This window comes from Ovis canadensis, chromosome 11 (genome assembly GCF_042477335.2).
Source record: "Ovis canadensis isolate MfBH-ARS-UI-01 breed Bighorn chromosome 11, ARS-UI_OviCan_v2, whole genome shotgun sequence".
NCBI classification, from domain to species: Eukaryota; Metazoa; Chordata; class Mammalia; order Artiodactyla; family Bovidae; genus Ovis; species Ovis canadensis.
In genome coordinates, this window is record NC_091255.1 from 34,494,137 (window position 1) to 34,918,833 (window position 424,697).

Here is a 424,697-nt window from a genome sequence, read left to right on the forward strand (position 1 = left end):
GCGTTCATTACTTGTAGGAGAGCCAGGACACCAGCCCAGGAGTGTGCAATTAACCCATGCTAGAGTAGACGAGTTCTCAGAAAGGGAAAGCGACTGCTTTCAAGCAAAGCCAAAGGACCTTGAGCCACTCAGGCGGGAAACAGGTTGCTCTGCTTAGTTTTGTGCAGCAGATATTACATCTGAGAGCCTTTACGCAGCAAATTGTGTGTCTGAGCTGGACAGAGCTCCTTCACAGCCCAGCACAAAAATCGCTCCCTTACCAAAGCCCAGGCCCCCTCCCACCCTGATAGGTTCTCCCCCAAGTGAGTCTCCCTCCCAAAAGTGTCCCCAGAGGACAGCGTCCCTCTCACCCCATCACCCTCCACTCCCCCTTATCATCACTCAGACTGCAACAAAGAAACGGGTGGGAGGGAACCAACAGAGGCGCCAGATGCTAGTGAGAGAGCAGAAGTGAGGGGGGCCCTGCAGAGTCCCACAAAAGCCATTTTCAACTTTATATCAAATGGAAATTTCTGTGAGCTGCGCTGAAAGCTCCTACAATGACTAATGTCACCACGCGAGCTCTAGGAACAAATGGATGCTAATTATTTTGTGGAAGGCGAGACAAGTGGAGAATTTAAACAGGCGGTCCGACTAAGCAGATGGTAGGAAATCTGAAGGCTTAGAAAGGCAGGGCCTGGCCCCCCTTGCTCAGCTCAGAGCCAGGCGGCTCACAGGCCCAGGATCTGCAAAGACAGCTCTCTGCACGTGCCCAGCCGGCCTCCCAGGCTCCCACTGACTTTGCAACTGAATAAAGCCAAATAAAGCCTGGCTTTTAGAGCCTCCTTCGGGCAACACCAAGTCTAGGTGGCTGGAATGGAGGAGGCAACCCCCAGAAGCCCTGCAAGGACCTCTATCATTGACATTCCAGGGCTTTGAGAATAAGATGCTTAATGCTTCTTCCATGCCCACCCACTGGAAGGGGATGCCAACAGTCATGCATTTGCTTTTCCAAGACAAGCTGGAAAAAGCTTGAAACCAGAGAAGCATGGGCTCAGCTTCCCACCTCCCTCACCCCATTGCTGTGTTAGCTCCCTCCCCAGGAGCCATCCTCCCAGCCTGGGAGATGGTGGTCAGGATGCTTTACATCAGCCCAAGGACAGTTGAATGTTTCCAGCTTACTCCTCACAGCTCCATTGCTAGAATGCAGGTCCTCTCCTAAGGACCTGCAGAATTTGGTGCCAGCACCATCCCTGAGCTGGGATCACATACCCTCACCCCTATCCCCCATGCCTGGCCGACACTGTGTTTAGTGCCCTGAAGTATAAACTGACTTTGAATTCCCTGGCCTGATCCACTCCTGAGTTCCCCCAGAAGACAGGGCCTGACCCAGAGGCTTAAATGAGAAGGAAATTAAAAGAAGGTGGGGGGGATAAATGAGAAGGAAATCCAAAAAAAGAGGCGATATATGTGGCATGGCAACCCACTCCAGTGTTCTTGCCTAGAGAATTCCATTGACAGAGAAGCCTGGTAGGCTACAGTCCACAGGGTCTCACGGAGTCGGACATGACTGAAGCGACTTAGCATGCTACAGGCACACACAGATATCCCACATCTATTACATATGGATACATCCATATCCATACAGCTGATTCACTGTGTTGTATAGCCGAAACTAATACAACATTATAAAGCAACTATCCTCTAATAAAAACTAATTTTAAAAATGCTTTGCTCAAATTCTTCAGGGATTTTGGGGTAGGGGCAGACATGCCCCTCTCCCTGCATGGCCCTGCAATAAACCTATCTCTGCTCCAAACTCTCAAGTTCCAGTTTGTTTGGCCTCACTGTGTGTATAAACTTGGCACTGCTAACAAGACTAGCATTAAAAAAATTAAGGAAAGTGTTTAAAATCATCCCAAATCCCCCCCTTCCAGAGAAAAGCTACTGCAGACACTGGACCTGCCTCCTTCTCACCCATCTTTCTAAGATTATGTAGAAATTTTTTAAAGAGACTGAAAGAGGGAATTTCCTGGCAGTCCAGTGGGTGAGATTCCATGCTTCCACTGCAGGGGACATGGATTTCATTTCTGGTTAGGCAACTAAGGTCCTGCAAGCCACACTGCATGACCAAAAAAAAAAAAAACAAGGACTGAAAAGATAGATGACAAACAAATATATATATACATATATATATATAGAACTTGCCTGGTGGTCCAGTGGTTAAGAATCCTCCTTCTAAAGCAGAGAACACAGGTTTGGTCCCTAATCCGGAAAGATGCCACATGCCTAGAGGCAACTAAGCTTGTGCACCTCAACTACTGAAGCCCACACACCCTAGAGCCTATGCCTTGCAACAAGAGAAGCCACTGCGAGAAGCCTGCGCACCGCAGTGAAGAGTCGCCCCCACTCGCCCCAATTAGAGAAAGCCCCCGCACAGCAATGGGCTTCCCTGAGAGCTCAGTTGGTAAAGAATCCACCTGCAATTCAGAAGACTCCAGTTCAATCCCTGGGTCGGGAAAATCTGCTGGAGAAGCTCTACCCACTCTTAGTATTCTTTGGCTTCCCTGGTGGCTCAGCTGGTAAAGAATCCGCCTGCAATGTGGAAGACCTGGGTTCAATCCCTGGGTTGGGAACATCCCCTGGAGAAGGGAAAGGCTACGCACTCCAGTATTCTGGCCTGGAGAATTCCATGGACTGTATTCCATGGGGTCACAAAGAATCGAACATAACTGAGCAACTTTCACTACTACTATGCGCAGCAATAACGATCCAGTGCAGCCAAAAATAAATAAGTAAAAAATTTTTTAAATGAGTACATCTATACGTATTGCCTGTTGTGTGCGTATGTTGTGTGGTCTTATCCTATCAATAAGCGATGCTGCAGCTGGACGGACCCTTGTGGTGCTTATTATGATTGCAAGATGCTCCTCAGCAATAACCGTCAGGAAGCTTTGAAAAAACATAAAGGTTTATTACTTGTAAGACCTGGAAATCACACAGCCTGCCGGGGGTCACAGAACAAGATTGCAGCAGGAGAGAGAGAGTGCACATGTCACGAGTCTGGGATTCTGCCTTTACTGGGGTCGAGGTAGGGGCCTAGGGTTTCTGCAGTTTTATTGATGGACTTAAAACAGAAGAATGGGAATTTGAAGTGAGAAGAGAAAAATAGGGAGCATCCCAAACGGTCAGTTATTGAAATCAACCACAGCCTCTAAAACAGAAGCACTTCCATGAGGGAAGGTGGCCTGCTGTGGCTGGCAAGGTGTTTAGTCTCCATAGCCAGCTTTGAAGTAGTGCCATACTTGCCAAATCTCTTCAGTCATGTCTGACTCTTTGTGACCCTTGAACTGTAACCTGCCAGGCTCCTCTGTCCATGGGATTCTCCAGGCAAGAATACTAGGAGTGGGTTGCCATGCCTTCTTCCAGGGGATCTTCCCGACCCAGGGATAAAGCCCTCATCTCTTATGTCTCCTGCATTGACAGGTTCTTTACCACTAGTGCCACCTGGGAAGCTTTGAAGTAGATAGATACCTCTTTAAATAGATGCCTTCAAAATCAAAGCTTAAGTCAGACATTGTATTACAAAACAGAAAAAAAGAATCAGTCAGATCAGTCAGGGCTTAGACTACAATGCTCTACTTTCTTCATTAGACACTGTATCATAAGCATTTCTTATATCATTAGAATTCTTTACCTCATTTTTAAATGATTCGTAATAATTTGCCAAATGGATATACCATAGTTTACCATTGTATTTTAATAGCCAAGTGTTAAGATTGAAACTAATTTAGTGCTGCTATAAACATCTTCCTCTCCATCTATAATCATTTTCTTAGGATGTATTTCCAGAAATGGAATTCCTAAGACAAAGAGTATAAATATTTTAAGGCTTTCACAGACACTTGCCAAATGGCCTCTAAAAAATTATGCTTTCATCACCTATGTTTGAGAATTCTTGTCTTACCACAGCCTATATCCTATACCATTAAAAAAAATTATATGTATCTTATATATGCACACATGAACTTTCAAGGCTCAGAGTTGCAATTAACATAAATTTTACAGCTCCGATTTTAAATGCAGTTGAAATTAAAAGGATGTTCTTGGCCTAGCCCTGACCGCTAGGACAGACAGACCTCACATCTGAGGCTCTGGTCCACCCCCGACGGCAGTCTCTGCCAGTAATGAAGTGGAGTGCCCGTAGCCTCCCCTCTCTCTTTACTCCCCACAGTACTGGCCCATGGCAGACTGGGAGGTGGATAAATGGCTCTGTTGGCTGCCCTTGTTCCCAGAACCCACTTCCTAGCAATGCAAGGGGGCCATTTATCATTCTGCCACAGAGCTTAGCCCTGCCAGATATCTCATTCCACTTCCCCTACCAAGGACACGGCTCGGGAGGGTCGACTCAAATCTTGGGCTCCATGTATCAATGAACAGACCACCACGCTTGGGGCCAGAGGACCCAGTGTCTCACTCACTGTGTGCACCTGAGCCAGTTCTGGGTCTCTTGGGGCCTGTGGGTCTTCATCTCTAAAGGAGGGAGTTGGACCCTACCATCTACAACATCCACCTCTCCCCTTTCTCTGAGTCCCAAATAAGGAAATGGCCAGCTCGGTCCTGCTGACCGGCCACCACTGTGCCGTAAATAAACAGCTGAATCACATTCCTGGTCAGGTAGAAGCAGGCAGTGCAGCGTGGGATGGCGCAGAGGCTGGAGACACAGGGAACAATCAGAGAAGCTCCAGGACAAACTCTCTGTGTCCTGCTAAAATCAAGCCAGCTCTGGGAGAAGTCGGCGTGTGGAACAGTGCAACAAAAGGAGAATGTACTGGAGGGCAGAGAAGGCTTCCACCACTTGGTGACCCCGACAGCGCTCCCTGCCGCCTTCACAAAGGCTTGTCTCCATCAGCTGGAGATGAGAACAAAGCCCAGCCTGCCGTCTTTTCCATGGAAACCTGTGTTTCCAGATGCTCCTTTCCTGCTGAAAATTTCCTCAGGAAAAGAAGTAGGAGAAAGGTTCAGAGGATGGGAGTGGGGGGGTCTGCAGATTTAAGAAATAGGAACAGCTGGTCTCAGAGACTCCTGGAAGCAGAAAAGTGGCTTTTGTTCCGTTTCCCTCTGTGCTCCCAGGTTTAAATGAAAGTGGCTGATCGATTGATCAGCAGTGTCTCTTTAAAAGGACAGCAAACAAGGCACTTTTGAGCCCCTGCCTGGGTGTGTCTCTACTGGCCTGACACCGAATGAAAAATGCAATTCTATTTATTTCATTGCTTTTTGAATCTGACTAGGGATTTGGTTTTGTTCTAGTAAATTGCTACTTGCAAGAGCCTCGGGTGCCAATGCAGTTCCTGGAAATGATGGATAAGATTGCACGCAGAGGACTCAAAAATAACTGGGAACCCCGATGAGGGATTTGTGTGTTGGTGAGAAAGAAAATTGTCCTAATCTAGAATGCAGCTCCAGGCCCGGGGCTGAGAAGTGCGATCCAAGACTCGGAAGTCCACCTGGGGGCAGGAGTTGGGCAACGGAGCCAACTGGGGTTCTAGTACACTTGCCAGGGAAGGGCCGCTGTGTTGGGACGCTCCAGAGAATCCCGCATGCTACTGTTAAAGAGCTAAGGGCCCTGATGTTCAAGCCACCATGCTCCCCATCACCCTGGTGACACTTCTCTAATTGGCCCTCCAGGAGATTTTGCAAGCTGTTGCATATCTTGCTGAAATCAAGAGACACTGATGCACAGCACGGAAAGGGCCCTGACGCAGAGATGGAGACGCTAAGTTGCAGTCTACACCTTGTCCCTGGGCTGTGCGAGCCTGGGCTGATCCCATCTCCTCTCTTAGTGTTCTCATCTGTAAATTGAAGGTGTTAGACTCCCAGACTTACTTCCCAAGACTCTTATGAGAGGGGCAGGGGAGAAATCCAAGTAAAGGGAGGTGCCACCCAACTGGAAAGTGTTGTCCAACTGTGAGATCATTTTCCATATTTTCATACTAGAATGGGCTGCTGATTCTCCCAGAGAAATTCTTCAGTGTGATTTCTTTCCCATGAAACCACCCTGGCTTCCAGGCTTGACTCTTTTCCTTTTTTCCCTTACAATTCAGCTATTTAGTTACAGGTCATCATCCAATTCAATAACCTGCCATCTTTAATCTACATCCCCCTTAGATTCCCACTTAGGACTGTGGGATTTCAGGGCAGGAAGAGGCCCTACAGGTAAGGCCGTGGGGGCTCCTGATGGGTCCCTAGAAGCACCCCTCACACAGAATCATTCCTGCCAGCCCCTAGTGACAGCTACACTGGGTCTCACAGCCCTGCCTTTAGGAGTTAAGGGGATCCCAGGTACCGATTTCAATCAAGCTCAGAGAAGTCAGGCAACCCCACTGGGGGTGCCAGACCAAGACTACCCACTAGATCCTCTGGACACACTGTGGTGGGTGTGTGGATGAGGGTGAGGGTGTGGGCATGGGCATGGACCATAAGGGAGCCATCAAGAGCCCCAGTTGGACCAATTTCAGGGAGGTACGGGAGAGAGAGACCTTATGTGTAAGGTGAGTGGCCAAGTCCAGCAGTGTCTGGATGTCTGGCAAGAACCTCACACAGGTGTTTTCCAGAAGCTGCAGAGGACCTTCCAAGGAAGACAACCTGACATTCAGGAAGGGATACAGCATTCACGAGCTGGGGTATCGCCAGGTAGCCAGGTTCTGAAGCCCCTCTTCATCACCCCACATGTGTCACAGGCATCTTAGAGATGTACCCTCAGCCCAGGCTCTTTGTTCAGACCACCTCACTTCCTCTTTTCCCAGCCAAGCTTACTCAAAGCCTCAAGGGGAAGACTCTCTCCTCTGGATCCCCAGACCCAGGTTTCTCCCCAGGGCAGCCTTCCAGGGACTATGGGGCTTGGGGTGGGCCTGCTCCAGCTGCTGGTGCTTGAACTGCCCTCCAGCCGGCAGAAGACTCACCTATGACTTGATCAGTTCAGTTCAGTCGCTCAGTCGTGTCTGACTCTTTGTGACCCCATGGACTGCAGCACACCAGGCTTCCCTGTCCATCACCAACTCCCGGAGCTTGCTCAAACTCGCGTCCACCGAGTTGGTGATGCCATCCAGCCATCCCATCCTCTATTGTCCTCTTCTTCTCCTGCCTTCAATCTTTCCCAACATCGGGGGCTTTTCCAATGAGTCAGTTCTTCACATCAGGTGGCCAAAGTATCGGAGCTTCAAAGTATTGACTTGATCAAGGTGTTTTAAAGGGTGGAGACTCCTCTGTTATGGGAATGGCCCACAGCACACCAGCCCAGCAGACAGATGTCCTGGGAATAAGCAGACTGGTAGTTTGGACAGCTCTGTCCTCTCATTCCAAACAGTATCCCGGAAGCCTCCCTGAACTATGGTAAGTGGGGGAATTCTCCTGCAGAGAATGTGGGTGGCATTTATAAGCCCTGCTGCTGGATCAGGCTGCCTGGATTCACATCCCAGCACCACCAACTCCTGGTTGCAGAAAACTGGGAAAGCTGGAGCTTCCCTGGTGGCTCAGTGGTGGAGAGTCTGCCTGCCCGTGCAGGAGGCTCAGGTTCGATCCCTGGTCCGGGTACATTCACTTGCTGGGCCCGTGCCCCACAACTATTGAGCCTGTGCTCTGGAGCCCAAGAGCCGCAACGACTGAAGCCTGTGTGCCCTGGAGCCCGTTCTCCACAACCAGAGACACCACGGCCATGAAAAGACCGAACGCCACAGCCAGAGGGTAGCCCTCACTTGTCCCAGCTGGAAAAAGCCCGTGAGCAGCAACAAAGAACCCGCTTAACCATAAATAAACAAAAGAAATTTTTAATATTGGGAAAGCTAGTTTCTCTGGGCCTCCATTTCTTTTTCCATAAATGGGAATCATAACAGGACTGAGGTTATTGTGAAGATTAAACTGAGTCAATAACTGTAATGGGCTTAGAATAGTGCCTGGCCCAGGGAGGGCCTCTGTGAGCCCTGCAGTAATACAACTGTCAGAGGGACACCTTGGGGTACAATTCGGTGCGCCTGTCTTTTACTAGGCCAGCCTTGACTCCATCCAGACTACGTGTCCTAAGCTATGTGGGTGCTGCCGGCAGCACTGTACTCAGCCCAGCCATGCTTCCTGCTCCCAGAAAGCGCCCAGACCAAGACAAGCAAAACTGCCTGCTCTCCTATTCATCTGGAGAATCGGCCTGAGCATGCATCATTGTTTGCTTTGCAGTCAAGCAGAGTCAGAGAAGAGAATACACATACATTTATTCTGAAATAGGAACAGACTTCATTGAAGAGTCCACCAGAGCCAGTAAAAAAGAACGATGTGCTTGGTATTTGGAAGAAGAGAAGAAAGGAAGCCGGAGATTAAGTGTGGCGAGAGGCGTTTTAATGCTCCTGGTAACTGATTTATAAATTCCATGGAAGGCTCTGCACATTTGATTCTTTGCCGTGCATAGGGCTTCTCCATTTTTCCATTTTATAGTCTTGGCGGGAAATGGCCTTTTTCAGAGCCGACACTTAAAACACTTAGCTGAGCCCCGGGGCAGCCTGGGAGGAGATGGATGAGAAGAGTCTGGGGTCGGCCCCTCAGGGAGAGTCATGTGGGGGTCCCACCCTCTCTCCCCTTCACCTCCTCAGCTATGACACCCACACACACACATTTGGGAGTCTTAAAATTTCTCCCCCAGAACAACAGTCCTTGGCTTCTGGGGGATGCCTGGATAATCAAACTATGGTCTCCCCTTTGGAGGATACAGTCTTTCAAGCTTTGTTTCAATTCCTGTGTAAATCAAGATAAACCCAAGCAAATGACAAATTTTGGAGAGCTTTTAAATGTATTTCTTTCTCTTGATGTTTTGGTCTTATTGATGGCAAATGAGTAACTTTACATAATCCTTTCCTGTAAGCTGTGCTTCTCTAAGAATCTTTTTCACTGAGTAAAGTGTAGGCATTAAGCTTTGAGGTCGAGCAGACCAGGTTATGATGCTTATGAACAGGTGTGAACTTCTCTGAGACTCAGCTTTCTCATCTGTAAAATGGGCATAAAATTAACACCTGCCTCAGAAAGTGATAACCTCTGAGAAGAAGGCAAGGTCAGCTCCCCACGGCTGTAGCTACTCATAGCTAAACTGACTGAGGCCAGGCAAGGCCCCTCACCCCCCACCACTCTTGGTCAAGACCCAGACCTCAGATATGCACCTCGGCATTGTTCAGGGTCAGGACAGCAAGCTCCCCTGGGGCCACTTGTCACGGCTGGAAACTGAGTCCATGGTTGTCTCTAGTCTGCTCATGAAGAGGCCTGCTTCTCCCACCTGACTGCTGGCTGGACACAGAGATATCTATGTCCAAAAGACCCAAGCTCATAATAAAAACAAAAACAGATGAAATAAAAATAAGAAGAACCAGTCTGAGCATTTCAGCTTAACTCACTGCTACATTTTTCTCCTCTCTCTCATCTTTTCCCATTCTTGTGCCCACTCTAAAAGGGTCAGTGTTGTGACAATTGAATAAAATAATGGCTGTTCAGGGGCTTTGTCATCTGTAAAGGACTTTACAAATATTCTCACGTACAGAGGAGACCCTGGGGAGCTAGGCATGCAAGCTAGGGAGCCCTGGCTCCCTCCCAGCCAGCATGGCAAAGCCCTCATCCACACCCTACATGGTAGTCTGCGGCCGCATCATGTTTGAAAAGAAGGCTCAGGCTGGGGAGGTTGGAGCCATTTGGCTGGTCAGCTGGGGTCACCTCGTCCTTTCAGACTTGAAGAAAATTGGCCCCAACACAAAATCCCTGAGTTCTCAGGGATCAGGCTTTAGCCTTAAGTATAATAGCATCTTTTCACACTGCAACAGGATACCCCATGACTGTCTACAAAACTCTCTGGATTTGAAGAGGGGGGATTAAATCAAGGGATGTGAGCAGCCCAAGAAATAATGTGGGAAGACAATATTAGAACATCTGTACTTTTATATAAAAATAAGAAATTAAACTATTTTGAAATATTATACTAATGTTCAAGTACAGTTGACCCTTGAACAACATGAGTTTGAACTGCCTGGGTCCACTTATACGTAGATTTGTTTTTCATGAGTAAGTACTATTGAACCAAAAATGCAGAACCATAGATTCAGAGGGCTGACTATAATGTTATACTTAAATTTTTTACTTTGAGAAGGGTTGGTGCCCCTCAAGGATTAACTGTGACATTCATACTAATATTTAATCTGCAGACTTAATCTGCAGACTGGTAGTAGTACAATTTATAAAGAAATAGGCCTATAATGAAAGTAGATGCTAAAATGTTCTTTCCTAAGAGGGGTATACATCAAAATGCTTGGTGACCATAGGAACAGGTGACAGCATAGTTAAGTGCCCATCAGGCTGACAAACAGATAATCCCAGAGTAAACTGACCGACCTGAAACCCAGTCTCTAGTGATCTGCCACAGGGCTGTAGATGTTGCCCTGAATTTTTTGGGAGAGCTGATACTTTGAAGAATATAGAAGTTAAACAGTGCAATACCATATATTTTCCTGTTACATGATAACATTATATTATCATCTACATATTCCAAGATGTTTGAGTTCTTTATTTTCTGCTGCATACAACTAAAATACTCATCTTGAAAAGGGATAAAAGGAAATATTCCAAAATAATAACAGTGCTTGTGTTGAAATAGTGACTACGTGGATAACCTTTCCTCTTCTCTCCATTTTCCGTATTTTCAGCAAGTGGATATAGTTTACAAAGAGCAAATGCAGTTGTTCTTTAGTTTCTCAGTTTTCCCCACCCCTCAGCACATTACGTTTTCCTGTAGCCTGATGAGAGTCATGTAGGGAGTTGAGGCCATAGGTCTCTCCGATGCCCCCTTGTTCTTGAGGAAATTGGCAGAAGTGGGCAGCAGGCCACGGGTTCCAGGAGTGCCGATAGATTTCACTTCACGTCCTGAAGAAAATACTAGCAATGACTTTTCACATTTGCTTCTAATTCTGCAAAGCACTCTGTCCCAAACTAATGCTCATTCCAGCCTGGGCTCCCTGGCTGGGGCGTGGTGTGGTGATTAGGATGGCAGCTGCTGGAGCCATATCTCTGGGTTCAAACCCTAGGACCTAAGCAAATCACTTAACTTTGTGCCTCAGTTTTGCCTTCTGTAAATAGGGTACAATGATGATAGGCTTATCTCTCAGGGCACAGAAAGGATTAATGAAGAATCCAGATAAAGCCCTTAGAACACTGCCTGACACTTAGTACAGGTACAGAAACATTGTTTGCAGTGATGATTTCCCCTGTATCCCATTTCTATTCCCTCCCTTGTTGCTCAAATGTTACCTCCTCCAAATAGCCTTCCATGACTCTCCAACACACCCCCACTCCACTGCACCCTGACGTGCTTTACCTACTCTACTGGATTTTCCTTCATAGCACTTAAATCTGTGTGCCCCACCCCCAAGGAGTCCTTTACTTTCCTTTCACTCTGGAGTAATCCTCAGCAGTTAGAACAGCACTAGCCCATAGTGGCCACTCGATATCGGCTTGAATGAATGAATGAATACATTTCATCTTTATGTCCTCATGTGAAACCCCACTTTATATGGAAGGAACTAGGCTCAGAGACATTAAGTCCAGAGCACAAACAGCTAAAAAGCGATCCAGCACAGCCTTGAAGTCGGGTCCCCTGACGCCAGACCCCGGTCAATGGGTACTCAGCAACCCTTTAACGAAGGAGCCACTAAGTACAGGAGTGAAGGGGCTTGACTTTTTCTTTCTCGATTTGGATGTCTCTCTCCTCCCCAAGACAAAGACTTCACATTGCTCATGGATATAAATCGACAGTTTCAAAGGCTTAATCCTTCCACACTTACTGCAAACCCATACACACACAGAAATAAATAAGTTTCTCTTTTAGGGGGAAAAAGAAGGATTTTCATGGCATCATAAAAACAACGCTTTACTTTTCATCTCACAGAGCCTGTCTGGGCTTAGTTATGCTTGGGAGCCTGAGAAAGACTCCAAGCTAACGCTTACATGAAAAATTGTCGTCTCCGCAGCTGCCCGAGGCTCATGGAAGAGGCAGAAATTTCCTTCTGTGTCCGTCTGTGTGTGTCCAGCAGTCATCAATCACCCTCGGAATGGGGCCTGTGTGGGTAGGATGGGTCCACTGCCCTCAGTCAATGGCAAAGAGATTTGGTGAAACAAAGAACATGCAGGCTTGGGGGGCTGTAAATGATGCAGGGGGACAGAACACCAGTACATTTTCACAATTTTTTAAACCTATTCTTAGGACCCAAAGAGCCCCCAGTGCCCTAATGCTTGACTGGTTTCAAGTATATATCTATTCTTTCTCAGGTCCATCTGCCACTGTTGCTATTTAATTGCTGAGCCGTGTCCAACTCTTTGCAACCCCATGGACTGTAGCTCACTAGACTCCTTTGTCCATGGGATTTCCCAGGCAAGAATATTGGAGCAGGTAGCCATTTCCTTCTCCAGAGGATCTTCCCGACCCAGGGATCAAATTCAGGCTGCTTGGCAGGCAGATTCTTAACCACTGAGCTCCCTGGGAAGCCCCCTCAGGTCCATCGACACCCGCCAATCTCATATGGGGATTCTAATTGTATGCATTCATTCACGTATTCATTCCGTGCTGTTCAATAATCTAGTCTCCCTCTCTGTCTTCTGGGTTCATGTAGGATGAACACCCTGGCCTTGCACTTGGTTGGGGCTACGTGGCTAATTCTGGCCAATGAGTCTGAGCAAAACAGTGACTGTCACTTTGGAAAGTGAAAGTCACTTAGTCATGTCTAATTCTTTGAGACCCCATGGGCTATACAGTCCATGGAATTCTCCAGGCCAGAATACTGGAGTGGGTAGCCATTCCCTTCTCCAGGGGATCTTCCCAACCCAGGGGTCAAACCCAGGTTTCCCACATTACAGGCAGATTCTTTACCAGCCGAGCCACCAGGGAAGCCCTTGTCACTTTGGAGTTAGAGCATTTAATTGCCACTGTGAGACCCTATAGAATTCCAGCAATGTTGGAAAGAGGGGCCACAGTCAGCCTGGATTCAGGATGAAGAGGCAGAAGCAGCATGGCTAGGCACCCACAGTGAACATATAAGATGAGCAAGAAGAGAACTTTGGTTGCCGTTAAGATCTGGGTTTTATTGTTATTACTGCAGCTCAACCTGCCCTATCCAGACTGATGCATTGCAATCAACAGCACCTAAGCCAGAGGTCTCCTGCTTCAGTCCTGGGTCCTACAACTTGCTGGTTAAGCAGCTTAGGGCAAGTCTCTGAGCTTGAGTCTCCCCATCTGTAAGATGGGTATAACAGCAAAGCCTGTCTCTCTGAACATCTTCAGAAAAAGGAAAGAAGTTCAGGCACACCCCTGTGTTAACCCCTGGGAGAAGTCATTAACCTCCAAGCCCCAGTCTGTGTCTGTGACATGGAGGCCATAATACTCCTACTCTGCAGGGTTGGTATGGGGATTAAGCGAGATACGGTGAGTACTGAGCATAAGAATGCAATTTGTATCAGTTTGCTCCAGCTACCATAATAAAGTCCACGGCCTGAGTGGATGAAACAACAGAAATACCACAACCAAGAGCCTGAGTACTACAACTAAAGATCCCGCATGCTGCAACAAAGATCGAAGAGCCCATGTACCGCAACCAATACTCAGCACAGCCAAAAACACACCTACAGCGGGAAGGTGGCCATCTGCAAGCCAGGAAGAGGATATCACCAGCATCCAACCAGGCTAGCACACTGAGCTCAGATTTCCAGCTTCCAGAGAGAAACCAATGTCTGTTGTTTAAGTCGCCCAGTCTGTGGTTCTTTGTTACGGCAGCCCAAGCTCAGGCATTGTGTGCATTCCATGGAGCTCTACACTAATGGTTTTGTGCAACTTTCTGGAAGTTATGCTGCCATTACAAGTTTTCAGGGAGTGGATGGTAGGGGAGTAATTCCTTCTAGAGGGAGAAAAGTCTTTCTCAACCAACCGAGGCAAAATCAGCAGCTCTCCCCACTTCTGCCTTCTGACAGCCCTGCCCCAGCTTCCGCTCAGCCTCTCCCCACTCTCAGCGGCCCAGCCCGGATCTGGGATTGGCTGCCCTCAGCCCCCACTATGGAGTAACCTCCACTGCCCCAGGTTTGCGAATGCTCCCGTTCCCAGCTCAGCCCTCTCACCTGTTCTCTATAGTACTCACCTGCTTGACCTGCACAGGTTCTGAACAGAAGTGCCTTCTCAGCCCCAAGCAAGGAGGCAGATGGTGTGTCTCAGCCATTCCTGACCTCCTTTTTAATTTGCCAGCCTGACACCTGCTCCTTGACCTCACTCCTTGCCGAAAAAATATGTGCATTTTCTGCTGACCCAGATTCTGTGCCTTTGATGGAGAATAAGAAGTTAGACTTTACCCCTCCAGAGATTGAAACTCTGCAAAAGGCTCACTTCAATCCTGGGAGAAAAAGAAAACAGGTCAGCTCAGGGTCTAGAGCCTGTCTTTGTGGGAAGAGCATTGACTGGGGAGTCAGGAGGGAGGGGGTTTGCCCCAGGAAGCTCAGTCAGTGAGCTCTGGGAGGGCCCTTCAGCTCATCTTGTCCAGAAGTTTCAAGGTATTTTTCTCTTTCAATTTTTTAAACTTTATGAAGATATAACTGCCATACCATAAAAATTTGCTTTTCTGAAGCTGCCATTCTCTATTTACAAAGTTATGCAGCCATCACCAAAACCTAATTTTAGACCGTAGCCATCCCTGCAAACATACATAATGTGTGAATTATCAGAAACTCTCATGTTCCCCACCCCCCCTACACCCTCAATTCAGTCAGTTCAGTTGCTCAGTCGTGTCTGACTCTTTGTGACCCCATGAACCACAGCACGCCAGGCCTCCCTGTCCATCACCAACTCCCGGAGTTTACCCAAACTCATGTCCATTGAGTCTGTGATGCCATCCAACCATCTCATCCTCTGTCGTCCCCTTCTCCTCCTGCCCTCAATCTTTCCCAGCACTGGGGTCTTTTCAAATGAGTCAGCTCTTCATATCAGGTGGCCAAAGTATTGGAGTTTCAGCTTCAACATCAGTCTTTCCAATGAACACTCAGGACTGATCTCCTTTAGGATGGACTGGTTGGCTCTTCTTGCAGTCCAAGGGACTCTCAAGAGTCTTCTCCAACACCACAGTTCAAAAGCATCGATTCTTCAGCTCTCAGTTTTCTTTATAGTCCAACTCTCACATCCATACATGACTACTGGAAGACTTAGTCCATAGCCTCGACTAGATGGACCTTTTTTGACAAAGCAATGTCTCTGCTTTTTAATATGCTTTCTAGGTTGGTCATAACTTTCCTTCCAAGGAGTAAGCATCTTTTAATTTCATGGCTGCAATCGCTATCTGCAGTGATTTTGGAGCCCAAAAAAGTAAAGTCAGCCACTGTTTCCCCATCTAGACAGCCATATTGTACTTATAACGCTTTAGATGTGCCTGTTCTGAACATTTCATGTACATGGCATCATACAATATGTATGGTTTTCTATGTGGTTTCTTTCACTTAGCAAAATATGTTTGAGATTCATGCATGTTGTAGCATGTATCATTGCTTTATTTCTTTTAAACATCATGGTGTACTGTCATATGGATATACCACATTTTGCTTAGCCTTTGATGGACATTGAGGTTGTTTCCATATGTTTGGATGTTATAAATGATACTGCTGTGAACATGTGCAAACAAGTCTTTTAGTGAATGTCTGTTTTCATTTTTTTTTCTTTTTTTATTACTTTTTTTTTTTAGTTTTTTATTTTTTAAATTTTAAAATCTTTAATTCTTACATGCGTTTCCAAACATGAACCCCCCTCCCACCTCCCTCCCCATAACATCTCTCTGGGTCATCCCCATGCACCAGCCCCAAGCATGCTGTATCCTGCTTTTGAGTAGCTATGAATGAGTAATCACGGCAGCATTTGGATTTGAAGGATGGAATGGTCAAGATGGCTTGAGAAGGGACACAGCACAAAGTATGGAGGCCTTGCTTTGTGAGACAGCATGGTGGGGGCGGGGTGTAGTTTGAACACTGAAGTCAGACCCAAGTCCAAATCCTTCCTCTGCCGCTTACTGGTTCTTTGATTTTGGCCAAGTTGCCAACTTCGCCAGCCTCAGTTTCCTCGTCCACATATATTGATAGTGATGCTTACCTCACTGGCTAATGGCAAGATCAAGAGACGCTTTCTATCGCACCCATATCCCCAAAGTTCCATGAGCATCAGCTGGTGTTTCTTGAGCAGCAGTGGCATGGCACATGGCCCACTGGGACAGGGCGTGGCATGTATGCCCCTCCTCGAGCTAAAGCCTTGCTGGGAAGACATCACAGTTTTCTCTGCTATCTCTCATGGTATTGAACCAGAGCTTCTGTGTCTTCCCTCCCATTTTAGCCAATTTGGCAGCAGAGTCCATATGGATATAATGTGCCCAGCTGGTATCAGGCCCCTAGGTGCCATAGGAGGCTTGAGAGTCTCAAAGATCTGTTCCTCTTAGAATAAGGTGACCTCAAGGGGGAAATTCTATATACCCCATTATACTAACCTCCAAGAATAGATCAGGTCTGTCTGTGGTTGAATGTGGTGGTTAGAAGCAGTGACCTTGAGCCAATGGCAGAACTCTCCAAGGCTTCATTTTCTCACCTGTAGGAGTGACAGAGGGCTACTATGAGGATTAAATACATTGACTTATATAAAAGCACTTAGCACAGAGGTTGGCCCCCAGGAAGAGCTTAATAAATACTAAGTAAAGATTACATTTTCCCATCTGGACTGAAGCCTTCATGAAAGCAAGGTCTGTAGCAGCTTTGTGGACCCTGGCATCCTAGGACCCAGCAGAGCCTGGCGCATAGAGGCACTCAAATAAATACTTGGAAATGAAGGTGTTCTCACAGCCCTTGCCCAGTTATAGAATGGATCACCCTGAACTGAAATTGAGCTGGAGCTCTCAGCCCCAAGAAAGCCAAGACTGTCGGTGATGCTCCAAACACATCTGAGAGACACAGCTCAAGGCTGGAGTCAACCCCAACCATAGGGGTTGACGGAATGAACAGGCTTGGGGATCAGTTATGGGGGTTCTGGCAAGTGACCTTAAGCAAGTTACTTATTCTCCTTGCACCATGGTCCCTCATCAGGTTATTTTGTCGATTAAAAGAGCCAGGAGACATGAAGCCCTTAACCCAATTCCTGACTCAAAGTGATCACTTAGCTGATGGCTAGTTGTTATTATTAGGATCATTAAGAATTACCAAGAACAGGAGTTCATGGTAAACTACATTTGATATTGTGTAACGGAGAAGGCAATGGGAACCCATTCCAGTACTCTTGCCTGGAAAATCCCATAGAGGGGAGGAGGAGCCTGGTTGGCTGCCGTTCATGAGGTCTCGAAGAGTCGGACAGTACTGAGCAACTTCACTTTCACTTTTCACTTTCATGCATTGGAGAAGGCAATGGCAACCCGCTCCAGTGTTCTTGCCTGGAGAATCCCAGGGACGGGGGAGCCTGGTGGACTGCCGTCTCTGGGGTCGCACAGAGTCTGAGCACAGTTGAAGCTGCTTAGCAGCAGCAGCAGCAATACCATAATGAAAAACAGTAAATATGTGTGGTGTATCTGAATCACTTTGCTACACAGCAGGAATTAACACAATATTGTAAATCAGCTATACTTCAATAAAATTTTTTTAAAAAATAAAAGAACGGTGCTCAGAATAGGTTGGCATCCCATTAAGCTATGAGGAACATCAACCTCTGTCTCTATGCTTTTGAGAGCAGGAGACAGCCTCCCTGCCCTTTATGCAAAAAGACAAAAGCACGTTCGATCTAGACTGGAGCAAAGAGCTCTGTCTGAGATGACAGGGAAGGTGAAAGTGACTTCATTTTCATTCATCTTCCCTGGGTTCTTTCGTCTGACACTAGCAACAGAGCTTTAAGCATTTGATATTGGCTTGTCCTGATTCATTACCCTGGCCTCTTCCCGCGCACCCACCTCTGCCAGCTGAGTGGCAAATCTTCGATCCAGATGGACCGGATCAGAACTTAAGGGCTCAGAGGCGACCAGAATGCTCCTGGGTTACCTCTCAGCCACTGCTGTCACTGGCTGAGCTGTTTCTCTCCCTGATTAGCTTTTTTTCCCCAACCCCCAAGAAACACTATTAGCCCTCCACCATCTTAGGGAAATGTCCACCAGCTAATGGCTTTTAAAACACCAAACTGCATCAAGTACAAGGGCCACTACAAGTCCCATCTTCGGCAAGAAATTTTCCCGTTTGGTTTGGACGTCCAGTGGAGCATTAGACAGCAGTTTAATCATTATTACCGGTGCTGCACTGCGACTCTCTGGAGAAGCACTAAACTGGAATGAAAAGGAACTGACATAATTAGTCTGACACAGTTCAATAGGGAACTATTACACCAAAGGTAATGAGCTCCAATGATATGTTAATGTTATCGTAAGAAATTACGCTGGTGCAACAAAGTGGTTTGGAGTTGGGGGGTGGGAAACAAGCTTGGAATTTTCCCAGGCAATAGGCTGATGGACAAAGGATGGAGAAGACTCATAAAGCCCTCTTTTCTTTGTCCCCGTCTTGCCTGTGGTCACTGGGGGCTGAGGATGTGTTATCAGCACTGCAGGACGTTGCAGGGGCCACGTAGGCAGTGCTGCTGCTGTCGATATGCACAAGTGGCTGGATATTTGTTCAACTAGGAAAATAAAAAGCTCAAGAAAATTACTCTGAGCACTAAAAATCGATGGTGGGATAATGTAATAACAGTCCCTTACTGTTGTTCAATGCAGCACGGTTTACAGTGTATTTTCATGGCCCTTATGAGAAGCCGAGGGTACAATCAAAAGCTAAGGACTCTGCCACTTACTAAATCACTGCCTTTGTCAAGAGACAACAACTGTGGGCCTCAGTTTCCTCACCTCCAAAGTGGGAATATGGTAGCCTACCTTCAAAGATGAAATCTTGTTCTTGAAGCTCCATGACACAGCTGGCACACCAAAAAATGCAGTTAACTCTGTGCCAGTGAGTTGTCTGGTGTATTTCGGCAAGGTTTACAAAGTCCAACTCTGAGGGGTATGAAACATTCATGAGAAATTATAAACATTCAGCCTCAAAGAGGAAATGTGGGTTGTGTTGTCCCAAACCAGCAAATGTCGACATTTCTAAAACCTAAAAGAATGAATTAGCCCCCATCTTTCATGTTGACTGGAGTCTTGGCTAAAGTTGGTGTGACACCTGCTAGAATGGCTTTTATCAAAAAGACAAAAAAATTAAGAGTTGGCCAGGATGGGAAGAATGTGTCCTGTTGGTGGGAATATAAATTAGTACAGTCTTTATGGAAACCAGAATGAAGGTTCCTCTAAAAGCTAAAACTAGAACTTCCATATGATCCAGCAATTCCACTTCTGGGTATGTATCCAAAGGAAGCCAAACCACTATCTCAGAAAGATAGCTGAATTCCCGTGTTCACTGCATAATAGCCAAGACTCAGAAACAGTCTAAGTGTCCATTGACAAATGAATAAAGAAAAGGGGGTGTACATATACAACAGAATATTTGTCCGGCCTTAAAAAATAAGGAAATCTTGTCATTTGTGACAACATGGCTAAATCTACCATGCTAAGTGAAAAAGCCAGACACAGCAAGACAAACGCTGCCTGATCTCACTTATATATGGAATGTAAAAAGGTTTAACTCTTAGAAGCAGAGAGTAGAATGGCAGTTTCAAGAGCTAAGGGACCAGGAAAATAGGGAAGATGTAGGTTAAAGGGTACAAAGTTTCAGGTATGCGGGATGGGTAAGTTATGGAGATCTAATGTATAGTAGTTCACAACACTGTGCTATATCCTTGACGTTGCTAGGAGAGTACATCTTGATGGTTTTTATCCTCCCCTCAAAACAGTAACTATGTGAGGTGATGGATGTGTTACTTTGCTTGTGGTAAACATTTCACAGTATATGTGTATATCAAAGCATCACGTTGTAGGAACTTCCTGCTGGTCCAGGGGTTAGGGCTGCGTACTTCCAACACAGTGGGTGCAGTGTCCATCCCTGGGAGGGGAACTAAGATCTCACATGGCTTACAGCACAGCCACAACATGAAAAAATGTTTAAAATCATGCTGGACACCATAAACAGACAATTTTCATTTGTCGTGTATTCCAAAACAAAAGTAATTCCAAATAATCAAAGTTGATGTAACGGCTGAAGTTTGGACTTTGCCTCATGTAATCCAATTTTTTTTTTAATCTGAGTTCTCTAAACACAAGGATGAAAATAAAAGAAACCTAAAACATGATTTCCTTTCAAAGTTAAAATAATAATAATAACTAGTGTGTATATGTACATAGCCTACTGTTTACCTGTGGATTTCACATCCATTGCCTCCTCTTACCAAAACAATCCCAGTGGTAGTAGAGACATCTTCCTCAGTCCCATTTTACAGATGAGAAGACCAGGACTTCATAGGTAAAGTACTCCACAAGGTCACACAGCAGAAGAAGGGGGGGCAGAATGTGAACTTGAGCTTTGATACCAAGCTCCAGATCAAGAAAGCTCTCAACTCCGGTACCTCTCCTCCAACTTCAGCACCTTGGTGCAAGCATGCTTGGGTAACTACCACATGGCAAAGCTCCTTCTCCCCATCCTAGAAGAGGTATCCCTTGTCATCTAAGGGGGTGGGAGAGTTGGCCACCTGGGCATGCCTGGTCCATGATCTGGGGGATTCCACTCCACCCAACCACCCAACTCCTACTGATACTTTCCATCCCTCGTTTCATACCAAACCCACACCAAACGCAGGTGGGCACAGCTGCAGCAAAAGACATAGCGTGAGCACACACCAGGTGGACAACAGCAGCAGGTGTTGACAGATGCAAGCTATGTCCTTCTGAGCGGCAGCAGGAATATCTTAGAAGCACTGGTTGTCGGGTCCCATCCCAGACCTACTGAGTCAGAACCTCGGGGCATGGGGCCAGGCCTCCACAGCTTTATAAGCCCCGTCAGTGATTCGAATGCCTGCTGATGTGTGAGGACAGCTGGTCTATGCACTTCTCCTTGTGTGTCACAGGGAGGGGAAGTGGGGCACATAGTAGGGCCACCCTTGCCCATATCTCCCCCTACACTGCATTCCCCTGGCCCCTGGATGCAGGAACTAGCACCTCAGACCCAAAGAGAGAAGCTTACTTTCTTCCCTCTTTCCAGGCTCAGCATGAGGATGAGTCTGGACCACGGCTCGGTGTCAGGGAGAGAGACTGACACAGGACTCCAGACACCTGGTCTTAAGTCTCTACTTTGCCCCTAACTTCATGGGGGTCCCCACAGTTATCTTCTCCTCTCTGGGCCTCAGTCTCCACACCTGTAAGATGAGGGTGCTGAACTGTACACACAAAGATCCCTTCCAGCTCTGACCCTCAGGAGATACTAAGGAGCTTGGACGACTGGGAGAAGGGACAGCAGATGCCCAGGGTGTGTGGCCTCTGTCCATCCCTCCTTCCCTTCACTCGGGCTCGGGGTGGGGAGGGGGACTCCCTCCACCCCACTGCTCCAGAGTAACCAGGACCCACTTGTCCCCTGCAGATTCTCAGCCTGATTCAGGTTGAGCTCCTGATAGAATTTCAGATGCTTAGTCATACTTTTTTGAGTAAATATCTCGGTAAAAAGACATGACATTTCCGGGGCCAGTCTTCAGCATTAATAAAAGATTCCAAGAACAGGGTGACCTTTTCACAAAGGATTTGTAAATGCCAAAAACTACATAAAACCTCTCTTTCTAAAGCAGGCAGGATTGTCACAGCTCAGCATTTATTTCCTCACATGTGAGGCTGGCTCTCTTTTTCTCCCAGTCCCATGTGCTGGCTAGTGAGAAGCTGCAGGGAGGGGAGATGAAGATGAAGGAGAAGGCAGGCAAGAAGAGCACGGAGCAGGGCAGGGCCCACACTGGACCACAGTGTCAGGTTTTATGGGATCTCTTGGCCAGTTAGGAGACCCGATGGGACACAGCATCTAAACTACCACCTTTTTTCTTTTTCTTGGCTGCACTTCACAACATGTATGACCTTAGTTCCCCGACCAGGGATCGAACCCACACCCCTTGCATTGGAAGGTGGATTCTTAACCACTGGACCACCGGGGAAGCCCTGATCTGCCATCTTTCACCCACCACTAGAGAACTGTCCTATGTCACATCTATTCAGACCATGGAAAGAGTGGCTCCTGCCAGCAACCAGCCAGTACCATGAAAAATCAAAACTGTGTCTGAGTGACTGGCCAGTCCCACAGCAGTCCTAGGCTGGCTCCATCTGATGTAGATAAAAGCCAAATCCCCCTGCATTGCTGGCCTTCCTTCGCCCACATTTCACAGACCCACAGAAAGCAAGCAGGCACCACCACCTATGGAGCTTTGGGGTCAGACTCACCAGTTCCAGGCTAGACTATTTCCAAGACTCAGTTTCCTCATCTCTGAAAGGGGCTTCCCTCTTAAAGATTGAGTGATGACTCCATAGTGTCACAAGGCACGAAAAGATGGGACTACTAGAAGGAGCCATTCCCGTCATGGTGCCTTACCTGTTCTCCCATCTTTCTCATTTGGACAAGTTTCTGCAGCTATGGGGTGGCTCAGTGGTAAAAATCCCACTTTCCAATGCAGGAGACATAAAAGACTTGGGTTCGATCCCTGGGTCAGGAAGATCCTCTTAAGGAGCCATGGCTACACTTTCCAGTATTCTTTCCTGGGAAATCTCACAAATAGAGGAGCCTGGCAGGCTACAGTCCATGGGGTCGCAAAGAGTCGGGCAATACTGAAGTGACTTAGTATGCATGTACCGCAGCTGTGGGGCAGTCAGGAGACTCCAAGCACTTTCAGAAGTGGATTTCGCTCCTCAAGCCAGAGAACTGTATCAAATCCTTCCCACTCCATGAGTGGGACAGCTGCCAGGGACCAAGGGGGAGGGGAGACACCCCGGAGGGGACACCTCTGCTTGGAGTTATCCTCCAGAGCATCAGTGATGACCTGGCCCTAGACAATTGCTCCCCTTGGGGGACTGTCTCCTTGGGGATGGGTGCTTGATGTGCAACGGTTGGCTGCCCCTTTGCTGGGTTCATGCTGTAATGATGCTTGACAGATCCTAATTTTCTTTTAAAAAGACGTGCATTATAGCAGAGGAAATAATAGTACACATCAGTGACATGAGGCAATTGTCCAGTTAGCGAGGATAGAAAGGGTTTCACTGCCCTGCTCAAGCGCCTGACTCATGACGGACTTTCGAAAGTCTGGAATCTTGGTGGTCTTTTCTATTCAAAGATCCCACTTTCAGGGCTTCTGTGGACAAACAAGGTCAGTGCTGAGCAGCCAGCAAGCCCCCATGGAGAAGCTGGGCCCCTGCCCCTCACAAGCCTCAAAGGAATGAGAGAGGAATCCTTACAACAGCCCTGAGGATTAGGTACCATGAAACAAAAGCCCAGAGAGGGTAAGAAATTTGCCCCAAGTCACATTTTTAACCATGGGGGTGGTGCTACTGAGCCATGAGACTGGAGGAGGGAGCAGAGACCAAGTCATGCCCAGCATCCCAGCTTTCTCCAGAAATTAGGGCAATCCACTGAAGAATTCTGAACAGAGTTACCACGGCCAGGTTCTCTTTACACCTGTAATTCTCTGGCTGCTGCTACAGAACAGGCTGAAAGAGCAAAACCTACAGGCAGAGAGCCCAGGCAGGGGCCAGGTAATCATCCAGGTGAGAGAAGGTGATAGTTTGGACTGGAGGAGTGGTACTAGAATGAGAGAAACAAACAAGCTCAAGAGATATCAGGAAGGTGGAATAGACAGACCTCGGTGATGGGAGAGGGTGCGTCTGGGCCTGGAGAGGGGTCCCGGCCAGTATCAGAGCCCATATAGCCAGAGCAAAGGGGTGACTTTTGTCCAGTCACTCAGTCATGTCTGACTCTTTGTGACCCCATGGACTACAGCACACCGGGCTTCACTGTCCTTCACTATCTCCCAGAGTTTGCACTATCTCCCAGAGTTTGCTCAGACTCATGTCCATTTAATCAGTGATGCCATCCATCAGGGTCTTTTCCAGTCAGTCAGCTCTTCGCATCAGGTGGCCAAAGAAATGCAGCTTCAGCTTTAGTACCAGTCCTTCCAATGAATATTCAGGGATGTCTTCCTTTAAGGGTGGATTTTAGCCCCAATCAAGATGCATAGATCCAGAGAGCAGACCTAAAATCATGTCCATTTGAGTGAGCCTGAGCAGAGTAAGTCAGGAAGTAATTCAAACCAGGTCACTCTGGGGGTCCAGAATGTGCTGACCCCTGGAAAAGTAAGGAAACCAAGGAAGTGAGTCTCACAGTGACAGGGGGTGGGGCCTCTGGACCAAGGTGAGGGCAGGTGGCAGACTCTCAGCCCACCACCTGGGGTCCTGCGCCCTTTGGTGTGGGGGTTAGGTCCATGGCAGGGGCGACAGCACTGAAGGCAGCTGACATTTCAGCCCTCGCTGGCAGGGTCACAGTGCAGAGCCTGCTGGAAGGTTTAACACCCAGACACAGAAGTCTCAGGCCCACAGCCTCTCCTGCAGGCTGCCCGAGGGCCTCCGACTGACTGTAACTTCTGTGCAGCCGTCAGCCGCGTGGCTGCCAAGAAAGCAATTGCCTCCTCTGACTACATTAATAGGAGTTTAGTGTCCGGATCGATGTGGCTAAGAGTCCCGCTGCAGTCGGCACTTGTCAGACTGTATCTGGAGCCCAGGCGCTGCGAGGAGCTGACTCAGACAGTTCCCTCATCCTGGGTCTGAAAAGCCTATGCTGCCCATTTGGGGCGACAGTGGCCCCATCTCCACGGCTCTAGGCCCCACCTCCCCTGGGAATGTCCCACCTCCAGCCAGAACTGGCCCAGAGACTAGTGACAAGAGTACAGGTCCAGTGTTGCCAGGTCATCTCAGATGTTCAGAGAACTCAGAACTTGAGCTTTGCAAGTGATGTATGTGCTGCTCTATATAAAATGGAAAGCCAACAAGGACCTACTGTAGAGCAAAGGGAACTCTGCTCAGTGTTATGTGGCAGCTGGGATGGGTGGGGGGTATGGGGGAGAATGGATACATGTATTTGCATGGCTGAGTCCCATCATTGTTCACTTGAAGTTATCACCACATTGTTAATCAGCTACTCTCCAATATAAAATTAAAAGTTTTTTTTTTAATCAGGTTTAAGCTTTTAAAAAGATTTACATGTGAAATCTAATGATTTTTAAATGTTGGTCCAAATGTTCTTATAAACTCAGTACAAGTCAAAGGTGTCTATGGTCTGGATCAACCCTGCAGCCCCACTCTGTGACTGTTATCTAACCAAGACCTCTGTGATGGTTGTCACATGGTACCTTGACTGGCCACGGGCACCCAGATTAAATGTTATTTCTGAGTGTGCTCACAGCCTCCTTCCTCTGTCTTCAAAGCACATCACTCAGCCACGTGCTCCCTCTTTGCATCTTCTTTCTGAGTCTCACCCTCCTGCCTCCCTCTTACAGTGACTCATGTGATTACATCAGGCCCTTCCAGATAATCCAGGGTAATCTCATTTCAAGATTCTTAACTTAATCACGTTTAAAAAGTCTGTCTTACTGTGTACACAGGTTCTGGGGTTGGGATGTAGGCATTTGTGGGAGGAGCCATTATTCTCTCCACCATACTCCTCTTCTTTTGGTCTGAACACTCGCCCATCCCAACATGCTCATTACTTGTCCACCATGATATGTGGGTCTGGCCTCCAGATCCTCTCCAGCTGTGGTTCCAGCTGGAAAGGATGGACAGGCAGAAAGACATACAGCAGAGAGTCAGAAGGGAAAGACAACGCAGCACCAACATATTAAGTGTGTGGGTGTGCCTGTGCGTATGTGTGTTTATGTGTATAACAGCAGGAGACACAGGAGCCCCAGGCCCCACAGATAGATTCTCTGCCCCTTCTCCTGCTTCCAGTCCTACAGGATTGTTGCTCAAGCCCCTTGCTCTGAGTTCACTCTCTAAAGTGTCGGGTCAGCATCTTTCCCCACCCCCAAGTTACTTACCAAATTGGATTAGCTGTGGAGAGAGCCCATTAAACAAATGCACCTTCCAGCCTTGATTTACTGGAAGAAAACAGGAGATGTTTTCCTTTCTGGGAAGGTATCATTCTTCATGTGCTAATGTGCAGAGACTCTCCACCTGCGTCTTTCCATGTAACCCATCCAGTTGAGCCAGGGGATTCTGCTGCTCAGAATCTCAAAATCAGAGCCTCAGTGCTGAGAAGGGTGGCCAGGAGTGAAGGCAGCCCAGAGAGGACCAAGGATTCAAACAGGCAGCACCATCTGTCCAGAGAAACATGGGCACCGAAAGCCTGGATCCTTAATCCAGGGAGCCAAGAGTCAGAGGATGCTTGGAAGATGAGACCGTCAGGAGCAGGAGAGTTGACATCAACAGCTGACAGGCCCTTAGGTGTTGCTCCATCCCATCCCCCACGCCACCAGGGGGCCCCTTTTTGGCCAAGGAACTGCCACAGGGCTGCATCAGCCAAGTAAGTGAACTGAGCTCAGTGAATAAGGCAGCACATGTCTGGTTCAGAGAACAAATTCTGATTTCAGACAAAACGAACCTCAAGGACTTCCCTGGTGGCTCAGTGGTGAGGAATCCACCTTCCAATGCAGGAGCCACAGGAGACTCAGGAGCAAATAAGCCCGTGCACCACAACTATTGAGACTGTGCTCTAGAGCCTGTGAATTGCAGCTACTGAGCCCACGAGCCACATACTCAGCATCAAGAGAAGCCCATGCACCGCCAAGTAGAGAGCAGCCCCCACTCACCGCAGCTAGAGAAAGGCCCGCATAGCCACAAAGACCCAGCACAGCCAAAAATAAGTTAATAAATAATTAAAAAAGAAAAAGAACCTTAACTCTTGGCTCCATGAACACTCATTAAGCAAGTCATTTAGCCTCTCTGTTCCTCGGTTTACTCATCCTTAAGATGAAACCCACCTCTCAGAGCTGTTAGGAAATTAATGTGACGCTGCACACAAAGCAATTAGCACCATGCTTGGCCTCTAATGATTACCATTATTAATATTTGCACCATTTAGCACATGAGGGCAGAACCAGACAAGCAACCTGGAAGATTTGCCATGAATCCTTCAGGGTGACACCAGAATGGCCTCAACCCTTCCTGCCTGTGTCTGGGGGCTCAGAGGACCTGGGCTGGAATGAACCAAAAATAAGAGCAAAGCCTATCTAGTTCTGGCCTCCCAAACAAACAAAATCTCAAGCCTTTCCCGTAACAGGCTAAGCACATAACCAAAAACAAACAACAACAAAAAACTTTATGCCTGATTTTCGCAGCTCTGATATCTAAAACTTTATCATGAGCTTTGAGGTGCAAATGGCTGCTTCCACCATGAATGTGTGCTTTGTTGCTCAATTGTGTCTGCCTCTTTGTGACCCCATGGACTATAGCCCAGCAGGCACTTCTGTCCATGGGGATTCTCTGGGCAAGAATACTGGAGTGGGTTGCCATGCCCTCCTTCAGTCCACTATGAAAGGATTCACTCTAACGCAGCAACCTTGGTAGCTTTGCCCTGGGTTTTTTATTTAAATTCCTGTTGTGTTTTTTTCCTTATGAATTCTGACTCTGTTGAACTTCTTTACAAGGCAGCTTTTTCTTTCCTTAATGTTTTGTCTCTGAGTCTTCTTTCATATTAAGACTGCACAGAATGACTAAGAGGGGTGGAAAGACAAATTCAAGGTTAAGCTTCCATAAAGAACATCTAAAACTTGGTCACAGAACTGGCCTGAAGTGGATCCCCGTGGGTGATGCTGCCACACACTGAACGTCAGCATCGCAAGGAGAAGGCACTAAAGGGAGATGTCCAGGACAGGAAATGCACCACGAAGGGACCAGATCACCCCCTGGGAATAAGGGCAGTTTGGTGAATCCGCCAGAACCCATCACAGCCTTTGGAACCCCATGGATGTAGGTTGGGATCTTATCTCCACCATTCATGATACTTAGATTTTCTGAGCCTCAGTTTCCTCCTCTGTAAAATGGGAATAATTAGAACTCAATTCATCCATCTGTTGTGAAGTTTAAAGGGCCAGGAGTTAAACAGGTCCTCAGTGTACTTGACTTTGTTTCCTGCTCCTGAGTCCACAGGCACCAACATGGGACTGGAGTCCAAGGATGGGAGCAGCCAGCAAGGACAAGGATGGTTTCAGTCTGCAGAGGGAAACCATCTGGTTTCAACCCAGAGGACACCCAGCCTCCTTAGGGCCTAAGGAGCTGGGAATGGCCCCAGATGTTGGAAAGGGGAACAAGGACATCTAGGGTGGGAGGTGGAAAAAGGGGAAGGTCTGAATTTCTGGGTGGAGGCTGAGGTGTGTTTGCATAACTTGGCCTGAGCTTCAGGGTCTGATAAGCTGATAGCAACATCAATGCTGAGTTCACAGCAGGAGTCTGGAACTATAGGACATCTCCAGCCTCAAGTCAGGCTTGATCTTGGCACCTGGCCTCTAACCAAGCTTGCTGCAGAATCTGAGGGCCTGTATGAAGTAAGAGGAGGGCTTTGCAGGGAGGGGAAGGGGGTAAGCGCTGAGTCCCACATCCCTGTTCCCATTTCTGCCCACAGTAGATGGGGACCTGACTTTGCAAACTTGGCCACCTTCATTACCACCTAGTCCTGCTCATTAAGTAGCTATTACCTGTGGCCCTACCTGACTAAAAGCACATGCGCTTGGCCGTGGCCAAAGAAGTCAAGCTGCCTTTTAGTTCCAGCCCCAGTGTACATCACCACCCCCTCCTTTGGTGACTACGCTCTGCTGGCTCCTCTGTGTCACAACGACCAGTCTCTCCTGCTGATAAGCAGATGGCAGGTCTGATGGCTGAGACGTCACCAAACACACATCCCTAATTCCTGGCTGGCCCCATGGCCCCTTAAAGGAAGAAGCACCAATACAGCCATTGAATGGTTGCAAACCCTGAGGCTGTGCTCTCCAACTCCAAGAACCTGGCCTTGAAATAGCAGCCTTGTCTCTGGGCCTGGGAATCTGGGAACTTCAGAGTTTCATTGCTCCTGTATAGACACTTGGATAGCCCTGTGGGCTTACAAAATGTGTTCCCTTTTCTGATCCCTTTATATCCTTGTAACTACCCAGATAAGCAGGCAGAGCAATAATGGTCCTCTGCATTGCACAAACAGAGCAGCTGAAGCTCAGAGAGGCTTGGTGACTTGCACAAGGTCACACAGCCAGGAAGTGCCAGAAGTGAGATAGAAATCACATGCTCTCTTCTCTCTGCCTCAGCTGCACCTTTTGAGAAGTGAGCTCACTGTCAGCTGGATGGGCAAGTTGAAGTTGTGGAAGGGCCTTCGAGGGAGGCTGCATTTGTTCATTTGTGCATTCGAGCATTCGTGCTCAGTGGTATCCGACTCTTTGTGACCCGATGGACTGTGGTCTACCTCTGTTCATGGGATCCTCCAGGCAAGAATACTGGAGGGAGTTGCCATTTCCTACTCCAGGGGATGTTCCCGACCCAGGATTTGAACCTGCATCCCCTCTGTTTCCTGCATTGGTTGGCAGATTCTTTACAACTGAGCCACTTGGGAAGCCCAGGTTGCATTTGGGGACAGCCCAGAGTCCTAGGTCAAGTCATTTGCAGATTTGTCATGAGTTCTTGTGAGAAGAGATTCCCACTTGGTTCCTTAGGCAACATCAGCCTCAGATGTGCAACATTAGCCTTTTCCTTCCCCATCACAAGGCGGGAAATACCCAAATCGGACAAAGGCCACTTTCATTTCTCCCTTGCCTTAAGCAGCAGAAAGAATGGCATGCTCAATGCCAAGACTTCAAGTGGAGTCCTGGTTCTGCCACTCAAGTCTTGTGGTTTTGGGTAAAGCAACTCAGCTCCCTGATGCCTAGGAGTCATCTGTAAAATGGGAATGATGTCACCAGCCCCATCTCAGCATACCTCCAGCTCCCTGTTCCAGACCTGGGGGTTTAGATTCCCACCTTTCTCTCAGTGTCTCCTGGAAAAAAGAAGGCCCTCTGGGGATCCCCTCCTCAGCCTTCCTGGTCCCAGTCCCAGCTCAAACCCAGTTCACCAGGAACCCAAATAAAGAGCTCGTTTCAGTAGGAAAACAGCACAAGCAACTGTCTGACCAAATTGACTTGTCAGTCACCCTGCCCAGACAGGGCCCAGGAGAACCACCTGATCTGCATGCAGGAAAGAATGATTTGTAAGCTTTGAGGCCAGGAGGGAAAACACCCAGTAAAGCTGAGCACGGAGAGAAAGGCTTTGTCCAGGTTTCCATAGCAATCCCGGGAGAAGCAGGAAGAGTGTTTGCGGGCAGAATTCAGAGCTGGCAGACGGCAACCACCTCAGTCCCCCATGGGCTGTTAGTCCCCAGCACTCGGGGAGCCAGCTCCCTCTCCAAAGCCACCAGTCCTCAGACCCTGGATCCAAGCAGACAGACATGCCACTCAAAATCCCTCACACCCTCTCTCCAGGGTCTGTGATGATTTGGGAGAAGAACCACCCTAAAATCTTGTTCAGACACTACTTTTTATATATAGTTTGTTGTTGTTTAGTTGCTAAGCCAAGTCCAACCCTTTTTGCAACCCAGGGGACTGCAGCCCATCAGGCTCCTCTGTCCATGGGATTTCCCAGGCAAGAATACTGGAGTGTGCAGCCATTGCCTTCTCCAGGGGATCTTCCCGACCCAGGGATAGAACCCAGGTCTCCTGCATTAGCAGGCAGATTCTTTACCACTGAGCCACCAGGGAAGCCCATATATATATATATATATATATATATATATATATATATATATATATATATATAACCATACAATTTGCAGTGTATTTGTGTGTGTTTTATGCTTAGTCACTCTTTCATGTCCAACTCTTTGCAACCCCATGGACTGCAGCCCACCAGGCTCTTCTGTCCATGGGGATTCTCCAAGCAAGAACACTGGAACGGGTTGCCATGTCCTTCTCCAGGGAGTCTTCCCAACCCAGGGATCAAACCCAGGTCTCCCACATTGCAGGTGGATTCTTTACCAGGAAGTCCAAGATTTGTAATGTATTTATCTATATATATATATAACTATATAATTTATTATATATTTGTATATATATTACTATATAGTTTCCTCATCAAGTCACTATTCTTTTCTAAGCCTCTTGTGAAAATAAAAATAAAAAGAGTTCTTCTGGAGAGCATTGTTGTGAAAGTTAAACAATATGATGTAATATTTAATAAAGGTGAACATAATTATTTTTCCTCAAATTTGCACAGATTTCAAAGTTTGCCAAGAGCTTCACCTCCATTATCTCAGGGAAATCTTGCACTGAATAGTCATCACCCCATTTGGCTGTGAGGGAACTGAGGCTTAGAGATGAGAGATTTCCCCAAGGTCCTCTCCTGTCATGAGTGGGACTTAAACTAATGACTTGGGACTCAGTCAATGATTTTTCCAAGCTATCATTTAAAAGTTGGAGGAAATTTTATTTCTAAAAGAAGAAACATAAAAGATCTTATTAAAGAGAGTGGAAGAGAGAGAAAGAAAACCGGTGTTTTTGACAGAAGAATATCCATATGATCAAGGGCAGACACAATCCAAAAAAATACTCCTTACACAGGTTTCACTGGGCCGAACCCAGAGTGAGCAGAAGCATGTGGGAATAGGCAGACAATTAAACCATAAAAGTAATGGCTTCTTTGGAGACTTCCCTGATGGTCCAGGGACTAAGACTCTGGGCTCCCAATGCAAAGAGCCCAGGTTCAATCCCTGCTTAGGGAACTAGATCCCTCATGCCACCACTAAGAGTTCATGTGCAGCAGCTAAAGAACCCACATGCTGTAATGAAGATCATGGCAACTAAGACCTGGCATAGCCAAGTAAATAAATATTTATTAAAATGTAATAGCTGCTTTTTATCAAGCTTTTTTCTGTGTTGGACATTGCTCAGAGAGTTTGTATTGGGAAAATGTCATGTAATCTTCAAAACAATCTTATAAGAAGGGTGCTTCTATCAGTTAGGATGTTTTAGGTTGCAAGTAATAATATTTTGTTTGAAAAAAAGAAGCTAAAAAGTGGTTCTGAGACTAAAAGAGTCTGCCGGTCAGGATGGCACTCAAAGTTCATGCTGTGAGCCCTTCCTCTGATCCCAACACACATGGTACTCATAGATAAAATATAAATAGTGAGAACTGAAAAGTCACAGCCACTTTCAAAAGCAAGATAGATATCCCTCTGGACTAGATACAGTAGACAAGAACAAAGAGAAAAGACTGGAAAAGTTGCGGATCTGATGGGGTTGGGGCCAAGAGGTAGACAGAGATGGCTGGGAACTCTATCTTGTTGGGTACAAGGGATTAAAAATGCAGGAGGTATGGATTCTGATCCAAGCTCACTGGCCTGGCATGGGGTTTTCCTACCATAGAACAGAATTAGAAAACAAACTGCAATGTATTCTAGTTTATGTTAGGGTTTGCCTGAAAAGTGATTAGAAAGATGGGAGTAGGAAGGAGCAACCTTCCAGCCAGGACCCAGTCAAGCCATCCAGGCTCATGAATCTGCAACCCCTTCTATCTCCACAAAGAGTAGGAGCCTCAACCACCCAAATGAGAGCAGACCCTTGGATGGAGGCCTCAGTGAAGGGGTTGGAGATGACTACAAAAGAGGGAATATGGCATTGAGGTGGGTGGAGGGGAGCCCCATTCAAGATATTTCTCAAAAGCTAAGTTCCAAAAGACGTGGAGAAGTCTAGCACTAAGAAAGAAGGTCAGCAAAGCCAATATGCAGGAGGCTAATTCACCCCAGAGCAAAGCAGAATAACAGAGCCATGAGAAAATGATTATTCTGATTATTTGGGACCTGTGACGGATAAAAGAAGAAATAACATGAATCATAACATTAAGAAATTGTGAAACAAAACAAGCAGAAATGAAGCAATGTCAGAAGTATTTAAAAGAAGAACCTGTTAGAAATGCTGTACACAAAATAGGCATTAACTTTTTTTCAATAGAAGTGATCAATGTTAGGGGATGAAGTTAAAGAGAGAATGAATACATTGAATGATGGTGCTATTATAATAACTCAGACCACAACTCAGAGAATTAAGGAAATAAAATATTAAAGAACTATTAAAAACTGGCTCAAACATGTGTCTAATGAGAGTTCCAAAATAAAAGAATAGGAGGCATTGTGAGGAAGCAATTTTCAAAGAGATAAGGGGTAAGGATTTTCCAGAATTGAAGAAAAATGTGGGTCCTCAAAGGGAACATGTATACTGAAGGCTAAATAGAATAAAGTTTTTTAGGCTACTTCTAATTATATACCTAGTGAAACTAAAGAACATTGAAGATAAAGAAAAAGTCATTCTAAAAAAATTATCAGATGCAAAAATAAAACAAAGACTTCAGATTTCTCATCACCACACTAGAGGACAGAAGGAGATGCAGCTAAATTTTCAAAGGTCTGAGTGAAAACAAGAGGCAGTCTAGAATTATATCCCAAGCTAAACTATCATTCAAGATTGAAAGTGAGGGACTTCCCTGGTGGTCCAGTGGTTAAGACTCAGCATTTTCAATGCAGTGGACTTGGGTTCGATCCTTAGTCAGAGAACCAACATTCCACATGTGCATGGCCAAGGGAAAAGAAAAAGAATAGTGAATGAATAAATAAGTCAATACTGTAAAAAAAAATGGTTTTAATAAAAGATTGAAAGTTAAATCAAGACATTTTCAAACATAAAAGACTAAATGTTTACCACACAAGGAAACTAACTCAAAGAAGTGACAAAAATAGTACTTTAGCAAGAAGAAAAGAGAAATCAAAGGGGAAAAGTGTCATGCAAGAAACAAAGATGAAATTGAAATTGGTACAATATGCTCAGACATTTAATTAATTGCTAAATAATGCTATTCAATTATAATATAATTACTATATATTAACATCTATGGGCTTCCCCGGTGGCTCGGATAGTAAAGAATCCTCTTGCAGGTCAGAAGACCCAAGTTCAATCCCTGGGTCAGGAAGATCCCCTGGATCATCAACAGATTTAGGGGTTCTGTGGGTAAAGCATGCTAAGGTCTTATCTGAAGAAAAATAGAAATAATGAATAACTTTGACTATATCAGAAAATTAATAGCAAGAGAAACACTGGAAATATAAAGGTCATTGCTAAAAGAATAATAATACAATTTACAGTTTTCAGGCTAGCAGGAGTAGGGAGAAATGGAAAAAGAAAACTTTATCAAGCTAAGCGAAGTCGCTCAGTCATGTCCTACTCTTTGCAACCCCATGGACTGTAACCCACCAGGCTCCTCCGTCCATGGGATTCTCCAGGCAAGAATACTAGAGTGGGTTGACATTTCCTTCTCCAGGGGATCTTCCCGACCCAAGGATTGAACTCAGGTCTCCCACATTGCAGGCAGACGCTTTAACCTCTGAGCAGTCTAATGATAGCTGAAAAGTAGAAAAACAGGAACTTCCCTGATGGTCCAGTGGCTAAGACTCTGTGCTCTCAATGCAGAGAACCTGGGTTTGATCCCTGGGCAGGGCACTAGATCCTACATGCCACAACTAAAGATCCCACATGCCACAGCTAAGACCTGGCATGGCCAAATAAATAAACAAACAAATAAGTAAACAAATAAATGAGTCACCTGGCACAGTCAAATGAATAAATAGAAAAGTAGAAACATATAAGTAAAAAAAAAATGAAATAAGATGATATACATAGTATGCTAGTAATCACCATAAAATAAAGTTAGTAGATTCAATTCATCTGTTAAAGAAATGACTATCAGATTAAGAATTTTTTAATCCAATTACACATTGTTTACAAGTGACAGGGAAAATCTAAAATAAAGCAACAACAACCAAAACAAAATACCAAAGAAAAAGTAAAAGAAAACTAATATATCAATACTAAAATGAGACAAAATTTGAGGCAAAATAGAAAAATGAAGACAGACAATACATAATGCATAATGATTTTAAAAAGAACACATTCCACCAAAGAAATAGAATAATCATGAACTTCTACCCATCTAAGTATCTTGTCTCAAAATACATAAAGTAAAACCTGGAAGAGTTACTAGACAGTATTGATGACAAATATCCAATCACAGAAGAGTTGAGTGTACATCCCCAGAAAAAAATAGGTCACACAGTAAGGATATTGATTATTTGAACCATATAATTAAAATATTGATCTAATAGATAAATCTGGAAACCTGCTCCCAGTAAGCATGGAATATTCATTATTTTCAAGCACACCAAGAACATTATAAAAATTGACTATGCACTAGGTCACAAAGACAGTATTGACAAATTGGAAAGAACCCATGTCACACAGACTGTTCTCAATCAGTGCAACTATATTTGAATTCAACAGTGAAAGCAGTTTAAAATGCATTTAGAAAAGAAAAAACACACTCCTGAACAAAATGAATTAAAAAGAAATTGACAATAGAAATTTATGAAATATTTAAAAGCAAATGACGGTGACTATACTTCATGTTAAATTTGTGGGACATGATTAAAATCATATCTAGAGGAAAAATTTAGCTTTCAGTGTATTTATTTAAAACCTAGAAAGATTAAAAGTAAATTAATTCCCTAGCAGTCCAGTGGTTAGGATTCTGTACTTCCACTGCAGGGGCCCAGGTTCCATCTCTGGTCAGGGACCTAAGCTCCCACAAGCCACATGGAGTAGCCAAAAAAAAAAGTTTTTATTCAAATTTTAAAATTAAAATTTTGCAAAGTAAATAAGTTCCTTGCCTAACTCAGGAAGCTAGGAAGTAGAACAAAGGAAGTAGCAAAGATGACAGGAAAAATTAGTGAAATAAAGTATTGTTGGTGTTGTTTAGTCACTAAATTGTGTCCAATTCTTTGTGACCCAGTGGACTGTAACCTGCCAGACTTCTCTGCCCATGGGATTCCCCAGGCAAGAATACTGAAGTGGATTGTCGTTTCCTTTCCAGGGCATCTTCCCAACTCAGGGATCAAACCCACATCTCCTGCTTGGCAGGCGGATTCTTTATCACTGAGCCACCTGGGAAGACCCAGAGAAAGTATTAGGGATGATTAAATCAAAACTTAAAACTAAAACATTAACAAAATAGATTTCAAACAAGGGGGAAAAGATACAATAAATATTTGAAATCATAAAAAAACACCTATGACCAACTTCATGACAATGGTGACATGGACAATTTTCTATGAAAAACAGAAATTAAGAAAATTGACAAGAAAAACTTTAAAAATTGAATAAACCAAAAAGTCTCTACAATTATATATATATATATATATATATATATATATATATATATATATATATATATAATAGATTCGTCAAAAACTTCTCCATCTTCCCAAAGATACCAAGCCCAGTTACAGAAGCAAGTTTTGGAAAACCTTCAAGAGATAGGTAATTCCTATTTTACACAAAACATTTCAGAGAACTGGGAGATGGGGGACTATCTTCTCAGTTCATAAGGCTCGTGTGAGCTTACTACCAAAGATAGACCCCCAAAAAAATCACACTTCAAACTTAGTTATTAATACAAATTTTTAGAAATCCTAAATAAAACAGAGACAAATCCATTTCAGCAGAATATAAAATATGACTTCCTGCTATCCCAGAAAGACAAAGAAACTCAATATTAGGAAATCTGTTGGTGCTATTCAACATATTAGCAGATGTAGAAGAAAATATTGTACAATCACACCAAAAGAATCACAAAAGCATTCAATAGCATTCAGCATCCGTTTGTGATGTTAAAAACCCTTAGCAAAATTCAAATAGAATATAATTTACACAACTTAATAAAAACATAGCAAAAGCTGCCAGCAAACATTATAATTCATGATGAAATTTTACACTCCTTCCCAACGAAATCAGGAAAAAGATCAGAGTGATTCATGGTTCAGATGGTAAAAAATCTGCTTGCAGTATGGGAGACCCAGGTTCGATCCCTGGGTTGGGAAGATCCCTTGGAGAAGGGAATGGCAATCCACTCCAATATTCTTATCTGGAGAATCCCATGGGCAGAGGAGCCTGGTGGGCTGCAGTCCATGGGGTCACAAAGAGTCAGACACAACTGAGACTTTCATTGGCAGCACTATTCAAAATTGTACTGGAAGTCTAGCTAATTCTAGAGAGACAGGGGTAGAAAGGACTAGAAAGGAAGCTATAAACAAATTTCTCATTATTTGCAAATGATATGCTTATCTGCATAGCAAAATACTACATAGATGCTCACGGGGTGAGAAAAGGAATGAGTGAACACAAGTCGGTTCCACTGGATCAGAGAGAAACAGAGGATTCCAGATCCCTGGAAACTCAGAGCCGTGGGAAGCCAGCTCCCCTTTTCATCAGGTCACACAGTGAGTGTGCGTGCATGTGTGCTGAGTCACTTCAGTTGTGTCCAACTCTTTGCGACACTATGGACGGTAGCCCACCAGACTCCTCTGTCCATGGGATTCTCCAGGCAAGAATCCTGAAGTGGGCTGCCATCCTTCCTCCAGGAGATCTTCCCAACCGAGGGTCCGAACCCAGCTCTCCTGCTTTGCAGGCAGGTTTTTTACTGCTGAGCCACCAGGGAAGCCCAGATCATACAACTCTGCCCCTCAAAACTCAGGGAAAAGACTTTGAATCACAGATATTTTGCATTCATTTTGGTTTCCAAATATTGTATGGAAATATCATTATCTTGGTTTCTGAGGTGGGTTTTTGTTTGTTTTGTTTTGTTTTTTTTTTTTTTGGTTTGATGTCCTCTTAAATTCTGGGAGTGTCTCACTCTCCTCACCCCGTCCCTGCAGAGGCTGACGGGTCCTTGTACATTGACGCTGCCCTCCCCGCCTCCAACCAGTGGATATCAAGCCTCAGGGCTGAGAGGCGCCGGATCTATTAAGGGATCCCCTGCTTGAGCACCTCCCACACATGTGTCACTGCTGTCGTTCAGTCAGTCAGATGTGACAAGACAAGGCTGACAGCCTTCCTGTCTGAGTCTGAGGAGGTGGGAGGCGGAGCTGCGCCCCTGAGCCAATTTCACACCAAACGCAAGAGGGGCTGGTTTCTTTCACTAGCTGGGGCAGGTGCTTTTGACTGCTCAGCTGAGCAGCCTTCTCAGAAGAATCAGCACTCTCTGGAGGACACAGCCCACAGGGCTACCATTCCACCATCTTCTGAAACACAGCTACACTCACACAGACCCCCAGAGTCCCCAACTCTCTTCCATCCTCTCGGATCTTAGTCCTGGAAACCGACATTCACGCAGTCCTCACTGATGCTAAGGAGGCAGGCAGTAGATCTTAGGCGAAGAGCAACCTCCATTCAAATTCCACCTTTGCCACTGACCAGCTATGTGACCTTGGGACCCTGATGCTGAATTGTTTCTGAGCTTCTATTTCCTCCTCTGGGTAAAAAAAAAGAGATTCAAACACCTGCATCCAGGGTTCACGAAAGGATTACGTGGAGATAACACCCATAGAGTGCTTGGCACAGCGCCGTCCACATGCTGTTCTCTGTGAACAGTGGCTGTTGCCGTCAACAAACATGTCATCAACAGTGTTGAATAAAGATACAAGCCATATGATGTGGGAGGGAAGCAAAAGGGGCCATCGTGTTGCTATAACAGGAGGGTTTTGTGGAGGAGGCAGTGCCTGGCGTGGGTTAAGGGAAATGAAAGGACCTAGCAGGCAGGGGAGCCAAAAGAACATTCTGGCTGAAGGAACATGTGAGCCTCTAGGACCTAAGAGGCAGAGTGGAGTGAGGGGAGCACAGGAAGGTGGAGGGACACTGTGGGTGGTTAGACAAGAGGCTGAGGGTCAAGTGAGGGGCTTCCGATGCCATGCCAAGGAATGGCATGAACAGTGAGCAGCCAAAGCTGTTCTGGAGGAGTATAGTGCCATGAGATGACTTGGTGGCCATTTGGAGGACTGTCTGGATGGGAGCCTCTCTTACTTGCCAGCCACACCTCTCTTCCTCCTTAGATGGTGGGCTCCTGCAAGGCAGGGACTGGTCAGATCCTCCTCATGGTTCCCCACTGGCCAGCATGTGCCTCAATTCAGTGCCCAGTGAATGAATGGAGGCTTGCTTTCAGAAGGCCTGAAGTACTGTTCCCTGATCCCTCACTCACTGCAAGAATGATGTCAGAATAGTGTGTTAGGCACTCAGTCATGTCTGACTCTTTACAACCCCATGGACGGTAGCCCGCCAGACTCCTCTGTCCTTGGAATTCTCCAGGCAAGAATACTGGAGTGGGGTGCCATGCCCTTCTCCAGGAGATCTTCCCCACTCAGGGGTCGAACTCAGGTCTCCCACATTGCAGGCAGATTCTTGACTGTCTGAGCTACCAGGGAAATCCCCTGCAGGGCTGGATCCAAATCAAATGCAAGAAGGAGGTAAGCTTACTCACTAAGAGGGAGGAGGCCTACTCTGGTTCACTGGATTTCAGAACACTAATTGGCCTGACATTTCTTGAGGCAGGATTTTCAGCAGATGGAGAAGCTTCTCTTTCCTGTTGGCCAACGTGTTTCTGCTCTCTAAGGCCTCTCTCCTACACAACAGTGTGATGGTTAATGTAATGGAGCAACATGGCTGGACCAGGGGTGCCTAGATATCTGGTCAAACATTCTTCTGCATGTCTCTGTGGGGGCGTCTTGGGATGAGACGAACATTTAATTCAGCAGACTGAGTCCAGCATGTTGTCCTCCCCATGATGGGTGAGGCTCATCCAGTCGGTGGGGCCTGAATAGAGCAGAAGGCTGACCCTCCCCCGAAAAAGAGAGAATTCCTCCTGGCTGACTGACTGCAGATGGGATTTTTCCTGCCTTCAGACTCAAACTCAAACACCGGCTCTTTCCAGATCTTGAACTCTCAGATTCAGACTGAAACTAACCTATGAGGCTCTCTGGAGTCCCCAGCTTGCTGACTCACTTTGCAGACTGTGGGACTTGTCAACCTCCATCTTTAATCACATGAGTCAATCCCTTATGATAATATTGGGAGTGTGTGCAAGTGTGTGTGTATACCGTATACATGTACCACTGAGTGTGTGTGTGTGTGTGTAAAATATGCATACTGAATATGGGCTTCCCTGGTGGCTCAGATGGAGAAGAATCTAGCTGCAATGCAGGAGACTTACGTTCGATCCCTGGGTGGGGAAGATCCCCTGGAGGAGGGCACGGAAACCCACTCCAGTATTCCCGCCTGGAGAATCCCATGGACAGAGGAGCCTGGCGGGCTACAGTCATTGGGGTCACAGAGAGTTGGACACACAACTTGACATGCATGCATATGCATGTGAGTGTGTACATTGTATGTATGTGTGTAAATATGCTACTGGTTCAGTGTCACTGGAGAACCCTAACGAATGCAGACAGTCAGGCCGACAGCCACTGCCCAAGACTAGAAGGGCACAGGATGACAGCCTGGGAAACTTAAGCCTTTGGACTTAGAGGACATCTCTTTCTCCTACTCTCCAGACCTACTCTCCCTGGTGTTGGTTTTTCCTTGCATTGTATCAGTAAGATTAACCCTTGTGGATATGAGGCTGTTCAGACCTCAGAAGATTAGAAGAGAGAAAACCACCCACAGGGTGCAACCAGTTTACTTGAAGTCGGACACGACTGAGCAACTTCACTTTCACTTTTCACTTTCATGCATTGGAGAAGGAAATGGCAACCCACTCCAGTGTTCTTGCCTGGAGAATCCCAGGGACGAGGGAGCCTGGTAGGCTGCCGTCTATGGGGTCGCACAGAGTCGGATACGACTGAAGCGACTTAGCAGCAGCAGCAGCAGCAGCATCAAGGTTTGGGTATCAAAATCTCGACTACTTGGGGATTTCCCTCATGGTCCAGTGGTTAAGAATCTGCCTTGCCATCCAGGGGACAAGGATTCGATCCCTGGTCAGGGAACTAAGATCCACATGCCCCAGAGCAACTAAGCCCAAGAGCTGCAACTACGGAAGCCTATGCACCATAACTAAGACCCAACTCAGCCAAGAGAATAAATGAAAGTGAAGTGTTTAGTTGCTCAGTCATGTCCGACTCTTCGCAACCCCATGGACTGCAGCCCACCAGGCTCTTCTGTCCACAGAATTCTCCTGTCAAGAATACTGGAGTGGGTTGTCATTTCCTTCTCCAGGGATCCTCCTGACCCAGGGATCAAACCTGAGTCTCCTAAATAAATATTAAAAAAGGGAGACAGTTAGTTTGTCTCTATGGCAGCGATATTTCTTAAATAACGCTGCAACATCTCTCACTCCCATGTTATTCATGCAAGATGACTGCAGTAGTCATCCTTCTGATGGGCAGGATCTACGCTTCCCACCCCCTGAAACTAATCGGGTTTAGGGACAGCTCCAACCACCAACCAGAGTTCAGTGCAAGTAATGCTGTGTGAGCCTGGGTCATAAGAAGGATAATGCTTCCACCCCATTGGTGCTGTTTTGAGAAATTTCACTCTGGAGAGGTCAGCCATCATGTGGTCAGAAAGCTCAAACCAGCCCACAGGGAGAGACCATGTGGAGAGAAACTGAGGCCCCCAGCCAACAGTGAGCAGCCACCACCTGACATGTAAGTGAATGAGTCTTTGGAAGACCTTGGGAATCTTAGTCTTCACACAGGATGAAGTCCCTGGGTCCTCAGATCGTCATATTACCATCTCGTGACATTCCATCATGGGGAAGAGGAGAGGTGACAGGAGGAAGGAAAGAAGGAAGGGAGGGAAGGAGGGACGGAGCAGGCAGGATTGCAGCCCAAAGCAGCTGTGGATAAAAGAGACTGCTCTTTGCCTTCCTAAAGGGTACTCACCCCATTCTCGTGTGACAAATGAGTCTCTGCCTGCCCTAATGACAAGGTCAGCCTGGTCAGACAGCAGCACTGGGGTTGTCAGGAAGGTCTCTGTGTTCTAATGACCAGCCAAGCGGGCCTAAGAGTGCTGGCAGCCTGGTCCAGAGTGTTCAGCTGGAGCTCTGTGCACAGAGCAAGCATCACTCGCTGAGCCCAGAGTCCATTAGGGAAAGAAGAGGATTGTTGGAGCCCCAGGACATGATCAGGACAAGAGGATTACAATGGGTTGGAAGCCGAACCACCTAAAGACACGTGTCACGGGCGAGTGGCAGGCACAGGAACGCTGGGTCCTAGAGGAGTGGGTTTGACGGGCTGCGGGCAATGCCTCTGCCCTCCACCCCTCCAGCTGCCCTGCTTTGAGTGGCTCATGTGCCCATGCCCGTGATGAAGCACCTACCATGGGTAGGCAGCAAGGGCCGGTTTTACCCACATCACCCTAGGCGTGACACAGGGTGGGGGATCTCAGGGGTGGGGTTCTAGTTCACTCTCAGTGAAGAAGAAAGTGACACAATCATGTTAGTTGGCTGAACCAACTCTTCCTGTCCCCTTTTCAGCCCTTTCCAGGGCCACTCCCCCAGGAAGTATCTTACCCACCTGTGACTTGGCACCTGCCAGGGGACCAGCTGGCCAAGGTCATGCTTCAGTGAAGCCTCCCAGCTCAGTCCCTGACTTAGACACTGGAGCCAACATTGGCCCATCTGACTACACTCACAGCCAAGCAAATGAAAGCCTGGCCCTTGCAGCCCTGAATCGGACACCTTCCTGTTGTCAAAGCAGATGGAGTCCATGGAAGCCTTAGCAGGTGCTGACAGGCAGCCCAGAAGCCAGCCCATGGAGAGGATCCAGGTTGCCTGATCACAAGACCACACGGTAGAAGTACCTCCAGGAGCCCCTCCTCTCCTCTGATGAGTGGGACTCAGCTGGCCCAGGGGTGGTGGGGGGAACACTCGCTCATCCCAGAGGTCTCCCCTGAAGGAAGTTCTTCATGGTTTCTCCTTCCCAGGCCCTCAGTGCTTTGTCATACCTGTCACGGTCATTAACACAGAGTGCCCCCTGAAAGACTTATTTAGACATCTCTTAATATGAGTCCTCCCATTTATTCCTTTGGGCTTCCCTGGTGACTCAGCTGGTAAAGAATCTTCCTGCAGTGTGGGAGACCTGGTTTCGATCCTCGCATTGGGATGATCCCCTGAAGAAGGGAATGGCTACCCACTCCAGTATTCTGGTGCAGAGAATTAATTTACTCTTTTAGAATCCTGGCTCCCAGGACATCCCAGCCCCGCACTCTGAACTGAAGATGCTAGCAGAGCTGGCACAGCAGCCCCATTCCCCACACCCCTGATCCTGGTGCTGGATGTGGCAGGTACCTACCAGCACACTGCCGACAGCCAGAGCTAGACCCCTTCAGGCCCTGGGACAGCTGTGTCACCCAGGGAAGTCTTCAACCCAGCCTCACGTCATGTCTTGGAGTCAGGAAATGTGTGGCGCCAAGTCAGCTTGGCTCAGCTTGAACCACGGTTCTCAGATTTCCCTTTCCTGTGTGCTCCCAAGTTCAGGGCAATGCAGTGCTAAGTCACTTCAGTCCTGTCCAACTCTTTGCAACCCTATGGACTGTAGTCCACAAGGTCCCTCTGTCCACGGGATTCTGCAGGCAAGAATACTGGAGGGGGTTGCTGTGCCCTCCTCCAGGGGATCTTCTAACCTGTGTCTTCTGAGGCTCCTGCATTGTAGGCAGATTCTTTACCACTGAGCCACCAGGGGAAGCTGGCTTCCAAGTTGAGGGTGACATGAGATGCATGAGATTTGGGAGGCAGAAAGACTCCAGGCAGTCTTGCCATTCACACACAACCGTCTCTCATTGGCTGACGTGGGGGAGCACCTGGCTTACCTCTTCCAGCTCCTCCTGGCTCTCTTCCTTCCATTTTTCTTTGTCTTGGGCCAGGCATGTGTTCAGCTTGGCAACAAAGGATGCCAGCTTCTCCCCCACGTCACCTGTGTCACCGAGACTGGAGGCCACAAGAAACAGACACAATCCACGGTGTGCTGCTACGTGTCGGACAACCTTCTCTCCGGTGCAGTTCCAGAGTGAGTCTTGGGGGACATTGTCCACAATGACAGTAACAAGCAAGACAAAAGTGAAACAGCGAAGATGGTTGAAGAATTTCACCTGCTCTTCTGTGTTGTAACCTACGCCTTTGCTAGGTTGAAAGGTAGTTTTGAATACCAAAGGAGTATTTCCTTTACCCACAGTGTAACTGCTACAAATATTAGATGTTTTTAAGTTTAATTTGTTTTATTCATGTTCTGTCCAACTTCTTAGGTCTAGGCAACTTATAAAATAATTTATCAAGGCCTGACTTGAGTATTTGCCAATTTCAATCATATAAATATCCCCACAGGGCTAATTGCAAGCTGCCAACACGACACCACTGAACATGAAGTTGGGAAGAGGGGTCCAGTAGCATACCTCTATATAGTATTTCCACCATACAGATAAAGTTGATGTAAATTATTCCAAGAGCATAGGTAATAGGTCATAGCAGAATAATTAGGAAGCAATGAGCTTTATTTTTAATGCAATTTATTTAATTGTAAGTTCATCTAATTTAATTTTTATAATCACTGTGTTTAACAACTGCATCACAGAATTCCTAAAAATGTAATAACCAGCTCTCACAAGACAGTCTTACAAGCTCTGGCACGTCACTGGTTCCAGTTGTCTTCATGGTTTGCAACTTGTCTTTGCTTTCCCCAAGTTCACCTCCAATTCTCCTTTCCACCAGTCAGCTCTGCTGGCTGCAAGTGACTTCAGATCCACTGCAGACACAGAAGCAACAACCTTACATGGAGGTCTTAATTGGTTCCCACAATTGCATAAAGGCAACTTCTTATATCTCTATTTCTAGAAAACTCAACATTTTTTAGCTTCCATGATTGAGTCCTGACTAACATAGAGATAAGGGGAATTCGTGAAGCCACAGAAGATACTGGCCATCCCTGAAGTAAGCTCCAGGGATCTGTGAGCATTTCTCAATATTTCGAGGGTGCACCCATCTTCGAAGCTGCTATGTCAGACATCCCCACACATCCCCAAGAAAGCACACACTCTCCCTACAGGCCTGGGAAGGAAAGATGCAGAATCATGATTTGGACTGTTATTCCCAGCCTGGCAGAGCAGCCAGGGCAATAGGGACAGGGTGATCTAAGGCAAGCCCTGAGAAGCTGTCTCAGCAGCAAAACTGACTAGGCCTCAGGTGGTTGGGCCTCAGTGAACCTCTGGGGTTTCCCAAGATGCCAAGATGTATGGGGAACACAGCCAAGAGGCCTTATAGCAACTAATCAAGGTGGAAGGGTTGTCCTTGGTTAGCACTTATTCACTCATTCATTCATTCATTCATTCACACCCTTTTGGTGCCAAGCAAGCCTTGGACTGGACTCTGGGGGCACAGTGATAAAAAATAGACGCTTAAAAGAGACACAGATGTATTGAACAGTCTTTTGGACTCTGTGGGAGAGGGCGAGGGCGGGATGATATGGGAGAATCCTGTAAAATATCGTATGTGAAATGAATCGCCAGTCCAGGTCTGATGCATGATACAGGGTGCTCAGGGCTGGTGCACTGGGATGACCCAGAGGGATTGGGATGGGGAGGGGGGTGGGAGGGGGGTTCAGGATGGGGAACACATGTACACTCATGGTGGATTCAAGTCAATGTATGGCAAAACCAATACAATATTGTAAAGTAAAATAAATTAATTAATTAATTTTTTTTAAAAAACAAAAAAGTAGATGCTTTTGTTTTTTAATTTTATTTTATTTTTAATTGGAGGATAATTACTTTAAAAGTATAGTGATGGTTTCTGCCATATGGCAAAACCTGAATCTGCCATAGGTATGTATATATATGTCCCCTTCCTCTTAAACCTCCCTCCCACCGCCCTCCCTACCCCCACCGCCTCCTCCCCCACCCCATAGGTTGTCATAGAACTCTGGCTTTGAGTTCCCTGCATCAAACAGCAAATTCCCACTGGCTATCTATTCAATATATGCTTTTCTCAAATACATCGTGGTACCCTGGAATGGACTCTGGAACAGAAAAACTGCATTAGTAGCAAAACTGGTAAAATCCATATAAAGTCTCTAGCTCAATTAATGGGGCTTCCCAGGTGGCTCAGTAGTATTGAATTAGTCTGCCAGTGCAGGACACGTGTATTTGATCTCTGGGTCAGGAAGATCTCCTGGAGGAGGGCACAGCAACCCATCCCGATATTCTGCCTGGGAAATTCCATGGACAGAGGAGCCTGGCGGAATCCAGTCCACGGGGTCCCAAAGAGTCAGATATGACTGAGTGACTGGGCACAAGCACAAGTTCAGTTAACAGCGCTGTATCAACGTCAGTGTCTTCCTTTTGACAGAAGTACTGAGTTATATAACATGCTATCATCAGAGGAAGTGGGTGAAGAGAGTACAGGGACTGCCTGTACTATCTTTACAATTTTCGTGTAAACCCAGAATTACTCCAAAATAGGTTTTATTTTAAAATGTGGGAAAAAAAAAAAAAAGTAGACACCCCCCGCCTTTACCCACCCACCAAGGCCAGAAACAATCAGATGAAAAACAGGCCAGAGCAAGACAAGGCTTCACTTCTAGGAAGGGGGCGGGTGACTGAGTTATTCACTAGAGCTTGGAGAAGAGACCAAGCCCAAAACTTGAACAAAGACTCAGGCACTGGGCCCAGGAACTAATCAGAGCAGGAAAATGGAGACTTGAAGGGTCAGGGCCTCTTCTTGGCTTCTTGTAAGTGCAACGGGATACCTGATCAGGCAGAATTGAAACATTTCTAGGGGGTGAAATTTAAACGTTGCAGTTACTTCTCCACGTAAGTGAATTGTTCTGGGAAAATTCCCCTGGCTGCTGTGTAAAATATAAAACCCATTGCCTTTCAAGGGAGGGCTGCAACTGGACAGATTTCTGGCTAACACATTGACTGTTCCTGCCAGCACTCCTTGGCAAGTGGAAGGTGTCTTGGAGATTGGCTCCTGGGGTAGCTTCTCAGCAAATATGCCAACGTTGCCCTCTTCCACTGTGAGATTCAAACCTTTCAGAATCTTTGTTGATCCTGACTAAGATCAACCAGCAAGAAATGACACTGCAAGGCTGAGATCCCCCCTAAGGGGATGGGGCAGCCTAGAGGGGTGACCCAAGCTAGTACGAGAGAGTGTTGGTCTTGTCACTGTGTTTGGCTGAGGCTAACAGAACCCTCACTGCCAGCCCGCCATGTGACAAGGATGTGGTTAAGAACACGAGGGTGAACCAGAGAACTGTTGGCTCAGGAGTCCCACTGTGGAGTGCCTTGAATCCAGAGCAGCACAAAAGAAAGGATCTTTCCTTAGAATGACTTGATCAGTGGAGGGATCTGAACCAGCAAGCAGAACAGTACGAGCAAGGACAGGAGAACATGGCCTTGTGCCGGACCAGTTTCCAACAACTATTTTGTGTTGCAACAGCAACAACAGCAGCTGATACCAGCCTGTCTGTTGGTAGATTGGTTGTGGTTCCTAGTTCTATCAGCACAAGCATCCAGAAGCCAGACTGACCATTTTGGACGGAGTGTACTCTGAGTTTTCTTTTATAATCCCCCAACCCTGAGAGATTTGCTAAGATTTTTTTAAATACGGCAAGCAATGGGCAAAAACCCATTTTTAGTTAAAAGTATGAAATGTGACCAAATTCACACCCACACTTAGGAAGCTGAGCATCTCAGTTGTAGAAACTCATCTCAACTCACTTCAGAATCCTTCCTTGATCAGTCTCCACTGCTTCGTCTATCCCAGAAGGGTTGGCTTAGAGTTTTGAACCCAAGACTTTAAAAGCATACTTGATATCTTCAAAATAAAAATAAGCACCATCAGTTCATGTCTGTGGCTTGGAGGTGGAAGATGAGGCTGCAGATCAAAGAAGGTAGAAGAAGGGCTCCAGCTGTTGGCAGAATCCTCAGGCTGAGTCTTTGTTGCCATGGAAAGATGCCTCCTGGACTTCCAGAAGCATCTTTTTCAGGCACAACTCTGCTCTCTCTGGATAAACAAGGCAGCAGACACCTGGTCTCCTTAACCACTGCTGCCCAAAAGTGTCGGCCAAAGATTCACAGATTCTGAAGATAATTGGTCTGAAAGAGTTTAGAGCAGATGGTGGGCTCCCTGAGGCAAGGAACTCCAAACCCTCTTCCTCCAAGTGCCCTCTGGTTTGTCCAAGGTCAGCCTCTCGGACATCCCAGGATGGATCTGCCAACTCAAGCCCTGCCATCTGCCTGGGTCTCAGTTAATCCATCAGGACCACAGGGCTACCAGGACATCACCCACAGCTTATCCTCCAAGATAGGGTCAGGGGAAGGACACAAGGAAAGAGACAAGAACAAACTTTGGAGTCAAACAGACCTGAATCCCTTTCCTAACTCTCTTCTCTCTCTTTCACACTAGCTCAGTGTGACTTCAGGCAGGACACATAACTCCTCAGTGGGCCCCAGTGTCCTCATCCTTTAGATGGGACAATACTAGTAACCACCTCATTAGCATCTTAACAATTGCATATGAAAACGCATGAGCTTAGTAGAGTCTGGCCTTAGAAGGCACTCAAAAACTGTGAGCTATTGGAATGTGCTCAACACTTCATTTTCAAATTCTCTCACCCCATTTTCTGCTGGATCCTCACAGCAATCCTATGAGGAAGATGAAGTATATATATATATTGTTTTATTTATTTTTGGCTGTGCTGGGTTAACAGTACTGCATGGGCTTCCTCTAGTTGCGGCGAGCAGGGGCTACTCTCTAGCAGTGGTGCATGAGCTACTCATTGCAGTGGCTTCTCCTGTTGCTCTAGAGCACTCAGCTTTCAGTAGTTGCAACACACAGGCTCAGTAGATGTGGCTCCCCGGCTCTAGAGCACAGGCTCAGTAGTTGTGGTCATGGGCTTAGTTGCTCTGCAGCATGTGGGATCTTCCTGGACCAGGGACAGAACCCGTGACTCCTGCATTGGCAGGTGGACTCTTTACCACTGAGCCACCAGGGAAGCCCTCCTGAAGTATACATTTTTGTTCCCGGTTTCAGATGGGGAAACTGACCAATCCTGTGCCTGAGATCACAAAGAGTTAGTGACAGGGCCAGGACTGAAATCTACCCATGGCTGCTTTAAGTTATGTCATCACGTTTTCACTTCTTCCTCCCCCCCAAGCCCTGAGCCTTCCCTCCACCCATCACCTTCTAAAAAGGATCAAGGGAGATGAAATCCCAAGGCTCTCATCATCGAATTCACTTTAGGTGACATTAAAGAAAGAGCTTTGAGGGATAAAGTGGCACAGCTTTTTGCCACCATTTTCCTTGAGAAGGGTTTCCATGGAGAAAGCTCCCGTGTTTCTGGAAGGCCAGCCCCCAGGTCCCTCACTGGGGAGCGGCCATGCACCACTAGAGCAAGAGAAATAAATCTGCTTCCAGTCTGCTTTGCTCCAGTCCAGAGACCAGGAAGCACCTGCTGCTCCAGCCCCCCTGTGGAGGCTGTATGAGCATGTACTAGGCAGGATTAAGTGTGTTTGTGGGAAGGAGGCAGAAAGGCAGCTGCTCTCATGATCAAATGAGGGTCTTGTATGTGGTCTAGGGAAGCCAGTGCCACTAAGGGAAGTTCTGCTCCCTGCACCAGAAGCTGGAGAGTGCCTGCTGAGCGACTGCTCAAGGAAAAGCGACTGTTATCCATCTCTGTTCCCCGAAGAGGAATGGAGGCCTGGACCTACTGTTCTCATCAGTACCATGGACAGCTGCCTACTCATGGGCCTATAGAAGGGTTAGATAGCACCACTGATTCAAGGGATGTGAATTTGAGCAAACTCCTGGAGATAGTGAAGGACAGGGGAATCTGGCATGCTGTAGTCCATGAGTCACAAAGAACAGAACACAACTTAGCAACTGAATAGCAGCGATAGAGGGCAGCTGGGCTCTCAGTCTGGCAGAAGGAAGGAAAGAGACAGAGAGAAGGGGTTATAGAAGGAAAAAAAACAGAACAGAGTGAAAGACAAAGAAACAGAGAGAGGGTTAAAGAAGAAACAAAAGATAGTGAGGGGCAGAGAAGACAAACAAGCAGAGATAGAGTACAAGTCATAAGGATAGACTAAGAGATATTCACAGAGAAAGAGAGACAGAGGCAGAGACTGAGAGAGACAGAGATTCAGACTGGGAGAAAAAGAGACAGAGAAGAAGATGGAGATGGAGGTGCAGATGTGAGTGGGGTGGGCGTGCGTGTGGGGATGGGAGTGGAGGGTTAGAGACGGGGATAGAGATGTGAGAGGGAGGTCACACTGAGTAAGCCCTTGGATGGAATTTTACATCTTAGGTTTAAGTTCCAGTTCTTAATAAAACATCACAAATAAGAACTAGCATATATTGAGCACTTAACCTATGTGCCAGGTTGAGCACTTAACCTATGTGCCAGGTTAAGCACGTAAATTAAGGTCAGCACTTCCAGGCATGACAGGCTTTGATCTTCACAACAACACTACAAAGTGAGTACTGAAATTGTCCTAACTTTTCAGATGAGGACACAAACCACTCCAACTAGGATTCCACATTCAAGGACAGCCTCATGTCAACACTGTAATAGAACCAGGGTCTTTCCTCATGAAAGCCACACATAGTTTTTGACTCTGTGTATGTTTCTGCTCAGTCATGTCCTGCTCTTTGTGACCCTATGGGCTGTAGCCCACCAGGACCCTCTGTCCATGAAATTTTCCATGCAAGAATACTGGAGTGGGTTGCCATTTCCTCCTCCAGGAGATTTTCTCAGTCTGGGGATCTAACCTGAGTCTCTTGCCTCTCCTTCATTGGCAGGTAGATTTTGTACCATTGTGCCACCTGGAAATCCTGGCTTTTTACTACTGCCATTGAAAATGCTTTCTACATCCTTAAATATATCTATGAAGCAGCCGGCTTACAGACAACTCAGACTCATCTTTTCCTACTGCATTTAACTAAACAAATCTTGAAATACCAAGATTGTTCTGGCCTCAGGGTCTTTTCACTTGCTATTCTTCCTACCTAGAACTCTACTCCCCATACGAAGGAGTCTTCATTAATAAGACTTCTTCATTGCATTCAAATTATTTGAGTATCACTACTCAAAGTTCCAGCATCACTGCTGCACTCTTTGAGTATCTGCACACAATCATTCTGTACCCACTCGCCAGGATAATCTTATTGGTTTATTGTTTTCTGTCTTTCCTGTTAGAATATAACCACATCAGGTTATGGGGAGGGAGGTGGGAGGGAGGTTCATGTTTGGGAACGCATGTAAGATTTAAAGATTTTAAAATTTTAAATAAATAAATAAATAAAATAAAAAAAGAAAATGAATTTATGGTTACCAAAGGGGAAGGGGAGGGATAAACTAGGAGATTGGGATTAATATTGTATGTCAAGTAGATAAACAACAACGACCTTCTGTATAGGATAGGAACAATATTCAATATTTTGTAATAAGGGGAAAGAATCTGCAAAAGTATATATGTATATATATTTGTGTGTGTATCACTCTGCTGTACACCTGAAACTAATGCAACAATGTAAATCAACTACAGTTCAATTAAAAACGAGACTATGTTACTCTGTTTAAAATTTAAAAAAAAAAAAAGAATATAACCGCATCAGGAGAGGGACTCTATTCGTACTTGAGCTTCTAGCTCCTAGAGGAAGGCACCCAATTAATATCGTTGAGGGTGGTTTTTTTGTTTTTTCTCACCATGACAAGTGGTTTGTGAGATCTCAGTTTTCCACCCAGGGATTGAACCTGAGCTTCTGCAGTGAAAGCACTGAATACTAACCGCTAGGCCACCAGGGAACTCCCAGGATTGTTTTAACGAAAATTATAAATGAACTGTTCTTCCTGGAACCAGAGACTATGGATCAGATGATGCCTAGGAGTTAAGAGCTTTAAGCGAGAAACTAAGCAAACAGTTCTCCTGCTTTCATCTGAGACCCATGCTGGAGGCCACATGGGAGCTAAAAGGGATCTTCTATAGATCTGATAATATTTTTTTTTATATGAACCCCAGAAGGATCATGAGAAGTAACATGATGGAGACATCACAACATCTCCATCAAGCGGCCATTTGTAGTGGATGATGTGGTTAATTCACTACATTCTTGTAGCGGACAGCACGGTATACTCCCCAGATTCCCCCAACAGGCCAAGGCAAATACTCATCTCCTCAGCTTCTGGGAGTGTTGGTGGTATGGTTTTTCCAGTGGTCATGTATGGATGTGAGAGCTGGACTGTGAAGTAAGCCGAGTGCTGAAGAATTGATGCTTTTGAACTGTGGTGTTGGAGAAGACTCTTGAAAGTCCCTTGGACTGCAAGGAGATCCAACCAGTCCATTCTTAAGGAGATCAGCCCTGGGATTTCTTTGGAAGGAATGATGCTAAAGCTGAAGCTACAATACTTTGGCCACCTCATGCGAAGAGTTGACTCATTGGAAAAGACTTTGATGCTGGGAGGGATTGGGGGCAGGAGGAGAAGTGGACGACAGAGGATGAGATGGCTGGATGGCATCACTGACTCGATGGACATGAATCTGAGTGAACTCCGGGAGTTGGTGACGGACAGGAAGGCCTGGCGTGCTGCGATTCATGGGGTCACAAAGAGTCAGACGCGACTGAGTGACTGAACTGAACTGAACTGATGACTCTCAGATGAATTATTCTCCTGGAATTTCCCTCAGCAGAAGAGAGCAGTTTTATACAAGGTCACCCCGTCCTCCCCAGAGGATTGTTGTTGCTGTTGTTGTTGCTGTTGTCATTTAGTCAACAAGTCATGTCTGACTCTCTGCGACCCCACAGACTGTAGCCTGCCAGGCTCCTCTGTCCATGGGATTTCCCAGACAAAACTACTGGAATGGGTTGCCATTTCCTTCTCCAGGGGATCTTCCCAATCCAGGGATCAAACCCGCATCTCCTGCATGGGGAGGCAGATTCTTTACCACTGAGCCACCAGGGAAACCCCACCTCCCCTGCATCCAATGACTGGTCAGTGTCAAGTTCCCAAGGGCCAGTGCCTTTGCCTCAATCCAAGACAGTGCTAAGGACCATCCTTGCTCCAAGGCTCCCTATGGGATCAGCCAAAAGGCTCATCAGAGCTCATCACAGCTCAACTCCTTTCTCTTCTCAGTTACCATTCCTTTGCCCCTCCCCCCAAAGATATAGATGACAAAGATACTCCCTTATGAATTTTCAACATTCATAAATACATCTCAGAGTCATGTCCCAGGGAATCCGACCCAAGGCACCATAACTGCTCACACATCCCAAGCGATCTCTGGGCAACAGCAAGGAGACTAATTCATCCTCAGATTAATTATAATATAGTCCCCTTTGGTGTCTTCCCATCCCTAGGTACTAGTTCCTTCTCCCAGGGCCACTCAAAACAAGTCAAATCACTCTCCTCCCAACCCAGCCTCTCAGATATTTGAAACTGGACATCATTACCACTTACCTAGATGGAAGCAATCCTTTCATAATGTGCACATAAATCAAGTTATCACAATGTACATTTTAAATATCTTATGATTTTATTTTTCAGCTGCATCTCAGTAAAACTGATAAAATGAAAGAAATCGGCCATCATTTTCTGAAACCCTCCAGTTATCCTCTCCAGGCTCATCGACCCCTCTTCCTTCAACCATTCTGACACTGAGCACACACGTCTTCCTGCCCGCTCTTACAAATTCCCCATACCCTCATGGAAGCGCGTCAACTATCAAAAAGAGAAACTCTGCCCCATGTCTATGGAGCACCCTTTCCCACCTGCCACAGCCACACAGCAGAGCCATCTTGATGCTAGAGGCTGAATCACCCTTGAACTTAGATACGTATGGAGTTTTCCATCAGACACTTTTCTCTTTTGTTGTAAACTAAAAATTTTGGCCAAAAAGAATCTGGGGTTTATGTCACCCCACAGGGGTAGTAGCCAAAAATCTCACCAGTAGCAAAGACAATCTTCTTTTCTATCTCTGACTTTGGTTGAGTTGCACATCTAATGGATATTGCACTGTTGGGGGGATAAGAACACGTTGTAAAGCAGGCTATTGTCTTTAAGGAGGGGGGGGGATTCTCATATTAATGGGCAAAACACATGTTACTATGGCTACAGTTTTTAAAAGATTCTGAGCAAGCCAAATGTCTTCTATTATTCATAAAGAAAAGATAATGTTTTGTCATCAACTCATGATGTGCCCTGCGTCAAGACACAGTGACTTTTATCTGGATGTGTGGAAGGGAACGGCAGCTCGATGTATTTTGTCAGCATCATTAGCTGCTCTGGAGAGAATATTGAAACACTGGTGATTATGGAGCATCTATAATGCTGCAGACAAGTTCTTTTGACGTGCTAATTTTCTCCATGTTGTGCCATCTAACTCGGGGATCCGGGCTGTACATCAGCACCGTGGTAATGCAGTGATCAGTTCTAAGTGTCCCGCTTCCACTAAGACAACAGGCTTAGAGAGGCCCCTCTTTCTGAGTAGATCTGCACTGAAACCTGAAGGGCTGTTGACTATCTCAGGCTCCAAGATGCCAGAGAGGAGTGGAGAGAGGGTATGGAGGGGAAGGGAGGGGAGCTTTCAGAGTGTAGAAAGTTGCTTCAGAGGAGTGTAGCCTACAGAAGGAAATGAGAGGGGTGATATGATCAGAAAGGAGGCAGGGGCATTTCCCTGGTGGCCCAGTGGTTAAGAATCTGATTTCCGATGCAGGGCAATTGGGTTCAATCCCTGGTCAGGGAACTAAGATTCCACATGCTGCAACTCAGCCCAGGAACCACAAATAGAGAGGCCATGTACCTCAACAAAATATCCCACATAATGCAAGGAGGATCCCAGGTACTGCAACTAAGACCTGACATGGCCAAATAAATACATAAGTAAGTAAATCTTTTAAATAATATAATCTGCTACATTTGTCTTTTTGAAAAGCTCAATACAACAGACTAGATTTACCTGGCTCATTTTTCTCACACCAAGAAAGTTGGATCTCTAAGTCTATGATTAGAGAAGAGGTCTGCACTAGAAGTATAAAATTTGGAAGTCCTCAGTAAGTCAATGATGTTTTAGGACATAAGAAAGGATGAGATCACCAAAGGCACAAGGATAGCTAGGAAAGGGAAGAGATACCAAGACTGAGCCCTGGGGTACTCCCGCATATCAAAGTCTGGAAGATGGAGAGGAGCCAGTTAAAGAAATTTTAAAAGGGCAATTGGTGAGATGAGGTGAAACCTAAGAAAGCATGCATCCTGAAACCCAGTGGGGAAAGGGCTTCAAGTGAAAGTGTCAGTCATTCAGTCGTGTCCAACTCTGCAATCCTATGGACTGTAGCCTGCCAGGCTCCTCTGTCCCTGGGATATCCCAGGCAAGAACACTGGACTGGGTTGCCATTTCCTTCTCCAGGGAATCTTCCTGACCCAAGGATCAAATCTGGGCCTTCCACATTGCAGGCAGACTCTTTACTGTCGAGACACCAGGGAAGCCCTAAAGGGCTTCAAGGAAGGAAGGAAATCAACCAGTGGTTCTTGCAGCCAATAGGGAGACATAGAGTATTTGCATCCAGCCAAGAGACATCAGGCCTGAGCTGTGTTTTGGAAGGAAACCCGGATGTGATGTGTAGACCAATTTGGAGATAAGGAAAAGATGGACACAATTCAAACCAGTCAATTCTAAAGGAAATCAATCCTGAATATTGATTGGAAGGACTGACGTTGAAGCTAAAGCTGCAATACTTTGGCCACCTGATGCTAAGAGCCGACCCAGTGGAAAAGACCCTGATACTGGGAAAGATTGAAGGCAGAAGGAGAAGGGGGTGGCAAAAGATGAGATGGTTTGATAGCATCACCAACTCAATGGATATGAATGTGAGCCAACCCCAGGAGTTAGTGGGGAACAGAGGAGCATGGCGCGCTGCAGTCCATGAGGTTGCAAAGAAACAGACACGACGTACTAACTGAACAACACCAACGAAGAAGGATGCTGGAAGAACAAAGTTCAGTTTAATAACAAAAACAGTTTTTTAAAAGGACCATTACAACTTCTTTACTGTCTCTCACCAGTTCAGTTCAGTTGCTCAGTTGTATCTGACTCTTTGCAACCCCATGGACTGCAGCACACCAGTCCTCCCTGTCCATCACCAACTCCTGGAGCTTACTCAAGCTCATATCCATCAAGTCGGTGATGCCATCCAGCCATCTCATCCTCTGTCATCCCCTTCTCCTCCTGCCTTCAATCCCTCCCAGCATCAGGGTCTTTTCCAATGAGTCAGTTCTTCTCATCAGGTGGCCAAAGTATTGGAGCTTCAGCTTCAGCCTCAGTCCTTCCAATGAAGATTCAGGACTGATTTCCTTTCGGATTGACTGGTTGGATCTCCTTGCAGTCCAAGGGACACTCAAGAGTCTTCTCCAACACCAGAATTCAAAAGCATCAATTCTCTGGCGCTCAACTTTCTTACTGCCTCTATTTGGCCCCAATTTATTCTTTATAAGGATTCTCGGCACTGCTGCCTACATTTGTCAAAAGTCTTTTAAAAAATAATGAATGTTTGGGACTGCCCTGGCAGCCCAGTGTTTAATATTTCTCCTTGCAATGCAGGGGATGCTGGTCACTGATAGGGAGTTAAGATTCCACATTCCTGGAGACCAAAAAACCAGAACATAAAACAGAAATAATATTGTAACAAATGCAATAAAGACTTTAAAAAATAATAACAAATTATTTTTACTTGCTATAAAATAAAGCCTGTGGGCAGACTTCTGTGCCGGGTCCCCTGAAGGAAGGGTTAAATGTTCCCAAGCTTGTTAAGGATGTTTTCTTGGCTTCTTCAGCCCTGTTTTTACACGGCACCCCCTGCAAGGACCCTGCTCTGTCTTTGCTGCCTTCTTTCACTTCTTGTAACTGGTTTCGTTCTCACCATGTTTGCTCTGTGACCTGTAAGGAAAACGGTCTCCTGGACAAACAAGCCAGGGATTTCACTGCTGTATGTCCCCTGGAAGTGCAGTTTTAAGGCATCATTAAAGTACCAGCCCGCAGGACATCTGTGTTGAGGCGTATCACACAGTCCGCTGGTTGTGTTGGCTGATGTCTGAGCCTTCATCTGGGAGAGTGCACTGTGATGCACTGAAGGTTGTATCCCGTCAAGATTCATTTGTTGGACTCCCCTGAGTGGTTCAGCGGTAAAGAACCTGCCTGCCCATGCAGGAGACAGGGGCTCGATCCCTGATCTGGGAAGATTTCGCATGCCACAAAGCAACTAAGCCCATGTGCCGCAACTACTGAGCCCACATGACCTAGAGCCGATGCTCTGCAGCAAGAGCAGCGATGAGAGGCCCTCTCATGGCCAGCCCCTGGCCTCCACAACGAGATCAACAAAGACCCAGCACAGCCATAAATAAATAAGCAAACAAAATTTAAAAAAAAAAAAAGATTCATTTGTTGATACCCTACCCCCCTCCAATGTTATGGTGTTAGGAAGTGGGCCCTTCGGGAAGTGATTGGGTGAAAGCTTTGCTACTGGAACTCATGCCCCTATGAAAGGGGACTATCTCATTTAATTCTTACAATAGCCCTAAGATTAGGGAGCTTCCACTGTTATATTATCTTTTTGGAGGTTAAGAAACTGAAATGCAGAGAAGCTAAATAACTTGCCCCAAATTACATGGCTGTGTCTAGTGGTTCCAGAACCTAGAACAGAGGCAGCCCAATTTCCAGGACTTGTCCCTAACCAGACTTTAAAAAATAATATCAAATTATTTTTTATTTGTTATAAAATAAAGCCTGTGGGCAGACATCTATGCCAGGTCCCCTGAAGGAGGGTTAAATGTTCCCAAGCTTGTTAGGTGTGTTTTCTTGGCTTCTCCAGCCCTACGTTTACACGGCACCCGCTGCAAGGACCCTGCTCCCTCTTTGCTGCCTTCTTTTACTGGGCTCAACCAGACCAAGAGGACATCCTCACACCAGTGCCATGTGGCACCATAATGGAGCCTGATGCAAAATCCACTCTCTTCCACAAAACTAGATTTTGAAAATGTTACTGATGCATTTGCTCTGTTAAAGCCAGAAGAGTGGAACTATAATAAATTCTGGATTGAGTAAAAATAAAATGTTTAAACTTAAAACAATGTTGTCAGTGTTAATACACCTACTTCTCTATTTTTCAATATTTAAATGAACCCTTTACAAGAACACATAGAAACACACACATCAGAATGCACATTTTCCCGTTGCCTTGGCTCCGGGATGGCTCGGCACCACACTGTCAGAGCTTGTCTCCGTGGAAAATTCTGAGATTTTGTTCACCATGGATTTTTTTTTGCCTTAATTTTGATTTTTTTAAATGTTCTTTCTTTTGGTTTCTGAGTTTGGAGGCACGCCTTAAGTTTTTCACCCATGGCAAGTGCCTCACTCACCTCTCCCTGGCACCAGCCCCAGGGGGCCTGGGCAAAGAGCTAGGCGAGTCCTTGGCATGGCTGGAGTTGTGGGTGGATGTGGGCAAGTCAGAAGAAACGGCTTTGGAAAAATCCTGAAAATCTTTCTATGCTGCAGCTAGGAGTTTAGATTTATCCTGCGGGTGACAGGGAGCCATTGAAGTGTTTTAATGAAGAAAGGAACAGGGACAGATTTGTGTCTTAGAAAGATCACCCTGGGGACTTCCCTGGTGGCCCAGTGCTTAAGAAGCCTCCTGCCAATGCAGGGGACATGGGTTCAATGCCCGGTCTGGGAACTAAAAGCCTACATGCCAAGGGGCAACTAAGCCTGCATGCATGCTGCAACTGAGTCCTCGAACTCTAGCGCCCATGCTCCGTAACAAGAGAAGCCACAACAATGAGAAGCCCGTGCACCACAACTAGAGACTAGCCCCCACTCGCTGCAAGTAGAGAAAGGCTGTGTGCAACAATGAAGAGCTCAGCCCAGCCCAAAATTTAAAATTAATTAATTAATTTAAAAAGAAAAAGAAAGATCACCCTGGCTACTGACCTGGAGGCAAGGAGAGCTTCAAGAAGGCTGATGCACTGATCATGTAAGAAGGGCCAGGGGCTGTGTACTCGAGGGCTGGAGTCTGGGGTGGGTGCCACGACCAGGGTTCCCAGCACTAAGCAGCAGGAGGCTGAGATGGAGCCAACCAGGGTACCCACCCAGAGTCTGGGAGGCTGCACCATGGCTGGCATCAATGGAAGCTGGATGTCAACCAGGGCAGGGGGCATGAAGGCAGACAAGTTACCTGCACTGAAAAAAATCAAATGCCTCAGACTTCATTGGTGGTCCAGTGGCTAAGAATCCACCTTCCCATGCAGGGGACGTGGGTTCAATCACTGGGTCCAAGAACTAAGATCCTATATGCCTCAGGGCAACTAAGTCCATGTGTCTCAACTACTGAGCCCTCACACTGCAACTAGAGAGTCCAAGAGCCACAAAGAAAGATCCCACATGCTGCAATTAAGGCCTAACACAGCCGAATTACTAAGCGAATATTTAAAATAAATAAATGCCCACACTGAGAAGCTGTGAAACCATCTCCCTTCTGCCCTGTCCACCCAGAGTGGAGTTCAGGGGCCTGACAGGGTAGGACTCTATGGTCCTTGCCACCATGACCTCAGCCTGCCTTTTGTCTGTGGAAAAACTTTACCCCAAAATCAGCTTAATCAGAGAAGTGAGAAAATGCAGAAGCAAAGGAAAACAGTTCAACAAGACTAAATAATAATAGTTGAGTCATTAAGCATAGTCAAGGACCTTCAGTTCCTCTCCAAGGGCTATAGATAATATTCTGAGCCATGTCCTATGAACTGTCTTATAGATACACCAGGTGGAGTAGTTAACTACATGATGACCAGGCTGTAGCCATGACTTAAGCTGCCACAATTCCAAGAGCTGGCCTCAAAGAAATGGGAAAAAATAGACCCTAGAACTGAAGGTTAACTGTACTTAAAAACAATCAAGATGACACTGATCAGACCACTGTATGACACATTTCAAGATGACTATCAGCGTTGACTCTGCTGTTTCTGCATGTAGCCCTTTCCCTCAGCCTATAAAAGCTCTTGCCCACTGACTGCCAGTCAGGGGAAGTCAGCCTTTGGACAAGAGTTTGCCCTCCTGCAAGGTGGCCAGACTCCAAAATATAGCAAACCTTCCTTTCCACCAACTTTGCCCCTTTATTGGCTTTAGAGCGATGAGCAGCCAGAGCCCCACATTCAGTAACAATTCTAGCACCTGAAATTAAACATGTAGTCTTCTCAATTGTATGGGAACCCCAGGAGGGGCAGATGAGGAACCAGAGGGCATCAGAGACAAGTAAACAGCAGACGCTTCACTTTTAATTTCCCATCACTGGCATCCAGTGGCACACATTTCGTCCCAAGGGCCTGAAGTGACCTGAGGCTCCCCCTGCCCAAGTCCCGTGAAAGTCCACAAAACCACTCTGAAACCCTAATAAATAAATAATGTCACCAAAGGCAGCACCCAAGGCATCAACTCAGTTGCTCCAAATGCTTTTCTTTGTTTTCCTCGTGTCATAATTTTATACTTACCATCCTCCTCACCTATCTCCAAAGACAGAGACTCAGCTAAGATTGACCTTCAACTTCTGATCCAGGGAACTCCAGCCCAGGTCATAAGATGCTGGCAGTGACCCAGCCAGAAAAATCCCTGAAGATAGTCTTAAAGAGGAGAGATATGTCACAGAAAGCCTTGAGAACAAATATGAAAGTGAAAGTCGCCCAGTCGTGTCTGACTGTCTGTGACCTCACAGACTGTAGCCTGCCAGGCTCCCTATCCATGGGACTCCACAGGCAAGAATACTGGAGTGGGTAACTGTTCCCTTCTCTAGGGGATCTTCCCAACCCAGGGATCAAACCCAGGTCTCCCACATTGCAGGCAGATCCTTTACCCTCTGAGCCACCAGGGAAGCTCTGAGAACAAATGTACATAGTATCTTACTCATTAGAGGCAAAAACTGAAACCAACACCCATGTCCACCAACAAGTGAACAGATAGAGGAAACTGGCTCATTTGTAGAAATGTGGATGGATCTAGAGCCTGTCACACAGAGTGAAGTCAGGTCGAGAAAAACAAATACCATGTTTTAACACTTGTACGTGGAATCTAGAAAAATGGTGCAGATGAACCTATTTGCAGAGCAGGAGTAGCGACGCAGACATACAGAGGGGGCGGGACAAATTGGGAGAGTGGCATTGACATATGTACACCATGATGTGTAAAACCGACAGCTAGCGGCAAGCTTCTGCATAGCTCAGGGAGCTCAGCTCTGTGCTCTGTGATGGCCTAGAGGGGTGGGATGTGGGGTCCAAGAGGAAGCGGATGGGCATATGGATACATATAGCTGATTCACTTCATTGTACAGCAGAACCTGACACCACATTGTAAAGCAATTATATTCAATTTTTTTAAAAAAAGAAACTGTGATCTGTGTATATAGTAGAACATGGCTCAGCAACAAAGTGGTGAAAACTTCTAATACATGAACAATAAGAAGGAATCTCAAAAATATTGTGCTGCAAAAGACTCCATATTGTAGGATCCCATTTATGAGTTCAAGGTCAGGCAATACTAATCTATGGTGGTAGATTTCAGAGCAGTGGTAACCTAGAAGAGAGGAAAGGGGATGAGATAGGATATTGACTGCAAAGGGGCATGAGGGAAATTTCTGGAGTAATGGAAACATTCCAAATATTGATTTAAGTGATGGTCACAGTAGTATATACATATTAAAAATTCATTTAGCTGGATAGTTAAGATTTGTGTATTTTACCATGCATAAATTATACCTCAATTTAAAAATACATAAGAATGAATAACTTGAAAAATAAATGATTGATGTGTGTTTGCGTGAAGTATAAATCCATGTAACGATGTTAAAATGCAAGTTTCAGCTGAAACTTAATGCTATTGATCAACACTGCCCAAAGGAGTTTTCTTCAGGGGTAGGAAGGATCTATAACTGCACTGTTCAATAGGGTAGTTACTTACCACATGTGGCTATTGGGTCCTGGAAATGTGGCAAGTACAGCTGAGGAGCTGAATTTTTTCTGGTATCTTAGATCCCACATGCCACGATACCAGAAAAACTTCAGCTCCTCAGCTGCACTTGCCGCATTTCTAGGACCCAATAGCCACATGTGGTAAGCTGCTTCTGAACTGTGGTGTTGGAGAAGACCCTTGAGAGTCCCTTGGACTGCAAGGAGATCCAGCCAGTCCATTCTAAAGGAGATCAGTCCTGGGATTTCTTTGGAAGGAATGATGCTAAAGCTGAAACTCCAGTACTTTGGCCACCTCATGCGAAGAGTTGACTCATTGGAAAAGACTCTGATGGTGGGAGAGATTGGGGGCAGAAGGAGAAGGGGACGACAGAGGATGCGATGGCTGGACGGCATCACTGACTCGATGGACATGAGTCTGAATGAACTCCGGGAGTTGGTGATGGACAGGGAGGCCTGGCGTGCTGCGATTCATGGGGTCGCAAAGAGTCAGACACAACTGAGCGACTGAACTGAGCTGAACTGAACTGAACTGAACGTGGCACAGACACCAATATTCAGAAAAAACTCTGAACCTGAAACCCATCCAGGTCAACAGGTATTGAGAGACAGCCCTGCTCGTGCTCACGAACAGCCTCGGTGAAGAGCAGTGGGCTCTGCTGGGCTATACAACCTGGCTGCTTGGCACCTTGTCAGTTGCTTTTACACTGAAGATCTGTACTGGAGGTTGTTGTTCAGTTGCTAAGTTGTGTCTGACTCTTTGCAACCCTGTGGACTGCAGCACGCCAGACTCCCCTGTCCTCCACTATCTCCCAGAGTTTGCTCAAATTCATGTCCATTGAGTCAGTGATGCTATCTAAGCATCTCTTCCCCTGCTGCTCCCTTCTACTTTTTTACCTTCAATCTTTCCCAGTTTCGGGGTCTTTTCCAATGAGTTGGCTCTTTGTATCAGCTGGCCAAACTGTTGTAATTACAGCTTCAGTATCAGTCCTTCCAATGAATATTCAAGGTTGATTTCCTTTAGGATTGACTGGTTTGATCTCCTTGCTGTTCAAGAGACTCTCAAGAGTCTTCTCCAGAACCACAGTTCGAAAGCATCAGTTCTTCAGCGCTCAGCCTTCTTTATGGTCCAGCTCTCACATCTGTGTTGGAGGAGTTTCTGACAGTTCCCTTGAGTCCTCGGCACCCCTGCACCTGCCACTCTGTAACAATGCTTCTTCCCTTTCATTATCTGACTACCCCCTGTTTAGTGAGATGCCTACCAGCCTTAAATGAAGAGCTGACTGATGCACAAACATCGTGATGCACCAGTCTAAATTTAGACCCCATGCTCTGCTGGAGATGAAAGAGCATGTTTGGGTTTTAGTAATAGAATTTTAAAAGATGGGTTGATTATGTGTGCATGGTCACCCAGCCCCTGAATACCCGGCTATTCTGTGTAAGAGCTACGACTGGACAGCCTCATACATCAGCAGTTGCATTCAGAAGCTAGTAACAGAAACTGGAAAGAAACATTTATTTCCCTCTCACAAAAAAGAAGCCCTGAGATAGGCAGTATTGAAAGTTGTCCACAGTAGTTAAGACTCAAGATCTTCCATCTTTCTGGGGCATGGTCCTCAGACCATGGCCTCGATTCTCAAGGCCGCTCATGATCCAGGGTGTCTGCTGGATCTTTAGCCGCACATCTGAGCTCCAGGCAGAAATCAGGCAAGAGGAGAGGAAAAAAGAGGAAGCGTCCATCTTACCCTCTGTCAAAGCACTTTCTCAGAAGTTCTGCCCTCCCACTTCCGTTCCCAACCGACTGGCCACCGCTAGCTGCAAGAAAGCTCGGTCCTTTAGTTAGCCCCATTGCACATGGAATGGAATTGGGGTTCTGCTGTGAAGGACAAAGAGGAGGATGGACATTGGAGAAGCAATAAGCAGTTCTTGGGACGTGCCTGGAGGTCTACTGGTTAGGACTCCGTGTTTCCATGGCAAGGTTCCTGAGCAAGGAAACTTGCTGCCCTGCTGCTTCAAATCTTTATCCCATCTTCTCCCTTTTCCCCTACCTTTTCGCTCAGCCCTGAATTTCCTTACTGCTTCCTAAGGAGGATGGGAGAAAGGCCCCCTCTAGGCTGATATGTCACCCCAGACTGATGGTTCTGCAAGCAGGGATGGCCTGGTGCCCCTCAACCACAGCCCGCCCGCCTACTGGATTCTGTCCACACATCACTGGCACTCAACACAATGTTTTGGACACATTAATGGGTGAACAAACAAACAGTTGAAAGGAGCCATCAGAACAGCTGAACTTGCTCTCTGAGAGATGCTCTGTATGCAAGGAAGCACCAATCTACAAAATGGACTTGTTTCAGGTCCACCCAGGACTCTTTCCCAAAGAGGAAAGCAACCTGTAAAATATGTTTGTGCAGTAAAACGAATGAGCTGGGTGTCAATTACGTAGAAACAAGCCTCTAATGTGAACAATCAGAAGTGAGGAAAAATCAATGCACTTCTTCTCATTGTGTAGAAATGGAAAACAAGCTTCATTTGACTCCAGCCCCAGGGAGAAACTAGCAAATGAATGGTTCCTGTCAAGGGCCCCTCTGCTGCCTCTCTGCCCAGGGCCTGGCTCAGGAAGGTGACCGCTGGCTGGGTTAGAGGGGTTCCGATTTTAGGCCTGAAACCCCCAAGTGAACACAGGGTGCACACGTGTGCACACACATGCACACCACATGGAGGTATACATGTGTGTCCTCACATGCCTCGTACACAGACACGCATGAACACTGTGCCTGCACGTGCTGCACACACGTGCACAAACGTAAGCGCGTCTGTCCACATGCATGCACGTACAAAGATGCCACATGTGTGTGTCCACACAGGTATATACGTACGTTCACGTGCACATGTGAGTGCCTGAACCCAGATGCCCGTACCCCTTCACTAGGATGGATCCTGACCTTTGGGTCCTCTGACACATCAGTCTTGAATTAAAGTACAGTGTTGTGTTGGGTCTGGTCCACTAATACAGGGAGAGATAGAAAGTTTGCAGCCCTCCCAGGAATCTTCTAGTTTCTCCACTCTATTTGGCCACCCAAGGGGCTTCCTTCACTCAAGAACATTTAGATATTTTGGTTATAATTTTATTGATTTATGGCTGTGCTGGGTCTTCTTTGCTGCGTGGGCTTTTCTCTAGTTGCAGAGCATGGGCTCTAGGGTGTACCAGCTTCAGCAGTTTCGGCCCCCAGGCTCTGGAGCACAGGTTCAATAGTTGTAGCGCACGGGCTCTGTAGCATGTGGGCTCCTCCCAGACCAGGGATTGAATCCCTGTCTCCTGCATTGGCAGGCAGGTTCTTCACCACTGAGTCACCAGGGAAGTCTTAGGACATTTAGACTTTTAGTCCAGAAAAACATTTATTTCTGCTTTATTGACTATGCCAAAGCCTTTGACTGTGTGGATCACAATAAATTGCGGAAAATTCTGAAAGAGATGGGAATACCAGACCACCTGACCTGCCTCTTGAGAAACCTATATGCAGGTCAGGAAGCAACAGTTAGAACTGGACATGGAACAACAGATTGGTTCCAAATAGGAAAAGGAGCACATCAAGGCTGTATCATGAGAAACGCTGGGCTGGAAGAAGCACAAGCTGGAATCAAGATTGCCAGGAGAAATATCAATCACCTCAGATATACAAATGACAACACCCTTATGGCAGAAAGTGAAGAGGAACTAAAGAGCCTCTTGATGAAAGTGAAAGAAGAGAGTGAAAAAGTTGGCTTAAAGCTCAACATTCAGAAAACAAAGATCATGGCATCTGGTCCCATCACTTCATGGGAAATAGATGGGGAAACAGTGGAAACAGTGGCAGACTTTTTTTGGTGGGGGGCTCCAAAATCACTGCATATGGTGACTGCAGCCATGAAATTAAAAGACGCTTACTCCTTGGAAGAAAAGTTACGACCAACCTAGATAGCATATTCAAAAGCAGAGACATTACTACGGTCTGTAACAAAGGTCCGTCTAGTCAAGGCTATGGTTTTTCCAGTGGTCATGTATGGATGTAGGAGCTGGACTGTGAAGTAAGCCGAGTGCTGAAGAATTGATGCTTTTGAACTGCGGTGTTGGAGAAGACTCTTGAGAGTCCCTTGGATTGCAAGAAGATCCAACCAATCCATTCTAAAGGAGATCAGTCCTGGGTGTTCTTTGGAAGGAATGATGCTAAAGCTGAAACTCCAGTACTTTGGCCACCTCATGCAAAGAGTTTACTCATTGGAAAAGACTCTGATGCTGGGAGGGATTGGGGGCAGGAGGAGAAGGGGACGACCAAGGATGAGATGGCTGGATGGCATCACGGACTCGACGGACATGAGTCTGAGTGAACTCTGGGAGTTGGTGATGGACAGGGAGGCCTGGCGTACTGCGATTCATGGGGTCAAAAAGAGTCAGACACGACTGAACAACTGAACTGAACTGAACTGAAGACATACAGGCTTAGAAAACCACATACACATATTCACAGAAATCACACATTCAGGGTATTCACTTACATCAGTTTCCTATTACTGATATGGACGTGAATTTGAAACAACTCCAAGAGATCATGGAGGACAGAGTAGCCTGGTGTGCTGCAGTCCATGTGGTCGCAAAGAATCAGACCCAACTTAGTGACTGAACAACAGCAACATTACTGCTGTAACAAATTAGCATAAACTTCATGGCTTGAAGCAACCCAAATTTATGATCTTCCAGTTCTGGGGGGTCAGAAGTTCAAAATGGTCTCCTGGGCAAAAGTAGGGGTGCCAGCAAGTCTGCATTTTTCCTGGAAGCTCCAAGGGTGTTTCTGTCACCTTGCTGCCTAAATGAACTTTTAAGGTGCCCCAGTTACCTCCAAGACACTATGATTTCTTGTACATCCTATGGGCATAGGTGATGAGAGCTACCTTTGGGGTTCTCAGTCCATTCGATGAGAAACTAGGACTCGATTTTCAAGAAGGTTCCTATAATCTTAGAACCTGCTTTTACCAGGAAGAAGCTAAAAGAGGAAGAGTCAAAAGTCTCAGAGTGTTTTTGCACGGCTTGTGTGATTCATTTAGAGCAACGGTGATAAATGAGGGAAAGTGGTAGAAGCTGAAGAAAGGCAGCAAATTCCTGCTTCGGGTTGAGGGAGTGGGGAGCAAGGCAGCATTGTTTGCACTGGATTGCTGGGGGACATGCTCCTCGCTGGTGAGTCGTTTGTAATTAACTCAACCTGGGATGAAAAATGTTGTGTATATGAAAATGTTATACTATCCGTGTAATAAATAGTTAGCAGATGCTGCCAGGACAAAGATTGTTATTAATGACTTTGGGGAGAAGAGGGGTTGTGGGAAATGTTTTATATACAGGGAAGTCATGGTTGCTTCCGGCTCAACTCCTGGCTGGCTGCCTGGCCCAGCATTGGAGGTTTAGAATACGGCACAGGAACCTGATCTGGTTTATTCAAGCTCGTGGGAACGCTCCTCCCAGGATGGAGCAGTCTGGAGCTCACCTGTGCTCCTCCCACAGAGGATCTGCCTCCAGACTTCCTTTTCCTGGACTAAGTCCCCAGTCCTTGAAGACCTGAGACCTCTCTCCTGTTCTGAGCACTTGAAAGGCATCTTATCTGGGTGTAAGTGGGGCTCAGCCAGGTGGAGCCACAGTATGATGGTTAACGCAACAGTGGAGGAGAGCCTGGTGGGTAAGCCCACAGCTTATTTATATTTGGCTGCATCAGGTCTTAGCTGCAGCATGTGGGATCTTCCACTGTGGTGCACACGCTCTTTGTCATGGTGTGTGGGCTCAGTTGCCCGGTGGCATGTGTGATCTTAGGTCTCCTACCAGGGACTGAACCCCCTCCCCTTACATTGGCAGGCGAATTCTTAACCATTGGACCACCAGGGAAGCCCCTGTTTGCCTGTGGCTTCAGCGTGTGTTAGTGGCGTGGTATGGTTTTAAGCAAATAGATGACTTCTCTGGTCCTCAGTTTCCTGATCTCTAGAATGGGTGACACCAATGGGTATCATCTCCAAGTACTTTTGAAGATTAATTAAAATACATAATGCATACATAATACATATAACACTTAGACCAATTCTTGGCTGGCAGTAATAAGCCCCCACATGTTTACAACAGTGAAGCTTCAAACTCACCATGACTATCTCCATGTTCAGACACTCCATCTGCCACTACCCTTACCTCTGGCACACCTGCTCCCTCCATAAGGCAGTGTAGCCAAGAACTTGCGAACACGAGCTTGGGGCCCCACAGCACCGCCTCCAAGCCCCGCTCCTCCTCTCACTTTGCGATTATGAAGCGCGTTACCTAATCCTCTGGCTGCCAGGCCCCACGTACAGAATGAAGTAATAGCAGTACCTATCACGTTAGTGCTGTTGTGGGGGTTGAGATGAAGGCTCAGAAGCCTCCACACAGCACCTAGCACACAGGGGCTCTCTCTCCCTCAGTGCTAGGTGTTATTACCCTGCCAGATGCTGCCAGGCAGGGGAGCTGAGCAGAAAGTGGCCACGGTCCCCAGAAACTCACCATCCAGGACTCTGTGCTGGCAGTGAGCCTCTACATCCAGGCTCTCTCTGCCCAGCACAGAGGTGATGATGCTACAGGCCTCTGTGGTCTAGCACCGCTTACTCCACTGCCCTGCTCTCTCACTGCCATCCTGCCTCCGCCAAAAGCTGGTCCCTTGTCCTTTGACCCATATTCTGTTTCAGACCACTGAGCCTTGCTGGAAATTAAATAAGCATCATGTGCCAGCCTTTCCCAGGTATTTATTCTGCAAATATTTATTGAATACAGATGATATGGAATGCACAGGTTGACCAGAAATCAATCTTTCTAAGCTCTCAGTCTAACAAGAGATCCATACCATAAGCAAATAACATCAACGCAGTATAAGAAGCCCTATGTATAAAACCAATGGAGAAGTACCCACTAGGAAAAGTGCCCAGAATTGGTGACTTCTGAGTTCACTCTTGAGGAATGAATAAGAATTTTAAGACTAAGGATATTCTAAGCAGAAAGTAAACGCACAGTCACTAGTCACTCAAAATGCAATAAATATTTATTGAACATCTACTAAGTTTCATGTGCCATGACAAGCATGGAGGAGATTCAACAAACGAAATTCTGCATGTTTATGTCCCTTCCCAGACAAGCCTCTAGTCTTCCCCTTAACATAGTATGAAAAACCATGGCACATATAGAGAGCTGTTTGACACCTTAGTCATCTGTGGATATTCCTTCTTTTCTCCCTCACCCTATCCATTGATTCACAGACCTTTATACTAACCACAGTTCAAATGCATCCATGATGTTAAGGGTCATCTTGTTAATTTCAGGCAATTCTGCCAATCTATCAAGATCTCTTCAAATGCCGAATAATCATTGGATGTGTTCACTGTCACTTCCCAGGTTTGCATTCCCTGCCATCAGCAAAGCATTTGCCCCTGGCACTTTCATCTACGCCCCTCCAAGAAGTATTAGGCACATCGTGCTGGAAATCATAAACCTCACTGGCCAGACGCACTGGGCTGACCAAGCACAGTTGTTCCCCCATCGACATCAAACCATTCTCTCACTTAAGAGCCCCAAGCTCTGACTACGTGCTTGACATTGTTTCATGGCTAGATATGAAGACATAACTAACTCTGCCCTTCAAGAGTTCAACATCCAGCCAGACTTACAAAGAAGCAGCTACTAACCCTGACAGGGGATAGAGGGAAATATTTCTGAGAGAAGGGGACATTTGGGATGGCTCTTAGCAGACACTAGGAATTTGCAGGGTGGATAGGCAGAAAAGAACAGCCATACTCAACAGTACGTGCAAATAATGATTCATTCAACATTTGCAGCAATGTGGACCTAGAGATTGTCATATGTGTGAAGTCAGAGAAGGGGAAATATCCAAAGACATCCCCTATATGTGGAATCTAAAAAGAAATGATGTAAATGAACTTATTTACAAAGCAGAAAGAGACTCACAGGCTTAGAAAATGAACATACAGTTGCCAGAGGGAAGGATAGTTAGGAAGTTTGTGATGGTCATGTGCACACTGCTATATTCAAAATGGATAACCAACAGGGACCTACTGTATAGCACATGGAACTCTGCTCAATGCTATGTGCCAGCCTGGAGGAGAATGGATACATGTATACATTTGGCTGAGTCATAGTTCACCTGAAACTACCGCAAATTTGTAAATCAGCTATACCTCAATGTGAAATTAAAAGTTTAAGGTTTGAAAAAAATTATGATACATTCAGGAGTGTGTGAGTAGTGGGGTGTGGCTACAGCTTGGGGCATATGGGGGTTGGAAAGGTGGGTAGGGACCAGATGGTAAGGGGCCCCTGTATGGTTCTTTAACCCATGTCATCATTCGTCAGGGCCCCAAAAACATCTCAAGAAGCAACCCAGTTTTGTCATGGGGCTGAGTGTGCCTGAGGCTCCAAGTAGCATCCCTTCTTGATAAATAATTCAAAGCCCTGTCTTCATGGGTCTACACACATCTTCTCATTCAAGGAGCAGTGATTTATGGACATGGCTTTCAAACACAAAAGGCTCTGATTCCATTTTGTTTAAAAAAAAAAAAAGCAGAAGCACTCAGGATTTACTACACTGACAGGCATGTACAGAAAATGAGAGCCAGAAGGCACTGTGGGCTATTTGATAGACATATACAGAGATGCTAATGTAGTCTACCTGGAGAGCAACTATCTTACCAGCTGCCTCCCAGTTACTCCATCCTTTCTGTCAGCCCCACTGCTTCCCTAAAGTAACCCTGCTTCTCTGCCTCACAGATGGAAAAATCATCTAAATTTTACAGGAAGCACGACAAAAACTGAACCATTCAGAGCTCTGCAGCCTAGCCCAGTGCCATTTGACCTTCTTGGAGGCCTTGTTGGTTTCTTCAAGTCCAAAATATTTGTTTCTGTAATCCTCTACAAGCCGGCAGGGTGGTCGAACAAACAGAGCAGATCTTGACTTCAGGGAGACCTGAGTTCAGCTTCCGAGTTCTGCCACTCAACCAGCTGCCTCATCTTAGGCAAGTTATTACTCGATCCCTCAGTGCCTCAGTTTCTCATCTCTAAAATGGGGGACTATTATCCAGAGTGAAGTAAGCCAGAAAGAAAAACACGAATACAGTATACTAATGCGTATATATGGAATTTAGAAAGATGGTAATGATAACCCTGTATGTGAGACAGCAAAAGAGACACAGGTGTATAGAACAGTCTTTTGGACTCTGTGGGAGAGGGCGAGGGTGGGATGATTTGGGAGAATGGCACTGAAACCTGTAAAATATCATATGTGAAATGAATTGCCAGTCCAGGTTCGATGCATGATACAGGGTGCTCGGGGCTGGTGCACTGGGATGACCCAGAGGGATGGTATGGGGAGGGAGGTGGAAGGAGGGTTCATGGGGAACACGTGTACACCTGTGGTGAATTCATGTTGATGTATGGCAAAACCAATACAATATTGTAAAGGAAAAAAATAAAATAAAATGGGAGATACAGACTTCCCTGGTAGTCCAGTGGCTAAGACTCCATGCTCCTGAGACAGGAGATAGTGGGCCTCTGGGCCAGACACCTGGTGCTTGTCAAGTGGAGTAAAAGTCAAGTTTTGTTCTCACCCAGACACTCCAAGGACAAAGCTAGTGGTAAAACCTGAGCTCTGCTAAAGCAAAGAGAGAAGGTGACCACTCCTGAGGTCAAGGGAGACTTCCTTGTCTGCACACACGCAGGAAGGTTTCTTGGCGATGAAAAATGGAGGGGACTCCACCCCATAATAAGTGTGGATATGCACCCATAGGCCTCTGCGGGGGGGGTTTCACCTTAGCAAAAAGCTGTGCATGCATCTTGGGGCGCATCCTTGGACCAGGTGTGAACAAAGAAACAAGATAAGTGGCCAAAGGTGAACAAAGACCCGGAAGGACTGTCCTGTGTAAGTGATCGACGTCACCTCCCGACTGCGCTCCTCCTCGCTCCAGACGCCCGCGTTCCTCTCGCTCCTTTCGGGTGTGTGTCTTGCCTAGTTTCTGACCTCCTGTGCTCCTCCTCGTTAGAGAGGATGTCCATACCCTTTCTCTCTGAGTGTGTATCCCTGCTCTGCCTCTGAGTTGGCTAAACACACTGTTTTCCTGGGTGCCCTCCCATCCATTGTGCTGTGTCTCTAACAATAAACTTTGTACCTGTTTTAACAGTTTTTGCCTCCTTGAAACATTCTTGCTTTCTAACTAGGGCAAGAGGAAGGGCTACTTTGCTTCTATTCTCTAGCCCCTGATGGTCTGGGGGCAAGGACTCCTACTTCTCATTTGGGTTACCCAGGTTTAATTCCTGGGCAGGAAACAAAGATCTCTCTTCAGGACCTCAGTGCTCTCCCTCCCAATGCAGGGAGTTGGGCTGGGGAGGGGAGGCTCTCTCTTTATTATGGAGAAAATTAGTTGGATATTTCTTTAATCCAGCAGTTATGAGTAAATTTAGTGTTGGTTAGGTTCAAACAGTTTTCTAATCACTCTGTCAGTGAAAATTTATTAATAATTGGCAATGTATTTTGGCAAAAATGTGTAAATTATATATATATATACCATATACATAAATATATATATATATATATTTCCTAAAAAATTCTATGACTTCACCTCTTGAATGTGTATCTTACAAAAGCTCAAACTTGTAAACTTGTTTGTAAAAATAAAAGAAAAAGTGGAAATGATTTAAGCGTCTGTCCATATCTGAATGAATAGATTACTTCCATACAAATAAAATTCTACGCAACCATTTTTGAAAGTGCCATATGTACAGACTTGGCACAAAGTCCACAACATATTGTAAAGTGAAAAGGGAAGTTTCAGCACAATATGTGTAGTGTTAATACTCATTTTTTATTTTAAAAGTCATATATAATAAAAATAGCTAATGATTTATCAAACGCTTATTCTTTGCCAGGCACCTATCTAAATATTTAATCCTTAAACAAACTTATGAGTACCATTACACAATTTTTCAGAAGAAATTGAGTCATCAGGAAGTTAAGCAACTTCAGTAAGTGAAGTTAACTCCACCAGTGGAAGTTAGTAAGGGATGGAGTCCAGAGTCGACCACAACTCTACGTGTCATAAACATAAAAAGAGTCTTAAACCAGGGGGGAGGGGGGGAGGGGCCTTTCTCCACCCGTTTTATCCACTTTTGTGTTGTTTGGATTTGTTACAATGACCATGTAATTGAAAAATAAAAATTTTATAAAAGCGCCTAACCATGTGGAACTCTTGCCTGGGATGGGAGCCAAGAGGGGATGGATGGAGGGAACCACAGACACTTTTCTCAGGCTGGGCTGAACTCCAACCTGATTTTACAGGACTTCCCTGGCAGTTCAGGGGTTAAGACTCCCCACTCCCACTGCAGGGGGCACAGGTTCCATTCCAGGTCAAGGAGCTAGGATTCCACATAGGGAGTTCTCTGGAGGTCCAGGGGTTAAGAACCTGCCTGCAAATGCAGGGGACATGGTTTCCTTCCCTGGTCTGGGAAGATTCCACATGCTGCAAGCAACTAAGGGCGTGAGCCACAACTACTGAGCCCACACACTGCAGCTACTGAAGCCCACATGCTCTAGAGCCTGTGCTCCGCAACAGGAGAAGCCGCCGCAGTAAGAAGCCTGGGCACTGTGACTAGAGAGTAACCCCCGCATCTCCAACTAGAGAAAGCCTGCACAAAGCAATGCAGACCCAGCGCAGCCAAAAATAAACAAACAGAAGAAGCCAAGCCAACAAGAGTGAGTTTCCCATTTAAATAAAGATTCCGCATGCAATGCAGCCAAAAAAAAATTTTTTTAACTGACTTTACATGAACTCTTCTTATATACCTTCCTCATCAGCAAGGACAGATACAGGGTTGGAGGGACCAGCTTCAACATAAGACAACCTGAGTTCAAGTCAATTGAGCGGACTTGGCCAAGCATCTTTACCTCTCTGAGCCTCCTCTTCTCACCTGCAAACTCCTAACTGCTACTTCTTTACAGGTTTGCTGTGAGGGCGAGAGCATGAAAGGTGCGTGCAGTGGTGGCTGCATCCCAGGCTCCTGGAAACCTTACATCGCTTTGGGCTGACATCATCTGGGAAGGTTTTCTTGTACCATGTCGTCCACATCCAACTCTGGGTCCAAACTCAACTCAGAAAGAAAGAATTTCACAACAGTACAATGAATTTAAAAACCCAATGGCTGCCCAGTGAAAGTCGCTCAGTCGTGTCTGACTCTTTGCAACCCTCTGAACTGTAGCCAGCCAGACTCTTCTGTCCATGGAATTCTTCAGACAAGAATACTGGAGTGGATAGCCGTTCCCTTCTCCAGGGAATCTTTCCAACCCAGGGATCGAACCCAGGTCTCCACCTTGCAGGCAGACTCTTTACTGTCTGAGCCACCGGGGAAGCCCAATGACTGCCCAAGTCTCCCCCTAATTTCAAACCCAACCCATTCCAAAGAACAAATGAAATAGGAAGAGAGATTTCTATTCCCACCCTATCCCTTGATCTGGTCTCAGCCCTTGGTTTTCCAAGTCTGATCTCACATTGGGAAGAAGTAACATCTCAAGGTTCCCTCCCAGTAGGTCTGGGAACCACCAGGACAATCTGAGGCAAAGCTGAGTCATGGAAAGAAACAAAAACCACAACACTCAGGTGCTGCCTTTAGAAACCCAGACTAGAGATTGCACTAGTGAATGGGGGACAGAAGGGCTGGGAGGTGGTCTGGCCCCTTTGAGTTCTCTGCTTCAACTTGACTTTGATATGACTTTACTATTAGCCCTCTAAATATGATTCATTCTTACCTGCTTGAGTTGGATAATCCAGCTAATTGTTCCGGTCTCCAGCACCCCTCCCCCACCCCTTAGCTGCATACTGACTTCACAGCCTCCATTCTGAAGGTCCCTCTGAAGTCTGCGAGATTCCCTGCAATCTCCCAAGCAGCTTCGTTTATCGCCATTGTGCATTCCTACAGATTCTTAGTTTAATGACACCCTTTCTGAAGCAGCAGCGATGGTGCCAAATGGCACTTGCATTTCCAGGAAAGCAGCCAAACTCATTACGTTAATAAAGGAATTTAGCTGTATAGAGATGCCTCCTTCACATCCATTCCCGAAAAACCCGCACTCTCACCACTCATCAGCCGCTATTAAACCTCCGTCTCCACCTGCAAAGCACTCGCCCCACGGAGTCACAGCAGGTCAGACCCATGTCAGCAGAGGAGGACAGAGCGCTCTGTGCACGGTCTTGGATGCACATCTCAGAGGCCTGGCCAGCCCTCACATTTCTTCCACTTCTGCCCTCAAAGCCGTTTTCCTCTCCCCAAGCCAGTATGAGCCCCATTAGAGTCTCATGGATGCTGCTCAGAGATGGGACCAGACCAAACCTTGGATTCTCATCACAACCAGCACCTGTTTGGTCTCCCTGCTTCAGTCGGACCCTTTGCAGCCAGGGTCATCCCTCTAAACCACAATCGGGGTCTATCACCCTTCTGCCATATTCTCATATCAGTTTATTGCTCACAGGAGAACAGTCCTCCAAACTCCTGGAGTAGCATCAGGCTTTTCTCTTTTATAATATTTATTAATTTGTTTGGCTGTACCTGGTCTTAGTTGCAGCACACAGAATCTTTGATTTTCGTTGAGGGATGCAGGATCTTTAGTTGTGGCATGTGGGATCTAGTTCCCTGACCAGGGATGGAACTCAGGCCGCCCGCATTGGAAGTGTGGAATCTTAGCCACTGGACCACCACGGAAGTCCTGCATCAGACTTTTCAAGACATACTCCACCATCACTTAGCTCTTCACTTCACAGGCTCCCCATCACCACTCACCCACCCACCTCCCTGCTCCACACTCCAGCTCCCCAAACTGGCCCTGCTCTCTCGCTCACTCCAGGCCTTTGAGTACCATTCTCCAGTTGCCTTCAACACCTTTCCCCACTCTCACTGCTTCCTCGCTTCCTGAATCACTGGAACTCATCCTTAAAGACTCCAACCAGAAGTCCCTTCCTCCTAGAAGCTTTCCCTGACTTCCCACGTTAGCCTGGGTAGATGCCTGGGGAGTTCTTCAAACTTCTGTAGCAACAGGCATGCCAAGCATGAGAGTAATGCAATTATGACCATCTTTTTTATTATCCGTCTCCACAACTAGAGAGTGAGTGAGGAACTATGTCTCTTTCACCTCTTCTTTCCCACATACCGGGCCTATGGTGGTCCCAAAAGATTCTGGGCTGTAGCATGGTCATCAGCATTGAGTTCCAGTCTTTCCCGGAAAATTCTCTCCACAGTGACCCTGGCAGAAAGTTCTTTATCTTTTCTGGCCTCCATATCACTCGTCTCCACCTTCTCTGTGCTCTTTCTCTCTTCTGATCTCCTTACCCCATGAAGATCACGCTGACTTGTCAAACTGAAGCCTTCAGTATTTACACTTCTCCCCGCCTGCCAATGCAGGAGACTGTAAAAGATGCAGGTTTGGTCCCTGGGTTGGGAAGAGCCCCTGGAGGAAGGCATGGCAACCCACTTCAATATTCTTTCCTGGAGAATCCCATGGACAGAGGAGCCTGGCGGGCTACAGTCCATGGGGTTGCTAATTGTAGGGCACGACTGAAGTAACTTAGCACACACTCCAAGAGAAGCTTGCATCTGGTCCCATCCACTTCTTTCAAGTGCCCCATCCTCTCCTCTCCAGCTCCACTATTCTTCTCTCAATCACATCTTTAACTCCCCTAAGGGTTGAAAGACTCTCTTCCCCTCCTGCTGTCTTGCAAAGGAGGGTGGGAACCGCCTACAACATCAGCCTTGGGTCCATTCAGCTCAGGTCCTGGCTCCAGTGGGGTTCCCTACAACACATTACCACTGTTCCACAGCAAGGATACCACACGGCAAGTTCATTCCCCTGATAATTCTACATAGATCAATTATTGAGTTCAGCCAGTCCTCTCAGGAAGGGTTTTCTGTTTTTGGTTTTTGTCTTGGGCGGGGGGTTTGACTGTGTGGAGTGTTCATTGCTGTGCGTGGGCTTTCTCTAGTTACTACGAGTGGGGGCTACTCTCTAGTTGCAAAGCATGGGCTTCTCATTGTGGTGGCTTCTCTTGTTGCAGAGCACAGTCTCTATAGTTGCAGTGCAAGGGCTTAGCTGCTCTGTGGCACATGGGATCTTCCCAGACCAGGGATCGAACCCCTATCCCATGCATTGGCAGATGGGCTCTTAACCACTGCACCATCAGCGAAGTCCCAGGAAGAGTTTTAGATATCAACATCGGCTCTTGGCATAATGAATTCCAGAAGTTTACTACCCTCTGAATGTATTTCAAAAAGTTTTCTTCCACGTGTCAAGACACAGAAGGATATTAGCTTCCCAAAAGTAGGGGCTACTTTTGGGTTGTGATCTTTTTTTTTTTTCACTTTACAATATTGTATTGGTTTTGCCATACATCAACAGGAATCCGCCACGGGGTTGTGATCTTGTACCACCACCCCTACCGCATTCTTCCAGGGTCCAAGACCCTCCCTCATAGGAACCGAAAAGCATGGAAAAATTGGTTCAACCAAAGATCAGTTCTCCAAAATCACCCAAAGGGATTCATCAGGCATAGGACAGCCAGGCACTATTTTGGCTCTTATATGGGCACTAAAGGCTGCCTTGCAGGAACACTGCAGTCAAGACAAGGGACCCTTGTGAGTAGAAGCAAGGACAGAGGCTGGTTCAGGAACCCCAGAACTGAAGCTTCACCTGGTCTAAGCAAGACTTCAATGGACAGGGTGCAGTCAAGAAAACTGAAACCACTCTAGTATTTCAAATACAGAGAATTTTATACAGAGGATAGGCCACAGTGGGGATGAAAAGGCTAAAAAGCCAGACAGGAATGAGGAAACAACTCCCAAAATTAATAAGAACAGGAAGCCCGGATCCTTCCAGAGCTGTAGGACCCAGGGGGATGATGGTGTCACCAAAAGCCAGAAGCCAAGCCATCTGTCCTGAGCCAGGACCACAGCAGAGTCTGCCCAGCAGGAGGTGAGGCCATGGAGGAAGCAATGTCCATACTGGATGCGAACAGCCACGCAAATGGAGCCGTGGCCGGAAATGCCCTTCTCTGCCCACAGCTGAGAGAAAGGGAAATGCTCTGACTTCTCGCTTCCCCCCAGGCTGCAACCTTCTGCCAAAAATAGAAAGCAGTGCCAAGGGGCCTGAGAAACAGCTGCAGGAGAAAAGCAGGTGTGGATCTGAAAGCAAGAGACAGTGACCAGCCCAGGGGCCAAGGGGCAGACCCAGCCCAGTAGTTCATGAACCCCTCCCTTCTGTTCTCCTTAGAGTTTCACTTCTTTCGCTTGTGTCCTTTCTCAGCTTCTGTCCTTTTAGACTGAAAAATCTGTCCCCACAGGGCAGTCTCTTCGTCTATCCTATGGGCTCAGTTAATGCTCCAAATATTTATTATGCACCAAATATGTGCCAGGCACTCTTCAGGGCAGTGGAAGGAATGGAATACAAAAAGAAAAAAGATACAGTTCTTGTTTTCAAGGAGCTCATGGTCTGACGGAGGGGATACAGAGGAGAGCACAGCTCTCTATAACAGGGAATGATTTCTGGGAGACCTAAGGAGAAACTGTGCTTTCCTGGTAGCTCAACTGGTAAAGAATCCACCCGCAATGTGGGAGACCTAGGTTTGATCCCTAGGTTGGGAAGATCCCCTGGAGAAGGGAATGGCTACCCACTCCAGTATTCCAGGGCTTCCTTGGTGACTCAGATGGTAAAGAATTCACCTGCAATGTGGGAGAACTGTGTTCAATTCTTGGGTTGGGAAGATCCCCTGGAGAAGGGAATGGCTACCCACTCTAGTATTCTTGCCCAGAGAATTCCATGGACAGAGGAGCATAACAGGCTACAGTCTATGGCGTCACAAAGAGTTGGACAGGACTGAGCAACTTTCACTTTTAAGAAGAAACTATGTTTAGGAAAATGAAAGGTTTCCAGGAGGAGGTGACATCTGACCTGGACCTTAGATGAGAAGGTCACCAAGTAGGAGAAAGGCATCTCGGGTAGACGACAGAGTCTGATCAAAGGTACCAAGTGGATGACAGAACATGGTGGCTTGAAGGACAACAAGAAGGTGAGGTTGGAGTGGAGAGCTCATGTGGAGAAGACACGGGTAAGACCAGAAGTGCAGACCGAGGTCAGAAGACCTGGAACACCACCCGGGGAATGGGGCGCCATCAGAGGGGTTTATCCAGGGGTGTGGCATGATCAGGTTTGTGTCCTATAAGAATCTCTCTGGGTGCCTACACGGAGGATGAGTTGGGAATAGGGAGATCAGAGGCACAGACAAGAGTTTGAGAGGTGACTATCACAGAAATACAGGTCAAAAGACCTTGATCTGCTGGCTCCAGGCCACACCTCCTTGAGAAAGTGGACCCCCCCTCATCTGCTGCAGACCCACTGGGCAGCAGGGCCCTGTCCTGTGAGCTGACCAAACATGATCAGAATAGGAGCCCAGGAGCTCCTTGGGAAGTGGGTGAGATGTCCCATGAATGGCATCTTCTTCCTCCTCCAAGTTTTTTATCACCCAGCGTCTCCCTCTAGGACCTGGACTTGAATACCTACCAAATTGCTTGTCAACCAGCACACTCCACAGACCCACAGAAAGGTCTCCCTGTCTTGGTTCCAGAGCCTCCCAAACTGCTCTTGGTGCTTTCTCTCTCGTGGCTCAAAGAAGTCCTGTACAGTCTTATTTCTGTCAAACTATCACCACCTGTTGGCCAAGAAAAATTTTGTCAAGGAAAGAGAGCGTTGAGAAATGGAGTTTAATGACCAGTTGACATAGCGGATTTGTAGTTTTCTAAGGAGACTTAGCAGGGCTGTCACAAGGGGCCTCATTAATTCTCCATGCTTAGCCCCAGATGGCTGAGGATTTGACCTGTTCTTAAAGGCTCCTAGAAGGAAATTCCATGCTTCCCTCCCATAACTTGTTCCTGCACTTAGAACCTCCCACTGGGCAGAAGTCCTACCCCAGAGCTCATCCCAGGTCCTCCTCCCCCAGCTAAAGCCCCTTTGCTTTGATCGACATCAGTGAAGCTGCGTCAGCTGCATTTCCAGTCAAAACTCCAGGGACAGGGAGGAAGTGACAGTCCACTTAATGCAATGAACACAGGTGTGTTCTGAGAGATTGAGGCTGCCCCAGTGGAGAGGACCAGAATTAGCTCAAGATGCACAGCCAGGGGACCTCCTTGGTGGTCCAGTGGTTAAGAACTTGCCTTCCAGTGCAGGGGATGCAGGTTCGATCCCTGGTCGGGGAACTAAAATCCTACATGTCTCAGGGTAACTAAACCTATGTGCAAGAAAGATCCAACACAGCCAAAATTTAAATAAATACATAGAAGTAATTTTTTAAAAAATTAAGATATACAGCCAAGCTGTATCCCAATTGGCTTTTAGAAGCAGCCTTGGGACTGCTGAGCAGATAAGCTTGTTGGAGATGGATATACTCACCCATCACCTCTCAGCACACGGGAGGCAGCAAAGGGCATGGAGATGAAGACACGGGTTTGGGAGTCTCTCGGGCCTGGTCTCATCTGCAAAAAAAGAACAATGATGCTCAGTGATCCAGTTTTCATCTTAGAAAACTGCTGGGAAGATGAAGGGAGCTAGCTCCTCGAAGTGCCAGGCATGAAACGGATGCCATTCAATAGGTCCTGTCTCCCCACTCCCAGGACAGTTGTTAAAAAAACATCTATTCAACCACTTTATGTGCTCACAGCGCATCTTGTTCTGGAAGGACTCACTGTACAAATTTATATTCATATAAACTAAAATAGAATTGTATGAAGTCGCTACATCGATCAAGTGAAGTTACAATGAGAGCAGGGAGGGGATAAAATGAAATGAAAAGTGAAGGTGGTACAGGAAACACGGGTTTTCAGTTATATTTTGGTTATGGATTTGAGGGATGGGTCAAATGTTTGACTCAAAAACTTCCCAGAGGACAAACCAAAGAGGCCCTATAGCTAGTTGCTAGACGGAGTGCTTGAAAGAGAAAACTAAGTGAGTTCCCAAGAAAAGCACATTTCTGAACCAAAAATTTTTTTACATATATTCCCTTTGATTCAGAAATGGCTTTTCTAGCAATCTATCCCTTAGAGGTTCTCACTTGTACACAAAAACATAGGTGTATATAAAGCAAAATGCAAATGAAAACCAGCTAAAATTCCCATCAGATTGGACTGATTAAATCAATTGTTCCAAACTATGGACTACTATACAACTACAAAGCAGAAAAAGAATGATGGATTCATGTATGCTAACATGGATGGAACTGTCTTGCTCAAAGTCTTCTGTTCCACTCTCCGTCTTGGCTGTGCCGAGGAGAATTGGGGAGGGCCTGTCCCACCTTTCAGGAGTGGCCAGGGGAAGAGCAGTGCCCCTAGAACTTACAGGTCAGAGAAGACTCCTGGGCCCAGCATCTCAGACTGTGAAAGCAACAGAAGGTAGTAAGACAAGAGGGCAGGAAGGAAACTGAGGACCAGTTTCACAACCCCTGTGGGTCATCAGCTGGAACACTTTCAGACAAAGCCGGGAGGAGGAAGATTTTAAGGAGGCCAATTTTCAAAAGTTATCTGGCTTCGGGGTCAAGTCTTAGTAATTTGAATATAAAAAAGAAAGGTCACTTAACCCTAGTGGAGTGAGGCGTATGATTACCTTCACACATTATGTTTTAATAGTACCTAGTATTATTTGAACGAAGTGGGTTTTTTAACAAGCTCCTAAAAGGCCCTGAAGCATCAGGAAGGGAGCAAAGATCCAACGCACTGCAAACAGATAACTTTGAAAATTCAAACCTCAGAAGGAGTGCTTCTATGGGTTCTCTCCTAACCAAACAGGATGCTGTTTCAACGCACAGAAAGTATTTGAGTGCCATCTAATGGCCAGAGAGAGCAGCTGCTTAGGAAAATAAAAAAAGTTACGCATTCCGTGTTTGTTACTGTTTAGTTGCTAAGTCACATCCGACTCTGTTGTAACCCCATGGACTATAGCTCTCCAGGCTTCTCTGTCCATGGGATTTCCCAGGCAAGAATACTAGGTTGCCATTTTCTTCTCCAAGGGATCTTCCCAACCCAGGGATTGAATCTGCTTTTTCTGCATTGGCAGGTGGATTCTTTACCCCTGAGCCACCAGAGAAGTCCACTATTTATCTGACTACCAATGCCAAAGATGGAGAAGCTCTATACAGTCAACAAAAACAAGACCGGGAGCTGACTGTGGCTCAGATCATGAGCTCCTTATTGCCAAATTCAGACTCAAATTGAAGAAAGTAGGGAAAACCACTAGACCATTCAAGTATGACCTAAATCAAATCCCTTATGATTATACAGTGGAAGTGAGAAATAGATTTAAGGGTCTAGATCTGATAGATAGAGTGCCTCATGAACTATGGAATGAGGTTCATGACATTGTACAGGAGACAGGGATCAAGACCATCTCCATGGAAAAGAAATGCAAAAAAGCAAAATGGCTGTCTGGGGAGGCCTTACAAATAGCTGTGAAAAGAAGAGAAGCGAAAAGCAAAGGAGAAAAGGAAAGATATAAGTATCTGAATGCAGAGTTCCAAAGAATAGCAAGAAGAGATCAGCGATCAATGCAAAGAAATAGAGGAAAACAACAGAATGGGAAAGACTGGAGATCTCTTCAAGAAAATTAGAGATACCAAGGGAACATTTCATGCAAAGACGGGCTCGATAAAGGACAGAAATGGTCTGGACCTAACAGAAGCAGAAGATATTAAGAAGAGGTGGTAAGAATACACGGAAGAACTGTACAAAAAAGGTCTTCACAACCAAGATAATCATGATGATGTGATCACTAATCTATAGCCAGACATCTTGGAATGTGAAGCCAAGTGGGCCTTAGAAAGCATCACTATGAACAAAGCTAGAGGAGGTGATGGAATTCCAGTTGAGCTGTTTCAAATCCTGAAAGATGATGCTGTGAAAGTACTGCACTCAATATGCCAGCAAATTTGGAAAACTCAGCAGTGGCCACAGGACTGGAAAAAGTCAGTTTTCCTTCCAATTCCAAAGAAAGGCAATGCAAAAGAATGCTCAAACTACCGCACAATTGCACTCATCTCACATGCTAGTAAAGTAATGCTTAAAATTCTCCAAGCCAGGCTTCAGCAATACGTGAACCGCGAACTCCCTGATGTTCAAGCTGGTTTTAGAAAAGGCAGAGGAACCAGAGATCAAATTGCCAACATCCGCTGGATCATGGAAAAAGCAAGAGAGCTCCAGAAAAACATCTATTTCTGCTTTATTGACTATGCCAAAGCCTTTGACTGTGTGGATCACAATAAACTGTGGAAAATTCTGAAAGAGATGGGAATACCAGACCACCTAACCTGCCTCTTGAGAAATCTGTATGCAGGTCAGGAAGCAACAGTTAGAACTGGACATGGAACAACAGACTGGTTCCAAATAGGAAAAGGAGTACGTCAAGGCTGTATATTGTCACCCTGCTTATTTAACTTATATGCAGAGTACATCATGAGAAATGCTGGGCTGGAAGAAATACAAGCTGGAATCAAGATTGCCAGGAGAAATATCAATAACCTCAGATATGCAGATGACACCACCCTTATGGCACAAAGTGAAGAGGAACTAAAAAGCCTCTTGATGAAAGTGAAAGTGGAGAGTGAAAAAGTTGGCTTAAAGCTCAACATTCAGAAAACAAAGATCATGGCATCTGGTCCCATCACGTCATGGGAAATAGATGGAGAAACAGTGGAAACAGTGTCAGACTTTCTTTTTTGGGGCTCCAAAATCACTGCATATGGTGACTGCAGCCATGAAATTAAAAGACGCTTACTCCTTGGAAGAAAAGTTATGACCAAGCTAGATAGTATATTCAAAAGCAGAGACATTACTTTGCTGACTAAGGTCTAGTCAAGGCTATGGTTTTTCCTGTGGTCATGTATGGATGTGAGAGTTGGACTGTGAAGAAAGCTGAGCGCTGAAGAATTGATGCTTTTGAACTGTGGTGTTGGAGAAGACTCTTGAGAGTCCCTTGGACTGCAAGGAGATCCAACCAGTCCATTCTGAAGGAGATCAGTCCTGGGATTTCTTTGGAAGGAATGATGCTAAAGCTGAAGCTCCAGTACTTTGGCCACCTCATGCGAAGAGTTGACTCATTGGAAAAGACTCTGATGCTGCGAGGGATTGGGGGCAGGAGGAGAAGGGGATGACCGAGGATGAGATGACTGGATGGCATTACGGACTCGATGGACGTGAGTCTGAGTGAACTCCGGGAGATGGTGATGGACAGGGAGGCCTGGCGTGCTGCGATTCATGGAGTCACAAAGAGTCGGACACGACTGAGCGACTGAACTGAACTGAACTGAACCAATGCTACACAACGCTTTTCTAGATACAAAAAAGACAAGACTCAGTTACTTCCTTTCAAGGAACGAATGATCTTAAGGAGAAGGGACACGGTTCTCTACCCTCTGCTGTCCCAGGTCCTGTGCTCAGCACATTCACCTTTGTTCATTTAACCATCACAGTACATTGAGACTTAGCTGTCCTTTCCTCACTTTACATACAGGATTCAGAGACAGGCATTGCCCGAGGTCACAGTCAGGTAGAAACCGAGCCAGCCTCAGGACCCAGACCCAGAAGGCACCGGAAGAGGAAAAATCCTTGGGCTGGGTATCCAGAGACCTGGCCCCCACCCCCAGCTTACCCACTGACCTGCTGTGTGATTTGAAGTCTTCCTCCGCTGGGCTCCCATACCCCGTCTGCTGGCCTTGTCAATCTGCTAGACTTTAAGGATGAGCCCAGGATTCTCAGCTTCACATCTGACAGCTTGGGGGTGCTAAAGCTCATGTGCTCACACCCCAGGACACATGCCCTGGCAGCCAAGGGGAGGTAACTGGTGCACTGAGAAAGTACCTAACTCTGTTCTGCTCCATCATCAATCAGCCTCCCTCTGCCTGGCCTTGGCCTCCAAGACCTGGAGTCTCACATGTTACCCAGAATTCTAGAAGCCCTCCCATGATATAATAATAAAGATAAAAGATAACTAATAGTACTTGCCTGGCAGGCCAGTGGTTAAGAATCTGCCTGCCAATGCAGGGAGCACGAGTTCAATCCCTGGTTTGGGAAGATTCCATATGCCTCGGGCAAGTAAGTCCCTGCCCTACAACTAGGGAACCTGCCCTCTAGAGCCTGTGCTCTGCAACAAGAGAAGCCACCACAATGAGAGGCCTGCACACTGCAACTAGAGAGGAGCCCCACTTGCCGCAACTAGAGAAAGTCTGCAGGCAGCAACAAAGAACTGGCACAGTCAAAATAAATTAAAGCAAATAAATATTTTAAAAGGTAACTAATAAGGACCTACTGCATAGCAAGCACATGGAACTCTTCTCAGTATCAGTAATGGTCTATGTGGGAAAAGAATCTTAAAAAGAGCACTCATACGAATATGTATAACATTCACTGCTGTACAGCAGAAACTTATGCAACATTGTCTGTCAATTATACTACAATTTAAAAAATTTTTTTACTCCATTGTATATTCTTGCCTCCTTTGTCAAAGATAAGTTGTCCATATGTGTGTGGATTTATCGCTGGGCTTTCTATTTTGTTCCATTGATCTATATTTCTATCTTTGTGCCAGTACCATACTGTCTTGATGACTATAACTTTGTAGTAGAGCCTGAAGTCAGGCAAGTTGATTCCTCCAGTTCCATTCTTCTTTCTCAAGATTGCTTTGGCTATTCGAGGTTTTTTGTATTTCCATACAAATCTTGAAATTATTTGTTCTAGTTCTGTGAAAAACATCGCTGGTAGCTTGATAGGGATTGCATTGAATTTGTAGATTGCTTTGGGTAGTATACTCATTTTGACTATATTGATTCTTCCAATCCATGAACATGGTATATTTCTCCATCTATTAGTGTCCTCTTTGATTTCTTTCATCAGTGTTTTATAGTTTTCTATATATAGGTCTTTAGTTTCTTTAGGTAGATATATTCCTAAGTGTTTCATTCTTTTCGTTGCAATGGTGAATGGAATTGTTTCCTTAATTTTAAATCCACACACATATGGACACCTTATCTTGACAAAGGAGACAAGAATATACAATAGAGTATAGACAATCTCTTTAACAAGTGGTGCTGGGAAAACTGGTCAACCACTTGTAAAAGAATGAAACTAGATCACTTTCTAACACCACACATGAAAATAAACTCAAAATGGATTAAAGATCTAAATGTAAGACCAGAAACTATAAAACTCCTGGAGGAGAACATAGGTAAAACACTCTCCGACATAAATCACAGCAGGATCCTCTATGATCCACCCCCCAGAATTCTGGAAATAAAAGCAAAAATAAACAAATGGGATCTAATTAAAATTAAAAGCTTCTGCACAACAAAGGAAAATATAAGCAAGGTGAAAAGACAGCCTTCTGAATGGGAGAAAATAATAGCAAATGAAGCAACTGACAAACAACTAATCTCAAAAATATGCAAGCAACTTCTGCAGCTCAATTCCAGAAAAATAAATGACCCAATCAAAAAATGGGCCAAAGAAATAAATAGACATTTCTCCAAAGAAGACATATGGATGGCTAACAAACACATGAAAAGATGCTCAACATCACTCATTATTAGAGAAATGCAAATCAAAACCACAATGAGGTACCACTTCACACCAGTCAGAATGTCTGTGATCCAAAAGTCTGCAAGCAATAAATGCTGGAGAGGGTGTGGAGAAAAGGGAACCCTCCTACACTGTTGGTGGGAATGCAAACTAGTACAGCCACTATGGAGAACAGTGTAGAGATTCCTTAAAAAATTGCAAATAGAACTGCCTTATGACCCAGCAATCCCACTGCTGGGCATACACACTGAGGAAACCAGAACTGAAAGAGACACGTGTACCCCAATGTTCATCGCAGCACTGTTTATAACAGCCAGGACATGGAAACAACCTAGATGTCCATCAGCAGATGAATGGATAAGAAAGCTGTGGTACATATACACAATGGAGTATTATTCGGCCATTAAAAAGAATACATTTGAATCAGTTCTAATGAGATGGATGACACTGGAGCAGATTATACAGAGTGAAGTAAGCCAGAAAGAAAAACATCAATACAGTATACTAACACACATTTATGGAATTTAGAAAGATGGCAATGATGACCCTGTATAAGCGACAGCAAAAGAGACACAGATGTGTAGAGTGGACTTTTGAACTCTGAGGGAGAGCGAGAGGGTGGGATGATTTGGGAGAATGGCATTGAAACATGTATACTATCATATAAGAAACGAATCGCCATTCTATGTCCAATGCAGGATACAGGATGCTTGGGGCTGGTGCACGGGGATGACCCAGAGAGATGTTGTGGTGAGGGAGGTGGGAGGGGGGTTCATGTTTGGGAACGCATGTACACCTGTGGTGGATTCATGTCAATGTATGGCAAAACGAATACAGTATTGTAAAGTAAAATAAAGTGAAAATTTTAAATTAAAAAAAAATTTTTTTAACTGAAAAATAAATAAATATTTGGTGTTTGAATCTAGTTCTCAGCACACGGATCCTAAAACCCTTGGAACCTCTGTGTGATGTGTGTTTTTCATGCTAGCGAGGTGACTGGGGTGGAGGCCCTTTGATCACTTCAGAATGAGGACTGGTCCCAGAATAGTAAATAGGTCTCCAGGGATAAAGGCTGAAGATTGAATTAACCTCCAAGGCCAATGACTTAAGCAGTTGTGCCTACATAATGAAACCTCTCTAAAAACCTGTCAATGCAGATGAATGGATAAAGAAGCTGTGGTACATATTCCATTGTATTGATGGAATATTACTCAGCTATGAAAAGGTATGCATTTGTGTCAGGTGAACCGAATTGAATGAATCCAGAGACTGTTATACAAAGTAAGTCAGAAAGAGATAAACAAATATTGTTGATTAATGTATATGGAGCCTATTATACAGAGTTAAGTAAGTCAGAAAGAGAAATATTGTTTATTAACAGATATATATGAAATCTAGAAAAATGTACTGACAAACCTATTTGCAGGGCAGGAATAGAGATGCAGACATAAAGAAGGGACTTGTGGACACTCAGGAGAAGGAGAGGGTAGGAAGAATTGAGAGAGCAGCATTGAAACATATTACCATGTGTAAAATAGATGGCAAGTGACAAATTGCTGTGTAACACAAGGAGATCAACCCAGCGCTCTGTGACAACCTCAAGGGGTGGGGTGGCAAGGAGGTTCAAGAGGGAGGGGATACATGTATACTTATGTCTGATTCATGTTGCTGTATGACAGAAACCAACACAACATTGTAAAGCAATTATCCTGCAATTAAAAATAATTTTTTTTAAAAATGTCAACTTTACCATGTGTATCACTAATTGGCTATTCCCCACTTGTATCCTTTACAAGAAACTGGTAACTAAATTGTTTTCCTGAGTTCTATGAGTTGTTCTAACAAATGATCAAACCTAGGGAATCTCTTCAAACAGAAAGGTAGAGAACCCGGGAAACCCCATTTGCAACTGGTGTATGAAGCGGGGGGTGGTCTTGTGGGACTGAGCCCCATCAACCATGGCGTCTTCACTTACTCTGGGTAGTTAGGGTCAGAAGTGAACTGAGGACTTCCCTGGTGGCACAGTGTATAAAAATCCGCCTGCTAATGCACACAACAGGAGTTCAGTCCCTGGTCCAGGAGGATCTCAGATGCCTCAGGGCAACTAAGCCCATGTGTGCCACAACTACTGAGCTGTGTTCTAGAGCCTGGGAGCCACAGCTACTAAAGCTCATGTGCCTAGAGACCAGGCTCTGCAACAAGAGATGCCACAGCAATGAGAAACCCAGGCACAGCAATGAAGACCCTGGGCTGCCAAAATAAATTTTTTAAATCTTGAAAAACAAACAAAGAAAGGAAGAAGTGAGTTGAGTTGGAGGAACCCTAGCTGGTATCCAGAACGTTGGTGTTGGGGGGTGGGAAAAAGAAAACACTTCTCTCTGCCTATACCTCTTGCCATAGAGTCCTCCACTGTACTTATTAACCACTAAAAGAAAAAAAAACTATGACTTATGTATAACATTTTTAAAGGTTACTAAAAGCATCAAGGCTGTATATTGTCACCCTGCTTATTTAACTTCTATGCAGAGTAAGTACATCATGAGAAACACTGGGCTGCAAGAAGCACAAGCTGGAATCAAGATTGCCAGGAGAAATATCAATAACCTCAGATATGCAGATGACACCACCCTTATGGCACAATGTGAAGAGGAGCTAAAAAGCCTCTTGATGAAAGTGAAAGTGGAGAGTGAAAAAGTTGGCTTAAAGCTCAACATTCAGAAAACTAAGATCGTGACATCTGATCCCATCACTTCATGGGAAATAGATGGAGAAACAGTGGAAACAGTGTCAGACTTTATTTTGAGGGGCTCCAAAATCACAACAGATGGTGATTGCAGCCATGAAATTAAAACACGCTTACTCCTTGGAAGGAAAGTTATGACCAACCTAGATAGCATATTCAAAAGCAGAGATATTCCTTTGCCAACAAAGTTGTGTCTAGTCAAGGCTATGGTTTTTGCAGTAGTCATGTATGGCTGTGAGAGTTGGACTGTGAAGAAAGCTGAGTGCCAAAGAATTGATGCTTTTGAACTGTGGTGTTGGAGAAGACTCTTGAGACTCCCTTGGACTGCAAGGAGATCCAACCAGTCCATTCTGAAGGAGATCAGCCCTGGGTGTTCTTTGGAGGGATGATGCTAAAGCTGAAACTCCAGTACTTTGGCCACCTGATGTGAAGAGTTGACTCATTGGAAAAGACTCTGATGCTGGGAGGGATTGGGGGCAGGAGGAGAAGGGGACGACAGAGGATGAGATGGCTGGATGGCATCACCGACGCGATGGACATGAGTCTGAGTGAACTCCGGGAGTCGGTGATGGACAGGGGGCCTGGCGTGCTGCGATTCATGGGGTCGCAAAGAGTAGGACACGACTGAGCGACTGAACTGAACTGATTGTGACAAAACCGCTTACTCCAGAACTCGGTAGCTTAAAACAAGAGATATTTGTCCCTTCACAGTTTCTGTGAGTCAGGAATCTGGCGGCTGTTTAGCTGTCTCTGACTCAGTATCTCACAGGCTGTAGCAACTGTATCAGCTGGTGCTGAAGTCATCTGGAGCTCCCCTGAGGCTGAAGGATTCACTTCCAACTTACTCTTGTGACTGTAGGAAGGAAGCTTTGGTTCCTCTTCTCGCGAACTCCTGTATCAAGACACTGACAACTCGGCAACTGGTTCCTCCCAGCACGAGTAACCCAGGAGAGACAGGGGGCTCAGGATGGAAGCCATCGTTGTCTTTATGAATCCTTTTATAATCTGAATTTAGAAGTGACAGACCATCATTACCTCCAAAATAGTCTCTTGGCCATAACGTCTAATCCTTGTACTACATAGGAAGGGGTGTGAAGAGTCTCAAAGAGTCGGACACGACTGAGTGACTGAACTGAACTGAACTGAACTGAAGAGCTTTTGGGCTTCCCTTGTGGTTCAACTGGTAAAGAATCCACCTACATTGCGGGAGACCTGGGTTCAATCCCTGGGTTGGGAAGATCCCCTGGAGAAGGGAAAGGCTACCTACTCCAGTATTTAATTGGAGCCTCTTTGCAAACCTATGATGTCTTATTTGATAGATGAGCAAACTGAAGTTCAGAGAAAGGTATCAGTCACACGAGGAGTCAGTGAAACTCCTTAGGCCTGGTCACCTCCAGCCCAGGGCCAGTTAAGGCCAGAAACCATTACACAACAGGAACTGAGTTAGGTAACATCGTGCCTCTGCCGGGAGTCTCCAACACTGAGGATTCTACAAAAAAAGGAAGAAAGTCCATGCCTACTCCCCAGAGGCCTGGATTTGCTGAGATGCGGCAGTGTTGTTCCGCTTTCAAGCAGAAATGTTTACTAGCTGCGTGCCAAGCTGCTCACAAAGCAGGCAGCCCCCTGGGCCTGGAACACACACCCTGGTGCCCCTCCTAGCATGGCAGGATGTGCAGTGGGGTTCAGGAAGCCCTGAAAACTGAGAGGCTGCAGAAGATGCCTGTCCTGACCCCCCTCTCTCAGGCTGCACTCTCAAGTGGGTCCTTTTGGTGACTCCCATGCCTGCTCTGACATGGTGAGGACTGTTCTCCCAGGTCAGTGACCCAGGGCCAGGAGAGATCTGAGGAGACTTGAGGGCAGACAGCTCTGAACTCAACCCTTGGCTCTGAAAGCCCCTACCTCCTGTCCACATGAAGGCTTGGTCCCAGGTGTCCAAGTCCCAGGAGAAGGAAGACTCCGAGGGACACAGAACAGTAAGTGCCCAGCGCTTCTCACCCACCATCCCAGCCCTGCCCCTTCACCCTCCTGACCGACCTCACGCTCCACCCTGGCACCCAGGAAGCTGACCTCTTCCAGTGTCTCCCAGGCCCCCTCTGGACACCCCTCTTCCTATGGCTTTTCCTCCCACTCCTTTTCCCCTCCCTTCTCCCAACAAAGTCTATCAGCAGATGCCCTGGGGTTTTATAAAACTGATTCTAAATGCTGAATAGGAGTTTGCCAGGTGAAGAGCAGTGATCCCCATGGGAGTCCTGCATTGGTAGGGGTCCAGGAAGTGGCTATTCTCTGCCTTCCTGAATGTCCTCACCAACCCAACATCCACTCTCTCCCCGTAAACATCCCTGCTGCCTTTAAAAAAAAAAAAAAATGACCTGAGAGTTGCCAGTCGAGTTTTGTTGAAGGCAAAATGAGGACTGCAGCTCAGAAGACAGCACTTCAGATAGCGCTGAGAAACTGCTCCAAAGAGGGAGACAGAGGAAGGTCAGTATATATGTGATTTTAATAAAGGGAGAGTTCATGTAACCTGTATTTGCAGGCTTCTGCTCGTCACGAGGAGCATACCTCCCCATGAAGAATTTTAGTGCTTTTCTAGATGTGAGGAGATGCAAGAATTGGGCTCATAAAAATCAGCTCCTGAAAAGACCTAACGCTCTAAAGACCTGTTGTGCCAGGTTTTCCTTGAGCACAGAGGGCCCTATTCCTGATCTCCATCCTGAACTCCCTTCAGGGGATGTTAAAGGTCAGCAGCTGCAGCAGCATATGATTTAATCCTTGTAGAGGTAGACAGCCAGTGCCCATGGCAAGTGCCAATTTATAGTTGACACCCCCAGGGTCCCCCAGCCCGGCAGTGCTGGCTGGTGAAGCCCGGAGGCTGGAGGACTTGGAGGAAAAGAAGAAAGAGAGGCTGAAGGAAAGGGAAGAGAGGCTGAAGGAGCTCCGGCTTCGGCTGTTCAATAAGGAGCCCCAGCTTCGGTTGCCTGATAAGGAACCCTGCTTGCAGTCTCCTGAGGTGATCCATGCTCAACCAGAGAAGCCAAGGAGCCAGAAGATCGCGATCAAGAAGGTAGAGCTCAGGTGCAAGGCCAGCCACACCAAGGGACCGCACATGAACAAGCAAATGGCGTGCACCAAGACCCTCGAAGAGACAGACTTGAATCCAGGTGCTTACAAAGCCTCCTCTGCCCACTGTCGATCTCCTCACCCCCTCACCAGAGAACCCCCACACACACACCTTCCCCTGGGCGGTGATTTAGGACTGCCCGATCAGGTGGCATCCAGACCTAGGCCAGCCTGCAGCTAAGAGGCTTACTGGGGTGGGGAGGGGAGGTTGCTGGATTCCTCTTCTAGCCAAGTGGATTCCTAGGATCCCGTGTGGTCCTCACAGGGCCTGGACGGGGTGCTCAGAGGGCCAGAGAGGGAGGAGGCTGGAATTCAGAAGGGCAACTGGAAGGGAGGGTTGGGGGTTTCATGCCCGACTCCTAAGCAGGCACTTGCCTGGCCTTGTGTTATAAGCACGGACTTGGGAACTGGGCACTGCCACACTGGGTGAGTCACTTCACTGCTCTGTGCCTCTGTTTCTACATCTGTAAAATGGGAGAGTAAGAGCCTACCTCCTTGGACTATGTAAGGGTTAGAGAGATAGTTCATATTAAATATTTAGCACAGAGTCTAAGAGTCTAGTGGTGTTTTATTCCAACTCTTTGTGACCCCATGGACTGTACCCCACCAGGCTCCTCTGTCCATGGGATTTCCCAGGCAGGAATACTGGAGTGGGTTGCCATTTCCTTCTCCAGGGGATCTTCCTGACCCAGGAATTGAACTCGGGTCTCCTGCATTGCAGGCAGATTCTTTATCGACTTTGCTATGAGGGAAGCCCCTAAGACTAGTAAGTACTCAAAAACAAACAAACAAACAAAAAATAGGAGCTCTGTTGCTACTGTTGCTGTCGCTGCAGTTATTATTATTAATCAGCAGCCCTGGGAGGTGGGACTCTTCACCCCACCAAGGAGAGGCGCACAGAGGGGGCTCAACTTCCATGAGGAGGTAGAAAGAGAGTCAGGACACAGATACAAATCTCCTGGACCCCAAATCAGAATAAACCCTCCAGCAGCATCAGGAAATCATCCTCCTACAAGAGGCAGGCTGCAATGGTCTCCCTCTTGACCTCTGTTGGTTGAGACAGAAGACCTCTCTTGTTCTTCTTGGCTGGAGAACCCAGGCCTCAACCCTGGCTCCTGCCCCTTCCCCTGGCAATCCTCCAACCTGTTTGTCTGCTCCTCACAGCCCTGTCTTCCTCATTCTCCCACTCACCAAGTGCACCCAACCTGAAGTCTCCTAGCTGGCCCACCTCCACCGAAGTGTTGAAAGTCTGCAAGCCTAAGCAACCAGTGCTCAAGCAGTCAAAGAATCGGAGTCCGAGCCCCCTAATTTTAGCATCTGGATATAGGAAAGGTGAGGCTTGCTGAGGGGCCCTGAGGCGTGGGGTGGGGGGCAACTTTGAGGCAGCCAGTGAGCTTGTAACTCCACGTGGACCCAGTCAGAAGGAACTACAGAAGGCTGAAGGAGCCAGGAGCCAGGGTGGTGGGCACAGTGGGCCTAAAAATGATCTTTCAGGAGCGTCCCTCTGCTGAGACTGCACTCCTTCCAATTTGATAGACGGGAACACTGAGACTCACACCAGTCAGACAGTGAATCTCCCCCAACCTGGTGCAATGTGGTCCTTGCCCAGGCAGAGCTCAGCTCACAACCTCAGTGGACTATGAAGATCCTGGGGTTCAGGGTGGTTTAAAAAGTTCCAAGGAGGACTCAGTTCTCCAGATAAACCCCAAGAGAAGGGTAGGCTCACCCCTCAGCCTAAGCCGGTTCCCTCTCCTGACTTCTCTTATTTTGGCCTCTATCATCCTGAGTCACCCAGGTTTCAAACCCCAGCCACACCCCGGCCTCTTCCTCTTCTCATCTCAGTATCAAAGTGCAAGTTCACACAGCATCTGAAGACAGAGCCAGGGCTGGAGCCTGCTGCTGCTGCTGCTGCTAAGTCGCTTCAGTTGTTTCTGACTCTGTGCGACCCCATAGATGGCAGCCCACCAGGCTCCCGCATCCCTGGGATTCTCCAGGCAAGAACACTGGAGTGGATTGCCATTTCCTTCTCCAGTGCATGAAAGTGAAAAGTGAAAGGGAAATCGCTCAGTCGTGTCCAACTTTTAGCGACCCCATGGACTGCAGCCTACCCGGCTCCTCTGTTCATGGGATTTTCCAGGCAAGAGTACTGGAGTGGGCTGCCATTGCCTTCTCTGGGGCTGGAGCCTAGAACCACCCATTCCTGGTGCAGTCATTTCTCCCTCCATCTGCTGCTGCTGTTTGAACGTCCCCATCCCCAGTTTGGGCTTCCCAGGAGGTGCTAGCAGTAAAGAATCCACCTGCCAATGCTGGAGATGCCAGAGACATGGGTTTGATCCCTGAGTTGGGAAGATCCCTGGAGGAGGAGATGGCAAGCCACTCCAGTACTCTTGGCTGCACTGGGTATTCGTTGCTGCACACTGGATTTCTCTCACTGTGGCAAGCGGGGGCTACTTTGCATTGCAGTGCTCATGCTTCTCGCTGTAGTGGCTTCCTTTGTTGCAGGCTACAAGCTCTAGGCTCACAGGCTCAGCAGTCGTGGCTCTCACGCTCACTTGCTCTGCGGCATGTGGAATCGTTCCAGACCAGGGACCAAATCTGTGTCCCCTTGCATTGGCAGGCAAATTCTTACCCACTGCACCTCCAAAGAAGTCCCTTCCCGTTCCTTCTGTGCCTACTCTCACCACTCTACTCCCAAGCCTCAACAATGATGGTCACATGCTCCACTGCCCTCAGTTTCCACCCTGACTTCACCCACTTGCTCTATGACACAGAACAAATCACTTCATCCTCCTGTGTCTCAATTTCCTCATCTGATCTACTCAGTTTTCTACTCTGCACACCAACCCAGGCCACAGTACAGAATTTATACATCTTGAACTCCACACTAAAATAACCCATGTGCGCAGAAGTTCAGATATATGATGCAGACTCTACAAGATGTTGTAGAAGAAAAGTGTTAGACTTTTTACGTCTCTCTGCCCACAAAGGCCCCCTCTTGTGCCCCCACCAGCTTTCTTCTCTCTTGTCCTTCCCCCCACACACTACCCAGTCTCACTGACTCTTCCGTTATTGAAGACACAGAGCAGTTCCCCTCTGCCCCCAACTCGCATATCCTGAGTTTCATTGTCTGGCAAAACAGTGTCTGAATAAAATGATAAAGCATTTAGCGACTTCCCTGTTGATCCAGCAGCTAAGACTCCACTCCCACTGCAGGAGAACCAGGTTCTTTACTGGTCAGAGAACTACATCCCACATGCTATCACTAAGAGTGTGTATGTCACAACTGAAAAAAACCACAAGTCGTGATTGTAATTATCTTCTATTTTTTGTCTGGGTATTGATTGTGAAAACTGATGAACAACTTTTATTACTTAAAAAAAAAAACAAAAAAAGACAAACCCACAAGCTGCAACTAAAACCCAGTGCAGCCAAATAAATAAATAAATATTAAAAAAATTAAAACATTGCCTGGCAATGAAGAGGACCCACCACTTTAGAATATCACTTAGTAACTATTTGTTGTTGCTTGAAATGGGCAGCTTAACTCCCTTCCCCAAGTGGTTTATCGAAATCTTTCTACCTGACAGAGGAAGTTTCAGAGCATTAAGAGGATTAAATTGTACCTCTATCTTTGTGATTTTAAAAATTGGATTACCAACACCATCTCACAGGATTTTTGTGAGAATTTAAAATGTATGAGCCTGAAATCGATGCTCAATAAATGGTCCTTTCTTTCCTGTCTTTCTCCCCTGAAGACCTTTCCCTAGGCATTCACCAAGGTTTTCCAAGTTCCCCATATCATGAGTCACCGAGCCAAGAGTTACCCAATGACCCCACATCCACTGCAGTTCTGACAGTTTGTGAACTCCCACGTCCAGAGCCCAGAGAGAAGGAGGGTCCTGGGACTGTATGGCCACTGGTTGAAACATCTGGAAATAGCTGCACAGGTAAGGCTCTGCTGAGCTTCCGGAAAGGGGTGGTGAGGCAAAGACATGGATGGGGGCCAGGTTGATATACTGAGCAGAAAGGGTCTGGTAGACCTCTGAGACCTCTCTCCTGAAATCCTATTGCTGGGACTTCCCTAGTGGTCCAGTGGTTAAGAATCTGCCTGCCAATGAAGGGCACCTGGGTTCAATTCCCATTCCAGGGAGATCCCACGTACTGCAGAACAGCTAGGCCAGTGCACCACAACAACTGAGGCCCACACGCCCGAGAGCCCATGTTCTACATCAAGAGAAGCCACTGCACTGAGAAGCCAGAGCCCCCCAAAACGAAGGGTAGCCCCTGCTTGCCACAACCAGCAAAAAGCCCACAACGCCATGAAAGCCCAGTACAGCCGAGAATAAATCAGCACAACTAATTTTTTTAAAATTTTAAAAAGAAATCCTACTGCCAGAATCTCTCCACCTGCCTAAGGCACTGTTTCCAGGAAGCCCCTGGAAATTAAAATGCAGGAGTATTATCCAGTACAGGAGACACGTCACCTGGTTAGTGGACAGGCACTAGCCTAGAGTCCATTTCTGCTGAGCTTCTCAGCCCCCAGATGGCCTGGAGCAAGTCAGGTGCACACTCTCTCTGTGCCAGGCTCTGTGCCATGTGCTCTGCTTGCACAGTATAAAATTTCACGACCATTCCAGGAGATGGATGTTATTATTATTCCACCTTGGAAATAAGAAGACTGAGGTTCGAAAATATAAACTCTCAGAATGGCAGAGATGGAATTCAGCTTCCACTCTCTCTAATGCCACTGCTGTTGTTCCATCGCTCAGTCGTGTCCAACTCTTTGCAACTCCATGGACTGGAGCACACCAGGCTTCCCTGTCCATCACCAACTCCCAGAGCCTGCTCAAACTCATATCCATCGAATCGGTGATGCCATCCAACCATCTCATCTTCTGTCTCCCTCTTCTCCTCCTACCTTCTATCTTTCCCAGCATCAGGATCTTTTCCAATGAGTCAGCTCTTGAAATCAAGTGGCCAAAGTATTGGAGCTTCAGCTACAGCCTCAATCCTTCCAGTGAATAGTCAGGGTTGATTTCCTTTAGGATTGACTGGTTTGATCTCCTTGCTGTCCAAGGGACTCTCAACACCACAGTTCAAAAGCATCAATTCTTCAGCACTCAGCTTTCTTTGTGGCCCAACTCTCACACGCATACATGACTACTTGAGAAACCATAGCTTTGACTAGATGGGCATTTGTCGGCAATGTCTTTGCTTTTTAATATGCTATCTAGGATTGTCATAGTTTTTCTTCCAAGGAGCAAGCGTCTTTTAATTTCATGGCTGCAGTCACCATCTGCAGTGATTTTGGAGCCCAAGAAAATAAAGTCTGTCACTGTTTCCACTGTTTCTCCATCTATTTGCCATGAGGTGATGGGACCAGATGCCATGATCTTAGTTTTGAATGTTGAGTTTTAAGCTAGCTTTTTCACTCTCCTCTTTCACCTTCATCAAGAGGCTCTTTAGTTCCTCTTCGCTTTCTTCCATATGGGTGGTGTCACCTGCATATCTGAGGTTATTGATATTTCTCCTGGCAATCTTGATTCCAGCTTGTGATTCATCCACTCCAGCATTTTGCATGATGTACTCTCGGTATAAGTTAAATAACCAGGGTGACAATATACAGCCTTGACACGCTCCTTTCGCACACTTGACCCTGTCTGCTGTTCCATGTTTGGTTCCAAATGCCACTATCCACACATTTAATGTTCCGCTTCCTTTGTCATCTACGGGCTTCCATGTGGTGCTAGTGGTAAAGAACCCACTTGCCAATAGAGGAGATGTAAGAAAAAAGGGCTTGACATCTGGGTCACGAAGATCCCCTGGAGGAGAGTATGGCAACCCACTCCGGTATTCATGCCTGGAGAATCCCATGATCAGAGGAGACTGGTGAGCCACACAGTCTTTAGGGTCACAAAGAGTCAGACATGACTGAAGTGGCTTAGGACATGCACAAGGCATCTTCTTAACATTGATCTCAATGATGAGTGAAGTCCCTTTTGAAATCTGAGAGGTGTTTTGTTAAAATGATCCCTTCCACACCCAAGTAGGAGTATACTTGTAGAATTCATGGTCCTAAAATGTGACCCAGGTTGGAGATGAATTAACAGACTTAATTAATCATAACTTTTCCCATTCCGGGAAGGAAAGAAAGAAGGAAGAAAGGAAAAGAAGGAGGGAGGGAGGAGGAAAAAGAAGAAAAGAAGCAAGAATTTTGTAATATGTAAGAGGCATCTTACCAAAACATACAAAAGCAATAACCTTAAACATGAAGAAGTAAATATGAAAGCCAAGAGGCTAATTAGCTGTTACAAAAAAACATTCATTGATTCTGAGCATCCTAGCAACCAGGGCAAAAATGGAAAGACAATGGGTTGGTTCAGTTCAGTTCAGTTCAGTCGCTCAGTCGTGTCCAACTCTTTGTGACCCCATGAATCGCAGCACGCTAGGCCTCCCTGTCCATCACCAACTCCCGGAGTTCACTTAGACTCACGCCCATCGAGTCAGTGATGCCATCCAGCCATCTCATCCTCGGTCGTCCCCTTCTCCTCCTGCCCCCAATCCCTCTCAGTTGCTTGGTCATGTCCAATTCTTTGCAGCTCCATGGCAAGCACAGTCCATGGGATTCTCCTGGCAAAAATACTGGAATAGGTTTCCATTTCCTATCCCAGGGGATATTCCTGACCCAAGGATCAAACCCGAATCTTCTCCATTGGCAGGTGGATTCTTTACCACTGTACCATCTGGGAAGCCCTGCTCAATAGAATGGAAAAGACCAACTCAGAAGAAATACATCTTTCCTAATGCTGAATTCTTTTTCTTTGGCTTTTCCAGCCAAGATTGAGGCATGATTGATAAATAAAATTATACTATGTTAAAAGTGTACAGATTTGATATACATTGTGAAACAATTACTACAATCAAGTTAATTGACACATCCATCACCTTGAATACCTTTGTGTGTGTGTGTGTGTGTGTGTGTGTGTGTGAGGGGAATGCTTGTGATTTGCTATCTTAGCAAATTTCAAACATATAGTATGGTATTATTAGCTATCATCATCATACTGTCCATCAAAGCCTCAAAAATAATTCATTTTAAAATTGAAAGTTTGTATTCTTTGATCAACATCTCCCAATTTCCTTCACCCCCTCATCCCTGGGAACCATTATTCCTCTCTCTGTTTCTTTTTTTTTTTTAGTTTTTTTTTTTTTTTCATTTTAAAATCTTTAATTCTTACATGCCTCTCTCTGTTTCTATAAGGTTAAATTTTTTTTGTTTTTAGATTCCACATATAAGTGATACCATACATATTTGTCTTTCTCTGTCTGGCTTATGTCACTTAGGATAATGCCCTCCAGGTTCATCCATGTTATCAAAAATGTCAGGATTTCCTTCTTTTTATGGCTGAATAATATTCCATTATAGAGAGATAGGTAGATACCTAGATCAATAGACTATATCACCTTTATCCATCCATTCATCCACTGAAACAACTTAGGTTGTTTCGTATCATGCTTCTATATCATGAATAGTGCTGTAATGAATGTGGGAGGGCAGATATCTCACCAGCCTCTCTACTGTTTTTCTAGTCTCTGTTTCCTTCATTTCTGAATCAGCAGCCAGCACAGCATGTGGCTTGAGCAGGTGCAAAAAACAGTTGTTGAGTATTGGAAGGAGGGACAAATGAAAAAAACTATCCTATACCTTTATGTTTTATCTCTCCCTCCCTTACTTAGGAAGCAGAAAGAGATACCAGTATCAAAGGAGAGAGACACCTTACTCCACCTGGTCATGGAAAAATGAAGATTTGCACCCAAAATTTGTGCAATTGCTACTTCTACACACTCCTTACCACAAAGACTACGAGTCCTTGAACCGGGAAAGCTGGGATCACGGGGTGGTTGAGGAGCAAGGGCATTTGATTGAGGTCAGAGACTTATTTGGCTCAGACCTGGGTCCCCAGGAAGGGCCTCACACAGTCGTATTGCATGGAGTTGCTGGAATTGGGAAGTCCACACTGGCCAGGCATGTGAGAAGAGCCTGGGAGGAGGGCCAGCTATACAGAAACCACTTCCAGCGTGTCTTCTACTTCAACTGCAGAGAGCTGGCCACGTCCAAGCTGACAAGTCTGGAGGAACTCATCACAAAAGACCAGTCCGCCACTGCGGCTTCCGCTGGACAGGTCCAATCTCAGCCGGAGCAGCTGCTCTTCATCCTCGATGGTTTAGATGAACTGGAATGGGTCTCAGAGGAGCAGAGGGCAGAGCTCTGTCTGAACTGGAGCCAGCAGCAGCCCGTGCAGACACTGCTGGGCAGTTTGCTGGAGAAAACCGTATTTCCAGAGGCATCCTTGCTGATCACAGCTCGGACTGCAGCTCTGCAGAAGTTCATTCCTTCTTTGAAGCAGCCATGTTGGGTGGAGGTCCTGGGGTTCTCCGAGTCTTCCAGGAAGGACTATTTCTATGAATATTTCACAGAGGAAAGCCAAGCAACTAGAGCCTTTAGCGTGGTTGAATCAAACCAAGCGCTCTTGGCCATGTGTCTCACGCCCTTGGTGTCCTGGCTGGCCTGCACTTGCCTGAAGCAGCAGATGGAGGCAGGGGAAGAACTCTCACTGAGGTCGCAGACCATGACAGCTCTCTATCTGCACTACCTTGCCCAAGCTATCCAAGCTCAGCCCCTGGGGACTCAGCTGAGGGGCTTCTGTACTCTTGCTGCTGAGGGTATCTGGCAAGGAAAGACTCTGTTCAGTCCAGGGGACCTTAAGAAGCATGGATTAGGTGGGGTCATCAACGCCACTCCCTTAAAGATGGATGTTCTTCAAAAGCACCCCACATCTCTGAACTACAGCTTCACTCACCTGTGTTTCCAGGAGTTCTTTGCAGCAGTGTCCTTTGCTTTAGGGGACATGGAGGACAAAAGTGACCATCCTAACAGCACTGGAAGCATGGAAAAGTTGGTAGAAGTATATGGGATCAATAACCTGTTTAGGGCACCAACCGTGCATTTCCTATCCGGCCTTTTGAGTGAGCAAGGAGCGAGAGAGATGGAGAACATTTTCCAATGCAAGCTGTCTTGGGAGAGAAAGCGGGAGTCACTGCTGCGGCGGGCTGAATTGGAACTCTGGTGTGAGCATCACTCTCTGCAATTGTTTCACTGTTTGTATGAGATTCAGGACGAAGAGTTCCTGACACAAGCAATGGCCCACTTCCAAGGAACGAGAGTGTACATCCGAACCAGCATGGAGCTGCTCGTGTTCACTTTCTGCATTAGATTCTGCAGCCACGTGCGGCGGCTTCAGCTGAATGAGGGCAGACAACATGCAGGAGCATGCAGGCCCACTGACACAGTGCTGTGAGTACCCCCACCCTCTCTCCTCTCCGTCTCCTCTGTTGGCTCCTCCTTCCTAGGCACTGGAATCACTTTGACTAAACTTAACCCCAGGGGTTCAAGGATCGGGGTCTGCAGTGACCACCACGGCAGATCCAACCACCATCCCCCATCTGCCTAAGATCCCCTGCAGGAGGGTCCATCCATGTGACGTGCCCTGCCTGCCTCTGGGTGGGCCCGCTGTGTCCTGCCACTGCTCGTCCTGTCTCTTCGATGGCCACCATATTCTCCACCTCCTGTGCTGACCTGCTTTCCCCTCCATGAAGCCCACCTGCCTCTCTTTCTCCCTCATGTTTATCTGTAAGCAACCCCTCCCTCAGCTGCTTCAGACATTCCCCTTGATGGCTGTTGACCATGGCATTGGTCCAGAGATCTCCTCCATCACAAAATGTGTGTGTCTGAAAGGTACATTTTTCCCTGCACACCTGACTTCTCTGTTTGTGTCAATAATGCACTCTTGTACCCCAGGCACTTAGCCTAAAACCCACCCCCCGCAACCTGAGTGTGCCAGCAGAGTTTTCTCTAAACATCCTCCAACCCCATTAACTTCCCCACCCAGGTTCCCCCACCTCAGTTGCAGTATTGGTCATTTGGTCCTTTTATGGTTTGTTCTGTGAATATTTATCTGGCACTGCTTTTAGGCCGGATCCTCCAGATCACAGATGAACAAACACAATTCCTGCCTCAAAGAACTCAAAACCTGGGGTAGAAGACACACAACCACCCAGTAATTACAACTGAGTATGATGCCACGGTAACAGACGGCAAGGCATGAGGTTGGCTGCAGGAAGAGAGTGTGTGCATGTGTGCGTGTGTGCGTGCACACACACACGCACACTCAGTCGTATCCCCCTCTCTGTGGTTCCATGGACTGTAACCTGTCAGGCTACCCGATTTTCCACGCAAGAATACCTGAGCAGGTTGCCATTTCCTACTCCAGGGGATCTTCCTGACCCAGGGATCAAACCCAGAAGTTCTCTTGTGTCTCCTGCTTTGGTGGGCAGATTCTTTACCACTAGCACCACCTGGGAAGCCCACAGGAAGGGAGTAATCACACAGAAAAAAAGTGGAAAAAAAGTGAAAGTGTTAGTTGCATCCAAGTCTCTGTGACACTGGAGTGGGTTGCCATTCCCTTCTCCAGGGGATCTTTCCAACCCAGAGATTGAACCTGGGTCTCCTGCATTGCAGGCAGATTCTTTACTGTCTGAGCCACCAGGGAAACCCAATCACATAAAAGTAAACCAGAAAAGAGAGGAAGAAACGCTGGATTTGGGTTTTTGCTTTTTTAGACTTTCAAGGTTTTTTTCTCACAGCAAAACCCATGTCCACTATAGGAAAATAAGAATATGTAGAGAAGCAAAAAAGACATAAATTAATATCAGCCAGAATGCCAGCACTCAGAAATGACCATCATTAAGAATTGAAGTATATGGTGCTGTTGTACGAAAACTGTACACATCTTAATTATGTTAAGTAATGCTTCTCAGACCTACTGTATCCTTCTACTTTTCTGTCTACTCATCCTAGTAATTTTTGAGAGTTTGACCTTGAAACTCCAACTAAAAATCTTAACTTACCTACTTAAAAAATAATTATCGTAAACAGTAGAACTATATGTAACTAGATGTATTTTTTCTATATTTTCCAAGTCTCCTGTAAATGTGTTATCATGCTTTCATAATTTAAAAATATAAAATTTTTAAATTTTTTTTAAATAAAAGCTTTTTTTAAAACACTGAGGTATATGGAATTTCCCTGGTGGTCCAGTGATTAACACTCCATGCTGCCAATGCAGGAGATACAGGTTCGATCCCTGGTCAGGGAACTAAGATCCCGCATGTTGTGCAGAGCAGCCAAAAGATTTTAAAAAAAAAAGAAGAATTGAGGTATATCATCTAGTCTTTTTTATGCTGGTTTTCATGGCAAAACTAAGCCACACTGGACATTTTATTTTAGAGTTGGCTGCCCCTCCACTGCCGCCACCCTGGGCTGGGGCCCCTCTTCTCTGTGGCTCGTCAGTCTATAGCCCTTGCAGCACTACTCTGAAGTGTTCATCGTTTATGTCTGCTTCCGCCTCTATCTGGAAGTTTCTTGAGGGCAGAGGGAGCCATTTTCCATCTCTTCTATCTGCGGTGTTCGGGGCAGTCAGGGAGGCTGGTCAGCCCTGGGGACGGCACTGCCCGCCGTGCGCCTCCACCCCTGCACACGCTGACCGCGCCTCTCCTGTGCCTCTCTCCCCTGCAGGTTGAGCTGGGTCCCGGCCACAGAGGCCCGCTGGCAGGTTCTCTGCTCCGTTCTCCAGGTCACTGGAAACCTGAAGGAATTGGACCTGAGTGGAAACATCTTGAGCCGCTCTGTAGTACAGAGTCTTGGTGAGGCCCTGAGATGCCCTGGGTGCCAGCTAGAGACCCTGCGGTGAGTCTGGCCTGGGCTCTGCTCTGAACAGGGGTGGACGGGAGATCTAAGACGGACGCTGACTCTAGGAGGTGGAACTGTCCTCGCATTCTGCAGATACTCATTGAGCCCCTCTCTGGCCCACCACTGCGCCAGGTGCCAGGGTCACTATGGCAAACACACACAGGCAGGTGTCTATTCTCAGAGAGCTTGCAAAAGACCGACATTAATCAGGGAACCATGCTAATAAAGGTGTGACTTCAGGGCCCGATAAGGGTCTCCAGTGGAAAGTGTCCCTAAGGAAGGAACACTTGGGGACTTTCCTGGTGGTCCAGTGGTTAGCACTCAGTGCTTCCATTGCTGTGGGTTTGAGCTTGACCTTTCATTGGGGAACTAAGGTCTCGTAAGCCTCACAGCACTGCCAAAAAAATAAAACTGCAATAAGATATCACTTTATGCCTGTTAAAATGGCTATTATCAAAAAGGTAGAAATCACAAGTATTGGAGAGGATGTGGAGAAAATGCGTGCTTTCTCATACACTGTTGGTGAGAATGGAAATGGATGCAGCCACCATGGAAAATGGTATAGATATTTCTCAAAAAAAAAAAATAAATAAGAACAGCACTATCATGTGAGCCAGCTATTCCGCTTCTGGGCATTTATCTGAAGAAGATTTTACTTGGGTTGGGCGTCTTGATGAACTACTCATCATTCAAGGCATTCCTCATACATTTCCACCTCCTTCCCTTGTCGAAATTAATCATTTCTTCTGCCTTCATCTGCATTTGACTTGTCCCTTGGGGCACCATCTACTTTTTAAGTGCCTACTATGTGCCAGACACTACTGTGGGCACTTGGGTACAGCTAGCTCAATGGTACCCCACTCCAGCACTCTTGCCTGGAAAATCCCATGGACAGAGGAGCCGGGTAGGCTGCAGTCCATGGGGTCGCTAAGAGTCGGACATGGCTGAGCGACTTCACTTTCACTTTTCACTTTCATGCATTGGAGAAGGAAATGGCAACCCACTCCAGTGTTCTTGCCTGGAGAATCCCAGGGATGGGGGAGCCTGGTGGGCTGCCGTCTATGGGGTCACACAGAGTCAGACACGACTGAAGCGACTTAGCAGCAGCAGCAGCAGTAATGAAAATGGGTAAAACTCCTTCTTCGTGAAGCCTACATTCCACAGGGGATGGGGACAAAAAGTCAAAAGAACAAGTAAAGTATATTGCGTGTGGTAAGGACTAGAGAGAAAAGTAAAGCAAAAAGGAGTAGAGAGTTGGGGCTGGTGTGCCATTTTAAATAGGCAGGGCGGTGAGGCAAGGTTCCTGCAAGGGGACTTTTGAGCAAAGACCCGGGAGCAGCTGAGGGAACAAGCCATGAGCCATCAGGTAACAAAGCTTGTTCCAGGCAAAAGAAACAGCCAGTGCAGAGAACCTGAGGTGGGACCATGCCTGGAGTGTTTAAGGAACAGTGTGGAGGCCAGTGGAGATGCAGCTAAAAGGAATATGAGATGAGGACAGAGAGGACAAGGAGTCAGACTGCCACTGTCTCACAGACAAGGTCAAAGACCATGCATTTCTCTCTGATGACCTGGGAAAACGTGGGAGGATTTTGATCCAAAGAGATCCAAAACCTGACTTACTGTTATTTGTTTCTATGTCTATCCCCCAGTGCCTGTGCATTTCTGGGGGCCTGGGGGCTAGAGGGTCTTCCTGACCTCCACCTGGCCCACAGGTATAGATGCTCAACAGGTTGTTCATGGGTGATTGTGGAAATCAACAGATAAGTAAAGGCAAGGCTGTGGTCACGTGTCTCCCACAGGTTGGCCAGCTGTGGACTCACAGCTGAGAGCTGCAAGGACATTGCCTCTGGGCTCTGCGCCAGCCAAACCCTGATGCAATTGGAATTGAGCTTCAACACACTCCTGGACACAGGAGCTGAGCACCTTTGCCAGGGCCTGAGACAGCCAACCTGCAAGCTGCAACGACTGTTGTAATTGCTCCTCGTTGGCACTACTTCGTAGGGTGGGCACGGGGAGGCAGAAGGAGCTTCCCTAGCACTACGGGGCAGAGAGAAAGCAAGGGCTCATGGAGGCCATGATAGATTCCCACTGAAGCCCTCATATTCCTCCTTAACTTTTATTCTTATATTAGAAGCTTGCTCTTTTCTCATCCTGTATTGTAGACGCCCTTAATGTTGAAACCCACAAAGTGCTGAAACATATGTCAGGTAACTGAGCATTTGGGAGGGCCGAGGTAGTTAACAATGAGATCCAGGCATCCCAGTAGAACATCGGTGTAAATAAATCATACAACATCGATACAGTGAGTGAGCAGGATTCATGGGAATCACACGGAAGTGAAAAGGGGATGTGGTCTCTATCCTGAGTAGCTCCTTGGCTGAAAGAGGAATATTTAAATCTCCCAGGTTCCTGCAAGCCAGGCATGCCTTTATCTTCCTTTAATGTCACACTTGGACTTCCCTGGTAGCTCAGATGGTAAAGCGTCTGCCTACAATGTGGGAGACCTGGGTTCAATCCCTGGGTCTGGAAGATCTCCTGGAGAAGGAAATGGCAACCCACTCTAGTATTCTTGCCTGGAAAATCCCATGGATGGAGGAGCCTGGTAGGCTACAGTTCATGGGGTCGCAAAGAGTCAGACATGACTGAGCGACTTCACTTACTGACTTCACTCACTCAATGTCACCCTAGAACCCTCCTAGGGCCATAGGTACTAGAAAGGAAAACCAGATGCCAGTTAGGACATTGACTGGGGGCCCGCATGTGTCTTCCCTGCAGGCTGGCAGGCTGCGGCCTCACGTCTGGCTGCTGCCAGGACCTGGCCTCCATGCTCAGGGTCAGCCCCAGACTGACGGAGCTAAACCTGCTGCAGAATGACCTGGACGACCTCGGCGTGAGGCTGCTCTGTGAAGGACTCAGGCACCCTTCCTGCCAGCTCATGTTCCTATGGTGAGGCTCTGCGGGCCCCTTCTGGGGAGAGGGCAGGGAATGGGGGGAGGGGAGGCAAGTGCCGCGGAACTGGACAGAGGAAAGAAAAGGGACAGACAAATGCACGGTCCGCCAGGCTTCCTCACCAGCGACGCCGCTTACTTAGGCCTTGTGACTCAGGCAGCTCTTCACCTGAGACTCGGTTTCTTTAGATTTGATCTAATGGGACCATCATATCAATAAAATGCATGTAAACACTAGGACAGAGTTCAGACAGAAATGAGCTTGGAGCACTGGAGTCCCCTGTGGCTGAAGAGCAGTGAGCCCCCAGCCCTCCCCCTGCAGGCCCTGAGGGCGATGTTCTCTGAGCAGCAGCCCCTCCCATGTGTCTCAGCCACTTCCTCTTTCCTCCACTTCCTGAGAAGGAGTCCACTGGCTGTTTCTGGCTGAGCCCTTGCTTACAGCTCCTGGTAGGGCTCCGCACCCCACCTCACCCATCCTCCGTTGAGCTCCAGCAGCCCTTAGAAACACAGTGGGAATCACGATGTTAGTGGCTCAGTTGCATCTGACTTTGCGACCCCAAAGATGTTAGCCCATCAGGTTCCTCTGTCCATGGGATTTTCCAGGCACAAATACTGGAGTCGGTTTCCATTCCCTTCTCAGGGGATCTTCCTGATCCAGGGATTGAACCAGGGTCTTCGAGGGGTCTGCAAAGTCTGGGCCCTGGCCACCCTCAGCCAGGACTCCCTCCTTTAGACTCTCAGGCCTAAAGGTGAAGTCGGGGCAAGATAACGAGATAAACATTCTGCAGGTGGGTTCCCCCAAGGCTAACCGTGATTGTTTACAACGAGGGGAACTCCAGCTCCCTCCCCACCAAGCATTTCCTGACTTCAGAGCCTCCAGTAGCCTTGGCTGAGGTCTCCACTGAGACGGCATCACAGCCCAACTTCTTCCTCTCTGCCCAGACCTGTTTCCCTCTCCCCGCCACCCTGATGTTGATCCAAGAACACCCCCTAATAAATCTCACTCCACTTTCCATCTCAGAGCCCAATTCCCAGCAAACCCAACCTGCAGTAGTTTCCTCTGGGAGGTGGTAGATTCCACCATCCTGAGCCCCCAAGGACCTCAGGATCACACAGGGGTCCCGGGAGAACCAGGCTTCCTTTGCGCTTGCAGGCTGGACCAGACTCAGCTGAGCAAGGAGGTGACCGAGATGCTGAGGGCCCTGGAAAGAGAGAAGCCTCAGCTGCTAGTCTCCAGGATGTGGTAAGGTGGGGAGACTCAGAACCCCCTCCTGCTGTTCCAGGCCCGGCTGAGTCCTTGGGGCAGGTCAAGAACCAAGAGATGAGGAAAGACATGTGGGGTGGAGGTAGACACGGCAGAGCCGGGAAGAAACCAAGAAAGTATGGCAGCCAGAGAGAGGTTTGGGCATTGATTTGTTTAGTGCGAACGGAATTATGCCACTCCTCTGCTTAAACCTTTCCATTAGATGAATGTGTGTGTGCCAAGTCGTTTCAGTCGTGTCCGACTCTGTGTGACCCTATGGATTGTAGCCTGCCAGGCTCCTGTGTCCATGGGATTTCACAGGAAAGAATACTGGAGTGGGTTGCCATTGCCTTCTCCAATAAGAAGATTAAAAAAAAAAAAAAAAGATGAATGGGTGCCTTGATGAGATTTGGAACTTGGAAAGCAATGACCACCAGGGGGAGACAAAGACAAAGAGAGAGAGTCTAGGAAGAGCCAGACCACCTCCACCCAGACCCTCACCCTCCAATACACATAGACACACAGCCAGAGAGGCTGAAGGGGTGAGCCCCAGAGATGGGAGAATCCCTCTTCCTCCCCAGGGAATCAGCTGCAGCGCCGTTCTCCCAGTTTGGTGCATTTCGGCCTGTGACCGAAATTCAGGGCAACTGTTCCCTGAATCTCCGCAGCTGTGCCTCACCTGAAAAGGAAAGGAAAGGGCTCCTAGCTTTAGAAGGAGGATCTACTTGTCACAGAGCAACATGCCCTGCATCCCTCACATGACGTGTGAGGCACAAGCAGCGAACAAGGGCCCAAATTCCAGGAGCTCAGCCCAGCAGGTGCAAATTATTCCCTCCCCACCCCCACCCCCACCCCAGCCTCCCACCTCCACCCGCAGAACTACATCTGGGTTTCTCTAAGGACACTGATGGGCCCACTGGATTCTGCAGGGCAGCTGAGCTGAGCTGTGAAGGATGGGAGAGGAGTGCTGGGCCCCGAAAGGGTTGATTCCAGGCAGAGGTGGTGTAGCTTGCTGAACGAGAGCTAGATGCCTGAAGTGCATAGAAACCAAGACTAGGGCACTGGCTTTTGAGAAAAGAAAGAGCTTTATTGCAAAGTCCACTAGCAAGGGCACAGAGGGTGAGGCTCTCAAATCGATCCAGGATTCAGGGCGACATTTACGGGGTTTAGAGAAATGTCAATCTTGGAAGCTGGTTGGCTAGTTTCGAATAAGCCAAACAAGCTACTCGCACTGCTGGAAGCCAGATCTTCCTTTTTTGAAAGACTTCTAGCCCCCAAAAGGGCTCCTGGGGCAACATTTCTATTCTTTGAGTTCGGTAGACTGAAGACACAGATTCTGTCTTGCGTGGGGGTGCTATCTAAATAACTCAAAGCTACATTAATCAATTAACTTATTTAAACGCAGCAAAACCAGTTTAAGCTGGTTCATGTTTTACTTGCCGTTTCAGTAGAGGCACTTAGCTTAGCTTCTTTGAGGAATAGGAGGTCAGGGACCTGGAGCGGAGCTACTCAAAGTATGGTCCTCAGAATCAGCAGCAGAATCAACATCCCCTGGGAGCTCGGTGGGTTTCCCAGGCTGCTCAATAGTAAATAACCGACCTACTGAAACAGGAGACTCTGGTTCGATCCCTGGGTCAGGAAGATCCCCTGGAGAAGGAAATGACAACCCACCCATGTGTTCTTGCCTGGAAAGTCCCATGGACGGAGAGGCCTGCCAGGCTAAAGTCCATAGGGTGGCAAGAGTCAGACATGACTTAGCGACTAAACAACAGTAAGGAGCTCAGTAGAAAGGCCCCACTCCAGACCTGCTGAGTCAGAATCTTGGGGTGGGCCCAGGAATGCATCTTCTAGCCCAGGCCTTCAGGTGATTTTTAACACTGATTTACAGCCATGGGGGCAGCGAGACTGGCACAGGTGGGGCGGGGGATGGGGGGTAGTACCTAACATCTTGTGGGCCACATTAAGAATTTCGATCTTACTCGCCAAATCAATAGACATTTCAGGGCTTCAGCACTGAAGTTCTGTGCCAGGTTCCCATTTTCAGATCAGCTTCTGAGTGGACAGTGGACCAAGGGTCAAGAGCGAAAACAGGGAACCCTCTAAGATGAGGCAGTGGTTCCAGCCACAGATGCCAGGGCCTGGAAACAAGGTGGAGGCCATGGAGGTGGAGAGAAGAGAAAAGAGCTGTTTTGGCAGCTGTGTCAAGGTGATCAATAAGCTCTCAGATTGGCCAAGGGAGAAGTCAGGATGATGCCTCAGTTCTGGTATAAACAGCTGGGTGGATGGGGGCCGTTCATGGGAGCAGGGACTACAGGAGAAGCCCAGTGGGGATCAGGAATTCAAATTTTGATGAGTTGAACTCAAGTGGGGATGTCATGGAGACAGCCCCCAGAATCCTCCACGATCTCAGGGAGAATGAATTCTGTCCAGGAAGCCAAGTCTGAGGATCCTTCACGAGGGCCCAGGTGGAGCCGAGATGAGCAATACATCCTCACTCAAGCGGCAGAGACAAGCATCAGGTAGTCTGAAGGGGCCAGGCTGGGAGCATCATGATGTGGGCTTGCAGGGGTGGAGGGAGTGATGGCATTTATAAAAGGTCATTCCCTCCATCCTCCTGCCTCTGGAGTGGGACAGACACACCTAGGGGAGACTCCATGAGAGATCTTCTACTACCCGAACCTTGCAGGATTTCTGTTTCCCTCTCTTCCAGCCTCAGGGGGCTGGACTGTTCCTCTCCTAAATATCCACAACATGACTCATACTCTGAACCAGAGCCCAGTATCTTAAGGCCCACTCTGGGCTTCTAAAGCCTGGAATCCCATCTCCATCCCTGCCTGTCCATCTTTGGAGCCATGTTCCCCTCAGAAGCTGACCACCCAGGGAGTGCTGGGAAGAGCGACAATTCTGGGAAGTGAGAAAGGGGAGGGAGGAGGGTTTGGGCAAGGGGAGGCAGCAGGATTGAGCCCCCTTGGATATCAGGCAGACTGGCCTTGGGAAGGGCCCCTCTGTGGTCTAGCCTAGGGGGCCGGGGGCAACCAGGCAGAACCTAAAGCTGGCCACTGCCCTGTCTGTTCCAGAGGGCAGCTCTCCTCAAGCAGCACAGGCGAGACCCTTCTGTCCATCTTCTCCTACCCCTCCGGGGAACGAGCACATGGAGTCTCTGGGGACTGAGGATAACCTCTGGGGCCCCACAGGGCCTGTGGCTACTGAGGTGGTTGACGAAGAGAGGAGCCTGTACCGGTAAGTGAGGGGTCCTGGCCTGTCCCACCCCCTCCGTCCCCATGCTGGGTCCCCACAGACAGTCTGCACCCCATTCATGGTCCATTGTATCCCCTCACCACACCACCAAGCAAAGAAAGACGGGGCTGAGATATTGGTTGGTGTTTTATTATGAAAAAAGAAGGGGTTTGGATGGAGGAGGAGGAACATAGTTGGGATTTTTTTAATATTTATTTGTATCTATTTATTTTTGGCTGTGCCAGGTCTTAGTTGCAGCATGCGGGATCTAGTTCCCTGACCAGGGATCGAACCCAGGCCCGCTGCATTAGGAGCTCAGGGTCTTAGCCAATGGACTACCAAAGAAGTCACTGGAAAAAGAGAGTTTGTTATGAAAATTTTTAAATATACACACAAGTGGAGTCCAGGGAACTTCCATGTACCCACTATTCAGCTTCAACCTTCATTTTACCAACTTTGTTTCAACTATCCACCTTCTGCCCCTTTTTTTGCAATATTTTTAAGTCCAAAGAAATGGGTGCTTTTAGCCTTAAACTTTTTGATACCTTTCAAAAAGTTCAAATAAAGACCTTTTCTTCCATAACCACAATGTCATTTTTCACATGTCAAGGAGTTTACAATTAAGCCTTTCATATCGTCCAATGCCCAATCCTTATTCAAATCTGTTCAATTGTATAAAGTGTGTCTTTGCAGATGATTTGTTCTAATCATGATCCAAAGACAGCCCACTTGTTGTATTTGACTTGTTATGCTGCTTTATCTCACAGCTTGCGTCTCCTGCATTGGCAGGCAGGTTCCTTACCACTAGCAGCACCTAGGAAGCCCAGTTCAGTTCAGTTCAGTCACTCAGTTGTGTCCGACTCTTTGCAACCCCATGAATCGCAGCACGCCAGGCCTCCCTGTCCATCACCATCTCCCAGAGTTCCATCTCATCCTCTGTCGTCCCCTTTTCTTCCTGCCCCCAATCCCTCCCAGCATCAGAGTCTTTTCCAATGAGTCAACTCTTCGTATGAGGTGGCCAAAGTACTGGAGTTTCAGCTTTAGCATCATTCATTCCAAAGAACACCCAGGACTGATCTCCTTTAGAATGGACTGGTTGGATCTCCTTGCAGTCCAAGGGACTCTCAAGAGTTTTCTCCAACACCATAGTTCAAAAGCATCAATTCTTCGGTGCTCAGCTTTCTTCACAGTCCAACTCTTACATCCATAAATGACCACTGGAAAAACCGTAGCCTTGACTAGACAGACCTTTGTTGGCAAAGTAATATCTCTGCTTTTCAATATGCTATCCAGTATTCAAATTCAAATCCATCTGACTTCAACGTCTGGGCTTACAGCCACTCTGTAGGATCCATCCATAGTGCCCAGCACAGGGCCTGGCACCCAGTAGGTGCTCAGTGAGTCTGTGTACAGTAATCCAGTGTCCTGCTGCTGCTGCTAAGTCGCTTCAGTCATGTCTGACTCTGTGTGACCCCATGGACTGCAGCCTACCAGGTTCCTCTGTCCATGGGATTTTCCAGGCAAGAGTACTGGAGTGGGTGGCCATTGCCTTCTCCAGTGTCCACTTCTCCTCATTTTTCACAGCGTTCACTTGCCCGTGGCCGGCTTCTACCACTGGCCCAACACGGGTCTCCGCTTTGAGGTGAGAGGGCCAGCGACTGTTGAAATTGAATTCTGTGCCTGGGACCAGTTCCTGAGCAGGAATTTCCCACAGCACAGCTGGCTGGCTGCAGGGCCTCTGTTTGACATCAAGGCTGAACCAGGCGCTGTGGCAGCCGTGTTCCTCCCTCACTTTGTGGCCTTCCGAGGTAAGCAGGGGAGGAGAGGCAAGGTGATGGTGGAAAGAATGGGCCTGAAAGGGGCTTTGGAGGTAATGTCCTGAGAGGGACTCATGGCTTCCTTAGAAAGACTGAGAAAGGATTGCTCTGGGCATATCATTTTTGAAGCACTTTTGTCCCCAGACTCATAATTATTTTTGCCTGAATTACTTAAAGGCTTCCCTAAATAAAAAGTACAATACAAGCCAACATTGAGCTTCCCTGGTGGTACAGTGGGTAAGAATCCGCCTGCCAATATAGGAGACGTGGGTTCGATCCCTGGTCCGGGAAGATCCCACTTTTCACGGAGCAACTAAGCCCGTGTGCCACAAATATTGAGCCTGTGCTCTAGAGCCCATGCTCTGGGAGCAGAGAAGTTCCCACTTGCTGCAACTAGCCTGTGTGCAGTGATGAAGACCCAGGGAAAGCCATAAATAAATACAACAAGGAGGGGATATCAATTATTCTGAAAATAAAACATTTTAAAAAATAATCTCACAGTCAAAAATTACAAACGGTAAACAAGGCATCACAAATGAGAACCAGAAGAAACACAGGTGCCAGAACTGGTCCCATTAAATGAATACATTAATTAATTAAAATAACTTAAAAATAAGAAAATAATAAGAATCAATCCCATAAAGATTTCACACTTTTTGTGTTATCAGAAACAAAACACAAAATACATGTGTTTCATATACTTATGGGGCTTCCCTCATAGCTCAGTTGGTAAAGAATCTGCCTGCAATGCAGAAGACCCAGGTTCGATTCCTGGGTTGGGAAGAACGCCTGGGAAAGGAAATGATAATCCACTCCAGTATTCTGGTTGGGTTACAGTCCATGGGGTCCCAAGAGTTCGACATGACTTATCAACTAAACCACCATCAGTTCAGCTCAGTTCAGTTCAGTCACTCAGTCATGTCCGACTCTTTGCAACCCCATATACTTATAGAAATCACCCTGGGGGAAAATAAGCAAAAAGCAATAAATAATTTAAAATGACAAATCAAATTTGGAAACAAGCTAATTAAAGAAAATAGGAAAACATTAAAAAAATAAAATAAAAGATTAAGTGACATGGAGGATGGGATACTATGAGAAGGCCTAGAATATACCTAACCAGAATTCCAGAGGATATGGCAGAGAGAATGGAGAAGATGAAATATTCAAAGAGAGAATTGCCAGGAAATTTCTATGATCACTGAAAGATGTGACTTCTCTGTGCTGTGCTGTGCTTAGTCGCTCTGTCGTGTCTGACTCTTTGTGACCCCATGGACTGTAGCCAGCCAGCCTTTTCTGTCCATGGGGATTCTCCAGGCAAGAATACTAGAGTAGGTTGCCATGCCCTCCTTCAGGGGATCTTCCTGACCCAGGTCTTCCACATTGCAGGCGGATTCTTTATCATCTGAGCCACCAGGGAAGCCCAAAAGGTAGTACTCTAGTCTCCCCGTTGGGGAATTGAACCCCAGTCTCCCACATGACAGGCAGGGATACTCACCACGATTCTAAGAGGAAGACACACAATGATGAGAAGTCGAAAAAAATCCATGGGCTATGACAGAAACATGAAAAGGTGTTGCTTCAAAGAAAGACTAGTGGAAAAGAGAAAGATGGTAATTATAGTTGTATTTAGTGAATTCTTCAGCATTTTGTCAGATGGTGTATACCACGGTGATATTATTTTCACACACACAAAAAGTAATGAATGTGCTTGCTGGGGGCCTCTTCTGGGATTAAAATCAGTCAGCAATGTTCTGACTGGTGCCCATCAGCCTAAGGTCCTTGCCTGGTTTGCTCAATGTCCCTCTGCTACCCAGAAACCACTGCATTGCTGCAGTTGCCAAGCAACACAGAGATGGAACCAGGACTCCTAATTTCTAATCCTGTGTCTCTCCCACTACCAGCCTTCATCTCTCAAGCTGTCTCTTCATCTCAAACTCATCAGTGTCCATACCTTGTCAGACTTCTTGACTGCAAACTAACTCTGGCTGATTTAGGCAGGAAAGGAATATATAAAAAGATTTCTGAGTAACTTGTAGACTTAAAAAAAGATTAGGCAACATTAAAAAACAACAACAACAACAACAACAACAAAAAAAAAACAACAGGCAGTGTGCAAGGATGCTGAGAACCAAGAAAACTAGGAAGAGACCTGTGCTGCAGGCACAGCCATTGCAGGACCCTCCTGCCGAAAGACTCTCTCTTCATTCTCTCTAGATCCAGGTCCTGGTAAGGAGCATTCACTTACTCAAGTTTTGGTCACATGCCTGCATCATAGCCACCAGGGAATAGCAGCTTCCAGGGTGGGAGGCCCAGCTTGTCTCCTGCCGAGACCCCCCACACTGGTGGGAAGGGGTTCTTCCCTAAAAGAAGACTATGAGTGGTGGGTGGCCCTTGGCTGCTCCATTTCCTCACTGTCCCTTCCTCCTCCTTGTCCTCCCTCTGCCTGGAGTCAAACCCGCCAACATCACTCAGTGGCCCTCATGGTTAGAGAATCCACACCAGCCAGTAACCATGGGATCCATAGCTTTCCTGACTCCCGGGCCAGGGGCTGGTCTTCTGCATGGGTTTGGTTAAAGGGAGTTTCCGTGGTGCTCCCACCCTAGAGACAGTATTGCCTGAGGCCCCCACAGGTGGCAGGCCTATGCGCGATGGCTTTCCTAGGAAGACCACTGAGCCTACACTCAAGGGCATCACTCCCCCAGCCAAGTCTGACTCAGTAAGGCACTAAGTCCTTGCCTCTCATATCCATCCCTTGACAGGGAACGATGTGGACATCTCTCAGTTTCAAGTGGCCCACTTCAAAGAGGAGGGGATGCTCCTGGAGAAGCCAGTCAGGGTGACGCCATGTTACGCCGTCCTGGAAAACCCTAGTTTCTCGCCCATGGGAGTTCTACTGCGGATGGTCCACACTGCCCTGCGCTTCATTCCCATCACCTCTACTGTGTTGCTCTACCATTACCTCCAGCCTGAAGAAGTTACCTTCCACCTCTACCTGATCCCCAGCGATTGCTCCATTCAGAAGGTGGCAATAAGAGCCAGAAAGGTTGGGCCAGGGTGGGCTTGACAGCAAACAGGAAACACAACCAAAGAGTCCCCTAGATGGGTCAACTGGGAATTGGGATGGGCCGCTTATAAGCAGGAACCTTGACATGGGAGAGTAACCATGCTCCTGCCCAGCCATGGGCTAGTCTGGCTCCCTGAGTTCTCCTCCGGCTGACTCTGCCACACCATCACTCATGTCAGGACAAGCCTCTTCCCAGGAGTCAAAAGAGTAGGTGGTTTCCATGCTTATTGTTGTTGTTGTTTGGTCACTAAGCCATGTCCAACTCTTTGTGATGCCCTGGACTACAACATGGACTCTAGGCTTTCCTGTCCTTCCCCATCTCCCAGAGTTTGCTCAAACTCATGTCCACTGTGTTGATGATGCCATCCAACCATCTCATCCTCTGTCATCCCCTTCTCCTCCTGCCCTTCATCTTTCACAGCATCAGGGTCTTTTCCAATAAGTTGGCTCTTCGCATCAGGTGGCCAAAGTATTGGAGCTTAGAACTGTCTCTTTTCCCCTGTTACCATGTCTTCTCCAACATCGCCCCAGTTCTCACCCTGAGCACAGCAGAGGCCAAGCATGGGTGGGGGGTGGGAAGTCAGCAGGGGTGGTACAGCCCCCATCACCCACAGAAACACACAGAAACATCATCTCACTTTGTTCAGACCAGGTTCTGTAGGCAGAATCCGAGTCAGGGTCCAGACATATCTGCTTTGATCCTTGTTCTGTACTCCTCAGGCCATAGACGATGAAGAAAATAAGTTCCAGTTTGTGCGAATTCACAAGCCACCCCCGCTGACCCCGCTCTATATGGGCTCCCGCTACATTGTGTCTGGTTCAGAGAAGCTGGAAATACTACCTGAGGTGAGCAGCCCAGGTGGTCAGCCATCACTGGGGTCAGAGGTCTTGCTTGGAAATACCTGTGAGTGGGTCTCAGAGCTTTCCCAGGGACTGGGTGAACTGGGGTTGGGCAAACAGCAAGTGGGGCTTCCCTGGTAGCTCAGCTGGTAAAGAATTTGCCTGCAATGCAGGAGACCCCAGTTTGATTCCTGGAGAATCCCCATGGACAGAGGAACTGGTGTACTATAGTTCATGGCATCACAGAGTTGGACACCACTGAGTGGCTAAGCACAACACAGACAGCAAGTGAGATTTAGGGTGAGCAGGAATGCTTCAAAGGGTAGGAGACAGGAAGTTGGGGAGGGGTCATATTTGGGATGGGGGCAACATTGGGAAGAGTTGAGATATAGAGTGACAATAACCTCCAATTAAACCCACCAAGGACTTCCCTGGCAGTCTAGTGGTTAAGACTCCATATTCCCCCACTCCCCCCCAAACAAGAAAAGATTCCACACTCCCAGTACTGGGGGCCCAGGTTCAGTCCCTAGTCAGGGAACTAGCCCCCACTCTCCACAACTAGAGAAAGTCTTTGGGCAACAACAAAGACCCAGTGCAGCCAAAAATAAAGATTTTAAAAAGAAAGAAAAAAGCAGGATCTAAAGATTGACTTCAGTCCAGGAGATGGTCAGAGTTGAGCAGGGCCAACTGAGGTTAAGCAGGGCCAAGTGAGGTATCAGGTAGGGAAAGATATTAGCAGGCTGAAAGGTAGCTTCTCACTCAGTGATTCTCTCTCTCTCTGCAGGAATTGGAGCTCTGCTATCGGAGCCCCAGAGAATCTCAGCTGTTCTCTGAGTTCTACGTTCGCCATTTGAGGTCAGGGATCAGGTTGCAAATAAGAAGCAAGAAAGATGGGACTGTGGTGTGGGAAGCCTTGGTGAAGCCAGGTAAAGTCAAGTCCAGCGAGCACAGAGGTGGGACAAGAGAAAGTCAAAGAGTGTGTGTGTGTGTGTGTGTGTGTGTGTATGAAAGAGAGAATTTGTATTATCACAACTTGCTGGTGAAAAGAAATAGTCCACGGGAGTTCTGTGCCTTTTCCTAGTGACAACAACTGATAGGAGCAGAATTGGAACTCGGGTTCAGTTCAGTTCAGTCGCTCAGTCTTGCCCAACTCTTTGCAATCCCATGCGCTGCAGCACTCCAGGCTTCCCTGTCCATCACCACTCCTGGAGCTCACTCCTGGAGCTTGCTCATACTCACGACCATTGAGTCGGTGATGCCATCCAACCATCTCATCCTCTGTCATGCCCTTCTCCTGCCTTCCATCTTTCCCAGTGTCAGGGTCTTTTCCAATGAGTCAGTACTTCGCATCGGGTGGCCAAAGTATTGCAGCTTCTGCTTCAGCATCAGTCTTTCCAATGAATATTCAGGACTGATTTCCTTTAGGATGGACTGTTTGATCTCTTTGCAGTCCAAGGGAATCTTAAGTCTTCTCCAACACTACAGTCTGAAAGCATCAATTCTTCAGAACTCAGGTTAACCTGACTGTAAGCCCTGTGCTCTCTCTCTCTCTTGCACCATGCGTGTCCACTCTGCCCTTGAATAGACTTTGATACCCACAAGATTTTTGGAAGTTTCTCATGAGAGCTTCAGAGAAGGCAATGGCACCCTACTCCAGTACTCTTGCCTGGAAAATCACATGGACAGAGGAGCCGGGTAGGCTGCAGTCCATGGGGTCGCTAAGAGTCGGACAGAGCTGAGTGACTTCACTTTCACTTTTCACTTTCATGCATTGGAGAAGGAAATGGCAACCCACTGCAGTGTTCTTGCCTGGAGAATCCCAGGGACGGGGGAGCCTGGTGGGCTGCCGTCTCTGGGGTCGCACAGAGTCGGACACGACTGAAGCGACTTAGCAGCAGCAGCAGCATGAGAATTTGGAAGGTAGATGAAAGAGGAAGAACCAGTGGCCAAACTTCCACTGCAGGGGGCACAAGTTCGATCCCTGGTTTGGGAACTAAGATCCCACATGCCATGCGGCCAAAGAAATAAAAGCGTAACAACTAGATGCTAGATCGTTGTATGCTTGTGTGGATTAGGCCAGTTCTGGCAATATCAGATACTCTAACCAGAATCATTCAGTTATTGTCAAGGCAGGCAAAAGGGAATCCAAATATTGAACTCTCAGAAATGGAAGAAACTTTACAGTCTCTTAATCCAACACCAACACCCCCAAGAAACAAAATCTCCTGGAGAGTCCTTCCTAGGACAAACAGCCTTTGTCAGTTGTTGGTCACATTCCATCCTGAGCAGCACAGGCATCACAGTGTGGTAGAAAGAGAATGGACTTTACTTGGTCCCAGCTTGGGTGCAGACACAGGCGGAGAACTCACCAGCCCTAGCTAGGGCCCTTACTTGCTGGGTCATCTTAAGAAAATTACCTAGCTCATTTGAACTTGGGTTCCTCATCTGTAAAGTGAGGATCACAATGCCTAACGTATGGAATTGTTGGAAAGATTAAATAAAATGAGGTATGTTCATGTCTCATGCTGTGGTCCCTAGTAAAAAGTGAAAGTGTTGGTCAGTCAGTCCTGTCCAACTCTTTGCGACTCCATGGACTGTAGCCCACCAGACTCCTCTGTTCATGGAATTCTCCAGGTAAGAATACTGGAGCAGGTAGCCATTCCCTTCTCGAGGGGATCTTCCCAACCCAGCGGTCGAACCTGGGTCTCCTGCATTTGCAGGAGAGAGAGAGCTCTCCCAGGAGAAACAGATTAGAAATAGAAATAGATCTGTCAGTTCCAAGGGACAGAATCAAGATAGGCAAGGATGTTGGCTTAATACGAGGAAGAAGAATAATATTGCTACTGTTTACTAGGGACCACTGGGCTTTCCTTTACTATTTCCAGCTCAGATGGTAAAGAATCCATCTGCAAATGCATCAAGAAGAATATCTCTTCAAGAAGAGATACTTGAAGACTGGGATCAAGGCCTCCCTTAAGTCTCCTCTTATGCAATTTAAATATCTCTACTTCCTCCCATCATTCCTCTTGTATTTTGGTTTTTAAATTCTTTGCCATCTAGACACCTTCCTGGTAGATGTTCCCATTTACAGATGAGCCAGAATGGACTCCCTGAGTGTCCAGTCTTCGGGGAGGATGTGGAATACCCTCCTCCGTCCTCCAGTTGAACCCGAGGCTCCTGGAGCCACAGCTGGAGCTCCCCTGTCTTGTGCCCACCTGCACAGACCATCAGGTCACAGTGAATCTGAGTCTGCTCAGACTCTCAGGCCTTGTCCACAGGAGCTGCTGTAAACAGCCCCTTCCTTGCCTTATGCAAGTAACTGTCTAAGCCCCTTATTTCTGTTGTTTTGGTATTGAAATTATCCCATTACTCCCAAGTGCTAAGGTTTTCCTGATTCCTTTTTTTAAGTTATTTATTTCTTTGGCTGGGCCAGTCTCAGTTGCAGCATTGCAAAATTTTAGTTGTGGTACATGAACTCTTAGTTGCAGCAGGTGGGATCTTATTCCCCAAGCAGGGATTGAACCCAGGCCCTCTGTATTGGGAGCACACAGTCCTAGCCACTGGACCACCAGGGAAGTCCCTTATCTTCTGACATGAAAATTCAGAACAGATTTATCTCTGTGAATCTAGAAGGCCAAACATGGGCAAGGAGGTAGATGTCTGTTCAGAAGTTTAAGACGTCCTTAAACTATTTAAGGACATCTTAGATAGTTTAAGCTATCTAAACCCTGGTTAGTTCTCTATCAGGGTTCCCTTCAGGACAACACCGGATAAACCATGTCTGGTTTAACAACAGCTGAGAGAAACTGCTGTTGTTCACTTGGATGCCTCCTATCTCTCTCCCACCCTCTTTCTAATCATGGCCTCTGGGCCTCAGTTTCCCCGTATGCATAAGGAAGGGATGCACCTGGATAATCTCTAAAGGCCCTTCCAGCCCTTACTCCAGATTCTATCAGAATTTATCCGTAGCGTGTTCTCAGAATGAGAGACTCTCAGAAGTAGGTAGGAGTTTAGAGGAGTATCGTGTGTGTAAATAACCAGCACTGTTACAGATGCTTCTTCATCTCTGCTTCCCTCCAGGAGATCTCAGACGGGCAGTTACTCTGGTCCCTCCAGGCCTCAGAGGTCAGTAACAGCTGTTAGAGACCACATGAGCTACTGGCAATTCTGGGGTGTACTTTCAGGTCCTGGAGAGTTGGGAAGAGAGGAAGGAAAGACTCTCTCATCGTAAACCTCACAAGCAGTCAGGCCTTGGAGAGTTCTGTGTGCCCCAGGCCCCTTACTCCTGCCCATGGGGGCCTTGGCACCTCCCACCAAACCACCTTCAAATGCCTCCACCAAGAACCCCACCCCAAGCTCAAGCAGAATGGACAGGTGCTGATGTGAGGGTGGGCAAAAGTGGCTTTCTGGTGGTCAAATGCCTTTACAGGGCAGAGGGAAGCCAGGGATGCAGACGAGCTGAGCGAAGAGAAGTGGAGATGGAGGGTCAGAGGAAGGGGCAGTGGTACGAGCCTTTCTTTGTTTGTTTCCAGCCTCACCTGACTCCCCAGCTGCCCTGAGATTGAGGCACTTTGTGGACCGATATCGGGAGCAGCTGGTGGCTCGAGTGACGTCCGTGGAACCTGTCCTGGACAAGCTGCATGGACTGGTGCTGAGCGAAGAACAGTATGAGGGGGTGCGGGCGGAGGCCACTGCACCAGGCCAGATGCGGAAGCTGTTTGGTTTCAGCCGATCCTGGGACTGGGCCTGCAAAGATCGCCTCTACCAAGCCCTGAAGGAGACCCATCCTCACCTAATCATGGAACTCTGGGAGAAGTGGGGCAATGAAGAGACCAGGTCGGGCTCCTGACAAGCTGGGCTGTGAGTCCCGGCTCTACCTAAGAGCACCTGGGTCTGTTGTTCATCGGGAAACAAGTTACCATCCGAGTTGCCTTCTAGGCCTAAAGAAAACTTCATGATGCCTTCGCTGGGCATTACCTTGCCCTGCCCATGAAAGCCACACAGGAACCCAGACGGCCTCCCTTGGCTTTCATGGACCAGCTGTCCAGGTGAAGCGACAGCATCTCAGAGAATGTCCATCTGGAGCTGGCAGGACTTCTGCAGACCTTGTAGCAGCCTAGCCCAAGAGCCTGGTCCGCTGGCCACAGCCGCCAAACCCAGAGTCCTCCCTGTGCTCGCCAGATGCAGAGAGGAGCAGAGAGAACGTGGGCCTGGGGGCATCTGGCTGGAGATAGGCAATGGAAATGGACACCTTGGGGGTTTTGAGTGGCTTGTGAACAGGAACAAAAAGAGGTTGGTTTTTCACTTGTCCAGCCAGGGTTGGGGCACCCACGCTCCCCTCAGGGCCCTCCTAGGGTTCATTCCCAGGAGAGCTTGAGCCCACCCACCAACCTGTAGACAGGCCAAGAAAAGAAAGGGACGCAGAGGCTCCTCCATGCAGAAGGTGTGACTGAGGGTGTCTCTACTTTCCAGGCTCCCCCAAACCCACAACCCCAGGCCCACCCATCAAAGGGGCTATGAAGAGGGAGGTTTACCCCCAAGGCTCCAAGGCAACCCCTCCTCAAAGACAGTGGCTGGAGGGCTGCGGTCCCACTCCCAGAACATCCTGTTCCACACAGACCAGCAAACTCATGGGATAATGCAGAGATGTCTCCCCAAATCACAAAATATTTGAGCGCAGAAACTGACTTGGCAACAACTCCCAAATAAAGTCAGGGGAAATGTCGCGGTGCAAACCAAAACTTCTGGTTGATGTCAGCTGTCAGTCATGGGTTGTTCGTTTCTACAGGGAGAACAGATAACAAAGGTCAGACAGGCGGGTGCGCAAACTATACACGCTGTTCCCCCAAACCACGAGATGACAGAGTATCAAACACTCCAAAACACAAGCCCTCTATTTTCACTCACACCCGCCCGGCCTTTCCGCTCCCAACTGGCCCCAAGGCCTGGAAGAGCTGAAGTGTGCATGAGTTCCAGAATGATCGAGAGGAAGCAGAGACCACAGCTGGGGATAGGGTGGCCCCAGGATACGCAAAGGTGCCCAGGCCGCCCAGTCTTCCCACAAGCTCTTGGAGGAGCTCAGGCCTCTGGCAAGAAGCCTCCTGGGGGCGCATCCAGCTGAGTTTTCTCCCTAGCTAGGAGGGTGGCGACCGGAGACCTCTGCAGACTAAGTGTGGGAAAAGCCCAGGTGCAGCGCCACCACGGGGTGTGCTCCGGGCCAAGACCCGCTCGCGGGACCGCAGGGAGAGGAGGCAGAGGTCAGGGGTGAGGGTGTGTGAGGAAGGGTCTGCCTGCTCTGCCCTCTCCCGCGGGGCTCCCCTACTCACTTCCCTCCCTTCCAGTGCATTGCATCTCTCATTCCGGAGGCCCAGTAATCTATGCGCAAATGGGGAGCCATCTTCATGGCAGCCAACTGAAAAGAGGGCCGGGTCTTGGGGGAGGAGAATGGCCCAAAACAAAGGCAGGTCTGGAACTGGGGGAAAGATGCTTGACTACTTTGGATCCGAATCCTAATCACCAATAGTTGGGGTACTGAGGGAAAGCCAGTGAGCTGGGAACCAAATCCTGGCTTCACCCACTAGATGTGGTCCTGGAAAAGTCTAAATCGCTGTGAACTTCAGTTGTTGGGTCTGTTAAAGGGGGATAACGATACTTACCTGAAACGGTTGAGGATGGCATGGACTGATGCGTAAGGTGAGTCCACAGCTACTGATTCAGTGAACAACTGTCAGTCAGTCAACAAATCTTACCTTCATTGTGCCTGAGGATGTTCTAGGTGAGCAGTTTATATTCCAGTGGTAAGGAAATAGTCACAGAAATCATAAATCCGTTTTGGACTTCCCTGGTGATAGAGTGGATAAGAGTCTGCCTGCTAATACAGGGGATCCGGGTTCAGTCATTGTTTGCGGAAGATTCCACATGCCTCAGAGCAACTAAGCCTGCAAGCCACAGCTACTGAAGCCCCTATGCCTAGAACCTGTGCCCCGCAACAAGAGAAGCCAGCACACTGCACCTATGGAGTAGCCCCTGCTTGCTGTAACTAGAGAAACCCTGAGAATGGCAAGGAAGACCCAGCACAGCCAAAAATGAGATACATAAACTCATTTAGAAGAGAATTTCACATACTCAAGTACTTCTACGAAAACAAAAATTGGAGAGGGTGATAGTCGGGGGTGAGGGAACAGCATACAACTCTAGAATGCTCAGGGGGAAAGGACTTTCCTGAGGAAGCGACATTCATGAAGGATTTTCCTGAGGAGGTGACATTTGAGTCAGACCTTTGCCCACAGACATCCTTGCTGTTGGTAGTACTGCTACCGCTTTGTGCCCTAGAAATGGAGAATTCTGATAACAGCCTTAGGTATCTCCTTTCGCACCTTTTTCCTATCTCTGATGTTTGTCGTTTAGTCGAGGAGTTGTGTCCGACCCTTTTGTAACCCCATGGGCTGTAGCCCACCCAGCTCCTCTGTCCACGGGATTTCCCAGGCAAGAATACTGGAGTAGGATGTCATTTCCTACTCCAGGGGATCTTCCCAACCCAGGGAATGAACCCACACATCCTGCGTCTCCTGATTTGGCAGGAGGGTTCTTTACCACTGAGCCACCTGGGAAGCCCTATCTCTGTAATCATATATATGTTTATGTACCCACTGACAAAATCTTTCCTGGACCGAACTTTACTCAGGCTCTTCTGAATCTTCTTCCCAGCTGGGCCTTTACTCTTGGACTTCTGTGTCGGTTTTTTTTTTTTTGCATTGTTCAGGTTTAGTTAGAACCCTACTAATTTAGTTTATCCAGAATCGCTCACCCTTGATACCTGATTAAACTCCTCATCCTCCACATGATATCTGATCACTCTGGCCTGCCTTCAGCAACAGTCCTGTTGGCAAAGAATTACCCAACTCTCCCAGTAGTTTTCCACTGACAAACACACCACCAGCACCACTACCACTGCCCCATCTCCCAGCCAGCCCACTCTGTCCTTGGCTATAAACCCCCAACTTTTCCTTGTATTCAGAGTTGAGCCCAATCTCTCCCCTCTGCCACCAAATGCTATCACAGAAGTTCCTATACCTATCACAATGTAGTTGTTGTTTAGTCACTAAGTCGACTTCAACACTTTTGCAGCCTCATGGACTGCAGCCAGCCAGGCTCCTCTGTCCATGGGATTTTCCAGGCAAGAATATTGGAGCGGATTGCCATTTCCTTCTCCAGGGGATCTCCCCGAGCCAGGGATCAAACCCGCGTCTCCTGCTTGGCAGGCAGATTCTTTACCACCGAGCCACCTGGGAAGTCCATCTATCACAGTAGTTCTCAATAAATTCTGCCTTACTATTTGAACAATTGTCATGAATAATCTTTTTCTTTAAGAACACACACACACACACACACACACACATGGTTTGTGACTGTCTTACGAAACCCCTCTTCACACACACACACACACACACACACACAAACGGTTTGTGACTGTCTTATGAAATCCTCCCAGGTCGGGACACATAGTATTTCGAGGCAATGCTGATGTGTCCTCATTTGCCTGGCAAAGCAATAAAGCTATCCTTTTCTACATCACCCAAAACTCAGTCTCTGAGATTTGATTTGGCACTGGTGTACAGAGAGGCCAAGCTTTCAGTAACAAGGGGAAGAGGCTTGCAGCGCGATGGACACTGGGTATTAGTCAAGAGTCCTGTCTCTGTCCCTGGTTTCTTAGCAACCACTGTTGAGCATGTGGTTGCTAGGCAATGTGGGGCCATCCAGACACTTGGGTACTGTCCTTAGTCTGCATGGGCACCAATCAGAACATTGCAGGATATTGTTAATCTGACAAGTGGCAATTGGACCCATTTTTAGATTTTCTCATCTATTAATTGCTTTTGTTGCACAAAAAAATAGTATAACAATGGTAAACAAAGTCTGGAAAAATTAGAAATTGCCCTATGATCTCACCATCCAAACAATTTAAAAATGAACATCTTTACTCTTCCTGTTCTAACCTTTCTCTGCAGGAATACATTTTCATCTTGTCATCCTAGCACATGTGGTTTTAAATCTTGTTTTTCTGACTTTGATTTAGAGCATGACAAGCACCCCTCAAGCTACTTGAGAGTTTTGAGAATAATCTCTCTGATGCCTCTGTGTGACACCATGCAGTGGACTGTTGTTGTTCAGTTATTAATTCATGTCCAACTCTTTGCAACCCCATGGACTGCAGCATGCCAGGCTTCCCTGTCCTGCACTGTCTCCTGGAGTTTGCTCCAACTCATGTCCATTGTGTCAATGGTACCATCCAACCATCTCATCCTCTATTGTCTCCTTCTCTTGCTGCCCTCAATCTTTCCCAGCATCAGGTCTTTTCTAATGAGTAGACTCTTTGCATCAGGTGGCCAAAGTAATGGAGCTTTATCCTCAGTCCTTCCAATGAATATTCAGGGTTGATTTCCTTTAGGATTGACTGGTTTGATCTCCTTGTTGTCCAAGGGACTCTCAAGAGTCTTCTCCAGCATCACAATCAACAGCATCAATTTTTCCACACTCAGCCTTCTTTATGGTCCAACTCTCACATCCGTACGTGGTTACTGGAAAAACCATAGCTTTGACTATACGGACCTTTGTCAGCAAAATGATGTCTCTGCTTTTTAATACGCTGTCTAGGTTTGTCATAGCTTTTCTTCCAAGGAGCAAATGTCTTTCAATTTTATGGCTTCAGTATCCACACTATCATTTAATTAAGTATTCTCCTCTTGTTCCAACATTGAGTTTGCTCCAGTTTCTTTGCCATGGTAAACAGTATGAATCTTTCTGCCAAAAGCTTTTCTTTACCCTTTAGACTGTTGACTTGAAATCAATATGAAGGGGTGAGATGATTGTATCAAAGCACATGAATATCCTCATGACTTTCTGTCTTGCTAAACTGCTACTAGAATTCCCTTTTTTCTACATCCTGACCAACATAGCCATTCTGACAGGTGTGCAGTGATATCTCATTTTTGTTTTCTGGACATTTCATTTAAATGTATCATACAATCTGTGTCCATGTTCATCTGGTTTTTTTCACTTATTATAATGTTTTTGAGGTTCATCCACATTGTAGCATGTTTCAGTAGTTCACTCCTTTTTATTGCTGAATATTATCTGATTGCATAGATAGTCAACATTTTGTTTATCTATTCACCATTTGATTGACATTTGGATTGTTCCCAGTTTGGGGCTATTACCAATAACACTGCTATGGACATTCATATAGTCTCTACACAGACATATGTTTTCATTTCTGTTGGATAGAAACCTTGAGGTAGAATTAATTCCTGGGTTGTATGGTAAGTGAATGGTTGAATTTTTCATGCAGTTTACCAGACTGTTTTCCAAAGTTGCTGCACCATTTTACATCCCCAACAACGGTTCCATATACTCCACCTCTAGGCAACTAGGTGCTCTTTCAGCTAGACTTGCTAAACTGTGAGACTGCGATCCTGCTGCTGCCAACCACCATTCATTCACTGCGATTCATTCATTCAACAAATTTTATCTGAGTACCTACCACTATGCACTATGTGGTAGACTCTGGCCCCACAAGAAATCCCTGAAAGCTCTGTGAGATGAGAGAGATAGCACCCTGATGACATTGTTTCAGCATGCTAGTTCTGGTTCCCCTGGGCCTTTCAGTTGCAATAGGGAATGAGTTCCTAACGGCAGAGTAGGGTCTTCAGCAACTGGCAGGGCCTGCCATGTACCCCTCCCAACCACTAGGACTCAAGTAACTCCTAGTGGCTGCTTTCCCCAATTCTGCAAGGGAACACCAACCAGCTTTGGAAAGGTGGGTGCAACAGACATGCCAGAAGAAGCACCACCACTGCTGACTGTACTACCTCTGGGCTTGAGACTGAGGGAGACTTTGTTTTGTTACTCTTTTTGCAATAGTGTTTTCGAACTTTTGCGTTTTCTACAAAGATTATGTATTAATTTCTTTATGTATTAAACGTTTTAATTTTAAAAGATCACATAATATTTCTTTTGAAAGGGGAAATAAACCCCCAGGGAGCTCCGCATTGAACTGGGATCCTGCATTTCAGCCTCTTCGGCCCCAAGTCCCCTTTTCTCCCTCCTGGGTCCCAGTTAGCAGCTCGCACCCCCACCGGCTTCCTGCATCACCCCTCACCCCCCGCCCCCGGGTCATTTTGCCATGGAAACAAGACAGGTTACACAGAGACTCCCGAGGCACCAGCCCTGGAGCATCCTGGAGGTTGAACCCGGACAGCCAACCTCTGCAACAGTCTGGGAGCTGAAGCGCAAGCCAGAAACAAGAGGTTCCACGACTGAGACAGACGTGGCGCAGACTCTGCAGAGGCCCCCGGCTCCGCCCCCACCCGGGTGGTTGAAATACAGCCGCAGCCCCGCCGTCGCCGCCCACTGCGCCTAGACCTTGCCAGGACCGGACCACTCAGAACCCACATACCCGTCTCCCCGCATTCCTCGCCAATGGCTGACCAACTCTATCAGCGCAAACCCTGGAACCCCGAGCAGCTTCGCCCGGACCCCGACTCTGACTCCGAAGGCCTGTTTGACAAGGCTCCTCCGGAAGAGCCCCCCGCTGTCCGTGGGCCCAAGTCGGCGTGGGCCGGGGGCAGGAAGGCGGGTCGGCGCACTGGCGGGAAGGCGCAGGGGGCCCGCCCCGGGCAGCCCCCTAAGGGCGCGACGCGCCCCCAGCCCCAGGAAGAGGCCCCTCCATTGGACGAAGGCTGCTATCTCGACCATTTTCCGCACCTCTCCATCTTTATCTACGCGGCCATCGCCTTCTCCATCACCTCCTGCATCTTCACCTATATCCATTTACAGCTTGCCTGATTGGCACGGGCGGGACGGGATGCGCGCAGGGCTGAAGCGGGAGGGAAGGGAAAGGAAGTGCTCAGCATTTTGTGCCTGGAGACGCCCCGCACGCCCTTCGTCTAGCTTTTGACGCTTGTCTTTTCTTCTCTGCTTGTCACCACCTTTGTCTAACTGTCCATCGATAGAAACATCCAAAGCAGCTGTCGCTAATAAGCACCTGGAGATGAGGGGACGGGGACACAGTCAGACTCCAACGTTTAGAATCTTCGCAGTGAGATGGATCCCCATATATAATGAAGATAATGTCTCTGGACCCTACCGCTGTGTGAGGTGGGGGCACGCAGAGGGAGCCTGTCGTTTATGTGTCTGGGGCGTGTACAGCGAGTCCAACCTTCTGTTTTTTAAGGGATGAGCCGACCCAAGCCCGCAGCCTTCCGGAGAGGGCCCAGAGGGGAGGGTCGGCGCCCTGGCCTGGGCTGGGCCGGAGCCCTGTGATGCATCGCCTGACCCCCCCTCCCAGGAGCCAGCTGTGCCCCCCACCCCACGCCGAACTGGCGCAGACAGAACCCGGCGCGTGGAACCTGGCGGACCTGAGCGTGCAGCACCCAGTGAGTGGCGTTTGTCGGGGTAGCGCACCACCTCCCGAGACTTGAGCTCACCGGTACTGCGTTTTCCCTGCCTTAGGCTTTGATGACGCTATCGATGTCGGGACCGAGCGGAAACAAAGCCGAAGGAGCTGTTCTGCCCGGAAGTCATGGTCTCGTCGTGTCCTGGACGCTTGGGACCAACGGCTGCAGACCTCCAGGGACGCGCGAGCCCATAGCTTGCACGCGGCGCCGCGCAGAATGAGGCTGGGGCCCTGGCTAGGGGTCCAAGAGAGGATTGCCGTTGCGTCTTTAGGAATTGCGGGGGTGGGGGTTGCTTATCCTGGCCCGGAGCCCTTCCAGAGCCTCGCAAAAGGGAGTGAGATTTCTAATTGATGAGAACTCGCGCTAGGAAATCACCCAACCTCTAGGGGTTTGTCATCTCATACCCAAAAGGCCTAATACCAAAACCCACCGTGACAGGTTGTTTACCCACATGCTGTCTTATTTACCCACATGCCGTCTCTGTTTTCTCATGAATGTTTAATGTCAAAATATAGCTCTCTACTACAGCGTATACTTTACTTGGAAATGTCTGCAATTGTGGTACCTCTGATGAATAAATTCTTTTTCAGTCTCCTCTTTCTGTCCTTTATTCACCCACCAAACTTCCTATTCCGCTTCAAATTTCACCCCATAACCTTCGTGTCCCTACTGTCCCTCCAAAACCAATTTCATCCCATTACCCAGCATTCCAAGATACAGAGTCTCTCTCCACTGCTGCTGCTAAGTCACTTCAGTCGCGTCTGACTCTGTGCAACCCCATAGACGGCAGACACCGTCCCTGAGATTCTCCAGGCAAGAACAGTGGAGTGGGTTGCCATTTCCTTCTCCAATGCATGAAAGTGAAAAGTGAAAGTGAAGTCGCTCAGTCGTGTCCAACTCTTAGCGACCCCATGGACTGCAGCCCACCAGGCTCCTCCATCCATGGGATCCTCCAGGCAAGAGTACTGGAGTGGGTTGCCATTGCCTTCTTCGCTAAATAGCTGTAAAAAGAAAATTGTTCAGTCTTGCCCAACTCTTTGCAATTCCAAGGACTGAATTCCCCAGGCCAGAATAATGGAGTGGGTAGCCTTTCCCTTCCCCAGGGGATCTTCCCAACCCAGGGATCAAACCCAGGTTTCTCTCATTGCAGGAGGATTCTTTACCAGCTAAGCCACAAGGGAAGCCCCCTGACAGTCCCCCCACTGAGCTCTAGAATTTGCCCCAATTTACCAGCTTGTACCTTTATAAGCTCAATGTTTGCTGACAGCAGGATCTTGTCATTTCCCAGTTCTATTTTCCCAGAATTCCATATCACTACCTGCCTTGATAGCTGCACCCTTTATTTCACTACCGAAAGTGTAACACCTACCATTTCCCAACATCAGCCTGCACTGTGCAGCCAGTTTACTACAATAATTTACCCCCAATAAAAGGGACTGTTCTCCAAAATTAAGTCTCCAAGGTACAATATGTACCATTCTTTTTTTTCCAGTTTACAATCTTGGATACTGGATCTTTACTGTCCTTTGATACTAAGCACTGAATCCCAGTACATGGCCTAGTGTTCTAAACATGTGGTCCCATTGTTTCCCATTTACACAACCCCATCCCTTATTTTTTTTGGCCACACTACAGGGGATGTGGGATCTTAGTCCCCTGACCAGGGACTGAAACTGCACCCCTTCCCGTGGATGCTTGGAGTCTTACCCAGTGGACCAGGGAAGTCCTAGGAGATTTCCAATAAGCTCCAAATGTGATAATGATGATGACTTTAAAGGCTCAGTCGGCTAAAAAGTCATACTGAGACACACACCATGACATTAAATACAGCAGAATATCATAAATCAAAGCTTTTAAAATATACATATTTAATGTACAGGATTGTATTCCAGGTAAACATAGGCTTCTTATAGTGATGAATATTTAATTTCAAATATGAATACCCTAAGTTACACTTCTATATAAAGGAGAAACTTCAAATTCTGTTCTTTAGGAAGACATGGAAGCCAAGTAATACCTTAGGAGCAGCTATTGCCATTTCTCCCCTTTCCATGGGTGATCTAACATTTTACATGGATTAGTTACAAAAGGAAATATTAGGTTCCATCAAATATAAGCACAAAATACAGCTAAAATTTATCACTCAGAGTTTCTATGAGTGTGAATAAATAAGTTAATTAAATATTAGGTTCAAGGCAGATTCCAAAACTAACTGAAGTATGACCAAAAAAAAAAAAAAAAAAAGGTATATATACCTAATATATACCTATATATACCTAATAGTCAGTTAATATAATCTTTGCAATTCAGTATGTTCCAGGCTTTGCCATCTATGCCAGTAAGATGCTTCCTTTTTTGTCCAATGTCTTCCATTGCTGGGCTCTAAGACATTAAACTCTTTAACATCATCAAGGATTTATCTTAGAAACAAACTTCTTTCTTCTTTCTAAAGGTCATGGTTGTTTTTTCTGCTACTTGCTTCTTTCAGCTAGTTATTAACTTCCTCATGTAAGAAGAAAACTTACTGAGCAAGAACAAGCAGTCTGTGTTGGCTGTCCCACAATGTGGTGGCTGGTTAATAAAGAAGACACCCACTTAACCTTTGTGTCACTTCGTTTCATCCAAAGAGTAAGTCAAAAAGGTCAAGGTTACAAAGGACTCATGACCAAGGTACAACTTTTACAAATATCTTTGAATGGCCAGGGAAAGCTTTACTTCTTCAGTCATGTCCCCAAATGAGTTCTTAATGAACCAAGAATCCCTTCCCACCCATTACAGACCTCTAAGCACAGATGCTTCAAAGATTAGTTCAACATAAAACACAGATGCTTCAGGAGAGTGGACTAAAACAGGAGGATGTGGAATATAAGAAAGCGTGAAATATGCAGTTCGCTAGGATTAAGAATATCAATATAAATCCCGTACCAGTCCACCTTCTGAGAAACTCCTTTTCCTATTGAGAAATCAAGATATTTTCAATCGTTTGCTTTCTTTTTCCACATTCTCTCTGATATTCTGGAGTTTTCTGGAGTTCTGGATCAGGAACACCAAGCCCTCCCTAAAATCACTAGCCCCATGGTCTCTGCCAACGTTTTCAAGTTCATCAAACAAAGACAATGTCTGTTTGAGTTTGGCCTGAACAATTTTTTGCTCTTCTAATTCTGCAAGAAGGGCCTGCTTAGTGCACAATTCAGTCTTATACTTCTTCTGTAACTGTTCAATTTCTTTTTGGAGAAAGTGGAATTCTTCCTCACTGTAAGAATGTGTCTCCTGAGATTTATCTTCTGGAAGTAAGACGTTTGGGGGAATCCGCAAAATCAACTGTAAGAAGAGCTGCTCCATTTTGCCAAAAAGGTTATCAAAACGTCCTTTCATGAAGCAAAGAAACTTTTCTGTGCACTTGCGAATCTGGACTGGGCTAATCGCACAGTCTGGGATGCCATCCAGCTTCTTTAGAATAACCTGTTCAACAGCCTGCATCACCTCAAACAGGTAGTCTTGAAAGGCAATGTAGATCCTAAGCATGCAAGTCTGCGGTGTGAAGCCAAAGAACTGGGCCTCATAGGTCATTGGATCAACAGACATCTTGGTGTTTGGTTTTGTTTTTTGCTTTGTTAATTTTGATTGTGAACAACCTGCGAATGTAGTAAGAAAATTTTTCATTTAAAAAAAAGTAACAAATTATAGACAGCAAAACAAACAGCAAACAAAAACTATAAAGTTTATGTTCCTTGATACTTGATGCTACTTCCAGCCTCACACATCCACAACAGGATACAAATCCTGCCTCTCTGAGACTCTCATCAGCCTATCACCTCCTTTCTTCCTCCTCTTTGTCCATTTCCCTCACCTCTCAATTACTGAGGATTCTGGCCCGTGGCTCAGCCTTCTGAATTCTGTTATCACCCCATGTAAACGTTCAGATTTATATGGATGACCTAACCAATGCCCTAGAAACTCAGTTCTTCATCTCCACTTTTTCAGACCTTCATCTCCACTCTTTTAGCGACCTGGGTATTGACATTTGTAACTTCTCTCCCCAACTCTCCTACTGTTTGACCACAACCTCATATGCTAGTCTTCCAACACTCATTCCTACATTCATATTATATCTTAATCTTCAAGACTTTCAGCCCTCTGAGCCTCTCTTTTTAGTCTCTCCCACTTCACTTCCCCGCTGCACTTTAGGCTCCACGATCTATCACGTCAACCACTCCTTTGCCAATGTCCTCAACTCCCTGTCCTTCCAATCTTGCCATCTGAAAAAATACCACTAGAAGGTGAGGAAGCCTCCAGTAAGCTTTACAACCCTGGCATTTTCTTAAGGGTCTGGGAGTCATTCCTTTCAAATGTAAACATCTAAGAAAATAGCATTCCTATCTCCCTGTCACTGTGGGTGTTTAACCTAGGGTCCTTTTTGGGGCTGTAACCAGATACTTGTCATAGAAATAAAAGAAGTTTCATTATTCCTGCAGACAAATTAGCTAAAACAAATGGCTACCTCAATTACCAGGTAAATTTAGGATGAACCTTATTAAAGAATCTGAAGCAAGTGGTTCTGTCAAATCTTTTTATAAGACTGTGCTGTTAATCTTGATAATTTATGTAATGACTAAAAATAGAATGGTTGTAATAGCTTAGCAGAATAGGGTAGAATTTATATCTCTGTAATGTCATTTACAGATTATCTCTAATGCATTATAATCTGGATATGCTTATTCAGTAACAGAACTGCTTTCTCTTCTTTGTCTTGTGGAGAGGATTCTGTGGATTAACAGGATTTTAACTTCCTCAACATTTCCCTATGCCTTCAGGATCATTTTTTAAACTTTTTCATATGGCTTACAAGGACCTTCATCATCTGACCTTTACTAACCACTGTCCTCCTTTTTAAGTACCTTCAGTTTAGTTCAGTTCAGTCACTCAGTCATGTCTGACTCTTTGCGACCCCATGAATCACAGCACACCAGGCCTCCCTGTCCATCACCAACTCCTGGAGTTCACCCAAACTCATGTGAATCGAGTCGGTGCTGCCATCCAGCCATCTCATCCTCGGCTGTCCCCTTCTCCTCCTGTCCCCAATCCCTCCCAGCATCAGAGTCTTTTCCAATGAGTCAGTTCTTCGCATGAGGTGGCCAAAGTATTGGAGTTTCAGCCTCAGCATCAGTCCTTCCAATGAACACCCAAGACTGGTCTCCTTCAGATGAACTGGTTGGATCTCCTTGCAGTCCAAGGGACTCTCAACAGTCTTCAACACCACAGTTCAAAAGCATCAATTCTTCGGTGCTCAGCTTTCTTCACAGTCCAACTCTCACATCCATACATGACCACAGGAAAAACCATAGCCTTGACTAGACAGACCTTTGTTGGCAAAGTAATGTCTCTGCTTTTGAATATGCTCTCTAGGTTGGTCATAACTTTCCTTCCAAGGAGTAAGTGTCTCTTAATTTCATGGCTGCAATCACCATCTGCGGTGATTTTGGAGCCCCCCCAAAATAAAGTCTGACACTGTTTCCACTGCTCCCCATCTATTTCCCATGAAGTGATGGAACCAGATGCCTTACATAAGCATGTGAAGTAATTAACGCTTCTAATTTTTGCCAATCTGGTGAAATGGTTTTACAGCGTTGTTTCTTGAAAACCAAAAACATCTAACCCCCTGCCCCCCTCCTCCCTGCCCCACCCATACACATACACACACACAGGTTGAACACTGAGGACTGAAACTACCAAAGAGCCTCCTTGCCCCACCCAACAACTTACTGTTTCCATTAGCATGACTCTACTATTCTTGACCAGAATATTATTTTTATTGTCCAAATGGTTGTTCATTATGAAACCCCCAGCCAAAGACTGATGAACTCTTTAATGGGATGCGTGGCATGCGTGCTCTCCCCGTGTCTGACTCTCTAGATCCCATAGACTGCAGGCCGCCAGGAGCCTCTGTCCATGGAATTTTCCAGGCAAGAATACTGGAGTGTGTTGCCATTTCCTATTCCAGGGAATCTCGCCAACAATTTGTTACAGCAAGATTCTCTGAAATTCTTGCTTCAGCAGTTTCTACCAATACTGGACTGCTTTTCATGAGCTCTACCCAATCCTAAACAAGCCTCCAAACTAAAAAATCCACGTTAAACCAACAGGGCCTCTCTTCGGGAACTGATCAAGTTCTGCTTTCAGTTCAGTTCAAGTCGCTCAGTCGTGACCTACTCTTTGCGACCCCAAGTCCTGCTTTAGGTTACTATTATCACAAGCCTATCTTCTCTGCAAGCCTTAGATTTCCTGAGGGCAGGATGAGTAAGGCTTCAACCGATATTGCAGGTGATACGCGGGAAGTACACAGGTCACCTCAGCGAGTTGAGGAGCCGAAGCTCCAGAAACCTCCGGGCAGGAACTACTTCCGGCTTGAGAAGTGGCTCCCGACAGGCCCCGCGCCCCCGCTGCATGCCGGGACCTTCAGGGTGGAGGTTTGCGGCCCGCTGGAGACGCTGCTCCATCAGGCCGCTCTAGCGCCCGGGATGGCGCCCCACCGAGTGCCACCTGTTCCCGCTTTTCTTCAGAGAAAATGCAGCCCCGTGGATACTTACCCAAGCGACTATAAGAGTGATGAATTCGACCAAACACCAGCTTCCCGCCACCTCCTTTAAACCACCGCAGGCTGCCAGAGATAGGCGGCGCGGTTGACTCCCCCAGATTCTGACCGCTCTCTGCTTTAGCGAACGACAGCAAGGGCAGGATGCCACCGCTCTCCTAATTGGCCGACTGTCTGGGGAGCGGGCCACCTAGATTGGTGACGGAAAGGAGCCGGGCGGGAAAGCTAGCTGTGGCCGGCGGGGATTGGCAGAAGGAATCGGTATTCACTCCCTTCCCCAAGACGTTGGTGGGTGGAGAAGTTAGGCTGGGCCGCCGCGGAAACGCAACTCGTGATTGGCGGATGTGCTTTTCTTCGGGCTCTAGCGGTTGGTGGCTGGACGGTTGATCAGCGCTGATTGGATAGCAGCGTAACGGGGAGGGCCCCGCTCTGGTTCCGCCCTGATCCCGCCCCGCCGCTGGGATGGACTGGCGGAAGGGGAAGTGGGGGGTGGGGGGGGGGCCGGCGGCGGTGGGGAAGATGGCGTACCAGAGCCTCCGGCTGGAGTACCTGCAGATCCCACCGGTCAGCCGTGCCTATACCACCGCCTGCGTCCTCACCACCGCCGCTGTGGTGAGCAGCTGCAGCGCCAGCTTCTCATGAGTTGTACTGGATATGCCCGGGTCCTCGGGAAACTGGGGTTTGGGCCTTGGGGAAGCTCAGAGTGGTTGGTCTCAAGGGTGGGTGGAGGCGTACAGGGCTCACTCTGGGGTTCAGTATCGCCCCGTAAGTACTATCCAGTGATCCAGAAAAAGAGGTGCTGTTCCATAAGGGGTGGAGGATCAGGACTGCGGGTCAGTTTCTGAGACATAAAGGCAGGACCTGTACCAAGTCAGGGCTGCGGGAGCCGCCCACCCAGGAAACGTGTCTGAGAACTCTGATGGTGTTCTCAGAGCCACAAAATGATCCTTTGTGACTACTGGGAGGAAGGTCCGCTTAGTGGAGAAACGTAGACGTTGAAGATAGAAAGATGGAAGTTGTTGAGCGGGAAAAGTCTTGAAATAAAGAGACTTACAGAGGTTGGCTGGAAGTACTCAGCCCTCACAGTGGCAGGGTGTTGAGTCTTGGTTCGAGTGAATTGTGTTGCTTCACACAGTTGTTTTAGGTGATGCCCATGTATTGGGCATAATCCTAGCAGCTGGTCTTACTTGCCCTGAATTTAAGACATTACCACCTGCCTGCCATACCTTCACATCAGCCTCAGCTATTGAAACAACAGACTTTTATTTTGTGTTAGGTATTGGGGAACGCAAAGAATTGTGCCAGTTCTAGAGAACTCTTTACCAACCTTCCTCCAGCTTAAGAAGTAAACCTTAAATAATTCAGTCTAAGTCACTGAGAGTGGGAAATTGCGAGAACTGCCAGTCTTTTGTAGTAAATGATGATATTTTGTTTCTTGATTGACTTGCTTGAAGAAGTTGTTTTTCTATTTCAGCAGTTGGAACTGATCACACCTTTTCAGTTGTACTTCAATCCTGAATTAATCTTTAAACACTTTCAAGTAAGTGGCCCATCACAACTGCCATTTAATGTTGCAGTTTTTAAACTTGTTTTTCTTACTTTTAAGTAGCTAATCCTGCTATATACTATCTCAAATAACTCAGTGGGAATATTTGATTATAAGTGTTGGGGGGCAGTGGGGGAGTACAAAGCAATGATTCTGCAGCCTGGAACTTTTAAAGAGATTCTCAAGATCCTCAGCATATACCAAATCAGAATCACTAAGGCTATGTTATAAAGTTGCCTGTATGGTTTTGATTTGATGCGTCCAGTTCCTATATTTAGGAATCACTGGTTCAGATTTAGTAGTATAGATTGAGAGGAGACTGGATCCGCTAGTTGTCCAGGGAGAGTCAGAGAGGATGTCCATATGTAGTCCATCCAGCACCATGTGGCACAGTCACCACCTTGGTGTTATCCCTGTGATCCAGTTCAGAAACTCAATAAGTGCTCTAACCCATCTCCCAGGGATCACATCATCCTCTCAAAGACTGACATCTAAGAAAACGCCAGTTTATTAGATTACAGTGAGAGACGGTCCTTTCCAGTAATTAGAATGCTAAAGAGGGATGCGTTTTTTTGTTCTAGGATCAAAAGTCTGTTTCTACACCTGCTGTTCCTCTGTCACAGAGGTGTTTCATTCACTTTGTACCCGTTGAGCTCCAGCTTGTCTTTCAGTATGCAGTTTTTGTGTAGCCTTCTCGGATTCATCCTCCTTTGTGTCCCTAGAGTATCTGTAAATACTTTTTTTTATATCTCTCATCTCATACTTGCACTTGTTTATATGCCTGTCTCACAAGGTTGAGGACTCTACAATCCTGGATGCAATTAGTATGCAGTAAACAATTCTGAGTTGTTTCAACTTTAATAGTCAGCAATTCTTAAGAATTTAATGATCGTAAAGGAGTCCCGTGAACCCTTATCACTGCCTTCTTCCTTCTGCACTCACAAGGCCTTCACTGGGAGCTTTAGCTCGATCCAAACAAACAAGGCTTGATTTTGCCTGAGGTTAAACTCTTCACACCATGTGTGAAATTAGGAGTTCTAGGTTTGAGTTCAGAGCCTCCCTTTGCAAGCTGTGTGATATTAGGCAGGCCATTTAAAAATCATCCAAGTCTCTTAGTTACATCATGTGTGAAATGGGGATGGTATTGGCCAGCCTCCTCATCTCACAGGATAATTAAAATCACATGAGATAATAATATTTTAAAACACTTTAAAAAGTTAAATGTTCTATCATTGTGAGTAGTTGTTCTTATTGCAGGCGTGGATGATTTGGGTGGGGAAGAGTATATCAGGGTTTGAAAATAAGTGCATATCTACCAGTTAAACTAATTATTACAGTATTAGATCTTTATTTGTAGTGAGTTGGCTATCTGTTCAGGCTAGTACTCGAGTATTTGCTTTAGAATTACTCTTTATTCTGGATGTTTCTGATGGCTAATATAGAAACAATTGCTGTTAGATCCTGTAATTTCCTTTGGTATCTTGAGATTGTTCATTAGATTGTGATACTACATATATTAAAGCTCTGTTTCCTAGTCTGCAGATTAACTTAGTCTTGCCATCACACTTTTCCCATCATTTGCCTGACCATATGGTATGGATTTTTGTGTTGTTTTTTTTAATACAATCACAATTGCAAGTTTTCTGTCCTGTCAGGCTTAGAACTTTCCAGGGGCAAGTGATATCTTTCAGACTCTCACTGAAGCCGCACAAAAATTCAGTGTCAGATTGTGTGTCTCACTTTTGAGTTTAGAAAATAGAATCACCTATTTGTGGCCTTTCAACCATTGTAGTCATAGGCTATCTCTTGTCTTAATATGAAAATGTTTCCTGGTATGTTTTACTTAATCTGTCTTTCTCTTGATTTTTTTTTTTTAACAGATATGGAGGCTAATCACCAATTTCTTGTTTTTTGGGCCAGTTGGATTCAATTTTTTATTTAACATGATTTTTCTGTATCCTTTACTAAGTGGGGTTAGCATAGAAACTTTAGTTTTACTTAGGAAATACAGTATTAAGTTTGAAACTATTAACTCTGCTGTTTTTGCTACCATCTCAGCTGTAACTTCTGGCTATTGGCTCAGTGATAGAATAGTTGGTCAGTTAGTAATGTTTTGAGGGTGTTTGTAGGTCACTGTTTATTCAAATGGGAGATATTATAAAATGTTTACATTTCTGTCCATGTGCCACTTACAGATCTGATTAAGGGAAACCAGAGTGATTTAATTGAGGTGTTCTTACAAAGTAACACCAAGGGGTCCCAAGTGATAAAGCCCAACCTGGAAGTGGGTTCATGGGGGATGGAGAACTTGAGATCTACTTGGATCTCAGTTGCTGGTTCTGCCGGCTGGAAAGACAGTGTTTTGTCTGCCAGGCTCACCATGTTCCAGTTTGTTGAAAAAGAGGAAGGGTTTTGCTGTAGTCAGATGGTAATTGGGGCCACCAGGCAGGGCATTTCTCCTGCACCCCAACCCCCTGGATGAAGGGGGGAATTTGCAGTTCAGCTTATTTGCAGTAGCCAAGGAGCCTTGTAGGGGTAATAGGCTTCCTGCCCTGGGATGGATTCCTGTGTCTTCTCTATGATACATCATTCTGGTAAGTTTCTAATAATTAAATTTTTTCATTGAAATGCCTCCTTGTTGACTGAAGTATAGAAATGCTTAACTACCTGGCCTTAAAAAAGCAGATTATCACATGAAGCTTCTTGATGGGGATTTCCACCAAGTTAGGTTGTGAAAAAGCAAGGATGGTGTAGATTGTGGTGTGGCTGAACATGGGAAGACAGTACAGATTTGACATTTTTATGTGGCGTCTGGCTTCGTTCCCCAATCAGGAACGGTTTTTGTAAAACACAGAGCCATTGCCTAGAATGCCTGGAAAAAGAGAAGTAACAATAATACCACTCATGAACACTCTTACAGAAACAAAGTCTTGACTTCTCACAAATAACGGGAGTCCAAGTGTACTTAGGTGATACATTCAATTTCACTTTCTTCATTTTTGTGTACTTAACATTTTCTTAACTTGGAACTTAAGATATCGTTACTGTCGAATGCTAGAAGAAGGCTCTTTCCGAGGTCGGACAGCAGACTTTGTATTTATGTTCCTTTTTGGTGGATTCTTAATGACCGTATCCTTCGACAAATAGAACAAATACAGGAAAAGACTAAAGAACTCCCTCTCCTAAAGCTTTTCATCTGTCTCCCGAAGTGCACTAGAGGCTAGAGACTGGGAGTGAATATATAAAAGTGTCAACTCTCTGTGCCCGCGCCACCCCCCTCCCCCTCCATTTTAGCTTCAGGCTCCTGTTTATTTTACAGCCCGCTTTATGTAACAGCTTGTCTAAGCCTAGAGGTTGCACAGGGTGTTTTTCCACTGTGAGCAAGTCTGAGAAACTTTAACCCAGTTGGGTTACTATTAGAAATCTTAGATGTATTCTGGTTGGTGGTGTACTTCACTTTTCTTTTTTTCTGGCTGTGCCACGGTGCTAGTGGAATCCCAGGTCCCTGACCAGGGAATGAACCCAGGCCCTCGTCAGTGAAAGCATGGAGTCAAAACCACTAGACTGCCAGGGACTCCCCAGGTATTCTTCAGTTTTAAACTAAGTTGGTAGGACATTTATTTGGTCACCATCAAAACTGATAGTTGTAGGGGTTTTTTAAAATAATTGTCAATAATAATAGTTGTCACAAACTTAAATGGAGCCCTGTCTGACAAGATGGTTTTGCCCCAGCTGCCTTTATTTCACTTCTAAGAGTCCTCATGGTGAATGAGCTTTCATGTAATGACTGACCAAAGTATTAACATATATTCCAAAGAAGCACGAACTTCATGAAAGCAGAATATTAATTTGAAGTAGCAACAATCCAGGTACCTAAGCAGGTTTTTGCCTGATCACTCTGGGTAATTATTTTCAGGCTTTCCCCTCTTCCCCACCCCCCAACCTCGCCCCAGACATGTAACAACTGCTTGCCTTTCCTAATTCAAACTTGTGTTAGAATACAATCTGTAGTTCTCTTGCCCAGTCTTCCCTGTTAACACTTATGTTGCTATTTTCCTTAATGTCAACCACTAGCTTTTTGGTTTGTTTGTGAGCTTAGTTTTCTTAGGCCAGGCCTTTACAATAATGCTTGTCTACGTGTGGAGCCGAAGGAACCCGTATGTCCGCATGAACTTCTTCGGCCTTCTGAATTTCCAGGCCCCCTTTCTACCCTGGGTGCTCATGGGCTTTTCCTTGTTGTTGGGGAACTCAATCATTGTGGACCTCTTGGGTAAGATTCTTGGCAGTACTTTTTCTATTATTTTACTTACGAACTTATTTTGTCATACTTGTCATATTCTGTCTGGCCTTCATATATAGTTATTGTAGGATTGTTTGATAGTTATATGCTCAAGGACTATAATGTTCATTTTCAACTTTTTCATAAATATATTACCAGCTGAGCTGCCAGGGAATCCCAGTATATTGACATTTCTTCCTAAGTAGAAAGTTGTTCCATTGGTACAGACACCTGCAATCAAAATTCTAATCCTCTCCCTCATCCTTTATTTCTGGTTGACTCTAGGTATTGCAGTTGGACACATATATTTTTTCTTGGAAGATGTATTTCCCAATCAACCTGGCGGAATAAGAATTTTGAAAACACCATCTATTTTGTGAGTATTTAACACCAGGTTATGTATTTCTTGCAGATAAACCAGGACAGGGTCCCGGATCTTGTTTTCTTGGGGCTCCCAAAGCTCCAAGCACACATAGTTCAGGCCAGTAAATATTTACAGATTGAGCAATCCGGCTGCCATTGGGGAGCATTCAGATTGGGTGGGAAGAGCCAGAGTTGTGGCCAGAGGCTCAGGGTGTCCTGAGGGTAACGTGGTGATTGTTGTCCCAAATGACCACCAGCACCTCCTGGCCCCGGGAGGAGCCTGCTGGTTCCACGTAGCCTGCTGTCTTAGTTTAGAAATGTGAAGTAGCAAGGTGGCAAAAAGCTGGCTGAAGAAGGGTTTCTAAAGGTGGAATGTCTGGTCTTCCAAACAGGTGGTAGAGGGAAGCAGTGAAGTAGAGTAGAGTAGAAACAGCTCTTGGCTAGAAACCAGACATAGACCGTTTGTTCTGCCAGCCAGCTGTGTGATTTTAAACAACCCCTTCTCCTTTTTCCATACCTCGGTGTCCTGAGGGTAGAACTTTGATTCATAGCACCTCCTTCTATGCCAGAATTTTGTGTCCTTGGGGTGTACTGCATTATGAAGAGTTCACTTAAGGAATAAAATGTGAGTTCTCATAAAACGTTGGTTGTAGAATAACTGAAAGAAGAAAGTAAAATCCTCCATAACCCCACCACGTAGATACAACAGTGGTGGGATTTGATGCACTTTTTGATATGCATTCATCAGTCTTTTACTGTCTGTAAACTTTTTAAAAAATGCTATCTCATAGCTTTCTAATGTATCATATAATCATTTTTCCATCATAAATTTCTGACAAAAATTAAAACAGCTGCATGATACCCCCAGTATGAATGGAACACGGTTTACGAATCCCTCATCAATGGACGCTGACATCCTTCCTGTTCTTCCCTCCATGATTGGAGTGGTGAACATCCTTGAGCTACACATCCATGTAGCCCATGCCGCGGCACATCCTCTGCGCACTTCCATGATTGTTTTCAAAGGATAAATTCCTACAAGTAGGATAGCTGTTTGGTTTATCACCAGACTGCCGTCTGGAATGGATACTCAGGTTTACATTTCCACCAGCACCATGTGTCCATTTCCCCACATTTTCATAAAATGTGGGAGAAGTTGTATTTACCTTTTGCTAAATTGGTAGCTGTAAAATGGTATCTCATTGTTTTCCTTTTTTTTTCCCTAAAATTTCAAAACAGTTTCAGACTTGCAGAAACTTGCAAGACAGTACAAAGGACTTTTTTCCCTTAAGTGTTTGAAAGTGAATTGTTAACCTGCTGCCCCATGATCCCCTTTAATATGTATTTCCTTCTACATAGTCAAAGTCTGGAAAGAAACATTAATCCTCGGACCCAATTCCACTTAGGGAAGTGGTCCGGATTTTTCTGTAGCACAAGAATGCAGCTCAGATTCAGGTGTTGAGCTTCGTTGTCATGTCTGTTTGGTCTCCTTCAGTTTGGAACAGCTTCTCAGTTTTGCTTTGACCCTCATGACATTCACATTTTTGAAAATTGTAAGCCCATTTTTAAAGAACATCTCTCAATTTGGGTTTGTCTGATTTTCCCTCACATGGAGGTTCAGGTTTTTCGTCCTTTGCAGGAACATCAGAGAAGTGATACTGCATTCTAATTGCAGCCTGCTGGCACAGGGTTGCAGTTTGTTAAATTTGCCAGAGTGATGCTAATTTTGATTACTTGATTAAGGTATCTGCAGGGCTTCTCCACGGCAAAGTTACTTTTTTTTCTCCTTTGTCATTAAATATTTTGTGAAGAGGTACTTTGAGACTATGGAAAACATCCTTTTTCTTATAAAATTTGAGTTCATTTATATCTGTAAGAATCCATGGTTTCTTATTTTATTCATGGCTTATAATTCCTTAACATTGTTGTTTACTTTGATGCTTATATTGTCCCACTGGCTCTGAAGTACTTCTTAACATGTGCGATCTAACTTGTAAAATTTCATATGTGAACATTTTGGAAGAATATTGAAAACACCAACATAATTATCTCTGGGGATTGAGGATGTCTTGCCCATATGTTTCCTGTTTTCTCTACGATTCCATATATTGCTTTTGTAGTAAAAATTAGTAAAGGAGATAAAAGTTAATGGAAATGTGCAGTAATTATGAATACCTTCAAAATAGGAGAACTGTTTCATTGGTAGGCAGACAAAGTGCTTATCCATTGGTGGACACGCTATGGGATCTTTTTGATCTCGGAGTAGAATTTAGGACCTAAGATGACCCTGGGACAAATTATATCTGTTGCCTGTCTTTTAGGAAGGCTATTTTTGATACACCAGATGAAGATCCAAATTATAATCCACTACCTGAAGAGCGGCCAGGAGGCTTTGCCTGGGGTGAGGGCCAGCGCCTAGGCGGCTAAAGCAGCAGTGCCAAGAACAGGACCCAGCTAGGAAGGACTCAGTGACACACCCATTGGGATTCTTTTATCCTCTGTGTTGCAAAAGTGTGGACACTTTTGACAGCTCAACAAGAATTTTAACTCCAGAAGCACTTTATGAAATGGCACACTGATTTCACCCAGAAGACATTTCCAGCAGTTCACCAGTGGTTCCTCACTACACTGGTACTGAATGTCTGCTCTCTCGGAGCCAAAAAAACTGGAGCAACAAATACCCCGTCGCCTCTTAGGAACGAGTACCTGATACTTGAGTTCTGTGGTGACGGGCAGAGTGTTTTTCTCCTCTTCCTCCTCCTCTTTGATAGACGAGGCCGTGGTGTAAATGGAAGTTTCAGAGAGGACAAAATAAAACTGAATTCCATCTCTCTCACTGAATTAAAGCTTTTGTGTGTGATCTTTTAAATCATCACTCTGTCTCCCAGCTCTCCTGCACAGGTCTGCGCTCAGAGCAGTCTCCATGCCCCCTCTCCCTGTGTCTTCATGGCCTTCGACTGGATTTCATTTCAAGGTTGGAAATACATGGCTGAGATGCCGAGGTTGTGCACACCTCTTACTAACCCAGAGTGCCAACTCCAGTGGGAAGAAGATTTGTTTCTGTTGCCCGGATAGTTTGTTCTCCGTTTGTGTTTTATAATACTTCAAGGTATCAGACAGTGTGGGGCAAGGGGTGGAGGCGGAAAGATAGGATGGATCTAGGTGTTCTAGATCCTGCAATTCTGCTGTGGGAGAGTCAGTTAGGCTTGATGCTAATGTGCCATCATTTATTTACTCTATTACTCCATTTGGAAATATCCAGGGAAAGGCAAGTCACAGCCACCATTTTGGAAAACAACATTTAAAGTTGGAAATGAGTTCGAATGTTGATTCTGGAGCCAGAGAAGTGAATACAAGGATACATAGCTCCTGGGTCTTTGGCTTGTGAATATTTATCACTTGCTTAATGAAAAGCCAAGAAGCCTTCAGAGCCAAGTACCTGGTTTACCTTCCTAACCAGGTAGAAACAGGACAGGTTCACAGAAGTCAGCAGTGGTTCAGTAAGTACTTACCCCAGATGTTCACTTCCTGGGGGCTCAACAAGTTTGTTATCAGACTGTGTGTGTAAGTCAGAGAACTCGGATAGAATGAATACCCCAGAAAAGATTAATTCAAATTGTTTTAATAAACATCATGTAGGTCTGGAAACATTTCCCCCATAGTTCCAGCTTGGTTAAGTGGTTGTTTTCTAGAGTATGAGAGTTTTCTTGGAAAGATGGACATGAGGTTTAGATTAAACATAATAAACATCTTAATCATTTGTGAAGTGAGAAGTATTTTTCATACCTTTCAATCAAATACATGTCAGTAGTGGAACCTCATATAAGTACATGCTGCTAGTCAGTAACTGAATATGGTTGTTGCAGTTTTATGGGATGTGGATTAATGGGACTGCTTTTTTTTCTAAGTGACTTTAAAAAAAATCTTTAAATGCCAATCTTAGAATATATAGTCCTTATGGGAATCTTAAGTTTTGTCTGTTGAAGAAAGCTTGAATTTAATTAGAAGGTTGGGTTTTTGTTTTGGAGCTAGAAATCTATTTCTCTAGTTAAATTTGTTCTCCTTCAGTTAACTTTGGAGTTAGGTTCTTTCAGAACACACGTCTTTTTCTTAAGTCAACCAAAAAGTGAGATTCGTTACATGGAATTGCGTGACTAATTTACCTGACCTACATAGAATTTAAAGGATTCCTGGATTCCACCAGTAATACTGAAAGGTGCATCTAAGGCATAGCTTTTTTGTTGTAGAAATACAGTATACGTTCATTAAAAAAAACATGGACATACAAATTGCATCTCCATAGGAGATACACTTCATACATTTTGCTGTGTTTGTTCCACTGTGGATTTCTCTTCATTTCTCCCTTCCACTTGTTCTTTCCCTTGTGTGTCCCTCTTGTGTGTCCTACTATCTTTCATACCTCTTGTTTAGTCTCTAAGCAGAGAGCACCCGAGTCCTAGATCTTGGCAACGAAACCCTCACTCTGTCTCTGGGGCCTTTGAAAGTTAGGAAACTGTGTTACTGTTGGGTAAAGGACCTCCTAGAATTGTCATCTGTCCTTGGTAGCCTGCATTTTATGTTGTGACCGTTTTCCTTTAACAGGTAAGTGCCATCCATGTTGCTAGTCATGATATTGCCATTTTTGTCAGTGTTCTGTAGTCTGTCTACCCCTAAACTACTTACTGTTTTACAAGTTTGCATAAAATTTGTTGCACTTTGTATAATCAAGTCACTTCTCTGCTCGGAAATCCGCAGTAACTTTAGTAAGCCCGCATAGCAAATGCATACTTCTTGTCTTCCTCTGAACCTCAACTCCTGCTTCTAGCTAACAGGGACCTCAGTTTCATTCTCTCCCGTCCTTCAAGGCCTGGCCCAATTCCTGGCTCCTCTGCAAACCTTGACTGTAGGGCCCATTTCATTGTCTGTCTTCTCTGAATTCTTAATGACCCTTCAAGGCTGTACAACATACTCTTAGACCAAACTGTCTTATATTGTTCTTAGCTGGTACGTGTATATTAGTCTTGTCTCCTTCCTGAGAATGTAAGCTCCTTAAGAGCAGGGACCAATTCTTACATTTTTGTATCTACCACAGTGCCGGGCACAATGCTTGGCACATGGGTGCTGAATAAATACTTTATTGATCAGCAAACTATTATCTGGCATTTTTAATTATAGAGGGATTAATGTATGTGTATGCAAGCTTGTACCTATTTGCTTGTGACTATGTCAAAGTGGGATGGAGCACAACTGAACATGATCAAGGGCAGGGTTTGGTGGTCTGACAAGCCAGCCAGCAATGACCACCAGCTGGTATGGCCATGGTCATTCTCTGCTGGTGTGGACCATTGCAGAGCAGTTAAGCACTGCGTGTGTGACAATTCACCTGTTAAAGAAAAGCCCAGATACTACTTGAACGCTAACGCTGTTAGCTTATAACCATCTGTATGTGAAAGCCGCCTACTTTCAGAGAGAGAGCCTATTTCAGACTACTAACCTGAGGGACTGGCAGAGAGGGTGATGTATGTAACACCACTTAACGCCAACAGAGGATTTTATTTTCCAACTCTGTTTCACTTAGCTCTGAGGCTGCAGAATAGCTGGGTCATTAGGCTAAAGATTATGAATGAATTACCTGTGCATATGACTGTTTCGCCTGCATCATGTTTTGTTTTGTTTCAATTTGAGCCAATATTAAATTCACAGATTTCACATGGAAACCTTCATTTGGGGCTTTTCTTGAAAAAACTGGAAGATCTGGAAAAACCAGGCCTGCATGGCAGCTATGGCCTAGAGATGACTAGTGGCTGTCTCTATAGACAGGATCTGTGCTCTGCTAAGAGGTTATTTCACGTGCTGGTATCACCTGCCAGGTACTCTCGTAACCATGTGCAGCCTGTCTCCTCCCTTAGGTTACTTTGGAAAGCACACTAGGGAAAAAGGACTTGAGGTCTTTTTTATACTCTTAAGTCCGCAATTTGAGACAACATTTAGATATCACTCAGTTCAGTTCAGTCGCTCATTCATGTCTGACTCTTTGCAACCCCATGGGCTGCAGTACGCCAGGCCTCCCTGTCCATCACCAACTCCCAAGAGTTCACTCAGACTCATGTCCATCGAGTCCGTGATGCCATCCAGCCATCTCATCCTCTGTCGTCCCCTTCTCCTGCTCCCAATCCCTCCCAGCATCAGAGTCTTTTCCAATGAGTCAATTCTTCGCATGAGGTGGCCAAAGTACTGGAGTTTCAGCTTTAGCATCATTCCTTCCAAAGAAATCCCAGGACTGATCTCCTTCAGAATGGATTGGTTGGATCTCCTTGCAGTCCAAGGGACTCTCAAGAGTCTTCTCCAACACCACAGTTCAAAAGCATCATTTCAGCGCTCAGCCTTCTTCACAGTCCAACTCACATCCATTCATGACCACAGGAAAAACAATAGCCTTGACTAGACGGACCTTAGTCAGCAAAGTAATGTCTCTGCTTTTGAATATGCTATCTAGCTTGGTCATAACTTTTCTTCCAAGGAGTAAGCGTCTTTTAATTTCATGGCTGCAGTCACCATCTGCAGTGATTTTGGAGCCCCTCAAAATAAAGTCTGACACTGTTTCCACTGTTTCCCCATCTATTTCCCATGAAGTGATGGGACCAGATGCCATGATGTTCGTTTTCTGAATGTTGAGTTTAGGCCAACTTTTTCACTCTCCACTTTCACTTTCATCAAGAGGCTTTTTAGTTCCTCTTCACTTTCTGCCATAAGGGTGTGGTCATCTGTATATCTGAGGTTATTGATATTTCTCCCGGCAATCTTGATTGAAGTTAAAAAGCAGGGTGACAATATACAGCCTTGACGTACTCCTATTCCTATTTGGAACCAGTCTGTTGTTCCATGTCCAGTTCTAACCATTGCTTTCCTGACCAGCATTTCTCAAGAGGCAGGTCAGGTGGTCTGGTATTCCCATCTCTTGAAGAATTTTCCACAGTTTATTGTGATCCACACAGTCAAAGGCTTTGGCATAGTCAATAAAGCAGAAATAGATGTTTTTCTGGAACTCTCTTGCTTTTTCAATGATCCAGCAGATGTGGGCAATTTGATCTCTGATTCCTCTGCCTTTTCTAAAACCAGCTTGAACACCTGAAAGTTCACAGTTCATGTATTGTTGAAGCCTGGCCTGGAGAATTTTGAGCATTACTTTGGTAGCATGTGAGATGAGTGCAATTGTGTGGTAGTTTGAGCATTCTTTGGCATTGTCTTTCTTAGGGATTGGTATGAAAACTGACCTTTTCCAGTCCTGTGGCCACTGCTGAGTTTTCCAAATTTGCTGGCATATCGAGTGCAGCACTTTCACCGCATCATCTTTTAGGATTTGAAATAGCTCAACTGGAATTCTGTCACCTCCACTGGCTTTGTTCGTAGTGAAGCTTCTTAAGGCCCACTTGACTTTGCATGCCAGGATGTCTGGCTCTAGGTCAGTGATCACACCATCGTGATTATCTGGGTCATGAAGATCTTTTTTGTACAGTTCTTCTGTGTGTTCTTGCCACCTCTTCTTAATATCTTCTGCTTCTGTTAGGTCCATACCATTTCTGTCCTTTATGGAGCCCATCTTTGCATGAAACATTCCCTTGTTATCTCTAATTTTCTTGAAGAGATCTCTAGTCTTTCCCATTCTATTGTTTGCCTCTATATCTTTGCATTGATCACTGAGGAAGGCTTTCTTATCTCTCCTTGCTATTCTTTGGAACTCTGCACTCAAATGGGTATATCTTTCCTTGTCTCCTTTGCTTTTCGCTTCTCTTCTTTTCACAGCTATTTGTAAGGCCTCTCAGTCAGCCACTTTGCTTTTTGCATTTCTTTTTCTTGGGGATGGTCTTGCTCCGTCTCCTGTACAATGTCACGAACCTCCATCCATAGTTCATCAGGTACTCTATCAAAATAGTCCCTTAAATCTATTTCTCACTTCCACTGTATAATCGTTAGGGATTTGATTTAGGTCATACCCAAATGATCTAGTGGTTTTCCCTACTTTCTTCAGTTTAAGTCTGAATTTGGCAATGAGTTCATGATCTGAGCCACAGTCAGCTCCCCGTCTTGTTTCTGCTGACTGTATAGAGCTCCATTTTGGGCTGCAAAGAATATAATCAATCTGATTTCAATGCTGACCATCTGGTGATGTCCAATATAGAGTCTTCTCTTGTGTTTTTGGAAGAGGGTGTTTGCTATGACCAGTGCGTTCTCTTGGCAGAACTCTATTAGCCTTTGCCCTGCTTCATTCTGTACTCCAAGGCCAAATTTGCCAGCTACTCCAGGTGTTTCTTGACTTCCTGCTTTTGCATTCCAGTCCCCTATAATGAAAAGGACATCTTTTTTGGGTGTTAATTCTGGAAGGTCTTGTAGGTCTTCACAGAACCGTTGAACTTCAGCTTCTTCAGCATTACTGGTCGGGGCATAGACTTAGATTACCTTGATGTTGAATGGTTTGCCTTGGAACTGAACAGAGATCATTCTGTCGTTTTTGAGACTGCATCCAGGTACTGCATTTCGGACTCTTTTGTTGACTATGATGGCTAACCAATCTAATCACATGGACCACAGCCTTGTCTAACTCAGTGTAACTATGAGCCATGCCGTGTAGGACCACCCAAGACGGATGGGTCATGGTGGAGAGTTCTGACAAAATGTGGTCCACTGGAGAAGGGAATGGCAAACCACTTCAATATTCTTGCCTCCAGAACCCCATGAATATATGAAAAGGCAAAAAGATAGGACACTGAAAGATTAACTCCCCAGGTCGGTAGGTGCCCAATATGCTACTGGAGATCAGTGGAGAAATAACTCCAGAAAGAATGAAGAGATAGAGCCAAAGCAAAAACAACACCCATTTGTGGGTGTGACTGGTGATGGAAGCAAGGTCCAATGCTGTAAAGAGCAATATTGCATAGGAACCTGGAATGTTAAGTCCATGAATCAAGGCATTTGGAAGTGATTAAACAGGAGATGGCAAGAGTGAACGTCAACATTTTAAGAATCAGCAAACTAAAATGGACTCGAATGGGTGAATTTAACTCAGATGACCATTTAGATATCACTATTGTCTGAATATTTATTCCCTGAAAAAGTCATGCTGCAATCCTCATGATTGATGTGATGGTATTAGGAAGTGGGACCTTTGGGAGGTGCTTCAGCCACAAAGTGGAAGCCTCATGAGTGAGATTAATTCTTTACAAAATAGCTCTGAGAGATTCCAAGCCCCTTCCATCAAGTAAGGACATAGCAGAAGGGTGTCAGCAGGACTTCCCTGGTGGTCCAGTGGTTAAGACTCTGAGGGTTGGATTCCCGGTGGGGGAACTAAATGCCTACATGCCACAGAGCAACTTAGCCCACGTGCCACAACTATTGAGCACACACCACAACTAGAGAGTCCACGCACAGCAACAAAAGATCCCACATGCCACAACTAAGACCTGAGGCAGCCATATATTATATATAAAGTAGTATCAGTGAGCCAGGAAATGGCCCTCACCAGAAGGCAACCAGGCTGGCACCTACAGAGCTGTGAGCAATAAATTTCTGTTATTTATAAGCCACCCAGTCTGTGGTATTCTATAATAGCAACCTGGAAAGACTAAGATGTTATTTCCCTTTTAATTTTGGGTTGACTTTCTAGATTAATATTTAGGGGAAAGGAATTAAAAGTCAATTTATCCCTAAATACAGGTTTCCCAGGTGGTGCTAGTAATAAATAATCTGCCTGCCAATGCAGGAGACACTAGAGATCCAATCCCTGGGTCGGGAAGAGACCCTGGAGAAGGAAACGGCAACCCACTCCAGTATTCTTGACTGGAGAATTCCATGGATAGAGGAGCCTGGCAGGCTATAGTCCATGGGGTCGCAAAGGGTCACATATGACTGAGCAACTGAACACACACATTCTTAAATACATATCTGCTATTAGTTCAACACACACATTTCAGTAGCCCCTGGTCACTATACCATCAACAACTAGAGGCAAATTACTTCTGATCTGGAGGAAAGGGGAAGGAGAATTTTTAACAGGTTCACAAACAGGGAAAGTCTCATGGAAATGAACTTTAGAAGGTGTCTGATGTCTTTAAAGTGAGTTGAAACTTACCATGAATCTCTGGAAATTGCTTTTCCTGTACACAAACAGCTACTTGCCAGTCTTTCTGTGGCGAATTAGCAAATCCTCTAGAGATCTGAATTTAGGAGGGGAAGGAGGAACTAATTTTATCCTATTTCCCGCTGGAATTCTAAATCTTTTCATTGATTGTCATGTGTATGATGAGACTGGGAGTCCTGTAAAGAACTTGAGAGGAACAGTCAGAGAACTAGTCAGGGAATAGTCTATTCCCGGCAGGAATAGTCAGGGAAAGGAAGGGTAAAAGACAATTTTAGTTCCATCAGACTTCCACTTCCCCTGTACTACAGGAGCAGATCACCTCCATTGGGATAGCTACTTCCTGAGGAGAATGTATGATTGTCCTAGAATGTATCATGCATTTCCTTCTTTTTCTGTAACACAAGATGATCACAAGTAACCTTTTCAACCTTCAGTTACTGTGACATCTGAGTCATCTCAGAGCCTGTTTCTTCATCTGTAAAATGGGGATGACATTAGTATCTAGTATATAACATCATTTGTTTGGAGGACTAAATAATGCAAATGCTTGTGTGTTCCTCACAGGGCTTCCCTGATAGATCAGTTGGAAAAGAAGCCTCCTGCAATGCAGGAGACCCCGGTTGGATAACTGGGTTGGGACCATCCGCTGGATAAGGGATAGAATACCCACTCCAGTATTCTTGGGCTTCCCTTGTGGCCCAGCTGATAAAGAATCCGCCTGAGATGAGGGAGATTTGGGTTCAATCCCTGGGTTGGGAGGATCCCCTGGAGAAGGGAAAGGCTACCCACTCCAGCATTCTGCCCTAGAGAATTCTATGAAAAGCAGTATAGTCCATAGGATTGCAAAGAGTCAGACACAACTGAACGACTTTCACTTGTGTAATCCTCATTAATTTTACAAACTTAAACACTTTCTTGAAGAGCGAGTATTATTGTGGCAGAGAAAAAGGAAACTTGTGTTTACTGGAAAGAAATAGTGTTAGCAGGACAACAAAACAAGGACAAGAATCCCGTGGTTGCTATGCAGTTAAGGTTCCACGGAACCGTACACACCGTCTTTCACTGTTGTGGCTACGGATCTTTTTCTCGTTGGACCTCAGACCTTGCTCTCCCCGCCCTCAGGAAGTGAAAGCCTCGCCACGCTCTCAAGTGCATGCTGGGAGTTGGAGTCCCCTTAAAGGCTGCCGGTGGCCGTGAGGTGAGCGGCGTTGCTGGGAGCCGCTAGCACGTGGCGGGAAGGGGCGGTGCGCAGCAGCTGTGTGCTCCCGACAGCCGCAGGAGCTTCCCGCCCTCGCGCCTCGCGTCGCGGCGCCTCCCGTCGCGGTGCCCTCCCGACATGCCCGAGGAGGCGGGCTTCCCGCCGGCCAAGAAATTCCGGCCGAGCGCCGGGCCTCCGAGCCGCGCCGGGTCTTGCCCTCCCGGGAGGCGCGCGGTGATGCTGCTGGCAGCGGGCGGCGGCGGAGGAGGTGGAGGCCGGAGGCAGCAGCCGTCCCTGGCCCAGCCCTCGGCCAGCCCCTACCCCGAGGCCGTGGAGCAGCAGCGCCGGAATCTGCCCATCTTCCAGGCGCGAGGCCAGCTGTTGGCCCAGCTCCGAAACCTGGACAGCGCCGTCCTTATCGGTGAGTGACCGTGCCAGCGGGTCCTTCTTCGCTCCCCGTTCGTTCTCTTGAGAGAACAGCTTTTCTTAGGTGCTTCTCACCGTCTTTTATCCGTTTCTGCAACAAACCTGACTGCCTATTTCTGTTCGGGGCCAGGAGAGGGGCCTCGGAAGGGAGTCGGACAGTCCCCCTTTCTGGAGGTGCTCACAGTCCGGGCGAGTGACCACGCGTTAGGCAAAAACTCGCCTTCTGGGCCGGAAGGGTGGAGGGATGCACCGGAGACTTGGAATTTAGAAAAGTGGATCTGAGCCGGTACGGAGAGGACGGCGAGGGGGCGGACCTAGAAAGGCGTTGGACACAGAGGAGAGAGCCTGCGGTATAAGAGACGAAGTGGAGACGAGACAGTCCAGTCTGAGGAAGAAGTAGTTTCTGGTGCACTAACTGAGGCAGAGTTGAGGGCCGGGAACCGATTGCAAGGGGCCTTGATCCCCAACGTTTTAAGTAAGAGGAGCCCCTGATGGACGGAGAGGATGAGCCTCCAAAGAGGGAAGGAGATCCAGGAGAGCTGATAGTCTAAGAAACAGAGTTGTAAGAAGGGAGTGAACAAATGCAAAAATGAAGTCCAGTAAGTAGGGACCCCAAAAATGCCCACTGGATTGGGTGGGAGTTATTGATTGGGGATGGAGGTGAGCTCTGTTTTGGCAGAGCTGTGGGATGGGAGCTGATTTGTCATTGGGCTGGAAGTGAGGATCTCACGAAGGCAGTGAGAACAGACTTCTGTTTCGAGAAGAAGCAGGGGGACCTAGTGGAACTTGCAGATCTTCATAGGTTGGCTTCCCTGGTGGCTCAGAGGTTAAAGCGTCTGCCTGCAATGTGGGAGACCTGGGTTCGATCCCTGGGTCGGGAAGATCCCCTGGAGAAGGAAGTGGCAACCCACTCCAGTATTCTTGCCTGGAGAATCCCATGGACGGAGGAGCCTGGAGAGCTACAGTCCACAGGGTCACAAAGAGTCGGACACTACTGAGCGACTTCACTTCATAGGTTAAGGAAAAGAACTCAGTAGAGAGGGAGGCTGAAGATGGAAAGTGGGCACTAACAGCAGAGACGGAGGACATGGGGAAAGGGGACCCTTGGCAACAAGGATTAGATCTAGCGGTGGCCTGGAATAGAAGGAAGGCCATGCAAGAGGTTAGGGGGCTGGAGGAAGGTGGTAAGAATGGGGTGACTGCAGAAGAGCTTGTAGGAGGAGATGGAGGGAGACTGTCTTTGAGGATTTCACTTTTTCTATGAAGTAGGTGCGGGAGCTCTGCTGAGAATGGGACTTACGGGTCCTTGGGGAAGATGGGGACAGAGGAAAGGGGCTGCAAAAACAAGAACAAGGATCAGCCGTGGTGCTGGAACCCAGGTGCATTTGGCCCCATGGCAAACTAAGGTTGTTGTTGGCTCAGTTGGGTTATTTTACTATAATGATGCTCAATTTCTTTATTATTATATATGTGTGTATATATATATATATATATATTTTTTTTAGCTGCATGAGGTTTTGGTTGGGGTGCTCTGGCTTCTCTGGTTGCAGAGAACAGACTCTAGAGCTCCGGCTTAGTTGCGGCACTTGGGCTTAGTTACTTCGAAGCATATAGGATCCTACTTCCACCAGGGATCGAACTTGGATTCCCTGCCTTGGAAGGTGGATTCTTCTAACCACCAGACCACCAGGGAGATCACCAATGCTCAGTTTCTTGGTGTAGGAGCAGAAGAGATGGGTAGGGAAACCTTGATTGAAGTGTGGGTTTTGCCTGATGAACTCAGCAGGAGAAGTGCAAGATAATCAAGTTCTTCGTCCATGATTCATGTCCAGGTCAGGAAGGATGAGCCATAGGGGAGAAAATGGAAGGATGATGGGCCTGAAGGACTCAGTGAAGTTGGTAGGGGGTGGGGGTGGGGGGGGCGGAGTGGGCAGTGGTAGTCGTGGAGGGAGGGATGCCCAGGCTTACAGTTCTTTGTTCTGGTTGGGTGCTGGGAAGGAAACATGGGAGGGTAGTAATAAGGTTGAGTGCTTACTGTATGTAGTGCTCAGGTACATGAAAGAGACAGGCTTCCGTCCTCCCGGGACTTCTGATGCTGGAGGCAAACAGAAATGTCTCAACGCTCTCACACAGTGTAGAGTGATCAGTGATGGAGGAGAGATGAACGAGGCACTAAGGAACACAGAGGAGGCGGGCACAGCCCTTGGGGAGAAAGTTTGAGGTCTAATTCATCTTGTGGAGTTTGTCACGCAGGCAGTGTGGGAACAGATACTTCGTAATCGAGTGGGCAAAGGCAGAGGGTTTGAAAGGAGGCGGCAGGCTGGGTGAGGAGTTCGCTATGGCTGCGGTGTCGGAACAGATGTCTCTTCACGTCAGCACATTTACATCTCATTTATCCCTTCGAAAAGTAGGACTTTTTATATAACAGCTGTATTTCACTGTATGTCTTTACTGTACCAGTTACTATTGCTAACCATTTACATTGTTCCAAATTTAACTGTCAAGAGCAAAGGTGAATAAAATTTGAAGCTGATTCTTTATGCACATCATTATTTCCTTAGAGTCAGTTCCTGCAAGTGGAATTGTGGGTCAAGGATATAAACATTTTAAAGATTTTCCTACTGTAGTTTGACCTTCTGAGAAGCAATTCCAGTTAACACTCCACTAGCAGAATTCATGGGTGCACATATTCCCATGACTTTTATCAACTTATTTTCTTTCTTTTCTTTAATATTTATTTATTTTATTTTGCTGCGCCGGGTCTTCGTTGCAGCATAGGGGTCTGTAGTTTCGGCATGCGGGATCTAGTTCCCTGACCAGGGATTGAACCCAAGGCCCCTGCGTTGGGACTGCTAGGGAAGTCCCTCGAGTATTTTTCTCATGCCTTTTCCTTCTGACTTTGATTTGTTGGTTTTTTGTTTTTTTTGGTTAAGTTTGTTTCTGCTCAGGTTTAAATGAGACTTGTTTTCTTTCCCAGGAGAAACAGGCTCAGGGAAGACAACACAGATCCCTCAGTACCTATACGAAGGGGGGATTGGCCGCCAGGCCATCATTGCTGTGACCCAGCCTCGCCGAGTGGCTGCCATCTCTCTGGCTACCAGAGTCTCTGATGAGAAGAAAACAGAACTTGGGAAGCTGGTACCTAACTTCTTTTTCACTAACAGTTCTTGGTCCTCTACACCTCACTCCCCCACTCCCCCACAACTTCCCTGACTTTTTTATTTTTCTAAACAAGACTATTACAAGACTTATACATCTCAAGCTTCTTTCTTTCTTTCTTTTCCACGTTTCTTTCTTGCCACAGTTGTTTCAGACTCAGAGTTCTTTATTAGTTCCTTAGAGGTCAGAGGATCTGTCAGTCCTATTTGGTTTGCTTTCAAAGTCTGTGGGCAAGTAGGATAAATTAGTTGTTTTCCTTGAGCATTTTTAAGGCTTCAGTAACACTTGCTAGGTCTCTTGTCTGTACATCTTTCTACAAACTTGTAAGCATTTTCGTAGCATATAGGTGGTTATTGAGAATGAGTTCCTGAAGTGTATATAAGTCAGATTTGTGTTCATGCGTTTGACTTAAAAACATCTTGGGCATCTTCTCACTTGCTTCGCTTGAAGTGGCTGAGGGGAGGGAACTAGTGTTACATTCTTGGCAGAGTTTCTCCTCATTGCAGTTGAGGGCACGTGTCCATTTTCCTGGGAGCAGGGTAGGGTTGGAGTGGGTCATGTTCACTACACCAGCGCCTGGCGCCGTGCTGGGCACAGTGGGTGCAGCAGACATGTTTGCTGGATGAATGAGTGGTTGGTATCTCTGCGCAAGGTTGGCTACACGGTGCGCTTCGACGATGTCACCTCAGACGACACCAAGATCAAGTTCCTGACCGATGGCATGCTCTTGCGCGAGGCCATTTTGGACTCCCTGCTCCGGAAGTACAGCTGCATCATTTTGGATGAAGCCCACGAGCGGACTATCCACACAGATGTGCTCTTCGGGGTGGTGAAAGCTGCACAGAAGAGGCGAAAGGAGCTGGGGAAGCTGCCTCTCAAAGTGGGTGCAGCCGTTCTGCCTCGGGACTCGGGGCAAAGGTGCTGGGGGGTCGGGGGGAGGGCAGTGTGGCCTCCTAAGCAGCCTTCAGGGCTTGGCAGGACACAGAAAGGCTGGCCTGAGCCTTTCTCCCATCCTCCTTGCCCTTCTCGCCGGCAGGTGATTGTGATGTCAGCCACGATGGACGTGGACCTGTTCTCCCAGTATTTCAATGGAGCCCCTGTTCTCTACCTGGAGGGCCGGCAGCACCCGATCCAGATTTTCTACACCAAGCAGCCCCAGCACGATTACCTGCATGCCGCCCTGGTCTCCGTATTCCAGATCCACCAGGTAGGCAGCAGGGAGTGGATTCCTGGGAAGGCCTGTTTGGCCTTGAACAGTCAGCCTTGAGAAGAGAAGCTGCCGAACCAAACTGCTTTGTAAGCTGTGTTCTTTAGGTGAATAAGGAATTTGCTTGCCATGTCCCCATTTTTATACTTTTTTATAGTATTTCTCTTTTCCTCTAAAAAAAATTAAACCCTGGCCAGCACGTTTCTTCAGCTGAGCTGGAAAACCTCCATGTATTAGAGCAGTGGCTCGTGCGCATAATGTGATCAGAACCCCCCATAAGAAGCACATTTTGTGTTGCAACCAGGATACCACATGTAGAACTGAGTAGAAAGGAGTCTTAGGAAACGCTGCCTCCTTTTACTCCATGTGATATTCTGTCTCACTGAAAAATAAAAAGTTGGTGTATTAGCCAATAATGGGGTGCAATTTAGAGTTCTCTTATAAAAAAAATGTATTAGAGAAACATTTCAACAGTTTTTTCATTTTAATAAACATTTATTTAAAAATTTGAGTGTATCATCTCATTTTTTGGTTTGACTTGTATATAATTGACTGTTTTTACCTTCCCATTAACTTTCTGAAAATATCTAGAAGCCAACTTTTTAAAAATACATATTTATTTATTTAATTGGCTGCTTCAGGTCGTAGTTGTGGCACACATCATCTGTGGTTGCCGTGCACAGACTTTCTAGTTGTGGCACACAGGCTGGTAGTTGCCGCTTGCAGGCTTAGTTGCCCCATAGCACGTGGAATCTTAGTTCCCCAACCAGGGATCAAACTCATGTCCCCTACATTGAAAGGTGTGTTCTTAACTACAGGACCACCAGGGAAGTCCCAGTCAGCCTTGTTTAGCTGCCAGAAGCAAACTTGAGATAAGGATGTTTTATGAATGATACCTGTGGTGCCCTCAAGTCATATAATAGCTTTGATGAGTCCTCCTAGTGATGAAGCTTTTGTTTTAGATTTTATCCTGTCTGTGTGTGTGTACCTCTGAACGTTTGTCCTCTTAACACTGAGCTAAAAAGTATATGCACACACATAAATACATAGTTACCTGTATGCAAACATAGCCATATTATATATACAGAAAGAAAAAACAGTGTTAGTCACTCAGTCACGTCCGATTCTTCGTGACCCCATGGACTGTGGCCTGCCAGGCTCCTCTGTCCATGGGATTCTCCAGGCAAGAATACTGGAGTGGGTTGACATTTCCTGCTCCAAGGGATCTTCCTGAACCAGAAATCAAACCCCGGGTCTCCCACATTGCAGGCAGATTCTTCACTGTCTGAGCCGTGTCTGCCTTTATTATATGCACACATACATACAAATATAGGGAGTTGGACATGACTGGGCAGCTTGTGCAACTTCACAAATACAGATCATTATTGAACACTTTTCAGTTATTTTGCCAAACAGGCACTCTACAAATTAATGTATCTAAACAGACTTCAAAGAAGATTGGGTCAAATGGGTATATGTACTTAACACTTAGATGTTCTTCCCTTCTCAAGGTGAAGGACCCAGTTAAATCTGAGATACCAAGCCCTTGCCCAAGTTCTGGGTGCTTTGGGGGTTTATGAAAGTGTGATTGATGGCCTCATTCAATAAGCGCTCCTTTTCCAGCCTCTGGCCATTTTCATGGATCAGGGTTTCTCTAAGTTGTCTCCTTTGTCAGCTTCATCTTTCAAGATGATTATGAAAGGAAGGCAGCTCCAGGCAGATTTTATTTGCTTGTGTGGTTGTGCTTTTTCATGGCATTGTTCTTGTTGCAAAAAGCAATCTGGTGATTTCCCTTCAAAATCCCCTTAGTTTTTTACTATGTCTCTTTTTTTCCCCCTTAATTCATTTTTAAACATAGCTGGCTAACTTGAATAAGATGCAGCTGTGCATTTGGTGTAGTACACCCTCCCCACCCCCCGCCCAGTATCTAGGCTCAGTTACAGGTCCAAAGTTAAGAATAACTGGAAAACCTCATTAACGATCATTGTTCTGTTCTGTGGCACCTGTGCGTCTGTCAAGGCCCAGTAACCCCAGTAACCCCGCTCTGCCTTCTCTGTAGGAAGCCCCCTCCTCGCATGACATCCTGGTGTTCCTCACTGGGCAGGAGGAGATCGAAGCCATGAGTAAGACCTGCCGGGACATTGCCAAGCACCTTCCAGACGGCTGCCCCTCCATGCTGGTCCTTCCGCTCTATGCCTCCCTGCCCTATGCCCAGCAGCTGCGCGTCTTCCAGGGGGCCCCAAAGGTGAGTGCACCCTGTCTCCTGCCCAGCCCCGTCTCTGGGTACCCAGACGGACGCATCAGTGGGCCTGTGCCCCTGTCAGCAGGCTCCAGATAAGATGTGTGGACAGGGTGCCCAGGTATCTCTCTCACGAGCTGAAAAGACGCAAGCATGTAATGCAGGGCTGTAGACATGGCTCTCCCATGGTGGGAACAGGGAGACTGTTGTCTGGGGATGAGGGAGAGACGCAAGCAGAAGCCGGAAGCTCCCTGAGTGACTCTCCCAGGGTCCACAGTAAACAAGCACGTGTCCACCATAAGTTTCCTGGGACCCCTGCTGTGCCAGGTGCTGTGCCAAGTACTGTGCCAACACCAGACACACACTGTCCCTCATCCTCTCAAGAACCACAAGGCGGGTCACCATTCCAGTTCAGAAACCCTGAGGCCCCAAGGGGTGAAGTGATAAGATGCCCATGGGGCACAGTAGGTACCGGGCAGGGCCAGGATCCCAGGCCGCATCTACTTCCTCCTGACTCTAATGCCCATCCCACCACCCCTCATCACCTCAAAATAGGCCTTTAAGACTGAAACACACCCACCCCCCCAACCCAATACTGACCTGGCCATCAGTATTAATAACTGTCCAGATAGCGGAGTCATCTCTTCTTGATCATGAGTGAATTGTGACAGTTAGCGATGAGGAATATGTTTTCAAACTTCTGCGTCATACGTGTGTCATGTGGCTTTTTGGTTTTCTTCCTCCTTTTAGGGTTATCGCAAAGTGATCATTTCAACCAACATCGCTGAAACCTCCATAACCATTACAGGAATAAAATATGTAGTTGACACGGGCATGGTTAAAGCAAAGAAGTATAACCCTGGTGAGAACTTGTGGCCCCTGGCGTCTCTTCTCTGTGTAGTGAGCGGCCCGTGGTCCCGCAGTTCCCCACCTGAGCATTTCACGTCTGAATACCAGGCACCCCGTCTAGCAGGCAGGGCCGCAAAGACATGTGAGGCAGGGAAGAAGAGCCCATCTGTGGCAAACCTGGGGACAGAGGGTCAAGGACCTGGGCAGAGGCACTGAAACTCCATCAGAAGGTGGGCGAGAATGGTGGCTGTCAGGCCAGGGACAGCCTGATACCACATCAGAGGCTTCCTGGGGAATATCTGAGCACAGCTGGTTCAATCCTTCGTCTCCCAGAAAGAAAGCAGGACCCCACCCCCAGCTGGGCCAAGGCACCAGCTGTTTCCTGACAGTGTGCAGTCCACAGCTTGCTTGAAGTCATTTTTATTCAGGTCTGTTTTCTACCTTGCTTTATTCCATGGAGGATTTGAGGCAGCTGACATGATAGCTCCCAGATGTTCACTTCAAATGAACTGCTAAGCATTCAAGGATGCTGACTTTCACGTGTGTTTCTTGGGGACCATGTTTGTGAAAGGGATTGGTTCTCCACACTGGCACAGCGTGCACCTTTATCAAGAAAATCAGTCTCGTTTACTCCTAGGTGTAGTGACATTACACCGTCTCGCTTTTACAGTAGAGCAGGAGCGAGGAGGTAGCACACAAGGGATGGAGGCATTTCATTTTGGGGTCATGATCAATCGGCAACCAGCCATCCTGATTTGCTGGAAACTGTCTGGGTTTTGGCACTGAAAATGCCACCTCTTGGAGGACCCCTGAGTCCTAGGCCGCCCCAGCGGGTTGTTTTCAACTGTGACTTAAGCCAAGGCCTCTGAAATCTACTTCCCTTGGCCACTGCCCCAAGCTCAAGGTCCTTTGATGCTGTAGTCACAGATTTCACACAGTATTCATGGCGAGGTCTCTTTTTACCACAAACCAGTCTGGTTACGTGCTTTCTGACATATTTATTGTTGTTTAGTCACTAAGTGGTGGCCAGCTCTTTGTAATACCATGGACTGTAGCCTGCCAGGCTCCTCTGCCCATGGAATTCTCCAGGCAAGAATGCTGGAGTGGGTTGCCATTTCCTCCTCCAGGGGATCTTCCTGACCCAAGGATTGAACCCACATCTCCTGCATTAGCAAGCGGATTCTTTACCACTGAGCCACGAAGGAAGCCCACTTCCAATGTAGCCTTGAGTTTTTCTGGACTCATGTGTTGCAGAAAGAATCCTGGGTATCCCAGGGAATGCTCCTCATAGTCTACGTTGTAGAAGGAGTTTGTTCACATGATGAGCAGAGCTCTGACTTGGCCATTCTCCCACCAGACAGTGGCCTGGAGGTGTTGGCTGTGCAACGGGTATCAAAGACCCAGGCCTGGCAGCGCACGGGCCGGGCCGGCAGAGAGGACAGCGGTATCTGTTACCGGCTCTACACGGAGGATGAGTTTGAGAAGTTTGAGAAGATGACGGTGCCAGAGATCCAAAGGTAGCCAGTGGGGCTCCCCACCTGCCATCCATCCCGAGGTCCCGTCCCTGCAGCCTGTATCTCCTGCAACTGACGCTCCTTAGTGGGTGGCTCTGCCTTGCTGGCCAGGGGGTCAGGTGCCCTCGTGAACCACCTGTCTTCATCTTGCAGGTGTAACCTGGCGAGCGTGATGCTGCAGCTCCTCGCCATGAAAGTTCCAAACGTGCTCACCTTTGACTTCATGTCCAAGCCGTCTCCAGGTGAGTGGAGTCTTCGGGGAGGTGGGCACACAGAAAGGGACTGCCAGTGGGCTCCATACAGCAGGCCTTCTGGCACTCTCCTTTATTATTCTTATGTATTTATTTATTTTTGGCCGTGCTGGATCTTTGTTGCTGCGCAGGCTTTTCTCTAGTTGCGGCGAGGAGAGGCTACTCTGGTTGCAGTGGTTGGTCTTCTCATTGCAGCGGCTTCTCTTGTTGCAGAGCACAGTCTATAGGGCGCGCGGGCTCAGTAGTTGCATCTCCTAGGTCATCGAGCACAGGCTCAGAAGTTGTGGCGCATGGACTTAGTTGCTGTGTGGCATGTGGGATCTTCCCAGAGCAGGGATTGAACCCATGTCTCCTGCATTGGCAGGTGGGTTCTTAACCACTGAGCCATCAGGGAAGCCCCTGGTGTCCTGTTGTTTATTATGACTGAGGGGAATAACAGCCTTAACTCCCAGAAAAGAGTCTCAGAATTATGCAAGAGACCCAGTGCTATTCACACTACGTTGGTGCAGAATCAGGGGCTTCGTGTCAGCACCATCGCGGGTGGGTTCTGTGGTCACAGGGACCAAAGAAGGTAGTCAAGGGGGGTCCACGGGTTACTGCAGCCCCAGTGAACTTGGACTTTTGCAAAGGGACTGAACAGATTGTGTTTCTTTGCTTTCAGCTGGAATTTGATGGGTCTCTGCCCTTCACTGGGAATCTCTCCATGGAGGAAGAAAAAATAGTTGGGATTCTTTGTCATGGTAGCTTAGCGCTCGGCATCCCTTCAACACATACCATTTTCTCTTTTTTTAAAGTGAAGAAGTGCAATTGGTTAAAAAAAAGTAGACAGCGGATAATAGACATGAGCCTCCACAGTCATCAAGTTCTTAGTTTCCCTCCCCACAGCCCCAACTGTGGCCATTTCCTAGTGTCTCCTAGAGAAAATCTGTGTGGTTAAGTACACACAGTCTCCTTTTCAAAACATAAATAGCAACACCCATTTCAGTCCGTTCTATACTTTTTTTTCTATCAGTTACTAAATTCCTACATATAAAGGAGGAACAGGGACTTCCCTGGTGGTCCAGTGGTTAAGACTCTGAGCTCCCAGTGCCGGAGTCACAGGTTTAATACCTGGTCAGGGAACTAAGATCCTGCATGCCACGCAACGCCCCTCGCCCCCACCAAATAAAAGGAGGAACATACGTGTCAGGTAGAAGTAGTGAAGTCACACCTGTGTGCCCATTACCGGGGCCACAAGCCCTGCGACCGCCATTCCCAGTCCCCCGCCCCTCACCTCCTTCCCACTCCTCCCTCAAGGTCAGCCACCAGCCAGGTTTGATCTGTGAATCCCTTGCTTTTCTTGAATATCTGTTCCATGCACAAGCATGGTTTCAGTTGGTGTGTTTATGTCTCGATTTTCTGGTGACCTTCCTATCATCTGTCATGTTTTGTAAGGTTTACATTTGATGTATTTTCATCACTTAAATACTATTCCATTCTATGAATAAGCCAAGATGCATTTATCCTTTTCCTGGTAGACATTGGCACATTGCTTTTTTCACTTAATATATTTTATAGATCAGTTTTTCTCTGTACATGTATATTTATTGCATCCTTAGACATGCATCTTTATGCTTAATAGGTAATACATTTACATAGTTCAAATTTAAAAGGAATTAAAGAGTAAATAGTAAATAGTGTCCTTCTCTCCAGGGGCTCCTGAGGCCCCTGGTGTTTCCATTGTTGTGTATGTCCATCTGGAGGCACAGGTCTCTGTACGAGGTTCAGATAAATGAGTGTGAAATTCAGAAGTGTAAGTTTGCTGGGCTTCAGGTTTGCATACATATCGCCAAATTGCAGGCCACTATTTAAAAAGAGAATTGAGGGTTTCTCTCGTGGCCCAGTGGTAAAGAATCTGCCTGCCAATGCAAGAGACACAGGTTGGATCCCTGGTCCAGGAAGATCCCACAGGCCACAGAGCAATAAAGCCTGTGCACCACAGCTATCGAGCCTGTGCTCCACAACAAGAGAAGCCACCGCAATGAGAAGCCCACACAGTACAGAAAAGCCTGCTCGCTGCAGTAAGGGAAAAGCCCCATGCAGCAGTGAAGACCCAACACAGCCAAAAATAAGGAAAATTATTTTTAGAAAATTAAAAAAATGAAGAGATAAGCTGAAGACAGTGATGTCATGAATAGCTTTGAAAAGTACCTCATGGGGACAGTGTGGTTGTGATCTGTACTGTGGTTTGACTTAGGCTTGTCAGAAATGCGCTGATGTGATGAAGTAGCTGCATCTCCATCCTGTTTTGAGTGTTCGACTCCTTTTCATGTCTCTCTCTCTCCAGATCACATCCAGGCAGCCATCGCCCAGCTGGAGCTGCTCGGTGCCCTTGAACACAGGGATGGCCAGCTCACCCTAACTCCAATGGGAAGAAAGATGGCGGCTTTCCCACTAGAACCCAAATTTGCCAAAGTAAGTGCCACCCTCTTCTCAGTCCCCTCCCTGTACCTTACAGATCAGCCGTCCCACAGGGGACTCCTCAGCCCAGTGCTTCTAGATTCATCTTCACCTTTAACAATTATCAACGCCTGCTTTGTGTCGAACCTCGACTTCCGTTCTGTGTAATTCAGGTTCATATTAAGTCATGTGTGTGTACATGCTTAGTCATGACCGACTCTCAGCGACCCGCTGGACTGTAGCCCACAGGCTTCTCTGTCCATGGAATTTTCCAGGCAAGAATACTGGAGTGGGTTGCCATTTCCTCCACCAGTGAAGTCATGAGCCCTACCTATATGGGATCATACAAGAAAGCTATCTATTCTACAGAAAGTAAAATAATATACAAATAAATATATAAAAGAGCATAACTTATATTGTCATGGTTTTAGAAACACCTGCCCCTTCACGCCTTACAAGGGAAGTTGCAGAAGCAATATATGGAATTCAGAAGCCAGGAAAAAACTGGACTCACGCAGTGTTTCATTGTGGTTTGCAGACCATCCTCCTATCCCCCAAATTCCACTGCACGGAGGAGATACTGACCATTGTCGCCCTGCTGTCTGTGGACAGCATTCTCTACAACCCTCCCTCCCGGCGGGATGAAGTGCAGAGCGTGCGGAAGAAGTTTGTGTCCAGCGAGGGCGATCACCTCACCCTGCTCAATGTCTACCGGACCTTCAAGAACACCGGCGGGAACAAGGTAGGCCTTGTCCTCTTCCTCTTCTCAAACAGGGCCTCCCTTTGGTCCTGTGTTTCAGGACACTTCCCTTTTTGGCTGCACGTTCTGAAGAGCTACACAGAATGCTGGATGTCATTCCAGAGATGTCTGCACCCAGAGATGCTACTAGGGAAGACACAGTTTCAGCCTTTCTCTCTGCTTGTGTTTCCCTCATACTTAACGTGGGCAGGTGAAGTATTAATACCTGGTGACCCAATTTCTTGGCTACAAGGTGGTTTGTTTCCCCACCTGCCCCTAACTTTCTTCATAGCAGCTTTTGCTTGTGTGACATTTCCATTCCCGGGACCAAGATGGAAAACGACAGTACCTTCCTTCATTTATCAATACAATTTTAAAAATAAATTGTTCCCTTTTGGCCTAGTGGTTAGGATTCCAGGACTTCACTTGCTGTGGCCTGGGTTCAATCCTTAGTCAAGGAACAAAGATCCCGCCTGCCGAGTGGCTGCCCTTCCCAAAAGAATCAATATTTGTGCCATAGCATGCATGCTTTGATGCCGGGAGCCAGCGTGAGGAACTCCGCCCATGGCAAAGGTCATGAGGAAGGAGGCTTGGCATATGCAAAGGCGTGATCAAGCCTCAGGAAACCCCCTGTTCCCGAGCATCTACCCCCAAAACCAGAGTCTATCTACTTTACTGTTTCATGCTCTCGCCTACACCTCTGACTTTATGGGGGGCTGTTCCCCACTGGTTCTCTCGGAGAAGGAGTAAACGTGCAGCTCCAAGTCAATAAAAATTCCTGGGTGTGACAAGAGTGTTTCAACTTACGAACTCCTCTGAAGGTTATCTAGCCCACCTGTATAGGTTCGTCCAGCCACGTGTGATTGTTTACAGCCTCCCAACCTGAGAGGCATGAGATGTTTTAGACTTACTAAAGGCAGATTCTTTTGGGAAATTAGAAATTATTAGTATAGTGGGTTGGTTAGGAATTATATTGGTGAAGGGCTTTTCATTTGTTGTGCCAATAATTGCTGGTAATTCCCTGCCCTGGGTGTGACAGGGGTGTCTCAGGTCAAACCTCTCTGCTGGCAAACTAGTTTGTGTGACAGGATTATCCATACTCCTGCCACTAAGCACATGATTGTTTACTACCTCTCAACCATAAACAGCACAGAGAGCTTGGAGTATTTGGAAAGTCTTAATTAGTATAGGGCTTTTCTCATTGTTGAGTCAATGATTGCCGCCAGGCCTCCATATCCTTAGGCACCTGGGAATATATTAATAAATGTATTTGGAATATAGAAAAGGAAATATAGTAGTTTTTAAGGTTAGCAATACTAGACTTTTTGAGTTAATGAATTTTCTCTTTTGTAATAGATCACTGTACTTTGTTATAAATCACTGTGTCCTTGCTATGTAAAAATGTAACTTTATCACTATCTTAAGACTAAATAGATCTTAAGGGGAACATTGGTGAAAGGATTTTCATTTGTTGGGCTGATGTTTGCTGCTAAATCTCCATATTCCCTGCCCTTATAATGAATATAACTAGCATATAGGAGAAATAAGTATTAACCTTTAAGATTAATCATGTTAACCTTGGGTTAAATAAATTCCTTTCTTGATTATAACTCACTACACCCTCACCCTATGGGAATGCAACTTTATTTGGAGGGTGGTGCCTGGTTTAAGAAAAAACACCCTTGGAAAAAATAAGTTTTTTGGTTATCAGAAAGAAAGGGTCGTAAAATGTCAGCAGGCCTCATGGCCAGAAGATCATGTAAAACCCCTAAGATCTTTTTTTTTATGTAAAGCACCTGATTTTGATAAAGGTCAGGACTGCTGACCCCCGCGTGACTCTGTATTCATCCCTATGTGTAACAAAAGGTATATAAGCAAACCCCAAAATAAAGAAATCGGATCAGTTTCCAGAAAGACTGATTCCCCCATGTCGCTTCTTTCTTGCTCTCCATTTTTCTGGCTGAATTCCCATCTGGTGCATGGGTACCCACCAAGCCTGCTAATTTTGCCTGGGCTTCTGAGATCGGACCAGGGGGGCCTCAGTGCCTCCTCTCCTTCGGGAAAACGGGAAGACGCCTGCGACCTACGTAGGTGGTGATTGGTATTCCATGTAAACCAAGTTATTCAGCCTCTTTTTCTCTGCTAATTTTCTGATCCCTCTCTGTCTGTAATTAAATAAGTTATTTCCAAGGACGCCGACTCTGTCCCCACCTTCGAATCACCCTGGATCCACCGGGGCTGGACCCCGGCACTTTAACTTTGTGTTTTAATGCAGTCAGCTCTTTAGGGAAAAAAAAAAAATAGCCACCACCTAGCTTTAGTAGTTGTAAACATTTTGCTCCATCTGCCTCACTGTATTTGTTTATTTGCTCTTGGCCACTCTGTGTGATGTGGAACTTCCCTGACCAGGGGTAGAGCCCGTGCCTCCTGCAGCGGAAGTGCAGAGACTTAGCCACTGGGCCACCAGGGGAGGCCAGGTCAGGTTATTTTTAAGGAGATAAATGCTGTGGACACAGCAAGAGCCTCAGGCTGCTCTTCGTGTAGTCCTCCCTGCCTCCTGTAACCACTGTCGTGAAGTGGGTCTGGACCTCCCTGGGCAACATCGTGTTTTCACTTCCTGTCCACGAGCATCGTATGCTATACATGCTTCCTTACACTACCCTTTTGCCACTGATTTCTGCCTCTGGCACCGCAGTGCACATCCCATCCAGGTCTCCTGTGCACAAAGGGGAGGGTTTCTCGGAAGTCGACACCCAGGAGTGGACCTGCTGGTCTAGGAGCAGCTGCATTCAGCTTCCCCAGGGTCAACACCTCTTCACCTCTTTGCCCTCCCCAGAGTCGTGCAGAAGAGTTCCCATTTCCACCCACCTCTCCAACTTGGCTGAAATGACTTGCATTCTTCCCAGGCTGATGGATATGAAGTAGTTGTTGTTCAATTGCTAAGTCATGTCCAACTCTGCGACCCCATGGACTGCAGCATTGCAGGCTACCCTGTCCTTCACCATCTCCCAGAGTTTGCTCAAACTCATGTCCATCGAGTTGGTGATACCATCCAACCATCTCATCCTCTATTGCCCCGTTCTCTTCCTGCCTTCAGACTTTCCCAGCATCAGGGTCTTTTCCAGTGAGGCAGCTCTTTGCATCAGTTGGCTTAAGTATCAGAGTTTCAGCTCCAGCATGAGTCCTTCCAGTGAATATTCAGGGTTGATTTCCTGTAGGATTGACTGGTTTGGTCTTGCAGTCCAAGGGACTGTCAAGAGTCTTCTCCAGCACTGCAGTTTGAAAGCATCAAATAGCATCTCAGTTATTTGAAACTGTACTGACTTGATTCCTGAAGCGACCAAGAACCTTTGCTTAAGTTTATTGTCATTTATAGTTAATCTCCTGTGAGTTATCTGTCCATATCCTTTATGGCTCTACTGGATTATTGATCATTTTCTGACTGATTTGTAGGTGGTGGTGTTTTTTTTTTAATATATTCTGAAGGTCATCATTCTTTTGCCATTATGGTTTTCAATATGGTTCACGCTTTTTGATATAAAGATATTTTCTTGTATTTACTTTTGGCAACTGCAGTTTTCCCTCTGAATTCAAACTATGTTCTAGAAATTATGCTGGGACTTCCCTGGTGGTCCGGCGGTTAATTTGTGGTCAGAGAACTAAGATCCCGAATGCTGCATGTTATGACTAAATATTTTTTTAATTTAAAAAAAAAATAATAAAAATTGTGCTTTATTTTTATCTCTGTAGAAGCGAGAGGACTGTGACATCTCTTTTTTTTCTCCCTGTTCAGGAATGGTGCAAAGAGAACTTTGTCAACAGCAAGAATATGATGCTAGTAGCTGAAGTCAGGGCACAGCTGAGGGACATCTGCATAAAGGTATTTTTCTTCCTGCTGATCTTTGGGGGGCTAAGCTGTCACCTTTTTCTAAGTGAAAATTCTCAAATTGCTTATTAGTAGTGATTGCAGAAAAACCACTCATTGTAGGAAAATTTTTAAATAAGAAAGTAAAAATTACCCACAACTCCACCTCTCACCAGTTTGGTCCATTTCCTGGTGGCTCTGCTTTTAAATATATTTTTACATGGATAGTTATTAATACATTGTATCTATGATTTATATCCAGTTTTTATAAACTTTAACAGTGTTTTCCAACGTTACTAGAATTCTTCCTAAGTTTTTTATTTTTAGTGGAAATACCTATCATTCTTTTTCAGTTTACAGAAGCGGTGCATACTTGTTACAAGTTGATAGAGTGTAGCAAATAGTGATATATATACAGCAGAAACCTACACAACCTTGTAGAGAAATTATACTCCAATAATAAAATTAAAATAAGAAAATAGTGATATATTGTGTAGAAAGTATAGAAGTTTCTCTAATCTTGCCCCTCCAAAGATAAGCAGTAGTCCAGTGTAGATCCTTCTAGAATTTTTTTCTATGTATGTATGTTTTTGTTTATTTGTCTGTATTACGCATATATGTGGATATATAAATTTTCTTTTTTAAACAAGTTTGATGTATGTTTTGTTTTGCAACTTGTTTTTTTCCACTTGGAATGCTCCTTGAATTTCACTTTGTATCTGGGCTGTCTCTCAGTGCCTGTATATTCTGTCATTCTTTTTATTGACTTGGTAGCATTTCGCTCCTGTCCTCACTAGTTTTTTAACCAAGTCCCTAGTGGTGGTCGTATAGATTGTGCCAGCGTGATGATCCTCCTGCATAAACATCTGTGCTCTGGTGCACAGAGAATGAACTTCTGGATGGGGAATTTAGATTTTGATAGACATTGCCAAGCCATCCACCAAAAAGCCTCCTGTCAGCTTATATTCCCTCTTGGAGGACGTTTCTATATTCAGTGACTGTCTGAGGCACCGTGTTCTACCTCAGAGGTGGGGTGGCTTGTGCTCGCAGTCTCCCGTGTTGAGCACTAAGTGTCCTCGTTCTGCTGCCGTGAACAACTCTGTGGTGACCAGGGTTCTCTGTGTGTAAGGCCTCTTCTGAGTCAGCCCCCAGTGCGGACCATCCACGTGACCCTAGGAGACAGTTGTCACCCTTACCCAGGCCCGTGTCCAGTGCCAGCAGCCTATTGTTAGCCCTGAAGTAACTTCTTTCCGGGCTTCCCAGGAGACTCAGTGCTAAAGAATCTACCTGCTGAAGCAGGAGACGCGGATTCAATCCCTGGTTAGGGACGATGCTCTGGAGAAGGAAATGGCAACCCACTCCAGTACTCTTGCCTGGAGAGGCCCATGGATGGAGGAGCCTGGCGGGCTGCAGTCTATGGGGCCACCAAGAGTCGCACATGACCCAGCAACCGAGCACACAACTCTTCACAGCAGCCTGTGGTGGTCTGTGTTGCATACATTTTCCCACCCTTCTTGTACTTGAATGGCTTTCCTGCTAGGCCGTCGCTTGGCTTTGGGAGTTTTCTCATCTTTTGCTGAGGGTAGACGTGGTGCTCCTCTACCCGCACTCACCTCAGACATCTGAGGCAGCTGTCCCAGAGGTCAGCGCCCAGCCCGGACGCCAGCCTCCTCCGTGGGCCTTGCACCAGGCTGCGCTGTAGGCAGTGTGGCCCCATGTACCATGGGTGGCTGCGCAGTGCTCACGTCTGGGGTCTTTTCCGTGTCTCACTTCTTCCCGAACCAGATGTCCATGCCAATCCTGTCCTCCCGAGGGGACACAGAGAACATCCGCCGATGCCTGGCGCACAGCCTCTTCATGAGCACCGCTGAGCTGCAGCCGGACGGGTCCTACGCCACCACGGACACCCACCAGCCGGTGGCCATCCATCCCTCATCTGTGCTCTTCCACTGCAAGCCGGCCTGCGTCGTGTACACGGAGCTGCTCTTCACCAACAAGTGCTACATGCGTGACCTGTGCGTTGTGGATGCCGAGTGGCTGTACGAGGCCGCCCCCGACTTCTTCAGGAAGAAGCTGAGGACTGCCAGGAACTGAGCCGCCCTGGTGCCAGGAGCCGGGCCGCAGCCAGCCTCGCTGCGACTTCTAAACGGTGGCACCTACAGAGGCCACAGTGGTTATGGCTGGGTCATGCCTGGCCTCCAGGAGCTTGAGAGCCTCTTTGAATAAACTCCTCAGACTGAACCGCACAGACATGTAGAGGCCTGGGAGACTTCAAAATGATGCTTTGGGTTCTTGGTGGGCAACTTTGGGTGACTTCCTTTACTTCTGAGCCTCAGTTTCCTGATCTGCCAAGTGGGAGCGATGATACTTACAGGGTCGGAGTCATGAGGCTCAGAGCAAGTGAAAAGAAAGTACCCAGAGCTGCACGTGCCCATGATAAGCCGCAGTGGACTGGGCGCCACGGTGCTCAGTTGGTGTTACTGCTTATGTATGTGCCGTGGATCGGGTACAGCAAAACCCTCAAGTCCTCGAGACTGCGGGGGATGGTCTGGAAGGGGGACCACAAGGGGTCACAGAGCTCTTGACCTTGGATCTGTCTGAACATCTACCTGCATGAAATTTTGTAACAGAAGAGATTAACTTCTGTAGGTGCTGAGCACCTAACCTCCCTCCCCAGGGCAGGGAGGTTTCACAGCAAAGAAGTGCTAAGTGCCTGTCCCCACCCTGCCTCCGGTGACCTTCCTGAGTGAAGGTGTTTGTATCTTCTGAAGTGGGAAAGCTGAGTGTGGTGTTGCCCTTCAGTCACGTCCAGTTCTTTGCAGCCCCGTGGACTGCAGCACGGCAGGCCTCCCTGTCCTTCACCATCTCCCGGAGCTTGCTCCAAGTCACAGCCATCAAGTTGGTGACGCCATCCAACCATCTCATCCTCTGTCGTCCCCGTCTCCTCCCGCCTTCAGTCTTTCCCAGCATCAGGGTCTTTTCCAATGAGTCGGCTCTTCACATCAGCTGGCCAAAGTATTGGAGCTTCAGCCTCAGTTCTTCCAGTTAACATTCAGGTTTGATTTCAGGTTGTAAGTGTGATGGCCTCCGGCATGGCCTTCTCTCTCTCTGTCTCTGGGCCGTAAAGCCATGAGCTAAGGAGTGACTGAGCTGAATTTAAGGCATTTCCCTTCTGGCCAGGCCCCTGGGGGTAAGTGGAGGTGAAGCCAGGCAGCCTTGACTCATCTCATCCCCTCATCTAGTGTTTATGTTCTTTTATCTTATTTCCTACCATCTTTTTTCCTTCTTAGGGACCAGGGGATGCTGGCACCTCTTTCACACTCATTTTCCACATTTGTCTGAGGGGATTAAAGGGTCTCCACAGACTTCCTGTTCTCATATTTTGAGAAGGGAAAAGACCAAAAGTCCTTCTTAACTATTTAATTTGAAAATCGTCATTGTTTAATAGCTAAGTCGTGTCTGACTCTTTGCAACTCCATGTGCTGTGGCCCTCCAGGCTCCTCTGTCCATAGGATTTCCCAGGCAAGAATACTGGAGTGGGTTGCCATTTCCTCCTCCAGGGGATCTTCCCGACCCAGGAATCAAACCTGAGACTTTCCCCAGAGAATGCTTTGGCCTGGAAAATGCCAAAATTAGCCCTTTTATTGTGCTTAATTGGTCTCAGCGCATATGTAGTATTCTGGTCATTACATACAGTGAATCATACAGCTTTTAAGCAGAGGCCTAAATGGCCTGAGAGATCCTTCAGAGATAATGGATGGTGTCTTCATTTTGGTTCAGTGAGACCCTGGCGGATAGGAACACCCCCTCCCAGCCCTCATGTGTCCACAGTGGCGTGTGTCAGGTTTGCCTCAGCACCAGCTATGGGTCTGAGCAGTCAGACTTTAGCCAGTATTCCCAGATATCTGGGCACGTATGAATTCTTCCTGTTAAAAATAGTTACGTTAAGGCCAAAGAAGATTCGACAGATCCTAAATACCCTGTCTTACTAAATTCTTAGATTTTTCTTGTTCTTACCAGTGCTGACTTTCCGAAAAGTTTTTCAGGAAAAAATTTAACTGTATTTTTCTCACTTATTTAAGAGTCCTAGGAGGTGTAGCCTGACTTGGTAAAAGAAATTACTGTATTTTTAATGAAACATTCATCACACTGGTAAAAAATATTGGGAGTGGGGTGATGTATTATGTTTCTTGTAATGTTGCAAATTATGGGGGCTCAGACAGTAAAGAATCTTCCTGCCATGTCGGAGACCTGGGCTCGACCCTTGGGTTGAGAAGATCCCCTGGAGGAAGGCATGGCAACCCACTCCAGTATTCTGGCCTAGAGAATCCCCATGGACAGAGGAGCCTGGCAGGTTACAATCCATGGGATCATAAAGAATCAGGCACAACTAATTAACTAAGCACAGCATTTTCTAGAGCAAGTAAAATTTAGCTTTTAATCATTTTTGTGGGCCTCAGAGTTGCTGAACTGTTTCAGGAAATGTATTTTTTCTGAGCAGGAGTAAGGGGTAAATAGCTTCTAAATAAATGTAAATAGCTTCTGTGTTTCTGTACAAAGATATATTTATCACTGTAACATTCTGGTAGAGTTTTGATACAGTAGTTCTTATCAGGCTTTTTAAAAAGTTAACTTTTCAGGTAGCTGCTCAGGGATTAAATGATTTGGAAAAGCCTATCCCTGCTCCATGTTACTACAAAGAGATACATGGCTCTTTATACCTAGCTGCAGGGCACAGATAAGTACACTTTAAACTTTCTAAGAAAGTTAAATGTTTCACAGTGATGTTGCAATCTCATCTTGAGCTACTCTTTTCAATCCCTAAAATCTCTGATGGTGTGCCCCCTTTTTATTTTTCCAACTTGTGAATTCCATATCTGGGTGAATCACTAGTTCCCTTGAGCACCTTTGTATGTTAATAAATAGATGCACTAAGCAGATTGCATGTCTCAGATGTTTGGCTTCTGCTTCTAATAATCATGGAGGGCAGCACAGATCCCATTTACTAGGGGAAGAACTGCCCAACACCCAGTTCTTGGTAGAAACCTTTCCTTAATGTTGCATCTCTGCTAGGAATAAAGAGATGCCAGAAAGGAGACAAGCTTGTGCTCTGTGGAAAGAACTGATTTTATACTGTGATGCCTAAATCCATTTAATTCAGCTCTCAAGGAAACCTGTGGCCAGGCATTTAAGATACCATTCCTTGTGACTATAAAGAAACACTGCACCTGTGGGGAAGCAAGAGTTTTATTATGTTTTATTTGATCAGAATATTATAACTTTCAGGAAAAAGCTCAGTTCAGATTTATGTTGTGTTTTGAGACTCTTTTCTTACTCACACAGGCATAGGTCTGTAGAAGCATCAACATTCGCACATGACTCAAACCCATTAAAAGTGAATCTAGTACATATTGTGTGTGGCTTCTTTCTTGGGTCTCCTTTCCCTTATTCACAGAATGCTGTTTAGATTATATTAATATTAGTCATATCTTTGCCACTGATTTGGAAAGATTTATTTTCTTGGTACCTTATAGTATATTATGGTTCCTGGTAAAGTAGGAACATTGGTTCTTAACCTAAATATAATGTAAGCCGTGGCTTCTTGCCCCCCCAAAATAACGTTCCATCAGAACCTAGGTGTAAGGTTGGAGGGCTGCAAAAGTTAACCAGGCATTTTGCCTTCAGGAGCTCCAGGGGGTAAGGGGCAGCTGCCAGGTAAACGAGCAATGCCAGGAGGTTTCTGCTGAGAAAAGAATGAAGTACAGGGACCCGGTCACAGAGGCATGAGTTCTGGTTTTTCAGGGAAGAGGAGGAAGAGCCAGGAAGGCCTTTCATGGGAGATGACCTCAGAGGCTGGTTTTGGGAGTCAAAGACAGCAAGAGTGCATTCCACGAAGTCACAGAAAGCCTGGTCATGCTTGAGAACAGTAGATGGAAGTTTGGAGAGAAGCCAATTAAACAGCAGTCCTGGGACACCAGACTCAGAGCCACTCAGCTAAAGAAGTTTCATTTCAGTTGCTCAGTCATGTTTGACTCTTTGCGACCCCATGGACGCACGGCAGGCTTCCCTGTCCATCGCCAACTCCCAAAGCTTACTCAAACTCATGTCCATCAAGTCAGTGATGCCATCCAACCATCTCATCCTCTGTCATCTCATCCCCTTCTCCTCCTGCCTTCAGTCTTTCCCAGCGTCAGGGTCTTTTCCAATGAAAAGAACTCTTTGCATCAAGTGGCCAGAGTATTGGAGTTTCAGCTTCAGCATCAGTCCTTCCAATGAATATTCAGGACTGATTTCCTTTAGGATGGACTGGTTTGATCTTGCAGTCCAAAGGACTCTCAAGAGTCTTCTCCAACACCACAGTTTAAAAGCATCAATTCTTCTGCACTCACCTTTCTTTATAGTCCAACTCTCACATCCATACATGACTACTGGAAAAACCATAGCTTTGACTAGATGGACCTTTGTAGGCAAAGCAATGTCTCTGTTTTTTAATATGCTATCTAGATTGGTCATAGTTTTTCTTCCAAGAAGCAAACGTCTTTTAATTTCATGGCTGCAGTCACCATCTGCAGTGATTTTGGAGCCCAAGAAGATAAAGTCTCACTGTTTCCATTGTTTCCCCATCTATTTGCCATGAAGTGATGGGACCAGATGCCATGATCTTTGTTTTCTGAATGTTGAGTTTTAAGGCAAATTTTTCACTCTCCTTTCCACTTTCATCAAGAGGCTCTTTAGTTCTTCACCTTCTGCCATAAGGGTGGTGTCATCTGCATATCTGAAGTTATTGATATTTCTCCTGGCAATCTTGATTCCAGCTTGTGCTTCATCCAGCCCGCATTTCGCACGATGTACTCTGCATAGAAGTTAAATAAGCAGGGTGACAATATACAGCCTTGACTTACTCCTTTCCCAATTTGGAACAAGTCTGTTGTTCCATGTCCAGGTCTAACTGTTGCTTCTTGACCTGCATACAGATTTCTCAGAGACAGGTCAGGTGGTCTGGTATTCCCATCTCTTTCAGAATTTTCCACAGTTTGTTGTGATCCACATAGTCAAAGGCTTTGGTGTAGTCAATAAAGCAAAAGTAGATGTTTTTCTGGAACTCTCTTGCTTTTTCCATGATCCAGCGGATGTTGGCAATTTGATCTCTGGTTCCTCTGCCTTTTCTAAATCCAGCTTGAACATCTGGAAGTTCATAGTTCACATACTGTTGAAGCCTGGCTTGGAGAATTTTGAGCATTACTTTGCTAGCGTGTGAGATGAGTGCAGTTGTGCAGTAGTTTGAACATTCTTTGGGACTGGAATGAAAACAGCTTTTCCAGTCCTGTGGCCACTGCTGAGTTTTCCAAATTTGCTAGCATATTGAGTGCAGCACTTTCATAGCATCATCTTTCAGGATTTGAAATTCCATCCCCTCCACTAGCTTTGTTCGTAGTGATGCTTCCTAAGGCCCACTTGATTTCCCATTTCAGGATTCCTAAACTTCTTTAGTTCCTGAAGATTCCTGTTGCTGCAGAACTAAAGTTTAGGAATCAGATTCCAAGCCTCCCTGGGAGGCTACACCGGAGGCCACCAGCAGAGGGCAGGGTCCTGCCCACTGTGCCTTCTGGTCTGCAGGGCGGCGGCGCGGAAGCACTTCCCGGCTGTGGGGCGGGACTTCCGGCGGCGGTCCCAGATCTAGGGGGCGCAGCGGCAAGGAGTTGTCCTTCTAAGCGAGAGTTGTATTTCGAATCTCCACGTGTTCGCCACCGCCTCCGCTGCCAAAATGTTCCAGCTGCTGCGCTGTGTGCCCCGCGTCCTGGGTTCTGCCGTCGCTGGTCTCCGCGCCGCCGCACCCTCCCTGCCGCTTCTGCAGCCCGCGTCCCGGCCATGCGCCCGGCCCTTCGGGCTGCTGAGCGTGCGCGCGGGGTCGGTTCAGCTGCCCGGCCTCCTGAAGCCTCGGGGGCCCTGCGCTTGCGGCTGCGGCTGTAGCGGACTGCACACCGAAGGTGAGACTCATGCACGTGGGCCGGGGGCGTGAGGGGCGTGGGCCTAGGTGGGGCGGAGTGTTAGGGGCTGGGAGGTGTAGACCACCTGAATGGACAGTCCGGAGCCGCTCCTGAGGTCCGGAACATTCTCCCAGTGATGGTCGACCTGCTAGTTAAACCCACGCGTAGTAACATTTCCCGTCCTCCCCCACCCCTGTTTGACTGCGGGGATAGATACTGTAAAGTCCTGGAGGCCGGCTTTACCTCAGTCTCTCGAAAATGGAACTTTGCGAAAGGCCAAGGTCGCGGTTAGAAGTAGCGTGATGTTTCTTGGCAAGTGAAAGGGTAGTGGCGATTTTTTTTTTTTTTTTTTTTGCTTTATTTTGAAACGTCGTGAGAAGTTCATTATTCGGGATCACTTTCCTAGAATCCATGCTCAGCTTCCCACTGATAGCTTACATTTTTACAGATGAAGGAATTGAGGTTTAATGGATATGAGTTGGGCTAAGTCCACAGAGCCACCATTAATAGAAGTATTGGGAAAAAACAGGCTAAGTCCTGGTCTCTGCTTGTAGTAACGGGGTCATTTTCCATTTTAGACTAATTGGCTCTTTCTGTAACTTATTTCCATTGTAGGAGACAAAGCTTTCGTTGACTTCCTCAGCGATGAGATCAAGGAGGAAAAGAAGATACAGAAATATAAGTCTCTCCCCAAAATGTCAGGAGGTTGGGAATTGGAAGTGAATGGGACGGAAGCCAAATTAGTGCGGAAAGTTGCTGGAGAAAAGTAAGTACCAGGGGCCTATGGAGCCCAGGGGACCACATCCATAAACCTGCAGGACCTGCTGTGAGGTATCCACAACAACTTTTAGTTAAGACAGGTGCTTAACTGACTCCTGGTTTCCCAGAGATGGTATGATTCGTTTGGATAACTTCTTAGGCTCCTTTTTGCTTATTCACTGCACAGTAATGTGCTGTGGTGGTTAACAAGGAGACAGTAAGCTAGTAGCGAGGTTCCCCAGTGGCTTGGTGTCCAGAACCCATCTGCCAAAGGAGGAGGCTTGAGTCTGAAATGGCAACCCACTCCAGTATTCTTGACTGGAAAATCCAATGGACAGAGGAGCCTGGCAGGGAGTCCATGGGGTTGCAGAGTCAGACACGACTGAGTGCCTGAACATCACCCCAGTAGCACTGAAGCCAAGCCACTGGGAGTCTTCTGGACCAGTAGTAGAGGCAGCAGTCACTGAGCCCTTCCTGGTGAGTGAGGCTGTGCCTGCCCACAGCTAGGCATGCAAATTCAGAGATTCCGGCACTGCCAACAGAATCAGCTTTACTCTGTTGGGTCTACTACGCTCAGGCTCTGGCTGAGGAAAATAAAGCCCCTGTTCTGTTTACAGTTGAGAAAGCAAGATAATTAACAGGGTGGGGTTGCAGTATAGTTTTTCATTAGAAAAGAGGGACGCTTTTGGCCTGCTTAAGCTGTTTTAAGTCCATGGTCCGCTTTGAAGTTTCGCATGCGCTGTGAAGCAGCGGGCTGGTGCTTTTGCCTAGTATTGTAGCGTTTTCCCCCTCATAGGTCAATTGTGTGGTCTGTAACGTGACCCAAACCACTCTCCTAGGCGAAGGCATAGGCAGTTTGGGACCATTATAATGTGCTGCTGAACATAGCTGCATTTCTCTGTCCAGGGGTCAGTTTGGTCCCCACTGTCACAGCTTAGACAGATTTTGTGCCTGTACATCAAACCTCTGTCTGTCAAGGCACCAGTTACCATGGCTTCAGAGGGCAGTGTTGTCTGCAACCTAGCAGTGCTCGTTCCAAGTGTCACTCAATTTTCAGTTCAAATTTTGGAATATGATATGTCAGGTGAAGATTCTTGCAAGTTAAAATTGTAATTAGGTGGTGTTTGTGGCCTGCCTTGTCATTTATTAAACTTCCTACATCTGCTCTGAAGAATAAAACTGTCCAGCAGCATATTCTTTTTTTTTTTGCCACACTGCTTGTGGGAATCTTAGTTCCCTGACCGGGGATCAAACCCAGGCCATGGCAGTGAACACACCAAGTCCTAACCCCTGGCCCACCAGAGAGCTCCTCTATGTGGTGTCCTTTGTGAGGCCTCCCCTTCCTGGGGCCAGGGCTACTCTCCATCCTCAGCTGATGCCACAGCCCTCCGGTGCTCCTTCTCTTCCTCTCAGGCAGATTTTCTTCTAATGGAGGAAGATTTTTAAAGGAGGCTCCTGGGACTTCGTGGTGGTCCAGTGGTTAAAACTCTCCTCTCCCAGTGCAGGGGACCTGGGTTCAATCCCCAATCAGGGAACTAAAATACCACACAGAGCAACAAAGGTCACATGCACCTCGCAACCAAGACCCAGCCCAGCCAAGTACATTTTATTTTTTTAAAGGAGGCTTTTGGAACTTTGTGGTGGTCAAAGTGTCTGCTCCCAGCGCAGAGGACCTGGGTTCAATCCCTGGTCAGGGAACTAAGATCTCGCATGCAGCAACTGAGCGATCCCACACATAACAATGGTCATGCGTACCTCGCAACCAAGACCCTGTGCAGCCAAGTACATTTATTGTTTTAGAGGAGGCTTCTAGCCCATGCCCACAGCTTCTCAGCCACTCACCACCACTGGAAGGTGCCCTGGAAAGACAAGAGTGGCGGTGTCAGCTGACTGTGGCTATAAGGTTGACAGAGAGCCCCGGATAGTGGCCTGATGGCAGAAGCAGCCGACACACAACTGTATTTGGCTGAGGAAATAGTGCCTAATTGACTTCCAGCAGCCAACACATAGTAGGCCCACTTCAGACCTGCTGAATCCAACTGTGGATGGAATGCAGGCAAATCAGATGTAAAGCTGGCTGAGATACATTGTTTCAACAGCATTTTTAACTGTAGCAAGCCTTAGTACTCAGCTACTCAGTTAAAAAGACATCTTCATTGTGCTCTTTGGTTGCCTTTCTAGGATCACTGTCACTTTCAACATTAACAATAGCATCCCACCTGCTTTCGGTGGTGAGGAGGAAGAACCCTCCCAAGGGCAGAAGGCTGAGGAGCAGGAGGTAAGTTTCTAACACTGTAACTAGCCTGTACCCACCTATTTCTGACAGGCTTAGGGAAGGAGCATTGGTTTTGTTTTGTTTAAATTCTAACGCCAGGAGAAGAAGGCAAAGGCAGCCATCCTTGGGCCTTTACTTGCAGAGCACCAGAACTGTGTGGCCACTTTTCTTTCCCAGGGGCCAAGTGTTAATGAATTGTTTTCTGTGGGCTTAAGCGTTATAGTTTGGCCGGTGTTCACCTAACAGGAAGGAATTTAAACTGTCTTAACCCTTCTCATGATCAGGAGATAAATCATTTGGAGTGTTCCACATGAGGAATACATGTCCCGAGTTGGTAATAAACACCAGCCAGGGGCATCAGAGACTTTGGCAAGGCCTCTCCTTAAGTTGCTGCCCTTCTTGGTTGGACCTGGATGGTGTTTAGTCCTCGAACATTTTAGGAAGCTTTGTGCCTGGCCTAGAAACCAGCCAGTATGAGGGCCACAGGTCCCCAGACTTTCTGGCTGGGTGGGCATGGTGTTGTCTCATCACCCAGCTCAGCTCCCTAGAGTGCTGGCCCAGCCCCCTGACAAAGACCACCCCCACCCCATCCATGAGGTTGGCTGGCTCACTCTCAGAGGGCCTCTGGGCCTCTAGTCAGAGGCACCAGCCTTTGGTCCTGGGCTGTAATGAAGATCCCAAAACATCTGGAAAGGGGTTTTGGAGCTTTGAGCCAGCTTTGTAGTGTATAGATGTAGAAACTGACCCAGGAAAATTAACTGGCACACTAGGTGCGGCTAGAGCTGAGTTCCTAATTCTGAACCTTGTATGTTCTTTAAACAAGCAGGGTGCTAATAGAAGTGAAAGGCTGTACTAAATTATGATACTCTTCCTCCGAAACAGTCCATAACGCTAGAAAGGAATGACAGGATGTACTCGGCCCAGTCTCTGAACGAGTGGGTTACGTGGCTGTAATACTATGTTAAAGATCCTAGGCTTCTTATTTGGGAACCTCTTAGCATAGTGTCGGAGAAGGCGATGGCACCCCACTCCGGTACTCTTGCCTGGAAAATCCCATGGACGGAGGAGCCTGGTAGGCTGCAGTCCATGGGGTCCCTAAGAGTCGGGCTTGACAGAGTGACTTCACTTTCACTTTTCACTTTCATGCAATGGAGAAGGAAATGGCAACCCACTCCAGTGTTATTGCCTGGAGAAACCCAGGGACGGGGGAAGCAAGACTTGTAAGTGGCTAAGTAATATCGTAATAGCAGTGGCCGTCAGACCCCTGAATTGAGACCTTTAGTCCAGACCCCTGCCACCAGACCCTTGCCAACAAACATTTACTGACTTGTTCTTATTTCCCTAGCCTGAATTGACATCCACTCCCAATTTCGTGGTTGAAGTTACAAAGGATGGCAGCAGCAAGGCTCTTGTGCTGGACTGCCACTATCCAGAAGATGAGGTGTGTAGGGTGGAGAGCTGGCAGCCCGGGGGGTGGGGGTGGGGGGCCTCCAGGGGGCTTTCCTGGTTCCATCTAGATGATATTAACATTTTCTGGCTTAGAGCAGCAAAGCTGGGAAGATTAGTGGGAGGTAAGGGAACAAGGTTAAAATCTGAGTTTCAAGCTGTAAATAATCCCTTTTCTTCGCCTGAGTCTGGCTTGTCCTGGAAAACCTTTGTTTCCCCAAATACTGTCTCTCTTCAGATTGGACAAGAGGATGACCAGAGTGACATTTTCTCCATCAAGGAAGTGAGTTTTCAGGCCACCGGCGAGTCTGACTGGAAGGACACAAATTACACACTCAACACAGATTCCCTGGATTGGGTGAGTGCTAGATAAGGTGGGGAGGGGCCTACCTAATCCAAGGAGAGACAAAGAAGCATCCTAGTAAGTGTCTCAGGTGTCTTTATTTTTTAACTAGTAAATGATCCTCCTCCTAGGGCTTATACGACCACCTAATGGATTTCCTTGCGGACCGAGGGGTGGACAACACTTTTGCTGATGAATTGGTGGAGCTCAGCACAGCCCTGGAGCACCAGGAGTACATTTCTTTCCTCGAAGACCTCAAAGGTTTTGTCAAAAGCCAGTAGAGCAGGCAGCAAGGTGCTGAACACCTTAATTTTATGGCAGGCTTTGGCCAGTGAACAAAACCTAACTCTGAAGCCAGACCCACATGCTTTGAAATGGTTTGTTTTTTTTTTTTAATCCCAATATCATGGAAAATAATTCACTTTTAACTTATTTCTGTTTTCTCTTATTTACCATTCATTTATCTTCTACAAACCCTTTATTTCTGGATTTTTGTATAACATAATGATGGACAATAAAAATCTCCAAGGTGATTTGTCCTTTCTAATTCTATACCCTCCCTTTCAACCTGCATTACAAAACATGAAACAGGAAAGTCTGAAATTTTTAATATTAAATAAGTTATAAATAAAAGGTTTGTATTTACAAGGCCACTTCTCAAGATGGGACTTTCTTCCAACACAGTAGATCATGCATCAAGACTGGGACCGACCCTAGAGGATCACAGCCCAAGTATCACAAGCCTGGATTTAAACAGAAAAAAGTTAGTTATTCCAGTCACGAAGATAGTCTCAGCATATGGTTCAAAGTCATCGATAGCAATGACACTTAAGCTGCTCCTTCCACGACCTGGGTGGCCTCTGTGCTTCCCCCCTTCAGGAGATGGTTGGCCTTTTAACTGAAATGACATCACTTTTCTATGCAACTAAGTTCCTCTTTTCTACCAGGGTGGGAATAAAACCATCCGCTGACCCACTGTCAACTACTGGCTCCCGTGGTAGGCTTACCAGACAGCTCATGAGAAGACATGACTTCTCCTCTGTCCCCTCAGTGACGGAAAATTCTGGCGTGTGGGGACAGTGTGCACTGTGCTCACTGACACTGTCTTCTAAACAGGCACGAAGCTTTTGCTCTGTCACCTCCGGAGACTAAAAAATAGACACGTTAAACTATAACCTAATCTTACTAGCCTCATAGTCAACAGCTTGAAAAACTGTACCTCCCCTCACACCAATCCACAACTGGCTCCCTGTGATGGCTTGATTCCTTGGACCCTTAGAAACGCTATAACCGTGCTAAGAGGATCTCTTTAAATGTCCATCTAGCTGCCTCTCCAAATGAACCAGTGCTCTTCCACTCCTGCCGTAAAACACTAACTGCTGCTCATCGTGCCAGGAACACTCAGACTCTGGAACCTCCCTGTGTTTCTGCCTCTACCAGCCAAGTGTATGCTTACCCAGAACCAGCAAGCTCCCATATCTGCTGCTGAACTTGCTACTGTAACTGAGTGATTTAATTACATACTATATAAACCAATGAAATAATAAAACAAAGTTTCATTTTTGTGATAGTAAGTGGAATGTTTAGGAAACAAAAAGATGCTTTAAAAAAAAAGAAAGAATTAGGTAAAAGAGTAAAAGATGGGGAGGAAAAATCCTAAAGTGTAGACAGCTTCTCGATGCTTTATAGAAACAACTGGAAACACAAGACTTTAAGAGAATTTTACAAAAAACAACCTCCGCTCTCCAGTCAACAGAGTCTCTGGCTCAAAGAATGGCAAGTAAACACGTATGTTTGAAACTTACTATAAAGTGTGTCATTTGTATAATTCACCACTTTTAATCAACTGGCAAACTTTAGGTCAACATGTCAGATCAGATACAAGAGTTTCCAGTACTAAACCAGGCTCTCTTCCTAGACGTAAGTGCCTCACAAATGGCTTGTGCAGAGGGGCTGGGAAGACCCTGATTTATGGAGCTTGCCAATTCCATGGTGTCTCATATTGCCACTGTGACCAATTTCAAGCTACCAGTGTGTGAACTGGACGTGAAGCTGGGACAAGCTGTGCTCGCTACTGGAAAGTAGGTACATGTGGGAAGAGGTAACACAAGACCTGTGTGAGGAACACTCACATGAGACTGGATGTACAGGCCACACTGACACACGACCAGTCCGCTTGCTACCCTCAGGTTGTACCTGGAAGCAGAATTGGGATCCCAGAGCATTACAGCTAGCAAACCTGTATCCCCTCACTTCCCAGACCACAGAGTTGGGGGGAGTTCCACTCACCTTGGAGTGGGGGGTGGGAACGAACAGTGCTGAAAAGGTTGTGAAAACTCTTACTTTGTACACACGGGACAGATGAGGGGGTTTGCTTCCCACTCAGCAAGCATGACACTGAGACACTGTTCGTCAAACTGCAAGCTCTTCTCGTACTCACTGATGATGGACTGTTCTGCAAGGCAAAGGAGAGCTGGAGTGGCACCGTGCATCACTTCGGGCACCCTGTCCCGAGTGCTAGAAGATTCATTTTCAAAGGCTTCATCCACACAAGAGACAAATGAGGGTAAAACCACACTACAATCGCTAGATATTCACTGCTGTGTCAGGCCTCCTCTTACTGGATCCTTCCCCTCCTGTCTGTCTGCTTCCTTTTGAAGTGATGAGGCCACAGGAGGGGAGCTGAAAAAGTGTCAGGCAGCTGAAGAAAGCTGACAAAGGCACATATTTCTGATGCCAGGCCCCCCTGGATACGTCTAAGGCGATCTGTTCCCCACTGTCCCCAGACTCAGTCCGTGTTCAGAATGTGTGTTCATCCACTTAGCAGATAATGTAAAAAGGTCTAGGACTTGGGAGGCCTAGGTAAATACAAAGATGAAAAAGGCTGGTCCCTGCTTCTGATGAGCTCACCGTCTAGACTTCAGAGTAGGGCTCAGCAGACCACAGGCCGTATCCTGCCCACCTTCCATTTTCAAAGTTATAATAGAACAGCCATTCTCCTTTGGTTGATGAATGGGCTCTAACGGTTCTCCCACTACAATAGCAAAACTGAGTAGTAGCAACAGGCTAAACATTTACAACCTGGCTCCTAAGGGAGAGTTTGCCAAGCCCAATTCCAGAGGGTTCATTATGACTGAGTAAGGCAGAACACAGCAAATTCTTATCACTTGGGATTTTTAAATTAAATACACCCCAAAAGAAATATTTAGTGAGTCCTTTCACTGAGATAGGTTTTACAGGTGAGGGTAAAGAGAAAAAAAAAAAAATTCAAGGAATCTACAGTTTAACTGGAGTCAACACAGCAATCATAACAACTAACACTCGCATAGCACTTATTTTGTGTCAAAGTCCTTAACATATATATTAATCTTCACTATAAGTCTTATTTTAAAGATGAAGAAACAGGCACAAGGAGAGCCCAGCGCCACACAAGTTAAAGTGGTGAAGCTGAGAAGTGAACTTTGGCCGTCTGGGTCAAGAGTTCATGCTCTTGCATCCTCAAGATAAAAGCAATTATTTATCGAAAGCCTTCTTATATACCAGGCACTGCTTTAAGTCTTCAACACATGTTATTTAAACTACAGAGGCAGTCTGTCATCTCTTTAACAGATGACATAAACTGAGCCTCATCAAGACAGGCCTGTGTGAAATAAATGACTTAGTTATATGAAGTACTAAATCAAGCACTCTGTGGCTCTCTGATGCTACAGGAAGGGAACGGTCACAAGACCCTGGGGAGTCAGTAAGGAACAGATGGGAGAGAAGGTACTGAAGTTAGGCAGCACAAGAGGCCTGATCATGCACTCTCCTGTAAGGGGACAAGGTTACTGTTAATCTACTAACAGAGAAGTACTGTTGGGTTGAATAGACACAGGAACCGGATTCACAGAATCAATTTTACTTTCCAACCCCACCACCAGCTATGCAGCCTGTAGGACACCTCTGTCCCCTCATACTACCTCATGGGGCGTCATGAGGATAGAGCAGTAGAAGGAGAGGTCTGAGCACAAGGCCTGACACCGGAAGCCTCCTCTGTTACTGGGACAGCCAAGTCCAGCCAAGACTTTAAAGTGAGAACAAGAGACCCCTGAATACACGACTAGAGATGGAAACAAAGGAGTTAAAAACATTCTGTTTAGAAATGAGGTCAGCATTAGAGCAGTTAGAGATACAGGCAGGAAGAACTATTCCTAGACGTCACCTTGATCAATCAGCTCCTGTTGGATTTCCTCCAGCACAGCCAGGTCCATCGGCTCCTCCAACTGCAGGAGAAAGTGGGGTCATCAGAGATTTGAAGTTACGATCAACTGACAAGACCCACATGATTCACACTTGGAGACTGGCTTGAAAAACCCAGATTCAACTGAAGAAATCAACCCAGTCCTTCCGTAGAATGTGCTGACAGTGCAGTAACGTGGCCATGCTGAGAAAGCATCCACAAATGATTCACCCAGCCAGGGACAAAACAACGGCACCAAAGTTGCGGGAGGCAGTGTAGGGTAGCAGCTAAGTGTATGGTTCTGCCAAAAAGCTGTGTGACCACTAGAAAGTTTCTAATCACCGTCAGCCTCATTTTGGGCCTCTGTAACGTGGACATAAAACCCACCCGAGAGGGTTACTATAAACACTAATTGTGACTATGTAACTTGAACACATAGCAGGCACCAAATCATGCCTGTTTATTACAGAGAGCCTTGATGTTTTCAGAACAGTTTCCCACATGTTTCTTATACTGTCCTCACAGTACTAACAACATCATCAATTTTACAAATGTGGAAACTAAAGCTCAAAGAGGCAGAATTAAGAGGCAATAGCAAAACCAAGATCAGAACTGCAGAACTACTGAGACTTCCTTGGTGGTCCAGCGGCTAAGACTCTGTGCTCCCAACACAGGGGGCCCAGGTTCCATCCCTGATCAGGGAACTAGATCCCACATGCTGCACCTAAAAGACCCTGCGTGCTGCAAGAAAGACTGAAGATCCCATGTGCTGCAGATGCACAGCCAAATGAATATTAAAAAAAAAAAAACAGAATTCCAGAACTACTGAGTTCCAATCCAGTGCTTTTCCTGATACATGGTAAATGGTTCCCTGTGCATACCCAGTTCCCAACCCTGGCTGAGATTAGAATCAGAAAGTTCCTGGAGACCTTTTTTAAAAAGAGAGATCACTAGCTCAGGCCTACTGAATCAAAAGTTCCAGGGGTGGAGCCATGGAGTAAAATTTCTCTCCGTTGAGTTTTGTAAGTGATTATGATGTGAAGAACTGACTCATTGGAAAAGACCCTAGTGCTGGGATAAGACTGAAGGCAGGAGGAGAAGGGGGAGACAGAGGATGAGATGGTTGCATGGCATCACTGACTCAATGGACATGGGTTTGAGCAAGCTCCAGGAGTTGGTGATGGCCAGGGAAGCCTGGCGTGCTGCAGTCCATGAGGTCGCAAAGAGTCGGACACAACCGAACGACTGAACTGAACTGATGACACAGTGATGCAGCAGGTTGAGAGTCTAGAATTTATGGACCATCAATTGATCTAGAAGAGTCTAATGTTAAAGGTAGAAGAACTTGGGTCAGAGGCCATTAGAGGCCTGATTGGGGGCTGGAAGGTGACTGGATTTAGAGAAGTTGGGAAGACAGGAAGAGAGGACACTGCCATTCACGGTGCTAAAGGAACATATCCAGCCTGACCTGAGCCCAGGCCTGTGGGCAGCTCTCCACCGACTGCAAAGCATTCCACTCTTCTTCCATCACCTCCTGCACTAGAAGGGTGTTCTGAGCGCCTCCTGACATACTGCCTCCAGCCTGGCGGTATTTGCTCAGGAGCCTGTCCCGGCTGTTTCTCATTCTCTCCAGGCATCCCTTGGAAAGAGGAGAAAGATGAGAAAGGGGGGAAAAAAAAAAAACCCTCAGATTAGTTGTTAACACACTAAAGGAAATTTATAGACACACAATTTAAACTCTAACCCTAACTATTGTTACTTTGGCACTTTCCTCTCCAGTCCTTACCCGTATGTCAACGGGTGCAATTACAATGCTTGGGTCATGTATTTCCAGATCAACATACTTCACAGTCTATCTTCAATGCCAGCCTTCTGAATGGTTGGTGATATTAGCACAGCATCCACTGTGCTATCAAGACAGTTAGGTTGCTTCCAAATTTTTGCTACTCTAGATATGGCTCTGGTAGTCACCTTCTTAAACAGTTACTCAGCTTCAGGCAATCTTTTCCCCTAGCGGCCACATGGCAATGCCTGGAGACATTTTTGGTTGTCACAGCTCTAGTTGTAGAGGCCAGGGAAGCTGTTAAACGCTGTACAATCCCAGAACTGCCCCCCACTCCACAATGAAGAACTATCTTCTTCAAACTGTGGACAGCCAAGGTTGAGAAATCCTGCTGTCAACAGTCATTTCTAGCATCAGATTATTTTCCTGGGATATATCCACTACATTAAATTCCGGAAACGACAGGCGACAGCATTTACAGGAACCAGACTGAGTTCAGGATAGGTCAGTGCTGACTGTATGCTACAATTCTGCTAGACTTAGTAACAGAGGCACAGAAGAAACCGTTTGGAATGGAATGATAAATCATTTCCGGAATAAAAAATACTAATTATTCTATTTCTCTTTGGAATAGACATAACGCCTCTCTAGATTGCGGTGAGTACACAAGGTGCCTCTCTGGTGCCCACCGACCCGACAACAGCAGGTGCAGAGGTGCAGTCACGGCCGCATTTCACGCTGAAAACACACGAGTCCAAAACGAAGGCTTCCTGGGACCGGACCGGTCCAGGCTAGTGCCACACCCAGGGGTCCAGAAGCTCCAGAAAGTGTCCGGACGGTGGCCGGGGTCGGACCTACAGGCAGGAGATCCACCTGCACCGACTCTTGCTTCACCCGGCCAGGCGGAGGGAAATTACGGAGGAGAGCGGTTCCTGAGACGGACTAGAGGAGTGACGACAACCTGGCCAAGGCTTCCCAAATCTCACACTCACCTGCCTGAAAGCCTCTTTCCAAGGCGGCGAGCCCATCAGCTTATACAGCGAGCGGTGCCGAGACCCAGGCCTCTCTGCCATCTCGTTTTCGCGGGAGTAGTCGCCAGAAAGCCCCACCCACAACGGGGCACAGGATCCTGGGAGTTGTAGTTCATGGGTTCCGACCGCGCCAGGTCCCGGGGAATTCTGGGAAACGTTTTCCTATCGGCGGGTCCCACACGGAGCCTGATTTGGGCAACCCCAGGATGAGGGACTGAAGTAGTGACATTTGTGAAGTCTATCCAACGTAGATTGAAGGAGGTAAGTCTTGAAGGAAGATTTTATTTTTTGAGGGAAGTTATTAGATGTCTAGCTTTATCCAGGTGGAGATGTCCAATAAGCAATTAGATACGCAGATCTCAGTTTTCACCCACGCCCTTCCCGCCCCGTACTAGACTTCCTGTAACCCAGAAGCTTCAACTCAGGTTCTGGCCGGTTGACTTTCTCCTCCCGCCCCTTTGGCTTCAGAATAGGCTTGACTGGTGATTGGCTTTCCTTTGGCGATAACGCTGTCTGATGGGTTGCCCTCACCTTTGCCCCGCCCCAATCCTGTCTCGTGCTTCCGGCCTGCCTGCTCGATGATTGGCTGAAGCAGTGGACGGCTGGGAGCAGATTGGCTGCGCTCAGCGGCGAGGCCGCCGAGAGCTGTGGGTTCAAGATGGCGGGCGCCGAAGGAGGCCCGGGGGACGGTGAGCTGTGGCAGACCTGGTTGCCCAACCACGCCGTGTTCTTGCGGCTCCGAGAGGGACTGAAAAACCAGAGCTCAGCCGAAACTGAGAAGCCAGCTTCATCATTGTCTTCGTCGCCGCCGCTGCCTCCTCAGTTGCTGACTAGAAACCTGGTCTTGGGCCTCGGCGGAGAACTCTTTCTATGGGACCCAGAAGACAGCTCCTTCTTAGTCGTGCGCCTTCGGGGCCCCAGCGGCGTTGGTGAGGAGCCCTCCCTCTCCCAGTACCAGGTACGGCCAGGCCGAATTGGGAAACGACCCTTAGCTAGCGTTTTCGTCCCCTTCGCATCCTGGCTATTTTTCGTCTGTTGGGTGGGAGAGGTGCTATGCGAGCGTAAGCAGACGTCTTTTTGGGGGGTGCCCAGCAGCTAGTGGAGAAGTCTCCTTTTCATTCGCTCTACCACGGCCGCCGAACCTTTGGAAGCCTCTCTTCCCGTATTTCATTCCTTCCACAAATGTTAATTGACTCTGACATCGCGCCGGACACTGTTACAGAAACGTATGCGCTCAAGGTGCTTAAGTTTTCTGGGTCTCAGAGGAAGGGAAGGAGCGTGGAGTCACAGTAAAGTATCAGTGGTGCAGGTGCTCTGAAGAGTACCAGCGGGGATACGGGGCTTGAGAGCGTGGGTGCATTCGCTATTTTTAGGAGGTGGACCCTGAGAAACAGGTGTCACGGCGTCACTGCATAAAATAAGAGGGCCAATCCTAACTTTCTCTTGGGGTGGTTGTGAACCTCAAGTCAGATCGTCTATTCCAAAGCACCAGATTTCCTCCCTGACATGGAGGCGGAATCCTCTGGAAATTAGGCCATCTCCAAAGTTGAAAGGGATGCTGGCTTGTCTTGGAGAAACCAGCAGCATGTGAAAGTCGGTGTAATCAGAGAGTGTTAGACTTCTTGAGATTAAACATTGCTTTATGGAAGCGTTTACATATAACAAGCTGATTCTTGTCATTTAAAGATTACAAAATAAGAAAACTTGGCACCCATTCTAACCTATGGCAGCTGTTGTGTGCTGGTTGAACCTTGTCGATGAAAAATGATTTGAATAAGGTGCTAGCAGTGTTTCTGCAGTTTTGAAAACAGGTCACGAGCCTACTGTGTACTAACTTTAAAATTTCAGTTTTTTTAATATAGTTCTTTTTTTTTAAATTTATTTTTATTTTTGGTTGTGCTGGGTTTTCATTGCTGTCTGTGCTTTCTCTAGTTGCAGAGAGTGGGGACTGCTGCTTATTTCCGTGGCTTCACTTGTGGAGCCAGGGGCTCTAGGGCATGTGGGCTTCAGCAGTTCTGGTGCACAGGCTTAGTTGCTCCAAGGCATATGGAATCTTCCCCGGGCCAGGGAAAGAATCTGTGTCCCCTGCCTTGGCAGGCGGATTCTTAACCACTGTACCCACTAGGGAAGTCCTAAAATTTAAGTTAAGAGTAATTATTAGATGTTTGGCACACAGTACAATAGCACCCTATATCTCTCTGCAGAATTTAGCACAGTCATGATTAAATTATTTATATTTGTTAATTCATTGCCTGAATTCTTTTCTGGAGTGCAGGCACCAGGGCAGGGTTGTCTGCCTTACTTAGTTTTGTATTCCCAGTACTTCTGTGTGCCTGGAACATATGAACTCAGTACAATATTGATGTCTGTCTGAATGACCTCAATCCTCAGAAATCCAAAAACTTGGAGGAGGAAGCAGCTTAGCATGAGTTGCAACTTTAAAGGAAATAAAAACATGAATAGTAACTTTAAAAACCAAATTAAAAAAATACCCCCCCCCAAAATCCAGATCAAAGGCATGAATAGTAACTTTAAAAACCAAACCAAACCAAAAAACCCCCCAAACAAAAAACACCAGAATACTGTGATTACCACAGGTGACCTAAAGTGATGAGATTGTTCTGCCAAAGAAAGGTGGCCTTTGATTTGAGATAGATCGTTAGAATCATGTAGAAGATTGAGAAGATGGGGGAAAGGAGGAACGAACTATTGATGAGAGAAAAAAGCAATTTGATTAGAATCAGAAAAGGGCAGCTAAAAGCAAAAGCAATCAAAAGACTCAAAAAACAAAGCCCAGACTTATCAGTAACAATTAGTTGGAATCACATTATATTCAACAGTCTTGTCTAATACAATTTTGGCAGACGTGATTCTCTGTACATCAGGATAAGCAATAGATTGGTAATCTCTTGGTTTATTACTGAAAGTGGAGAGAAAAGAAAGGGAATTTGAGATACTCATGAGAGAAGAAATAGAAGTGTTTGGTTTTTTTTGGAAGGCATATAATACCAAGACATATAACTTAACAGAACCCTCCTGAAAATGTCTCTCTTCCATAACTAAATCTGCCTAGGTAAAGTGCATTTTACTTGCTGCAGAAGTTCTTGAAGCTACTATCTTATTTTACTATTTATAACATAGTAATTATTTACTAATACTTCTGAGTTCTTAACTGGCTGGTCAACTAAAACATGTACTGAAAGTTAGCAACACGCCACATACGCCAAGGATAACAGGAAAGACAGAGCTCAAGTAATTCACAGTTGTATGGGATGAGTAAGTAAAAGGATAATTGGAATGCAGGGTGATAAAGGACTACAGTAGAATTATTTAGGATGTGCTCTAGGAGGACAGAAAAGATGCACTGGTTCATGGCCAGAAAATCAGAGATATTTTTTGGGAGGAAAGTACATAGACACTGAGTCTCCAAGAAAGTTTTAGCTGACGCCAGCTAAAAAGAGAAAATGAGGGCATTGCAGGATGGATCGTTGTACAGAAACACATGTTGATTTCCCAGAAATCTGGAATTATAAAGTACAAGTGGGGAATGGTGGAGAATTGAGGCTAAAGTGGTAGTCTGGAGTTTGATCATAAAAAGGGAAATTATATGTAGTATTGACCAAAGTAGGGAAATCTGATGCATTTTATATAATATTCCAATGTAAGCAGTTAAAAAAATATTTCATCAGTTAATGGCTGAAGTGTTAGTACTTATCCAGAATGCTTCTTTATCCTACATTAATAGAAAACTCAAGTGGTACTATGCTTTCGAGTAACTGCCATATATATTTACATTAAAGTGAACTATTTTGACCAATTTGCTTTAATTTTCAGAGATTGCTTTGCATAAATCCACCCCTGTTTGAAATCTATCAAGTCTTGTTAAGCCCAACACAACATCATGTAGCACTTATAGGAATAAAAGGACTTATGATATTAGAATTACCTAAAAGATGGGGAAAGAATTCTGAATTTGAAGGTGGAAAATCAACAGTGAATTGTAGGTAAGTTGTATTTCCATTTAGTGATTATCTGTATAATTTGTAATACATGCAGAAAATTCCTTAAAATCAGTGGTTCTTACGGTGTGTTTGCTACTATTGAAACATCAGTGTACGGTAGTTAGTCTGCACATTGGCTTCTTGTGATAATGACTTTTATAGTATATATGATATATATAGTATATGTATATTTTGCTTAGATTACCACATTGCTGTCTCATTGGAAGTCAGGCTGTTTTATCAAGTAGGTTGAAATAAGATGCTTTAAAAGCAGTTATTATCTGTAAGCCAAACAGTTTTCTCATAAGTATAACTTAGTTTTGTATTTTTTTTTCTTTGTCAACAAATCTTGAGAAATGAGTGTGTGAAAAATCTGAAAAGAAAATAAGGTAGAAACATACTTTTAGCTCCACAACCCTTAGGTTGGGCCTCCTTGAAAATGTTTCTTTTCTAAGTCTGTTTCATATCCACAATAGGAGTGACAATAACTGCCTTTGTATTTTCTATACAAAGTTACTAAAAGGATAAGTTACTCTGTCTAAAATCACTGGTACTCTGTAAAATACAGATTAGAAAATATTTGATTCTTTGATACTGGTTGGTAGATGCTTTGAATGCTGTCTCAGCAAGATGTTTGAAAAAGGAATTTAAAGGAAAGAGCAAAAAGCGTTGAGATAGGTTTTCCTTTAGAAAGTTTTGGAAAATTGCTGTCTTTATTTTAGTACCACTCCCGTTGCTGAGAGATTTTTCACCAGTTCAACCTCTCTGACTCTGAAGCATGCTGCCTGGTATCCGAGCGAGATGCTAGAGCCCCACATAGTGCTGTTAACGTCAGACAACATCATAAGGTAAGTCTGTATCTTACAGTTTTGTGAGTGGGAAGATTCCCTTAATTGCCAGTTAACAGCTTGGAAAAACTATCTGATGGCTGCTATAACCTGTTCTCCATCATGGGAGCAGTGTTCAGCTGCCCTAGCTTACATGTCTTAATTACTGTTGTTCCCTCTCAGCTAGTCTTTCTGCCTCCAGTCTCTCCATTCCCAATCTAACTATTAAAATAATCTCCCTAAAACTGGTTTTACCATTTCACTCTTTTGGAGGTGATACAGCGTAGAGAAAAAGAGAATTTAATTGGGAAGTGAGAGATTTGAATTCTTTGTCCCAATGTCACTTCTGTCTTTGGAATGTTAAAAAACAACAACTTGGGCATCTGTTTCTAATTTGTCAAATGAGCAGGTTTGATTTGATCATTTCTAAAGCTGCTTTCCAGGTTTGTGTTGTTAGGATTAAATGCCCTCGTCCTACAGAGATTGATATTACCGGTTAACTTTCTGAATCTGCCTTATGTAAAAAGTTTGTGAGATGACTAGACAAGGTGTATACAGCTAAGAACTGAAGTACAGTGGTTGGGGAAGGCTGATATAAGGAATTTTGGTAAGGGCAGAGACTATTTCTTCATGTACCAAGGAAGCCTTTTTGGGTTGCTTCAGAACAAATGAAGTAGGCTACTTTTGTCAGTAACAGCCAGATCTTTGGCAAATTGTTGTAATGACTGGTAGGAAAATTCTCAAAAACTGACTGGGTGGGAAGGAAGGAGCAACTTTGGGAAATAAAAGAGAATTTTAAGTGCTGGCTTTCTTCTCTTTTGATTGCTAGAATTTACTCTCTGCGTGAGCCCCAGACGCCGACTAAGGTCATTGTACTTTCAGAAGCAGAAGAGGAAAGTCTAATACTCAACAAAGGGTAAGTTTTTATTTCTGTCGTTAAATTTTTTTAAAATTGGTTTATTGGGATTGTGAATGCAATTTTAAGATTATAAGATTTTCCAAAGGTGACTTTAGCATGGTTTTTGGTAATATGAGAAATAAGAAAAAATAGGTGATATGAGTAGGTAATAAGAAGTTACAAATCTGAAAGTTACTCTGCTAGCTTGATCTTTTTTCAAGAAAGTTCAAAACTGTGAGTAGCCAAAACTTAGTCCCTGTTGTATCATGAATAAGAGAATGAATTATAATATTTCAAAGTCACAGAAAAAGTGGAAGGGGAGAGTGTTGGGCTGGAGGCCTGCCAGCTTTTCACTCAGTATGGATGAGCAGATTGCTGTACCCCAGAAGCTGGAGTGGACCATAGACTGCCTTCTGCTTCTCATGTGACCCTGGCTTATGTTAGTTTTCTTGCCCACTGCAGAGCAAGTTCCTGGCTAGTTTGACCAGTAACAATCACCCTTTGAACTTACAAACTCCCTTCCTCTGGCCTCCTGCTCAGTCTTTCTGGTGATTACCACATCCTGTCACCCCACAGTGTGTATGTGGAGTGAAGCCTGTAGTACCAATATTTCTGGAAGTTCCAACTAGTTCTTTTCATGTCTTCATAATGGTCATATCTAACAGTCTATTTTTGTTTTGCTGTTATTCCTTTGAATATTGTACATATAGCTATTATGTATGTGACAGTTTCAATATCTGAAGTCTTGGCAAGGCGGGGATCTAAATCTGTGTTTGTTCTTCCTCCTGTCCTGTAATCACAGCCACTTCCTCCTGTGGTTGCTGATCTCATTGTGCACTTGTGTTTACTTGATCTTAATGTTTGGAAATGTCAAGAGTCCAAGCTGGGAGTATGTTCTTCCAGAGAGGAATTTCTTCTGCTTCTGTTAGGAGTCAGAAGTTGCCACTAGCCTGGGACCACATTAATTCTCATTAATGAATTAATTAATTCATTAGTCCCAGAACTGCAAGTTTTCAGTCAGATGACTTTCATGTCTTATACAGCCTTAGCTTCCTAAAGCCCCATCCATCCATCTCCACGATGGGGAAACACCTGCGAATTGCTAGGTCCTGTTCTGGTGTCGGCAGAGCGTTTCCGTAGCTTCTCCGCCTTTGCCAGACTCACTGTCTAGCTGAGAGGCTATAGAGCAAGCACAGTTGTTAAGAGCTTTGGCTCTGGTGTCAGCACCTGTACTCCAGTCTTAGCTCTGCCACTTACCAGTTGTGGCATCTGGCAAGTTATTCAGTTTCACTTGGTCTCATTTCCATGACTATATATTCCATGAATGTAAAAAGTAGTGACCACTGGGGACTTCCCTGGTGGCCCAGTGGTTGGGAATCCAACACACAGTGTGGGGGCCACAGGTTCAGGCCTTAGTCAGGGAACTAAGATCCCGCATGCCATGGAGCATCCAAGCCCGTGCAGCCAACCGCTGAGCGCATGTGCCACAGCTACAGAGGCTGTGCGTTGCAAAGAAGGATTCCACGAGCTACAACTAAGACCTGACACAGCAAATAAATAAATAACACTTAAAAAAAAAGAAGTCACCATTTACTTGGATTATTGTACAGAATAAATGAGATCATGCATAGAAAGTGCCTAACATGGCACAGAATAAGTACTCATTAATTGATATCTTCTATCATTATTATTAGAAATATTACTGTATTAAGTCCCAGTTAGGTTTGGATAGCTTTAGGTCTTTTTGAAATAACCGATGTGTCTGTTTGTTTCCAGTCATTGTCCTAATTGTTTAGTTTAACTCTCAGGCAGTTCTTTTAGGCTGGATTTGAGGATTCCTCATGGTGGCCAGATGGTAAAGCGTCTGCCTGGAATGCAGGAGACCCGGGTTTGATTCCTGGGTCAGGAAGATCCTCTGGAGAAAGAAATGGCAATCCACTCCAGCACTCTTGCCTGGAAAATCCCATGGACGGAGAAATTTGATACAATCTTTGAGGGTTTCCCTGGTGGCTTAGAAGTTAAAGCGTCTGCCTCCAATGTGGGAAACCCGGGTTCATTCCCTGTGTCGGGAAGATCCCCTGGAGAAGGAAATGGCAACCCACTCCAGTATTCTTGCCTGGAGAATTCCATGGACAGAGGAACTTGGTAGGCTACAGTCCACGGGATCACAAAGAGTCGGACACGACTGAGTGACTTCACTTCACAATACCATATACCTTTCCACGTAATAAAGGAACTAAGATGTACTTATCACACCTTGGAATGATGTTGACTGTCTCAAAAGCTGTATGAAATTGTGGTTTTATTTTAACCATGTTCATTACCTTTGTATTAAACTGAATCTTTTTGAAAAACCAATTATAGAAAATTTTTAAAATAATAAAATAGCATGTTTTATCATTTATTTTTCCTGATTATAAAGGTAATGTATATTTTTGTAGAAAATAGGGAAAACTGGAGAAAAGTATTAAGAAAATGAAATATAAAATTTCCTATAGTGTGATCATAATATTGCACCGGAGTGCTGCTTTTGATATAAATCAGGTAATTCTACTTCCCTACTCTCCATACTTCACTTCCTAGAGAGGCCATGGCCTGAAGGCCTACGGGTCTGCCCGCTTACTGCACGCTTCCGCCTCAGTCCTCCTACCGCCTTGGCTCTGAGCTCCAGCCACTCAGCCTTCTTGCAGTTCCTCACAGTCTGCCTCAACTACTCCTCCTTAACTACTGCTCCACATAACCACAGACTCACTGCCTTACTTCCTTCAAATCTTTGCTCAAATATCACCTTATCAGAGCCTTTCCCAGGTCACCTGAAGTAGCACCTCCATCAGCACCCCCTTCCCCTGCTTTATTTTTCTTCATAACATCTTTTTCTGATTTTATGTTATCTGATTGTATCTTCTCTGTTGACATCTTTTTCGTTAGAGGGCAGGGCCTTTGTTTAATTCACTGAGGTTTCCCAGAACCTACAGTGCCTGGCATAAAGGAGATACTTAGTAAATATTTGTGGACTGAATGCATCCTACTGCTAAGAAATAACTATGGAGTCTTTGTATTCTTCTGTTTCTTTTCTGTATTGATGCTTGCCTGTATGGGTGTATTTTCACTATTTGTGTGACTGTGTATTTAAGCAGTTTATATAGTTCTGTGGTCTGCTGCTTTCATTTAATCTTACTAGCCTTTTCCAGCATTGTTTAACATTCTTCATAATCGTAACTTTGTCTTCTCACTCCATTGAATACAAATTCCACCCCACCTGCTGTTATTGGAAGTTTTGTTTTCATTTTGGTTTTTAACTTTCTTTTCAGAAGGGCCTACACTGCATCTCTGGGAGAGACAGCAGTTGCGTTTGACTTTGGGCCATTGTCAGCAGTCCCGAAGCACATATTTGGACAAAAAGGCAAAGAAGAAGTAGCAGCTTACCCTCTGTACATCTTATATGAGAATGGGGAGACTTTCCTTACATACATTAGTCTGTGGCACAGGTAAGCTGAGGGGGAACCCACCTGCAGTGAAAGTTGAGCTTGTGCTACAGTATAGATTGTCATGGTTGGACCCGGGGTCCATGTTTACGAGTTTGTGGAAATATTGCAGCCTTTCAGTGCTGGCTTGCCCATTTTGGAGAAGTTTGTACAGATCATTTGACCTCTTTTTCTTCATATTATTTGGGTGAGTTCTATAGAATAATCCCTTAAGTTAGGCTGGATTTGTGTTCACAAAGTCTAGTCAATCAAAAAGTATTTACAGATGGTCCCCAACTTAGTCAGACTTACGATTTTATGATGGCACAAAACCAGTTATATTCAGGAGAAACTGTACTTTAAGTTTTTCATTTTGATTTTTTTCCCAGGATAGTGATAGTCAGTTGATAGCTTCTTGTGATGCTGGGCAGTGAGCATAGCTCCCAGTCAGCCACACTATCAGAAAGGTAAACAGCTGACACACTTACAGCCATTCGTGTATCACTCTCAGTATAGTACTCAATAAATTAGAGATATTTAACACTTCACTATAAAATAGGCTTCATGTTAGACGAGTTTGCCCAATTGTAGACTAATGTGAATGTTCCGAGCACATTCAAGGTAGGCTCGGCTAAGCTATGATGTTTGGTAGGTAAGGTGTATTAAATCCTTTTTTGACTTAAAATATTTTCAACTTAACAATGAATTTTTTGGAATGTAACTCCACCTTAAGTCGAGGAAGATCTGTATCATGGATCTTATGTGAACAAGGTACCATGGGGATGGTGAGACATGGTAATCTGGTCTTTTAATGTCCCAGTTGTGGGGAAGAGACATACATAACCAAGGAAAGGTAATGATTTAGACTATATTCATGGTACATAAAAGCTCAGAGGAAGGAGAGATGATTCTGACTGAAGAAGTTAAGGAGATTTTCATAGAGAAGGACTGTGTCATATGGAACTTAAGGCTTTAATGCAGGATTAAATGAAGCATCAATGACCATTTTAGTCAGAAGTGCAGCTTTGAAGTCAAGTATGAAAATAGGCAAGTGCAAGTGTCGTTCAAGGTCCCAGTGATTAAACACTTGGGACTAGAGCTGAAGATTCAGGTAGGGAGCATTTAGGGATAAACCTGGAGGTATCTGTCCAGGGAAAACTCAGTAGTTAAGGGATGTGGAGTTTTTTCTGTAGGGACAGGGTAGTAGGAAGACAGTGATGGTTTCTAAACAAGGATAAAACAGTTGGCTGGAAAGGGACTGGAACACAGGGACTTCTAAAGAAACTTCCAAAATTTAGCTTACAGTCTTCAAGAGTTTAAACTCTGGTGGTAATGTGAGGGAGAGATGAACATAGTAAATACTACGAAGGAAGGGTCAATAAGACTTAGTTGTTCTTTGGATAAGAGAGTGAGGCATTGACACAAATAGGTCAGGAAAGGCAACTAATTTGAAATAAATAATTCCAGTAATTTGAAAGTATTCCATGGACAGTTGGAAATAGAGGACTAGTGAGAAAACTTCTGGTAAGAGAGTCAGTAGAGTATAAGAATTCTGGGAAAGTTCGTAATTAGGCATAGGGCCCAAGTCTGAACATCATGATTTATTTATAAATCAGCTCAATAGATATTTATTCAGGGCTCAATATGTAGCAGAATGTGGGAATACAAGATAAAAGGCAGAGTCCCTGCTGTGTGGTTCCTTGTTCATCAGAAAGTCATGCTGCAAACCAAAACCATCGTACAACCTGAGTACAGTGGTGAAGGCATAAACCACAGTGAACTGAGGGCTGGCCCCTCTCGGCCTCTGCACTGTTGACAGGGGCTGCCCTGTGGGGCAATGCTCAGCAGCATCTCTGGCCTCTAGACACCAGTAACCTGTCCCCGTCCTCCCAGCTGTGGCAGCCACACATGTCTCCAGATGTCACCAGTGGCCCCCTAGGGACAAAATTATCTCCAATAGAAAAGCACCAAAGAGGTGGAAAGTGAAAAAGTGGGGACATTGGGAATAGACCAAATTTTTAATCAGTGTCTGATAGCTGGAGACAGAGTCAAAAAGGGTTTTAAGTGATAGGTATGGTCTTCTGTCAACATTTCCCGAGGATGTTTTCACTCTTTTTTTAGCCCTGGGAGTGTGGGCAAGCTGTTGGGCCCGTTGCCCATGCATCCTGCTGCTGAAGATAACTATGGCTATGATGCTTGTGCTGTGCTCTGCTTGCCGTGTGTCCCTAACATCCTGGTGATTGCTACTGAATCAGGAATGCTGTATCACTGTGTTGTGCTGGAGGGGGAAGAAGAAGATGACCAAACAGTAAGTCGGGCGATCGTGGGCATATTCGTATCTCCAACACTGGGGACAGTTCTTAGAATGGTATGAAGGCTTCGTACAGGAGGAATTTTATACTTGACATGTGTGTGTGTGTGCTCAGTTGTGTCTGACTCTTTGCCACTCTGTGGACTGTAGCCCGCCAGGCTCCTCTGTCCCTGGGATTCTCCAGGAAAGAATACTAGAGTGGGTTGCCATTTCTTCCTCCGGGGGATCTTCCTGACCCAGGGATCAAACCCATGTCTCCTGTGTGTCCTGCATTGCAGGCCGATTCTTTACCTGCTGAGCTACGTATCTGGCACTTATTTTGGAATTTTATATCTGGCACTATTTTGGAAACTTAACACTCAAAATTAATTGAAGCCCACTCTAAATACTTAAACTGAAAAAAGTTAGGATGTAGCCAGCTTATTTGGTCCAGCAGCCTACATGTTTCTTAACTTTAAACTGCTACGTTTGGTGACAGATGTAAAGAACCTTTGAATAACTGAATTGGCTCTTCTCTAAATTTGTGTGTTTACATCTTCCCAAGAGCAGAGAAGCCTTTTATTCTCTTTTAAGAGTAACAAAGCACAGTGTTGGAATGGAGGGTGGAATTAAGAAAAGTTTGGAAACACTGTTTGATACAGCTTTTTGCTTCTGTTTTTAGTTGTGTACATTTTCAAAGGAATATGAAACACTAAAGTTACAGTGCAGGTTTTTGTTTGTTTGTTTACAGTCAGAAAAGTCCTGGGACTCCAGGGCTGACCTCATTCCGTCTCTGTATGTGTTTGAGTGTGTTGAGTTGGAGCTTGCCCTGAAACTGGCATCTGGAGAGGATGAGCCCTTTGATTCTGACTTTTCTTGTCCAATCAAACTTCACAGAGGTAAAGTGTTCACTAAATTTAGTTCTTATGTCTCATTATATTTATACAAGATTATCACAGACCATTCCTATGTAATTTGTTTTTTTGTGTGGTTCCAGCCTTTAAAATTTTGAGTAGGTTCTTTTGGCCTTTTAGCCACGACATTATACTATAGATTCAAGAAAAGCAAATTTCCCAAGTTTTCATTCAGATCGTGGTCTTCAGGCTGGATCAACTCAGATTTATAATAGTCATTTTTTCCCCTGGTCTAATCAAAAGTAGGTTCATTATTCAAATTGTTAAATGTATGCAAACTTGAATAAACTATAAAAATAAATTTTAAAATAAAGTGATAATATACTTGTATTAAGATATCTCTTTAAAATACCTTTCTTCGTTTGAGAACATACCATCTTGTTATACCCAGACCCATGTGAGTGCTACCTTTTTTTTTTTCTTTTGCTTTTACTTATCTGAGTTGGCTCCAGAGCTTTCTGGCGGCTTATCTCTTCATCTAGGGAGCTCTTGGCTAAACTGCTGAGACAGTCACAGTGTGTCACCTGTGTCATTCAGACTCAGAGTGGTTGAGTGGAAGGAGCTGGTAACTAGGAGTCTGGAGTGTCCTAGGTCTCAGTTAGAGCTCTAACATTAATTGGCTCTGTAGTATTGGACATTTTTTCAGCCTCTCTGATCATTAATTTTTCTCACCTAAAAATAATAAGGATAACATCAGATGATCTCTAAAGTCCCTTCTGACATAAAAATCCTATAATCCTATTTGCTCCTCAACTTTCTTCTCTAGGATCTAGGTATCTTCCCTGTGAAGAATGAGGAACAAAAGCTTCCTCAGTCGGGAATAATGGGGTGAACCTTTCATAGTTTTCCTCTCTTAGTCCAGAGAAAGGGAATTCAATCCTGAAGCAACCTGACCTAATCTGCTGACAGTCTTATTAGCCAATTTGCCCAGGTTTGGTAATACTGGCTTCAGTATAATCTAACATTTAAGAGCATAGTAGCCTTTATATAATAAACCAGCAAAGAGAACTCATTGGGCATGTCTAGTCTCTAACTGGAGAGATATAGTCTAAATATTAAGTCTCAGAACTTTGCTTTATAGATGAGGAAATTGAGACCTAGTGAGGTAAAGTCACATAAACTAATTGGTTTCCTTATAGATACATACGTCTTGGGGAAATCTTAATTGTAGGCTTTTTTCTTGATTCTTTGAATAAGAGAACATTTTCATATATGAAACTAATGAATTTTTCACTCATTCATGTTTGTACTTAAAGCATATTACAATCACTGAAACATTCCCAGATTTTTAATGACGTAAATGAATGGCTTATGTTACCACATATCTTGTCAGGGGTGTCTAGCAAATTTACGACTGCAGTTACAAGTATTTCCTTTTTTCATAATAGATTCTGTCACATCCACATATTAGGGTTTTTCTGTTGACTTCAGCACCACAGACACATTTCAAAAAGCCATTTTAAATAATAGGAAACCTAATGAGATGATTTAAGCTTTGGAAGTCCCAAATTAAGGTGTGAGCAAATAAAAAGAAACTTTTCAGTACTTTATTGTTCAGAGAGATGATTACCATAGAGATTGCCAGAAGCCTTTTTTTTTTTAACTGTTCATAACATAATGCTATTTTCAGAGGTGTTATGCAGAACCCCAACATATAAACACATAAAAATAATATTTACTTACTATAAACTCAGCAGTAAGAAAGAGGATGTTAGATAAAAGAAAAATTTGGTTTAGGAGCTTATGGTTGACAGTTGCCATCTTAAATCAGCTTTAGTATATATATATTTTTTAATATCTTGTTTTCATTGTTTAATGTTTTAAAAATCCTGAGTCACAGGGATAAATATAAATAATAAATATTCATCTTTTAGTTTAATGATAGTGTTACTGATAACTAGGGCTAAAACAATAGAGGAAAAAATAGAGAAATTTTCATTAAAATTATGTAATAACTGCTCATATTTCTTGGTGTAAATAGAAATACAAAAATTATATCTAAAATTTCAACAAACAGTTCTCTGTAAGTCAACGTTATCAGGACAAGTAAAACTGCACGTTTCACACCTGACTTACCATCTGTGACAGGACTGTTCACTAAGCTGCTGTGCTGGAGGAGTGCAGTAGCTTCAGCAGTTTCATGTAAGTAGACGTGTGCAAGCACAGGTTTTTACAGAGCTAGAGCCTTTCTTACCGTTTTATTTTGAAAACTAAATAAATGCAGAGATGGACAGAAAGGCATAAGTCAGTTCCTTGATAGCAAGTGTTTATGTTCAGTGAACTCTGTGTTAATACTTGGAAAAAGAACATATTTGTAATGAGTTTCTTAATTATACTTTTAAAACGTATTTGAAAACTAAAGTCATTTTTTTAAATTCCCAAACCCCTGACATAGTGCCACAGTATGAAGGTCCTGTTGACCTTGCATCACTTCCGTCATCACCAGATGCATTTGTGGCCTACTCGGGTGAATTCTCTTAGTTTTCTAATGGCTTCCTTTATATTGTTGTTTCCATTTTCAGATCCCAAGTGTCCTTCAAGATACCACTGTACTCATGAAGCTGGTGTACATAGTGTTGGGCTAACTTGGATTCATAAACTTCACAAGTTTCTTGGGTCAGGTGAGTTTTTGTGCTTTTCAGTATGTTTCATAGAGTCTATCAAAAATTAGTTTGGAACAGAAAAACAATAGAGGTTATGACACCAAAAGATGGTTCTTTGAAAAGATCAGCAAAATTGAGAAACCTATACCTAAACTGACCAAAAAATACTCAAGTTACTACAATTAGAAATGAAAGAAGGGCTGTTCTGCTGACCATACAGAAATATGAGATTATAAGGATATACCAAGAACAAAAGATGATAACGGAATACCAAGAACAACTGTATGCCAATTAGACAAGCTAAATGAGATGGACAGATTTCTGGAAAGATGCAAATCAACAAAACTGACTAAAAAAGAAATAGAAAATTCGAATAGACCTATTACATAACAATATATAACATGAGATTGAATCAGTAATCAAAACTGATTTTGATTATTGTGCTTTGCTCAGTCACGTTTGATTCTTTGCAACCCCCTGGGCTATAGCCCGCCAGGCTCCTCTATCCATGGAATTTTCCCAGCATGAATACTGGAGTGGGTTACCATTTCCTACTCCATGGGATCTTCCTGACCCAGGGATCAAACCCACATCTCTTATGTCTCCTGCATTAGCAGGAGGATTCTGTACTACTGCACCACCTAGGAAGCCCTTTGAAGAATTAATACCAATTCTTCCTAACTCTTACAAAAAAATACAGGAGAAAACACTTCCCTGATCACTTTATGAGGATAATGTGCTAAAAGCCAGACAACAACATCCAAGAAAAGACTAGAGACTCATATCTCTTATGAGTGTAGATGTAACAACTATCTTGAAAAACAGGAACAAAAGTTGGAGGACCCACTTTGCAATTTCAAAACTAATTAGAAAGGTACAGTAATCAAAACAGTATGATAATTGGTGTAAGGATACAGATATAGGTCAATGAATAGAATTGAGAGTCCAGAAATACACTCTTAGATTTATAGTAAGTTGGTTTCGGCAGTGGTCCTAGAACAATTACATGGGGGAAAGAATAGTCTTTTCAACAGATGGTGCTGGGACAAGTGTACATCTACATGCAAGAATGAAATTGGACTATTACCTCACGCCAGACACAAAAATGAACTCAAAATTGATCCAAGACTAAAATATGAAAACAAAAATGATATACCACGTAGAAGAAAACACTAAAAACAACCTACAGAATGGGGGTAAATACTTGCTATCCGTATATCTGATAATGGATTTGTGTTCTGTGATGTGTTCTTTTATAGATGAAGAAGATAAGGACAGTTTACAGGAACTGGCTACAGAACAGAAATGCTTTGTAGAACACATTCTTTGTACAAAGCCGCTGCCATGCAGGTAAAGACATTCTCACCCTTGTAAACACAGATAGTAGTTGTTTCAGTAATTCAGGTCCATGGGTATATGTGAATATTACACTCACATGTAACAGGATTCTTCACCCCAAAAGAATCTGTTCTTCAAAAGCTCTCCTCTGCCCACGGCCACTCCACATTGTGCGTCCTCTGTCTCAGAGGTATTTCCCCTGTCATAACCCCAGGCTTCACTTGACTATGATTCTTCTATCTGATCTTAATATCATTTTATAGAGGGTTCCCTTGATTTCCCAGAACCCCTTCAAATTCTTTTATTCTTTCTCTTTGAAGCACATATTTATATTCATGTTTCTGTTCATTTACTGTCTGTCACCACTACTAGAATATATATGTTTCATGAAGGCAAAGACCATGTCTTTTCATACTTTTTAATATATATATATAATTCCTTTTCGGCTCTGCTGGGTCTTCCTAGTCTTCTCTAGTTGCACCACGTGGGGACTGTTCTTCATTGCAGTGTGAGGGCTTTTCATTGTGCTGGCTTCTCTTGTGGCAGGGCACAGGCTCAGTAGTTGTGGCACATGGGCTTAGTTGCTCCAAGGCATGTGGGATCTTCCCAGACCAGGGATCGAACTCATGTCTCCTGCAGTGGCAGGTGGATTCTCTACCACTGAGCCACCAGGGAAGCCCTGTTTCATACTTTATTTATCCCATCACCTGTACCATATACCATATACCATTCAGTCTGTACACTGAAGTGTCTTGACAGGATGCCTGGGATATACTCAGTAAATATTTGATGACTAGAATAAACCAAAATAGGTTCCTCTGGAAAGGGCCTAGAGTGAGTAGAGGAGACCTGAGCAAGGAGTCAGCACTTTCTTCCAAGCAGCAAGTGGAGGATGAGGAACCCAGCCCAGGAGGGAAACTGGAGTAAAGGACTGCCAGAGAGACTCAAAGAGAACCCAGGGAAGGATGGAGGAGGATCCCAGCAGCCTCAGATAAGCACAGCAGAGCATTGCAGAGAGGTGAAGTGTCCACATGGAGGCTCATCAGGAACCACAGAGAAATGCTGTTGGGGCAGGAGAGGATAGCACGGGTGAAAAATGAATGGGAAAACAGGCAATAAAAATCTCATGTATGAACATTTCATAAACAGGTAAAATTAAACAGTATTGAATACCAATGTATACGTACATAGATAGGAAAGCTATAAAACAAAACAAGAACCTGAGTGTCACAGAAATCAAGTGGAAGGTTGTGGTCGGGGAGAGTAACATGGGAAGTCTAAGGCCCCTGCAGTGTTCTAAGGCTTGGCCTGGAGAGTGGTGGCAGAGTGCACACATGTACTCCTTTGTGTGTATATTTCACACACTAAAAACACAAAATAAAAATTTTAACTTCCCAGACTCCCCCCAACTCACCATCACTCCCCTCCCTCTGCAAAATAAGACAACTGGGAGATGTGGCAGGAGAAATAGTGCTGCAGGCGCCTATGGAGAGACTGCTGGCTCTAAAGGGAGAGGGAGCAGGTTGAGGAGAGTGCTTCAGGTGGGACAGGTGTGAGCTGTTTATAAGCTGAGGGTAAGTAGACAGTGGGGAGGTTTGTGATCGCAGTCGATAGAGTGGCTCTCAGAAGAGGGGAGAGGGGGGTGGTGTCCACTGCGCAGGGGCAGAAACAAGCTGTGGGAGTGAGAGAAGCATCCAGGTAGGAGAGGAGCGCACTGGCAGGAAAGACAGCTCCTGTCTGAGGTCCACAGTTTTCGGTTTCTTCAGTGGAGTAAGAACCATGACTTGAAGCTGCCTGCTGTGCACGGTACAGTGAATCCTGTGACACAGATGCTGGCCTGCGTTGAATTTTTTAATGTCAGAAAGACACTACTGAAGAGATTGTGAGCTCTTAACTGTGTTGGGTGCTCTGCTAGGTATGCAGAGGTCCCTGGGGCTTCTGGGCGGGTTGGGGAGAAAGACGCATAGAGAACTGGCTTCAGGATATCGTGGTAACTGCTGAGATGACAGCAAGTACCAGAGGGCTGTGGGCTCCCGAGTGATCTGCAAGTCAGTGGCCTGCCTCAGGCTGCTGAGTGACAGCTTGATCCAGCCCCATGGAGCTGTAAGTGGTACGGGTTTTCCAGTCACCACCTCTGAGGTTACTGCCCTGATAGCACGTCCCAGGCAACTGCTAGCCCAGGCCTGAGAAGGCCACAAACCTCAGCCATGTTGTTGCTTTGGATCCACTGCCTTGGCTGCTCTGCAGTGTAACTATGGCTGTGTGTTCTTTTCAGGCAGCCAGCTCCGATTCGAGGATTCTGGATTGTCCCTGACATCCTGGGGCCAACAATGATCTGCGTCACCAGTACCTACGAATGCCTCGTCAGGCCTTTACTGTAAGTCCTGCTCTTGGGTTCCCACACAGCTCTCATTAATTCTGCAAAATGTAAGCTGGGATGTTGCCCTTAGTCACCAGACTGAAAGTACATGGTTTATGCTCTGGCTTCTGACTGGAGGGTTGGAAGTGGGGTATTTCTGTTGCTCCTGCCATCTCTGGAAGAGTTTATTTTACGCATAATTTCTGGCATCTCCTTTGGCTAGCAGAGTTGAGAGCTTTAAAGTGTGGAAAGAATACTAAAATACTGAACTCCATCATTAATATGAGTTAGATTTAGTGATTTTAAACTCTGTGTCAGGCTCAGAAGTACTAGCCATTTACCTGCACTCCATCCTATAATCAGACCAGCGGGCTACAGTCCATGGGGTCAGAGTTGGACACAACTGAGCAACTAAACCACCACACTACAAGGACAGCACTGTTATCCTCATTCCATAGACGAGGAAACAGGAATAGAGAGGTTAAGTCGATGCTGAAGTCATAGGGAACACCGAGAATGCGGCTGCACATATGGGGCTTTCTGACTTAAAAGTCCACACTCACTCTTAATTTCTCCATCTCTGCCAGCCTCACAGGCTCATCATAGAATGTGTAAACTGGAAGAAAGGTGGTATGCAGCTGAACTCATAATTCTTATTCCCCTTAAGGAACCCATAGTGAGCTATTGGTTATCTAGATACCTTCAAATCATTTTTCTGCCAACTCCCTGAAATGTAAGTTGTCTATGTAAAGTAACATTAACAATCGCCCAGGTTTGAATTATTGCAAAGTTAGTCACTTGCCAAGCTGTTAAAGTCTTCAGTCTTTGAAGTTTTCTGAAGTTATTGAGAGTTTTTGTTACATATTATAGTTTCTTAACCGTCAGAATTCCGGATAAATGCAACATGTTTCTTATACTTAAAGCAAGTATCTCCATGGTCAGTGTTATTTATTTTGCAGAAGCACAGTCCATCCAGCGTCTCCTCCCCTGCTTTGTACCCGAGAGGATGTTGAAGTAGCAGAGTCTCCCCTCCGTATTCTCGCTGAAACCCCGGATTCCTTTGAAAAGCATATTAGAAGCATTTTGCAACGCAGTGTTGCAAATCCAGCGTTTTTGAAGTATGGGATTTAGAGCATATCAATTTTTTGCTTTAATTTATGACTCTGTTGGGTCTTCACTGCTACATGTGAGCTTCCTCTAGTTTCAGTCTGTGGGGACTTATCATTGCGGTGGCTTCTCTTATTGCAGACTGCGGGCTCTACTGCACGGGCTTCAGTAGTTGGTGGTGCATGGGGTTAGTTGCGCCGCGGCATGAGGGAATCTTAGATTCTGGACCAAAGATCGAACTCATGTCCCCTGTACTGGCTGGCAGATTCTTACCCACTGGACCACCAGGGAAGTCCCAGGCCTATCAGTTTTAAATAGTGCCTCCCTTCTCTGTTTTGTAAAATGTCTGTTTTCATCCTCTTTGTCCTCAGCTGTTTCTTTTCATATACATTTTGTATGTTGGAAGAAACAAAGGGCACCTTTAATCAGCTAGTGAGAACAGAGGGAGAGAACAGACACCAGGAGGCATTTGAGAAGAATAAACAGGAACTGTAAATAGTAGTTATGTCATGAGTTTGTTTTCAGTTGTTTTATTCAATTAAGGATAGAATTTTTTTTAAGATCATCTGAAAAAGATATGGCTCCTCCTCCCGAAGAATGTCTTCAGCTCATCAGCAGAGCCACCCAGGTGTTCAGAGAACAGTACATTCTAAAACAGGACCTGGCAAAGGAGGAGATTCAGCGGAGGTAGGATGGCCTCTGTTCACAGACTAACCCTGGCTGGTACCCAGCTTCTGATTAAACTTCTTTTGTTCTTGAAGGGTCAAACTGTTATGTGACCAAAAAAAGAAACAATTAGAAGATCTCAACTATTGTCGAGAGGAGAGGTAAGCGCCAAGACCAGACAGGAAGCAAACAGTTCAACTAGACTGGAGCTGGAGCTCTCCCTAAGATAGTGAGCAACATCAGCGGCTTCACCATCATGGTGGACTCCTAGAGACTCTTGCTTTTTATGCCATTAGGAAAAGTCTACGGGAAATGGCTGAGCGCTTAGCCGACAAATACGAGGAAGCCAAGGAAAAACAAGAAGACATCATGAACAGGTCAGTGGGCTATATAAACTGCATAACGTTCGGCTCCCCATTCAGGTACTACTAGTGTTACAAGTTCTCAGGTGCTGGGCACTCCCTGTGAGGTGTATCCTACAGAACGCAGTGCAGTGATGCCTTCCCCAAACCCACCCTGGAGGGCCCTCCTTCACAAGCACCAGATTCATACGTTAGAAGCTTCAGTTGGGATTGTGTTCCTCCCAAGGAGCTGAGATCTTAAGCTGCGACATTTGCTTCTTACTTACTTCTTGCAGGATGAAAAAAGTACTTCACAGTTTTCACTCTCAGCTCCCAGTTCTCTCTGACAGTGAGAGAGACATGAAGAAAGAATTACAGCTGATACCTGATCAACTCAGACATTTGGGCAATGCCATCAAACAGGTAGGAATGGATACAAGGTGGCTACATTTGGTTGGTACTTTTCAAAGTGTTCCTTCTACAGAAAATAATTTTGTCAAGTATAAAAAGAATAGGCTAAAATAAATATTATGAAAATGTATAGCAAACCACAGCTAAAGTGTCTGTGTTCTTTTTGATACTTAAGGTTACTATGAAAAAAGACTATCAACAACGAAAGATGGAAAAGGTACTGAGTCCTCAAAAGCCTACCATTACTCTCAGCGCCTACCAGCGAAAATGCATTCAGTCCATCCTGAAGGAGGAGTAAGTAGTACTACTAATCAGCTGTTACTGCCAGGTAGTTCTCACTTTGCAAAATGCCAAAATCAACCTTTCTTTGCCCAGATAAGAGCATTTGACATTTTGCAAGTCAAATTACCAAGACAGGAGGTCTGTGATAGTGATAAATAAGGATTTAAGAGATGAGTATGGAGGGAGTGTCAAAATGGATGTCTTTCTTTGTAATTCTTTTGGGTGGTCCAGTGTTCCCCAGTGAATATGTTCAAAAATATTCCCAGCAGTTGGACTACTGTATTTGCTGCCTCTATCCTTAAATGAATTCCTATCACCATCCATCTGAAACCTTAAGCCATTAATTTTAGCAAAACACTTCTAAAATATTTCAACATTACTAAATTCTTAAGAATCAGTGTTAATTATTAATGGCTTATTAATTCATTGTATTCCCCCAAAGTGAGTAACTGTATGATTTTACAGGGGTGAGCACATAAGAGAAATGGTGAAGCAAATTAACGACATCCGAAATCATGTAAACTTCTGAACCACCAGGAACAGACTCGCATCTGAAGTTAACACATGTGAAGGCTTAATCTCATTATAAAATGAACAAGTAGCAGTAATTTATAAAGAAGCAGGTGCCTTGTTAGCGTATCAGTCTCATAATTTATAAAGAGGTATTCTGGATGAACTTTGGTGTGATTGTACATCACTTTTTATACTGTTTTATAATTAATTGAATAAATGCTTGTATTTAAAAAAAAGCCTGAGATTTTGAGCTACACACTGCCAGACCTCCATAAACCCTATAGACCTCCATAAACCCTACTGAGTTTTCTCCATATTTGAGCAAGAGTAAAAGCTGCATCTTAAAGTATAGCAACACCAGAAATGTGACTCTGAAGAGAACCCTCAGATTGAAAGAAAAAGGCCACACGGTAGACTAGGCAGCAGCTTTTTTAATTTGAACACTTTCTTAAGGACACACCTCCAGTACAGTTAACAAATGGTTATACCTGAAATCTGCTCAGAGCGGAACTCAGGCTCCACGGTTGCAAGGCCACCACTGGCTCACTTCCATGACAGGCATGTATTACCTTTCAGAGCTGAGCTGGGCTGTGCTGTGTCCCGGTACATGGCACTAATGGGTGTGAGGTGCACATGTAGGATCTCAAAGGGAGAAACAGCTTGGTATACAGTATATGGTTTTGTCCTTTAGCTTTAGGTAATATTTTTATACCTGCCAAATATGAGTTCTGAAAGGTAATACTATACCTGCCTAGAAATGGCTAAGTGACTGCCGATGAAAAGCCACATGGTAAGGTAGGTTACAGGTAAGGGGTAAAATCAGGTTAGACATGCGTGGGAACATGTGTACATGGACTGAATACAAGCACAGGAACACTTGTGAAACCCGACCTTTTTGTTTGTCTTGGAGAACTAAACACTGCCTTCCAAATCAATTTCCCATTTATACAGAAAACCCAGTTTAAAGAGGTGTTTCATACCAGAAAGACATTGTTAACAAAACCTAGTCTGAGTTCTTCTAGCAGATTTTTCTCCAAAAAGTGGGTTCCAACAATTTGCATCTGCCACTGTAAAGACTGCTCACACTCTCCTAATCATGATTTTATTGGCCCAGAACCATCTTATGGAGAAAAACATGAGCAAGGTGCCCAATCTCAGCCTAGCAGTTCCCTGGGAGCTGTAGTTCAGTTCATTCAGGAAGATTATGAATTATCCATCTTGATTACTACAGTGCCAGTTTTAATAATAATCTAAAACAAATGAGCTTGGAGTTTATCCAAGGAACTGATCTTATACTGACATAATTTAAAGTGATTGCATTTCTGGAATTAATAAAAATTCCCTGTAATTCAATGAGGATACATGTTTCCTTTAAAGGAAACCCAAGTACCCCATTCTACAAAAGGACTTTAAACCAATTAAAATGTTTCATGCATGCAAGCCTACAGCACTATTTCCATAATTAGTATTTACTTTCAAATTCATAATCATTAATGTAAGACTACAGCAGTAGCCCAAGGAATGAGGTATGTAGGCCATATCTTGTCATGGAAGACAGAAATAAAGATCTTTAGGGCTAGTTCATTATCACTTCATTTATAACAAAGAATTCAAGTTGTAGGTTTACTTGAGCCAGAAAATCTACCTAATCCACTTAATTCCCACATAGTTCCTTCACACCACCAACCACAAAAAGTACTTGAAAATAAAGAGTTTTAGTTCTGAACCACCTGTACGATGAATTATTGACAAAACAGCATAGCCTTCCACTGGCTAACAGTACTTGCATGTAAACAGTGACCACACATCCATTCTTGTGCTTTCTGCAACACTTCGTAAGGCTACGGCAAAGACAACCTGTCCACTGACGCTTTCTGACACAGGAAGGAATTCAACCTCAGAGAAATGACAAAGCAGATTTCCAAACTGATGAACTAGGTGGGTTTCCCCAACTTCACCATGAGCATCATCACATTCCAGGTCTAAAATACAAAAGAAAAATACTAAACAGGTATCTGCCAAACCTAGTTATCACCATTTTTGTATCTGACAATTTTGAAATAAACAGAACTCAAATCCACTGATTCAAGTTGAAAATAAGCAGCAGACTTATACATTTGTATTAGGTGTTGTCAGACAGACATAGCTTGTTTTATTAATGTTTCTTCCACTGATCCAATAACTAAAACACTTTTCAAAAGTAGATGGTGTGGGTTCAGCTTGACCGTGGTACCTGTGGGTCCACAAAACTTACCGGGTAGCAGAAAAAGTGCTCCCAAACAGTTTCTTGTGCTTTTCCTTTAACCTCAACTTCCAATACATATAGCCCCAGCCAGGTTTTCAAATTCTCTTAATTCAGTTCCAACTGAATTGGTTTTGTTTGCCACCGTCTTATGGTTCTCAGGCAAGTTTCAGTAGCATTTAAGGTCCTCCAACGCAAGATAAAATGGTTTAAAAAAAATACACTGAGCTAGGAAATACAGTCACTAGCCAATGGCCTGCTCTCAAACTTCATATTTTAATATAAAATATTCATACCGCATACTACACCTGTCTGCTAGCTGAATACTGTTACTGATGAACTCTAGACAACAGGAAAAAAAATTCTCTCTTCCAACACCTATGAACAGGAAATGTCATTTCAAACACTATTAGAAGGGTGCGTTAGGGCAGGGAAATGTCGATAAAGCAGGCAAGGAAACAGCACTTTCTCCAGCACCAAGTCTGATGCCACGCTGCTGGAGCCCAGTCTGGAGCCTGGTTAGTGTTCCCGTCTGGAAGGTCTTTTTGCTGCAGGTTCCCCTGGCTGTTTGCTGCTCCTGTGCTGCACAGTCTCCTCCCACTAGAATTAAACATTCCTCCAGTCTTCCTTTGTGTGTGTGTGACGACTTCTTCAGTTACGAGTTAAATAATAATTAATGTTGCTCTAAAGATGAGTTAAAAACCCAAAGTGCAGGCGAGAGTCCTGCCATGAGGGTGTCATGTCTCGGGGAGCTGGTTAATGTCTGTCAGTTTGGTGTCATTCAGAATCGCCCGGATTCTCTCCAGGGAGTCCGCCTGTCGGATCCGCTCTAATTGCACCTAGAGAAATAACGCAGTGACGTAAGTGCAGGTGGCTCTTGCTTGACTTTCTGGTTTACTGTGACTGGTTTAGCTGAAATGGAGATAACTCACCAGAGACAAGCTACTTCAAAGAAGGCAGCAAGAACAAGTAAATTTAAAAAACAATTCCTGGGAGGGAGGTTCAAGCGGGAGGGGACATATGGATACCCATGGCTGATTCCTGCTGATGTTGGAGGAAATCAAACACTACTATAAAGCAACTATCCTTCAATTAAAAATAAGTTTTTAAAAGATTAAAATAAAAACAAACTAAGAAATACTTCCCCACAGCTGCTGTGTAACAGACCCAGTGTAAGGCGCTGGGACTATGGAGATGAGTGGGACCTGATCCCTGAGAAGCCATAGGGGAGGGAACAAACTTTACAGAATTTCAGCACAATATACTAAACACTATGCCTGGGGACTCAAAGAGGGTTCCACAGGGAGGAAAAAGCTAATAAGCAGGGCCTTGAAGAAGGAACAAGGGGGCAATGAGACAAGGATGCTTCCAGAGGGAACACCATGTTGGGTGTAAGGAACCACAAGTAGTTTTTAAAAATTAGAGTATAAAATGCAAGGTGCAGAGACAGAGGCCTGGTTGGGAAAAGTCTTACATGTCATGTAACGGCTTTACACACCACCCTTAAGGGCAGCAAGGAGGAAGAAAAGGGGTACATGTGAGGGACAATGGAGGGACAGGTTTCCAGCTGAAATGACCAGGCAGGAATATGGGGCAGGGGCAACCATAGTCTCTAGTCTTCTAGGCTTTGTCAGAGGTTGAGTCAGGGATTAGAAAATTCTCCTGGAGGCCAAGAACCCCGAAAGTGCCTCCTCGGTGTTCCATCTAGGGGTTTCCCAAATGCCTCACCTGAAGGGTCTGAGAAAGCTTTACAAAATCTCTCTGCACTTGTTCACTGACGTCTAGTTCAGTCTGCAATCTCTGAGCTTTGTTCTTCTCTTCAAACATTAGTTGTTCGACAGTAACCTAAAAAATACAAGTTCTGAATGAGGATTAATGCTGGAAAGCCACAGATCAGTCACTCAGGAAACCTGGGCAGCACTTGTTCCCTACTGCAAGAGAGGAAAAAGAGTGCCTGTCACCCTTTAAGATGGTGTTAGTCTCCCTTTATTTCTGTCTTCACAAGGCAAGGGTGCAAGCTGCCTAAGCTACCTGCTCTAGACGCTAAAGTGAATCAAGTGTTAGAGCCAAATTAAAACGAAAGTGCAAGCCCCACCTCTCACCCCCAGCAGCCCACTGACAATGACTAATCATCAAAAATTAGCTGCTGTTAACATCAAAAGCTATCATAGCAACAGGGAGAGAAACTTCAGGGCTTTTCTCTGACAATCATGACAGTTAAGCATCTGCCAGGAAAATCCTCTGAGTCAGCCTTAGGCAGCCCTGCTATCTCCAGTCTTCCTGACAAACCATCAGGACCCGTGCATGTGAGCCTTTCTAAAATCAAAGGAAAGGACTATCAAAAAACACATTTTTACACTTAAAGGTCAGACCACAGCCCCCCTGAAAGTGAACTTACCCCACAATTAGCCCCATGCACTTTTATTCTAACAGGACTAATCAGAATGTGGGCAGCAAATACGATTCAGTGCCCCACTGGATAAAATCAATTGAATGGAATGGCACTTCCACAGCAGTGTCTCTGGCTTTGATGGTGCCAAGTCTGGTTCATGGCCTTCAGCCAGCGGGGCCTGTGACAGAGCCCCACAAAGCTGGCAGTGTGCAGAGACCTAACCCAGCTCTGAAGAGAGAAATCCATTTTCTCCCTGAAACGGAGAGTCACCAGCTTTCAGAAGGGGACTCTATGAAAAGAGCAGGGCTTTTTTTTAAACAGGGAAATGTGATCCCACATCCTTTACTTTGCTGTGGTTTTTAAAATATTATTTATATATTAGGCTGGCCAGGTCCTAGTTGTGGCATGCAAACTCCTAGCTGTGGCAGGTCAGATCTAGTTCCCTAACCAGAGATCGAACCTGGACCCCCTGCATTGGGAGCGCAGTGTTAGCCACTGAACCACCGGGAAAGTCCCTGTTTTGTGTTTTGTTTTTTTTTTTTAATGAAACTACCAACAAAAATGTTTCACCTTAGCAGCAGTTTCTTTCTTCAGCTGTTCTTCCAACGTCATTTTCATCTCCTGAAGACTCTCAAGCTGTTGAGACTTCTCTCTTAATGTGGACTCCAACTGTAAAATTAAGAAGGAAAAGCTGAAACACAGAGACTCCCTGCAGGTGACAGCATGGCTGCCGGAGGAGCCAGCAGCCCGCAGAGCCGCACCCAATGGCTTGCTTTCCTAGGCCTTGGGTATTGGCTCTGCTTGGAATCCTCTCCTTACCCTCTGATATCTGTGGATTTTCAATCTATTCTTCAAGACCTATTGTTTCTTTTACTAAACGTTTATTAGGTACCTCCTACGTGCTGCAGGAGAGACAGACATGTAAGTTAACTGTGGCATACGACCATGGATGAAGAAGCACTTAACTCTGCCAGAAAAGTTGGCAAGGGCTTCCTTGAAGAGATGACATCTGACCCTTAAAGGGGCTGTAAAAGGGAGAAGGTGGAGAGAGACTCCAAAAGGAAGGAGTTGACACATAAAAATAATGAGTTAAGGAACTGAGGTGCTGGCCCTGGAGGCTGAGGCCCAAGAGGCAGTGGTGAGGCAGGGGAGCCCAACCGGGCTAAGGGAACTACTGAAGGGTTTTAAACCAGACTGGCTCACAGTCAAGTTTATAATCTTTAAAGATCACCTTGGTTTCAATACAAAAATTAATTGGAAAGAGATACATTTTGGAGTCAGGGAAAGAAGTTAGGCTGTTACAAAGAGTTAGGTGAGTACTGAAGTCAACCCAAACAGTGGGAGTGGGGAAGACAAACACACTGGGACACTGGTGACTACTGCCAGCACAACCTTGACTGCACCGGGAGGCCGAAGCCAGATGGCAGTGGGTGAGGAATGACTGGGAGGTCAGGAAGTAGAGATGACTCTTTCAAGAACTCTGGGCATAAAACGAAGAAGAAAGACTGGTAGCTGGAGAAAGAAGTGCAATTCAAAGAGAAACTTCTCCCGTTTACTAGGAGGCTCAGCCTCCTAGTGGTTATGCAAAATGGAAAAAACCAATTAACACACAGAAGTTCAAGGCCCACAGTGAAAGAGGAAGACAGCGAAGATGCCAGGCAAAGACGTGAGTGGTTCAGCCAAAGCACATGTGCAGCGACAGAAGACTGGTCAGAATCAGGTCATCACCCCTTCTTAAGATGCAAGAAAAGAGAAGACTGGGAGGAAAAAGGCAAACATGTTACTGCGGAGGCAAGAGCTGAAGAAGGTCCTGCTTCTGATAGGGGTACAAGGCCATCATGAGGTGAGGTGAGTGGTGACTGAACAGCCACTGCAGGGAACGGAAGGGAACAAATAAGAACAGATGAAAAGCTACTGAGCACCACGTGGCACCAGGAGCAGGCGTGTTACTCCTTCCAGTGGTCCAAGAGGCAGAGAAGGTGGACACCAGGATTAGTCCTGGGCTGGGCATATCGAGTAAGGTCAGCAGAAGGACAAGGTACGAGGGGGCTTGCAGGCACTGGGGGAGACTAGCTAAAGAGACAAGCTCTGTCAGACACCACTTGGAAGCAAAGAAAGAAAAGTCATGAGGAAGCTGCTAAAACCAGAAGAAAAGGAAAAGTTCAAGGAACTGAATGTCTGAATGAGGTTCTCAGACAGATAAACCTATAGGATAAAGGGCTAGAAAGATGGTAGACTGGGGTCAGGAGATATGAGCCTGGAGGGAGATGTCAGAAGTGGGGCAAGGTGCAGGCAGGAGTGTGGGAAGGAAGGGCCGGGTGGAGGTAAAGGTCACTGACTCAAGGAATTATGAGGCCAGTGAGCTGAACAGGGTCATTTACCAGAAGGTGTTCATGATGTCTAAGAGATGGAGACTAAGCCAGGTAGAAAACATCACCTCCTGTTTGTAACAGACTTCATACATATTTCCATGGTAGCTTTAAGTACATATCATGTTAAGACCATGCCTTGGGTGGTCCAGTAGCTAAGACTCCATGCTCCCAATACAGGGGGCCAAGGATCGATCTCTGTTCAGGTAATTAGATCTCACATGCCACAACTAAGACCCAGCGCAGTCACTTAAACCAGCCAAATAAATATCCTTTAAAGAAAAGACCATGCCTTGCCTATTTTCCCACCACAGTGGAAGCTCCAGACTAAGTCACATCTCAGTCTTCCCTGTATCTCCTCCCGGCAACACAGAGCAGGCTCTCATCAATATCTACTGTCACCAGCCACTATATTTCATCACATTCTACTATACTTTTCCTGGGAGTTCCTTGAAGGCAGGGACTATGTTCTAACTATACTTTATTCCTTGAGTATAGCACAGTAGGACTCAATAAACACCTATTAGCTGCTGACAGAATCAATTTGAAACTTGTGAAACTTACCTGTCCTTTTTCTACTTTTATTCCTTCTAATTCAGCTTTTAGGCTAGAGATGGAAGCTAGGAGGAAAAAAGGAGACATGTTAGCATTTACTGATTATTTTGCATTTAAATCTTAAAATGCCCTTTTGTACCATAGCTCAATCTCACAACGAAAGGAGTCAAATGTACTGAACACAGTGAGCAGGGTGGTGGTGGGGGACCAGCATCCTCTTCTCACAATTATCCCCAACCAATCAGCATAACATTCAAGCTCGTGTCAAAGTCAGAGCACACACCAATGAACGCTATGGCATAAACTATCTCTGCCTCAAATACCGACACTTCACGATGTGGTGGGGTGGGGCGGGGTGACCCTGCCAGAAGTCTGTTAACACTTCTAAGTTCTGAAGGAAATGCCACCTCTCTTCTCACAGGCTCCAGTGTCTGGGTTCAAGTCCTGAGTTCCCTGTCTATTTAGTAACTGCCAGAGAGGCACCAGAGCTCCTAAAAAGATGAGTTTGGGTTTTTTTTAAACTCCTTATCAGGGGCTATATCAGAACATGTGGGGAAAGGGACTGAGTCCTTACTTAGTTCCCTCCTATACTTTTTGTTTTCTACATTCCAAGACTATGTACTACTTCTTATAACCAGAGAAAAATTTTATTCAGTGCCTCCAATTCTAAACTACATCACTTTTATCTTCACCTATTTCTTCTTTGCAGTTTTCTATTTCTAGCTGCAGAGTTTCTTCAAGATTTTCTTTTAAACACTGTTCTGCTTGAATCTGCTCTTTCAGGAAAAGTATTTCAGCCTTCAGCTTCTCTTCCATGTGATCTGCCGCTGTCCGCACATTAACGATATTCTCACGGTATTTTAATACCAACTCCCGGAGTGCCTGGATCCAAGAAACAAATAGTTATCGGGTTTTTAAGGGTGAAAGAAAATAAACAAAAAAAGCTAAAGATTTTCTGCAACCAGAACTTCAGATATTATTTTAGACAGTTCAAAACTCAGGATGTTGAACCCAACCCTTCTGGGCTTCAAGAGGCAGGTGTCATGCCATGTTAATATTCAGTATGTTATAGAAATAAGATAACATTGCCAAGCAAAAAATGTATATTGTGAACTACAAATTTTTCCCTCAAAACTGTTTCATAAATGGAAAAATTAAAATGTTGGATGACTTACAATATGGGGTTCACTACGAATAGCTTAGACACTTACACTATTATCTGCTTAAATTTGAGAGGAGTTAGTGAATGAAGACCAGAAAGACTGAAACTCAGAAGCAAGTGTGAACTCCAAGATGACAAAATATACTTATTTATTTATTCATTCAAATAAACACTTGTTGAACATCTACCACAAAGGCAAAGTACTGTTAGGTCTGAGGCAAGTATGCAATGAGAGGCTTTCTAAGGTGATCAGCTGTTTTTCTGTAATAAATTCAGTTTAAGTCTTATTTTACTTTTTCCCTTAATTTTAGTTGTCTTCTTCTAAAAACCCTCCCAATTATATCCTAAAGCAACCCTACAGTAAAAACTGGGCTTCTTAAATAACTACCAAATGTATATAAATTAAAGAACAGCAAGAAAAAAAAAGTAATTGAAAATCTGTATCAAGAAAAATTTCATTAAGATTTATTAAAGAATCAAGCTTTACAGGCTAGACTGGTTATAATCTTCAAGGATTCCTGGATTCTTGGAATTTCTTAAAAATCTAGGTATTAAAGTCTCTACAGAACGTGGAAGAGAAAAGTTTGACCAGGAAAGTGGTACACTGACAGCAAAAGTAGACAGGTCCCCCAGACTCTCTCCCTGATGAGACCAGTCACCAGCCCAGAAAGGACAGAGAGCTCTTCAGGGTGTCAGTAACCTGAGCTGAGACCACAGGCTGGGGGAGGGCAGGGAAAGGAGAGGGAGACAGCAAGGAGCTAAAAGGAAGGGCAGGCAACGGAGCCTGTGTAAATAAGAACAAAAAATAAGTCATGTTAACATCTGTAAGGAAAACAGAATGAGGTCCAAACAGTAGGGGATGAATCTGTAAGGCAGGATTAGGAAACACTGTTAACTGTTTCACTGTTAACACTGTTAACACTGAAATCTCTGTAATGTCTGACTTTTTAAAATTTAACAATTATAAATTTCTTTAAAAAATTCACCCAACCACAAAAGAATGGAAGTGATCAAGTGTTATAAAAGTTACCAGAAGACAGAAGGAGTGTGCTGTGTCCTAAGTGCTATACAGAAAACCTAACATCACAAGGAGCCAGCATGGAGACCCCCTTCAAATATTTCATTTCTGATGCATTCTCAATTATCCTGCAAGAATGATAGAGACCTTCAATTTGGCAAAGGATTCTTAGATACAGCATTGAAAGCATAAGCCAACAGAAGAAAAGGAGAGATAAATTGGACTTTATCAAAATTTAAAACTTTTAGGTTTCAAAGGACACCATCAAGAAAATGAAAAAGACAATCCACAAAATGGGAGAAAACACTTGTAGATCATTTATTTACCTGATAAGGTACTTATATCTAGAATGTATAAAGAATTCTTATCACTCAAAAAAATAAAAAGCAACCCAATTTTAGAGTAAGCAAAGCATCTTAAAACAGGTATTTCTCCAAGGAAGATATAAAAATGTCCAATAAACATATGAAAAGATGCTCAATAACCATTAGGGAAATGCAAATTAACCTTAGGGAAATAGATATCAAAACTACAATAAGATACCATTTCACACCCTCCAGGATGGCGATAATCACAAAGTGAGATAACAATGATTGTTAGTGAGAATGTGGAGAAATGACCCAGCAAATTCACTCCTAGGTTTAAACCCAAGAGAAATGAAAACATATGTCCGACACCAAAACCTATATGTGAATGTTTATGGCAACATATTCATAGTCCAAAGTGGAAACAACCCAAAGGTCCATTAGTAGACAAAGGGATAAACAAAACAGCCATATAGTAGAGGATTATTCGGTCATAAACACAAATGAAATACTGATAACATGCTATATGACATGAATGAACCTTGAAAACAAAAAGATATATGAAAGAAGCCAGACACAAAAGACCACAAATTACATTATTCCATTCATATGAAAGAACGGACAATCTACAGACAGAAAGTAGATCAGTTGTTGCTTAACGCCTTGAATAAAAGCTAAGGAGATTCTCTTTGAGGTTATGAATATGTACTAAAAATGACTGTGCTGATGGCTACACATCTGAGAATATATTTTAAAAATCGAATTATACACTTTTAACGGGAAAATTATTTGGAAAGTAAATTATATCTCAGTAAAGTTTGTTGTTGTTGTTTTTATTTTATTTTTGGCCACATTTCCAGTTGCGTCCATGTGGCTGCAAATGGCATTATTTTGTTCTTTTTATGGCTGACTCTTTTCCACTGTCTATTATGTACCACATCTTCTTTATCCATTCATCTGTAGATGGACATTTGGGTAGTTCCCACGTCTTGGCTATTGTGAATAGCACTGTTATGAACACAGGGGTGCATGTATCTTTTTAAAATCACAGTTTTGTCCACATATATGCCCAGGAGTGGAATTGCTGGATCATATGAAAACTCAATTTTTAGTTTTCTGAGGAACCTGCATACTGTTCTCCACAGTGGCTAAACCAAGTTACATTCCCACCAACAGTACAAAAGGGTTTCCTTTTCTCCACACCCTCTCTAGCATTTGTTATTTGTAAACTTTTTTAAAAAGAAGAATTTATAGACATTTCAAAAAATGTACTTGTTTACATTTTTGATCACATAGAAAACAAGTTACCTCCATGGTGTCTGGGAGAATGAAGTCTTCTGCTTGTTGTAACGACACATGCAAGCTATGCTTTCCCTGAAGACTGTCATTATCTTTCTGTAACCTCACCAGTTCTTCTGAAACCTGTTCCCGTGACTGCATCAGCACTGCCTAAAATAGAAACAGACACTAGTCACAGCCACAAAGGTAAATCCTGTCTGCTGCTAACTGCACCAGTGAAACACAAAGGTCAAACGAAATAAGGGCTGAGGATGGAGGGTACATGACAAAGCTCTGTAAGACTCACAGAAAGCAGACCAGAGATTTACTGACTTACAGCCATTACATATATTCAAGGGGACAGGAAATGAAGCAAGTACCTGAGCTCATTCTCCACTGTTTCTACCAAAGGCTTGAAGGTAATGAATTTCTTCCCCCACATCCCTAGGACCAGCATCTCTAGCTCAATGGAAGAGGTTTACATAATTGAGACTTGTATCAAACACAGTGCGTATTCCAAGACAACTCCTATTTCTTCACAGCATGCATCCCACAGGAAGTAGGGAGAAACAGAAAGCAGTGACTTCATCTTTCATTACACACATATATGTTCAAGCTCAGGACCACAGTGAGTGGCTCAAGGACCCCAAATATTAGGAAATACGGGGCATCTGAGGAGCTCATTCTTAAAATGGAACATGTTCTTACTTTTTCTGCTGGCTGATGTATAAAACAATTTTAGGTATCTCCTGTGAATTTATATCAATATAAAAGTTAGTCAGCTAATTTGAGTATAACATACAATTGCAGATACAACTGCAGATGCAATTCTGTAAAAGTATTTCTGATAATTTTTAATACTAACCATTGAACCTAAAACATACACTTAACAAAATTACTCCACCATCAACATTTGTTTAGCAGCTACTATTCTAACCAAGCATTTTACTGCCTATGGGAAACAGGGATAACCAACAAACTGCCCTAGAGAAGCTCATGGTGCAGTGGAGGGAAAGACCAGTAAACCCAGAATCACCTAACCATACTACAGGTGCTGTAACAGACAAGGGTACCGCAGTGATAAAAGGACAAAGGGCATCTAATTAGCAGAGAGGGTTCAAGAAGATTTCCCATAGAAGGTGACCACTGCATTTCGAAGGATAACCAGGCTGCTGGTAGGAAGGCAAGGTCATGCAAAAGTTTTGGTTAATTCCACCGCCTCTTACTTATTTCAGACCAGAATGCTGCCTTATGCTTAGTTTCAACCCAACAAAATATCAGCACTCTACTACCTTTTGGATATGAAAGAAGGGAAAAGAGAATATGTTTATATTTGTTTATTATTGTAACAAGGAAAACAGAAAGATAAACCAAGAATACTTGTAAAATACCATGTATGGGAGTGGGTGGGAACTGAGTGAAAGGATGAAGGAATGGCAGTGAAATTTCTAAGTGATTACATATGCTTATGGTTCTGATTTATGAACCATGTTGCTTGTTCAGAAAACAAAAAAGTAAATCAAAAAAGAAGAAAATCAAAAATGTAATACACAGCTCCATTTGCTTCTGCTTGTATTCAACTGGTTCCAAATAGGAAAAGGAGTACGTCAAGGCTGTACATTGTCACCCTGCTTATTTAACTTCTATGCAGAGTACATCATGAGAAACGCTGGACTGGAAGAAGCATAAGCTGGAATCAAGATTGCCGGGAGAAATATCAATAATCTCAGATATGCAGATGACACCACCCTTATGGCAGAAAGTGAAGAGGGGCACCAAAGAGGCACCAAAGAGCCTCTTGATGAAAGTGAAAGAGGAGAGTGAAAAAGCTGGCTTAAAGCTCAACATTCAGAAAACGAAGATCATGGCATCTGGTCCCATCACCTCATGGGAAATAGATGGGGAAACAGTGGAAACAGTGGCTGACTTTATTTTTTGGGCTCCAAAAATCACTGCAGATGGTGACTGCATGAAATTAAAAGACCTTTGCTCCTTGGAAGGAAAGTTATGACGAACCTAGACAGCATATTAAAAAGCAGAGACATTACTTTGTCAACAAAGGTCTGTCCAGTCAAGGCTATGGTTTTTCCAGTGGTCATGTACAGATGTGAGAGTTGGACTGTGAAGAAAGCTGAGCGCCAAAGAAGTGATGCTTTTGAACTGTGGTGTTGGAGAAGACTCTTGAGAGTCCCTTGGACTGCAAGGAGATCAGTCCTGGGTGTTCACTGGAAGGACTGATGTTGAAGCTGAAACTCCAATTACTTTGGCCACCTCACGCAAAGAGCTGACTCATTTGAAAAGACCCTGAGGCTGGGAAAGATTGAGGGCAGGAGAAGGGGACGATAGAGGATGAGATGGCTGGATGGAGTCACCGACCCAACGGACATGGGTTTGGGTGGACTCCAGGAGTTGGTAATGGACAGAGAGGCCTGGCGTGCTGCGATTCATGGGATTGCAAAGAGTCGGACACGACTGAGCGACTGAACTGAACTGTATTCAAACTGATAACACAACCACAGAAAGAAAAACCAATCCAAGTAATTTTTGAACACAGCACCCAGACTGTAAATCCTCACCTGGGATACATTCTCAGGGTAAAAAGAACTACAGTTGTTCTTTGGTATCCACAGAGTATTGGTTCCAAGACACGCTCCCATACCAAATTTGAGATATTCAACTCACATATGTGGACCCAATGGATATGGAAGGCCAACAAATAAATGCTGAACTTCACTTAATAGCTTTGCTGTTGGTAGCAATATTAATGTAATCATTCTAAAACTATTGTGTCCCCATCTTAACCAAGTGATGGAACTTAATGTCACCAACAATGGAACCACCCATCATAACATGCCTCTTGTTATGAATATTCTGCTGAATCATTTCATCCATGTAGTATTCTTTCCCAAATATCTGACCATGTGGAAATAATCAGACAAATGCACTCTACAAGGCAAATGGTCTGGACTCTTATTAACAATGTTAATGTTGTAAATGCCAAACGAAAAAAAAGAAGTGGGTGACTATTCTAGATTAAAAGAGAACAAAGTGACATGACAACAAAGTAACAATATGTGATCTCTGACTGGTTCCTTGATCAAAGTGAGGGCTTTGGGGGACAACGGTTACATTTTAAGCACATAATAATAGTATTGTGATTATGTAGAACACCTTCTTTGTTCTTTGGAGATACATACTGAAATATTTAGGAGTGTCATGATGTCTACAACTTACTTTCAAATGGCTCAGAAAAAAAAACAAATACACATGTACATTATAAAACATACATATATATGAAAGAGACTGAGTAACAACTGGAAGCACAATAAAATGTGGCAAAATATTAACTGGTAAGCCTAAGTGAAGATCTTATGAGTGTTCATTCCATAAACATCTCTCAGTTTGAAAATTTTCAAAACGAACAGTGAGAGATATCAAGATTCCAACCATTACCATAGCTACTCTTCTCTGAAGAGAAGAAATTGAATAATGAACCTTTGCCAGCATTTAACTGTTTTTGGGGTCAGATTATTATTTCATAGTCTCTAATTAATGCAAAGACATGAAACTCTCCAGTCAATGTTGAGAATGAGCTATTCCTCAACAGACCAGGGCTGGTATTCAGGGGTCAGCTCAAGGCCATTCATATACTGACCCAATGCCCCTCAAAAACAAACAATTACCATACAACCTAGGGTTTGTGTGTTTTCCCGTCATCCCTGGAGGAGATGGACAAGAGGCAACTCTGCAGGATCACTCCAGCAGGACCAACACTGGTGTAATTTACAAAGGGCCGTCAGATGCAGGGCTCCAACTCTGGGAAAATGCAAGAACAAGGCAAATGGAACCTGCCTGGGGAGGAGGAGGCCCAAAGCTGGAGAACAAATCTGCAGAGGTTCCAGGCAGTTCTTGTTTGGGAAGCTATCTGTTCTTATTCCTCTCAAAATTGACAGCCTTCTGGAAGTTCTCCATTAGTGCAGCAATTATGATGCACTTTTATCATATCATAATGCCTATGAAGTTTACTGAGGCTTTTTTTTTTAATAAGTCAGCTCTCCAGGAAAAGTACAGTAGCTGCTCAAAAGCTGTACCTCCTAGGGCTTTTAGAGGTTAACGTTTTGCTTATATTTATAACTGAAAATTAAATGCTAGTCCATAGTTCATTTTGTTTAGATTTCTCAAATCAAAGAAAAGTAAGTTAAATGTGATCATTTTTTTTAATCAAGAGGTAAGTTTAAAAAAAGAATAATCTCTTTACATAATCTTGTTCATTATTAATGTTCTGTAGGCTCTGAAGAACATAACAGGAACCACTTTGGCCAGGAAGATAAAGTCACATCAAAGATTATTTCAAGATAGGATGCATTTAATATGTTGTTGTTAAGTCACCTAAGTCGTGTCCTACTCTTTGAGACCCCATGGACTACAGCATGCCAGGCTCCTCTGTCCTCCATGATCTCTTAAGAGTTTACTCAAAATATTTACCATAGTTAATGTTTATTTAACTGTTAACTTACCATCTGTTCCTGAACATCCCTCTTTGCCTGGGAAAACCCCTGCTGTAACTCTTCAAGTAAGATTTCCGATGCTTGAGCTCTTAGGACAAGTGCAGAGATCTTGAAAGGAAAAAAAAAAAAAAATCATACACAGAAAATATGGCTATTAGGAATCTGGCTATTCTGAAACTAACTCTACAATCTCCTGCTTAATGTCCAGAATTGATTTTTTTAGTAGTTCATAAAACACCACTCATCTATCATTCAACAAATACATATGAACCTACTGTGTACAAAAGTCTCAGCCTTTCAGATGACACAGGCAGTACCAAAACTCCCCAGGGGTCACCCACTGCCATACATGAACAACGCATTATACGGCCTCTAGACATAGATATTAATCCATGTGACCCAGTTATAAATATTATTCTTAAAAGAGCTAATTAAAAATCAAAAAAATTTTGAAACTGTCCACACACACACAAAAACCCACACAGTTTAAAGGATAAACAAATCTTCTCTGAACTAGCTGCAGTCTTCCAAGATGATGTACTTAAGAGAACAGATACACGAGAAACTCCCCTGAATTAGTTTAATGTTCCCGATGAGGGGTTTATGTACAAGTTGATGACTTGTATATAAGAGTGGTAAAATAAAAATAAATTTGGTTAGACATTTTAAGAATGATTAGTTTCAGAATTCTGTCTCCAGTAGTAGCAAAATAGGTAGTGTGAACCAACCTTCCTGCTGAGAATTAAGAAAACCAGACAAAAATAACCACAGAGCCGAGGACCAGAATGAGGACACTTGGGAGAACCGGATGCAGCCTCTGCAACAGCTCTTCTCCAGAAGCACGTGCCAATTCCAGAAGAAACAGATGCGACACTGAGAAACGGAGCAGGGCGTCTCAGAGCCTCAGGAAAAGGGGCAAAAGTTAAGAGTCCAAGACCCACTACACAGGAATCCCTGGTAACACCCTGCACTTTGGATTGGGTCCCCAAAGGGACACACCCAAGAGTATAAGGAAAGAATTTAAACTAATCCAACCTTCACAACTTCATATGATCTCAATTCCTGTAAACAAATTAAGGTGATCCATGATTGGATTATTGGTGACCCACAACTAGTTGTCTGCCTCTAAGAAAAATTATTTCAACAATTTTCATATATAATGTCTAGCACTCAAGTAAGAATGCACAAGAAAAGACTACGATAAAAAAAAAAACAAAAGGAAATGATAGAAAACAAAACAGAAACAGACCTACAATGAATCCACGTATGTTACTAAAGTGTACTTTAAAATAGCTGTAATTTGATCTGTTCAGAAATTTAGCCCCACCAGAGATTTAATGGAAACAATAAACACAACCAAATGGAATTAATAAACTAAAAAAGCAATTATCCAAATTATTAAAAATTCAATGAATAAATTTAACAGATTAGACCTACTGGAAGAGAAAATCAGTGATCTGATGATAATAAAGACACATGTGCAAGAATGTTAGAAAGTGTGTTCATTCACAATAGTCAAAAACCAGAAACAATCCAAATATCTCTCAACTGTAGAATGGATAAATAAATTATGCTATAATCATGTTACAGAATATACATAGCATTAAAAAACCTAACCACTGATACACAGAACAGGATGGATAAGTCTCACAGACACAATGACCACAGACTGGATGCTAAAGGCTACATACTATATGATTCCATTCATAAGAAGTCCAAGAACAAGCAATACTAAAAACATAGTGTTAAAAGCTAGAATACTGGCTACCTCTAAGTACAGCAGGTGGGGTATTTACTTATTAGTAAAGAACATAAAGGTATTAAAAATGGTCTGTATCTTGATGCAGATGATAATTTATTACCTGGTAAAATTGTCCACAAAATAAAGCTCACCAAATTGTACACTTGAGAGTTATGCACTTTACTATATCAATAGAAACAAATTTTTAAAGAGACATATGGCTGAGAATATTCCAATTATGAGGTAAGACATTGGTTCAGAGATCCAAGATACCCTGTGATACTCCAAACGGCAGAAATATGAAGAAAAATATACTGAGGTATACAGTAGAGTACAATTGTTAATAACAAAAACATTTTTAAAAAGAGCTAGGGAAAAAATGACATTTTACCTTCAAAGGAGCAATAATAAGACTGATAGCTGACTTATCAGAAACATGGAAGCCAGAAGCAATGGAATAATAACTTCAAAGTGCTGAAAGAGAACAACATAAGTACTCAGAATTCTACACCTGGCCAGAGTATCCTTCCTGAATGAAGGTGGAAGAAAAAGATACGTCTAATAAACAAAAATATGAGAGAATGGACTTCTGGCACTGTCCAAGAGGACTAAGCCCACCAAGGCCATTCTCTCCCCTGATTACACCTAAAAATTTCTGGGTAAAATACAAAAAGCAACTACCTGAGGACTCTAAAAACTAAACAAAAGCAGACAGTTTAGAGAGAGAAATCAAAACGCGAACAAACAATTTATACAGCAGTTTACTGCCTATTTGGGGTTTTTTCCTATTTTCTTGCCAGCATGAATCTGAGAGCAGCTCCAACTGTAAAGCAACAGGGGATGCGGCAGCACAGGAGCAACCACTGCCTCTCTGATCACAGGGCCAGGACAGGGACCCTGTGAGCTGAAGAGGAGAGCGGCACTGAGAGAGAAAGCTACAAGAGGTGCCCGAATTCTGTGCGTGAACCAGCACAAGTCTCACACTCACCCCTGCGCTATATACACACAGGGACACAGCCAGAGGAGCACGGCGAAGGCTTTCAAAATGAACTGACATTAGAACCACCTACTACCCTAGGCAAGACAGAACTTATGAACTGAACCTAATCTGGGTAACAGAACTCAGTCTCACAAAAAAATACTCATAGTCTCCAAGATCAATCTGAAAGTACTTGACATAGAAAGAATCAGGAAAATGTGGCCAATTCTCAACAGGAAAGAAAATCAATATATGTCAACCCCATGACGACCTAGATTGGAATTATCAAAGATTTTAAAGTAGCTATTGTAACTATGCTGCCTAGAGTAAAGGTAAATACTCTTGAAATGAATGAAAACATAGTTCTCAGTAGAGAAATTAAAAACTAAAAAAAGATGAAAAAACTGACTATCACAGAATCTGGCACAAAAACAGGTGAACAGATTAATCAATTAAAATAGAGTCCTGAAACTGACCCACATATGTATGTTCACTTGATAGCTTACAAAGATGATCTTGCAGAGCAATGATAATATGGTAATCTTTTCACTAAATGGTACAGGAATGGACTATCCAAATGAAAAAAAGAATGTATAAAAATTTACCCTTATCTATAGCTTATATATAAAAGTCAGTTCTAGATGGATTTTGGGTATAAATGTGGGTAGCTATAAACGATGAAGCTTCTACAAAATATATGAAAATATCTTCATAACCGCAGGATCATGATAAAAATCACTAAATCATAAAGAGAAGGATCAATAAATTTAACTATATTATTTAACTATATTAAAGTTAATAAACTTCTTCAAAAGACATCATTAAAATAACAAAAACATAAGGTACTAGGTAGAACACATCACCGAAGGTTCTAACAAGATCATGTAAAGAATTCCTAAGAGAAAAACAAGCGAAAAAAGAGAGAGAGAGAGAGACAACCCAATAAAAAAAAATGAGACCTGAGAAGTAATTTCACACATACACACACACACACAACAATACCCCAATGGCAAACAGACACAAAAAATGCTAAATAACCTCAAATGCAAACTAAGCCACAATGAAATACTATTACACACCCACCAAAACAGCTATAATTAAAATAAAACAAAACAAAGTCTGCCAAGACTGTGGACCCAGAGGAATTTGCTGGGCAGAGTACACACTCATACAACCACTTCCTGGCACTATTATCTCCAAAAGTTGACATGCATTTTGAACATTTTGACCCAGACATTCCTTCCACTCCTAGGCATATACCCAGCAGCAGCAACATGTGCAGAAAGCCCTATACAAAAATTTCAAAGTAGAATTATTCATAATATCCCAGGACTATATACAACCCAAAGGCTAATCAACATTAAGATGGATAAATTATAATATAGCCATATAATGAATTGTATAACTATACCACAATGAAAATAACAACTGCCACACATTTGTAACCAGAAACGTCACAATGTTGAATGGAGAAAGAAAGACACAAAAGAATACAAACTATATAATTCACTTGTTAAAATAAAAAAGCAGACAAAGCTGATCTAATGGTGTTAAAGTTAGGGCTATACTTACTTCTGGGGAGAAAATAGTAAGCGGAGGGGGGAAGTGAGGGTTTCTGACGTACTAGCTAATTTTTTATCAGTCTGTCTTGATGGTTATACAGATATTAGTTCAGGTATGTTTGGTATATCTGTATATAAGGTTGGGGGTTTTTCTAGGCATGCTACACTTTTTCAAAAAGTCAAGAAGATAACTGGGATCTTTCTTGTCAGCAGGTTTCTTGTGCAGCAGAAAACCCTAATAAAAATCAAAGGGGAAAAGGGAACCAGAGCCTCCTGATTATTCACTAATCAGTTATTTCAAAAGCTATTTTCCTTAAATCTGCAAAGCACACACCAGAGGAAGATCAGTTTGAGATATTTTTATCTGAAGGAAAATAACAGAACCCTCAGATCTTCAGGGCAAGAAAAAAATGTTACTTTGTTTTCAGAACTCTTATTTGAACAACTCAGTCGTCTCCCACGGATCATATTCTAAAACCCTCATTTACCTGGTGACTTGAGTCTTCAGTGCTCTGCTTTATGAAGTCCTCCAGCTCCTGCTTATCTTTCATTGTCTTCTCTAACTGATCATTTGCTTGCCTTAGCATCACCTGTAGTTTTTTCACCTATGCAATTTTAAATGTTAATTAGAAGGAAGTTCCAGAATTTTCATAGAATTTTTTAAAATCCCTAGCTCCAGAAAATTTTAAATATAATCTTTTTTTCTTGAGAATCATATTTTTCAGTGTGGGAAAGAACTGAGATGAATTACCTTGTTCAACAACTATATTGTGCTTTACAGTTAACAATTCGTCTTTCATATCCATTTGAAAATATACGCTCTTCCTCTCCTATGTCTTCTAGACTAGGGCCCTGGCCTCCTTGACTCTAATCTGTCTTCAGCCTCCAGTCTACAATCCACACTAACACAATAAATATTTCTAAAATGAAAGTCAAATCATATTAAGTCCCTACTTAAAATCCTTAAATGCCTCCCAAAGTCTTCAAGGTAAAATTTAAACCCCTTCAGTCATCACAACACTGCTCCCCTCAGTGATCTCATCATGGCCTTCCCTTTGGAGCTTCCTTTCCCACCATTTTCCCCCACTCTCTCTCTTCTCTATCCCCAGACCCTCACATGCCCTATGCTTAGCCACATGAACTATTCATACTCCCCGGAACACACAATTTTCCTTCAGGACTGTTCCTTTGTACAGCTTTCCTCTCCTTCAACACCCTTTCCCCACTAGCTCTAAAACAAATTTAGCTGAACCCTAACCCTAACCTTCCCTAGTTAACAGCCCATAGTTAAGTTAGATGTCTCTGCTCCTCATCTAGTTCTACTTGTACAAGAATAACCCACCCTGAAAGGATGGCTTGGGTTGAAACACTAAAAATTCCTCATGAGCAGTACTGTGTTCTCTCTGTAGCTGAACACTAAGAACCCAGCAAAGTGCCTACACAGTTGAAGCAAGAGCAAAATGTCTGACATGACTATGGAACCCAAGATGACCCATTCCTGTACCAAACCAGAGGCCATCTATTGCTATATTAGCTTCACAAAAAGCTTTAGAAGTTTACCTTTGAGCCATCAAAAACACACACACACACACACATATGGAGGAAATTTATGCCAAAGGCATTTGAAAATATTAAGCCATCATTCTAATCAGCTTAAGCTTAAAGACTAGGGTAGCACTTCCACAATAACCAAAGAACAATTGGGAAATATAAGAAAAAAAGTTATTTTTTCCTTGTATATACTTTCACAAGTCTACTCTCATGAAATTCTATAGTATTTGCTAAATGTTATCAAGGAACCCACTATTAGACACTGTATTTGGAAAGTTCAGTTCAGTTGCTCAATTGTGTCTGACTCTCTGCAACCCCATGGACTGCTGCACACCAGGCTTCCCTGTCCATCATCGACTCCCAGAGCCTACTCAAACTCATGTCCATCAAGTCAGTGATGCCATCCAGCCATCTCATCCTCTGGCGTCCCCTTCTCCTCCTGCCTTCAATCTTTCCCAGCATCAGGGTCTTTTTCCAATGAACTGGTTCTTCGCATTAGGTGGCCAAAGAACTGGAGTTTCAACTTCAGCATCTGTCCTTTCAATGAATATTCAGGACTGATTTCCTTTAGGATGGACTGGTCAGATCTCCTTACAGTCCAAGGGGCTCTTAAGAGTCTTCTCCAACACCACAGCTCAAAAGCATCAATTCTTCAGAGCTCAGCTTTCTTTACAGTCCAACTCTCACATCCATACATGACTATTGGAAAAACCAGAGCTTTGACTAGATGGACCTTTGTTGGTATTGTCTCTTTCTGCTTTTTAATATGCTGTCTAGGCTGGTCATAGCTTTTCTTCCAAGGAGCAAGTATCTTTTAATTTCATGGCTGCAGTCACCATTGCAGTGATTTTGGAGCCCAAAAAAATAAAGTCTGTCCCTGTTTCCACTGTTTCCCCATCTATTTCCCATGAAGTGATGGGACCAGATGCCATGATCTTCATTTTCTGAATGTTGAGCTTTAAGCCAACTTTTTCACTCTCCTCTTTCACTTTCATCAAGAGGCTCTTTAGTTCTTTAGTTCTTCTTCACTTTCTGCCATAAGGGTAGGGTCATCTGCATATCTGAGGTTATTGATATTTCTCCCGGCAATCTTGATTCCAGCTTGTGCTTCTTCCAGCCCAGCCTTTCTCATGATGAACTCTGCATAGAAGTTAAATAAGCAGGGTGACACTATACAGCATTGACATACTCCTTTTCCTATTTGAAACCAGTCTGTTGTTCCACGTCCAGTTCTAACTGTTGCTTCCTGACCTGCATATAGGTTTCTCAAGAGGCAGGTCAGGTGGTCTGTTATTCCCATCTCTTTCAGAATTTTCCACAGTTTATTGTGATTCACACAGTCAAAGGCTTTGGCACAGTCAATAAAGCAGAAGTAGGCGTTTTTCTTGAACTCTTTTGTTTTTTTGATGATCCAGCGGATGTTGGCAATTTGATCTCTGGTTCTTCTGCCTTTTCTAAATCCAAATTGAACATCTGGAATTTCACGGTTCACGTACTGTTGAAGCCTGGCTTGGAGAATTTTGAGCATTACTTTGCTGGTGTGTGAGATAAGTGCAATTGTGCAGTAGTTTGAACATTCTTTGGCATTGCCCTTCTTTGGATTGGAATGAAAAATGACCTTTTCCAAAGTCCTGTGACCACTGCTGAGTTTTCCAGATTTGCTGGCATATTGAGTACAGCACTTTCATAGCATCATCTTTTAGGATTTGAAGTAGCTCAACTGGAACTCCGTCACCTCCACTAGCTTTGTTCATAGCGATGCTTCCTAAGGCCCACTTGACTTCACATTCCAGGATGTCTGGCTCTAGGTCAGTGATCACACCATCATGGTTATCTGGATCATGAAGATATTTTTTGTATGGTTCTTCTGTGTATTCCTGCCATCTCTTATTAACATCTTCTGCTTCTCTCAGGTCCATACAATTCCTATCCTTTACTGTACCCATCTTCGCATGAAATGTTCCCTTGGTATCTCTACTTTTCGTGAAGAGATCTCTAGTCTTTCCCATTCTACTGTCTGCCACTATTTCTTTGCATTGATCGCTGAGGAAGGCTGTCTTATTTCTCCTTGCTATTCTTTGCAACTCTGCATTCAAATGGGTATATTTTTCCTCTTCTCCTTTGCCTTTCACTTCCCTTCTTTTCTCAGCTATTTGTAAGGCCTTGTCAGACAACCATTTGCCTTTTTGCATTTATTTTTCTTGGGGATGGTCTTGATCACTGCCTCCTGTACAACGTCACATACCTCCATCTATAGTTCTCCAGGCAGTCTATCAGATCTAATCCCTTGAATCTATTTGTCACTTCCACTGTATAATCGTAAGGGATTTGATAAAGGTCATACCTGAATGGTCTAGTGGTTTTCCCTACTTTCTCCAATTAAGTCTGAATTTGGCAATAAGGAGTTCATGATCTGAGCCACAGCCAGCTCCCAGTCTTGTTTTTGTACTGTATTTGGAAAGGTCTTGTCAATCTCAACATATCTGATTTACCAAATCTTAATTTCTGTGACCCCATAAACTACCCTATTTCAACAAATTTATGACAAGACGTAGGCAATAAGCAACAGAGTCCAAATACTGGTTAATGTAATATTCAATTAACTTTTATCCAATAAGCAATAGTCAACCCCTTATCTCCCTAACCCTCCATATCATAAAGCACTTTCCATGTGTATGCATTCATGACAATAACCTGTCTAGGCCTTGAGCACAAGGAACAGGCTGGAGAGGAGATATGCCAGCTGAGCTGACCAGTGTGGTACTGGGCAAGCTAGCCACGCAAAGACACACAAAAGCAAAAATTCTGTCATGTCCTCCCACTGGAAATGTAACTGACATCACATGCACCAGATTATTTCAGACTTCACAAGCTGGATAAACTTCATAAAGCAAATTGGGAGGGGTAAAAGGCAATTAATTCAGCACCTCCAATGAAAACAACAGCTTACCAGTTTTGCACACCCCAAAAGAAACTCACCTGGTCTCTTGTTTCAGCCTCCTGAATCTGAATTCCTTGTAATTGTTTTTCATAATTGGAACACATATCACAGCGTCTACCAAGCTTATTTCCAGCATTGTGTATCTGAGGGACACCAAAATTATCTCTTATCAGAGAGAACAAAATAGGTCCACAAAACATACACAAGGAATACTTGTAGTCTTACCTATGCTACTCAAAGTAGAAAATGGAGTAAACAATTTATTCAGGGACTTATGGCAAGAAGTTATAATACAGAGTTGAATTCTAAAAAATCCTAAGTCCCATACAAGTATGATAGGAAAACAAGGGACATAACTTTATCACCAAGAGGCTCAAGACCCCAAACTACCACATTTGGGGGAAACACAAGGAAAGTAAAAGGTACTATACCGTGGTACACACAATTTAAATCGATACTAGCCAACAAGAGGAGACGGGAGCTCGGAGTGCCAATTAACCATTTCACCAGCTCCAAGCACAAAGCAGGTATGAAACAATTAAGTAGCACCTTTTCACATGTTCTGCATAAGCCCAAGGAGAATAGTTTCTTTCAACCTTAATAAGCTGTTCCACCTGCTAACCAAGTTTCTTTAAAGAAAAGTAGCCCTGAGTAAAAGAAACCACTGGAAGTTGTACAACGTGAATCCCAATCCAGGTTTTGCCTCTAAGTCAAAGGGGAAATTTGAGCAACTCACTTGACCTTTCTGAGCCAGTTTCCTTACCTCTAAAGTTGGAGAAAATCATACCCTGATTGTCTCATTATTATCAAGAAGGTCAAAGAGAAGAGGTATGTGAAAGGGCTTGTAATCTGTAAAGCACTATGCAACCACATATTTAAGCTTTTATCTCCTAGTCTTACTTTTTAGTTTGCAAATACTATTAGCAGGAAAATTAACCTCATTAAAGGTTGCCTTCTCTTCTCTCCCACATTTTCCAACCCCACCTTAAACTCTCAGCATCAACTAGTGTATAAGCATCTGTACTTCAGACCTCAAAGAAAGATGAAAGTATGAATCCTAGAATACACTGAGATTATGCAAAACTGCAAAGCAAAACAAATTCAGGCTACACAAATTTAGCTATGCTATTCAGGCAGATCACTCCAACTGAAGATGTGTGACATCAGGTGATGTTTATACTCAACACAATCAGCTAGTAAGTTCCCTTCTCTGTCATAATCACCTGGAACAGCGAAAGCAGAAAATGTAAGGGTCAGACAACACGGATTAACACCCATTTTCTGGCAACAAGTGTGAGCACTGGCTCCAGGGGCTATCTCTTGAATGAACAATAAATTCAGAGCTACCCAGGATCCCTCAGAGCAAGCAAGAGGCAAAGCCAGGAGGAGAGCTCACCTCTTTCTGCAAGAGATTCCATTCTGTCTCACTGACTAGGCGGTAGCCACTGGGGGACACATAAGCACTTTCCATGCCCTGTGTGACACTCGACAGGAGGGATGCTGTCTCCTCTTGCTCCGGTGTCATCGCCTTGATTGCTCTCTCCTGATCTTTGGTTAACATAAACCCACTTGGCATTTGCAGTGACCCGAGGGAGGCAGTATCAAAGTTCTCAGTCACCGAATCTGCTCCTACCAACGGTCCGAAATCTGATTCGTCCAGGTTCCCAGCAGATTTTGCTTTGCAGTTATAGCCTAAAGCTTTGGATTGCAGCGAGCCTGAAGTTCCCAGGCTATCTGTAGACTGTGCTCTCCTGAGTCCATCTTTAAACACATCATTGTCTGGTTTACTGAAAGGATCCCCGGATGGCAACAGTAAGTCTGCATCCAGAGAATGGACTGAACCATGGGTGCTATCTAAATGTTCCTGAAATGGGAAAATATATTGCCAAGTTAGACAATTCCTGTTATTTTCAAAGAGAAAAACTATCACATTTTATAAAGTGTTTTGCCACATGTTACACATGACAGTCTTTCGTATGCTGCCTCTGTATATTCACTGAGCAAATATTTACTGACTGTCTTCTATATGCTGGGCCCTAAACCAAGCACTCAGGATACAACTGTGAGCAATCTCTGACCCCAAGATGCTTAGTTTCATGAAAAAAATAAACAAGTGAACCAAGTAAACAGGCTATTAGAATACCATACTTGATAAAATGATGACAGGTTTCAGCTATGTACTGAATGCCCTGGAAGCTCAAGGAGAGGAATTCAGTCCAGACACAGGAAATCAGGAAGGTCTCCTGAAATTTGGTGTTGGGTATATTGAACAAGGGGTCCTGCTGTATATCCAAGTGGAGATGTCCACCCAGCAGAGGGACAAAGAAATCTTTAGATAGGAGATTTGGGAGTAACCACACCATACAGTAATAATTATGACAGCAAATCAGAACACCTTGGATGAGTCTGCAGAATGAGAAGAAAACCAAGGGCAAGGCCCTGAGAAACATCACTTTTGTCCATTTGGGAGACGGACAGAGGAAGGAGTAGCCAGAATAGAAAGGAAATGAGGAGAATGTTGTATGCTGGAAACCAAGTTTCAAGCAAGATGTAATCAGCACATTAAATAAGGCGTCCATCAAGTGAAAGAAGCCAGACACAAACAGTCACACACTGAATGATTCCATCCATGTGAAATATCCAGAATAGGCAAATCCAGAGACCAAAAACAAATTAGTGGCTGCCAGAGGCTAAAAAGAAAATAAAGTAGGGAGTGACTCCTTAATGATATATGGGGGTCTCTTCTGGGGGCAATGAAAATGTTCTGAAACAAGACAGGTGATGGCTGCACTACACTATGACCATACTGAAGGTCACGGAATTGCACATTTTAAATGGTTTATTTTTATGTGAATTTTATTTCAATGTTTTTAATGTGGTGCAGCACACTCCCAAAGTCAAAAAGCACAGCAGTACCATTCTAGCACAGTTAGTAGGAAAATTAGAAAACAAGGAAAACGTAGCAAGTTTTTCTAAAATTTTAACTTATTCAATTTAAATAACTGGCTTTTAAGATAATATTCTTTCTACTTTTTGCTGTTAATGTCTTTACTTTTATGAACTATAAAAGACTAAAATATAGATTTCTTTTAATGTTTTAAAAATATCCTTATTTGGCATAATACAAAGTTGACAACTTTTATGTTAATTCCTCCAGTTCTCAATTTTTTTTTAATGTTTTCTAATATGTGAAATTCAGATGGCCAAGGAACACAAATATAGCATATACTGAGCAAGCTATGGCAAAGGTCCCAGATAAGCAGCCTCACAGAAACTGGGGTGAGAATGCATTCTGCCAGCTTATAAAAGACCCAACATCTAACACTATCATACACAACGCTATTGTTACTCTGAAGAGGGAAAGGAATGGGGCAAAAAGCTGTGAGGGCCTTTTAAGAAGCACAGACCAGGGTGCTCAGAGCAGTATTTCAGTTCAGTTCAGTTGCTCAGTCATGTCCAACTCTTTGCGACCCCATGAATCACAGCACGCCAGGCCACCCTGTCCATCACCAACTCCCAGAGTTCACTCAAACTCATGTCCATCGAGTCCGTGATGCCATCCAGCCATCTCATCCTCTGTCATCCCCTTCTCCTCCTGCCCCCAATTCCTCCCAGCATCAGAGTCTTTTCCAATGAGTCAACTCTTCACATCAGGTGGCCAAAGTACTGGAGTTTCAGCTTTAGCATCATCCCTTCCAAAGAACACCCAGGGCTGATCTCCTTTAGAATGGACCAGTTGGATCTCCTTGCAGTTCAAGGGACTCTCAAGAGTCTTCTCCAATACCACAGTTCAAAAGCATCAATTCTTCAGTGCTCAGCTTTCTTCACAGTCCAACTCTCACATCCATACACGACTACTGGATAAACCATAGCCTTGACTAGACGGAACTTTGTTGGCAAAGTAATGTCTCTGCTTTTCAATATGCTATCTAGATTGGTCATAACTTTCCTTCCAAGGAGTAAGTGTCTTTTAATTTCATGGCTGCAGTCACCATCTGCAGTGATTTTGGAGCCCCAAAAGATAAAGTCTGACACTGTTTCCACTGTTTCCCCATCTATTTCCCATGAAGTGATGGGACTAGATGCCATGATCTTCTTCGAATGTTGAGCTTTAAGCCAACTTTTTCACTCTCCACTTTCACTTTCATCAAGAGGCTTTTTAGCTCCTCTTCACTTTCTGCCATAAGGGTGGTGTCATCTGCATATCTGAGGTTATTGATATTTCTCCCGGCAATCTTGATTCCAGCCTGTGCTTCTTCCAGCCCAGCGTTTCTCATGATGTACTCTGCATAGTAGTTAAATAAGCAGGGTGACAATATACAGCCGTGACGTACTCCTTTTCCTATTTGGAACCAGTCTGTTGTTCCACGTCCAGTTCTAATTGCTGCTTCCTGACCTGCATATAGGTTTCTCAAGAGGCAGGTCAGGTGATCTGGTATTTCCATCTCTTTCAGAATTTTCCACAGTTTATTGTGATCCACACAGTCAAAGGCTTTGGCATAGTCAATTAAGCAGAAATAGATGTTTTTCTGGAACTCTCTTGCTTTTTCCATGATCCAGCAGATGTTGGCAATTTGATCTCTGGTTCCTCTGCCTTTTCTAAAACCAACTTACTTATAAGGAATATGGACTTGTAGGGAAGTATAAACTGTTACAGTGTTTCTGAAAGATGATTCAACAATATGTTTGTTTATGCTCTTAAACCCAGCAGGTCTTTTCCCAAGAACTTACATTAAGGAAGTAATCAGATTAAACCCATGATTTTTATATAACAAAGAATTATATATAATAACATTACAACATTACTCATATTAATGAAATATTTTTTACTAGCGAAAAATGAAACAACGTATGTTTATTTTCTATATTTTATGATGTTTTTGACCTTTGAAGGCCTTGCTGGCTGAGAAGTGACTGCCTCTTCCAATTTAGCTAACTCCCAGAAATAATGAACAACTTGCTTATCACTATGTCTTTCACATCCAAATCAACCAATCCCAAGTCAACACCCCCAACCAACTCCTTTATCTAACTCTTATCCACCAAGCCAGTATTTCCCCTGCCCTAGAGCAACCCAGGGCCAGGTACCAGAAAACTGAAGACAGATTCTCTGCCCCAAAGCCCACTGGAGTTACAACAACTAGCCAGTCCTATGTGATCTACCCTGCCCTGCTTTTCCCTCGAAAATCCCAGTAATAGCTGTGGTCCACGCTGTCCCCCTGCTACTGCTCTTGCTTCATGACCAGCTCTGATGGGGCTTCCACCATGTGGCTCTGCATGGTGTGCCATGACGCTCGTGTCTAGGCAGCTGTAAGGTTAAAACTTTTATTCAGTGGCATTTATCTCTCTACGTCGTCACTCAGTTACCTTTATAAATTAAAACCTGGGCACAAACCAATCTGTAGGAGATTAAGGAATTACAGTATACTTACATGCAGAAATACTGTTAGTAATTAAATAACATTTTCAAGGAAAACACTGACTGATGTACCAAAACCTTTATAAATAGATGTAAGTGGGAAATGTACATAAAACATTATGTAGTTACAATCTGTATTATGTTTAAAAAGAACAAATAGAAACACATATATGTTACCTTTGGAAATGGAAAAAGAGAGAAAGGAGAGGTACATACCAAAATGTTAGCGGTGGTATCTCTGAGTAGTAGAATTATCAGTTATTTTTATTTGGTGTGACTTTCTCTACTTTCCAAATTGTCCATAATAAGTATATATTACTTTTGTAGTGATAAAAGCACATTCTAAGCATTAGATCAAAGAAGATATGGGTCCTATGCATTCTAAGTGTCTTTAGCAATACATGATTATCTAATTAAGTCTCCAGAGCAGTACATATTAACTTTAAATCAACAGGCTAAGGTAAACTGTCACTGACTCTCAATACAAAACAAGTATACATTCAACATTCAAACTGCAAAACATCAGATCTGAAAGTCTATAAGAGATTTCAGTGTCAGAAAATAATATTATAAACATTTAGTATAAATCTGTTAAGACGGAATTAAAAATTTTTAAGTGCTTCACTCACTGTAAATCACAACAAATTTCCCTTTCCTGTTTTTCTGCTAAAATATTTTTTTAAAGTATGAAACTTTCCCAAACATTCCTGGACACAGGACTGCATGATGCAGAAACCACATAATATTTGGCAGTACCCAAAAACTGAGACATTCTCTTGGAAGTCTAACTATTTAAAAAAGCACAAAGCAAAATCAGGCCAAGGTTCCCAGTGTATGAGCCAACACAGAGAATGTACAAAAACAATTACATCATACTTTTCAGTGTCCACTAGGATTTTTTTAAAGCATTTTTTCAACGTCAAATAATCCATAAACATGGAAATATGAGCCACCAGGAAGTAGACTATACATGGTTCAGCATAAATCTGCAAACTAAACACAAACATGATACCTTTGAAAATGAGACAAGATCCGTATCCAATTTAACTGAAACTGGTTCACCAGGCAGGGAAAGGAGGTGGGGGAACAGGTATGAAACTCTAGACAGTACAGACAATGCACATGAGCAGGGACAGCGAGTAGAAAGCTCTGCTGTGATGAAGCGGAGAGCATGGTAAGTAAGGCTCTTATACGGCAAGCTGGGGACCTTAGTTTTTTACCCTAAAGTCAATTAACAAAAGCATTTCCTTTCCTGAAAGGAAGTATTTAGCTGGAGTTCTGAAGGATGAATAGAAGGATTCCAGAACTCAGAAAGGCAGAGGGAGGTAAACATTCCAGGTGAAGGAACCAACATGTAAGGTGAGAGTACAGCACAAGATAACCAATGTGGTTAAAACAGGGTGCATATTATGAAGAGTCTTGACTATCTGAGTAAGGACCTTGTACTTACTTATGTAAGTAATGTGATTGAGCGGTGGTTCTGAGTAGAGGAGTAGCCTGACTATAGCTGCACTTAAGCAAAACCAATCTGATAGTAATGCTGAGGGTACAGTGGAGTGGGACAGGTTAAAAACAGGAAATGTAATGAGCCGGCACTTGCCACATGTGGGTGAGAGGTGATGAAGCCACAGGAACACCGCCTTACACTTTCCACCTCCAGGTCTCTCTACTGGACCTATTCCCAATACCAGAAATGTCCTACCCTACCCCATCACAGTCTTCCAAACCCACCCACTGTTCTCAGGGCTTAATACCTAATACTTGTTAACACTCAAATACATGCCACAAAGAATTGTTTCAATACTTTAGATAATTTCTTTTCCTTTAAACAAAAGCTCAACATATCAGAAATATTTATTCATATCAGAAAAGATTTTACAGATATTACTTAAATTTTCTTCTAATATTTTAATTTTGGAACCACTAGAAAAAAAATCTGTTTCACAGACGATGAGAGAATCTGCACGTTTCAAACAGAACTACCTATAATACTAACACACACACACACACACACACACACACGCATAATACTGTAAAAGTAATTGAATATAAAAGTTAGTTTATCTAATTTTCACCTATTAGTATACACACTTCCCAAATGAACAATGTAACTGACTGATGTATGAGAAGCTAAAAATGGAAATACTGTGTATATAATGATTTTAATTATAGGGTCACTGTACCTCCTCATTTGATAACTGAGCTGAAGATTCTTCATGAGTTAAAGCACACACTACTGGTATTTTTACTTCCTCCTCAACATCTGTTTTTTTGTGATCCTTTCTCTTACTAAGTCTTTGCTGTTCATCTTCCTCCTGAAAGTTAGGAAGAAAAAATATATATTACTCAGGTAATGTATACTGAATGGTTCTTTAACCACTCAAAACAAATATAGAAGTACACTGTGAAAAGCCAAACAAAAGAAAGCAAATCACCTCCTCTTCTTCAAGTGATCCAAGAAGGAAAATTAACACAGAATGTTCCCTCAGGTTATTATGGAAACAAACAGGAAAAAGTTATGGCATTACACATCCATTTGGAACATGTACAAATTAATATGAAATACAAACGAATTATTGAAGTTGATAACAATAATTCACTAAACAAAGATGAAAAATACCCTCAATGACCCCCACCCAAATACACCAGTGGTGAGGGACAAACACACAATTAGACTACTATTCAAGTATGTGCAAGGTTCTACAGAAGAACAAAATAAAGATTTCACCTAAGGCAGCCAGATAGGGGGGCCCAAAGAGAGTAACACTTCAGCTGGACCTGGAAGAATTGGTAAGATGAGTCTGCCAATTTTGAGACAAGCAAGGGTTCCAGGGGAAAAAGTACATAAAAGAGGCAGAGGCATGGAAGAGCAGGCATACGAGTAGCAAGATACATGGAGAAAGGGATGATGAAGTGCTTAGACTGTAGAACCAGAGACTGTTCAACCCTCAGATATGCCATTAGTCCCTGTCTCATGTGGAAAGTTTTCTTGCGTGTATCTGTTTTGAAAACCACATGAGATAAAGTTTACATATAAAGCCTTGGCACAATGCTGGCACACGGCCTTAAATGACCAGTTCTGGAGTTTAGACTATTCTAATGGGAAGCAGAAAGAGCATGATTAGATCTGTACTTTAGAATCTAAATCCTCAAGCTGACTGTGTCTACATACAAGGTGAATGAGTCAGACAAGAGATAGAAAAGAAATTTAAAAAGAAACTTCTGAAAAACAAAATCTAACCTAAACTATACAAGGTAACTTAAAATATTTGTTACAATACCTAGAAAACTTCTAAATAGCTATCCTAAGAAACTATTTTCCTAAGGACACTATCCTAAGGAAGTATTTGTATTCACAATATATATACAACATAGTATATTAGCTGTAAAACTATTTGAAATGACCAAAAGGAAAGAAACCATCTAGATGCCCACTACAAAGAGAAGGATTAAATCAATTACAGTACACCATGCTACCAGTTAACAAGAATAAGACAGATCTCTGAAAAATATATCCAAGATGACACTTATGAGAAAAATAAGCTACAGAATAAAAACTTATACCATGATTCCAGCTGTATGGGGAACAAACAAACCTAACCATACACTTATAAACACAAAGAAATGGTCTTATATACTACCTTCCAAATGGATTATTCCTGATTAAAAAAGTGGCTATTTCTGGGAAGGGAGGTGTGTGAGATATCAAGGGAGAGTTTAATTTTATCACTTTATTTTCTCACTTTGTATTTAAAACAAAGTACCTTAACATGAGAATGTATTTATGTATTACTCATGTAATTTAAATAATTTTTTAAGATAACTAAACAGGATGCTGGGTATGTAGAACTCTAGACACCTGTCTTTTCACACCACTCAGCCTCTCTACCCTCACCCATTACCTTCTAATAAGACTTTTAGAGCAATGTCAAGAAAGACATGGCCTGCTGCTGCTGCTGCTAAGTCACGTCAGTTGTGTTCGACTCTGTGTGACCCCACAGACCACAGCCCACCAGGCTCCTCCATCCCTGGGATTCTCCAGGCAACAACACTGGAGTGGGTTGCCATTTCCTTCTCCAATGCATGAAAGTGAAAAGAGAAAGTGAAGTTGCTCAGTCGTGTCCGACTCTTCGCGACCCCATGGACCGTAGCCTACCAGTCTCCTCTGTCCATGGGATTTTCCAGGCAAGAATACTGGAGTAGAAGACATGGCCTGGATTAACACAATTAGATCTGTACTTTAGAACCTAAATCCTCAAGTTGAGGCTTTAAACTTCTCAGACTTCTGTCTGAAAAGCAGACAGAACTGTAGAGAAAGATTTTCTCAGAAATATGCACTACTGCACCTGCAGACTGAAGAGGGTCATTTCTAAATCATTCCTTCCCACCCACCCAGACAAGGCCATTTCTAAAGTTGAAAAACAAAATCCCTCAAATACAGCTATAATGTTTTCTGAAATGGAATACATCAACCTTGTTTCAGGCTTAAGTCAATATGTAATACACACGAAATAATATACAATCACGTTGGGGTGGGCTGATTTACTGACAAAGCAAACAAGTCCTACAAAACCACTATTCACCTGATCTTTCTTCTTCAGTTCTTCAACTTGTCGCAGCTGTTCAGAAGTTAGCACAATTTCCATTCGCTGCATGTCCCTCATCAGCAAACGCTGAGACTCCAGGAACTGGTCATTGGCCTTCTGCCACGTGTGTTTCAACTGGTTGTGTTGTTGTCGCTCTTGCTCCAAGAGATGGCAAACTGTTTAGGAATCCCCCAGTCAAAAACACTGAATTTTAATGGTAGGCAATTTCTTTAACATAGGCCTACCAAGCCAGGTCTGGCCAATGTCATCCAGTCTGGGATTTTGTCTCTGACAAGAACCCAGGGCAAACTGCCGTAGATCAAGGCAGCTGTCCCCACACCACCCCTCTAAGTAGAGTCTCTCAGAGTGTGTTCCTAGGAAGAGGAACATGTGAAAAGATTTCTGTGCTCAGTAAGTTTCAGAAACTTTGGGTTAAAAAAAATTTTTTTTTAATGAAAATTTCTTTATTGAAGGACTTCAAACTCAAGGTCTTAAGTATATCTATGTTCTCTTATAAGGTGATACATAATACAATACCTCCCAAATTTATTTACCAAAAAGTCCTTTCCACAATGCCACTCACATAACAAATGTTCTAGGCAATACATTTTGGGAAATATTGCTCTTACAGCCAAATGCACAGTCACCACTTCTAATTTAATACATTCTGAATAAACTTGTTATCCAGGAATCCTTCTTGAGCCCATTTAGTTTGACCTCTCAGGATAAGTCAAAGAATCTTTGTAAATGCTTCTGTTATCAACGTTCATCAGCTCAGCCATCTTCAGAAAAAGGAGTAGATGGTATCACCTATCAGCCCATCCACCCAGTCATCCAAGCCAGAAATCTGAAAGATGACTCACACTTCTGACTTCTCACATTCAACTGTGACAGAGGCCTATAATAAGCCTACCTCCTGTTCAATATGACAGACATCTTCTGCCTTCTGCCTTAGACTTAGGACACAGACGACTAAAACAGGGGTCCCTCCATTACTCTTCCTGCCACTTGTCTGGACCTCTCTATCCCACCCTCCACACTGCTGCAAAACTTAACTCCCTAGAAGGTAAAATTTAAAACCCTTCGGAAAAGCCAGATACAGAAGACACAAAATTGCTGCTTAATTTTTAACTATCTTCTTTTCATGTAAATACTGTTTTTTGGTATGACTGTTTCAGTAGAAATTACTCTATCCCTTTACTCCTTTTAGTGAAACTTCTCAGACACTTTCCCAGGCATATTAGGAAGGTTTGGTAGTCTTGCACTATTGCTGGAAGGGGTTGGGACATATAGGGTAAACAGAAATTCCTATTTCTTTTGGACACTCTTTCAGAGTTTGAGTGTCTTTTTGACTGCAGCAGCACTTTTGAAAAGCATTTTCTGAAAGCCAAAGACTCAAATTTTGGATTAATTTAATAACAGTTTATAAAATAATTCTGTAAGTTTATTTAATTTCAGTATCCCTACTATTTTGGGATAAAAAACCCAATTTCCATGAATTTTTTTATGAAAGAACTATATTTTCCATGCCCACAGTCCTAAATTTTCACATTAAAACATGTTACTAGTATAAGCTGCAACAAGTATAAGATTTTAAGAATTCCATTTACATTTAGATAAAAATTTAGATCTTTATTTTCACTAACCTCTAACTGAAATTTAGCATTTCCTTCAATTATAAAATATAGGCAACAAACCACAGTAAGTGTAATAATACCCACAAATTGGTCACCAACAAAAGTCACAGATACTTCTGTATCTTAGTACAGTTGTTGCAGATATCTCATTATTTATGTTCATCACACTTCAAAGTTACAGTAGTTATTGGACCTGGTACTGGACCTCGTTATTTAATGTACTGATAAAATAGTACATTTATTACTATAGCATAAGTTTGCAGTTATTTATATTTTCCTGTTTTATAACGTAATTAATTTCTTTTATAATTCTATATATTTTATGTATTAAAAACATTACTCTGAGAGGGCTTCACAAGACTGCCAAAGGAGTCTGTGACACAACAAGTTTAAGAATCTCAGGTATATAAGATTCATTAGAAGAATTAAAGACAAATGTATATTTTAATGGGAAAGGACAAGCCTATTTCTCCTATCCTGAAAAATCAGAGTCAATTTCTGCATCACTCTGCTACGAGGTTAGCAAAATAAAAATTATCTCTTATAAACAGGGGTGTTAGTTAAGAACACCAGAATACACCACCTGCCCTTTTGGTCCCATTTTCACTTTAGCTAATTTGTCTCCATCAAAATCGGTCTGGGGCAAAGCAGTTTAAGTAGAAATTTCCTATTCCCTGTCTGCCCAGAGCTTAGGACCTGTGAGTTCTTACTGGGGTCCTGGAGAAACAAGAAGCCACCAAAAATCCAAATACCTTTTCAAACCAACTACAAAGCTTAAACTGAATCACTAACATGTTGGACAGGCATTTTGGAATTTGTTATTGTTATTAATCAATACCAAATTTTACTTACACAGTTCTCTTAGAGGCTGAGATTAAAAATATATAAAGTGTGTATTATATATATATGTATACATATTTACCTTCATGCAATTCTTTCCGAAGTTTCTCAGCATCTTCCTGTAAAACGGATTTCTGAGTATTCAAAACAGCTACATACATCTCTAGATCAGTCCTACAAGATTTCTCAGCTTCCAGATAATGATTCAGCTCTTTCACCTGAAAAAGATGCAATTCTATTAAACTAAAACTTCCAACAGTTTCTACCTGAGGCATAATGTTCTGGAGGTGTCTTGAAAGAAAATTACATTTATATTTACATATATTTAAATGTACCACCAAGTTTACAAAACAAACACATACTTACTATAGAAAACTAGGAAAATATATTTTCCCAGCTCAGTCGTGTCTGACTGTTTGCGACCCCATGGACTATACAGTCCATGGAGTTCTCCAGGCCAGAACACTGGAGTGGGTAGCTATTCCCTTCTCCAGGGGATCTTCCCAACCCAGGGATCGAACCCAGGTATATCCCACATTGCAAGGAGGATTCTTTACCAGTTGAGCCACCAGGGAAGCCCAAGAATATTGGAGTGGGTAGCCTATCCTTTCTCCAACAGATCTTCCTGACCCAGGAATCAAACCAGGGTCTCCTGCATTGCATGAGGATTCTTCACCAACTGAGCTACCAGGGAAGCCCAGGAATATAACATAATTGACAATAATTAATAGTAAGCATTATCCATAATCATCACCAAAGTCAATATGCAATTGAGATTACACATAACATCTTTGTACCTAGCTTTTAAAAAGGTGGTTCCAATCTCTGCTCCCTGGGCAATACACACATGTGCTCATTTTATCACATACTCAGTGAACCCAAGTTACTGTGGTTTTGTTTTTTATTTTTGTTGTTTTTAATCAGTATATTTCCTAAATGTAAAAATGGTGTCATACTCTTGTATATTTGCTTTTCTTTAATTTCTGGTGAGGTAATTCCAGATGCCTTAAATTTACAAAAAGGAGACATTTTCATAGGCATAAATTCATGAAAAGAAAAACGGGGAAGTCATGATGGAAAAAACAAACTCATACCATAATAAACAGACACCTGAAGGCAAGTGCAGAGTACTTTTAAAAATCACATCTTTTTTTAAGTGTCTTATTTCTATTAAATAATTAACTATAATATTCAAGTATTAACAATACAGTCTAATATCTGGAACAATATCAATAACCAAAATAAATTGTAATTTTGCCCCATGTAAGAATCACTTGCTCTTCCCTTCCTTACAAATTGTCCATCCTAAATTTTGGATATGTAACTTTCACCTTTTTCAAATGGTTATGACTCATTTCACTTTCAAGGTCATATTTATGCCTTTTATCTTCCCATTTCTCCAACTTGAAATAGCTGGCTGATCTGTTTTCAGTAATCTTCACTCCTAGACCTAGCCACGGACTAAAAATGATTATTCAGTAATCTTCACTCCTAGTCACGGACTAAAATGATTATTTAAGGTGCCATCTGATGCTTTGCTGAAGGCTGTCAGCCAATCAGAAACGCACTAACCAAGCATGACAAAGAGCTGATTTCTCATCAGGCACTTTCCCTATCACCTGGAGAGGTGGTAATTCAGTTGAGGGTAAAGGAAATTCAGTATGTCCAACATGTTACTGCTTTTCCATTTTTAAAAAAATCAGTTTCACTGCTTTCGTTCCAGTTGCTATGCCTCATTTCATGAGGCACCAGAGATCAAATTGCCAACATCTGCTGGATCATGGAAAAAGCAAGAGAGTTCCAGAAAAACATCTACTTCTGCTTAATTGACTATGCCAAAGCCTTTGACTGTGTGGATCACAATAAACTGTGGAAAATTCTGAAAGAGATGGGAATACCAGACCACCTGACCTGCCTCTTGAGAAATCTGTATGCAAGTCAGGAAGCAACAGTTAGAACTGGACGTGGAACAACAGACTGCTTCCAAATAGGAAAAGGAGTATGTCACGGCTGTATATTGTCACCTTGCTTATTTAACTTCTATGCAGAGTACATCATGAGAAATGCTGGGCTGGAAGAAGCACAAGCTGGAATCAAGATTGCCGGGAGAAATATCAATAACCTCAGATATGCAGATGACACCACCCTTATGGCAGAAAGTGAAGAAAAACTAAAGAGCCTCTTGATGAAAGTGAAAGAGGAGAGTGAAAAAGTTGGCTTAAAGCTCAACATTCAGAAAACGAAGATCATGGCATCTGGTCCCATCACTTCATGGGAAATAGATAGGGAAACAGTGGAAACAGTGTCAGACTTTATTTTTTGGGGCTCCAAAATCACTGCAGATGGTGACTGCAGCCATGAAATTAAAAGACGCTTACTCCTTGGAAGGAAAGTTATGACCAACCTAGATAGTATATTCTAAAGCAGAGACATTACTTTGCCAACAAAGGTCCGTCTAGTCAAGGCTATGGTTTTTCCTGTGGTCATGTATGGATGTGAGAGTTGGACTGTGAAGAAGGCTGAGTGCCGAAAAATTGATGCTTTTGAACTGTGGTGTTGGAGAAGACTCTTGAGAGTCCCTTGGACTGCAAGGAGATCCAACCAGTCCATTCTGAAGGAGACCAACCCTGGGATTTCTTTGGAAGGAATGATGCTAAAGCTGAAGCTCCAGTACTTTGGCCACCTGATGTGAAGAGTTGACTCATTGGAAAAGACTCTGATGCTGGGAGGGATTGGGGTCAGGAGGAGAAGGGGACGACGGAGGATGAGATGGCTGGACACGGACTCGATGGACGTGGGTCTGAGTGAACTCCGGGAGTTGGTGATGGACAGGGAGGCCTGGCGTGCTGCGATTCATGGGGTCACAAAGAGTCAGACACGACTGACCAACTGAACTGAACTGAAGCCTCATTTCTTTACTGCGTCATATAGGGCCACATAAGCAGTCTGAACAAAATCACTGAGCACGACTTTCCTCATATTGCTCCTGTCATTAACAGTAAGGTTGCTAAACATTCACCATGATGTTTGAGGTTTGCTGAAGGTTTTATAAATAGCCCTTTATTTATTGCTGCTGCTGCTGCTAAGTCACTTCAGTCATGTCCGATTCTGTGCAACCCCATAGACGGCAGCCCACCAGGCTCCCTCGTCCCTGGGATTCTTCAGGCAACAACACTGGAGTGGGTTGCCATTTCCTTCTCCAATGCATGAAAGTGAAAAGTGAAAGTGAAGTCGCTACAGGGTGTTTAAATTTATCAAATGCCTTTCTAAATCTAAGACGAATATATTACGTTTCTCCTATAATCTCTTTATGTGGTACATAAGAATAATAGATTTTCTGGTGATATATCATCCTAAATTACTGGAAAGATCTCCCCTGGTTTTTTTTTCTGGCCACATGCTGCACCAGGTGGCATGTGGAATCTTAGTTCCCTGACCAGGGATCAAACATGTGCCCCCAGCATTAGGAACACAATTTTAACCACCAGACTACCAGGGAAGCCCCAGGATGATCCCTTTTTGATCATGATGTCTTTTTTGCTTTTTTTTTTTCAGTTACTCTGCTGAAAAATTTTGTTTCTGTCTTCTTAAAGGAGATAGATCTACAATTTTTTGTTAATACTTTTTAGTGAGTTTGTTTCTAATGACGTCTCATAAAATGAGTTGAGAGCTTTCCCTCTTTTTCTATTCTCTAACACAGTTGATAAAATATAAGGATTCTTTTTCTGAGAGGTTTGAAAAAACTTGCCTGCAAAATTGAGTCTAATGTCTTTTGGAGGAAAGGAAACAGGAGAAAAGGAGATTCCGACTATAAATTCACTTTAATAGGTATTAACTACATCAGTTCAGTTCAGTTGCTCAGTAGTGTCCAACTCTTTGCAACCCCATGAACCGCAGCACGCCAGGCCGCCCTGTCCATCACCAACTCCCAGAGTTCACTCAAACTCATGTCCATCAAGTCCGTGATGCCATCCAGCCATCTCATCCTCTGTCATCCCCTTCTCCTCCTGACCCCAATCCCTCCCAGCATCAGTCTTTTCCAATGAGTCAACTCTTCTCATGAGGTGGCCAAAGTACTGGAGTTTCAGCTTTAGCATCATTCCTTCCAAAGAACACCCAGGGTTGATCTCCTTCAGAATGGACTGGTTGGATCTCCTTGCAGTCCAAGGGACTCTCAAGAGTCTTCTCCAACACCACAGTTCAAAAGCATAAATTCTTCAGTGCTCAGCTTTCTTCACAGTCCAACTCTCACATCCATACATGACCACAGGAAAAACCATAGCCTTGACTAGATGGACCTTTGTTGGCAAAGTCTACTTTTGAATATGCTATCTAGGTTGGTCATAACTTTCCTTCCAAGGAGTAAGCGTCTTTTAATTTCATGGCTGCAGTCACCATCTGCAGTGATTTTGGAGCCCCCAAAAATAAAGTCTGACACTGTTTCCACTGTTTCCCTATCTATTTCCCATGAAGTGATGGGACCGGATGCCATGATCTTCGTTTTCTGAATGTTGAGCTTTAAGCCAACTTTTTCACTCTCCTCTTTCACTTTCATCAAGAGGCTCTTTAGTTTTTCTTCACTTTCTGCCATAAGGGTGGTGTCATCTGCATATCTGAGGTTATTGATATTTCTCCCAGCAATCTTGATTCCAGCTTGTGCTTCTTCCAGCCCAGCATTTCTCATGATGTACTCTGCATAGAAGTTAAATAAGCAGGGTGTCAATATACAGCCCTGACGTACTCCTATTTGGAACCAGTCTGTTGTTTCATGTCCAGGTCTAACTGTTGCTTCTTGACCTGCATATAGGTTTCTCAAGAGGCAGGTCAGGTGGTCTGGTATTCCCATCTCTTCCAGAATTTTCCACAGTTTATTGTGATCCACACAGTCAAAGGCTTTGGCATAGTCAATAAAGCAGAAATAGATGTTTTCCTGGAACTCTCTTACTTTTTCGATAATCCAAAGGATGTTAGCAATTTGATCTCTGGTTCCTCTGCCTTTTCTAAAACCAGCTTGAACATCTGGAATTTCACAGTTCACGTATTGCTGAAGCCTGGCTTCGAGAATTTTGAGCATTACTTTACTAGCATGTGAGATGAGTGCAATTGTGCATTCTTTGGCACTGCCTTTCTTTGGGATTGGAATGAAAACTGACCTTTTCCATCTATTATACCTTGAGAAAATATTGGCTAATTATTTCTCATTAGAAAATTTCTCATCAATCTTATTTCATTTCAAATTTATTGCTGTGACACTGCTTAGAGTATTTATTACTTTTAAGTCTCGACTGATTTGTAGTTATTTCCCTGCTTCATTTCTAATGGTTTACGTCTTTTTGTCTTTTTGTCCTGATTAGTCTTATCAGGTTGACAAGTTTTTCCATTTTCTTATTTGTTTTTCCATTTTTTTCCCATTATATTTACATTCTCAATTTTCCTTTTGCTTTTCTATTTCACTAATTTCTGCTCTTATCTGCATTACTTCCTTCCATTCATACTGTTTGTACTACTGTTCTTTTTTTTTAGATTCTTAAGTAAAATATCAAATCACCCTAAATATTTTACAATTCCTTTTCCCATATGAGTTATTTTCATTTCTAGACATTTACCTTAACTATATTTCATTGTAAATAATTAATAATCCATGGTCAGAGATTTGGATTTGCATAACACATCTTCAAAATAAAATGACTCTTTCCTTGTGACATTGAAAAGTATAATGTACCCAAAAATAACAATACTTTATTCCATGCACTATCCTCTTAACTACTGTGCTCTACTACTGTATAAAATAGTCTCTCTCTAAGGACAAGATTCTGTATCTATCACATCTAAATTACTAACCAAGTTGCTCAAAACTCCTGTATCCCTACTAATATTTTTTTTTCTGCTTGCACTGTCATTTGCTAAAGGACAATTTAAATCATTTACTATGATTGTGAATAATTCTCCTTTTAATTGTCACTTTTTAGTTCACATATTTCAAAGCTATGTAAATGCAATCAAGTGTATGACTGTTGTATCTTACTGATAGATTATAAATTAGAAAGCGTCCCTCTTTATTAATTCCTTTTTCCTTTCATCCTGCTTCATAAATGCTGCATCAACTTTCTTTTGATTAGAATTTACGAGGCATAGCTTTAAATATCTTTTTCAGTACTACCTTGTAGTTTTATTTTAGGTATGTCTCTTACAAGCAACATAAATTTATATTATAAATTTAAAATCCAGTCTCTTTTAGTAGATAATTATCAGCTTACATTTACTAGAATTACTGATACACACCCATTTCTACACTTCTACATTTTTTTCTATACTCCTATATAGTGCTTTTGATTACTACCTCTAAATTTTTTCTTTCCTACTTTTTAAATTAATTATTAAAATGCTTGACAATTCCTTTTCCCATGAGTTAATTTTTTTCATTTTCAGACATTTTACCTTCACTACATTTTATTGTAAATAATTAATAACCTGTGGTCAGAGATTTGGATTTGCATATCAGCAAATCTTATTTTTTTTCTATTGGGTCTTTATAGCCAACAAATCCAGCTGCACTACAGCTACGTAATTTCTAAAAGATTGATTCTGGGGCTGATGTCAGGAAACAAAGTCACCTTTGAACAACTTATTTTCCTTCAAAGCTAGTGATACTCATTTTGATAGGAAAATAAACACTGACTACATAATGAAGCAGCACAAGCAACACTATTGTCATTATTTCAAATACCCATAAAGGCAAAATCATCTCCAAGCATTTTCTTGCATTTTGAAGAAAGCAAGATTCTGACAATGCATAGTCTAAATTACAGTTTTTACTCCCTCGGTATTCTAATTTTGCTCAAAGCATACGGGTAGAACTTTGGTTCCAAGCAAATGGATTACAACTTTTCACAACCTTTGAGGCCTCCAGCTCTTTAATCTTGTCTTCAGCCTCTGTCAGTTTATCTTTCAAAGCTGCAATTTCTTTCTCCATAGGCATCACAACAGACCGAAGTTTTTCAGCATCCTCTTGGGCCTGTTAAAAAGAATTAAATGTCACAACTTACCAATTTATCACTTTTGTAAGGAATAATAGGTCTAGCAGACACTGTATGAGCACTCACAAAACTGAACTATGTCTTAACTCTTCAATGCTGCATTACTTTGAATGTTAAGTCATAATCACAGCTTTATCAAATATTTCATTTAGAATTCAGGAATAAGTAGGAAAATGGATTCACTACGACAAACTTGAATTTTTTGTTTATTTTGGAAAGTGAAAGCAGGTTTATTTAGATAGATTATACATTCCACAGACAGAATGTGGTCGTCTCAGAAAATGAGAGCAACCACAAATGTGACTTTTTAACTAGCTGAGTAACTGAGATGAAAAAATATATATATAAATGCATATAATAAATAATTTTTGTAATTCTGGTTAGGAAATTAAAAAACCATAAGCTCTTACAAATACAGACAGGACTAATTTTCTAACATAAAAATAGAACATTTATTTCCTAAAATATTAGAAAATTATGTTTCTATAAAAGGGCTACAACCTAAATTTTTAAACCGAATATTTATCATTTTACTTTTGACATCTAAATGAAACAAACTCAAATAACAACTCCTAAAGCCATGGTGTTTAACCATCTTTCATTCTCAAAAACACAGATTAAAAGCAAACATCCATAAACTAATAAATTGGTAAGAAACTTAATTTTCATTTTAAACACACACATATTTATACAGAAACAAAAATGAGACAATATATTGACTCAAAAAGTTTGCTTTTTCCCTTCTAGTGAAAATGAAAATTAATCTTATTTACTGAATTTAAACCAACCCAAGCTTATCCTAAAGTACTTGTGAAGGGGAAAATATTACCTATGCAGAAATGTGAATGAAGATTAAAAAAACAATTGATATCTCTCAAAAAAGAGTGACATACTTTGTTTCCCAGTGCTTGCAAAGTCGTTTCATCATTTATTTTATTTTGAACTAAGTCCTGTTAGGAAAAGATATGTGAGCTTAAAATATCTTCAGTCAAGGCTAATTTGGGATGTTTACAGAGGTGGTCTGATAAAAATCACCAGGGGAAAAAAAGGAGAAAAGCAACAAAGAATTTAATACAGATTGAGTCATTTATTAATGCAAAGATGACCTCACAATTCCAAGTGACACATATCAAAAAAAGAAACATTCAAAGATGACTTTTTTAAATGACAGAAAGGTAATTAGAAACAAATCTAAGACACTATCACAGCCAAGAAAAACCTAAGAGTCATGACTGAATGTAATGTGGTATCCTGGATGTGATTTTGAAACAGAAAAAAGGACTTGGGTAAAAACTATTGAAATCTGAATAGAAAGAAAGGACTTTAGTTAAAAATAATCAATATAGATTTATTAACTGTGACAAATGTACCATACTAATATTAAGATGTTAACAAGAGAAACTAGGAGTGAAGGATATGGGAACTCTAGTATTTTCAATTTTTTTATAAATCAAAAACTGTTCTAAAAAATAAAAAAATTTTAAAAAGGATAAAACGTGGACTGTGGAAATCATGATTATGCATATACTGTTGTTATTTGTTTAGTTGCTAAGTCATGTCTGACTCTTTCATGACCCCATGGACTGTAGCCCACTAGGCTCCTCTGTCCATGGGATTTCCCAGGCAAGAATACTGGAGTGGGTTGCCATTTCCTTCTCCAGGGGATTTTTTTGACCCAGGGATCGAATCCACATGTCTTGCATTGGCAGGCAGACTGTTTACCACTGAGCCACCAGGGATGTCTCTTATTGATATATTAGAAGAATGAAGAAGAAAACTATCCTGTGAATGGTACTGTGGCTCAGAATAAAATATCTAATCATAGCATTAACTATGAATTCATCTCAAAAGACTTGAGAGAATTGAAGACTGTCTACTGTGGCTAACTATGGTAGATGACTGACTGACTAGTGATCATGAGACACTGTTAGATCCTCATGAAGAAGCTGAATTACAATCTTCTCCTGAAATAAGAAAATGCAAATAACTATTCCTCAAGGTTCAGGCTTTTGTTCTGGGTGTTGGGTTCTCATATGATTTTTACATTATAAAAAAAATTAAATAAACTTCTAAATACATAAAAGTAGTCCTTGTATGAATGAAGATTATGGCTAATTCAACTGAAAATAAAAAATCAAATTCTAATTACTATCTTATATGTGAGTTCAAATACACATATGTATATAAATTAAGAAAGCAAAGGTTTCTATAATGGCCTACATGGGAAAATAATCTTAAATTTAAAAAGTGGGTATCTGAATATGCATAACTGATTCACTCTACTGTACACCGGAAACTAATACAACATTGTAAATCAACTATACACCAATAAAAATTTTTTCTAATTAAAAAATAAAAGTTTACATAATCAAACTGGCCAAAAAGCTTTTTAAATTTTCTCAATGATAAAATATTCCATCTTCTAATTTAGTTGCTCTATTTTCAGGCATCTACAGTAAAAATGTTCAAGCATAATATGCAGTACATACATCACACTGGAACCACAGAATATTCAGAAAGAAGGAAAACTTAACACCTGTTCTTAAGCTTCAGTTGAGACCAAGCAACAACACTCATTCAAGCAATATTTACTAAGCACCTATGAGCGAGACACTATCCTAAGCATTTAGGATACACAATAAACAAAGACTCCTACCCTCATGAAGCTCACATCCTAGTGAGGAGGAAAAGGCAGCAGACAGTAAACATACCAAATAGGAGAACTCTGTGTACATTATAAGGAAATAAGTGCAATAGATGGAGAAGGCAATGGCAATCCACTCCAGTACTCTTGCCTGGAAAATCCCATGGACAAAGGAGCCTGGTAGGCTGCAGTCCATGGGGTCGCTAAGAGTCGGACACGACTGAGCGACTTCACTTTCACTTTCCACTTTCATGCACTGGAGAAGGAAATGGCAACCCACTCCAGTGCTCTTGCCTGGAGAATCCCAGGGATGGGAGAGCCTGGTGGGCTGCCGTCTATGGGTTCACACACGACTGAAGCAACTTAGCAGCAGGAGCAGTAGCAGCGGGTGCAATAGAAAAAGAAAAATCAGAATAAGATCCGAGCAAGTTGTGGTAGGTGGGGGAGGGAGATGGGCAGGCTGCAATGTCAAATGGGGTGGTCAGGACAGGCCGCATGAGATGGAAGCAAGGTGAGAGAGTTACCCATACATAAATGTGGGGGAAGGTCATCAATTACTTAGTACTCTAGGTCTGTGCTCAAACAATTTCCCTAACAGAGAACAAAACAGTAAAACTTCTATTACCGTAACAATGTTAGTTAAAGCATTACCACAAACATATTTGGATTCAAATATTTCTACAGATGAATACATTCCTCCATACCTTTTTCATTTCATTTTCTAAATTTTCCTCCTCTTGACCTTCAGACAGCCTTCTCCTTAAATCAGCTATTTCCCTCTCTGCAGATTCTCGATACTGTGCCCACTGTGTTCGCTCCTGCTCCAGCCTAAGGTGGAACTGGTGCTCATAGTCACGAACTGTTTCTACAAAACATCACCAAATATTTCATGTCTGAGCATTTTGGAAAAAACGAGCTGGCACACTAAAATTTTAAAAGTAGTTATATAAAGAACGTAAGCAAACCTAGTTTCTGGAAATCTTTTAATTCACTAAAAACACTAAACTAACATTTCCAGTTCTTACTACACATAGAAGTTTTCCTAAGGACTTTAAATCATCTCTAATTTCAGAATAAACCTGTGCAACATATTAATTTATAGATGAGAAAAAGCTTAGGAAAGGTTAAATACTCTGGCCAATGTCTCACAACTAGAAAGAAACAGAGCTAGAATTCAAACCTAAGACCAATTCTAAAATCTACGTTCTTAGATAAAACTCTGTGACTCCCAAGACAAACATAACATGTTGCCCCAATACAACTACATATATGAAAGTGTAAGAAAAGGGACATAATGTTTTACTATAACCCAAGATTCTAAAGTGAGACACAAATTCTATAGTCTTTATAAAATGACTATCTTCAATACAATCCTAAAACATGATAAACACTGCTGGTTGTCCATTAATTTCCACTCTTTTTTCTTTCTTACTAATAAAACCCCAAATTTGTTCCAGAAATCAATGGCCCAATTTAAAATCTAGAATTTCTAGATGTCTTGGTAGTTATGTGTAACCAGAAACCTCTATAAACTGGGGGTGGGGGGTGGTGGGGACAAGGGGGAAATATGCTGAAGATTTCCAGAAAATTTTTGCTTTACTGAGGTAGACTAGAGGAGCAGTTATTTTTTTCAGCCTCAAAGTAAAATGAAGTTGAAAACTACATGCTAAGGATGAAGAAAGAGAAGAACTGACATCAGGAACCATTGTACCCAGCCCTAGATTACCTACCTACGAACTTCTCCTGTGAGAAAATGAACTCTTATTTGGGCAAACTGCTATAGTGGGTTGTAACGTGAGGTTCAGAGCAATCCCTAGATGACAGCCAAACACTCAGAAACAGTGCTAGTCTTACTTGCCTTCTTATAGAGAGTACTAAGGCAACAATGACACATAACTGCAAAGACAGGGAAAAAAGTAACCACTATTTCACATTTATATTATTAACTAGTTCCAGGAACCCAAAGATTCAGGAGGCAGCTTATTTCATTATTTTTTCAGAAAAGCAAGAAGTAATTAAGTATGGGACTTCCCAGGTGGCACTAACAGCTGATAGAGATTAAACCACTACTCTTCCTTTAGATCTACAGTCACCAGCAAGAAGCTCATAAAGCCTATTCTAACTCATAGGCCACTCTACCTCACAGGCTGAGTGAAAATTTCACATAAAAATCCAAATTTTTCTTTAAAATGTAAAAATATGGCAACACTGGACGTGATGGAACTATAAATAGTAACTTTACTCTTTCCATGGGAGGTTTCCAGTTCAGCACGCTTCCTGTGCCCATACAGCTTCTTTCATTGACATTACTGGCCTGTCTCCATAGAGAATCTGTTTTGAAGCCCTGCTTTAAATCTTATAATGAACTATAGTTTTCATTTGTAACACTCTCATCATAATTCTCCATCATTAAATTTGTTAAAGATACAGATGATATATTCGTTTATGATTTCACTGGCTTCCCTTTTATTTTGCATACGACAGTACATCTTAGAGACAGTAATACATAAAGCCACAAATGAAATTCAGGATATATTTTAAGACCTTCTGCAAATGTTCTCAGTCATCAGAATCAGTTATCTTAGAAAATCATAAAATAAAATTGTCTTTGTCTTTACCTTTCATAACAGCCTGAAGTGAAGCAACTTCTTCTCTCCACTGTCTCTTCACTTCATCTATAGCTTCTTGCTTGGTATTCTCAGACACCGTGGCAATGGCCTTGATGTTTTCCATCTCTGCTTGGGCTTCCCACAACTGTGTCCGAAGATGTCCCAAATCATCTTGTGCAGCTTGTAAAACCGCATTTTGCCTCTTCAGATCCTCTGGGGCAAAAAAGTAAAAGACTTTCCATTAATGAAAAGTTCACTTTTATCAGGCTGACATGTCAACAAAGAAATAAAGCATTAAGTTTATAATGTTAACATTCCAATGAAGAAATTAAGCATTACATTTTTAAATGCTGACTTAGGAAATGAAATCATTTTAATACTTAAGGTAAGATATAAAGTATGCTGGGTTTCACAAATCAATTAATTATTAACTATGTAACCAAAGAGTGATTAAAGCCATACTTTTAGATCTAAACTGAGGCTCTTCCACATACTGGCTAAATAAACTTATTTAAACTCTGGCCTCAATTTCCACATCTACAAAACTGGAATAAAAATAACCACCTCAGAAAGTTGTTTTAATGGTAAAACAATTTATTGAAACACAATTCAAGAAATGGCTGAGGACTTCCTCAGGAAGGAAAATGAGGTGAAAAAGAGAAATGAAAGCCGGAGTACACGGCAGTTACTAGGTTAAAGCTTTTTTAAAGTTGGGATAAACTTTTCAGCACCCCTTTACTACAATTCCCTTGTGGCTCAGCTGGTAAAGAAACCAACTGCAATGAAGACCTGGGTTCAACACTTGGGCTGGGAAGATTCCCTGGCAAATGGAATGGCTACCTACTCCAGTATTCTGGCCTGGATAATTCCACGGACTGTATATAGTTCGTGGAGTCGTAAAGAGTCAGACACGACTGAGTGACTTTCACTTACTACATCTTAAATATAAAGTTGATCTGATGTGCCTACTACACGATTTAAGCCTAAATAGCACCATTGTTCGGAGATGATAACGGCAACCCACTCCAGTACTCTTGCCTGGAAAATCCCATGGGTGGAGGAGCCTGGTAGGCTGCAGTCCATGGAGTCACTAAGAGTCGGACACGACTGAGCAACTTCCCTTTCACTTTTCATTTTCATGCATTGGAGAGGGAAATGGCAACCCACTCCAGTGTTCTTGCCTGGAGAATCCCAGGGATGGGGTCGCACAGAGTCGGACACGACTGAAGTGACTTAGCAGCAGCAGCAGCACAACTGTTTGCCCAAATTGACTTCAAATAAAGATGAACAACAGTATACGTGGGTGTTCTGTTTTCTTACACCAAACCACTTTTTCATTTTTTTAAAGTCCTTGTCTGTATCATGGATAGAAAATGGTGCGTTTTCATCTGTAGTTCCCTATTAACAGAGATATTGAACATCTTTTCATGTATTTATTAGTGACATATTTCCTCTTTGGTGATATATTTTACCTGTGATTTCTGATGAATTTTTCTTCTAATTTGGGATATTTTACATATACTGGATATTACTCCTATTTTATCTTACAAAACTTTTCCCAGTCTGCTGTTGTCTCAACTTTTTTTTAATGTATTTTGCCATCTAAATGTTATTAAAAAAAATATTTATGCAGAAGACCTTTTCATCTTTGCAAAATCATCAATTGCCTTTACAGAGCAGAATAACTACCTCAACCAGTGGAAAAATAATTTAAGATCTAAGACTACCACTAACCTGCTGTGTAACTTTAAGGGAATCACACGGCCCTCAAGCCAGAATAACGGAAACACTTGTCTGCATAAACGTCTAAGTACTTGAAAAAATCAAATAGATAAATCAATTATAGAACTTTTAAATGTTGTAAAGATATTCAACATTATCAAACAACCATAAGAATTGACTAACAATTTGGTAGTTCAAGTAACAGAAAAAAAAAAACTAGTCATACTAATTTTAAGTGAAGTCATTTAAGAAATCTGTACTCTCTCAACATCAGTTTCACATCACTTTGTCACCACTATTAAAATATTTTGAAACATTAGCCAAAGGCAGATATAAGAACATTGGCTGCAGAAAGTAACTATCTAAAGTATCTTGAAGGCAAGTTGGATATCTAAGAAACAGTGGGAGGTGTGTGACTGGGAATGACCCAGAAACTTGAGTAGACATAAACACGTGAAACCACTGAAGGTGTGTGTATGTGGGTGTGTGTATCAACACTCTATACTAAGTGCTATTTCATAAAATGTGAAATAAAAAGCATTATTTCTGGAATAGCTTATTAATTCCTGAGAAATTAATACAATTCTGTCAAGGCTCCAGTTGATATACTTAACACCTCCTCATGCTAATTATCCCCGCTACTTCTGACTTACCGAAAATTACACAGGGCTATTCACTACCATGTTATCACTATGAACAGAAAAACTTCAAGTAAATATTAAACCTAAATACAAATTTTGGCCTGTTTCCTCATAGTTAAAAGCAGTGTAGAAATCCTGGAGGAAGAGCAGATCAAATGTCATCCCTGACCTACTTTGTAAATACTTAGATAAGACATAGGTTATTTATTATATATAATATATACAGTAAATAGATATGTATGTGTACATTTAAACCAGGAAACAAACAGAACTTAAAAAATTTTTTGTAACAAAGCATTTCAAATATGGTAGCCAACAGCACAAGTTATTAATAAAGAACAATTTCTTTTGCATATATAATTATGAAGATTTTCAAACAAACTCAAAAGAGTATTGTATTACACCAATCTTCCACATACCTATCACCAATTACCAAGATTTTGCCATTTATTTCAACTATCTTTTTTTAAAAGTAAGTCTCAGAAACTGTATTACATCATCTAACACACTACACATGCATCTCTGAAAACATGGGTACTTTCTTATATAAACAGTGTCACTGTCACACCTAACAACTACTTGATATAATCTTATACTCAATCTTAGTGAAATTTCTCCAACTGCCACAAAAATGTCTTTTCGAAAACTTGTTTGGATTAGGACCTGAACAAGACACTTCATTTGATGATACTAATACTTTATAAAAATATTTCATGGAAACAAGTATAAATAATTCTATAATAGATACCTATTACTTAGCTTAATAATTTTTTATATTATTGCTCCATCTGCTTCAATTTCTTTTTAACCTTAAGAAATGAAACCTTACAAATACACTATTCAGAGGTAACAATGATCAGGAATTCGGAGCTATTATTACCATGCGTATTCTACACCTTTATGTTGCAGGTTTTTAAACCTTAATGCTCTTGTAACACAGTATTCTACTACAATTACCTCACATCTCTCAGTTTTTGAGATTGCTAATACATGCAACTACCTCATTCATTAATTGCAATATCACAGTATGAATAGACCAGCTATTACAGTTCGTGGGCATTCAGGTGTGAGCCAGGAATCTACTTTTTCTATACAGATCTTCCCTTTGTTCTAAACCCTTGCCCCAGTCTCCCCAATTTTATAATGCTATGTCATATATCAAATTTCCACATATATGAGGGTCTGATTATGAAGCCTCTGTTCTATAAATATGGCCTATTTGTCTATTCTCATACCAATAATGAACTGTTTAATACAGCATTATTCATAACATTTAGCCTACTCTTACATATGCCTAACATTTCCCACAGTAAATAATTTTAAAAGCCCATCACAGTTTTGAATAAAGTGGAGGGACGGACCTGCCTTCCCAGATATTAAAATGATCATTAAAGCCTCATGTACCAATCATTCAGACCCAGTCACATACAGCCACCATACAGGTGGTTGGGCAATCTTGTCCCAACCACCAGTTTGCATTCTACAACTTACTATTTTGAGGTAAGTACCAGATATTTTTTTTTAATAAACTTTACTTTTAAGAGCAATGTTGGGCTCATAGCAAAACTGAGCAGAAAAGTACTGAGTTCCCATAAATGTCTTGCCCCCTCAGGTACAACTTCCTGTACTGTTAATATCCCCCACCACAGCAGTACATTTATCACAATCTCTGAAGTTATAATGGCACATCCTTCCCAGCTGAAGTCCACAGTTTACATTAGGATACTGTATGATGGTATGTAACCACCACTCTTTATCATACAGAAAGCTTTCGCTGCCCTAAAAATCCTCTCTGTATTGCTTAGTCATTTCTCCTATCCTCCTAACCTCTGGCAACCACTTAGCTTTATTTTTTTTTACTGTCTCCATAGTTTTGCCTTTTCCAGAAACTCACACTCATTGTCATTTCAGGTTGGCTTCTTCCACTTGCTAATAAACATTCAATTCCTCTATGAATTTTCATAACTTGATTGCTCGTTTCCTTTTCACACTGAATAATATTCCACTGTATCACAGTGTATCAGCTCATCTACTGAAGGACATCTTGGTAGCTTCCACGTTTGGGCAATTATGAATAAAGTTGCTATAAACATCTCTGTGCAGGTTTTCCATGGACGTACATTTTCAATTCATTCAGGTAAATACCAAGGAGCAAAACAGCTGAATCATATGCTAGTATGTTTAGTTTTATAAGAAACTGCCAAACTGCCTTCTGAAGTGGCTGTACCACTCTGCATTCCCATCAGCAATGAATGAAAGTTCCTGTGGCTCTACCTCAGTAGCTTTGGGTGTTGTCAGTGTTTTATATTTGAGACATTTTAACAGGTGTGCAGTGATCGCTCATTGCTTTAATATATGCATAGACTTCTGTGACCATAACCACAATCAACTTTGGGACATTTTAATCACCCCATAAAGAAATCCAGTACTCTTTATCACTTCTCCCCTCTAACTCTGCAGTTCTAGGCAACCACTAATCTACTTTCTATCCCTCAGTTCAATTGCTCAGTCATGTCCAACTCTTTGCAACCCCATGGACTGCAGCACACCAGGCTTCCCTGCCTATCACCAACTCCCGGAGCTTGCTCAAACTCATGTCCATCAAGTCAGTGATGCCATCTAACCATCTCATCCTCTGTTGTCCCCTTCTCCTCCTGCCTTCAATAATGCCCCGCATGAGGGTCTTTTCCAGTGAGTCAACTCTTCCCATCAGGTGGCCAAAGTATTGGAGCTTCAGCTTCAGTCCTTCCAAAAATATTCAGGATTGATCTCCTTTAGGATGGATTGGCTGGATCTCCTTGCAGTCCAAGGGACTCTCAAGAGTCTTCTCTGACATCACAGTTCAAAAGCATCAATTCTTCAGCACTCAGCTTTCTTTATAGTCCAACTTTCACATCCATACATGACTACTGGAAAAACCAGAGCTTTGACTAGATGGACCTTTGCTGGTAACATCATGTCTCTGCTTTTTAATATGCTGTCTAGGTTGGTCATAGCTTTCCTTCCAAGGAGCAAGCGTCTTTTAATTTCATGGCTGTAGTCACCATGTGATTTTGGAGTGATTTTGGAGCCCAAGAAAATAAAGTTTGTCACTGTTTCCATTGTTTCCCCACCTATTTGCCATGAATTGATGGGACTGGATGCCATGATCTTCGTTTTTTGAATTTTGAGTTTTAAGCCAGCTTTTTCACTCTCCTCTTTCACTTTCATCCAGAGGCTCTTTAGTTTCTTTTCACTTTCTTTCTATCCCTATCACCTATTCTGAACATTTCATATAAATGGAACCATACATACTTGTGATTAGCTTGTCACTTAGCATAATTTTTTTTAAAGTTCATCTATGTTGTAATATAAGTACTTCATTTTTTTATGGAGGAAAACAAAAACTATTTGTTAATTCACATATTAGTTGGTGGATATCTAGGTTGCTTCTGACTTTTTGACTACTATGAATAATGCTGCTACAGAAATTCACATAGAAGTTTATGTATGGACATGTTTTCCCTTCTCTTGTACAAACCTAGGAGTGGAATTGTTGGGTCAAATGGTAACTATTCTGTTTAACCATTTGAGAAACAAAGTCTATTTTACAGTTACTAGACCATTTAACATTCCTGTGGCTCAGATGGAAAAGAAATCACCTGCAATGCAGGAGACCTGGGTTCAATCCCTGGGTTGGGAAGATCCCCTGTAGAAGGAAATGGCAACCCACTCCAGCATTCTTGCCGGGAGAATCCCAGGGACGGCGGAGCTTGGTGGGCTGCCGTCTATGGGGTCGTACAGAGTCGGACACAACTGAAGTGACTTAGCAGCAGCAGCAAAGTCACTGCATATGGTGGCTACAGCCACGAAATTAAAAGATGCTTGCTTCTTGAAAGGAAAGCTATGACAGACCTAGACAGCATATTAAAAAGCAAAAACATTACTTTGCTGACAAAGGTTTGTCTAGTCAAAGCTATGGTTTTTCCAGTAGTCATGTATGGATCTGGGAGTTGGACTATAAAGAAAGTTGAATGCTGAAGAATTGATGCTTTTGAACTGTGGTGTTGGGGAAAATTCTTGAGAGTCCATTGGACTGCAAGGAGATCAAACCCATCAATCCTAGAGGAAATCAACCCTGAATGCTCAACGGAATGAATGAAGCTGAAGCTCCAATACTTTGGCCACCTGATGCGAAGAACTGACTCATTGGGAAAGACCCTGATGTTGGGAAAGATTGAAGGCAGGAGGAGAAAGGGATAGCAGAGGATGAGATAGTTGGATGGCATCACTGACTTGATGGACATGAGTTTGAGCAAGCTCCGGGAGTTGGTGATAGACAGGGAAGCCTGGCGTGCTGCAGTCCATGGGGTCGCAGAGGTGGGGGGGTGGTGGTGGTGTGTGTGGGGGGGGGTGGGGGGGATGTGTGTATAGGCTGCACCAGGTCTTAGCTGCAGCAAGCAGTATCTTTTGGTTGTGGTGTGCAGGATCTAGTTCCCTCATCAGGGATCAAGCCCAGGCCTCCTGAATTGGAAGCAATGGATCAGGAGGGGAAGTTCCCTTTCTGTCTACTTTTAGGACAGTTAGAGAAGAATCAGTGTTAATTCTTTGAACATATGGTAAACTTCACTACTTAAGCCATCTGAGCCTTGGCTTTTCATTTTGGCGGGGCCAGGGGCAGTTTTTTAATTACAAATTCACCCTCTTTATTTGCTATGTGTCCAATTTCGATTTTCCACTTCTTCAGTCAGTTTTGGTGCTTGTATCTTTCTAGGAATTTGCCTCCTTCCTCATTCACAGTATTGCCTTATACTTTTTTAAATTTCTGTAAGGTCAGTAGTAATGGACCTGGTATTCATCTACTGGTCAATCTAGCTAAAGATTTATCAAGTTGTTGGTCTTTCCAAAGAAAGCAGTAAAAGTTTCACTGATTTTCTATTCTGTATTTCACTGATTTTCACTCTAATCCTTATTAATTCCTTCTTTCTACTTGCCTTAGGCTTCATTAACAGTTCTTCCAGTGTTATAAAGTGAAAGAGTAAATTACAGATTTGAAATATTTAATCTTTAATACAAGCATTTATAGTTACATATGTCTAAGGACTGATACAGCTGCATTTCATAAGGATTGGCATGGCATGTCTACAATTCCACTTATCTCGAAGTATATTCTAATTTTCTTCATGATTTCTTCTTTCAGTTATTGATAACTCAGGAATATATCACCAAATTTCCACATATTTGTGAGTTTCTCAAATTTCATTCCATTGTGATCAGAGAGCAAACACTGTATCAATCCTTTTATACTCAATCCTCTATTTCCTTGATCTCCTTATCCTACTCATTGATGAAAGTGGAGTACTAAAAAATTATAATCTTACTGTAAAACTGTATTTTTCTCCTTTCATTTCTGTCAGCTTGTTTCCTGTATTGTGGGATTCTGTAGGTAGATGTGTATGTAACTATTTTGTCTTCCTGATGGATTGGCCCTTATATGTGGAATCTAATATATGAAACAAACTTATTTACACAACAGACTCAGACATACAAAACAAATGTATAGTTACTAAAAGGGACAGGTGGTGGGGAAGGGATAAATTAGGAGTTTCGGATTAGCAGATACAAAACACTATACATAAAATAAACAACAAGGTCTTACTGTATAACACTGGGAATTATATTCAATATCCTGTAATGAACCAAAATGGGAAAGATCATGAAAAAGAATATACATGTATAACTGAATCACTTTGTTGTATACCAAAAACACAACCCTGTAAATCAATTATACTTAATTTTTTTTAATTTTTAAAAATATAGTGCTACTATGAACACTCTTTGGAGAAGGCAATGGCACCCCACTCCAGTACTCTTGCCTGGAAAATCCCATGGACGGAAGAGCCTGGTAGGCTGCAGTCCATGGGGTCACTAAGAGTCGGACACGACTGAGCAACTTCCCTTTCACTTTTCACTTTCATGCACTGGAGAAGGAAATGGCAACCCACTCCAGTGTTCTTGCCTGGAGAATCCCAGGGACGGGGGAGCCTGGTGGGCTGCGTCTATGGGGTCGCACAGAGTCGGACACGACTAAAGCGACTTAGCAGCAGCAGCAGCATGAACACTCTTATCTTTTCAAAGTACATCCAGGAGAATGGCATTGAAACATGTATAATATCATATAAGAAATGAATTGCCAGTCTAGGTTTGATGCAGGATACAGGATGCTTGGGGCTGGTGCACTGGGATGACCCAGAGGGATGGTATGGAGAGGGTGGTGGGAGGGGGATTCAGGATTGGGAACATACGTACACCCGTGGTGGATTCATGTTGATGTATGGCAAAATCAGTACAATATTATAAAGTAATTAGCCTCCAATTAAAATAAATAAATTTAAATTTCAAAAAAAGTACATCCAAAACATGTGCTTTTGATTTTATTGAGCTTAACTCAACTTCACTTTCCATTTCTATTGTTTTATTTCTTGTATTTTGAGTTCACTCTTTTTCTAGCTTTTGAAGTTGAACATTTAGATCACTTAGTTTCACTTTCTTACATCTTCACATCTTTTAATAAACTAATTTTAATAAATGTTTTTAAAGTTATAAGCTTACTTGCAAAGTACTGTTTTAGCTGCATCCCACAAGTATCTTCATTGTATTCTAAGTAGTTTACAGTCTTCATTACGATTTCCTCTTTAACTCATGAACAATAGGAATGCATTCTTAGTTTCCAAACTTTTTTTAAAAATTTACATTGTTTAAAATCTTTCTAACTGCATTAGATAAGAAAACATGATAAGTAGCTTGACATTTAAAATATGTAAAGTATTCCTTTGAGATATACATAATATTTTAAGTGCTCCTTATGATCCACACTTACGGCAGAAAGCAAAGAACTAAAGAGCCTCTTGATAAAAGTGAACGAGGAGAGTGAAAAAGTTGGCTTAAAGCTCAACATTCAGAAAACTAAGATCATGACATCTGGTTCCATCACCTCATGTCAAATAAATGGGGAACAGTGGAAACAGGGACAGACTTTATTTTGGGGGGCTCCAAATCACTGCAGATGGTGACTGCAGCCATGAAATTAAAAGAGCTTGCTCCTTGGGAGAAAAGTTACGACCAATCTAGACAGCATATTAAAAAGTAGAGACATGACATTACCAACAAAGGTCCTTCTAGCCAAAGCTCTGGTTTTTCCAGTAGTCATGTATGGATGTGAGAGTTGGACTATAAAGAAAGCTGAGCACCAAAGAATTGATGCTTTTGAACTGTGGTGTTGGAGAAGACTCTTAAGAGCCCCTCGGATTGCAAGGAGACCCAACTAGTCCATCCTAAAGGAAATCAGTCCTGAATATTCACTGGAAGGACTGATGCTGAAGCTGAAGCTCCAATACTTTGGCCACCTGATGCAAAGAACTGACTCATTGGAAAAGACCCTGATGCTGGCAAAGATCGAAGGTGGGAGGAGAAGGGGACGACAGAGGATGAGATGGCTGGAGGGCATCACCGACTCGATGGACATGAGTTTGAGTAAACTCTGGGAACTAGTGATGGACAGGCAGGTCTGGCATGCTGCAGTCCATGGGGTCGCAAAGAGTCGGACACGACTGAGCAACTGAACCGATGAATATAAAAGACTGTATTTTTTCATTTCCTGGGTACATCATTGCTAGCTTTTTAAAATTTCATTGCTCAAAATCATTATATCTTCAAAGTATAAATTTACTATTATTTACCCTACTTGGTACTCCATACTTAATGCTGAAGACACACTTCTATTTCTTAATGCTTGAAAAATTCCAGTCATTATCTCCTCAAATATTCTTTACTATTCCCTCCATTCTCTTCTCCTGGAATTCTTTTTCTGTATCTTCCTAAAAGTATTGCTCTGGTTAGTTGGCATCAGAGCTTTATATAAGTAATGACCATGTACAAAATCATTTTGAACACCACTAGAAAACTCCACTGTCTTCTGGTGATTAACATGAGCTCCATTTCTACTATTCTCCTTCAAACTGAGAACTCTTTGGCCTTTTGTTTGATTCCTTGTGTAACAGGCTCTTACTCATTGCTCAAAACTGAGGATTTCCAACACACAAACACTGTTGCAGTGCCAAGCTTTGTACTGAAACTGGTTAAAGGAAAAATCTAAATCAGAAACTGTTTTTAGAAAGTTAAACCCCTTTTTCAATCTCAGCAGAAAAGTAACAGAATTTTAAGTATTTGTGACATTCGCAGTTGATGTCAGCTGGGAAAAGAATGGGTGTTAAGGAAGGAAAAGGCAGTAAGGGGAGCCAAGAAGTAATACCCCCTGTTAGTACTTCTCATTACTATTTGCACTTCTAGTTCAGCTACTCTCCAAATAAATGAAAGCACAGCTATTACAACACCAAAGCAAAAGCTATTCTAATTAGGAAAAATACCAATATTTGGACTTCTGGGGTTATTGTGACCTGATCTGCTGAAAGATAAAACATACAAAGACTACTGAATACAACAAAACCATGACTTATACTGTTACCCCCCCGGTGAAAATCATAAAGACTAGATTTATACTTCATGCAACAAGATGAGCTGCTGCTTTACAGGACATCTTTGAATTTGTTTAGGCAAACAGCCAAGCCATCCATAAACTAAATCAACCTTTACCTTTTACACACTGTGTAATTTCTTTAGAAATGACACTAAAAACTGTCAAAAAGGATCATAAAAACTCTCAAAAAGAAATTCATAAAAAGTTAACTCACTTATTCTCTATGGCTAGTTTAAGTTCACTGAGAACTTCAGATAGTAAAGATACAAAAGTACACATACAGATTATTTACTGGGTCTAGATGTATTCAAAGCAATTTTAACATAACAGGTATGTTTTTGAACAAACCCACATTCAGAGCTGCTTCTATATAAAACTGCAATTGATCATGTATTTCAGAAACGAGTTTCTTAGTCATTTTCATTTCTTCAGAATTTTATAGAAAAGACAATTTTATAATTTCAGAAAAGATAAGGAAAACTATACTTTATTGAAGATAAAAACCATATCTCATTCATCCCAACCTCCACAATGTCTTGCAGACTACCACCAGGCCTAGACAGGAACACTAGCTTTCCCATCTCCTTGTCAGCCTATGAAGAAAAAAAATTAACAGAACAGCCACCCCTCCTGCAACCCATGAGAAAACCATCCAATCCCACACTGTAGTGAGTAAACCTTTCCAAGGGCTGAATTCTGTGAGCCCTAGCAACCTTCCACCCTATAGAACAGTAACTTTCAAACTGTTTTTACCATGATTCATAGCAAAAACTGTATTTTATCACACAACTCTATACATACATGTGTATATGTAACTAAAACAGAAAATTTTGTTCAATTATACTTACTTAACCTTACCAGGTAAATAATGTGTGTTCTTTTCCATTGTATTTCTTTTCAAAAAACTGCTGGTAAAAACCCATTCAATTCTGCTATCCATCAAAGAGCTACAACCTAGTCTGAATAACACCACTCCAAGACAGTGGTTTTCAAAGTGAGTTACACGTGCCTGAACAGGTACCCAAAGATCTTCCAAGGGATTCACAGCCACATGGTGTTTTAACGGAATCAAATTCTAGATCCTCAACTTCCACAAAAATCTTTCCTAAAATAGAGACATGTTTATGTGTAGATTCTCCTTGCACCTCCCTTTTCTTAATACCCTTCTCCCTACATAACAAATGAAAGGCTTTCACCTATCCTGAGTTTTACTATGGTTCACTGCCTTATAGTGTAAAAACTCCACCGTGATACAAAACCAGAGGGCTAATTCAAAAATATCAACGTCAGTAACAAAGTGAACGACTAGCAACTGGGTAACAAATCTTTTGGCAGGTCACACAGATGGCTCTAGTGGTAAAAGACCCCACTTGCCAATGCAGGAGACATGAGACATGGGTTCAGTCCTTGGGATAAGGAGATCCTCGAGAGGAGGGCATGGCAATCCTCTCCAGTATTCATGCCTGGAGAATCCCATGGACAGAGGAGCCTGGTGGGCTACAGTCCGTGGAGTCACAGAGTTAGACATGACTGAAGCAACTCAGCACGCATGCATGCATGGACTGCAAAGTCTACTTCAACAAAACTGAAAGACGACCTATTTGAGTTGTCAATCTATAAAATTGAAGCTAGAGCACTGGGTGATTGAACACATAATTCAGAAAGAGTTAAGAGAATAAAATAGCAATCACTATTTAAAAAAAGAAAAACTTCTATTTCCATCTACTTATTTATGAGACCAGGGGCTTAACTTATATCTATTTTTGTTTTGTTTTAAGGCCATGCTGCTCAGCTTGTGGGATCTCAGTTCCCTGTCCAGGGATTGGACACGGGCCACAGCAGTTAAACCCCAGAATCCTAACCACTAAGCCACCAGAGAATTCCCAACTTATATTTAGTTAAAAAAAGAAAGAAAAGAAAAAAACTGAAACATATCTTTTTCTAGACATTAATAATATTCACTAGAGCTTAATGACTTAATTGGGCAGGAGAATGAATCTCTCTCTTAAGACCTCCATTTCTAGTAATTCTTACACATTATAATACTATTTTTTAAGTGTATACAATATTTATGATGTAATCACTTGTATACTTTAAATTACGGCAATACTGCAATACAAAAGAAATTTATGTGCATATTTTTATTGCAGAACAATCAGACCAATTTTTCTAATGGCTTTCAAGCACAAAATATTACTGTAGGCTAGTGGTTCTCAAAGTGTTGTCCCGGAACCAATAATATCAGCATTACCTTGTTAACATTCTAGAAATCCAAAGTCTAGGATCCCACAGATCTAGTGAATCAGAAACTCTAGGGGTGGGGCCCAGCAATCTTCCTTTTAATAAACCCTAGAGGTAAAATCCTGATGCACACTCGAATTTGTGTTCTAAAAAATCACTTTTTAGAATAAAATTCTGAGGAAGATGTTAAAACTAACACAAGGAGGGGGAAAATGTAAAATTCCTGCTGAAGAATTTATTGACATTTATTTTATTCAATGGATCGGTAATGGATAGTATCATAAATCACTATGATTGACTATAATGGATATGTCTAAAGCATGAATTTATTTAAATTGTCAGCATTAACAGTACAATAGAATTGACATACTTCCAATCTTTTTAAATTTAAAATTAAAATTTTTTTAAGGAATGAGGGGTGTATGTAAACATTTTACAGAGTAGATAAATGTTGAAGGATCACCAGTCTAGAGTAATGGTTCTCAAACTGTGACCCTTGGACTGGCAGTAATGCAATCACCTACAAGTTTATTAGAAACACAAATTCTCAGGCTCCAGCCCAACATACTGTGTTCCAACAAGTTTTCCAGGTGATTTTTATCCACTTTAGAGTCTAAAAGTTGCTCGTCTATACTAGACCATCTATTGCCAAAATTTGACGTGCATCTGAATTACCTGGAGAGAACCTTAAAACATCAATTGGTATAGACTCTAATTCCAAAGTGTCAGATTCAGAAGTCTGGGGTAGCTTCCAAAATTTTTCATTTCTGACAAGTTCCCCAGGAGATTATTAATGCAATGCTGCTACTTCACAATCACATTCTGAGAATCACTCACTGGTCTAGAGGTCTCTAGAAACCATATCTATACTTCTTATGTCAATATCCAAAATGTAAACCATTCCCGTCATCCTTCAGAGTAAGGTTCCCTCATGATATGCTCTCATACGTTTGCCTTATACACTTTGTTCATTTGCCTTATACACTTTGCTTTTTTGGGGGACTCAGCAGAGTCTGGCAGGGACATGGAATCAAAGCCATTGCAAGGTGTCATCTCTTAGAGCGTTGTAGGTCAGGAAGATCCTCTGGAGAAGGGAGAAGCTACCTACTCCAGTATTCTTGGGCTTCTCTGGTGGCTCAGATGGGAAGGAATCCGCCTGCAATGCAAGAGACCCGGGTTCAGTCCCTGGGTCAGGAAGATCCACTGGAAGAGGGCATGGCAACCCACTCCAATATTCTTGCCTGGAGAATCCCACGAACAGAGGAGCCTGGCGGGCTACAGTCCATGGGGTAGCAAAGAGTCAGACATGACTGAGCAACTAAGTGCACTATTAATCTTTTTTCTCCAATAGAATTAAACTTCTATGAGTACAACAGCCACACGAATCTTGCCCCTTCTGTATACTCAGCACCAAGGCACAATGCCTACCTGATAGTAGGTATTAAACATATTAATGGATAATTAACATTTGTTGAATAAATTACATGAAATGTCAGTTTTAATATAACAGCTAAGGCTATTATTAGAATGCCAACTGTCCTGATTTACCTGGGGCTATCTCCCAAGTGCTAAGAGGACTGAAAGTCCTGTGTCCCAGGACTTATCTAGCCTACCATATTAAATATCATTAATGTCAAAAGACAAAGAAATATCTAAATAATGTATTATTCAACTTGTTTTACAATTTCATTCTTAACCCTAACCTCTAAATAGACTTCTATTATACAATCCAACTAGAAATAAAATCAAGATTTATTCAGTGATTAAAATTAACATTGTATATACTACTGAGAAACTTGACAAAAAGTTTTAAGACAGTTTTAGTACGGGGGTTGAGGGAGACTTATAAACTTACCCTCTTTAGCCAAATATAACTCTTTAAATTTTGCTCTCTTTTGATTAAATTCTTGCTCAAGCTGTTGCTTTGCACGTAAAAATTCTGCGTTAATTTTTTCCAATTCTGCCACCCGCTGCTGAAGAGAAACTGAAAAGAAAAATACTAGTTAACAAGTAATAATTTTATTTATAAATTAAGTTACAAGAATTGATTAGTATTGCAGCTGCATATTTCTATAAAGAAACAAGTGGTCAAGCTTCTCCCAAAGATCCACTATATTCCTGGAAATTTTTCAAAAAGGACAATTCTACTCAACTTAATACACATGTTGTGAATGAATCCTGTAAGCTGAAACAGTACATATATGGAGAATCACATAAAGCAAATTTCCCAAAAGAAAGCTTCAAAGTTCCTTTGTATAACTGAGTATGTCCATCCACTTATGAATTTGTTAAATACTGGATTATTTGGGCTGTTTATCCTACAAACAAATCCACTGCCAATCTTGCCAGTTCCTCTCTCACGAGTTATAAGCAAAATCTAAAGGGCACTCTGATTAGCACAGCTATTCTAAACTGAACCGTTCTCCCACTTTCAAGATGGCTCATTATACTGAAATCATAATGAAAGAACCTTTCATATAGAAAGGATACAGAACTGTACATTTTGTATGAACTCTCCATTACTGGGGGATTATCCGGTTTTTAAATTAACTTGATTATGGTATGGCAGGGACTGGGACCCATTTTTACCCATTTTGAGGAGCTCTATAATTTGGCCACAGCTGATTATATAAACACCTATCCTGACCAAACCCTGAGAGTATTTTGGTTCAACCAAGGAGAGGGAAATCCAAACTCTTGGTGGCATCCTTTACCCCAACAGCAACCTAGCCACAAAGCTATGACCCTAATTGCTCCAGGGGATGCTTATCAGTAGTAATTGCTGCTACTACTGCTAAGTCGCTTCAGTCATGTCCAACTCTGTGCGACCCCATAGATGGCAGCGCACCAGGCTCCTCTGTCCCTGGGATTCTCCAGGCAAGAATATTGGAGCAGGCTGCCATTTCCTTCTCCAATGCATGCATGCATGCTAAGCCGCTTCAGTTGTGGACTCTCTGCAACCCCATGGACAGCAGCCAACCAGGCTCCTCTGTCCAAGGGATTCTCCAAGCAAGAATACTGGAGTGGGTTGCCATTTCCTTCTCCCAGAAAGAGAGATAATACTACGCGTTATCAGTAGTAACACGTCTGCCTAATTATCTAGGTCAGCAGAGGTCTCGGATCCCTACAACCAGATAACAACAATTTACTAAAATTTTAACCATGATCTGAGATTATCTCTGAAGGCCCTAATACTCCTCTAAACCTATTACTCAATTAAATTGAGCTTATAATTTTATAGCACACAGGAAAAAAAGTCTGGAAAAAATGCAATGATCTGTCTACAAGATATAGGACTACGGCTAATTAATTTATTCCATATGCTTATCAAAGTTCTCTACAACTCCTTCAATAATAAATAATTAAAAACAGTATTTATTTGCTCCCATGACATCTTCAGTCAAGCCTCACTACAGATCTAACAGCATCAAAGCAATCCAAGGCAAAAAGAGAAAATGATAGCTGCTTTGAGTTCCCTGTCTTTAAAGGTAAGGAGTTATTTTGAGGAGCAAACATCTAGGATCTTTTCGTCAAAGCAAAGAACGACATCTGATCATGTGAACACGTGTTAACCCTCAGAGAAAAAGAGGAATGGAGAATCCACTGGAAGGGGGAAATGTGTATTTCATATTTACTTTTGAAATCATGAAAGAAATAAGTTCTCTGTACTATTTACTTGTCTTGGTATTTTTAATTGTCCAGATTCCAATTGTTAAATAAATTAAGCAAATTTTCCACTTCACGTTTTAGTTACAGGTAGCTACTCATTAAAACATGAGTTAGGGAAAAGCAATGGGAAATAAAGAAAGATGATCCTTCTGTTCTTATCACTAAAAACTACACTCCCACCCACTACTACCTTCCACTAAAGTGCACACAGACACACACACACACACACACACACACACACAAAATGTCCGTACTTTCAACATTATATTTAGGAACTGAAGCTAATAAATCAATAAAAACTAAAATACAGCCTTTAAAATTACAGCCGAGAAAGATTAAGTGTGTTTCCAATACTCCCCACCCTGTCCTGGCTCTGACCTACAGTTGAGGCACAGTCCACACCCACAGATCTGGCTGCCTCTCTCCACAACTGAGGACAAATTTCAGTTCCAGCAGTCGTGATCCCCTTGAGGATATACCAAGTAACTAACACTCTTACTTTTTTTTTTTTTAATAAAAAAATTTTTAATCCTCCCTCAAATTTTCTTAAATCCACCTCAACTATTTCCAACATACTACAGTTCTACAACACATAAAAAAGCCCAAACAACTGCTTTTTATAAGAATGCCTCTACAGCTTTATCTGGAAAAATCAATTCACCTTGCATAAAACAACAAGAAAGTTTAAAAACAGGCATCTCTTAAATCATAATGCATGAGCAACCAACCACAACTCAAACTGAAAATAGATCTCATCACACAAAATATTTTTTTTTTAACATGGCGACTAGCAGTTCACAATAACTAATTAACAGTTCATGTAAAAACCACTTAGCCTGGCATATAAGAAAAAATGGGTAAATATTAGCTATAAGCTAGTAAGATTTACTGATACTAAATGAATAAGAGAAAACAGCAGACTGATCAACTGGCTTTGACAAACGCCCAGAAGTCACTTCTAGCCTCATGATTCTGACTCAATTCCATGCTTAGACTTCCAGCTCATATCATTCCCTACTACCATGTATCATCCTAGCAACATGCCACCATTAATGCCAACTTCAACAACACTAAGCCTGCTGTAACTCACAGCTGAAAGCTATTAGCATATCAGACTCTGTCAAACATTCCACACATTCTGTATACTGCTACCTTGAGTAATAAAATAAAGGGGGCACACTATGTTATGCAATGACTTCTTTTAATGCTTGATATGCAAAGAGAAAAATTATTACATCATTTATTCAAAATGTCTGCATTGGTGGTATAGCGATGAGCACAGCTGCCTGCCCAAAGTGTCTGAATTAAGCAACAACACAAAAAGAAAAGAATATGGCAAATAAGTGAAGGAAAGGTGCAATAATTGTTAGGTATATCTCCTTCCCCAATTTTGACATGAATGTGAAAATATGTAATAATTTAGAAATATTTTAAAGCCTCAAGCTGGGTCCTACTATTACACTCTAATGGTATACTAAACTTGATGAGACATTATCAATGGGGGGAAAAACACAATCTAGGTTAAACGTTACTACAATCAGAATTTTTTTTGTTTAAAAACATTTAGGATCCAGGAAAACACCTATTTCAAGCAAAAAAAAAAAAATGCATAACTCCAGAGGAACAAAAGAATCTGAACAGTTCCTGAAACTCAGAAGTCTTAACCTGTATATCACTGACTTTAAAGTGAAACTATTGAGTATGGTAGCTATGTACATCCATCCAATGGAATAACATTAAGTCAGAAAGATTATATTAAAAGATTAAGACATAAAATTATATTGAAATATCACATAATACAACCTATAGAAATATACATATATAAGACTGGTAAGAATAGGCCAAATTATATTCAGAGCAGTTCTCTCTCTGAATCAAAGCTAATCAAAAGGATAAATTACACTTGATTGTATTTAAATTAAAAAGTAGTAAGGTGCTTCATTTTTTTAAGTTTCAGTGATTATAATTTTGTCCTATTGCTCCATCTCAATTTCTCTGCTCCTAAAAAGTACACATAACTTACTTCAATGGTCTTAAAATATTTTAACACAGTAAAGAGTCATTTTTTAAAACTACACATATATTTTCCCACGTATATATTATTTAGCAAAATAATTTGCTAAAATTTTTAAAAATGTGCTAAAAACAAAAATCTTTTGTTTCAGAAGTGGCCTGTCAGCTGGCAAATGACCAGTACTCTGAAAACTCTTCCCTGTACTCGGAAAACTCTGTCCAGCCTTTTAAAGGATTACTAAAAATTATTATTTGCAGTAAATACACCCACTGAATGATGCCTTGTTTAGGAAATATTCAGTAAATCCACAATTACTTGCCTCAGTAAGGAAGGGGAAGGAGAAGGGAAAGTAAAACAGTCTACAATAACATTACCAGTCACCTGACAGCATTAGAGCAAATAGATACAGCACTTGGGAATAATTTTTTCCATAATACTAAAAGATAAACATAAACTCTTTAGTATAATATAAAGCCTGTCATCTCATTTTATATAATCGTCCAAAATCTGACTCTAACAACTTTAAGATACTGCAGCCTTTCTCCCTGTCCATTTACTCAGATGAACCATTTCTAAAACAAAAGAACATCTGGTGATGAAGTTTACACAGAACATCTTTTTAGTCTTCCTTATGTGAAGCAAAATGAAAACCCTTATTTTCTTTTACTCTATTCTTTTTTTAAAACTCTCTTAAATAATTAGGTGCTATAGTATTTCAGATAAAAGATAACACTTTTTAAATGATGGGTTTCAAATAAGAAAGTCAATTATTTCTCATGTAAAAATTAGGTGTTTATGCAAATGACTTGAAAATGTTGTCATAAATCCACGAAAAATATTAAATGAAAACAACTGGCACCAAATTTTAATTCAGGGAGATAATGATATAATGAAAAATTAAGAAGAGAGTCTTCAAAAGGGCAAAAGTAGAATTAAGGATGGAAAAAACTGTTGTGGGGAATGGGTGGCAGGGGTGACAAGAACAGCGGTGAGAAGAATCAAAAACAGAACATTTTCTAATTTTCAACCTCCCTAGAGATGTTAATGATCAAAATTAATTAATTAACCTCTAGGCATTTGCAGTGTGGAATTTTATGGGTCCAATTTTTAGTTTACATTATTGAGTGGGAATAACAACTAGATAATAGTGTTATAAGGATTGTATCAAGAAGGCGATGGCACCCCACTCCAGTACTCTTGCCTGGAAAATCCCATGGACGGAGGAGCCTGGTGGGCTGAAGTCCATAGGGTCGTGAAGAGTCAGACACGACTGAGCGACTTCCCTTTCACTTTTATGCACTGGAGAAGGAAATGGCAACCCACTCCAGTGTTCTTGCCTGGAGAATCCCAGGGACGGGGGAGCCTGATGGGCTGCCGTCAATGGGGTCACACAGAGTCGGACATGACTGAAGTGACTTAGCAAAAGATTGTATGGATTACTATAATCCAATGTATTTCAAACTAAATGTCAATCCATTAGTAAGCTGTTACATCAATTTAGTGATTAGCAATCTGCCATTTAAAGTTAATAATAAAATATAATAGGAAATACCAGCAACACATTTAATATGGGTATATGTTATTTCATGATTGGGTTGCACTGGAGAAAGTGCTTCTTACAGTGGACAGAGGTCAAAATAGTTTGAAACACCAATTCCTAATTCATGCAGGAATCCATTCCTATAACAGACATGTGATCACATGGCTTACACATAAACATAAAGCTAACAACTCAGTTCACTGCCTTATGGGGCAGCCAATTCCACCATTAAGAGATTTAGATTATCCTCCCCGCTTTACTTGAACTGACCACCTGTTAAAAATATCTATTTTTACTAAAAGAATTTTAAATCATCTTCCTTAGAAATCTTAGTTTTGCCCTACAGAATCAGTGAGGAAAATTTCTATTATCTGACATCTCACACTTGCCCTCTCCTTTCTCCAGATGAAACATCTCTTCACCATTTAATAATGTCTAAATTCTTCATGATCTCGGTTGCTCTCTTTGCACACTACGGTTAGTCAAAAATCTACATAAAACAGGACACACTAATCCTAACACAATACCAGCTTAGTAGAAACATTGTATCTGGGGGCTATACTCTTAATAACATACTATAAATTTACCCTAGCTTTTACTGGCTGTGATCTCACATTGTCATTGCTGGCCAAATAAAGATAACTTCAAAAATAAGCTGACTATGCATAATATCTTATATAAAATGGATAGCCAACAAAGACCTACTGTATAGCACAGGAAACTATACTTAACATTTTGTAATAACCTATAAGGGAAAAGAATCTGAAAAAGAGTACATACACACACAAGCAAATATATACAACTGAATCACTGTGTTGTACACCTGAAACTAACACAACATTGTAAATCAACAATACTTCAATTTTTTAAAAAAGCTAACTATATGGTTGAAATAAACTATGGACATTTTTGAATACTGGTCAAGATATACAATATAGTTCAACCACCATTACATGTATTTTACCAGATTTTTTAGTCACCTTAATTTCTGATTACACATAGCCCAATTACCGTAACTGTCAAAAGCTCATGTTCAACAACTGATATAACTATGCGTGGATAAAAATGGATACCATCTTATTCAATTTGTACAAATTGGTATTATTGTACTTCGAGTATTTCAAATACCAAATGCCAAGCCAGATGAAAAAGCGTGACTCTCACTGGACTTTTTGAAAAGCAGATATATTTTCTAACTATTTGGATATTTAAATATTTTAGAGTCCCACTTATAAGACAAATAAAGCAATTCAAAACTTATATATCTTAAGCTTAAAACTCAAAGAAGGCTTACTTAAGAAAAGGCCAAAAGAATTCAGCTTTCTGCCTATAACTCTACTGGCATTCATAAGTAGAGCCACATCATGCCACTTTAGGACCTAGCTTGGAACTCTGAGAATTCACTATCAGTGAAGTTGAATTTAATCCTTATTTTGTTTGACCATGTGTCAGTAAGGTTGCTATTGAGAATGCAAATTAGTACAACCACTTTGGGAAACAGTTCCTTACAGATGCACACCTACCATATGATACAGCAATCCTACAAATGAAAACATATTTCCACACAAAGATTTGCATACAAGTGCTCACCGAAGCTTTGATAATACTTACAAAACTACTTTGGCTTATGATAACCAAAAATTGGAAATAAACCAAAATGCCCACTATAAATGGACAAATAACAGTGTATTCATACAATGAAATATTAGACAGCAACAAAAAGAAATACATTACTAATTCACACAATCTAGATAAATCTCAAGATTATCGTTTAAGTGAAAGAAATCAGACACAAAAAGTATGATCCCACTTATATAAAATTCTAGAAAAGGCAAAACTATGATGACAGAAAGTAGAGAAGCACTTGTCCAGAGGAGTTTAACCACAAAGTATCATGAAAGAACTTTTTGGGGTAAAACATTCTATTAACACAATTATGGTGATGGTTACAAACTATGTATGTTTGAAAACTCATGAATCTATATACTTAAACCTAGTAAATTTTAGCATAAACTGTTTTTTGATCAGCTCTACTGTGGTATGAATTTTAAAAAGTACAAGAATAAATTAGTGCTTGGTAGCATTAAGTGCTATCCTATTAGTGCTTCATAGCATAAGTGCTATCCTCTTCAGGCCAGTTTTATTATCTTCATAGCACTTATCACTATCTGAAACTATTTCCCTAAATATCTGAATGTTTAAATACTGTTCCGTACTAGAGACCCTCAGTGAAAACTGAGACTGTATGTATCCTGCTCATTGTTACATGTTACATTTTTAACACCTTGAACTGTGGCTAACACATGGAAGGCATTCAATAAACATTTACTAAATAAATAAGTAAACAAAAAAGATAAGCAGGAATAACTAAAACCCATTGATGAAGAGGGGCATAAGTCAGGGTTTTAAAAGACAGCAAGGATTTGAAGAAACAAAGGAAAGAAGAGTCTTCAACTGCAATGGAAATGAGACAGTAATGTATATCTGTCCAGGAGTCAGCAAACATCTCTGACAGGCAAAACTGCAACTTCCCCAACTTTGCATACAAGTCCCAATGAGTCACTCCTTGGCTTTCCAAGGTAGCCATGGGGCTTCCCTGGTAACTCAGTTGGTAAAGAATCTGCCTGCAATGTAGGAAACCCTGGTTTGATTCCTGGGTCAGAGGACGAGAAGGGATAGGCTACCCACTCCAGTATTCTTGGGCTTCCCTTGTGGCTCAGCTGGTAAAGAATCTGCCTGCAATGCGGGAGACCTGGGTTCGATCCCTGGGTTGGGGAGATCCCCTGGAGAGGAGAAAGACTCCAGTATTCTGGCCTGGAGAAGTCCATAGACTATACAGTCCATGGGATCACAAACAGTCTTGACATGACCGAGCAACTTTCACTTTCCAGCCACCAAACACATGAAATGTGGCCATCTGAATTATATGTTAAATATGAAACATATACAGAATTTTGAAGACTTCAGTACAAAAACATTTTACTATCTCATTAATACTTTCTATCACATGTAGAAATTATAACATCTGGAATATACTGGATAGAGTATTAAAATTGATTTCACAGAAAGTTATACACACATGTTCAGAGAAGCATTATTCGTAACAGCTAAAGAAAGGAAACTCAAATGTTCATCAATTGATGACTGGATAAGCAAAATTTGGTATATTTATACAACAGAATACTATATATCCAAAAAGGAATGAAGTACTAACAAGTTACAAGATGGATGAGCCTTGAAAACATTAAGTTAAAAAAGCCAGACACCAAAGGCTACCTATTGTACGATTCCATTTATATTCATAGAAACTAAAATATTAGTGGTTGCCAGCAGTTGGGGACGGAGAAGGCGATGGCACCTCACTCCAGTACTCTTGCCTGGAAAATCCCATGGATGGAGGAGCCTGGTATGCTGCAGTCCATGGGGTCGCGAAGAGTCAGACAAGAGTGAGCAACTTTACTTTCACTTTTCAAGCATTGGAAAAGGAAATGGCAACCCACTCCAGTGTTCTTGCCTGGAGAATCCCAGGGACGGGGGAGCCTGGTGGGCTGCCTTCTATGGGGTCACACAGAGTCGGACACGACTGAAGTGACTTAGCAGCAGCAGTTTGAGAAGGAGGAATGGAATGGGGAAAGACTGTTAACGGTCAGGGTATTCTTTGGAGGATGAGGAACATATTTCGAAATTAGTGGTGATGGATGCACAGCTCTGCAGACATTCTAAACACCACTGAATTGTATGTTCTAAAGGGGTGAAGTTGATGATGTATGAATTGAATCTCAAATAAAGCTGTTAATAAAATTAATCTCAATAAAATTAATTTCACCTATTTAGAAGTGTTCGTTTCGGTTTGATTTTTTTAATCTTTCAATGTGGCTGCCAGACGCAACTGAAGTGACCTAGAACAGCACAGTACAATGTGGCTGCCAGAAAAAAATTTACACTCTTTGGCTCATATTACATCTCTGTTGGACAGCATTGTTCTAGAGAGCTTACGGGGGAGGGAGATACTTTGATATTTTGAGTTCTCATTTTGAGTTCTCTATTTGTCTGACACTCTGTTTTTCCCAATTTGCCAGCCTACTTCAAGTATCACCATACTTTACAGCCAACTGAGACACTAAGATCAGTCATCTTAAAACCCAAGATCCCCTTTTCCCCTGTGCTTTCCAGTAGCACAATGTCACTCTACTACAGTGTGCAGACTATGTGGTCTAATGAGATAAGGAGTTTGTACAAGAATGTAAAATCAACTAGGACACTGAGCATGTTTCCAGGGTTCCTTGAGAAAAAATGACTGATTCTAGGTCTGGGGCAGAAGTATAAATGATAAACCTGGAACACCTTGGCACCTATTGCAATTTTATCAAAGGATTTCCCTTTCTAACAAAGGAGTCAACTTAGAGGATTCAATGGCCAACAATGAGATAATCTGAACATCAGTGTGGTAGGCTGAACCAACCCTTCCCCTCAAATACTAATTTCCTGATCACCAATCCAGTAAATATTATCTTATATAGTAAATGATATAATTAAGGATCTTGAGAAAAGTAGTTTATCCTGGACTATAATGTACCCATAAAACCATTCCTCCACCATTCCAGATCAAGGGGCATTATACCTACTCACACATACAATTCACAGCAGATAACTCTTAAGAAAAAATTTAATTACTTTTGGTTAACAATCCCTTTAATATAAAATGCAAATTTACTCAGAATAGTCTGAAGATTTTCTTTTTATTCATTTTAACTGGAGGCTAATCACTTTACAATATTGTGGTGGTTTCTGCCACACATTCACATGAATCAACCACAGGTGTACATATGTCCCCCATCCCACCTCCCTCCCCACCCCACCCCTCTGGGTTGTCCCACAGCACTGGCGTTCAGTGCCCTGCTTCATGCTTCAAACTCACACTGGTCATGTATTTTACATATGGTAATCTACATGTTTCAATGCTATTCTCTCAAATCATCCCACCCCCGCCTTCTCCCAGAGTCCAAAAGTCTGTTCTTTGCATCTCTCTTTTGCTGTCTTGCATATAGGGTCATCATTACCATCTTTCTAAATTCCATATATATGCATTTATATACTGTATTGGTGTTTCTCTGACTTACTTCACTCTGCATAATAGGCTCCAGTTTCATCCACCTCATTAGAACTGACTCGTGAGTTCTTTTTTATAGCTGAATAATATTCCATTGCATTTATGTACCACAACTTCTTTATCCATTCATCTGCCAATCAACATCTAGGTTGCTTCTGGGCCCTAGCTATTGTAAACAGTGCTGCAGTGAACCCTGGGGTACACATGTCTCTTTCAATTCTGGTTGCCTCAGTGTGCATGTCCCGCAGCGGGATTGCTGGGTCATAAGGCAGTTCTATTTCTAGTTCTTTAAGGACTCTCCACACTGTTCTCCATAGTGGCTGTACTAGTTTGCATTCCCACCAACAGTGTAAGAGGGGTCCCTTTTCTCCACACCCTCTCCAGCATTTTTTTGTAGACTTTTTGATGCCAACATTTCTGACCAGCATGAGATTGTACCTCATTGTGGTTTTGACTTGCATTTCTCTGACAAGTGATGTTGAGCATCTTTTCATGTGTTTGTTAGCCATCTCATGTCTTCTTTGGAGAAATGTCTGTTTAGTTCTTTGGCCCATTTTTTAATTGTGTTGTTTATTTTTCTGGTATTGAGCTGCATGAGATGCTTGTATATTTTGGAGATTAATTCTTCATCAGTTGTTTCATTTGCTATTATTTTCCCCCATTCTGAAGGCTGCCTTTTCACCATGCATATAGTTTCCTTCCTTGTGTAAAAGCTTTTAAGTTTAATTAGGTCCCATTTGTTAACTTTTGTTTTCATTTCCATTACTCTGGGAGGTGGGTCATAGAGGATCTGGCTGTGATTTATGTCAGAGAGTGTTCTACATGTTTTCCTCTCAGAGTTTTATAATTTCTGGTCTTACATTTAGATCTTTAATCCATTTTGAGTTTATTTTTGTGTATGGTGTTAGAAAGTGTTCTAGTGTCATTCTTTTACAGGTGGTTGACCAGTTTTCCCAGCACCATTTGTTAAAAAGATTGTCTTTTCTACATTGTGTATTTTTGCCTCCTTTGTCAAAAATAAGGTGTCCATAGGTGCCTGGGTTTATCTCTGGGCTTTCTATTTTGTTTCATTGATCTATATTTCTGTCTTTGTGCCAGTACCACATTGTCTTGATGAAGATATTTTTCTTTTAATCATTTACAGGGGGGAAAAATATCAAGCCTAACACAACATATGATACCTCTTAGAATCATGTTTGATTATACTATAAAAAAATCAAATCCCCTATGTACACACTGTCCTTCATTATAACACAGAAAACCTAAAATGTAGATGTAATTTCTTATCTCTCTACACTTGTTTATAGAAGGACTACAAGATAGCTACACAGCTAACATTAGTAGTTACTTATCACAAGAAAAGTTCTTCATAAATAAATAAATAATAAAAACACAAGCATTTTATTTATAAGGAAAGTTAAATGCATTATTTATGAGCTTTTTGGAAATATCAAGGTCATACATTGAAAGGGATCAGAATTTTGATAAATAGTTATCCTAAGTGTGGAGAAAGAAGATTAATTATATATCCCTGAGGAGACATGAGAAATCAACAGGCAAAAATATTTCCAGGAGAGAGTGCTGATATTATTGGGGTTGTTGCAGGGTCTCAAAGTTAGAAAAAATTAAATAATGGAAGCTAACAATTAAGTATCCACTACCTATCAGGTATCATATAGAAAGCAGTAAAGCATAATAATTGAAAGCACAGGCTTTGGAATTAATTTTTGAATCCCAGCTCTGCCACTTATAAACTGGTTCCTTCTCTTTACCTGTAAAAATGAAGACTAGATTACTACTACATAATCTATATACAGCTTAAAGAGTATTAGGCAAGTTATTTTATACACTGGCTCATTAAATTTTCAAAACCAACCATAAAGTAGGCATACCATCCCCAGTTATAGGTGAAGAAACATTCTGAGAAATTAAGGAAAATGCCTACTGTTGCACAGTTAATAAAAGGCAGAGCTGGGTTCAAACACCAATCTGTCAAGGCGTAGAAAGTTTCCCTGTGATTGTTAAGTATTTCATAGAGATTAATATAGGCGATCCATGCATCACATGAGTTATAAACAAGTATAATACCACCTTCTAGGGTGGCTCTTTTATTTAGTCACACTGTTAATTTACATGTTGAAACATATATACTGAGTCATTTTCCTTTACAGGGTCTCATTATACTGTTAGGATTTTGGGTTTTTTTAAGTTATTTGTGTAACTTTATATCAGAATGGTAAAGACACAATCTAAAGCATTTTATTATAAACCAGCGGTTCTCAACTGGAAGTGCTTTTGCTCCCCAGAGGACATTTGGCAATGTCTGGAGATATTCCTGGTTGTCATAACCAAGGGCTAAGGGTACTGGTATTCAGTGGTTAGAGGTCAAAGAGGCTGCTTAACATCCTACAATGTAAAGGACAGTCATACACAACAAAGAATAATCCAGCCTAAAATGTCAATAGTGGTAAAGGCGAGAAATCTGTTATAAACTGATAGGGAGGGTTGAGAATTTCAGATACAAGTGACAGACCAGAAGACGGGTAGAAAGTCTCTCTCCAAAGGAAACCATAAACAAAACAAAAAGACAATCTACAGAATGGGAGAAAATATTTGCAAAGGATATGACCGACAAGAGCTTAATTTCCAAAATATAACAACAGTCCATACAAGTCAACAACAAAACACCCAATCAAAAAAATGGTCTGAAGAACTAAATAGATATTTCTCCAAAGACGACATACAGCCGGCCAAAAGGCACATGAAAAGAACCTCAACATCACTAATTATTAGAGATATGCAAATCAAAATTACAATGAGGTACCACCGCACACTGGTCAGATGGTCATCATTAAAAAGTCTACAAATAACAAAAGCTGGAAAGGGTGCGGAGAAAAGGAAACCCTCCTACACTACCGATGAGAATATAAGTTGGTGCAGCCACTATGGAAAAACAGTATGGAGATTCCTCAAGAAACTAGAGTTGCCATATGATCTAGCAATCCCTTTCTTGGGCATATATCCAAACAAGACTACAAATCAAAAAGATACATGCACCCTGATGTTCAAAGCAGCACTATTTACAATACCCAAGACATAGAAACAACCTAAATGTCCACTGACAGATGAATTGATAAAGATGATGTGGTATATATATCCAATGGAATTCTACTCAGTCATAAAAAAGTATGAAATGCCTTTTGCAGCAATATGGATGGCCTAGGGATTGTCATGCTAAGTGATGTAAGTCAAAGACATATTATGATACCACTTATACGTGGAATCTAAAATATGACACAAATGAACTTATCCACAAAACAGAAACAGACTCACAGACAGAGAACAGACTTGTGGTTGCCAAGGGGGATGGGGGATGGATGAATTGGGAGTTTGGGGTTAGCAGATGCAAATTATTTATTATATACAGAATTGATAAACAATGTCCTACTGTATAGGGTAAGGAACTATACTCAATATCCTGTTATAAACCAGAATGGACATGAATATATATATATATATCTGAATCACTTTGCTATATAGCACAAATTAACACCATATTATAAATCAACTATACTTCATTTTTTTTTAAGTCCATTCTAATCCTAAAATGCTGTCTCTTTACCATACCTGATTAAAGCAAATCCATGATATATTTCAGGACAGATGACTAGGCAGTAATCAACAGCAAGTCTTAAAATTTTGTATACTTTTCAACCAAGCAATTTCACTACCAAGTATATACCCTAAGAAGTAATGATGATGAATATACAGATTTCGTTACAAGAATGTTACTTCTTTAAAGCATTTATTTCAAAACATTAGAATTTCAAAAGTTAGAAATAAGCAAATGCCTAACAAAAGAAAAGCGACCCCCAAACAAGTTTCAAGATGAAACTTGAAAGAGACCATAACAAATTCTAACAAATCTACAGGGAATAAAAAACATGTCCTATGTTATTTAAATTGTCTTCGGCATAGTAAAAGATGGAATGCTTCCCTATTTTACTAGGCTAGTATAACCAAGGTACCAAAACCCAAGGTAGTACCAAAATGGAAAACTATAGGCCAATCTCAGTTATTAATTTTTTTCAAATTAAAAAAAGACATTAAAATTCTAGATGGCAACCCACTCCAGTATTCTTGCCTAGAGAATCCCAGGGAGGGGGAGCCTGGTGGGCTGCCGTCTATGGGGTCGCAGAGTCAGACACAACTGAAGCGACTTAGCAGCTTAGCAGCAGCAGATACATACTAGAACAACCCATCACAACCAAGTTGAGTTAATCTCAACAAACTGTCCCAACATTAGGAAACCAATTAATCAATTTTGTTACAGATCAAAAAGACCTGAAATAATCTCAATGAATTACAAAGGAAAAAAGTAAAGCAATGAAAGAGGAAAACAACTCTGAGAAACAAATAATGTCCAATAAAAGGATGATCCACATACCTAAAACAGAGAACCCAACAAATGGAAGAAAATATTAAAAGAAAAGCGAAAATATTCAAAGATTTAAAAGAACAAGTATTTCCAAAAGGAAATCAGAACTGAATAAGCAACAAAAAATAATAAAGATGTGAGCAAACAGGCTGACACAGAAAGAAAATAGAAGGAATTTGGATCTTGGACATCCTTGAACAATTTAACCAGCCTTGGAATGCTTTACTTCTAAACTTGTCATACACAAAAAAATCAACCCTTGAGTCACTTGGGACTGGATTTCCAATTGTTGTGGGGGAGATGTATTCCTGACACAGAAGAATACATCAAAATGTATATATATATCCAAAGTATCAAAATTTACATGCACGTAAAATTTGAACCTTTGAACAACTAATAAGGATTAAGGTAAGTATTTGTATAAATATTTAGAGACATATGTAGCAGGATGTTTACAACAGTGTTAACTGTAGTAGAAAATAATTAATAAATATATACCGAGACACCTAATTAATATTATGGAATCCATGCAATGGAATACCATGCAGTCATTAAAAATAAAATTTGTTACTTGAGTGGGAACAACATCCTATATAAGTATTAGAATTTTCAGGAGTTTTTTCATACATTATGCATATTAAAACTGAAAAGATAATAAACCAACAAGTGAATGGATATTATCTTTGGCTAATCTTTTTTTCTTTATGCTTCTCTACATTTTCTGAATTGCTTGCAGCAGGCAATATTAATTTTATCTAAAATTCCTAACCTGACAGTTCATATAGAAACAACTCAGAACATTCATATGATACAAAAGAAAATGGCCAACAATTTAGGAAAAAACAAAAATGAAAAAAGTATAAGCGGATATCTGACACTGAGATAAAGCAAGTCTTTGAAAGTATTGAAGAATTATCAAGTTTGTTCAAGAGAATCCTTAGGCTTCTCTATACCATACATTAGCAATAAGAGAAAGAATAAACTCTAAAAGTATCTGTAACAAATAAATGACAAAGGCCAATGTCCATGAAAGATATTTATAAATTAATAAGAAAATGACAAAGGACACAAAGAAAACAAGTGGTCAATACATTTTTAAAGCCTAATCATACCCATCAAAACAGTATCTTATTGCTGTTTTAAGTTGCATTTAGTAACTTAAAACAGCAATAGCATTTGTCTATGCTATTGGTAATAAAAATTTTAATCTATACTTAATGTTAACAGGAATGAGGTTACACTAAAAGACATCAGTACTAATGGGAGAAATGTAAACTAGAATAAGACAGATGTCTAAGGATGTCTCCTATAGAGTTATTTATTATTTACTAACAGCAAGATCTTACAAATAATTAGAGGCAGAAACAGGAAAATGAATTATGATATACTTACAGACTTTTAATATAAATTTATTTATTTTAATTGGAGGCTAATTACTTTACAATATTGTATTGGTTTTGCCATACATCAACATGAATCCGCCATGGGTGTAAATTTTATATCATAATTAAAAATAGAGGGACTCCCCTGGTTGTCTAGTGCTTAAGACTCTAAGCTCCCAATGCTGGGGGCCCAGGGTTCCATCCCTGGCCGGGACACTAGATGCCACATGCCACAACTAAAGAGTTCACATGTGGCAACTAAAGATTCCTCGTGCAGCTGAAGATCGAAGATCCTACATGCTGCAACTCAGACCCAGCACAGCCAAGTAAATAATTAAAAAAAAAAATACAAAACTACATGTGCAGTATGTTCTACTGCTTAAAAATTGTATTTGTTGATATAAAACATGGCCAGAAATACACTAAAATGACAAAATATCCCAAAGCATACAATTACAAGTAATAAGTCCAGTTTTCTTTAAACTTTCTTTGTTATTTTATGGCAGGAAAAAAAAAAAAACCACAACACCTTGGTGTTTTAATTTTGCCCTCTTTTTAATGATGAGAGTTCACTTAACTAAACCTAAGGAAGGAATAGTGGGTGGAATGAAAACAGTCATGAAGCCTGAGCAATTTACTAAACTTTCACTTCCTCAACTGTGAAACAGGGAGAATACCAACCTTAAAGAATTCAGAAATTTGAATAATTAATGCACTTAAAGTGCCTTAAGGGAGTATGGTGCTAGACAATGTGATCACTCCAACTTTCATCTGAATGAACAGATACCTAGGAAGAGTTCAGGAAAATTCTAGAAGGTTCTTGGCTCTTTAAAACATTAAAACACTAGAAAGTAGGGGAAAAGTCATTGTAACTATGTGGTATAACACCAGAAAAGATAAATCAAAAAACAAAACACTATTCAGAAATGGGCTCAAGTATTTCTGGATATTTAGCATGTAATAGTGTGACATGTCTAAATCAATGGAGAAAAATCACTACATGTGCTATCCGGCTAGCCATTTGAAATAAATTCTAATAAAAGCTGGATTCCTATCTCAGTGCCTACATCAAAATAAATTCCAAAGTGATGTAACATTTAAAAGTAAATACTAGAGACTTCTCTAGTGGTCCAGTGATTAAGAATCCACCTTGCAAAGAAGGGGACTCAGAGTCTGATCCCTGGTAGGGGAATTAAGTTCCCACATGCTACAGCCAACTATAAGCCCAGGCGCTGCAACTACTGAGCCCACAAGCCACAACTAAAGATCTCACATGACACAACGAAGACCTGACGCAGCAAATAAAAATATTTCTTTTAAAAAAGTAAATACTAGAAGATAACATAGACAAAGGAAATCTAGAGGCCACTAAGGAAAACACAGGATGGACAGGGAAGCCTGGCGTGCTGCGGTCCATGGTGTTGAAGAGTCAGACACGACTCAGTGACTGAACTGAAGGAAAACACTGATAAGTCACACAAAGTTAAAATATTTCCATATGCCAAAACATCTCAAAATAAATATACAAAATGGGGGAAATTTTTGCTACACACATGATAATGAGGTCAACTTCCCCAATATGCAAAGAATTTGTTAAATTCAGGAGCTATAAACTCTCATATGGCTTCCAGGTGGCTCATGGTAAATAATCTGCCTGCGATGCAGGAGATCTGGGTCCGATCCTTGGGTCTGGAAGATCCCCTGGGAAAGGAGACGGCAACCCACTCCAGTATTCTTGTCTGGGAAATTCCATGGACAGAGGAGTCTGGCAGGCTACAGTCCACGGGGTCACAGTCGGACAGAACTTAGTGACTGAACAACAAGCTCTCTTATACCCTGACAGTGAGCCTGTAAACTGTCAAACCTTTTTCAGAGAGAACTTGACATTCCCCATTAAATCTTTAAACATTCATCCTTTGACTCAGTAATTTTGGTTCAAGCAATCTGTGACACAAAAATACTCACGTGAGTGTGTGAAGACAGGTACAAGGATATTCGCTGAAGTTTTATTGTAATGGCATGAATATTTATCAATGAGGACTTACTTTAAAAAATTACAGTGCATCTATATTGTTGTTCAGTTGCCCAGTCCTGTCCGACTTTTTGGACCCCATGGACTGCAACAGCTATATTATGCAGCCACAAAATTGATCTATTTCAAATATAGTAACATTATCTATATCAAAAACAAAGTAAAGAAAAAGAGAGTTGAGAGAAGTATATACACTATGACTCCTCTTTTAAATCATCAGAATATACATTTCTTTAAAAAAAAAAAAGAAAAATATATACCAGATCTTTAACAGTGTTTACCTCTGTGAGGCAAGTTTATGAGCTTATATGGACTTTTCCATTCATATTATACATTTACAAATTTTTACAAGCAACTTTTTTATTTCTGATGCAAAAAAATATTTTTAAGAAATTTAAAATCACATACATGCAAAGACAAGCACAATAAAGGACAGAAATGGTATGGACCTAACAGATGCAGAAGATATTAAGAAGAGGTGGCAAGAATACAGAGAAGAATACACAAAAAAAGATCTTAATGACCTAGATAACCATGATGGTGTCATCATTCACATGGAGCCAGACATCCTGGAGTGTGAAGTCAAGTAGGCCTTAGGAAGAATCATTATGAATAAAGCTAGTGGAGGTGATGGAAGTCCAGCTAAGCTATTTCAAAAAGATGCTGCTGTTAAAGTGCTGCCCTCAATATGCCAGCACATTTGGAAAACTCAGCAGTGGCCACAGGACTAGAAAAGTTCAGTTTACATTCCAATCCCAAAGAAGGGCAATGCCAAAAAGAATGTTCAAACTACTGCACAATTGCACTGATTTCACATGCTAGCAAAGTAATGCTCAAATCCTCCAAGTCAGGCTTCAACAGTATGTGAACTGAGAACTTCCAAATGTACAAAAGGATTTACAAAAGGCAGAGGAATCAGAGACCAAATTACAAATATCCGCTGGATCACAGAAAAAGCTACAGAACTCCAGAAAAACATATACATTTGCTTCATTGACTAGGCTAAAGCCTTTCAATGTGCAGACCACAACAAACTGGAAAATTCTTAAAGAGATGGGAATACCAGACCACCTTAGCTGCCTTCTGCAAAACCTTTATGTGGGTCAAGAGGCAACAGTTAGAACCCAACATTGAACAGACTGGTTCAAAATCAGGAAAGGAGTATGCCAAGGCTGTATACTGTCACCCTGCTTGTTTAACTTATATGCATAGTATATCATACAAAATGCCAGGCTGGATGAAGCACAAGCTGGAATCAAGACTATAGGGAGAAATATCAATAACCTCAGATACGTAGATGACACCACCCTTATGGCAGAAAGTGAAGAGGAATTAAAGGGCCTCTTGGTAAAGGTGAAAGAGGAGAGTGAAAACCCTAGCTTAAAACAACATTCAAAAAATGAAGGTCATGGCATCTGGTCCCATCACTTCATGGAAAATAGATGGGGAAACAATGGAAACAGTGACAGACTATAAGCTCCAAAATCACTGTGGACAGTGACTATAGCCATGAAATTAAAAGACACTTGCTCCTTGGAAGAAAAGCTGTAACAAACCTAGACAGTGTATTAAAAAACAGAGACATTACTTTGCCTACAAAGGTCTATAGAGTCAAAGCTACGGTTTTTCCAGTAGTCATGTTCAGATGTGAGAACTGGACAATAAAAACGGCTGAACACCAAAGAATTGATGCTTTCGAACCACAGTGAGGGAGAAGACCCTTGAGAGTACCTTGGATAGCAGGAAGATCTAACCAGTCAATCCTAAAGGATATCAACCCTGAATATTCATTGGAAGGACTGATGCTGAAGCTGAAGCTCCAATACTCTGGCCACCTGATGCGAAGAACTGACTCCGTTGAAAAAATCCTGATGCTGGGAAAGATAGAAAGCAGGAGAAGGGGACAACAGAGGATGAGACAGATGGTTGGATGGCATCACTGACTCAATGGACATGAGTTTGAGCAAACTTTGTGAGATGATGACGGTCAGGGAAGCCTGGCATGCTACAGTCCATGGGGTCTCAAAGAGTTGGACACAACTGTGTGACTGAACAACAACAACATGAAAGAATAAACAAATACATAAATGGAACAGAAACAGTGAGCCCAGAAGTAGACAGATTCACACAAATATAGATGACTGATCTGTAACAAAGAAAACGCAATTCAATGAAGAAACAGCCTTTTCAACAAATGATGGTGCTGGAACGACTGAATATCCACATGCAAAAATAAAGAAAAAAGAATTTAGAAACAGACCGTACACCCTTAACAAAAAATAACTCAAAATGAGTCACAGACCTAAATGTAAAATGCAAAACTATAAAACTCCTGGAGCAAAACATAGGGGAAAATCTAGATGACAATGACTTTTTAGATAGAGCACCAAACGAACAACCCATGAAAGAAATAATTATAAGTTGGGTTTCATTAAATTTAAAACTTCTGCTTGTGAAAGACACTGCCAAGGGAATAAGACAAGCCACAGATCTGGAGAAAATATTTGCAAAAGACATATCTGATAAAGTCCTGTGATCCAAAATATACAAAGCCCTCTTAAAGCTAAACAATAAGAAAATTAACAATCTCTTAAAAGTTATGCAAAAATTCCGAACAGACACCTCACGAAAGAAGGTATACAAACAGTAGTAAGTTCAACATCATGTGTCTTTCAGTAACTGCAAATTAAAACAATTAAAGATACCACCACAAATCTACTAGAATGGCTAAAATCAAAAACACAGACACTTGCTGAACAAACGCTAGAAAAAGTGGAACAAGAATTCTCATTTATGGCTGGTGGGAATGCAAAATGGTACACCCACTTCAACATACTCTCCCCATATGATCCTGCAATCACACTCCTTAATATTTAGCCAAACGAGTGGAAAACTTACATCTGCACAAAAACTTCTGCTTTACAGAAGTTTTATTGGTAACTGTCAAAACTTGGAAGCAATCATGACGTCCTTCAATAACTGAATAACTCGTACATCCAGAAAATGGAGTATTAATCAGTCCTTTAAAAAAAAAGAACTGGGCTACCAAGCCACAAAAAGACATGAGGAAACCTTAAATGTGTATTACTAAATGAAAGAAGCAATCTGAAAAGGCCACATAACTGTATGATTCCAACTATAACATTCTGGAAAAGGCAGAAACCATGGAAACAGCAAAAAGATCAGTGTTTGCCAAGGATCTAGGGGAAAAGACAGATGAGTAGGTAGAACACAGGGGATTTCCTAGGCAGGGAAACTATTCTGTACAAAGATACATGCATTGCATGTTTACCCAAACCCACAGAACGTACAGCACCAAGAGTGAATAATGTAAATGGACTTGGGCTGATAACGATGTGCAGGTTCATCGATTACTTACAAACTTACTACACTGGTGGAATGTTGTGGAATGCTGATAGTGGGGAAATGGCGAGGGGGTATAAGGAAACTTCTGGCTCCTTGTACTTTCTGCTCAATTTGTACTTTCCATTCAGTTTTGCTGTGAAACTAAAACTACTCTAAAAAATAGTGTCTACTGATTTATTAAAACCGGTAACAATATCTGTATCCCCAGTGTCTAGCATGGTATCTGGTCTATAGCGAATACTGAAAGAGTAGTAATTTAAAAAACACACAGCACAGAGCAAGGCATGTAACAGTTCAATAAACCACAGCTTTTATTATGAACTAATACGATACAGAGAAACAAAACAAATTTGAGGGAATGTTACCACACATTAAACAGAGTTGAGAGTTTTAATCAAAAGAGTATCTTAGATGTTCAATGCATAAGTCACATGGACTCCATGTCTGGAATATTCTGAAATTTTTAGGGACACCATTTTAGGAAGAGCACTAACTACAGGGTAATGGAACATCTGGCTAGTCAAACAGAGGAAACGATGAAGAATGGAGAGGGTATAGATAGAACCCTCATATGAGGAACTGCCAAGATGGAAGCAAGCTCTTTAAATATCTAGACCTTTTTTGTGTGGAAGAGAAAATAAGATTGATTTTGACTCCTTCATTAGTCTCTAATGAGAAAAACTGAACAAAGTCACCTTCCAACATAGCTTCCCCTGTTCTTTTACTTGTAGTATGTTTCCCCTGTGTTCCAGAGAAGACCAACGTACTAACACTAGGCACCTCCTCATTTCACATTATTGTTCCTTAAGGTTCATTCCTCCACTATATCATAAAATTCCTGAAATTAGAACTATGCAGAATGCCAGTTCTGCATTACCTGGCACAACTGTACTACACAAAAGAGAACAACTTTACGAAATACTCCTATGAAGACTAAACTCAATTTAATGATTAATTATACAAGAACAACACATCAAATTTCACTAAATAAAAACCAAAATTAGATTCCTTAAGATTCAAAGGCAATTCTATCCACTGTCAGGTAAGACATACAATTAAAGGATTATTATACAACCCCAGGCTACTGCATGTAGGCACTCTGAAGTAGTTAAGACTGTGAGAGGTTAAGCTCAGGGCTTTTGTGTTTCAGATCAAGTTTAGTGGTTGGCAGCTTTATCAAATAATAATAAACCAAATATATGTATTATTGAATAAAATGGTGTTAAAACAATAGATTTAACACCTTCAGTTCAGTTTAGTCACTCAGTCCTGTCCGACTTTGCAACCCCATGGACTGCAATGCACCAGGCCTCACTGTCCATCACCAACACGTTGGAAGAAAAATTAAGTTAGAGCCCTATGTCACATCAAAAATGAATTCCAGATTCAGGCAGGTTCCCCCAGCAAGCCAGAAAGCAGCTTTCCAGGGAGCTCTGCCCTTCAGAGAGCCACAGCTGCACCTCCTCCAGCCAAGTCTGGATCTCTGGGAGCAGCCTCTTGAAGATGTGTTTCTTCCTTGGGTGCTCTCCCTTAGCCCTAGAGGCCACAGCTGATCAGTATCTCTACTATTCCTGTATTCTTCAGGCTGTTCTTTTTCCCTTAGGTAATCTCTTATGTGAGCTTAAATGGTAAAGAATCTGCCTGCAATGAAGGAGACCCCAGTACGATTTTTGGGCTGGGAAGATTCCCTGGAGAACGAATATCTATTTAGTTAACAATTCTTTATATTAAACTTTATCTGTTAAGTTTAAAAATAAATAAATTTCAGATGATCTATAGTACTAATTATACCTCCCTTGCCTTCCTTAACTCTGCTGCCAATCTAGCAACCAGTGATTGGGTTTGGGGTTGTTTTTTTTAAATGTTAAGTCAGATCACACCACTCCTCAGCTCAAAACATTGTCAATGATTCCCCATAGTGAAAGTCAATCTTTACAATGCTCTAGGGCCCTATAATACCTGTGACCTTTCACCTCTTATTTTACTGCTCACTTCTCCCTTCCTCTCCCACATCCCTCCACCCACCTAATAATTTCATTCTAGCCACACTGACCTCCATGCCATCCCTCAAACATGACAGACACATTCCTTCACTAAGGCATTCGCAAAAATTGATCCCTCTGTCTGGAATACTCTTCCTTCAGATATCCACATATTAGTTCTTCTATCACCTTCAAGTTTTTGGTCAAATGTCACCTTCTCAACAAGCTTACTCTGACCACTCTATTTACAACCAGCCTACCCCGCCTCCTTTTACTCTGTTCCATTTTTTTTTTCTTTTTCTATAGCACTTATCACCTAACAATCCATATGATTTGCTTATGTTTGTTGTTTAATATCTGTTTCTCCCATGCCAGGGCAGGGCTTTTTATTATCTGTGTGGTCCACCGATATATTCCAAATATCTACAATTGTGCCTGGCAAGTAGTACACACACACATTTGTTAACAGTTTTACACTTGTCTGTGGGATTAACTAACGGCCTTCTGCTTCACTACTTAGGAACAAGGACTAGGTTTTTTTCATCATTTTATTTCCTAGAGCTCTGCCTAGACTAGGCACGCAAACATTTATTAACTGTAGATTTTTTTTGGGGGGGGGGTCTATCAGAAGATACAATTTTAAAACAACTGACATTATCCAGGACTTATAAGAGTGTAGGGGAAATCTACCCTCTCATATACTATTGGCAGGTATGTAAACTGATACTTTTTGAGAGTAAGCTAGCAATAGCTATTAAAATTTAAATCACTCAGAGCTCACGCCCTTTAATTCAGTAGTCTTACAGAAGTACCTGAAAAGTATGTACAAAAATATCTAGACCAGAATTACTTATAAAATGGAAAAATTGAAAGCAATCTACGTATCTACCAATAAAGATAGAGGCAAATAAATCATGGTTATTTGGTACATGTTATGTGACAACATTCTTTAAAAAGAGTGAGGTAGATCTGTAGCAATCAACTGGAAAGTAGCCCACGATCTAGTAAACAGATCAGGGGGCTCTGGCATCAGATAACCTGGATTTGAATCCTGGCTCCCCTCACTTCCTAGCTAGGTAATTCTAAGCACTTTTTAACTTCTCTGTGCTTCAGTTTCCTCATCAATAAAACAGGAACAATATTATAATAGCATCCACTTCACTGACAAGAAGATTTCCTGAGATAATGCATGCAGTGTCTATAGCACATTTATAGGCACATAACCATTTAAGTATATAATCAGTACAGTTATTATTTACAAGTGAAATAGACAAGTTGCAGACCTATGTATGTAAATCATGTCCATTTCAGGGGGGAAAGTCTATGAAATTTATAGAAAAAAGTCAAGTACAGAAAACGTTATAATGGTTTCCTCTTAGAGATGAGAGAAGACATACTTAATAACTACCCTTTTTTAATGGAAAGAATTTAGAATATAGTGTTTTTAACTGAAAAAGAAATGAAGTAAAATCAGAGCAAATGCTTCTAAGAGTTTAACTTAGATTTAAAAATATTACAGTTTGAAATAGTTTACATTATATATACTCTTTGAATTCTCAAGATAAAACAATCAGCTGAAATTTGACTATTAAAGTTACCTTCGCTCTAAATGAGTAAACTAGGGTGCACAAGCCAAAAAACAGTTTTTAAAAAACTTACAAAATAAGGACGTGGACTGCAAGGAAATCAAATCAGTCAAACCTAAAGGAAATCAACCGTGACTATTCACTGGAAGGGCTGATGCTGAAACTCCAATACTGTGGCCACAGCATTTGAAGAGCCAACTCACTGGAAAAGATTCTGATGTCGGGAAAGATTGAGGGTAGGAGAAGGGGACAACAGAGGATGAGCTAGTTAGATAGCCTCACTGACTCAATGGACATGAACTTCAGCAACTTCTGGGAGATAGTGGAGGACAGAGGAGCCTGGCATGATGCAGTCCATGCGGTTACAAAGAGTTGGACATGACTTAGTGACCAAATAAGAAAATTATTACACTTTAACCTATAGATTTTACACAAATCAATTCTTTTTTTAACCTACAATATCTCCACAAAAAATAAAAGATATGTCAAAGAAAGAAAAGAAAACAACATCAACGTAAATTAAAACTGCTTCTAAAATGGGATACCTGAGAATTCCCTGGCAGTCCAGTGGCTAGGACTCTGTGCTCTCACTGCCGAGGGCCTGGGTTCAATCCCTGGCCAGGGAACTAAGATCCTATGAGCCGTGCAGCGCGGTCAAAGAAAAAAATAAAAAGGAATAAAAGCTAGATTAAAGTCAAAAAGTAAAAGTTACCTTTTACTGTCAGTTTAACTCAAAAGAATTCTGCAATTTTTTAATAACAGCAGGGCTAGGAAATTCAAGTGTGCTTAAAGCTAAAGTGTTAAGTAGTGGTCTATACTAAGTTCAGCGAAAGAGAAAAATAAATCCCAAGATGAATTTCTAAGACACAGACACAAATCACTCAAATACACCGAATTCTCTCTCCTTTGTTAACAGTAGCTCCTGGCTGCTCATTTACTACACTAATTGAAAATACTGCAATCTATGCAAACTAAATCTCATCCCATAGTCACAGGATTTGAAAAATGGGGAATAAACCTGTAGTAAGAATACATGATTTCTTGAAACTAATTTTTCCTAGCCTCTTTCAAGTGCTTAGTCACTTCTCCCTATTTACATCAAAGACCATTTCACATCTAGAAAGAGGGAGGGAATTTTGATTCTGGACTGTCATGTCACCTGAGCCGCCCTAGACGTTTGCTTCCATGCAACTCAAGAGAAGGCAGCCGCCAGCTAAGCATACCTACCACTCCAGATCAGAACCAGAAGCCACTGGGGCTCCCTTTACTCTGCCTCTGCCTGCAATAACAAAGAGGTGTTTGTAGAAGCGCAGTGTTTTCTTCCCTGACACCAAATGCAAAAGGTGAGGATTAAAAGGTAGCCTGAAAACTCGTTTCCTCCAACAGTCCACCAGAGAATGCCTCCCATCTACTGAAACAGAAACAGCATCCAGATTTTCACACAACTCCAGGTGTGTGGGTGCTAGACATCTCTCCTCAGGCAGCTAACAAAATCTAAAACTAGAGGCAAACAGGCTTCAGAGTACACTCCAAGAAAGAAGTTAGCATTAAAATCTGGTAACATGGTTTCACGTTCCTCAAAGGCAAGCACAAAGAATCAGGTTTTCATGAAATATTATCTTAAGAGACAACCCTAGGCAAAGGCAAGTTTTTAAGCACCAACTATGTGCCAGTGCCAAATCCCAACATTCCACTCACACTTAAAGATGCTAAGCACACACGCTGACTATAGAAATACACCTGAAAGAACTCTCACTCCCAGATACAACAGTACCTTGCCAAGGACCAGGTACAAAATAGTAACACCTGGAACCATGTGGTCACTCTCTGAAGCTGGGCTTAGCCAACTTCCCAGAGGTCGGGAAGGCCTAACAGCCACCTGGGACTATTTAGGATAGGACTCTTTCTCCTTCCTTCCATGGATGGAAGTGCTATAAAAAGACACGTTTTTGCCTCGATTTCAGCATTCCCAAATACCGCCTTAATACTAATCACTTTATGTAAGTCATGTTATCTCCCTTATAGACAAAAAATAAAGGCACGAATGAATATCTTCTTATGAGAACACTCAAGTTCAAAGAGGCTAAGAAACCTGCATAGTGCTTGTTAGTGAAGGCTCCAGGTGCTTTAGACGCCCAGGCCCCAGCACTTTACCATTAAGCCACGACGTCTCTCAAGGAACGCTACTAAAACCAGTTACTGATCCGAGCCAGTTAGTTTCATGCCACAAAACTGAGCTCAAAGCATTCAGTGACATGGACGGAGGCGGGGCGCGGGGAGGGCACATCACCACTACCTAAGCAATTTTTCTTCTAACGAATATAGCACATGTTCCTGATTTCCATCCTCCTCACGGGCAGAACCCACGTGCCGGTCCCACCGCTACCCAGAGCAGCTCCCTCTCCACGCTGCCCAGCTCACCCGCACCCCCCTCACGCCGCCCCCAGCCACGGCCAACGCCGGCACCTCCCGCCCCCTCGCCAGAGACGGCCGTCCAGGCCCTCGCACCGCCCTCGCGTGCAGCCAGCGCCGGACCCCGCGCGCTCCCGCCTCCGCCCGGCGGGGTCACCTCCGGGGCCTATGCGCGCCCTTCCCGCCGCCCGCAGGTCCCCTCGCGACGCCGGCGCCGGGCAGGCCGCGCCCGCCGCGCCTGCCATGGTGGGCGCCTCACCGTCAGGCAGAGGAGCCGGGCCCGGCTGCGCCATGGCCGGGCGGCCAGCCTCGGAGAGCGGGTATGGGCGGGGAAGCGGCGTCCCGGGCTCCCGCGGGCTCAGCTGGCGGAGGAGGCGTCGACCGAGCCGCCGCCGCCGCCGCCCAGGGAGGAACCGCTAAGGCTGAAGCCGCCGGCGCCGCCACAGCCGCGGGCAGAGACGGACCCGAGCGCCGACCTCCGCCTCCTCATCCTGACAGCGGGAAATAAGCAGTGCGCAGGCGCGGGGGGGGGGGATGGGGCGGCACGTGACGTCGCCCTGAGGGGAGGGGAGGGGCTTCGCGAAGGGAGGGGCGCGCAACGCGAGGCGGAGGCTGGAGGAGGGGCGAGGGGCGTGGGGGGGGAGGAGGAGGCTGAATACGGGAGGAGGGAGGGGAGGAGGGGGAGGGGGAACAAGAGGAGAGCTGCGGCGGCGGGAAAGGCCAGGCCTTGTTCAGGGGCAGCTCCCCGCCCTCCGCCCCAAAACAGAGGCGAGGAAAAAGTAATTACAAAAAGAAGGGCGAGAGAGGAGGCTAGATCGTGAAATTAGTGCAAATCCAGCCTCTACCTCTTCTAGCTGTGTGACCTTGGGTGAGCCACTTAACCTCTTTAAACCTCACAGCCTCTGCCTATATAATGGCTACTAAAAGTTTAAATAAAGTGTGCGGAACTGTTTCTTAGGTACTTTCCATCACGCACCTATGTGCGCTATGACTTTTCAGTGCCACGCATCACGAGGGGTGATGGGGATACAGCCAGACACAGTTCTTGCACCCACGAGGGGAGAGGAAGAAGATGGTAGGTAGACAATACCGCCCTTACACCTGGGCATAGGTACACACATTAGAGACGCACCTCTACCCCAGCTCTAACCGCATTTCTTACCTAGTGTCCAGGGACCATGCCCACCTGGCATCTGTGCTTCTCTTTCAGGACCAAGTTCTTGGAACTTGTGACCCCTGAATTCCCTCCCCAAATGACTGGAGGCTGTGGGCTCTTCTCCAGGCCATGTTCTCTAAGGTAGAGTCTGGGGACCCCTAGAAGTGGCTGAGGGGCAGCTGTGCTTGGGGGAGGAGCACATCACTCAGACATTTGAGCTTCTGTGTACACAGATGCCTGGAGAAGGCAATGGCAACCCACTCCAGTACCCTTACCTGGAAAATCTCATGGACATGGACGGAGGTGCCTGGTGGGTGACAGTCCATGGGGTCGTGAAGAGTCAGAGACGACTGAGCGACTTCACATTCACTTTTCACTTTCATGCATTGGAGAAGGAAATGGCAACCCACTCCAGTATTCTTGCCTGGAGAATCCCAGGAACAGAGGAGCCTGGTGGGCTGCCATCTATGGGGTCGCACAGAGTCGGACACAACTGACACGACTTAGCAGCAGCAGCAGTACACAGATGCCTAGTGCAGGACAGAGATGGAAAAAGAGGGCAGGTGGGCCAGGGCAAGTGCTCCCACCACCACCTCAGTTTAGCATATAAATCTGAGGAGTCTGGGGATCCTAAATTTGAACCTGGTCTTCCATGGCATTAAAGATGTATATTTGTCAACATAGAATAGAGCATATGAACAGTTGGAGTGATTTATAATTTTAAATAATTTAGGTAGACATGTTGCATCTGTTTGTACTTTTGCCCCAAATTCTGCTAACATTAGAAAAGGGCCTATACACAGACTTGAGTCTTTTGAGCAGTTAATATCTTCGAATGACTGATATGCCTTTGAGAGAGCAAGCAGAGTGGCTTCCCCAATCCCCCGTTAAATGACTCTCCTGCAGATCCATGCTGGACATGAAGACCTTTGTCCAGGATAAGACAGCCCAGTGCAGCTTCTCTCTGGTGATGACTAATTCAAGGCAGGGACCATAAAGATAGCAGATGCTGATACCCTCTACAGAAGGAACTCTTCTAGTGAGTAAGAGGTATGTTTATTGCCATTGATAATCTGAGGCTTGAAGCCAGGCCCCCAAGGTCAAGGTCAGTCAAAAAGGATTAGACTGCTGATCTAAACACATAGAGCACCCCACACAAAGGAGGTGGTTGAAAAAGCAATTTGGAAATCACATTAGGAGCATGCATGGATTATGTACATTTTCATATTTTTAGGTAAATCCTAACACCCAGCAATTCCACCCCCAGGCATACATTTTAAAGAAAACTAGTGTATGCTCAAAGCCTTTATTAACTGTAAAGGCATGATTCTTATACTCTGAAAGAAATTGGGAGATAAGATTTAAACACATGTAATAATTACTTATCAATTACATTGCACATGTGCCACAGTAGATACAGAATATCTAAGGTGATATAGCTTATAATAAAATAAAAGCCCAAGAATTCATCAACAGAATAGATAAATTTTAAAATATTCATAAAATGGAATACTCTACAGCAATAATAATGAACAAACAACAGCTACATAGTCAATATAGATGAATTGCACAAACATAATTCTGAGAGAAAGAAGTTGTAGAATAATACATACAGAGTGAGTCCATTTATATAAAATTTCAAAACAGGCAAAACTAAACCTCATCCACGCTGCTGCTGCTGCTAAGTCGCTTCAGTCGTGTCCAACTCTGCGACCCCATGGACTGCAGCCCACCAGGCTCCTCCATCCATGGGATTTTCCAGGCAAGAGTACTGGAGTGGGGTGCCATTGCCTTCTCCAAACCTCATCCATACAAAGTTGGTAAACTGTAAAGATGGGAAGAGAAGGACTTTCACAGAAGTCATGACAGTGGTTCCTGAACCAGGGAGGGAAGGACGCAGGGATGAAGGATGGTATCTAAAGCCCACCTTCTACGGTGCTGGCAATGTGATATTCCTTAAACTGGGTCCACCTAAACTAATTATAAATCTGGGAAGGTGATGTTCAGATGAGAAAGACCTAGGAGTATTTGCCAAATACAAGCTTAAAATGAGCCAACTTGATGCAACTGCTGGAAAGTATTGATTCTGTGCTTCATAAACAGAGTCACAGAGACTCTTATTAGAATTCACAATTGAAAAAAAAAAATAGAGTCACAGTGTGTAAATCACAGGAGGTGATGCCTGTTCTGCACTTTGTGCCTGATTAGGTCACATCAGCAGTGCTGACTATGTTTGCTCTGCACACCATTGTTTGCAAGGGTACACTAACCAGCTGGAGTGGGTGGAGTCCCAGGGAATGAAGAATCTGAAAATTATTTCCTGATGGAAATAGCAGGCAAAAGTACTCTAGTAGGGGAGGCGGGGGAGATGACTTGAGCTGTGAAGGCTGTCTTCAAATTGTGGAAGTCAATGTGTACAAGCCTGCTGTATGCCCAGAAACTGCAGCAAGACAGGCTTCAACCAACCTGAAGAACTTTTTCTCAGAGCTAACTAGAGAGAAGGGGCTACTTTTCAGGGAAGGAATCCCTGTCATTGTAAGTGTACAAGTAGAGCTGGCTAGCAACTGGTCAGAGATGCTTACAGGAGGATTCCTACTACATTGGTGGAATTAGACTAGACCATCTTTACAGTCCTTTTCAATGTCAAGGTTCTGCAATACTAATGGCAATAAGTTTGCTGCATTTTAAAGTTTACTAGGTTTCCCTGGTGGCTCAATGGTAAAGAATTCACCTCCCAATGCAGGAGATGCAGGTTTGAGCCCTGGATCAGGAAGATCCTCTGGAGAAGGAAATGGCAACCCATTCCGGTATTCTTGCCTGAAAAATCCCCCTGAAGGGCTACAGTCCATGGGGTCACAAAGAGTTGGATGCAACCGAGCATACATGCAGCTTCTCATGTATTACTTCATTTTACTTCTCACAGCATTCCAGAAGGTATACAGTAGACACAAAGTAGATAAACCAAACTTTCCTGGATAAATCCCATGTCAAAATTCTCCAAATTTTCCTTGTCAGAATCCTCCAGTTTCTGCAAGTGCAGGTACGGCTCTGAGATGAGGTGTCCCAACTTGACAATCAGCTGACAGTACTCAGAAGTGTTGGGGTTCTCTCTGTCTAGGATCCAGATTCTCTAGGGCAGGAAGGAACCAAAGAATAGGCTTATGACACCATACTTCTCTGATCTTCAATAAAGGCAACTTCTGTGCAGGATAGAAGTGTTTCACATGTAGGCTTTCCCCTTGTAAGCTTTCTGTAAACCATCCACATCAATGCTATTTGATCACCATTCACCTGCTTCTCACTTCTTATTGGATTACAAACCATAATTTTAACCATTATTAATAATAACACCACTTAGCTGAGCACCTACTACTATATGCTAGAGATATTACCTGATAACAGCTCTTAGGAGTAGATTCTATTATCCCAGAACTCAGAGAGGTTAAATGACTTGTCCATGTCACACGGTAAACAGAAGAACTAGAATTCAAATCCAAATCTGTCTCACCCCAGAGTATATGCTTTTTGCTGTCAGTGCTGACTAACCATGTCTATCGGGTATCAGCAAATACCCCAACACTTCAGTGCCATTATCAACTGAATTCATTTTTAGAAGTTTAAATGATATCTCCGAAAGTTACCCTTCTTTTTAAAATAATGTTATTTATTTATTTTTGACTGCGCTGGGTCTTCCTTGCTGTGCAGGCTTTTCTCTAGTTGCAGTGAACGGGAGCTAGTCTCTAGCTCTGGTGCATGAGCTCTAGGTGTGCGGGCTTCAGTAATTGAAACCCATGAGTCCAGTAGTTGCAGCTCCCGGGCTCTAGAAATAGTTGTGACAAATGGCCTTATTTGCTCTGAGGCACATGGTATCTTCCTGAATCAGGGATCGAAGCCATGTCTCTTGCATTGGCAGGTAGGGTCTTTACCACTGAGCCACCAAGGAAGCCCATGTTACACTTCTTTTAATTACTTGTTAATTTTTTCAGATTATTTGACTAAAATTCTAGTTTTCATTTTTTCAATATATAGAGAAAGCAAAAATACTTCCTCAACCTCTCCTCCCCCCAATACACACGCAATCCCACACCTCTCTCCAGGGCAAACTACTGTTGTTACCAGCTTTGTATGAATCCTTTCAGACATTTTTTTATGCATCTATGAACATGCTGAAACACATGCCTCTGTTTTATCTTCCTCACATAGATATGATCATATTGTACATTTACTCTGAACTTGTGTTTTTCCTCAACAGTATGGTCAATACCTATGGCTTTTCTTCATTCTTTTTAACTCTCATGTAGTTTTCCATCTTGGTAAATGGTTAGGTTACTGACAGTTTTTCATTACGTACAAGCAATGCTGCAAGGGACACGCATACCTATCTAGGCACTTATATGAGTGACTTTTCAGAAGATTTAATCTACCCCCTTAGAATTACTAGATCAAAAATCATGAACACTTTTTCATTTAATGAATGTTGACAAAAAGTATCACATCAATAATATGACAACAGTATGTGCACATATTTGTTTCTGTACCTCCTTACCAATACTGGCTTTTTCAGTCCTCTTTATGTCTGCTAATCTGATGGACCAAAAAAATCTGATGGACGATAAGCATTTCCCTGAATATCAGTGAGAGTAGAAACCTTTTCATGTTTATTTTTATCTGCTGTTTGCATATAGCAGATAAAAATAAATTTATATAAAGTTATATAGACTTTATATAAATTAAGCTATTTGTCTTTTATTATTGATTTGTAGGTGTTCCTAGGTATTCTGGATAGTAACTGTTGGTTTATTATATATAGTGTATTTTCTTCTAGTTTGTTATTTGTCTTTTCATTTTAATAACACTAATAGTGTTATTTACTTATAGAAGTTTTACATTTTTTATTTTTAAAAATATTTATTTATTTGGCTGTGCAAGTTCTTAGCTGTGACACGTGGGATCTTCAATCTTTATCACAATATGTAGGATCCTTTTTTTTAAAGTTGCAGCATGTAGGATCTAGTTCCCTGACCAGGGATCAACCCTGGGCCCCCTGAATTAGGAGTGCAGAGTCTTAGCCACTGGATCACCAGAGAAATCACAGAAGTTTTACATTTTAATTGTCAACTTTTATATCTTTTCATAGCTCCTGGATTTTTCATCTTGTCCAAGAAGGCCTTTCTCACTTCCAAATTCATACATGTATTCTCAATAGTTTTCCCAGTATTTCCCCAATATTATAATTTTAGTTTTTCATGTTTGGATTTTTAATCTACCAGGAATTATTTTTCATATGGAATGAGGCAAGGGTGGAAAAGTACATGGCAACCCACTCCAGTATTCTTGCCTGGAGAATCCCAAGGACAGAGGAGCCTGGCAGGCTATGGTCCATAGGATCACAGTGAGTCCGACACGACTGAGTGACTTAGCATGCACGCACACAAAGGTAGGGGATCTAACTTAATTTTTTCAGATAAATAGGCAACTGTCCTCAAATCATTATTTCCCTACTTTAATTGTTGATAAGTTTCTATAAATATATTAACCAGATTTATTTTTTTGCAAGAGGGGGGAAAAAACCTCAAATAGGTTTTTAAAAAGATGGAATTTGGTTGCTTATGTAACTGAAATATCCATAGCACCAACTGGTTTGGAAAGAAGCTTCAAATAGAGGAATAGAGCGTGAGGCTATTTTGGTGGAGACCTGAATGGAAAGATGGAGGCAGCCACAGGAAGATGTGAAAGGAAAAGAATATTCATGCAAAAAGAGGAGAAATGTATAAAAGTTTTACAAATATAACTAACTTGAAATGTTCAAGAGATAAAAGAAAGCCACAATGAGTGGAGCAGGGCGAATGAAGGCCAGAGGAGTGTGAGACTCCTAGAGAGGCAAGAAGGGTCAAATCCTGTCAGACACTGAAGCCACAAGAACGATTTAATTTTATTCTATTTTATTCCTTCTATTAGGGCTTCCCACATGGCACAGTGGTAAAGAATCTGCCTGCCAATGCAGGAGACACAAGAGACTTGGGGTTGATTCCTGGGTCAGGAAGATCTCCTGGAGTAGGAAATGCAACCCACTCCAGTATTCTTGCCTGGAAAATTCCATGGGCAGAGGATCGTGATGGGCTACAGGCCGCGGGGCCACGAAGAGTTGGACATGACTGAGTGACTGAGCACACACACATTCCTTCCATTATGGGAGCCACTGGAAAGTTTTAAAGGGAAAAGCTACAGGATTTGATTTATACCTTTTTTAAAAAAAATTATTTATTTATTTATTTATGGCTGTGCTGGATTTTCATTTCTGCGAGGGCTTTCCTCTGGTGGCGTGAGTTAGGGTTACTCTTCATTGCAGTGGGCGGGCTTCTCATTGCAGTGGCTTCTCTTGTTGCTGAGCACAGGCCCTGTGGTGTGGGGCTTCAGTAGCTGCAACATGTCAGCTCAGCACCTGTGGCTCCCAGGCTCTAGAGCACAGGCTCAGTAGCTATGGCACACGGGCTTAATTGCTCCAAGGCATGTGGGATCTTCCTGGATCAGGGATCAAACCTGTGTCTCCTACATTGGCAGGCAGATTCTTTACCACTGAGCCACCAGGGAAGCTCTAATTTACACTTTTAAAAGAGGTCACCCTGGCCACCACTTGGGAATGCAGATTATGAGAGAGGAGAGAGGTAAGGATGGAAGTGGGGAGGGCAGTTAGGAAGTGCCGCCATGCTCAGAAAGACAAAGGATGGTGGCTTGGTCCAGAATTATATCAGAAGAGATACAGAAAAATAGGTATTGGGGGTTGAGTTATTTATTTATTGAGGAGAGGATTTGCTAAGGGGGGGAATATAAGGTTCTGTTTTTGCCATAGTACATGTAAGATGTTTCTTGGGTTTCCGAGTGCAAGTGTCAAGTAGATAGTTGAGGGGGAAAAAAAGTAGCTGGTTAGATATACAAATTTGGAGCTCAGGCATGGACATATGGTTTAAGAGTCACCAGTTTACATGATATTTATAGTCAGTAGCTAAGATATATAAAGAACTCTGTAAAAATCTAGAAAAACAAGACTGAAAGCCTGATGGAAAAAATGGGCAAAAGGACATGGCGGTTCATTAAAAAAGACTAAGTTCTTTACACATATCAACTTCACTCAAAGTAGAATTCAGAATGGAACTACAGAGATACTGTTTATCATTGACTGACAAAAATTCAAGTGATTGACAACCTACCCTTTTAGTGAAGCTCTGTGAGGCAAATAGACATTGTCTTACACTGCTGTTTAAAGAACAAAATGGAACAAATTCTATGGAGGGAAAATTTGATAATATTTAACAAAACTTTATGTTCACAGGCATTTACCTCTTGATTCAGTAATCTCTTTTAAAGGAAGTTACCCTGGGGATACATCTGCAAAAAATAAAACAACAAATGAACAAGGTTATTAATTGTGACATTATTTTAATATCAAAACAATATTAAAAACAACCCAAAGGCTACATAGGAAACTTGCTGAATTAAAGATAGTACAGCTATACAACTGAGTACTACATAGCCACAAAAGAGAATGAAATAGGACTTCTCTGGTGGTTCGGTGGCTAAGATTGCAATACCATTGTAGGGGGCCTGGGTTTGATCCCTGGTCAGAAAACCAGAGCCCACATATCACAACTAAGACCCAGCGCATCCAAATAAAATAAGTAAATAAAAATATATATGAAAAATAGGCTTTAAAAAGAGAATGAATATTTCTAAGTACTAGTATGAAAAGAATGCCTATATTGTTAAATGAATCAAAAGTATGTATTTTATGTTATGTGGTGGGAAGGAGGCTCAAGAGAGAGGGGGATATATGTATACTTATGGCTGATTCACATTGTTGTATGGCAGAAACTAGCACAACATTGTAAATCAATTATCCTCTAATTTAAAGAGAAATTTTTTTAAGTATATAGTATGCTACATTTTGTTAAGAAAAAAGTGGGGGGATAAGCCTATATTGTCTATATTTCTTAATTTTTAGTACAGCTCTATTGAGATAGAATTCATATAATGTAAAATTCACCTTTCTAAGGTATACATTTCATGATTTTAGTATGTTCATGAAGATATGCAGTCATCACCACAATCAATTTTAGAACATTTTTATTAACACCAAAAGAAACCCTTTACTCATTGTCAGTTCAGTTCAGTTTAGTTGCTCACTCGTGTCCAACTCTTTGCGACCCCATGAATCGCAGCACGCCAGGCCTCCCTGTCCATCACCAACTCCCGGAGTTCACTCAGACCCACGTCCATCGAGTCCGTGATGCCATCCAGCCATCTCATCCTCTGTCGTCCCCTTCTCCTCCTACTTCTAATCCCTCCCAGCATCAGAGTCTTTTCCAATGAGTCAACTCTTCGCATGAGGTGGCCAAAGTACTGGAGTTTCAGCTTTAGCATCATCCCTTCCAAAGAACACCCAGGGCTGATCTCCTTCAGAATGGACTGGTTGGATCTCCTTGCAGTCCAAGGGACTCTCAAGAGTCTTCTCCAACACCACAGTTCAAAAGCATCGATTCTTCGGCGCTCTGCCTTCTTCATAGTCCAACTCTCACATCCATACATGACCACAGGAAAAACCATAGCCTTGACTAGACGGAACTTTGTTGACAAAGTAATGTTTCTGCTTTTTAATATGCTGTTTAGGTTGGTCATAACTTTCCTTCCAAGGAGTAAGCGTCTTTTAATTTCATGGCTGCAGTCACCATCTGCAGTGATTTTGGAGCCCAGAAAAATAAAGTCAACCACTGTTTCCCCATCTATTTCCCATGAAGTGATGGGACCAGATGCCAAGATCTTCATTTTCTGAATGTTGAGCTTTAAGCCAACATTTTCACTCTCCTCTTTCACTTTCATCAAGAGGCTCTTTGGTTCTTCTTCACTTCCTGCCATAAGGGTGGTGTCATCTGCATATCTGAGGTTATTGATATTTCTCCCGGCAATCTTGATTCCAGCTTGTGCTTCTTCCAGCCTAGCATTTCTCATGATATACTCTGCATAGAAGTTAAATAAGCAGGGTGACAATATACAGCCTTGACATACTCCTTTTCCTATTTGGAACCAGTCTGTTGTTCCACGTCCAGTTCTAACTGTTGCTTCCTGACCTGCATACAGGTTTCTCAAGAGGCAGGTAAGGTGATCTGGTATTCCCATCTCTTTCAGAATTTTCCACAATTTATTGTGATCCACACAGTCAAAGGCTTTGGCATAGTCAATAAATCAGAAATAGATGTTTTTCTGGAACTCTCTTGCTCTTTTGATGATCCAGCAGATGTTGGCAATTTGATCTCTAGTTCCTCTGCCTTTTCGAAAACCAGCTTGAACATCTGGAAGTTCCCAGTTCACGTACTGTTGAAGCCTGGCTTGGAGAATTTTGAGCATTACTTTACTAGCGTGTGAGATGAGTGCAATTGTGCAGTAGTTTGAGCATTCTTTCGCATTGCCTTTCTTTGGGATTGGAATGAAAACTGACCTTTTCCTGCAGTTATGGATAGCTATTTATCTATTTTCCATAAATATGGACTTATGGACATTTGATATAAAAGGAATCATACAGCATGCTATCTTTTGTTTCTAGCTTTGTTCACGAAGCATAACATTTTCAAGATTCATTCATATTATAGCATGTATCAATATTTGGTTTCTTTTTGTGGCCAAACAATATCATACTGTATGCATATACTACATTTTGTTTATCCATTCATCAGCTGAGGGATATTCCCATACAACACTTCTGTAATATACATATATAAGTTGTGTGGCACATGCTTTCATTCACTTGTCTATCCAACTGTGAGCTGATGGCTCACATGGTCACTCTATCTCTAGAATGTTGAGGAACTAACAAACTGTTTTCCCAAATGGCCACACCGTTTTACAGTTCTATCAGCAATGAAGGTTCCAAATTCCCTACATCATTGCCAACACTTGCTGTTGTGTTTTTTTTCAATTTTAGCTATCCTAGCAAATATGAAATGATATATCATTCAGGTGTGGAGTACATTTCCCTGAAAGCTAATAATGTTGAACATCTTTTCATATGTTTATTGCTATTCTTTATTTCTTTGTGTGAATTTGAGTCTTTCAGCCTGAAGATTCCCTTTAGTATTGTTTGTAGAGCAAGTCTACCAGCAATGAACTCTGTTGGTCTTAGTTTATATGGGAATGTCTTAATTTCTCCTTCATTCCTGAAGGATAATTTTGCTGGATATGGAAATGCTTGTTGACAGTCTTTTTCCTTCAGCACTTTAAATATGTCATCCCTCTGCCTTTAGGTCTCTATGGTTTCTGATGAGAAGCCAACTTTTAACGTTATTATTTTATGTTATGTGATGGTTCACTTTTCACTTGCTGTTTTCAAGGTTTGCTGTTTGGTTTTTGTCTTCAACAGTTTGACTGTGATGGAGCTAAGTATGTAGCTCACTTGAGCTTTTCATACAGAATTAGTTGAGCTTCCTGAATATGAAAATTAATGTTTTTCATCAAATTTAGGAGGCTTTCTGCTATTATTTCTTTAAATATTCTTTTTCTCTCTCCTCTCCTTCTCCTTCTGGGACTCCCATTATTCATATGTTAGTATGCTTAACAAGGTGTGTCCCACAGGTCTCTTGGGCATCCCTGGTGGCTCAGCTGATAAAGAATCCACCTGCAATGGGAGACCCAGGTTCCATCCCTGGGTTGGGAAGATCCCTTGGAGAAAGGAGACTCTGTTCATTTTTCTTCATTCAAAAGAAATTCTTTTTGATTCTCAGACTGGCTGATCTCAAATGACCTATTTTCAAGTTTGCTGTTTCTTCCTTCCAGTTCATATATTCTGTCTAGCTCCTCTAGTGAATTTTTCATTTCAGATATTATACTTTTTGACTCCTAAATTTCTACTTAGTCCCTTTTTATAATTTTCATTTCTTTATTGATAGTCTGTATTTGGTACAGCATTGTTCTCATACTTTAGTGTTTTAGGTATGGTTTCCCTTTTTTTTGGCTGAACCATGCAGTATATGGGATCTTAGTTTCCTAATCAGGGATCAAACCCATGTCCCCTGCATTGGGAGCATGGAGTCTTAACCACCTGACCACCTGACCACCAGGGAAGTCCCATAATATAGTTTCCTATAGTTATTTGGAAAGTCGTTATCTAATAAGTCTAATGTCTAGACTTCCATAGGGACAGCTCCTACTGACTGCTCCTTTTCCCCCCTATATAGAGGCCATTCTTTTATGTCCAGACATGAATGATGCCTCATTATGAATCATAATTTTTTTCTTGAAAATATAACGTGGTGACTCTGGAAATCATACTCCCAATTCCCCAGGATTTGTTGTTGCTCCAGTTTATTGTTGACACTCTTTTGGTTAGTTTGTTTAATGACTCTCCTGGGCTAATTCTATGAAGTCTGTATTTTGGGTTTACACAGTCACTGAAGTCTCTACTCAATTATTTTAACAATCAGCTAATAATTAGACAAAGAGTCCCAGCCATTGCCGAGGGGCTCTTTGTGTGTATTCGGTCATGACTTCAATGCTCCAGTAGGCAGTTTATAACTCTGCCTTATCCTTAACTTCCTGCTTGTGCAAAGCCTCAGGACTGGCCAGAAGTGAGAGATTGAGGCCCCTCAGATCTTTCTCAGACATGTGCACAGCCCTACACAAGCATATGTCCTTCTAAGGTTCCAAGAATAAGTCAGATATGGTCAAAATCCTTTATGGGCATCTCATTCCCCAGATTTTCCTTTCAAGTTTTTGGTCAGCCTCTTATTAGTCCCAACTGGTATTACCACTTCTGGCAGCAGTGACGTTAAACAATTACAACTGACTTTCCCCTGGGGATAGGGCTGTTTGCAATGAGCGAGCTCCGAGCTCAGTTCTAATGAAAACAAGCCCTAAGAGTGGAGATTCTTAGAGAGCTACCAGACAGACCAAATAGTGACAGTTCTCTGAGCTGGGGATTTTGCAGGGAGATTCAAACCTACTCCGTTCCCTCCAGGGCCTTCTAGGCTGCTTGTTTTCATAGCTGCGAGTTTCATATCTACCACAAAGCTAAGGAGACGGGAAGGAGAAGAGAGTAAATTAAAATGTCAGAAAGTGTTTTGTTCTTACTGAGTTTTAGCAGTTTTTCTTGAATGAATCCTTCTTGAATTTTAGCAAGCCTGTGGTTAATTTCCAGAGTTCTGAAAAAGTTGGCTTTGACCTTTTATGCCTGCATTTTTGTTGCTTTTATGGAAGACTAGATTTTCAGAGACCTTTATTTTGCTATTCTGAAAATGTTTCTATATGTATTCATTTTTTCACAAAAGGAAATGATAAACCACAGACTAACAAAAATCGCTATTGAGAGAAGTCCTCAAACTATTTGGATATGTTATAGGAGACAGCAAATGCACAAATATATTGATTTTATTGAGAACCAGGATTCTGACCATGTGAGAAATAAGATACAAATATAGAAGGACAAAAATCTAGTAGTATTTGTTGAATTTGAATTAGTATTAGAATTTTTTTAATGTATATGTTTTCTAAGAGTTTATGATTTTTTCTCAGTCAACTGAAAGATCTTAGAAGCAATGATACTCTCATAGCAGTGAACATATCTAACACCCAGTTCTTGGTTTCTAAACACTATCTCCCTCGGGAATTCCCTAGCAGTCCAATAGACAAGACTCCATCTTTCCACTGCAGGGAGCATGGGTTCAATCACTGAAACTAAGCGGCAGGAACAGGGGCGGGGAGGAACATTTGGAAAAATTGGAGAAATGAATGATTCCAGGGCAGGGAAGGTAGAATATGAGCCTGGGATGTATTTTGAGCCAGGAAGCAAAGAAGACCAAAAAGGCTGAAGAAAGGGTGAGGGAAGGAAATAAACAGATGAGAAAGATCAAGAGGTACAAACTTCCAGTTGCAAAGTAAATGGGTAATGGGTATGAAATGTTCAGTGGGGGGAGGTAGTCAATAACCATGAAAAATAAAAATAATAAGACATCTTTTTAAAAAAGATTAAAGAAAGCTCAAAGACTAAGTGAGTGAGTGAAGTCACTTAGTCGTGTCCGACTCTTTGTGACCCCGTGGACTGTAGCCTGCCAGGTTCCTCCATCCATGGGAATGTCAAAAGGACACAGGAGACAGCTTGACTTGACTCCCATTGGCCAAATTAGTGGCAATTTGAGCATCAAAATGTGTAACAATGATAATGGTTTATAATATGTTAAATTAACATTTCTGTTAATCTATAGTATAGTTAGGTGAAAAAGAAAAGTAGAAATGAAGAGCTCTTCTTTACAGAAGAAACCCAGCTAATAATGTTAGAAGGAAAAATAGAAAACTAGAAGAAAACAACCATTCTGCAACCCCTGATGTGCTAATTGGTTCTGGCAAGGATTATCAATAGATGGTAAATTATTGAATAAAATATTTGGAGGCAATAGAATATTCACAAGATCTCCAAGTATCACCTCAGAGATTACTCACTAACTACAAAGCAGGAAATGTAGCTTTTCAGTGGAGAGACCCAACAGTCTCCACTCTAACCAAGTGATGAGACTTAGGGAACACCAAGAGGGACAATGTGACAGGAGGAGCCTCCTGATGAGATTTACTATAAAGTCCCAAGAGCAACTGTTCAGGTTTCTCACCAAAAAAAATGTCAAATCTGAATCTAAGCATAAGTAAGCAATCAGATAACTCTAGGCTAGAGTTTCTCAACCTGAACACCACTGATAATTTGGGCTGGTTAATTCTTTATTGTGGGTACTGCTGTGTGCACTGAAGAATGTTTAGACACATCCCTGGTCTCTACTCACTACATTCCAGTAGCACCTTGCTATAGATTGAATGTTTGTGTCCCTCCAAAGTTCATATGTTAATATCTGAATCCGCAAGGTGATAGTATTAGCAGGTGGGGCCTCTGGAAGGTGATTAGATCGTGAGAGCAGAGGCTCATGAATGGGAATAATATCCTTATTAAAGCTATGGTTTTTCCAATAGTCATGTACGGATGTGAGAGTTGGACCATAAAGAAGGCTGAGCATCAAAGAATTGATGGTTTCAAATTGTGGTGCTGGAGAAGACTCTTGAGAGTCCCTTGGAATGCAAGGAGAGTAAACCAATCAATCCTACAGGAAATCAACCTTGAATATTCTTTGGAAGGACTGCTGCTGAATCTGAAGCTCCAATCCTTTGGCCACTTGATGGGAAGACCCAACTCATTGGAAAAGATCCTGATGCTTGGAAAGAGGCCTTCCCCTGGTGGCTCAGTGGCAAAGAATTCACCTGCCAATCCAGGAGAACAGGAGATGTGGGTTTGATCCCTGTGTCATGAAGATCCTTGGAGGAGGGCATGGCAACCCACTCCAGTATTCTTGCCTGAAGAATTCCATGGTCAGAGGAGCCCATAGGATTGCAAAGAGTCAGACATGACTGACGTGACTTAGTAGACATGTACACACTCTAGGAAAGAGTGCAGGGAAAAGGAAAAGGGGGCTGTAGAGAATGAAATGGTTAGATAGCATCACCGACTCAATGGATGTGATTTTGAGCAAACTCCAGGAGATAGTGAAGGACAGGGCAGCCTGGCACGTTGCAATCCATGGGGTTGCAAAGAGGCAAACACAGCTTAGCAACTGAACAACAAAAACAACAAAAGAGGCCCAAGACAGCTCCCTCTCTCCTTTCACCATTTGAGATTATAGCAAAAAAAAGTCCATGAACCAGGAAGTGGGCCTTCACCAGACACTGAACCTTCTGGCATCTTGATCGTGAAATTCCCAGCCTCTAGAACTGTGAAAAATAAAGTTCTATTGTTTACAAATGACCCAGTCTATGTTATTTTGTCATAGCAGTCCAAAGGGATTAAGATACACCTTTCAAGTTGTGACAACCAAAAATGGCTTCAAACATTGCCAAATTTACCCTGGAGGTAAAAAAATCACCCTAGTTGAGAAATATTGATCTAGAATGCATTCTATAAGAGACAGCTCTGCCAAAAATCATCATTGGTGGGAAGGAGGGCAATGGCAGGGGGAGGGGTCATCTGTTCTACAATAAAAGAGACTAGAGATACTAATGACCACATGTAATAGATACATTTTGATTGGATCTTGGATTTAAAGAAAAAAATGTCTATAGAAGTTATATATTAGAAATTTGGAGAAATTTAAATATGCACAGCATATTAGGTGACATTAATTTATTCTTTGTTTTAGATGTCATAATAGTACTATAGTTACTTAGGAAGATCTTTATTCCAATCTTGGGGTATATACATGCAAAAATATTTAAGGGAGAAGTATTACGTTGATTGAAACTTGCTTGTAAACGGTTCAGCAAAAAATTAAGTGAGTAGGACAGGGGGAGAAAGGAGGGGGAGAGGAAGACAAAGTTCACACACAGATGTTGGGGAAATGTTAGCAACTGATGGACTTCACAGAAGAGTTCATAGTTACTATTCTTCCAACTTTTAATTAAGCTTGAAATTTTTCAAAATAACAACTTGAGTGGAAAACAATAAAATTCGTGGAGGAATAAAAGATAGGTTCAGGCAAAAACTGAAAGGCTTCATCTCATTAGTGTCATTTCATGCTGCAGTTTTCATCCATTTATGTCCAGCTTGGTCTTTTTAAACATTTTCGGTCTTTATTTAAAATGTGCAATATTTACTCCAGCTTCTTAAACTTAGGGAATATAGCTACATTCCATAAGTTTAGGAATAATTGTCTACATTCCTGGTTTTAATTCTATCTTCTGTGTCCCATCTGGATTGGTTTTCAGTAACTAATTTTTTTTTACTTTTTATAGATCATAATATCTTGCTTATCTGCATGTTGATAATCTTTTATTGGACATTATTAATTTTATCTTGTTGGATGCTGTATATGTTTGAATTCCTATAAATATTCTTTAGCTTTAAAAAAAAAATAGGTAAAGAGGCTGGAAAAATCACTGAGGGAAAGAATTAGATGGAGGAGAGGCAACGCCTAAGGAGAGGAATTCTGGGCAAAGTCAGTTGAGAAAGAGGGGGAAAACCAGTGTGAAGTCCTGGAAGCTCAAGAAGAAAGCATTTCAAAAAGTGTTCAACACTATTACATGCTGCTTTGAGTTCAATAAGATGACAACAGAAAACTCCAACAAACAAACAAGCCATCGCAACAAGAAGCCCATGCACCAAAACTAGAGAGTAGCCTCCATTTGCCACAACTAGAGAAAGCCTGGGGGCAGCAACAAAGACCCAGCGCAGCCAAAAATAAATAAATCATTTTATTGTTAAAAATAAATAAATAAATGACTGCTCAGAATCTGAGCCCCTTTCCTATATCAGAACCCCATTCCCACATTTGGAAGCCCTCTCCCCACCTTAACAGTCTTGGTGAATGATACAGCCCTCCTCCCAGCATAGAAGCTGAAACTTTCCAGATACTTACTTTCTTAGTCTCCTTTGAGGGTAGGCCTGAGCACGTGATCTAGGTACAGCCAACCTAGTGCACTGTCCAGAATATCAAATCGGGAGCTAAAGAATAAATAGAGATGGTGGAGCATCATCACTGACCGTGGTAGAGGGGGTGACAGCAACATCCAGCTTCTGGCATCAGCAGTGGCAACCATACCAGTGGTAGCCTCCAGTTCCCAGTGCCATCAACAATGTCACCGCACAATTAACTCTCAGATGGCAGCAGAGGTGTCCTTTCCAGACTGGTTGTATGCCATAATTTCGGTTGTGGGTCTCAGCACATAACCTCCCAGCAGCTCTTTGAGCCAATCCACGTGTATGCAACCCAAATTACTTCATTTATATTAATTATCATAAAACCATTGAGTTAACTTTCAGAGTAAGTAAGCACATTCAGTGTCCTATATCAGGTGTATTTTGTGGCCCAAATGAACAAATACAATCTGTCATAATAAATACAGTTTACAAGTTTTCTGCTTATCTCAAGCCTTGTGGTTAAAGGTTAGATTACTGTAAGATTAAACAAAAACAAAAAGCCTTTTGTCCTCTAATAGATGACTATCTTATGGAACGTATTTAGTTCCTTCTTTGTCAGTCCCAGTAAATACATTGAAAAGAACTGTTATGATGATGACAAGGAAGCAAGCATGTATAGTTTAATCATAAATTAGATCTTTGTTGACACTTGGCTAGTCCCCAATAGTGCTAACTTTTTCTCTTCCTTCTCAGATTTCTAAGATGGCAATAACCAGCAAAACACCTGCATTCTCAAATAATTTTGGCAAAAAATATGTTTCCTTTTCAGGCTCCCCTCAAACACCCTTGTAACCAATCATTTCTTTTGATTTTATTGGGTTGGCCAAAAAGTTCTTTCTGGTTTTTCCATAACATCCTATGGAAAAATCCAAAAAAGCATTTTGACCAACTCAACAACTACTAGCGACTGTACCTTTTGTGTCCTTTTTTTTTTTTTTTTGTCTCATTGCATTGGTTAAAACTCTCACATTTTTAAGTAGCAGAGGTGAGATGACTGTGGCTGTTTTTTCAGTCATGCAGGGGACCAACGTAAATCAATTCTCCAGCATAGCTGTAACTCTAGACTTTGGGAGGGGGTAACATGGGAATCTGATGTGTATGCCTCAGTCCAGAAACCACCCGCCTCCAAGCCTGCACAGCAGGAGGTGAATACCCGGCAAAACTGAAACTACCCCCCACTCTACCCCATGGAAAAACTGTCTTCCACAAAACCAGTCCCTGATGCCAAAATGGTTGGGGACTTCTGCATTAATCCATTCACTCATCCATCCATCCAATATGAAAAGAGTGACTGCAAGTGAAAGTGTTAGTTGCTCAGTTGTGTCTGACCCTTTGTGACCCCATGCTACCCCATGGACTATATAGCCCAACAGGCTCCTCTGTCCATGGGATTCTCCAGACAAGAATTCTGGAGTGGGCTGCCATTTCCTTCTCTCGATGATCATCCCAACCCAGGGATCAAACCCAGGTCTCTTGCACTGCAGGCAGATTCTTTACCATTTGAGCTACCAAGGAAGCCCCAGAGAGTGACTGCTACCCACCAAACTCTGTTTTAGGTACTGAGGATTCTCCAGTGAAAGAGACAATGTTCCTGCTCTCAAAAAGCTTACTGTCTAGCAGAGCAGACATAATAGATAACAAACAAATAAACTAAAAGGCGATTTCACCAGTGACAAGTACTTCTTTTAAAAAACAGCATGAGGGGCTTGCCTGGTGGCCCAGTGATAAAGAATCCATCTCCCAGTGCAGGAGGCACAGGTTCATCCCTGGTCCCAGAAGATCCCACAGGCCACGGAGCAACTAAGCCCCTGCACCCCAGCTACTGAGCCAGCGCTCTAGAGCTTGGGAACCACAACTACTGAGCCCAAGTGCCACAATTACTGGAACCTGTGGGCCCTAGAGCCCGTGCCCCACAACAAGAGAAGCCACTGAGATGAGAAGCCCGCTTGCGGCAACTAGAGAGCAGCCCCTGCTCGCCATAGCTAGAGACCCAGCATAGCCAAAAATAAATAAGCAAATAGAGAAAATAAATAAAATTTTATATTTAAAAAAAAACAAACAAGCAGAATGAGGACACAGTGGCTTCTCTTTCCAGGGATCTGCAGGCTAATCTGAGTGTGACTTTGAATCAAGCCTAAAAAGCTTGAAATACATTACGCAGGGCTAATACATTATGCAGCTGGGCCCTGGCCTGCTGGTGAGTAGATCGGGTCTCCCAAAGTCCCTCTATCAGGATGCAGCAGGTGTCCTGATGGAAGAGGGGGAGGCCCACCTACAGCTGCTGGGGAGCAGGGGGACAGGAGCACAGTGGCAACTGCGGTCTTTGCTTTCAGCCTATTGTGATGTGCTGCAGCTTAAGTGGGCCCAGTGAAACAGGTTTTCTGATGACATTATCCAGTTTACACTAAACGAACCCTCCAAGACTGGACACACGCCTTGCAAAGATGCGTAGATTGAAGATAAACCAATAAAACCAGTACACGCCCCAGACAAGGAAACAGCAGACCTGATGCCTCTCTTATTCCTGGTAGAAGTCCTTCTACGGCCATGTATGATATGAAAACAACGGTGAACTAGTCAGATCTGATAAAAATCTGGCAAATGGGCAACAGAACAGGAGACAGAGACTATCAAAAAGAATGTTTGAACTACATGTTTACATCCACACTAATTAATGCTTTTGACCCTGAGCTTATAGTCAGTTTTGAGAAAATAATAGCAGCAGTATGAGTAATTATAAGTACAGTAAGTAACTAGAATAATCAGTAGCATGTGCTCAAAAATATGTTGTTTAGCTTCCCCCCAGGGAAGCTCTGTTGTCAGTAGTAGAATCACCTAAATCTGAAAATCATTTGGTGAAAGCAAGTTTCTCTATGGATCCGGGACTACTCTTAATCCGTCAGGGCAATATCTGACCCAAAGTAGGTGCCCCGCACTCCAAAATATGTTCAAACATATTTGATGGTGGGCAATCAGTTTCCTGCCTATAAAATGGGGGTGATCACACCTGCCCTTCCCTGGGCCCCAGGTCAGGTGGCCAGATCAAATTCCACCTCCTTCCTGTCTCAGACTCTCTCCTCTTGCTCTCACCACAAATATCCAGCTCAGACCTCACTGCTGACCACCTGGGAGGCCTGCATCATCTCCTTGAGGATTCCCCCACCTCCCATCTTGCTTACCTCCATTTCACTCTGGCCCTGAATGACCCTTCCAACATGCCTAAAAGCTTGGGTGGCTCTCTGCTGCTGGTTGGACACAACCTACATTTCTCAGCCAGGTACACAGGGCCTTCAAGAACAGGATCCCAGCTTCGCCTCACCTCCTCTAGACACCCCATCCCATCTCACCAAGCACCCAACAGAAAAACTACTTATAGTTCTTTGCAGATATCTCCAAGGTCATCAGTCCCACTTGACACATCTCTCTGTTTATTTCTTCCAATTCTTTGGGTTGAATCTGAATAGAATCTCTTCCATCAAACCTTCCTTGACTCATCCCCTCCCAGATCTGGGAAGAAGACCAGCCCTCTTAGTGCCCTTATCACAGTGGCTGTTATTTCTGGTTTTGTTCTTTGATCTCCACTCCTCAAAGGGCTTCCCAGGTATCTCAGTGGGTAAAGAATCCACCTGCCAATACAGGAGATGCAAGAGACTAGGGTTCAATCCCTGTGTCAAGAAGATCCCCTGTAGGAGGGCATGGCAACCCACTCAAGTATTCTTGCCTAGAGAATCCCATGGACAGAGGAGTCTGGTGGGCTACAGTTCATGAGGTTGCAAAAAGCTGGATACGACTGAAGTGACTAAGTACGCACTCCTTGAAAGCAGGATGTAGGTCTACAACCAGAGTTTCAGTGAAGAGGCTTCAGTGAATATCTGCGGCAAGGATAGCTAGATAGAAGAACGAAACACTCAGTGTGGGGAGGGTGTTCAGATACTCATTTAAGATCTCAATCAAAAGCTCCTGCAGATTCCCCACAAGGAAGGACAAACCTTGTAGAAATCCATCCATCAGGGATGTCAATCACTCTACAAGGCTCCAAACCTTGCCTCTAGCCTTGGGTTTGGCCTCCATCTATCCCTGGACTGTGCTGTCTTCTACACGTACACCTGCTCTTTCTCTCTTTGTCATCAGATTGCAAACCTGTGCCCTGAGTGCTCTCTCGGCAGCAAGCGTCTGGATCTGCAGGCTTGGGGAAGGCACAAGTCTTGGTCTTTTGCCCTGAACACATACAGGAAGTGAGCCAGCCAGGCAGTCAGCCACAGCTATATTTAGATTTATGTCACCTGATGGGGTCACCCATTAATCAGGGGACAGTGGCAGCTGTGGCATTTCGGGAGTAAACTGACGTGGGTCCTTGGGCAGTGAGGAGGGGGCTAGATGTCTGAGCAGTGACCCCAGCTTCATTCAAGCAAGACACAGGGCAGAGATGAAAATGCATGGCTTATATGAAAGCTGGAAAGATGGAGGTCAGACCCAAGGGGGACAGGGACTTGAGGAAGAAATCAGTGCCTGGCTTGGGCATGGGAGGAGCCTGGAAGATCAGTAGGAAGAGTGCCTCAGCTGGTTGGGCCCCTTCCTGCCGGGTGAGCTGTGGCTGAGTGAGTGGCTCTCTGACAGGCAGTAAGCCCAGCCGTGGTCAGCAGAGAGAGCTGCGGTCACCAGACCCCATCCACAAGGGAGAAACAAGAAAGAAAAGACATGCAGGAATTTTTTTTTTCAAGCCCTAAAGGCACTCCTTGCCCCAGATTTGGTTTATTAAATGACTGCCCTGGGAGCCAGGGAATAGATCTTTAAATCATTATTGATCCAGTTGCTTTTCCTTCCTTTATCTCTAGAATACAACCCCATCCCTTTGGTGGAGCCATTACAAGAATCTCCTGGGACTTCCCTGGCGGTCCAGTGGTAAAGACTTTGTGCTCACAAAGCAGGCGGCCCAGGTTTGATCCCTGGTCAGGGAACAAGAACCCACATGTCGCAACTAAGACCCGGCACAGCCAAATTAGTTAGAAAAAAAAAAAAAAGAATCTCTTGCCCCGACTTTGCCCCTCTGGGCTATTTCTGGCCCTGCCCACAAGGGTTGACTCCTCAAGACCAAATTCTATCTGAAACAGCCCAGTGCTGCCCATCACTCCAGGGTCACCCACGTCCCTCATTCTGGCTTTCAAAGTCCTCCATGTTCTGACACTCAGCCTTCCCCCCAGACCTTTTTTTCCAATAGCGTTTCAAGGTATTGGTGACATAAAAGAAACAGCACATATTTAAAGTGTACACTTTGGAGAATTCCCTGATGATTCAGTGGTTAGGACTCAGCTCTTTCATTGCCAGAGCCCAGGTCCAATCCCCAGATGGGGAACTGATATCCCACGAGCCAGTGGCATGGCAAAAAAAACCAAAAGGTACAGTTTGGTAAGTTTTGATGTGTACAAAAATGTGTATCCCATGCACCAACAACACAGTCAATATAATGAACATATTTATCACCTCCCCCCAATTTTTGCATGTCCTTTAGTCATCCCTTCTTACCACTTCTCCCCCCATCCCCCACACACAACAACTCCTGATACACTTTCTGTCACTATAGATTAGCTTGCAGTTGGGGGTGGGGGAATGGTTATGCATAGATGGACTCATACAGTACACATCCCTTTTTGTCCAGAGTCTTTCACTCAGCACAATTATTCTGAGATTCATCCTTGTTGTGGCGTGGATCAACAAGGCACTTCTGTTTATTGCTCAGTTTAATATTTTCCATTGTATGAATACACTGCAAGTTGTTTATCCATTTGCCTGTGGATGAACATTTCAATTGCTCCCAGTTTTTGATTCCCAAATAAAGCATCTCTGAGTGCTTGTGTACAAATCTTCGCCTGGCCCTGTGCTTTCACTTCTCTTGGGTAAATAAATAGGGGATCCATGGTGGAAGTGGGTCTCATAACTTTTTCAAAAACTACCAAACTATTTTCCGTGAAGTGGTTGCTTCGTTTTAAGTTCCTACCAGAGTGTAAAAGATCACTCACATGCTCACAGAGACTTGAATGGTGAGTCTTTTCATTGTTGTCATTCTAAAAAGTGTGTAGATTGATATTTCAATTTGCATTCTCCTAACCACTAAATCGGAAAAGGCAATGGCACCCCACTCCAGTACTCTTGCCTGGAAAATCCCATGGACAGAGGAGCCTGGAAGGCTGCAGTCCATGGGGTCGCTGAGGGTCGGACACGACTGAGCAACTTCACTTTCACTTTTCACTTTCATGCATCGGAGAAGGAAATGGCAACCCACTCCAGTGTTCTTGCCTGGAGAATCTCAGGGAAGGGGGAGCCTGGTGGGCTGCTGTCTATGGGGTCGCACGGAGTTGGACACAACTGAAGCGACTTAGCACCAGCACCAACCACTAAATGGATTTCCCTAGTGGCTCAGCAGTAAAGAATCTGCCTGCAAAGCAGGAGATGCAGGTTTGATCCTTGGGTCAGGAAGATCTCCTGAAGTAGGAAATGGCAACCCACTCCAGTATTCTTGCCTGGAAAATTTCATGGACAGAGGACACTGGCGGGCTACAGTCCATGGAGTCGCAAGAGTTGGACATGATTTAGTGACTAAACAACAAAAACAACATCATGTTGGAGATGCTTTCAATGACTCAGCTGCAATTTGCAAGTCGCTTATATCTTCTTCGGTGAAATGTCCAAATATTTTCCCCATTTTTTAACTGGATTATTTGTTTCCTTAGTAAGTTTTCAGAGCTCAAGTCTTTATGAGATATATGATTGTCACATATTTTCCAGTCTCTGGCTTATCTTTTTATTCTCTTAATGGTGTCCTGCCTTCAATGAAGAGAAGTTTCTAATCTTGGCGAAGTCGAACTTATTGATTTTTTTTTTCTTTTAGGATAGTGCTTTTAATGTAGTATCTAAGAAACCTTGGGTAAATCTAAGGTCAGAGAGATTTTCTCCTGTGTTTTTGTCTAGGAGTTGTATAATATTGAATTCTCTGTTTAGTTCCATGGTTCATTTTGAGTGTTCTGGTTTCGCTTTGTCTATTTTGGTTTTCGGTTGTTTTGTTTGGTTTGCCTGTGGATGTCCCATGATTTCAGCACTATTTTTTTTTAAACACTATTCTTTCTTTCTGCACTGAATTGCCTTTGTACCTTTGTTGAAAATCAATTGACCATATATGTGTACATCTATTTCTGAACACTCTATTCTGTTCCATTGACCTATTTAAGGAATTGAAAAACAAGCCTTTCTTCAGGGAATCGCCTTTGCATCTTTGTTAAAAACCGACTGACCATATAAATACAAGTCTATTTCTTGACTCTATATTCTATTCCAAAGATCTATTTGTATATTTGATATATTTGTACTGATAATACATTTCTTTTTAAGTATTTCTTTATTTGGCTGCACTGGGTCTTTCTTGCAGCCATGTGGGACCTTTTCAGTTTCTGCATGTGGGATCTAGTTCCCTGACCAGGGATCAAACTCATGTCCCCTGCACTAGGAGCTCAGAGTCTTGGCCACTGGACTATCAGGGAAGCCCAACACATTGCTTTTATTATTTGAGCTTTATAACAAGTCTTGAATCAGGTATTATTAAGTCCTCCAACTTTGTTCTTCTTCCATGTTATGTTGGCCATTATCCATCTTTGCATTTCCATCTCAATTTTAGAATCAGCTTGTTCCATCAAAAAAGCCCACTGAGATTTTGAATGGAATTGTGTTGATTCTGTAGATCAACTTATAGAGAAGGGACATTTACTAGTACTGAGTCTTTTGACCCATGAATATAATATAGGTCTCTAATTGGGATTTCTTTTCATTTATCTGTAGTCTTCAGTGTGCAAGTCCTACATGTCCTTGTCAGATGTCTCCCCGAGTAGTTAATATTTTATGGTATTTTGGAATATCTGATTAATCAGGTATTTTCAACATCTGATTAATCGTTGCTGTTACATAATTTAGTTTTCTATTGTATCCGGCAACATTATTAAACTCATTAATTTTAGTCTTTGTTTTGTCTTTCTATAGAATTCTAGATTAATGGGTGGCTTGTTTGTTTTTTTACTTTTAGTGCTTTTAAAATGTTTCTCCCCTTTCTTCTAGGTCACCCTGATTTCAATAAGGAGATTAATGAAATACGTGTTTCTCTAGCTGTAATGTGCCCTTTCTTTCTATGGCTGGTTTTAGATTTTCTCTTTATTGATAGTTTAAATTTTGATGTACTTTGGTGTCACTTTCTTCACATTTCTTGTGTTTTGGTTCTTTGAGTTTCTTGGATATGTGGGTTTATATTTTTATCAAATTGGAAAAAAAAAGTCTCTACTTAACATGCTCTTGTCCACTAATTCCATCATCTCTGTCATTTCTGGGTCTGTTTGATTGACTGATGTTTCTCTCCATTATGAAGTGTAGCTTCCTGATTCATCAAATGCTTGGAAATTTTTCATCAAGAGATGTTATTTATTTTCCATTATGGTTCATTATAGCATATTGAATACAGTCCCTTGCGCTATATAGTAAGACTTTGCTTTTTATCTGTTGATTTACAGTGGTGTGTTAATTTCTGATGTACAGCAAAGTGATTCAGTTACACAGTTACACAATAATATTGAATTATTATTCTCCAAAATCCTTGCTACCACCTGCTGTATTGTATATTTATTTGTGTTATGTTTCCTGTCGTGACTGTTCCCTATCTAGAAAATAAACTGTAGGAGAGCAGGACATATGTTTTGTGCACTTCTGTATCCCTCAAGCATAGAGAACAGAGCACATGACAAGAGCTTATTAAACATATTTTGGAGGAGAAAAGGGTTGATCTTGTTGTTTTAAATTAATTAATTTATTTGGCTGCGTCGGTCTTTGTTGCAGCATGAGCAAACTAGTTCCTTGACCAGGGATTAAATCTGGGTGCCCAGCATTGGGAGCACAGAGTCTTTAACCACTGGACCATCAGGGAAGCCCTAACCAATGAATGTGAAGTGAAAAAAGAAAAAAAAAATAGCAGTATGTGGTCAGGAGGGTTGGAGAAGATGCGGATCTTTCCCTGTCTGGGTTCTCAGCTCTCCAGACAGTATCCTCTTTCCACTGCTCCTCCTCCAGCCCAGACGGTAGAAATTCCCATGGTTTTTACGCTAGGAGAGCAGGCTGGGTTGGGCTCTGCCAGGCTCCTCTGTCAGTGTGCTGTTCAGACGCTCAGTCCTGTCCGACTCTTTGTGACCCCATGGACTGCAGCACTCCAGGCTTCCCTGTCCTTTACCATCTCCTGGAGCTTGCTCAGACTCAAGTGCATTGAGTCAGTGACGCCATCCAACCATCTCGTACTCTGTCGTCCCCTTCTTCTGTCGTCCCCTTCTTCTGTCTTCCATCTTTCCCAGCATCAGGGTCTTTTCTAATGAGTCTGTTAAGAGTCTTAGGCTGGTTTGACAATTAGCCAGTGTGGTGGAGAGGGGCGCCATCTGGTGGTAGCGGGAGAATATCTGCAGACTTTCAGAGGAGACTTTCTGAGGATCCCAGGAAAAGGGTGAATGGAGGCAGAAGCGGGGTTTAGCCCCACCAGCCAGGCTTCAGCTTTCTGAGGATCTCTTCAGTTCAGCGGGAGCTGAAGTGGTTCCTTCCCTCATTCAGCTTTGGAGAATGCCAGGGCAGCAATCACAGGCAGCATTCTCCCTGCAGTGGTCACAGGGACTCACACTGTTCCATGTCCACAGGCAGGAATTCCCTCCATCTCAGAATTCTTCCTTCAGGGGTAATCTTGTCCTTCTCATTTCTGGAATGTTCACATTTCTCCATTCAGGCCTGGGCCTCAAGGCCTCTCTGACGTGGAGAACACCCTGGCGGCACCTGGTCTGAAAGGTCCAGCCTTGGTCAGATTGCCTGGATGGCCCGAGTACCACTACCCTGCAGCTTTGCCTTCACCCCAACACTGTGGATCTCCTGCGCATGATGGCGCTCAGTCTCGCCTTGCTTTGTGGCTTCCCCTTCCTGCTGCCCCTGAAGCAAAGCCTTAGCTCTTTCACATCAGAGTTGCACTGCAAAATTCATCAGTGTCCCAAGTAACAAATTAATAGTTGAAGCTCCAGTAGCTTTCAGAAATATGCGGACTTTTTCTCCCCCTACTCCTGAGGTCCCTCCTTCCTCAGAAGTTCCACTGACTTGCTCTTCTTCATCTTCCTTCTCAATTTATTATTTACTTGGCTGCACCGGGTCTTAGCTGTCTCACGTAGAATCTTCCATCCTGGTTTTGGCATGTGGGATCTTTAGTTGTGGTATGTGGGCTCTAGTTCCCTGACCAGGGATTGAACCCAGGCCCTCTGCATTGCGAGCAGTCTTAGTGAAGGGACTACCAGACAAGTCCCCCAGTCTGCTCTTCTTTTTAATTCCTTCTCCTCAGCCCTGCTACTTCTCATAGAGAAAAAAAAAAAAGTTTCAGTGGGAAACTACACGTTATGTAAACTCTAGAGGTCATCCCTCTGAGTTTTCTGTTCCCAGTTCTCTGTAAAGTGTAGAGATAATTGATAGCAAGACAGAAATGATTCTTATCTACAGTTATGGAAATTCAGTCCTATCCTGTAGAGGCTGGCTTTCTTCCCACCCATCCTCTTGGTGGAAAAACCAGTTTGGCTCATGTCTGCACATTTATTTCAATACTCTTGATCTATAAATTTGTCTGTTCTTTGGATTTTCTTTTAAACCTACTCTAACATCTACCTGGTTGGCTCATTAATTAGTAGGATAAAAAACTTTAACAGGTGCTCATTTTTATATCTGCATGAGATTCATGATTTTTATCTTTCTTTTTTTTTTTTTTTTGTAATTTTATTTATTTTTGGCCGTGCTGAGTCTTCATCGCTGGGTGGGCTTTTCTCTAGTTGCTGTGAGCAGGGGCCACTCTGTAGTTGCGGTGTGAAGGCTTCTCATTGCAGTGGCTTCTCTTGTTGCAGAGCACGGGCCCTAGGGTGCTTGCGCTTCAGTAGTTTTGGCTTCCAGGGCTCTAGAACACAAGCTCAGTAGTTGTGGTGCACAGGCTTAGTTGCTTCAAGGCATGTAGGATCCTCCTGGACAAGGGATCAAATCTGTGTCCCCTTGTATTGGCAGGCAGATTCTTTACCACTGAGCCACCAGGGAAGCCCGTGACTTTATCTTTCACGAAAATTATCTTTGGGGACATTCCTGGTGTGGTCCAGGGGTTAAGAATCTGTTTTCCAATGGAGAGGATGCAGGTTTGACCCCTGGTCAGGGAACTGAGAGCCCAAGTGCCGCTAAGCCACTGAGTCCATGTGCCAAAGTTTCTGAAGCTCATGGGCTCTGGAGCCCACTTGCCACAACTAGAGAGCCCTACGGCTGCATGATGCAACTCAGATCCCACTGGGACTGACGCCCGAGGCAGCCTAATTAATTTTGTAAAGAGACTACCAAGACCAGATTAAAAGAGTGCAGGCCTCACACACACCCTGATCCATATCAGCAAACCCACCCTAGAACCACTGCTGTAAAACTCTTCACCAGATCTTCCCTGGTTGGGACACACAGGTTTTCAGGCCACCAGCTGTCTCTGTCCACCTTTGCCTGGCAAAGCAATAAAGCCATTCTTTTCTACTTCATGTAGGAATCTGTCCGAGATTCAGCTCAGCACTGGTGCATAGAGGCTGAGTTTTGGGCATCAAATTCACATTTAACTGGGACGGAGTTCCACTTCGGGATGACTAGAAAGGTCTGGAGAGGGATGCTGGTGATGGTTACACAACAGTGTAAATGTACTTAATGTCACTGAACTCTACACTTAAAAATGGTAAAAATGGTAAATTTCATGTTATGTATATTTGGTCGAAAAAAAAAAGAAAAAAGAGTGGCTCATTTGAATTCTTTCTTGGGTGGGTTCCTGTGAGTAAAGTTGAAATCGGACAAGATTTCACAGCTTCTCAGAGACTAATCCTCTGTGTATGTGTGATTTTTAAAAATAAACCTTCCTCCTTCCACCAAATCCCCTCAGTTCTCAACCAAACAGCAAACAACTGTGACCCACCATTTAGAAGTTTCGATGGAACAGAATGGAAATTTAAAAAAATAAAAAAAGAAGGAGCTGGCAGTGTGTGGGGGGAAAATTAGCCTGATGGCGTGGCACTAGTTCTGAAAGGATTGTCTGGGTAAGCTGATGACCTTGAAACCATCTCTGAACTGGCTTAGACAGGCATAGGAAGGTTTGGTAGGATTCAGGAGATGCTGGGGGAGTACTAGTTTCCTGTTGGTAGCTGTGCCTAATTGCCACAAATGCAGGGGCTTAAGACAGCACAGACCTACTCTCCTACAGTTGTGGGCATCAGGTGTCCCAAATAGGTTGGCAGGCCTGGCTCCTTCTGCAGGCTTTCCGGGAGAACCTGTTTCCCTGCCTTTCCTCACTCCCAGGGGCTGCCGACTTTCCTCGGCTCATGACCCCTCTTCCATCACTCCAGCCTCTTGCTTCCATGGTCACGGCTCCTACCCTGACTCTGACCTTCCTGCCTCCCTCTTGGAAGAGCCTTTCCGTCCAAGACCTGCCACCTTGTTTCAGGACGTCAGCGTCCTAGTTCAGTGGAGTCACTTGAGCTGCATTGGGAAGTGTGAAGTGAAAGTCGCTCAGTCGTATCTGACTCTTTGTGACCCCTTGGACTATACAGTCTACGGAATTCTCCAGGCCAGAATACTGGAGAGGGTAGCCTTTCCCTTTTCCAGGGCATCTTCCCAACCCAGGGATTGAACCCAGGCCTCCTGCACTGCCGGTGGATTCTTTTCCAGCTGAGCCACAAGGGACAAGGGGAGCCACAAGGGAAGTGTTGGGAAGGACCTCACTCAAATCTGAGTTTGCCAAGTTGAGTGCGTTTCCCACTGTGCCAGGTTGCCCAACTGCACCCTATGTTCAAGATGGCGAACCCCATTAAGCTTCGGGCCCTCCCTTCAGTGGCCACTCCTTCCAAGGTGCCGGCTGCCACCACAAGGGTTGCTTCCACACCGAGAGCTTCCACCCATCGGTTTTGATTCTGTTTTGACGTCACACAATACAAGTGGAAACTTCTTCCCTGTGTCAGCAGTTGTGCAATCAGAAGTCAGAAACCACAGCCTCTGGGTATGTTATTTCTGTCCACATGACTCCATATACCCCTGTCCTCAGCTGTTGTTCACAGCAGGAATTAGTGAACACTGGTGAAGGGGCACAAAGTATAAGACCTTCATGTTATAGGTGTCTGAGCCACCTTAGGGAGAAGAAACAACACAGCAGAAGCTGTGTGTTACCTGGCAGGATGTTAACCAGGACACTGAATCGTGAAGGGTAAGGAATGGATTAGACTCCTTTCTGAGTCTTCTCTAGTCTGATGGTCACCGGTTTTACGGCTTTAAGCGGTGAACGTCTTATTTGCCCAGCCTTACCTCCAAGGTCTTGTCTATTCTGACCAAAATAAGAACTGTTGCTTTTTTCCCCCTTTCTTTCAGTTTAAGATAGTTTGATACTTTTAACCATAGGGTGATAAAGTTGTCCAGCCTGACGTCTGCTCAGAATCCTGAGGAGGAGAGGAAAGTTCCACAGATGACCACCAGAGGGCGCCTTGATCCCTGCAGGGACCTCTCCTGCAAGAAGCACTTCAGATGTGCTAGAAGGCCAAACAGACCACCCCAACTTCCTGTCCTCCTCCTGTGGCGGGAAGACAGAGGCGGGGCCAGGGAAAGTGTGGGTGGCAAGGAAGTGGGCAGGTCCAAACTACCTGATGGGGGCTCTCAACTTTGCTGTCAGACTCCCTCTGCCAACACAGTCACTCGCCACCAGACACACAACCATCTGCTGCTGCCCAAACACTCTGGGTTGGTCTCTCCACATTCTCTCCCCTTTGTGAGCTCCTACACATCCTTCAAGGCCCAATTCATTGCCCTCTCAACCCTCTCAGTTTTTGCTCCTATGGCACTAGTATCCATTGGTTTCAATGGTAATTACTTATGTGCCCTTCTGCCCTGAAGAACAGGGGTTCTCCAAAGGAGACTTGCTCAGCTCAGAGCAGAGACCTGGCACAAAGCAAAGGATATTGAACCTCGCCAGAATTATATTGTTTCCAGCTTCCTTCTGTACCTTGAGAGGCTTTCCTGAAGGCAGGCACTGTGTTTAACTCTTCTCTGGCCCTCAAACCACCAGCATGCGACCTGGCAAAGCAGGCCCTCAAGGTTGCTAGAATGAAGTTGCCTCCTTTGGGTATGTAACTCACTTATTTTCCCTGTAGATGACTTGGCTTCTTTTTTCGGTTGACATGTATCCATTAGGCATTTTCAGTTGTGCTCAGGTCTGTGCTGAGGTCCAGGGTTGAGGAGGGTAGTTGAGGAGGTATCCTGTCCCAGCTGCAGAGAGCAGACAATAATGGAAGAGAGATTCAGGGCACAATCTCTGAAGCACCTTCTTGTTTATCAAACTCTTCTATTTTACAAACAAGGACACTGAGGCCCAGGGAGGCTAAGGGTTCATGTAGGAAGTTGTCAGCAGACGGAGTCCAGCATTTGGACCTCCTGACACCCCTGCTTGGATGTGCTGTGCCAAGTGCATTGTGGGAAGCAGTGGGTTGACCAAGTTCAATGCATCTCAGCTCAACATGGCCATCCCAAAGGCTTAGCAAAATCATTTATGGCATGAGTCAATGAGACACAAACCAAGGAGTCACCAAGGAGTAGCAGAAGATAAGTTCTACCCACCGAAGCATTTATTCACTGCTTGAAAGATCATTTGCCATTTGCTCTTAGAGAAGTTTTTGAGCAGCTAAGTTTTGGATCAACCTTAATAAGAAAGAACCTAGACTTTTGTAAATGGACAGACCTGGGTTGAAGGTCTTTCCTGGGCTGTGCAGAGCTGATTCCTGATGTAACCACCCGGAACCTCGATATTCTTATGTGTAAAATGGAGACAATAATCTTCCAAATAAGTGAAGATAAGGTGAGATAAGAGTACCGATTTTGGGTCCTGATTCCCAGAAGGGGGATACTCCCTCAATTCAGTTCAGTTCAGTCACTCATTCATGTCCGACTCTTTGCAACCCCATGGACTGCAGCACGCCAGGCCTCCCTGTCCATCACCAACTCCGAGTTTACTCAAACTCATGTCCATTGAGTCAGTGATGTCATTCAGCCATCTCATCCTCTGTCGTCCCCTTCTCCTCCCGCCTTCAATCTTTCCCAGCATCAGAGTCTTATGAGTCAGTTCTTTGCAGCAGGTGGCCAAAGCATTAGCACCTACTTTGGGATACTCCATAGTGGAATTTATCACTTCTGTGGTGAGCTGACAATTATGTGCGCCCCCTTCCAGCTCCCAGTCCAGTAACTCCCATCAGTTACTTCAAATTGGCCCCGGTGAGGATATTTATGTCATGGCAATAAGCAAACACTACAAATTTCAGGAATCTTTTTGTCTCCCGAGAGCCTGTTAACTGTTTACCAGACATCCCAGGGTATTGTCATTATGGTTGAAAGTAATCAGAACTTTTTCACCCCAGGCAGACACAATGCATACCAGTTTGGCTATTTTTACTGACGTGACCACTCAGTCAGAACAGTCAATTCCACAGAATGGTTGGCTGGCTTCCCCACCCGCGGCCCCCATTTCGGAGGCAGTGGTGTTGTGGGAAAGGTGATTCAGCCCAGTGGTCACTCGGACCCACTTCTTGATGCAGTGTGTCACACACCCTCAGAAACACAAGCAAAAGCTGGGTCAGAGTGCCAGGGCCCCCCGTGGGCTTATGAGAGCTGTCTTCCTTGGGGAACAGCCTTCATATTAATACGTGTGAACTGGTTTCTTACCCACGTCTGTCTCTGAGTCTGGGGGGTTGTCAGGTTCCCTCAGCTTTTCTGGCGTTCCAGGGTGCTCAGAGCAGGCTCATCTGTGGGGAACGCCACAGAATGGTTAGCTGACTTCCCCACCCGTGGCCCCCATTGCGGAGGCAGTGGTGGTGTGGGAAAGACAATTCAGTCCAGTGGTCACTTGGACCCACTTCTTGATGCAATGTGTCACACACCCTCAGAAACCCTGGGGCCTGACCCCTCCACCCCAGGATGGTCTACTGGTGGGCCTTGCAGGAACACAGGAGCAGCAAGAAGAATCTGGCTCCTAGAAGAGGAATTGGTTGCCTGGTGATGGTGTCTGGGCCTCTCCCTGGTGGGCTGAGCATAAAGGGGAAGTGTGGTCAGGCTGGCACTCACAGCTCAGGCTGGGTGGAAGGCCTGTGGGCAAGGGACTGCCTCTCCCCAGTTGTGCCGAGCCACGGCCTTCAGAGCACTGATGGCCCCTCAGCTGCTCACATCTGGACCTCCTGCAACTCAGGTAAGCACCTGGGCCCTGTCAAGGCAGATGATCACCAGGGCTGGGCTGGGGGATTATAGCCTGGGGCCTGGGGACCACTGCGTGGGGCTGGAGAAAAACTGGCCTTGAAGAAACCACCCTGCTGGTGGCTGGCTGGATGACCTCAAGGTCATCTCCAGTTCCTGGGGCCTCCTCGTATGTATGGTGGGGTTATGAAGAGGCCTGCTTCTCAGGCTGCTTGGGAGTGAGACGGGTGTACTATGAGGAGGTTGTAATCATTCTCTGGATTCTGATGGTGAGTTTGGGTACCGGACCCATGCAGGGACCCTCCGTGCGTCTGTGCTGGCGGGAGAGTGGGGATTGAGGCACTACCTCTGTGAACTTGGGGCTCCCCCTGAAGCCCTGGAAGGAGCACCAACAGCCCTGGTGTCTTTGTCACTGTGTCTCTAGCATTCAGGGACCTCTCTTTTAGAGGCATCAGAGTCAAGACCTCCATTGAGCCATCTACTTTCGCCTTCTGGAAAAAATTATTGCGGTGGGGGCCTGGGTTCGGCTTTGTCCTTTTCACTCCCACCTTCTCATGCAACAGTTGTCCTTCATGTCACTCCCTTTCCTGGTCCCTCTGCATGTGTGAACCTCTAAGGAAGCATCAGAAGTGGGGATTGTTGAGCCTGAAGAAGACAAGGGCTGCTGCTGCTGCTGCTAAGTCGCTTCAGTCATGTCCAACTCTGTGCGACCCCCACAGGCTCCCCTGTCGCTGGGATTCTCCAGGCAAGAACACTGGAGTGGGTTGCCATTTCCTTCTCCAATGCATGAAAGTAAAAAGTGAAAGTGAAGTCACTCAGTCATGTCCGACTCTTCGAGACCTCATGCACTGCAGCCTACCAGGCTCCTCCGTCCATGGGATTTTCCAGGCAAGAGTACTGGAGCTTTTTTCGAATAATTTTTTTTTTTTTTAGCATCTCTTTCTTTTTCTCTTTCTGAAAATTTGAAAACTGCAAGGCAATAGGGGAAACAATGACCCTTTATCCCACCACCTCACAACAATCACAGTAAAGAGGGTGCTACTGTCTTGCCTTCTGGTCATTGTTTCTTAGGCATAGCTGTTTCGGAAAGTTACCTATGTTTTATTTTGATGTAAGTACATTCTAGACAGAAATACAGACATCGCTGCCATCTTCAGGGCACCAGCATCCCTGATCTCTTCCATCTGCTCAACATGAGGCCGGCATTCCTGCCAGAGAGCCCCTGGGTGACAGGTCGAAGTTTCCCTCACATTCTCAGAGCCAAACAAACAGGGGAAAGTAAGCAACATCGAGGGGCTTCCCTGGTGGCTAAGCGATAAAGAATCTGCCTGCAATGCAGGCGACCTGGGTTTGATCCCTGGGTCAGAAAGATCCCTTGGAGGAGGGAATGGCAACCCACTCCAGTATTCTCACCTAGAGAATTCCATGGACAGAGGAGCTTGGTGGACTACAGTCCCTGGGGTCCCAAAGAGTCAGACGTGACAGAGTGACTAACCCTTACAAGCAAAGGCAAGTAGAAACTTGGTTGGACCCAAGGAAGGACTGCTCGGTTGTAGAAATCCTGGGATAAACTCACTAAGAATCCTGAATGACCTGCAGCTCTGGAGAGCTCTGCTAACCCATCACCCCAAACATCTCAAAAATATTAGAAAATTGACCTGTTTGAGAGCAGGAAGCAGGAGCTCTTGTAAAACATGATGCCTACATTTTCAAAAATGTGTTTGCTTTATGCCTCATAGCGAGGCTGGGTGGGAGGGAAAGAAAGAAGGACCCTACTCTTACTCACCGAACAATCTAAATTCACCTTTCTGTGCTTTCTCCCAGTCGTTCTCCTGGCACACCTTCAAGTAATGTTACAAGATGCGGCTATAGTCTAGATATAAGTCAGCGTTCTGTTCCTTTCATTTTATGTGGCTTCTCAATAGTTCATGATGCTTTCCTCCTAATGACTCCTTAATTACTGCATCCTATCCTATCAAGTCTCCAGTCTTCTTGCCTGGAAAATCCCATGGACAGAGAAGCCTAGCGGGCCCCAGTCTGTGGGGTCACAAAGGGCCGGACACGACTGATTAACACGCACATCCTATCAAGTGGCCCTTGTGTAATTTTCTCCCCCAAAAGACCCCCATTTGGCTGCGGGGCAGCTCCCTGTTCATCTCTATGAAGGTGCACATGGTTAGGGTTTTACTTTGTTCAGAGTATTTCTCAGGCTATATTTCTAGAAATGATGCTATAGAATTAAAGGGTGTGATTGTTTTTTAAATGTACTATTTTCTTTCCAAAATTTTATTTAAAATTAATGTGTACTATCACTGGCCCCGTAGGAGGGTCCGTTTCACCACAGCTTTGCCATGATAGAATTTTATGGTTATCTTTCATTTTTGCTAGCCAGTAGATGTAGTTCCTAACTATGGCCACAGGGGCAATAAACTATGATGGCTGAGTGTATATGAACAGAGTCAAGCCCTGTAATGAAATAAATCAGACAACAAGATTAATCTGAGAGCTGGTGTGATAAGCTGTAACACTGAGGGGAGCACTTGTGAAAAAGGATATGTTTGGCTTGATTTCTCCTCTTTAGCTCTCTAGGACTTATATTTAACCTTTCACAGAAGTGGAAGGACAGAGAGAGAGAGAAGAGAAACAATTCCTTTTTAATACTCTGCTCCCACCCTTCCCCAGGCATGCTTGAGTGTTACTTTTTTAATTTATTTTGGCCACACCATTACATCACATGGCATCTTAGTTCCCTGACCAGGGGTCGAACCCATGCCCCCTGCTTTGGAAGCACGGAGTCTTAACCTCTGGACCTCCATCCAGGGAAATACCACACTTGGACTTTAGGTGCCCGTCAACTATCCAGACAGCCATTTCTGGTGCTAACAACAGCAGGGCAGGGTCCAGTGGGAACTTGGCCTCACTAAGCCTGAGCAGTGACCGTCTGGGAACTAGAGATGAATTCGGGCAAGCACAGCCCATGCTGGCTGGCAGGTGTTGCCTCAGTATTATCTGGATTCTCCCAGACACTTGAGATCCAGGCTGAGAGCAGCTCGGACCCTCATTCCACGCCCTGCAAAGTGCAAAGCTGTCCCTCAGATTTCTATGGGTTCCGCAGGAGGCCAGCCCTGCTCTGAGCCCCTGTGGGTGAACCTATGTTCCATATTGCACCAACCCACGGGTGAAACAGTGTTACAATTTGGGTGGGAGTAAATTAAAAGGGGTGGGAAGCTGTAATTAATTTATTAATATGTTTTACTTAGCCCACTCTATCCAAAATACTATCATTTCAACATGTAACCAAGATAAACATTTATTAATGAGATTTGTTATGTTTTTTTCTGTACCAAGTCTTTGAAATCCAGCGTGTATTTCAAACTTGCAGCACATACTCAACTAGCCATCTAGCCAGTGCTCAGTGGAAGAGCCTCACGGGGCCAGTGGCTGCTGTCTTAAACAGGGCAGGCCTCTGGTAGAGGGATTTGTGTCCATAAAAGCAGAGAGTAAGGAACTGGATTCATATTCATCTCCCCAACTTCCTGCTAAGCTATTTTCAAGTCCACCTCTTCCAACAAAGCCTTTTTCTGACTCTAACTTTCTGAAACTGATTCACCCCACCAACACACACATTCTACCCACACCTCTTGGGACTCATGGCTATTTCAGGTCGCTTAATTTTTCATGAGAAAAATGCAAGTCTTTCAATACACAGGGCATGACCATTAATACACTTTGAAATAAACTGAGAGGCTGACACTCAGGACTTCTTCTCATGAAATAGGCTAGAATAGATGAGAAACTGTCAATTGGAGTGCACCCCGTGTCCTGAAGACACTTTGTGAAACGTTTTATTTATGTGAATATATGTGTAGCTGTCACATTGTAAATTGTACATCTTACTCTGAGGAATTTGGTTAAAATTTTTTAAAAAAGCAAATTCTTGAATAAAGCCACAGTCTCCAGAATTCCTGGTGATGGAGAGTGAATGTGTTTTCGGCTACTGACTCCCCGGAAACAACTTTTGGGGAAGTGAGAGTCAGGGCTGGGCTGGTAGCTGCTTTTAGTGGCTCTCCCACCCTGACCCTACTCAGAACTGAGTGCCTTAGGCTACGGAGGACAGAGCAGCCACGAGAGAGAAGCTGCCACTCCACCCTCCACACCTGTCTGCCTGGCTTCTGCTTCCCAGCCAGCCGCTTGAAGCCCACGACCAAAGGCAGGGGGAGAGCAGGGAGCCTGCCCAAGCTCTAGTGTCCAGGCGAGGTGCTTTAGAACTAGAATGCCCGCACTTGAATTTCAGACCCTGGATCCAAACTGCCTACTGCATCATTAGAGGGGAAGCCTGCCCACAGCAAGGTAAGAGGGGAGGCGGGGCCATCAGTCATGCACTCATGCATTCGCAGATGCGTATGGCACTCCCCCTGCATTCCAGAAAGAGTGGTAGAGGGAGCAGCAAGATTCTTGCTCTCCAAGAGCTTACAGCCAGTGTGGGAGATGAACAGCAAACAAACCATCAGACAGCGGTCGCAGTAAGTGTACGCAGGCTCAGTTGGAGGGGAAAAAAATGCGTTTTGAATACTGACCATAGCATGTTGCGGAGTGGGAAGCAGGGCTGTCTGCCTCTCGCCCTCCCGCCCCCAGCACCTCGCCTGTCGACTCTCCCTAACTCAGAACAGGAGCTTTCCGGCCAGCTTCCTGCCCCCTCATCCCAGTCTGGTTCTGCTGAACAGCACAGCCCTCCTTCCATCTTTGTTCCCTTTTAAAAGCTGATTCTTCCATCTGAGCCCCTGAAGGTAGCTTTTACTCTCTTTTCTCTGCCTGTATTTCATTTTGTCCTTTTTCCTGACACTTTCACAGTTTATAAACACACTGCCTCCCTGTATTTGAAACAATCTTTCCTCGATCTCACTTTTCCCCCTTCTTGAAATTCAGGCTTCCCTTGCCTTTCTGGGCTTTCATCAAGCTGACTAGTGCTCTCTTTAAGCTGTTATCACAGGAGTGATTGAGATGCAAAGTCTGTCTGAGGACACAGTGATTGAGAAGAAGCGGGTCGATAGAGTGCAGGACACTGAGCTCTGGGGTGAGGAGCATCTGTGAAGCTGGGAGGGGAGGACAAGCAGGGAGGACGATGGGCAGATAGCAGGTCTTCCCAGGTCGCCTTAGCCCTGCAGGAACTTCACTCTGATGCCATGTTTGGTTGTGACTATCCTCTAAGGACTTTGGATAAAATTCTAGGATGCCCCTGCTCCTGCCAATGCCCTGGGGAAGGAATCCTGAGGCTCCATGAAGCCATTCACACCCTAGTAAAAATCAGTTCCTCTTCCTCAGTGTCAGGCAAATGGGTATAAACGTAGGGGAAGTAGGGAGAGGAGGGAGCATAGAACTTTGCTCTGAAGAGAGTGACTTGTTGACGGAGTTCCATCAGCCATGTGACAAGCAAACAGGAGAGGTCTCTGGGTTCACGGGGTTTGTTTTAGTGCCTTCAGTCTACTTTGCTGCGTCTACTGCCTGTGAATGTTGCAAGGAACAAGCCTCCAGCCTCCTCACCTCCGCAGCTCAGGGCTCTACAGGCTGGCTGGATGTAGTGTTCCTCCCCAAGGCCTGAGAACCCACTGGAGCCTGTGTTGACAATGCTGAGTCCCACACCAGAATTACAAATCAGAACTGGGAGTAGAGTTGGGACACAGACTGTGGTATCTATCTGCATTTTAGTACATTTCCCAAAGCTCTGGCTTAGTGGTCACAAGTAGGAGTCCTGGGCTTAGCTTTTGATTTTTTTCCACTTATGACCTTGGGCAAGTTCATTGAGCTCATCTAAACTTCTATTCTCTTTTCTCTAAAATGGGGTTATAATTATGACTTGCCAAACAGCGTGGTTCAACTCACAGTAAGGTAGCATATAATGTATGTTACTTTTCTAAGATGCATTTTCATATTGAGGTTCTTATTATTTGGAACAAGTCACAACTCAAGGCAGAGGTCTTGCCAATATTGGAATTTCTTGATAGATGGTTCTGCTTTCAGTTCTGTTATGAAAAGAAGTATTTATCAACTTGCTGTAAATCTGACAGAGTAAAAAGAGCATGAACTTTGGCATCAGACCAGGCTGTGCTGCAATCTCAGACTAGGGAGCTATTAGCCGTGCTGCCTTTAACAGATTGCCTAAACCCTCTGAGTTCTCTCTTTTTATCTATAGAATGGGGGTAATAATAACTCCTCCCAACACCAGTATAAGGATTAAATGATAACATGTATGTCACTGGTTCTCAACATTGGCTTCCCACTAGAATCATCTGGAGAACTTTACTAAAACAAAGTCCCAATGGCCAGGCCCCAGGTTGGGAATTTCCACTCTTCCTCGAGTTCTTGCCCTGGGGTCTGACACACCAAGATCCTCAATAGCTAATGACTAAAGGCAGCTCCCTTGTTCTTCTGACTCTTCTTTCTTCCATTCGTGGTATCCACCAAATGCTCCCCCAGTTGATGGGGACTGAGGTCAGGCCCTGCCCTCCTCCTGGCAGCCAGGACCCCTAACCTGTATCTGTAGACTCAGCACCTCACCCTCCCCAGGCCCAGGACCTGCTGACCTATGGCTCAGCTTTGGGGCCATACTGAATCCTTCCCTCCTCTGGTCCATCCTGCACTATGGGCCCCCACTATGGATCACGGGGCCCTCTCTTATCTCTGAGTCCAAGTCCAGCCTTGAGAAACTTCCAATGAGCTCAGACTCTTGAAAACAAAAATGTCCCCTCCCATGTGGCAGTCCCCTCCCAGACACAGAGACCCACGTCTGTCCCAAGCCTCATGGTGGTTGCTCGCTGCTTCTTCCCTGGGCCAGCAACATCGAGCACTCTGTGGTGGACTTCTGGTCAGAGATGGCAGGATCGTTGCTGACTTTTTCCCCTTTCATTCCAGAGACATCAATAGAAGGCAAAAAAAATAAAAAATAAAAAAATAAAAAATATTTTATAATGTCTAAACCCATGAGACCACTTTCACTAGAGTCTCATCTTCCTGCAGTATGAGCATGAGGTGGTCTGTGTGGTGGTCTCACCCACCCTGAGATGCCCACATCCCAACCCCTGGAGCCTGTGGTTATGTCAGGTTACAAGGCAAGGAGGAACTGTGGTCACAAGCGGAACTGAGGTTGCAAATCAGCTGACCTGGAGACGCGGTGATGAACCTGGAATATCCGGGTGAGCCCAATGTAACCACAGCATGCGTGTGTGCATGCATGCTCAATCATGTCCACCTCTTTGTGACCCCTCAGACTGTAGCCCGGCAGGCTCCTCTGCCCATGGGATTTTCCACACAAGAATGCTGGAGCGAGTTGCCATTTCCTCCTCCAGGGGATCTTCCTGACATGGGATCAAACCCACGTCTCCTGGATTGGCAGGCAGGTTCTTTCCAGCTGTGTCACCAGGGAAGCCCATTGTAATCACAAGAGTCCTTATAAGTGGGAGAGGGAGGCACAAGAGGAGGTGAGATGCAACTGGGAAAGGACTGTCAGAGAGATGCAAGGAGATGGAGGAAGGGGCTGTGAGCCAAGGAACACAAGCAACCTCCAGAAGCTGAAAGGAGCAAGGAAGTGGCTTCTCCAATGGGGCCTTCGGAAGGGGCCAACCCTGCCTAATGGCAACATGCTGGCTGTTGTGTTACCCAGCAATTCGGCTGGATAACACTTCTGGGTTGATTTTAGACATGGTATCCATGGTGATTTGTTGGAGCGGCCACAGCGAACAGATGCAGTTTGTTTCTAACGACGCTACTGCCTGGGTTCCTGCCTTGTTCCAACAGGGGGAGGCCTCCCCCAGTGACATTTCGGTCCAACCTCAAAACTTTTATTACTTTTGATTACTAAGCAGACTCATTTCAGTTTTAAAAATTTAGTCACGCTCATTTAAAAACTTCCGTCTCATCTTTGACCCAAAGCTCCCCGCTTTGCCCAGTGAGGGGAGTAGAGAGCAGGGTGAGAGGTGAAGGCTGCCTCAGCTCCCTAAGCACCCTTCCCTGCCCTTAGCCCCCTGGTATGGGATTGAGGAGGAAAGACAGGACAGACAGTTTTCCGCAGGAAGTCTCCCCTCGCTGGGTCACTGCTGCTGATTGACTCTGTGGTGTTGGGTGGAGACTCACCCCTGGCCCTTGAGTCCCTTGGGGTCCCTTGAGAGACTTGGCTGCACCTTTGGGCTGGCTGCCAGCCTCCTCTCATGTAAACACCTCTTTGCCTGATGTTTCAGTAGCTCTTAGGAAGCCTGCACCCCACGACCTTATCTACTCCAGGCCTGACAACACAAGTGGGATTCAATTTCCATACTTTCCAGAGCCTGAACTGGACTGTACAGCCGTGACACACTGCCCACCAGCTGTACTCCCTGCCATCTCTCCCCAGGGCTCCTGTCCCCTCTCTTGGGGGGTGGGGCACCCACTGGGATGTGGTTATTAATACCCCCCTTCCTCAGCTGCATGCTCCCAAAAAGACCTGCTCATCTTAGTTCTGTTGTAAAGGCACCCGTCGGCAGTTCATGGGGGAAGAGCTATTTCTCTGATCTTAGGTTATGGGGAACTTGGGACTTTCATTCTCAAGCCCTGATCATTCATTCTGGGAAAAGCCTTGGTCCCCCACAGCACCATATGACTACCACAGTGATGTTCCTTTCGAAGTAAAGTGAGATATCCTGACCTCCGTCTGGCCTCTCCTTGATGATTCAGAGGCATCCTGACACTGGAAGGCCCTGAGACACAGAGAGGAAGTGTTCTGCCCTCCCTCCTACCTGGGTGACCTGGCGGAGGTCACTACACCTCTGTCTCAGGCCCTGTCTAGAAAAGGGTGTGGTGGTGAGGGTGAAATAAGGTGAGTGATGAGAAAGCTCTTGGTACACTAAACACACTCAAAACATCTGAGCGTGGAAACCAAAGCCATTCGATTTGTGCAAACAGGACTGCAGAATATTTACCACTTTGCATAGTTCTGAAAAGTGACCCATAGTTTCACTTTCTGGCATCATCCTATTTCCTCTTTCTTTCCCAAGAATCTGATGAGAATAAAATTTCTTTGAACTAGAAATCTGAACAAAGGGACGCTACACTAAATGGTTGATTGACTCTTATCAGTGTTATAAAAGTAAATGCAAAAGTTAAAAAAGATAAAAAAGCAAAGAATTTGGAGGGTTTACAGAGAACAGTCACAGCTGCCAGGCCTCTTGCTTCCCTCCCCACACCCAGTCATGCTCTTCAGATGCAACAGCTTTTAACTCTGTCTGGTATGTGTTTCTATAGCTCTAAAGAGTATATTTTGCTCAAAATTCTCCAAGCCAGGCTTCAGCAATACGTGAACCGTGAACTTCCAGATGTTCACGCTGGTTTTAAAAAAGGCAGAGGAACCAGAGATCAAATTGCCAACATCTGCTGGATCATGGAAAAAGCAAGAGAGTTCCAGAAAAACATCTATTTCTGCTATACTGACCATGCCAAAGCCTTTGATTGTGTGGAAAATTCTGAGAGATGGGAATACCAGACCACCTGACCTGCCTCTTGAGAAACCTGTATGCAGGTCAGGAAGCAACAGTTAGAAATGGACATGGAACAACAGACTGGTTCCAAATAGGAAAAGGAATATGTCAAGGCTGTATATTGTCACCCTGCTTATTTAACTTCTATGCAGAGTACATCATGAGAAACGCTGGACTGGAAGAAGCACAAGCTGGAATCAAGACTGCTGGGAGAAATATCACTAACCTCAGATGTGCAGATGACCCCACCCTTATGGCAGAAAGTGAAGAGGAACTAAAAAGCCTCTTGACGAAAGTGAAAGAGGAGAGTGAGAAAGTTGGCTTAAAGCTCAACATTCAGAAAATGAAGATCATGGCCTCTGGTCCCATTACTTCATGGGAAATAGATGGGGAAACAGTGTCAGACTTTATTTTTGGGCGCTCCAAAATCACTGCAGATGGTGATTGCAGCCATGAAATTAAAAGATGTTTACTCCTTGGAAGGAAAGTTATGACCAATCTAGATAGCATATTGAAAAGCAGAGATATTACTTTGCCAACAAAGGTTCATCTACTCAAGGCTATGGTTTTTCCAGTGGTCATGTATGGGTGTGAAAGTTGGACTGTGAAGAAAGTTGAGCGCCAAAGAATTGATGGTTTTGAACTGTGGTGTTGGAGAAGACTCTTGAGAGTCCCTTGGACTGCAAGGAGATCCAACCAGTCCATTCTAAAGGAGATCAGTCCTGGGTGTTCTTTGGAAGGAATGATGCTAAAGCTGAAACTCCAGTACTTTGGCCACCTGATGTGAAGAGTTGACTCATTGGTAAAGACTCTGATGCTGGGAAGGATTGGGGGCAGGAGGAGAAGGGGACAACAGAGGATGAGATGGCTGGATGGCATCACCAACTTGATGGACATGAATTTGGGTGAATTCCGTGAGTTGGTGATGGACAGGGAGGCCTGGCGTGCTGCAGTTCATGGGGTTGAAAAGAGTCGGACACGACTGAGCTGAACTGAACGGAAAGAGTATGTTTATGTTTCTCCTTGGAGAAATCCATCAGGAGTAAAGAAAAAGTCAAAGAGATAAAAAATATGAGAGGAAAATTACATTAAGAACTAGGAGACATTTAAGTAAGAGAAAAGAGACTGAGTGGCCATCATCAGATAGATGGATGAAGAATATGTGGAGGTATACATATATATTCACACACATATATATACAATGGAATATTACTCGACCATAAAGAAAGAAATATTACCACTTACAGCAACATAGACGGACTTAGAGAAGAACACAGTAAGTGGAATAAGTCAGACACAGAAAGACAAATACTGTATGGCATCACTTAGATGTGAAATTTTAAAAAATAATACAAATGAACTTGTCCACAAAACAGAAACAAACTCACAGAACTAGGAAACAAACTTATAACTACCAAAGGGGAAGAGGAGAGGGATAAACTAGGAGTATCGGATTAACAGATACACGCTACTATATATAAAGGATTTACTGTACAGCACAGAGAACTATATTCAATATCTTGTAATAACTTATAACGGAAACGAACCTTTTCTCATGCAGACTAGTTCAGTTTGCTTTGCATCTTTCTCCCTCTGATCATGCCTCACTCAAAGAGATCCATCAAGGTATTTTTCTAACCTCCACCTCAAAACACAAGGGAAACGAATCACCAGTCCAGGTTCCATGCATGATACAGGATGCTCAGGGCTGGTCCACTGGGATGACCCAGAGTGATGGTATGGGGAAGGAGGTGGGAGGGGGGTTCGGGATGGGAAACACGTGTATACCCGTGGCAGATTCATGTTGATATATGGCAAAACCAATACAATATTGTAAAGTAATTAGCCTCCAATTAAAATAAATAAATTTATACTAAAAAAAACAATAAAAATTTTTTTTTAAAAGTGAAAATGTTAGTCGCTTAGTTGTATCCGACTCTTTGCAACCCCATGGTCTATAGCCTGCCAGGCTCCTCTATCTATGGAATTCTCCAGGCAAGAATACTGGAGTGGGTTGCCAGTCCTTTCTCCAGAGGACCATTCCAACCCAGGAATTGAATCCAGGTCTACATTATAGGCAGATTCTTTACATCTAAGCCACCAGGGAAGCACTCCCCCACACTCCAAAAAAGCTCTCAAAATTCTATCTGCCCTGTTATGAATTTAGTCTAGTTGTCCCTTTGATATAAAAACAACTGCTGTCAGTTATTGCTTTAAATGGCATTTCCCCTTCCTGCTGCATGTTTGACAGTGTAAAGAAAAGCAGTGATTATGTCTACAGTTTCTAGAGTAACTGATAAGTACATGTCTTACCTCTAATTTTCGTGAATTCCCTGTATGGTAGTAGACAGCATCACTCACATATTGCAGGTGAGGACACTGAGGCTTGGAGAAAGTTAATCACTTGCCTGAGGTCTCCCAGCTGCAAATCAGCAGCATTTGATTGTGAGCAAATGCCTGCCTGGTCCCTAAGCAGATGTAGCTGCACAACATGGTAGATAACTGCCTCCACCCCTCAAGAAGCCCTTCACTCATGTCTGATCCTCTCCCTCCATTCTTCTCAGGATCCCGAGGCCATGGATTGGTTGAAGGACCATTTCTGGATCATCTTGGCTGTGGCCATCATCTTTACCTCTGTGAGCCTGGGCACCATCCTGTTCTTTGTCTGTAGGTGTCTGTTTAGACAAGGTAATGACCCTCCCCCTTGGGCAGGTGGAGGGAGGGGAGGGAAGAGGTGGTTGTCGGGGCACTGGGGCTTCTTTAGGGCAAAAAGATTAGTTCTGGGCTTCCATGGGCTGAACTCTGGATTTAGCATCAGGCACTCTGGGTCTGAGTCCTAGCTCTGCTACTAATATGTGTCTCTGGGCCTCAATTTCCCCCTCTGTACAGTGAAGGGAGGGAGGTTACTTAATCTCCAAGAACTCTTCCGGCCCTCAGGGTTTGGGTAAAAGCAGAATCAGTTTCAAGGCATGCTGTTCTTCAGTGCTGTCTCTCTCCAATGTGGCTGCTGATCACAGCATCTTACTTCTGGAACTTGAGCGTACAAGTGCATGGAAGGTCAAAAACTGTCTTGATTCCAAATGCATTGACTTATGTACATGAAATACGTACAGCGTTTTGTATGGCAATCATTCTCCACAAAGTAGTTTTTAAAAATGTCTTAGAACACCTCTGGCTGTCTAATGGTTAAGATACCACACTTCCAAAGCAGGGAGCATGGGTTCGATTCCTGGTCAGGGAACTAAGATCCCACATGACATGCAAGATGCCAAAAAAATAAAATAAAATAAAATAAAAAACGAATGTTTTCGAGCTATCTGAAAAAAAGCCCTAATTTGAGTTTTCCATCTCTCACCTTACCCCATAGTGTACCTTCACATTTTGAAGTGTGGTATAAAAAAAAAAGTCTTCAGGCATGAAAAATGGACTCACTTCATGGTTGACCACCATGACTACCTATTCTAAGATCATATTCTGAATTTGGGGGTATTATATGTGCTTTGGATAGAGGTTCTTAACACACTTGGATATAAATAAGCAGCTTCCTGGAGGATTAATGTATTTTAATATTCATCTCCAAAAACATGAAATTCTGGTTCAATAGTGAGTTTTCTTAAGATCCTACCCCTTAACTAATAACCTAGGCCTGGAGCACACCTGGGGATGGTAAATGCTCTGAGAGGTATGGCCGTCTTGCCCTGGGATACCTAGGGGGCATCCCTCCATGATCAGGGCCCTGTCCTCCTGATGCATCTGGATATGGCCTCAGGGTCCTGCTGAACCAGTGCTGGAAGGTCAGGGCTGCTCAGGAATGAAAGCTTCTGTCATTCTTTTTACTCTCTCTTTAGAGATAAGAAAAGCAAGGTTCAAAGAGAGGCAAATCCTTGATTCGGATCTCCTGGGGCTTGGTGGCAGAGTTGGAGCCAGAACTCGGGTACACTGGGCTCCCTATTCAAAGTCCTTTCCCCTCCACCCGCTGATGGTAATTAGTTTTTTAAATACAGAAAGTGTATTCTAGCCACTATAGTCCTCTATCCACTTGCTTTTTTTAAACATTTCATTTAAAAAATTTTGATTTGTTTTAATTTTGGTTGCACAGGCTCTTGGTTGTGGTGCACAAGTTTTTGCTAGCTGTGGTGTGCCAGTTTAGTTGCCTCGAAGCATGTGAGATCTTAGTTCCCTGACCAGGGATCGAACCACGTCCCCTGTATTGGAAGGCAGATTCTTAACCACTGGACCACCAGGGAAGTTCTAAAACATTTTGCTTTTAGATATGGACAAAATATGACCCTGAACAAAAACTTTACTTATTCTCTTTTATCTTGACCCACTCCTATTAACAAGTAGGGTATAGTTAATAATAACTTACATGTCCAGCATATCACAGTTTACAAACTGTTGTTCCCATTTTTCATCTCATTTCCTCCCATTAATGCTTTTGGCTATTCACTCAACTAGTATTTCTAAGTGACAACTATATGCTAGGTAGACACAGTACCAGGCGGTGAGGAAGCAGCCACAGCCCACACTGGATTAGTCCCAGACTCTGAGGTCAGACGGTCTGGATGACATTCTGACTCTATCACTTATGAGCTCTGTGCCCCTAAGTCTGTTTTCTCTGGATGGTTCTTCTTCTGACTATCCTGAACCCGCCCATTCTCTGGTCTCTTCTAAACTCTAACTATCACAATTTTGGACAATTCTTCCTAAATGAATATGCTTATTTTTTCCCTCAGGCAATAAATGGGAAATTTCCAAGTCCTTGAAACAAAAGCAGAGAGATGAAGAAACGATGTATGAGTAAGTGGGGGGAATCCTGCTTTTTAATTTTGAGAACCGCCTGTCCACTTCCATTCTTGTGCCTGCACTACTGAGCTGGTGTGTGCATGGTCAGTCACTTAGTCGTGTCCGACTCTTTGCGACCCTGTGGACTGTAGCCCACCAGGCTCCGCTGCCCATGCAATCATTCCAGGCAAGAATACTGGAATGGATTGCCATTCCCTTCTCCAGGAGATCTTCCTGACCCAGGGATCCAGCCCACATCTCCTGCTTAGCTGGCAGATTCTTTACCACTGAGTTACCTGGGAAGCCCCTGAAACTTCTCACCAAAGTATAATATAAATACAGAAAAATGCATATGGTAAGAGTACAACTCAATGAATTTCCACAAACTAAACAGATCCGGTAGCTGGCACCCAGATTAAGAAACAAAATTACCAGCACCTCAATCCCATAGATGCCCTTTCAGCCTTTAAATCCTAAGGATAATCACTGTCTGAAATAGTATAGGCTCATTGTTCCTTGTCTTTATTCTTCATATACATGGAATTATACAGTATGTGTAATTCAGTGTTTACCCTCTTCTGCTCAGCATTTTTTTGTGAGATTCATTGTATGTAGTTCTAGACTGTTCATTCTTATTACCAGAGAGTGTTCCACTGTGGAACTGAACCATGATGAATTTATCCATTCTGCTACTTATAGGCATTTGAGTAGCATCCAGTTTGCCACTATTATGAATAGTGCTGTTATAAACATTTTCATAACGTATCTTTTGATCAGCAGGATATATACCCACCGTTGCTGTCACATGGTGGGTGCATGTTTAGCATTAGGAGTACACCTGTTTTTTGTTTGTTTGTTTGGCTATGCTGGCTCTTCATTGCTTCAAGGGCTTTTCTCTAGTTGTGGTGAGCGGGGGCTACTCTTCATTGAGGTGTGAGGGCTTCTCGTTGCTGTGGCTTCTCTTGTTGCAGAGCACAGGCTCTAGAGCTTTAATAGCTGCAGCATATGGGTTCCATAGTTGTGGCTCCCCAGGCTCCGGAGCACAGGCTCAATAGTTGCGGCACACGGGCTTAGTTGCTCTACAGTATGTTGACTTCCCAGATCAGGGGTCTAACCCATGTCTCCTGCATTGGCAGGCAGATTCTTTTTATCACTGAGCCACCTGGGAAGCCCAGGTTTTGCACATCCATTTTGCACATCAAAATACACCTGGTGCTTACCTCCCCGTCCTGATCCAGCTCAGGTAAATACAGGAAGATGAGATCCGTGGTCTAAGTTAGAGTGCTTCTGCTCCACACCTTCAAATCCAAATGGTCCCTGGGCTAAAGAAATGGTTTCCTTAGTGTGTCAGTTACAGATGGGGTGCAAGACCTAGAAAAGAAAGGAGATGCTTTCAGTTTTTAGGGACCAAGATTTGAATGTTCAACTCCGTCCATTTCCCTTGACATTTTCTCTTAAATTGGCAGGCATGATCAAAACCAAACATTGACTCCTATATTTTCTCTCTTCCAGGAATGTTACGGAACAATTCTCAGTTCAATTACCCCCTCTGCCACCCAGGGATATGCTTTCCCCAGAAGTTGCCTGTGAGTATATTTTGCTGATAAGTCTCATTCAGGGTAGAATAATAAATTTGTCTTGGCGTCTTAGTCACCTTGTGCTCAGTTGCTCAGTTCAGTTCAGTTCAGTTCAGTCGCTCAGTCAGGTCTGACTCTTTGAGATCCCATGAAATGCAGCGTGCCAGGCCTCCCTGTCCATACCAACTCACAGAATTCACTCAAACTCACGTCCATCAAGTCGGTGATGCCATCCAGCCATCTCATCCTCTGTCGTCCCCTTCTCCTCCTGCCCCAATCCCTCCCAGCATCAGAGTCTTTTCCAATGAGTCAACTCTTTGCATCAGGTGGCCAAAGTACTGGAGTTTCAGCTTTAGCATCATCCCTTCCAGAGAACACCCAGGACTGATCTCCTTTAGAATGGACAGTCTCTCAGTCGTGTCCAACTCTTTGCAACCCCACAGACTGTAGCCTACTAGGCTCCTCTGTCCATGGGATTCTCCAGGCAAGAATACTGGAATGGATTGCCATTTCCTCCTCCAGGGGATCTTCCTGACCCAGGGATCGAACCCACCTGTCCTGTGCCTCCTGCATTAGCAGGCAGATTCTCTACCACTGAGCCACTTGGGAAGCAGCTTGGGTTGCCCATAAAACAGTAACACAGAAAATGTGGCTTAAATGACAGTAAATTTCTCATAGTTCTAGAGGCTAAAAGTCCAAGATTAAGGTGCCAGGCCAATCTGGTTTCTGGTGAGAATACTTCTAGTTTGCAGATGACTGTGTGCAAAAGGAGGGGAGATAGCTCTCTGGTGTCTCTTAGAAGGGCACTAATCCTATTGGATCAGGGCCCTGCCCTTCTGACATTGTTTAACTTTATTTACTTATTTGGAGACCCCCATCTCTGAATATAACTGCACTGGTGGTTAGAGTTTCACCATATGGATTTTGTGGGGACACAAACTTTCAGTCTATTATACTGGAATTTGCAGATGGCAGCAGCCTGTTTCAAGGAGATGAATTAAGTTTAAGATGGGGGGGAGTACAAAATAAGTACCAATGCTTCCAATATTCAATGTGTAAATTCATATTCAAATTCCAGCTTGCAACATGGATATAAAGGAACACTGGGCTTCTCACACTTCATATCAGAAAATCTCTGCCTGGTTCCCTTGACTAAAATATTCTTCCTTAAGCTCTACATACAGCTGACTTTACCTCACCCTTCTAGTGTCAGCTCAAATGTTACCACCTCAGAGAGTTCACTCCTGACCATCCTACATAAAGAAATCCTTCTAATGCTCCTTTTGAAGCTTATGACAATTATCCTATGTGAGCTTATTTAATCATCCTTCATTTGTCCATTATCTGTCTCCTCCATTATAATACAAACTCCAGAAAACAGGCACCTTTCTTGTCTTGTTCGCCATTGTTTACCCACCATTAAGAACAATGCCTAGAGGGACTTCCCTGGAAGTCTGTGGGTAAGACTCCATGCTCCCTGTGCAGGGGGCCTGGGTTTGATCCCTGGTCGGGGAACTAGATCCCCCACGTGCCATACAACTAAAGAGCTTGCATGCCACAACTAAGACCCTGGACAACCAAATACATATATACAAATATTAAAAAAAAAATAGTGTCTGGAGCTTAGTAGATAATGGATGAAAATATTTTAATTGAATAGATAAATAGTAATATTAGCTAGCATTTGTTGAGCAGGCACTGTGTGTCAGGTCCCATGCTAGGCACTTTATAGGTACTGTCTCATTTAATCCTCTCAACAACTATATGCAGCAGGTACATTATTATGTCCCTCTGACAGATGGAAGACACTGAAGCACATAGAAGTTAAGTGACTTACTCATGGTCACATAGCTAGTGACTGCTGAATCCTGAAGATGAGTTTGGATCTGACTGCAGAACTGAAACGGTGGTTGTTATTCAAGTTCTCTTGGGAAAAGATGTGATTGTGGGGAGGCAGTCTCAGGCCCCATCAAGGGGGAGCTGAGATTTTCCTCCTACTTTAGTCCATGTGCTATGTGCCCATCTTCTGCTAATCCTACCTTTTGAAGACAACACTGTCCCTTTCCTTCTTAGCAGAGGAGTGATGGACGTGAGCAATTATAGATAGCTCTGGAATGCTGTGTTCATTCATTGTGAGGGACTTGCCTGAAAGGAGATATTGTTTGTATCGCTTCCTTATGAGAATCAGAACCTGTAGGCACAGCACTACTCATTTCACTACTAGCTCTGGTCAGTTTCCTGTCTGAACTTCTGTCTTGTGACGCCCACCGCAGTGCAGTCAGGCAAAGCGACAAGGGAGTCAAGATGTCTGGCTGATGTTTGCCGCTTACTCACTGGGGCTGGGGTGAGCCTGAGACTGTGTCATGGCTGGACCTCAGTTTCCTCAGTTTCCTCTGTGAAATGGGGATCTGGTCCACCAAGACGTGGGAGGATCACTGAAACCCATGAAAATTATGCAGAGCCACTTGGTAAAAAATACATAAACGTACGCTAGCTTTGCATCTTATATCTTTTTGTGTATTCTAGCCCCACAGGAAACCCCAAGTCGGCCCACACCAGCTGCATACTCTTCAGTACATAAAATTAGAAATAAGAAGACAATCACCGTCCCAAGCTATATTGAGCCTGAGGAAGACTATGATGATGTTGATGTCCCTGCCAATACAGAAAACCATCATCTTAAATCGAACATTTCTTCCTTTTGGCAAGCAGAAGACGGTTCACAGAGCTTATTTTAAAAACTATCAAGAATGGTTGAATTTCAGTAAGGGCCCAGGTCCGAAAGCCAGTGGTAACATTATGGAGGTCTATAAGATAAACACTTTCTGAGTCAGATGGAGGAGCATCAGTGATCAGATAACTGCAGCCAGAGGAAAGCTGCCTGTGCTCAGCTCTGAGAGTGGAGAGCGGTCAGGCCTTGGGCTTCTGCTGAGCGAGGTTCCATGTGGAGGCCAACTGAACCCTGCAAAGCTCTCCCCCCTTCCCTCCGCCCCGAGAAACCACTCAGTTCCCGGCATTCCTCCCATTTGTGCGGCTCTAAGTGATCTTAAATCTTGGTGTTTGATTGTATGAGCGTCCCAGGCTCCCATCCCCTGCACAAGCCCCTACCTGCTCCACCCACCTCACACATTGAGGGGCTGTGGGTGGTAGTTACAGCTAAGCACTCTTGCACACAAGTCACACATCACGCCTTGTGCATTCTTCAAGGGTGGGGTGTGCTTCTTGTTCTTGTGAACCCTCCCCACCTATAAAACCCCAAGCCCCAGGGCCTCTCTATGACATCGGCCAAACTAACCACAGAGATCCAAGTTTCCAGCCAGAGTTTTTTCACTGCTTCCTGGCTGTACCATAACAATCAACAAAGAACAGAAGTCACCTTCTGGACCACGGGACAGATGTTACCCATAGGGGTGCTGACTTTGCAATATGTGTACTGGAGGAAAGAAGGTTTCCTCAGGAAAAATCATAGGGAACAGGAAAGAAAGGGGCGAGTCAGTGGCAGATTCAAGATGAAAGTTCAGGGGTCTTTAATACCCTCCTCTAATATTTTCATTACTGCTTTCTCCCTTGTGTAGCATTCAAGACAAACAGCATCATATCCTCCCTGCCAGATTCCTGTCCCTGAGTGACTGGGAGGCAGAAACTCCAGTTCAATATGCTATACCTAATGATACATCCGGGGAGTGGGCTGCTGTCCAGTTATACGAGTGTCCTAGTGGGGTCGCCAAGGCCCGAGTCAGCTTTGTAGGCTCCTGAAACTCATCGATTCCTTCAAGTTTATCTGCTGACACCTGAAGACTTGACACTGTCTAGCCAGACTCACAGGATGCTGACTTCTAAGCAATTCCTAAGAAATCCAGCTAACAGGCTTGCAGGGCGAGCAGCAGGAACTGGTGGAAAGGCCCAGGAGTGACACCTGGACTGAGCTCCTCCTTGAGAGATGGAAAGCGTGTACCTGTCATCCCCCTCAACCACTAACCACTGCTGGACCAGTGAGGACCTGTGCTTCCTCCCAGGTTTTCTCTTTCTAGACTCCATAGAAACTTCCAACTCCTTGTAATACCTCCTTGTTTTAGACCAGTGGTTCTAGAACTATGGCCTTAGGGAATTCTGGTATTCTGTGAGCCAGAGAGGACTCACTTCTTAAATCCTAGGAAAAACCCACGTGCCCTAGAGCCCTCACAGGACAACTACTGAAACCCACACGCCTAGAGCTTGTGTTCCACAAGAGAAGCCACCTCAATGAGAAGCCCAAGCGCTGCAATAGAGAGTAGCCCCTGATTGCCACAACTAGAGGAAGCCTGCACAAAGCAATAAAGACCCAGCGCAGCCATAAATTAATTAATTACATTTTTTAATTATAGGAAAAAAATGGCTAAAGGATAGAAGTGTTTACCAAGCATGCTTTCCCTTTTAAAATTTCCACAAACCATCCACATCTACACCAAAAGTTAAAAAGTAAATACCAGACATGTATAAACTACTCCTTGGTTTCTGGGCCACCACCATCTCCTGGTTCTCCTCCTGCCTGACTGGCCTGTCTCCATCTTTGTAAGAACGCCTCCTTCTGAAACATCTCTTCAATGCCAATCTTTCTCAGGGTGCTGTCCCTGCATCTCCCTCCAAACACTCATGAGTGACCTCATGGCATCTCATTGCTCCCTGCAATTGGCCCTAATGAAATACTTCTCACTCTGCATTATAATTGCCTAGTTAATTCTTTATCCTCCTTCCTAACTTGGGATTCTTTGGGGTGGAAGCTGTCTGGCTCACCACTATATTCCCAGTGTCCAGCTCAAACCCTGGCATATATTAGGCACTTAATAAATATTTATTGACTGTTGATCATTAATGGAAAATCTACCAGTGTGACAAAAACAAATCATTTTTCTCTGGGCCTGTGTAACTCGGCTGAGATTTTATACAGGACACCTGTAATAAAACCATGTTTTCTACCAACAAAGTTGTTTCCAGTTTGGATGATATAGTTAGGTACATCAAGATTTCACAGGACATTTTTGTGTATTCTAGCCCCATAGGAAACCCCAAGTTAGCCACCAGCATCATACTCATAGATAAAGTCAGAAATAAGAAGACAGTTTCCATTCAGAGCAGCAGTGATGATGTTAAAATCTCTACAAATATGGAAAACTATCATTCGGAAACAATTCCTGTTCTACCACCTTAGCTGATTTGAGAACTGATGGCTTACCCATGCCCCAAATCAGTGAATTTAGTTTTCTTTAAAATAGTTAACAGTCTGATCTTCTTTGTGATACAGACAAGATTGCTCCCTGGAAATGCTCTGGTTTATTAGCAACAAATTTTACAAATCATGTGTATCAGTTAGTATGCTTTAGGCTGCAAGGAACAGACTATCCAATGAAAGATAACTTAAATAATAAGAAATTTATGACTTCACAAACCAAGGCATCTTGGTAAGCACTCACTCCATAATTCATCAGATTTAAGACTCAGAGATATGAGCTGACTTTTCTTAGATTCTCTTAGCTTTCCCCTCACGACAGCTATTTTGCCACCATGAGGGGAAATCTAAGAGAATTTTCCTATGAAAGGAAAGCTAACAATCACATCCTCTTATGACAATAAACCTAGGAAGGAAAGGGGGCATTTTCTCACATAGAACTTTCCATTAATTAGGAAAACCTTTCCCAGAAGCTCCCAGCAACTTTTCCTAATGTCTCATTGGTCAGGATTGGTTCACATGCCCAGCTATAGGAAAGGCCTATTTTCAGCCTTTCTGGCTGGAAGTGGGCTTTGCCATCAAGGAAAATGAAGGGAATAGCTGCTAAACAGGCAATCTACCATCACTTCATTTTTATATATAACACTGTTCATTGTTTGCTGGTTTTCAGTTAAAACCTCACAGTTGGTAGGTTCAGGGTAAGGTGTCATGTCCAGATTCTACCATTCACCCTTCTTTTCTTACAGGGTTGTGATCAATTAAAAATTGACAAAGAATTGCCATCAGATGAGGATAATAACAATAACAACAATAGCATCACTAACACGGGCCCAGAGTGACTAAGCACTACTTTATGTTATGTTCTAAGGAAACACTGTGCAGTGTAACGACAACCTTGAACAGGCAGGCCTAGTGGGACAGTTATAGTTACCAGAGAAGGCCTTCATCCTCCTTCTTCCACCTCCTTGGCCTTGCTGTTCCTTGAAAACCACTCTGATGGTCTCAATCTTCCCTGCCCTCAGATAAAACCTGAAGGTAATGGACTTTTCTGTTCACTCTATGGTAATAAAAAGTCTGCCAGGTGTGGTTTACACAGGTGTATGCATTTCTTAAAACTCAGTGACTACACACTTCAGATTTTTGCATTTCAACCTAAGTAAAGTTTACCTCAAAAGAAAAATTGGGACTTCCCTGATGGTCCAGTGGTTAAGAATCTGGCTGCCAATGCAGGGGACATGGGTTTGATCCCTAGTTGGGGAAGATTCCACATATTGCAGGGAAAGCAAACCCATGTGCCACAACTAATAAAGCCTGAGTGCCCTAGAACCTGCACTCTGCAATGAGAAGCCACCACAATGAGAAGCCCGTGCACTGCAACTAGGGAGTAGCCCCTGCTCGACACAACTAGAGAAAGCCTGCACGCAGCAATTAAGATCCAGTGCAACCAAAAATAAATAAACAAAATTTTTAAAAAAGGAAAACTGTAAACAAATATTGAACTCTATAATGATATGCACACTGAAGTAGTTAGGGGAGGCACACTAGTGTTTGCAGTTTATGTTGAAATAATTCCAAAGACAAGAAGGTTGTAGAGCCTGCACTTTAGGCCAGAGAGAGAGGGTTGGAGCCATTTCTCCCTTTTTTTTTTTTTTTTTTTTTTTTGCCACGACATGTGGCATGTGCGATCTTAGTTCTCTGACTAGGGATAGAACCCATGCCCCCTGCAATGGAAGCCTGGAAAACCACTGGACTGCCAGGGAATTCCCTCTCATTTCTCCCTTTTGAGATAAAATAACTTCATCCCTATTCTCAGCAAATCTCTTAGAGTCAATTCAGTCAAGTTAGTCCCTCTCGTTTCCTCCTTCTCCACGGAAATTAAGAGAAAGAGGATGACTCCCTCCTGACTAAGGATGACCTTTTCCCGAACTTGCTGGCCAATGGACTGAGGTCAGAGCAATTTCCTGGGGGTCAGTCCAGCACTGCCTCCCTGGTAGGTGTTCTTCACCTCCCCGATATGTACTCCACTCTTTCCAGAAAAACCTCCTGATTTTCCCATTGGATCCACTTATTTTTCTTCTCTCTGTTGGTGAAGTTTGTGCAGCGTCTCATCCCTAACATAGGCTAGAGCATGTGACCCAGTCTGGGCAATCCGAGGCTCTCATTCCCTTGGCTTGAGTGACTGATTGGTTGATGCACTGAGTACCAAGGCAGGTGTCCTCTCTCACTGTATCTGAAGCTGAGGGGATATAAGTTCTCAAGAGAGAGCCCATCATGAAGGATGCTGAGCTAAGAAGAGAGTCCAGATGCTAATGGCATTGTCTGAGCTCCTGTAAGCAGCCATGCTTGAAACCTGGCATACCCTCTGGAGTTTTTAGTTACTTGAGCCAATATTCTTCAAGTCTTTGTCTCTGAGCATTAAGGCTTATCCTCATCATTGCTGCCTAATCTAGGTTTTGCCATCATTCACCTGGTTTAATGCAAAAGCCTCCTGACTATTCTCTCCTCCCCCAGTGCATCTCCCACTTGCTGTCAGAGTAAACTTTCTAAAACACAAATATGATTAGACCATGGCTCTGCTTAAAACCCCTCCGTGGTGCCCTTGTGCCTACAAATAAAATCCACACTCTTTTGTACACCATGTAATGCCCTAATAACCGGTCCCTACCGGCCTCATTTCAGCACTTCCTGTCCTCCGGCCATGCATTCTGACCATAGGAAACTGCTTGCAGCACTCCCAAAGGAGTGAAATGGTGCTAAGGCTTTGCATAGTCTCTTCCTTCTGCTGGGAACACCCCTTCCCCGCTTCTCCACTGGATAAACTGTGACTCACTCCTCAGCACCCAGCTGGGGTGTTGCTTTTTCCAAGAAGTCTTTACTCACTCTCCTCCAGTATTTCTCTTATACTTACCATAATGCATAACTATCTCCATCTCATGGTTACACATCTCTTTCCCACCCGAAATTGGGCTCCTTGAGGGTTTGGATTATTTTAGGGTGACTCTAAATTCATTTTTGCCCAGGAGAATTTTGGCTTTAATGCCTTGGCATAATTATTAACAGCACTCTGTTTAACTCTCAAGAGTGTCCTGGTTTGGATGACAAACCATACATTCAGCCTACTTATTCATGATGTCTGCCCTCAACAGAGTGTTAGAAAACATCTCTTTCAAGTGAAGGCCTGAATGTGCGACCCTCCCTAGGTCTCATTTCCTTCTATCAGAAAAATGGCTGAACTGGACGATTTCTAAGTTCTTTACTGCTTGAGGTGATTCAAATAAAGTCGGTAATCCTAAAAGCCAAAACCAGCAGGTTTAATTTATCTTCCCCTCAAAAGGACCCGCCTTACAGAATTACACATTCAAATATATTCACGCCTGGATCAACAACCCTACAGACCATTACCTGCTGGGGGGCTGGCAACGGACACAATATAGACTGAAGACTGACGTCTTCTCACCTGAAGACACAGTTCCCTCAGGCAGCCCCACTAGTAAATGGATAATTTCCTTTGTTGTTGTTCAGTCGCTCAGTTGTATCTAACTCTTTGCAACCCCATGGACTTCAGCATGGCAGGCTTCCCTGTCCTTCACCATCTCCTGGAGTTTGCTCAAACTTATGTCCATCAAGTCAGTGATGGACTGATTTCATCTAGTTCAGCCATTTTTCTGATAGAAGAAAATGAGATCTAGGGAGGGTCGCACATTCATGCATTCATTTGAAAGAGATTTTTTTTAACACTCTGTTGAGGGCAGACATCAACAGTCCATCAAGCCATCCAACCACCTCATCCTCTGAAATCTCCTTCTCCTGCCTTCAATCTTTTCCAGCATCAGGGTCTTTTCTAATGAGTCAGCTCTTCACATCATGTCTTTCCAATGAATATTCAGGACGGATTTCCTTTAGGATTGACTGGTTTGATCTCCTTGCTGTCCAAGGGACTCTCAAGAGTCTTCTCCAACACCACAGTTCAAAAGCATCAGTTCTTTGATGCTCAGCCTTCTTTATGGTCCAACTCTCACATCCATACATGATTACTGGAAAAACCATAGCTTTGACTAGATAGACCTTTATCGGCAATGTCCCTGCTTTTTAACAAGCTGTCTATGTTGGTCATAGCTTTTCTTCCAAGGAACAAGTGTTTGTTAATTTCATGGCTGCAGTCACCATCTGCAGTGATTTTGAAGCCCAAGAAAGGATAATCTCCTAACAACAGACAAAAAACCAATTTCCATTGGTTCTTGTGATGCACTTTTCATCAACAGTGTTATGATTGCTCAGACATGTCTCCTGAATTGTAGGCATCGGTTTCTAACCTAGCCCAACCACCTTCTCTGCATGCTTTGTCACGGCTGCACAGCAGAATGAAATCCTACCTAGATTAACTCTTGGTTGCTGAAAACCCTCCACCATAAATAGACAGGTAACAGCTGACTGTGGTCACATTGCATTTTACTACTACAGTAGAGTGTGCAAAGTGCTCCCTCGTAGCTAAGTTGGTAAAGAATCTGCCTGCAATGCAGGAGACCCGGGTTTGATCCCAGGGGTGGGAAGATCCCCTGGAGAAGGAAATGGCAACCCACTCCAGAATTATTGCCTGGATAATCCCATGGACAGAGGAGCCTGGCGGGCTACAGTCCATGGGGTCGCAAAGAGTCAGACGTGACTTAGCAACTAAACCACCATGAAAGCGTGCAAATCACTATCTGCAAAACCATTGTAAGAAACAGCCAATTAATATTGCTGCACCTTGGTCCTTCAACTGTAAAAGTTTATACATTTACTCACATCTCATTGCCAAAATTTAATGCAAAGTATTAAATCAACTAGACTTGCACAATTTAAATATTCTACAATCAAACAAGCTTAAAATTGAAGCTGAATTACTTTAAATAAACTTTCACAAAGCGAGCTGTGAACTAACAGGTTTTGAATTATTACTTTTCCAATATTAGATGCCTCAGCATATTTTTTTAAACAAATTGAGGGTCAGTGGAACATGGCTTAGGTTTTAACCAAAATAGCAAAAGGTAGAATTTAAGAAAAATGAAATTCCCCTGATGATTAAAAAAAAAAGTTGATTTGCATAACTTGTACACATCTATCTCCCATGAGGCACCAAACAAAAATAAATCTGATACATTTAATGTTTACACTCTACAATGCTATTCTTAGTGGCCAGGAAAAACTTCTTCCTCTAAACGACTCTAAAAATAAAAGTACCATGAATTTCTCAAAGTTGTTTAGAAAAGATATTCAATATTTCATATATCAAATCTCTATTGTATCATTAGCCTACTTTAATAACAATTCTATAATTGTTTACAGTTTCAAATTTATCTGAAAACAAAAACAACTATATACAGATTTTTTTTAAAGGTCAGCTTTAGCCACTGTAGAGAACAGTTTGGCAACATCTAGATAGTGGTAAAGATCTACTTGCCAACGCAGGAGACACAGGAGATGTGGGTTTGATCCCTGGTTGGGAAGATCCCCTGGAGCAGAAAATGGCAACTCACTCCATATTTTTTGCCTAGAAAATTCCATGGACAGAGGACCTTGGCGGGCTACAGTCCTTAGGGTCGCAAAGAGTCGGACACTATTGAGCAACTGAACACACACACATAGCAAAACTGAATATGACCCAGCAATGCTACTGCAGAATATATATGCTACAACAGTGACTTTTGAAATTTTTAGCACCAGATCTCCATCATACTCTTCCAAATGACTGAGGACACCAAAGAAATTTCATTTATGCAAAAGATACCTATTCATATTTACCTTATTGGAAAGTAAAAGTGAGAAAGACTTAAGATATTGATTTATTCATTTAAAATAATGACCCATTCATATTAATGTAAATAAAATTTAGTTAAAATAATCACATTTTCCCAAGCCAAAAAATAAAAATTAGTGAGAAGTTTGGGGCATTGTTATATTTTTGTGAATCTCTTTGCCTAGCTTATTTTAAAATATCCAGATCCTTATATCTTATTTGTGTTGCAAATCAACCTCATGTAGCTTCTGGAAGGCTCCATTGTACATTTATAAGCCGAGAAAGGGCAAATAACATCTTTATACTATTTATAAAGATAGTTTTGTTCTCATGGCTCAGACCACACTTTGAGAACCACTGCCCAAAAGAAGCTCAAGAACATGTATAAAAACGTTATTTCTAGATTTTTTTTGTTATAATAAGAAAACGGAACTTACATATCTGTCCCTCTGCAGGGGACAACAAGGGTGTGTGTGTGTGTGTGTGTGCGCACGCTCAGTTGTGTTTGACTCCTTGTGACCCATGGACTGTAGCCTGAGAGGCTCCTCTGGCCATGGAATTTTCCAGGCAAGAATACCAGAATGGACTGCCATTTCCTTTTCCAGGAGATCTTCCCAACCCAGATACCCAACCCATGTCTCTTGCATCTCCTATATTGGCAGGGGCATTCTTGGCTGCACTATTGCTGGTTTGCTCACCCTTCATATTTTCAATGACCAGCATGGTGGGTGCTCAGTAAGTATTTGTGGAAGGACGGAAGGAAGAGGCAGAGCTATTGAGGAAGAAAGTCCACATATTGTCCGCACCCTCTATAGTGAAAGCGCCTGAGTCCTAATCATTGGAATAACAGGGAATTATATGCAACTTGCTTTAAAATTTAACTGTACTGTATTTCAGGGACATATTTTCACAGATGGAGACTTTTAGTTCACAGGGTAGGAATGACCAAAAGCCACGTGATTCTTGTATAATTTGAAGGCTTATTTTTCTACTAAATAAAAATGTATTAAGGTGTCAGTGGCAAATCGCTTTAGTATTCTTGCCTTGAGAGCCCCATGAACAGTATGAAAATGCAAAAAGATATGACACTGAGAGATGAACTCCCCAGGCCGATAGGTGCCCAACATGCTACTGGAGAAGACTGGAGAAATAACTCCAGGAAGAATGAGAAGACAGTGGCAAAGCGAAAACAATGCCCAGTTGTTGATTTGATTGGTGATGGAAGTAAAATCTGATACCGTAAAGAGCAATATTGCACAGGAACCTGGAATGTTAGGTCCATGAATCAAGGTAAATTAGAAGTGGTCAAACAGGAGATGGCAAGAGTGAACATCAACATTTTAGGAATCAGTGAAATAAATGGACTGGAATGGGTGAATTTAACTCAGATGACCCTTATATCTACTACTGTGGGCAAGAATCCCTTAGAAGAAATGGAGTAACCCTCATAGTCAACAAGAGTCCGAAATACAGTACTTGGGTGCAGTCTCCAAAAGGACAAAATGACCTCTGCTTGTTTCCAAAGCAAACCATTCAATATTACAGTAATCCAAGTCTATGCCCCAACCAGTAATGCTGAAGAAGCTGAAGTTGAACCGTTCTATGGAGACCTACAAGATCTTCTAGAACAAACACCCAAAAAAAGATGTCCTTTTCACCATAGAGGACTGGAATGCAAAAGTAGGAAGTCAAGAGATAACCTGGAGTAACAGGCAAATTTGGCCTTGGAATGTGGAATGAAGCAGGGCAAAGGCTAACAGACTTTTGCCAACAGAACCCACTAATCGTAGCAAACACCCTCTTCCAACAACACAAGAGAAGACTCTACACATGGACATCAACAGATGGTCAATACCGAAATCAGATTGATTATATTCATTGCAGCCAAAGATGGAGAAGTTCTATACAGTCATCAAAAACAGGACCGGGAGCAGACTGTGGCTCAGATCATGAACTCGTTATTGGAAAATTCAGGCTTAAATTGAAGAAAGTAGGGAAAACCACTAGACCATTCAGGTATGACTTAAATCATATTCCTCACAATTATACAGTGGAAGTGACAAATAGATTCAAGGGATTAGATCTGATAGAGAGACTGCCTGAAGAACCATGGATGGAGGTTCGTGACATTGTACAGAAGGCAGTGATCAAGACCATCCGCAAGAAAAAGAAATGCAAAAAGGCAAAATGGTTGTCTGACAAGGCCTTACAAATAGCTGAGGAAAGAGAAGTGAAAAGAGAAAAGGAAAAATATACCCATTTGAATGCAGAGTTTCAAAGAATAGCAAGGAGAGATAAGAAAGCTATCCTCAGTAATCAGTGCAAAGAAATAGAGGCAAACAATAGAATGAGAAAGACTAGAGATCTCTTCAAGAAAATTAGATACCAAGGAAACATTTCATGCAAAGATGGACACAATAAAGGACAGAAATGGTATGGACCTAACAGAAGCAGAAGATATTAAGAAGAGGTGGCAAGAATACACAGAAGAACTATACAAAAAATATCTTCATGACCCAGATAACCATGATGGTGTGATCACTGACCTAGAGCTAGACATCTTGGAATGCGAAGTCAAGTGGGCCTTAAGAAGCATTACTATGAACAAAGCTAGTGGAGGTGATGGAATTCCAGTTGAGCTATTTCAAATCCTAAAAGATGATGCTGTTAAAGTGCTGCACTCAATATGCCAACAAAATTAGAAAACTCAGCAGTGGTCACAGGACTGGAAAAGGGCATCTTTCATTCCAATCCAAAGAAGGGCAATGCCAAAGAATGTTCAAACTACCACACAATTGCACTCATCTCACATGTTAGCAAGGTAATGCGCAAAATTCTCCAAGCCAGGCTTCAACAGTTCATGAACCATGAACTTCCAGATGTTCAAGCTGGATTTAGAAAAGGCAGAGGAACCAGAGATCAAATTGACAACATCCACTGGATCATAGAAAAAGAAAGAGAATTCCAGAAAAACATCTACTACTGCTTTATTGATTACACCAAAGCCTTTGACTGTGTAGATCACAACAAACTGTGGAAATTTTTTCAAGAGATGGGAATACCAGACTACCTTACCTGCCTCCTAAGAAATCTGTATGCAGGTCAAGAAGCAACAGTTAGAACTGGACATGGAACAACAGACTGGTTCCAAATTGGGAAAGGAGTAGGTCAAGGCTGTATATTGTCACCCTGCTCATTTAATTTATATACAGAGCACATCATGCAAAATGCTGGGCTGGATGAAGCACAGGTTGGAATCAAGATTGCCGGGAGAAATATCAATAACCTCAGATATGCAGATGACACCACCCTTATGGCAGAAAGCAAAGAGGAAATGAAGAGCCTCTTGATGAAAGTGAAAGAGGAGAGTGAAAAAGCTGGCTTAAAACTCAACATTCAAAAAATGAAGATCATGGCATCCGGTCCCATCACTTCATGGCAAATAGATGGGGAAACAATGGAAACAGGGACAGACTTTATTTTGGGGGGTCTAAAATCACTGCAGATGGTGACGCAGCCATGAAATTAAAAGACATTTACTCCTTGGAAGAAAAGCTACGACAAACCTAGACAGCATTTTGAAAATCAGAGACACTACTTTGCCTACAAAGGTCCATCTAGTCAAAGCTATGGTTTTTTCAGTAATCATGTATGGATTTGAGAGTCGGACCATGAAGAAAGTTGAGTCAAAGAATTGATGCTTTTGAACTGTAGTGTTGGAGGAGACTCTTGAGAGTCCCTTGGACTGCAAGGAGATCCAACCAGACCATCCTAAAGGAAATCCGTCCTGAATATTCATTGGAGGAATGATGCTGCAGCTGAAACTCCAATACTTTGGCTACCTGATGCAAAGAACTGACTCTTTGGAAAAGACCCTGATGCTGGGCAAGATTGAAGGCAGGAGGAGAAGGGGACAACAGAGGATGAGATGGTTGGATGGGATCACCGACTCGATGGACATGAGTTTGAGCAAGCTCCAGGAGTTGGTGACAGACAGGGAAGCCTGGCTTGCTGCAACGCATGGAGTCCCAAAGAGTCGGACACAACTGAGCGACTGAACTGAACTGAACTGCACTGCACTGAAGGTGTCCGAGTTGTTAACAATCATGGACTGAAGACTACTGCCATCTACTGGTGTATTAAGAAGTCCACATGTTATGGGTAAAATGGCCGTTGCCATTAAGAACGGAGAAGGCAATGGCACCCCACTCCAGTACTCTTGCTTGGAAAATCCCATGGATGGAGGAGCCTGGTGAGCTGCAGTCCATGGGGTCGCTAAGAATCGGACACGACTGAGCGACTTCCCTTTCACTTTTCACTTTCATGCATTGGAGAAGGAAATGGCAACCCACTCCAGTGTTCTTGCCTGGAGAATCCCAGAGACGGGGGAGCCTGGTGGGCTGCTGTCTATGGGGTCACACAGAGTCGGACACGACTGAAGTGACTTGGCAGCAGCAGCAGCCATTAAGAAAAAAAATATTTTGCCCAGATTTTGTTTGGAAGTATTCGATAATTCAAACATAAAACTGAAATATTTACTTAAAGACCTTTTTATAAACTAGATAATTAATGTAGAACTTTTTGTTACATACAAATTATTGCATGTACATGAGAGGATATTCTTAATATAACTTTAGGTAAGTTTGTTGAGAGGATATTCTTAATATAACTTTAGGTAAATTTGTTAACATTTTTCTGAGACCAAACAGCAAAATCAATCGTTAAAACAAGTTAACAGATTCAGTTCAGTTCAGTCGCTCAGTTGTGTCCGACTGTTTGCGATCCCATGAATTGCAGCGCGCCAGGCCTCCCTGTCCATCACCAACTCCCGGAGTTCATTCAGACTCATGTCCATCGAGTCAGTGATGCTATCCAGCCATCTCACCCTTTGTCGTCCCCTTCTCCTCCTGCCCCCAATCCCTCCCAGCATCAGAGTCTTCTCCAATGAGTTAGCTCTTCGCATGAGGTGGCCAGAGTACTGGAGTTTCAGCTTCAGCATCATTTCCTCCAAAGAAATCCCAGGGTTGATCTCCTTCAGAATGGACTGGTTGGGTCTCCTTGCAGTCCAAGGGACTCTCAAGAGTCTTCTCCAACACCACAGTTCAAAACCATCAATTCTTTAGCGCTCAGCTTTCTTCACAGTCCAACTCTCACATCCATACATGACTACTGGAAAAACCATAGCCTTGACTAGACGGACCTTTGTTGACAAAGTAACGTCTCTGTTTTTTAATATGCTGTCTAGGTTGGTCATAACTTTCCTTCCAAGGAGTAAGTGTCTTTTAATTTCATGGCTGCAGTCACCATCTGCAGTGATTTTGGAGCCCCCCAAAATAAAGTCTGACACTGTTTCCACTGTTTCCCCATCTATTTCCCATGAAGTGATTACTGTCTTAATATAAAGATATTTTCCTTTCTCTCCTCTTATCTTGCTTTTACTTGTTCTCTGACTGTGTGGATCACAATAAACTGTGGAAATTCTGAAAGAGATGGGAATACCAGACCACCTGACATGCCTCTTGAGAAACCTGTATGCAGGTCAGGAAGCAACAGTTAGAAATGGACACGGAACAATACACTGGTTCCAAATAGGAAAAGGAGTACATCAAGGCTGTGTATTGATTGTCACCCTACTTATTTAACTTATATGCAGAGTACATCATGAGAAACACTGGGCTGGAAGAAGCACAAGCTGGAATCAAGATTGCCAGGAGAAATATCAATAACCTCAGACTTGCAGATGACACTACCCTTATGGCAGAAAGTGAAGAGGAACTAAAGAGTTTCTTGATGAAAGTGAAAGAGGAGAGTGAAAAACTTGGCTTAAAGCTCAACGTTCAGAAAATGAGGATCATGGCATCCAGTCCCATCACTTCATGGCAAATAGATGGGGAAACAATGGAAACAGGGACAGACTTTATTTTGGGGGGGCTCCAAAATCACTGCAGATGGTGACTGCAGCCATGAAATTAAAAGATGCTTACTCCTTGGAAGGAAAGTTATGACCAACCTAGACAGCATATTAAAAAGCAGAGACATTACTTTGCCAACAAAGGTTCATCTACTCAAGGCTATGGTTTTTCCAGTGGTCATGTATGGATGTGAGAGTTGGACTGTGAAGAAAGCTGAGTGCCGAAGAATTGATGGTTTTGAACTGTGGTGTTGGAGAAGACTCTTGAGAGTCCCTTGGACTGCAAGGAGATCCAACCAGTCCATCCTAAAGGAGACCAGTCCTGGGTGTTCACTGGAAGGACTGATGCTGAGGCTGAAACTCCAATACTTTGGCCACCTCATGGAAAGAGTTGACTCATTGGAAAAAACCCTGATGCTGGGAGGGTTTGGGGGCAGGATGAGAAGGGGATGACAGAGGGTGAGATGGCTGGATGGCATCACTGAATCGATGGACATGAGTCTGAGTGAACTCCGGGAGGTGGTGATGGACAGGGAGGCCTGGCGTGCTGTGATTCATGGGGTTGCAAAGAGTCGGACACGACTGAGCGACTGAACTGGTAACGGTGGTGTCATCTGCATATCTGAGGTTATTGATATTTCTCCCAGCAATCTTGATTCCAGCTTGTGCTTCATCCAGCCCGGCATTTCACGTGATGTACTATGCATATAAGTTAAATAAGTAGGGTGACAATTTCTAGCCTTGACCTACTCTTTTCCCAATTTGGAATCAGTCCGTTGTTCCATGTCAGGTTCTAACTGGACATAAGGGATCTCATAAGGGATCACAATAAATATTGTGGGTCGAACGTGGGGCGGGAAGAAGAGATGTAAGGGAGGAAGGAAGGTTGATTGTGCTCACAAAAAGAGAAGGAAGTACTCACAAAAAGAAGAGATCTTCAGAGTTCCTTCCATCTCTATGATTCTAGAATATTAGTAACTATGACAAGGAAGCCCGTGGTGAATTACGAAGATTTCAAAGGCAACCAAAAGTCACTCCAAAAAACGGATTCAGGCATCCTTGCCCTTCATCATCAATGAAACAGCCCTGCCTTTAAAGATGATTACCAAGGAGTCCCCATTTTTTCAAATACTCACTAAGTCCACTATTATGAATCTGGGTAGGGAAAATCCATCAAAACATGAAAATATTCACCCACCAACTTCCAGTTAGTCCCCTTGCAAAAAAAAAAAAATCCCTCCCAACTTAATATCCACGACTGTTTCCACCTATCTAGTTAACACCTTGTCCCTTGGGTGATCTCCTTGCAGTCCAAGGGACTCTCAAGAGTCTTCTCCAACACCACAGTTCAAAACCATCAATTCTTCAGCACTCAGCTTTCTTCACAATCCAACTCTCACATCCATACATGACTACTGGAAAAGCCATAGCCTTGACTAGATGAACCTTTGTTGGCAAAGTAATGTCTCTGCTTTTCAATATGCTATCTAGGTTGGTCATAACTTTTCTTCCAAGGAGTAAGTGTCTTTTAATTTCATGGCTGCAGTCACCATCTGCAGTGATTTTGGAGCCCCCCAAAATAAAGTCTGACACTGTTTCCACTGTTTCCCCATCTATTTCCCATGAAGTGATGGGACCAGATGCCATGATCTTCGTTTTCTGAATGTTGAGCTTTAAGCCAACTTTTTCACTCTCCACTTTCACTTTCATCAAGAGGCTCTTTAGTTTTTCTTCACTTTCTGCCATAAGGGTGGGGTCATCTGCATATCTGAGGTTATTGTTATTTCTCCTGGAAATCTTGATTCCAGCCTGTGCTTCTTCCAGCCCAGCGTTTCTCATGATGTACTCTGCATAGAAGTTAAATAAGCAGGGTGACAATATACAGCCTTGACATACTTCTTTTCCTATTTGGAACCAGTCTGTTGTTCCACGTCCAGTTCTAACTGTTGCTTCCTGACCTGCATATAGGTTTCTCAAGAGGCAGGTCAGGTGGTCTGGTATTCCTATCTCTTTCAGAATTTTCCACAGTTTATTGTGATCCACACAGTCAAAGGCTTTGGCATAGTCAATAAAGCAGAAATAGATGTTTTTCTGGAACTCTCTTGATTTTCCATGATCCAATGGATGTTGGCAATTTGATTTCTGCTTCCTCCGCCTTTTCTAAAACTAGCTTGAACATCTGGAAGTTCCCGGTTCACATACTGTTGAAGCCTGGCTTGGAGAATCTTGAACATTACTTTACCAGCGTGTGAGATGAGTGCAATTGTGCGGTAGTTTGAGCATTCTTTGCCATTTCCTTTTTTGGGGATTGGAATGAAAACTGACCTTTTCCAGTCCTAACCACTAGACCATTCAGGTATGACCTAAATCAAATCCCTTATGATTGTACAGTGGAAGTAAGAAATAGATTTAAGGGACTAGATCTGATAGATAGAGTGCCTGATGAACTATGGAATGAGGTTCGTGACATTGTACAGGAGACAAGGATCAAGACCATCCCCATGGAAAAGAAATGCAAAAAAGCCAAATGGCTGTCTGAGGAGGCCTTACAAATAGCTGTGAAAAGAAGAGAAGCGAAAAGCAAAGGAGAAAAGGAAAGATACAAGCATCTGAATGTAGAGTTCCAAAGAATAGCAAGAAGAGATAAGAAAGCCTTCCTCAGCGATCAATGCAAAGAAATAGAGGAAAACAACAGAATGGGAAAGACTAGAGATCTCTTCAAGAAACTTAGAGATACCAAGGTAACATTTCATGCAAAGATGGGCTCCATAAAGGACAGAAATGGTATGGACCTAACAGAAGCAGAAGAGGCGGCAAGAATACACAGAAGAACTATACAAAAAAGATTTTCACAACCAAGATAATCAGTAGGTGTGATCACTGACCTAGAGCCAGACGTCCTGGCATGTGAGGTCAAGTGGGCCTTAGGAAGCATCACTACAAACAAAGCTAGTGGAGGTGATGGAATTCCAGTTGAGCTATTTCAAATCCTGAAAGATGATGCTATGAAAGTGCTGCACTCAATTCTAACTACCTAACATCTCCAAATGGAGAAGGCAATGGCAACCCACTCCAGTACTCTTGCCTGGAAAATCCCATGGACGGAGGAGCCTGGAAGGCTGTAGTCCATGGGGTCGCTGAGGGTCGGACACGACTGAGCAAATTCACTTTCACTTTTCACTTTCATTCATTGGAGAAGGAAATGGTAACCCACTCCAGTGTTCTTGCCTGGAGAATCCCAGGGACAGGGGAGCCTGTTGGGCTGCCGTCTGTGGGGTCGCACAGAGTCAGACATGACTGAAGTGACTTAGCAGCAGCACCAACATCTACAAAAAAGGAGAGAGTTTGCAGCTTTCAGGACCTAGGCGCTGGATGGGCGCCGTCAGGCCTTCTAAGCCCTTGGCCCTCATTTTGCTCTCAGCACGCCCCACCCATCCCTATCTTCAAATCCCTTCCTCCGCCATGTCCCCTTTTTACTTTCTGTTCCAGTTCCCTCCTGTGAGTTCTGCAAACCACATCTCTCCCAGGCTCAGAATCAACCCCCAGGCATGAAATGACCTTGTTCCTTGTCCAGTGCTGTGCCAAGTGTGTTTGTAGATGTAACTTCAAGTACAAGATTGGGTTTCTACGCTCCAGGAGTGACGGACAGCCCCGTTGGGAAGACTAGACTGAACCACAGGAATGAACTGTATGGTTCAGACACGTTCTAATACCTGCTCTAAAATGTTCATACTGTTGGAGCTCGGAGAAGGAGGGACTTGGGCTGGTCTCTTCTTTGTGAAGGTCTGTATATTTTTTTAGGTATAGCTGCAAAAGTCATTTTCTTTGGCTAGCCTCCCAGGATTGCTATCTCTCACTTTAAACTGTTCATCTTTTTTAGCTTGTTTAGTTAAACAAGGGTCTGTTTCACAAGCACTTACTACCTGGTTTCGTGTCTAAGTCTTCCAGGCCCGTAGGTAGGGACTCTTGTCTTATGTAGTAGTGAAGTTGCTCAGTGGTGTCTGACTCTTAGCGATCCCATGGACTGTAGCCTACCAGGCTCCTCCACCCATGGAATTTTCCAGGCAAGAGTACTGGAGTAGGTTGCCATTTCCTTCTCCAGGGGATCTTCCCGACCCAGGGATCAAAGCCAGGTCTCCCATATTGCAGGCAGATGCTTTACCGTCTGAGCCACCAGGGAAGCCCCTCTTGTCTTGTGTAGCATCATCTAATGCATGGATAAGAATTTAAAGGATTGAAATAATAATAATAAGGATTGAAATAGTAGAAGGTATTAACTAAGGTGAGCCGGAAACAGTGGAAGGTATTTGTGTAAGTCAGAGATAGTAAAAGTTTGGCCCCTGGGCCAGATTACTTTGTAGACACTTTTTTTTTCCTAGCCTCACCCTGCAGCTTGTGGGGATCTTGGTTCCTCAGGGACTGAACTCCAGCCATAGCAGTGGAAGCGCCAAGTCCTAAGCACTTGGCCATCAGGGAGTTCCCTTTAGACAAATATTCTTGACTCATGCTGTTTGTTTTTACTTGAACTAGTGGCCAATATTTTAAAATCAGAAAATTTCTTTCACATCCACTCACTCAAAAGTCTGGGTTTTTAGCATCTCTTGGAAAATCAGAAGATGTGGCCAAACAGGACCCACATGTCTGCAGGGTACAATTAGCAGGAATTGAGTAGCAGTTCCCTCCTTTAGACTCAGTATAAGATTTTCAGATACCCAGTCCCCACTAATCATTGTCTCCCAGACATTGAAGCAAAGTACCAGCTGTCATTTGCCACCTAGTTTATGTCACTCGTTCTGATGAACTGCTTGGCCTTTTGCCACATTTGATCTTGATGTAGATGAAGGAGAGTAGGAAGGAGCACAAGTAGGAGAGTCATGGACAAAGGGAAAGAATGGGAGGAAGCCTAGTATATGGGAATGTTAGGATTCGAGAGCATAGGTTTGCTCTTACGGAATCATAGAGCAGGGCTATTGCTGTGGGTTAAATTGTACTCCCCAAAAGGATATGTTGAGGTCTTAGCCCCTCATGCCTCAGAAGGTGACCTTATTTGGAAACAGGGTCATTGCAGATATAGCTGGGTAAGATGAGGTTATGCTGGAGTAGAATGGGCCCCTACTTCAATATGACCAGTGTCCTTATAAGAAGATGGCCAAATGAAGAGACAGAATGCCATGTGAAGATGGAGGCATACGCTGGAGTACTGCATCTGCAAAGTAAGGAACAAAAGGATTGCCTGCTATCACCAGAAGCTAGGAGAGAGACCTGGACCAGTTACCCCTAGGAGCCTTCAGGAAGAAGCCACCCAGGCAACACCTTCCTTTCAGACTTCTAACTTCCAGAACTGTAAGAGAATAAATTCCTGTTGTTTTAAGTCACCTGGTTCATGGGACTTTGTCATGGCAGCCCTAGGACATAATCCAGCTCTGTGAGTCAACAAGAAGCTATTATTTCTTTTAATGGGTGATAGAAGAAATCATGATAGATTTTTGCTCATTGGTCTTAGCCATGCCTTAGAAAATTATTTCATTTAACAGTGTTCTCAGCACTGATTGGAGCCAGAAAACATGTTTAGAGATTTTACAAGAATCCAAGCATGGAGTGAGAACATTTTGAGTTAAGATGGAGTTGGAGCAGTTTTCAGAATTAGGTAAAATATACAGACAGAAGGGATAGAGAAGTCCACAATGACTACACCAGTGCTTCTCAGACTGTAGCAAAGCTAAGGAATCACCTGCAGCGTGAACTGGGTGAGCACAGATTGCTGGGCCCCTCCCCAACAGACTGATCCAGTGGGTCTTGACAATGCTTCAGAATTTGCATTTTACCAAGCTCCTGGGTGAGGCTGATGTTGCTGCTGTATGGATCACATTTTTGGTCAACTACTGTGTTTCTGGCTTAGAAAAGTACAAGCCCCATTAAGGGCTTCTTCACCAGAGTATCCCAGGGCCTAGAACAGTGACTGGACACTGTAGGCTCACTGTTGCTGCTGCTAAGTCGCTTCAGTCATGTCCGACTCTGTGCGACCCCATAGACAGCAGCCCACCAGGCTCCCCCATCTGGGATTCTCCAGGCAAGAACACTGGAGTGGGTTGCCATTTCCTTCTCCAGTGAAAGTGAAAGTAAAGTCTCCAGTCGTGTCCGACTCTTCGCGACTCCATGGACTGCAGCCTACCAGGCTCCTCTGTCCATGGGATTTTCCAGGCAAGAGTACTTGATTGGGTTGCCACTGTAGGCACGTTAAATATTTATTCAATGAAAACTAGTCATTTGGACAGAAACAGCTGTAAGAAGGGGGAATACATTTAGAAGCAAAATGATGAGTTCATATTATGCATTTGATTCTTCTTGACTGTCAGTGAAACATTGGACTGGAGATGAATTGTGAATATAAGCTACTGTGTAAGTGAGGGGTTGGAGTTTTAGATTTATGATTCATTTTGGACAAAGGTGATCACTGAAGCCAGAGTTGATATGGTCATTGAGATACAGAATATAAAAGGGGAGGACTAGGAGCTGAGCCTTAGTAACACCAACATAACGGCTGGAAAAGCTAAAAGGGTAAAGACAATGGAAAAGTAGAGTGGGTAGAGTATCGTGCATTATGGAAGCCAATGGAGACAAGAATTTCAGGAATTATTTAGTCAAGGGGAAGGCGGTAGAGAGATAACCTACTATTCACTTATTCAATGATTTTTTAATTGAGCACCCACTGTGGTCCAGGTAGTGGTCCAACTGCACAAAATAAAGACCCCTCACCCCCATGGAGCTTACACTCTTAGGAGGCTTACACTGTAGTGATGTGTGGCTTTCTGTACATTGGGGTGGGTTTTTTGGTTTTTACTCTGCCGTGCAGCTGCTTACAGGATCTTAGTTCCTCAACCAGGTGACAGCTGTGAAAGTGCCAAATCCTAACCACTGGACTTGGAATTCCCGGGGTGGTTTTGTTTGTTTGTTTGTTTTTAATGTGTACAATAACACTTTGGAATAAGTGATATTTCTGTCTTACATTTGCAGAAATGATGGTTGGGGGAGATGAAGAAGCTGGGACTCTAACTTGGCTCTGCTGGCTTCTAAGCCCTGTTCTTTTCAGAACCCTGCAGGTCAGGAGGCAACAGTTAGAACTGGACATGGAACAACAGACTGGTTCCAAATAGGAAAAGGAGTACATCAAGGATGTATATTGTCACCCTGCTTATTTAACTTCTATGCAGAGTACATCATGAGAAACGCTGGACTGGAAGAAGCACAAGCTGGAATCAAGATTGCTGGGAGAAATATCAATAACCTCAGATATGCAGATGACCCCACCCTTATGGCAGAAAGTGAAGAGGAACTAAAAAGCCTCTTGATGAAAGTGAAAGAGGAGAGTGAAAAAGTTGGCTTAAAGCTCAACATTCAGAAAATGAAGATCATGGCATCCGGTCCCATCACTTCATGGGAAATAGATGGGGAAACAGTGGAAACAGTGTCAGACTTTATTTTGGGGGGCTCCAAAATCACTGCAGATGGTGACTGCAGCCATGAAATTAAAAGACACTTACTCCTTGGAAGAAAAGTTATGACCAACCTAGATAGCATATTGAAAAGCAGAGACATTATTTTGCCAACAAAGGTTCGTCTAGTCAAGGCTATGATTTTTCCAGTGGTCATGTATGGATGTGAGAGTTGGACTGTGAAGAAAGCTGAGCACCAAAGAATTGATGGTTTTGAACTGTGGTGTTGGAGAAGACTCTTGAGAGTCCCTTGGACTGCAAGGAGATCCAACAGTGTGGAAACACCTGGACCCGAACCCCTCCCCCAGTAGGCCTGGGTCCTAGGTCAAAAGGAAAGGCAAGAGCAGAGCCAAGGCCAGGAAGGCGCCAGTCATGTCTCCCACACTCCCGCAGCCTCCTCCTTCCTGGACAGTAATGCTCAAAGCTAGGAAAGTCTTGCCAAGGGCAGAGCAGCATCTTGGAGATCAGCCCTGGGATTTCTTTGGAAGGAATGATGCTAAAGCTGAAACTCCAGTACTTTGACCACCTCATGAGAAGAGTTGACTCATTGGAAAAGACTCTCATGCTGGGAGGGATTGGGGGCAGGAGGAGAAGGGGATGACAGACGATGAGATGGCTGGATAGCATCACCGACTCAATGGACATGAGTCTGAGTGAACTCTGGGAGTTGGTGATGGACAGGGAGGCCTAGCGTGCTGCGATTCATGGGGTGGCAAAGAGTCGGACACGACTGAGTGAACTGAACTGAAGCTGCCTGTAAGCTGTAATCACCAGGGTCACTTTTCTGCTTTGGATACTACTTATATACTGATAATTCCAAAATCTGTGTGTCCATTCTAGATTTTCCTCCTGGGTTCCTGACCTGCTGATCCATCAGCTTCTCAGAAGTTTCCTGTTGGATACCTCACAGGTAAGTCAAATATGACATGTCTGAAGTGAAATTCACCAGCTCCTCCCCCTCACCACCACTCTTTCACTCCCACTACCCAGTTTTTTTTTTTTTTTTTGTAACTTTAAACTTTTTATTTTATATTGGGGTATAGCTGATTAACAATGTTCTGGTAGTTTCATGTGAACAGCAAAAGGAGTGAGCCATATATATACATCTATCCATTCTCCCTCAAATCCCTCTTCAATCCATTCTGGCACATAACATTGAGCAGAGTTCCATGTGCTATACAATAGGTCTCTGTTGATTATTCATTTTAAATAAGCAATGTTAGTGCACCAGTTCTTAATTTATCATACCTTGACTCCATTTTTTTTTTTTCATACCTTGACTCCAAATCTACCCTTCTTTGCTTTGCTTATGTTACTAGATCTGAACCATCTCCTTTGCCAGCTGGTACAAGACTTATATTTTGTCAACAGAGGTTGCTGGAGGGAAATGCAAGGCCATAGGAAAAGGAAGGAACTTCTTTTGCTGGTGCTGGTGTGCTATTTATTTATTGGTGTGGTTGCCAGCAGATCAGCTAGGGTGAGTGGTACTCACCCTAGTGGTTGCTTCCTGTGAACCCATTCTGGCCTGGACACAGGGCCCAGCAGGTTCCTACCCCATCAAACAGGCCACTTCCAGCTCCAGACTGCCCACTTCCTCCAGTGAATTCCTCCACCACCCTGCAGGCCACTCCTACACACCAGCTCCAGCCTGCACCCCAGTAGGTTTCTTCTCCATCAATAGAGTGTGTGTTCCTGTGATAGCCACAATCCCTCTGAAAAATGTCTAAATCTCAGTGGGGAAGAGGGAAGAGCCAGCAGGGAAGAGTCTTCTTCTAAGTTCCTTGTTCTTCCCTCTACCTCCCTCTTAAGACTTTCTGCTGTAGGAAAGAGGTGAAATTTGTATTTTAGGAATTATAGAATGGCCTGCTTATCATTTCAGATTCTGAAACCAGGAGTAAGATAAAAGATTGGAAGTCAAAGATGGAAATTTCAGAGGAAACGATTCAGCAAGGACTGTATCAGAAAGACTCCAAAGACAGATCTCCCAGGAATGTGGGTTATTTGAAACCAATGATCCTGAGGACAGGTTATTGAGGTATTGGGTAAGCTCCTTAGATGATACAGTGAGACATCCCTTGTCCCAAGAGAGAGGTATCAAGGAAATGAATGTGATCCCCCAAAAAACGATTGCAGGAGAGAGAGGCCATGGACGTAAGGGAAGAGAAAAAAATCCTTTCTGCAGGAGAAAGATCCCACAGATATGAAGTCTGTGGTCAGAGCTTCAAACAAAAGTCAGAAATAACATCAGAAAATTGATAATGTAAAGAAAACCTATGAATGTAAGGAATGTGGAAAAACTTTCTGTTGAAGCTCAAACCTGATTATACATCAGAGAATTCATACAGGAAAGAAACCATATGTATGTAGTGAATGTGGAAAAGACTTTAATCAAAGTTCAAATCTTATTATACATCAGAGAATTCATACAGGAAAGAAACCTTATATGGGTCATGAATGTGGAAAAGACTTCAATCAGAGCTCCAACCTGGTTCAACATAAGAGAATTCATAATGGTGAGAATCCCTATGAATGTAAAGAGTGTGGGAAGGCCTTCAAGGGGAGCTTGAACCTTGTCCTGCATCAGAGAATTCACACTGGAGAGAAGCCATATGTATGCAATGAATGTGGGAAGGCCTTCAATCAAAGCTCAGATCTTATTATTCATCACAGAACTCACACTGGAGAGAAACCCTTTGAATGTTATGAATGTGGACAGACTTTCAGTCAAAGCTCACACCTGGTCACACATCAGGGAATTCATACTGGAGAGAAACCCTTTAAGTGCAGCAACTGTGAAAAGACCTTCAGGCAGTGCTCCTGCCTCACTGAACACCAGAGACTCCACAGTGGGGAGAGACCCCATGAATGTTGCAAATGTGGAAAATCCTTCAGTGGATGCACAGCCTTTCTGAAACAGCAGAGGCTACACACTGACAACTTGAATGTGAAAAAGCCTGTACTTCTGACCTGGATCTTATCCAACAACAGAGAATGCACAGAGAAGAAAAATCTTATGAATGTAATAAGTGTGGAAAATCTTTCCGGGGAAGTTCAGATCTAATTCGGCATTGGATAACTCACACTGGAGAGAAACCCTATAAATGCAGTGAATGTGGGAAAGCCTTTGGCCAGAGGTCACACCTTATGACACATTAGAAAATTCACACTGGAGAGAAACCCTATCAGTGCAATGAATGTGGGAAAGCCTTCTGGCAACGTTCGCTCCTCATCCAGCATCACAGAATCCACAGTGGCGAGAAACCTTGTGAATGTAAGGAATGCAGAAAAGCTTTCATCTGGCACACAGCTTTTCTCAAGCATCAGAGACTTCATACTGGAGAGAAACTTAAGGAAGTTGGGAAAACATTCAGCAAGGAAAAATTGCTTAGAGAAGAGCAGAGAATTCACCAAGAAGAGAAAGCTTATCAGTGCAGTCAGTGTGGTAGAACTTTTCGAGGCAGCTCAGATCTCACCCGACATCAGGTAACTCACTCAGGAGAGAAACCCTATGAATGTAAGGAATATGGGAAAACTTTCAATCAGAGCTCAGATCTTATGAAACATCACAGAATTCATGGTGGAGAAAAACCTTATGTGTGCAGTGAATGTGGGAAATCTTTTAGGGACAGCTCAGATCTCATTAAACACCACTGTGTTCACACTGGCGAGAAACCCTATGAATGCCCTGAGTGTGAGAAGGCCTTCTGCCAGAACTCACACCTTGTTAGTCACCAGAGAATTCACACTGGAGAGAAAGCCTTTGAATGTAGCCACTGTGGGAAGGCCTTCAGCAGGCACACAGCTTTTCTTAAACATCAGAAACTTCACACTGGAAAGGAGCTTGGGGAACACAAGAGAGTCCTTAAATATGACTTACTCTAATAGGAAACAGAAACCTAATGTAGAAAAAGCTTGATGGAGACCACGTCTTATTGCACAGTAAACGGTTTTTATTGCTGAAAACCATTTGAAAGTAGGAAAACATTCGAAGAGCCCTAATGGATGGAAAACATGTAAGTGTAATGTGGGCAAGCTCTTGGACATAATCACCTTTTCTCTGCTTCACATCTAAAACTGGCATATGATCCAGAGGATACAATTACTTGAGAATGTTTCAGGGGACTTCCATTGTTGTTAACATCATTAGAAATCACTTTGCCAACAACCCCCAAACTAACTTCTTCATGAAAGGAGCCATTTCAATCTTGACTACCTAGTCTAGTGACAAGTATAAATCTGCTTTAAGTACTTTAGGGTGATTAAATCTCTCTGGGATGAGTTCTTCCTGTTAGATATATATTTTATACATAGTCCCCTATTATCCCCTTATATGCTTATACATATGTGATAATACTAATTAGAATGAACCATTAATTGAGAGGAAACAAAAACTAATAGAAATGACTTGACAACAGGAAAGCTGAAAGCCAGGATACAAGAGCCAAGTGAAGTGTTCCCCAGAGAAAGAATGATAATGACTAGTAGTATCAGGAAATGAAAGAGCAAAGGAAAGGACAATGGGTGCTGGAAAGAGACTAGACTGAGTGCCAAGGCAGAGCATTTAGGTGACTTGAGCTGGTAGGAATTAAAGCAACAACTTTGGAAGGTGAAGTGATTAGAAGAGAGTGGTTTTGTCTTGAACCAGAGCTTTGTAATTATGTGAGAATTGGAAACTCTAAGCAGAACTCTGAAAGAGATTAGTCACCTTTAATCTGATAACTTATATTGGTAATCAGACCCTGCCTATCTGTGCAGTCAAACACAATTGTCAAATATTTCTTGTACCATGAACTACTCTGGTAGATTGTATATGAATTTACACGTATCAGCAGACAAGAAAGTTACCGAATGGGACACTGTAAGGAGAGAATTTCAACCTATATCTTTCCTCAGTGGGAATAGCTTGTGAGATGCACAGAGGGGATCAGTGGTTCTCAACCGGGGTGATTTTAGCTTCCCAGGGGGCATTTGGCAATGTCCCAGAGACATTTTGGTTGTCACAACTGGGAAGAAAATATTGGCATCTAAAAAGCAGTAATGTTGCTAAATATCTTACAATACATAGCTCACTCTATCCCCAAAAAAGAATTATCTGACCCTAAGTGTCAACAGTGCCCTGGTTGAGAAGCCCTGTCCTTGGATATTTATAACACCAGTCACCAGGGGCCATTTAAGGAAGCATTTCAGTGTGATATGGGTAGTGGCAGTGCATCCCAATGGGAACCCAGAGTCTGACAGAAAACTAGTTTGATGAACTATTTCAGGAGAAGCAGTTTGGTGTAATGGAGGGGACACAGATGCGGGTTTGAATCCCAGTAGGACATGTTGGCCTCAGGACCTGGAACAAATTATGTAACCCTTCTGATCCTTATTTTCCTCATTAATAAAATGGTGATAAAATAATCTACCTCCTGGTGTAATTGTGAGCTTTAAATGAGAAAACTGAAATCTACTGTTGACCCACAGAAGGGCATCTTGAGCTTTAACCATTTTAAAACAGAAGATGAAGTATTTACAAGCAAAATAAAAGATGTGTAAGAATACAGTGCTGTGTTGTGGCTGGTGTAAAGAAGATGACCCCTTGAAGTTAAAAGCACTGGGGGATAGGGCTCCTCCATAAGGGCATCCTGAACAGTAGTGGGATGTCTTAAAGTGGAGAAGCCCATCCACACCATCCCTGAAAGCTGGCTACAGGGGAATCCCCTGTAAGTCCAGTGGTTAAGACTCGGTTCTTTCACTGCCTTGGGCTCAGGTTCAATCCCTGATCCCCACAAACCACATGGTGTAGCCAAAAACTCTCTTCCTCACGCCATTGAGGTCCTTCTCCCAACACACTATCAAATCTACCAAACACACTAGTGACATTGGTCACTAAATCTACTCTTTATTTGGCTTCTTTTCTTCAACTCATTTCCTCACTGAAGCAGGATGGGTTTGAATGTAGCAGTTGAGAATGTTGAAAATAGAGCCCTTAATATGTTGATGTCCCTTGGCTGCAGCTACAGTACAAGTCATTTCTCATTTCAGTTTCTGAATCTCTGATGAAATAAAGATTTGGAAGAACTTTCTTCCTATGTCTGAAGTTGAGAAGATTAGAAGACCTAAAATTCTGGTCAGCCATGCACATGAGCTAAGCCTATTGTGAAGAAGACCTTAAACAACTGGGGACAAATTTGGAAGGACTGGTTTGTCTGTCTCTGGAGTTTTGTTAGAATCTTGGGTATAATGATTTCTCCTGATTACCTCTGAAGGGTATCCATGCACTTTTTGGATGTGTGATCAAGGAGACTGTACCCACCTCCCCCCGACCCCCAATGTGCTTTCTTCCCTTTTAGCATAAAGAATCTCTGGATCAAATCTGGCAGCACCTTGAGATCCTGAGGGTGAAAGTGAACAAGGCTTCTCTCAGCCTTGGTGTTCCATTACTGTTCTAGTTGTCTTGGAACTGTTCACCTTTTTAATCCATCGTGTACACCACTACTTGATTTTCTTCAAATACTGCTTTTATCATCTCACACACAAATGCAAACTCACATTCAAAAAGGAGCCAGTGGCTGCCCGTTTTACTAAAGTGAAAGTTTTTGGCTTGGCATTTAATATGCTCTCTCATACTGACTTGTCTCTCACTTCATGAAAGCTTCCAGTTTGAGGCCTGGTCTAATTACTGTCCCTAAACAGCTAACAGCTAATGCATTGTCCTAACTCTTATCTCAGGTTGTCTTGACCCCCTGCAGCTTTCAGAGTCCCTATCACTTAAAATAACTTTTTTCTTTAAACATGGACATGTCTGACAGGTTCTGATGAACACACACTCAATTCTTTAAGGAAAAATGCCTTAGCACTTTTCCCCCCACATTGTTTATTGCAAGCAAAATTCAAGCACTGAAGCATGGCTTGTTTGAATGAACAAACCAAAGTCCTTTGTTTCTCCGGCCTCAGAGCTTACAAGAAGCCAGTATTACACTGTAAATCTTTTATGTATGTTCTCTTGTTTTCTTTACACTTCCTACACTTTAGCTTTTTGAAAGCAGGGAGCAATGTTTTTGTATTCTCTCACCTGTAGCCCAGACCTAGTTTTACATAAATAATTTTTTTTCAATAAATGTTTGAATGAACATGCATGTTTATAATTTTCTAGTTTTGTGTTGGTTGTTGAAAACTATAGTCATCATAAGAGCATAGTATGTGTAATTTCCTTTCTTTTCTTTCCACTCTAGATATAGCCATAAACTAGTCAGTATAGAAAAAACTCAGGTTAAATTATATTTTGCTTAGTCAAAGTATCTGTTTTGAATTGGTGACTGGTTTCTAGTTAAGTGTTTTGGGGGAGGGGAAGGTGGCAGGTTTGGCCACACCTCACTGGGCTTGTGGAATCTTAGTACCCCCACCAGGGATGGCACTCGGTCCAGGCGGTGAAAGCACCAGAGTCCTAACCATTGGACCACCAAAGAATTCCTCCTAGTTAAGTATTTTAGTGATTCCCATTTGAAATATTGTTTGCCAGAAAATGGTACTTCATGTTATATCTAAAAGTAATTGCTCTCTAGCATTTTCCTGAGATCTTGTACCCCCAGAATTGGGTTGTTTTATACACATCTAGCTGGTGCACACAATTTTGGTAATTTATATTTTGCTAAAAGATCATTTCATCTAGATTTTTCAATATCCTACCCTAAAGCTGAGTGAAACGGTCTCTAATTATTTTCATCTCTTCTTATTCTGTTGTTATGTTTTATTTCTCATTCCAATTCTTAATTTTTCTTGTTCTTAATCAAGCTCTAAACAAGTTTATCTATTTTGCTGCTCTTTTCAAGGAAATTAACATTTGAATTTATCCCTTCTACTATTTTTAAATTTGTTTTTTATCTTTACTGATTCACTCTTCTTTGCTTCTTTAGGTTTATTTCACTATGCTTTTAAAGTTTCTTAAGGTTAGTTTTAAATTGTTTTATATCTGTTGTCATTAACAGGGGATGTATTTGTTGTTACTCTTCAGTTGCTCAGTTGTGTCCAACTCTTTGCAACCCTATGGGCTGCAGCAAGCCAGGCTTCCCTATCCTTCACTATCTCCCAGAGCTTGCTCAAACTCATGTCCATTGAGTCGGTTATGCCATCCAACCATCTCGTCCTCTGTCATCCCCTTCTGCTTCCAGCCTTCAATCTTTCCCAGTGTCAGAGTCTTTTCTAGTGAGTCAGCTCTTCGCATCAGGTGGCCAAAGTACTGGAGCTTCAGCATCAGTTCTTCAATGAATATTCAGGACTGATTTCCTTTAGGATTGACTGGTTTGATCTCCTTGCTGTCCAAGGGACTGTCAAGAGTCTTCTCCAACACCACAGTTCAAAAGCATCAGTTCTTCGTAGCTCAGCTTTCTTTATGGTCCAACTCTCATATCCATACATGACCACTGGATAAACCATAGCTTTGACTAGACAGACCTTTGTTGGCAAAGTGATGTCTCTGCTTTTTAATACTCTGTCTAGGTTGGTCATAGCTTTTCTTACAAGGAACAAGTGTCTTTTAATTTCATGGCTGCAGTCACCATCTACAGTGATTTTATGGTGTACATTTTCAAGTATGGCTGTTGCTAAGTCCCATAGATTTTACCATGAAGTGTTCTCTTTATTGCCTTATAGGTGCTTTGCAATTTTGCTTTTGATTTCCTTTTTTGATCCAGTTGGATTCTTTTCTTTCTCGGATTCATACTAGTTTGCTCATTCTGTTTTTTGTCATGTTAATTTGGATGCTCTACTGTTCTTTTCCATTATCATAATGGTTACCTTTCCTTCCCGAGAACTTGTAATCAGACACGTTTGTTATTATTGGGAAAGCAGATAGCAGTAATTTCCTCTATCAACAAGGTCTTTTCCCCCACCCCAATTAATTACATCCTTAGATTTCATATTTTTTCTCACCAGGAATTGTTTTTATTTACTGATGGACATGCATAGACCTTTTCAAACTGTTCACTGGGTGACAAACCTAGACAGCATATTAAATAGTGGAGACATCACTTTGCCGACAAAGGTCTGTATAGTCAAAGCTATGGTTTTTCCAGTGGTCATGTATGGATGTGAGAGCTGGACCACAAAGAAGGCTGAGTGCCGAAGAACTGATGCTTTTGAACTGTGGTATTGGAGAAGGCTCTTGAGAGTCCCTTGGACAGCAAGATCAAACCAGTCAATCCTAAAAGAAATCAACCCTGAATATTCACTGAGGGACTGATGCTGAAGCTGAAGCTCCAATACTTTGGCCACCTGATGCAAAGAGCCAACTCATTGGAAAAGACCCTGGTGCTAGGAAAGATTGAAGGCAAAAGGAGAAGAGGGTGACAGAGGATGAGATAGATGGATGGCATCATCGACTCATCAGTGGACATGAGTTTGAGCAAACTCTGGGAGATAGTGAAGGACAGGGAAGCCTGTCGTGCTGCAGTCCATGGGATAGCAAAAAGTCGGACAGGACTGAGCAACTGAATAACAACAACACTTCTTCTTAAGAGTAACTTCTTTCTCCGGCTGTGACCCTCTAATCAGGTCTGGGAAGATGTAAGTGGAAAACAGAAGGTAGAGGAAGAAAGGCTGCAAAGAGGCCACGCACAGGGTAGAACTTCCCGGCCATTTCTATCAGCTTGGGCAGGACCCTGGATGCACAACTGAACAGAGAAGCAAGGCACGCCAATCTTTAGGTAAAAAGTTCGGCCCACACGTGCCCCACCCACTCCAGGACTGCAATTCCCAGAGCCCTCCGCAACACCTGCCTTCCCTGGTTAGCTGGAAGCCTGAGCTGCGCAAAAGTAGCTAGGTGTAAGCTCTGAGTCCTCTTAAGGTGAAGCTTAGCGGCAGCCCTCAGCGTGTCGCCCGCTGGCCCGCTCTGCTGTAGCCGGAGCAGGAAGGCGGTTTCTGCAGTGAACACAACCCGCGGGCAGCCCTTTGAGGAGCCGAGGACAGATTGCGCGCCTTTGCACGGAAAGGGGTCCAGATCCCCACGGTTCGTGGAGGGCGGGGGCTGGCCCGGTGCCCCTCTTCTCTGGAGATTCCAGGGCTTAAAGTGAAGGATGGGGAATTATAACTGGCCAGGCTATCCGGCGGACCTCGTACCCAGTGCCGTGTGCAGGAATTCAACTGGGAACTGGCCGCCAGGGCATCACCCTGAGACACAGGCTTCCGCGCTCGTCTTCTGCGCCTCCCTCGTCCGTAGCCAGTGGCCCCTGTTTGTGTGCCTTTAATGGCCTCTGGGTGAGTTCCACTGCTTTCGCTTTAGATTTTCCTGAAGCTGGACACCTTACCGAGACCAAGTCTTGCCCAATAGCTGCCCCTTAACAGGACCCTGCTACAGATCCCGGGCGTTTGAATAAGATTGCCTTAGAGGAAATTTAAACTGTTCTTTTGTTGTGGCCACTACTGAAATTTTAGGAAGAGTAAAGGAGCCATCTGGCAGGAGGCTCCACTCCAACACCTCTGAGAGTCAATAACTGAAAATAGGCTAGTCACCTTGCTCTGAAAGTTGCTCAGCTCCGAGCTCTGGAAACTTGGCTTTTGCTTCAAACTTGTTTCTTCCCGTGAGATTCCAGAACACTCCCCTCTCCCCAACCCCCTGTGTTTTCTCCTACTATAGCCTTTATCAAGTTGTAACATGTAGTGTAAAAAACACTTTATGTATGTGTCTACTAGGCTTTCTCAAAGGCAGTGACACTGGAATAGGAATCTGAGGAGGGATGGAGAAGGAAAGATTAAAGGATATAGTACAGGGTTTGGCTCTTGGTAGATACTGAGTGTGTATTTAATGAACGGAAAAAAAAAAAAAGAAGTTCTGCTTACATGACAGCGTGCCCCTGAAAGACTCTGGTTGGTATGGGTCTTCTCCAGAGCCAGTTCAAGCTAGGATGTCTGTATCACTAACAGCAGCTAAAACTCTGGCCCCTCTAGGTACACAGGATCAAGAAAAGGTTATGATGATGGAGCCAAAGGAATAGGAACAGACTTGGGAATGTGAGAACAGACTACATGGGAACCACTCTCCTAGTCAAGAGATCTTCCGCCAGCGCTTCAGGCAGCTCTGTTACCAAGAGACTCCTGGTCCCCGGGAGGCCCTGAGGCAACTAAGGGCCCTCTGCTGTGAGAGGCTGAGGTCTGAGAGTCACAGCAAGGAGCAGATCCTAGAGGTACTGGTACTGGAACAATTCCTGATCATCCTGCCCAAGGAGTTCCAATCCTGGGTGCGGGGACATCACCCTAAGAGTGGAGAGAAGGCTGTGACTGTGCTGGAGGATTTAGAGAAAGGACTCAATGAACCAGGGCCCCAGGTGGAAAGGGGAACATACAATCTGTTGTGGAAACCAGATCAATAACCTTCCAGTCTGAAAGAGGGGCAGTAGTATGGGGAGTTGCCAAGTTCAAAACTGTTTGGGGCCAAGTAGAACATTGAGTGTACGTCTGCCTTTACTGCCTTCAAGCCCTGAATGAGACTCTAGCTCCTCTTCCTGCCCCTGTGCTGTGAGGAGGCTCTACAGTGTCTCCTTGAAGGCTTTGGTCCCACAGAAACCAAGTGGTACCTGATCACCCCCAGGTCCCAGGCCTTGCGTGTGGACCTGCATGGGAAGAGCGAAGGGAGAAGGCAGCTCTGGGAGCAGCCCAGGAGAAACCAAGCTTCCAGCTGCAGCCTGTGGAGCCCTGGCCCTTCCCAGAGTGTTGAGTAGCAGGATTCTGTGGGGAGGGAGGGAAGGAGGAGGGAGTATAAAGGTCACAGAGCAGGAGCTCAGAAGCTGTCATCATCCTGGCCTTACTGTTCTTATCACTTAGGTGAGAGATGCATCACCCACAAAATTAGGAATAATGATAACCTACCTTATGTAGTAGCTCTAAGGATTAAATTTTTAGCATCAGTTCAGTTCAGTCACTCAGTCACGTCCGACTCTTTGCGACCCCATGAATTGCAGCACACCAGGCCTCCCTGTCCATCACCATCTCCCGGAGTTCACTCAGACTCACGTCCATCGAGTCCGTGATGCCATCCAGCCATCTCATCCTCTGTCGTCCCCTTTTCCTCCTGCCCCCAATCCCTCCCAGCATCAGAGTCTTTTCCAATGAGTCAACTCTTCGCATGAGGTGGCCAAAGTACTGGAGCTTCAGCTTTAGCATCATTCCTTCCAAAGAAATCCCAGGGTTGATCTCCTTCAGAATGGACTGGTTGGATCTCCTTGCAGTCCAAGGGACTCTCAAGAGTCTTCTCCAACACCACAGTTCAAGAGCATCAATTTTTCGGCACTCAGCCTTCTTCACAGTCCAACTCTCACATCCATACATGACCACTGGGAAAACTATAGCCTTGACTAGACGGACCTTAGTCAGCAAAGTAATGTCTGTGCTTTTGAGTATGCTATCTAGGTTGGTCATAACTTTTCTTCCAAGGAGTAAGCGTCTTTTAATTTCATGGCTGCAGTCACCATCTACAGTGATTTTGGAGCCCAAAAAAATAAAGTCTGACACTGTTTCCACTGTTTCCCCATCTATTTCCCATGAAGTGATGGGACCGGATGCCATGATCTTCATTTTCTGAATGTTGAGCTTTAAGCCAGCTTTTCCACTCTCCTCTTTCACTTTCATCAAGAGGCTTTTTAGTTCCTCTTCACTTTCTGCCATAAGGGTGGGGTCATCTGCATATCTGAGGTTATTGATATTTCTCCCAGCAATCTTGACTCCAGCTTGTGTTTCTTCCAGTCCAGCGTTTCTCATGATGTACTCTGCATAGAAGTTAAATAAGCAGGGTGACAATATACATCCTTGACATACTCCTTTTCCTATTTGGAACGAGTCTGTTGTTCCATGTCTAGTTCTAACTGTTGCTTCTTGACCTGCATACAGATTTCTCAAGAGGCAGGTCAGGTGGTCTGGTATTCCCATCTCTCTCAGAATTTTCCACAGTTGATTGTGATCCACACAGTCAAAGGCTTTGGCATAGTCAATAAAGCAGAAATAGATGTTTTTCTGGAACTCTCTTGCTTTTCCCATGATCCAGCGGATGTTGGCAATTTGATTTCTGGTTCCTCTGCCTTTTCTAAAACCAGCTTGAACATCAGGAAGTTCACGGTTCACACATTGCTGAATTTCTAGCATATCTGGCTATAAAACCTCACCAGCATCTCTTGGTTTAGCGAGCCCTCAGTGTGTGCATGCTCAGTCATGCCCGACTCTTTGTGACCCTATGGACTGCAGCCCACCAGGCTCCTCTGTCCATGGGATTTTCCAAGCAAGAATACTGGAGTGGGTTGCCATCTCCTTTTCTAGAGGTCTTCCCAACCCAAGGATCAAACCTGCATCTCCCATGTCTCCAGCACTGCAGGTGGATTCTTTACCACTGAGCCACTGGGGAAACCCCGAGAGCCCTGAAGCAGGACCAGAAAATACTTCATTCACTTTTGGCCTCACAATTTTCACTGCCCTGAGCTACAGGCCAGCTTGGAAATCTTTTCTCTTTGAACTTTTTCATGACTTCCAAAACACACTTTGTAATCTGTAAGGCATTCCATGTGAGACACAGTCTGTCATTACCTTTCTCTACCACCTACTCCCCATCTAAAAGCCGCATGTGAAATTCTCTTTTGTCTACACTTCTGCCCTTCAGATTTACCACAACAACTTCCTCCTCAGCTTTCATCCATCCCCATAAAGATCCTCTCCTCTCAGTCTATAGCCATAGACCCTAGACTGAGAGCCTCAGGACCATGCACTGTCCTTGCAGAGCACTGTATAACCTCATAAATCATTGGAACATGACATGAATATGTTGCTAATTAAGAAAATTCTATTTAACACTTGGTTTTACACCATAACTCCACCACCACAAGAGAGAAGCACCTGAAAATTCAAATTCTTATTAGCAACAAAACAGGAAAAACAAAAAACAGAGATTAATCTTAGTGTCTATTCCAAAAGTATGTTTTTACTTCCCACCACTTCCTTTCCTTTCTTGCAGAGTTTTCCTTGTTTCCTTTACCTCTGTTTCATATGTCTCTCTTCAGAGCTAACTATTGTTTGATTTTTTTTCCCTAGTAAGCATGTTTCATATTTCTTTAACCACAAGCATTTAACCTGGAAAAAAATATGTATTTTTAAAGTTTGGCATTACCTTATAGCCATTGCTGTTTGTCCTTTCTAGATTATAGAAAGCATTACGGACAATTAAAACCACAGTGTTACAGACCTTTTAAAGATGAAAAGGCAAAGCATTTGTCTCTTCTTTTTTTAAAGAGCAGGTCAAAGGGAAAGGCCAAGAGCATCAAGCAGGCAGTCATCCCTTCAGTAAAGAGCCAGCTGGTTGGGGACCCTTTTCTGTGACTACAGATTGGAGGAGCAAGGGTTGACTGGAAAGAGATGAAGATCACAAAGTCAGAGGGGCAGGGTCTTTGTGCCTTTAGGAACATCCTTTTCCATCACCTTGTGATTCTCATTTTTCCTTTTCTATACAACATCAGTTAACCACTCCCCAGTTTCTTGAAAATATTAACTTTTCTCATATTTTTAAAGAGCAACTAAATCCTAAAAAAAGGATCCTGCCTTAAAATTTATTTTATTTTTCAAATAACACTTTTGCAGTGCTCCATAAATTTAAAAATTAGGGGGAAAAAACAGATAAGGAGGAGGGATGAGGAAAAAAGGAGAAGCTTCCCGTACACAGTCCCATTACCAAAACCAAGAGATGACCCCATATTTAAGTGACTGTCCTTCTGAATTCTGTCACGTGTATACTGAATATTTTTCAAGCTTTTATTTTCATGCCAGAAATCCTAATCTGAGTGTCATTTCTCTGTACACTCAAAACAGGTATATCTGCAGTTTCCATCAAACGTTGCAGAAGATGATGCAGAGACCAAGGACAAAGGGTAGTTGCCACAACCACCCATTACTGAAGTGGAATCACAGGTGCTCAGAGAAAACCACCAGCACCGCTACCTTTGAAGCTACCTCTGAAGGTGAGGGTCCTTTAGAGCAGCAGCAGAGAAATCTTAAAAGGGAGAGACTGAGGGAGTCCCCCACTCAGGGGAAAAGCTTCAAACAGATGACTGTAACCCATAAGACAACTCCCACAGGGAAGAAAGACCATAAATGCAGTGAATGTGGTAAAGCCTTCATTTATAACTCACACCTTATCATCCACCAGAGAATTCATTCTGGAGAGAAAATCTATAAGTACAGTGACTGTGGGAAAATGTTCAACCAGAGTTCAAACCTCATTCAGCATCAAAGAATTCATACAGGAGAGAAACCCTACAAGTGCTATGCCTGTGCGAAGTCCTTCAGGCGGAGTGCTCATCTTGTTCAGCATCAGAGGATTCATTCAGGGGAGAAGCCCTACAAGTGTAATGAATGTGGGAAAGCCTTCAGCCAAAGCTCCTATCTAAGTCAGTGTCTGAGAATCCACAGCGGAGAGAAACCTTTCATCTGTAAAGAATGTGGGAAAGCCTACAGATGGAGTTCCAAGCTTATCAGACACCAAAGAGTTCATGCCAGAGAAGAGCCTTCCCTGTGGACTGAGGGTGAGAAAGTCTTCAGGCAGAGTTGTACTTTTGTCTAATCAGTTTTAGGACTAGATTCCATAAAAGTTATAAGCTCTTTAAGATTTTTCCTGTGTCTTTCTTGATTTAGGAAAAACTGTATCTAGTCCTACTACCTGCAGGTCATCACTTCATACCCTCTATTTGAGATGACTACAACTAGCATACCTTTGGCTTTGAGTAACAGCCAACATGCCAGCTTCATCAGAGTTATGGGTCTGGCACAGAGCTGCTGTGCAGGTAATGGCCATCCTATATTAGTATTCTTATGAATGGGTCTTTGGTCCTGGCCCTTCCTCAGCCCCACAGTAATCTGCCTGTTGGGACAGGGTCCCATCTACAACTGTCCAAGCATGAAACAGAAACCACACTTGTTATCTGAGCAGGGAAAGTTTAATATAAAGAAGTATTAACTAGTCAAGGGGAATGATCTATTAAAGGAGATAAAGAGATCTTAAGAATATAGGACCAGCAGCATGGGGAACAGCTATTACCTCTAGGGAGAGCCACACTCAAATAGCCCAGGACTCTGGACTGGTGTGGCTGCTCTAGTGGTGCATGAGAGCTGGTCTATAGAGGCATGCAACAGCCAGTTTGCACCTTTTCACCAGCCTGCACTGAAGTTGGTGATGGTGGGAGTTCACTGTGGAAGTCAGAGCTTTAGAAAAAAAAAAAAGTTAAATATTGACCAACATGACACTGGCTTGTAAAGTTCATCAAGGTGATACAAGCCAGGGCAGGAAGCCACTGGTTGAGGTACCTGCAAACTCACCAGAGGATGGGTGCCACATGGTAAGGACAAGAAGGGAAAACTACCAGGACCAGAAGCCCCTCCTCTTTGCTTTGTCCCTCGAGTGCCCTTTAGTGGCAAAGGCCTTCCTGATTCTCTGATACAAGTTTTTATTTCTTTCTCACATAAATGTCCAGACATGAGCTGGTGGTCAGCAAGCAGCCCACAGGCCAAATCCAGCTCGTGACCAGTTTTTTTTATAGCCCACAGGCTAAGAATCACTTTTATATTTTTATTTTTTTTTATTTTTTATTTTTTTTTTTAGAGGTTTGCTAGAATCACTTTTATATTTTTAAATGTAAAAAGCAAGGGGGAAAAAAGAAGTGTGGCTCACAAAGCCTGTAATGTTTACTTCTGGTGCCTTTACAGGAAAAGTTTGCCAAGCCCTGGTCTAAGGGACAACTGAGTTTAGTTTCACCAGATACTCTAAGGACCCACCTTGCTTCTCCATCCCCTAGACTAGCATGGGTTTGCCTGCATGGTTGATGCTGGATCATTTCTGTACCCACATTCCAGCTCCTAGGAAGAGTGAAGTAACAGTCTCAAGGACAGGCAGTTTCCTTTTCACCAGGTGTTACAGAAGGTGCCCCAACTGAATCTTGGTGAAGATTCAGTTACACTGCCACATCCACCTACCGCTGGAAAACACCTCCAGCTAGGTGACAGTCTGACCAATTAAAACGCAAGGGGAAGGACAGAACTAGTTTAGAAAGACAATGAACAGTGCTCTACCCCATAGAACATCTCCCCACTTCTGCAACCTGGTGCTGCAGGTTGACTGGGGAAGGAGTGTCCTGGTCCCAGAAATGGCAGAGTAGGATCAGGGAAGCAGAGGATGACTCCCACTTGGGAGACAAGGGAGTGGAATGTGGATTACAGTCCTCCTATGACCAAAGTTTCAGCTCGTTCCCACCACAGCCCAGCTCAGAGAATGCCGATGTACCCAGCAGATCAGGGTTAAAGAAAAGTTTGTGTCCTTTCTTGATGACTTTTTCGGTAATCTTCAGAAGCTGACCCAGACCTTTGCTCACTCCAATGTATAACCACATTTCTCAGCAAAAGGCATCAAATGATCAAGTCTGCAGGCCCCCTGCCCTCATCCCTTCCACATCTGTCTTCTTAGTCCCTCCAGCAGCCTCAGAGGACAGTGCTTTCTTCTTTCTGAAGCCAAACCTGCCTTCTGTACCTTGAGTCTGTCCTTCCCCACTGCCACTAAGTTAAATTTTAGTAGTTAGTTATTAGATAATTATCTTAATAGGCCTGGTTGTAAGTCGGAAGGCACCTGGGGGACGGCAAGTGAACATCCGGGAACAGCCTAAGAAATCCCACCTTGAAATATGAAATATCCTCACGAACGACCTGAGAACGACACCGGCCCAGGTCCCGGGTGGTGGGCGCCCCTGGACTCGACTTGGGGGTCAGCGTAGTACAGCGGCCGACGCTCACTTCGGGCCCTCAGACCTCTCGCCCCACTACTGCTGCTGCTGCTAAGTCGCTTCAGTCGTGTCCAACTCTATGCGACCCCATAGACAGCAGCCCACCAGGCTCCCCCTTCCCTGAGATTCTCCAGGCAAGAACAATGGAGTGGGTTGCCATTTCCTTCTCCAATGCATGAAAGTGAAAAGTGAAAGTGAAGTCGCTCAGTCGTGTCCGACCCTCAGCGACCCCATGGGCTGCAGCCTTCCAGGCTCCTCCGTCCAAGGGATTTTCCAGGCAAGAGGGCTGGAGTGGGGTGCCATTGCCTTCTCCGCTCGCCCCACTGGTCACCAGCAAAAAGGCAGCTCGGGCCTCGGCCAATCAGCGCGGCGTGCCGCCCGCCCTGCCCGCCAGGTAGCGCACTGAGGAGAGTCGCCCGCTTTCCGAGTGCCGCCCCAGCTGCAGGGCTCGCGCCCTGACTCGACGCAGCTCGTTCCTCTTGGTCCCGGAGGCAGTGGCGGCCGAGTGCCTTCGGCGACTTCTTAAAGGTTTGGCGGTGCCGGCAAAGTTGGGTCCACCGATAAAATCACTGCCTGCAAAGCGTGGTACAAATAAGTAGAACATCAGCGTTCTCGTCGGCGGCACAGCAGGAGAGATGAGAGTCGCTGCCGAGTCCCCGTGAGAAGCCTGGAGCTGAAGACAGGAACGTGGCAGGGTCGGCCAGGGGCTGGGGAAGGATGAGCTCGCGTCCTGGCTGGCCTCGTCGGCCGCCCCTCCCCAGCTCTCAGGGAGCCGCTCCCCAGCTCTCAGGTAGGAGGCGGGCTTCCTACTCCATGGGAGAACCGAAGCATTCTCTCCTACTTCCACTCCGCGGCGCTGTCCGCTGCTGCAGAGTTCAGGTCTCCACCAGCCTCGTGGCACGCAGCCCCCGCGCAGCACACAGGTCCAGTCGCGTCGTAGGCGCTCAGCCTGAGCCTGATGAATGTCCAAGGACCCACGTTATTGAAGCTCCGCCCTCAGGTTATCACCAGAATCGCACCCCACTTCCCACTGGATTTTTACTGAGGCTCCAACTCCCATCCATTTTCAGGGGTTCACCCAAAGGCACAGTCTTGGCATAGCTTCATCTCCAAAGTGGAGGGAATGTGATGAGGGAGAGGTTATTGCGGATCACTTGGTAGTTTGTTATAAGAAAACGTTTGATTTCAAAACGTGTAAGGGACTACAGGGGTTCAAAGATGGGTTTCAGATGGTCCATGAATTCCCTGAATTTGCATGCACATTTTTCTAGGCGGAATTCTCTGGAGTTTCAAAGATCCCAAACCCAACAACCCAAGGAAGGTGTCTTAGACCAGGAAACACCAGCCCAGAAATCTCAGTAACATTTAAAAATAAAAAGAACCATTCAGATGATGGGGGAGGGGTTGTTTTTATTTTTTCACCCGCTCAGCTTGTGGGATCTTAGTTCCCCCACCAGGTATTGAACCGTGCCCTCAGGCAGTGAAAGCATGGAGTCCTAACCACTGGACTACCACGGAATTCCAATCCAGAATATCTTACATTGTTGTTAATCGTGAAAAACTATATCTATCTATAGACCATAATGATACAATGTATGTTGGAATACACATTAGAAAGGCATCAAATCAACAGAATTGTAAAGAAATACTTTATTTACACAAAGTGTTAGAATACCAATAAAACTGTTTAGTTAGGGAAGGGTGAAAATATACATGGACATAGCTGCAAACATCCTGAAGGGTATTTCTGGGTATTTTAGTAGGTCTTTGAGATTGTGAGGCCTGGTATTTTTAATGGGTCTAACATTAAGAAAACTTCAGTCTTTTTTTTTTTTCCTTGACAGAATTCTACTTGCACTAGATTATGACTACCAGTCGTAATTACATTATGATCAGATTTGGCTCCCAAGTAAATTGAGGGGGGAGGGGGAAACAAGGAAAAGAGAGGAGTCTTTCTGAGCTAGCTGGATGAGAGGTGGTAAAGACAGGAAGTGAGGTTACAGGAAGTGTGTATATAAGAAGCTGGAAATAATTTCATTCACCAGAATTTCTCTTGGGAAAACATTAATATATGTTGGCAGATTCTTCTTAGAATGAGATAGGAGAACTTCCTCCCTTAACATTAGGATCGAGCGCAACAAAAATTGGTTACAAAACTGCATCTAATGTTCCAACAGTATATTTAACTGAAGGGCTTTTTTTTTCTATTTGCTAAGCAGTGGGTTTAAGAAGATAATGGAGCTGGAGGTGGGCGTTGCTCATTATCTGGCAAGAAAAAAGAAGCTTAAGTGATAAACCTGAGAGGGAAGAACATAGAGAAAAATTTTCAGTGGCAGTTTGTCCAAGGGAACTCTGAGAACAAAATGTCTTAACAGGATATGAACCTCCTTCTCCACTTTTTACGCACCAAAATCTTCAGTAAAGCCAGTATTACTCATGGGTATGTTTGTATGAAGGGATCCTTTGTGGGGAGCGTAAAGAGGTGCTGAGTTCTATATTAAGGGCTGGCAAGGGGTGTATGTGCCAATAAAATGTTCAAACACAGGAATCAGAAGTTAAGGGAATGGGTGACATCCAGGTTTCATGTGAGAAAGATACGTTTGGGAATAATTCAATTTGAGCTTGAACAATGAAAAAAGGAATGAAAGCACACTGCACTTGTAATCACCCACGGAAAGAGGTAAGTTAAAGAACTGCTAAAGTCTATTAGAGAAAGAGTTATCTGGAAGGATGTGGAAACTGTAATCAATCATCTTATTTTTACAGCCCTTTTCTCAAGCCAAGGACATGAGCCTGGGGGGACACATATTGGGACACAAGAATAAACCCATTTGATGGGTTTGGGCTGTGACCAATTATGTTTCCAAGGACATGATTTAAATCAGCTATATTCAAATTCATGTAGTAATGGGAAACGTACAAAGGATTTTGAATAAGGCAGTAATGTATCCACCTAACCAGAGTATAGCACAGTGCTTTGGAGCACAGCTCAGGGCTAGAGTCTTGGCTCTAGCACTACTAGCTGTGTGAGCATGAGCTTGATCATGTGATCAAGTTACCTGACATCTCCCCTGCCCCTCACCTTTCAAATTGGGCTAGAGTACCCAGATCACTAATGGTTATACAACTCTATAAACTAAAGCACATTCAATTGAACACTTAGAACAGGAGAATTTTATGGTATGTAAATTATACCACAATAAAGCTGTTTGTTTGTCTGTTTTTAAAAAGAGAGGACCCACATCACAGAGAGGCTGTAAAAATAAAAATGTAAACTGTCTGGCATTGTTCCGACACATAGTAAAAATTCAATAAATACTAGTGATTAGTATTAGTGTAATAAAGAGATTAAAGAATAAAACACTGAGGATACATAAAGTTAAATTTTTTAAAAAGAGTTGAGGAATTACTGGGTTGGTTGAAACTTGAGATCACTTAGTTCAACTCCCCTTATTTTACAGATGAGGAAACTAGGGATCAGCAGGTCAAGTGCTTTGTTCAAGGTCCAGTTCTTAGACCAAACCCCAAGCCTGCTGGATTCTCATTAGTGCAATTCCCACTACCTCAGAAAGATTGCCTCAGAAACACTGACACACGAAAAACTGAAGATGTTTCCGTGGAGGAAAAAGAAACACATAGGAGAACACAGAACACATGTAGAGGTGTTGAAGACAGTTCCAAGGTCAAGGGCAAACTAAGAAGAGGCTATCACATTCTGGTCCATGAACCAAGGACCCCCAACAGTGGTCATGAGAGCTTAAGTGCTTTGGCAAGGCAGGAGCCCTGGTCAGTCAGGTGAACCTGTTCATCACTGTGGCCTGGTGCCTACTGACAATGAAGCTGCACAGTCCTCTCTGAGCTACTTCCTGACTTGTCAGCAGCAGCAGCAGGAACTGGGGCCAAAAGTGAACACAGCAGAGTTCTTGGGAGCAGTCAGTCTGAATGGCTGTGAAAGAGCTGCTTCTATTCATGTTGAGTGGCCTAGCCTCACCTGTTTATCCCCTGGCCTTGCTAATCAGCCCCTCTGGATTCTGAGGGCCTTCACTTATGATCCTATAAATTGCCTGTCAGTTTCCTCCATCAGGGCACCTCTTCAAATCACTGAGGAAGTCCTAGATGGGAGATGACCCAAGTTCCCCGCTTCTTCATTAATACTACCATCTTCTAAGGAAACTTGATAGAGAGTTTGGAACATTTTGAAGCTAATAAAGCTTACTAAATCCCAACGCTAAACAGTGGAAAAGACAGAGAGGTATGTCTCCTAGGCCATGACTTTAACATTTCAGGGGTTAATATTCAAGGGGTCAACTCTGCCATTCCTAGGAGGTGGTGGAATCACATTCCTCCACTTTTCCTGAATAGTAACAATCTGGGCTAGATGGCTGGTGCAGACCCTTAATATTATGTGATCCACAAGATGGGAAGGAGGAAGAGGAGGAAAAAGGAAAGAGGAGAATTAAGGCCTGAAACAGCTTTTATGATTTAACTCAGTACAGTGAAACTTCTCAATGAACAGTTCATAAAAGTGCCTCATCTTTTTTTGTCCAGCTGCTTAAATAAAAATCAGTACAAGGACAGGGAAGTTCTGCCCATTCATCTGATCTGAGAACTCGAGGTGCAGATTAAGAACACTAAGCCTGACTTCAGCTTTTCCCTCAGAAGGCTTTCCTGTTTCGCAGATCATTCCATACAGTGGACACTTTGATGTCGGAGGAGGTGAGAGCTCCGACTGAAGGTCTTCTGGCATTCTTGGCACTCGTAAGGCTTCTCTCCAGTGTGAATTCTCTGATGTATGATAAGCTGGGAATGCTGGCTGAATGTCTTCTCACATTCATTACATTCATAAGGTTTCTCTCCAATGTGGATTTTCTGGTGGAGAAGCAGCTCAGAGTTGTCCCAAAATGTTCTGGCGCATTCATTACACTGATGAGGTTTCTCTCCAGTATGAATTCTCTGGTGGACAATAAGGTGAGAGGTCCGTCTAAAAGCCTTCCCACACTCAAAGCACTCATAGGGTTTCTCTCCAGTGTGAATTCTCTCGTGTCTAAGAAGTTCCGAGTTCCCCCTAAAGGCCTTCCCACATTCCTTACAAACATAGGGCTTCTCACCAGTATGAATTCTAATATGTCTGATTATCTCTGAGTTCTGGCCGAAAGTTTTCCCACATTCATTACATTCATACGGTTTGTCTCCTGTGTGAATTCTTTGATGTCGGATGAGCTCGGAACTCTGCCCAAAGCCTTTCCCACACTCGTTACATAGATAGGGTTTTTCTCCAGTATGAATTTTCTGGTGTCTAATAAGGCCTGAGCTATGCTTGAAGGCTTTGCCACACTCATTGCATTCATGGTATCTTTCTTCAGTATGAATTCTCTGATGCTGAATAAGCTGTGAGCTAACCCTAAAGGTCTTCCCACATTCATTACATTCATATGGTTTCTCCCCAGTGTGGATTCTCTGATGTAGGATAAGGGCTGAATTCTGACTGAAGGCTTTACCACACTCTTCACATTTATAAGGTCTCTCTCCAGTGTGAATTCTATGATGGTGGATGAGATGTGAACTCTGAATGAAGGCCTTTCCACATTCATTACAGGCAAAGGGCTTTTCTCCAGCATGAATTCTCAGGTGCCTTCGAAGGCTTGAGTTAGTTCCAAATGTTTTTCCACATTCTTTGCATTCGAAGGGTTTCTCTCCACTATGAACTCTCATATGCTGAATAAGATGTGAGTTCTGATTAAAGGCTTTCCCGCATTCTTTGCATGTATGAGGCTTTTCTCCCACAGAACTTCTGTGTGTTTTGTTAGGTCCTAAATTCTCTATGAAGTTCTGGCCAGAAGTAGCAACTGTGCTAACTGCCTCTACTGTGGTGTCTCCCTGACGTGTGAGCAGGTTTGAGCTGAGTCTGCAGACTCGCTCACTCTCATCCTTCTCCTGATCTTTCTCACTGGAGGGTGATTTCTTAAAGATAATCAACTCTGATGCAAAGTCTCTCTCCTCAGATGACTCCTGCCCCAGAATCTTTTCTGTGGACTCTCCGGAATGCCCCTCCAATATGTCTTCTTCACACACTGCTCCAAACTCACGACCCCGGCACGCCACCTTTGTAAGTTTTTCTTCCATTTTTTCTAAAAATGCCCCATGTGGCTGAGATTCTTCAGAAATTTCTTCCTTGGGAATTACCTCCTTGTTCTCAGTTCCCATCTCACAATCTGAAATGAGAGAAGTAAGTCTGTGAAGTGGCTGTATCACAGCTGAATGAAGCCCATGCTAGGAAGTATGGAGCTCAACAGGGTTCTGACAGCACTCTCTGTATCTGGTGAGATTATAGGATGCTATGGAAGAGAAGAGAAAGACTCAGGATTATGGTGGACATGCTACACAAATAGCAGACGCTGACTGAAGAGAGTGTGAGGAATGATCAGAGGAAAAGATTAAAGGCTCGAGACAGGAAATGGATGGTAAGAAGATGCTGATAAAAATTCCATAATATTAACGGTGAGTTGGGAGAGAACCTGAGGTTGGTAAGGAAAACATCTAAGGAAAATTGTGGCCATATTAACAGATAATATATGGAGAAGGTTGGGAGAAGGGACAAAAATGACTAATATGACTTTGGAGTTTATAGAGGCAGTAGATCCAACCAGTCCATTCTGAAGGAGATCAGCCCTGGGATTTCTTTGGAAGGAATGATGCTAAAGCTGAAACTCCAGTACTTTGGCCTCCTCATGCGAAGAGTTGACTCATTGGAGAAGACTCTGATGCTGGGAGGGATTGAGGGCAGGAGGAGAAGGGGATGACAGACGATGAGATGGCTGGATAGCATCACTGACTTGATGGACGTGAGTCTGAGTGAACTCCGGGAGTTGGTGATGGACAGGGAGGCCTGGCGTGCTGCGATTCATGGGGTCACAAAGAGTCGGACACGACTGAGCGACTGAACTGAACTGAACCAGAAATGAGTAGCAAGAAGAGCTATCTTTAGCCCAGTGCTGTGGTGCTCATGAGTTCTACAGAATAGGGGATGGTATATGTTGTCGAGGGTCACCCATTCAGAAGGTTAACATGACTTAGCTACAATGGGCCCAGAAGGAACCACGCTTGACTCCCTTGTATTTGGATGAAGTAAGGTTCTAGCTTAATTTTCTCCAGATGGTTACTACACTGTATCAATACCTAATTTTCCCTACTAATTTGAAATGCCTCCTATACCACAGTCTAAAATTCCATATATATATCTGGGTCCACTTCCAGACTCCTTTCAGTTCTCCTGATCAGTCTATTCCTTCTCTAATACCAAACTGTTCAACCTACTATAGCTTAAAACGTTTTAATATGTTAGAGAAAGTTCTCTCTTATTGTCTTCTTTTACAAAAACTTCCTGTCTATTCTATTTTTCCAAATGAATTTTAGTATAATTTTGTAAAATTTCCAAACTTACCCTGATGCTTTTATATCTATCACATCTCTGTATGTCTTCTCTTTTAGTGAGTTTTTCTTATATTTTCTAACTGGTTGTTATTATATATATGTTTGCAATGTTATTTTACTTATGAGTATTATAATTGGTCCCTTTATGTAATTTTCTTAGCACTTTTATAAGTCTAAAGCCTGTATTTTTAAAAAGATTTCTAAAACGCCATGGCAAGGATTTTTAGTTGTCTATCCCAATCTTCCCTCTTCCTCACCTCATCAACAACAGAATAATGAATTTACTTTTGTAGCAACAAGGCTATCTAAGGAAATGTATTCTCTAGCCTTCTTTGCAGCTAGATTTTGTGACATCACCAACTTCTGGCCAATGAGACAGTAAAATGCAAATGAAAGCACAAGGGACTTCTGGGATATCTACTTAAAGGTAAGGGGATACATTTCTTCACCCTCCTTGGGGCTGTGCCTGGGGCATTAGATGACAGCTGGACGTGCCACCTCAGACCATGCATTCACTAGCACGCCCTGGACCAGAGCAGGAAGGACCCTGGGTCCCTGGTGACTCTGTGAAGCTGCCAGACCAGCCCTGGAATGCCTGCCTCTGGATTTCTTTTATCTAAGAGAGAAATGAGGTTTTTCCTTGCTTAAGTCATTATGGTTTTTTTATTTATGAAGTCAAACTTGCTACTAACAGATACAATGGCCCCAGAGATTTAGCAAGGGTAACAGCAGTAGTGTGAATGAAGAGGAAACAGACTAGAGAAATGTTTGAGAGAACAAATCCTCTAAGACTTGGAGTATGATTGAATACACGCATGAGGTAGGTATAATTAGATGGATAGTGGTACCACCAAGGTTGGGAATATTAAGGAATAGCTAGTTTAGGAGGGCAGATGACAAGTGAGCTCTGACTTGGACAAGATGAGTTTCAACACATCCATACCGAAGTATCAAAGAATCAGCCAAAATATATTGGTCTAAAGCTTATAGCAGTCAAGAAGAGAGATACAGACTTGACAGTACTCAGCATAGGCAGTAATGAATACAGTGTGAGAACTGTCAGATACTGAAGACAGAAACCTAGAAAGTCAAAGCCAACATTCAAGACTACTCCAGTTAAATTCCATGTTCACTCCAGATCCTTCAACTTTTCTCCACCCTGCTCTCTGCCCCAGAAGGCTAACCTACACAGCACTCACCAACAGGCCAACAGTTGTGTTTTACCAATGGGGAGCCCCAACAGGAGGCTCAAAGGAGGGAGGAGAGTGAGGTCAGAGTATTTATCCTCCTGGTTCCTTCCTATGAGGTCTCCTTGAGCTCCTGGTGCCCTTCAACTGAAGTTCATTACTCATCTCAAGGAGTCTGTCCTACCCAACTGTCTTATATGGGTTCCAGAACCTCTCCTACCTCTTATCTCTTCTGGTCTAGGGCTGGTGACTACTCTGCTATTGCCAGTCCCAGGTTCCTCAACACCCTTCCCACACCCACACCTTTTACAACTAACTTCTTTGCAAATAAACCCTACTCAAATTATCCTAATTTGAGCAAAGTACCTGTTTCCTGTTAGGACCCTAATGATAAAGGGGTAATGAGAGGAATATAAGCCCTCCAGGAAGAGAAAGAAGGGTTAGTGAAGTAGAAGTACCAGAATACAGAGGCATAGAGGTCACCAAGGCCACGGCAGAGGGAACAACAAAGCATCACACGCAGCTGATAGATCCAGTAGGATAAGAGCTGGAGAACACCTGCTGAGTAGTTACAGATAACATGAGAGAACAGAGCCAGTGGAATGACAGCAGCAGAAACTAGGTGGCAGTGGACTGATTAGTGAATTTGCTGCTTCTTTCAGAAATTTTAGATGAAAGGAGAGGACCAAGATGGGCACTAGTGCAAAAGGCCAAAGAAAATCAAAGAAGGATTTTCTCCAATGGGAGAGAGTTGAATATGCTTATGTTAGAAAGGATGGTGCCAGCAGAGAGAAAGCTTAAGAGGGAAAAAAAGATGAGATCAGTGAAGAAATGAAGATTCTCAGAGGCAGGAGAGACTGAGGAAGGGGAAAGGGGGGATTTTGAGGGTGCCCTTTGTACTGCCCTTTTTCTCTGCCCAGCCTCCAGTCATCCACAGGATCATACCCTGAGGCCTCCGGAGTCACTCAAGGGTGCAGCCCTGGTCAGCTCCCTCTCCTGACACCTAGAAGGAACCTGATCTCCTACTGGAATCCTAAAGTCTTGGAAGCTCTTTCTGCTACCCCTAAAAATGAACTGGAATCTTCTTCAACTTTCCCCCAGTCAGTGCCTTCTCTAATTTTCCCATGGAAAAAAGGCAGACACTCAAAACCTGGATTTCCCCTTTCCATTGAAGTTTTTGAAAATTATAAATAATGTGTACCTATATAACTGTAAGAATTCATCATAGAGAATTTAGCTCTCTTCTTCAACCATGGTACTATTTGAGTTAGGAAGCGCTGTCTTAAATAAATTTCTCTCTAATGCTCATCCAAGAACAAGTTCCACAAGCTGGTATTTCAGTCCCTGTCTACTTCTGACCCCTCTCTGGCCTTTTTCCTTTTCACCACCATCTCTCCTATAGTTACTTCTTTTCTATCATCTAGCTCCTTACAAAATCAGCATTCATAAAACTCACATCTGTCTCACACCATATGGAAAATCATGTGTTCACAGAAAAACAAGATACAAGACATAGAAGTTAGGCATGTATATCTATCCCCAACTTCAACACTGGTTCAAAATTCTAACCCAGAAAGTCTTCCCAATTAAATTTTGCCCCCTCTGATTATTTTTACTTTGCATTCCACCAGTGCCACAATATTAATGCCACTTGTTAAATATTGTTTCTAGACACCTTCTTTATAGACACCTTCTTATGTATAAATAAAACCATCCTTCTTTTTTTTTTTTCCTTTTGGCCACATTTAGAGGCATGTAGGATCTTAGTTTCCAACCAGAACTGAACCCATGGACCCTGTAGTGGAAGTGAGGAGTCTTAACCACTGAACTGCCGGGGAAGTCCCAAAGCCATCCTCCTTTTGAATGATTTCCCCAGAGGTACAGATACACATTAGACCTTGTCCTCATGTGGAAACACTCCACTACTCATAGCACAAATTCAAATTTCCAAACATAATTTCCTATGTTTCTCAATTCTTCACTTTTCTAAATTTAAAATGAGTTTTTCCTGGAGAGAGAGAAGATGGACATGCCATCTCAGGAGCAGGCTCAGCACTTTTAGTTCTCAGTTCGGGGGATGACCAGCATCTGCTGGGTCTCCAAAGTTCAGAACAGAGTTTTCAACTCTGCAGACCTGTATTTCTTTTAATGCACTCAGAAATCCTCATTCACAAAATAATGATGCATAAACCAAATATCCACCAACTTATTAACCACGAGAAATGAAACTTTTAAAGGACCGTACTGCCTACATGAGGAGCCACATAAAACTCAAAAAATTCTTCAGTGGGCTTGCAATCATAGCAGGAAGGTTTTTGTGTGTTTGTTTAATGAACGATACTTAATGATTCTTGGCCTGGAATTAGGTTAGATGCAGAAAAGTCAACTAGAAAAACCTCTGAAAACACTAACTTCCAGGTCCCACCTCAGATCTCTTAGAGTCGGAATCTCCAGGGATAGGCTAAGTCATCTGTTTCCTTCTTTAGACCATAAGCAAGGACGTTCTATTCATCTTGACATTCCCAGTGCCTAACATATTTTGGGTACCTGGTAAACACACAAGGAATTTGTGTACATGTCTTGTCTACACAAGGAATCTGTGGTACCCAGGAGGAAGAACTGGGTATTTCACTCATTTCTGTATCTCAAGAGCCTAGATGGGGGTCTGACACATTGCTGCTGTCAGTAACTAGCTGTAAAAAGAAGCTCCTTTAAAGCACTGTTATCTACTTTTCCTCTGTTGTCTCCCTGTTCCCACAATCAGTAAGGCTCTATTAACCCTGTGCTCAAACCTACCTCCTTTCCATAACTAACCTTCCTATGCCAATATCCCGTCTGCCGGCTCTGGGCACAAGCTGCCAGGAGGCCTGGAGTTTTTGACACTGCCCGCCATTTCGTCCCCGCAGTTTACTTGGGGATGGACCATCTGAGGAAACCACAGCTCCCATCGGCCCCCAAGTCTGGACCGAGGAAGGGGGTGTCCCTGCTGCTCCCGTCTAGCGACTGACAGGCAGGGAACCAGGACGAAGACGGGCCCTGGCCGAGTCCAGGGTTTGTGCAGGTGGGGACCCGGTGGGGGCTTGGGGAACCATAACGTCCAAGGTCATATATCGAACCCGGATCTGGTAGGGGCCTAGACGTCGAGTTTCCGCGGGGCTCCTGGGCCAGGGGTTCAGGAGCCCAGTGCCCTCCGCCCCCCGCCGGGACGGGATGAGGTCTCACCTCAGGCAGCTACCGCCCCACACTCGCTCCTGTCGGGCTCCCCAAGCTTCTCCGCCCGCTCGCTCAGAACCCGCAGCTGTTGTCTTGGTTTCACGGGCGACGGGCATCGGCCACTTCCGGTACCCAGGCAGCACTCCAGCCAATCGGCACGCGCCGCACTCCCGGGAGGAACAGGTGGTCGGCTGGCGGGCGACTCCTCACCTTTTCCAGGCTTCCTTTGACCCGGTTCTCGCCCTCACACGAGCCCCACCTCGCCGCTGCCTCCCACACCAGCTCCCTGAAGTGGCCTTTTGCGCTTGGCAATGCCCACTTCTGTCCGAGGATCACCGACAAGCTGGGTCCTCCGAGTTTCCTAGAACGGCTCCAGGGATGCACTTCCGCCCTGGAACCGGCCGCTCTGCACGCTGATGTCGCTCCCCAAGCATTGATCTGGGCTCAAGAAATTGAAAGTTGGCTTCACTTTCTCCCCGAGCAGAGACTGTGTCCTTAACTTCCCCATCTGCATCCCTTATCCGTCACTCCTTTCGCGACTTCACGAATCTGGTAAACACAGACCCCTACATCCTAGGAACAGGCCAGTCACCTGCTGGGGGCAAAGGGAGACCCACTCTTGAGGTCAAGGAGGGGTTACTGGAGGGAGTGATGTTTAGGCTGAAATCTGAAGGTTGACCGGGAATTACCGGGGTTAAGAGTGAAGGGGACAGCGGTTCAGGCAGTGGGAACAGCATTCTACCATAACTTAACTTCCTTATTTCTTGAATAGCTTAATAGTTCTTAACTCAGCACCTGTGTACTTGTTACTTTCTCCGCCACAGCTATGGAAGCCGCGAGCTCCAGAGCCTCTGCTCTGCAACAAGAGAAGCTACCACAATGAGAAGCTGGAGTACAACAACTGGAGAGTAGCCCCATCACCACAACTAGAGAAAAGCCCATGCACCAATGGAAGACCCAGCACAGCCAAAAAAAAATCTTTCAAAAGTGTGGTGTCTGAATCTGCAGCAGCTGGAATGATGGTTAGAAATGCAAACTCTCAGACCCCACCCACAGATCTCCTGAATCAGAAACTGAGGTTAGAGCTCAACAATCTGTGTTTTAACAAGCCCTTCGGGAGTTCTGATGCAGTCTAAAATTTGGGTGTCACTGGTCCAGACGTTCAGTTCAGTCACTCAGTCTTGTCTGACTCTTTGTGACCCCATGGACTGCAGCACGCCAGGCTTCCCTGTCCATCAGCAACTCCCAGAGCTTACTCAAGCTTGTGTCCATTGAGTTGGTGATGCCATCCAACCATCTCATCCTCTGTCATCCCCTTCTCCTTCCAGCCTTCAATCATTCCCAGCATCAGGGTCTTTTCAAATGAGTCAGCTCTTCGCATCAGGTAGCCAAAGTATTGGAGTTTCAGCTTCAGCATCAGTCATTCCAATGAATATTCAGGACTGATTTCCTTTAGAATGGTCTGGCTGGATCTCCTTGCAGTCTAAGGAACTCTCAAGAGTCTTCTCCAATACCACAGTTCAAAAGCATCAGTTCTTCGGCGCTCAGCTGTGTTTATAGTCCAACTCTCACATCCATACATGACTACTGGAAAAAGCATAGCTTTGGAACTTTGAAGGCAAAGTAATGTCTCTGCTTTCTAATATGCTGTCTAGGTTGGTCATAGCTTTTCTTCCAAGGAGCAAGCGTCTCTTATTTTCATGGCTGCAGTCACCATCTGCAGTGATTTTGGAGTCCAAGAAAATAAAGTCTTTCACTGTTTCCATTGTTTCTCCATCTATTTGCCATGAAGTGATGGGACCAGATGCCATGATCTTGGTTTTCTGAATGTTGAGTTTCAAGCCAACTTTTTCACTTTACTCTTTCACTTTCATCAAGAGGCTCTTTAGTTCTTCTTCACTTTCTGCCATGAGGGTGATGCCGTCTGTGTATCTAAAGTTATTGATATTTCTCCCAGCAATCTTGATTCCAGCTTGTGCTTCATCCAGCCAGGCATTTCACGTCATACACTCTGCATATAAGTTAAATAAGCAGGGTGACAACATACAGCCTTGACATACTCCTTTCCCAATTTGGAACCAGTCTGTTGTTCCATGACCAGTTCTAACTGTGCTTCTTGACCTCCATACAGATTTCTCAGGAGGCCTGTCAGGTGGTCTGACATTCCCATATCTTTAAGAATTTTCCAGTTGGTTGTGATCTACACAGTCAATCTTCCCTGGGTTGGGAAGATCCTCTGGAGAAGGAAATGGCAACCCACTCCAGTACTCTTGCCTGGAAAATCCCATGGATGGAGGAGCCTGGTTGGCTACTGTCCATGGGGTTGCAAAGAGTCAGACACGACTGAGCAACTTCACTTCACTTCACACAGTCAAAGACTTTTGCATAGTCAATAAAGTAGAAGTAGATGTTTTTCTGGAACTCTCTTGCTTTTTTGATGATCCAATGGATGTTGGTAATTTGATCTCTGGTTCTGCTGCCTTTTCTAAATCCACCTTGAACATCTGGAATTTCACAGTTCACATACTATTGAAGCCTGGCTTGGAGAATTTTGAGCATTACTTTGCTAGCCAGATGTTAACAGTGTTTCATTTGATCAGCCCCAGTATGTGGGTTAAACAGGAAAAGGATAAGTTGTATCCTCCTAGCTACTCCCCTGCCTATCTGCTTCACTACACTAGCCAATTTAGAAGCCATCTGGAGCAACAGGGACCTACCAAGGGAAGAAGCCAAGGCATATGGTCCACAAATAGCCATTCTCAAGAGTGTATGAGGATGTGTATGACTGGGTAGGGGCTGCTGTTTCACAGTCTCCTAACAGGTTCAGGACGTCCATGGAATTGCTTCTTATATGTAAGTATGAGCAGTGTTGCTCCTCTTGAAAAAAAATGGCAGCCGGGAATGTCAGCCACCTCTTGAATTCACACAGAGATAGGAATATGGGAAATAAGAGGCATATGATTCTTGCTCACCCTTGTCCCTTCTCTTCTCTCTATAGGAGATGTGGGGAGAAGGGCTGCCAGTACTGGCCACTCTCCTCTCTTTGACTTCAAAACCGTGCCACTTCTCAGAGTAGCTTACAACTCTGATTTCGACCTAGTACCGATCATAATTATATTTTCTATCCTCTATGGACAACATTCCAAGCTACCACCAAACTGTTCAACACAGCATTCAGTGTCCCCTGAGATTTAAATAACATTGTAAATGTAAGTCTTTGTCAGGATTCTTGAAGAAATGACCAAAAGCACCCACCTTGGAAAACCTTCCTAGTTTTCAAAACCCTTTTCTCCCAGTCAATAATCCCGGGCCAGGGCCTGACCTAACACAGGGACACTGGCTTGGTAGCTTTCTCTTCCTGTAAATAGCTCTTCTCTTTCAACTTCACACATTTCACTCTTTTTATCACCATCTCTCCTTGAACCTGCCTTCCTTTCAACTGCACCAACCTCACAGTACATTCAACACACCAGAGTCTCACTCAGCACAACACAAATGCATCCTGCCTTATGTGACTTAGCCATTTCCTATGAATACACCTTTGCCCACACACAGAGTGCCCCTTGAGAGTCGGCACTCAGTTACACATCCACGAGAGCCTCCACCCATGCTGAGCCCATGTTCAGTGGGAAGCGACTGGCGCGAAATAGTCATATCTCATCTCCACACACTACAGCAACCGGCTGAAGGTGAGTCAAGGCTCAATTAAGTCTTCAGTGTTCCCTTCACACCTTCAGCTATGAAGATGCAAGGGAATAAAACACAAAGGCAATCTCCTTTTCTAGGGTCAACAATTACCCCGGGGAGCCCAGAGGAACCAGTTCTGAGCCTAATCCAGCAAGGTCATGTTAAAGAAGAAAAGTAAAGTCGCTCAGTCGTGTCCAGCTCTTTGCGATCCCATAGACTGTAGCCCACCAGGCTCCTCTATCCATGGAATTTTCTAGGCAAGAGTACTGGAGTGGGTTGCCCTTTCCTTCGCCAGGGGATCTTCCTGACCCAGGGATCGAACCCGGGTCTCCCACATTTCAGCAGACATTTTATCGTCTGACCCATGTTAACATCTTAACATCTGAGGTTATGTTTACATTGTGCCAAAATAGCAGATCTTTCCTGGACAAGTCCTAAATTGAAGAGGTGCCTTCAAGGTCCTGTAAGGTCCGCATCTCTCTCCCTCTCAGGTGAAACCGTGGCCCCTTTCAAATGGGGTGTGTGTGAGTGTGTGTGTGTGTGTGTGTGTGTGAGCACGCACGCTCAGTCATGTTTGACTCTTTGCAGCACCATGGACTGTAGCCCACCAGGCTCCTCTGTCCATGGGATTTCCTAGGCAGTGTCTCTGTTCACTGAGCCCCTCATCACAACACTTTGAGAAACAGCTGCTAAGTATAGTCTGAATTACCATGTGAGTGGAAATCATTTGCCATCCAGACCAAGGCAGTCCTACATGAATATTTCTGAGGCTCTATTTTGAGAAAACAACATGGGAGGAGTGTTGTGTCCAAGTCCAAGAATACTGGAGTGGGTTGCCATTTCCTTCTCCAGGGGATCTTCCCCACGCAGGGATCGAACCCTCATCTCCTATGTCTCCTGCACTGGCAGGCAGATTCTTTACCACTAGCGCCACCTGGGAAGCCCTTCAACATGGGATAAAATGCAGCAACACCTGGAAATCTCACTCTTCAGTGACTGGGCTATGGTTAAGTGTCAGGTAGAGAGGCAGAGAAGAGAAGGCTGCTCTGGCAGAGGGGTCAGTGCTGGGCTTTGAGGAAGGAGAGCTGGAGGTGGTGGCAGGAAATGCATTGGAAATAGACAAAAGCAGAATGTACAAGGGAACAAGTGATCAGAGGAAAAAGCAGAAAAAAAAAAAAAAAACTAGCCCAGGGCATGAGGCTCTTCTCCAGGGCTCTGGAGTCTTCACAAGGTCAGCAAAATAATGAGCCCACCTGAGGAGAGTGAGTGCGTGTGCTCAAGAGCCTCTGCTCTGCAACCAGAGAAAGCCTGTGGACCACAACAAAGACCCAGAACAGCCAAAAAACAGAGCCCACATGTCACCAGGGCTAAGACAGCGCTTCTAGTGTCTCTGTTCACTGAGCCCCTCATCACAACACTCTGAGAAACTACTGCTAAGTATAGTCTGAATTCCCATGTGAGTGGAAATCATTTGCCATCCAGACCAAGGCAGTCCTACATGAATATCTCTGCGGCTCTATTTTGAGAAAACAACATGGGAGGAGTGTTGTGTCCAAGTCCAAGTGTCTTCTACCATCACAGGGACATGTTAGTTCCCACTGTGACTAGAGAACCTGCAGAAGGCCAGAATGACTCCTCACTCTATCTTCATGATGCTGTTTTTCCAGCTCAAGACACAGCCCCTAAAAATCATGGATGATATTTGGGAAAGATGAAAACTTGAATTCGAAAAGATACATGCACCCCCAACATTCATAACAACATGATTTACAATAGCCAAAACATGGAAGCAACCTAAATGTCCATCAAGAGATGAATGAACAAACAAGAAGTGGTATAGATGGAGACAATGGGATATGACTGAGTCATAAAAAAGAATGAAATACTGCCATTTGCCACAACATGGATGGACCTAGAGATTACCACACTACGTGAATAAGTCAAACACAAATATATGATGTCAGTTATATGTGGAATCTAAAAAAATGATATGAATGAACTTATTTACAAAACAGAAATTGACTCACATACATAGAAAATAAACTTAGGGTTACCAAAGGGGGAAGGTGGGGGGAAGGGATAATGGAATTTAGGATTAACATACACACTACTATATATAAAATAGATAAACAGGGCTTCACTGGTGGCTCAGTGATAAAGAATCCACCTGCCAATGCAGGAGACATGGGTTTGATCCCTGGTCCAGGATGATCCCACATGGCGCGGAATAGCTAAACCCTTGCATCACAAATACTGAGCCTCTGCTCTAGAGTCCAGGAGCTGTCACTACTGAAGCCCACACTCTCTAGAGCCTGAGCTGCACAACAAGAGAAGCCACTGCAATGAGAAGTCTTGCACCACAAGTAGAGAGTAGTGCCTGCTCTCCAAAACAAGAGAAAAATTGTCACAGCAACAAAGACCCAGAACAGCCAAAAATAATAAATAATTAATTTAGAAAAATAAGGACCTTCCATAAAGCACAGTGAACTATATACAGTTTCTTGCAATAACCAATGATGGAAAAGAAGTTTGAAAAAGGATGCATCCAATCTATCTATATAACTTGTCACTTTGCTGTATACCTGAAGCTAGCACAACATGGTAAACCAACTATACTTCGATTTTTTTAAAAAACCCTGGATGCACTTCAGCGCTTCAACAAGATCCTTTTTCTGTGATGCAACCTCTCAGGTTAATGTGATCCCTTTGCCATCACCCACACTGATGACTGTTCTTTGTACTTCGTTTTCTCTTACGCCACACCCCTACCCACAATGCTGTCCTTGGGTCCAATGCCACTGAAATCCATAGTTGTGATGACCCTTTGGGGTCCCTCTAAAGCAAAAGTGTCCCTTTGTCTCTTGATGCTTAATTCTGCTGCCAACACCCATACGTTCTCTCTCTAGATTTATCTTGGGCTTGTCGTCTTCCTCCTTGTTCAAACTCTCTCTACCCCTGCAGCAGTGAGTTATTCACATGATCCTCAACTTCACTACATTCATGCCATATATGAAATCACGACAAAGAGATGTTATTCAGGTAGGCAAAAATATAGGCTTTCAGGCACAGTTTAAAAGAACAATAACAACAAATCCAGACCTTACAAATACTGAACATAGCTTCCAAAGCCCTCTTGTATATACTACCCAGGATCAGCATCTCTGGAAGCTTTGGCTGTCTACAGCAGCTGCAGAAAAGTCCTTCACAGGGGAACGTGGCTCAAAGGATTCAGTGGCTGGTCCAGGTTTACTCAGGTCAGAAGACGGGAAACCAGATTAGCACCCACATCTTCAGACTCCTCCCCAGGCTCTCCTCATTTCAACCTGGCTTCCTTCCTAGAGTCTCACTGAATACATACCTACCTCCATCTGGCTCAGTTGGTAAAGAATCTACCTGCAATGCAGAAGACCCAGGTTTGATCCCTGGGTCAAGAAGATTCCCTGGAGAAAAAATGGCATTCCACTCGAGTGCTCTGGCCTGGAAAATCTCATGGAAAGAGGAGCCTGGCAGTCCTCTAGTCCTATAGTCTAGCCCATAGTCCATGGGGTCAGAAGAGTCAAACATGATTTCATGACTAAACCACCCATCCATCCTTTAGAGGGGCTGTTTTGTCTAGGCCAGTTTTGCCACTATTTTGACCAACAATCAGTTCCAGAGAGGAAGTTTCAAATCTAACATCCAGAAAATCCACATTTGGTTCACATGCACATAAAGTGTCTCCCATCTACTGGAATAAAATCCTGCATGATAAGTGTATTTGCGTTACCACCTGGCTTCCATACTTCAAGACCTGGTTCTAAAAAATCACATCCACAAAGCCTTTCAGGCTTGCTCTCTTCTCATTTCAATCACTCCTTCACTGTCCTCCAATGACATTTGGCATTTGGGCTAATTTCACCTTTGCTATCTTGTATTCTCTTGTGAGAATATTTTTCATCTCCCCACCTAGTGATAAGAACCCAACCTGCCCTCAGGGACTGTGCCCAGAGCACTGCACTAATCACAGATGGTCTGTACATGTTGACTAGGAAATGCTTACCTGACAAAATCTTCTGTAATTAAGCTGAATTTTAACAGTGGCCTTAAGGAACAATACGTTAACCCAGAAGAATAATGGCAGGGATTTGGGACATAGGGTACAGCTGGTTAAAAGAGCAAATGTAGCCAGTTAACTGTGCAAAGCTCCTTCTATCGCATTGTTGTTGTTTAGTCACTAAGTTGTGTCAGGCTCTTTTGCTATCTCTTGGACTGTAGACCTTCAGCCTCCTCTCTCCATGGGATTCTCCGGGCACGAATACTGGAGTGGGTTGCCAATTCCCTCTCCAGGGTACCTTCATGACCCAGGGATCGAACCTATGTCTCCTGCTTGGCAGGGTGCTTCTTTACCACCAAGTCATCTGGGGAAGGCCTTCTATCCCATTAGATCAACAGTTATCACGGGGGTGGTAACTTTTTCACAGGGTGGATAAGGAACCTTAGCTGACCCTAGAGTCCACAAGTTCCATATAACATTGGAGTGTCAGTGAACCAAAATATAGCAACCAGAGGGATCAACCATCAAGCTTGGTTAATTTGTTCTTTATTTTTGAATAAGGCCACCCCTGGATAAACAGCAATCAATCTTATAAAGTTATACCTTCTAGAAGATCAAATTAGACCTTTCCTTAATAAGACTGAGTATGTAATTTGACCTACTGTGCTAGACCCAAGGGAGGACACGATGATCCAGGGAGTATCTGGGGTGCCAAGATGTTGGAAGAATCTGGGACTGTTTCCAGCACTAGTGGGCAAGGGTTTAAAGTCTCTAGAGCCCAAAGATACAAGCAGCATCCCTAGAGGAGATGGACAAACACCTTTAATTGGGAAAACAGGCCACACCTCCCATCATCCTATGCTGCTTAATATGAGATGTCTATATAGTCAAAGCTACAGTTTTTCCAGTAGTCATGTATGGATGTGAGAGTTAGACCATAAAGAAGGCTGAGCACCGAAGAATTGATGCTTTCAAATTGTGGTGCTGGAGAAGACTCTGGAGTGTCCCTTGGACTGCATGGAGATCAACCCAGGCAATCCTAAAGGAAATCAACCCCGATTATTCACTGGAAGGACTGATGCTGAAGCTGAAGCTCCAATACTTTGGCCACCTGATGAGAAGAGCTGACTCACTGGAAAAGACCCTGACGCTGGGAAAGAATGAAGGCAAAAGGAGAAGGGAGTGGCAGAGGATAAGATAGTTAGAGAGCATCACAGACTCAATGGACATGAATTTGAGCAAACTCTGGGAGACAGTGGAGGACAGAGGAGCTTAGCATGCTGCAGTCCATGGGGTTGCAAAGAGTGGGACACAACTTAGCAACTGCACAGCAACAAAACAACTATTTAAGACGTAGATTGGTTAGGGTGAGAGGAGAAAGGGGCTGAACCTGGAGGAGACTGGGATTCATGGAGAGGGACATGAATAATTACATTAGACCTTGTCAGAATCAGGAGACTCCTTTCCTTTGACAAGGCCCAAGTGTTAAACTATGTGAGACAGTGGACACTGCAGCCCCTCAGAGACCAGTCAAAAGACTTTTGCCCTCTGGAACAACACACTCAACAACAGCACACAATGTTCAGTATGACTAGGTTTGTTTCAGCCCTCAGCTTATGGGACTAGCCTTCTACTCTAAAAACACGAGAAATGAATTCTGCTTTATATCCTGAGATGTAGAATGTCTGTCTTGTGGGGAGGAGACCCAAAGAACGTTGCCTAAAGCCAGGCATCCGCTTCTAAGGGGTGGGTGTTCTAACTTCTGGGACAGATGATGAACAGAAATGACATCCACGAAAAACTCCATGACCTCCTCGGAAGCAGGTTTAACAGGTAGATCTGTTCTTTGGTTCAGTTCAGTTCAGTTCAGTCGTTCAGTCGTGTCCGACTCTTTGCTACTCCATGAATTGCAGCACGCCAGGCCTCCCTGTCCATCACCAACTCCCAGGGTTCACTCAGACTCACGTCCATCGAGTTGGTGATGCCATCCAGCCGTCTCATCCTCTGTCGTCCCCTTCTCCTCCTGCCCCAAATCCCTCCCAGCATCAGAGTCTTTTCCAATGAGTCAGCTCTTCGCATGAGGTGGCCAAAGTACTGGAGCTTCAGCTTTAGCATCATTCCTTCCAGAGAAATTTTAGCGTTGATCTCTTCTGAATGGACTGGTTGGATCTCCTTGCAGTCCAAGCGATAGCAATGATAAACCACAACATGCCATAATTTTAGGGCCAAAAAAAAAAAAAAAAATCCCAGGCTGCTTTGTAGACCAAATATTCCCAAATTTCTGGAGGTAAGAAACATCAGTAAAGCTCCCCAGGGGATTCCAGTGTGCTCTCATGTTAAGAATCCCTGGTTAGGGACCTCCCTGGTGGTCCGGTGGTTTAGACTGTGCTTCCACTGCAGGGGACATGGGTTCAATCCCTGGCTGGTGAGTGAAGATCCTGTATGCCGTGTGGTGTGGCCAAAATATAATTTAAAAAATATATTTTTAAAGAATCCCTGGTTAGACAATTGGGGAGCCACCTAGATCTGAGACCCAGCTGACTTCTCTGGAATTCAGGTGCTCCAGGCAGGTGTAGATACCTGAGTGAAAGTGGCCTTCTGACAGGAAAGAGGAAGAGGGCCCATCGTACCTTGTAAAGGGTTAGGGCCCAGCTCCTGTTGTTGCAGAGAGGTGAAAAGAATATTAGCTTAAACGCCATGAGACCCGGCTTCTGGTCCTGGCTCTACCATTTATTATTTCTGAGACTTTAATAAGTGGCTTAACCTCTTGGCTCTATGAAAATGGACACGACTGCCCTCATCACACCTGATAAGAAAACCACCACCATTACAAAGCTGACAGGTTTTGGCAAGAAATGAGTTTCTGGAGACATTACACAATTTAAGGTAATTTCCCCCAAAGAAATAAAGATAAGGTGAGCTGGTATCATCACATGACTCATAAACCTACAATCAATGAATATGTTTTGCTCAAAGGCTATGTTTGCTGTCTATGTGATTTCACAAGGTACTCTTTCCTAAAGATATAAGATCAAGTGGCATAGTGATTGTTAAAACTTTTCTATGGAGTTTTATTACATCCTGCTTTCATTTTTCAATGCTAACATTAGCATGCATGCTTGTGTGCTTAGTCGCTGCAGTTGTGTCCGACTCTTTGCAGCCCTATGGACTGTAGCCCGCCAGGCTCCTCTCTCCATGGGATTCTCCGGGCAAGAATACTGGAGTGGTTTGCCAGCCCTCCTCCAGGGGGTGTTCCCAACCCCAGGATGGAACCCATGCCTCTTATGTCTCCTGCATGACAGGCAGATTCTTTACCACTGAGCCACAGGGGAAGCCCAACATTAACACCATTACACAGAAATGCAAATATGAGGTTATAGAACATAAAAACACTTAAATGAAAACGGTACATTTTTGCCATGTTTGTAATTCTTTGGTTTACTTATTTTAAACAAGCTTTTAACTTTAGAACAGTTTAGATTTATAGAAAAATTGCAGAGGTATTACACAGTCTCATCTATCCCACATTGTTTCCCATATTAACATCTTACCTGAGAATGGTACATTTGTTATAATTAAAGAACCAACTGATACAGTTACTAATGTCCAGTATCTTATTCAGATTTCCCTAGTGTTTATCTAGTGCCTTTTCCCATGCCAAGATCCTATCCAGAACACATTACTTTTAGTTGTCATGCCTCTTTAGATTCTGCTAGGCTGTGCAGTACATTTAAAAATAACAATCCACAACATAACCACAGAAGGCATGAAGCAAATCAAAACAATGGCCAAGTTCTCATGATACTCACAAAGGACTCAGTCATTTGTTTATCGGTTCATTAGGGTGAACAGTGTCCAACTTCCTTCATGAGCTCTCAAACTGAGATTCCTGAAATTTTGTTTTAATTGGAGGGGATTGCTTTTTTCACTTATTGCATATTAAATGAATTTTTATCACATGCTTTCAAATTATTCAACATCTCATAAAATGCATGCAGTAATACCACACTATTATAAGGCACTTCCCTTAGTGAGCAGAAGGCAGGTTTCAGATTCCCAGGCCCACCTCGAGAGACGGCGCTTTGGGAAGATCCAGGATGGGGGCAGAGCTATCTGTATTTTAACTCCCAGGTGATTCTGATGTCTCAAGACATTACTAAATATAAAAGTCACCTTAGGACATCCCTGGTGGTCCAGTGGTTAAGAATCTGCCTGCCGATGCAGGGGACATGGGTTTGATTCCTGATCCAGGAGGATCCCACATGCCTTGGAACAACTATGCCTGTGAGTCACAATTAATGAGCCCAAGTGCTGCAATTATTGAAGCCCATGTGCCTATAGCCTGTTGTCTGCAACAAGGAAAGCCACCACAATGAGAAGCCCACGTATGGCAAAGAAGAGTAGCCTCCATACACTGATGCTAGAGAAAACCCACGCACGGCAACAAAGACCAAGAGCAGCCAAATATATAAATTTTTTTAAATAAATAATATATAAAAGTCACCTTAACCCTGAGGAACAAGGCTTTCAATTTAAATTCAGTATCCAAGTAACATAATCAGCCTGGATGCTAAAATTCACACTTGAGAGAATGAATGATTCAGTGAACATATGCCAAGACACGCAAGTATATAGGCATCCTTAACCTACATGCAGGAAGTGCTCCTAAATTTTATTTTTAGATTAGCTATTGAAACCAGAAATATATTTATGTACCCCTGGAACATTGTCATGACCATTGGGTAAGTTTTCTTGTGCCGTGCTGTGCTTAGTCACTGTCATGTCCGACTTTTGCTACCCCCATGGGCTATAGCTCGCCAGGTTCCTCTGTCCATGAGAATTCTCCAGGCAAAAATACTGGAGTGGGTTGCCATGCCCTCTTCCAGGGGACCTTCCCAACCCAGGGATCTTACTCAGGTCTCCTGCACTGCAGGGAGATTCTTTACCAGCTGAAAGCTACCAGGGAAGCCCAAGTTTTCTTAATAACCACCAAAATGTATTTTTCCCATAACACAACTACATTTTAAAGTACTTTCTAAAAAAGTTTAAAAAAATAAAAAAATACAGGTGCTTTCCAGCATTGAGAACCACTGGTAAAGCATAGGCTTAGAGACAGCCCTACACTCTTCCACTTAGTAGCTCTGCATACCTGGGAAAATGACTTCAGCTTTGTACCTCAGTGTTCTCACCTGTAAAATGGGATAATATTAGTTGTGATACACAGCCTCAGTAGTTGTGATGCATGGGCTTAGTTGCTTTGCAGCATATGGGATCTTAGTTCCCTGACCAGGGATTAAATCCACATTTCTTGCATTGCAAGGAGGATTCTTAATCACTGGACCTTCAGGGATGTTCCAAATGGGATAAATTAGTAAATACATAGGATTCTTGTGAGACCTGTGAGATAATGCACAGAAAGCTCTTAGCATATACCAGGCTCTGGAATGTGTACAATGGCAGTTAACTCTGCAGCAACTGCTGGTGCAAACAAGGAGAGGAGAGATGGTGCAGTGGTAAAGAATCCGCCTGCCAACACAGGAGATGTAAGAGACATGGGTTTAATTCCTGGGTTGGAAAAATCCCCTCAAGTAGGAAATGACAACCCACTCCAGTATTCTTACCTGCAAAATTCCATGGACAGAGGAGCCTGGTGGGTTACACAGTCCATGGGGTCACAAGGAGTCGGACATGACTGAGTACACACACCCACAGGCAAGAGTTGAAAGAAAGGGGTAGAAGGAAAGACTGCTTGTGTGAGGATTTTCAAAGGGTAATCACAGTAGATGGGGAAATCTCAAAAGGCACCGCACCAAGAGGTATGTTTACGTGTTAAGGCGTCCTCTCCCAGCTTGGGGATGAAGAGGCAGTGTCCTCAATGGGCGTCAGGTGGCGCCACAAGCCTACAAACCAGAGTCCAGCTTTGTGCGGGAAAGCAGATGAGAAGAAATGAAAAAGTGAAATCTCAGAGCCCTTGTCAATCTGACACAGCTGCCACTCTGAATAGTGGCAGTGTCTTAAGTCAGGGGTTTACATTTCAATAAACCCATAAAATTCAATATAAGACCATTCCCCTCATCTAGATTCTTCTTAATTATTTCTATACCAAGAGATATGTTGAAACATGCATACTCTATGTGTATTACTTAATATAAAAATAATATCATAACCAGCATCCCAAAGTAAGACAAGCTGTTTCTATAGGCAAGTACGGCAGTGAAACAACATCCCTGGTGGGGAAAAGAAAAGAGGAAAATGTGATGAACATTCGTGACAACTGTGGTGGAGATGAGTGACCCAGTATCATCCACCCCTCTTAAGAGTCCCAGAGGTTGAGATTTCTCTGGTAGTCCACCAGTTAAGAATCTCCTTTCCAGTACAGAGGGCACGGGTTTGATCCCTGGTCAGGGAACTAAGATCCCATATGCCGCATGGTACGGCCAAAATAAAAAGAAGAAGAGTACAATTCCCAGTTCTCTTTGAGCTGGTGTGGATGCGTAGCTAAGCCCTGACCTTTGCGACATGAATGGAAAGAGAAGTTTGTAGCAAATTCCCTTGAGAGACAGATGGCAGGCATCTTCCTCCATTCTCTGCCTACAGCACGGTTTTGATGCCAGCTGCTCCACCTTATACCTGAAGGCAGGAGCTTCACCCTAGAGACAATCCCAGAAGACTGTGAGGGCTCTTTAGGAACCCTGAATTGCCTACCTCTGGCCTTTTATGTGAGAGAAAACAAAACAAAACTTAAATCATGAGTAAGCCATTGTTATTTTGGGTCATAGCCAAACATCATCCAACTGACATTTCATGTAAGAGCCCTGGCTTTGTTTTTTATTTTTTGGCCACAGCACACAGCATGTGGGATCTCAGTTCCCTGACCAGGTACCAAACCTGTGCCTCTTGCCTCTAACATTGGAAGCACAGAGTCTTAACCACTGGACCACCAGGGATATCCCTCTGGCTTTGTTTTTAAAGAATAACTTTTGTATTTTAAAAATATTTGGATAAAGAAAATGGAAGATAAGGGACTTCCCTGGTGCTCCAGTGGCTAAGACTCTGTGCTCCCAGTGCAGAGGTCCCCGGGTTCAATCCCTGGTCAAGAAACTAGATCCCACATGTGGAAACTAAAGATCCTGCCTGCTGCAACTAAGACCTGATGCAATCAAAAAAAAGAAAGAGAAGTAGAGAAGATGGTGACAGAGGTGCAAAGACAACTTTCAAACTTACAAGACTGACGAGCATCATAAGGAGAAGGGGGAAATGTCAACAATAATACAGTAAAAATACTGCTAATTTGAGTCTTCTTTCAGTGCAGTCTGAGAAGAGGGAAAGTCCAGAGTGGGAGGATTAAAGATCTACAAAACTCCTGCTGTTGACACAAGCTGGGCTCTCCCACTAACTCTGAATTACTCATCAAACTAGTAACCAGTGGGGTGTCTTCAAGGTCACTGGTTTCTGAGATGAGAAAGTTAACAAGTAGAGGTGAAGTTTAAGGTATTAATCATTCAATATTGAGTCACCATGGACAGACACTCTTCCAACAAGTAGTTCATTTTTATATTTACTGAACTTTCTGGGATGGTAGTAAGGACTGTGAGATAATACATTATAATTATGTATTTCACGAGTGTGTGTACTCAGGCATGCCTGACTCTCTGCAACCCCATGGGCTGTAGCTCGCCAGGCTCCTCTGTCCATGGGATTCTCCAGGCAAGAATACTGGAGTGGGTTGCCATTTCCTCCTCCAGGGGATCTTCCCAACCCAGGGATTGCACCCGGTTCTGCATTGGCAGGCAGATTCTTTATCACTGCAACACCTGGGAAGCTCACTTACATATTTAGTAGTAGTCTTTTCCTCTGGGAAAAGGAATGCTTTGATAGTAAAGACCAGAGGTCCATTAAATGGGAAAATCACAGATAGGTTCCTCCCAGAACAACAAATGAGGCCCAGCAGTAAACCAGGCCCTTAACCGTGCCTCTAGTTTAGAGATATCCTTTGCTCGACATTGGTTGTTAGCAATATATAGACAACTATAGCTGTTTGTGCTCTTTTTCATTTGCTTTTGAACTTCTATCTTTGGGTACTTATAATTGGTTTAAAAATAAAGTTCTGTGGCTGAGATTTTTTTCAATTTCTTAAATAGAAGTCCTTCGAACTGCCTTGGATCCAAAACAATCTGTAGCCTGTCTGTTCTGCTTTTCCTGGGTACTCCAACAAGAATATCTATATTGAAGTCCTCAAGACCACTCTCAGATTTGATGATTTGCTAGCAGGACTCACCAAACTCAGGAAGCAGGTTTATTACAGTAAAAGGATGCAGATTAAAATTAGCAAGAGACGGGCTTCCCTGGTGGTCCAGAGGTTAAGACTCCGTGTTTTAACTGCAAGGAGCAAAAAGTTCTATCCCTAGTCAGGAAGTTCCACATGCCATGAGAGAAAGAAAGAAAAGAAAAATCAAATTTGAAAGAAAAAATAATTAGCAAAGAGAAAAGGTGCATAGGGTGGAATTCAGGATAGACCAGACACAAACTTCTGGTTTTGCCTTTTCCGGGCAATCACATAATCAGTG

General features: G+C 43.7%; 13 protein-coding genes and 1 long non-coding RNA gene across 40 annotated transcripts; 10 read left to right on the forward strand and 4 right to left on the reverse strand.

Annotated features, from left to right (window-relative positions):
* The first annotated feature begins 90,839 nt into the window (after positions 1 to 90,839).
* On the forward strand, positions 90,840 to 123,182 carry NLRP1 (NLR family pyrin domain containing 1). Of its 6 annotated transcripts, none has more exons than XM_069603182.1 (17): positions 90,840 to 91,336; positions 92,362 to 92,521; positions 93,645 to 93,812; positions 96,236 to 96,427; positions 100,218 to 101,835; positions 104,116 to 104,286; positions 106,089 to 106,259; positions 107,065 to 107,235; positions 108,391 to 108,480; positions 110,911 to 110,999; positions 111,558 to 111,720; positions 113,302 to 113,525; positions 116,297 to 116,559; positions 117,322 to 117,447; positions 118,226 to 118,367; positions 121,522 to 121,566; positions 121,974 to 123,182. In XM_069603182.1, exons 1-17 carry the CDS (start codon positions 91,274 to 91,276, stop codon positions 122,288 to 122,290), a joined length of 4,173 nt encoding a protein of 1,390 aa, XP_069459283.1. In that variant the 5' UTR covers positions 90,840 to 91,273; the 3' UTR covers positions 122,291 to 123,182. The 6 variants fall into 6 exon arrangements, with proteins under 6 accessions (XP_069459283.1, XP_069459284.1, XP_069459285.1 ...); XM_069603184.1 differs by having other exon boundaries at positions 90,843 to 91,336; positions 92,192 to 92,521; XM_069603183.1 differs by lacking the exon at positions 108,391 to 108,480.
* A 2,003-nt stretch (positions 123,183 to 125,185) lies between these two features.
* Positions 125,186 to 130,490, forward strand: LOC138447391 (uncharacterized). The gene is made up of 2 exons (XM_069603193.1): positions 125,186 to 129,875; positions 129,952 to 130,490. Exon 1 carries the CDS (start codon positions 128,920 to 128,922, stop codon positions 129,283 to 129,285), a length of 366 nt encoding a protein of 121 aa, XP_069459294.1. The 5' UTR covers positions 125,186 to 128,919; the 3' UTR covers positions 129,286 to 129,875; positions 129,952 to 130,490.
* Positions 130,491 to 132,225: 1,735 nt separating this feature from the next.
* On the reverse strand, positions 132,226 to 136,640 carry MIS12 (MIS12 kinetochore complex component). Of its 2 annotated transcripts, none has more exons than XM_069603192.1 (2): positions 136,484 to 136,640; positions 132,226 to 133,531 (listed from the first exon to the last, which is right to left on the reverse strand). In XM_069603192.1, the coding sequence occupies exon 2, from the start codon at positions 133,479 to 133,481 to the stop codon at positions 132,861 to 132,863; it is 621 nt and encodes a 206-aa protein (XP_069459293.1). In that variant the 5' UTR covers positions 133,482 to 133,531; positions 136,484 to 136,640; the 3' UTR covers positions 132,226 to 132,860. The 2 variants fall into 2 exon arrangements, with proteins under 2 accessions (XP_069459293.1, XP_069459292.1); XM_069603191.1 differs by lacking the exon at positions 136,484 to 136,640 and adding an exon at positions 135,660 to 135,729.
* DERL2 (derlin 2) lies at positions 136,362 to 145,517 on the forward strand. Of its 2 annotated transcripts, none has more exons than XM_069603189.1 (7): positions 136,362 to 137,100; positions 137,963 to 138,028; positions 139,915 to 139,988; positions 141,070 to 141,163; positions 142,109 to 142,304; positions 142,599 to 142,689; positions 144,998 to 145,517. In XM_069603189.1, exons 1-7 carry the CDS (start codon positions 136,951 to 136,953, stop codon positions 145,101 to 145,103), a joined length of 777 nt encoding a protein of 258 aa, XP_069459290.1. In that variant the 5' UTR covers positions 136,362 to 136,950; the 3' UTR covers positions 145,104 to 145,517. The 2 variants fall into 2 exon arrangements, with proteins under 2 accessions (XP_069459290.1, XP_069459291.1); XM_069603190.1 differs by having other exon boundaries at positions 137,966 to 138,028.
* Positions 145,518 to 153,909: 8,392 nt separating this feature from the next.
* DHX33 (DEAH-box helicase 33) lies at positions 153,910 to 176,106 on the forward strand. Its single transcript, XM_069603204.1, has 12 exons — positions 153,910 to 154,430; positions 157,413 to 157,573; positions 158,247 to 158,474; positions 158,631 to 158,801; positions 160,861 to 161,046; positions 161,791 to 161,902; positions 163,247 to 163,406; positions 163,557 to 163,645; positions 165,981 to 166,108; positions 166,632 to 166,835; positions 170,626 to 170,712; positions 172,483 to 176,106. Exons 1-12 carry the CDS (start codon positions 154,148 to 154,150, stop codon positions 172,789 to 172,791), a joined length of 2,118 nt encoding a protein of 705 aa, XP_069459305.1. The 5' UTR covers positions 153,910 to 154,147; the 3' UTR covers positions 172,792 to 176,106.
* Positions 175,636 to 184,041, forward strand: C1QBP (complement C1q binding protein). Its single transcript, XM_069603207.1, has 6 exons — positions 175,636 to 178,685; positions 179,301 to 179,451; positions 181,626 to 181,722; positions 183,065 to 183,160; positions 183,404 to 183,523; positions 183,640 to 184,041. Exons 1-6 carry the CDS (start codon positions 178,463 to 178,465, stop codon positions 183,787 to 183,789), a joined length of 837 nt encoding a protein of 278 aa, XP_069459308.1. The 5' UTR covers positions 175,636 to 178,462; the 3' UTR covers positions 183,790 to 184,041.
* Positions 184,042 to 184,100: 59 nt separating this feature from the next.
* Positions 184,101 to 190,975, reverse strand: RPAIN (RPA interacting protein). 3 transcript variants are annotated; one of them, XR_011259824.1, is made up of 7 exons: positions 190,503 to 190,975; positions 189,196 to 189,366; positions 187,710 to 187,770; positions 185,798 to 185,963; positions 185,641 to 185,704; positions 184,516 to 184,656; positions 184,101 to 184,251 (listed from the first exon to the last, which is right to left on the reverse strand). XR_011259824.1 is itself a non-coding variant. In XM_069603209.1 (7 exons), the coding sequence occupies exons 1-7, from the start codon at positions 190,581 to 190,583 to the stop codon at positions 184,222 to 184,224; spliced, it is 660 nt and encodes a 219-aa protein (XP_069459310.1). In that variant the 5' UTR covers positions 190,584 to 190,975; the 3' UTR covers positions 184,101 to 184,221. The 3 variants fall into 3 exon arrangements, 2 of the variants coding, with proteins under 2 accessions (XP_069459310.1, XP_069459309.1); XM_069603209.1 differs by having other exon boundaries at positions 185,852 to 185,963; XM_069603208.1 differs by lacking the exon at positions 184,101 to 184,251 and having other exon boundaries at positions 184,330 to 184,656; positions 185,852 to 185,963.
* Positions 190,683 to 212,791, forward strand: NUP88 (nucleoporin 88). 4 transcript variants are annotated; one of them, XM_069603200.1, is made up of 18 exons: positions 190,683 to 190,802; positions 191,134 to 191,499; positions 194,376 to 194,545; positions 195,265 to 195,390; positions 196,199 to 196,285; positions 199,579 to 199,755; positions 201,853 to 202,039; positions 202,773 to 202,920; positions 205,458 to 205,556; positions 206,798 to 206,888; positions 209,152 to 209,253; positions 210,195 to 210,353; positions 210,904 to 211,029; positions 211,104 to 211,169; positions 211,305 to 211,385; positions 211,646 to 211,772; positions 211,936 to 212,054; positions 212,508 to 212,791. In XM_069603200.1, the coding sequence occupies exons 2-18, from the start codon at positions 191,200 to 191,202 to the stop codon at positions 212,569 to 212,571; spliced, it is 2,229 nt and encodes a 742-aa protein (XP_069459301.1). In that variant the 5' UTR covers positions 190,683 to 190,802; positions 191,134 to 191,199; the 3' UTR covers positions 212,572 to 212,791. The 4 variants fall into 4 exon arrangements, with proteins under 4 accessions (XP_069459301.1, XP_069459302.1, XP_069459303.1 ...); XM_069603201.1 differs by having other exon boundaries at positions 190,686 to 190,802; positions 191,137 to 191,499; XM_069603202.1 differs by having other exon boundaries at positions 190,698 to 190,802; positions 191,010 to 191,499.
* A 180-nt stretch (positions 212,792 to 212,971) lies between these two features.
* On the reverse strand, positions 212,972 to 306,811 carry RABEP1 (rabaptin, RAB GTPase binding effector protein 1). 5 transcript variants are annotated; one of them, XM_069603198.1, is made up of 18 exons: positions 306,012 to 306,811; positions 276,905 to 277,033; positions 261,940 to 262,143; positions 260,026 to 260,186; positions 256,536 to 256,655; positions 249,723 to 249,858; positions 247,161 to 247,339; positions 244,761 to 244,892; positions 238,555 to 239,022; positions 237,197 to 237,301; positions 233,155 to 233,271; positions 228,394 to 228,492; positions 223,907 to 224,047; positions 220,806 to 220,995; positions 220,123 to 220,178; positions 217,760 to 217,858; positions 216,526 to 216,642; positions 212,972 to 215,636 (listed from the first exon to the last, which is right to left on the reverse strand). In XM_069603198.1, exons 3-18 carry the CDS (start codon positions 262,052 to 262,054, stop codon positions 215,535 to 215,537), a joined length of 2,337 nt encoding a protein of 778 aa, XP_069459299.1. In that variant the 5' UTR covers positions 262,055 to 262,143; positions 276,905 to 277,033; positions 306,012 to 306,811; the 3' UTR covers positions 212,972 to 215,534. The 5 variants fall into 5 exon arrangements, with proteins under 5 accessions (XP_069459299.1, XP_069459295.1, XP_069459297.1 ...); XM_069603194.1 differs by lacking the exon at positions 306,012 to 306,811 and adding an exon at positions 304,840 to 305,103; XM_069603196.1 differs by lacking the exon at positions 306,012 to 306,811 and adding an exon at positions 302,714 to 304,489.
* Positions 306,812 to 308,632: 1,821 nt separating this feature from the next.
* On the reverse strand, positions 308,633 to 408,737 carry ZFP3 (ZFP3 zinc finger protein). 3 transcript variants are annotated; one of them, XR_011259823.1, is made up of 7 exons: positions 408,420 to 408,727; positions 354,060 to 354,210; positions 338,027 to 338,106; positions 336,451 to 336,580; positions 322,164 to 322,249; positions 313,075 to 313,122; positions 308,633 to 308,866 (listed from the first exon to the last, which is right to left on the reverse strand). XR_011259823.1 is itself a non-coding variant. In XM_069603205.1 (2 exons), exon 2 carries the CDS (start codon positions 402,781 to 402,783, stop codon positions 401,260 to 401,262), a length of 1,524 nt encoding a protein of 507 aa, XP_069459306.1. In that variant the 5' UTR covers positions 402,784 to 402,791; positions 408,420 to 408,737; the 3' UTR covers positions 398,215 to 401,259. The 3 variants fall into 3 exon arrangements, 1 of the variants encoding a protein (XP_069459306.1); XR_011259822.1 differs by lacking the exon at positions 338,027 to 338,106; XM_069603205.1 differs by lacking the exons at positions 308,633 to 308,866; positions 313,075 to 313,122; positions 322,164 to 322,249; ... (1 more) ...; positions 338,027 to 338,106; positions 354,060 to 354,210 and adding an exon at positions 398,215 to 402,791 and having other exon boundaries at positions 408,420 to 408,737.
* SCIMP (SLP adaptor and CSK interacting membrane protein) lies at positions 338,399 to 359,379 on the forward strand. 9 transcript variants are annotated; one of them, XM_069603212.1, is made up of 6 exons: positions 338,399 to 338,546; positions 350,619 to 350,742; positions 352,791 to 352,854; positions 354,352 to 354,425; positions 356,943 to 357,192; positions 357,992 to 359,379. In XM_069603212.1, the coding sequence occupies exons 1-5, from the start codon at positions 338,505 to 338,507 to the stop codon at positions 357,152 to 357,154; spliced, it is 516 nt and encodes a 171-aa protein (XP_069459313.1). In that variant the 5' UTR covers positions 338,399 to 338,504; the 3' UTR covers positions 357,155 to 357,192; positions 357,992 to 359,379. The 9 variants fall into 9 exon arrangements, with proteins under 9 accessions (XP_069459313.1, XP_069459312.1, XP_069459315.1 ...); XM_069603214.1 differs by having other exon boundaries at positions 338,429 to 338,546; positions 350,619 to 350,721; XM_069603217.1 differs by lacking the exon at positions 338,399 to 338,546 and adding an exon at positions 342,634 to 342,901.
* ZNF594 (zinc finger protein 594) lies at positions 376,414 to 384,209 on the forward strand. The gene is given in 6 exon segments (XM_069542556.1): positions 376,414 to 376,522; positions 380,682 to 380,738; positions 380,741 to 380,952; positions 380,954 to 381,042; positions 381,044 to 381,738; positions 381,741 to 384,209. Coding segments are annotated over 6 exon segments (2,106 nt in total). The 3' UTR covers positions 382,685 to 384,209.
* Positions 389,671 to 394,373, forward strand: ZNF232 (zinc finger protein 232). Its single transcript, XM_069542557.1, is given in 4 exon segments — positions 389,671 to 390,105; positions 390,369 to 390,494; positions 393,635 to 393,723; positions 393,725 to 394,373. Coding segments are annotated over 4 exon segments (1,284 nt in total). The 5' UTR covers positions 389,671 to 389,685.
* On the forward strand, positions 408,577 to 410,173 carry LOC138447400 (uncharacterized). The gene is made up of 2 exons (XR_011259825.1): positions 408,577 to 408,962; positions 409,235 to 410,173. It is a non-coding gene; the product is annotated as an uncharacterized lncRNA (long non-coding RNA).
* The last annotated feature ends 14,524 nt before the right edge of the window (positions 410,174 to 424,697 follow it).

Coding starts and splice junctions, on each gene's coding strand:
- C1QBP (XM_069603207.1), top strand. CDS start 178,463: ATGTTCCAGCTGCTGCGCTGTGTGCCCCGCGTCCTGGGTTCTGCCGTC. Junction 183,161..183,403: donor GCCACTATCCAGAAGATGAG/GTGTGTAGGGTG, acceptor GTCTCTCTTCAG/ATTGGACAAGAGGATGACCA. Junction 183,524..183,639: donor ACACAGATTCCCTGGATTGG/GTGAGTGCTAGA, acceptor TCCTCCTCCTAG/GGCTTATACGACCACCTAAT.
- ZFP3 (XM_069603205.1), bottom strand. CDS start 402,783: ATGGGAACTGAGAACAAGGAGGTAATTCCCAAGGAAGAAATTTCTGAA.
- DERL2 (XM_069603189.1), top strand. CDS start 136,951: ATGGACTGGCGGAAGGGGAAGTGGGGGGTGGGGGGGGGGCCGGCGGCG. Junction 137,101..137,962: donor TCCTCACCACCGCCGCTGTG/GTGAGCAGCTGC, acceptor TTTCTATTTCAG/CAGTTGGAACTGATCACACC. Junction 139,989..141,069: donor TTATTTAACATGATTTTTCT/GTATCCTTTACT, acceptor TTGGAACTTAAG/ATATCGTTACTGTCGAATGC.
- NUP88 (XM_069603200.1), top strand. CDS start 191,200: ATGGCGGGCGCCGAAGGAGGCCCGGGGGACGGTGAGCTGTGGCAGACC. Junction 211,030..211,103: donor AAGGAGGAGATTCAGCGGAG/GTAGGATGGCCT, acceptor TTGTTCTTGAAG/GGTCAAACTGTTATGTGACC. Junction 211,773..211,935: donor TGGGCAATGCCATCAAACAG/GTAGGAATGGAT, acceptor TTGATACTTAAG/GTTACTATGAAAAAAGACTA.
- RABEP1 (XM_069603194.1), bottom strand. CDS start 304,873: ATGGCGCAGCCGGGCCCGGCTCCTCTGCCTGACG. Junction 249,859..256,535: donor AAGAGCTGGAGGCCTCAAAG/GTTGTGAAAAGT, acceptor CATCTTTTTCAG/GTGAAAGAGCTGAATCATTA. Junction 216,643..217,759: donor AGAAAGAAACTGCTGCTAAG/GTGAAACATTTT, acceptor TGTATTTTTTAG/GTTACTGTCGAACAACTAAT.
- LOC138447391 (XM_069603193.1), top strand. CDS start 128,920: ATGGCTGACCAACTCTATCAGCGCAAACCCTGGAACCCCGAGCAGCTT.
- DHX33 (XM_069603204.1), top strand. CDS start 154,148: ATGCCCGAGGAGGCGGGCTTCCCGCCGGCCAAGAAATTCCGGCCGAGC. Junction 157,574..158,246: donor AAACAGAACTTGGGAAGCTG/GTACCTAACTTC, acceptor TCTCTGCGCAAG/GTTGGCTACACGGTGCGCTT. Junction 163,646..165,980: donor CATGTCCAAGCCGTCTCCAG/GTGAGTGGAGTC, acceptor CTCTCTCTCCAG/ATCACATCCAGGCAGCCATC.
- SCIMP (XM_069603210.1), top strand. CDS start 342,937: ATGCATTCGCAGATGCGTATGGCACTCCCCCTGCATTCCAGAAAGAGT. Junction 350,743..352,790: donor TAGGTGTCTGTTTAGACAAG/GTAATGACCCTC, acceptor TTTTTCCCTCAG/GCAATAAATGGGAAATTTCC. Junction 352,855..354,351: donor GATGAAGAAACGATGTATGA/GTAAGTGGGGGG, acceptor TCTCTCTTCCAG/GAATGTTACGGAACAATTCT.
- RPAIN (XM_069603208.1), bottom strand. CDS start 190,583: ATGGCAGAGAGGCCTGGGTCTCGGCACCGCTCGCTGTATAAGCTGATG. Junction 187,771..189,195: donor GCCCACAGGCCTGGGCTCAG/GTCAGGCTGGAT, acceptor TTTCTCCTGCAG/TTGGAGGAGCCGATGGACCT. Junction 185,705..185,851: donor ATCTGTCCCGTGTGTACAAA/GTAAGAGTTTTC, acceptor TTCTGCTTCCAG/GTACAACCTGAGGGTAGCAA.
- NLRP1 (XM_069603182.1), top strand. CDS start 91,274: ATGAAGGCTTGGTCCCAGGTGTCCAAGTCCCAGGAGAAGGAAGACTCC. Junction 111,000..111,557: donor GCGGCAGAGACAAGCATCAG/GTAGTCTGAAGG, acceptor TGTCTGTTCCAG/AGGGCAGCTCTCCTCAAGCA. Junction 111,721..113,301: donor GAAGAGAGGAGCCTGTACCG/GTAAGTGAGGGG, acceptor CATTTTTCACAG/CGTTCACTTGCCCGTGGCCG.
- MIS12 (XM_069603192.1), bottom strand. CDS start 133,481: ATGTCTGTTGATCCAATGACCTATGAGGCCCAGTTCTTTGGCTTCACA.